General features: G+C 39.1%; 5 protein-coding genes, 2 long non-coding RNA genes and 1 pseudogene across 14 annotated transcripts; 5 read left to right on the top strand and 3 right to left on the bottom strand.

Annotated features, from left to right (window-relative positions):
- Positions 1–122,904: 122,904 nt before the first annotated feature.
- BCL11A (BCL11 transcription factor A) lies at positions 122,905–308,359 on the bottom strand. Of its 4 annotated transcripts, none has more exons than XM_014058540.2 (4): positions 307,937–308,359; positions 301,108–301,437; positions 140,818–142,825; positions 122,905–127,753 (listed from the first exon to the last, which is right to left on the bottom strand). In XM_014058540.2, exons 1-3 carry the CDS (start codon positions 307,989–307,991, stop codon positions 140,820–140,822), a joined length of 2,391 nt encoding a protein of 796 aa, XP_013914015.2. In that variant the 5' UTR covers positions 307,992–308,359; the 3' UTR covers positions 122,905–127,753; positions 140,818–140,819. The 4 variants fall into 4 exon arrangements, with proteins under 4 accessions (XP_013914015.2, XP_013914016.2, XP_087573623.1 ...); XM_014058541.2 differs by having other exon boundaries at positions 141,098–142,825; XM_087717497.1 differs by lacking the exon at positions 122,905–127,753 and having other exon boundaries at positions 140,789–141,262; positions 141,629–142,825.
- On the top strand, positions 307,634–353,489 carry LOC148044922 (uncharacterized). The gene is made up of 2 exons (XR_015696908.1): positions 307,634–307,779; positions 352,208–353,489. It is a non-coding gene; the product is annotated as an uncharacterized LOC148044922 (long non-coding RNA).
- On the top strand, positions 312,149–324,251 carry LOC148044923 (uncharacterized). The gene is made up of 3 exons (XR_015697139.1): positions 312,149–312,963; positions 313,936–314,373; positions 323,467–324,251. It is a non-coding gene; the product is annotated as an uncharacterized LOC148044923 (long non-coding RNA).
- Positions 353,490–415,864: 62,375 nt separating the features above from the next.
- PAPOLG (poly(A) polymerase gamma) lies at positions 415,865–448,724 on the top strand. Its single transcript, XM_014066632.2, has 22 exons — positions 415,865–416,038; positions 419,701–419,856; positions 420,021–420,087; positions 421,027–421,108; positions 421,260–421,369; positions 422,784–422,837; positions 423,811–423,922; positions 425,948–426,037; positions 428,742–428,880; positions 429,502–429,574; positions 430,685–430,805; positions 431,949–432,033; positions 433,391–433,444; positions 437,388–437,507; positions 439,541–439,650; positions 441,930–442,051; positions 442,130–442,305; positions 444,218–444,300; positions 444,390–444,613; positions 445,428–445,481; positions 446,041–446,156; positions 447,286–448,724. Exons 1-21 carry the CDS (start codon positions 415,962–415,964, stop codon positions 446,140–446,142), a joined length of 2,211 nt encoding a protein of 736 aa, XP_013922107.2. The 5' UTR covers positions 415,865–415,961; the 3' UTR covers positions 446,143–446,156; positions 447,286–448,724.
- Positions 448,725–461,774: 13,050 nt separating this feature from the next.
- On the bottom strand, positions 461,775–462,431 carry LOC148044921 (uncharacterized; annotated as a pseudogene).
- Positions 462,432–473,329: 10,898 nt separating this feature from the next.
- On the top strand, positions 473,330–527,379 carry REL (REL proto-oncogene, NF-kB subunit). The gene is made up of 10 exons (XM_014066641.2): positions 473,330–473,609; positions 488,427–488,569; positions 492,497–492,645; positions 500,851–500,942; positions 514,839–514,979; positions 517,097–517,201; positions 518,616–518,828; positions 520,182–520,250; positions 521,039–521,107; positions 522,696–527,379. The coding sequence occupies exons 1-10, from the start codon at positions 473,603–473,605 to the stop codon at positions 523,502–523,504; spliced, it is 1,797 nt and encodes a 598-aa protein (XP_013922116.2). The 5' UTR covers positions 473,330–473,602; the 3' UTR covers positions 523,505–527,379.
- An 8,453-nt stretch (positions 527,380–535,832) lies between these two features.
- PUS10 (pseudouridine synthase 10) lies at positions 535,833–559,713 on the bottom strand. 4 transcript variants are annotated; one of them, XM_087717491.1, is made up of 19 exons: positions 558,435–558,703; positions 557,394–557,574; positions 555,920–556,056; positions 554,142–554,408; positions 553,116–553,202; positions 552,661–552,695; positions 551,703–551,814; positions 549,211–549,272; positions 547,147–547,192; positions 546,208–546,272; positions 543,944–544,029; positions 543,039–543,164; positions 542,396–542,452; positions 540,639–540,715; positions 540,130–540,185; positions 539,271–539,388; positions 538,251–538,393; positions 537,779–537,878; positions 535,833–537,211 (listed from the first exon to the last, which is right to left on the bottom strand). In XM_087717491.1, exons 3-19 carry the CDS (start codon positions 556,043–556,045, stop codon positions 537,173–537,175), a joined length of 1,602 nt encoding a protein of 533 aa, XP_087573617.1. In that variant the 5' UTR covers positions 556,046–556,056; positions 557,394–557,574; positions 558,435–558,703; the 3' UTR covers positions 535,833–537,172. The 4 variants fall into 4 exon arrangements, with proteins under 4 accessions (XP_087573617.1, XP_087573619.1, XP_087573618.1 ...); XM_087717493.1 differs by lacking the exons at positions 557,394–557,574; positions 558,435–558,703 and adding an exon at positions 559,692–559,713; XM_087717492.1 differs by lacking the exon at positions 557,394–557,574.
- A 187-nt stretch (positions 559,714–559,900) lies between these two features.
- PEX13 (peroxisomal biogenesis factor 13) lies at positions 559,901–575,532 on the top strand. 2 transcript variants are annotated; one of them, XM_087717490.1, is made up of 4 exons: positions 559,901–560,017; positions 566,695–567,392; positions 568,831–568,956; positions 573,402–575,532. In XM_087717490.1, exons 1-4 carry the CDS (start codon positions 559,968–559,970, stop codon positions 573,698–573,700), a joined length of 1,173 nt encoding a protein of 390 aa, XP_087573616.1. In that variant the 5' UTR covers positions 559,901–559,967; the 3' UTR covers positions 573,701–575,532. The 2 variants fall into 2 exon arrangements, with proteins under 2 accessions (XP_087573616.1, XP_087573615.1); XM_087717489.1 differs by lacking the exon at positions 559,901–560,017 and adding an exon at positions 560,024–560,140.
- Positions 575,533–576,716: the final 1,184 nt, after the last annotated feature.

Genomic DNA, 576,716 nt, shown 5'->3' with positions numbered 1-576,716 from the left:
CATAAGAACCAGTTTCAGATCTGACAACCAGCCTCATGAATTTAATATGTGAGCTAAGAAAGAAAGTGTAGATTTTGACAGAGTAAATAAGAGTGAACAAGCTTTCAGAAGAATGCAGCCTGTAGGAATATCAAGGGCATTCAAAGATGCATTTTGTTTCAGAGCACTGTAAAATACATGAAAGTGTACATTTAGTTGGGGGGCAGATGGTGATATATCAGTTTGTTTAAATAACTTTCAAGGTATCAATACTAGAGGTATCACTATTCGCTAAATTCTGGATACTTGTTTGCCCTCTCCAGGGGTGGGTTTCTCGCCCCGTTCCAACCGGTTCAGTTGGAACGGGGCTGGCGGCGTTCTCATGCATGTGCGCGGTGCATGCATGCATACTAGCATCTGTGCGATGCTCCAGCTTCTCCTGGAGGATCGCGCAGGTGCTGTATGCGTCCTGCGCATGCGTGGAAGCGCAGAACTCGTCAAAACCGGGTAAGGAGCGCGGGCGGGCGGCTGGGCCCTTCGCCGTTCCCGGAAGTTACTTACTTCCGGGTTCGCCGACCAACCAGTTCGTGGGGACCGCCGTGAACCGGTTGAAACCCACCCCTGGCCCTCTCCCTTCTTTGAGTAACAGCAGTTCAGGGTGTAACCCCAGAACACTCTTTCTCAGCCTCAGCAACTTCAAGAGGTGGGGACTTCAAAACCCATGCTGGCTGAGGAATTCTGGAAGTTGAAGTCCATACCTCCTAAAGTTGCTGAGGTTGAGAAATATTGCAGCAGAAAATTTAAAAATAGTACAAACTGAGTAGGTATTATAGCCGTACTAAACCAAGAATGCATGTGTCAGATCCACAAATATTGATTAGTCCATGCATCCAAGATTCCCAAGGTTATTCCCAAATCCTCCCACTCTGCAGGTGAGCATCACTTGAAAAACCCTTCATTAGCAGCAGTTACCGTATGTCTTATCGTAGCCCTAATTTCCCATTAGAGTGGGAGAAAAACCTTAATTTCCTATTTGCAATTCTTGGCTATGCCAAGCTTGGAAAGGTAAGCAGTTCATAAAACATGATAGTCTCAGCTGTAACAAGAAAAGTGCAGCAAATAAAGTTTAAAAAAATAGAGGAACACATGAAAATCTGAGAGCTGTTCCAGCCACTAATTAATGAATTGTAGGAATATCTTACCAGCTTTCTTTGAGCTGAGATGTTTCAGCTTTGCATAGTTGGAATTCTCTCAAAGCTATTGGGATAAAAAACAAACTTTCCTGCATCTCAATTCCTGGTAAGCCATAATATATATTATAATTTCAGTTCAGATCAAATTCTTGTTGCAGATTCCCAGGTGATTTACATGTAACAGGAGGCCTCATAGTTCCTGAGAAGCTGCATAGATAATCTTCTATTTCATTAGTATAGAAATATGCACTTGCCCCAGGCGTTGCAAAGTGAGCCATCCTCTTATGTATATTGTCACTCTGGTTTAATAAAATGTGAAAGTCTAATTGTATTAGCAATTTCCCATTCTGATTATATTAATATGCCTCACGTTAGTTTTCATTTGCTGTAATGCAACGTGAAAGGCAGTAAGGTGATTACTTTGCATTATGTTTATGACGAAAAGGTGTGGCTCTGTTTATTTGTGTAATCTATTTATATGCAGTGGTTATGATTCATCCCCACCTGTTTATTTAGTTGCTTCTCTCCAAACAGTGCACACTACTTCTCAGCCAAACCATGGTGGAGCACAAAACAAATTAATTTCTTAAGTCTGGTTGATGTATAGCAGGGATGTCAAACTCGATTTCATTGAGGGCCACATCAGGGTTGTATTTGACTTTGGGGAGGGGCGTGGCCATGGTAGGCGTGGTCAGCTTGACGTCATTCATGCCGGGGACATCTGTGATGGTCTGAGCACTCTGCCCGAGAAAACAAACTCATGAGCTTCGTTTTCGGCTGCGACAGCCTTCTGCAACACTCTGCCAGCGAAAACAGAACTTGGGAGAGCCATCTGCAGCCCTCCCAAGCTCTGTTTTAGGTTGTGACTGTTTTCTGCAACCCTCTCCTTGCAGCCCTCCCAAGCCCCATTTTAGCTGGCAGAGGCAATGCAGGCCAGTCCTTTGCTGTTTCCTGGGTGGCCCCACAGGCCAGATCTAAGCACCCCATGGGCTGGAGCTGGCCCCAGGGATTTGAGTTTAACACCCCTGATGTATAGCATTTAGCTTGGATGATCAGACGTTCAAATCCATTTTAAAAAAATAATCTCTATACAAACTTGGCTTTTGGGGATCGCATACAAAATATGTTTTAAAAATCTGACATTTTAAAAAGCAACACTGCATATATTTGATTGACAGATGGTGCTTGCTTATTGGTCTACCTTTATAAAGGCTGGGGCTAGTAGGTATTTTAATGCACAGTTACATACATCTGCAGATTTGTGCCCTGCTGTTATTTTAATTTTATAGTATTGCTTCAGATCTGAAATCTCATGGAAGGAATAAACTAGGGTTAGATGGAAAATATAAAATTAATGAATATAGAATATATGCTTAGGAGAGTCTTAGATAAAGATTTTGTATGAGGCACCAGGTTATAGAGCCTGATGGAAGTATAGTTTTAGAAAGAACAAAAACATAGAAATGTGGGAATATTTTTATTTATAATATATTCTCTTTATGAAATAAGTAGTTGTCTCAAGGCATCTAAAGGGTATTTTTAAATTATGTCTTCATTTTCAAAAATAACACTTACTGTTTGTTTTTTAATATTACTAGCTGAATTAAATAATCCCTTTTCTGAAGTCCTTCTTAAAAAATTGTAATTTTAAATTTTAAAATGTTCTATTGTAGATTTCATACATATATATTTTCTGTATGGATATTGGTTCTTGCAAATATAATTCAACATTATATGATATTTTGTCATATAATTTTGTCAAAATTATAAATGACAATTTTATAGTTAACGGATGGTTATATTTTCATTTTGAAAAGAAATAAAGTTTCAGAAACAATTAAACCACATCTTAGAAATAGTACTCAAGTCCCAAATGTTTCCTCTTATTTTAAATTGCATACAATTTTTTTGCACATTCAGTATTTGACTGTCCAATAATCTATTATTTAGATTTATACATCTTTAAGCCTTAATTGTGACAGTTACATCTTCTCGTAAATTACTACTTTCTAATAAATTAAGAAACATGGAATTTCATTTCTGCAACAATTACTTTTATAATTATTGTCTATACCAAATATGTTTATTTTGGCCCTTGTAATGATGGTATTTTTGATTGGGTCATGGTGTTAGTTCTTTCAAGCCCAAATATAGGTTATTGTGCAAGAAAGGAATAGTCTAAAAAATTCTCCTGATTTTTCTATTCATACTTGTCCATTTGTAGTCACATTCTCATCTCCCTTTATGGTCTATTTCCTTCTGCTTAAAACCTTCATTTAAAGTGTTTTTGGGATGATAGGAAGTCTATTCCTATTGCCATAACACTTCACCAAATGCCTAAGCCAAAATTTTAATAGAATATCTTGAGATCTTCCCAATAGCTGCAAAATAGCTGAACTTCAGAGGCATTTGCAATGGCACAGTAGCAAAGGTGGGTTCCTACCAGTTCGCACCTATTCGGTAGAACCGGTTCGTCAAATCTACTGAACCGGTTTGAAGAGGTTCCACCAGTGGACCAGGAAAGCAGGCCACACCTACAGAAAAGGTTCCAAAATTTTTTGAAACCCACCACTGCACAGTAGCCCATTTACATATTCAATTATTATCAAAGACAGACAGACAAATAGCTTTACATTGTATTTTTTGTGATTTCCAAATTGTTTGTTACAGTTGCTTCTATTTTTAAAGATTGTCTTAAAAGCTAATAGTAAACATATTGCAGCTGCATAAATTTTAAATCACCCAAATTGATAGTCATCAGTGCAGTGGTGGGATTCAGCCAGTTTGCACCACTTCGGGAGAACCGTTTGTTAAGTTTCTGAGCAGTTTGGTGAACTACCGGTAGTTGTTGGAAGAAATCATTAGGGTGGAGAACTGGTTGTTCAATTATTTGAATCCCACCACTGCCTCAGTGTACAGCTAAACTATGGTGACAGCAAATGCTATTCCTGGGTCACTGTGTAATACATTGTGTGAAACAATATGTAATACACATTATACATTGTATAAAAGCAGTATTCATTCTTCTCGGACTTAAATCTATCCCTGTTGTCTATCTTCACTGTTTCTATCTTCACTGTTTCAATTTTGTACGTTTCTTCAGGTTAGACTTCTAGCAGCTGCAGTGGATGAGTCGATGCTATTTTTCTGGACATTTTCAGAAATGGTTTGCCATTGCCTTCTTCCCAGTATTGATAAAGAATGACTGGCTAAAGTCACCAAGTTGGCTTTTGTGGACTACAATGCAGATCTCCCCAAGTGTTTTCCAGACCAAACTAAGTTTATTGTTTAATAAGGAAGCCAAGCTAAAGGGTTTAACTCACTGGTGGGATTCAAATAATTTAACAACCTGTTCTCTGCCCTAATGACCAGCTGTAGGCAGGGCTCGGTGGTCAATTGACTGGATGGGTGTGGCCAACTCAACGTCACTCACACCTTAGCCGTTACAATGTAATAAGGGTTAACCAGAGAAGCAGTTTCTCTAAGCAGGGCAATAAAGATTAGGTTAGAAACAACACCAGAAGGTTTCCTTCCTGCCTTCCTTACAGGATTAGCCCTGGAAAAAAATTGGAAAAAACCAAATGAGATTTCTTCCAACAACTGGTTCTCCGAACTGCTTAGAAAGTTAACAACTGGTTGTCCCAAATAGGTGTGAACTGGCTGAATCACACCTATTCAGTGGAACTCATGGATGAGTTTATGAAATGTAATTTAAAACATGTTGTTGCAGAAAGTGATGAGACGTCAGAAATGGCAAGGGGTAAATAAGGAATGGCAAAGTAAAAAGGGTTGTAGTTTAGTTCTAACAACTTGCTGATTACCAGTCATCATATACTATATTATGGAAGTTTTCCTACATGTCTAGTCCTTAGAGCAGGGGTGTCAAACTCAAGTCCTGGGGGCTAGATTTGGCCCACAGAGTGCTTAGATCTGGCCCACAGGGTAACCCTGGAAACAGCGAAGGACCAACCCGCAGTGTCTCTTCCAGGAGGCCATTGCAGGCGAAAACAGAGCTCGGGAGCCCTATTTTGTTGGCAGAGTGATGGGGCCACCATAGGTGCCCCTGACATGAGTAACATTGAGCTGGCCATGCCCACCCTGGCCATACCCACCCCAGCCCCCTGAGGTCACACACAACCCTGATGCGGTCCTCAATGGAATAGAGTTTGACACCCCTGCCATAGAGAAAACTGGGATATTTCTGGACCATAATTTAATTTAATTATAGATTAAAAGATGCAGAGTAACATTAAAAATAACATAAGGCACATGGTACAAAACACCCGCCATGTATGATTTTAAGCCCCACTGCAATTATTCCATCCTTCTTACCATTTTTTTTCCTAAGTTAAATAGTTTCAATTAAGATTAGCTTTATTAGTTACAGGGTTTACATCCTGTGGGCAGTCATTTTCCCTTCAGTGCAAAACATGTGAAGCCTCAGAGATATGATCTCCTTCCATAATATGCTGTATTATCCCATAATATTATCCCATAATAAAATGCTGATGGGCATTTATCATTCTCACCCACCTCTGTGAATTATTTCTATGCTAAATGAGTTAATGGGTTTGTGTACAATATACTTCTTTGCTTTAATAAGTGCGTACTATATGTAGATAACATAACTGCAGTTATGATTCCTCATAAATACCAAATCCTTTTCTTACGGCATATGGAGTGAGTTGGATGACCTAAAAACCCTTCCAAGCCAACTGATATAAATATTGGGTTTGGATAGAATTGATGAAAAGCTCCAATAAGATTATTGAAGAAGAAAGACTGATATATACATAGACATACACACAAAAGTAGACACACATTGTTCTCTCTCTCCTAGACTGTTTGAGGAGGGGAACTTAGCTTCCTGTTCCTTCCTGTCAGAAAATGGATGGTTGAACAAGCATTGTAATAGTTTCCATTGGGTCAGTCTGACAAAAGGTCAGAACAGGAAAGGTTTCTTTGAAGTCCTGAAGGAATTGAATAACTATTTTATATTCTGATGGGAAAATAGACTCTGTAGACTGGATTTAAATTGTAAAATTCCACTGTGTTGACCTGTTTTACTGATAAAGAAATGCAAATATGTAATCATTAAGTCTTTGGTGAACTCATTCAAGGGCAACCAATTTTCAGAATAAGAATTGGAATCCCCGAAATTTCATAGCCTAAACAGTGGGAGCAAATTAACTGTATTAGACTGTTTAATTTTATGAATGATTTAATAATAATTACATCAAAGAGAAGACTTTTTTTGTCTTGATAAAGACATCCTCCTCTGAGCCATCAACAGGAAGAGATGTTGTTAGTTATGTATAACCAAGAATTGTAGTTCTACTTACTCAGGGAAAGTAGAACTACAATACAAGGCTTGGACAAGTTCAGAAAAAAATGTTCTCTATTCTGTGGGGATTATTGCTATAGACAGCCCCTAGTTGATTCTGCCTGTCTTAATGGAACTCACTCTCTTAGCTACAGATTTTCCATTCCATAATTGCAATTGTAATGACCACTAACCTTTAGGATGCTAGTAAATTTCTTCAAATGTCCAAATCATAGTAGAAATCCTATGTTATTCAGATAAATTGTGAAAGCAGGATCATGGCCCAAACTCAGCTTTCCTCCCCAATAGAATTATTTATTTTTCAGAAGACATTGGAGTGATCTTGACTTGTAAAATAATCCTTCACTGGGATGATCTTTTGGATCCAAGGAAGCACAAGTGAAGCTTTGTTAATATAGACAGTGGTGTCAAACCTGCGGTGTCACAGCAGCATCATGTGACATATCGGGACTTTTTCCCCCACCTTTGCTAAACTGGGCATGGGCATGGCCAGTGTGTGACGCATCCGGCTGACGGGCCATGAGTTTGATAGCCCTGATATAAACTATCCCCCTCAATTTCAGAGAAAAGGGGGACTTTCTAGATAGGCACAGTAAAGAGTAAAAGAAAAGCAGTTGGAGAGAAATACGATAAAAACAAAAGGCCTCCTGTTCATGTTAGTGGACCCAGGTCAAGTGTGATCTTTTGTTTTATGAGTAGTGGTCTCTCCTACTGATTAATAATTCACAGAGATAAGATTCCTCTTCAGAAAAAGGAAATGAAAACAAACATTACTTTCCTTGAATAACTCTAATGACTAAAATTCTTGAATTCTTTGAGCAAGGCGGATAGAGAACAGAAAATACCAGTGTATATTTTAAGACATATATTTTCATTATGAACAGTCCTTGGCTGAGAGAACCCAATACAGACAAAAAGAAATAAAAAGGGCTTACCTCTTTTGGAGTTCTTAATTCCAGGGCTCTATATGAATCTCAAGACATCAACAGAGAAATGTGAATGTAATAGGATGCTGTGGTTTTTTTACCCCATGCTGTTAAGTTGATGCTTGAGGCACAGAGACAGGTGTATCACTTTGTATTAAGATATTTCAAGGCTGCATTTTTTGGGGGGGGGGTTCATATTTGGATGAAGGTTAGAGCAGCATTTTAGCATGATGGTCAGTTCACTATCTGCCTGTTTCTCATTCAGAGCAAAGCAGGCCAATACAAGCTCACCCGCATGAATCTTGGCAGAAAATGAAACATTTCAAAGCAGCTGAAAATTATTTGGTTCCCTGTGATTTATCACCAGAATCAAACTTATTCCACCATGCTAAAAGAATAATAATAGGAAAGAATAATTCTAATAATTAAAAAGAGTTTAAGTAGGAGTATAAGGATAGTTGAGCAGCGGGGTGGGGGGAGCAAAATGGTAGGTGTGAACATTTGTGACTGAATTACTCAGAGCAACTCACCAAATGATAATTTCATATTTTGCTTAAGCAATTATTGATAAAGTTGTAGCTCAGATAACATTTGTTGCTTTTCAAACGCTCGCTGGCACTCTTCCACTTTGGGCAAGGTTTTTTGTTTTTAATTTGATATTAATATCACCATTACTGTTAAAAGTTACAATGAACTATCTTAACCCAGAATGTTTTCTCTCTGCCATCTCTCTAGAGGTTATTACTTGGTTAGACCTGGCACTTTACACTTCTGAAGTGTCAGAGGAAGGAGAAACAGAGTGATTGCGATCAGTTTTTGGAATAGGTTATAGCATGCCTTTGTCATCTCTTTAGAGTTGGACTTTTTTAAAACCATGTTGCTGGCATTCCCAGATGAATTTAAAAAAATTAAGTCCACACAGCTTCCAGCTAGGATCAGTAGGAGTCCTGGAACATGGAGAGGCTGCCTAGGATTATGTGTCTGAAACCTGGGGTGAAAAATCTTTATTCCAGCATTTCTCAACCTTGGCAATGCTAAGACTCCCAGAACTCCTCAGCCAGCATTTTGGGAGTTGAAGTCCACACATCTTAGAATTGCTAAGATTGAGAAAACTGTTTTATTCTGTCAAGAGTGTCCCTAGACTATATGTCAGGGTTGAGTGAGGTGAGAGCCAAAAAAAACCTAAATGGGAAAGTAGAAAGTAATAATATGCAAGTCTCCCTTTTTCTCCCTCTTTCCTGCCACTCTGCCAATGTTTTTCTTAATCTGTTTATGAATCTTCCATATCTGCCTTTCTTTGTATGTATCTTTTCCCTCTCTGGTCAGGACCCTTCCAGAAGGGATAAATAAGTTTAACAGTTCAAAACATTTGATTACTTCCAGAGAGCTGTCCATGCATCATGTCTTCCATTTGGGTTTTATACATCTTCTTCCCTGAGTTCATTTCTTTCCCCAAACCACTCATGAAATCAGGTTGTGAGTTGTCAGCACATATACTAGGCCAAAGGTGTTCAAATCTGCTTACACTGATGGATACATTGGCTTCTGAGGAAGAACCAGAGTCTAAAAAAAGGAGTCCTCTCATTACAAGAAAAGTAAATAAAGCCTTAAATTAAAAATATATTAAACATATATGAAATAATCCTTGTCTTTCTCACATGCAACACTCAAGTGCATTCAATTTCCGTTCTTAATAGAAAGGGAGAAAGACCAGCTCACTAATCATAAGTTCCATAGCAGGAATTATTTTGCATATAAATGTGTGGAAAGATTGAAATTTTATCCATTCACACACAACACATTCTCTACCACTTTTAGCAATTGCAGTTCAAAGAAAAGATTGAACATGGTGAAAGGGAAGCAGAAGGAAGGGCTAAAGCAAATAGGAGCTCAGATAGCTTTTGCCCCCAGACCTGAAAAATCTTGAAAACTACTTTCCATTTGGCTTCCTAGGAATGTGGATAGTGAAATGAGGGATAAGATATTTCAGCTCAGCTCTGCATTAGTGTTCATCATTTCTAAAGTAGCATAAGTACAAAAGAGAGGTCCCTGTCATCGGAGCCTGCAAGCTAAGTACAGGAATAATAGAGATAACATAATCAGAAAAGCAAGCAGAGGTTGGGAAATGCAGAATTAAAAATATAATCAACGCTCCAAAATCAAACTGGAAAAATAGCTTATTATTTCCTACACATACCTATAACTTCAAGAAGCAAAAAGCAGGGCCCATCTGAGCCAAATGATCACTTCCCCCTTTTCTTGTATATAAATGTATCTCCCCAGTCTCACTTTCCCTCTTCCTCACTGGACTTTGACAACATGCTTAAGTTAGTTTCACATCTGATTTGTCGTCTGAGCTTCCCAAAGTTCGGGAAATTAGTATTGTGTGTGCAGTTTGATTTAATTAGCAATTGGGGAAATAGGTCTGGCATGTTGCAGGGAGGCTTGGGGAAATTGTCAATTAGCATTCTGTTAATTGGTGTCTGCTGTCCTTGCTTTTAGTTTTTAACCCCTTTTACCTTGTTCCCACTTCCAGGGTGGGAAAAAAAAACCTCTGGCTGCTTATTATTCTTTAAGTAAAGGATTAATTGCTTCAACTCCTGCCTGTGCATAATGTTCCTTTTTCCTTCTCATGCTGAGATTTGCAATGGTACGTAGAGCAGACACTCATTTCTTTCAAGAGCAGCCCTCCTGCCATTCATTTGAGATGTGTCAGGAGACTTCTTCTATGGAGCTTGCAGTGACCTCGCTTTATAGCATATTCATTGGTAGGAATTGCCTTGTTCAACTTTTCAGTACTCTTGGATAACTTTCAGTAACAGGGTTTTGCAGGGAGGGCATGGTAGATGACTGGGAACCTCAGAAGAATTTTAAGGATGGATCAAGGATGGATCAATCCCTCATAAGAAACCTTACTGGTTTTAAGGAACTTTGACTATCTTGCTAATACCCCAAGCATTTCTCCTATAACATGCAGATAATGTTTTGGGAAGTAATCTCTGGAAATAATTTCTCCAAATAATTCCTTCAAATGTTTATGTGAAGAAGATGGCCTCACATTTATCTGCCGACACGCATACAAAGTCATTGTGATTTAAAATGCTAATGGCAATTATTATAGAAAGATTAAGTAAATGTAGTTCCCAGAGGCCAGATTGCATCCTCAGAGAACATGTGGCATTGAAGAAGTCAATTTCTACCTTCAGCTAGCCCTTGACCTAATTTCATAAGACCTTCAGCCTAATTTTAAAGCTCTTCTTCCAGATCAGCTTGCTGTGAGTTGGTGGGTGAAAAACAAGGGAGGTAGAAAGTGAAGAGGATTTTAAAGCAAGATACTGTGTGGCCTCATTTATATTCAGTATAAACTCACAAACACCAGCTTTGGGGCTACTTATGTATGGGGATTATGGTTCCCCAAAATTATCACTATAGAAGTATTTGGTCAATATCCATCTTGTTTAGAAATAAAATGCCAGTTTGACAGGAAAAGGTTGATTACTTCTGAGTCATAGCTTATACCAGTGGTTCTCAACCTTTGGGGGTTGAACAACCCTTTCACAGGGGTCACCTAAGACCACCGGAAAACACATATTTTCGAAAAAATATGGAAAACATAAAATAATTGTATGGTTGGGGGTCAACGCGAGGAACTGTATTAAAGGGTCGCGGCGTTAGGAAGGTTGAGACCCACTGGCTTATACAAAAGGGCAATTTCCATTATTTCTTACCTTTGAACACCCAGAGTGCAAATTAGCTATGTAGTGTTATACATTCTATTCACACACACAAAGACATTCTTTGGACCCCCAAATGACAACTTGACTTTCTAGCCAAAATGCCAAGATCCTTCTTAAAAACATTAATATCTCACTGAAAGCTCACAAAATGTTGGCAATATTATTTGAAATACTGTATACTTATAAATTAGCTGTTTGGAATCCTGGCCATCACATAACACTGGGATTCAGTGTGAAAAAGATTACCAACACAACTTGAGGCAGGGAGGGAGGAAGGGGATGATGGAGATTTACAGGATAATGTTGATTATCAAAACATACTTTTCTCAATCAGGTGCCCTCAAGAAATTTGGAATGTCAAACCATCATTTGATTATGAATGACAGAAACGGAAAACCAATGCATCTGAGAGGCATCAGTTCAAAGAAGGCTGACCTCAATGTTAGATGCTTATTTGAATCTCGTCAACCCAATCAGCATATTTGTAAAGGAATAGATATATCACAATATATTCCAAATAACTAATGTTTGCCCTTCTCTCATATATTGTGCACAACAAAATGGTTATGATGTCTTTGATAAAGGGTCTTAATGGTGGCTTTTAAACAGGTATGTATCCAAAGCAGAGACTTCTCATCTCAACATTCCAGACCTCAAATTGATTAAATGGCATAGAAATTTTTTAGCCCATGAACACCTCCTCTTTCACTTTTAATCATTGCCAACTCCATAATAAATTAACTGGGACTGAAAATAGCAGCAAAATGATCTCGTTCTCATCCCCGATGGATGTTTGCCCAGATCGTGAAACCTACTATGATCTTCAGAACAATTAGATGCCTTTGCTCAGGAGAGGCTCCAGAGTGGGAGTCCTGGATAGGAAGGGTCAAAACTGAAGGGTATTGGCAAAGTGCACTATGGGAAAATGTCGTCTGTTCTCCATAGGCTCCATCCTTGCTACAGCTATTAACCTTTCCTTCTGATTAGCTCCAAAATGGAGAGCAATTTTGCAAACAAAAACTTGAAAAGAAAAGTATTAAAGGGGGGATAGAAAGGCTAATACAGATTTTGTGTGCCAACACAGAAAGAGAACGCTGGCACTACAGTTCAAAGCTGGCATTTCTTCAGTCTTTTATGCAGTTGTGTCCAGCAATAAAAGAGAGGGTTAGAATTCATTAGCACAGGATGAGAATATTAATTAATTGTTAATTATTATTAATTTAGAGCCAGAACTTGCAAAGCATCTGATTGAGATTGATGCATCACTTGTAAATAGCCTTGCCAGTGACTATGGAGCATTTTTATGTGGAAAAAATAAATGAAGTGTGCCTTTTGATTTCACATAACTCTTTTTTTAATAAGATAGAGCAGATGTAGACTATTTACCAGTCATAGTTATATTTATGCAGCATTGATTGCATAATAATGGTAATGATAATACTAGTCCATTGGCTATATTTTGCCAATATGTCATATGAACAGCTCAAGCCCAGTCTTAACTCAACTATGCTCACACTATTGATGCAATGTACGATCTCTTATCTACAGGCTACATTGCAAACCAAAACATTATAGTCCACATCCTACCAATTAGAAGGCAGAATCAATGTGCTGATATTTTTGAGGTAGTTTAGTCATAAAGTGAAAGGAAACAAGATCAAATTTCAAAATAAAAATACGAAGAAAGATGGTTGTGAAAAAGGGGAAGATGAGGAAACTGTGGCTGGAAAATAGGTGAAAAGCAGTACGGTGAAATGGTTTGCAATTACAGAAAAGTGCTGTAGGAGGTTGGACGATATCTTGAAGGTCATCTAATCTATTGCTCTGCTTAGTGCAGAATCTGCTGAAGCATGTTAGACAGATGACTATCTGCTTGAAGACCATTCATTGCTCATGGGGCAGTTCATCCTATGATTGACAATTCTTATTGTTAGGAAATTCTAACCTGAACCTACTACCCTGTAATCTCAATCCATGGATTCTGGTCCTGCAGTCTAGAACAGTGTCCCTAACTGGATATGGTATTCCAGCCAAAGCCTGACCAAAGCACAATAGAATGGGACCCAAAGGTGCTTTTTCAAGAGGCAACTGAACTTTCTGGAAATAGTATTTAGTATAGTATAAAGTAGTATTTTGCTTTTTTAGTAGTTGCATCACATTATTGGCTCATGTTCAACTTGTGATCTAGAAGAACACTTTTTCCCCATATGCTATTGCCAAGCTGGGTTTCCCATATCCTATACTGAACTTGTACATTTTTCTTCTGAATATAAATTTAGGAGTTTACATTCTTAGTGTTAAATGTTATTGTGTTTATTTGGCCTACTGTTCAAGTCTATCTAGATTTTTTTTAATCTTCTTTTTCTCTTCTAAACTATATTAGTCACTTCTCCCAGTTTTGTGTCATCTGAAGGGTTGATCATCATGCCCTCAGCACCTTCAGCCAGGTGAATATAATAAGCCATAATAATATTGAATTGCATGAGCTCAGGACAGAGCCTTGTGCCATTCCACTTGATACCACTCTCTAAACTGATATGGAGCAACCTGTGAATACTCTCTAGGTAGAATCATTCAATCAATTATGAATCCATCTCCTGGTCAAATCATCTAGCCTTTATCTAACAATTTTATTGAGGATATCATGATAAAATGTGTTGAGTGCATTTCCGAGGTCAGGATACAGTATATCATGGCATTCACTTGGTCTATTAAACTAGTGAGTCTGTCAAAGAAGAGATAATGTCTGGCATGATTTGTGACAAACCCATGCAAGCTCTTGTTAATTGTTGCATTCCTATTCCACTGCGCCAAAGACACTGTTTAATAATTTGCTTGAGGACCTTGTTCAGTATAAACATCAGGCTGACAGGTCTGTAATTTACTAGTCATCCTTCTTCCTTTTCTGAAACAAGGGACATTGTCTGCTCTCTTTCATTCTTCTGGGAGTTCACTAGTTTTCCAGGAGTTTTTAAAAGTTACATTTAGCAGTTCCACAACTCATTTCCTGTAGAGCCTTCAGTAACCTAGAAGTGATTCATCTGGCCTTGGAGATTTAAAATCATTGACATTAACTGAGGGATCTTTTACTTTGTTATTGTTTATTCTGAAGTGCAACTTCCTCATTCTATCAGTGGCAAAATCAGTGGACAGTGGTGCTTCATTTCCCTTCTGAAAGAAGACAGTGATAGAATATTTCTTCTTTCACATCCCTTTCTCCTTATACAATAACTTAACATAGAAAATAGAATAATAGAGTTGGAAGGGACCTTGGAGGTTTTCTAGTTCAATCGCCTGCTCAAGCAGAAGTTCCAATATCATTTCAGACAAATGATTGTCCAGTCTCTTCTTAAAAGCCTTCAGTAATTGAGCACCCACAACTTCTGAAGGCAAGCTATTCCATTTGATAAATGCTATCATGTCTTCCTAGTCCTTCTTTTCATTAGATTAGACATACCCAGTTCCTGTAACCGTTCTTCATACATTTTAGCCTCCAGCCCCCTTTTCCTTTTGTTTTTGATATATTCTCCAAAAACCCTTTAATATTGTTTGGGACATTTCTCATGAGGCTCAGCTTATTTGTGCTGTAGCATGACACCCTTTCTACAGTTTTTGGCATCTATTTTATATTAGCTTAGTTCCGTCCTATTTTGGATTACTTTGATTATACACATACTGTTTCTTCCCCTTGTCGTATATGTTCTTATTCTTTCCTGTATTTAAGAAAACTTTGGGTTTGTTCACATTGGTCTCTTTAGTTTGTTTTCCTTTTTTCCCCCCTTCTAGTGGAAATAATTTGTGATTTTGACTTAATTTGTAGGATTTCCCATCCTTCGTAAAAACTTCTGTTCTTCAGAATTTTTTGGCTTTAACTTACCTTCTATCTGAATTCATTGACATCAAAATCCAGAAGGTTTTCCTTTTCTTTTCCTCTTCCTCTTAATATCATGAACTCAAGGATTACACAACACTTTCCCTAAAAGTTCCAGTGACTTTCACATCTTCAGTCACCAAAGAAAAGACTTAGATCCATTGCAGCAGATCCCTTTTTTTCTTTCACCCTTTTAACAAGTTGTCAACAGAATGGACTCTTGGCAGAATCATATCTCTCACAGGTGTCAAGATAGTTGAAATCTCCTATTGTTACTATCACATACTTCACCCATGCCTTCTGTTCATCCAGATAATATGTAATCAAATCCCACAAGGATATCAGTTTTGTTTCTCTCACCTTGTATTGTTACTCAGATATTCCAATTCATCAATTTCTCATATTTTTAATTTATCTACAGCATAGCTCCTCCTCTTTTCTGTTGAGTCTTCTTTTTGAATAAATTTGGACCTTCCAGGGCTGTATAAATATTTCCATCAAGTTTCCATGATGTCTTTCACATTATACTTGTCCTCTTGTCTTAGGATTTCTAAGTATCCTTATTTTCCCACCATACTTGTATATTAGTGTAGAAACATGTATGTGGTACCAGTCTTCTTGTTGTTGTGGTTTTCTGCCAGTCTCTAAATCCCTCTTTGCTTGTGCTTCTCCTTTTACAAAACCTATTGAATGTCAGTGGATTATTTATTGCTCAGAGAGCCGTATGTCATTGACAAAAGGACAAATCATAAAGTTGTAAAGTAATGGCTGAGTTCCACCAAAGTTTAAATACTACTAGTAACTTCTGACCCTGCACACATAGTAGAGTTTAAGTCAAGGAAACCTCTTTCGACAATTGGGCTTCAAAGCTGAAATGGATATGTGTGATGAACATGACTGCATCTTTATGAAATGGATTGCAGTTTACTTTTTTTCTTGAGACCTGCCCCACACTTGGGATGCAAGCAGCCAGGTAGCCGTTTTTAATTGCCAGTATGTTAACAAAGTAATTAGTACTGTATTGCCTTCTATTTACAATGGCTTTTGATTTGAGAGCCTATAGGCCAACACCCCACGATAACATAAGAACAGATTGCTTAAGATACAACATGAAAACTGCTGCCTTCACATTTGCCCCTTAAGAACACAATTAGGGAAAGATGTGGGCAGATTCATGGGAAATTGCTGACCTGTCAGGTGAATAGAAAAAATAAAAACCTTGGGAGCTACTATACTCAAGGCTGCTGATCCACAAACTTGGCAGCAAGCCAATGGCAGAATGAGGCAAGCCTAGAAAATTAGTCAGAATGCATTTAAAGCTGGTCATTTTGAGTAGCTATAATTCTATCTAATGATAAAAATCCTTCTGCTTGGTTTTTTTCAGGGCCCAACCATGAAGTTTTTGACCTAGTACAAATGAATTTACATGGGCCCATCTATCAAATCTATTTTGATTCTATATTTTCCATACAATCCTATGAACAATAATAGTAACAACTTTTTGTGAAGTCTGAAACAAGCAGTTTTAGAATTGTCAATGAAGATGCTGAAACGATAGATAATGCCTGCCTCTAGAATCAACCATCAACAGTAAAGGAACACAGTCAAGAAATAAAGTCGAGAGACTAACACTTGGTAGAACACCCATAAAGGCCTTGGAAAAGATTTCAATGATGTATAAAATCAAAATCAGGCAAGCCATGGTATTCCCTGTGTCGTCATAGGGAAGTGAATGTTGAATTTTGAAGAAGCAGGATACAAAAGAATCAACACTTTTGAAGGTTGATGTTGGAGAAGACTTTTTAGAATACTGTGGACAGCCCTTGCTTCTTGTCCTGCCCTTAAGTGCTTTATACAATAAATCAACCCCAACATCTCTTTCATTGTCCCTTAAGTACTGGCAACAGCTATCATGTCACCTGTAAGCCTCTCTTCGTTAAGCTAGACACATCTATTTCTCTTAACTGTTTATCTTACAGTTTAGCGTGCAGAGCCCTTATCATCTTTGTTGTTCTTCTCTGCACTCTTTCTAGGGTTTCAGCATATAGTACAGAGTGGTACTATCACATCTCATGAACTTGATGCTATCCGTCTATTGATGCAGACTAGGGCTGCACTGGCTTTTTGGCAATTGCAGCACACTGCTGCCTCAATTTTCTTCCTAGAACTTTAAAGTCCATAGTTAATTAATATATTTTCCCCTATATGAATTAACAAGAAAGATTAATTGTAGACAAACTTGATAAATCTTTGAAGTTCTTCGGTCAAATTGTTAACTTTCTATGTTATTTTCAGTAAGCAATACAAATATGCCACAAGTCATCCAGTGTTTTGCTATTTAAGGTTCCACTGATACAAGACTTTTATTTCCCCTGTTCCCTTCTCAAGTTCTTTGATTTAGAAGAAAACTCTCCTGAAACTCCTCACCAAACCCTCCTGACAAACTCCTATTTGTTCTTCCATAGAACTTGGCTGCCATATATTCTTCCTGAAATCCATACAATCCTTTAAAAAATAGAATTAATAACAAGGTAGAAACAATCATTTCTGCCAATTCTGTTGATCTGGATTTTAAAACAATAACTCTGCCCTACCTTCAAGGTTGACTCAGCCTTCCATCCTTTCGAGGTGGGTGAAATGAGGACCCAGACTGTGGGGGTGATATGCTGACTCTGTAAACCGCTTAGAGAGGGCTGAAAGCCCTATGAAGCGGTATATAAGTCTAACTGCTATTGCTATTGCTTTTCAAGCCATGAATGAAAAAGTTACTCATTCCCTATTAATCTGCAGCGTACAAGTATTTTCTGGATTGATAGTCATAGCACATAAATATGAATTGTGATATTTGATGCAGTAGGGAGAATCCCGAGAATGCCAGCTTTAAAACATTTTTGTTTATGGCTATCAGATAATTTTGAGATGAGAGAAATCTGTCACAAAGAATGTTATAATCACAATATCATGTAATGCTATGTAGACTATCAGAACAAATATAATATATCAGTAGAGGTTTGTTCAACAATTATTATTATTTTTTTGAAAGGGTAAGAAAAATTCATAGCTATCACAGGTTGCTAGGTCTCGTAATATATGGAGGTTACATACATATCATACCCTAATTTACATATCTGCAAGTATAAATTGCCTAAGGCCCTTTTTTTATTCTTTGGCAAATTTCTCTGCTGCAAGTTTTAAACTGTAATTTCCTCTGATGTAAGTTCTTTTTTAACATATCTACTTGTGGTTTGCCTGCTATTTTCAGTGGTGTACCTTTTTTCCCCAGACAATTTTTATTTTATATTTTTAAGTGGGGAAAGATGTTTGCTAGTGGACTTTATTTGATGTTAGATGCATTCCACTGCTAAGACTGGCTAGAGTGAAATGCCAAATCAAAGGAAAAGAATGTTTCAAGTATTAGTAAGGAAAAAAACCCTATTGTCTGAAATCCCATGTATTTTGGAAAAAAAGATTTTTTCAAGGGCATTATGCTTACCAGCTAAAATATTTCTATTAAAGGACAAAATGATTTAGCAGATAAGCATAGTGCCCTTGAAAAAGGAATGGGCTTTCAAACATTTAAGAAAAAATTACTGGCATTTAAAACAATCTCTTTTTCCTTTTTTCCTTTCTGTGGTAAAATATCCAAATATACCTGTAGTGAAACCTAATTTTTTTAAATCCTTAGGTGCATGTTTGCTTATATCATAACATTCATTAATGTGTCAGCAAACTAGACTAGTATAGTACAGAATTTTATACTATAACCTAAAATTAGTTTCTTAACCCAGACTGTTCTTAGCCTTGAACATCGATAGCAATAACATTCAAGGTAGTCATTGATGAAAACGATCCATTTAGCTGTAAAAATTTGTAGATTTGCCTGAAAGCATATAACAGATTAACGAAATACAGGTAGTCTTTTCTAAAAAAAAAATTAAGGGGTATTTATAAAGAATTAGAAACTGCCAATTAAAATACAGAATTGTCAGAATAGTCCTCTACTAATAATTATTCACAATAATTATCTCACTGGAACCTCAGACCTCAGCCTTTGTATTATTTTCCATTGGATTTACAATTAATCTTGTAGAAACAATAAATCCTCTTGGAGTAAGAAGATGACAGTGTTATTAAATGCTCAGCTCTTGAAAGTTCGGAGCTACTGTTGACTAATTTGCTTTCTTTGAAGCTAATTAGTTAACAATTAAAAGTGTGGAAGCTGCTTCTAGATGTGGAAGAAGAATTCAAATGTAGGTCCATTATGATCTCTTACTTAATAGTAGAGTAGTGTCTGCAGAGGACAAGGGTTTAAAAAAAGTCAAGATTGAGACTTTGACAGTGGACTTTGATTCAGTGGAACAGCTTGCCTTCAGAAGTTGTGGGTGCTTCATCACTGAAGGTTTTTAAGAAGAGACAGCCACTTATATAGAGAAGAGTAGAGTAGAGTAGAGTAGAGTAGAGTAGAGTAGAGTAGAGTAGAGTAGAGTAGAGTAGAGTAGAGTAGAGTAGAATAGAATAGAATAGAATAGAATAGAATACTTTATTGTACACTAATCGGCATACATTAAAATTAAATTTTGTTACATACAGTTCTCAAAGTTCTCACCACCTCCAATATATACCACACAAACATGACAACATAAATAAATAAAATGTCCTTCATAATGCTGTTAAAAAGGGACTGACGCTACCCAAGGCCTACTTTCAGTAATGAACTAGAAAGGGTCATCCCCCTTTCCAATCCAGTGGCTGAAATGGCCACTTATACAAATGTTTCATCCAGAGAGTTCTTGGAGATAGCCAACCACCATCAAAATCACATCAGCCTGATCCTCAAACAAAACTGTTTATCCTGAGGGGATCCCCAGAATGTAACATTGAGGATGATGTGTCAGTGATAGCTGCTGGTGTTAAATTATACAGGGAACTGAAGCTGCCTTATGAGGAGTTCCTCAAGGCAAGACGTTTTGGCTGGTTTAGAGGCCGGCAGTGAATGAACAAGTTATAACAGCAGCATGGAGCATGATTGTAATTTATCTTGAGTTGCCCCCATCTAAAACATTGTTGTATATGCAGGACATTCTTATGGAAAAAACTTGACAGAAGTGCTGCCAAGGTAGAAACATTACAACACTTATCTTCTGTGGTGAAAATGTCTGCTATCACACACCCACCTAGTCCTAAAACTCTGGAGAACAGAAAAGATTTGACAAAATAATTAGCTAGTCTTCCCACCCGCCCTTGCATCCCTACATATGAGTTTTTGTGTGTGGAAAATGCTTGAGAAGTGCATTTTGCAACCTTATTTCCCAGGTTTGAGCAGTGGAATTTCATTGCTATTTAGCTGCTATTTCAAATTGTATAAGCTTCAGCTATGTTACTTAACAGAATATGCTTAGGGGAAGGAAAGACTACAAAAATATTTTTAGCTTGCATTTGATTTCCTGTTGTATTGTGTTCTGAGTTTGCAAACTAAAGAGGCTGAAAGCAATAATTGTCTATTTAATGTTATTATTTACTTTAAACATTTGTGTTCTATTGTCTTGTCTTACATACTTCCAAGAAAATTGTCAATATGAAAATGATTAACACATAACAAATATGTTTATGACAATAATACTTGATAAAGGGGTTAGTCAAAATAATCAAGAAAAACAACCTTTCAGGTTTTCAAAGATGGCTACTTTTAAGAACGTACTGGTTTATAAATACTAGGACTTGTGCTCCCATTACACCCGGGGAGTTCTAGTTTAGGGAAAGCCAAAATTAAATATATAATCTCAATCTTTAGTTATTATAACTGTCACTGTGATAATGTCAGCTGTTTCTTGCAGCTAAAACAGTGAGAATAAAGATAATTTGATATCACTTAATTACACATGAATTGGCATGCAATATTTTAAAGCAATACTGTTTTAAAGCAAATGCACCTTACTGTTTCATTTTTTTATATTCTCTAAAAGCAATTTCACTAAAAAAATGTTAGAGAAATCACAGTATTTGTATCACAATTCAGAGCTGACAAAACCACAAAGATGAACTAAATTCTTGCAACTTCTTTTAGCATTCATAGTTACTTTGTTGAATTAACACATGGCTCTGCTCATTTCATAATAAATATTAACCTTAATATCTTCATTTTTCTAACTACAAACTAGACCTTGCAGAGATATTTATTATACAACAATATAGTTTAATAATGAGAAAAGATGCATCATCACTATGTGTATATACGCAGCTTTAAGAGTTATAAGAAAGATGGGAAGATATCTAGGGACAGGAATTCCTATTTCATGAGGTCCTAGAGTGGCTAATCTCTGTGACCAAGTTTGGCAGGTGCTGATAGCCAGTCATCATTAATATTTTAGCAATATCCTCATAGCAGAGAACTAGAGACAAAAATAAATGGCCAAACAGTTTCTTGAAACGGCATCCTTTTTTTCCTCCAACAATGTGTTTGCATAATTCAGTCTTATCAAGAATTAATACAGTGGGTACAAAAATACCAAAATGGAGGAAGAATGGTCAACAGACTGGTTCTTTTCTGTAATTAAGGATGCTTCCAATATGATGATCTTCCTTTCCATTTTCCCTGCTACACACTTAGCAGGCAGGAGTTATGCTTGCTCCAATGCATCTAAATAGCCATTTCCAAAACTACTACATGTGTTCTAAATTCTTCCATGGGGAAATATTACATGAATCCAGTTGTCCTCTCAATTTGCATCATAGAAATTATCCAGGCTAACAAATGTCAAACTCTGACTATGGAGTTATAAGTTCAGAAGAGAATTACTGTTATATAAATGACACATGAAATCACGGCTGTTGATTTTTTAGCTAGTGTTGGTTTTCATAGAAGAACCTAGGATGTTATAATATGTTGGCATATCATTATGGCTGGGCACACAGTCAGATGTTTAGACTGGATGATATTATTATTCTCTGTTCACAACAATATGAAGTCACAGCTTTTAGTTCTTTAGCTGGCGTTAGCCTTTATATGCATGATGTTTTTCCAAGAATATAAGATGCTGTGATATATCGGGTTAGTATATGTACGGATCCAAGCAAAGTGGCCTTTTGCAATTGACTGACAGAAACTTTATCAATGTACAGATTTTTTTTTAAGTTGCTGGAAGTTAAAACCCACCCCTCTCCTAGAGAAATGAAATATTTTAGGAAATATTTAAAAGGCAGAATACTTTCCCTAAAAATAGAATTAGAAACTCAAGAGAGGCAGAAACTCAGCCGACCCCACCTTTGTAAATGAGCCATTAAAGCCTACATCAGTCTACTCTACATAACAAAGGTAGGATTAACCCTCTACGGATCTCACCACATGGCACCTGGGAAGAAACAATGCTCAATCAAATTTGGACTCAAAATACAAGCTACAGAGTTGCCCCTGCATGGCCCCATGGGAGTCTGACAACTAATCAGAATACAAGCTCAAGTTCAAAGCCCAGAAAGGGCATAAAACTAGGAACTTTCAGCATCTCTGCCTTTTTTCTTCTTCACCCAACATCTTGAAGCATGTGATCACCTTTTTCCCCAGGACCTCAAACCATGTGGTCCTGTCCACCATTAAAACCATCTTTCCAAGCATCCTCCGTGTTTCCAGTGTCTTTTTTGCCCACTTGGAGCTGAACCCAGAAGGACATTTCTTCAAACAAAGTGCTCTCCAGGATTTTTGGGTGTGGTACTCATACCATATGATTTATGCCATAGTTTTTCAATCTCAACCTTCAGATTTTGATACTTGGTGATCGTTTACAATTCTTTACCAGCTATTCTACTGTTCCCATGATATTGCCACATGAATTATCCACATTTTCTACTTTTCAAGTTCAATTATATATGGTGTGTTATGAGCAAAGATTTTACCAGTCTGTGTTCAGAAATGGTACAACATTTTAACCTGCTCGTTTTCAATGACTTTTTCCACTCTATATTCCCACCAATTTTTCATTACTAATACATGACCATTTTAACAGGAGCATTTTTGTGATTGTGTTGTGTTGTCATTTATCAGTTTTTGCAACCTTCTTCCATGAGTTGAATATGTACTTTACTGTTTCTTTGACTTCTTTGTACAATGTGCCCTTTGAATCATTTGATTGGATTGGATTGGATTGGAAAGTTTATTTATAGGCCGCCCTTTTCCCTGGGGGAACTCAGGGCGGCTTACAATTCATGGGGAGGGGAATACAAACAGTGAGACATAAAACAATACATAATTAAAAATAGAACACAACATTCATCATTCGGGAGGGGGCGGATTACAATCTAACCCCAGGCCTGACGGGATAGCCAGATCTTAAGGGCTGTGCGGAAGGTCTGGAGGGTGGTGAGGGTACGGATCTCCACGGGGAGATCGTTCCAAAGGGTCGGAGCTACTACCAAGAAGGCTCTCCTCCGCGTAGTCGCCAGTCGACACTGACTGGCAGATGGGATTCGGAGGAGGCCTAATCTGTGTGATCTAATTGGTCGCGAGGAGGTGATTGGCAGGAGGCGGTCTCTCAAGTACCCAGATCCACTACCATGAAGGGCTTTATGGGTGGTAAGTAGCACCTTGAAGCGCAGCTCGCGGAGGATAGGTGTTATGTGGGTGAACCAAGGTGAACCGAGGTGCACCCACAATCGCTCGCGCGGCCGCATTCTGGACTAGCTGAAGTCGCCGGATGCTCTTCAAGGGCAGCCCCCTTGATGGTTTTTTTCAATCCTGGTCTTGATTGTATTAGTTCCAATAGCTTGTTCTTGCACAGCCAAGTGCAAGTTTTCAGCTCCTTTTTAAATGTCTATTGTAAGCCATTGCTTTTAATGTTGGCAGTCTTTGTCTGACTACTGGTAATTCTGCATATTATTATTATTATGGTTGGTTGCCCAGTCAGCCAGATGTTTAGACTGGATTTGGCATTTTTATCCACCTATCGAGTCCTTATTATTATTATTACATTTTAGGGCAGACTTCCTCATACTGAGTGGAAATTTAAGTATTAGAAGGGAACCACACTGAGGCATGCTTACAGGATATTATGAAGAGGGAAATATATATATATAGAGAGAGAGAGAGAGAGAGAGAGAGAAAAAAAATATTCAACATGCTTAAGTGATTTCTGGATCTCAGCCTTATGCAAGCAATCAACAACCCATAGAAGCAGTGTATTTGCAAATAAAAGATTCTATGCCACAGAATAGAACATTTAATCAACATCCGAAATGAAAGCATCAATAGCTGCAATTTCTTACCCACTTAAAAAGCATTATGCTAGGGTTATATTTTTTCCCATTTGTTTTTTCCCCCAGTTTTTAGCTTTAAGTGGGGCTATTGGAGGTGACCATGGCCATGTTCTGATATGAGTTAATTAGAATTCTTGTATGGTTTTCTTCTGTTAATTATAGCCTAATTTGATTGCTTAATAGCTCTGCTTTTCGTAATGTTTAGCACCTGTTGTAAATTGCACAAGATAAATCCTCTTCCACCTCTACCCTGTTTACCACCAACTTCTACCTTCTCCCTTTCATAAAACAGAGAGGCCTTCACTATTCTCCTTTCTGTCTGCTTAACAAAGAAATCTCTCTTTTGCTATGGATCTCAGCCAAAAAAAGAAGAAAGGTGATTTTCATTTGAATACCCTTTTTTTTTAAAGCCCGCCTAGGTTTCTTTAAGATAATAAGAATAATGAAAATTGCATACATTCTAAAACTATACCAGGGTTAACCCTCAGCGTAATACTGACTTTGACTTGTGGGTCATACATTCTATGTGCTCTCCCTCCTCCCACCTCCTGTTGCCTTTCCAGAAGCAAAGGAAGGATCACATGCATGTTGTTGTTATTTTATTCTGGCTCCCCTTTTATCAAATTATTAGACAGAAGTGGAAGCGGTGCGCAATTAATTGATTTCCACCCCACCCACCCCCCATACATTCTAGTAGGATACAATTTTTCAAGGCTGCGAATAATTGTATTCTTTCTGTCAGTGTTCCATGTGCTGTCCTTGTCACGCTGTCATTGAAGGCTGATCCCAACCTTCTGTAATTGGAGAGGTTCTACTTTTGGACAAAGGCATGGGGGTGCAGCTCAAGGGACCAGAGCTGACATTTACTTCATCAATTTATTTTTATTGTTCCTCCATTTATTGCTGCTGTAACAGTCCTTTAATAGTTATATCACCTCCCTGTAGGGTATTCTGGTATTTGAAATTTTTCCTTAACTCATTTGTTCTCCTAAATAACAGTAAAGTGCATTTCAGGCTAACCTTTTTAGACTTCCCATCTCCTCTCTTCTCTTTGGCTTCTCAAAGCAGTTGCAGCTTTAAACTTTTTACAGTGTTGTCAGCACGAAATGCCAATGCCACTGGGCCTGCTTTTTGCCACTGGAGTAACCAACAAAGCCATGGAAGATAGTCCCCAACCCCCAACTCACACAGCTATCCTAATAATTCAAAGCTGATCATTCTTTTAAGAAAGGTGGGGGAGGGAATAGCAGGGTGATGGGGGAAGATAATTAATACTAGCACCAAGACTCCTCTTTTTACAATATCCAATCAAATATAAGATTGTACTTAAAAATTTATGACTAAATACATAACTTGCATATCTCTTGAGTCTATGCCCTTTTCTATTTCTCTTACAAGAAGGAACTTTCTCAATATATTCCTATCAATAGCAGTGATTTCAGTAGTGTTTATGTAATTTTTTACTTGTATGCTGCTAAGAGATTTAAGTGGTAGAGAAGCTGCAATAAATCTAATTAATTAATAATGGGGTGAAGGTGAACATCAAATAAAATCCATTTTAGGCACAACTAGTGTACAAGGCAAAATTGTGCAAAGGATTCAAGTTGCTTGTTTTAAGCTATAAAGCCCTATATGGCTTGAGATAGCAATAGCAATAGTCTTTAGGCTTAGATACTGCCCCAAAGCTCTTTATAGCATTATCTGGGCAATTTACAATGTAAGCATTGTTTGCATATTGCCCCAACAATCTGAGTCCTCATTTTACTGATCTCGGAAGGTTGGAAGGCTGAGTCAATCTTCAGGCAGTCACAGAAATTGCCTGCAATACTGCACTTTAACCACTGTGCCATTTGAGGGACCCTTCTCCCTAGATACATCAGGATAAGCAGGAGAGGAATGTTATGAGTCCTACCTATGAAAGAGTTCATCTGGTGGGTCCCAGGTACCCACTCGGAGGGACATTACTCCCCCTCATCAGAACTTAGATTAGCCTCAATCCTCCCAGCCTTTAGGAAGGCCCTGAAGATATTGTTCTGAAGTTATGCCTGGGGTAGAGGTGGTATTCAGTAGGTTCTGACCAGAGGTGGGTTACTACCGGTTTTGCCCGGATCGGGCAAACCAATAGTAGTGGCGGCGGGAAGCTCCACCCATGCGCAGAAGTGTCACACGCAAGCTCGTGCGAGAATGCACCCGAACCAATAGTAAAAAAATTGGCAACCCACCACTGGTACTGACCAGTTCTAGAAAACGAGTAGCAGAAATTTTGAGTACTTCGGTGAACAAGTAAAAACCACTCTCACTGACCCCGCACCCATCTATTCTCTGCCTTCCCAGTTCCAGCTGATTGGGAGGAAATGGAGATCTTATAGTATCCTTCCCCTGCCATGCCCAACAAGCCATGCCCAACAAGCCATGCCACATCCACCAAGCCACACCCACAGAACCATTAGTAAAAAAAAAATGAATCCTACCACTAGCCTGGGGAATTCCGCAATAGTGGGGACTGTTCACAATAACTGTGTTGAACTGATGTAAAAATTTCCTGATCATAATTTTTTGTTTTAAACTGATTATTGATAGTTTTCATATATGTTTGCATATTGTTTTTATTGCATTGTTGTTTTGATCTGTGATACCCAGTGTCATTTAGATGAGATGGGTAGCCATAGAAATAAAATAATAGCAAAAGAATTTCTGCATAAACAAAATAGATTTTCATTAATTAGCATATCAGCAAGCTAGTTACATATAGACTAGAAAGCATAACAATTAAATGGACACATATATTGCATTCAAAGAGAGTTCTTTGTTTCTCATCAAGTTTGATTAAGGTATCAATTGGCATGCCTTAAGATTCAATCTTGTATTTTTAAAATAGTTTTATTAATGCCTTTAATAAGGAAACAAATAAATAAGCTTTTCAAATGTCATAGAATTGAGTGGGATAGACAATACCTAAAAGACAGCAACAACATGCAAATTTATCTTGATAGGTTAATGAAATGGCCTAAAAATAACACCGTGGAATTTAACAGGAACAAATGCAAAATTATCTAATTGGAAATCAAAAATCAAATGACACCAGTGTAGGAAGAGATATTTCTGTTTTGACAACAGTAAAAAAATATCTTAGAATAGTACTTGATTATGAGTGAATGAATTGTCCGTGGGATATAACTGCAAAATGATAGGTGCAATTAGATGTAAGAATAACCCTACTGGATCATGTCATCCTGTAAGTCCATTTGGTTCAGTATTCAGTGTCAAACAACAGCCTGGATATATTTGGGAAGTTTACAAGCCTGGAGTGGAGGGTCATAACCTTCTTCCATTGTTGCCTCCCAGCAACCAGTATTTAAGACATTCTTCTTACAATTCAAGCAGTAGCAAACAGCTATCAATATTAATAGTCATTGATTGCCTCATCCCCAATTAACCTGTCCAGTCAGCTTTTAAAACAGCTGTGAATTTTAGGGTTCATTAACAGAGGTAAAGTTTCAAATCCTGGGAAGTAATCATTCCATTTTATTCTGTTTTCATCAGAACATACCTCAAGTACGAAACTCGCCTTTGACACTATGTTTTCAAATATGTTTGGACAAACTGGAACAAATTGCAAGGACAGTGATAGACATAGTCCCCATAGAGAGACACTGAAAGAATTTGGAAAGTTTAATGATTCAGGATGACTTTTCAAATATGAGTACCATTTAGGTATGTACTTTAATCTTGTTGGACTATGACTAGAGAAACCCGGGTTTAAGAATATCCTAAACCAAGGAAATTTCCTGGATTCATTTGGAATAGTCATTCTCTCTCTACTAAACTACATACAAAGTTGGTGTTTAAGGAAAGTAAATCACCATGTAAATCTCTCTCAACGTTAGAGGAAGCAACATATAAGACATCTAGCAAATAACTATTTATAGGAGGGCCCCCTGAAACAAAACCAGCATCTGGTCCTTACCTTGGAGGTGGACATGGCATGGCTTGGTGAGCGTAGCTTGGTGGGCATGGCAGGGGAAGGATACTACCCTCCCCACTCAGAGGAAGGTTACTGCAAAATCAGCATTTCCTCCCTATCAACTGGGACTCGGGAGGCAGAGAACAGATGGGGGCAGGGCCAGTCACAGGTGATATTTACCAATTCTGCGAACTACTCAAAATTTCCGCTACCGGTTCTCCAGAACTGGTCAGAACCTGCTGAATACCACCACTGGCTGGTGGCTTTAGAGTGTGTGGGTATGTACACGTAATAATAATACATTATAATATTATTATATATATATTATTTCTATCCTAAATTACTACTGTGTTTTCTCATTCTTGGTATTTGCTACATCTTTTTTAATCACTTCACAACTGCTAATACAAAGTTCCTTTCTTGAAATACATCAAAGCACAATTTTAAAATAACGTTACTACTTAAAATCTCTACCATTAAAAGATCTCACTAATACTGGCTGAGAAAGACTTGTCTTTGATGATGGAAAACTGTATTACTTACAGCAGATATACATGAAACTCTGTTATTTTCAGTGTAAATCACCACTTGCAGGCTTTTAAAACCTCAAAAAAGAAAACATACAATACTACACTTTTGATAATGTGTAGGTTTGAAATATGTAAAACATACTTTTTGTTCCTCATCCCATCCCTAAGATTCATACTTTTTGGAATAAATTCTTCTCTTTTTTACATCAATAATATAATAAAAATGCTATATGAATCTGTCCAGAGTTTCTTCTAAAGTAATTCTAGGTGGGCTCCCTTCCAACTCCACTCAGGAGGGCTATGTGATTGGCTGGTTCAAGTGATTACTTTTCCTCTTCCTTTTTTGTAGAGATGTTCCTTATTCATAGAAAGAATCATCTCTTAGATCTGCTTTCAAACTAAATGGTCCCACCCATCATGTTTATGGGATAACACCATTCTTCTCCCATATTCGCCTCCCAGATCATTTCCTCCTTCTCTCCTTGCAATGGGTCACAAACATGGGAGGGTTTTATGTAATGTCTGACATTGTTTGTTATGCCTCCCACAAGAATTTAAATGCTTCTAAAGATTGAAGGACAGTGGCATAAATGTCAGACAAATGCCTTTTCAGTCAGATCTAATTAGACACTTGTGCTCATGGATAAACATGGTCATCATAAAACAGCTAAGTATGTTGTTTCTCACAGCACTTTCCTTCAAAGGCTGACCAAGAGAAGACCCCAGGACTTCTCCAGCTCAGAAACCAAGGCTGGATTAACAAACAAACTAGGAAGTTTTTATACTAATGTTTCCTGAATTTCAGGTAGCCGAGGCATAATGATTCCCTGTATTAAAAATACAACCACCCAACCTTCTTTTTTAGAATGTGTACACTTAAAGAAAAGATGACCAACTCTTTTTCAGCTGGAGGATTCCTGAGGACTACAGGTGCTTTAACTAATTATTAATGGCATCATTATAATGGGCATTTGAAGGAGTTGAGATTGACATTTATTTTATTGCTTAAACTCTTTCCTCCAAATTGGGAGCAATGTATGTCCTATGAAACCAAGGGTGCCATCTTTAACACAAGGAGAAGCCACCTTTGCTATCCTTTACCGTTGCTGGTAAATGACAAGAATTATAATGGATAACTATGTGGTTACAGTTTGGTGGATCTGACATTGGTTCTTGGTGCTTATTTATATTTTTTTCATAATTATTGTATTATATATATATCATCCAGTTGGGTGGTGCTTCCATGGAATAAATTAGATCTATCATGCCATGTGATAATATAAGCAACTGGTTTACCACGTCTTGAAATTCTGTATTATTTTATGTATCAGACAAAACAGAAAGAGAACTTACACTCCTGAAATAAATCCTCAAAATTAAATCTAATGTAGCAGAGAGAGAGGGAGGGAGGGAGGGAGGGAGGAAGGAAGACTTAGGTTCAATCTGTATCTTCCCTTATTTTTAAAATATATTGTGGAAGTATTCCAGAAAATTATACCCATGCCTATATTTGTAATTTTTCTAACATTTGTGCTTGACAATTCTATGGTTCTTTCCAGCCTCTCATTCTGCTTCACAAGTATAGTGCACTGCATTTTGAAGTGGACAGTCCTATTCATTCAAAATACTTCAACAGCTTCTCTGCTATTTTGATAAGTGACAATGTGGCATCTGTGCCATCCAGTCATTTGGTATAAACTAGTTTTCAGACAGACACATATGGGAAGGACAGTTCTACTCAACAGTTCTTTGTTCAAGCTTCAACCTAAGAGTAATTACTCCAAAAAGGAAGGAAAATTAAAGAAGACTCTTCATTTGACATATATTCACAAAGGGACTAGATCCCGTGGAACTGAGCTCACTAAGTAAACAGATTGTGTTATCGGGAAGGGAGGGAATCCTGGGAGATTTAAGTTTCTATAAATGAGAGCTGTCACCTTAACTATCTTCCAGTTCTGTCTCTAACAGTAACAAAGTAGGTTCCACAAGGTTTTAGAAGAACCAAACTTACTGAGATCATATAAAGTCTATTCATCTCTTTTCAAGCCAGTTGTAGCCATGATACATGTGCTGCCGCTTTAGATCAAAAATACTTTGTTGTCCCATATATTCACACATACATACAGTAAATATCAATATGTGATTGCAGATGGAGAACATAGCAACTTGGTTTTCATTCGGAAAACAGGGATAGAAAAGAAAGATTGCAGTCTACAGTCTGTTGATTTACTAAGTGCTGTAACGGAAGCAACTTAAGTGTTGTGTTAAATTAGTATTGAAATTCTGCTTCCAACACTTTGGGGGGGGGGAGCTTCCACAGCTCCAAAATCAGCAAAGTTTGTAAAGTCAGACGTTATCCTAATTACATGCATGGAGACTTTATATCTTTATACTTAGCAAATTTGTGAAGTTGTTTATCTGATCTCTTAAGAGGGCTACAGAAGAGAATTAAGGTCCTGATAATAAACATTTTAGTTTAATTTGCAGAATTTAAAATCCATCAAAAGGCCTAATTGGTTTAAAATTGCTTCAGTCAACTGGAAAAGGTAGTAATTTTTATCTATTTTTTAATATTACCAGTTTCTTACAATGTTACCCAAAACATAAAGTTACATTGAGTACTGTATATGTTGGTTATTAAATCTATGATGAATATAATTAAAGGCATTATGATATCTGAAATAGTGTTCACTTTTTCTTCTGAATCTATATAAACCTTCCATACCTTAGTACTGTATGGATATTTGTGGAGTTGTAATTTATTTTTATTATACCTTTATTTACTGTATTTTTAATTTGAATGTATTAGCTGCCAATGGACTTCAGTTAATATGGCCATTACTTAGCCCCTGCTTCACAACAGATAACCATATTCTCCTTTTGACTAACTAGCAGAATCATGAAAAATTGTCCATTTCCTGATATGCAGCCCAGTGGTGGGATTCAAATTTTTTTACTATCAGTTTTGTGGGCATGGCTTGGTGGGCGTGACTTGGTGGGCCAGGCAGGGGAAGGATACTGTAAAATCTCCATTCCCTCCCGACTCCAGGGGAAGGTTATTGCAAAATCCCCATTTCCTCCCAATCAGCTGGGACTGATTGTCAGTCAGAGGTTTTATTTACCAGTTCTCCAAATTACTCAAAATTTCTGCTACTGGTTCTCCAGAACTGGTCAGAACCTGATGTATACCACCTCTGATGCAGCCATATATAAATAGAGTTTTGTTCTTGTTGTTCAGTTGGATAGAGGAATGGCATTTTCGTTGGAATGGAAAATTAATATGGCTCTGAATACCATAAGACAGGGTAGATTTATTCTTCCTAGCACTTGAGGATTAAACAAGAATAATGGGTGGAAACTTTACAACGAACAATCCAAACTTGAACTGAAAATTTCCTGACTGCAACAGCTATTAAGTTGTGGAAAGGCTGGGCAGTCATTAGTGCAGAATGGTATGCAAATTCCTGCACTGGGCATAGGGATGGATCTCAAGACTTCCAAGGTCTTTTCCAACTCTATGATTCTATAATTTTATAATTCATTCAAATACAGCCACACTCTTCTTCCACTTGATGCCCTTCAGGTTCTTATAACTGAAATACTAGAATTCTCACTCCTTTGGAATGTTGATTGCAGGCACAAGCAAGGTGATTCCTATCAGACAAGATGTTGGAGACATAAATTTCTTCTTTGGGAAATAATTACTTTTCTCGACAAAGATTCCTGTGGCCTTATATGGCAACTTATATATGGAGTAACTTCAGTCCATCAGCTTGAGTTCTGTTCCCTTTTATTTCAAAAGATTAATTGCTCAAGTCAGAGTTAATCTACTTCACTTTCCAAGACAAACAGGACACAGCTATGCATTTGGGAAGGTCTGGTTGTGAGAAAAATCTAAAATTGAGGGAACCAAAATGATTGTATTGACCAGATCTTCCCTGGCATTGGAGCAGGGATGGGGGAAGAGATGCTAATTAATGCTGTGTCTACCTATCAGAGATCAATATGGCTTCCCCTTAACAAAAGGTGTGGGGGGGGTGTTTATGTATGTTAATGTTTTGCATCGTGATTACATGTCTTTCCAATACAAAGAAAAGCTGGCCTGTTTCTTCTCCGCCCCGGCCATAAATATACAGCTGGCTCTATGCCCCCTACAGTGCTGGTTTAGAATGAGCCCCAACACTTAATTCAAGGTTTGGCTACTGTAACAATGGAAAAGCACCATTTTATTCATGTAAATGAGATGGTTTAGTGTTGGAAAGAGGCCTTACTACACAAAAGCAGATTCCCTGAAATTATTCTTGGGCTGTATCTGTTCTTATCACCATTGATTTATCCCGAGTTTTTTTTAAAAAAGAAAGGAAATCCTGTCTTTTCCAACACGATCATGGCAACTGGAAGCATTTAAAACAAAACACTGTTATATCAGCACTGTAAAATATGCAGAATTAAAATACATTAAAATACATTGTGTTTTATTTTTTCCTCCATGCCATCCATATGTTTAGATATATACAGATAAAGGCACTGAGTAATCACCTATGTCCAGAATCAGGTTGCTGTTCTGGGTATCTCTGAAATACATTAATTCCCTGATATAGTCTCACTTTGAGGAATTGTTCCAGCTGTCTAGTGGTAAGTGGAATATTCATGCTGATTTCTGCTTCTGCCGCTGTTCTAAATCTGCCAGATCTCACCCCCAAAAGAGGATGAGTTGCAAGGAGTTGAATAGAAGTCCAGTATATTTAGAGATTTCCAAACTGGGGAAGAGTAATCTAAGTGACAAATAGAACAAGCCTTCTCCAAATGTAATAAATGAGTGGCAGGAACATGTAACATATGTGACTATGGAGATCCTCAATCATTTAGGTTATGGTTGTCCCAAAGGCGCTTTTTCCACAAGGTAACTGGACTTTTCAGTTCTGAAGAAGCTTCCTGGATGAGAAGCAAAATGTCTTCAAAGGAAAAAACCCAAGAAAGTTGTTGGTTTGGAATAGCCACATATGACTCTTGGGCTATATCCGTGATAACGAACCTATAGCATGCATGCAGAAATGCCATGGAGATCTGACCTCTGGCACGCAGAGCCAGCATGCAGAGCCCTCTCTGCTGGCATGTGCGCCACCGCCCCAGGTCAGATCTCCATGGCATTTCTTTTGTGAGCTTCTGTTTCCCTGCAAACGACGAAACAGAAGCTGACAAAAGAAAAATATCTTACCTCTTGCCGCACTGCAGGTGATGGGATGCTCAAGTCTTTGGGTCACTGCTGTGCATGTCCACAGATGTGCACACACATGTCCACACATACGAACATTCATGCACAGGCATGTTTGCATATGCACACATTTGCACGTGCGCACCTTTCAATTTATACATGCATGCATATACAGTTTGGGCATGGTGTCTCAAAGATTGGGCATCCCTGGGCGCTATGCTAAAGGAAAATCTTTAACTACATTAAGAGTATGAATAAGGTTATAGAGGGCAATATTTTCAATATTAAGCAAAAATCAAGAACACAGGGTCATAATAGAAGTGAAGCTCGAAAATAATGTTAGAAAGTGTTACATCACAGAAAGAGTAGTGGAAGCTTGGAGCCAACTTCCAGTAAAGGAAAAGGGTCAGTCATCAGTAACTAAGTTTAAACATGCTTGGGACAAACACATGCCCTTCATTCAACATTTAAAAAAGAAAAAAAAAGAAACACCCCCCCCCCCACACACACACATGGACCACTTGGTCTTTTTCTGCCATCAGTTTCTATATTTCTGATTTCACTCAAGCCTCAATTCCTCTCATCCCACAGAATCCACAGATTCAGCATCAGTGTGTGTAGTGTACACATACAGCAAACCAACTCATAGTTGGGTATTTAGTTTTTCCAAGATTACATGAATGTAATGAAGCTTTAGGTCCTTTTTCACTTAACATGAAATCCTCCATTCAAATACTAAATTCACTGTAAGGATCCCATAGCAGTCTCCTTACTCATAGGGGAGAAAATGAGATTAACCATTTTCACTGAAACACGACAGTGTTAATTTCTTATGTTTTAATTCAGTTGGTAAAGATAAATTTAGAATCTCTATATTTCTGCAGAAGCTGTGAAATAAGGCTTTAATTCCACATTATCTACAACACTAGTGAATGTCCTCATAAAAAAAAAATCCAAGGGTAGATGATAGCACATATAACAATCAGTGCAAATGGCCCCTTTTGCATTAACAACGGGAGCGTTCCAGTCCAAGATGTCACAAAGAAAGGTATAGTTTTGTCCCACTCCCTGGCCATCTTTCACTCCAGTGGACTCGCTTGCATTCTTCTTCACAGACAAATTGATTTGCAAAGGTTCAGGGCGAGCAGCAAGGCCTGCTTTGCATACAGAATGCTCCCTTGTGACTCAATAATCATATAAAAAGAAAAAGGAAACCTCGCCTGGCAAACAGAGCAGCCCAGCAGGAACTGCCCATTTGAAAGTCCAAACTCTGCGTACACAGACCCCTCACCCCAGTCTGGTTTGAAAGGTCACTCTGTGTCTGGGAAAATGGTCTCCGGATACAATCCTTTATTAAAGGTCACTATTTTTTTTTCTGGCTGTATTTAACATACACTTCCACACACACATTCAAATTGCAGAGGAGCGGGAGAGACATGAAGCCTAAATCTTCATTGTAGTGTGGGCTTTCATATCTTTGTTCTGTGGTCCATACTTGGATATTCCAAGTTTCTTAGAATCCATACAGTAGATTATTTTCTTAAATCAGCCTTTGTTTAAAAAAACAAACAAATAGGGAAGCTATCAGAGAAAGGAAGTAGCCTTTTGTGGTAGAACAATTGCTCTGCATACCTAATACCAGGTTCAGCACACATGAACCATCAGCTTTTGTAGATAGCCCTTGTCTAAAAGTCTGGGAGTATTTGCAGGGCACAACCGAATGGACAACTATCTGATTTTGTGTGCATTTCTTTTACTCCTACAGAGCTCCACTCATTGCCACTGTTTCCTGTCATAAGCATTTCTATTGCCTTTTCCTACTCTCTCCTCCCACTAGCAGTAGAAAGAAATTTAGGAGATGAATCTGCCTGCCATGCTTAATGTCAGATAATTGAGAGAGGAGGCAGGAAGACTCACAAGGTTAGCTTTAGCATTCAGTTCCATTTGTCTGAATTTCAAAGCCTCAAATGTTGTTGAGGCCTATCCTACAACTGGCTTTTTGACCTGCCATTTTGAATCGTACCATTATGGGAATTTTAAAATTTTGGCCCAAAGCCATTTGCCGTTACTGAGCCATGTGAGAACATGATCATATGGCATTTATTTATTATACATTCTGAAGGAAGGTAGAGGTCCAGATTGTTTAACTCCCTTACTTTTTTAGCATTGGAAAAAGGAGGTTGTTAAATGATATATAAGAAAGATATCAAAAGGTGGATAGGTTATTAGACCAGTACGTTCCAATTTACTATTTCCCAGGGCAACTGTGTTTAATGTCTTTCTTGCAGAAATTATCAAACAAAAAGATACTTTCGGTACTAGTTTGAGGGCTGGGTAGAGAAATAAACAATTAAATCTATTACCTTTACAACTAACTTATTCGAAATGTAAAGCTGGACGATCCATACTCTTGCTTTCAACAGCAACAGCAGCCATACAGATAAGCATAGTTGTTAGCTAATATTTTAGGCTTGGATTTCATCACTAGAGTGGAACTATCAGATATAGGCTGTAAAATCCAGACAATTATTACAGGGCCAAGCGGTAAACTTTTCTTGATGCTGTCTTTTTTTGTAATTGTTTGGATTTTTGAAACCTGGTAGTCCTATAATTTTAGGGTCAGTCAAAACTTACATTCAGATCAACATTATCACCAGTACCATTAGATCAGTGCTGCAAATACTGAATTCTAGATAAGAAGATGAGTTCAATTATATTTTTTAGAATGTAGACATGTTAATATATAACTATGATTTGATTAAAATAGGAAGAGGCCTGGAATTATAGATTCCACACAGAAAACATATACAATTTGGGAATTGCACAATATAGCAAAATGAACTAGCTGGGGAAAGAGAGACTAGCAACTCTAATTTGAAGGAATCCAACATCATGACTGGTAATTGTGGCTGTCTTTTATGAAACACAACGTGCTATTTTTATTCTCACAAATACATTATATCTGAACACATGTAAGAATTGTAGGGAACCATAGATCTGTGAGACTATAATTTGCTTAGCAAAATAATGATGTACAAAACAAAGCATTTCAACAAGTAAATTGAGTGAATAATACTTATTTGGAAATTTCTTTAGGACAAGTTTTGTTGGTTCTTGGTGCACCTCATTTTAATCCTAAACAAAAACAAGTAAAAAAAAATAGCAGAGGCTGGTAAGCAGCATGGCTCTTCATATTAGAGAAAGGTAATCCGAAAATAAAAATTAAGCAACAAAGGAGGTTAAAACAATGGCAAAAGGGAATTGAAAATGTAATATAGAAGTGAAACTTCCCTTTTGTTTTTGGCTTTTTTTTAATTAAAAAATGTGGTTTTGTTCATACAAATTGTGCAAAATGCAAGCACTAATTTACTTAGAGGTCCCTCAAAGTTAAATTAAATTTACTCACAAGTAAATATGCAAAGAATTAAGCTATTTCAAAGATACAACATGTGACTGTTGAAGCTGAAGAATGGAACAGTGCACCAGCCATGCATGACAGCCCACCTGGGACTTACTAAACCTCCTGTCTTAGTTACTACCCAAGAAACAACAGGACTGGCTTGGAGGAAGAACAGAAAGGCCCAGGCATTTTAGTACAAAATTGGTTAACTGCATCCATCTTGTAAGCCACAAGTTCTGCAGACAAAGCATAAAGAATCCTCTTATCCAGGGTCAGATCAATTGTCCATCTAGTAAACTTTATCGTGCTCTAAGACTGAATAATACATGAGATATGCATGGTAAATGCAATCTACCAGCTACTAGCAATGACCAATATCAGGATTTCCTGAATGTGCTGACTAAGACGTATAAGAATTGATGTCTGGCCAAATGGAGGTTAATATAGTGGGGAAGACTGGCCTATATTCTTAGTTTTATGATCCATGACAGAACTTCAAAAGAAGATAACTGGGTGACATAGTGTTGCGGACGAGAAAATAGTACTTTTTGGTCTAGCTCACTGGTAGAATATACTGCCCGAATTCCCTTTGTATTAATTAACAGATGAGCTTTCAGCTCTGTAGATGTTAAAAAGGCCAAGAAGTTCTGAAAATCAAAGGAAAGGGGCACCCTTTGCTGATCTATTCAGCTAAATGGAACTATTTTGTGTCTTACCGCAAGCAGCTTCTGTCAAGCTGACTTTCTGACCAAGGAATGGATAAAGTTCTTATATTACTGCACTCTTTTCTAACATTTTTAATGAGAAGGTAAGGAATTGAAGTAATTCATGTTAGAGACCCATGGAATAAACAGGTCACATTTCAAATAATCAGAACTGGACTGACCACAGTTCTTTCCTTTTCAGATTGTAAAAAAAAAAATGAATTTCTTTGGCTGTATATATATATACAGGGTACTTGTGTAAAAGATTTATAGGGTCATGGAGGATAGGGGGATAAGATAACATGTAATCCCTTTCCTTCAGCCAATTGACAAATCAGATACTCTTTTGATGAAGTTACTTTTTAGCCTAGACAGACCGGTTGTGTCACCTTGTTTAATCAACACCTCTGCCTATCATGATAGAGACAAAGCACTAGCGAGACCCTGTGAAAAGGGGTCTGCTATGACATTCTGTCTCTGTGGGCATTTGGGTTTTTCTATAATCTCATGGCCACATGGACAGTATAAAAAAGAGGGCAAACAAGAGAGCAAAGAGGTACAAGTTCAGTTATCTTTGTTTTGCTGCAGCCATTCCACTCGTTTTTGATTAAGAAAAAGGGAAAGGGAAAGGCTGGCCTTCTCTAACACTTGGATGACATGGCTGTCAGATGATTGGTTGGGACCTCCCTGATTATAGGCCAGTGTTTCTCAACCTTGGCAACTTGAAGATGTCTGGACTTCAACTCCCAGAATTCCCCAGCCAGCGAATGCTGTTGTTGCTCAGAATTAAGGAATCAAGGAGATGCTTTTCATGTGAAAAAAGCAAGACTTTGAATCTTTCAATCTTGGCAAAGATCCATCCATAAGTGGACGGTGGGTTGCTGTACTGCTTTCAGAGAAAGAAGTGCTAACTAAAGTATTTCAAGACCAATCATATTTTTAATTGGAGTAAACTGGGCAAGTGGTGGAGTATACGGACTCTTGAGTTTTAGAACTGCAAATAAACAGAGAAATTCAAATGTCCCTAGGAATTATTTATTCATTTTAAAATTTCTCTTTCATCCTTGCCTCCTAATATTTAATTAAAATGGTAAAAGATGAATTAGTTTTCCCTCCTCCTGATAGCTCCTATGACTGTCAGCTGTTTTCTGACATCCCAATGGCCCATCACAGAGAAAGGCTGTCATGAAAAGCCTGGAAGTTAATTGTAGTTATGGAAGTGGAGATTTTTCATTTCCCAAGTCTTTATATTACGGGTACTGAATTCCAACCAGGTTATCTCGGAGAAGGGGTGTGAAAACAGTCAAGAGGCATCTCTACCAGTGTAATGGAACCCCCCCCCTCTTTTTCAGGGCATTGTAACAAAAAGCAGGAAGAGCTTCAGTTACACAGTCATAGCTACCATCTTGCCCCTTTAATCATCCTATGTCCAATACACTAGAAGAGTACTAGACTGAATAAAGGCTGGTCTATCTACTCAGAACATCCTTTGGTTCAATAATGTGGGGATGAACAAATTAAGTATGCTTTGCATTATCTTTACATGTGTCGGACCCACTTTATGCGACTTCATTCATAGTGCTGAAAATCAAGAATAGGTTCTATTTTTGGGAATCTATAACTTGTAGAAAATGTCAGTCCACCAGTTTTGTTCCAGATGCCCCCAAATTGACCAATAACTGGACGAATTTTAAGTCACAACAAGCCATGAAATTGTGAAGTGACAAAAAGCCCTTTTTTTTGTCTGTCCATATTGAGAAAGGGTGTCCATGTACCCCACATCTACTTCAATTCATGTATTTGCCAAGAAAAAAAAATCAACCTAAAAGGGCACTGACTGGAAGGTGAAAATAGCATTGTAAAGTGAATTCCAGGAGACAGAAGGTGTGGCCGATAAAAAATTCCCATGAAAAACAGACAATCTCCATGAACCGCTGCAGTCCTGCTGAAGCTCATTCTTAATTGCAGAGTCAAGCTGATAATTCATTCCAACAGTGTGTATGCCGGGGATGAGGGTGGAGTGGCATCTATAGTAAATACAGAAAGGGAGAAAAGAAACATTTGGTTGAAAATAGAACATTCTTGATCATATTAAATTGGACAAAATAATAGAGCATTCTTCAGGCAAACTAAAAAGAATTCTGGAAAACCTTTTTAATGCATATTAATTTTAATTATTTAATTAAACAGAACAATGAAAAAACGAAAAGGGAGAAGACAGAAATTATGCTGATAATCATAGTCTTTTATAATCATCCAAACTCATGCATACACTGCAAGCAACATCAGGTCTTCATTCATAAATTTAGTTTTCCACTGTTGAAAAACCAGTCTCTCAACAATAGGAAAAGAATGGAGAATCTAATTCCATTGTCCAGAGATCATTTCTATGTACCATGTTTCTTTGAAAATATGACTGGGTCTTATTTTCTTTTGATCCCCCATAAAACAGCTAGGCCTTATTTTCAAGGGGCGTCTTAATCCCCCCCCCCATGTGCCTTACCTGGCCACTGGGTTGCTTCTTTTGTGGCTGAAAAGAACGAGTGACACGACCCACACACCTCGCACACTCTTGCCTACCTGTAACGGTCACTCCAGCTATCAGTAGCTATCCACCCGAAAAAGCCTGCTGTCATCCACTCCAGCAACTCTGGCCACACAGACACTTAAATAAGGCCAAATTTTGGGGGTAGGGCTTAATTTAAATGCATGCGCACAAAAGATTGCTAGACCTTCTTTTTGGGGTGGGTCATGTTTTAGGAGAAACACGGTAATAGATATGTTATTACAAAAGAATATGGATATTTGAAAATATTAACACCTGTCTCAAATAATGACTTTTCTCAAAATATAATAATTTTAGGACAGGGCAAAAACATGTGTTTAAATAAAACTTTGCTTTCATTACAGTTCCAACAACATGACAATTTATTTATTCACTGTATGAAGACAAGCAGGGAATCCAGTAGTTTTGAAAATGTGCATATCAAATTGATTTATCAAAAGCAGATATTTATAAAGACTGGGGGTTTTAGTCACAAAATAATAGACAATCATTTTTAATAATTTGGTGTTGCTAGTCCCAATCAAAATATCAGTAAATGTTGTAGTTATAAATATTGCCAGTGGGCGGCAAAAGAAAATAGCTGTTAGTGTTTTAGCATAGAAAACAATAAAACAAATAATCATTATCATTCATTAATTGGTCTGAAATAAAATTCATCCTAATCTTCCATATATTATTTTGAAACAAATTTTAAGATTATACCAATTGATTATATCAATTTAGTATAAGAAGTTTCAAAATATAATTTCCCAGAAATAAAAGTCCACCGTGTTGAATTGATATAATAGTGATAGGAGTTATGTCTAATCTATTAAATGTTCAACCCTGCTCAATCCAATTTTCCAAAAGAAGGCAAGGGGGAATAATTTTTATTGAGGGAACCCATCCAAAGTGCTACAATTCAAGATTCAGAAATACCTAAGCTGTCATCTTTATTCAACAGCTACGTCTGTTTTCTTGGTATCTTCAAAACTGAACAACCTAATAGAAATTTACAGAATTTATTATTTTAAATTGAAGGTTGAACCACAGTAACTATTACTTCCTTTGTTCAAAAGAAGCCCTCTGTGATACAAAAGATGAAAGTCCTCATTCTAACTCATTTTTTGCTGTTGCTGATAGTTAAAGCAACATTATACATGGCAGCAAGCAGTGTTCTTAATGTTATGGCAAGCAAGATGATGTATGGACAGAGAAGATTGCTACTGATTAAAAATATTTTATTTCATACACAAACAGCATTGTACCTGAAAAAGTGAACTCCCTGCCTCAGGGAGATTAAAATTAAAAACCAGAAAAATAGTTGGAGAAGTTGAACATGGATACGGTTTAGCAAAGAACAGATTGTTTCATATGTGTGAATTGCCCAGGAAATCTCAAAATCAAATAAGGCAGTGATAGCTGAACAATAAAACATTTCCAAATGTAAACTGAATCCCCCTAAAGCAGTGTTTCTCAACCTTGGCAACTTGAAGATGTCTGGACTTCAACTCCCAGAACTCCCCAGCCAGCATTCGCATTCGCTGGCTGGGGAATTCTGGGAGTTGAAGTCCAGACATCTGCAAGTTGCCAAGGTTGAGAAACACTGCCCTAAAGCATTGAAAAAGAAGTGTGCATCTAGAATTAAGGATGTAGATTTTGATTTTTTTTTCTGTGTCCTCCCCCCTTGCCCCCCAGGGCAATTTTTAGCACAAAAAATATGTTTGCTATCTTTTATGCAGGTTCATCCTTCTAATGCTATTTAAAACCACAATATATGTATATCAGCAGATAGTCCAAATCCGAAAAGATGAAGTCAGAAAAGCAAAGATTCAGAATGAATAAAGACTTGCAATAAAAATCAGAGATAATTAAACAAAAGTTTCTTTCAACATATAAATAACTAGAAAATAAGTCAAGGAAACAGTTAGTCCACTAAAGAGAGAAGATGGCAAGGAAGTAACATGTACTAAAGAGAAAGCAGAGCTGCTTAACTCATTCTTTGCATCGGTCTGCATGCAAAAAGAAACTCAGCCCAACCTACCAAAAACATAACTGTAAAAGCCAGACTGGAAACAAAAATTAAAATAAGCAAGAATGTGGTAAGAGAACACCTGTCTGATCTTGATGAATATAAATCACTGGGACCTGTTGTATTACATCTCAGAGTTTTGAAAGAGGTAGCAGATGTTATCTCAGAAGCATTGTACCATATCTTTAAAAAATCCTGGAGTACTGGGGAACTACCAGAGGATGGGGAAAGAGCTGATGTGGTTCCCCTCTTCAAAGAAAAAAGAAAGAAAAACAGACCCAGGAAATTACAGAACAATCAGCCTAACAGCAATATCTAGTTAAGAGATAGATAGATAGATAGATAGATAGATAGATAGATAGATAGATAGATAGATAGATAGATAGGTAGGTAGGTAGGTAGGTAGGTAGGTAGGTAGGTAGGTAGGTAGGTAGGTAGGTAGGTAGGTAGGTAGGTAGGTAGGCAGGCAGGCAGGCAGGCAGGCAGGCAGGCAGGCAGGCAGGCAGGCAGGCAGGCAGGCAGGCAGGCAGGCAGGCAGGCAGGCAGGCAGGCAGGCAGGCAGGCAGGCAGGCAGGCAGGCATGTAAATATTAATCACTGTCCATTTTGAATACAAAGCGAATGAGGAAACTTGAGAGTTCACAAAGTTGATGTTATATGGAACAAAACTGTGACTGAATCTGGATATTCTGCTTTGGATAGCATGCAGCCTCCTCCCAGAAGGTAACAAGGAAAACAGGTCATGAAGAGGATGTGTAGTGTCCCAGACAATCCTGCAGACCTATCTGGGATGATACTGGAAAAAATAAGTTAGAACTGGTAGCCAGCATGAGTTTATTAAAAACAAATCATGCCAAACCAATCTTATTTCTTTATGAGCCACAATGGTGCAGTGGTTAGAGTGCAGTACTGCAGGCTACTTCTGCTGGCTGCCTGCAATTTGGCAGTTCAAATCTCACCAGGCTCAAGACTGACTCAGCCGTTTATCCTTCTGAGGTGGGTAAAATGAGGGACCAAATATGCTAACTCTATAAACCGCTTAGAGAGGGCTGTAAAGCACTGTAAAGCAGTATATAAGTGCTATTGCTATTGCTATTATTTCACAGACTAACTAAACTAGTAGACCAGTGAAATGCTGTGGACATAGTATACTTAGACTTCAGCAAGGGATTTGACGAAGCAGACCACAACCTACTTCTTGGTAAATTAGAAAAAATGTGGGATAGATAGCATCACCACCAGATGGATTTGTAACTGACTGACAAACTGTAGTCAACGAGTAATCCTTAATGGTAATGACATCTACATGGAGGGGAAGGAAGCAGTGGTGTACCACAAGATTCCATCTTAGGGCCAGTACTTTTCAATATCTTCAGAAATGACTTAGATGAGGGAATAGAAGGAGAACTTATCAAATTTGCAGGCGTCACTAAGCTGGCAAGAATAGCCAACACCCTATAAGACAAGCTCAGGATTCAGAAAGATCTTGAACAATGGGCCCTATCCAACAACATGAAATTTAATGTTGAAAAAAACAAGGCTTTACACCTAGGCAGGAAAAACCAAAGGTACAAATACAAATTAGGTGAAACCAGGCTCAAAAACAGTAACTTTGAGAGGGACCATGGAGCAGCAACCAAAAAAAAAAAAGGCAATACAATGCTTGGTTGTATAAACAGAGGCATAGAATCAAAATCGCATGAAGTATTAGTATCGCTTTATAAATCTTTAGTAAGACCATACCTGGAATACTGCATCCCGTTTTGGTCACATTACAAAAAAGATGTTGAAACTTTGGGAAAAGTGCAAAGAAGAGCAACTAAAATGATTAAGGGCCTGGAGACAAAAACATATGGAGAATGCTTACAGAATTTGGGTATGGACAGGCTAGAGAAAAGAAGAACTAGTGGGGACATAATAGCAGTATTCCAGTATCTGAGAGGCTGCCACAAAGAAGTGAGGGTCAATTTATTTTCCAAAGCAGCAGAATGCAAGACAAGAAACAATGGATAGGAACTACACAAGGAGAGGAGCAACCTGGAATTAAGGAGAAACTTCATAACAATTAGCTTGCCTTCAGAAGTTGTAGGTGTTTCATCACTGGAGGTTTTCAAGGAAAGACTGGGAAGCCACCTATCTGAAATGGTATAGGGTTTCCTGCTTGAGCAGGGGGTTGGACTAGAAGACCTCCAAGGTCTCTTCCAACTCTAGCCTGATTGACCTGGCTGGACCACATGAGATTACTGTAATCAGCTGACCATATGAGCCTGGGAGAGAGGCAACCACTCTCTATTATGGTTGTCTCAAAGGTGAACTCCTTGAAACATCCTTGAAAATGTTTCATTTCTCATCCAAGAAGCTTTTTCAGTTCTGAACTGAAGAAGCTTTTGGGATGAGAAGTGAAATGATTTCAAGGAAAATACCTAGAAAGTCCAGTTGCCTTTTGAAAAGTATATTTGGGATAACGATGATTTGGATGATCGAGAATCTCCATCGATATTACTCCATTATGGTGTTTAGTCTACATCCTGGTTTATTTTAATTTTGTTTTGTTTTTTGTTTTGTTTTGTTTTTCCCCTGAGGCAACCGCCCACCTTAACACCAGGCACAGTCATGCCTCAAAGCCATTACAAGACAGAGAATTTGGGGCTACATCTAAACCTAAAGGCTTATTGGACATAACACATGCCCAAGGTCAGAGCACAGGCAGGGGAGATTCTCACAAATAGAATGGAAAAGGCTCATCTGTCTCAACAAATGGGGGCAGCTGAGAATGAAGAGACAAGGTTAAGAAAGAGGTTTGGATATTCATGTGATGAGGACTGGCTGGCTTTCTTTTTCCATCACCTGCTTTGCTTTCGTTTTGTTTGGTTACATTTATCTCTGCAGACCACACATCAAACTTGGCCTGTGCAATTGAGATAGCAATGAGATGGGACAGTTCTGAGGTGGTCAGATGGCCTGCATCACTTCTGACTGCCAATGGCAAAAGCCATTTTGGAATACTTCTCCTGTGTTAAATATTCCCCTCTGATACATTTCTCCCTTGTGCACCCATTTTGTTTACTTAAAGACATTTTACGAATGAGAGCTTTTGTACCACAAGAATAGATCTACTCCTAGAAGATAAAAGATTCAGTGGATCTAATTTAAATAAGCAACAGAGAGAGGGGGTCATTTAAATCAGTGATTTAAATCTAACTGCTCATTGATTTTATCTTATACATAGTGTGATAGCAGTGAAAATCAAATCAATTCTTTGTTGATCTGTAATTAAAAGAACACTATTTGCATTGCTGTTTCACTCTTTATACACTTTCCCCTTTTAACCAATAGATGGTGATAAATTGGTTGTGCTAGTTAAAAGGATCTTTCTAGAGTACAAGTTCCTTACGTTACTAAGCAAAAGTATTTTTCTTCATGACTTCCTTTTTAACTTTGTTCTCTTTTATTTCCTATTACTTTTGGGAGTCAGGAGGTAGAGAAGAGATAGAAATGATGGGAAAAATAGATGGCTTATTAATGCAGGATAAAATTTTGAAGATCCTCCATTTATTCCATCACACAATAAAATTCCGCCGGGCATTTGCATAATAGAGGCACATACAGAGAAAGAGACTTTTCTTTTCATAGAAGGACTAACAGACACGAGGTTACATCTAGTGCTGTTCCTTTTAGTTTGCTCAATATTGACTTTATTCCTATAGTATTTCACAAAAACAACATGACAAAACAAGTCCCCTAGATGGGTGACTGACACCTCTGTGGATATCAATTCCCAGAATTTCCCAGTCAAGATGGGCTTGACTTAGAAAATAGAGAATTGAAGTCCACAAGTCTGCAGGAGTAGGTGACATCAAAATACATGCTTGATGTGTAGACTATAAATAAATAAAATAGGTATAACTCAGTTGTTCATAACATTTAATTTCCTGAAAATCAAATTTCACTCTTCAAAATTTGCAATCTTTGAATGGGAGGGAGGGAAAAATATTAAATACGAACAAACTGATAATATGAACATTTTTTTTTTGCTCTTTTGTGAGAAACAGTGAAGGGACTGTTCATTTAACAAATAATATGTTTGGCCTAGCTACTTTCAGATTACTTACTGTAATCCTTAGTTATTTCATAAGTATTACTTTCCAATAAATAAATATGCATTAAAATATTTATATTTAAAAAGCAATCAAATTGTTTCATTTGTTTGTGAAAGATTCTCTATCTGGTTACCAGGGCCTTTTCAGTGAGCAGACAGAGATGTAAAGAAATTGCCAAGATAACAACTACATCCTCGAAGCCCATACTCTTTCCTCATAAATTATGAGTAAAGTGGTAAATATATACCACTTTATAATGCCTTGGTAAGGCCACACTTGGAATACTGCATGCATCCTGTTTTGGTCACCACAACGTAAAAAAAAAGATGTGGAGACTCTAGAAAGAGTGCAGAGAAGAGCAACAAAAATGATTAGGGGACTGGAGGCTAAAATATATGAAGAACAGTTGCAGGAACTGGGTATGTCTAGTTTAATGAAAAGAAGGACTAGGGGAGACATGATAGCAGTGTTCCAATATCTCAGGAGCTGCCACAAAGAAGAGGGAGTCAAACTGTTCTCCAAACACCTGAGGGCATGACAAGAAGCAATGGGTGGAAACTAATCAAGGAGAGAAGCAACTTAGAACTAAGGAGAAATTTCCTGACAGTTAAAACAATTAATCAATGGAACAACTTGCCTCCAGAAGTTGTGAATGCTCCAACACTGGATGTTTTTAAGAAGATGTTGGACAATCACTTGTCTGAAGTGGTGTAGGGTTTCCTGTCTAGGCAGGGGTTGGACTAGAAGACCTTCAAGCTCCCTTCCAACTCTGTTATTCTATATTCTTTTTAACTTGCATTGTATATGCAATGCATGTAAAAAAGAGACAGGGCTTGGATTATGTGGTTGTGTTTGCAGCCACCATCTTGCCTTTTTTGCATCCCTGCAGACGCTTCTGTCTGGTATAGTGTGCTCTCCTGGCTGTTCATTTGTGACATTTCTATTGGATCCACAGACTCTCAAGGTGATTCTGTTCATAATGCAAATAGCCCAAATATACCAGCCTGCTTGCTGCAGACGAATACAATTATGTTAGCTGCCACAGGTAATCAGCTTATAAATAGTAGCTAGGCAAATGAGCCTGGGAGCAGTCAGATCAAGGTAGCTGAAGAATGGTGTTGAGACATACCAGTGTCTGCAGAGACGAAAGAGCACCACAGATCAAAATATACATTTTCAATGAAGTGAGTAAACAAGGGGTCATTTGTTCTGCTTTTTCAAATGTGCTATTTTTAACATGCATACTCACTTTAATACTCAAGGCAGGGTTTTTTGTTTTTTTTTACAAATGGATTCTAACAGCACTAGTATCTGTTTAATGCCATTTTTATTGCTTCATAAACAAAGGTTAAAAAAAAACCCAAATCCTGAAAAAAGTTCTGAGATGTAATGCATCTGTTGGCTAGCTCCAATTTGGTCTTAATCTTCCTTTATTTTGGAAAAGTAGTTGATCCGTGGAAGACATGTAACCCTGACATATTGATCAGGGGTGGGTAAGCTGGCAGTCTTCACATTATCAGTACTATGGTAGAGCTGGGTCTGAGTTAGCAGCTTGGAACATAAGAACAAAACCAACCAGGAGCTTTCTTTTCATTATGATGAAGCATGTATTGGCAGAAAATGCATCACATATTTAATAAAATAATGGACGCATTGTTCACTCCCTGCTATACAATTAAGAATCACAAATCACATCACAATTTAATAAACAAGCTTTAAATGAGTGAAAAAAATTGATTGGCTAAATTGTAAACACAGTCTAAGAAAATATATTGGTAAACAAAAGTTGTTTTTGAAGTCTTCAAAACTCCCTTAATAAATATTGTGAAAAGCAAAAAAGCAAACAGTGGAATATAGAAGGATAAATTGGGGCAGTGGGAGGGGGTAGAATACAGGTGCCAATTCAGGCATCAAAAAATAAGTCAAAACGGAAAAAAAATTGCCCCTACATATGTACTCAGTTTACACTTCCATAAGTTGAATTTTCTACCTTAATGTTCATTTCTCCTGAGAAAAACGAGATCTCTAGATCTACTGTTTATTTTAAATTTAATGAAGAAGTCGAATTTGGTGTGATAGCAACCCTGACCACCTCATTGTTCATAATGGAACACCACATTAATTTACTAAATAAAATATTCTAAATATAGCCATCCATAAGGTCCACTGGTAGGTTACTACGGTACTATAAGAAGAATGCAAAACAATAAAGCCAAGTAAAATAAATAGTCAATATAAAACCCGGAGCCATAAACAGTTGATCCCAAAGAGACCAAGTCATGATCAGGTTGTAGATTATCATTCCTAAAAGTATGAGAAAAAGCTAAATTTCATCTGATGCTGAAGGGTAATGTCAACACTAGCCTGGCTTCCACAAGAAGCCTGTTCCCCATCTCTTCACTGTCAGTGCTGAACATTCACCTCCCAAACAGATCTTTTCCAACCCAGCACCGTTGGAGAAATTCTCCCTCAACTATGCAATCTTGGATCATTAAAGTTCATAAGTATCATTCCTAAAAGCTGGAAAGTCTGACCAGCAATAGATGGGTAACATATGGGTGACAATACAATTAGACCTTGACTTAAAAGAATTCATTTAGTGGTCATTTGAATTTACAATAGCATTGAAAAAAGTGACTATTTTTCACTTTTTACTTTGAAAAAGTTACATCATATCAGGTTCACTGTGCATTTTCAATATACCTTCACTGTTGCAGAATGCCTAGATCAAACATCTGATCTTTGTTATAGGAACTATTACAATGATTTCTGATAGTCTTCCCATTATAGCTAGCCATAGAGCTGTCATGGAGATGGTCCAGTTTTCACCATTCAGAGATCTGCCATTGTTTCCAGTAAGGCAAGATGTTGATATGGACTGTGGCTTGTGGTGTTGGAATTAACAAAGGAGATGCATTATACAAAGCAATGGATCTCTAACTTCCTTTGCATATTCCTCAATCAGCCAAATTTGATAGATCTTTAGGTCATTGTGCCATAATTCTGGACTGACTCAACAAGGGTAGTTAAAAGGTGTTGGAATAGCAAGGGAGAATTCTAGTGATAACCATATATATGCATTATAAAATACTGTTTTTAAATAGGATGAAGATTTCTTCAATAATCAGCTGGAGCTATTAAAGAGGCAATAAACACGGCCTAAAAAGTAAAGAAAGGTGTTTATTTCTGGAGTCAGTTTGGAAGATGATATGCTCTGAATACAGTACGAACATAATTTTTAAAAATATTGAAATAACTTTTTCTTCTTATAATGAGCATCAGACTAGGTTTTAAAAATAAGAATCACCACCACCCCCAAAAAATCCGACCGTACTCTGAATTTTATTATGAAAAAATAAGAGACTTTTTCCTGGATGTTGTATATTAGACATCTGAAAAAATATTGGGATGTAAAACTTGATCTATTATATTTAATGGATTAATTTATCCATTAAGCAGTTTTAAGTCAAATTGACCCCAAAAAATCATTTTAGACCTTAGATCAGTCAAAATATATTCATGTAAGTATGCAAATGTGCACATAGATTTGTTTTTTTTAAAAAAAGCAGATCATTAGTAACACTCTTTGTCTCAACATTACTTTTCACATTTTGAAAAAAATAATAATATTTTGCTGCATTGTTTCTCTTGCTGGGATAAATCCTCTTGAGAACTAGATACAAAGTTTATCAAATCTTTTGTGGACGTGTGAGAAAAGTATTGTTTTATGTATGTATTTATTTAAAATATTTATATAGCTGTCCACTTTAAAACAACTCTGGGCAGGAAGTATACAAAAAGATCAAATACAATATGCCATCTTGGACTGATCCAATCTAAAACAATCCTAAAAACCCAAAGTACAGGTATAAATGAGAAAGTATAATATCAGATGATGTTTATCACAATGTGAGTCCAAACATTCTCTTGTCCTTTATACTAAATAGAATCAAGGTGAAGCTATCTTCAGTGTCTCTCAGTTCCCGTCTTCTTTCCCAGAACTGAGGGGTTTTTACTTAATGACTCTTGCATTCCTTCTGCAAGATTATTTTGGTAGTCCTCTACATCTTCCTCCCAGCAATTGAAAAGCCCATTCTGGCTGCACAAATGTATCATGATTAAGTATCATTGATAGACCTGTCCCTTATTGGATTGTAACAAAACTCCTTGAAACAATGCTGTATTGTGTGAAACCTGTTTTTTTTCTTTCTTCCTTCCTTCCTTCCTTCCTTCCTTCCTTCCTTCCTTCCTTCTTCTCTGATTTTATAATGTGATCCAATCACTTTACTTGATTTTAAACTATGAGGGAGAAAGAGTAGGAGAGTCTGGTCATACAACAAGACCAACCCAATGATCTTTTTCCTGGTCAAATCAACAACAGCTGATCTGGAAAAGTTGGTTTCAGCAACTGGGAGGTATGTTTCAAAGTCCTTCTAGACCACGTTAAGGATATACCTTTCCTGTCTTATTCTTCTTTGGAGATTTGGTTGCAGGGGATGAAATGAAATTGTCATAGATACAGTGTCTGGACAGGCCTCACATTGACGATTTTCTTAAAACATTATCTTGATTACAGATGGAGCAAAGGGCAGGAAAGTAATCCATATGACATGGATGCTAACTGGTATGATAATTACTTTATCCTCAAACAAGATGAGGTTAACTAATTTCTAGGTTAACTGCTAGATCAGTTAACTGAGCTTTGATAGGTGTATGATTCATCTACATGATCCAATACAATTAAGGGTATTGGACAAACAGAGTTAGAAAAAGACTTTTCTATCTGCTTGCTCAACATGCCATATATACTAAATAATAACACACTTATCAGTGTTGAAGGTCTTGGCCTCCATTAGATAGCCTAATCTTTACAATCCATTTGTTGGTTCAGTCAATTCTCACCCACTATGCTGGTTTATAACCAGAATAAAGATTAATTGATTTGATGATGCCGCTTTTGATGATGCCGCTTTTCTAGGGGTATGCACAATATAGAAAGTGTTTCCATCTCAAAAGAAAATATTCCATCTCAAGAGTTTAATAATACTGCCTTGAACTGGCCACAGTTCAAAGGAACCAAAAGGGTCAAAAGAGAATTTCGAACTGTTTCAAACGTAGCTGCCATGGGAAACAGTGGGACCAAGAACAAGCTTTTTACTTCCTCCTTTTAACTCAGGAGCACATGACTAGGTAGAAGAAACAGTTCATAATGAGTCTACCAGCTAGCCGGCTTGCAGAAAGATTGAAAGTAATTTATTTTATCCTCTTCTTCCTATGCTGCCATTCTTGAACTCCAATACATCCATAATAATGTGTTATTTCTTTGTCATAAGAGTAGGATCACTGAAAGGAATGGGAGAGAGATTACAACTGAGTTCAATGAGGGTTTTCTTTTGTTTTTACTCTTTCACACAACATATAACTTTTTCTAAACCATTTACCTTCCCTGGGCAGGTAGGACATCCTGGCATAAAATAAATTGCAAACAATCTGTACATTCCAATCAGTTTACAATATTGTTTCAATTTAAAATAATGTAAAACCATGTTGATTACGCCTAAGTCTTATTTTGCAGTTGTTGCTCATCATTTGGCAAATATGCCCCTGCAGATTTACCATGGTTTTTCTTTTCTCTTTTATTTTCAGCTACCAAAAACAATCAAAAGAAAAATGCTATCTTAGAGGGGAGGGAAAGGAAGAAGAGAGAGAAGGAAAGAGAAGGGGAGAGGAGGGGAGGGGAGAGAGGCTCATATTGGAAAACTGTCCATCCCTCCCTGGCTGCTTACATTTACATCTTAAATATAAACTACATTTAACAGAAAAAAGTTAATTATGAATCATTTGAAGATCCTTGTTCAGTAAAAGTGCTATTCCACTCACACTTGATGTTCAAGGAGGATAGAAAAATTCTGGAAAAATAGATAAACCCAACATATTCAAATATCCTTTGATTTTAAAAAAAGTACTATGGTCAGCATCAATAAAAAGTGTGAGCATAAATACAGTCCTTATGCTCTTAAGTTTAGTAGATCAACCAGTCTAACATCTTCTGAATATCTCCACAAACAAATGAAGACCAGAGAAAGCAAAGAGTGTAATGATGCATGAACATCCAAATAAAGACTCATCGGGCCAATCTACCAAAGTTATTCTTTGCCTTTCAATTCAATATTTAATATTCAAATTATTGCAGGTACCTTGGAAATATACACATGTGATAGTATCATGATACTCAACATTGAAAGAACATGCACAGAATGAACACACCAATGTTCCACAGGTCAACCCAGCCCTGTGCACTCAACTGCACTCAATGTACAATGTACAATGTGGTAGGATTCAAAAACTTTTACTACTGGATCTGTGGGTGTGGCTTGCTGGGCGTGGTGCGGCTTGGTGGGTGTGGCTTGCTGGGCGTGGTGTGGCTTGGTGGGTGTGGCTTGCTGGGCATGGTGCGGCTTGGTGGGTGTGGCTTGCTGGGCACGGCAGGGGAAGGATACTGTAAAATCTGCATTCCCATCCCACTCCACGGGAAGGTTACTACAAAATCTCCATTCTTTCCCAATCAGCTGGGACTTGGGAAGCAGAGAATAGATGGGGTGGGATCAGTCAGAGGTGGTATTTACCAGTTCTCCAAACTACTCAAAATTTCCACTACCAGTTCTCCAGAACTGGTCAGAACCTGCTCAATACCATCTCTGATTGTACTAGAACTCTTCATATTTCCATATTTTCATTTTGCTCAATGGTTGTATTTGAACTACAGTACAAAAATACACCTAAACACTTTTGATATTTTAACCTGCAACATTTCATCTGTTTTTCATATATTTAATCCAACTTACCCACAAGAACCTTTTTAAAATATAGTTGCAAAGATGGCATGGGGAATGGAGAAGAATAGTCCTTCTTTTTCCTTCTTTATTCCAAGAAGTAGATTATCTGGACCCTTTCCATTCAGGTCTCAGACCTTGCCATGAATCACTAATCACACTGTTTGGCAGGCTCAGGATGGTGCTGGTACATTATCCTGACCCTCCTTGATCTCTCTCAGCAGCTTTTATGATATCCTTCTGGGTCATCTTAGAGAATTGAGAATGGGAAGCACAACCATTTCCAACTGATGTTGGCAAAGGGGAGAAATCAAGGTCATGGCTTTGTGGGATATCTCAGGGGCGCTCTCTCTCTCTCTCTCTCTCTCTCTCTCTCTCTCTCTCTCTCTCTCTCTCTCCTCCCTCCCTCCCTCCCTCCCTCCCTCTCCCTCTCCCACTCCCACTCCCACTCCCACTCCCACTCCCACTCCCTCCCTCCCTCTCTCTCTCTCTCTCTCACACACACACACACATACGCACACACATGCACATCCTACATGATTATTGAACATCCTACATGAAACCTCTAGATGAGATCATGTATCACTATAGCATCCAGTCATTATTATGCTGATGATAATCAATTTTGAATCTCTCCCCTTGGCTGGCCATATGATATGGTCAAGTTTCTTTTCCAGGGAATACAGGATGTGGGGTTTTGGAAGCGAAGAACAGGCATGAACTCAACCCTGGAAAGACTGAGCAGCTATGGATTTTTGGCTACCCAGATCAAAAGATTTTCCACCTTGCCTGGCAGCACAGATTTAGTACCCAAATTGGTAATCCTCCTGGACTCACAGCTTCAGTTTGAATAGTTTGAGTGGTAGCCATGGCTAAAGGAGACTTTTCCACGGGTTTATCTTGTGTACTGAATACACTGTCCCTGCAACAGAAAGTCATGATGACTCATGCCTTATTCATGTCCAGTTTGGATTATTGCAATGTGCTCTACATGGCCAGGACTTGAAGAGCATTCAGAAGATGCAGGTGATTTGGACACTTACACACTCCATTTTCACTCCCCAATCTCTCGGAAACAATTTGAAGCAAGATAATCTTTGTTCTTCCTGTAGTGAAATACCATAAAAGATGATTCTGCTGACAAATAACAGACCAAGCTGCCAGGATGTTCTCCTTTTAGTGTATGGTCACCTCCAGCTGCAAAAACAGAAGTGGGAAGCTACCTCCACGCTAATGAAAAACCAGAAGGTGAGATGAAGCAAGAGATATTACCAGTGAGGAAGTGGCCCATCCCCAACAGAGATGACACTATAGAGTCATAAAAGATATGAGGCCAATCCAGCAACAGCACAAATGGCAGGTGGGGGAGAATTGACTATTCAGTAACTGTTTCCCTGACACAAAGTTCTTTAATGTAAATTTCCCCAAATCCGACTTTTGCTTAAATGTAGTTCCCCATTTATGCATGCAAGTTTCAGAAATATTTATTTGGAGTAGTGAAAGTGGGAGATGTTTGAACTATCTTTGTTAGTGGATTCTGATTGATATCACCATGCTGTGGTGACCGTCATTTTGCAGAAGTAGAGGACGTGGGGAATTCCATTCAAGAGGTTCAAACGGGGACAGAGTGAAACTAGCTGACAGAGGGAACTAAAGTCCAAGAAAGTGAAATTTGAGAAAGTAATCAGGAGGGGTTTTCCCTGAGGACAGGGCACCCTCCATTTTACTTTTGTCTTTGGCACGTTTAATTTAATCCTTTAAGAGGCTGGCTGGAAGATAACTAAGGGGAAAAGCCCCAACCAAGAGAAACAAGACTGGAGTTAGCCATCAGGACAACAAGCTAAGATCAGGGAAGTTAGTTATACCATGTGTTTTGTTTTCTTTTGGACAAAGATTTCAGCTGTACAATGAGGGAGGGAGGGAGATCTTGGCTCAGAGAGTAACTGTCAAAAGTCACCCTTTCAGAAAATAATTGTTCATTTCCTTCTCTTTTTTATTTTCCTTTTCTACTTTTGTTGATCTCTGATCTCATTGTACATAATAAAGATTTAGCATTCTTATAGAATCTGGGATGCTCATTCTGAGAAAAGGCTCTAGCTTTAGCAGATGTTACTCTGCTGGGTCAAAGTTTGGAAAGAAGGGAGGGGGGAAGAGGCCTACCAGAGTATTTCTCTGGAGCAAAGCGGCTGATAGCAGCATACCTTTTCAGCTCTCTTCAGGGGTAGTGAGGAAAGGGAAATGATAAGACTTTAGAGGCCCCTGTCGTAATCAGAGAAGGATCAACCACCACATCCTAGGCATATGTGTACATAGGTTCTATTATTGCTACTCAAAAAATCATGGTGTCAGGGTTCCAAATAGCATCCGAAAGTAAATCCAAGGCAAAGTATTGCTCAAAGTTCCAATTTATTAAGAGAGCCATGTTGGTACATCTGGGAAAACCTGAATCTGAAGACTTCTCTATTTTCCCACCCAGTTGAAAGTTCAAGATCTTGCCCCCACACCAACAAGTCCATCACATGGTCCAATCTTCCACTGCCATGCTGGCAGCTTCTACCCATCCAGTTCCAGTCAGGTGCAGAGGTGCAAAAACAAAGGATGACTTTGGCTTTCTAGAAAGAATTTTGTTATGGCTACATATCTCTAACTCCATACAATTTCCCCTTCCATTTTCCCACAATAGAAAATGCATAATAGAATAATAGAAAGTGTTGCAGGCCAAAGATCCAAAAGAAAATATGGCTGCAGGCCTGACACATGGTATATTTTTTCTACATCACTAAACTTTCTTCTGTTCCTCCAAAACATTTTAAAATAAATTAGAATTAACTGAATCAAGAAGAACTCGTAGAAGTAAAAAGAATGCCAGTCACTACCCAACTTGAGATTATAGAGTCTTATTTATTTCGAAATTTAAGATTACTACCTATTCGCACATGGCGACTCAAAGCAACTTACAGGAATATAAAGACATAATATATTAAAAAAATAAAACTAATAGAAGAAGATAATCAAATAATAAGTTAATAAAATAATTGCCGCTCACCCCAGCGACAACACATCTTACAAGCCATTTAATGGGCTCCATCCTGCTCTGGATTCCCCAGGCTTGCTGGCAGAACCAGATCTTCCATTTCTTCTGGAAGAATGTATTAAAATTATCTCTGTTCAAGTTCAGTCAGGATAAAGGGGAAATGATAATCATATTTTCTTTGAAGTATGGTGGTCTGTCATGGATAACATCTGGAGGTTGTAGGACTGAATCCAAAGTGAAAGGCCCCTTCTCTTTCTTCAGTTTCTTTTTGATATTCATTTTTCTAACTCACTTCTGTTCTGACATCACCTTGTCTCTTTTCTTCTTTCTTTCTAACTATCAAGCTGCCAAGAATGTAAGAGATCCCTTTGAGTTAAAATCCATGACTATGTATTATTTATTCATTAGATTTATATCCCATCTTTCTTCCAAGAGCGTAAGGTCTTTTCAAATGCCAAGAGTCAATGAAATTAAGGACTTCAAGTTGCCTATTCTTAGTTAAGCAGTTCAAATTTCCAGAATAGGGTCATCACTTTTGAACAAATAATAAATTCCATATGATTCCAAATTCAGCATTTCCAATTTCCCTAAAGTTCCACTATAAAAGAAAAGGAACACACTAGGTTCAGCATAAGGGAACAGCTGTAGTGAAACTGGTCTTTTTGAGTTGGTCAGGAAAGTCATTGTCTTCTTATTGGGGGTGAGGAAGAATGAATTAAGGGACAAATAAACTGTAAGGTCATGCTTCCATCGCCATACAAAAGTGAGTTAAGAAATTAACAGATAACCTTAATGTTATTTCCTGTCTTAAAAGTTATTTTCTTGATGCCATAATAGCTGAAACAGGGATATCATATCATACCATATTCTACATTTTGTTTACACAGAGGACCATTTTATTATTCTATTGTTAAATATTTCATTTAGCAATAGAATTTTGTAGATACATGGACAAAACTTCTGAGTCCTTAGTTATATACAATAGTTTCCCCAAGAGCTACCAATAAATACCAAGAGAGCTACCAATTGTTGTCATTTCTGTTGTTCTTTATTTAGATTATCTCCTTTTCCTTTCCCTCCTTCTACTCTATCTAGCTATCATCTGAATAAAGAAGTCTCTCTCTCTTCTTTTTTAATCCGTTTCTCTCCCAAATTCTTAGCATTCTCTCTGCCTTCCTTATAAGGAAATGTCCAGTTAATCCATTACTGGTAGTAAATAGAATTAGTAGACTGTAAGTAATCTATTTCTATTGTTTCAGCACAGTATTAAAGGATCATACTGGTAGAACCTGCAGAATAGTTTAGGTGAGGTCGATACCTTTCTTCACAAGAAGGAAATAAAGAGGCTATATTTGATAGCCCTGCTCTATTTGTAGTCTCAGTAAAGTATGAAAGCTCATCTGGAAAGATGAAAGAACAATAGCAGCCATTGCTCTTTATCTTCAGCATCCAAGGGAGAGGGGGGGTTAAATAATATTCAGAATTCAACCCATGCCTGACATCTTTGTACAACATTTAGTCCTGGGTGCCAGCAAAAGGAAGAAGAAAAAAGAGCAAGAGTCAACAACAGCAACAGCTTTAAAATACATTGGGTGTTTTTTGTGATTGTGCAGGCCAAAGGGGAAAGGGGGAAAACATATTACAGGACTACTTTTAAATTTGAGCTATTGTCCTTTGACTTAGGTATTTGATAAAGGTGGGAGACATCACAAGTCAAGCTCAACTAGAAGGAGTCTTTCTTAACTTCTCTCACCTCCACTGCAATTTCAGAGATTAAAGAGATTAAAGTTGCCCCAGCTCTCTAACACAGGTGCCTTAATTCAATCTGCATTTATTCTATAGTTAAAAATAAAATATTGCAGATGATTTAAAGAAAGTTTTCAAAGCATTGCCTTCTCACCCAAAGTCTAAGGGATAAGATGAAGAGATTACTAGAGTGGTGACAACTCTCTGGCCCATTAGCCAGGTGATTTGATGCCTTGAGACCTGACCTATGGCATGTGCTCATCACCTCCTTCCTTAGAACATTAATAAAAAGCTAAGAGTCCAATTTACTCAAATGAAATATTTTTGATGATGCATTTAGATAGGTTAAGATGACTTCCACCTTCCCTGCCCTGATGTTAAAGCTAAGGTTCTTCCATCTTGCCTTCCGTGTTGCCTGCAACTTGTCTTTTATCTTCTCCACTTCTTATCATCAGCCAGCCACACATTGCTATAGTATAGCTAAGGGAAATCCAGGCATTGCATAGTAAAATATTTCCCAGGCTGGCAAATGGGTTGTTTGGAATGTTTATAGCCAAATATAGCATTGAAGTAGCAAGGGGATATGGCTCTCGCTGCTCTAGGGCCCTCAGTGGAATTATTTCCCCAAATCAATGTCTGAGAGTTTCTGTTTGGTATAAGATGAGGAAAAGACTTTGTTTTAAAGTGATACATGTCTGGCAAGCACAGTTGCCCAAACCTCTACTAGCCTACATCCTTGCTGCTGCTGGAAGAATTGTTCAGGAATCTTTCAGGTTCATAAATAAGAACTACATGGATCTATTGTAGTGGCTTGGGCACATGGATAAACAAGGCTTCCTTATATTGTGTCAAATTCCCCATGTGTCAATGAAGCTTAGAAAAACAAAACCCCACTAATTCAAATGGGAACTACATTGCAACATGTCATTATCTGCAGAATGAGGAGTGGTGATAGCCTGAGAATGCAAGCATGAAAGGGAAATAATCTGGAGAAAGAGAGAGAAAAGGAAAAGGTAGAAAAAATGTAGCTGTACTTTCATGACATTCTGATCAACAAACTCTCTGATCACATTGAAGTGGTGGGTGAATTCTTCTCTTATGATTAATTTATGGTTCAGGATATTATGAGAATCCAGAAAACAGAAATGAATTGAGTATAGCACACAGAGGACTATAAGGCAAACACAGCCTACAAGTATGATTGAACCAGTGGTGGGTTCCAGATTCCGTTGCAACCAGTACACTTGCAATGGGGCCCAGCGTCCATCACATGAACATGCTCAGCATGTGTGCACAAGCATGCCGTATGCGCATGCATCCTTACTCTTGCAACACCTCCGCGAGCGTCCGCAACACTCCAGCCAGCTGCTCGGCGGAGCATTGCGCAGGTGGCATGCACTCCATGCGCATGTCTGGAAGTGCCAAAGAGCTCAAATACAGGTAAGGAGCTCGGGCGGGTGGGTGGGCCCTCCGGATCACCATACCAGAATGGTACCCGGTGCTCCGGGCAGACACCGGTACCCGCATACCAGGACGTACTGCCTACAACCCACCACTGGATTGAACCAATGAGTGGGTGTCAGAATGGTGATGTGAATGGACAAGAGGGAATAAATAAATTGAATCCATGATTGATGAATGGAAGGCTTTGCATCAAAGAAAAACTGTGGGGCAGTTTAGGCAACCTCCTTGAGCTGTCGCCCCAACCACTATCTATTACCAATTATATACTAAAATCCATCATAAGTACTCATCGGTTTATTTGAGTCCAAAATTTCCGCACTAAGTGAGATATTTGTTGAGTTTTGCCCATTTTACGACATTTCCTGTCATGGTTGTTAAGTGAATCACTGCAATTGTTAAGTAAGTAACACGGTTGTTAAGTGACTCTGGCTTCCACATTGCTTGTCAGAAGGTCACAAAAGACAATTACATGAGCCTGGGATACTACAACCGCCATAAATATGATCAGTTGCCAAGCATCTACATTTTTATCAGGGGACCATGGGGATGCTGGAACAGTCGTAAGTGTGGGAAAAATAAGTCACTTTTTTCCAGTGCTGTTGTAACTTTGAATGGTTACTAAACAAACTGTTGTAAATTGAGGACTACCTGTACCAATTCACTGCATCTGAGCAGAATGATTCCAGGTTTCTAAGGCTGGATTTTTAAGCTCAGAATCAACATTTACTTTGAGTTAGTGGAGGATGTAAATCAAAATGAATACATAAATGCTTTTAAAAGAATTAACTGTAATAATTGCTTCTTCTCTTAGCGTTGGGCTGCTACATTACTACCATATGCATCATTGACGCCAAATGATTTCTGTGGGCAAACCAAATGGCAGCTTTGGCAAGCTTCAAATCTCCCAGGAATTTCCTTAAGACCTAACCATTTAAAAAAATCAATATTTTATGAAACAAGTACTGTAAGACAGACTATTATTTTAGCTTCTGGAGAAGCAGCACCATTTTTGGTTCCTACTAACCTGAGTCAGATTTGAACTAACAGACTCTTACAATGAAGTAAGAATTCCCCTGAGATCTTTGGTGGCAGCTTTTATTATTATTTTAACCAGTTAGATATTGCACATCTAAGGCCTTCCTTTCCCTGTCACTTTACATCCAAAAGTTGAAATGTGGTTGAACTGATATCCTTTCCCCGCTTCCTTTCTTGCAACTAAATGTCCAGTAGCATTGCACAAAAGAACCCAACGGAAAAGGTCAAGCAGAGTTTCATGCCTGAGGTCTAGGATTACATCAAAGTCTTCAACGTTCATCTGTCCGTAACATCAACCAAATGCTTCCTGGTTTCAGCTTGACTCAAAGAAAGAGCAACGTTTAATTTTCTCTGCCCTCTGTTCTTACCTCTAGTTTTCAACCTCCAATGTTTCGTGTTCTCTTTCCTTACTCTTATAGTCCCCTGACTGTGTTGAGGACCCTTTGAATCTGTTCCGATTCTTTTTGCCACAGCTCAAAAAAAAAAAAAACCCTTCCCTGCCGTCAAACAAAAACGTGGAGGGAATAGGGCATGACTGGCCACAGAACTAACAAATATTTTAGGTCCAAAGAGCCTGTTACTCATTTCAGAGATTCTGGAATTCTATGATTGGAAAACCCAAGCCTTCAACTGGGATCTGTAAATTGGCATTCCTTGTCCTAATTTGCAAGCTGTATACATCTGGAATGCATTGGAGATTGTATACACTGTACATGTGCCTATATTTTGAAAGTCTTTGTCCATCAGCTGGAAAAATCTTGCACATATGGAAATCTTTTTTTGCACATTTATAACTGCTTTATTTTCTTTAACCCACCATATCTGGGTAGCATACAGTAACAACCCCCCTCCCCAAATAAATTGAATAAAACCCAACATAATTGTAAAATCCTAATCAGAAACCCCAGAAAAAGTGCCTAAATGGATTATTTGGGACCAGATGCTCAACTCATAAAGCAAATTTACTGAACCAAGGTATTTTGCTGTTCTACTCTATCCAAAATTTAAAACCACACTTATTTCTTCCAGTCCAGCTTCCTCCCCATATATTGAATATAAATTGAATACATAAGGAAAGAGTATATAACTTTGTCTCATTCCTATACTAACTTAAAGCCAGTTTTGTCTGGACAATGGCTTCCTCTCTCTGCATGATGATAATGAGATCTTCTGCAATCCCCATGTTTCCTAAGGACATAACTGGTTTCCAAGACCATAACTGGACATGATGGATATAATACAATATTTTTGTATAATCAATAAAATTGACTCATTTGTGGTCTTCTTTGGCTTTTTCAGCATACATCAGCAGTAATGTTTCTCATTCCTCAGCTTTTCTAAACATTTGGCATTTTCTTTTCCAAATAAGAAAATAATTTGCATTGGATGATCCTAAACTTTATTTTGTTAGTGTATGAAATCAAAGTTATTTTATGATCGTTTGCACACTCTATTAAATCTCTTTCTATGATATTGGTTTGGAGACTTTCATTTTCCAACCTGTTGATCCAACATGTCATTCTACAGATTAGTTTGGATAGAATCTTTCTGAGTGTTCCTTTGTTGCTTGCTATATTTCTGTAGACATTCCATCAATTCTTACAGCCTTTTGACTTGATAATTATTGGAAAGCTGATTTCACTTCATCTTCTAATATTAGAAGCCCTTATAAATATGCAATATCTTCTAATGAATCTTGAATGTTAACATCTATACCTACAGAATTTCAGTATACTCCTTCTATCTTTGTTTGACCTTCTTGGATTCAGTTAATGTCTAATCACTGGCGTCTATTAGCAAAGCAATTCAAGGGTTCAACCTTCTTCAGAGATCTTTGCTTGTTTTTCCATACCTGTTTCCATCTTTCTTTACTGCTTCTTGTTTCTACTAACAGCTCTCTAAAATTCTTTGTTAAGTTCCTTCCCAAGACCTTTGTTTTTTTGTGGTTTTGGAGTTTCTTTCCTTCTTAAAAATTTCTACTATTTGTCCTGCCATCCAGTTTGCTTTTTTCTCTTTGTTTCTAACAGTCGTTTCCACACTCATCATTAGCAACTTATTCAAATTCATTCCACAGTTCCTCTTATTCTTGTCAGTGAGGTTCAGAATTTCAAAATCATCTCTGATCTTTTTCTTGAAAATGGTGGGTATATTGTCAAGCTTGGAAACTAGTTGGCTTGGTTATTAGCTTGATTTGGAACTTGCACATAAGCAATTCATGATCCCAATCCATAGTCCAACCATGTGTTTCCAGTTATGATTCAGTTGTTCTACCTCCTTGTACCAATAATATCGCCAATTTTATTTTATCTCCATCTAGTGATGTCTGCATATGTAGACAACTTGCTGGTGGCTTGAAAACTGTGTGAGCAATGAAGAAGAAATCATTGTATTGGCAGATACTGATAAGTTCTTCACTTGCTTCATTTTGGTTTCTTAGACCATAAATCCGAATAGTTATTCTCAATATTCTCCACTTTGGCATTCCAGTCTCCAACCACCAGAAGCGTATCTTGCTTGCATGTAAATTTCAAATTCAACTTGACCAGGTTCTTTTGCATCAGTGGTTGGAACACCAACATGGATAATCATCCTATACACATAGTTTTTATTAAATAAATTTAAATTGATAGAGAAAATAAAGAGAATAAAACGGTAATAGTAAGAAAAAAAGAAAAAGAAGGATTATAAAGGAATATAAAGAAGTAGCTTTTAATCCTGACAATGGTTATAAATATATTTATATTTTACCTTGTCTCAGGTTATATCATAATTTCCTACATTTTGGATCTGGCTATTTGAGAGACCGCCTTCTGCCAATTACCTCCCTGCGTCCCATCAGATCGCACAGGGTAGGCCTCCTCCGAATTCCATCCGCCAGTCAGTGCCGACTGGCGACTACGCGAAGGAGAGCCTTCTCAGTTGCAGCTCCGACGCTATGGAACAATCTCCCCGTGGAGATCCGCACCCTCACCACCGCCCAGGCCTTCCGCACGGCCCTTAAGATCTGGCTATCCCGTCAGGCCTGGGGATAAAAAATCTTAGTTTGTCCCCTCCCGAATGATGAATGATTGCTGTGTTCTATTTTTTTTAATATTATGTATTGTTTTATGTTTTTTGTCTTTGTACCCCCTTTCCCGTGTTTTGTAAGCCGCCCTGAGTCCCCTCAGGGAAAAGGGCGGCCTATAAATTATAATAAACATTCCAAACATTCCAAACATTTTAAAATCTGCAAATAAATCACACATTTATTTTTCTCTCTCTTTTTTTTTACATAAACAGTCCCTAAGTGGTTTCCAGTCACTAATAAATGTAGTTATTAATCTTTCTTTAATCAGTCAAGTTAATGTTGCCATCTCTGCTACTCTGTCATCTTCACCAACCTTTCCTCCATTATGGATATTTCAGATATTCCACTTTTGTGCATATCCTTGCTTAACAACAGCAGTTTCAGCAGTTGTAAAGCATGACATTAATGCCTGCCATCTCCGAGGCCATCATTAAGCAAGAATCATGGGTCGATAAGCAAGGACTTCATGTGAGTGTAACTTGAACTTCCTGCCAGCTTTCCAAATGCAAAGTCAATGGGAAAGCCGGCAGGAAATCATAAGTTCTAGGGGCCTCAGAAGCTGCCAGGTGGATGGGCGAATATTATTGAATGAAGCGAGGCAGAGATGTTGTGGCAAGTGTGACAAGGCTGGGAGGTGGTGATGTGATCTGTGGAGAATTTGTGGCATCCATTGTACAACTTATCAAACTGAAGAGTCTATCTGTCTGTGGGCCATCAGAGACTGAATAAAATTTATCTTTTGCTCACACCCTTGGAATAATCAATGTGAAGCTTCTGAAAGCATCTGGGAAGGCCATAATCTTTGCCTGGTTATAAGTTATCTCAGTTATCTTCAGGCAGTCTGCTACATCCTTTAAATGTCTGCTATATTAGTCCTGCAGTCCTCTAGATTATGCTCACCAAACAACAATGTGAATAGGAAAACAGGATTATAAAGTGAATACAGCATTTCTGAATTCCATCATCACCCATAGTACAAACTTTCTTTAAATAAAAATCTACTTCAGGAATGGAAAATATTTCATCCCCCTCCCCTGCCACCAACCTATATTGCACATAGCCATGTGAACTCTGTGAGGTGGGGGTGGGGTGGAAAAGCACATTAAAATGAAATTTATTTCTCCCACCTTCAGCCATTCTGGTCTGTTTCTGTTCATGACTCAAGACTTTGCTTCCTGAAGCAAAGCTGATGTGGACATCCATGCACTTCTCAAACACCCCCAATATTCCACACAGAGAAGCCAACCAGACTGAGAATGGAAACTCATTTCAATCCTGGCAGTGGAGAAAACTCCAATGCATCTGCAGCACCAGCCCAGACTAGATTAGGGGCATTAAAACTTGCCAAGCCTCTGTCTCTTTCAACTGCACCTCCTTTTTCTGGGTCCCTTCCCCCAAAATTCTCAAAGTAGCCACCTCACTGGGAATGATATGTATGTAAATCATATCAAATCATAGATGATTTCTAAATGCTATGGGAGAGAGGCTTTATAAACTAGCTCAGAGTCTCAGAGTTTTTGTCTTTCCTGGTTTCTTCACTCCCCCCACCCCCCATTTGACCATAAGGCTTTAGAGCTTTGAAATCTGAGATCTCCCAGCTGCCCTGCCTTCCGTTTCTGGTGTCTGGATCACCACAGGGGAGCGAAGCCTGCTTACTATTACTGGTGAGAACAGCGGCTGTGCTCTCAGCTTACCTACGGCCAGGCCCATAAGTCAAAGTTTACAGACACCTCAGAGCTCAAGGGCCTAAGGGAAAGTGGTTGCTTAGCAGAATTTTACCAATGGAACCATCAAATCGTCTCTGGAATGGTGCTCCCTGCGTTAAAGAGCTATGAATATAGTAGAAGAAACATGTTATTCAATATTTCAGTTCCTGTCTTTGGTTTCCCATTTAATACTGTTCTTTGGTACTCCATGTTTTAGTATAGAAGTTCAACACTGTTATTTAACCCTGACATCCACCTTCAGGGAACAATTAAGCTTCTTAAAACCTTTCCCAACATTCCACCAGACAGCTTCTCATTAAACAGTTACTTGGATGTTCCTGAGGCCTAAAACATTAAGATTTAAAGGAAACAATTGACCGGGTATATTTTCCACCATTCTTTCTGAAATCACTTGTTTGTTTAGGATGGATAAAGCTAGCACTAAGGTCAATGAAATATGAGAAAACGGACTGTATAATAGTTCATAAGAAATTTATCAGTAGCCTAAAAATGCAATGCACAGAAGAAATTCCGAAGTTTAAAGTACAGGATCCTGGTTGCAATGTGTGGTGCTTTCAAACCTGAAAGAGGGGGACCTCAATTCCCAAAATTTCCAAAAGCGAATTCTTTCCCCCTGAAATTATGGGATATTTTTTTTAAGGAAGATTGTCTGTTACACAAAATCTGAGGCATTCTTCCTCACATCAGTATGTTCTTTATGTTTTTTCTTTATATATCAGCATCACTGGACTCTAAACAGTGGACAGGATGGTTTTTACAATACAATAGCAGAGTTGGAAGGGACCTTGGAGGTCTTCTAGTCCAACCCCCTGCCTAGGCAGAAAACCCTATATCATTTCAGACAAATGGCTATCCAACATCATCTTAAAGACTCCCAGTGTTGGGGCAGTCACAACTTCTGGAGGCAAGCTGTTTTGCTACAATCCATCACAGAAATATTCCAAAAAGAAATAATGGTATATAATTGTAGGAAGTTATCACCCAGCCCTCTCCCAGAAAAATGAAATATCCTAGGAAATATTGAAAAGGCAGAATATTATATTTTTCTGGATGTGAAAAAGGGAGTAAATTCCTCCAGCTTCCTGCCTACTCACCCACCCTTTTGTCAATGAGCCATTAAAGCCTGAGCTAGTTCACTTTACATAATAAAGAGTTCTCCCCTTCAGCTCCAGGGGATGAGATTAAGGCATTACTAGCCTTTACCCACTCACCACATGGCATCTGAGAACTCAACCAAACCTGGACTCAGCCTAGAGAGTTGCCCCTGCATGGCCCCATGTGAGTCTGACAACCAATCAGAATACATTTCTTGCATAAGAGCAGGAGGCAGATAGGTGGGGCTGAACAGATTATAAAAAGCCCTCCCTCGGCCCTTCTTCTTCTTCACCCAACACCTGGATTCATGTGATCACCTTTTTCCCCAGGATCTCAAGCCATGCGGTCCTGTCCACCATTAAACATTAAACCCTCTTTCTAAGCAGCCTCCATGCCTCCACTGTCTTTTTCCCCACTTGGAGCCGAACCCAGAAGGACATTTCTTGCAACATAATCAAAGGAGCTTTACAACAGTGCTTTAATTTGTACTAATCTTAGCAAACTTTTTAACTGCTTCTAAATTTGCTTCTGAATTCTTCTCTTACATTGAATCTCCTAAATTTTATCTTGAGGTGACTTACTGACTTTACCTCCAACCACTGCTCATTTAGCAGAATTTGGGATGGTGGTCTACACACATAAAAGATATATGCACATATAACCTTACACAGGATGTTCCCCCTTCAATGTTTTTATACACATTTTTACTTATTGATCGTTTGAATAACAACCCTAAACCTCAAATTGGGTTCCTAACGGCATGTTTAAGCTCTAGATTGCCTGAATAACTCTAGGACCCAGCTTTCACAACGTGGGTATGATACAGGCAATGGGAGCTAATGGATATGGTCTCATTTCCCTCTCCATCTATTTAATCCAAAAAGGTGAGAATGTGATGATTAATTCTTAAAATGAAATATACTGCATCAGCAAATTGAAATTAGAAACTAAGGGGAAGAACAGGGAGGAGGGGCTCTTGGAAACATAAGCAAATCTTGAACATGGTTAAATTAGCATCTTCAATATAAATGGGGAAATCACAATGACCTTTGCTAGAGGTCTGCTTGCCCTCTGTGTTAGGGGAAAAAAGAACACTGCTAAGTAGGCTCTCTTCTTTACCCTCAAGCACCTTCTTTAATTGTCTTTGAGTAAGAGCAAATCTTCCTGCCCCTTAATATCAAGTTTCATTACCTTAATCATGATGTGATATCATGAAATAATATTTACTGCTCTCCAATAATTTATGTAAATAACTTCCCCTTTTGACCCAGCTCTTCAGTATGGCAGGTGATTCACGATGGCTTTACAGCATCCCACAACCCACCTACAAGAACTCATTCTGTCCTGTTGGCTAAGTAGAATCAAAAAGCCACATTTATTAGGTGGGTATAATGACAGACAAAGGGGTGTTCACAATGAAGGGGAGAATATTCACACACATTCTCACATGATTGCTCTACAATTTGTTGGCATACAATTTAAGGCTGCATCTATCCTTCCATGGTTGCAGCCTTAACCTCCCACATGCCTGTGAAATGCTGTGCAGGGGAAGGTCTGATTGCTCAATGACAGAGCATATGCTTTGCATACAGATGATCCCAGACTACGTCCTGCCACGTCCAGCTGATCGCGACTAGCAGGTAATCAAAAAAAGAGATTTCTATACTTCAGAAATTCAAGAGACTTGCCTGTGAGTCTGAGGTTAGATATATAATTGGTCTAACTTAATATGCACAGTGCCAGCCTCAGACATATTGCTGGCTGATGCAAAATGGTGTACCATCTATTCTTTGGTCAGAAATCCATAGGATTGACAGATGAATCTCTTTTCAATATGGTTTCCTGGAAGTCCTCCATCACACCTAAGGGCAGCAGACTTCACTTAGAAGATGGAGGACAAATCTCAGCTACTTTTTAATAAAGGAAAATGGCAAAAAAAGGGTCAGAAGGAATGGATGGGAATCTATGGCTGCCAGCCAGGAATTGCTATGAACTGAGTCAGCTGATTTATTGTTTAATGGTAGAACCATCCCTGAGCATAAGAGAGCTTGATTTCAGAATTATGGTTTCTTGGAGGGCCATGAAATACGGTGCCTTTCTTTTTTTCCTCTTATTAGTAATGCAAAAAGGATCAGCTGTCTTAGTACAACCAAGGCTGACTACCAGATTCTTCCAAAGCTGTCTGTTAGACATGTCCGTCAGTAGAGTTTCCTGAACAGATGTTCACAATAGACAGTCCTCTAGTTTATAAACTGTCCAAATCTGAGTTAAAGAGTTCTATGATTGACCAGAAGTCAGCTAACATCTGTGTACCAGGCTGAGTCTTACTGTCATTAACTTGTTCACTCTTGTGATCTTATTATATTTCCATTTAAATTATTTCTACATTCTGAACTTTGTATATAGTTCTCTAAATTAGAGAGCTAAAGCTGTCCAGACATTAAAACTTGGAAGCTCGGGGTTCCTAATATTTCCTTCCTGTGTCTTAATGATTCTCTTCTCAGATTGTCTTGATATAAAGAGGTTAAATAAGATATACCAGAATTCTTGTTCAAGGGGTTTTTTGTGGTCTGGTCAATCTAATGGCATTATAGTTACATTTAAATCTGTAGTCATTGCTTAATCACTATGTTTGGAGTTAGTTTAATCTTTAGAATTGGCCTCTAGGTGAGCCAGTTCTGCTTCAATCTGCAGTTTCTGCTTCAGTTTGAATTCAGAGATGTTAGCTTGTTTCTTAATATGCTTCAGGAAGATTTTCCTTCCAAACTAAGAATACTTGACAGACAGCAAAAAATATCATTACATCACTCTGTTTCTTTCCCTTTGGCAATGTTAGGCTATAAAGTTTCTCCTTCATTGGGCAATCCAATCTTCATGTGAAATTGATTCACCAGCAGTAATCATGCCAACGTCTAGAGCAGTGATGGCAAACCTTTTCGCCACCAAGTGCCCAAACCGGAACAAGTTTAAAGTTTAAACATGTATACATGTGCATGCATGTGCACATGCTGGAGCACCAGAAACCTAAAGAACCAGCTGACCGGTGCATGCAGGACTGTTTTTTAGCCATTTTGAGGCCTAAAAATGCTCCAAAGCAGCTTTTTCAAACCATTTTGGGCCATTTTGGGGGCGTTCTCAAGTCATTTTCTGGCGTTCCGACACCCACAAAGACCAGCTGGCCAGTGTGCATGTGTGTGACATAAATCAGAAGAGCAGCTGGCAATGGCGTGCGTGCCCACTGTGACGGCTGTGCGTGCCATCTTTGGCATGCATGCTATAGGTTTGCCATCACTGTTCTAGAGTATCTCAGGAAAAAGATGCAAAGTCTTCCTTTCTCCTCATGATTCCACCATCCATTCTTCTTTGTTTGACCTTTTGTAAGAAAAAGAAAGCCAAGCAATTGAAGATAATTAATGATTATCCAGTCTAATCTAGTGCTGGATTAGAACCATGCTGCTTCAATCTAGTAAAAATGCTATACTCAAACAATTACAATGCATTCTAAAGATGAATGGTAAACAGTAAATCTTTGTTCTTTCTAATAGCAATAGCACTTAGACTTATATACCACTTCATAGTGCCTTTACGTAGTGCCTCTAAGTGGTTTACAGAGTTAGCATATTGCCCCCAACAATCTGGGTCCTCATTTTATCCACCTCAGAAGGATGGAGGGCTGAGTCAACCCTGAGCCAGTGAGATTTGAACTGCCAAACTGCAGCTAGCAGTCTGCTGAAGTAGCCTGCAGTACTGCAGTTATAGTCTGTTACTATGCTGATTAAAGCAGCATGGTGATTCAAAGACTGTTTGAAAACCTGAGAACCAGAGAAAATTATTTATTTGTTTATTTATTTATGAAAATGTATATGGCCACCCAACTCATAGGGACTCTGGCTAGTTTATAGAAGTAGAAAAGAGAGAGAATAGAAAATTTTATCTGGGTGAAGAGTAATGTCATGCTAAGGTTGCCCACAAAAATTTGGCTACCTAGCCCTTCCTTGAACTAATTCGGCCTTGGCAATGTTGTACCTATGAACAGCAAAAATATGCAAGATCCTGAAATCATTCAGATTTCATGAGATGCCATCGTATTTGAGTTATTATGTGAAAATTCAAAAATCTAGCAAGATTTCACTGATATAGTATTTTGGCACTATATAGAAGATTTGCAAAAATTCCTATTGAATTCCTACTGAAATTTAGATGTTTCTTTGCTTTGTGGGCAAAGAAACACGAGTACCAATTGCTTTTATTTTGCTGTGGTTGGTTTAATTTAATCTAGCAAGTTTATCTTGAAAATGTATTTATTTTTCTTTTTGCAAAACCTATCCTACATATGAGATTCATAACAATAAAAATAAATTGAAAGCAAGTCAGTGGAGGCTGGTCAGCCACTGTGTTTTACTGACTCATAAGAATCTGACATCCATCATTTGACAGTTTGGAGCCATAACAGCTGCAGAAATATACTGGAATATATACAGTATTGACAATTTCTGCCTAAAATGTCAGAAACTTGATTGAATGGTTGAATACAATTTCCAGCAGTTTGGGACAAGTGTTTATTGTTCTGCATAATATATTGCTCCTCCTCATGATTAGCAATATTGGAATACATTATTAAAATTGTGACTTTTGTTCCAAAAAGTTATGCAAATTTTGAAATAATAAAAATTATGCTATTATTGCCACACATTTTTTCCAGAAACATGATGTAACTTCAGTGATACTCCACAGAATAAATATGTTTCTTATGCAAGATGCAGAACTTAGCTTGTCTTGGCATAGTGTTCAGGCAAGTTGGTATAGAACTGTGATTATTGGGTAGGGAAATGTCAATCAAATCAAGGTAATAAGGGCCATCAGTTTATATTTGGAAAGGCAGGTTGCTGGAGAAGAGTCCTACCCTAGAAAAACTTCCCTCTGTAATAGAGAAAGGGTTAGAAATGCATTTAGAGGCAGGCTGTTTGATATTTCATGTGAAATAAATCAATACTGTAGTTTACCTTTTACTGTTCTTTGTAATTTTTTATATTCCTTTCTGTAAACCTATTAAAAAATAAATAAGAACTTTAAAAAAGAAAACTATTGACTGGTTATAGATATATTACAGAATCAATCTCAACTTGTTTATAAACCATTTTAAGTTATTTAATGAAAGTTAAGTCACATCTTCCTTTCAATATTAACCAATCAGTTGGGTTGTCCTATATCTTACCTTCATTCACCTAGTCGCTTTTCCTCAGAAACATGAAAAATAAATGAATATTTTTTAAAAAATATATTCTAAAATAGAAAAGGGTTTAATTGTGTAAAACAAATAGAAACTGAGGAAAGCTCTCAGATTGAGGGGATTTCACTCAATCTTAGTAAACCAAACAATAGCAAAGAAAAGGATACCTACAATCAGGAAATTATGCAACAGGAATAAACTGGATATGATAGTTCTAGGTATTAGATGAACAATAAACAGCCATCAAATGTACATGACCTCCAGAAAAATATTTCTACCAAAGCTGAAAAATATGAAGAATAGAAGTTACAATATAATACAATTGACAGGAGATTGCGTAGCAAAGAAACTTATTGCACATTTTGTTATTTCACCAAACTAAATGAGTTTGATGGTGACTTGCCTCTGCACAGTGGCTACTGCCCAATAGTAGAAATGATGATTTCATCAAAAAATAATGAAATTCAAAAAATGTATTTGAGCCAAATTGCTTCCGAGAACTACTTGGCTTTTTTTCCCCTCACAACTCATCTTTAGCACCTTGCCTTCAATGGCAATAACTACCTAATTGCAGGCAGATGCTCTGTGTAAAATGGAACAACAACTTGTGCCATTTTGCCTTTGGGAATAAATATTTAAGCACAAGACGCACCCATTGGATGAAGGACAAAGTAATATCAGATCAGTGCAACTGCTATGGTGGGAATCTTCCTGAGTGAGAGATCCCATGTTCAAAGTAACTATGTCTTTTCTCTACCCTGAATCAAATAAGAGAAGGAAGGAACATTCCAGTTCTTAACTGCATAATTCTATCTCCATTCACACAAAAGCAGATCCTGTTGTGGTCACACAGCACAGCTTACTCCCAGGTAAATAAGTTACACACTGAAAGTCACTTCCTCTTTCCTAGCAACATTTCCTGAGGCAGTTATTAGAACATGGGTTCAAATCTCCATCCTCCACATAAATGGCAGAAATCAGTTTTCGGATTATCTCTATGCAAGCTTTTTATATTGAGATTGGTTGAAAAATGTCCACAGCTCAGATTCTGTTATTCGTGGACTGGACACAGCTCAGTTCATGGTAAATGTCATAATATGAGTAGCCTCTTTGTTTGTTATTATAGGTCAGGTTCTATGGCTTCCAGAACACTGAAAGCAATTGTAATAAACCCTTATCTTGTGTGATTTCAAAACTGCGCATCAGCATTTCTCTGCCATTTCTCTTGAGTTCCCAAGGTTGGTTTGTCTGTGTGAGAGGGTTTAATTTCAGTGCTACCTGAACAACCAGGATATGAAAATACAAACTTGCTGAGAATCCCAGGAGCCTTAGGGGTTTCTACCTCCTACACAAATAATTACCCCTAGATAAGGCGTTTGGGATCCAAGCTTCCCTGTGGCTAGCAGAGACTTGAAGAAGATCAACTGGCAGCAGTGTTAACACATCAAACAAGAGAAAGAAAACAAGGTGTGGTTAAACTAGCCTGCACTCTATTTCATGAGCTAGAAAAGAACAGACGGAGTGTCATGGGCCACTTCCTTGATGTTTCCTGTCACATCCAGCTGGATTCCAAAATGATTACAAGGAAGCACGTTTGCAAACTTTTAACATATAGTTATTTAATATTAAGGGTAATTGGGGAAAACTAAAGCAGCAGATTTAGAACTCTGCTCCCTCATCCTAAGTCAAATGCAACTGATCAAAAATTCATTTATACTTTGCTTTCCATCCTTGTCCGAGGCAATAAGAACACTGGAGTTTTCCCAACTCACCAGACCAAACTATGTTTCTACTTCTACTCTTGGAAGCCTTTTTTTCCTTTCAGCCACAAGCTTTATGGTAACAAAGCAAAAATGGTACTAGAGACCTACTCAAGTAATAACAACATTTTAAGGCTATATTTAAACCTATTTCTTAAAAATCGCAATCTACGGAACAAAGATTATTTGGGTACTTCAAGAGCTGCTTATGTCCAAATACGTCTTTGACCTTCTGATACTCTAATGAATGCAGGCAGAGCTATCAGCCAGTCCATTCCTAGCAGTATTATTTTCCACATATTTCCAATCGAAATTATTTGCAAATGATTTTTTTTAGAAGCAGTGATGGGTGCAGATGTGTATAAAGATGCCTAAACCACACCAGATTTGGCCAATCTATTTTGGAGGGGGGGAGTAAATTATTCTTACTGTACTCCTTTTCATCCCTTGGACTCCTGCTGATTTGGGGTGGGGGGCATAAAAGGCATTGCAGATGCACTTTAGCTATCCCAAATTCTCATTTACCTGTCCAGCAACTGGAGAGGGGAAACAACCATAAATTAACTTGTGATTGTGGTTTAGGTTAATAAGCCAATGAATTATGTATAAGGAGAGTCTCTTTAACTATTATTTAACCCAGTAAATGTTTTAAGGTTACACTTTACACTAATTGCAAGACAGTAAAAACAGAGAGTCCATAGCAGGCTAGGATATATGGTTAGAACAGTGCATTAATTTTGGTGGTTTCCTGATAATGCAGGCTCAGTCCACCTAGTTACAGCCGTTTATTTCCCCCTTTGTGCCAAGCATCTTACCTTATTCCTTTTGCCATGCATTAAAATGCAGGAGGTTACCATGCTTCTTCAGATCTTTTCACTCCAGTCTTGCTATCAATTTACAACACTCATAAATCAAGAGAGCCTTCCTTCCATAACGTTTTATGAAACTGCAGAGTAAAAGTTAGGAACTTGCCATCTGAACAGCTTTGCAGACTGGATAACAAATGCATGCTCTAATGTTGCCTCATTTCATCAACACTGCTTGACTTCTTAATGAGATCTTTAAGATCCCAGGCTAACGAAATATATTAACTGTCATAGTTGGTATTTATTTTTGCAACAGGAAACAATGATACTCTATTAGAGCCAGGACTGAGTAACAGTCGGGTCAAAGTCTGCCTCTTAATTGAAAAAACATACTGGCTAGCTGGACCCACGATTGACTTGTGCTTGTGAAAGACTAATAAGGAAACAAATTTTTCAATCTGCTAATTTAGGGCTGCTGATTTTGACCAAGAGATGAATTGGTAGATCAATCAATTACAGATTGCACTGATAAACGGATGACGACCAATTTCATGCGCTCCAGCAGTCTCTGTTTATCAGAAGAGTGTCTGCTATATTTCATGGTCAATTGCAGCTTGCATTTTTCTTTTGTTTTTGCCAGTTAAACTTTACTGAAATGTTCTCAGTATCACTTATGAGAGTTGCTATTATTCAGAATTCAAGGCAGGTCCCTGGCAGTTAAATCTCTGAATGCCATCTTTTCTTAACACACATATATGTAAATGCCATGTCCTTTACAATGCAGCATTTTGCATGCTAGTAAGTCTCATTTTGAGCTGTTCTGAATAGCAGGTTTGTGAGACAATTATTTCACTAATGTCATCGGGGGAATAAACAGACTCCAGGCTTTTAAGCAGATGAAAGACAGAGTTCTACTGTAAACAAACACAATACGATGAAGGAGAGGTAACAGAATTTTCTCCAGCTTGATGCTCTACAAAAATGGTGAGACTGCAGGTCCTATAATTCAGCAAAGTAGTAGTTTTGAAATTTAAACACAACTAGAGAACTAGGGAAGGGGTGGGGGTGAATACCCCATGAAACAGTGGTGGGTTCAAAAATATTTACAATGGTTCTGTGGACGTGGCTTGACAGGAAGGATACTGTAAAATCCCCATTCCCTCCCGATCAGCTGGGACTCAGGAGGCAGAGAATAGATGGGGACGGGGCCAGTCAGAGGTGGTATTTACCGGTTCTCCAAACTACTGAAAATTTCCACTACCGGTTCTCCAGAACTGATCAGAACCTGCTGAATACCACCTCTGATATGCACCCAAACTGCCATTGGTGCCTTCAGCACTAGGAAGATATATGAAAATTTTCCTAATTCCAATTGAACATTCCATAATGAATACAGAGAGAGGATAGGCTCCTCTACATGGCTGGAACGAGCTCCCTGTTGAGATCCGGATCCTTACTACCCTCCCGGCCTTCCGCAAAGCCACCAAGTCCTGGCTGTTCCAGCAGGCTGGGGGAGCTGAGAAGCATCTACCTCCATAGAAATTGTGCATGTTGGTTTTGTTTTTAATATGTTGTCTTTGTCTTGTTCCCCCCTTTCCCTTGTCTTTTGTGAGCCGCCCAGAGTCCTCCGGGAGTGGGCGGCATACAAGACAAATAAATAAAAAAATAAAAAAAATAATAAATAAGTTAAGTGTTTTAAAGGATGCTGCTAATGTCTCATTTACAAAAGGAAAGGGCAACTTAAAGACTTATAGCATTTTTCTTACAGGGATCTCACTAACCACAATGGTTGAAGCACCATTTAAATATAAATGAGGACTGGGTTACTATAGAAAGATCCTACTGTAGATAGGTCCTTGGCCTACATGTTGAAGCTGATAAACCATTCTGGCCCTAACCTTCAAATTCTATTCAAGCAGGAACCATGAGTTCAGAAGGCCTATAAACCACGGATCTCCTCCTTCACTGGTAGTGCCCACCTATCAAGAATTAACACTGGTAGCAATGGAGAACTTCAATGTACAGAAAGCAACTCTACTTACTAGAGTGCAGCCTGTTTTCTTCATACCAGAACCTTACAGCCTCCAGTCTGATGGGGGGGGGGAGGAGAACCTGTAAAATTTATCTTGGTACAGAATCAATGTATTAAGTGGAAGGAGGAAAATTCAAGATTTCTCCCAAGCTCATAGAAAATCTTGGATCTGTCCACATGTATGAGATAGCTTATTCCTCTTTGCCTTTTTTCCATCTTTTATGGTATCCACTTTCCCCCCAAAAAATGTTAAATGTTGGCCCCCTCAGTCACCAAAAGAATGCCTGCACTATGAAATATTACAAGATATGCACTTTAGTTGCAGTGGTGGGTTCCGGATCTCATTGAAACTGGTACATCATGCGTACTTACCGCCCATGATGCTCCGCGACGTCTCCATGACACTCCAACTGCTTGGCGGAGTGTCGCACAGGTGTCGCGGCAGGGCTTTTGGACATAGTGGCAGGGCTTTTGGACGCCCCGGCGCTATGTCCGATATAGAGACGGGACGCCTCTATGTCAGACATAGCGGCAGGGCTTTTTGGCATCCCGCCTCTATGTCGGACATAGCGGCAGGGCTTTTGGCCGCCCCGGCACTATGTCTGACATAGCGGCAGGGCTTTTGGCATCCCGCCTCTATGTTGTACATAGCGGCAAGGCTTTTGGCCGCCCCGGCATTATATCTGACATAGCAGCAAGGCTTTTGGCGTCCTGCCTCTATGTCGGACATAGCGGCAGGGCGGCTTTTGCCGCTTTCTTTCTTTTTGCCTCACCAGCCATAAACCTCATTGCACGTCAACCTATTTATTGAAGCTATTTCCCATTAGCTTCAATACATAGGTTAAAAAATATTTTGCCACACCTGTTGCTTTTCTGGCTGTTTTGCCAATGGAGCAAGGTGCGATTGTGGGGGATGAAGAACTTCATAAGTGAAGTTGTTTGCACTATCACACCAACACTGGCCAATCTGGTATCTGCTAAATATCCCAATATGATTGGGACAATCATAGTTTTGGTTTGGAACTTTGTTCCTAGTGGGCTGGTGACATCATTAAGGCAACGAAAGGAATGGAAATGATGGGTGACATCATGATTTCCTCAACCATTGTTTCATCTCCAGTTTGCCTCCCTGATCAGGGACTAGGCTGCTTATTTTGGTAGTGAATCAAGAAGAACTTCAGAAAGGTTATATGTGAGAGTGGCCAACAGGATATACAACCAGAAGATACCAGTGGGATTTGGATGGATAATTTTAGAAGAGTAAAGTCAAGGGCCTTTTTCTGTATAGGATTTGATTTCCAAAAGTTTCTTATTGTTCTAGAGGGTTTTTATTTTTTATTTTTTTTAAAAAAAACTGCTTTTAACTCCAGACTGGGGCTTTTCCTGACACTGAACAGAGTTGTTATTTTCAAAAACAGCTTATTATACCACCCCAGGTCTTTTCCAAGAACTACTACAATCCTGTTGGAAGCACCTACCAAGATGCTTCTGTATTGAAAATACATTATAATTGCTCAGGGGATGCTCCTTTCCTGTCTCTATTATTTTCCCACCAAAGTGGTACCTATTTATTTACTTGCATTTGCATGCTTTTGAACCACTTGGTAGGCAGGAGCTGGGATAAATTGGAGGGAGCTCATTCTGTCACATGGCTTGCTCTCGGAATATGAACTGCCAAGCTGTCAACCTCTCAATGATCTTCTGACTCAGTGTCCTAACAACATGAGCCAATGTGTTCCCTTTCTAACTGAAGTGGACGTACTAATGCAATCATATTGTTGCATTAGTCAACCAAAGAAACCCAAGCAAACCATGAAGCTGCTTCAGTGTCTCATATTCTGTATAATACAGGGTATATATAAACCCATCCAGAAAAGGAAACCTGTATGCCTTTTGTCAATCATGTCATTGGCTTTTCAATATCCCATGTTGGGATTCATAAGATGAAAAGACAGATATAGGCAGAACTTCCATTGCTAAGCGATAGGGTTATGAAGGGAGTTGAAGCCAATTTTGTGAGCTTTTTTGCTATGGTTGCTAAGTGAATCACCAGGGTTGTTAAGCAGAACACATAATCATACAACAAATCTATCTTTCCCCATTGATTTTGCTTGTCGAAAGCCCCTGGAAAGATCATAAATACAGTCATGTATTTTGGGACTCAGGAAACTGCAATCATCACAAATACATGCTGGTTACCCAGCACTCAAACCTTTATCACATGATCACAGGGTCACAAGGAATGGTCATGAGTCAGTGTTGCTGTAACTTTGAACAGTCATTAAATGAATGATTGTAAGTTGAGACTGTAAAACATAAGACAAAGGCAGAAAGTCAAAATAATTTAAAATCCTCCAGAGCTCTGACAAGCTCTTAGGCCAATCTGCTCAATCCAGCGATTGAGCAGCAAATATGTTTTCAGACACATATTGCTGGGTCATAATTTGCCAATTCAATAAATTGGCAGGCTGTTGGTTCTTACGTATTACTTAGATACACTTCATGGTTTGAGCTTAAGGTCAGTGACAAAGTCTGCCTGAGCTGCAGTTATTAATATCATATGTAGAATTAATCCATTTAGGGCTTAAAAAACGGAATGCATGAGAGGGAGAAATGTTTGAGGGAAAGCGATTCTTTATTTAAAAAAAATAAGGGGTTTTGTAACATATTGAATAAATATGCTCCTATTTCTTAGCCTGATATATCAGTTGATGTATATGAGACAGCCTGTGATCTCTTCTGCTGTAGAGAAGTTAGTTCCAAAGGAGTCTCTTAAGTCTAAGAAACCTTCCCAAATATCTGATACCTCAGTTGCTCTTTGCTTGAGGGGCAGTGTTTTCAATTACCTGACGTTTTGTCCAATAAATTGCTGCGTCAAATTACATGATAGCACATGCTAGCGTCAATTTGTCACTGAATGTAGCCAGCCACACAAAATGGCATGTTCTTTTAAAAAAGATATACGTATATGTTACCATTATATTGTTTTGCTGTTGAATGTATTTTAGAAACAGTGCCAACAAATCAGGACTGTATGCTGACTGGGGAATTCTGGGAATTGAAGTCCACACTTCTTGAAGTTGCTGAGGCTGAGAAACACACATCTTGAACCATAAACTAATCAGAGAGCAACGTTCAGACAACCTGCTAAACCCCAGAAAAAAGAAAATCAAAATACAACACGTGTTTTGTTAACATATCTTTTAAGTTGTTATTAGACATTGTACAAGTACTGTGCGAATACTACCATTGACTGGACTGCAAATTGGAATTATACATGGTGTAGGAATCACATCCCCAGTTTGTAACATCATAGATAACTGAAGCAACCAACTACAGTTTTCTGTCAAGTCTAAGCATGAAAGAGGATGGAGGAAGTAAAAAAAAAGACCAAATTATTCTATTTCTTATCCTTTCATAACTTTATGTCTGAATTAATCAGAGACCAATGCCCACTATGGCCAAAAACTGACAGAAGATAACAGGTCATGAGGATGTGGGATCTAGCCCAGCTGTCCAAAATGTCAAGTTTTCACACAAAAAAACAGGAGGAGGTTGGTCCTATGAAAGACCCTTAATAAACATCAGGCAAATGATTGTCTCAGTGGTAAAAGAGGGCAAAGTGGGCATTTGCTGGATCCCATCACTTCATTTCCTTCTCTGTAACATCACATCTGTCCGTCAGCCTCTCGTTTCATGCTGAGTCTAGCCAGCCTTTCCAACCAGATGAGTTGGCCCAGCCATTCCCAAATAATCCCATCACATCTAGAGGGCAACTGGTGGGTGAAAGCCAAGGGCCACATTTAATTAGTCTGACAGCCTTTCTGATTGGAGTGGTTTGGAAAGCCTATGAAATAAAATAGGAAAGAGAGGTAATAAAAGGACACAAGAGAGAGGAGTTTTGAAAATGCCAAAGTTCTGAATCTCCTCAAGAGTCTCTTTTGCCCCATTTTAAAAGAACTCAGAAAGGATAGCCGCTTGGTCTTCCTAAATGGAATATAGGCTTTGCAAGAAAACAACAACAGTGCCCCACATTATTATGTGGCACATTTATGGATCAATTGAGGGAAGCAGAAATGGGCAACTCGGGAGAGTGGACGCTTGGCTCTCCTTCAGGAAATGCCTGCTTGTATGCTGCAGCTGTAGTGTGAGTACTACAACACTCCACTTACTGAATGGCAACAGCTTTATTAGCAAGCCAATTCAATTAAAGCCAGTGCAGCCCAGCAAAGTAGCAGACAGTGCACTCTGCATAAAGAATATGGAATCGTGCCTACATTTCCCGAGTGCCCTCAGCCCTAGCTGTCCTTCCATATGAGAAGAGAAAGGGATGAATGAATTAGACTCGGATGATCATAATTAATGGCTGGCTGTCAGAGAGTCAGAGGAACAGAGCGGGAGGGGGGAGGGAAATCTGAATGTTGGGGAAATAAAGCCAAACACTGGCCAAACTGTGGAGCCCAATCTGGCTCTTGTAACACTTGGGAGAGTGAAGAATCGCACTGCTGCTTTTTGCATCGATTGATGCTTGGCACTATATCAATACATAAAATAATTCATTCATTTTTCATTTTTACAGAAGGAATCCCGCAGGCCAGACTTATGAGAATCCGACTTGGAGTTTTGAGGTGGGGAGATGATAGATAGATGATACATAAATGATAAGATAGATGATATATAGATGAGAGGGTGTGTGTGGATAGATGGATAGAGATAGATAGATGATAGATAGATAGATAGATAGATAGATAGATAGATAGATAGATAGATAGATAGATAGATAGATAGATAGATAGATGAGAGAGTGTGTGTGGATAGATGGATAGCGATAGAGAGATAGAGAGAGAGATTTAGAAGACTGCAGACATCTGTTTGAAAGCCTTTGAATGTGTGCCCACTAAAAATTCAGTTAAGAATAAAGGCATTTAATTTGTCCTTCCCTGTTAACCCCAAATGCTGGCTGAATATAAAAAAAGCTAGCTTGTCCTCAACTAAAGCCTCAGCAAACTGAATTATTTACTTATTTATTAGTCAATATAGAAGACTGTCCAGTTTCATAAAGTGTCTACTCAGGTTACAACTTTGAAACAGTAAAAATGAAGAAAAGAATCTTGTATATCTGGAAGAGAAATTATTCAAAGTAACAGGTAATGTCTTATAAAGAGCTTATCACACACCCTAATCCATGATGGTGAACCTATGGCACACGTATCGTAGGTGGCATGCAGAGTTCTCTCTTCGAGCACGCGAACTGTCACCCCAGCTCAACTCCACTGCACATGCTCAGACACCTCCTGCTGGCCAACTGGTTTTTAGGTCTCTTTCACACATGGAGGGGGGGTGCATGCAGGAGATGCACATGCATGCGTGGGGGTGGGGTGCATGCAGGGGGTCACACATGCATGCCTGGGGTGGGGGAGCATAGGGGGTTGTGCACACATGCACAGGGTTGTGGTGGGGTGCACATTGGGGGGGTTATGCACACATGCATGGGGGTGCCCATGCATTGCATTATGGGTGTGGGTGTGGGTGAGTGTGCTTTTGGCATGCAACAACAAAAAGGTTAGTCATCTCTGCCCTAACCCAATGTCTGGGGAAACAACCAGACTTTCAGAGGCTTTTTAAACACCGTCAGGGTGGGGACTGTATGAATCTCTGGATGAGAGATCCGAGGGCTTTGGAAAAAGAAGCCCTTCCCATCTGTACCATCATTTAGTGCTCCTTCTTCTGCTATTCTTCTGATTTATTGGAAAAAGAAGTCAGCCCCAGTCCCAAGACTTCCCTCGCATGGAGCTCTGTCCTTTTGGAACTGCTCCTTTTGGAGCATTAAGAAATATTAAAACACCCTCAAAGGTGCTAATCTCTGATCTGCAATTCCGCATCTTCAGAAATATTCTACCTGCCTTCTTTGTAAAGCCTATTGTGAGAAGGAGAATAGCCTTCCCTTCCCTTGGGCTATAGAATATCTTTGTGTGTGTTTGTGTGTTCATTTATCCTATGGAAAATATGAAGTAAATAATTTGCTTTTGTGACGTCACAATGGGACTCAAGAGCCTCCTGGATGCCATTGTCTTTAGCACAGAAGCATGTTTTCACATTTCAACCCTTTTTATTTTCAGGCAGGATTCCATAATAAGAGTACAAAATTCTGAACAGCTTTCCAGATATGTTGGGAGTATAATTTCCAGCATTATTTCAGGAAGGCATATATGGACAATACAAAGGTACGTGGACAAGTGGTCTTACTGCTGGATGGCAGCTTTACACATTTACAAAAGATTAGTCCTGCTGGATCAGATCAAAAACCTTCCTAATCTAATATACCTGTTTTCCACAGTGACCAAGAAGTTCACACTCAAAAGCCTTTTCCAGCATTGGTTTCAGAGCTTGGATGGTATCCAATAGGCCTTTTGGTTTATGGTCTACATTCTGAAAGACAGCATAGAGACAGAATGGTTAGTACTCTCTGGATAATGCGGTCTTCTATATTGGCTATGTTCTTCATTTTGATGTAAGGCTTTGGAACAACATATTAATTGGAGATTTTTTAATAAGATGTTATTGGTGGTATTATTGAATATTGGGTAGTTTTGTGCAGCATTGTTTTTTTTTAAAGAAAGTACCTTTTATTTTTGCTTTGATTAGTTGTCTTTAAGGAGTACCTGGTGGCTGACCAGTAGGTGGCTGGCTGACAAATGGGGGAGCGGTTTGAATTTGCTTTTAGAAATGAAACTCATCATGGCTCACCTATACAATGCCTTACAGTGCTGTCCCAAAATGTTGCCAATAATAAGAATGCTGTACTATTCATTTGTAGGTTTGGAAAGAAAGGGTAGAGCAATCCCAAAGCTTTGCTACTGTAGACAAAGCTGCCCTTTGAATGCCAAGGGCATTGCAACCGATCGGCTGGCTGGCTGAACTCAAAGCAGGTCACCCTTCACTGCTCATTTCGCGATTCAGCTGTTTCCCCTGGGGCTAACTGTCCACTTTACCAGCAGACGCTGATATCTCTGAAGACTGCATTTGTCCAGCAAAATGCTTCAGCTGAGCCAGTGATTCAGTTACATGAGGCATCTGCAGCTTTGATCACTGAGAGGTCATGAAACTCTTGTGTGCCCAAGAGAAGGCAAGGGTCAACTTTATTTTGTATTTATTTGCCCCTTTTTGAACTCTCTATCTTCCCCATGTAGCAAAATCCAAGATTGTGGAGATAAAGCAGCTTCTGTTCTTCATTTCCTTAATTTAAAACAACATTCTGTACTATTTTATTTATTTATGTTTTATGTTCTTTCTCACTCATTCTTCCCAATGCATTCCAAAGTACAGTGTTTAAAAGATAAGACACTTTTTCAGCAGGAATAGCATGGTTTCCTATTATTCATCTCTGTAACTGTGTTCTGTTTGCTAAGTCCTTTAGAGAGTTCTATATTCTTGTTCCCATTTCATGGACAGGCAGTTAAAGCAGGGCTTAATCCAAGATGTGACCCTTGATATCATCACCAATTAAATCAAATAAAAATGAGTATGCGTCTAGCACATGCGGAAATCCAATCTGATATCTTTTGTTTCCTTCAGTCAATGAAGAAAAATTACAATAAATTACAACAAATAAAAATTTGAGGACTTAATTACTTACAATATTAGCAAAATATGTATTATTTCCCCCCCAAATGATTTTGGAGTATATGAAGCAAGAATCATTTGTGTCGCTAACTAGAGTGCAAGAACAGGGCTTGGTCTTTGATCCAGCAAGGTGAAGACTAACGTTAGCTATATGCATCATTGGTCTGGTGTGATCCTCAAATTGATCCATTGCTTTCTTTGTTTACTCTATGGCAGGAGCAGCAAAAGAAAGGAAGAAAGCTTTTGAAGAGTATCGTTATTCCCTAGACAGTCTGTCAATATGGTCATATCAGTAATTTTCTCACCTTCCCAGGATGGAGATGGCAATAGTGACCGACTTTACAAGTCTGTTCTCAAGTTTTCTCAAGGGTGTGCTACGTATGTGACTGCTGCTGTTCAGGCAAAACTATAAGATTAGTGGGAAAATGGGAAACATTCTTACTATAGGTAAGTAAGGACGTCTGATGCCACCATGTATCTGTAGAATCTATTAGAGATGGTATTCAGCAGGTTCTGACGAGTTCTGGAGTATCAGTAATGGAAATTTTTGAGTAGTTCGGAGAACTGGTAAATACCACCTCTGACTGGCTCCGCCCCCATCTATTCTCTGCCTCCCGAGTCCCAGCTAATAGGGAGGGAATGGGGATTTAGCAGTAACCTTCCCCTGCCATGCCCACCAAGTCTTGCCTACCAAGCAACACTACGCCCACCAAGCCACACCCACCAAGCAATACCATGCCCACCAAGCCATGCCCACAGAACCAGTAGTAAAAGAATTTGAATCCCACCACTGGAATCTATAGACCAGAGAGTAAAGATGTTAAACTTACTATACTAAGGCATGAATGCAAAATGAGACTTAATATTATGAACCAATGAAGAGGTTTACAATTTATTTAACTGATATTACCATTACTTTTATCACCTCAACAAGAGACATCAAATCTGCAGGATCTTTTGAGTAGGATATCAAGAAAAGTCAAATATGATATAATATAGTTTTATTTTGTTTAATTGTTACAGGACTGATAGAAATTTTCTCAGTATGAAAAACAGCTTAGCACAAATACATGCTGATGTTTCCAGTTACAAGAAAAATATTCTACATAATACTGGTGCTCCCTATGCATACCCTACATATACCAAAACTAGTTTCTGAAGAAAAAGGCAGAAAATCTTCATGTTGTTTGGCTGCCCAAGAGTGCCAAGACTGTATTGTCAGTCAGCTATTTTGAATTGTTGTTTCTCTCTCCTTTTCACATGCTTTTATCCTTGGAAAAATCTGTTCTGTCCTTATTAGTTGCATGCCAAGAAGGACATCATGCACTTTCCTTATTATAATGACTACTTTTTGTATCTCACTGCCACCCTTTTTCATAACATCCTGGCACAGAATTTACATTTCCTAGCTTCACAATGTATGTTGTCCATTCCGTAGGCTGATATCTATTGATAAAGACAAGAGCTCGCTTCTCATTGGTTCCATGCTGTAGCAACACCAGCTGTTTTACTTCTGCTTAGTTTTATTTTCTGTGGCCATCAGCCGATTCAAAAACATGGTGTTGATGTGGCCTTTACAGCATTTTGATATTTCATACAATTCTTGACATCTCCGTCTGTTCATGTCCACTGACCTTGTTTCTTTATTCATACTGTGCTTCTTTTAGGCTTCCAACATTTTGCCAGCCTCATTTGGACATCTTAGTATTTCAATTCATCCATCATTTGTGTAATAAAATGGCTTCTGCAAATTCTGCCCTTTTGGTATAACATATATAAGCTGCATTTTTGTATGTTTTTGTTTCTCTCTCTCTCTCTCTCTCACACACACACACACACACACACACACACACACACACACACTTGCTCTTGTTCTCTCACTCTTGCTCTTGCTCTCTCTTTCACAAACACACATTTTGTGTAAAACATACATATATATCAGTGGTGGGTTTCAAAAATTTTTAGAACCTCTTCTGTAGGTGTGGCCTGCTTTGTGGGAGTGGCTTGCTGGCCATGTGACTGGGTAGGAGTGGCTTGCCAGCCATGTGATTGAGTGGGAGAGGCTTGGCAGTCATGTGACTGGTTGGGTGTGGCCAACTTGTAAAATGTGGTGAAACTCACTTAACAACGCTCTTGCTTAGCAACCAAAATGTTGGGTCAGAAACTCTGGCATTTGAAGCAAGTCTTAAAGCTGTCAAATTACAAGACCCTTGCACCCCTAACCCTTTGGGAAAAAAACCAGGGGTGTTCAAACTTGACAGTTTTAAGACTTGTGGACTTCAACTCCCAGAATTCCTCCTCTCACTCTTCATCTTGAGGATGGGTGGATGGGTGGAGGGAGGGAGCTGGAACCGGTTCTAAACGGCACTGTAGATTTGTGAAACCTCTTCTATAGAATTGACAGGAACCCACCCCTGATATGCATGAACACATATACCATATTCAGAAACATTTCTTAGAGTTCATACCGTTGGGTGGGATCAACTTTCATAAAAATAAACTAATACTTAGGATTTAAATAGCAACAGAGCTTCACATACATATTCTTGCAGCCATCCTTATGGCAGGTTAAAAGCTCCTGAAATATCTCTCAACTTCCATCAAATTTCATTGGCACAAATGCCAGAAACTGACTGCATGGCTTCTTACCACATAATTCTTCACTGTGCACCCCCCAGAGAGATATAGGTGTGTGTGTTTGTGTGTGTGTGGCATCCTAGGCCAGTGAATGCTCAGCCTTCGCCTAAAGTCATTCTTAAAACCAACCTTGCTTCTTTGGCGTCCATACACTGCTTCATTTGTTTTGTTTTATTCTTTACATTTCTCGTCTCATTTTTGAAGATTTTATTGACTTCCCCCCCGAAACATGACTTTTGTAGTCATCGTCTCAAGTTATTCTCTCTTCCATTCATTCTCTCTATCTGACCAAACTACTATAACACAACATTTCCTTTTGTCTGTCCTGATTCATCAAATTTCAATTACTGGGTCTAGTATTTTGGCTGGGTCTATGACGACTTGACTATATGACTGTGTGGGATACTGCAAAGGACCATAAATGCAGACCAGTTACTGAGTCCCTGGGGGTCCACAACTTTGAATCTGGGTAGTAAGTACCCATCCCTTAGGTCCATCAGGATTTTGAACAGTCATTAAGCGACCGATCATCAGTCAAAAATTACCTGTGGGGAACCCGACTAGTTACTCCACTGTGAGAAATGTCTGTTACCTATTCTTTGTTTTCTATTCCTTAGCTAGTTTCTTACCCACAAGAGGACCTTCCCTTTTATTCCATGGCTGCTAAACTTACTAAAAAGTATTTAATGAAGGATTTAATCAAAACGTTTTTGAACATCTAACTAGATGATGTCTACTGGCTCACCTTGTCTACATCTTTATTAATGCCCTCAAAAAACAGTGGTTAGATAGGACCTTCCTTAGTGAAGCTGTGTTGAGTATCCTTGAGCAATGCCGGTGTCTCCAAACATTTGCTAATTTTCTCTTTCATAGCAGTTTCCCTATCTTCCCCAGAACAAACCTTAAGCTGACAGTCCTGTAATTTCCTAGATCTTTGCATGAGCCCTTCTTAAATATTGGCCACCTTCCAGTATTCAACTACAGAGGCCAAGTGGAGAAACTATGTTTTAGTTAGAAAGTCCATAATCTCAACTTTAATCTCCTTAATAACTTTGCCATTTGGACCTTCCTTTCAAGAGTCGTTTTCACCAGTCTTCTCAATTTTGAGAACTTCCCCTTCCTGAAATTAAATAGGAGTCTGAAATTTGTTATGACAATCATGCGTTTCTTTGAATGTTGATCTTTTTTTACATTATGGTTACTAATCAGTTGAACTATATATATTTCTCTCACCAAGTCCTGAGCACTACTTAAGAGTAGGTCTAATATTGTTCCTTTCCTGGTTGATTTCACAACCAACTGCTCCAGCGCATTGTCATTTGTGCCATCTAAGAATTTTTACCTCTCTGTCTTCACCTACTCAAGGTAGGCAATTGAAATCTCCCTTATTTGTAAGACTTTCTTTCCAGAATTTTTCTCAGACTTCCCTCTCCATCTCCAGTAGCTTCCAGGATCTCAGTTAGATAGTTGATAGTGTACTACCAATATTAACCTACTTTTAGAACTGATATTTCTACGCAGAGCAATTCCTTTGAATGATCTTGTCAGACCCAAAACCAAGATAACACATAGTGGTCCTTCCAAACTGAGTTTTTTATTATTTTCACACCTATAGACAAACTCTTATCAAATTGAGGACTCTACTATCTGCATCTAAAATATATTGTGAATTATTAGGGAAGGGCTGTCTTCACTATCTTTCTCCTACTCATAACACCCAGACTGAGTCACCTCTTATTCTTCTGGAATCCACCTCATACCTCCTAGAAATCCATCTTCATCTATCATAGATTTTCTCCTTTGGGAATGTCAAGAAAACTTGATTCAATGATCTCTTTTACATACAAGATGACACCACTTCTACCATGCCCATCCTTGTCCTTTCTATATAATTTATTACAGGAATAGCAGTATCCTACTGATTTGCCCAAGAGTACCAGGTTTCAGTTACATCAACCATACCTACACATTTTTCTAAGATCAAACATTCAATTCATCCATTTTGGCTGACAGGCTCCTAGTATTTGTATACCAACTGATACACAACATCATTCACTGTATTATTTTGATTTGTGCTCTAGTTTCATGTAGCCTTGTTGAAAAAAATCATCACAAGTGACTATTTTATCCTCTTCTATTATATTACTTCCTCTTTGGAGCAGACATAATTCTCATCAATTCCTTCCCTAAGCAACAATTGTTTCCAAACTGGGCGCTCCTCAATTCCTGATAGGCTATCCACTGTCCTGAGTTTAATAGTTACTCTGCTATCTTTTTAATTAGCAGCATCTTAGTCCCATTTTGCTTCAAGTGAAGCCTTCAATTCTCTCCCTTTCACGTCCAGATAGTCCTAAAACATTTTCCAGTGCCAAATAAAGGAGAAGCCCTCCTCCTGCCACCAACACCTCATCTACACATTGACACATTTCATCTCTCTATTTAAAGTAGTATTTATTACATTATTTTCATATAATAAATGTTTTGGGGGTCAATGTATTGTCTGAAACTTCATGAAGGGTCCATATGTTTAAGAGTTTGGGGAGCTCTAAATTAATTCAACTGCCTTAATATGGCATTTGCTTCCAACCCCCTTGCTATATTATCTTGACTTAAATTAGAAATCAGCGTGCATGCTAGAAATATATATATATATACATATATACATATACATATACATATACATATACATATACATATACATATACATATACATATACATATACATATACATATACATATACATATACATATACATATACATATACATATACATATACATATACATATATATGTACGTATGTACGTACATATATATATATGTATGTATATGTATGTGTATGTGTATGTGTATGTGTGTGTGTGTGTGTGTGTGTGTGTGTATGTATATATATATATATATATATATATATATATATATATATATATATATATATATATATATATATATATATATATATATATATATATATATATATATATATATATATATATATATATATAAATATATAATCTACTAGATCCTGTAAATCTTATTGTACTGATATAATAATATTGAAATCAACTTTTTATCAATGCAGTATGAACCTTGGTTCCTATGGCCCGTTTCACAATTTAAAGAGAAAAGGCTTAAGGAGGGCATTCTAATCAAGACCCATTCTAGGATTTCATTTTAGCACAGTAGCTGTTTTTTTTTTAAAAAAATGCCACAATGTTTTTGCAGCTGTGTGTTTATATTGGGGCTAAGAAATATTTGGGACTTGCTAAAGCAAGGGGATGAAGGGGAAGAGTAAGAGTGAAATCACACATCACTCTACTTACTTCACCCTTACAGGGGAACAAATCTTTAGTTGAAGAGTTTTATTTTTTGTTTGTTTTACCTGAGGCTGGATTATGATTTGGTCGAGTCCAGAAGAACCGGTCAGATCCCAGAGTATCCTTTCTCTTTGCACGATTACAGGCATTAAAGAGTTGAACGACCGCCAGAACCGTTTGGCCCCGAGCTGTCGCTCTCTCACTGCTAATCTAGAACTGAGATGGGAAACCCCGAAGCTTTGCAGGTTGGGCTGGTGTTCTTGTCTTTCTCTCTTTTATTTTATGTTTTTGGCAAAAGTGTTTGCTGTCAATGGATGATATAAGGTCTTTTATGTTAATCTGCCAAGGCACCAAATGAACATTTGAAGTGTGTGTGTGTGTGTGTGTGTGTGTGTGTGTGTGTATGTGTCAGGGCTAGGAACAAAATTGGGAACAACTGCTGCGTTGAGACGCCCAGCCTAAACAAGCAGCAGACTCAGGGGGTAAAACCTTGATCTCAGAGGCTGAGCTGTAGCATGGCCAGCCGGTCTATTTTGTTGTGCCATTTCTCCATGTTTGTTTGCATTTTAAACATTTAAAAGATGCTCACTGCGAGAAGAAAATTAACACATCAGAGAGCTACGCATTGTCCTTGTGGTATTCAGCTTCTACTTTTAGCAAGCATGTTGCAACACACATTTGAAAACAGAGCTTCGATCGTATTGTGCTGGCCGTCCTCTCCACTTTTTGACCTCACCCTGCGGAATGCCCCCCCCCTGACCTTTTGGGGTGTTTGTACAAGGAAATGTGACTTTCTGCTTGCAATTGTCTAAGAAACTGCGGCCTGTTATATGACATTACCTGCAGTGTTTTTAAACATTTAAGCAGATTTTATTTTAAAAAGCAGTCTAGACAGCACTTCAACTGCCTGTATGAACTGACCTTCCTCTAGTAGTCATAAAAAACTAGAAGGAGTTTTGTATGTATCCACATTTGAAATTACATTTTTTCCCATTTTGTTACTATTCTATTATTTCTCTTTGAAATACAGCTGAGGGTTCTATCAACAACCCTATGAAGTAGCTTAACTAAACTTACAATACAAGTCCTGAAGTGCATTGCTGAACAAAGGTTTGGACCCAAATATCCTCAGTAGTGTTTCAGGGATGCAATAAATTACAGTATGTTAGGTTCAATAAATAGAGAAGAATATAGGTTACTATATACTGTACTTCTAGGATAGGTCATATCCTATATGTTGTTGTTGTTTAATAGCTAAGCATCTAGTCCTTGTTGCTATTAGATAAGCTTTCAGATTCACAATGCCTGGCCAAACACTGAAAACTAGAGAAGACAGCAGAACCAATGCTTTTTAGAGGAATCAACTTTAATGATCTCCACATCTTGTTAATTCTCTATTTAGCTTTTAGAAACAATAAATTGTACAAAAGAATTCTGTATTTTTATACACAGGTATCGGAGTGGTTTACAAGAAAATAAAGCCAAATATATGCAAATATATTCAGCTTTTAAAGATAGATCCCAATCAATGTATTAAATTGCAAAAATAATTACCTCATTTGTGAAGGTTATATTATGCAGGTTTCTGATTATTCAAAATGGCAAATGTGAACTTGTCATAGCAAACTATTGCAATTAGTGTTTCAATTTGGGGAGATTCCGCTGGATGACCTTTAGGTATCCCTTCCAGATCTGTGATTCTGGGATAATAAGGAGAACCATTGAAGCAGGTCATGCCAGCAGAAAGTCTAGCTTAGGTTTTATCTCTACGACAGTCATGGAGACAGACACTTCTTTCCTATTTATGCATTTGTGCTATTTACTTTCCACCCACATTTCTCTGTGGGCTTCATCCTCCTGGATACCGAGAAAAGTTCTTATCTAGGTATATCTCTGAACCAATGTTTCTCAATTGGCCCCTTGAAGATGTGTGGACTTCAATTCCCAGAATTCCCCTGGTAGCATGGGGAAACATCTTCAAATGACCCAGGTTGAGAAACTTTGGTTTAGAGAAATTGCTATTGAAAGGAAAACTGCTTGGAAAGAAACCACAAGGTCATCAGTCCTGAGCAGGTTTATCTTCTGGCACCCATTTACCTAGAAAGGGAATGGCTAGGCATGAACAGCCTTCTAGAAAATGAACACTTATGGAGATGGTTGTGCCTTAAGTATTGTGACATTAAAGGATAAAGGATTTAAAAGTCACAACCAGCAACTTGAACTATCTCTGTAAACAACCTCCTGATAATATTATCATAAAGCCCAGTCTAAATGTGTACTCTAATAGCTGAAACCTATGATAATTATAGTCCTGGAAAGCAAAACCATGGACAGCCTCAGTGGTACAATTCAGCTGGTTCTATCCAGTTTGGGTGAACCAGTAGTGGTGGTGGTGAGATGTTCCACCCACCCACCTGGACTTCATCACATCCCATGTTTTATGTTCTGTGCATGCGCGGAAGGTCCTGTGCATGTGTGGAGGTGGTATATACGAGGAGAGAGGGTGGAGGGAAGGAGAGAGAGGGGGGAGAGAGAATTCACATTTGTGAACTAGAAGCGAAGGTAAGTAGATTTCACCCCTGGACACCTGTTGCCATGGTCCAGGGGTGAAACCAACTTATTTTTACTTTCACATTTGTGAACATGCACACGCATGCTCTCGCTTCACTCACACGTGCCACCTATACATGTGCACAGGACCTTCCACATATGCGCAGAGCATCAAAAATAGGTGTGATGACATCCGGGTAGGTGGGCGAGCCTCCCACAGCTACCACTACCAGTTCACCCGAACCAGATAGAACTGGCTGAATTGCACCACTGCCATGGTTTAATCTGCAGGGTTGCAGAACATGAATGACTGAATACAGTTTACCTCCCAGCACCCAGCACCTGAAAAGATGCCCTCTAGAGAACGTTCACGATGGACACGTAACCTGAACATCCAAAAATAACATCTACCCATTCGTAGCCATTTATATTTCCAAAAGTGTTTGAGATCTCCTGCACCAGACCACACTTTTCAAGAAGGTAATCAAAGGGTTTCCTTCAAAAAAAGAGCACCAGGGCATTCTCCTTCTGTTCATCTCCGACAGCTAGACAGCCATTTTTACTATTTAGTCTAACAGTCCATTGTTCTTAGCTCCTCCTTCGTATTTTATGGCAAAGCAAAACATTATGGAAAGTATTCTACTCCAAAACCTTGCAGAAAATTTTAAGCGTGTGAAATGCCCTATCTATCCCCATCTTCTCCTCTTTGTATGAATATTGAATTAAAACAAGTTACATTTAGAACAGCTTTTGGTGCCTTACTTACACGCCTGCCCAAATTGGAGGTTAGCCAGCGAGCTGAAGTTTACGATCAAATAAGTGGCATCCTATGTAGCAGAACCTCAAGAAGCACTAGCAAAAAAGGCAGGAGTAGCTCTGGTATCTGAGGCCTGCAATTAAGTTACATTGCTTTGCCTTCTCCCTCAGGGTGATGGCATGATATATTAGCTGTTAAGGAGACCCGTAGATGAGGAGAGGATAAGCTAGTTGCCTCATTAGTTTATATGCAGTGGGAACTGAAGTGAAAAAAAAGCCTCTTTTTTTTTCAAAGGTGGAATTCTGCAGGGGGAGGAAGTTGGCTGTGTTTATTCACTTTGGGCCAGCTTCCTTTCTTAAAGGTCTTTCCAGAGGATTAAAAAAAAATCCCATTTGTCTTCTCTAAGAATGTAGAAAGAGTCCTGCTAAATCGGGTCAAAAATCCATCTGGCTCAGCATTTAACCTTAACAGAATAGCACAGAATAACTGCGTTGGAAAGGATCTTTGAGGTCTTCTAGTCCAACCCTCTGCTCAAACAGGAGACCATGTACCATTTCAGTAACCAGACTTAAACAGTCTGGGTTGTTTAAAAACCCAAGGTGTTATATAAAGGCAACAAATCAGTGGTGGGATTCAAAACATTTTACTGCCAGTTGGGCGTGGCTTGGTGGGCGTGGCAGGGGAAGAATACTGTAAAATCTCCATTCTCTCCCCACTCCAGGGGAAGGTTACTACAAAATCCCCATTTCCTCCTGATCAGCTGGGACTCGAGAGGCAGAGAATAGATGAGGGCAGAGGCAATAAGAAGTGGTATTTACCAGTTCTCCAAACTATTCAAAATTTCCACCATCAGTTCTCCAGAACTGGCGGTTCTCCAGAACCACCTCTGCATCTATCTTATTTGGAATATTTGATATTCAGAAGATATACGGGTGGTTCTCACTGACTGACCACACTTGGGACTGGCAGTTCAATCGCTAAGCACCACGGTTACAAAGCAAAAAACCATGTGACCATGTAATACAGATGATATTTCACCATTAGGCAAATCACTACAGTCATTAAGTTAGACATCACATGTCTGTGACTTATGATTTCAATTTGTGTTCTCCGTTAATTGTATTCATGTAAACCAGTTGTGAAGCTGACAAATGACAATCCCATGACCATGGGACACTGCAATCATCGGTCACAAAGGTGGTTTTTTTGAACCATTAGAACTTCAAACAGTTGATAAACAAAATAGTCAGTAAGCAAGGACTACCTGCACAGCCTCTAAACAAAGAGGCTCTATTCGAATATCATACATGAAAATGCCATAATTCATGGTAACCCGTTGATTTGAAAGTTAACTGGTTAAAATCAATAGGATGTATTTGAGAAAAAAGATAAAATAATTTTGATATCCTATATCTTATCCTTCCTTACCAACAGTGCCAGTACTAAGACACCCCAGAGGGCAACAGATGACAGAAGGCTGAAACAACAATTTAATTGACAAAAGTAACCAGTCAGCATTTCATATTATAATGAGACAAAGAGCTTGGAAGTTACTGATTCCAGAAGGCTGAGAAATTCTGATTAATAGTGAAATTCCCCTCTTATTTGGGACCTTACACTTTACAGGTAGATGGGCCAAAAAGATTAGGTGAACTTCAAATGGTTCATCCTAGCCAAAACGATGGGTAGGCTATGATTTGAGATACATGAACTAGAGTTTGAGCCAGATATCAGAACAACATTGGGGATGGAGGAAAATACACATACTGGATTTATGCCAAGGGGTTAAGTCATAATGTCTTTAAACATGATCTATTGAAAAAAGCCACGCTAGTAAATATAGAATATAAAATATAGTAAACCATATTCTATTATTCATATATAAATCTAAGCCATAATATAACAATAGGTCTTGTTTAGAGCTTAGAGCAGGAATGAAAGTCAGCTGGTTCTGACGAAACTGAAATTTTAAGTAGTTCGGAGAACCTGTAAATACCACTTCTGGCTAGCCACAGAGTGTGGTGGGAATGGAGATTTTTGCAGTATCCTTCTCTGCCACGCCCACCAAGCCACAGAACCGGTAGTAAAAAAAAATGAATTTCACCACTGGCTTAGAGTAAACTAAGCCATTGTGATTTATTCAATGCCTTAGTTAAATCATGGCAAGAGCCGTGGTGGCACAGTGGTTAGAGTGCAGTACTGCAGGCTACTTCTACTGATCACCAGCTGCCAGCAGTTTGCCAGATCAAATCTCACCAGGCTCAAGGTTGACTTAGCCTTCCATCCCTCCAGGTTGGTAAAATGAGGACCCAGATTGTTGGGGAAAATATGCTGACAATATGTAAACCGCTTAGAAAGAGCTGTAAAAGCAGTGTAAAGTGGTATATGTCTAAATGCTATTGCTATTGCTATGGCTGAGCACAATGTGTAATTCAATCTCTTGTGCTTTCTTTCTTCTAGGTCCATTTGCAGTCTGTTGCTCAAATTTCAGTCTATTATTCACCCTGGTCAGACACAACACGTGATTCTATTACTGGGATCTGAGTTGAGGACCATTAAACCAATACCATTTGGAGGAAGCTATGTGCTCTATTGGTAGATCTTTTGGGGGCACATGAATTGTCTGTCTGCTGGTTAATGTATCTTTATATCCACTGTGGGCATCATGCAGCCTGTATATTTGCAAGTGAATTAATAATTTTCAAAATAATGTTAAGACTCCAGTGATGTCCTTCACAAGAAAAACAAATCCAGCTGCTCTTAGAGCTTTTCAGTGCTCAGAGAAAGTAACGGTAAAATTTCATGCCCATTAATTATGGGGTAACATTGAAATATGTTACATAAAGTTATGGGTCATTTCTTCTTGTACTTTTCATACTCCCAGTATGAAATCCAATAATATCTCTCCCCATGTTTTCACCAAGATACATGTATGACATCTCTTTGTTAAATACAAGTTACCAGATCTCACATTTGTTCAGACTTTGGCCCATTTCAAGTTTGTAGAAATCTCCAGTATACAGACAAATGGAGTTATTATTTTTTAAACAAAAACCCTACATAGATTTAATCTTTTTGCCCTTAGGATGGGGTGTCGGGCTTTCACTAGATTATCAACATAATTATAGTCTGGGATACAGACAATTTATTCCTCTTGATTGAGAAATAACTATTGCAACTTGCCACAGTAGTAAAATAAGAAAGGGAAGATGAGAGAAATGTGAAATTCCAGATTTAATATTTTTACTCTTCCTCCTCCTCCTCCTCCTCCTCTTTCTTCTTCTAGAAAGGTGCCCCTTTCTATCATTCCCAAGGAATCATGTCCTGTTCTCTTCAGTGAGCCATAAATGCACTTAAATTGCCTTGAATAGCAATTATTTCTGAAATATACATCCATCAGCCATGTCAGATGGTGGGAATTGTAGACAAATGAATCTGAAGGGCACTAGGTTGCAGAAAGCTGATATTCAATGCAATCACTGCATGCAATACATTGCAAACAAGCATAAGTAGAAGGAAAATAAGGGATCCTCAAGTAACAATAAGGACATAAGTAATTAGATGCTAGGTCAAGGGCCCTCTGGTCCACTATCCTCCATACAGGCAAGGAGGACAATAGCCTAAAGAGATTGGATATTATGAGCAAAGATTATTGGAGGATGGTGATAACAAGGAATAGAACCCCAAAGAGAGTATTTTAACTTATTACACTGTGTAATTGCACAGTGACAGAAAGGACAGCACTCCAAGGGTTAACATCATTGCCCAGAGGATCATTGGTTGCCCTTTCCTGTCTTTGGAAAAGCTTTGTAGCTCCAACTGCCTTAAGAAAGTTCATAACATTCTTAAAGATTTATCTCATCCTGGGCACCCTCTTTTTTGGGGGGACTGTAACCATCTAGCAGATGGTACAGGACAATAAAAACAAGGACAAATAGGCCGAAAAACAGTTTTATCCCAGAGCCCAAAAACTTCACTGGAAGTTTTTAAGAAGATGTTGTATAATAACCATTTGTTTGAAGTGGTGTAGGGTTTCCTGCCTGAGCAAGGGGCTGGACTAGTAGACTTCCAAGGTCTCTTCCAACTCTGTTATTCTATTCTATTCTAGCAGTAACTATATTGAATTATTCTGTATAATGTAATATTAATGCAGTATCAGGGGTTTCAATTCAATTGTATAGAACAGTGATGGCGAGCCTTTTCGGCACTGAATGCCCAAACCGGAATTCATATGTATGGGCGTGAATGTGCATGCACCGGAGCACTGAAAACCCGAAGACCAGCTGGCTGGTGCTAGCATGGCTGTTTGGGGCCATTTTTTGACCATTTCAGGCCGTTTTCAGGTTGTTTTGGGGCCAAAAATGCCCGGAAAATGGCACAAAAAACCTGTTTTTTGTTGGGGTTTTTTGGGGCTATTGTTCAGCCATTTTCTGGCACTCCAGCACCCACGAAAACCAGCTGGCTAGCATGTTAGAAACCAGAAGAGCAGCTGGTGATGGTGTGCGTGCCCACAGAGAGGGCCCTGCCTGCCACCTGTGGCACGTGTGCCATAGGTTTGCCATCCCGGGTATAGAATGTGAGGTTTTGTTTTATTTTTTATCGTTTTCTTATGTATGATGTACACTGAAGATGGCATTTAATTTCATTGTACGAGGTGCAATGACAATAAACTTAACTAAACTAAACTAAAGCCCAGTATAGATAGCGTTGGATATAGGTGTGCTATAAAAGTGGGCAGGAGGTTGAACCAGATGATATATTAAGTCCCACCCACACCTTATATTCTATGATCCTATGATTCTACAATTGCATACTACATCATTTTCTTGTAGGTCCCACTAGCGTTTACTATTCTAATATTATTATGGTTGGTCGTACATTCAGATGTTTAAATTATCTAAATCTCAGTCGAACTTTAAATCTAAATCCAAAATTATATATTTATTGCAATGACTACCATGAGAGAAATATCAAATCTTAGAATGGCGGTCTAACCCCAAGGAAGTATGAAAAATGCAAAATGGTGATGGTAAATATATGTTCAAGGTCCTTCCCCCACTCTTTTTTTAAAACTTGTGTTGCAGGTACAACACAGATAGATAAAGGAATATGGCTTCAGCTGTCTACTGGTTGCTAGCTTCTTGATAGACACCATTTTTGCAGATACCATTGAAGCCACGCATGGTCTCTAAGCTCTATGTTTAAAAGTGGCGAAAATATTGTGTTATTGTGTTAAAAAACATGTTTTTGGGTTTTCCCTTCCTTACTTGCCTACCATGAACCAGAGTACTTTAAGCAAATTGGCAGTAATAAAGATATTTATCTGGTTATGTTAAAAAAAAATATACAAGCATAAAGGAAGAGCAATGAGAATTCAAAATGTTGACATACACCCAGCATCAATAAAAGGTCATACTAAATCAGCTTTATCTTCCCCTGAATAGCTGGCTATAGAACTCTTCAAATAATATCTAAAAGGACTGAAAATTCTCATATCAACTTATATCCATCCAATGATATCTTTTATGAAGCGAATTGCTGAAAGTGTGTTAAATGCAAATAGGAATAAATTCAATCAGTTCTTTGCTTACTTGACCTTCCTCTCAATTTTATAATCAGCGTCCAATAATATTGTGTATAAAAAGGAAGGATTACCAGTAATAAAAACTTCCTTTTTAAAACACAAGAGTGAAAAAGCTGCTATATGAAGATTTCAATAAAAATGTGGCATGATCGTGTATCAGGTAATGCTTTTCTTGCCTCCCTTCCCTGAACTTTTTTATTTTATTTATTTATTTATTTCTGTTTTGCTTATTCATTTATGTTGATTTCTTAAAGCACAGGAAATAGGCAGATGATAGACAGGCTAGCAATCCATAACTCTTCCGTTTTGGGAGTTTCAACCTGATTAGATTTATGGATTCCAAACATCTGTATTAAAGAATGCAGCTGTATTAAAGAAATCCTATTCATCTCTACACTTCTCATGGTGGTCAATCACCTGTCAAGATTATTTTAAAATAAACAATAATTTAAAACAATAAAAGGTACTTTTATTGGCTAACAGTTGAAAATCGGGATCAAACGATAATTCTGATCGGGCCATTGGGTAGATTGCATCATGATGTCATCTGTTTTGATGCAAGTTATGTAATTTCCACCAATCATAATTCATGTTATTTGCACCATCGCTTGTTCCATTTGCATCCTTCCCAATGTATATTTATGGATACAATAATACTTCTTTATGCAACACATAAAACTGTGGAACTTGCTACCATCAGATGTGTTGACAGCTATAGTGTGGATGGTTTGAAAAGAAATTCCTAGAGGATCTGGCTATCAATGAGTTCTTACGTTCTTAAGGTCACCCAAACTGACAAACTGTTGTAAGGGTTTGTTCATCCATGTGGACATGGAAATATGTCTGCCAGATGTCAGACACACTTCCTTACTTCCTTCCCTTTACCAAGGGAATTCTAGATAGAAATCTTCCTCTAAAGACTTTGGGAGATCTATAGCTGAATGTTTAGGTTATGAGTGCCATGGCTTCAAAATGATGGGTGCAATCAAACTCCCAGTCCTATTTATGTATGTGTAGTGCACATTAAAAGAAGAGGTGGAGTTCTGATCACTCAGTCATTACAATAGCCATCACTGTGGATGCCCTTGGTTTAAGGACTGAGTAATGCCTGAGATGGATGCAGGTATTATTTTATGAAACCAGATATACAATATATTCTTCCTTTCATTCAGGAGCTCAGAATATCTCCATTTTCACTTGTTGGAGCATAAGGTAATTAATTCCCCATCTTACACAAACCTAAACCAGAGAAGAAACCCTACCATAAGTGGTGCTGCAGTTAAAATGATAGGGATATATTGATGTTCTTTTTTCTTCTTCTTCAATCTATTGCTGAAAATAAAGAGAAGCTATAGCCAATGGCATTTCTCATTTTCCCCCATTTAAAAATATAATCAATCCAACAGAACGAAAAGTCTGACAGTTTTTCCAGCAGCCTTGGTGTGCAAACTGACTTCAAGGTTCTGTGTGATGTGGCGCCCAGTGGACTGTGTGCAAAGAGATCTTAATTATTATGATTATACATGAGTCCATTTCCAAACTTCCAGGAAATCTGGAGCAATGTAGTATGTACATCTTTAATTTAATTACTATTTATTATTTATCATCTCTTCCCCTAAGCTGTGGAGCTCACAGTCTTTATGGAATTAGCCTAGCACTAATAAAATATGCAGTGCAGAAACCAGCCCGCTTAATCATTCTCTTTCTGATGGTTTTTTAATTATTACAGCTTTCTTGTCACTGGCCCTTTAGTATTTTTTTCCCTGGATTAACTTGACACAAAGCAGCCTTTGCTTTGGGAGGAAAGTTGGCATGCAGGTAAAACTAGGTCATTTTTCAACCCTGGAATGCCTGCTTTCTATACAGAAGGTCCTGGGCAACCCTACTACAATCATCCTTGAAAGGATCAGGCAGACATCTTCTAGCAGCTGCTAAAATAGAGGATGGCTACTGATGCTATCATTCTCACCCAGGAGATAAAATAAGTTCCAGCTATCTCTGATCTTCCTACATACCCAGGACATTTTTTTTTGATTGTGTACCATATAAAAGACCCCACAGACTGCCAAGGGGGAAGACAGCAGACATTGTATGAAAGAACTCAAAGCATGCCAGTCTTAGAGCCAAGGAACTCCCCACATTTTCATTCCTTGTTACCTGATCAATATGGTCCACTTGCTGGTGAGAAACAAATCGTTGATTTTCTGCTTTTATTAAGGGAGGTAGGAATAGGAGATCTGGTGACACTGTAGTTACAATGTAGTATTGCAGGCTATCTCAACCCACAGTCTGGAGTTTGATCCTTATGGGTCCAGGGTTGACTCAGCCTTCCATCCTTCTGAGGTCAGTAAAATGAGGACCTAGATTGTTGGGGGAAATATGCCGACATTGTAAACTGTTCAGAGAGTGCTGTAAAGCACTATGGTGCGGTATATAAGTTTAAGTGCTATTGTTATAACTCTTATACCATTCTCAAAATCTTCCACATTTCATAAATGTGACACATAAATGTGTCATTTTAAAATGTGGAAGACTACATCATAATGTTCACCCATATTAAATAAGGAATCTTAACCTTTTAGTTTCTCCCTGAGGATCTATTGGAGCCAAAATCAGGAATTCTTGGCCCTGATAACATGAGAATGTTGCATGATGCTTTCTTGCTGCCATTGAAGAAAATTAGACTGGTGGTCCTAGAGTTAGCCTGTCCATTATGGACTGCCAAGTTCTGTTACAACACTTCTTAATATCATTAACCAATGCTTTGTCATATTTCAGTCGAGTGCAGAGAACTGAACAACCTCCGGTACAATAGTTGTTCCATGAGATGAACTGTAGTTTTCAGTTTGTTCATGATAGTATTTTAAGGATTCTGGACTAGCTTCCTTGACTATTACACTCTCCAGCACCACAAAGGACAAAGTGGACTCCCTTTTCATGCTGTCTGGAAGTAGGAAAATGGTAGCGTCTTTTGTGTTTCCAGATTGTTTAATGGCTCCCACTTCTAGGAACAAGCACAAGTTTTGAGTTTCTTTTTGAGCTCCTAACTGTTATTTGTTATCTGGTTTTCTTTGGGGTGGTAGATGGCCAAAGCAAAGTTTGGATAACAGCTGGGTTTTAGTTCGTATCTCATGCTTCACTCTTCTTGATGGTTAGTCAACATTTTTAGAGGACCACTGATGAAAACTTGATGCCATATAATTAAAACAGGAGTCAAGTTTGACATAAAAGAGACTTTACACATTTGGGGTAAAAAATACATTTCATTTGACCTGACGTAAGACTACTCAGATTTAGCTTTAACTGTTGATATCATATTCTAATATTCTGTGAATAAGAAACTTCTTCCATTTTTATGACAGCTTAGCTATGCAGATTTTATATACCTCTACTGTCCTATTACCCACATTTTTTTCTAAGTCAAAATAATCTATTGAGAGTTTCCAATGACTACTTTATTGCCTTTTTATGCATTGTTTCTAGCTTTGCAATATTGTTTGGGATGTGTAGTGGCCAAAGCTGTACCAAATGACTTGTAGAATCTGTGTATACTATCCCTGCCACATATTCCTGTAGATATGATTTTGCCATTTCAGACTCTCCCATTGTGGCACAGTTAATTATCCTGAACTGGTTAAGAAAAGCAGCTATTTTTCATCCTCATCTGAGCATGTTACAACAGATATCAGCCTAAACATGAGGGAGAAGAAGACTGTTCTCTGTGACCCACTTAATTCTCATGGCTGTGCATTTTCCTGTACTGATTTAATCAGCAAAAGGATAACCGTATTCATTATATGTTTAAATAAGGGATATGATCAGACTGTCTGACTAACTGGTCAGAGTAACCTGCAGATATTTTCTAAAACTAAAAAGAGTTGAACCAGGTAAAAATATATCTAATATCATTTCAAAATTGAAATCCTGATATTTAATTTTAGCCTTTGCTTCTGTTTTTAAATATAGTTTTAAGAACTACTGTGAACAAGTGAAATGGAAGGAAGTGTTTCGTTTGGGATATTGCTATGGAGAAGAACACTAGTGGTTGATTGAAAAGTTTTTATTGTTTTAAATGTGATTTTATATTCTGTAAGGCGTCTTGAGTCACTATGGGTGCATAGGCAGCAATATAAATTCAACAAACAAACAAACAAACAAATAAATAAATAAAATATGAAACATGAACTGTCTTTCTTCACTGCACATATGACACTTATATTTTTCTCATTCTCTCAGTTGCATTGACAGAGACCCAAGGATTAGTAAGACAAGGATCTTTCAATCTTTGAATCAACACTGGAAACTCCAGGCCATCCAGATTCTCTCTCTCATTAGCCCTGGCTAATGCGGAAAATGAAAACCCAACACAGTCTGAAAGATCACGAATCCCTTCCTGCCTTAATTGATATGAGACGTTTGTTATCTTTGGACTTCTATACATTCATAAGAAGTTATTTGAACCTTGAGGTTGCCATCTGAGGCCATATTCTTATTCCCCACCCCCACAACTGATTTAAAAAGACAAAGAATGGGTCACTCCCTGTGATAGCTGCAATATTTTAAACTTCTCAATAAAGAACTGAGTAGTATCAGCTCTTATCATGTCCTAGGCCAGTTTTTAGAGGTGCTTCAGAGTTTTTCCTTTTTCAGAAGTCCTTTGCAAAAGCAAATATTTCAAAGACATAGATACAACCCCATTTTGGAAGGGGAAGTATGACATTGCTTTCCCTTCTCTGCCGGCTTTTTAACCCACCTCTTTGAGTGGGCTAGAATGCCTGACAAGGAAAAGATCCTGCAAGGAATGTGATGGTTCCCCCATAAACCACAACATGCCTCCTTCTCTTCCTCCTTCCAATCTGAAATTCCATTTGTAGCAGGTTTTGGGAAATGCTGGAGAATGCCATTACTGGAGAACTCCAAAAAACACTTAGGATTGTTCTGCTTGCCATTTTATTTCACTGTTTTTATTGCACTATTTGTTTATATTACACTGATTCGCTTCACTGTTACAAAGTATATTTCTACTACTTTTATAAGGCAAGTCATTTTGTGAAAACTTTTTTATATAAGAGAGTAAATGAAATAGAATATATTCATGCTTCTTATGCAGAAGTTATATAAGACTCCTTGAAGTGGAACTGTGAAAATCTGTCTTCCCACTAAGGAAGGACAAAATTATAATTAGCTATCTTCCCATCACCAGCACCAACGGCCACTTTTATATCCCAATGATTCTCAACTTATAGGTAAGAATCCTGGCATGGTTGTCCCAGCACACTTGGAAGATCAACGATGAGGCTGTTTCTGATCTCAAGAAACAGTTTTGCTCTGTAGGTCAGTAAGGCTCAACTTTCCTGTTCCCCCTACCAGCAGATACATGCTTCTTTTTAGACAACCATAGCTGAGCTTTAAGGATCAGTATTAAGAGAATAGTGTTAAAAGAATAAAATAGAATAGAATAAAGGTAAAGGTAAAGGTTCCCCTTGCACATTTGTGCTAGTCATTCCTGACTCTAGAGGGCGGTGCTCATCTCTGTTTCAAAGCCAAAGAGCCAGTGCTGTCCAAAGACATCTCTGTGGTCATATGGCTGGCATGACTAAATGCCGATGGCACATGAGGCGCCGTTATCTTTCCACCAAGGTGGTTCCTATTTTTCTACTTGCATTTTTACATGCTTTCAAACTGCTAGGTTGGCAGAAGCTTGGACAAGTAATGGAAGCTCACTCAGTTATCAACGCTAGGGATTCGAACCACTGAACTGCCAACCTTTCTGATCGACAAGCTCAGCATCTTAGCCACTGAGCCACCAATTCCATTCTATTCTATTCAATAGAATAGAATTCTTTATTGGCCAAGCGTGAATTGGACGCACAAGGAATTTGTCTTTGGTGTATATGCTCTCAGTGTACAGATGATCATGGTCGCAATGCATCTGGACTCTTCCTTTCAAGTGTGTATTTTTTCTCCACGAAGGGCTCACATCCATCACTGAAGCCTGACTAGAGGAGAAAGGAGCCCTAATGATAGACTGCAGGACAGGAAGCCCTATGGGAGGAGTGGTTCAGCTTCATTAGCACTTCTTTTCTGTTCTTAAACAAAGAAAGATGGTCAAGCACCTGAGTCTACAAATCTAAGAATCAGCACCTGGAATGTTTCTAAAATGCAACCTGTAGAAGAGATAGGAATGGATATTTCAGTGGGTTAAATGCTGACATGAATGAAGTCTGGTGTTCAGGGCATTAGGTTCCCCAATGACTGAAATCCAGACAGCCTCTCTCTCTCCCCCCCCTTCTTTCCTCCCTCCTGCCCTCCCTCCCTTTCTTTTTTCAAAACACAGTCCTGTTTAACAAAGGTGTCATGTGATATTAAACATGATCTCAAACCTGCGAACATTGACCTTTGCCCCCTTTTTCAAAATCTGAAATGGAGATTTGGCTGGGAGACAAACTCCCATTGGTGAGTCAGGACTGAAAAGTTTGCATAGCAGTTCTGAATTGAAAACGGTACAATCTTGGGGTCAGCGTAACATAAAACACATGGGCCCCCTAGACATAACACAGACTTTCTCTTTCTAAACACCATTATAAGCTGTTTGTCAGTGCCATCGCCAGCTGATGACTCGAATGTACACCGATTCCTTGCGAGGGGATGACACAGCACCCCATTTCTGACTCCATTCCTAATTTAGCTTTTTCAGGGAGATTGCAATTGCTGAATGTACTTCCAGTAGTCAAGAGTTGGAATGAAGGAAAAGCTAAAAACATTGTGAAAGGGGTAGGTTGGCAAATATTCTGTTAAACTTTTCTTTCTTATAATGCTGAACTGTAATGAAGGCTGACTTCCTTCCCCACCCCACCCCCAACCCATGGCAAACCACAAAAGTCGTCCTGTTTCATAAGAGGAGGGAGGGAGGGATATATATATATTCTTACATGTTAAGCTTTCTTGGAAATCTACACCTAAGAGTATAAAATATTCTTATAACCAGCCATTATTGCACACACATGTAATTAGGACAATCTTACTTGCTGGGGAGGTAGGATTGGTTGGGGCACATGGAATATACAAGAGTGATCCTCCTTCCCTTAACTATGCAACCTATGAAATGGCTTTCTTGAACTCAAAGTTTTGAAACAAGGGGAAGTCTGCAATGAGTCATGTTATAGTGTGATTCGGTAGTGTAACAGAAAATTAGCTGCCTGTCCAAATATGTATAGAGGGGGAACGAGTTCATCTCACAGAAACATGGGCTGCATTCACCCTATTTCTGTGCCTACAAATTCTCAGACTGGGTGCAAACACACTAAATCACAAAAGCTATTCAATAACCATGTTTCATGAATACAATTGGATTAAGTGTGTTGTATAAACAAAGCTATAGTGCTTAAAGGAGTGATTTAGCCTCTGTATATATGTTTTTATAACTAATATACAGTATTTAGCAGATATTGAGAACAGAGTCTATGCATAACTCAGTGGATCCTCCAGGTTCAACAGCAGCAACATGGGGGGAAAAGAACAGGTAAATAGTGATAGATGCATGATGACATCATCACACAAATGCTACAACTTAAATGTAAAACTTAAAATGGTATAAGTATATTCTGTATATAATTAGTGTAAATTTATAATATCATTTCTGTGATATCATAAATGTGTTGGTTTGATGTAATTTGACATAATTGTAATCTCAAGCGGAATGGAGATCTGTTGGTAGAAACTTTCTAATATTAACTTTTGGAATAAATTAGTGGATGTTGTCTTTGTACAGTGTTTGTGAGTTGCATGGAGTGGAGTGGAGTGGAATGGAATGGAGTGAAATGGAATGGAGTGAAATGGAATGGAACAGAACAGAACAGAACAGAATAGAATAGAATAGAATAGAATAGAATAGAATTCTTTATTGGCCAAGTGTGATTGGTCACACAAGGAATTTGCCTCCGATGCATAAGCTCTCAGTATACATACAAACAAAAAAGTGATAGGTCGTATATCATGGATCATAATTATAAGCATTAATCATAATATACAAGTGATAAATCATAGATACCAATCTATGCATTGATACTAATCAATTAAAAAAATAGATACCAATCTATGAAAAAAGCCTTATTAATATTTTGAAGACTGTGTTAAACTAGATGGATCAGTGACTAAATACAGCAGTAAAGTGTGTTCCTTGTATTATTTTTAACTTGGTTTCTCCTGCTAAGACTAATATGACTACCACGCTCCCTGTTCTCTATGGTCCAAAGGGCAGAGAATAGAAGAGTGGACCATGTTGAGAGCTATTGTCAGTACAAATAAGGACTAAAATAGCTGGTCAAGGGGTCTGACAGCACACTGGATCAGACCTATGAACTAATTTGTCCACATCATATCTCCTACAGTGATCAACCTGATATAGTACGCAGGACATGAATCAGAAGTAGTATTCAGAAGGTACTGACCAGTTCTAGAGAACTGGTAGTGGAAATTTTGAATAGTTCGGAGAACTAAATACCACCTCTGATTGGCCCTGCGGCGGGGCCTGATTTTCCTATAAGCTAACTAGGCTTCAGCCTAGAGCCTCAAGATCAAGAGGGGCCTAGCCTACATTCAAATTGTTAGCAAAATTAAAATTACACTATTCTAAAAACAGTGAACACTAAAACACTGAACCGAAAATAAGAAGAAATTCTACGCATATGACTAATAAACAAACATAAAAATGTATTGGTTAAGATTGTTCCAGCGCCACGGCAGTTGGGGAGTCCGCCCACGTTCCCTGCACCGGCAGTTGGGCGAGAGCCGTGGCCGCTCCCAGTAGCCGCCCCATCGACGCAGAGCCCACCAGCGGCCAGGCAGGTGAGGGCGAAGGGGCCGAGCCGGGCAGCTGAGTGCAGCAGGGAAGGCGGCTAGCCTCGCTGCCTTTGCCGCAGAGCAGAGCCGCCCTCTGTCGGGAGGCCAGCTATATATATTGATATATATTGATATATCACAGTAATGATGTATTTTATTGTCTCTCATGTAATTTACAAACTTAAAAATGGGAGGTGAAAGGGCCTCATAAGTGGAATAGCCTAGGGCCTCTTTTCATCTAAATCCGGCCCTGCCCCTGCCCCTATCTATTCTCTGCCTCCCAAGTCCCAGATGATAGGGAGGGAATGGAGATTTTGCAGTAACCTTCCCCTGGAGTGGGGAGTGAATGGAGATTTTACAGTATCCTTTCCCTGCTACACCCACCAAGCCACACCCACAGAACCGGTAGTAAATTTTTTTGAATCCCACCACTGACATGAATGCTTTAATATACTCCTGCTCATGGTCCTAGTTATTGATATTGAGAGAGAAAACCACCAGTAGTCTTACGTTCAAGTAAGACTTGAAAGTGTTGATTGTTAAATGCATTTTTGGTGGATATAAGCTCTGGTGTATTAGAAGATAGTTTTATGGGGTAACTGATATTTAGAAGAGCAGAAAATACAGTATATTTTGCTAATGCCAGAGTTGCAATATCTCTCTGCTAAGAATTAACTGCCAGGAACCCCAGTAAACCCTTCATCATAAATACTGCTGTCCTAATTAACCTTTGACTCCCTATAGCAGCCCAGCTAGTCCACTAACCTATTACATCTTATATTTATGATTCTTCCCAACCACATAAATGTTTTCCTTACTCTTTTTCCTCATTTCTTCTTGTACTTTGAGAATAAAAAAAGACATTGATTTCAGAAACTGTATTCACAACTGTGATTTGATGCATGTTTTACAAATCACTTTTTGCAGGTCTCATGTAGTTTCACTATAAGCAAAAGGAAATGCAACTTATTTGCGCTTCCCTGCCCAACCTTGTTATACTAGAGATAACCTGAGAATTTTCCTCATACCATTCCCAGATGTTTGGCTATAATAAACATTGCTGTTTCAATTCAGTGCATTAGTTTATGTAAATAAAATTATTTGGAGAATATGTAATATGTAACGGATAATGGGAGATTGTATTTTCTTTCACGCTTTTGCTTACCACTATTTCTTAGTATAAGTGCCTAGATAAAAAAATCATCAAAGAACCAAAGGAGCTGCAGTATTTGACCTATTATTGAATTATACAACAGTCTTGCAAAGCAGATCAGAATCATATCACACAGCAGACAAAAGTCTCTGGCTAAGATATTTTACCTGATCTGTGGTTGCCATGAATGAACTGCAAAATCTAGAGGGCAGCAATTTCAGATCATTTAAGAGCTTGTCGATCAGAAAGGAGGGTTGTTCGGCAGTTCAAATCCCTAGTGCCATGTAATGGAGTGAGCTCCAGCTTCTGCCAATCTAGCAGTTCGAAAACATGTAAAACTGCAAGTAGAAAAATATGAACCACCTTGGTGGGAAGGTAACAGTGCTCTGTGTGCCTTCAGCATTTAGTCATGCCGGCCACATGACCACGGAGACATCTTCTGACAGCGCTGGCTCTTTGGCTTTGAAATGGAGATGAGCACCGGCCCTAGAGTCAGGAACAACTAGCACATATGTGTGAGGGGAACATTTACCTTTACTTTTTAAGAGGACTCTGATTCAGAGGATGAGCATTAGCAGCCAGTACGGTGGAAATTGATCTTAGTAATTGCCCAATTCTATCTTAGAATCCAAGAAGTTTCAACAGCCTGAAGGAAGGATTGCTCTTAAGTGCCAGGTTGGTATGTAATAATACTTTCCTTATCTATGATTTAATTATGGATGAGACCTGGCATGCATAACAACCTGACATGCATAAGAAAAAGGTGGATAATTTCCCCTTAAAGAATTGTCTGCCTCAGTTTCAAGTTTATCATCAGCCACTACTTCAGAGACGGACAGTTCCCATCCAGGAGACCTTGAGGACTTTTGAGGTCCTGTTCCACAGGCATATCGGTGTGAATCTCAAGTGGAAATTGGGTTCTAACAAGTAGTTGGATTTGTTGCTGTTGCATTGGTCTCCTTGTTGTGCTGAGATATCCTTGATGAACTACTAAGTCTCATTATCTTGGTGGTGGAAGAGCTGAAGCGTATGGCTCTTGGGCACTTCAGTCTCCATTACGTGGCATTGAGTTTTGATCAGCTGAAGTGTTCCTACCCAATATGGTGACCATGGACCTGAGTCAAGTAACTGAGAGCTCAAAAATTACTAGAAGTTACATTCTAGATCTGGTTTTTATCTTGAGGCAATTGCAACATGATATGGATGTTGAAAATATTACTATCAATCCATTGCTTGACAAATTCTCTAATTGCTTTTAATTTTAATGGTGCCACCTTCCCCTGCAGGGAGGACCTATTACACTAAATTGTTTTGCTCCAGGTGACTAATAGATTCTGTGAGATTCCAGAAGGAACTTCTCCTGAAGTTCTGATGGGTGGTTTGGCAGAAGTCTTGGTCTCAGCCTGTAATAGGCAAGTGATGATGGGGCCTTGGACAGGACTGCTACCATATGGACTCCACCCTGATTCTAGATTGCTCCTTGATTTTCTATAGTTAGAGAGCATAGAACTTAGCAAGTTGAAGCACCATAAGAGAAACTTACAGCACCATTGGAGAAAGATGACAAATGAATCCAACTGAGCATGAATAAGAACCTACAGGTAGTCCTCAACTTACAACAGTTCATTTAGTGACCATTCAAAGTTACAACAGCACCAAAAAAGGGACATGACCATTTTTTACACTTACAACCATTGCAGTATCCCCCTGTCGCGTGATCAAAATTTGGATGCTTGGCAACTGACTCATATTTACGATAGTTGCAGTGTCCCGGGGGTCACATAATCACCTTTTGTAACTTTCTGACAAGCATAGTCAATGTGGAATCCAGATTCACTTAACAATCATATTATTAGCTTAATAACTACAGATATTCACTTAACTGCAGCAAGAAAGGTCATAAAATGGGGCAAAATTCACTTAACAAATGTTTCACTTAGCAACAGAAATTTTAGGCTCAATTGTGAGCCGAGGTGGCGCAGTGGTTAAATGCAGCACTGCAGGCTACTGCTAGATCAGCAGTTCAGCGGTTCAAATCTCACCGGCTCAGGGTTGACTCAGCCTTCCATCCTTCCGAGGTGGGTAAAATGAGGACCCAGATTGTTGGAGGCAATATGCTGACTCTCTGTAAACGGCTTAGAGAGGGCTGAAAGCCCTATGAAGCGGTATATAAGTCTACTGCTATTGCTATATTGCTATAAGTCAAGGACTACCTTTATGTTAGGAATGCATTAGGATGATAAGAGCAAGTTATTTGTATTTGTTATGTAGTTTTATCATGTGCACATATAGCTGAATATGGCCCTTTTTAAAACAATCTGTACCTTTCTGCAAAGTCAGAAGGGCCATTGGGAGGAATATTGTACACATCTGGCAAATGAAGTGGCTGCAATTTGCCAACTGGGGAAGTCCTATTGAGATAGAAACAGAATATATGTATGATTAACTAGCATAAATTTAAGGCAGTAACTCATGAAGAGCTAAACAGGATTCTTGGATATACCAACCAGATCACTTATTAGATCTGTGTTCTCCTGATTGGTAAAGGCCATATGGGAGATGTAATCATGTCTACATTTGAGTATCAGCTTTCTTGGCAGGCATGTGTGTGTGTGTGTGTGTTTGTGTATGTTTGTGTGTGTGTGTTCTGCTACTTAAAGGAGCTAACCTTTTAAAAACAAACAAACAAAAGATTGACTTTTATCAATTTTCTTTCCTAGGCAATCACAAAACTGTGTCTCACTTACTTTGGCCATGTCACGTGGGAGAATTCACCGAAGAAGGCAACTTTGTTGGGAAAAGTTAGTGGCAAAAGGAAATCAGGCTACCACAAAACATGATGGCTGGATACCATCAAATCTGACACCAGCCACAGCATAGAAAAATTCAAAGAAAGGCAAGATCAGACAATGTGGAGAGATGTGGAGAGACAATGTGGAGAGATCTGGCCCACAGAATCACTAAGAGTCAGACATGACTAAATGGATAACATCATCATCATCATCACAGTAGGCAGTTCACTTGGAAGAGACTTACTGCATTGAGAAACTCAAAGTGGCCAAAGCCCTTCTGACTTGTTTCCACAGTGCCAAACAGGTGCTGCTTCTTAGAAACCCATAACTACTGTGTGAAAATATCCCTCAGTTATTCTGCATGAATATATTCCATGACAGTCAGCTCACATTTCTAGGCAGCATTCAACATACAGATTGCCACCAGACCAAATGGTCTGAGCATACCAGAATGTTAGCTCAGAATTGGGTGATTTCTCCATGCCCTCATAATAAAGAAAAAGAGAGACAGAAATCCGCGCTGGTACAAAGAAAATGTGGGATTTGTGCGAGCAACAACTTAAAATGGCTTCCTCACAATAGCTGTTTAACAGGTCACCAGTCCTAAGGTTTGAATAGGAATTGTTTCCAAAATTTGAAAAATAACGCAAATCAGGTTTGTAAATTGCAACTTTAATTGTATGATTTGGCATGAATCCACAAACAAACCAAATCTCAGTTTGAAATAGGGTCCCTGATATTCGTCTTTGAGGTAAAACGTTGAGGGTTTCTCCTCTTTTCAACAATCTCCCTTCCCCATCAAATATGTGCTTTAAAAAAAACTTAGTAGAGAAATGTGAGTTCCGTAATCTCTAGTAGGGGTGTGAAACTGGAGGCCTGCAGGCCAGATGCATTATGTTCAGAGCACACCCATCCCAGCTCCGTGAAGGGGGAAAAATGTCATGAAACATCACATGATGGCAATGTAACCCCACAACTTTGATACCCCTGCTCTAAAGCAACCAGCTATTTGTTTCTTGTCCCTAACTATCTGCAGGGGTGTGAAACTTGATTTCATTGAGGGCCACATCAGCATTGTGTTTGACCTCAGGAGGCAGGGTGGCTAGCTATACGTCACTCATGTCAAGAGTGCCTGTGGTGGCCCGAGAGCTCTGGCAGCGAAAATGGCCTGTTTCCAGGCTGGCCCTGTATGTCAGATCTAAACACCACAGCCCAGATCCAGCCCCCGGGCCTTGAGTTTGACACCCCTGGCCTAGGAGAAACCTGGGTAGATTTTCCCTTTTCCCCAGGGCTCCTTTAGAACAATACTTGGCTTTTGAACTCTACATAGAGCCCAGGGGTGTCAAACTGGGCTGGATGCATCACACACAGGCCACACCCACCCCACCTCTGCGAAGGGAAAAACCGTCATGATACGTCATGTGATGGCAACGTCACACCGCAAGTTTGACACCAGTGACATAGACCAAACAATTTCATACTCTCTTTATTTCAACACTCTATACCTTGTATCCTTTCCCTTAAGACTTTGGCCTTCACTATTTGGCAAACAATCATGGTCAAATGCAAGAGATGGGATTATGTTATTTTATAATATTTTTTTAAAAAAATATATTTACTGGTCAGCCCTAGGAAGGACCAATGCCTTGCCTCCTAGTATAGCTTCATTCTTATTTACAGAATATCCCTGATGAAGTTAAACGCTAGGAGCACCAATAGGACTTTCAGCAGAATCATGATATTTTCCCTCTTCTTCAGGCTTCCTGAATCGTGTTCCAGAAACAGCTGCAATTTTGCACTACCCAAGGTCATCCCATCTCATCCCAATGAATAACACAAACAGCTGCTAGAATATTGAGAGTTCTTACCAAGCAGATCCTCCACCTCAGATTTCTCTTAATTTGTGAACTCCAGCTGTTTAAGATATCAACATTCACTGGCTGGGGCTAATGGGAACTGTGATACAAACATCTGGGGAAATGTACTGTAGATACGAAGTATCTACTCCGCTCACTCCTATCATTACTACTTTGGCAAATTAAAATAATAAGAATAATGACAATAAATGACAGCAATTACTTTTATATAATCTTTCTGCTCTTGCATAGCCTGTGCAACTTTATGTATTTTCCATAATTTCCACAGCTCGCAAGATTCTGTTTCTTTCATTTCCAGAATCTGAAGCACTTTGGTGCAAAATCACCATTGTTTTAAAGCAAAGCAGCTAGTCTGTCTCGCAATTACCAAGAACAAAACAAATATCGGAGCACAGCCTAATTACGGGAACTTTTAAAAAGGATAAAGTCTGGTAGAACAATCTCTTCAGATGGGAGAGGACAGGGATGTGTTTCTCCTCACTGCAAACCCAAAAGGCTGTCTGAAGACAAATCCTCCATATATGGCATGCGTATATGCACAAAAACCATACCCAGGCCAGCTTGAGTGTTATTCCCACAAGAAAAATTAAACACTCCTAATGCTTTTTTGAAGTGAATTGCGCCCACCCACCCCCTTCATTTGCATCTTATAATAAGGATGTTATCATTCTAGTTTATAGCTCAGCTCTTTAGTTGCTATCTCTCGGGGGCTTAGATTGCTCCTCCAGAGTTCAATATCTGTCTGTGAACGAAATGTAATCTTTTGAAAGCACTTTCCTTCCGTATTAACGTTACAGCTCTGATGAGTTAAAGGTTTTTCACTTTTCCAAGGTGTACAAGGTGTTTTGCTATTCCGGAGCGAGCCCACTGGATAATGGGCTTGGTTGTACCACCCTCATTCAGCAGACGCGCCGTGTGAGCCAGCTACGAGCTGAGAAACCCTTTTCACCTCTTTACGCTGAGCCATAATCTCCAGTGTGCTCAGTCTCTTACATTTAGATTAATTATAAAACCTTGTCACTAGGATATTAAAATGATGTTTAATACACAAAAGGGAATAAAGGAAAGGAAGGAAGGGATGGGGATGGAAAAAGAATGTATTATTTTGGCCCCATGACCTATTTCACCAGTTGCATGCAATATTGGCTTCAAATTTATTTTCTTCCTGCATTTCTGTTTCATAAATATTCTTTCAATGGCACTTCAAATAAAGGGCTTTTTCCTTTGAAAATTCCCAAGGCCACATCTACCTGAAGTGTATGTATATGCTATATATTGTCTCCATACCAGCAGAGGTGGTAAATTCAAGAATAACTAACCCATGAAAAGGAAATCATACAGAAAGGTTATTCTCCCCTCCCAACATCCACCGCTCCTCTTCTCTAAGAATAATTACCTTGGCAAAATAAGAATAATATTCTTGCCCAAGAACATGACCTCAGAGAGAGAAAAGGGGCCATGAGCATCCAATAGGATCTGCATTGAGCGTTCAGCTCTTGCTCTCTTTCTTTTCTTTTCTTTACAAACCCAAGCTTTCAATGAGTCAGGTTAAATACTCCAAATGAATATTCAGGAAAATAATGAATATTCAGTGAAATTGTGACAGATCTCTTCATAGTTTCATTCCATTTTTTTTACTTGAAATCTACAAAACATCTATCAGAAACTCTTCTCCCTGACCCACCCTCCCCCTCCTCCCACACCCACCTAATTGTGAACTTGCCTGAAGTTTACTTTGATACCTGTTGATTTAAAGCCTACCATGATCACAAAGAAAGCAGATTAGCCTCTATGGTGAACAGCAGATAGTCATAGAACACATCCCTCCCGTGATTGTGAAAATGTACCTTTGTGTAACATATGAGAAGCTGTTAAGCTCTAATGGTGATTAAATCTAACTAGCTATTATTAAATCCTTAAATCATGACCACAAAGTCAATGGGTGCATTTATTTCTGGGAATGATAAATAAATGACCTGCCTCAAAGAGTTCTTCTGAAAGTGGATAGAAAGAGAGATGCTTGAGAGAAGATGATAGGGGGCAAAATAAGATACATAGACTATTACCATGATCAACAACAACACTGTCATCTAAATAAAGAACTATATTTGTTTATTAAATTACTGGGCCACACTTCAGTACAAGCATTCCCCAAACTCATGCAAAGTTACACAATTAAAAATAATTCTAATAGTATTTCCAACAATATAGTAACAATAGTACATAAAACATCTGTGATAAAATCAACATTATGTTAAAAACTAAAAGCTAAGGAAAATATAAAGGAATTTGCCAGAGTCTAGGATACTATAAATAAAATGGCACCACTCAGTGGTGTATTAATCATTAAGCAGACTAAGCATGAGTTTAGGGCACCAGGCCCAAGGAGGCACCACAAAGTTGAGAAAGAAAAACCCCAATGATTTCTACAAAGGAGGGGGGCACCAAGATTTGTCAGTGCTGAGGGCCCCAATGAGCCTTAATCTGCCACTGGCACCACTAAACAGTTGCCTCTGCAACTTCGTCATTACCTGTTGTGTTTCTTGGGAGGAGGACCTGTTTCATGGAAGTAAACACTTTTTTGCTAACCAAATCCCAACAGGTAAAGAGTTTTAAAGATACGGTACATTTCAGTAGTTTGTATTGTGTTTGAGAATGGGCCCATAAACTATTTAGTAATTGATCAGACACATTTCAAGCTATTACACTTAGCCTTTCTGGAGTTGAGGCCTTAATGGAAGATCCTCCCATGCTGTTTCATAATTCACCCCATCCTCCAGCTACTGTTGCTCCTATGTCCTGTTCATTCATTATCCTGGACACATGGTGACATAGGTGTACGAAGTTCTGTTATATATAATGCCCTTCCCCTGTACATACACAGATTTAATTCTTTATGAAGTGTGACATAATGATTCTTGTGTGTGTTCCATGTGACCATATACATCAATAATATATACAACTCTTTGTATGCAGGCTGTTTATGTGAACATCCTGAAGATGTGCTTAGTTGCAAAACATCTACTTTCAAAAGATATTTCAAAAGATACAGGCATTTGTCTTTCTATATAACTGGTATTGTGTGGAGCAATAGGGACCAGAACCTCTGCTCCAACTTCTTGGCCTAAATCCCTCATCCCCTGCTGCCACCTGGCTACTCTCATGTTGAATGATGTAGATGGGAGCTAAATGCTGGACTTGCTTAGACTTCACCTTGTGCAACTTACAACCCTGATTTTCCAGCTTCAAAATAATGTGAGGAGAAATCTTAAGTACTTGTGATGGGTATCTGGCAAGCAATGTTGTTAACTCATCCGTTATTAACACTGCAAAAAATCACATTGTGTGTTAGTACAAAATGAGCTCCAAATTCATCTTGCAGCAGCCACTCAGTATTTTTCCCAATTATTCAAATATTATGAATTGAAACCATGGATGAAGGGGGAAATAGCAGTTTATTTCAGTAACCTTTTGTGTTTTAACTAATTTTTATTACTCTTGGATGAATGATAGTGGTAAGGATAGGACATTGATTGAATGGTGCCCTTTGCCTTCTCCTGATATTCAGCGGACAGTGAGCACCAATTGAGCCATGGTTTTTCTTGCATGTTTGGAGTGTGTTAAGTTCAACAGAACAAAAGAAAAAAAAAGAATGCAGGTTTGTTTCTGCTAGCTTTGTGATGTATTAAGGAAGGGAGCCGCATAACTTTATGTGGCAACAAGTATTAATGAGTAATAATGTGTAATTAAAAGAAATTAAAAACCAATGTGGAAAATGAGAAATGTTCATCATCCTTGTCACCTTCTTCTCATCTTCACCAATGCCCCCAAACCTACCCCAAGGTTTTGGAATGCATTCATTTGTTCTGAGTCAGAAATTTGGCAAATCACCAGGAAGGAAAATTCCAGAGCTGTAGGGAATGTCTCTGTATGATGTCAAGAGGTAAGAGGATTTATGCCATAGATAAGAGACATGATTAAATTTTATAACTTTGAATTCTGATGCATTTTAAAACATCAATTTAGTCTTTTAAAACAATGGTTTTTCTGTAATTTCTACACTTGTATTTCAAACTATGCAAAATGTCAACTCCCACCACAACACTTTTCTAGTAGATGAGCTATATTTATATATAATACTAAGCCAGAGGCAATCAATGTTTTGCTGGCCAGAGCAGCAGGAGGTGGAGGGGAGAGATGCAAAGGGCACCAGTAGGCAAAGTGATGATGACAGAATTGAGCAGGGCTCTGTCATGGAAACACAGGTCTGGTTTTTCTTGCATCTGGGAATGAAATATTTTATTTATGTTAAAAGGCTATTCGTAAACTTAAATTTCTATTTAATTCTACTTCCTTCCCAAAATGTGAAACAAACCAACTTGCAAATGGACTATCCATGGTATATTTGGAGAGGGGGGAGGGGGAGGAGGGGGAGGAGAAGGAGAAGGAGTAGGAGAAGGAGGAGAAGGAGAAGAAAGAGATTTTGTAATCCTTCAAAAAGGCTTGGGCTTAAGGGAATGTCTGTATGCCCTTAGTAGAGATTCTTGGCTCCTGGCTCCTTGGGTCCCACCAGAGAAATGGAGACATCAATCCCAATCAAGCCAGCATGATTAAATAAAAGAGTTCCAATGCAGAATTGTTGGCACACCAGTATTAGGTGCTGGGAAAGCAAAAGAAATGTATTGTCTTAGCACTGATAGAAACACTAGCAGTGCCTTCTCTTTTAGTTTTGAACAGGAAGAAAAGATGTGTGAGGAATTACAGATCTCAGTCAGTGCAAGAAGTCTGACAGGTGAGCATTGATTGGCTGATAGTTCTTCGTGCTTAGCTATTGGTCAGAAAAGGCAAATATTGATTGATGGGTGGTTGTCTGCAAGCATTACTCAAAAAGATAGAAATGTGCCTGTGCTCTTAACATTGTGGATTTGAATGAATTGGAAATAGTGAAAATACAATATATCTTGTCTTGCCCTCAGGTGCTTTGGAGAATAGCTTGACTCCCTCTTCTTTGTGGAAACCCTTGAGATATTGGAACACTGCTATCATGTCACCCCTAGTCCTTCTTTTCATTAAACCAGACTAGGGCTGTCCAACTCAATTCCAAACACATCAGGATTGTGTTTGACCTTGCGGGCTGGGAGTTGGCCATGACCAGGGTGGCCGTGGCAAGCTCATTGTCACTCATGCTGAGATCGCCTGTGGTGGCCTGAGTGCTCTGCAGAGAAAATGGGCTCCCGAGCTCTATTTTTGCCTGCAAAGGCTTCCTGAAACCCTGCGGCACCACAGGCCAGTCCATTGCTGTTTCCAGAGCAGGCACACGAGCCAGATCTAAGCACCCCATGGTCTGGATCCAGCCCCCAGGCCTTGAGTTTGACACACCTTGACATACCCAATTCCAGTAACTGTTCTTTATGTTTTAGCCTCCAGTCCCCTAATCATCTTTGTTGCTCTTCTCTGCACTGTTTCTAGCATCTCAACATCTTTTTTACATCATACCAACCATGTAGTATTTCAAGAATGGACTTACCAAGGCATTATAAAGTGGTATTAACACTTCACATGATCTTGATTCTATCCCTCTGTTTATGCAGCCTAGAACTATGTTGGCTTTTTTGGCAGCTGCTGCACACTGTTGGCTCATATTTAAGTGATTGTCCACTAGGACTCTGAGATCTCTCTCACAGTTACTATTATTGAGCAAGGTACCATCTATACTGTACCTGTACATTTGGTTTTTTCTTGCCTAAATGTAGAACCTTACTCTTTTCACCATTGAATTTCATGTTGTTGGATAGTGTCCAATGTTCAAGTCTGTCAAGATCCTTCTGTATCTTAAGCCTATCTTCTGGAGTGTTGGCTATTCCTGCCAGCTTGATGTCGTCTGCAAATGTAATGAGTTCCCCATCTATTTGTTTCAATGAAGGCTTCAGTCCAATGCTCACCAAAGCACCTCCACTAATAGTTGCAGCATTGAGTGGGGCACTTGTGCTGATTTGTTTTGGCAAAAGTGAATTTTACAGAAGCTGCTTCTGTAAAAAATGAAGCAGCCAATGTGATCAGTGACTTGCCTCCACTAGCTCTTTTGCCATTATGAACTGATTGATGCACTTCACTGAAGTGTATTGATTGGGTTCCATGTCGACCTGTGTACTGTCACAAACCACCAATTTTTCAGAAGGTATCTGGTGAGGAAGCTTGCCCCCTTGTTCTTTCCACTCCTGAGGCAGGTGGGAATGGCAAAAAAAGCATTCAAGGCTCAGTTTGGAAACAAGTGTTATGTTGGAGAGCAGTGCCTCATTTTCAGCATGACATCATTTCCCCATTTTACAGAACTACAAAAGAAAGTAACTGCAGAGGAGCAAGAGAAGTGGTGATGCCAAAGGAGATACTGATGCCTGTATTGGTCCCCATGAGATCTTGTATTGCCTATACTGCTGCTGGTGTTGTATAACTTTATCTAATGAATCTCAATGCTGGTGACTCTTTTGTCTTTCCCAGAAATTTTTCCTACAAATCTAACAAGGAGACAGACCTTATGAAAGATTCTGGAGACAGTTTTTTTGAGCAAGCACACACTATTCTCTCTCAAAAACTATTGAATTATGGAATCCTATTCAAAAAAGCTTCAAACGTGTAAGTCAACTGTCATTAATTCATGTGAGTCCTGCATCTAAGGTCTGGCTTCAGAACAAACAGGACAAAGGTATTTGTCCCCTTACTATAGTGGGTATGGACAAGTGGGTAAAATGAAAAGTCCCTATGGCATCCATGCAACCATTCTCTCCATCCTATTGTTTTCATCCCACCAGCAAGAGCTTTGTTAGTTTGCAAGATCACAGAATTATTGGTTAAGCTGGCAGGCAGCTTTTTTATCATTGTTCCTTTTTGGTGTTTCTGATAATGTTCTTGTAGAATCAGATGCACTGACCGGCCTCTAAGCTCAACAAAAAAAAGCTCAACAACAAAAAAAATAAGAGAACATTTCCCACAAGGAGACCGTTTCTCAGATTCAAAAGCATTTCAAATAAGGCATTTTCATCAAGAAAATTTTGAAAAAAAAAACCTGTAATGAACTGTGTTAAAAGTAGGACTTATTACTCAAACGATATTATGTTTTACATCATGGGTCAATGCATTTTTCAATGTTATAGAAGTGTTTGCATTTTAGATTTTCATGTGGATTATTTGTGGATTTGCATTATGATCTCCTGACAAAAAATGAAACATACAAAAGAACTGGAGGTGATTTCTTGGCTCCATCCTCAAAACTGCCAGCTTCTCTGTTCCATCCTCTGCAACATCTATAATTTAGGCAGGGAAAAGCTTTTATAAGTATTTCACATATGGAACCTTTATTCCAAAAGCATGAAATGTTACTTAGAGATAATAAATGTGTGTCTTTGGACAGCCATATTTCAAGAATATGCTGTCCCACCTTTAAAATCAGTAGTTAAGTATGGACAATTGTAGATGTTGCTGAACTCTCTCTCTCAGTAGTTCCAATCAATATGGACATTTAACAATTCATGATACTACTCAGCCCAAGCAACTAGTCAGGTGAACCCTGAAACACCAGTATCTATGTATCAGTCTTTATTTCTACTCTGGGACTTCCTTGTCATTTCAGGTCACAGACTGTGGTGCAAAAACGTTGGTTCCTGCTCTGTCTGCTTATGAGCTATTGCAAATATTGCATATTTGTGGTATGCATGGATTTGAGACCTTGTGATTCTTATGTTCTTCTGGAAACTGGGACCAATACCTTCAGGTCCACCTGGCCAGTTTCTGGTACCTGATTTTATTGAGACCTCAGAAAAGTATCTGTTGCAAAACCATGTTAGCTGAAGTCCTCAAAATGATGTCCAGTGTTTCTGTGCAATACGATGCATGGTTTTTAAGGTGTTATGGTTCCTTCTCACATGTGAGAATAGTCCCAGCAAGGCTGCCTTAGGATGGAGCTGCAGAAGCACGGAAGTGGCTTCCACAGTGGTCTGTTGGATCTATAAATTGGGAGAGATTATGGCATATAATGAGAGCCAATGGCATGGATGTTGTCCACTTGAATGATGAGAAAAGTAATGAAAGTCTTTATATTTCACAAAACATCCCTCAAGGGAAGAGACCTCCCTCCCATTGGAGAAAAGTACCTGCCATAAAATTCTAGCATGCCATGTGGTCAAAAACATAGCAAGGACTTAAACTCCAAGAGTGCTTAATAAATGACACATTAAGCAGAATATTAAAAAAGCCAAGGAAGGAACTCATTTCAATTTTCCCTGTGTTAATGGTCACTCAGCACATTGAGAACTAAATATTCTAACCATCAGGCTTCAAGACTTATTAGGTATTCAGGTTATCCAACAAGTTCCAATGTGGAGCTGGCAGAATAATGTATGTGGCTGTGTATCTTTCAAGCTCCTGTTCTGGAAATTCCTTCTGAGCAACTGAAATCAGTGTGCTTTAATGAGCAGTCTGCTGTTTTATTAGAATCCTATAAAAATTATATCAACCCGCCAACAGCTTGTGATGACTTAATCAATGCAATTTTTAAGGTCGGGGTGGGTGGGAAAGGAAAGTGTCACAAACAGGTTAACCTTTGCTATATTTTATTGCTAAGAGACTCAGTTACTGCATGTAGAGACAAGGATTCTAGAACCAAGGTAATTTAATCAAAGAAATACAGTGGTGGTGCTGTATTAGGGGATGGGGGGCTGCCAATTTATTTTTATTTAATCTTTCTGAACCTTGTTGCAAACTGACCAATTTTGGGGAAATGAAATAGATATTTAGGACCCAAGATACAACAAGATGTGATTGCTATTAAAAAGGGAAAACATGATGACTTAAGAACTTGATATGTAATAAAATCTTGTCAATGTGAAAGTACTTCTTTTCTTCTTTCTTTCTCTTTTTACATATTTACTGTGCTTTTTCTTGTTTGGGTAGTTGTGAACCAAACTGATTTTCTAATGAAAACAAAACCTTACAATAACATTCAGTGTAACTAGTTAAAATGCTTTCCCACTCTTTTAAATTGATGAGCTTAACCATGCCTTGATACATGTTGCAAGACCAATGTGTCTCATTAAATTTCTCATGATTTTTTTTCTAAATTTAGAATTGACTTGGATTAGAGTTCTATAGCTTCATCTCCCATTGCTCTAGTTGCGTAGATAAAGTAATATGGAGAAATCCATGCTTATATGAGAAAGTGGATCTGGAAATTGCCTTGGTATAATTCCCTTCCCATGTGATTTCCACTCACCTTCATTTTTAACGGAATTCTGCTAATGTAGTGATCTATGTGAGAAAGACCTGTTGCCCACATTGCTCTCCTAAAAGAGGATTCAATTCATTTCTAAGGCAATAATTAAAAACCTTACTTAAGGCAACTGGGACATTAAAATAGGAAAGGGGAGTTGTCTTGTTTGTAGCATATGGCTTGGCTTATTCCAAATAACGTTGGGTGTCACAGAATCTCTCCAGCCACATCAATGATTTGGTCCAGAATGTGTAGGTCAATTGGCATCAGTTAAAGTATGTAGGTCATTCCAGCACCAATAGTTTCATTTTCCAGATCATTCCTTCCATGTTGTCCAGTTTCATTCAGGCTCATAATTATGTGATTGTTTCCCTTCATCTCTCTATTCAAATCCCAAGGTTTTACGTTACTAATATAATCCATATGAGAGTGTCTAAGCTGGTATTTCTTATCTCAGTGAAAACTTTTTGTTACTTTAGTATTTTCCTTGAATAGTTTTAGCTTCCTTGATAAAATAGAGAGGGAGTCTAAGAAGTATATTAATTTTCTTGTCACTTGTTTTCCCCCAAAGAAGAAGTTGTACAATCACAGTCTGACACAAACACCTCTTAGATTTCATTTGTTTGTTATTTTTCCAAACAAAGTAGCCCACCCATCCCACTGTCCCCCAAAATACATACTTAAGCAACAGAAAAGCAATACATCACAATAAGCATCACTTAGTTGCACACAAATAATAAATTAAGACAGTTGGAAATCCCACACAGAATTAGGCAAGAATATCAATGTGATGACTAGAATATGGAATTGTAATAATGATTTTCAATACTTCTGCAAACATATGCTGTCTAGAGCTGTAAATTGTAGGATGGGAAAATATAAGTTGTTTCTGGTTTAATCTGATTTTAAAAACTTATGATAATTTAGAGTCACATGGCTAGTCACATGGCTCATAGTTCAGTTATTGGTACTTTCAGTTAAAAGGATTAGCATTAGATTGGACCTCTGGAGGAGAAACACAGCCACTTAGCATAGCATTGACAGTAATCAACATAAACCAATGAGCTGGCTCGGTATAAACCAACCAGACTCCTTTACCTCCCCCCAATTGGGGCAACGATCAGTTACATTCACAAACCTGGCTTAGCAACCCATGCATATACAAATTTTTGAGGGAGGGCATATACAAATCCTGTGCACATCCCAAGCCTTCCTCTGACACTAAAAACTTACAAGCATGGATGATAACAAGAAACATACTTCAGCCTTATTTCCTCTGCTGTGACATCCCCTTATTTATCTGGATGATCTGAAATGGAAATGTAGCACATGTAGCTGAACTTAATTATAACGCTTTCACTAGCAGAAATTTTGATAAAGTTCCTGATCATGCAGTTCAGCTGAATACCTAACATCCATTTCAGATCTTTCAGATACACATACTGGAGACCGATGGTGATGGGGGGGGGGCACAGTATATTTTCCCAGCATACTCTGTGTTCACATATCCTAACACTTATATATCACTCCTGGTCTTGTGTTGGAGGACTGTTACAATTTCCCTCTCCATTCTCTCTACAAGTTTGGTTAAAAAAAAACAGTGGATGGGTGCAAAGAAATCACTTCCAGAGAGGGGAATATTTTGCCAGATGTACTTTTAAATAATTTTATTCTCTCCAGAATTTTTTAAAACTACAGTGTCTTTTAGGCCTATGTTATAGGCAATTATGTTGAGGTTCACCAGGTTATCAACCAAGGTAACTGGCTCCCAAAACACAGTTATTGGAGCTGTGCAAATACACTATCCAGAGATTTAATTTGGAAATGGTTCTATAAATTTAACTTTGAAATTGAATACCACGGTTGACTCAAATTCATTTTTCAGATTGGTTTAAAAGTTTGAATCCAATCAATTTGACCTTTTAGAAGTAAGAAGTTTGAATCAGCACAAGGTTGAATAGCAAATTCCTGATGCTACTATTTGCATCAGTAGAGAACTCTGTTACCAATGGGGACCTCCTTCCTAATATAAACAACTGCCAATGGACCTCTTCAAATCAGGAGAATGGCATCAGCAATGGATTAATCTCTTTCTCCTGCCTTTTTTTTTTTTAAGCAACCACAAATTTAGCAATGGTATGGATTGCTGTAAATCTGTTTTGTGCACAAATCCCTTTCACAAGAGAAACTGTGTGTCTGTTTGGAACTGGTACAGAGAAAGCATAGAAAGTCCTAATAGTTTTTTTGAGATGAAAAGAATTATGTGTCTATCCTTCTCTGGCTCCCATGTGCTATTTTATCATCTGTCAGAACTATCCTTTCCCCAATTAATTTAGGTTGCAGGAAAAAATAGTAGTAATGACCCAGCTTCACTTGTCCTTTGAAAGAACTGCCCTCTGTGGGAAAATTAACTGCCAGAAAATAAGATTTGAGTATACAAAATTCCTTGCTTCTTTCTCCAGTACTCAATTCAGACTCTTTGTAGATCCTAGGCATGGAGTAAAAATGTACTAATCAGCTATAACCAAGAGCAAGCAAAACTTTGAAGTAGTAATTTGGGAGGATCTCCAGATAAAGAGAGACTTCCTCTGAAATACCAAGTTATGTTGCCTGTCAATATAGCATAGGATACCAAAATTACTGGATCAATGATAGGGATCAATGATTTGTAATTAATCATTGGAATTCAAATCTTAAGGACTATCAAAAGATAGAAAAGGTATATTCCATGTTGGTCAAGGCAGCACAACAGACTTATCATGGAGGATGAGAGATTTCAGTTCTGCACTAGTAAAAACTTCTTGTCCTTAAGAGAAGCTTGATAATGGAACCAAGCATCTGGAAGGTAAGTGATTCTGCTTCACTGGAGATCTCCAGATAGAGGGGAAAATAATCTGCAGGAATTACTTTGGCTCTTAATTTCTTACATCACAGGGAATTCAATTAATTTAAGCCTTCCTTCAAATTCTTGGATTTCAAGCCCATTTTATTTCTGTCCATCTATTAATTTTTCAACAAGGGTAGACAAATTGCTTCTCCCAAATATTTTAGCACTTCCTATCAGCAAAGGATAGTGGGAATTGTAATAAAAAAGAGGACACCAGTTGTCTTCCCATACCAGTTCACGCAAAGAACTGGTATGAGAAATGATACCATAAGAAAAGATCAGGCTCCAAATGTGTTTCAGACCCCTAGATATTCAGGATTTGTGCCATTGCAGTGGCTGCTTCTGCCAGCTTTCTGCTTCTCTTTAAATCTTTTCTTATAGCACGTATCTTATGGGAAAAGCAAAGCTATGGAGCCTCACTAGAAGGAAGAAAAGGACTCTAAGGGAAGTTGCAATTCAAATATTCCCTTAAGAAACACTGGGACGTATTATGTGAAAAGAAGATGGCCATTTCCATGATTGGACTTAATGTTTGATCATATTTAACTAACAGGCACTTGATTAAAACTTTCAAAGGGCTAAATAATAGTATTCCACTTCTACTAGTTAGGGAAGACATGTTGCACTATGACATGTTGCTTTTACATTGAGTTTTGGCTACTAGTATGCACAAAATCAACCAGCAGAAATCAATGGGAGCAGTTGTTCCACGTGTGACATCAGCTGGCACACCATTATGTCATTGCAAGCATTGGCTATGTTAGATGTTGCCACAAGAGTTCCTGTTTACTGTGCTCTCCCTTCTGCCATTCTCCATTAGTGAAGAATAGGTGTTAAACAAAGTGGATAAAAAGTTCCAGTCAGATATTCCTAAAATTGGCCTTGAAATATTCAGCATATACTTTAAAAAGAGAGAGATCTCTTTATGCTGAAGTAAGTAAAGTCAAAGAAATTATTTTATATTGAACCAGACCTCATAAAATTAATCTGTTTAAGTCTTGCAACTTTTCCATGGCCAAGGACCGTGGTTTTTACAGCTGCAGTGGATTGTGCAGTAACATAATAGCATCACCAGAGAAGAAAGATTTTCTGTTGGTGGGAGGGGCTGGGAAGAATAAAATTTGATCAGTGCATTAAATCCATCAGAAATTAATACACCTATTTTCATGTATTCTCATTGAGAATTGGCACCATCATTATTTGGTAGTTTCCACCAAATGTTGATTGTATAATCTTGACAGGCTCAGTAAATTGCAAAAAGTGAACTTGGGAGTCACATGCAACCCATAGGGTGCCCACCCCAACTCAACTACAGCCTGCTCTGTGACTCATGTAGCAGTTCAAAGGTCCAGAGAAAAAGCCTTCCTGAACTTTAAAGGTTTTTAAAATGTGTGTTCTTTCAGGCCTTGGACATCATAAATGAGAAATGTAGATGTGCCTGAGTAAAAGGTAATTTGATTTAATAACGTCTTGTTTATTGGATCACTCTATTATTTTAGGTGGCTTTCCCATTGCCATTCTAGAAACAAAATGGCATACAAGATTGTCAAATAAAAGGAATATAGATATATATAAGAAAGCCCTTGATGAAAGATTTTTCCCCAATGATGTGGTTTGCTATTTTGTTAAAAATATATAAATAGAAAGTCTTCTGGACAGGTGGCAGAGGGGTGTCTGCAAAGATCCTGCTTTTGATGCTGTTCAGTCAGGTAGCATCACGAAACTAACCAAACAGCCAACCCCAGTTGGATGGCACATACGTGGCGCAAATCCCCATTGCGTTTCAAATTCTCTCAGAATTTAAGCGTCCTTGAGCTTCCATCCGGAATTTGCCATACATCGGGAGTTCCCTGGGCGCTACGCCAACCTAGAAAAAAAATGGGGACAGAGGAGGGAAAAAAGAAAGGTGTAATATGGACTGAAAGGCAAAGCATTTGTGTTTACAATTAAGAGGATGCAGCACACTAGGCAATACTTTACTTGATCACTTTGCACCTCCCAAGTTAACAATCTCCTATATTACCTAAGCTGAAAAATACAGTGCCCCAATCCAGCATATGTACCGTCATTCACAACAAAAGATCACAGATCAATATGGCCATTGGTCAATTTTGTAGAGACACATTCAACTACTTTTATGGGCCAGAGCACATTTTGTGGTTTATGCATGTGGATTCACCACAAAGAAGCCTGCATTCATGGAGCAGTGGTGGCACAGTGGTTAGTATACAGAAGTCCAGGCTAACTCCCCTAACTTTTGCCAGTTCAATCTCAACCAATTCAAGGTTGACTCAGCCTTCCACCCTTCCAAGGAGAGTAAAATGAGGACCCAGATTGTTGGGGGCAATAGGTGCCCTAGGTTTATAGCTCTTAGAAAGTGCTATAAAGAACTATGAATCAGTATAGAAGTCTAAGTGTTATTGCTATTCATACCTGAATCTCCTTTGCTGGATCAGAGCCTTTAAGTCTACCCTAACACATAGCATAATCTCATGACAACACAAATTGTCATCATACCAGTCTTTTTTCCTTGAGAAATGCTGACATCCAAGCCCATTAGCAGCTCCCATGATGTGAGACATGGGCTTACATGTTTGTGCCCTTCAAACTTTGCTGACTTTAGTAGAAGCTGTGGATGTAGAATCCAGAATTGGAGAATTCCGTCCATTATTATGGTTCTTGTAAATGATGAAGCTTTTACTGTTCCCCCACCCACTAAATTGGTCTAATCCAACGACACTGTTGTAATCTGATGCTTTGTCCATAAAGATCATCCAACTGATTGTGCCGAGATGGATACTTGGTTATGTATTAGATGTGTTGGAAGCATGGAATGTTTTCCACTCATAATGCTGGAATATACAAGGAACTGCACCAGAAAGACATAGCTGATCATGTGTGCTGCTTCCCTTATTAAACAACACATAGCAGTTCCTTAATTAAAAAAGCAATCTTAAGATACATTCTCATATCTTAAAGTCAATCACAACAATGTGTTAGTGTCTATTACACAGGATATGATTCTGATCAAATACATGAAAAACTGGTAGTTCTGATAAAGACAAACCATTTCTTTATGATTTTAAGGGGCTCTTCAGTATCATTTTTAGCATGAAATTTCAGTGATCTACTTTTGAGGGTTGATAATTTCTAGACAGAAAAAAATACTTCAGTAGTAATGTTATGCAAACATTGATATGCATTTTGTATATAGGATCATACAAGTATGACTACTATTCTGCAGCCTGAAGTGATATAGCTCAACTGAAATATATCTGTGGGAATCAGGATTATAGCATAAAATCATTTTCATTTGAAAATTGCAGTAGGATTGTGACAAATTTTCTGAGAAATGGCTTGCCTTTCTGAGATTCAATGCCTTTCAAATGTTCACAAGTGACGTTATTATATGTTCCGCCCACTTGAACCACATTGTTCATTATTTAGTGGAGGTTTTTGCACCAGAAATACATATCAAAAAGTTTCTTAAGCCTGCCAGTCAAGCTAGTATAGAATGTTGACACAACTTCAGAATGCATTATGGCTACCATTAGAATTTGCTTTCAGGAATCTAGCAAATATTAAGTAGCCTCAATAGTTAATGTTTTTATAATGCCATTAATTCATCACACTTCTAGAAAATGTCACATTTCACATGGCTGGTTGTTGTTGTTGTTTTGCTTTCCGGCCACAATACATTGTCTTACAAAAACTTTTATTATTCTACTCTGCTTGGTTCCTGTGGATCAGCTTCCTTATCTTTTCTGGTTACTTAAACAATACTATGAGATCTTGAAAATGTGAACTTAATTTCCACGCATCCTATACATGGGAAGCAAAGTCACAGTACAGAAATTCCATGCCAGATATGAATTGTTCTTTAAGTCTTTAAAACTGGATTTCTAGATATTGCTGAACAATTTTAGCTAACACAGCTAATGATTAAGGAAGCTGAGATTTGCAGAAAAACATTGAAGGCTCACAGCTGTTTCAGTCTGTTTGGGTGGCACTGTGCTGTTGTTTTCCATTGTCTTATTGTCCCCAATAGACCTAACCCTCTACATCACGAAAGTAATTCACAACTGACACAGTAACCGTATTTTCAGATTGTGATGTACATAAAAAGTGTGACTGAAAATTTAAAAAATCTTCATTTTAATCACATTCAGTGTTTGAGCAATGTTGTTATTATTCAGGTGTGCACTGTGCAGATATTAGTATCCTATCTAACAAGGGCTCACAACCCAACTAATAGTAATAAATGACTTGAAGAAACAAATTCTGTGATTTTATTTTGTAGTGAAGGTTCTACTTCTTGTTCTTAAAAGTTCTATCATGTAGTCAAACTGAAATGACACAATGCTGGCTGACTTCACTCAACCATTAAGAATGGTAAAGGCTACTTCAAATTACATTTAACTCCTAGTTAACTATGAAGATGTTCATGCAGTTGTCCTTCCAATAGTAGGAAAGTTATTTACTATCCCTTTCTGGAATACTTTTACTTCCCAGAACAGCCTACAGTGATTTCCCAGTGATTTCTCATTTAAAGTACTAACTAGAGTTGCCCCTACTTAGCTTTCACTGAATCAGCCAAGGGCGCTAGGTGTTGTCATCTGCTGTACTTACATATTCCACATGAAAACAGCAGGTTCTTTAATCTTAGGTACATTGTGAATTTGCCCGGTTGTCCTTAAATTGCTGTATGGCCCTGGGCTTTCTATTTCCCTGTGCAAACTAAAACACAAGAATGGGAGTCACTTTGTTAAGGTTAAGTATGAGAAATCTGAAAGGCCCTTGGAATTCTGGTTTAATGAAGTCTTTGTAAGAAAACCTTTGGGAAGATTTATTTTGTTAAACAACATAGAAAACAATGGTGAAGGAAGAGGAAAGTGCCTTGTTCCATGCAGCCAAGTTAGCGTGAGATGGATGAGACGAGAACCTAAATGAATTAACTCTTGTGGAAGGTCTGAATCCTGAACTTAATGGTTTTACTCTGCCTTCATCAATGATACAAAAAGAGATATCATTGAGATGTTATCGTAATTGACGTGGCTTGGGAAATTATAAGAGTAAAACTATAGAGCAAATGTGGATGTTATTAAGCTTTCATGATATTTAAGATCTGTCTATATTCTTGGATGGTCCAAGCCAATTCTCCTATTTGAAGAAAATATGGTTGATTAATTATTTCAAGGCATCATCTTTACAGATAGTTTTAAAATATATGCTATACATACATACATCAATTAGCCTCAGAAATGAAGACAAGACATACAGTTTGACAGTTTTCTGTATCACATTCTGTACATATGCAATGTGCAAAGTAATGGAAACTGAAATAATGGCTGTTTCACAGCAGATGACCAATGAAAATCTTTACATTCATAAAAGCCAGTACAAATGATATCGTTGAAATCTTTAATACTAGTACTAAAAATAGTAATTGAACTGATCAGTACTGAAGTCTTCAAACAGCATTGCCATTTTGATTTCAGTAATCTGCTAGCACTCAGATTATTTTCTTTTTGAGGTGAAGCTAAATACATGGTTCTGTGGTAAAGTCTGAGACAGATATTCCATACTGAAACCTGACCAACACTTCTCCCTCGTAAAGTAAGGAAATTATGCAGAATTAATCTCTGTATTAAATTCTGCAGGGAAACTGTACTAACATACCTTATACATGTAGTAAAGGAAAACAGGATGTTACTCTTGCATTAACCTTGTGCTGCAGTAAAGGCCTATTTTTCCATGTCAGGATTACACACAATATTACCTACCTATTTTGTAAAGCCCAGATTAAGATACAGTCAGTCACATATATTCCCTATGGCTTTCATACAATTTACTAAGTGTCTAATCCACCAAACATAAGTAAATTACAGTGCTATTAATCTCCAGCCTCTTTTCTTCAGGCTCTCAGTGTGCTACAAATAAATAAATAATACAGGGGGAAAATATAAGCAAGGGATCTAGAAACTTTTGTAAGCCTTTGCAAGGCTAAAACAGCAAGCAGGTCACCATATCCAGGTCTTCATTTAATGGTCCAATCCACTGGTTCTCCAGTCTTCTGTAAGTTTCTGGTCTTGTCAGTTTCAAATTCATCAGGCTCACCTTAACACCATCATGACAGTTAAGCTAGCAGAAGTCTTAACTCCATAAAATAAATCATATGCAATTACTCCCAATTTTTAATCCTCCCTTACTTCTCCATCATTTTCTCCTTTGTTGCTAACTCCCAAGTTTCTAAAGGTCTGTCTGGTCTGCAGGATTAAAAGCAATTTGTACTGGAACCAAAAGGATACAAAAACATTTTCCCATCATTTTTGGAGTAAAGATTTTGAAGAATCTTCAGTGAATGGTGTGGAAGATCTATAGGTTCTAACAAATGCATGATGTAACTCACAATGCAGGAATAAGCACCATAGGGCACTGCAGGAACATGAGTTGATGAGTCAATATCACATATAGATCCTACAAAGAACTTTTATGGACAACACCTGAAAGAATAATAAAGACATTCCGCCCCCAAATTCTGCAAAAGATGTCTCAATCAAAATAGAGACTAACGTAAGACCTAGTGTTTTCTATACCCGTGTTTGGATCAAATCTGTATTATTTGTTTGGATCACAGAACTGGGTTAATTCTGCATTAACATATGGAAATACAAACTTGATAAATCTTAAAATTCTGCTGTATGTAGACATGAAAAATAAAGTGTGAAAATGTCAAGAAGGTGAAGATAAAGTATGCATCATCCTAAAAGTCAGGGCAAAATGAAACTACTGAAAGTTGTGCTAATGGAGGGGGGGAAATTCAATAGACTTGATCTAACATAGTGGCAAGATGACTGGAAAGAAATATTAGCCTAGAGATTTGAGATGGGTATAAGGTTAGAAAATTTGTATAACTTTCAAAGTTAGAAAAATTAGGAAGAACAGAGGTTGATTGGCTTGAATTGAGAAAAGTAAGAAAAAAGAAGATAATTATTTTTTGGCCACCTAAAAGTGGTTTTAGGAATTCAAATGTAAAGTACTAATTAGAAAAAACAAATTGATATAGGGGAAGGGAAATCAAAATACAAGAAACTGGATAGGTAAGAAAGTCAGAAAGACTAATCAGCCAGACGCCCAATAAACCAGCAACAGGAAGAGGATACCTTGAACCGGATTAATGCCCAGACAAGGGGAGAGTATAGATTACATTTCTGAAAACCTGTAGGGCTTGAAGATGAATTGATGGAGAACCATTACTATTATCAGTGACTAAACAATACCCTGTTTTGGCAATTGGCTTCCCTGTGTAAACATTGTGTTACTTAGTACAATATACTATGTTAATCAAGACTGTCATCTTATGTCTACTTTGACATCAACTTGTATCAATGTTTAGTGGTTGGAGAGATACACAACGTATGAGGATATTGTTCTGATTCGCTTGCCGAGTTACTTTTAATTCAGATAATTTGCCCAGGAACTAGGGATGTCAATAGTTGCTGGTAAGCATTACATTAATCACTTTCCACTTGAAGACCTTGAAAAAGAATTAAAATATAATATTAAGCAACAGTAAATGAGACCATTTTATTTTTTTAAATGTTAATACAGCTTTGAACATGTTTTAATTAATGTAAGAGTTGAAACTAAGTAATATATGATAAAGAAAACATATCAGAAAATTATGCTTGTTATTAATCCTCTAAGCAGTGCTCCTAGCTACATGACATATGATTTAGCAGCTCCAAAGTGTCTAAGGATGCTACAAGTATCTGTGAAGAATTTTGTGCCGAGCTAATGATGTTTGCTTGCCAGATCAGAAAAAGGAAAGTAGGAATAGGAAAATTCATGGCTTCAGTTTAGTACCACCTTCCTAGAAAAATTAATTTTTGGATCCTGCATGTCAAAGCAGTCAGCAATCCAATACAGAAGGGACTGCTCTGGTAACTCTTGTTGACATCATCAAAAAGTGTCCTTCATTTCTATAAGAAAATGCTCAAATTTTGAATCAATAACAGCTCAATTTTATTTACCTCTCTGACACACTCTAATCAACCTTTAGCTACCATGCTATAAAGGTGAGGGGGGAAAAACAAGATAGCATGAAATTAGAAAAGCTTAGCATTCCACTCTAAAATGGAAATAGCGGTATACTGAAATTGAGAATAGAAAGATTGATTAAATTTAGAAAATGGGGGAAGTGAAGGGAACACTAGAGAAAAATTGAAATATGCCGAATAGGACCTTTAGGCTGCCACCCTTGGCCATGCCTGCTTCGCCTCCAGCCACCCATTTCAGCCCATTCACAGCCAGTTTTTAACCTCCACTGGCCCTCCCCCAGCAATTCTCCCTGGCCAATGGGCCTCTGACCCTTCAGCTGAGCCCATTTGCTGACACACTATTTGTCCCAAGAGTTTTGTTCCACAGGACAAAAAGTCACCAGCCAATCGGGTGGCAGGCGGTAACAATGGAGCTGGGAAGTGTGGCCAAGGGGGCTAGAAGGGAGACGTGATTGGTGACAGGTTATGGAAGAGAGCAAGCGAAGAAAGGCAGGCAAATGCTGCTTACATGCTGCTCTGGGGGGAGGGGAGCTGGCTTAATATTGAACTGACAGGTCAGTTATCCCCCACACTGTGCACACCATTTGACCCCACACACACCAGCAGCCCCCGATGCCCTGCCACTGTCCCTAGGCCCCCAGGAGTAGCGCACAAGCATTTGCCTGCTTCCTCCTCCCAGCACCAGCTGCACACAGGCATTTTCCTGCCTGCCCTTCTCCCAGCCCCCCAGAAGCAGCATGCATTTGCCTGTTTCCTGCTCCCAGTACCAGCACGAGCCATGCACAGGCAGCATTTGCCTGCCTGACCCACCCTTGCTCTCTTCCGTAACCTGATATCAATCACATCCCACTTCCAGCCCCTTCGGTCACCCTTCCCAGCCTCATGGTTGCCATCTGCCACCTGATTGGCTGGTGGCCTTTTGTCCTGTGGAGCTAAACTCGGCCAAGCCAAAGGGCAAGAGGCCCATTGGCCAGGGAGAATTGCCAGGAGAGTACCAGCAGAGGAAGTAATGTGGTTGTGAATGGGCTGAGCCGGTAGCTGGAGGTGAAGGAGGCACAACCAAGGGTGGGAACCTGAAGGTCCTAGACCCGAAATTTGAAGAGAGAGATAAGTGAATGAGCAGCAGATAACTAAGATACTGGAAGACAAGTATGGTTTGCTCAAATATGGTTTACAAAATAAAAATAATATGCTGAGCCATCAATCGTGATTCATATTAGCATGCATGTACAGTATAATAATCACTGAACTAAAAATGGAATTGAAAACCTGCTTTAGAAAATTGGTAGTGGAACATGTTAAGGGAAGCAGCAGAGGTATTAACTAACAAGTCTTTCAGTACGATGTAACACAATATATCTGTAGTTCTTCTGTACTTCTGCTAGCAACAACCTTTCTCAGTTCTCACAACTTCTGAAGTCCTGCATAAAATTACTCCAGTACATATATGGATTTCTGAAACTAGTTTAATGTGATGGTTGGAATTGTAATAAGTAAAATCCTCGAGTGAAACTCATGTAGTTATCAGTTTTATGTAAACCTTTTCTAATTCAAACCTATTCTACTGTAAGATGCAAGATCACCCCATCCTGTGAGTCACCAGGATGTGAAAATAATAATTTTCATCAGCATCATTAATGCAGTCTCCTGCATTAATAAGAATAAAAATTTTATTCTCTTCCATGTCAAGGGAACATACTGTACCAAAAATGGAAGCATTAAGAACTCTCCTTTCCCAGCAAAGAACAGCAAACATTTATGCTTCAAGTATACCTCACAAATCCATAGGGTGTTAGATCCATGCTTATGTATTCAAAGCTAAAAGAGTTTGTGTATGGCTGGACATTTGATTGAAAATTTCAGCATGAACTGTTTTCTCTCTATAAAACTTAAGTCTCTCGGCAGATGTTTCTGTCTGGCAGGTGTGTATGTATGTATGTACTGAGTGTGTATGTGAGTGTATGCATGTATGGGTATGTATCTGTGTTACACTTGTATACCCTTGCATTCTATATTTCTCTCTTTGTATTAAAAGCAGCTGTTGGGTTCCCTGAAGCAGCACAAATCAGAAAAAAATATAATAGTTGGCAAGCTATTTTATACTTCGGAATCCCAGAGTGGAGGAATCCCAGGTTTTGATCTTGTGCTGCTCATTGGTGTCCTTTGAACAGCTTGATAGCAGAGTGATACCTGCCAAAATACAACTGATTTGGGACATTAAGAGTTCTTAAAAGTCCTTTAAACATAGGTCATGGGCAGTTTTAAATTAACCCATGGAAAATCCCTAGTGTGAGCTTTAGGGAAATTACTTTAATAGTTATTTTAAAACCAACATCTCAAGGATTGAAACTAGTACCAAATTGCTAATGAACTGACACCAACTTAAGCTTTAAAATAAAATGTAAACAAAAAAAATACACAAGAGATTTGTGTAGGAAGAGCAAGAGACAGTATCGCAGAGGTATGTGTTTTTAATAAAGCAAATTGATGCTGCAACATGCAGTATTCGTAAAACTTATATATATATATAATTAGAACCAGAGTTCAGATATTTAAAGACTATATATATATATATATATATATATATATATATATATATATATATATATATATATATATATATATATATATATATATATATATATATATATATATATATATATATTGTACACAATGTATTGATAAAACCTATCAACTGTACAGTCTATATAAAAAGAGCAACTCCTATCCCAGTCTGTTTTCCAACTGGAGAAAGTATCACAAAGCAATTTCCCAATATGTTGAGTCTGGAAGATGCAAACTTGGAGGGTTTACAATGCGCACCCCAGTATGTTTCAATGTACATTCTTGCACATCCTTAAATGTTTCTGTCTTTGCTATATTAGATTGCATAGCAGAGACCACATATTTCCAATTCATCTAACACATGGATCTTCAATTGATTTCAAAGTTGGGAAAAAGAAGAGGGAGTTATGGGAGGTCACCTTACAGTGTTGCATAACGTTTTATAACTTGGTATGTTAGTGATTGTATGCAACAGTGCAAAACAGAAAGGGGTATGGGATATGATAGACCCTCTCATAGACAAATATGAGCATCACCAACTTGCTCATCTTTTAGTCTTTAGCTATGCATGCTTAGGAAAAATCAGAAAGGAAAGAAGGAAAACATCTAGATGGAAAATAAAATAAAGTTCTCCTCATTTCTTTAAAAAAATTCATTGTAATATAAAACCAAAGAAGCATTTCCTCAGGGGCAAAATATTTTATTGTAGTATAAATAGGGAGCTTTCTGGGTCTTTAGGTTAGTAATATATTAAAATGCCCTGTGAAGAAAACCCACTGGGCTTCTCTTAAAAGTTGCTTCTCTCACTGAGGGAAATTTACAGTGTGTGTCAAATGAGGATACGCAAAGCTTATGGTATGTACTTTAAGCAATTTTTTTTTATTTTTTTCAGTTTAGGGACAAAATGGGTGAATGAACAGGGTAATGCAGACAACTACCCAATTAAAAAAAGACCCTCCCTCCCAAAACACAGACAGTGGTTTTCCCAATAGAACTTAACAAAGACAAAGGAAAAAAATACAATAAAAAGCCAGGTTGCCAATGACCTTTGGTCATCTAAATAATAAAAAAAACCCAAAAAACAAAGATCAAATTTGACGCCACTGTTCTCAACAGAGCGTGTAAGCAATAATAAATAGTGACTTCCATAGTAAAAGATAAAATTTCAGGTTACGACAAACAGCTTTCATTACAGGAATAGAAAAGGCTGATAATAACAAAATATTTTGCATTGCCATATACAAAAAAGGTATCAACTCCAGCGGGGCACTCTCTCTCTCTTTCTTTAATATGCTTTGCATATGAAATTCTTTCCAATCTAAATATATAAAGCACCATTTTAATTTATTTTTCTTTTTGGCAATGGGGAAAAAAGCCTGCAAAACTTTATTTTTTCCTTTTATTCTATTTTTTTTAATTTTTTTCTTTTACTGCATATGAAGTTTAAGATGCTGGAATGTAAAAGGGTAAGAGAAGAAAAGGGACCAGAGCACACTACAGAACAAACCAACATCATCACCTTGCATTACTGCATACAATGTGGCAGCAAAAAACAAAGAAACCCCAAAAGAACTTTGATATGTACAACCATCAGAGATGCTCATTTAGTGCGACATTCAAACAGGTTTGTGTTCCCCCTCCCCCAAAACAGCCATTATATGGCCTCTTATCTGTACAATGTCACACTTTCCTTGTCATTATTTTTTGAAACATACAAATATTTTGCACTATATTATCCTGCCAAATTAAAAAAATATACTGTGGCAGCCTATTTGTTTTTTGTTTGTGTGTGTATGTGTTTTTCCACTACCAAAAAAGGTAACTGATACCCCTTTTTAAAAAAAGAGAAACAAGCAACAGTTAAAAATACAAGCTTCATTATAAATACTATAGTGCCTACTCTAGGTGAACATTAAATTCAAATACCATTCTAAAAATTACAGAAAAAAGAGACCATAAATGTGTTTTTCTTCTTTTTCATTTGTTTGCTTTTCCTCTTCTTAGCATAGGAATCAACAGGAGTGTGCATTTTCCTATATTTAAGTATTATATATTGTTAAACCTTTTTCCAATGTATTTATTTTACAACCTGAAATGTTGTGTGTATATCCAAGGCTTTTTAACTATTGGTTTTCAATGAAGAACAGGTCTTGTACACCACCAAGACAATGAATTCTAAAATACATTTTCCCCTAAACATAATTAATTTTTTTTAAAAAATCATAACATTTATATTTTTAAAAGTTTTGTACAAAATAACCACTTCTTTGCACTGTAGGAGCAAGACCAATCTCTGTTTTTTTTTTTTAACATAACTGCAGGACTTGTTCCCATTTACAGCGCCATAATGTTATGTCCCACTCATTAGTCAAGTAAAATGGCAAGCTGGCAGAATTATTTATATGTTTATCATGAGATCATGCTCATTTAAAAAAACATTAATCTTGCAATTTTTCCCTTTAAAGTATAGACCTGTAAACTGGGAAAATTGTACAGTGCATTTAAATTGTCCTATCTGAGCAGTCTTAAAAAAGTTTTTTATACTCAACCTGTGTACCTCTGATTAAAAGAAACAATACAGACACGACAGGCAGAGTCAAGTGCTATGTGAACTTCCAGCGGGGCAGATGCTAGCTTAATCATAAAAGCAATGAATCCTTTTTTCTTGTCAATACAACTAGCACATAGCATATGATTAAAAAAGAAACAAAATGAAGAACAACTTTTAGGGAGCACTACTACTCTTTCTCTCTCTCTCAGAATGTCACACATCAAGGCAAATCTTAATAGCTCATAGTTAATCATCATATCAATATTAGCTTATAACCTGTTCTTAATTTTAAATGGCAAACAGTGCTAATAAATCACTATATATATATTTTTACACTTCAGTAAAACATTATTGCCAGACTGTTTGTTTATATACCTTTCCTTATATAGAGGGAAATCATAGATTGATATATGATACACACGTTTGTGCATTATTAATTTGATTGTCAAGTTGACAACCAACTAGACCTGCGCTTAATAGTTTCTGTTTTTACTGTTAAGTTTTATTTTGTGCCAGGATCACTAAGATATTTTTTTTAAATCTTTATAACGTGAATTTTCTCCTCACGTATTTAATCATCTTCCAAGGCCTTCTACACAAGTCACATTCTTTTTATCAATAAAATAATTTTAAAATGGAAATGAGGGGGAAGAGAAGGGGAAGGGGAGGGACTGATACAGGTTAGTAATATTTTAACCTGAGAGAGAAGCATTCCCTATGATAATGGTGATTGCTTTAAACTCTCCTAGAGCAAAATAAACTTCAGTTGTACGATCACTCTTTTTTTAAAAAAAAGGTGGACTGAGGAGGGGATCAAATGATGATTAACTAGGATTGGTTGGGTTTCTTTGTTTTTGTTTTTAGGTAGCCACTGTTGTGAAAAATATAATACAGAGTTATCGGCTAGGTCCTAAAGGACTCATTTACATTGCCCAGTGCGAAAGTTGTCCTACAAGTTTAGAACAAGTAGTTGCCACCAACATGGCTTAAATATATTCAAGGCACTCAGATTTCCATTTTAAACCAAATGATAGTACAAATTTATCTTTTTGATCTCGTTTCCTCATTTTTCAATTAAAGACTTATCTCCCCACCAAAAATTAACTGATATTGTCAATGTTTTAAAGACAGAAATCAAAGTAACAAGGAATGTTTTCCCCTATTCAGTGTTATCTGTCTATCCATAAAGGGTTAATTCAAACCACATTTTCATTTATCTGTTAAAACACAAACATGGATATGATATATTGCAGAATGTATGCAGCATGGTTGGTTGTTTAAAAATACTTGTTTTGCTTTTCTCTTTCTCTCTCTCTCTCTCTCTGTTTTCCTGGAACATCACTGGAAATAGCCATGGTGCTGTGCATGTGTGTGAGAGATCTTTTTTGTCTGTTTGCTCAGCAAAGAATTTGGGGACATTTTTGTTTAAAAACAGCCATAACATACCATACATGCTGTCTAATTTTTAAAAAATTAATAAACATACACAACATGTAAATTATTGCACAAGAGAAAGGCTCAAAGTTTGCGTAGTATTGCCCCAATACAGATCATGCATTCAAATGATGAAAACAGAAAAGAAAGGAAAAAGAAACAAAACAAAAAGGAAGATGAAAACAGGTGTGCTGGTGACAAGCACTTTCTGAATATCATTCTTAGCTTCCAATATTTTACTCACAAGGGACTAGAAAATCTCTACACAGGGGGCCAGGAATAAATTGGGGGAAGGAAGGAGAAGGGGTCAAGTTAATATACCTCTATTCAGTTTTTATGTCATTATTCAAGACTCGATCACTGTGCCATTTTTTCATGTGTTTTTCCAGGGTACTGTACACGCTAAAAGGCATCTTACAAATTTCACATTTGTAAACGTCCTTCCCCACCTGACCATGCGTTTTCATGTGCCTGGTGAGTTTGCTACTCTGGGCGCAGGCGTAGTTACACAGCTCACATTTATAAGGCCTTTCCCCAGTGTGGCTTCTCCTGTGGACAGTGAGGTTACTACAGTTCTTGAAGACTTTCCCACAGTACTCACAAGTGTCGCTGCGTCTGCCCTCTTTTGAACTAGGCCTTCCAGGGCCTGGACCACTAATATGCGGGGTGCTCCCTCCACTTCCTGTACCGCTGCGGCCTGATATCCCTCCATCCATCTCCCCGGGAGGCGTCGAGAAGCGTAAACTTCCATTTTCAGAGGAGTGTTCTGAGGAGGAAGCAAAAGGCGATTGTCGGGAGTCTCCAAAGTTGAGGAATGGATCTTTTAGCTGCCGAGAAGCAGCATACCCAGCTAGCCACTGGGAGTAAACATTTTCAGTGTTAGGCATAGCTGTCGTGGGAAGGTCAAACTCCTTCTCAAGTTTGATGCGTTTAGAAAAAGGACTTAGGGAGCTTGGGCTACCCAAGAGCAGCTTTTTGGACAAACCTCCGGAGGCAGATTCACCAGGGGAACACCCCCGACCATTAATAGCACCATCATCGATGCGATCAGATTCACCAGCTACTGAGTCTTCATCACATGTATCTCTATGCACCTCAGATTCAGATAAGAGCCCTCGTTTATGTTTCTCACCAAGAACCTGATGGAAAGCCTCACTGAAGTGCTGCATGGAACTCAGGACCATCCCTTGCATGACATCCGGGATAGAACGATTCTCCTCAATAGACCGGGAATTGTTTTCATGGTGCCGAGCTGCTTCTAGATTGATGCCAAACCCATAGTCTGGCCTTTCATTTTCAGTCAAATCTTCCTCCTCTTCTTCTTCCTCCTCTTCCTCCTCCTCCTCCTCTTCTTCCTCTTCTTCATCCCCATTTTCTGGAATAATATTGGAATCATTCTCATTTTTAAACTTAGCCACGACAGATTTGAGGGCACTGCTAGCACTGCCAACAAGGTCACTGGTTCCGGGCTCTGGGGAACTGGCTGTTGAGAGGCCATCATCTGACTTCACAGTCATTGGGGAGGATTTGTGCATGTGTGTTTTCATGTGGCGTTTTAGCTTGCTTGCTTGAGTGCATGCATGGTCACAAAGGTTGCACTTGTAGGGTTTTTCTCCAGTGTGGCTTCTACGATGGACAACTAAGTTGCTCTGAAATTTAAAGGTTTTCCCACAAAATTCACAGGACTTGGATTTGATAGGAGGCTGAGAAGGAGGAGGAGCAGACTGAAGAGGAGGAAGAGGAGGTGTTGCCAGAAATGGTGGCTTGCTGCCTGGTTGGAATGGTTGTAGTAACCTTTGCATAGGGCTGGGCCGGTTCGGTGACAATGGTGGACTAGAGGTGTTTCCAGCTAACTCCCTAAGCCGCCTGGAGAAATCCATTGCTGGAGGCTCCATGGCCATGGGGTTGAGTCGCAGCACCCTGTCGAAGGCACTGGGGTGATGGGTTGCAAGAGCCATTTCTTCAGCACCTAGGCGTTCTATGCGATGTGGATCCAAATGATGTCTTGGAGGGGGACTAAACAAAGGAGGTGTGGGAGGGAAACGCCCTTCTCCAAGACCTGATGCTTCTCTCGCGACTGACCCAGGTATTCTAAGAAGATTAAAAGGATTATTGTCTGCAATGTGAATCCCATGGAGTGGTGGCTGAGAAGGGCATTCTGCACCTAGTCCTGATGGGATACCAACCCGCGGTGTCAGAGGACTTCCATGTTCACTTTCTAAGTAGATTCTTAATCCATGAGTGTTCTGTGCATGTTGCAAGAGAAACCAGGCGCTGTTGAATGGCTGTTTACATGTTGTACACGTGTAACTGCTGGGTTCATCTTTACCTGTAAAACAACACAATGGTAACATCAATCTTTTAATTATCAAATTATTTCTAATATCAAAACAGAAGTTATCTTTTGTTGAATGAAATGCTAAATTCATCTAGTGCTTAATTCTGGAATTTGTAGTGGCCATTACTTTACCTTCAAAGCTATTTACTGCCATAACTGGTTCCTCTCAATTAGACAAATCCTCTCATATGGATTTGTCTAATTTTGTTCTAAAGCCCCTGAAGACAATGGCCATTTACTGAGGCAACAAATCCCATCAATCATTCTTCTGACATTTATGAGAGAAAAAGTCACTGCTTGTTTTCTGTATATCCTGCATAATGAATAATTCTGGTTTCATGCATCTAACGATCAAAATAATTAGATACTCATCTCCTTAATACACTTCTTTGTCTACACTGTTAAAAAATATCAATTACTGAACCAAAGGTGTCTTTTTCAAGAGGCAACTGGATTTTCTGGTTTTTCTTTGAAGTCGTTTCACTTCTCATCCAAGAAGCTTCTTCAGCTCCCAGAAGCTTCTTGAATGAGAAGTGAAATATCTTCAAAGAAAAACCAGAAAGTTCAATTGCCTCTTGAAAAAGCACCTTTGGGACAATCATGACCCGGATGACTGAGAATCTCCATAGACATCAATTATTGAGTACTCTATACAACCATCAACATCAATGATTAAGCTCTTTGTCCTAGACCAGCATAAACGGACTTATTGTGCATACAATCTTATATACCTGAGAATAAGTCTATTATACTGGAACTCACATGTTCGTGTAGCATTGGATAACACTACTAGGGATTGTAGTCTAAGCACAAAAATAGCATTAATTCAGCTACATTTTCAGTTAACTTCAAAAAATTTAATGAGACTAATTCAGTATAAACTTTACACTATAAATTTGGTTGTGCATTGCTACAAATTTGGTTAGGAAGAAATATTTTGGATCATCTTATTAAAACAGTTGTGATTTCTTCCAGGATCACATGACTACCAAGGGACATTTCTACCATAATTGTGCAATCCTGCAAGCAAACATGGCTGCATTAATTGTGACTAAATGTGCTGCTCTTGCTTATTCTGAAGCAATTTTCTCCAGTCAAATCTAAAATATTGCACAGCCTTAACTACAAAGCTTACTTTAGAATAATTTACTATTATTTCAGTGAAATGTTGTTTAAGTTTACAGATGCAGCCAACTGCACTTACGCTTACCTGAAACTATATCCAACTGTATTCAGTGGATGCTACTCTTGAGTAATTATGTCTACAAATAATTATTGCCTATAGTTGCTTTATAAGCATATTGACTTTAAAACAAATATTTTTGAAATAATATAGAACTAAATTCTGAGAGTACAGATTGTTAATGACATAGGACTAGAAATTAATTACTTATCAGTATTTTTTTGCAACATATGAACATTAAAAAATAAAAATCAGTTCCATTAAAATATCCCCTTAAGAGTGATTAAACAGTCAAAATCAAAGTGTTCAAAATGTATGATACAATAGAAGGGTTTTTTGTTGGGGAGGAGGGTGTTGAATTGACCTATAACATAAACATAACCTCTGATAAAAGGGAAAATTACATATACGCTATGAATTTTGAAATGACAAATTTAAGTAAAAATATATTTCAGGTAGTTCAATTCCCACATTTGATTGAAAAATCAGTTGTCTATCTAAATTTAGTGAGGTGAACAAAAGCAAATATTTGAGACTGTAAATGTGAATTTAATATTTTAAAATAGTTTCATAAGTTTTTTAAACATATGAGTTGTTTCAATAAACATTTATTCTTTTTAATTTCATTTTTAATCTATTGTTTTATAAAGGATGCCAAGTGCTGAACAGATCCCCTCTTTTATATTCAGAATAATCCTGTTAGATAGATTAGGTTGAATGAAGGTAGCTGATGTAATATCTTCCACTAATCCTTGTGACTGAGAAAAATTTGTACACTTCTATGCCTGGTCTAATATCTCCTACAAGCCTACTGGTTCTCAATCTAGAGCAGCTTAAACTATCAATTATCTTACAGATATGTGTGTGTGTGTGTGTGTGTGTGTGTGTGTGCGCGCGCACACACACACACACACATGCATATCCAGCATCAACAAGATGTGTATGTGGTGCTCCTGTGTTTATATGCAAGCGGCTAAAATAAAACGATAAAAGACTGCTGACTTGTAATCTATATCTATGTCTCTCTGTCTGTCTTGGGGCACAATGGCTAAGCGGTTAAAGAAGCTGAGTTTGTCAGCTGGAGAGCTGACTGCCAGAATTCAAGACCCAAGCTTTGTGCAACAGAGTGAGCTCCCATTATTTGTCCCAGCTTCTGCCCATTTAACAGTTTGAAAATCAAACCTGGCAGAAATAAGAACAACTTCATCCTTGATGAGTTGATTTAAACCTTGCATCTAGCTTGGCAGTTTAGTTTTCTTGAATTTTTGGGTAGTTTTCTAGGAATCTTTTTGATATACTCTAACTTTTCTGCCTTAAATTATTTTACCACTGTTTTCCTAGTATTCCTTATACTGTAGTGAACAGGCATCCTTAAATACACCAGTGCAGGATATGGAACCTATGGAACTTCATAAACTAATAATTCTTCTGGTAAGAAAGAGATTAACAGGAGTCCAAAATCTTTACAAAGATGGAGAGGTGTCAGAATATACAGTCCCATATTTCCAGCAAACTTATTTTGAAGTAAAAAAATGAAATCTGCTTCTACTGGTTTCATTAATCTTGTCCAGTAGTGCTGAGGACACAGTCCACACACAAATATTATAAAACCTTGATATACAAACTCAAATGGCTAAGAACATGTCTTACTTTACACGTTCTCTGAAAAAAAGGATTGCTGTGTGAACATAATTGTCTCATAAACATAGAACTGATGGAGCAGAAAAGTGAAGCCTAAACAAGGCCAACTCCATCACTGTGTAAAATGAAGCAGATATTTGAAGGTGCAGATGGGCAGAGCCTACTTCCCACTTCCTGTTCTCTCAACTGGCTGCCCACAACAGTCCTTTCATTTCATCTAAGACAGAAGTGGGAAATTACGGCCCTTTTTTGACTTGTAGACTTCAAGTCCCAGAATTCCTGAATCAGCCATAATTGCTTCCCTATAGTAATAACCACCTCAACATAAAAAAGGGTCTCCCAATTCTGTAGTTATAAAAACGCATCTGATTATTAGGGCATAGTCCAAAATCTATTTTCCAGCAATTCTCTATAGTGTAAAGAATTTGCATTACAGGAAACACCTTGGCTGAAATCGTTGAAAATATGCTAGTCAGGAACAGAGAGTGTTGAGCAAGACATGCCAACAGTTAAAATCTGTATAAAGTTGCATTATATGACCCGATTGTGAAGTTGATGACTGGATTGTTTTAATAATGCATAAATTGCCAAAAGTTACCAGGTAATAGTCAGTGGTGGGTTGCAGGCGGTACGTCCCGGCATGGCCGTACTGGAGCCTGCCTGGAGCACTGGGTACCGTTCCGGTACGGTGCTCCAGAGGGCCCACCCACCCGCACAAGCTCCTTACCTCTCCTTTAAAGCCTTTGGCGCTTCCGCACACAGCATGTACAGCTCCTGCGCGACACTCCGACAAGTAGCTTGAGTGTCACAGAGGCTTGCGGAAGTGTCACTGGCAGCTACAATATATGCAAGCACCATGCACGTGTGCGTGCACACTGTGCGTGTCCATGGGGGTGACGCCGGGCCCGTTCCAACCGTACCGATTGGAACGGGATCTGGAACCCACCACTGGTAATAGTGTATGTTCATGTGAGGAAACAAGAATATGTATTTTGTTGAATGCCCCTACAAGTGCATATTGTATTAGTCTTTGAAGAACAAACTAGATTTACAATGGTATTCTACTGCAATATGTATTTCTGTAATGACTTCTAATTTACTTTATATCCCCCCCCCCGCTCCCCCAAACCTTCTTTAAGTTTCAGTTTCTGACAATTAGGTGATTTAAAAAATGAGAAAGAATCAGGCACTGCTGGCAGGTGTTTAGCATTTTGGTTGCTTAAAAAAGGTTTTGAACAATATTTAACATTTCATTATTTTGCCAGTGCCAGCATTTTAATGAACCATGTGTGGCACAGGGGCATTGGAGACCCTGGCAAATAAAAGGATACATCTTCTGAAAAGAGAGAAACATGAGTGTGATTCTCATAAGCTTGTTGGTAAGATTTGGGCAAGGCTCTAGACGAAAAACCAATCTTAAAGTTAGGGAACACAATGTAAAGGCAATGGGCAATGCAACTAATTTTTTTTTTCCTGAAAACTAAAAAAACCTCTTACAGCAAGCGATGCCATCAGCCTCCAGTCTACTAACAATACAATACTCTCCTGCTTAGCTGGTTTATGTATTAGGTCAGTGGAATAGCACTGTGTCTTATAATGAGAATACAACACAGTTTTTGTAATTGCATTTTAGCATTCCCATCAACTAGATATTCTGGATCAGAAGGGCAGCTGGTATAATCATAATGTCAATGAGAAAGGCTGTTACAGCAGAGAGTAAAGATTACATGGGGGGAAAAAGCAGCTTTGAAACTGGTAATTATTACCAGTCCACTAATAGCAAATGATGCATTACAATTTTACCGTATAATCTGTATTTCATTCAGCTTCTTGTTAGGGCAGTAGATTGTATTACACTGTTCACAATGCCAAAATTTCTAACCTACAGTCATCAATAAAAATGTTATGTTCCATAATTCAGCAAATGGCTTTCTCAACAACATATTCAGCTGTTCTAAAAGCTAAAGTCAATTTTATATTGCATTTTTAAAAAGTGTCACTTATTTACTTGTCTAAACATAAAATATATTTCTTTATTTGCTCAGATAAAAAACAAATTCTCATTTTTTTGGCCATTTCTGCTTGGCAAGGGAGGTTTTTTTTTGGCGGGGGGGATTGGAGTAGAGGAAGAGAAAAAAATATGTAAGTTGGGACAGCAAGGCAGTTTAAATCCATGGGTGATTTACCACCTGCTTTGAAGAAACACAATTTCTAATTTGTCTATTAGTAGTTGATTAATTATGAAAGCTATTGACTGACCATTTTACCTCCTGGAGATATCTCTACCAGTCAGTGAAGGATTTCTAATGCATTAAAGATTAAAAGAAAAATCCAGCTAAGGCAAATGCAGCAAAGTTAGTAAGTTTGCACTAGGTTGAAGACAAAGTGCAGTTGCAACGTTTTGTTTGCATCTCTTTTAACTTTCCATGCATGTGGAAAGTACAAAGAGACAAAATATTTGAAAGTTTATTCCTGTTCATCAAATAGTAACTCCACAATATTTTGGCACTTTCCTCCACTCCAGTGAGAGACAGACACAATAAATAAATACTAGAATTTCTCAGCTTTGGGGAATTCTGGGAATTGAAATCCACACATCTTAAAGTTCCTGAGTTGAAGAAATATTGCATTACATAAGGAACACAACGAACTATGCCAAAGGGTAAAATATCAGAAAATAAGAAAGTCAGAATGAAGATATGGGCCGCGCCAATAAAAAGATTAAATTTAATACATTCCAAGTTCCATTAAATCAATTTAAATATATAATATAATTACTGCCCAAGAAAATAATATTTCTTTCTTTTACATTAACACTTGTACCTAGAGGGGCCCAGTGAATGGAATGCAAGACTTTTGGGGGATGGCATACATGCAGCCCTAAGGTCACAAGTAAGTATCTCTGCTCTAGGTTCATGAAAAGTTATAGAAAAGACTATAACACTTCTGACTAGCTCCTAATGAGATTCTTACAAACATCAGTTACACAAACATAACAAATTGCATGTTATCAAAAAGCATTCCACAAAATTCTTGGTATGTACCGTATTTATAAAGTACGAGGAAAGTGGTCTAACATTATTTGCACTACTGAAAACCCAAGTAGCAGCTTAGATAAATGAACACAATCATGAATCCCATCAAGTTTGCAATCTCGCTAAGAATTAAGTCAGGTGACATATTCAATAGGACTCCCAAAAATTTAACATCTGAAGCTACTTCTGGTTGTGAATAATAGGTCACTGGCTTGAGGACTTGTTGAAGGAGGTGTTACCTAGCAAAGGTGGCTGTTTCAGAAAATGTACCAAATTTTGGCCCATTTGGCTGACAGCCAGCCCCCTCTGGTCCCTGAGTCACTAAAGTCCAAGCTTGGTCAAGGTCCACTGGAAAATTTTAAATTATGACATAACTTACATAGAATCCTATTTAAGATTCTCATGGCTTCATGTTATTTGTATTCTAGCATCTGTCGTAGGTGAAAGACTGAGTCAAAAGCTGGGGACTACTGGTAACGGAGGCGTGTCTTCATAGCTCTGACAGACTTATTCCAATCAGCTAGGAGACGAGGACAACCCATTTCTGGATTCTCTCGTCAGCACACTGGAGAAACACATCCATTTCAATAAAAAAAGAAGCTCCTAATAATTTTCTGGAGTAAAGGACTCTTCTATACTTTAGTACACAAATTTGAGGTATAATTTAAAGACAATAAATTTACTGCGGTTCTTATGAGAAAATGTATACATAGGAAAGTACCATTTGGACTTCCTTAGCAATACCTTAGAACAGCTGCTTCAAACTGGCTTGCTACCTCAGATATCGTAGACAAATTAAACAGAGGAGATATAATTAAAATGAAACTCTTAAATATACTTCAAGTATATTCAGCTTATAATTGTGTTCTCCTTTGGAAGGAAAATATATGTGGTATAAATCATATTCATATTTGCATAGGCAAATTCCTTGGATTCCTTGGTGAAAACCTATATGAATTTGATTCCCAACATGCTAAACAATATAAGCACTCATGTTTCCATTTCCTCCACAGAGCAGTGTCTCTTTTTCAGATTTTTGTGGCATAGATGTATACTCAGACCAAGTGACAGACAGTGTATTGTCGTTCAACAGAGGCTGTATATATGTGCAATACATGCACACATATACCCATGATGAACTAAGGAAGGATAGTATGCATATGCATTTCCATGTTCCTTCTTTTTCCTTATTACCATTACCTGTAGTCAACCATCAAGAAGACCTACAGAGGCTTACTGACAGAATATCTGGGGGGGGTGCCTGGTTGAAAAGCAACAACCACTTGGATTCTCCATCCTTCTGCTCTTGAATTAAATATAACCTCAATGCAACCGTTTATTTTTTAACTAAAAGACTTTTTGCATCATTATCATACTGATCATCAACAGGCCTCTGTATTTTTTTCCAGTTCCATGTAGGTGCAGAAAAGCCCTGGAAGTATTGAATTCACAGCCTGGCTTATCTTTAACATAAGTAAGTTTTATCTCTTAAGGATTGGAGAGATGATTTTGAAGAATTAAGTCCCAGAATTACCAAGATAAATTTCAGAGTTTTTAATACTTAAAGGCTTCAGTACTTTGCATAGTGCCTTCCAACTTTCTCTTGTAAGCATGGACCCTAGTCTAGACACAGAATATCATCATTTGACATCAAATTTATATTGCTCCATTTGGTATTTTTCATGCACTCAAATTATGATGTTGTTATAGGCAACAGTTTCAAGATAACCTTCAAATACTAGCTCCTTCAAATAACAGTGTCAGCACTGTGTGGTATTGATGTCATTTTGCTCAAGTGCAGAATTTGGGAATGGGCCAAGAATTCAGTACTAGTCCATAAGGCTTCGGAAGCCAATGACTGTGAAATTTTTTGGATCTAGGAGAGGAATTATATTACAATTTCAGAAGACTATATGTTCTCACTTTTAAACCATTTGAAGCTTTTTATACCCCCCTGGAATGGTTAGAAACATTTGGGTTTATGTGGGGGGGGGGTGAGTGTCAATGAGGATTTGAGCAAAAAGAACAAACATATGGACATTCGCTTGTTTTATATAATTTAAACAGACTGAAGGATTCAGTTTTTCTTCATGCACTGTTGAATTATCTCAGCACATTTTTATTTCATTTGATTATTATTTTTTAATTAAGCACTCACATACACAGAGCCCTAGGAAAAAAGCAACCTAAGTTCCTTAACGCTACATGTGCAGTGGTGCAGATTATTCCACTATTTGAAAATAAAACAATAGGTTACAGCTAAGAGACAGCTGGAACAAACCCAGGCCAAGCATGATCGAAGACTATCCTATTTAGCAAAGCATGCTAATTTAGCCAAACTGAAGCACTGTGTTGCCAAGATTCAACAGACCTTTACTATGCACTATGGATGGAACTTTTTCTAAAGTGCCTCAAAATTGTCACCAGCATGAGGTTTCTGGCTTATAAAGCAGCCTTTCCAAAGTCTGTCAAGAAAAAAAAAACAATTAAGTGTCTTTTATTTATTTTATTTGTTAGATTTATATCTCAAGTTGGTTTCAGGAGTTCTTGGCACCATATACAGAGCTCTCTCCTCCCATTTTTCTCCACACAAACCTGGGAAGTAAGTTGGGCTGAGACAGTGCCACTGGCCAGCAGTAATCCAGTTATTTTATTGGCTCGTCCAGTGAAATTCTAAGGATAGATCAAAACCAAAGTTTCCCTGGTGCTAACCCAACATCTTAACCATTATTAAGCAATCACCCTAGTCCTCTGAATTCTACTAAAAAAATCTCCTATATGTATTTAGTAAGCCTGGTTCTCACAAAGAACAGAGCAGTGGATCTGCATTTATTCTATCATATTATATATCTGAACAAATATATCAGTCCTGACTGGGGTAGGAGAATTTATCAGAGAAAATCCCAGGTTATATTCTATAGACAAATTAATGTGTTAGCTTTAGTGCAGGACTCACATGAATCACTGCTCGCAATACAAAATGGTGTACTTGAAATACAAATCAATTTCCTCTTTTGCGAACATGCTAAAACTGCCTGTAAAATGCCTATATTTGCCTTTCAGCAGATAATACTCTAACCTAATATTTATAAGCTCTCTTTGGGGCTTGGGAACAGTGCAGCTCAATAAGAAGACAGTTTTAATACCTTCTCACTTTAAAAAAAAATCATCCCATGCCAATTATTCACTCTTCCCACCTGAATCACTATTCAACAATATAAAGATTGCCTTCATCTCAACATAAATGAGAGCAACACATTAAGGATTAAGGCGTTTAATGTGAGCAAAGGAAAGTAGTAAAGTGAGCTTCAGCTGTCATTTGTGATTACTTAGACTTACTTTCAGCACATTCAACATACATACTCCCTCTTCCATCCCTGCATACAAGATAGACATGCAAAACAACTTTGAAAGGGTGCAAAGAGTTAAGTAGTGCATATCAAATCCTAGAACTACCAGTTTCTTTGATTCACTTTAATTTTCATCCCTTACTAAAATTTCACTGCAAGTACCATGAGTTAGCAAATCCAACTTCTGAATGCAAGTACTGTGGAGTACAATGTTTGACTGAAGCCAAGTAAGTGGGAGCAACTATCAAACTAGGCTACTTCTAGCATTCATGTCACATGGCTGCACTGTTCTAGCAAGACTGGATCAATGGGCGAGAGCCACCTGGTTTTTTTCTGTGCCCTGCCAAAGTACCAGAAGGAGGAGGGGGAGAAACACACGGTGTTTGCTCCTAAGAGCCAGGAAGGAAAACAAGAACATGGAGCAGAGAGTGGGCCAGACAGAAGGGCCCCTGCTGTGCCACCTCCTTCCCTGCCCTGCTGTGCATACAGACCTGCCAATTCTCTGACTTTCAACACAAAATACAAGTTTTAGAGTATCTCCCTCCCGCTCCCAAACTTCATTGGTTTGCCTTTATTCTAATAGGTTTTTATCTACATGAAACCATAATCAGTTCTTGGACATTAAGTTTTTCAATTTTTTTTCATGTTAAAACAAAACAAGCATTCTGCAATTAAAACTCCTACATTATCTTCTCAGGGCCCTGAACTTCCTTGCAAGTTTAAAAAGTATAATAATGTTGTTAGGACAGATAGATGATACAGTTAAGAAACGTTCGCATCTCACTTAATGATAAATGGAATAACTTAGGAAGATGGATGTATGACTAAATGATACATCACTAATAAATGAGTGTGGAGAAAGAAATTCTGACAATGGGATGAATCTACTTTTCCGACACACTGTTTACTATCACTAGATTTTGGAAGGAGAGTTTGTACTGGAACCTGCATGTAATTATGAAGACAATCTTGTAACAAGATCTTTTTAATGAATGCACAAAACAAAGCAAATTCAATTGCTAGAATGCATCATCTAATCAAACATACTATCAGGCCTGATTGTTTTTACTACTTTAACTCATTTATTTTTTATAACAGCATTATACTCATTTATTTTATAATAAAAGATTGATACCACAATCCTATTCATTGATCTCAGTAGGGCTCTTTCCAGATAAGTTGCATGATGATCACATGCAGCTTCAATTTGCTGTTATGTCACTAAACTGGATGTTTGTCAGTAGATATGTACAAAATTATCCAAATATAACATTCGATTCACTTTTACTCAAATGACTATTTCATTCAGCTTCTCTAGACAATTCCATACATTATTCTTGACTCAATAGGTCTGATAAAATTTCAGTTGCTTATCTGGATCTGGAAAAGCAGGCGTAATCAGAATTAGCCAAGCATTTATACAAATTGTATACGTTTTGTGGGTCACAATTGTGTGAGTTTTTTTCAATGACCAAATAAGGGAAAAACTAATCCACCCATAGCCTTAAGAAGAGATTTAAAAAGAAGAAAAGCAGTCATTGGTATAGCTAGAATCCATAGCAGGGCCAGCTGGGAAGAAATGATACAAATTACATGCCATGGAAAGGAAAGCTATGGGGATGGAAGTGAGAGGGTAAAGTATTTTAAGCACTTAATTCTGCCAAATCAGTAATGGAATGATATGTTCGCCAATGTGCTAATAAGCTTTGTGAAAGCTTTCCTTGTTTGTAATAGTAAAGACAATGTCCAAAATATTTTAGTATTTGTACACAATTGGCATTTTAGGAGAATTAAAAATGTAGCATTTCTACTGCTACATGGCTTCTGTTATGTTAGTCCAGAAATGTCAGCGTTCCAACAAATCAGAGAAAAGACTTGTACCAATGTGTGTCCTAGGAAGTGAAGGAAATGGGAGTAGGAAACTTAGTCATGAGAGCAATCCAGGTTACCTTACTAAGAATATGACTGTATCTCTAGAAGGCTGAAATATATCCATTGCTGTTGAGGCTTAGTCAGGGTCCAAAGGTCTTTCTACCTAGGATTCAGGGGACAAGCATGTTTTTCACTGTATAAACCACAGTTCTTGTGAACATGATTTAATCTAGGCAATCTGAAACAAAACTATCCCACTTACCTCCTTTCCCCCCTATTCACAGTTCTTCCCTTTGTGTTTTATAAAGAACTGTGATCAATTTCTTCAGCTGGAAAAAAGAAAGTGGGATAATTTTCTTTGAGATTGTCCAGATTAAATCATGTTCATAAGAACTTTGTGGTTTATAGAATGAAAAACATGTTTGTCCCTTGATCCCTAGGTAGAAAGAATTTGGACCTAATTCTGACTAAGCCTCAACAGCAGTGGATATACTTCAACCTTCTAGAGATACAGTCATATTGTTAGTAACCTGGATTGCTCTCATGACTAAATTTCCTTTGGACCCTAAATCTACAATCTCAGAAAACTAGAATACCACATGCAATCAATAAAGCAAGGATTGTACATAGAAAAATATCGGACCTCTGAAAAGTATAAGCATGCATATGTACTCAGTACTTGGTTTGGGCCCCTTTTGCAGCAATTACTGCCTCAATGCGGCGTGGCATGGAAGCTATCAGCCTGTGGCACTGCTGAAGTGTTATGGAAGACCAGGATGCTTCAATAACGGCCTTCAGCTCTTCCGCATTGTTCGGCCTCACGTCTCGCATCTTTCTCTTGGCAATGCCCCATAGATTCTGTATGGGGTTCAGGTCAGTCGAGTTTGCTGGCCAATCAAGCACAGTAATCCCACGGTCATTTAATTAGGTTTTGGTGCTTTTGGCAGTGTGAGCAGGTGCCAAGTCCTACTGGAAAATGAAGTCAGCATCCCCATAAAGGTCGTCTGCGGAAGGAAGCATGAAGTGCTCCAAAATCTCCTGGTAGATGGCTGCGTTGACCCTGGACCTAATGAAGCACAGTGGACCAACACCAGCAGATGACATGGCTCCCCAAATCAACACAGACTGCGGAAACTTCACACTGGACTTCAAGCATCTTGCAGTGTGTGCCTCTCCATTCTTCCTCCATACTCTGGGTCCTTGGTTTCCAAATGAGATGCAAAAGTTGCTCTCATCAGAAAAGAGAACTTTAGATCACCGAGCAACAGACCAGGTCTGTTTTTTAAGATGCTTCTGACGTTGCTTGTTGTTCAGGAGCGGCTTGACAAGAGGAATACGACATTTGAAGCCCATGTCCAGGATCCGTCTGTGTGTGGTGGCTCTTGATGCATTGACTCCAGCCTCAATCCACTCCTTGTGAAAGTCCCCAACACTTTTGAATGGCCTTTTCCTGACAATCCTCTCCAGGCTACGGTCATTCCTACTGCTTGTGCACCTTTTTCTTCCACATTTTCCCTTTCCACACAACTTTCTATTAATGTGCTTTGATACAGCACTTTGGGAACATCCAACATCTTTTGCAATTACCTTTTGAGGCTTTCCCTCCTTATGGAGGGTGTCAATGATGGTTTTCTGTACAACTGTCAGGTCAGCAGTCTTTCCCATGATTGTAATTCCTACTGAACCAGACTGAGAGACCATTTAAAGGCTCAGGAACCCTTTGCAGGTGTTATGGCTTAATTAGCTGATTAGAGTGGGACACTTTGAGCCTAGAATATTGCACCTTTTCACAATATTCTAATTTTCTGAGATTGTGGATTTGGGGTTTTCATGAGCTGTAAGCCATAATCATCACAATTATGACACATCATGGCTTGAACTATCTTGCTTTGCATGTAATGAGTCTGTCTCATATATTAGTTTCACCTTTTAAGCTGCATTACTGAAATAAATGAACTCTTACCCACAATATTCTAATTTTTTGAGTTTCACCTGTATAGTCCTTACTTTTTGTTTTTCTAGAAGGCTATTTTAATAAAGTTACTTTTTGTTTTTCTAGAAAGCTATTTTAAGGATGAAACCTGGTTGAAAGGATTCCCCTTTAAACAGACAAATGTATGTTATCTGACAATTCGTTATCAAATTTTGATCCTTTCTTCCTGCACCAACCATAGAGGATGACTGAATAAGATTTTTTTTAATCAGATATGCATAATGGCTGCCCTCACTGAAGTTTTTTTTTTTAAAAAAAAAACCAATTACTAGGGATTTTCTAAAACTCAAAAATTAAGATTTTCAGAGCTCACCATGATAAAAGGAATTTAGGATCTCTCTTGATACAGCAGAAGTTGATAATGTTTTTATCATTCTTCTAGGTCCTACACACATGTTGATACTCAGTTGCCTTTCACCTCAGAGCATATACCCATTTTTAACCTCTACCAAAAAACAGACGCATGAAAATGGGAATAGATAAGAAAATTAGTATCTTCTAATAAGTCTTCTATAAGTCCAATAAGACTATAGCTCGGCCTTTAATACCATCTTACCAGGCATTCTCATTGAAAAGTTGACTGTCCTGAATTTCCCTCCCCTTGTGACTGGGTTAAAGACCTCCTGATGGACCATCCACAAACAGTAAGGGTTGCTTCATATTTCCACCCTGAAACTCAGCACAGGCTCCCTTTAGGCTGTGTGCTCAGCCCCTACCTGTACTCGCTGAATACACATGACTGCATATCTTCGAATCCATCCAACATCATGATTAAGGTTGCAGATGACACAATGGTGCTGGGGCTTATAACTGGAGGGGACGAATCAGCATACAAGGAAGAAGTCCAGAAGGTATCCACATGGTGTTCAAAAAACAACCTACATCTAAATACTAGCAAGACAAAGGAGATGGTGCTACTTTTCCGAAAGTACAGAGAGGAACCTGCCCGATTGTATATCAAGAGGGGACATGTGGAGAGGGTTTCTTCTTTCAAATTCTTGGGAGTGGTCATTAATCAGGATCTCACCTTGGAAAACAACATGTCCCAGGTGGTTAGTAAAGCTCAACAGAGACTTTATTTCCTTAGAGTCCTGCAGAAAAATCAGGTGGAACAATGGCTGATGACTTCTTTCTATTGGTGCACAATAGAACGTGTCCTCATATACCGTATAACACTATGGTACGCTGATTTAACAGTTGCAGACAGAAAGGCACTACAGAGAGTGATCAATTTGGCCCAAGAAACCATTGGTTGCCCTCTAACATCACCGGATGACATTGCCAGGTCTCGCTGTTTCAGCAGAGTAAGGAAGATACTTAGGGATAATTCACAATGTCTCCTTTCATTTTTACCATCGGGCAAAAGACGCTGAAGTATAGTAAGCTGGACAAGCAGGTGTAAAAACAGCTTCTACTCATGGGCTGTCAGACTCCTAAACACAATCACACTCAGTCCATATGGAAACATATGACTAGTTTTTCACTCCTTCCCCCCAATTATTTGTATAAGGATTATTCTCTATACTATTTATGTTGTCTTGTATTTTCTATTATGGATTGCACCAGTAGAGGATACACCAATTTTGTTGTATACCTGATATACAATGACAATAAAGGCTGTTGTTGTTGTTATTATTATAATTATACAATTGTATCACAGCGGCCAGTTGTTTCACCGGATTTGGCATTGATTACTAGTCGGGCCCTACCCAGGGGCCTAAGACGTCGTAACACACTTTTGTAATATTTCATTACTACTACTAACTACTACTACTACTACTACTACTACTACTACTACTACTACTACCACCATTATTACTATTATTATTATTATTGGGTTAATCTTTGGTGAGATGCACAGCCTTTGGGGCTGGTTGATAGCTCAACAGCTCGAGTCCTATCCAACTGTTAAGGTAACGTCGGAGGATATAAGCTGTTCCAAGTAGGGTGGTTTTTTGTAGAATCAGAATGTTCAAGTCTGATAAATTTAAATTTTCCAAATAGCGAGGTAGCCCTTTAGGTATTGCTCCAAGGGCTCCAATTACAAGCGGGACAATACACGATTTCTTTTTCCACAGTCGCTCAACTTCAATTTGCAAGTCCCGGTACTTTGTGATTTTTTCTTTCTTTTAAAAAAAATTATTATTATTATTATTATCATTATTATACAATTGTATCACAGCGGCCAGTTGTTTCGCCGGATTTGGCATTGGTTACTAGTCGGGCCCCACCCAGGGGCCTAGGACGTTGTAACGTATTTTCGTAATATGCTTGCAGATCCAAGCAGTGCGGCTTTTTGCATTTGACTGATGGTGATTTTGTCCATTTTTAACTGTTTTAAATGTAATTCCAGTGCTTTTGGAATAGCACCCAGTGTGCCAATTACCACTGGAATTACCACTGCTGGTTTGTGCCATAGTCGTTGAATTTCAATTTTTAAGTCCTGGTATTTTGCAATTTTTTCATGTTCCTTCTCAGCTACCCTCCTATCACCTGGTATTGCAATGTCTATGATCGTGACCTTATTTTTCTCAACCAGTGTGATGTCTGGTGTATTATGCGCCAGTATTTTGTCTGTTTGTATGCGAAAATCCCACAAGATCTTGACCATCTTGATTTTCGGTGACTTTTTCAGGCTGATGTTCCCACCAGTTTGCTGTTTTAATATTATAATTTTTGCACAAATTTCAATGGATCATTTTTGCTACTGAATTGTGCCGCAATTTATAATCAGTCTGCGTGATTTTTTTACAGCAGCTGAGTATGTGATCAACAGTTTCATCAGCTTCTTTGCAAAGTCTGCATTTGGCATCATCAGAGGATTTTTCGATTTTGGCCTTAATGGCATTTGTGCGGATAGCTTGTTCTTGCGCAGCCAGGATTAGTGACTCTGTTTCTTTCTTTAATGTACCTGTTGTTAACCATAACCAAGTTTGTTCACTGTCCACTTTATCTTTTATTTTTTCTAGAAATTGGCCATGCAGTACTTTGTTCTGCCAACTCTCCATTCTTGATTTTATCACATCTTTTCTGTATTCTTGTTTCGTCTGTTGGGCCTTCAGTAGATTTTTGTTCTTTACTTCGATTAATAGATGTTCTTGACTTTCTTTTAAATAATCAGCCAGTGCATGTTTTTCCTCTTCAACTGTTTGCTTCACTTGTAATAATCCTCTGCCACCTGATTTTCGGGGCAGATATAGTCTATCAGTATCACCACGTGGATGTAAACTGTAGTGCATTGTCATTAGTTTCCTGGTTTTTCGGTCCAAAAGGTCCAAATCAGCTTGTGTCCAGTTAACTATTATTATTATTATTATTATTATTATTATTATTATTATTATTATTATTATTATTATTATTATTATTATCCACCACACAGGAAAACTGATAGATTTTAAATAAGAGAGAGAGAGAAAGCAATCATGATAAAATTAGAATAAAGAATTAATGAGTAGAGGTAAAAGAAGTCTTAGACATTCCAAGGTTAGTAAAAATGTATACTCATCAGCAAATAAAATTTTTTAAATGTGATTTGATTAAAAAGACAAGAGGTTTCAAATTTAAATGAAAAGATATAATGAAAAATATTGTCTTAGTTTGCCAAAACTAAGAATAAAATGTCATTAGCTGGGTTTAAGTAAGCAGACACGTTATTTATGTCAATTTATAGATAAGATTATTAGAATAAAGTCATTTTGTAGGGCCAAACCAGAAATTGGTATATTTAATGTCAAAGCCATAAAAACCGCCTGAAAGGGATCCAACTATGGTTGTCAAATCTGTCTCATATCTAGGTAATGGGTTTTGTTTCATTCTAGGACCCTCAACTAATCAACATTTGAAAAATGAAAAATTTGTAACGGTTCTTTGCTAATGTAATTTCCTAATTGCCTCCATCCTTTCCTTGATCATTCTGTGGATTCATACCTGGTCCTTTAACGGGTGTTGGTCAAGTACAACTTCCAATGAGAGAAACTAAAAGCCCTGTTAAAACAGATGTGCAGTCTAGCTAAAGTTAGTACATTATTTCCTTTTGTGATATGCTTGATATTCTAATAAATGTGTTTCAACATTACTTCTGAACATGAATCACCTAATCTTTTACTTTATTTTTTTTTAGGAAAGTAAAATACAGCTATTATAAAAACCCCTTAAATGGCAGAAATAATTGCTAGAGGGACCATGTTGTAAATCTGACATAGTGAGACTGTCCAAGATATTTCATATTTGAAGCAGAAACTCCAATGGCACCTTTTCACACTAAAATGTAAACTGAATAATTGACAATCCAATGTCCCCAAATCTGAACTACTGCAACCTGTCTAATGTTAGATCTGGTTCCTGTTGACCTTTTGCCACTTAAAAATAATTATATGGTTCTTTTCATAACAGGGTTATAATTTTATTTACTGCTCCAGAATAAAATTTTGTTTCTGTTGTAAACTCCCACACAGCATGTGTGCATCTTTTGTTACTAGACACGCCTGCACAAATTCAAATGCCAGGGAATGAATCCTCCTTTCCTTCTCCTTTCTCTTGCTATCAGGAGAAAAAATATATTGGAACAGCAGTTCATAGCTAAACTAGGAATTTCTTTTTTATTCAACTTAAATGTCAAATGAATGCTTGTCTTCAGACATGACAATATTGAAAGCAATGCAAAGTGAGGAAAACAGAATGGGAGAATAATTAATTGTTACCACTTGCTCTAAATTCCCCATTTTCTCCATCTGGCCTCTAAAAATGTGTATAAGGGCCTAATCCAGCCAAAGCTAAATGCTTAGAAGTCACATCTACTGTATTTCATTGGGAGATAATTAAGAATGTGCTTAGTTTTCTAGTTTTAAGTTATAAAAGCTTAATTTTGGCCAGATAAATTCCAAAATATTTTGCTACCTTAAAAAAAATCATCTTCTTTGCTCAAATTTAAATAAATGAAATTATATCTGTTCACTTGCCTCTTGCATCCTTGTCAGTTCTAATGTTGCTTACTGAATCCTTCTTTCCATCACTATGTACCATTAGTGGTTAGATAGCCTATGGAAGAGGATAGCCTCTGGAAGTAGAATTACTTCCAAAGTTAACATAAATAGCACTAACTTCCATGACAAATCTCAGAACAACCACGTAGCTTCCAATACAAACAAAAGAGACCTGCGAAATTCCAAAGATAGAACTCACTTCAGTCATTCACAAAAAGTAGACTTTGTAGCCATAGGAAGCCCTGCTCACCTTTTATATTAACTAGTTTATTGTTAGATTAAGAGTGAGGAACTGCAGAGAGCCCTCTTTACTTTACTTTGACCAGTAATACCAGGTTTTTCATTCATGGAATGTTGCATATTTCGCAACTTTAGCTGTTTCTCTTTAATTGTCAAATTGCTATGTGGATCATCAAATGTAAATAATAAGACAACAAAATGTATGATAAAGTTGTAGGCAGAATTTTATTATATACACCAAAATATAGAATATTAATATAAATAAGGAAATAAATGCAAATAAGTTTGAAAAAATGATAAAATAATAGGATTAAAGTACAAATGAGCTGATATAGATTTGATAGACACTCAGCTTTAGAACAAAGAATGTTCTCTCCATTCAACTTTGTAATAATTATTAATTAAAAGTGTTTCTCATCTGGCTATCAATCAATACTCTTTGGACATATTATCACTGCTTTTTAAATTGTGGAAAAGAGATCCAATAGCTTATGTGAATGCTTGAAGAGCTTTATAATTTCATTGTATTTATTCCTGCAAGAAACCCAGGACGCAAGATATGGTTTGTTTAATTTTTACTTGATTCACAGAAGGTTGTGGGGTTACTACAATGCAGTGGTAGGTTGCAAACATTTTTACTACTGGTTTGGTTGTGCTCCCGCACGTGCTCCCACGCATATACAATATATATTGCATATTGTATGTCTGTATATGCATGTCTGTATATCTCATGTAGCTAAAGACAAGTTCATATACTTCTCAAAAAACCCCACATATGTAGTCCAGTATTGTTGCTCTCCAACAACATATATTCAGTGTCATAATATGTCTGAATCCAGAAATTCCAGTGATCAGTTTTAATCATGGATATAGCCAATCTGCTATTTTTTTATTTTTATATTTTTATTCTTACGAAAGTGGGTTAAATAATAAGCCACTACAACAACCAGCAAATCTAAAAACAAGAGGGTAATAATTAATGTATAAAATTCAGTTCTCCTTAATTGAACAATTAATGATATTATTTTGTCAGCATATACTAGACAATAGTCCTTCCTTGTAAGCAAACTATGCAAATCATTTGGGTGCCATGCTTCTTTTATATTCCATGTCTGCAATATAAGGTCCAGAGTATATCAGATTATTATTATTACAACTTATATTTCAATAACAATAGCACTTAAGACTTACATATCACTTCATAGTGAAGCCCTATCTAGGTGGTTTACAGAATCAGCATATCTGGGTCCTCATTTTACTGACCTTGGAAGGATGGATGGCTGAGTCAACTTTGAATCACTAAGAATCAAACTCCTGAAGTGAGCAGTGAGTTAGCCTGCAATGTTATCATTACCCAATAACTACCATGCTATGTGGCAAGTGAATTCACCGACCTTCCTTCCTTCCTTCCTTCCTCTCTCCCTGGGCCATTGTACAAGAGTACGCATTCTACCCATTACAAAGCTCTGTCCCTGAGATAAATTATTTTTTATTTATTTTAATCACATTTGGCCTCCCTAGTTCAGGCACTTATTGTATTTTAAAAGAGGCTACCTGAAATTTTAAAATATATACTCCCTATATTATATACTTTTATTAAGAAGATATATCTGAAATAAATCTAAAACAAAAATGGAACCTGCAATGTCTGATCCAAGATCACTGATATATTTTAGCAATCATTTAATGTAGTTATAATTAATAACTCTGAATTATAGTAAGAAGATTATGTTTATCTTTAAATAAAAACTTCAAAGACCAGTCTGAAGCCTCTACCCTCATTTTATGACAACAGCTAGTCAACCCGTAGCTTCAGACTGTCCACAACTAAATGATCCAATGATGCACATATCACAATTTTTCTCTGTGTACGATGCCTCTGAAGCAGTCCATAGTAGCCTATTTAGACTATTCTGAGCTTTACGTCTCTGTTCCTACTTTAAAAATCACACCTTGAGGATTCTGATAGAGTAGCAATATTATAATTAAACTAATTCAGATTTATTATCAGATATGCCCTGGTGTGAACACAGCTTCTTTATTCATTAATTCACATATTCAGATTCATAAAAAACCTTGACACTTTTAAATAAGCCTGTGGTTTAGTCATATATGTGCTGCTTTTGATACTTATATAAACTTCAGAGAGTAGGTACAGGAGGGAATATCTTTTTATATTATTTTTTACTCCTAAAAAACATCTACTAACAGGAAACAGTTCTAAGCTTGGCAAAACAGAGATGGATTGTGCTATCCCTCAGAAGTCTAACACAGCTGCCAATCAACTGTCATTCTTTTATTGGACTTCACAGAGTTTGGCGATCAGCCCCCCTCCACAAACTTCTGTCTTCAAGTTGGCAAGTTAATTTGTCAGTCTGGAAGTAATTTTTAAAGGCTTAATGCCAGGATATGGAAAGTAAGTTAAAAGCTGTCCCTTTTGCATTTGAACCAGACTATGAGAAAAGAATTGGAAAGGGCTAAAATTGGTGGCAAATGTTCAGTATTGGATTCAGTTCTTGAATGAAACTCTCCAAACATATGAGAACTGATCACATAGAAGGCTGAAAATTTTAACTAATCAAGAACCTTCCTCCTATTAATCAACAAATTCATAAATAAGAAAAAGAGTGGGGTGTTTGTTTGTTTGTGTGTGTGTGTGTGTGTGTGTGTGTGTGTGTGTGTAAAATGAGGTTTGCAGTTAAAATGTGTCAACGGTATAACAAAAACTGATTTAAATATATAATAAGCATCGTACCAAAGTAGTTATTATGTGGTAACAATCTATACCTGGACATCATACCACCCTTCCCCTTTCAAACTTATTTGTTTGTCGTCTCATAGACATGATAAGCAACAATCCCTTAAAATCTTTGGATTAAGGGCATAATAAACTATTCAGAACTACTACTTAATGGTAAAGCATCATGTTTTACTTGCAGAAAAAATTCCATATCTGCTGCCATCAGACTTTAAAAAACTACAAGAAGATGGCAGAGACAATATTCCTCACAAGTACAAAATGGCCCTGAAGCAAATTTTGATTGCTGAAACAAAAAGAAAAATCTTATGATTCACCAAGCCATCTTTCTCATTTCAAAAAGTTTTGTACTAAGAATGTAAGTGACATGCAAGTTGCATGATTGATTCTCTATGAGGTACTCATTTTATACACGAACAGCAACAAGAATCTTCATTCTTGTACAGAGAGCCAGCAGGGGGAAGTAGTGTGTTTAACCCATTTTCTAGCAGTTTTTTTTTCTTTCAAAGACCCATTCTCTTCCACCTTCAGTTTATAGAAAAATATATTTAGAAAAACTGCTCTTTTGATCTGAAAATTCTGTTAGAAAAAAAAGTTGAATAAAGCAAAATAGCCTTTCCACATGTCACCCTATCTCTTCTGTGGTAGTTCTCAGTTTAGATGAAAACATACACATATGAGAAAAAGAAATATTAACGCTCTCAAGTTAGTTTCAACTGTGATCAAGCATTAGAATGACCGTTTAAAACCACTGGCCATATCTCCCTGTATGAGTCATCAAACCTCAAACAATTACAGCTAAGATACCAGTACACATAATCCTAAAACAAGAAACTACTTCCTTTGGAACCCATGAAGGTGTGTCTCTTCCTCCACCCCCAATGTACACTCTGACCTCCGGTCATTGACCTCTTCAAGCTACAATGTCTCAGCCCAGCTATGACCTACTAGATCAAAGGTCTTTCAAAGCAGGTGCCTGACAATTCAGGTAAACAATAACCTTGTTTCAACAGTCCGTAATTATGTATTTACCTGCTGGCCGTTAGGGACAATTGAGTTAATCATTCACCTTATAAATGCAGTCAGTAATTATAGAGTGCTAGAGAGAAGTTCAGAACTACTGGCAGTGGTTCTCAGGCACTATTTTTCAAGTTACCAATTGCTATTTTTCCACCCAAATCCATTTATATATAGTGATTTTTATTCTTCTCTCCCTTTTTCTTTCACTATTGGTGAAAGAGGGCAGAAATGTGCCAATGCAGAAAATAATGAATATAAAGTATTCTTCAAAGAAAACATTTCACTCTCATGTATTGCAAGAGTGAGTTGGAGATTTAGGTATAGGATGTGATGAAATTCACCACTCTGCAGCTTGACTGCAGAGTGGTGCATTTTAACTACTCTGGCAATGTGGTTTAAACATCTTAATGTCTGTGGAGATTCTCAGTCATCCAGGTCATAATTGTTTCAGAGATGCTTTTTTCTTCAAAAGGCAACTGGACTGTTTTTTTCCGTTGAGGAAAAAGAAGAAAACATTTCACTTCTCATCCAAGAAGTTTCATTTGTGTGACAATTGAGACTGGGTGGTGGTGGGATGAATATTTTTTTGCAGTCATCTGGTCGTTAGCACTCTCTAAATGCTGCTTCTTCATTTCTTCTTCCTTAAGGGAAAAAACAGTCCTGTTGCCTTTTGAAGAAAAAAGCACCTTTTAGACATCTTAGTACTTTGGATGCTAGGAACCACAATGCAGTCTTTCAACTACCAAAAAATAAAGCAAACCAATAAAAACCCTGTTGGTCGTACATAAAAACTCATCCAGACTTGAAAACTCCTCTTATCATGCATATTTTGGAATCTACCTTTTTGCAGCTCTGCAGCAAAATGTCATTACTCCCTGTCCAAATCATTGTTTGTGCATGACACTGCTAGGTGTTTCAGATGGAACAAGAAAGCACACACTGCTTCCATAATGTGTGACGGAACCCTTTCAAGCACCAAGCCAACAGCTACAGCAACGTATCGTCTCAACCTGGATTCCTAAAAGACCTTCCAAGAGACAGTCCTTATATAGCAACTGATTCAGATAGCACATTTCTCAGTTATAACAATGATGAAAAAGTAACTTTGTGTCTAATGCCTGCATTTATGATCTTTGCAGCATCTTTCTTTCAGTCAGCTTTGGCAATATAGACAGTTAGTACACAATATTTATTTTCTCTGTGGTGGAACACATCCCTAAAAAGGGCTAACCGCAAGTTAACAAACTCAGCTCTGTGACTTTAATTAGTTGCTTACATTTTGGGGGGGTTGGCTGCCTGAAATGGACCATACCAGTGACATGCGGTGAGGTTTATGGCTGGTGAGACACTGACACAGTGGTGAGTTTCATATTTTTTTGGGACTTGTAGACTTCAACTCCCAGAATTCCACAGTCAGGCATGCTCAGTTCCGATTTAAAGCGACAGCATTTGTTTTTCTCCTTTGCGAAAAAGTTTTCTTCATTTTTTTTCTTCTCCCTCCCCCCTCTCTCAAACAGACACACCCACACAGAGAAGTTGGATTGGACTATCTCTCCTACCCCCTTCCCTCTCTCACTCTCTCTCTCTCAAACAAACACAAACACAGAAGTTGGATTGGAGCCGATCTCTGCCTTTGATTGCAGGCGGAGCCACGTTGCCTTTTCAAACTTGTAATCAGTGAAGCTGGGTTTATATAGTTTTATCCAGCTGTGTGTGTGTGTGTGTGTGTGTGTGTGTGTGTGTGTGTGTTTGTGTTTGAAAAGGCAACGTGGCTCTGCAATCAAATTACACTTGGGGAGGGATCTACACTTGAGGATGAAGTTTGAATTCCTCCCCCTCTCTCCGACCCATATGTGCCTTTTCCAGCTGTTTCAGAGAAAATTTCAACTCTGCTCTTGCCTGTCATCATGAAAAGAAAAAAATGTAAAAGGAAAAAGGCATGAACTGAGGTCAGGCTGAGCTAGTTGCTGCCAGAGTCACCATGGATGACTCTGCTTAACTGTTTAAAAAAGCCTCTTAAAAAGCGCCCTCTACGGGAGGAGGCAGGAGAACGATGTGCCTCACCTACGTCAGGAATTTTTAGGCTTTTAACCCTTGCTTAACTCTGTTCGAGCAATCATAAAACGCCTAAAGTCAGACTAGATAAGGCATGTCATTCTCCTGCCTCCTCCTGTAGAGGGCGCTTTTTAGAGGCTTTTTTAAACAGTTAAGCAGAGTGATAAGAATTCTATAGAAAAATAGGTAACTAACTAGATAATGTCAGTGGAGGAGCAGGATAATTTATAGTGAGAATTATGTACTTGTTTATTTGTTTGTTTGTTTATTCAATCATATTCTATAGCCATCCATCTAAATCCAATAGATGGGGGAGGGGGATATTTTTTCTTGTTGGAAAGTGAAATGTTGAAATGCCATCCTAACATCAAAAAAACAGTATTCTGTCAAATGCTATTTACCGTAGTTGCCCTTTATGCCCTTGAGTTCAATAATCAAGGACAAAATGGAGATGGTCTTATTTTTTCTGTCCTGAAATAATCTGTGAATGATTATTTTGATAAATAAACTTGGTTCCTGTCTCTTGTACTCCAAGGCTAAGGTTCTCTATAATTGGCTACCAATTCCTAGACCATATTCAAGAAGTGTAACAGGCAAGTTTCAAAAAAGCTTTTTGAAAATATCAGCACTTGATCCTGCTGACATTTTTAGAATTCTCTGAAAGTGACAACAGGCAAGTGGATACAAGTGACTGCTTGCAATGCAAACATTACTTGAGATATCCAAATTTCCTGACAATACATAAATAATGTAGTGTAGCTGAAATAAAAATTAATAATGAACAGTTTTAGTCTATTTGAACTGGCGCAATGGGCTTCAATAGAGCAAATTCAAGTCAAAGAAGTGTAACGTAGTGCATGCTGGGACTTTTTAAAAAAAGCTTATCTGATTGGCCATCTCTTCCCGATAAATAACCCATGCACCTTGGGGTTATGATGGCAACTGGGATTCCACTTCCTAGTGATGCAGTCCCATGACATTGTGCTTGTTGACCACATGGCATAGTAACTGCAAACCCAGTCCCAATTGCAAATGTATTTGCTTTATAGCCAAATACAGCTATAATAAGATGATCTAATGCTAGCTAAGATATATGAAGGGAGCTTGCCCATCTGTTTAGAGGTTTTTCCTCTTAATTTGGAAATTTAATATAATTACTTGTGAAGTACGTTTCTCTGATCAACTACACTTTGGATGTTTTTCATGAAGCTATTTCTATGCGCTCATAGCTTATTAACGGACAGTTTGGGGCCCAGATTTCATAATGCTAAGGCGTTCATTCACAATTTCAGACTTGAGGAAAAGGCCACAAAGAAAGGAATTGGACATCATTTACTTCTTGAGATTAAATAACTATAGATGGAATTTTAATCTAAGTACCACACTAACTATAGTTTTCAATATAGCATATTTGAAAGGAGTGGTTTTGTAAGAGAAGTAATTTACAATGCCTAGTCTTATCTTGTTGATGTATTTTTCCCTTTTTTTATCTAATTGCAAGCATTTGAAACAAACACAATGGGTTTTTATTTCAAGAGATGTAATTTTCTTGAAAGTAGGTTAGTTTACACTAAGTTAGTCTAAAGTAGTTTCTAAATTTCACCTTTTTATATAAGTTAATCATTTAAGATTGTATCTTACAAAAAATGATCCAAATTCTGAACTACAAAAAAAAAAGAGTTAGCTATCCTATACAAATTATGATTATACTACAATTAGTATAATTAGCTGTTACACAATATATTTTAAATTTCTTACCTCCATCCTCAATTCAGTTAAAGATGAAACATAACTAGTCTTTCAGTGCTGGGTCGCAAATTGACCATTGGCTTACCTGAAGGGTCATTTTCTGTGCACTGCGAGGAGAGTCCAAGCATGGGTTAAACTCAGCCAATCTGCCAGGACTGAATTGAAACTTTAGCCACGCCTCTGATGTTGCCTTGACTTCCAGTTTTTTCAATGAAGGCTTGGAACCGTTGCATGTTGAAATGTAGACCAACTAAGTCCATAAAAACAAAAGGTGCCAAAAAACAAGGTCTGTAAGTAATAGTGGAGAAAGACCCCAGGATGGGGTTAGACTCTCCTCGCAGCACACAGAAAACGACCCTTCAAGTAAGCCAATGGCCATTTTCCTATTCACTGCTTGGAGAGTCCAAGCATGGGACATATCCAAGCTAAATGTCACTAGGGTGGGAATATGATGAGTCCAGGGTCTCTCCGTTGGTATGAATGCCCTGAAGAACTCGCCTCCCAAAAGTCCCCTCCGCAGAAGCAAATTTGTCCAATTTATAATTCCAAACAAACGGAGATAAGGAAGTCCAAGTTGCTGCCCTGAAGATCTCCTCTATTGGTGCCTGGGCGGCGCTTCTTGTAGACTGTGCGGTGATATGGCATGGCATCAGTTTGGATTGCAGGATGTGAGCAAAGGCAATGCATACACACAGCAATGCCCGATAGTACCTTGTGACCTTGGGATGCAGGTTGAAAAGAGACAAAAGTTCTCTGAACGTCGAGCATGTGCCATCTTCTTTCCTTTGGATGTTTGGGATGCGGACAAAAGTCTGGTAGGATGACCTCCTGGGCCCGATGAAACCAGGAGTTCATCTTGGAAATGAATGTGGAGTCCAACTGAAGGACAACTCTGTCAGGATAAACTATGCACAAGTTCTTCCTTACTGACAAGGCTGCCAACTCAAAGATTCACCGCGCAGAAATGATGGCAATTAAGCAGGTGGTATTGAATGTCAGTTGTTTCAGACTGGCAGACAGGTAGTGGTTCAAATGGCAGACCCACCAGGGTCCATAACACAACCTCGAGCTCCCAAGAAGGGTATCTATGAACAACCGGGGGTCTCAGGTGGGTGGCGACCAAGGGACGAGTATTCTTCAGGCGCCAGGATCATGGACAAGGCAGCCACCTGCGGCTTGAGAGTGTTAGGTGCAAGTCCCTGGTCAAGTCCGTCCTGTAAATAGTCCAGTATCTGCAGGATGGTAGCAGACGTCACACACACTCCCTTCGATGCGCACCACTTGTTGAAGGCCCCCTAGGTAGCATCATATATCCTGGTCGTGGACAGACATTTGAATGGTCTGGATGACCTTGGTGGAGAGGCTGACCCTGCTCAGGAGGTCCCTGTCAAGCGCCAGACGGCCAGTTGTAGCCACTGGGGCTCCAGATGTTGTAGAGCCCCCTGGCTGAGAGAGACCTCATGCTGGAGAATGCGGCATGGTGGATCGACGGAGAGATTCACACAGTCGGCGAACAAAGTTCGTCTGGGTCAGAAGGGAGCCATGAGCAGGAGCTCCGCTTCCTCCATCAGGATCTTCTGAATCACCCTGGGGAGAAATGGTGGAGATGCATATAGCAGACCTGGTGGCCAGGGACAGTGAAGAGTGTTGACCCCTTCTGCTTGCGGGGAGTGGAATCTGGTGAAGAACCTGGGAAGGTGCGTGTTCTCTGGGGTCGCGAACAGGTTGACTAGCAGTCGGCCGAACTTCAGCAACAGTTGGTGGAACAGGTCCAGATGCAGACACCACTTCGAGTGGACGACAGTGGCCCTGCTTAGCAAATCCGCCTGGATGTTGTTCACTATGGAGATGTGCTCCGCCTGAATCGAGCACAGGTGCCTTTCCGCCCACCTTCCCAGGGAGTCGGCCTCCGACATCAGGGACCTGGAGCGGTTTATGTGCGCCTTGGTAGCCACATTGTCCATGAGTAATGTTACATGATGTCCCTATATGCTGCTATGGAAGTGGAGTAGAGCAAATCTCGCTGCCCTCAATTCCAGCTTTGATGCTGTGTGCCGCCTCAGCTGCCGATCACCTGCCCTGCACTATTTGTTTATGGAAGTGAGTCCCCTAGCCGAAGAGGCTGGCGTCCATCGTGATGGTCAGATAGTCTGGGTCCTTGAAGAGGGTGCCCTTTGCCAGGGCAGGGGACACCTACCACTGGAGGGAGTAATGCACCCAGGGGGTAACGAATCAGCACTGGCGAGTTGCTGTTGTTGGCACGTTGGTGTGGTAATAGATGCCACTGGAGCTGCCGAGAATGAAGCCTTGCCCAATAGGCAGGATATCATTTGCCTAAGAACTGAGACAACTGCACAATCAAAGCTTGACATGATTGTTGTACTTGTTACAGAGAGTCCTGATGCTCACATCTGCTCCAGAGAGAGAAAGACCTGACCGGTCACAGTGTCTATGATGGCGCTAAGGTGCTGCAACCTGGTGGTCGGCTCAAGATGGCTTTTTTCTAGGTTGACAGAGAACCCGTGGTCTCAGAGGATTCTCATTGTGTACTGAAGGTCTTGCGTCGCTTTTTGGCGGGATGACTGGATGAGAATGTCGTCCAGGTAGGCTTGGTGCCGCACTGGATGGGATCTGAGGAATGCTGCTACCGCAGCGAGGATCTTTGTGAACATTCGGGGGCTGATGACAGGCTGAACGGCAGAGCCCTGTACTGAAAGTGCTGGCATGCGTAAAAAAAACTCAAAAACCTGTGGTGAGCCCTGCGAATTGGGACGTGGAGGTATGCCTCTTTGAGATCTACGGAGGTTAGTAGATCTCCTGGCCTGATGCAGCCTCTAATTGACTGGAGGGGCTGCATCTTGAACCTCTTGTAAGCTAGATGGTAATTTAGATTTTTTAGGCCAGTATTGCCCTCCACCCCCCTGAGTTCTTTGGGACAAGGAATAGAATGGAATAAAACCATATCCCCTCCTGACCGGGCAGAACATGGTTCAATGGCCCTGATTTCCCTGAGATGAAGGATCTCCTGTTCCATGAGAGCCTTCTTGACTTGGCAGGTGGGGGTTGGGCACCGGATGAAATGACGAGGTGGAGGTGAAATGAATTTTAGTATCAGACCTATGCGAATCGTGTGTAGAACCCACTGGTCTGATGTGATTTGCACCCATTGGGCGTGGAACAGTTGAAAACCCCCTCCGATGGGAGCCATCCATTGGTGGTCACTTACGCCGGAAGGTCTGGAGCTCCTTGCGAAAGGGGCACTTGGAAAAATTCTGTTGAGGGCCTCTGTCCTGAAAGGACTAACGGTCCAGGGGCCTGTCAGCACCCTGGGAATAGGGGTGCTGGAAGGACCTGCGATAGAGGACTGCTCTGAGGAGCGAAAGGACTGCTTCCTATAAAAATTGGGACCCCTACACTCTGACTTTTTAATGATCAAAGGCATGATCTTCTTCTTGTCCTTGTTTTCTATAAGGACAGGGTCCAAGGCCTCCCCAAAGAGATTGTCCTCCTTAAAGGGAGCGGAAGCGAGTTTCCACTTGGACCTCATGTCCACATTCTAATATAAAGCCATACAAGACAATGGGTGGTGACATTGGAAGCTAAGGCCCTAGACCCAAACTTGGTGGCATTCAATGTGGCATCAGCCATGTATTCTGTCGGCACAATGATCTTGTTGACATCCTGCCTAACCCTGCTGTTCCCAGCCGGAGGTTTGGTGAGTAACTGTCTCAGCCAGAGAAGAGAGGCTCTGGAGAGAAAAGACATAGGAGTGGATGTCTTAATTGCCCAGGCAGCCACCTGATGCGTTTTGTGGCAGGACTTCTCCACTCTTATCTTCTGCCTTGAGCCCCTCAAACAGATCAGGGGGAAGGACAGAGGAAGGTGTCAGTGCAGCTCACATCCTCCTGTCTTGAAGTTGGCGTGTTTGAACAAACCAGCAAATGTGGGTTTGTCAGGGACAATCCCCATATCCCCCGAAAAATCAGGTTCCGGGCCTGGAAGGACATCCTCCTCCCAATCATACTCCCCGCTGTCCAGCAAGAAGAGGGGAGATACTGGTCTCTGGTCCTGGTCTGCCCTCTGCAGCTCCAAAGGACCTGGGGTACACCTAGGCCTCTGTGCGCGCTTGGTCTTGCGCTGCATGCCAGTCTCAATTCTCTGAGAAATGGCCCTGGCAATGACCTCCTGCATCTCTATGGAGAGCTTGGGGACCCGATCCTCCGTGGGGCAGGCCCTTTTCGACAGCAAGGGTAAGGCCTGTTGAGGAGCTAAGGGTCCCGTTGGTGCCACCTCCTCCTCGGCCCCCAGATGGCAATCAAAAAGGTCTGCATGCGCAGTCACTGAGGGCCCAGGGGAACCCATTGTGACCAAGAAAGCCTCAGGGGAAAACTCCTGTTCCCCATCCTCTGAGATAGGTGGAGGGGGCATGGCCTGATTTACCGGAGAGGCTTCTCTGTGGCCTGATTGGGCCTTGGAGAGTTGTTTCTCTAGCGCCTTCTGGTGATGGATGGCATCTCTGTCATGACTCTGGGCCTGCGTCCTGCCCTGCCTGGAAGAGGGCAAATTAGCCTTAAGGGCCTCCCTAACTGCCCTGCCAGTTTGCCTGGAGAAGTCCCTGCTGGTAGAGTGGCCCGGCTGTTCTAAAACCTCAGGACCTTGCTCTGCCATCCCACTCTAGTGGGGCTCTTGCAAGGCAGTAGACCAGGGACTGAACCATTCACTACCTGCTACAGCAAATACAAGGCAACGGAGATACTGAGGCCACAGGGTTGAAGCAAGGCCAAGGGCAGTCCCAAGGCAGAAGGTAGGAATGCCCGATGTGGGCTAGACTGCTCCCAGTACTAGCGCAGAGGAAGTTCTGAAGGGGTATGGCCAGGAGACGCCAAAAACACCCCTGCCACCCAAGCTGTTTGTCCGGGCTAAGGAGCAGACCCGCCGAAAGGATCCAGACAGGAAAGCTTCCTGTGGCAATCTGCGCAGAGCTAGGCAAGCTGGCAGGCTATCCACAATAAAACGCGCCAAAAAACAGTAAAATGGCAGCTGCTGCAAAAAACAGCTCCTGTTGCGCCAAAAAAAGACATTAAAATGGCCCCTGCACCAAAAGGAAGGCTCCAAAATGGCTACCGCCAGCAAAGAAACCTCAAGGAATCCCCGACGCCAGCAACAAGAAGCTTTAAATTGCCACCAGTGGAAGTTACAGCCTCAAAAACAGCTGATTTAGAGTGCGGGGGTTCCACAGCATGGAACACAGTCCTCACCTCCGATAGCCTGCCGGACAGTAGCAGGCGCCCGGGCAGCCACAGGACACCTGAAACTGCACTGGTGAGAAGAGAAAAACAACAAAAAAGAAAACTCACCAATCCTGCTCTCCGGGAAAGGAAAAAATAAAAAAGAAGAAAATTTTACAGTAAAAAAACAAAAAAAGAGTCCAAGCAATCTGCCAAGTACTGAGAGAAAATGAAAATGTGTCCACTGGGCTTTGACTGAATTGAAAAAAACTGGGAGTCAAGGCAACACCAGAGGCGTGGCTAAAGTTTCAATTCAGTCCTAGGCAGATTGGCTGAGTTTAACCCATGCTTGGACTCTCCAAGCAGCACACGGGGAAAAAAAAACAAATTCTAATTCTAATAATGATGATGATGTTCAGAGAAATTTATTTGCAAAATGCCTTCTTCTGTTGGCAGTGCTTCAGAATATGTATGCATGTGTTCATGTATAGTGTATCTCTGAGCAACATGATGAAACATTTTCCTTGCATTACACTGTAACTCTGCCATTCCTGGAAAAGGTACTCTTGCTTTAAGATGCTGCTAACAGATGCTATATGAGCATGTTTTCCCTTTCAAATCTATTGCAATGCCCAACTAGCCTTTTCACATCCATCCATTCAAAAATGGCCTCCAGAAACCAATACAGTTCAGATGTAACTAAAAGACAGTTGGGTGTCATCAAAGCTCAAATATATGGATGACTTTCACAGTACATTTATTTGACAAAAACCCTAAAAGTTAAGGGGAAATTCTGCAACACCCAATATACCTCTTGCCATTAAGTGAATCCTCACTTTCTTGAAATATTCCTACAGAAAGGAACAGGGATACTGAAAAAAATATCTGCTCAGTTTTGATTTATGGATGGAAAACTATAATACATATCAAACTAATGATACTACAGAAATATGAGTAGAAAAATGCCTCCCAACTTATTAATAAATACTTCCCAACTTCCTATTAAGTTTCATAAAACATTTTCATTTGAACCTAACAAATGAATTTGAGGAATGAAATTGGTGCAAGTTTTACAGCATTAAAAAAATTAAAATTTTCAGATTTAAAACCATTGTTTGTTCTCAGCATTTGATAACCATACATTTAAAGTTTATTACTTTAGTTCCAGGAGTTTATATCATGATAGTCTTTGTACTTCAGCATTTTTATTTTATTTATTTTACTGGGTATTTATTTATGTGCATTATACAGTGCCTAATGGGATTATTTAATAATGGATACAATGAAATATATATAGTTCTTACAAATAACAATCAAAAAATAACAGCAATCAATATGCAGAATATGACTAAATTGCAAATATAAAGGTAAGACTGCTATTATGGTTGGCTATTGTAAATTTCAGATATTATAACTGTGAGAATGAAATCTCAAACCACCAAATGCATATGTAAGTCAGATAGATAAACAGAAATAAATATAGGGATGGAATCAAGTATTTTATCCCCCCCCTCTGTGTGTGTGTGTGTGTGTGTGTGTGTGTGTGTGTGTGCGCGCGCGTGTGTAGAACATGTTTGCAAATGTATCTTTTCTCTATTGTTTAGATGTACATTCTACAATGCCAGAACTGGCTGCAGTTAACTGTTAACTTTAGTTTGCCTATGAGCATTGCTTCAAATGGCCTACATGGTATCATTAGCATTAAGATTAATCTGTCCCTAACTCCTGTTAAACTGACCATTACCTTGCCTACATGCTGGCTAATCTGAAATTCTACTGTTTAAATTGCACTTGTTTTACTCGCATTAGTTCTAGCGAGCTTGCTGGTTGCACATTTGTATAATGAAATGTGCAGTGATGTTATTTATCTAGGGTTGGATCTAATTGCTCTTGGAAACTAATTAAAAAAGAAAAAGGTGTGGGAAGCTTAAGAAAAATATGCCACTTATAGATACTGAGAATTGTTCTAGGTTGCACTTATGTTGTCCCTCCTTCCAATCAATTCCTTACTGATTGATTGTCCAACTTGCATATACTGAATCCTATAAAAACTGTAAACAGACTATATTAATTTAGCAGTTAACAAAGTTTATTTATTTCAGAATGCAAATCCAACAGTAAGCAATCAGTCATAAGTAGAGGATTACCTGTATGTAAATCCTGCAATTAAAAATAAAGGGAAATGAGCAATGAGTGATATTCTGGATTTGAGTTATGGTACTGTATTCTCCTCTCTGGGATAAAAAGGGGAGGGGCCATTCCTACCTTTCCGCTCTGTGACAAAAAGTTATGTTACTTCACCCATGACAACAGGCACAGAAACTAGATATGTCAGAAGTCGTATAAATTAATCTCCATTTTAAGACTGCAGAATTATTGGTCTGCTGGTTTACAAAGATGAAATATAGCCATTTGAGAACTAAAAAAATAATACTGCACTAACAGTCTTTTCTCCTATAGGTGATGTCTCTTAGCTTCAAGTTACTCCTTAGCTGGCAATCTAAAAACTCAACGTTTTTAAACATTCCAGTACATCAGGTTAATTATTTCATAACTACACTCTCACATAGCACTAAACCAAAGCCTAACAAATTGAATTATGGATTAGCACAAGGTAAAAATCCTGTCAAGCCCAAAACCAAGAATGATATGGTGATTCTTCCAAGCTGAATTTTTTTTATTGTTTTCACACCTACAGACAAAATCTTGCCAGACTTGAAGACTCTCCTATCTGCATCTACAATATACTTTGCAAACTATTGGGCAAAGGGCTGTCTTCACCCTTTTTCTCTCACACGTAACATCCCAACTGAGTTGCCTCTTACTCCTCTAGAATGCACTCCTGAGAATCCACCTCCTTACTACATAACATCACAACCCACAATACATGAATACTGCCTTTTCCTACAAAGTGATATCATCAAACTGAATTTTTCCTTTACTCCTCCCATACTAAAATTGGAAAAGCATGAACAACATGAAACATCCAAGCAACATAGTTTTTTCCCTCTCGTTAAAGTAATATCTGATAAGGCATTATTTTTATGACAATTCTTCATCTCAAGAACAATGCCCACCTTGTTGTAAGGCAACAGATACATTTCTTAAACTACACTGCAAATAAATAAAAAAATTCAATGATTTGAAACTAATCCACTCTTTTATTAAGCTTAAACTGACATGATTTTCTGTACATAGGAGCTAAAAAGATGAAATCTGAGGTGCTGAAGATGCTATCAAATAAATGTTGTAAGGCCTGAACCAATGCAAAACTATTTCCTCGAGAGTAATCTAATTGATTTAGTAGACTTACTCTGGGATATGAGATTTAGCACAAAAGCTTGTAGGGTTTTTTTTAAATTTATGATCATTTCCTTACAGTCCCCCATGTAATAAATCAAATAGTAAATAATCAAACCAGGGCTATTTCTTGCTGGTGTGTGCATATGTTGGTGGCCAAAGCTTTCACAATGATAGATTTATCTGCATGTTTTTAAGGATATTATTCTTGCAACCTGATTCCTATCTTTGGTTACTGGGCCATATGGCAAGGGGTTTAAAAACAATTTACAAAATGCCCAAGAATATATTAACTTTGCTGTAACCAGATGATACATTGAAGCATAAATTACATTTCCCAGTAAGGTCCTGCCTGACCCAGAAGAATTCATCCCAAGGGATGCCAGGCTGAAATAGCTTGACTTACCCAGTGGCAAAGCACGCTCTTCCAATCACTGAGAAAAAAAATACTATTATATATAAGATGCAGCACCTCATCATTCACAACACATGCAAATTATTACTTTCCTGTCATATATAAAGGTAGAATGTTGCTGGTAGAAAGTCAGAAAAAATGGAACATCTTATTTGTTTGGTTATTATAATTAGAATCTGCTTTTCACTCTAGAATAATGCTTAAAGAAATTAATAGGTTAAAAATACAATGAAACAAATTAAACAAACAAGATCTATATCATCTACCTAACTCAGCAGCCAAACCAGCTTACACATTCAGTCTTCTTGAACAGAAACATTTTGCCTGCCAGTGAATATGTAACAGAGGACCCTAATCAGACAAACTGGATGTTCCAAAACCAGAAGAAGGTGCTCTCATTACTTCCACCAAAAGTGTTTCCAAAAGTAGTGGATAAAAAGAAGGATTTATTTCAAAGTTCTTAAAACATAAGCAAACCTATAACAAAAAATACAATCTTTTAAACTGTCTATTATCAAGCCCTACAGGCCCTGCATTTTAGGATGTTACTAGTATCAATATCAATTTTCAAGACTAGAATTAAATAAAACAGTTTACCCCTAGTCCTGATAGTAATCGCAACTAGATAAAGCTAATTCTACTTTATTGTAAAGCTAGATTGACAGAAACTTGCAGATCCTCCCACACCATCCAGATCTCCTTTCCAACCCAAGAAGTTAGGGTTGCCCCACCCATTATCCAGTTGAGGGCTAGGGTGCCTCTTATATGACTATTCCCTTGGCAGCATCTCTGCCCAGTTTCTCAGTGATACTGAAAGCTAGAAATGGGAAATGGATAGTACAGTTGTTTATTTTTGTACTTCTGTTTCTTTTCATTCAAATTTCTGCCGTCTTTCATTCTTGTTCCCTATATATTTCAGACTACCAAGGAAATTTATTTATTTATTTATTTATTTTATTGGTTTGTATGCCGCCCACTCTCAAGAGACGCAGGGCAGCTTACAAGTAAAAAGGGAAGGGGAAGACATACAAAAACAAAACAACATAAAAAGGTCCACAACATTCACAACTTAGGATGGGGCTGGACAAAGTCAACAGCCCCAGGCCTGCAGGAACAGCCAGGTTTTGGTCGCTTTGCGGAAGACTGGAACGGTAGTAAGGGTCCGGATCTCAACGGAGAGATCGTTCCATAGGGCCGGAGCAGCTACAGAGAAGGCCCTCCCCCGGGGAGTCGCCAGCCGACATTGACTGGCAGATGGAATCCGGAGGAGGCCTGGGATCCTGGGAGGTAATTGGCAGGAGGCGGTCTCTCAGGTACCCAGGTCCGATACTATGTAGGGCTTTAAAAGTAATGACTAGCACCTTGAAGCGTGTCCGGAGACCAATGGGAAGCCAGTGCAGCTCGCGGAGGATAGGTGTAACTATCGCTCGCGGGGCTGCGTTCTGGACTAACTGGAGTCTTCGAACACTCTTCAGGGGCAGCCCCATGTAGAGCGCGTTACAGTAATCCAGTCTTGAGGTGAGGAGGGCGTGAGTGACCATCTGAAGGGCCTCCCGGTCCAGATAGGGTTGCAATTGGTGCACCAGGAGAAATTTGATAACTGCATATATACATATGCAAAGTCATTTGGCAACACAGGTTACTAACTCCGTATCAACAAAACAGGAAAGTTCTATTGCTATCCAATGCAACTCTTAGAATGATGGGAAAGAAGCAGGACACACATCTAATACAACTTTGTAATACAATTAATTTAAAGGAAATGGTTTTTGAAGAGGAGGAAGCACAAATATATCTATCCCTGACTATGTGATACTGGAAAGTGACCTTAGCTTTCGTTAGCCACTGCTAACATCGGCAGAGTGTAAAAACTATTAAAGAGATATCTGACTTTATACACAATTAATCAAGTTGGCCATTGCATGATAGGCCCATCCACCCACCTCCCACCTGTAATTAGCTTTGTTGTTTTTACATCAGGCATGTTAATCAATGCTCCTATTCCTTCCTCCCCTATCGAGCACAGCTTGGGATGCTCTTTCCCAGGGAATAACACTGAGCTGTCTGAGTTGCTGTTGCTTTACAGCATTCTCTCTGGCTTCCTCCCACATTTCCCCCCTCTTCTTCCTCCTCATAAGGTGAATGTTACAGGTGGGAGGCAGGTGGATGGGCCTATCATGTATGCAATGGCCAAATTATTAATAGTGTATAAAGGCAGATATCTATTTAAAGGTTTTTACATTCTGACGATGTTAGCAGTGGCTAACGAAAGCTAAGTGAGCGATATATTTTAAAGTTCTGGAGATTGCAATGTCTGTTTCTTCTTTTATAACTACATCTGAAACTCATATTTTTAGGGTGTTGCCCAGGTATTTATAGATGTCAAAGCGTTTTTCTGACAGGGAGCCATTGAGAGGGGCCTTTCTTCCCCCTACTCCCATGCCCATCATCCCTGACCTCTCCCATTCCCCTCCCATGTGTTCCTCTTTCTCTAGCACATTGCCACAAATCCATCAGGTGCTTCCCATTAATCCTCTGGAGGGCGAAAGTCATGGCTGGTTTTCCAGAGGAAGCTGTGAAGGAACTGACATCACCAACAATTGCCGCTCTAGGACACCACACTTGCTTTACTTAATTGCCCAGGCTCTCCCTTCCCCCTCCCATGACATCACAAACAATTGACGCTCTCGGATACTGTACTCGCTCTCCTTAACGGCCCAGGCATTCCAGGGTTATGCTGAAACATACACAGATACAGACACAGACATCAGGGTTGTCTTACACCCCCACCCCAGTATTTGTTTCCAGAAGGTAAGTCATCTGTGTGCCGGGTTTGGATGAAATTGCTATGCTGGAACATATATACAGCCTTTTATATACATATAATAAAGAAGAAAGAAAGAAGAGAAGATGAAAGCATTGCCTATCTCCTTTTGAAATATATCTCCATAGAGGAGTGTGCTATGTTGCTGTATCACTTCATATATTACAAGATTTAGTGCGATCAGAGCTCCACATTAAGTCTATGTCCAGCCTCAGATTGTTTTTCATTATGGGTGGGTATCTATAATAAGAATTTTGATGGAAGTACAGGTTACGTTAGAAAAAAAAATACTTGTGATTGATACATAATTAGATTCCAGGTAAGGTTTTGGAATCTATTCTACATTAATGATTTGATCACCTTGATATCACCTATAGTTTTACATTGAAAAGACATATACTTACATAAAGACATATTGTAAGACCTCAGTTAACAGACTAAACAAAGGAAGTGGCAGATTAAATCTGTAATGTCTGTCATATTGGGTTAATCATCTGTGATGATATATTTACCTTGTTTCAATGTATGTCATTTACATAATTTTATATTTTGATGCAATATTTTTTTTATTTCATTATATATTTAAGTGTCTTCTCTAAACTACTTTGCTGTAGCAAACCTTACCATTATATTACGAGAATATAATGTCCAGAAATAATTGTCCAGAAAGAAATTTTGTCTGTTATATTCCCTTATGCTAAATGGATAGCTGCTGAAAGTGTTAACTTCTGTACAGACAAAATTCTAATTCCTCAAATATTACTCATTGGACTCCATTATTCAATAGACTATTGAAGAGCTCTTCAGCAATATATTTACTGAAAATATTTTTCCTATAAGACCTGCATTCAAAATCAGCCTATTCATCTACCATCTAGAAGGTTAAGGAAAGAAGAAACACAAGAAACAGGAAAGGGGAATTCATGGATCTGACTTCTGAATGCCTAAAGTAAAAAATATATATATATCCCATTTTTCATTCTGCTATATCTAACTTTCGGTAGTGATATGCACTGGGAATGCATGGGATTTGTGGTTCTTCTTACAACCATACTTCTGTGATTGGCCTTGTGTATATGTGAAAGACATCTGCAAAAACAAGAGGAAGACCTTCATAATGAAAAGGAGGGCCTTTTCAGCATCTGTTACTTTTCATGAAGTGCCCTTTACATTTACCAAGATAAGTGTTTCGTTGGAGGGAACACACACTTCAGCGTGTTAATTGGCAGCACTTAGCTATCGGTAAGAGCCTTTATATGAAAGCCTAATGCACAAATTAATGGAGTAATCCTCCTTGCTATACAGTGGGCCAGCTCCTGAAATTGTTCCTTATAAAGTGAGCTCTTAATGATCATTCTGAGGTTCATGCTGCTAAGCAATATGAGGTGCAGCAAAAAGATCCAGCTACTCCTGTTAACATGTTTGAGATTATGGAGGAGCCCCTGAAGAGCATGTATACTATTTTATTTATGTTGCTTCTCCCTGTTTCAATTCAAAGGGAGCTAAGTATAATTAACAACCCAAAAATAAATAATGTCAAATGAAAATAGTAATAGTCAGAATATCGATATATTAGGAGATATAGGCACTGGTGGCCATGCAATTCATCCTTGAAGGCCCTCTAGGAGAGCAGGTCTTACTAGCTTCTGAAAGTTGTAAGAGTGGAGATTATAATGCTTCAATGGGCATTCTGCTCTATAGAAGGCTTCTATTAAAAACACCTGCTATTGTGTCCCCCTCTTGGTAGGTGGAAATACTTTACCATTGGCAACTTTGTGCATACTGCTGGCCCTGTAATCAGCCAAGACTTCCCAGGGAATGGGATGGGGAGTAGGCCAGGGCAGCAGAAGCTTTGCATATGCTGCTGGACTGATTGATCAAGCTGGGTGAAATGAGGGCTGTTACAGCACTCCTGCAGTTGATCATTAGGATGGATATACTATCAAGTGCCTGAATTTTAATCATGTGGTCACAGGGGCTGCAAGGATTGTAACTGCAAGTCGTAAGTCCCTTAGTTCAGGACCATCATACTTTTGAACAATATTAAGCCAGGACTACCATAACTATTTTCATGTAAAGACCACAACTGTTGTGCCAACTAAAGCTGGGCAAAGCTTTGAGAAGCCAAGAATTTGGAAGGAACCTCAAGTTGCAAACTTGCACTGTCTGTGGGAGCACAGCTCCCTCAAACATCAAAGTTAGCACTATCATGAGATCAATAGACTTCTGAATTAACAGATATTCTTGCTTGCTTGTTTTGAGTCTGAGGTGACTTTCCAGATGCTGGCATCCTCCAAGTACTGGCATCCAAGTGCTGGCATCCTCCAAGAGTCCGGTCTTGCATCATATATTTGACTAGATCTAAGGGTGAAGTTCAACTGAGCATCATCAGCATGTTCTCTGAACCAAAGGGTTAATTAATTAATTAATTAATTGGCCATTAATTTTAATGATTTTAACAAAGCATTTGACAGTGTCCACCAAGAATCACTCTAGCAAATCCTTCATTTATACAGTGTACCAACAGTCTTTATCTTTAAGGTCTTATACCTACGATCAAGCTGCTGTGTTAAGACAAAAAATGGCCATATGTATTTCTTCGAAATTACTATCATACAAGGCTGTATTCTATCACCACTCCTTTTCCTCAGGACCCTCGACTGTTTTGTGATGAACATCACACACCAGGAAAAGCATTTATCATTCTGATCAAGACTCTCTTGGCAACCTGGATTTTGCAAATGACATCGCCTTACTTGAGGAAGACAATATAAAATTACAAACGACAACTGCCTTAGATGAAGAAGCAACTCAAATTGGCCTCAGGATAAGGGCCGAAAAATCAAAGTTCATGTGTGTGAGCTCCACCACACAAATACAGGGAATCACACTCAGATGACAGCAACTTCAGAAAGTAGAAAGGTTTACCTATTTGGATAATGTAGTCACTTGAAATGGAGATGCAGAGATGGGCGTTAAATGCCGCATTGGGAAAGCAACAGCTGTTTTCCAGAGGATGAATGAAATCTGGTCCTCAACATCTATATCACTGAAACTTAAATTCTGTTTGCTTGCCTCTGGAGTGATCCCATCAGCCATTTATGCCAGTAAGACCTGGAAGGTGTCAGTGAGTGTTAACAAGAGACTCGATATCATCTAACAAAGATGCCTTCACTGAATCTTACAGATTCACTATTTCAACCGTATTACTAATGAAGAAGTGCTCCAAAAGACTTTTTCCTGCAATTACATAACATTGTCATATGCAGAAAATTCCAACTTGCAGGTCATATTCTCCATATGGAGAACAATCGAATGGCAATGAGATGAACCTCCTCCCAACACCAAACAAACCAAGAGGACACCATCCAAAATTCATGGCAATGAATATTCTCATGGCAGACTTCATGGAACTTAGCCATTCAAAAATACTGATTCATTCAGTGAGTTGTTTGGGCTCCAAATGGACATGGAAAGTGATAGACTCTTCAAGATAACCAATTTTATTAGGGAATTGGTTATCCTACTAAGGGATTCTATGAGTGATTTACTGCACAGACTAACATGGCTCTTTCCCATTATTTCAAAACAGGCAGGCAATATTGGCAGAAATTGCAAGCATTTTTTATGATGAATCTAAATTATTGTATTTGTATTTATTAGTTTTGTATGCCGCCCACTCTCAGAAGACTCCGGGCGGCTTACAATAAAAAAAGGAGGGGGAATATATAAGACAATACAACAATTTAAAATTACAACAACATTCATACTTGAAATGGGGCTGGATACTTCAACAGCCCCAGGCCTGCTGGAACAGCCAGGTCTTAATAGCTTTACGGAAGGCCGGAAGGGTAGTAAGGGTCCAGATCTCAACGGGGGGATCGTTCCAGAGGGCCGGAGCTGCAACAGAGAAGGCCCTCCCCCGGGGGGTCGCCAGCCAACATTGGCTGGCAGATGGAATCCGGAGGAGGCCTAGTCTGTGCGATCTAATCGGTCTTTGGGAGGTAATTGGCAGGAGGCGGTCTCTCAGGTAACCAGGTCCGATGCCATGTAGGGCTTTAAAAGTAACGACTAGCACCTTGAAGCGTGTCTGGAGACCAATGGGCAGCCAGTGCAGCTCGCGTAGGATAGGTGTAACGTGGGTGTTCCTAGGTGCACCCACAATCGCTCGCGCGGCTGCGTTCTAGACTCACTGAAGTCTTTCAACACGCTTCAAGGGCAGCCCCATGTAGAGCGTGTTACAGTAATCCAGTCCAGTAATTATGTTATCCCAGCAACTGAGACAATGGAATTTACACATCTTTTCCTTCAACTTTATTGTTACACCCACTTTATTCAAGCTCTATTAAACATACAATACTAACTCTGCAATCTCCATGTAATATAAGTAGCAAATTGCGCATTACAAGCCTAGGTTAAAATTCACTATGACTCATTCAAAGAAACAAAAGCTCATAGAAAATATTTATATTAATTTCTATATAACTGTAATTAAATGTAGCTACATTTTCTTACCACTGTTAGCAACAGAATCTGTCTTGAAGGAACAAATGCCCATGGTTGCAATCTCTTAACCTGCATGTCTCTTTTTTTAAAAAAAAAAACAACCATGAACAGGTTGTAAGGGACCAAAAGGGCTTCCCTGGTAATTCAGACTTAGCTAGTTTACCAGACTTACTTAGTTTACCATGGTATATGCCAAGACATACACCATGAAATTACAGCGTAATATGGGGGAAGAAATTTTCTTCTACTGGTACAGAATAGCAATTGTCTCCTACTATTGCTGCTGTTGTTTCTTACAATGATATCCAGACATGTTCTATAGTTTTAAATACTGTTTCCCCCCCAGGAGGTTTGTCTTACAAAATCATATTAAATTATGATTCATTCTCAGTTCAACATCCACAACAAATTACATCACTGGAAAAGCCTATTTGCTTGTTGGTTCTCCATTTGTTGGTATTTTCTGTTCAGAGGAATTTTAATATAGGTTCTCCATGGGGCCACAGAATTGGAATGCTGTGAATGTTTAAAGAGAAAACCACCATAAAGCAACACCTGAGTGATAACTTATTGATAATTTATCAATAAGGATTAATTACATTTTGTTCCTCTTAAAGTTTTCTTTATTTTTTTCTAGCTAGCCCCATAACATGCATCAGTTTTATGAAACAACTGGAATAAAATCCTAAAGAAGGCAAGTACAAAGACACAGGATAGATACAACTGAGAAGGCAGAAGCTTTTTATGCAGAATATTTTAGAGAAATGGCTGAGAAAACTGGGAAAGATGGTTCTGTGGTACAACTACTGGAATCACCCACAACTGCGACTGAAAAAATAGAAGGAGCTGTAGGTGGAATTGAGAAAAAAGAAGGTGCGGTGGGGGATGTAAGCCATAGAGAAAAACGAGAACCCAGATCTATTAGAACTATAAACCCTGTATATAAAGTATAAACATGGAGGCAAGAAAAATGACTACAACTAACATTAATGAACTTAATTTGGTAATTAAAAGGGGAAAAAACATTCTATAAATTAGAGAAGTTAAAACTTGCCATAATTTGTCTACAAGAAGTGCAGATTCAAGAGAAATGAACATCTACTAATTCAACAAAAGCTTGGGAAAATGTCTCCAACACTGGCGAACTGCAAAAAAAAGAGGAGTGATCTTCTATATTAAAGGCAATATTCCAGCAAAATTAATCTACGCAGAGGAAGAGGGAAGAATCTTGAACTGAAGGAGTTAAATGATAACACAATCATGCTGTGAAATAAATTAACAATGATACAATGGAAAACTAATATATCTATGAATTGAATACTCTAGAACTTTTTGCTTTAAAAAGGATAAGGATAATAATGATTTTATGTATATTCAATAAGAGGACTGGTGATATAATGTATAACTTAAGAACGTACTACAATGATATCTTGTTATTGATAATAATTCTAACTGTTATCAAATAGATAATCAAGAATGTATGGAAAGCATGATTTTTTGGAAAAAATAATACTAATGGTAATTGAATATATAATGTCCAATGAAAGGGAGGTACTGTTATACTAGATAGAAAATATGAGATGGTAAATATCATTTGAGAATATGGATGCTGAAATACCTGTAACCAAACGACATGCTATATGTGATGATGTTTTTTTTTTCTTTTTGTGTTTTTTTCTTTTGTTTTTATTGTTGTGTGTATCAAATATATAGGTATATACACAATAGAGAGATACAAAGTGTGTGTATGTGGGGAAGTATAGTTAGGACAGGTTAGCAAAAGTAAGGGAATAAGAAATGATACTAATTATGTCTGGGTTGGCGGAAATACCATCCCAAGGAAACATAAACTGAGATTTAAGGAGAGGAGGATGGAATGAAGAGAAAGAGAAGGAAAGAGGGTAGAAAGGGGAAGAGCAGGAGTAGGAGAAAGGTACGGGAAGAAGGAAGGGGAAGGAGAGGAGGAAGGAGGAAAGTAGAGAAGGGAGGGAGAAAGGGAAAGGAAAGGAGGATGGAAGGGAGAGAAAAGGAAGGAGAAAGCGTAAGAAGGGAAAGAGGAAGAGCAGGAGCAAAGGAGAGGTAAGGGAAGAAGGAAGGGGAAGGAGAGGAGGAAGGAAGAAAGTAGAGAAGGGAGAGAGGGTGAAAAGAAAGAGGTAAGGAGAGGAGGATGGAAAGGAGGAGGAGAGAGGGTAGGAAGGGGAAGAGGAAGAGCGGGAGTAGGAGAAAGGTACAGGAAGAAGGAAAGGAAAGGAGAGGAGGAAGGAAGAAAGTAGAGAAGGGAGGGAGGGAGAAAAGAAAGGGAAAATAAGGTGGTGTTACAACAGGACGAAGGGATGGTAAATAAAGCAACCCAAACAGTATAACCTATTAAATGAAATAATAAATGTATAAGAATGATAAATGTTAAAACACCTGTAACCAAATGACATGCTGTATGTGATGATGGCTTTTTTTTGGCTCTGTGTGTTTTTTTTTAATTATTATTGTGTGTATGTGTGGTTTATGTAATAAAAATAAAAAAAATTAAATTAAAAAAAACCTAAAAAAGAAACATGTGATAATTTACAGATAAATAGGTCAACTAACTCTTCAAGGGACTCTGCCCGGAAAACTCATCAGATATTTGCTTTGTTTCAATGAATTTCACTTTACTCACCCAAAAATGTTTTCAGAAATGAAGGCTATTGAAAAGAAATCCCACTTTGGGATACCTATTATCCTACAGTTCAGTTCCTATTCTCAACAATTCTCTCAGATCTAAGAAATTAGAGACAGTAGAGAAGAATATTCAGTTAAGTATTTAGAAATGACAGAATGCAACTATGACTGGGATATCTATAGCCACCAAAAGCCTGACGGGCTTGCATTCCAGATTTGACTTCCTAATTATACTGATCAATAAAGATATAACTTATGCTGAATGTGAAAGGCTGTGGCAATATTATGGATAAACTCTTTTTTAACTGTATTACTTTTATCATCATTCAATTTCGTCTAAGCCCAAGAGGTCATAAAGATGTGAAATATATATTTCACCTCAACAGTTTCTTCTATAATAAACTGTGTGTGTCTTTATATAGGAAGTGCTATGTGAAAAGGTAACAACAAACAGAAAATAGACATACAGAGAGATATATTGTACTGGAATTACTATTGGATTCACCTCCTAGATGCCTTCCTTGTGTCCTTGGCAATCCAGTTAAGATCTGACAGTGGTTAAAGATGACAGTGCTTGAGGTAATAGAACAGTGCCATAACAGGATTACAGGAAAATATAAGGAAAGGATATATAGATGTAATGTCATTTTAGTAATAGCATCTCTGTTCAGTTTGGTTTTCTTTGCTTCTTGTCCTTTTTTAATTTTTTGCTGGCAAAGAAGTCAATATCACTTGCACCATTCTTTTAAAACTGCATTACAGCCATAAACAGTTTACTTTGGACAGAAGAAAATGCTTCAATTATATATTATGTCTCTGTGAAAGAGGTATAAAAGGCTCCACAATTTCTAATGTTATTTAGAACTATTGAGAGAAATACAGCAGCTATAACAGCAGCAGAAATACTTAAATTGTGAATCAGAAAATCTTTGTTCTACTCTTACCGCTCTAATTTTGTCTATTTGACTTTTGAGCAATTTGTTTTTCTAGTACATGAGTGTTCAAAATGATGGACAACATCAACATGTAAGTTATTTATATCCACTGAAGCATTTATAAACTTTAAAAATTGCTAAAGGAATAAAACAGAAATATCTTTCCAAACACCTTCCCACACAAAACTTCAAAAACGTATGTATGAACTAGAAAATAAAATTAGGAAAACAAGCAAATATTAAAACCTCTTAAAAGGCTATCAAAAATTATACCAAGATGTTTGTCACAATTCCGAAGAAAAAGAATTCCAAAGTGAGATAGCCACAGCGTCTTAATCATATTTCTATTCATGGCAAGAATTCCCCCGCAGCACCCAGAGAATGACAGTTCAGGTAAGTCCAACGGTATTTCCATTCAAGATGATCCAATGGAACCAGAGGAAAGTCTACCTGATTACTATAAAGACTACTTAGGACATTAGTCATTCAAGCTGGTCTCTGGCTGTGCAGAACCAATGGAATTGGGCTGTCTAGCTTACTTATTTGAAAACAATGTCAGCCTCTTGGTCAGCATTCTCAGAATAATAAGCATGGCCAATAGGAAGTAATATGTAGTTAAATCCAAGCAATAGTAAAATAATTATTTTGAAGTAGGCGTGATCCCAATTGCACTTAAGGGGGGATGGTTCTTCGCCTCCTCAAGAAGCTATCACTGGACCTAAGAACATTGGGTAATCTTTTTACCTTGTCTCCAATATTTATTTTTTGGGCAGATGGTTGAAAAGGGGCTTAAGCTTCAATTTCAAAGTGCCCTGGAAGAAGCAGATTATTTAGACTGTTTTGAGTCAGGTTGCAGACCCATGTAAATACTGAGATGGTGTGTCTACGGAGATTCTGTCATCCAGGACAAGGTTATCCCAAAGGTGCTTTTTCAAGAGGCAGATGGACTTTCTGGTTTTTCTTTGAAGACGTTTCGCTTCTTGTCCAAGAAGCTTCTTCAGCTCTGAAGAAACTGAAGAAGCTCAGAGCTGAAGAAGCTTCTTGGACAAGAAGCAAAATGTTTTCAAAGAAAAACCAGAAAGTCCATCTGCCTCTTGAAAAAGCACCCTTGGTACTGGGATGGCATTGATCACATTTGCGGATGAGGTCTAGTGGGATCAGGATCATAGTGTTATATTTATCCTGGCCTCTTTAATCATTTGTTGGTCTTCAATGCCATCTATCATGGAATTTTTCTGGAATAGTTGACAGGTTGGAAGTGGAAATACGGTGTTGTCGCAGTTCTCTTTTTCGGTCTGGGGCTTGTTCTGGTTGCTATTGTGGAAGAAAAAAGTTAAGCTTTAACTTCTGTTTTGCAGGGTTCTTGGGGTCTCCTCCTATCCCTATTTAAAATTTACATGAAGCAGCTATGTGAGCTCATCTGTCAGCACAAGGTTGGCTATATCATTAGTATGCTGATAGTACTCAATTACAGATCTCTCCAGCCAATCAAATGATGTTGTCAAGGTTCTCTCTTATTATGTGGAGGCTGTGGAGACCTGGATAGGGAAGACTCAATCTTAATCTAATTAGAATACCTATTTTTTTGAATGTACATTTATTTGGAGATCTGAAAACACAGAGGAAGAAGTAAAGACAACTACAAGTCAGAGAAGGAACACTACAGATAAGATACTTTAGTTTACTGTGAGAAAGAGACACACAGTAATTCTTCTTAATTACACCAGGTATACATTAATTTGGAGAACTGCATTGGCAAACTTGAAAGATTCTGAAGGGATGTGGGTTTTATCTCCCACCAACTGGAGATGTGAAGACTTATATATGACTTATTTAAAGACTGAACCACTTTAAATACTCCCCAATTTAAAGAAAATCTCATTACATCTAAAACTTCAATGCAGATGATGTTCGCAGAGTTTTTCTTCACCTTGCTAATTTTCTGCTTGCAAGGATCATGAAAACTCATGATCTCTCTTTAGTAGTCTACTGTATTTTATATTTGTGCTAGTTTAATAAAAACCCTAGTTTATTTGGCATATAAATTAGATAATTATTTTTATGGCAGCATACACAGCCTATTCTTTAAGAAAGGACATAGGCGAAATATTTGACTACATATATACATCAAACACAATTCAATTATCACAGGAAAATTTGGGGAGATATGCATACTGCCATAGTATTCCACATCTCCTGCACATATTAATCTTCAACAAGTTTCCTTCCTTCATATCAGTATGCTTTGCTAGTAATATCATAGTTGCCCTTGGCTGTGACACAAAGAGTTTCTTGTCTGCCTCCCCAAAAAGTTTTGTTACTAGCCAAATAACCAAATATAAACAAAAGCTTGTTTGACCAGTACTTGTTCCGGAACAAACCACCAGATGCAGAAGGAAGTGCTGGAAAAAAGAAAATATTTCTTTATCTTCAAAACTGCACAGTGGAACCCAAATTTACAATGTGTTCCTGAGGTGTCCTGTTGAATTTTATATTCATTACGTCTGTTGAATAAAAATCCTAAAATAACATACACTTGAGACAAAATATGCATTATTAGCATGTAAAACAAGCCATTGGTTAAGCTATAGTCTAGGGAGAATAGCTAAATTAATTGTTCTACTATAATTCATCTCATTCATTTTACTATACTGCTATTTCACATTTTAGTTGGTTTGTGATAGTAAATAATATTGGATTAGATAGTTAGATTACACAAAACATATATCTGCATTATCATTCATTACTCTCAGGTATTTAGCTTCTTGGTTTGTACTATTATATTTTAACATAAATTTTATCCAAGTATATATAGCATAGTATAAAACTTACTATATACTATATAATCCAATAAACTGGTATTTTATGTAAACAGTGTATTGTATTTTACAAGTCTTAATATCATGAATATTCCACTATTCCACTTTATACTTTTTATGTAGATTTAGTGAGTTCACAATATTCTGACAATAACTCTAATCTAGCTACTTTTTCCATAGCTTTTAGGTTAGATAGATTATCTTGTGTTATGTGTTATGCTGTTAAGTGACTATGGTTATTAAAGTATTTTATTGCATTTGAAAATTTACATAACCAACTTCTGAGATCTGAAAAATAGTCTATATACAACTGAATAAGTCTTATTTAAATAAAGCCACACTGGAGATGGCTGCTGAATTGATAGCAGCCTCGACCTCCCCCCCCCCCCCCTTTACTCTCTGTTCTCCAGTTGTCTGTCTTTTTGGTTCATATTGATGTATTGTTGTTATGTTCTTTCTTGTTAATTTCACTGTTCTATTATTTTACTTCATTTTTTTCCTTTTTATTAATGTGAGCCTCCTAAAGTAGCCCCATGGGAAAAAAAGCAGGAAACAAATTTAACAAATAAATAAAATAAATAAAGTTACTTATAAAAAAGATGGTACGTTTACTTATTTATTAAATTTATACACTGCCCATCTGCTTATTGAGGGACTATGGGCAGTTTACAACATCAGGTTCATAGTTTCTGGACTATTTATGGCTATTTATATTAAAATAAAACTGTTTAATACCAAGCATTGTTGTAACCTTCCCATTTTCCTTTAAGTAATTTATGAAAGAACATTCAATGTGCAGAACATCTTAGAGCCAGGGTGCATAATCTTTTTCAGACAGAGGGCTACACTTTTGGGAGGAATGTTCCCAAAAGGAGAAGGAGCCAGAACAAAAACAAAATATGATGTAAAGTCAATTAAAATAAAAACAAGTGTGGTTATACTTAATGTACCTTTCTTCTGCTAACATATCAGAAATGGCAGAAAGGCAAAAATGAAGTTTTTCAGATGGATGTATATTAGGGATTGCTCATTTTTTGTCCCCCTTTAATGTAAACTTAACATAACGTAATTTAATGGAACATCTCCCCTAAAAGTCCAAACATAAAAAATGAAAACAAAATGAACAATTAAAACAATGCAATGAAACTTTGAGCAAGGTGTATTTATTGAAACAACGTAACTAAAAGGATCTTCCCTGGACTCTGTCTACACTTCTCCAAGAGAGGCACAACCCACAGTTTGGTATTATATATGTAATACTTAGATTGTGCATTCTTGCGTTTGTCAGTTTTTCCAGGGTTTTGGACAGATATGTTTAAATTCTAACAGGAATGGAAATTGCAAACTTTGACACTAGGTAGTCATTGCCTCTGGGCTTATGTATACATAAAATTTATTATCTCTTGCAACTAACTTTACCAAACATAACTGACGTACATAATAAATAATGCAGGTACTAAGTATTTCAACAGACTAACAAGGGGGAAATGACAGTGTACCTTCAGGAGACTCTATCCATCCATCCATCCATCCATCCATCCCTATCTATAGAAGAAGTAGATTAAACCATAACCATAGGATACAAAAAATGCACTGTCACCCACAAGCCCACAACTCTTCTAAAAGAAACTCACTACACAAAGTGAATAAAAGCAGAAGGAACAAAAAAGCTGGTAGAGATAAGGGAGAATTTAGGCACCATGTGCTATTTATCACAGGTAATTTTATATCTGGTGGTAATAAGCATTAAAATACTGTATAATACATCTCTTTTAATTCCTATTTTAACCTTGATTATTGAGTTTGTGTATGATTTGCATATGTGATAAGGAAAGATGTTACTAGTGAAGCACTAGTCAGCAGTGAAATAACTGGGATTCATCAATTCAAGTTCATAGTCTAAGATGGGTACCAAACTCATGGTGTCATGTTGTCATCACATGACATATCACAATCTTTACCCCTTTGCTAAAATGGGGATGGGGATGGCCAGCACATGACGCATCTGACTCACAGGCCAGGAGTTTGACATCCCTGGTCTAAGAGATAATGCACCAGGATTGTTTGCATGTTTTTAGCTATTCTGAGAAACTCTGGGGCTTTGCTGATCTCTGAATTTGTTTGCAGACATTTCATTACCCAATAAGTAATGTCTTCATTGTGAATGAATGAGAGGTTATAATACTGCTTGTTTATAAATACTAGCCTGCCCTGCCAGTTTATTCTGACAAAAAGTGTCACCATTGGCAGAAGAGTTGGATTTCATTTGATTGGCTCAAATCACTGGCCCAAGTGCCATCAATTTATTTATTTTCCCTCTATTTCTTTCTCTAGAGATATAGGATACATCAGGACCAAAGAATGATTTACGTTCTTTTGCTGCACATTGCAAAAAACTGTTGACTCTTATGGCCCTTCCAACTCTACAATTTTATATTCTTGAAGTCCTAAGTAGTAAATGACATACTATATTTTTTGAAGCCAGGATTATAACAGCAAAATCCGCAAGAACCTCCAGACAAATTTATACAGTATGTGACCAGCTTTTTTTTACTTTTTTCTGAGAGGGAAGCTTTCCTTTCTGTTGTTCTTATTACAGAATAAACAGGAATTATTTAAAAAAACGACTGATCACTGATGATAATTAAAATTATACTAGGAGACTATAATCAAGTACTAGAGTCACTGTCCAAATCCCAATAAAATGTTTTAGAATGATAAAGTTTTTCTTAATGCAAAAGAACCTTCTTATATACAAGATGAAAACATTTTGAGCCTGTGTAGAAATTGTTATGCCATGTTTGTATGAAGGGACACTGTGAATCAAATATGTGCTATGACATCCCAATGCAAGATCTATATTGCAAGCACTGTAATGCTGCACATAAGGAGGTAATTTGTATTATCACACAGGTTTCATCACTTGCCTGCCCTTGTTGCCCTCCTGAGGAGACCTGCTATATGTGAAGGGGAGTTCAGAGGGAAGGGGGAGGAAACTATACATACCTGCAAAATAAATATAAGTTTGACAAATGCATTTGGAAGAGTTTTTTTAAAGCCAAATTTCATTTGGCTTAGAAAAAGCCTTGTGTCAAATTTCTTTCTTGCAAAGCAGTTTTTTGGGGAAATGTTTTCCTCAAATTACAGGAATTTCTATCTCCTTAGGATCAGACTGAGAGGAAAACTGGGAGCCAAGGGAAAGAGTGAGAGGCGTGGCTAACAGAATTCCACTCAGTCTCTGGACCAATCAGGACTTGATAATAACTCACTGGTTGCCCCTCCCGCAGCATCCCTGGAGAATTATAAAATTCTTATAAGACTGAAATGCATGCTTCCTAAGTGCTCATGTGTAGAATTTTAATGCAGAATTTTAAAAAATTCATTTCAGGGAAATCAGATGTTCACGTACCTGTGGATCTTTTAATCTTTTTATTATTACATTTTCTTTTTATTAAAAAAATATAGCAACAACAACAAGATGTCTACGCCATTTAGTCATGCCCAAATATTCATGTCATCCTCTTTAACAGTTGCTTTTTAAGCTTGCCAGCATATTATAACAATGAATTCACAAACAGATTATGCACTGAAACATGTTAACTGCTTGTATTTATTAAGGTGTATTTCTTTCCTTGTTATCCAAAAGTTTTCAGAACAAATTCCAACGTGGTATTTTTAGATATTTATCAAGACATTATAGAGGCACAATACTATCTGTTACCTATCTTTGCATAAGAAATTAAGCCATGCAATTTAAAAAAAAAACCTCAAAATGATACAGGCATCAACATAAAATATATTTGGGAAGAATGAAAATCATGAATATTTAAAAAAACTCATTTGCATTGTGAGCCAGACAAAAACAAAGAGTTTATTACAAACATATTTTTCCTACTGAATTAAAGGACTATAAAATACAATTCTAATTCAGAAAAATGGGAAGTTGCTGTACTATTCATTTACTGCACTAATAATATTAATTAATTCAGATGTTTAGTGGCTTTTCAGTAAGAATGTTATTGTTTTGGATGATTATGTGGTTTTTAAATTTCAGATTATTGACAGCTCACTAAGTAATACTATTAGTGACCTATGGCAAGTTTAAGAAATAGCTTTCTTTTCCAAGAAGAAACTGTTAACAGTGGATCCAATGGCTCACAATGGATGCGCAAATATTTATACAATGTGAAAGCTGTTTGCATTATGCTATTATGCAACACAAAACACTAAACTTTCCAAGGTTTATTACAGAACTATAGTCTTTTAAAAACTGGAACAAAAGCAAAACATATTAGATTCTTTTGAGGAAAAATAATGTGAGATGTGATAACAATTTATATAAAAATTATATATTAATTTACATTGTGATACTGTATACTTGGAACTCTGCAAGGAAAACACTGTCTAAAGGAAAAGGTTGTTTTTTTCTCTCTTAGGGACCTTTTAGTTTACATTTTAACAAAAGTGGAAGAAAAAAAGTAGGGAGAGATAAATTTAAGCAAATTCAGACTCTTTTCATGTAATGTTTAACTGTATACCTATTACTTCCAGGACAAAGCTACTGGAAAGAGGGGAGCAGCAAATAAAATAAACCCTATCCAGGAGGATTTTTTAAGGTATTTTGTTTCAAAAGCTGACCGTAAAATACATGGTATTCCATCCAATAAGGACAACACACTGCAAGCATGTCCTGCTTTCCATTACTAGTTCCAGCACACACAGGCAACAGGTTGAAAAACACAAATCAATTTCTGGGAGCTAACCCATAATTTCCTACATTCACAAATTATTTGCAGAAAATATTGTAATAGGATCACAATGGGATGAATCAGTTGCCTCCTTAGACCCAATTTACGTATCCATCAAAATAAAGCACAGAAAGTCCTCGACTTACACACTTTATGTTCTTGAATGGCAATCTGGAAATGTGATGGCTTTGAAAAGGGTGCTTTATGGCCTGTAAACCACCTCCATCCATTGCAAAGGAGCGTTGGCTTACCTGAACGGTCTTCTCTGTGCGCTGCAGGAGAGTCCAAGCATGGGTTAAATTCTGCCTAATTGCCCAAGACTGAATTAGAAATCTTTAGCCACGCCTCTGGTTTTGTGCTAGAATCAGTTTTTCATCACTTTTCTAGTGATTTCTTCTCATATCTTCAAAAAATGAATCCACAAATATGATGTTGTCAGCTGGTAAGAGACCCTAGGGCGGGTTTGGACTCTCCCGCAGCACACAGAGAAGACCATTCATGTAAGCCAACACTCCTTCTCTTGTGCGCAGCTTGGAGAGTCCAAGCATGGGATATACCCAAGATAAATGTCACTAGGGTGGGGAGCAATAAAGTCATGGGTCTCTGCGCTGGAATGAATAGCCTGAAGGACTCTTCTCCCAAATGCTGTGTCAGCTAATGCGAACTTCTCCATTTTATAATTACAAACAAACGGAGATGGTGATGCCCAGGATGCTGCCCTGCATATCTCCTCTATGGGCGCTTGGGTCGCCCAGGTTGCGGTGATTGCGGCGCTCCTTGTGGAGTGGGCTGTGATACGGCATGAAATTGTCTTGCCCTGAAGTTCGTAGGTGAGGGTGATACAAGCACGCAATCAGCGGCCAATAGTCAAGAAGGTGACTTTACGGCCCATAGATGCCAGCTGGAATGATATAAAGAGAGATTCAGAACATCTGAAAGAAGCAGTGCAATTGACATACCTTTGTACCTCCGGACAGCAATCATGTGTCATCATTTCTCTCTTGGGTGTCGAGGGTGCGGACAAAAGTCCAGGAGGATGAACTCCTGGGCCCTATGGAGTTGTCTTTTGGCAAATAGGAAGGATCCAAGTGGAGTATGACCAGGTCGGGTGAATGATATGTCCTTCCTGACTGACAAGGCCATTAGCTCCAAAATCCTCCTTGCAGACATGATGGCGATGAGAAAGGCTGTTTTGAGTGTCAAATGCCTGATACTGATGTCTCGCAATGGTTCAAAGAGAGGACTGGTAAGGGCCCTCAGAACTATCTCAAGATACTAGGTTGGAGAGCGATGGAAAACTGGAGATCGAAGATTCGAGGCTCCCTTGAGGAAGCTATGGATCATGGGGTGCCGCCCAAGTGATAGAAGCTAAAATCATGGACAATGACACCACCTGGCATCTCAGCGTGTTGGGGGCCAGCCCCTAGGTCCAATCACTCCTGCAAGAATTCTAAGGTCTGCAGGATGGAGGCAGACCCAGGTTCTATCTGGTTCTTTGCACAACATCTGAAGAAAGTAGCCCAGCTGGAGTCATAGATCCTGGCTGTAGAAGGTCGTCTGGTAGCTTGTATTATTTGGATGATTTTGTTGGAGAGCCTGTCCTCTTCAGGAGGTCCCTCTCAAGTGCCAGACAGTCAACTGGAGCCAATGGGCCTCTGGATGGTATAAGGCCCCCTGACTGAGAAAGACCTCATTCAGGGGAATGCACCAGGGTAGGACAACTGACAGGCTAAAGAGATTGGCGAACCAGGCTCATCTCGGCCATAAGAGTGCCACTAGGAAAACCTCTGTGCCTTCCGTCAGGATCTTCTGGATCACTCTGGGAATAAGAGGGAGTGGTGGGAAGGCGTACAGGAGATCAGGAGGCCAGCGACAATGAAGAGTGTTGATCCCCTCTGCCTGAGGTGAGTGGAACCTGGAGAAAAACCTGGGAAGGTGTATTTTCCAGGGTGGCAAATAGATCTACTACTGACATCCCGAACCTCTGGATGAGTTGATCAAAGAGGTGTAGTTTCCATTCTGACTGGTCGATGGTCTCCCGGCTCAGCCAGTCTGCTCATGTGTTTTCCACCAGGGAGATGTGTGACGCTTGAAGGGAACAGAGGTGTTTCTCTGCCCACCTTCCCAGGGTCTCCACTATCAGGGATCTGGAGCGAATGCCCCCCTGTCGGTCTATATGTTCCTTCGTCGCCACATTGTCGGTGAGAATCCTGACATGACGACCTTGTATGTTCTGACTGAAGTATAGAAGGGTGAGACACGTTGCTTGCAGCTCCAGCGAATTGATACTGTGTGTCAAGTCCTCTGTGAACCACCTGCCCTGTGCTATCTGATTGTGCAGGTGTGCTCCCTAGCTGAACAGGCTGGCGTCAGTCGTGATGATGAGGCAATCTGGTTCTTTGAAGAAGCTGCCCTTTGACATGGCTGGTGACTGCCACCATTGAAGCAGGTTCCAAACCTTTTGAGGCACTGGAACCAGGGACACCAAGTTGCTGGTATTGGCCCTCTGATGAGGTAGGAGGAGCCATTGCAGTTGTCGAGAATGGAGTCTCACCAAGGTACTATGGAGAGGCATGCAATCATTTTGCTGAGAAGTTGAGACAGGAGCACTATGGAGGCTTGGCGTGATGTTTGAACCTGCTGCACTAGTGCCCTGAGGTAAGACGGTCCGGCGATAGGAATACCTGACAGTTCAAGTTGTCAATGACAGCTCTGAGATGCTGTAACCTTGTCATGGAAACAAGATGGCTCTTCTTCAGATTGATGGAGAATCCGTGCTGTTGAAGGGTTCTCATTGTGATCATCTGGAGGTCTCCTGTCGCTTCTGCGTGGGAGGATGACTGTATGAGGATGTCATCCATGTAGCATTGGAGCCGCACTGGACGAGATCTGAGGGAGGCTGCTGCCGCTGCAGGGCTCAATATTGGTAATGGCAGCCCGCATAAAAAAATCTCAGGAACCTTTGATGCGCTTTGAAGATTGGGACCTGGAGATACGCTTCTTTGAGATCTATGGATGTTAATTGATCACTCTGTCTGAGGCAGTCCAGGGTTGACTGTAGGGACTGCATCTTGAAGTGTTTGTATGCAAGATGGTAGCTGAGCCTCTTTAAATCTAATATCACCCTCCACCCACCCACCCCCCAGGTTCTTTGGGATGAGGAAGAGAATGGAGTAAAACCCCAGTTTCTGTTGGCTGGTGGGAACGGGTTCTATGGCCCTGATCTTCCATAGATGAAGCATTTCCTTCTCCACAAGACCTTTTCACTGGTCAAGAAGGAGTGGGGCAGCGAATGAAATGACGAGGGGGGGAGATGAATTCCAGAGTTAGACCTAGGCATATTGTCTGTAATACCCATAAGTCTGAGGTGGTCTGCTCCCACTGGGCCAGAAACAGCTGTAGCCGGCTGCCTATGGGGGCCATCTGTTGGTGGTCACTTATAACAGAGGAAAGGCTTAGAGTTGGCTCCTCTTGCATTTCTGCAGAAAGGTTAGAGCCCCAATCCTCCGCTGGACAGTTCCCTGTCACAGCCGGAGCACTGATCAGTTCAGGAGTCAGAGGCCTCTCCTGAATGGAGTCAGCCTCCATGTCTGAAGGACAATCAAACAGTCCTGCAGCCTCTGCTATGGATAGGGCTGGAGATCCCTCATTATCCAAGGTGATGTCAGGGGATAAATCATGGCCTTCCTCCTCACTCTCTAAAATGGGTGGCTTAGACTCCTGAGGTACAGAGGTAGTTCCAGCCTTGCGCGGGGCCACCCGGGAAACAGCGAAGGACTGGCTACAGTACCTCTGCCAGCACAAATGGAACTTGTGGGGGCCACGTGTGGCCCTCCCGAGCTCTGTTTTCACTGGCAGAGGGTTGCAGATAACCATTGCAGCTCTGGAGCCCTTTTTCTCTGGCAGAGCGCTCAGGCCACCACAGGTGCCTCTGACACAAGTGATGTTGAGCTGGCCAGGCCCACCCTGGCAACACTTATTCCACACACCCAAGTTCAATTACAATCCCAATATGGCCCTCAATGAAATTGAATTTGACACCCCTGAACTAGAGCGTTTCCCAATCGACATAGTGGTACTCCAGGGTGGTCCTATCTCCATTGTTATCCAATACTGCAATTGATGTTATCATGAGAAAAATGATTACAGTCAAGGAACTGAATTGGCCAGGAACAGTTTGTCACTGACTTCATTTATGAGAATGCCACTACAATCTTTATCAATAACAAGCTGGAAGCCACTAATATATTCTGGGCCATCTGGATGCAGCACAGCATTTCAACAGGTTTATAGTGGGAAAAATGAAAGTACTCCTCCGATGGTTCACCAATAGTCATACAGCTAAGAAAAGTATAATTAGAATAAGTATCAGAATTCAAATATTCCATAAAAATTCAAATGGCTCCATAACATAAAAAGACTGGGTATGTCTAGTTTAACGAAAAGAAGGACTAGGGGAGATATGATAGCAGTGTTCCAATATCTCAGGGATTGCCACAAAGAAGAGGGAGTCAAACTATTTTTCAAGGCACCTGAGGGTAGAACAAGAAGCAATGGGTGGAAACTAATCAAGGAGAGAAGCAACTTAGAACTGAGGAGAAATTTCCTGACAGTTAGAACAATTAATCAGTGGAACAGCTTGCCTCCAGAAGTTGTGAATGCCCCAACACTTGAAATCTTTAAGATGTTGGATAGCCATTTGTCTGAAACGGTATAGGGTTTCCTGCCTAGGCAGGGGGTTGGACTTGAAGACCCCCAAGGTCCCTTCCAACTCTGCTATTGTATTGTATTGTAAGACTGCCGTAACAGCTAAAATGAAAAACTAATGATGCCATCACAATTGATACTCCTGTGTGCTGCTTGGAGAATCCAAGCGTGGGTATAACTTCCGTCTATCTGCCCAGAGACCCAAAAATTTTGAAATTGTTGAACATGCTTCCTTGGCCCTACTGCTTCCAGTTTCTAAACTCAGTCTACCCCTGAGAGAAGTGTCCAACTTCTCTCTTAGCTTCTGAGCAGAAAGTTCTTCTCATAAAAACCCTTTCAGATTCTCCAATCAGTATAGGCAAGTGAACTGCTTAAAAAAAAAGACCTTGCGGAGGAGAGCTCCTTTGGAGAGCCTTTGTGGCCATTCAGCCCAGAGCTAACAGAGCTGGAGGATTCCAGTAGGGACTAACACCTCCGTCACTTTCCTCTCCTACTGAACAACTTCGGTGCCTGCCGGCCAGTGGTAGGTTTCAAAAAAATTTGGAACCTACTCTGTGGGTGTGGCCTCCTTTGTGGGAGTGGCTTGCTGGCCATGTGACTGGTGGGAGTGGCTTGCTGGCCATGTGACTGGTGGGAGTGGCTTGCTGGCCATGTGACCAGGTAGGAGTGGCCAACATGGAAAATGTGATGAAACTCACTTAACAACGCTCTTGCTTAGCAACTAAAATGTTGGGTTCAATTGTGGTCATACGTTCTCTTTCTTTCTTTAATCTCTCTCTCCCACTTTCTCTTTTTTTCTTTCTTCCTTTCTTTTTCTATCTTTCTCTTTCTGTCTCTCTCTCCCTCCTTCTCTCTGTCTCTCTCTGTCATTCTCTCTCTGTGTCTGTCTCTCTGACTCTCTGTATCGCACTGTCTCTTTCCTCCCTCCCCTATCTGTCACTCTGTGTGTGTGTCTGTCTGTCTGTCTGTCTCTCCCTCACTCTGTGTATGTCTCTCTCTTTCTCTCTCCCTCCCTCTCTATCTCTCTCCCCTCCCTTCCTCTCTCTCTGTCACTCTGTGTGTGTGTCTGTCTGTCTCTCACTCACTCAATCACTCACTCTGTGTGTGTGTGCGCGTGTCTCTCTCTGTGTCTCTGTCTGTCTGTCTTTCTGTCTGTCTCTCCCTCCCTCCCAACCCGCAGATAGGCTCTGGACCAGCGGAGCCACTTCCTTCTTTTTAATCGGGTGATCTTTCCTAAGACATAAAAAAGAACCTTAATTACAAGCTCAACAAAAGAAGCTGGAAAGAGATACTGAAGCCAAGAAGCTGAAACCTGGGACTGGAGAAAAACCTTTTCTATCCCCTTACCAGCCCATCCGGGAATACGAGTAACATGAGGGGGATCCCTCCCACCGCAGATGGGTTCCAGACCAGCGGAGCCTTCCTGGATATCGCAGCAGCAGCAGCCCCAAGTGCGCCGATCTCGGTGTTTTTTGCATCGGGGCGTGCTGCAAGAGGCAGTGAGTGAAGACCTTTTCTAGCCAGCACAAAGGACTTCCCCGGACTTGCTTTGCTGAGCGGGGGCGATGGGCCCGCACCTCCACCACCAACAATCCGGAAAAGGTCTTCACTCACTCCCTCTTGCAGCACGCCCCAATATGAAAAAAGCCGAGATGTTAAGCAAGGGAAACATCTGTTGCTTCAGTAGAAAGGAAAGCAACTTCAGAGCTACAGCTGGCATCGGGCCAGCAAAGGCTTTCCATTGACCTCCCCCCACCTCTGAGTTCCTGACAGATCGAATTATTTCAGCAATATCTCCCCCCACCACGGCACCCCGCCTCCCCCTCGCACGTCACCTCCACTCCGTTCTCCAGCAAGCCTCATGGGGTTTTTTTTGCCTTTAGGAATAAGAATGTTTAAAAGGCTTTTTTTTTAATTTGGAAAAAAAGATGATGCAGGTTCTGCAAGAGCGAATCTCCGTCGCACAGCTACGCTTTTTCTTTCTCCAAATAATGGTCACTGCTTATTGTAGCGAGTCAGCCTCCTAACTTCAGTCCAGGCTCTGCAATTACCTTATCTCCCCCCCCCAAACTCGCAGAAACAGGAGGGAATCGGTCATTATCATTAGCACTCTCTGCCATGCGTGGCCTCCCCTTTGGAGGTAAGGGGTGGGGAAGAGCAGATCTCCCGGGGACACAAATATTCCCCAAGTGGCCACCACCCGCTTCTCGTAGCTCCCCCCCACTAGAAAATGGGAGAGGAGTGAAATAATGCTATGCTTTGGAAACATGGATCTCCAACACCAGGTCCACGCCAGGAGGGTCGGGGCTTCCCTCCAGGCCACCTGCACAGCCAGCAGCCGCATCCACAGGCTCCGTGGGGAAAGGCGGGCCATGGGAAAGGGGAGCAAGTGTGCTCGCCCGCCTGCCTGCTCCAATTTTGCCCGCCCAGTTCCCAAACCCCCTCTTCGGAAAGAGTTCTCCAGCAGCCTCTGGAAGGTATCTTCCCCACCCCGCTCGGGCCGAAAGCAAATAAAGCAAATAAAATATAAAATGCTGGTTTACCTTTCTCTGCTGCTTCTCTCCCAGGCTGGATCTGAGAGGAGATCCCTGTCCTAGTCTTCCTCGTGGCACGGGGAAAATGGATGGTATTTTGTCCCTTCTGTCTCCTCGTTGCTCAGAAAAGCAACTCTGGGAAGGTCCTTTGGTGGCGGCAGGCGTCCTAGAATCTGCCTGCTAGCAAAGGACTTTCCCGAAGTTGCTTTTCTGAGCAATGGGGAGACAGAAGGGACAAAATACCATCCGGCTGGGACAGGTATACAGGGCTGGGGGTGGGGCAGGCTTACTTCCGGGTCCGGTCACGAACCGGCTCGCAAGAACCGCCGAGGACCAGCAGCAACCCACCCCTGCTGCCGGCCCAGAAAGACCAACCAGAGCCAGTAAAGCACACTCCCTCTGTTGGAGTGTTTTTTCTTGTGTAGTGTGCGTTAACAGCGAGGAGTTGAGGTGCTTAACAGTTGGCTTGCTGACTTCACGCCTAAACCGTTCCTCCTCAATCGCCACCATTTCACGCCACTTTCACGATCAGCCCCCAAGGTTTTGAATTGACTGGCTTAGCATAGTCAAAGGATCGCAGCGAATCTCGAAAGCACTTAGAGACTCAAGGAGACATCTATCTAGGCAGTTTCTCTCATTGACCACGCCAGGAAGAGTTAGCCCAGGGGGTGTCCCTGTCCCAATTCAGACACACATACAACTTAGCGCTTCCCTCTAGAATCACTGTCAGAGGACACTGTCATACTCCGGAGATCCTGAATCAGTTTTGACCCACTAATTGGACCTAATTCAGTCTATTACCCAGGTAGTGGGTTATGACTCGAGGGGCACCTTTACAGTGCCATGTGGCTGGTTTAGATCTAAAATGGCAGAACGCCACATGACAAAGTGTGCCCGAGTTGCCTCCTTTTCTGAACAGCAATCATCCTCAAAGTCCAGTAAGGCCAAAGCCACCTCCCAGAGCTCTTCCAGACATGCTAAACCTCAGAGCCTTGCACGCAAACTATCATCAGCTACCTCTGATAGGGATTCTATCAGATGCCAAAAAGCAATAGAAACAGACAAGGTTAACCCATTCCTGGATGCTATCTCCACAATAATGGAGAAATTAGGTACCTTAATACCCTTGTGTTCTTCTCCATGTATATTTATACTGTGAAGGAAGCATCAGTCCTAATGTTCATAAAGAGGAAATGAAGAATCAAAGCACAGAACATGTTCAGAAAAGTAGTGAATTCACTAGCATTTCCTACTTATCCCTATATATTTGTTGGAATTAGAATTCCCAGAATTCCAAGATAGCAAGTCCCCCCCCACCAAAAAAAACCTAAGAAAATTGTATCCCAACAGGTATGGAAATTCAGGTGGGAGAGAGTGTAAAAATTGCAATCAATCAAATGAATAAAATAAATTCAGAAAAATAATGCAATCAAGAGAAATGTAGTCTTTCCAGGATCAGATCAGATTTTGTATATTTGCTGGGTGAAGTGCAAAAACAATTGTTATATTTTAAATAAGCAAACTGGAAAATGGCATACATGCAATACATCTTCAGTAATCTCATCGTCCTTTCTCAGACAGAACAGATGACCTTTGAGTTCATAATACTGAATCATCTGTCAGTCTTCCCATTTCTCCATTACTGGGTAGGACCTCCACTGTCCATGAATACAGCAATGGAGAAAAGGGGGATACCAGACTGCTGGATTGTGAAGAAAACAAAAGTACAGTATTACCAAATTATTATTCACTTACATCAAAGGGAAAAAAATGAAAAAGACTTTGGTGAGTTAGGTTAGAAGACAAAGAGAGCTCAGTATAGTTAAGATCCAATTTACTATTATCATGTAATTAAATTTGTTTAACTATATCCAGACTTCTAGGTTTCGCAACGTAGTAGGAATAGATTTTTAAAAATGGCTGAAAAACACCTTCCAGATCCATTGTGCCCTCACTATGAAAATATTTACTAATCCTAGGTTTAAATTAATTGAAAATGCATGAAATAACACATACAAAAAATCTGTTAATCTCAACATTTAAAATTCATTCTTCAAAAATACAATGTACCAGAGGCATACAGGGGCCATTCTGTGTCACTGATGCATGAATCTAGCACTGGCAGGTGTGTGATACTGTTTGGTCCAACTACCTGGAATTCTTCCCAAGCAAGTTGTAAACTGTATAAACAGTTTGAATGAGGGTGATTGCCTGGAAGCGACAGCTATAATTTAAGTGTATGCTGAAAACTTTCATTGTAATTTTGTTTGACATGCAGCCATAAAAATAGCCCATAATAGTAAAAATTCTTCACATTTGATACCAGACAGGATGGAACTCTTTTGCAACTCTTAAATGATAGTCCTAGGTATATGTGATAACATGTTATGGGAACCCAGCCACTAAAAAATAGCCACCATATTAAGCAATGTTTATATGCTTGGTGGGTTGCAGGCGGTACACCCCAGTACAGGCCTACCGGAGCCTGCCTGGAACACCAGGTACCGTTCCGGTATGATGCTCCGGAGGGCTCACCCACCCGAGCTCCTTACCTGTCCTTTAAAGCCTTTGGCGCTTCCGTGCATGGCACGTACAGCGCCTGCACGAAGCTCCACTGAGCAGCTGGAGCATCGCGGAGGCTTGCGGAGGCAGCACTGGCAGGTTCATGTGGAGGATGCCGGGCCCAGTTGCAACCATACCAGTTGCAAAGGGATTCGGAACTCACCACTGACTTGGACATAATGGAAGCAACTTACTGTATTTTATTAAACAAAACTGATGTTTAGCAAGGGATGAATGCTTCTTTAGGAACATATTTGTAATTCTGAGAACAAATGATATAGACAAAGGGGCTATCCATTTCATGGAAAATGAACTACTCTTAGGATCCTCTCCGCCATTCAGTGCAACCAACCACTATAGGATTCAAACATATTCTTATACATTAACTGGATATTATAAAAGGGTTTTTTTGTTTTCCAGCACATTTGTTTTATATTTATATTTCAATTTTAAAATTCTTTTTAATAAAGTCAGATGAGGAACGACTTGGGGGGCATCAGTCCTTAATCTGTCATCCCAAAATTTGTGTATAGTTTACATGCTTTGATAGGTGTCAGCTCTACCAGGTAGACGAGAAGGAAATATCACCAAATAAACTAATTATTCTTTATTGTAAAGCTATATTAAAAGAACCTTGCAAAGTAAAAAATTCCTGTTTCCTTTACAGTCGAAGCTAATTTGGTATTTTTATTAACCTATTGTGCCTTTCCCAGGGTTGTTATTAAATTTATATGCTGTCTGACTTTGATTCTGGGCAGTTTACAATTTGGTAAATATATTTAAAACAAAAAACACAAAAACAGCAATAGAAAAAAACATCAGTGGCAAAAAAAAATCCAAAGAGGAGCAAAAAGGAAGAAGGGGAACAAGACACCCTTTCCAAAGGCCTGAGCAAAAAGCCAGATCTTTAGAGCTCTATAAAATACCAGTAGGGTATTATATTTATGTATATGTATAATATATACACTCTTACATGACTAATGCCTTTATTAAGATGAATCAAATAACAAAAATTATGCTAGATTTTTTTCTTACTCAAAAGAGGGTACATTAAATATTCTAAAATATACACATATGTATTATAGAAGTATAACAATTTCATTACTTAGGTAGCTACTTTAGCTTTTCTCTGACACAAGGATTGCTTACTATAGAAAAAAGGAGTGTAACATTTCATAGTTCTTTTTTTAACAATTGTATCAGAGGAATCTGTGTAGCAAAGTCAAGATCATGATGCAAATTTCAGATTTACCAAGCCTAGTATTTGGATTCAATACCAAAACACAGGGAAGAAAAGTCAAAATTTCAATGACATTTCTATATGCCAATAGAAGATCAATTTAAGCTTTTCACTATAACATTTTGTGCTATAGAAATTAAATATATCTGCATACCCATCAGTTAAAAAGATGTGAACCTGGAGACTTAACAGTAATTTCATATACTGCAAATAATCATATAGAAATTTATCACTGATCAATGCCCTATTGATTCTTATTGCCATGACTACTTGAAGTGAATCTGCTCTAGAAACAAATTCATGTCCATGCCCTTGAAATCCTTACACTAGTTTGTACTCACACTTACATTAGGTATAAGCTGGCTGTTGAACATAGACCTTTTCACGATTGAGGCCTTTTCATTTTCTGTCAGACAGGGAACTACAAAGGAACAGCTTGCCACAGAGGCAGAATAAAGGAAATTGCAGTGAAACTCTCTGTGTGGTAAGCAAACAACTGTGATGGCTACTAGTACTGGCCTGAGGTTGTAATGGTAGCTACAGCATATTGTTGCGGCCTCAAGGTACATCTCATAATGGAAGTCTCCTGTGTGAAGTCGGTTTACTCAGGCTTTTTGCCAGGACCAGCATCTAAACATATGGGCCTTGTCTACCCTTGGAATTTACCCAGCTTTTCAGCCATTGTTGCTGACAAACAGGGAAACCACATTTGGAATGGCAGCAGAATTTCCCAGCAGGCCCGAAAAATAATAGCTTGGTGTCATGCTTGCCCCACTTTGGAGTCCTTATTATACCCTTGCTGATCTGCTGCAGATTATTCTTCAAGATCAAAAGGTAGGAGGGCAGAAAGATCCTGTTGTGAACTGAGAATTTGTTCCAATCATAAAAAGGCAAAATATCATATTCCTCACATGGTAAAATGCAGTGTAACCAATAAGGGTTTTGTCAAAGTGTAAGGTGTTTATAGATTACAAACAGACAAAAGTCCAGTTTATTCAAAGAGCTGACTATCGTTCTTTCTAAATGTCACTAGTGACTAAACAACTAAAAAAAAAAAATGTGGGAAAGAAGCAGAAAGGATAACATGAGAAAAATATGGGGGGAAATCATATATAAAAAAGGGGCTTCATCTGCCCAAAGGAGCAAAACTCTTAGTTTAGATTTAATGCCAATTACGGCAGGGAAATACTTTCACCTGAAAAACTGAAGCTACTCTAGCCACTCTAGTTCAAATGGCAAAAAGATCACTGTGTCATTTGCAGTTTCTGACTCGCAAAGTTTAACAACAATTTATATTATTTATACCCTTCTTCCCTGAAAATAAGACCTCCCTGGATAATAAGCCCAATTGGGCTTTTGAACACATGCTCTAAAATAAGCCCTCCCCCCCAAATAAGCCCTTCCTGAAAATATTGCAACACAGCCACAGCATGACCATGCTCGCCGCCTCCTGCACCTCAAAAATAACAAGACCTCCCTGAAAATAAGGCCAAGTGCTTATTTTGGGGATCAAAAGAAACACAGTATTATTGTATTTATATAAATTTATTTATATTATTTAGAGATTTCATATCAAATGATGTTGTAAATTTTGATGGTTATTGCAGATAAATATTTGTACCCAGACGACACACTGTTTAAAGAAAGACAGAATGTTTAAATTAAAAAAAAAACTTTAAAAAAATATTATTTATAAAAACAAAACAAAAAATGATATCCCTCACCCAAAATTAAGTTGCTTGGACTGGACCTGGTACTGTCAAGGAATCGGTTTGTATTTGAAAACACTGCACTCTATTCTTGAATCAGTATTTCAGAACAATTATGGTACAGTGGTATAGGAAGTTAGCACCCACCCATCTCCTAGAAGAATGAAATATTCTAGGAAATATTCAAAAGACAGAATATTATACATCCCTGGATGAGAAAAGGAGAAACATGCTCTTGGAAAGCAGCCCCCACCTTTGTTAATAGCCCCAGAAAGACTGGGCCAACCTATCTACAAGACAAAAGGCTGGGCAAGCTTATCTACAAAACAAAAGACCTTCACCCTCAGGACTTAATAGGATTAACCCTCTACCCATCTCACCACATGGCACCTGGGAAGATTGCATCACCCAGCAAGGTTCAACCAAGACTGGAACTCAAGATAGCCTACAAATTACCCTTGCATGGCCCCATGGGAGCCTGACAACCAATCAGAATACTTGACCTTACACAGAAACAGGAAGCTCTAAAGCAGGGTCCAAAAGAGGATATAAATCTCTCTCTCGCTCTCTTCCATGTGCTCAATTGCCCAGGACCTTAAACCATGTGGTCTTGTTTACTGTTAAACCATCTTTCCAAATAGCCTCCATGTTTCCAGTGTCTTTCTCCCCACTTGGAACTGAACCCAGATGGACATTTCTTCCAACATTGGACTTAAGCCCAATGAAAACAATGGGTTTTTATTACTTGGAAAATGGTATCCTATCAAAAAGCTAAGAGTGTATTCTAGAATGGATAGTGTCCCATCTGTTTCTTGAAGATCTCTTGAAAGTTAACCAAATAACCTATTCTTTAGAAAAAACATTAAGTTATATGAAGCAATTGGTGAAACAAGCAGTATAAGAAAGTAGTAAGTGATCAAGATAAAGTAGTATTTTAGAGATACTTGAAAATACATGAGATCTTGCCATAAAAACACAATAGCATAATAGCAAGTTGAAGCTTCAAGCCACTCTCCTTTTTTCTTTCTCCTAGAGATTTTTATTTTTATTTACTTTTCAAATTTAGAAACTGCCCATCTCACTCATAGGGAGACTCTGAGCTGCGGGCAAATAGAATGTTAAAAACATAACTGAATATAAAATTTTTAAGTATAGGCAGTAACTGATGGTAATAGATGGAACTTCTCACAAAGCCCTCCTGACATAGATATAATCCATATTAGTATTAACATTATGAAAAAAGGTACATATCTTGACTTTTGGTTTGTACTATGAAAGTAACTCAGTACATATGCCGCCTGCTGCTGAACTCATATCTTAATGATCACTTCACTAACAACGATGTGAGTGGGAGGGAGGAAAAGGGAAAAAAAAAACTGCATTCAAAGAAAAACCAAAGCACTCTCCAGCTCTTTCTCATTTATCCTAAAAAGACCCATTGTTGGAATGCCTGAACCCTTTTACTAGAGAACCAAGATATATATCATTTCCTTTATCTCTAGTATTTTATTATAGAATTGTTTATGGAGAGGATTAGGTCAATATCTAAGAACAGCCCAATTCGTTTAGAAACTCTCAAGCACTCAAGCAAGGAGAGTGTTTTTTTGAGTGTGTGTGTGTGTGTGTGTGTGTGTGTGTGTGTGTGTGTGTCAGAACCATAGACACGAAGGTATTTTGCAGGTATTCTTTCAGGAAGAAAAGCATGAAGGGAAAAAAAGGAGAGGGAGAATTTATCCCAAAGAGATCTCTTCAGTGTTAACCTGCATGTTTTAATTCTTCTCTTTAAGCAGGTTTTCAATCACTTGATCATGTTTCTAGCCAACAGTCAAGATTTGAGAAGAAAAGACTTGAATAGTTAATTGTAAACTCCTTGGGTTTACAATTAGTTTTACCTTTTAGTTTTCGCTTTTATAAACTAAAATCTTGAAAGGGGGAAACAATAATTATAATATGGTAGTTGTAATGCTGGTGATAGTGACACTATCATACCTCTATTAATGGCAAAGATTATTCACTAATTATTAAATCTTCACGTGTATGATTTTGCAGTACATTTCTATGCTTCTCACAATACCCTTTACCATCAGCACAAGAGGTATAAAGTCAGCATAAATTTGTCATTAGAATCTTTACTGCTCTACAAGACAGAAAAAAAATAAGAAGTAGACAATCACCATTTATTAACCTTTTTATTTTAATAACATTTTCCCTTTTAACTTTAAGCTGCTTTGGCAGCCCTGTCACTGAAAAGCCAACAGAATATGCTTTAAATAAATGCAGTTCTTCCCAACCTTGCATCTCCATGCAAAAACTTCTATATATATAGTACATTTATAGAATTACTGCCTCAAGTCACAGTGATGGTCCTAAATTCAGATAGCTTTTAGATGGGACTACTTCATACTTGTCCAATAAGCAAAATGGGCTATCAAGTTCAGAGCACATACTACAAAGGGTAGACAACCAAGATTTAAAAAAAAACATTAAATGGTTGTGTAAGCCTGAGAATAGAGACACTTTAAAAATACCCCATTGAAATATGAAAAAAACCATTCAGAAGTTGCATTTAGCTATTCCTATAATGCAAAACTTGTTCACCAACTAAATATGATCCCCAGGAACCAAAAAAAGAGTACATGGATGGCAATTTAGGAGACATATCAAGCCTTTCTAGCCATGATTATGATCTTCTCAGAGATACATGTGCCCAAGAGAAGGCTGCATTAATCAATCTTTATCCTGATCCACCAAGCCCTTCCGATTAATTTGTGTGATGCACTTGCACTTAGAATCATAGAATGGATAACAAATGAAAATGAAAAACAAAGACCTCATTCCCTGGAGACCAATCAGAGAACATTGTTTTCCCTCCTGGTATTTCTTTTCATAACAACCTGTGAAGTAGACTAGATTGACACAGAGAAGGATTGACTCAGGGCAATCCATGCATTCATAGCTGGACAAAAAGAAAATCTGAACAATATAACAGCATAAATTCTAAAATTAAACATACTATACAGCATTGTAAAATTTATTTTGATTTTGCTAATCAAAGAAGGAAAAGATGTTATATGGCAGAGTTGGCAAACCTTTTTGGCACCAAGTGCCAAACGGGCGTACTGGAAACCAGAAGAGCAATTCCCCGGCATGCATTGTCTTCCGGTTTCTGGCGTGCATGCATGCGCGAAGACCAGGTGGCTGGCGCACATGTGCATGCCGGAACCCAGAAGAGCAATGCGCGATGGCTGGCGTGCTCGGAGAGATGGCTCTGTGTGCCACTTCCGGCATGCGTGCCATAGGTTTGCAATCACGAACCTGGGATCTAAATTCCTTACATATATATCCTACATTCTATTTAAAATTTCACAAATCTCTTTAGGGCCTGTACTCTGCTTTTGCACAATAGCAGTGTATTTGTAACTCAGAACTAGAATGCTTCACACATCGATAAACTCAACTATACAGTATATTTTATTTGCAAATAAAATACAACTTGGGAAATTACTCAAGTACAAAGTCTAAAAGAGCTGATGCCAGCTAGACAAATATTTCACTTATACCAATACATGTGAAACTGTTCTGCCAACTCACAAACCCTCTTCTTCCATTAATATTTCAACCAACACAATATTCAGGTGGCGGTTTGTCAACTTTGAAACTGCATCCTGAGTGTACAAACTGCTTCCTGGCGAGTTGTGGACGTTTGGGGGATAGAACGTTGGTCCTTACCTGAACGTTTCTTTTCTGCAGTGAAGGCGGGAGGGGCTACAGCTGGGTTTAGTCACAGCCTGATTGGTCCAGAGACTGCGGGAATTTTCTTAAAGACACAATCCTTCCCTACTGGCTCCCAGTTTCCTCGAGGTTGATGGAGAAGCTGCAATCTTATGTAAGGCAAAAACAACCAGAGACACCTGTACACATACCCAACCGCCCCTTGCGGGTCTAACTGAACTTACTAGGGTGAGATGTAGCCCCTCCCACCTTCACTGCAGAAAAGAAACATTCAGGTAAGGACCAACGTTCTTTTTCCTGCAGCTCGGCGGGAGGGGCTACAGCTGGGACATACCCAAGCTAAGTCCCAGGGTGGGATGAAGACCCCGGGAGAGGGGAGGTCGCCACCTGTTGAAGAACTTGACGCCCGAAGACATGTCCGCCGAGGCAAAACGGTCCAATTCATAGTGGTGGATAAAGTGTGTTGGGAAGGCCCAGGTGGCCGCCCTGCAAATGTCCTCCAAGGGAGTCCTAGTGGCCCATGCGGCCGTGGTAGCGGCACTTCGGGTGGAATGGGCCGTGATCCCTTGGGGAGGAGTCTTCCCTGAGGCTAAATATGCCTCACTAATGGCATGTCTCAACCATCTACCGATGGTGGTAGAGAAACTCTAGCATCTGTTGTGCCGGGCAGAAAGGATAGAAAGAGTGCCTCTGACCGGCGGAAGGAGGATGTGTGCCTAAGGTATATGCGTAAGGCATGGCACACATCCAGCCGGTGCCACAGGTGTTCCCTCTCATGTGAAGGAGAGGGGCAGAAGTCAGGGAGTATGATTTCCTGTGACCTATAGAACAGGGAGCTAACCTTCGGGATGAAGGTTGGATCTAATCTAAGGACAACCCTGTCTTGGTGGAATTGGCAAAGGTTGTCCTTAGATAACATTGCTCCCAACTCCGATATGCGTTGAGCCGAGGTAACTGCGACCAGAAAGGCTACCTTCAAGGTGAGGAATCTGAGGTGAACTATCCTAAATGGTTTGAAGGGGGCGCCCGTGAGGGCCCTGAGTACAGTAGAGAGGTCCCAGAACCCTAACCCTACCTGATGCCAATAGTTCGCCCTGGAGCCTCTATGAGTCTCAGCTGCGTTGGGAGCCCATCACCTCTGCACAACCAGGAGTTGGGCAAAGCCCCCTCAGGCCCAGAGGCAAGGACCGGGAAGCCCTGCCTCCTTATGAGACTGACTAGCAGACTCGATGGCCAGCAGTCCGATAATTTAAGAATTTAGAATACCCAATTAATTGAATTAATATAATAATTATCAATAGCAATAGCAATAGCAATAGCAGTTAGACTTATATACCGCTTCATAGGGCTTTCAGCCCTCTCTAAGCGGTTTACAGAGTCAGCATATTGCCCCCAACAAAAATCCGGGTCCTTATTTTACCCACCTCGGAAGGATGGAAGGCTGAGTCAATCCTGAGCCGGTGAGATTTGAACAGCCGAACTGCCGAACTGCAGTCAGCTGAAGTAGCCTGCAGTGCTGCATTTAACCACTGTGCCACCTCGGCTCTTGAGGTATGAGTACCTCAAGGAGCCAAAACTAGTGCTTGGACCAGAGACTGACAGGAAACTGGGAGCTAGTAGGGAAGGATGGTGTCTTTAAGCAAATTCCCTCAGTCTCTGGACCAATCAGGCTGTGACTAAACCCAGCTGTAGCCCCTCCTGCCAAGTTGCAGGAAAACAAATAGTTATTCATTGACCATGCCACATACAATAATAGCTTTTCCATTCAGAGCTAAGACCCCTCAACATTTCTCTTTAGTAAAGACATTAGAAAGTAAAAAGCGTATTTTTGGAGTATAAGACGCACCCTTTTCGCTCAAAAAGGAGGCTGAAAATCTGGGTGTGCTTTATATATTGAATACAGCATTATTTGCCTCCTGAAACCCTGTCCCCTTCACCAAAATGGCAGTGCATAGCCTTTAGAAGGCTTCCAGGGTGCTCCTGGAAGCTGGGGAGGGCAGAAATGAGTGAAAAAGGGCCATATTTTTGCTCAATCCCCCCCCAGCCCCCAGGAGCACTCTGTAATCCTCCTAAATCCATGCATGCTTTTTTTTGACAAAAATAGGCCTGTTTTTGCAAAAAATGGACCATTTTTTGCTCATTTTTGGCCACCCCACTCCCAGAAGCACTCTACAAGCCTCCTAAAGGCTATTCATGCCTTTAAAAAAAACAGACCCTTTTTTGGAAAAAACGGGCCTTTTGGGGAGGTCTGCAGAATGCAAAACCTTTTTTTAAAATTTGCCTCTTCAAAATCTTGGTGCGTCTTATATTCCGGTGCGTCTTATACTCCAAAAATACGGTACATATTTGTTTCCTAAGTGTAGGCAAGGTATATTTAAGGAATCATTCTGGACAAGGACTTCCCAGTGTTCTAGGATCCACATCATACTTTAAATCTGATCTTGCCGGGCACTGAGTTCAAACTACTTAGTCAAAAACATCCAGCAATGGAGAAACTACAATCTCAAACTAAACCAGATTTAGCAGTTAATATCATCTGTAATTTTCTTCAAACAGTTTTACTGATTCTGGTTTGTCATCTGAGTATAAAACTTTCTCAAAATATCTTAAAACAAAGTTGGTTCTTTTGTCAGGATTTTGCCAAATGTACATCTAGTTGAACCAGCCAGTAGGATGCTTTGAGACATACCTTCTAAGAACTTATTTGTAAGGCCCCACAAATTTCTATACTGAAATTTATCTGCTTACATAAAAGAAATAAACCTATACACCTTAGTTCAGAAGCAATGCCAACATACCTCAATGTGTCCTATTCTTTTCTTTACCTTCTAGTCAGGTTTTTTTGACTTCTGACCTGGATTAGTCCCTGCAGTTTTCTTGCCAATATTTCAAAAATGGCTTGCCATTGCCTGTTTCCTAGGGCTAAGAGAACGACTAGGTCAAGGTCAACAGCTGGCTTCATGCCTAAGGCAGTACTAGAACTCACCCTCTCCTGGCTTCTAGTCTGAACCCTTAACTACTAGGCAAAACTGGTTCTTCCATACAGAAATGAAGCAGTAAATGACAGATCAGCTAATAACAGCATAAGGCACATTTTACCAAATCTAAGTACATGTATCTGAAGTACAAGAACTTGTGACATATTGACACAAAACCACACACCACTGAAAAGTATAGTTTCCGGAATGAAAGTACAAGTGTCCTAGTCTTAGCAAGGGGGGAAAAAATCCTAAAAAATGTTGCATTGCAATCTTTCACTACATGGTATCTAATGCATTTGCTGAAAATGATAGATTAACAACCTATACCAGTGATAATGTCATTGTGTGCCCACACCCATAATTCAATGCGTGCATGACACCCCCATGTGCCCTGCTCCCCAACGCCTCGCATGCCTGCAGAGAGGGCTCTACATACCACCTGTGGCATGTGTGCCAAAGGTTCACCATCACGGACCTATATCATTCATCCATCTATCTAATTTAGATAGCCACCTGTTCTGACCTCCCCCCCCTCCAGCCTGTGAATAACGCAGACACAGGCTTGGCTATTTGCCACTCTTTAATCACAGGAATTACAAATCTATTGGCTGAAAGCCCAGGCAACACTCTCATGCACGAAGGGTTGGCAGCAACCCAAATCAAACAGAATGGAAATACAAAACAGACCAGACAAGAGTTCCTCAAGACTGTTATAAACGGTTGTGTCCTGCAAAAGGACCCTCCCAAGTTCTCACTTATATACTCTCTTGAAAGAGGCCAAGCCACAACCACCTGGGCTTGATTATCTCTTATGAGTCTGCCTCTGCAGCTGCTGCTTCCGCCCTTCTCTGTCTGGCGTCAGGGACAAACTGCCTTTGATCTTCCCCACTGCCCCATGCCTCAGGCACCTCCTGGTGGCCAACCAGCCTCTCTGGTCCCTGGTCTGAGTCTGAACCCTGCCCAGGGTCCTCCACATCTTCCATAGCAGACTCACAGGGTTCCTCGCTATCCGAGTCCATCAGCAGCTCAAACGGATCCTGCTGGGCCACAACAGCCAGCCTTCTCACACAAATGACTCTGTGTGGTGTACAAGATTAGAAGTAAACAAACTCCCAAACATAACATCCTGGAAACCAAGAATAACCAATTAACTATTAAATCCCTCTATAGCAAAACTCTTTAGCACACCCAATGCCTGGGAGGAAAGCCAGGTCTTCAATGCTTTGTGAGAGATTCAGAAGATTGGAGCCATCAAAATCTTGGAATCTAGAAATAATAAGAAAAAACATTCCTCATTCTGATTTTTAAAAAAAACAGTATTTCCATCTTGCCAAAGATATAAGGATTTTAAATTTTATTTAACAATGTATTGTATTTATAAAAACACAAGGTAAGCATGTACATCTCAAATTCATTTTACATCCCAGCTTAGACATTCAATCAATGTAATTAAACTATTACCAGATTGCATTATCTTATTTAGCTCTAGATTTGAGACCAAAAAGCAACTGCATTTCTTTTCACATAGCAACTAGTACTCCATATACTAAAACATGGCTGTAAAAGCGGTTCAACTAAGCTGTTTAAAAATAAACTAGCAAAACTATAAAAATAAACAGTTACATGCATATGGAGTCAATTATGAATTAATTCTATTTTTTGTGCTGAAATACTGTCTATGACCTTATACATAAATAAGCACAATTAAAAAAACATAATATTGCAACAGACAGAAAGCCAGAGATTAAGTATTCAATAAGCATAGTCAAATGCAAAATAAGGGATGGAAAGGAAGTATGTGCAGTTACAGGGTAGAGAGCAAAGCAAAGGTGGAAAATTGGACTCTTCGTAACAGGTGAAATGACTGATACTGAGTTATGAGTTAAGTTTTTTGAAGCTGCAGGATGTCAGAACAAGGAGTGAGGAAAGGAGAAGGAAAACATGGTAATAAACTTATTCTTATGCTTCCTTCATTCATTACCTTCATTCATCAAAATTTAAAATACTTTGGACAACATGCAAGCACAGCACCTCCTTGTTTAATCATTGTTTTAGTTTAAAATCGTCTACTTTCTGGCCTCCACACAAATCTATAACTCAATAGCACCTTAAAGCAGTTGCATGTACTTTTTCAATAATCATGTGGAGGGAGGGAGAGAGGAAGGGAAGGAGAGAGACATCTCACAATGGGAAGACATTTAGGCTGAAACAGGGGGAAAAACCTTCATATGCACTGAAAGCTGAAGAAGACCAAATTTGAAAAAAGAAAAATCAAGTTTAAAAATGAACTGGATCTGCCCAGGAACTGCAGAGAAATATAATTTGAAAAAATTAGAAAGCATCTTTTAGGGGAAGGCAGTTTGAAAGCATTGGAGGACCATTACAATCTAACCCATCATACCAGAACACAGCTACTATTAGGAGGTGGCCTTCATCTACCACCTCACACTATCCAGATAATATTCAGAACATGTACAACCTCTTATAATTTATGTATTTTGAGAAAGCAGAACTAAACATCAATGGCATCTGTATTAAAACTTCTGATGGCCAATCCAGTTATAATTACCAACTGTTTACCTAAGTCACTTAGCAGAACAACTTAGCAGAACAACAATTTATAGGGGAATATTCATTTCAAAGCCATTTATTTTCATTTGTTTTTCTGCCCTTTTTACCTCAAAAAAAGATATGTATTTGTTACAACTAAGAAAAAAATTGCTACGAGTAAGGTGACTTAGATCTAAATGTGCAAAAATCTAAGGTACAAAAGTCACCAGAAGCAACCCTAATATTGATCTTACCTTTTTGGCTGCTTGATTTAATATTTAATGAATTTTAATATTCTCTATCTATACAATTGTAAGCAACCCAGAATCACTTTTCAGAGATGGAGAGCATATATATTTAATTTTTTTTTAATCTAAAAAACACTAATTTTTTTTTCTTAAAAACTACCAGGGATTTATTGTTATTTATTTATTTATATCTTACATTTATTATTTTTATAAATATCTCAAGGCAGCAAACATATCAAATTCTTCCTATTTTTCCCACAGCAACCTTGTTAGGTGGATTGGCTTGCGATGAGTGATTAGCCAAAAGTCATCCAGCTGGCTTTCCTGGCATTCTCCCATTTGGCCTAGAAGATATCTAAATTCCCATGCAAATCTGATTCTAACCAGAAAACATTAACAATAATTTTTAAAAAAAGTTACAGAGAAAGAATGCCTAAATGAGAAGAAATTACAAGCTATTCTTTTTTGCCATACATTCCTATCCACTACTGGTCTGGTTTATAGAAACTATCAATTGCAATTCTCAATTCACAAGTACACCTCAATGAGTTCAGTGGGATTCACTCCCATATAAGTTTAATAAAGTGCTACAGCTTAAAATCGATACTGAATATGTAATAGGCAATTCCATGGCCTCCTTGATACTTTTAAAAATAATTTCTACAGTATCATAGCAGATTGCCATGAAGTGATGCAGACTAGAGATCTAACATTAAATTGCAACCTCTGACTAGGAATAGCTCACCAAGATTTCCAGCAGAATTCCTTTCTAAATCAGTTGCCAAAGATGCATTCAGCTAGAAATGCCACAGACTGAACCTGGGACCTTATATACATAAAGCATGAACATGACCTCTTATTTTCCCACTTGATCTTTTAAGTAATCAATAACATTTAAAAGACAAAGCAAAATAAAACAAAAGCTGGCAGGTGATGCTGAAATAACATATAGCCAGATGAAACCCTCTCCCTCATTGTAATTGTTCTGAGCATATTTAATGTTCAACTATGCGAGAATCAGATTCATTTTATCATTTTTGAGAGCTTTTGAGGCAGAAAATAGGGTAGCTCTTCTAAGTACTTCTCTATAGCAATTCCTAATCTCAGGAACAGGACATAATTCTAGATATTCCAGTTCCAGCATCAATATCCAGGCCCTCCAATTAAAAGTTCGGTAGTTTTAAAGAATTTAATATTTTTAATGCTCAAGAATTCCTGAATTCCAGGAGCTACCCACTGACATTTGACTATACTGGATTCTATATTATATTAAACAATGTTTCCAAACACAGTTTGATCCTGATCTGGGATCATGGTTTACATCATTCTTGCCCAGAATTGCCAGTTAGCTTGACCTTTGATAGTATTATTAACTTCCAGAAGTATATTCCTAACATGTTTTTGGGAGAATACTAGGGTTGTGGTGTTTTTTTTTACAAACTATTTCTTTTTCTGGATTTGTAGGAAATATTTCTTTAGATAGATACTCTTTGAGCATTTTAATTATACTGGTCTTTGACTGTAATACTTCATTCATTCATTTAATCAATCAATCAATCAATCAATCAATGATAAAAAGTCATGGATCTAGTTCAAGTTAACTTTTTCACTTGTGACTTCTCTATTAATATTTTAACTCTTCTGAAATAACTCCAGAACAGAAACTGGAATTAGAATTATACAGTTCTGGATTATGACTACCATATGATTGCCTTCAGGCTAACTAACAAGACATTTACTAGTAGTTCAATTATCCAGATACAGAAGCATGTGTGCAAGCACATGACTAGGAAAACAAAGGGTTCTCATTGCAAGTAATACCTGCTACAAACAGCTACTGAGAAAAGTTCCTTTGCTAACCACATTCAACAAGAGAACTTCAGAGGACACAATAAACTATATTGTGGGAAAGTCTGCAGGCACTCATGCTTAGTCTTTTACACACTAGTTTATACTCTTGAAGCAAATTTGTATTATCTCCTCTTTTCCTAGGTACCAAATCTAACTTGTTTACTTCTGTTTTTACCATATTTACACATGTGATTTAAGATGAATCAGGATGAAGTTTTATATTTCACTACATGTGTTCGTGAAAAGTTGCAATTTCCCAAAATCTCAAAGGGTGGGGTAAAACATGAAATCAATGAACTAAATTGTTGATTTGATCTTTAGCCTGTGGGTAAAAGCCTGATGCAGACTTCATTGAAACCAATTACAGGGTAGGGCTTATTGCAAAGAAAATGTTGGTAATTTAGCTAATGATATAGACTGAAAATATAATAAAAATGTTGCTGCTGAAAAATGGTATTTAAAGAGAAAAACCTCATCCAACAGTAAAATTTAAAGGTCCTGCTCAAATACTCCAAAGTTAAATCTGAACAGATTTTTTTTTGCATATATAAGGACACGGGTAAGTTATTACTGCTATTCCTTTCTTTTGGTATTCCTGGCATAAAAAAGCAGTGTCATATTCCTTATGTGCTGGAATTTATAGGAGATTAAACTATTGGATTGAAATCTTGAGTACTCATGAAGGCAGATTTATTACAGCTATGCCTTAACCATGGTAATGTTTACTCTAAACATTACAGCAATAAAAATATTTCAATTCTCGGCTTGCAATCACATTTATATAACAATGCAAGTTTTCTAAATAGTAAACCTTCAAAAATAAAACACTTAAACCTTAAGTTTCTCCCCGTGGAGATTCAGACCCTCGCCACCCTTCAGGCCTTCCGTATAGCCGTTAAGACCCGGCTGTCCCAGCAGACCTGGGGTTGTTGAGTTCCACCCCTACTCGAATTGGCTGTGCTTGTGTTTTTTTTAATTGTTTGTATTGTCCTGTTTTGTTTTTGTCTTACTTTTCTGTATTGTTCTCCCCTCCCTTTGGCTTTTGTTCAGCCGCCCTGAGTCCCTTTGGGAATAGGGCGGCATACAAATCGAATAAATCCAAATCCAAATCCAAGTAAAATTGCTAGTTTAATCTTAATGCAAAAGAGGACTTTGAACACATAAATTGCCATACATGATGCATAAAGATGCTTCAGCTACTTCTGGTACAGAGACAGCAATTAATGTATTGGGGGGGGGGGGGTGTCAAAAGCAATCCTCCTGTATGGGAAATTCTCTGGTGCAATATTTTTTTTTGCAGAAGATCTATGGACACTGATGCAAAATGGACAACTTGTTGAGTTCACTGGAGATTTGAATACTGGAACTTTGTGACAAATGATTTGCAAACAGTATTTCTTATACATATGCATTTTCTTCTTTCTGATAATATTCATTTTCCCCCATGTAACTTCACACAATCGGACAAAGTACAAAATACTATGTGAGTTAATAATATAATCTGTGTTTAATAATAAAAAAAGCATTTTCTATAATATCTGTCTGGCTTCAGAAAAAGCACCTAAAAGTTACTATTTATGCATGCCAGAAGTACTGGTGGCTTGCTTATTAACATTGGTCATAATGCTAGTGTTTTGTTTCCTTTTTTCTTCCAAATGGTTTATCTGAAAAGGAGCTTTAATAAGTATTTTATATGGGAAACTTTCACTGAAGTAGTGTTAAGATTTTAAACTAAATCTGAGAAGAAGTCCCAGTGAATCACTCGCAGCGCTCTCCACATGGCGGCGCTTAAAATAGCCGCTGTGAGCTGTCCGTGCTATAGGAGTTCCAAAATGGCCACCGCGCCTCGCTGCAAAGATCTGGAGCTTCTGCTGCTTGTCCTGCTGCTCCAAAAGCCAAACAGCCAAATTTAAGGAAGCCTCTCAACCTCCGGGACTCTGGAGGATTCCTCTGCTCCCTGAGGCGAGTCAGGCAAGGGTCTTTCCCTTGTGGGGTTAGCCAACCCACAGCACAGGAGGCCATGATAGACTGCCTCTCTAGTCACTCCCAATAATTTAGAATTTGATTTATTCAAATAAACCTGATTTTAAATTTGTTATCCAAAGATTGAGAAAATAATTCAGAAGTGGAGTCAAGGAAAATACTTTTTCTCTTAGACCAGGCTGAGTTAAACTGGGCCAAGGAAGAGGAGAGTCGTAGGTGTGGCTTCTGAATTATTAACTCAGTCTCTGAACCAATCAGGACATGAAAATACCCATTCCTGAGCCATCCTGCTGGATCCATGGAGAATCCAGTGAATCTCTCATAGCCCAACCCACTTCACAGAACTGTTATGAGACAGAAGTCTATATAAACTGCTTTAAGCTCCTGAAGAAAACATAGGATAAAATGCTGATAAATAAATAAATAGCAGTAGCACTTAGACCAGTGATCAACTTTTTATTGTTGGGTGCCCACATCCATAATGCAATGCGTGTGTGACACCCCCATATGCCCTGCCCCCCTGTGCATGCATGCACGACCCCCTCACAACCCGTTTTGGTCTATCAGGCCTCCCTGAAGCCTCCTGGGACTACAAATGGGGTGCAAGGGGGAGTGCTGCATCCCCCTGCAGTGCATTTTGGGCCTAGCAGGCCTCCCTGAAGCCTCCTGAGACCAGAAATGGGGTGCAAGGGGCACCCCCACTCCCGTGTGACACCCCCGCACAAGTTTTTGCACATCTCCCACATGTGCCCCGTCCTGGTGCTTGAATGGCAGAGACCTGAAAATCAACTGGCTGGTGGGAGGTATGCGTACATGCACAGTGGATTTCAGCTGGGGCGATGGCTCCCGTAACTGCAGAGAGGGTTCCGCATGCCATCACAGGCTTAGACTTATATACAGCTTCATAGTGCTTTACAGCCCTTTCTAAGTGGTTAACAGAATCATCATTTGGGTCCTCATTTTACCAACCTTGGAAGGATGGAAGGCTGAGTCAACCTTAAGCCAGTGAAAATTGAACTGCTGGCAGGCAGCAGAATTAGCCACAATGCTGCATTCTAACCACTGTATTACCAAGGCTCTTCAAATATCTACCTAAATGGTTTCCATGATAGCAGACCTCCTTTTTACTCTTTTTTTCCCTCCCAGCTTTTTAGTTCCAAACACTTCTAGACAAAACTGCTTATTGAATATGGGATACTACTTAGCATTACTAACTTGGTTTTAACAGAAACAACAAAAATGTTCATTGTAATGATGAATTTAACCTATTGTATAGTTGGTTCTCAATGTTAAGATTCCATTTTCTTTAAATGGCATGCTGGGATATTATTACAGATGCGCTAACAATGGCAGTATAACCAGAATTATTTATCAGTTCATAGATGAGGATGAGTTGAAAAAAAGATGGCTTCCTTAATGTCACCTAATGAGCTCAGAGCAGAGAAGACAATTTACTGCAAAGCTCTACTGTAATTTGAAATATATTATTGACGATGAAATGTTTTATTGCCTTTAACTGTACAGTAACAACACACTGCATTGTGTTATTTACTGAAAGGATTCCGATTTGAAACTTAGTTTCTTAGCTTTCCCAACTATAAAGGCACAATTTGAAGTTAGACTTTCTAGTTGAAAGGTCAGTGCTTTTGAAAAATTCCCAATGCAACACAGCAATTTTGAGGGAGATGAACAAATGAGCAACAAATCAACATTTACTACATCTCATGTTGATTACAAGGAAAGTACCTCATGTTGCTTTCCATGAACTACAGTAATTTCCTAAACCTTATTAGAAATTCTTTCATGAAATTTGTAATTTGCTTGGATGAATTTACCATACTGATAATCTTATAAAAGCAATGAAAGTACAGGTAGTCCTCAACTTACAATAATTCATTTAGTGACTCTTCTCCAGTCTCATTAATATATATTGGCACTGAAAAAAAGTGATTTACAACCTGTTTTCACACTTACAAGCAATCAGGTGATCAAAATTCAGGTGATTGACAACTGGCGATATCTATGACAGTTGCGCTATCCCTGGGTCATGTGATCACCATTTGTAACATTCCTGGCCACAAAAATGACTGGCCCAAGGTTTCCCGATTGACTTCATGCCTATGGTGGTACTAGAAATCATGGTTTCCTTGTTTCTAGTTCGAGTCTTTAAAATTGCACCAAACTGGCTCTTCCATGCAGAAATGAAGGAGCAAAAGACAGATCAACCAATAATAGCAGAGGTCACATTTTAGCAACTCTAAGCAACTAGCACTCTTTGATGTACAAAAACTTGACACCAAACCATCTGCAATAGAACCATGACATTTTCTGGATGAAAGTACTAGTGTTTTATGCCACTGTGATAAAGACCCCATTTTCAATAACTTCCATTATTTCCAACTATTCCATTTTGTATCTTTTCTAGAATATATACAATCCCTGGCTTAAAACTGCTTGAATGAGGACAGAACTGCTTCTTTTTTCATTTATGCCTGATAAATCTATACTTCAAGCACAGAAGTATTAATTCAGAAATGGACCAGCTAAAGGATTTTGAATATTAGTTGATGAAAAGGCAATAGCATAAGCTATCACTTTATTTCTCTTTAAGAATTTTTTTTTTCGTTTTCAGGTCCTGAATTACAGTACTATAAAGCCTGCTGATATGCCTAAACTGTAGGATAATCTTTTTGAAGTTGAAGTGGTCAGTTCCTTGCCTCCTTAGGCATTAAGATAGGGATAGAATCCCAGTTCTAAACACAAAAGATGCATTTTTTTTCTTGGACTACAACGCAAGTTGGAGGTGGTATGGACTGATAAGGCAGGATTTCCCTGCTCAAATTTCAAAAGATTCATACCATAGAAACCAAATAAGAGAGGGGAAGGGAATAATCCATTTAAATTCTTGAATAACCATAGTCCACGCCTGAAAAAGTAGAGGGATACAGTCTCTTTCAGTCACTTGCAGTAATCCAGATAAAAGATACGATGGAGACTGACCCAATCTCTTAGCATCCTAAAATTCTAATGCAGACAAGTTTCACTCTCAATGTTATGGAGCATTTTAAAACAAAGCAGCTATTAAACAGAATCCTGTTTCTAGAAAAAAAAAATGGTCTACCAAATTTAGAAATGATCTGAAAATAAATAATAATGGGAGCAAATTTTATTCAAAAATTCATGTGTATGTCAGCTCCCCAATATATTTTCTGCAGGGATTATGCTGGCATAAACAACATTTTACAATTACATTATCATCCAGTTCCTACGATAGATATTACAACTTTCTCCATGTTATATTCCTCATCACTTGTCAATGAACGCTAAGCACAGGAAAAAAATATTCATGATGATGTTACAGCACAAGAAAAGTAAATGTGTGTCTGTCTGTCTGTCTGTCTGTCTGTCTGTCTGTCTGTCTGTCTGTCTGTCTGTCTGTATGTATGTATGTATGTATGTATGTATTTGACATATAGGATTTGTCTTTTCACTGACACCCTGTTCCTCCATAATTTATTTAGAAAAAGTAAAATAAAATGTTTCTAAAATCTTTGTTTTTAACTCCAAACCCATTTTACTTCTGTGACAATAATACTGGAGTAGTTTGTCACTGCCTTCTTCTGAGATATTTTTAACTTATCATTTTTGCAACATTGGATTTCCAAATGATCACTCATCCATTGACTAAGAAGATGCAAATCTGTTAAGATTTTGCAAAATTACTCAAGGTTAACCAAGTGTTCCCATCAGTGGAGCCATTTCTAACATTATCAAGTGTCTGCAGATGCCAAGCACCTGAAAAAATGATCAAAAACTTGGTCATTATTCTAGCCACTCAGAGAAGAGCAATGAGTAACAATTGTAACTTAAAGAATGAGTATCTAAATATGATTCTTCTTCCCCAATCCCTTCTCATTTATTTTCTCTTAGCATTTAATAGATTATATGTAATTTAAGAAATTACCTTTTCTCTTCATTTAGTTGTTTTATATGAATCATAATCACTCTCATAAGTAAATCTACACAAATTATTAACTCACAAAATATTAAGTCTAAATCAGACTAAATCTGCAATTCTATTTATATTTACCCATACATAAACCCAATAAACACAATTGGATTTACCACTTATCTTTGAATATCAATTAAAAGATACCATTGCAAATACAACAGCAAATATCTCTGCAAATCATCTTCTAATCCCCTAGAATGGGTATTATTATCTGTAGGGAAAACATTTACCCTCTAATCAAACTTTTTGAGGTTTAAAGGCTAGCTGGCCTTTGGTTGAAAACTTTTGCAAACATTTTGAGGTTCTCCTAAGGCTTTTAATAACTAGATCAGCTTCATGATTCTTGATGGAAGAACTCCTATTTCTTTATAGCACAAATTCTACAAACACTGTTACATTTTATACCCCAGCAATACAATAGCACAGATAAAATTCAAGGAGTTTGAACTCTGAAATGCATGGAAAATTGCACTCATCTAGAAAAAACAAAGTTTCTCCTGCAGGTTAAGGAGATTAACTTCTGCTTGCAATAAGGAAATTACTCAAGCTTTTCTCATAATTTAAACCTTAAACTATGTATTTCCGGAATTTATATTCCTCCCTTACCCCAGCCCCAAATCTCTCCAATATACTGGAAGCTGCGCTGAGTATCAACCACTACACTGAGCTTTTACAATTGGGTCGAACTCTAAAAACTTCAAATAATTTTTAAAACTTTCCCTGCTTTGGGGAAACATTTATTAATACAACATGAAATATTTATTATTTATTTCCAATACACTTCCTAGACATAAAAGATGGCATGGTCCCTTCTTCCAAAAAAATAAAACAAAACAAAGGATAAAAAGAAAAAAGAAAAAGAAGAGACGACAGTTATACAAAATCAGCGAGCTTGTTAAGCATTAAGACATACATACATTTTTTCTCTCTCTGTTGGGTAACATAGAACCTTTTCCATAGCTGAAATACGTGTTTCTATATGTTGGAGAACACAAAAATGAAGTTTCAGTGGTTTCCTGATATCAGTAGGGAGAAGTTGAGCTGACTGATATGATCTGGTCACAAAGAAGAGATGGGTCCCTACCGGTTCAGCCGAACCAGTAGTAAAAATCAGGCCAGGCTCTCCGAACCGGTAGAACCGGCAGGCTGGTCATGCCTCCCAACTGGTCCCCCGGTTGCTGCTTGCTCTCCCACCTGACACGTCCATTGAACGGCAACCTGAGTGAAGCTGGGAAGCAGCTGGGTGGTAAAAAAGCCTCTCAGCCACCTCTTTGAGTGCCGGAGGATTGGAGGCTTCTTTACCACCCAGCAGCAGGGCGCCTAAAAGTCCTCCAGCCGGTGAGAAGAAAGTTGTGCATGCACGAAGATGGCTGTAGCGACCGGAGGTCTTTTCGGTGTCCTGCGCCAGTGGCTGGGTGGAAAAGAAGCCTCTCAGCTTCCAAGTTCAGCAGCAGGCTTGGTCCCTTCACAGGTTACCTTTTCTCCATGCCCAGGAAAGATCAAAAGGCATGGAGCAGCCTTTAAGGACAAAGCCGATGTAGCTAGAGGTAAGAAAATGAACCACTGACGAAAGAAACCCTCCGAAGCTGCCGGTGTTGCAGCCGCCCCCACCCTCCCCGCAGCTCAGAGTTCCAAGCGGAAGAGGTCCTCAGCTGTTGCAAAGCAGCTCTCAAAGAGAACAAAGCGGGTGTGGCACAACCAGAGCTGCCACTTCTTCACAACAGCCAAAGGCGGAAGAGTTCGCTCAGGACCAACGTCAGCGAGGAAAGTGGCTGGGTTGGAGGGAGGCTTAGCCTGAGCTCTCTGGGACAGGTAAATAAGTGTGGGGAGGTGAAGGGGGGAGAGAAGAGAAAGCTCTGGGCAGGAGCAACAGGAGGAGGGTGGTGGCTCTTCTTCTACGTCCCTGCCCAGAGGATGCTCCCAGCACAAGAAGACAGAGAGGAGGCTCAAGGCCGGGGGCTGCTCTCACCTTTAGACAACAGCTCCGCCTCCTCCCCTCCTCAAACCAAGGAAGCCCGCTCCTCCCGCCAGATCCACCCAAGGAAGGAGAGAGAGAGACTGACTTGACTAAGCTGCCTCTCCCAGAGCTAGAAGCAGCAAGCATCAGGCTGCCACCCCTTCCAGGTTAGCCTTAAACTCCACCCCACACTGCCTGAGAAAAGCAGCTTTATTTTCTCGCTCACACCAGGGAGCATTGCGGTCTCTGCCCTTAACTGCTTCTTCTGGCTCGGGGAGAGGCAGTTTGGCTGAGCAGGGTTCTCTCTCTCTCTTCAATTACAGAGGGAAGAGGCGGGGAGGTTCTGGGTGGGTGGCCGGGAAGGGTGCGTCGGGTCCCAACTCCTGTCTCGTCTCATCCTGTCCCTTCAGATCCTGCGGGCAGCCGCTTTGCCAATCCGCCCGAGGATTGCCCTGAGGAGAAATGCCACCAGCGTCAGCAAAGTAATGCAGGAAAGGGCGCTCCTGAGGTGAGGACACACTTCCCTTGCTCCTTCTAAGCAGCCCCCCCTGCCCCCTCCAGGCTTGAGAGAAGCCAGTTGGGGCAACCCACATGCCGTTGAGAGCCACAGCCGGCTCAGAGCATTGGTTCTTCCTTGCCTCGTTGCCTTTGCTGCCATTTCGTCCTGGCTGAGAGCGGATGGTTTTGCCCTGCTTGTGCTGGAAGCAGTCATCGTTGAGCCCTCGCAGCGATCGGCTGTTCTGCCTTCCGTAAAGTGGGTGGCCGCAGCAGAATCCTAAGGGCTCCAGATCCGCTGCCAAGGGAAAAGCCAATGGAATGTTGTGCGCCTTTGCATGCCTGTAAAGGTGGCAGCAGAAACTTCCTCTTGGACCGGAAGAAGGACTGGCAACCCTAGGCAGGCGAGCTTCTCCCTGGATCCTGGGCTAGGAAATCTCTTGTGGAATGTAGCAGCCCCGTAGGGTGGGGAATGGGGAGAGGCATCCTGACAATCTTGGGAAAGGAGGTGCGCGATAGCAGAGGGTGAAGGCTATCCCTTTCGCCCTTGGCAGTGGAGGTTGCTTTATTGCGTGCCTTTCTTTCTCCGACCCCTCTCCTTCCCTTGCTTGCCCTGGCAGCACCCCAGTAGTAGCACCCTAGCAAAGGAATGAGGTGCGTGATAAAGCAGCCCCGGCCACTGAAGGCAAAGGGGAGTGACTTCGCTCTCTACTATCATGGCTCAGGGCAGTGGACTCAGCCCCCCCCCCAAGTTGCATCCCCCTCCCAGCCTTTGGCCGCATCTTCATGCTGCGGCAGGCACAGGCCAGGGCAGCCAAGCAAGCTAGATGCCTGAAAATGGCGTGGAGTCATGGGCAAAGGCTGGGAGGGGGATGCAACACGCGGGGGGCTCTCCACAGCCTCGGTTCTTATGGGATGCAGCTGAGTCCGCTCCCCAGAGCTAGTGGAGGACCGCGCTCACCTTGCCCTGAGCTGGCTCTTTGTTGTCTCCTAGACGACACTGGGGACGAGCTAAACAGCCTGCTCTTGAAGTGATGGCAACAGCAGAGTCCAGCACTTGGGAAGGCACGGTTAGCATGCTCCCAGCTGTGCCCTGCAGATCCTCTGCCTACTCAGGACAGCGGACTCAGCTACGCCCCATACTCAGGGTGCGACTAGGAGCATGCTAACCTTGCCCTCCTCGAGCACCGGACTCCACTGTTGCCATCACTTCAAGAGCAGACTGCTCGGCTTGCCCCAGCACCGTCCAGAAGACAGCAAAGAGCCTCAGACTGTCGCACCCTCCCTTTTGCCAAAAAATTTCCCCACCATTTTGGTAAGCGCCGCTTGGTGGGTCATTGATGGATAAAATACCATCAATACGCGGACGATACCCAGCTGTATCTGTCTGCCCCGTGCCAACTCAATGAAGCGGTGGACGTGATGAGCCGGGGTCTTGAGGCCGTCAAGGACTGGATGAGAGCTAACAAACTGGTACTCAACCCAGACAAGACCGAGTGGCTGTTGTGTTTCCCTCCCAACAATTTGGCCAACATTCCACCAATCAGGCTGGGGGGTCAAAATTTATACCCCTCAGACAGGGTCCGCAACTTGGGAGTCCTCCTGAACCCACAGCTGACTTTTGACCACCAAAGAGCCGAGGTGGCGCAGTGCAGCACTGCAGGCTACTTCAGCTGACTGCTAGTTCTGCAGTTCTGCAGTTCAAATCTCACCGGCTCAGGGTTGACTCAGCCTTCCATCCTTCCGAGGTGGGTGAAATGAGGACCCGGATTGTTGTTGGAGGCAATATGCTGACTCTGTAAACCGCTTAGAGAGGGCTGAAAGCCCTATGAAGCGGTATATAAGTCTAACTGCTATTGCTATTGCTATTTGTCAGCTGTGACCAGGGGGGCATTTGCCCAGGTTCGCCTGGTGCGCCAGTTGCGGCCCTACCTGAACCGGGAGGCTCTCACAACAGTCACTCGAGCCCTTGTGATCTCTAGGCTGGAATACTGCAATGTGCTCTACATGGGGCTGCCCTTGAAGAGCATCCGGCGACTTCAGCTAGTCCAGAATGCAGCCGCGCGAGTGATTGTGGGCGCACCGCGGTTCGCCCACATAACACCGATCCTCCGTGAGCTGCGCTGGCTACCTGTTGATCTCCGGGTGCGCTTCAAGGTGCTACTCACCATTCATAAAGCCCTTCATGGTAGTGGATCTGACTATTTGAGAGACCGCCTTCTGCCGATTACCTCCCTTCGTCCCATCAGATCGCATAGAGTAGGCCTCCTCCGAATTCCATCCGCTAGTCAGTGCCGACTGGCGACTACGTGGAGGAGAGCCTTCTCGGTTGCAGCTCCAACGCTTTGGAACGATCTCCCCGTGGAGATTCGCACCCTCACCACCGTCCAGACCTTCCGCACAGCCCTCAAGATCTGGCTATCCCGTCAGGCCTGGGGATAAGATCCTAATCTCGCCCCGCCCGAATGCCGAATGAATGTTGTGTTTTATTGGTTATTTTCCTTTATTCACATTTCTTTTGTGTCCTGTCTTGCACTCCCCTCCTATGAAATGTAAGCCGCCCTGAGTCCCCTTAGGGAAAAAGGCGGCCTATAAATGTCAATAAAATGAAAAAAAAAATGTGACTGAGTGTGCATGAGTGATGTCAAGTTGGCTACATCCACTCAGTCACATGCCCCCCACCTAGACACACCCACTGAACCAATAGTAAAAAAAATTAAAACCCACCGCTGTCCCAAAATTCTGAAAACCTGAAGTTACATCTTGCTTTACTTTTTCACTATAAGCTGAAACAAAACAGCTGCTGTATTTTCAACTTCAGGACACCTCGAAGACCAAACTCCATAACTTGGATTACCTCCAGAAATAATATTGCCTGCTTGGTGAGTGAAGAAAGGGGTAATTTCTTGATTTATAATGAACTATACTAGATGTCAGAGGGGAAGTAATCCTCAATGGAAAATTTCAGTGTACTCCTCACAAATGGCTTTGTTCTTTTGCACTGTTCCAAGTAGCTAATGTATTCTCTCACTTCATTCTTGCCATCGATCTTAAGCATTCCTAATGGAGCTCCTAAATGCTGACACTTCGGGAAACAGTCTAAAATCTCTAACCTCCTACACCAGTCTGTAACAGAAATGGTCAAGGGTGAACATTCAGGGTCTCATATAACAAAGAAGAACCTCATCAGTCTTTCCTCCAAACACAACTGGATAGAACTACTGACTTTTTCCAGAAAAGAATTTATATTGAAATGTATATTGAAAGCGTTAGTACTAGTTAACGCTTGGGAAGAGTGAGGAAACAAAAATCGACGCAAGGAAAAGCTCTAATGAAACTATTCAATCCAAATAAAACTTCAGTATCACAAATCATGAGTGAGTGACATTACAACTAGTCCTCAACTTAAACCATTCATTTAATGACCCTTTGAAAAAAGTGACTTACAACAGGTCCTTGTATTTATGTCTGTTGTAGTAAATTTGGGTGCTTGGCAACTGGTATGTATTTACAATGGCTGCATTGTCCCAGGGTCATGCAATCACCATTTGCAAACTTCCCAGCTTATGACAAGCAAAGTCAATGAGGCAAGACAGATGTACTTAATGACTGTATAATTAATTTAACAACCATGCAAATGGGTGGTAAAATCTAGCATGACTCAGTTAACAACCGTCTTGGTTAGCAACAGAAATTCTTGCCCCAATTATGGTAGTAAGTCCAGGATTACCTGTAAACCTTAATTTTGTTTTAAAGTATGAGACAATTATTACTACAGTTGTCTACCATGGTAGATGAACCTCCATGAATAGCGATTTCTAAATATTAGAAGTTGGATGTAATAAAGGCATTTTCCTTTATTCTGAAAAGCATCTGTCTAATCACTGCTGGAAGCAAAACAAAATGCTGAGTAGATATCTCTTAAACAGATTCAGCAAGTCTTGGTGTATGTGTGTATCACTTCATTAATCTACTTCTATTTTTGTCCGTATTAGATATAAGTTGTGTAACACTTCTTCTAGAATTATACCATATCAAGGGATGGGGAGGACAATAAATATGCTAATATCCACCACCCACTTCCACAATTCCACATGTTGAAAGTCAGGAATTAGGCTCTAGTTCTTTTCACTTTATATTCAGTATTACAGAAGTTGGTGACCATTTTGAAGCACCACTATCCTGCTACTTAGCTAATTGGTGTAGCATAAGAAAAAATGTGCTCTACAGGCAACAGTTATTACAAAATTTATAAATTACTCCTATGTCATTTCCATATATGTATCTATACAATCATAAGAATTATATTTATTGTTTTATTTTATATTTTAACTTTATAAAATGCACCATGTTTTTCTAACACACACACAAAAGTCTAAGAATGCTACCTAATGTCTTTTCAATGAACAACCACAGTAAAGGCTTTCATTTAATTCACCCATCTGCTGTTAGGAGGAACATGACAAGAAGACTTTGAAACTGCCAGTACCAATCACGGAACAGTATAATTAGTTAAACCAATAAAAGATCAGCTATTTTATAATTCTCTGAATGTAAAATCTATACATTTGCATGATGTGATAGCCATTTGTCTCAAAGTAATAAAGATAACTAAAGCTATAACGTAATGGAAATAGTGGAAGAGATATTGATAATTTCATCATATGAGTACATGGCAGCATCTGACATGTGTTGCGTGCCTCCTCTTCCAAGTAACCCTGCATCAGTTTTATTTCCTAAAAACACTCAGCAAACATCGCTACATTAGACTGACAGAGGAGGAAAGCTGCTCCTTAAAACATGTTGGAACACTTCCCTCGCTTGGTGCCAAAAATGTGTCTGCCTCTCAAACCTGTAGGTAGGCGGACATGGGTGTGGTATTCCTTTCATTAAGGGAAACCTGGCAGTTGAAAATCGAGGAGAAACTTATCTTGTGCTATTCTTCTTCCCTTGTGGTATGGGGACAGAAGATCCAGTTTAAAGGATGTCCAGGAGACCACTGAAGCATAATGAAATATGCCTGACTTTGCTACCTTTTCCAACTTCATAAATTTAAGCTTAGGAAAGTCCTATTGTTTCAGCAATTTAAAATTGCCTTGTTTAGGTTTCTAATGGAGAATTTTTTGGGGGTTATAACAGTCATGCTTACTGAAGTTTTAAAGGTTTGGTCATTCACATTTATAATTCACCCAGACTCCAAGGTGTGCTTCAGAATTGTTTTATGGTGAGTTTTTGCAAATCTCTGTTCTGACATGTTCCCTACCTCCCACTTCCCCCTGGAGTTTTTTTCCTTTAAAAAAAATGATAGTCAATGGTTTTATTCATAGTCATTCAGGAAATCGTGTCTTCTGCTGAAGCTAATCCTGGAAAGCTAACACAAAGATAAATCACTCATTAAACTCTTCCAATAGTGAAAAGCTCAAGCTATGTCACCTTACCTTCTAATGAAAACAACAAAAGGTTGCATTCTTGTGGAAGGGAAAAAAAGCAGCAATAAGTTTACTAATGTGAGGTAATTTGTGGAGGATAAAGGAAATTTTCTGGAAAATGCCCACTTTTGAAGCAAGGTTTGCCCAATGTATTGCCTTCTTTTTTATTTAATCAGATTAAAATACATTCTTTGATCTGGGGCTATCGCAAATTAAACTACGGGTATTCCTCACTTATCAAGAAATCTCATAGAACTTATCAAGGATGTTCTTTATATCTCTTTGATTTAATCTGTAATACTGCAATAAATGATCTGTCTTCTTAAGACATTCTGCATGTAAAATTAATTGGAGCTGTACACAAATTGTTGTTAAAAGAGTAGTGATATATTATGTTGCATTCATCATTATTAAAATTCTATTTAAACCCTTAATCTTTTTTTTAAAGATTACAATTAACATATGATGCTGGGGGAGGAGAAATTTTCCTGACATCCAGCTTTGGGCAAATATCTTGCCTTCTATTTCACTATATTATCTAAATAAAAAAAGTCAAAAATCTACTAAGAGCACAATCAAGAAGTTATTATGTGACTGCTTTGATATCACAACAGAGGCTTGATTTTTTAGTCAAAATTACACTGCATTTCCAAAATGAAAAGCTATGAGGCAAGCTTGGCAATTTTTCTGCAACATTAGAATCACTTTTGGTGAGATAGATGGCTATATAAATTTGATAAATATAAAAACTATTAAGACAAAAGTATAATTCTGATCCTTATTCACAGATCAACACACTAGGGCTGTGATGGTGGACCTATGGCACATGTGTCACAGGTGGCATGTGGAGCCATATCTGCCGACACACAAGCCATCAGCTTCAGCGAGCATGCATGTGCTGGCCAGCTGATTTTCACCTTCCGGAGAGCCGGGGGAGGCAGTTTTCACCCTCCCCAGGCTTCAGGAAAGTCTCTAGAGCCTGGGGAGGGTGACCAACAGCCCAACCCGGAACACTTCCCAGTTGGCCGGTTGGGCCCATTTTTCACCCACCCCAGGCTCCGGAGGCTTTCCTGGAGCATGGGGAGGGTGAAAACAGCCTCCTCCGGTCTCCCGGAGGTAATACCAAACTTAGCTTGGAGGCAAGTAGTGCGGCGTACATGGAGGGGCAGAGCGTGGGGTGTGCACGCATGTGCCCATGTGTGGGTGCACTTTACATTATGGGTGCCGGCACACACACACAAGCTATCATGCACACGGTCTCGCATTTTTGGCACCCAAAAACAAAAAGTTTAGCCATCCCTGCACTAGGGAAAACACTAAAAAAAAAAAACGAAAACCAGTTCCTCTTTCCCCCACTTTTTATTGGAATTCATAGGCTAATTAACAGGGAAGTATTTGAGATCATTTAATTGTCAATGAAATTTGTAAACCATTTTTTTCACATTAAAACAGAAGCCGTGGTGGTGCAGTGGTTAGAATGCAGTATTGCAGACTAAAATGCCCACAGTCAGGATTTCGATCCTGACTGGCTCAAATTTGATTCAGTCGCCATCCATTGAAGGTCAGTAAAATGAGGACCCAGATTATTGGCGGCAATATGCTGATATTTGTAAAACACTTAAGAGAGTGCTGTAAAACACTACAGAGCAGCATATAACTCTTAAGCACTATTGCAATTGCTAAAACTGCAGAAGGTAGTATATTCAATTAAGGCATCTCTGATTCCACAAGTCAGGCATTCATTCTAGTAACATCTAAAGCTCTGAGTTACTATCAGCACGGAAATGTATAGTATTTTTATAAACAATTAAAAATATTACAAGGCTTTTAAAAAGCATTTTAAAGCATAATTTAAGCTCTTTAACTTTGAAACAGGGAAGTGGTGGAATATTAAATCAATAGTTAAGGATCTTAAGGAATATTAAGTATGTTTATTTTGTTCTTAATATGAGATTAATTCATGTTTGTGGGACATTTCAAAATGCGTTAAAGAGAGTTGTCAACTTCATTATGCTAGAAGTAAAAAAAATGGAAGGCATGTTTATGTATATGTCAATATGCTAGTCGTTTAAATGCTACAGCACCGTTTGCAGTTTCAACTGCAATATACAGGTAGTTTTCAACTTACAACTGTAATGGAGCCTGCCTAATATGATTGTAAGTCATAATGGTCATTGTGAGCCACGCATGTCATCACCTTGCCTAATAATCACACTTTCAGCTCTCTGCTCTCACCATTGCTGTCATTAAGTGAATAAGTGTGTTGTTTTAGTGAAGGTAGGATGACTCAGGAGGTTGAGGAAATCTTGGGATGTCTGACACAGACCCAGTCCCACATTGGAGCATCTCCCCAACTCACACATGGTTGCCTTGGGTCTTCCTCACTCGCTGAAGGATGCTGTGCTCCACTTTCCACCCTGCTGGGTACCTGCAGGCCTCAGGCCTGTTTTCCACCAGCACTGGATCTCACAACATTTTCCCAAAAGGCGGGGGTGGGGGGGATTTTGTTCATATGATTGCAGGAGATTGCAATGGCTGGATCTTTGAATTCAAGTCTTTCAGCACCATTGTAATTGCAAACACTCACTGTACAAGCAGTAGTAAGTCAAGGACTACCTGTATTTTACATGGTTGCTCCTCTGGATAGCATCTTAACCTGAACCTGATCTGCCAATTCCTCAGAGTTTCCTCAATGTTTTCAGAAAGCCAAGGCCCCTAGAAGAGCTTCCCATTAGGACAGGGCTTCTTTCCTGAGATGATCATCCCCAAAGCACAGCTGTTTCCTGCCACTCAGATGAGAATCTAGTCCCAAAACCTTTCAACCAATTCTGTTACCTCCTACACAACAAATTATGCCATTATTATTGTATCTAGTGTTATAGAAATAAATCTATGCCCCCCTTTTTGCCATTTTTGTATATTTTTGAATTTAGTTTTTAAGTACCAGATAAAGATCTGTGTTTTATTATTTATGATAGTGGTAAAAGGGCCTTTTTAAATTTATTTGTTATGGAACTCTTGCTGGGCCACTTCTGCAGAATAGTAAAATAAAATAAAATTGTATGATATAACATAAAATAGTAAATATATTTTTTATTTTAAAGGGGGAAATTTTGTTTCTGTAAACAAGAACACCCTAGAGGAAAGGATCAAGAAAGACTAAATTTTGTTTTCTTTTAATACTAATATCCAAATAGCAGCTAGATTCTATCATAAGTCAAACTTAGGAGAATGCTTATTTTGAATAACCTAGTTCAATTCCAAGTTACAAATATCCAATGTTTTCATACGTTGAGCTTCAGTTCTATTTTGGGAGCTTCAATAGACAGAAACATATATTTTAACTTTGTAAATGAAAATAAAGTTCTTCAGAATTATTTATGAATCTAATTTCTGCATGTTCACAATGTCATTATACTCACACAATGTACATCTTAAAATATTTTCCTATACTTTCAAACTGTATTCAAAGTATTAATTAAATATGCAATTTGTCATCTAAAAACAAAGTAATCAAAATATCTCAACTTTCAGATAATGCTTTTTATGTAGGGTAATTTCATCACCCAATTTTAACTCCCAGCGAGAACTGTGTAAAATTTAAAACATATTAAAGTTTTGTTAGGCAGAAGTGATTATTTGTTTAAGTGAAGGCAAAATATTCTAATTTGTCTGAAAACAAACATTTTTACTAAAACTAGAAACTGTCAAAAACTGTAACTTACTTCAGCTGGTATATGTGGCACTGACATGATAGAAAGAAAGATATTCTAAAGGAATAGAGACACCACATTCCAAAGCCTGGTTGAAACATGAAGTGTTTCTTAAATTCAGAAACATTAATTTTGACATCAAAAGTCATGCATGCCACTCTAAAGCAAAAGATAGCACTCAGCTAAAATATAAAATTAATAAAAAATGTATAAGGAGCATAGGGACTGCAATTTATACACTGCTTAATGTGCTTTATAAACAGCTATATAAAATTGGTTAATATAATTAGAACATTCTCCAATGAGGAACCTCATGAAGCCAGATCTCCAATTGCACTGAGAATTCATCCTTCAAAGTTTGCTATTTCTAACTCAAGCATATATGGGAATATTGAAACCTGGACTAATGGGCACAACCCACACTTGTTTAAACCATGTACGTCTCCAAAAAGTGAAATTCTAGATTAGGTTCTAGAATTTCTAAATCCAAACTGGAGGAATGCATAATCACAGCCATCTCAGAAAAAATGTTAACAAAACAGAAGCTGTGACAATGGGTTTTTTTCCTGTTTTGATTTTTAGGGAGTGGGGTTTCAGATACTACATTATTTCTCTTTCACTTACTTCTATTGGTAACCATCTGGGAAAACAAGATGGTCTCTGGGACTGTTGATAGATGCTGGCTGTGTGTAAGTAATGTTAAACATAAGATTAACAATAACAAAAAGGTAAGCCTACCCAGAGAAGAGCCAACATTTCTTTTATGTTCACTATTATTACTACTGGTGATTGTTATGATTACTACACTAGTACTAACTGCAGCATATTCCATAGCTATAATAAACCACAACAGATCTATAGGTAAGATTGCTGATTTTACCAGAACAATACAAGAATCATTGTGACAGAGTGAAAAAAAATCAGTATATATATCTCAAATATCCATTACATTTTTATTTCATTTTAAAACCAGCTTCTACATACTATATAAATGACTGGAAAATATAACAAGTCTATCATCATTCAGTACCGAAGATTTTATAGCAATCCTATATAGTTTTAGAATTTGCTACTGAAAAGCAGTTCTAGTCTGGGGTAATACTCCTTACTATAGAAGTATTCAACTTTCATAAATAGCATAAACTATTAGCAAATAAATTATAAAAGGATTAGAACAGCAATTTCAGCTAACAAATGCTTAAAATTAAAAAAAAATCCAAGTAACCCTTGCAATTTGCAATTTCAATACTCTTGGAAACCTACAGCTGCTAGATTCTAACTATTATCAGATGCAAAAAGGATGAATTGCAGATATGGTGATTTGAGTGCATATTGGAGAATTCAGTAAAGAATTTGATTACAGCATTTCTCTTAACTATTGGGGAAGTCTGAATTCAAAACTTTAATGACAATCCCAAAAATCAAACAAATTTATCAAACAATAAATTACTTTCCGCATCCCTTTAAATGATTCCTATTGATGTAATTTGTTTTGAAACAGTATTCATCTGTTCATTTGTTTCTTTCATCTTCAAAAACCTGGAGTTCAAGAGACTCAAAGAAAGGAGGAATTGGCAATACAGCACAGGAGTCAAACTGGAGTTACGTACAGCTTGCCTTTATTTCAGAACTGCTTGCTTGGATCTTCTCAAACTTAGAAAATGCTGTGCATTTTTTCTTTTCTTTTTCTAAACAATAAATGTATTATTTGCCACAGCTGGAAAATATTTTTTTTGCTACCCAACATTTTAATGGATAATGGTGGCTAGATTTCTGTACTTCTCATTTATAAATTTCATCTGACTCTTATCCATGACTTAACTACCATGTTTTCCCGAAAATAAGACAGGGTCTTTTTTATTTTGATCCCCAAAATAAGCACTTGGCCTTATTTTCAGGGAGGTCTTATTATTTTTGAGGTTCAGGAGGCAGCAAACATGGTCACCTGGTGGCTGCTGCTGTGTTGCAATATTTTTGGGGAGGGCTTATTTTAGTGCATGTGCTCAAAAGCCCAACTGGGCTTATTATCCACAGAGGTCTTATTTACAGAGGAACAGGGTATATCTTTACTGAGAAAAAATGAAGCTGTATGTAGATTTATACCCAAGGATTAAATTCTAGGTCTTTTCTTTCTGCCTTTGTTAGTCAAGAGATATTTGGCTATTCTCTTGATAGTCGTGGAAGGCACCCAATTTCTGCAGATCACAAGTTCCTGCTTTGCCAATTATATTCCTTTTAACCTGGCCTGTTGATTGCTGGGATGTGGTTAAGATTAGCAAGGCGCTCCTATCCCCAGTGCTTCCCCTTGCTGGCCAAGAGTGGTCTCAGCCCACCCCAAGGGTAACTGTGTTCATTGACTAAGCAAATACAGTATTAACATTTAATCAGTAAATTATTATATATTATATACCTAAAAATATCCTTGTTCCTCCAACAATGTGTTAATTAATCTGCTGCTGCCAGAAAACGTATTGCAAAATCAAGAATGATAACCTGATTATATGAATTACAAGTTACAAAAATTAACTTTAAGTCAGTGATAAATCAGAAAGGAAAGGTGGTTGAACACAAATTAGGGAAAAGAATGGGTCACTAGTTTCCTAAGACCTGCACTGCCACTAAGAGCAAAACAGGAAAGAGAGTACATTCATAAGACTGGATGTTCTTTTTTAATCTATGAAACTTAATATACACAAATTATTTACGTTAGATATAGTCAAGACTGTTAAGTGTCTGGAGAAGTGTTACCAATATCTAAAAGTCATGATAATTTACACAGGCTTTCCAGATATATTGGTTTGCCTACTGTGAGAAACATACTGGAACACTAGCAAACCTTCTGTCAGTGTCAGCACTGTAAGAGTCTTTTCTTAAATTTTTGTTCTACTCTATGCATGAGAAGGTTTTTTGTTCTCTAAGGGCTGGATAGACCATAGCATAGCAAACCTATACAAACTGTACTGCAAATTAACACCTTCCTCAACAACAAACTATTGCTCTAGGTCCATGATGGCGAACCTATGGCACATGTGCCACAGGTGGCATGCGGAGTCATACCTGTCAGCACACGAGCCATCAGCTCCAGTATGTGAACTCCGGCCAGCTGATTTTCGGCTTCTGGAGGGCCGGGGGAGCTGTTTCCGCCCTCCCCGGGCTTCAGAAAAGCCTCCATGCACATGTGGGGGCGCACTTTGCATTATGGATGCAGGCACGTGCACATGCTATTGCATTTTTGGCACCAACAACAAAAAGGTTAGCCATCACTGTTCTAGGTCAACTCACAATTCTAGGCTTTGAATGTGATGCTGTCTTTAATACTTATTTTTAATATTTAGTTCAAACTAAAGTTTTAAAGCCTTTAAAGTAGCATAAAATCTATGCTCTTTCCCAAACATTATTACACTAGTTGCATGCTTCACTGTGGATGCCAAGCTGCAAGCAGGGCTTCCACCTGGCTATAATGCTCAACATAGCTTGTGGTCCTGGCAGTTAGCAGCTAAATCAAAGTCCTCTTGCCTGCTTTTAATGGATGTCAATCTTCAGATGTCACTTCTGTTTCCCTATCTGTATACGGCTTGCTATCACCTTTCCTGCTACACAGACCCCTCCTTCCATTCTGTCTTAGCATTTACTTTAGTAAACTCAAAATGCTTGGTGGGGTGAGGCTACCCTTAGACATCAGCCCATCCTTGAAAACCTCAGGGTGTGGTTCATGTAGCCAGGAAGCTGAGACACCAGTTTGAATGCCTATGAGTAAATGTCTGAATGCATGAGGAAAAAGGGGGGGGGGACTTATGCGTGGCTGCAGTTGCTTTTCTAAAACACAGAGATCAATTCCAACTTCACTCATTGTATGCAATGGGGGCTTTTAAGTAAGTTGATACAAAAAGTGACAACTCCCAATGAAATTTCTTATTTCACTTATTGTAACTTGTAATAAAATGTATATTTTAGCACTATAATATATTGATGCTCATGCTAATGACAAATTATGTGAGCTACAAAATTCATGCCTTACACAGTTAATTTGGTACAGCAGAGGTGTACTTTATTTCTTTTTAATGGCTATCATAGGAGACTATTGAAGTTTCAGGCTTTTATTCTTCCACAGCAAATGTAGTCTTGTTTGTAACAGTAAAATATGGTTGGGTTCACACAACAGTAATCTCTAAATCTGAAATGACATAATGCAATTGCTACGTACATTTAGCATGCTATACTCAAACAACTAATACCATACTATTGATTTAGATAATAACCTGCTTTACTTAACATGCTATAACAATGCCTATTTTCCCCAACACAATGAACCACAAATCCTCTAAATCTATTTTAACCTTAACTTTAACAACTTTTTATAGCCTAATATATTAACTTCTTACATTTTTTAATAAAATGGTTCCATTGTTTTGCAGTGCCTTTAAGCCATTTTCAGGTCTTCATTAACAATTGTATGCAAGCATAATAAATAGCAAACATAATATGGAATGGGAAAAGTATGAATGGAAGAAGCATGACTTATATGGGAATTATTCTGTATCGATGACATTGGAAGCAGGGCAGTGGCATCGGGGGTAAGGTGGCAGTGCAGCAGTAGCAAGCAAGTTGGCCGCAGCAGGACACAGGACTGTGGTGGTCTGCCACAACAGTCCCAATTTCTCAGGTGGCCCATTTGGAAAATTAATTGCCCACCCTTGCTCACATACAAGGGGTTCGGATTTTGTTAGTTATATTCCTTTCCATGGAAGCTCTTTATTCTAATCAGACCCCCAAAAAATGTTGGTCAGACAGTGTGGGGTAGAGGGTGATGTTACTGGTGCTGAATTATTCCATGTTAAAATTGGAATTGGAATTATTTTGGAAACAGAAACATTTCATTAAAGAGAAAACTAGTTTTAGTTCAGGACCTAATTCATACCGTGGATTTTTCATTTGGTCACAAGTAGGGCCCTGATTCTTAGAACCACATTCCTTCTATTACTCAAAGGACTTTAAAAACTTTTTTCTACCTCAGCAATCAGCAATGGAGGCTTCAGTAAGACACTTTTCAGATTTTTATTAATCTAATCAAAATATTATTGAATTGGACAAATTGTCCCTAAGAAGATTGGGGGGGGGGGAGAGAGAGAGAAGGGGAGGGTTATAATTTGGCTTCACTCTTATGACAATGAAAGATAATGTTTCTGAGGAATGAAAAGAATTTGAAACCTAATTTATCCTTTTATTAGCAACATGACATACTTACAATTTAATAATTTGTGGGCTTTTAAAAAATAATCTTCAATAAATTTCAATTCTTCAGCTTTTTCAATGATTGCTGATTCCAATTTTTCAGAGTGAATTAAACCTCTTGTTGCTACTTGCCTGCCTTTATCATAGGGTACCTCACAGATTTTGATCACTGCATTATGAGATTGAAGAAATATTCCACCTTTTACTTCAGCATCTGACCTTTTGCCAAAGATATTATCCAAAACTCCTGTCTATAAAGCATAGGAGCCGAGGTGGTGCAGTGGGTAGAGTGCAGTACTGCAGCCACTTCAACTGACTGCTAGCTGCAGTTCAGCGGTTCAAATCTCACCAGCTCAAGGTTGACTCAGCCTTCCATCCTTCCGAGGTGGGTAAAATGAGGACCCAGACTGTGGGGGCAATATGCTGACTCTGTAAACCGCTTAGAGAGGGCTGAAAGCCCTATGAAGCGGTATGTAAGTCTAACAAAAAAAAAATACTGCCACCACTCCTTGACCATACCAGCCACTTTCTGGCAAATGTTGCTATTTCCCTTTTAAGGACTCCGAGTCAGTGATAGGATGAAGCTGGACAGAATATGTCCTCCAAGAGTGCCTCAGATATACAGCTGAATGGATGTGTCAGTTATATTCCAAATAGGCTCCTGCAGGTCAAGGTTCTCCTGGCATCAGGAGGGTATGCTATTTTTAGACAGGATAAGGTCACAATGCTTTTAAAGGCAGTGGAGTATACAATAAACCTATTGATCAGACTTTAGAACCAGTGCTCTAGACAGAAATGTAGACTGAAACAAAAACTTGCCCGGCCATTTTCTTCATGGCTCAAGGGTAAAAAGCTCAGAAGACTTCATGTGTTTTCAGGATCCGCATACACTCAAGCACACTCTTGATTTTTTTCTAATCCTAACCAAATACAAGATGTGGGAAAAGGAAAGGGGGGGGGGAGTTAATTAAGAAATTAAATTATACTGTCCTATACAGTCCTAGTGAAATGTTGTAATGTGGCTGTTCAGTGACAACTAATGAAATCATTCAGACACCAAGGCAAATGAATTCAAAACACTACTCAAAGAGTGTTCATCACCATGCTGTAACCATATTTTTAGTCTGTCCCATACAGACTGTGAACCAACTTAAAAGCCATAGCAATTACAGACCTGCTGCACAAAATCCATCAATTTCAACAGACAAGCAGGAAGAAAGTATTTTACACTTACAGGGTGGTGAAGCCTTTTTAACCTGTTTGCACTTCCAGTCTAGGAAGTACCAACACTTCACTGCAAGTTTTCTCTTGTACCAAAGAATTGAAGAGCTATTACTCTTTCTGGGATACTTTCTCAATAATCACCTAGAACGGTGATGGCTAACCTTTTTGTTGTCACATGCCGAAAGCGTGTATGTGCCTGCGACAACACGCACAGTTGCACCCATAATGCAATGTGCACACAATCTCCTCATGTCTCCCTCCCCCCACCAATGTGCCCTGCCCCCCCATCCATTTTTGGTTTCCAGGTTGATGCAGGAGGTTTTCCAGGCCCAAAACGGGACACACGGGGTTTGCGCGTGTACCCCCACGCCCCGTTTTGGGCCTGGAAGGCCTCCTACACCAACCAGGAACCCAAAACGGGGCACGGGGGTGCTGTTCAAGGCCCCAAAATGCAATATGAGATCCCCATCCATGCATCCCACACCTCCATGCATGCGTCCCCTGCATGTTCTCCGCTCCCCTGCTACAGAGACCCAAAGACCAGCTAGCCAGCAGGAGGCATGCGCATATGCCTCACTTTAACTATATTTAACTTTTAAAGTTGAAGTAATTGAAACACAATTGAAATTGTTTTTTCTCCTGTCTCCATCTCTTGTTTTTAAGAATGAAATCCTTCACACATTATTCAAATGCCACGGACACTGATGTAGCTGGAGGGAAAAATGGAGAAATGACTGCAGCTCTTTTTATTTCCCTCTTAATGTCAATTTTTAAGTTCTCTCTCTCTTTGCCAATTTTCTATAGCAAATTACGATAATCTCCTCCCAAGATAGCTTTATATACTATATCAGGATCTAGTATGCTGCATATTTCATTAGATTAGATTAGATTAGATATATTTAATATGGTATTAAATTGGAACTGTAGAGATTGGGGAGGGAGATCACCTCACGAATAATTTCATACAATAAACACTGCCTACAATGGGCTTCTACTGTGAATTTGCATATTTTTTCCCTAGATTTCATTTGGCAAAAGTTATGCTAATATGGAAGTCATGAGTTTATCTCTGTTATTACAGCACATTTTTCTAATTTTTGTTAGTCAAAGAACATCTTAAATAAAATTATGTAACATATTCCCAGCATTCAAAACAATAGATATGGGCCTCCTACTTTTATGATAATTTTCTACCCATATGTATGCCTCAAAGCACTTTGTTACTCCATAACAGACACTGAGACTTCAGAAGAAGGGACAAGGGGTGAGAAAGCAGTGTATTTTTATTTATCAGCTGTCTACTTTAGCAATTTAACTTGCTGTAATCCATATATCATACACTGACATGACTGACCCCATTAACTAGTCAAGGCCATCTTAGTAAGAATGGCTGACGTTACATGGACAATACAATGGGTCAGAGAAGTTAGAATATTATCAGGAAACGTAATTGTAATCACAGTAATCTATACTAGCAGAAAGAAAACTAAATAGCAGAAGTTTTCATATTTGTATCTGAGTACATTGAGCACTAACCTAGCCTATGCCTAGCTTAGAATTTTATAAAAATTCAACTCGTATCTCACCATGTACAAACTAAAGTACACATAGAATGGCTTTGTTTAATACATTCATGGATGTTTATTTTTCATGATAAATATGATAGCATGTAAAGTATGTCCATGATTATGCAGTGCGATCAGAAATTCTAAATGTAGAAACAATAATAACCAGCTATATATTTAGCTTCAAAGCAGTACAATGAAAAAAAAAATAAAAAGCCACACCCACTTCAAAAATGTATTCAGGAGAGTAAAATATATTCCTCTTTAAAAAAAAGAAAGAAATGAACCTTAATTTTTAATGCTACTTCTACTTCCTACTCTGATTCCTTCTCAAATGCTTACATATTACAACTTGGTGTACAATAAGTAACATGGAAAAGGAAAAAAGAACTGTTAAAGAGACATGCCAATTATTATACAGAGACTATTCCATGCACAAATATGTATAGGTATTCTTCAACGGATGACACAACTGGGAGTGAAATATGGTCATATAATGGCATGGAGGAATCTCTACGTTTTATGATGACTGGAAGTGCTTTGTAAGATTTCAGAGTTTTTCCTTAGCCCAAAATATATTTGTAAGTGATTTTACAAAAACCAATATTCTCACACCTCACCCAACTATCTGTAGTGGGCTGGTGTATAATATAGACTTTTCTGAGAAGGTTGGAATAAAATTACTAATTATAACGGTAATCTTTTTGTTGTTGTGTGCCAAAAATGTGTGTGCATACCCATAATGCAACCCCAAGCATGTGCATGATCCCCCCTGCATGTGCCCCACCTCATGCATGCACATGTGACCCCCGTGCTCCCCCATTCCCCATGCATGCACGCCCATCTTCCCCCTGCGCTGTGCTGCACTGAGCCCCCTTGCGCATGTGTGGCAAAGACTAAAAGACCAGCTGGCCAGCGGGAGGTGCACGTGCATGCACAGTGGAGCTGAGTTGGGGTGACAGCTCACGTGCCCGCATCGAGGGCTCTACATGCTACCTGTGGCACATGTGCCATAGGTTTGCCATCACAGTAATATAATATACTTTAAAGAGTAAAAATATTCTATAAATATCAAATAATATTACAATAAAAAGGAAAAAGAACCTTCAAATTAAACCTAATTTCTGACGACTGTATCGAATTTCATCTTCTTGGCTATCTTACAAAACTAGTTTGCTACTGATTCTTATGAAAGTCCTGAAATTCAGTTTTCCATTAACATACAACCCATACTGTATTTCACTTAGCTTCTAAAATCAGCCAAGATGCTGCCACTAATGTTATTTTAAAAATGTAAAGCAAAAAGTAAAAGCAAAAAAGCAAAGTACCCTAAATCTAACTTTCCTCATCATGACGTTATGCATGCAATTTTTTGATGGTCACAAAATGATTTGCCATTTCATTATTTTGCATTTTTTTAAATGTCCCAGTCTAGCCAACACCTGACAAATTCTAACATCTTTCCTTGGCAGGCTACCAGCACAAGAAGTTGTCAATAAAACCAATATAAAAATTGAAGAAATTTCTTTCAATGACACTGGGACACTCTCTAACTTCAGTAAGATAAAAAAATGGGATAGGCAGATAATAAATGAAGCTGTCATCTCAAATATATGTATGTATTGTTATAAAAAATAAGCCGGGGAAAACTTAAAAATCTAAAATTTGATGCAGGGAAAGAACTGTAAAGAAAGAGAAGGAAAAGCAAGAAAAAACAGGGAAAGAATACACAACTGTTCCAGTCACACTCAATTCTGCTTTGGTTGTGGAATAAGAAACAGTATTTAGGTGTCAAGAAGACAGCAACAAGCATACAGGATGCAAGAGAGAGAGAAAAATTAGGATTTAATGAATTTAGAAGATGGTGTAGCTAAAATGAAATCACATTTTCAGTGATAAAGAATATGAAAGAAGACAAATTCTTCTCAATCACAGGTGTGAAGCTCACGTCACGGCAGTGTCACGTGACGTATCGGGACTTTTTCCCCTTCACTAAACTGGGAGTGGCCAGCGTGTGATGCGGGCTGGGAGTTTGACAAGCCCTGTTCTAGATGAAGCTGAACATCTGAATCATCTCAAAACTGGCTGCATTAATTTGGATAAAATTAAAGGCAGGTGAAAAACATGAAAAGGGTTATGATTCTTGGTAGTCAGAGTACATTAAAGTTAGATAATATTTACTGTTGAATATTGTCTTTTTTGCTATTAATTATTGGCCATATAAGTGTGTGTGTGTGTGTGTGTGTATCAAACAAATAATTGTGTGGTCATAATTAATACTAAAAATGACAACATTCAGCTGTAATTATGGAGTGGATATTTTTATATATATGTGTATGTGTATGTACACATACATGCATACATACATACATACATACATACATACATATATACATACATACATATTTACTCGCACAAGCACAAAGCCGGAAACACCAGCCTGAAGATGATGAGTGGGACCTCGACGAAACGTTGCCAAGACAATCTCAATATATATATATATATATATATGCTGTTCTTGTTGTATTTGGGTCTTTTCCCGTGTAAGATTGAGATTGTCTTGGCAACATTTCGGCAAGGTCCCACTCGCCATCTTCAGGCTAGTGTTTTTGGCTTAAAGTGTGGTTGGAGTTGCTGTCTTTCTATAAATCTTGGTGGGGGTGTGTGGAGTGCTGGCTTTATTTCAGTAAGTGAATTGATTGGCTTTATGGTTGCATCATAATTGGTAGATTGGTGCTGATTGGTGCTGGCTGTGTGTCCATTGTTGTTTTGTGTTGTAACAGCCTGGGTGGTGGGTGGGGCTCGTTTGATGACTAAGGCTGGTTTCCAGATGTCTGGTAGGCGGGAGATATCGTCATATTTATTCATGTTGTGGGGGTGTTTCTCTATTTTGATAGCTTCCATAATTATTCTCTTGTTGAAGTATTCAGTTTTGGAGATTAATTTGGTTCCTTCAAAATTAATTTCATGTCCTGTAGCTGGAATAAGGAGGAAGTTTTTTTTCTTTTTTTCTTACTGTGTTCTTGTGTTCTGCGATTTATTATCCTGTTCTTTTATCCTATGTATGTTGCAGAGCAGATTTTGCATGGTATCTTGTAGACTCCTTGGTTTTCTAGCTGGATTTTTAGCTTTGGGGTTTCTTAAGATGTTGGCTATTTTTGGGTCAGTGTTGAAGGCTGTTGTGTTTGTGGAGAATGTTGCTGATTTTATCTGTGGTGCTTTTCATGTAAGGGAGGAGGGCAATGCCGTTGTCCTGTTCTGTGTCTTGGTTTTTGGGGGGAGTCTCCCTTTGGATTAATTGGTAATTGTTTTTCTTTGGAATCTGTTGGAGATTAATACGTTTGTGAGAGTGTGTAATTCAGTTTTCAGGTGGTCTTTGGTTCTGGAGATGAGGATCTTGGCTACAGAATTGATCTGTGCAGGGTGATTATGGGATTGTGCATTTAAGTAGCGGTTGGTGTTTTTTTTTTCCCAGTAAGATGTTGTGTCCTAGGGAGCCATTGGGTTTTTGTAGATTAGGACGTCCAGAAAGGGAAATTGGTTGTTTGCTTCTATTTCCATGGTGAATTGTATTTTGGGTTGTAGGCTGTTGAGATGTGTGAGGAAGTTGTCCAGTTTTTCTTTCCCATGTGGCCAAATCACAAGTGTCATCAACATATCTAAGCCAGAGTTTGGGTTTGTGTTCATATTTATCTAAGGCATTGGTTTCAAAATGTTCCAGGTATAAGTTTGCAGTGACAGGTGAGAGGGGTGATCCCATGGGTGCTCCTTCTATCTGTTTGTATCTTTGTCCATTATGGATGAAGTATGTGTTGGTTAGGCAGTGAGAGGGGCTTTCCTTCCCCATATGCACATGCCCATCATCCCTGCCCTCTCTCATGCGCTACTCTTTCCTGTCCTCTTTCTCTTCCCCATTGGTCCACTGGGGGACGAACGTCACGGCTGGCTTTTCAAAGGAAGCTGGGAAAGAACTGACATCACAAACAACTGCTGCTCTAGGATGCCACACTCGCTCTCCTTAAGGGCCCAAGTGTTCCAGAGTTATGCTGGAACACACACACACACACAGACACACACCAGGGGTGTCTTACCCTCCCCCCCCCCCACAGTATTGGTTTCCAGAGGGTACGTCATCTGTGCACCAAGTTTGGTTGAAATTGTTCAAGGCACTTCAGAGTTATGCTGGAACACACACACACACACAAACACAAACACCAGGGGTATCTCTCCCCTCCCTCGTATTGTTTCCAGAGGGTAAATTATCTGTGTACCAAGTTTGGTTGAAATTGCTTGAGGAGCTCCAGAGTTTGCTGGAACAAATATACATACATACAGCCTTTGTATATATATTAATTAATAATTATTATAATTATTAAAGAAGATATAGAAGACAGAAGAAGATTCACAGCAGAGGTAGCTAAAAAGAATTTGAAAACAAATTCTCATTTAATATTAAATGCATATTTATAATTCACGATCATATCTCAATTTGCCTGAAGATAGCATGGTTTTTTTTCTTCAGTCTTAGATTATAAAGTAATATAGTGTGTTTAAAATTCATGGTTAGGTGTATGCCAGTCTGTATTTAAGAGACAGAGAGTATATTGTATGCTAAGGAGAGACCTCCAATAAAAAGTATTTGACAACACAAAAAAATCCTATAAATTACGTGACAACTGTGTAAAAGTCACGATGAAACAAATAAACAGCTGACATATAATACATCTGATTCACTGTGGCAATCAGAACTCTCTAGTTCTGATGTCAGTGCAGCAAAAGCAAAAATACTTAGCATGGAGAGAACTGTAAATTATTCAGAGTCAACAGTATTGATTTTGAGTCGACATTTCAATCAGTTTGAACTAGAAATACTACACCGCTCATCCAACAGCTCTTAAGTGAAGCTGCTTCTACCTCTCTGGAGCCTCTTCCTTTACTTACAGCGCTCTTTAAACCTTCCCCTCCCCCATGTTTCTACAGTGCAGTATTTATTGTGGAATCTCCAGACCCAGGTACTTGACCTAAAGGTCATCAGTTCATCCCCCGAGACATTCTAAGTTGACTTTGCTGGGGCCTGAAATTCACCCAAATGTTTTTTAAAAAGGAGTTCTTGAACATGCTTTGTCTGGTATACCCCCCCCCCTTCTCTCTGAGAGAGGGAAAAAGCATCAAAGTACACCAAAAGCCTGAATCACTTCTCACAGAGTTTACACAAATGGCTAGCTAGCTATACTAATTTCTCAGAGTTTTGTGTTCACTTCTTTTTTATTTTGAATTATTGAGCAAGAAAAGAAAGCACCCAATGTTAAAGCAGATGTCTTTTAAAGTGTAATGAATGATATCAATCTCTACATTTTGATTGGGTAAAAGCATCTGTTCAATCAAATGAAATAAACAGTGTAATCTTCTGGAACTGTCATAATTTAAAGTTTTCTTCTATTCAGTATATCAACTTAGAGCAAGACCAAGATTACCAACAGAGGAGAAAATTTGTGGCTCATAGTTGAAATGAGGATTTCCTTGGTGCTCTCTGAGCTTGGTTGTTTTCTTGCACATATTTCATTACCTAAACTAGTTAACAACATCAATGCTAGTCCTGCCAAGAAAAACAACATTGGTCCTTACCTGAACGTATATTTTCAGTAGAGTGGTTGGAGGGGCTACAGCTGGATTTTGTCAAAGCCTCATTGGTCCAAAGACTGAGGGAAATTTCTTTAAGTATCCTTCCTTCCCTGTTGGTTCCCAGTTTCCTTGAGGTCGAATGACGAAAGCTGTAAGACACAACAGAAACAGACCACCCGACTGCCCCTCACCCTTCCTGACTAGCTATACATGTTGTAAACTAGGGAGGGATGTAGCCCCTCCCTCTACTGAAAAGATACGTTCAGGTAAGGACTAACGTTCTTTTTCCAGTAGAGATGGTGGGAGGGGCTACAACTGGGACGTACCCAAGCTAGGTCCCAGGGAGAGAATTAAGACCCCAGGGGAGGGACGGTCGCCACCTGCTGAAGAACCCTGCATCCAAAGGATGCCTCCGCCGATGCGAATATATCCAGACGATTGTGCCAGATAAAGGAAATCAGGGACGACCAGGTGGCCGCCCTACAAATGTCCTCGAACAAGGCCTTGGTGGCCCATGCCGCCATACTGCCGGCACTCCGAGTGGAATGGGCCATGATCCCTGAAGGAGGAGACTGACCTGAGGCTTCATAGGTGGCAATGATGGCATGCCTTAAGCACCTGCCAATAGTGGCAGAGGAGACCCTAGCTCCCAGGGAACCAGGTTGAAAGGAAATGAAAAGAGCCTCGGACCGAGGGAACGCCGACGTGCGCCTGAGATAAATGTGCAGCACGCAGCAGATGTCTAGCCAATACCAAAGGCGTTCCCACTCATGAGAGGGATCAGGACAAAAATTAGGGTGAATGACCTCCTGCACTCTATGAAAGGGAGAATTGACCTTCGGGAGGAAGGTCAGGTCCAGACGAAGGACCACCCTATCCTGATGAAATTGGCAGAGGTCATCTTTGGATGACAGAGCTCCCAGTTCAGATATCTGTCGAGCAGATGTCACGGTGATAAGGAACGCCACCTTCAGGGAGAGAAATCTCAAGTATACCATCCTCAACGGTTCAAATGGAGCCCCTGTTAGGGCCCTGAGTACTAAGGGTAGATTCCACGTGGGGAAACCGATGAACCAGGAGTTGCACCCATTTATAGTTCATTATGAAATTACCTATTGCAAATCAAAATTTAAGAGATTTTGGATGACCTGTGACCAATGGACCACAAATTAACCATCTTTGTAAAATTAAGATCTTCAAAATACTCCCATAACTGCCCTTTAGTTACCAAGAAGTTGTCAATGTTTAGCAACTATTCATTATGATAGACAATACCTGCTCTTTTTCAACAAATATTCTCAAGAACATTTACATCTAGTACAGGCATAAGGAAAATCTCTACAACTATGATTTGCACATCAAGGTTTAAATTCCCATCTCTTAATTCAGGGACAAATCATGCTTTTCTTTGTCTAAATTATTTATTACTAAAATATTAAGACTTTTTGTTTTTAAAATTTATACACATTCATCTCACAAAATAAGTGTAAATTCTCTCATAATCCACTCGTAAAATGTGATTAGTTTTAACTGCAGATGTTAAAACCTGTGTTACAGTAAACTATGGTGAGATGAATAAAGCAAGAGAAAAGAGAGGAATGCACAACAAGCAAGAGGTGTGAAAGAATAGTAAGAATAGTGAATGTAATAAAGACTAGTTATCATTTTGCAAATAGCAGTTTTCAGAAAATCAGTGTTATGTCTGAACCAGTTCAAAGATACATTGAATATTTACATCTGAGCGCTCTAAATTCTCCACAAAAACAAACCATCAATTTTCTACACAGTACTCAGTCCTGAATACACTTTCTAGCTCCATTACTAGAGTCCATTGCAATTTTGCAAAGAAATGTAAAAGGCAAAGCACTTCCGGTTGCTGCAGATTGTTATGCCCCCTACAGTCATATGATCACATTTTAGGAGCTTGGCAATTGTATCACATTTATGATCTGTTGCAGCAAGCTATGGTCATATGAATGCAATTTGCAACTTTTTTGTTGGTTTCTGATATTTTTGCCAGTTTTGAGCAAAAAACAACATTCAGGAATATGGATTTAAAATGGACTTTAAACCATGTGATTTGTTTAACTGTAAAAACTGACATAAATCAAATTCAGTCACATGGGTGCTTCACCTTTCAACCAAAATTCTGGTACTAACTGCTATCTTTGGTTGACAACTATCTGTACAATCATTACAACCATTCATTCAGTGATTATTCAAAATTACAATTGCACTGAACAAAAGGACTTATCAACCGTATGAAGTTAGGGCTGCACTCTCGAAGTCACATCATAAATATTCAGACACTTGGCAGCCCACCTGCACTTACAGGCACTACAATTCCCCTACTCACCTATCTTCCCCCTCCCATCTATTTTTTTTAAATGCCTTGCATAGCAGCACTTGGAAACAGCAGCAGCACCCAAAATGAGGTTGAAGTAGGGACCCCTGGGCTTTTAGCATCTCAGCCAGTTGCCTCCAGCCCCAGCCCTCAACCCCCAGCTCTAGGGCTACAAATGTCACTAAGAAATGAGGTGTTGGTCTTAGAGGACACGTTCCGTCTGTCAATCTTCTGGCAATGCCTCCTTTGCTTGTGTGTGCCCAGTTTTGATGAAGGCTATTGATTTGACACGTATCCTGTGCTAAACCTGACCCTCCTGGACTCTGGACCCAATGGTCGCCAGGGTGGGGTTGGATTCTCTCTCAGTACACCGAGAAAGAGTGTGTCAGGTAAGACCAACAACCCTTCTACAGTGTGCTGAGTAGAGAATCCAAGGAATGAGACATACCAAAGCAGATAGTCCTAAGAGAGGGTAGAGAGAGTCCCTGAGTCTGTATGCACCCTCTGCAGCATCCATCTGCCAAAGGCCACTGCAAAGGCATCCAGTTTGTAGTGCCTTATGAATGGGCATGGAGAGGATGCTGCTGCTGCTTGATTTCATCGATGGGAGCCTGTGTCGCAAATGCAGTCATAGTGGCTGCGCTTCTGGTGGAATGGGCAGTCACTCACCGAGGTAACAGGAGAGCCTGGAGCTTGTATGCCTTGCCGATGCAGGCCTATATCCACTGGCCCACAGACAATGGTGTGAACTTGCCCAGAGTAGAAGGCTGGATGGACACAAACAGGAACTCTGTCTTCCTGAGAGAGGAAATCCTCTTAATGTAAATGCGAAGGGCCCTCCTAACATCCAAGATGTGCCACTTCTTCTCCAGGGCGTGGGTAGGGCCTGGGGAGACATCTGGCAAGATTATTTCCTGTGCCCTATGGAACAAGGAATTCATCTTGGGGACAAAGGTGGGATCCAATCGCAGGACCACACTATTGGAGTGGAATATGCACAGGTCCTCCCTTACAGAGAGGGCCGCCAGTTCACATATCCCCTGGCCGACATGATGGCCACAAGGAAGGCTACCTTGCAGGTAAGGAAGCGCACACTGGCCAAATGGCTCAAAAGGAGTAGAGATGGGCCTTGGTGGCCAGATTGTCGTTGGCAAAGGACGTAGAGATGGCTGATATGGCCTTGGTGGCCACATTGTCCATTAGGACAAGTACATTGTGACCTGAGATCATGTCCTGGAACCACCTGAGAGTCAAGTGGGCTGCCCTGAGCTCCAGTCAGTTGATGTTGTTGCTCAGGTCTTCCTGAGTCCACTGCCCTTGTGCCATCTGGGACTGGAAGCGTCCCAGCCAAAAAGTCTGGCATCTGTGGTGATGGTGAGGCAGCAGGGCTTCTTGAAGTTACAGCCCTTGGTTATGACCCAGCATATCCACCACAGGAAGGATTACAGTACATGTGGTGGAACCTGAACCCTGGCATGTGAGTTGCTCCTGCAGGCCCTTTGGTATGGTAGGAGAAACCACTGTAAGATTCTGGCATGCAAGCGTGCCCAGGAGACTACTGATATGCAGGACACCATCTTCCCCAGGAGTTGCAAGAGGAGGGCCAAGGACACTGTTTGGTCCTCCCGGATCCACTTCGCCAAGGTCTTTATAATGATGTGTTCTCCCTGAGACAAGGAAACCTCGTATGACATGGTCTCTATGACCGCACCTAGGTGTAGCAGTTGATAGGTCGGAGCCAAGTGGTTCTTGTCAAAGTTGATAGAGAATCCATGGTCCTGGAGGATCCAGATTTGTGATTTGCAAATCCTCTGTTGCCCAAAGGAGAGAGGACGACTGTATCATGAAGTTGTTCAGGTAACACTGGACGCAGATTGGAATCACCCTGAGATGTGCCAACAGCCCTGCCAGTATTTTGGTGAGAAAATAGAAATAAACTAGAGAAACCCAATATTTGGGTGCTGAGAACAGGCCAAATGGCAGGACCTTGTACTGATATCATCCTACATAGAAGAATTGCAGGAACATGAATTTGCTAGTTGTCTGGAGACGGTTCTCTCAAACGTCGCTGAGCGAAAACTGAGCCGAAACTGGGCAGGCACTGGCAAAGGAGACATGACCAGAAGATTGACAGACTCAGTCTCTGAGCACCAAGGCAATTAACCCATTCCTTGGATTCACTACTCAGCACACTGGAGAAGCAGCCAGTCACATCAGTAACATTCTGCCAAGCTCCAATTGCCATTACCACACCCTCTACTCCCCAGCGCACCACTCTGCTGTGTGCCATTCACTTTCAATCACTTTTCTGTCCCTGCTGACAGGTCCAGATCAAGTCAGGGCCTGGGATGGTGGCAGATGAATGAAATTGCTGAAGGCTGACATCAATCCCAGTCCCGGCACTGACACAAATGAGCACCATATTGCTGGATTGGGGTGGCTGCAATTAGCACTATACTGCAGCACTCCCAACTTACATGCAGCTTGTGCTAGGCTTTCCAGGGCCTCTGCTATTTCCCTGAGGCATCCTGTACTCCTTACCTGGTACATCATCTTCTTAACAATCCCAATTCCCACTTATCAACTGCAACCAGGAGTGTGGGATTGCATCACTGTACAAAGCAGTCATGTGACATCTTGCTTAATTACTGTTTTGCTCAGCAACTAAGATTTCAATCCCAATTGTGGTCATAAACAAACCTGTAAACAGACATGGGACAAGCATAATCCCAGATTATTGTGAAGGGCTATGCATAGCCAAAATACTTTGTTCATATCAGACCAAATTCAAATAATAGCCCTCAGTAAGATCATATATAACCGTGATGGCGAACCTGTGGCACACGGAGCCCTTTTTGCTGGCACGTGAGCAGTCATCCAGCTGAGATCCACTGCGCATGCTTGCGCGCCTCCTGCCAGCCAACTGATTTTTGGGTCTCTGGTGTTGGCAGGAGGGCACGTGCGAATCCATGGGGAGTAGGGGGAGGTCGCAGATGCATGCATGGGGGAGGGGGAAGAACGCACATTCAGGGGGGGGTGCAGCACAGCTCCCCCATGCTCCGTTTTTGGTGCTTCCCCACCCCATCACCGCGCATACGCGCACGACCCTTCTTTGGTGCTAGAAGACCTCCCCGTGAAGCCTCCTGGCACCAAAGATGGAGATGGCTTTGGCTCTCTCCTAAAGGGAGAAGATCAGACCTCAACTTTGACTTGAAGTGGGGAGCTACTCCAGATTTTCATTCCCCAAATGAGTTTGCCCCACTTAAAGGGGTGGGGGAAGCCAAAAAGAGAGTGCCAAAGCCACCCCCCGAAGCTGAAATATTCCATGGGCTATGAATCACATGCCCCGTCGGCTATTTGGGAAAGAGACTAGGAGTTCTCCCTCCCATTCCATTGCAGGAGAGGCGGCCACACGGGCAGGCTCTCAGCCGCCGCCCGGATGAGGATAACTCTCTAAAAAGCCCGCTTGCCTCTTCTTCCCACCCACAAATGGGAATCGCCGAGAAAGGGGACAAGAAGGTGGCAGGGCTTGGCTGCGGCACATTTGCAAGCTGCCTGAAGTTGAGCCGGCCATCTGGCAATGGTCCAGAGAAGAGCAAGAAGGAAGGGGGGCTGTTTTCTGGAAAGAGGGGGGGGGGACAACGGCCATCGCTCCTTCACATCTTTCTTCATCCGACCTTTTCTTTTCCTGGTTGTGCCTTTGGTTTGAAAAATGGAAGCAGGTGAGATCTCCCCCGGGTTCTTTCAAGTGATTTTGGCCATTAAGACAGGCCACAATCAGCTTTTCTTGCCCATTTCCTCTGCCTTAAAGGGCGACGTGGATGTGTACATGTGTGTGGGCTCACGCATGAATGCAGTTACTTGAGCTTGGCAGTAACAGTGTACGGGGTGCACAACTTCCCAGAAAAAGCCCCCCTCCTTCTTGCTCTTCTCTGGACCTGCATCGCCAGATGGCTGGCTCAACTTCAGGCAGCTTGCAAACGACTTGCAACCAAGTGCCTCCACCTTCCTGGCCCCTTTCTCGATGATTCCCACTCTTTGGAAAGAAGAGGCAAGCAGGCTTTTTAGAGAGTTATCCTCACCAGACAGCGGTTGAGAGACCTCGCCTGTCTGGCCACTTCTCCTGCAATGGAATGGGAAGCTGCCTAAAGTTGAACTGGCCACCTGGTGATGCAGGTCCAGAGAACAGCAAGAAGGAGGGAGGGCTGTTTTCTGGAAAGAGGGGAGGGGGGACAATAGGCATCGTTCCTTCACTGCTCCTTCACTGCTTCCTTCCCGCTGCTCCTTCCCTAGCCATGTTGGACTTGCTTGCCTCCAACCACACTTCTTTACGCTGTTTGTTTTCATTTAGCTACCATTTGAACTCTTCAAAGTCCCACATGGCTAGAGGAAGGAGTACCGGAAGGGGCAGCCAGCCGCCCAGGCAGCAAATGCTGCCTTGCTCCCTTGAGCACCTGAGCCGGCCAGTCACTCTTGCCTTTCCCCCTGCCGCTGCAACTGCCCTTCTGGAACAGCAGAGCTGTGCAGGAGGAACGCCGGAGAGAGAAAAGGATTAGGAATCCTTGTGCGCACAGCCACCACCTCTTCTTTACTATCCCCCTCTCCCTCTGCCCAATTTAAAGTGAGTCTGAAATGGTTTGTGGGGGAATGGAGAAGTGAGGCGGCAGCAGCGATAGCTGCAGGCAGAAGAGCTGCTTGGGTGCACGGGGCGGCAGGGAGGGAGGCACATGCAACCAGCCAGCTCCTCCTCCTCCTCCTGCCAGCCTCACTCTGGGCAGTGTCCAGCATGGCAAATTTAAGGGATTTTCAAGGGCTGAATTTGAAAAGTAGGGTGCATGGTGTGGTACTGTGCATGTGATGAGGACACGGTCGAGCTCGGCTCAAGCTACAGTGCTCTGAGATTTCAAGCCGCCCCGCCATTACTTGGGACGCTGCTTTCTTCACTGGTCCTGCAGGGCAAGCCAGCTTGCAGTCCCTGAGAGGGGCGGGCTGCATGGGCAGAGTGAAGCATTTCTGGCTGGCCGGCTTGCTCCTCTGCTGTCCTGCCGGCTGGCATGGCTGGCTGGACGGACGCTGCCCGAAGTGTGAGACTGCCATGAAGAGGAGCTGCTGCCACCTCTGCAAAGGCAGGCCATTTGTGCCGACAAAGGTTGGTCCAAAACGGGTGGGGGGGAGCATGCATGGTAGGTGTGCACACATTGGTATCACTATGAAACACACAAATAAAAGAAATGGCATTTTTGATTCCCGTTCTTCATTCCAAATGAACTGCAATTTTCACATTTTCACACTATTCAAGCATGTTCAGAAGATACAATTGCATGTCTGGGAGAGTTTATTTTTTTAAAAAGGCCAACTTAGCCATGTGCCTTTTAAATCACTGCTTTTAGAAGACAAGACAATACATAGCAGAGACATCTGAAAGTCATTGTGGAATTCTAAAAATATAGTCATCAGAGAAATCTAAAACAATCTAAACTTGAAAAATACGTTTTTATTAGTAAATGGCTGGAAAAAATGTTAGTGCATATCTCAAGAAAACAAGACAAGTTCAAGTTATAACTTTTTTTGAAGTTTAAAATGATTTTGTGCGGAAAAATCAATGTAACTATTTTTAGTCAAAGCATACATTCTACCTAAAATGCATTAATCATATAAATGTGTATAAGTAATTTTTGTGTGGGGTTTTGTTTTATAATTTGAGTTTTTTTTAATTCTTACAGGAATGATGCAAACATTGTTGCTGTTATTCTTAATTTCAGATTGTTACCAACACATATGAAACACAAATAAATGTTTTATTTCCACATCTGAAATTCTTCTACTTGGCATCTATTTTATTTGGCATGCTCCTGCTTTACTAAAAGAAAGTCAAATAATGTAGCTTTATTTCTGCAGAAAAAGGAAAAGGTAATGTTGCAATAATTACAAATGTATGGTGATATCACACAAATGCCATTGTTACATACTTGCATCCTGACATCTGACACAAGTATGAGGTTGTGATATTTGTGTGACTACATCCTTATGCATATTTTATAATTTCCCCTTCTCCCAATGGACTCCTACTATATATACTAAGCACAGATAAAGTATTATTTTTAGGAGAGCAGGAATTGGAACCAAATTATAGCTTCCTGGGAAAACAGGCTAACAATTATGCCCAAACTGTTACAAAAGCTATGCATCAATCATCACTTGAAGCAAAATGGATTAGAAAGATTTACACTAATTTCTGATTGTTAAAACAATGTTTGCCTTATTATTGCTGCTGTTGTTGTTAGTTACAAACTCGTGTCCGACCTATTGCAACCCCATGAAAAACGTTCCTCCAGGCCTTCCTGTCCTCGCCCATCCTCTGGAGTCCATTTAAACTCATGCTGACTGCTTCGGTGACTCCATCCAGCCACCTGATTTCGGTCGTTCCCTTCTTCTTCTGCCCTCAATCTTTCCCAGCATAAGGCTCTTCTCCAATGAGTCCTTCCTTCTCATTAGGTGGCCAAAGTATTTGAGTTTCATCTTCAGGATCTGGCCTTCTAAAGAATAAGTAGGGTTGATCTCCCCTAGCAGACCAGTTTGATCACCTTGCTGTCCAAGGGACTCACGGGAGTTTTCTCCAGTTACCATAGTACAAAGGTCTTAATTCTTTGGCAGTCAGCCTTTCTTATGGTCCAACTTTCACAGCCACACATTGTAACTGGGAAAACCATTGCTTTGGCTATACACACTTTTTTTGGCAGTATGATGTCTCTGCTTTTTAGTATGCTGTCTAGGTTTGCCACAGCTTTCCTCCCCAAGAGCAAGCATCTTTTAATTTCTTGGCTGCAGTCCCTATCTGCGGTGATCTTGGAGCCCATGAAAAGAAAATCTGTCACTACCTCAATTTCTTCCCCATTTATTTGCCAGGAATTGAGAGAACCCGATGCCATGATCTTAGTTTTCTTAATGTTGAGCTTCAAGCCAACTTTTGCACTCTCCTTCTTCATCCGCATCAAGAGGCTCTTTAGTTCCTCTTCACTTTCTGCCATTAGAGTGGTATCATCTGCATATCTGAGGTTGTTGATATTTCTCCCGGCAATCTTAATTCCAATTTTTGATTCATCTAGCCCTGCCTTTCTCATGATGTGCTCTGCATATAAGTTAAATAGGCTGATAGTTAAATAGGCTGATATGCCGGGCTTTCCCAATTTTGAACCACTCAGTGGTTCCGTGTCCAATTCTCACTGTTGCTTCTTGACCCACAAATAGGTTTCTCAAGAGACAGATAAGATGATATGGTACTCTCATCTCTTTAAGAACTTGCCACAATTTGTTGTGATCCACACAATCAAAAACTTTAGCATAGTCAATGAAGCAGAAGTACATGTTTTTCTGGAACTCTCTAGCTTTTTCCATGATCCGGCATATTTTGGCAATTTGATCTCTAGTTCCTCTGCCTCTTCAAAGTTGTGCCTGTATAAGTTCACCTTATAACATACATTAATTCAGTCTGTTCAAAGTTATTTCTCAAAATCTCCTTTTCAAATTTTCTTTTAAATAAAAGTAAAATGTGCATATACTAATTCAACAGAAAACAATCTCAGTCGTTTGAGGCTATTTTTCTCATGTCATCAAAAAGACAGCAAAAAAGGTGTCAGTTCAGATGAAAAAATTATTTCTCCATATTATTGTTAAAATGTAGGCAAATGACCAAAGTGGCTCCACGCGGCAGCTATAATGCATGTGCAAAAACTCAGAGAAAAAACTGAAAGGGAGAAACTAGAATATCTAGTTCTACCACATAGAGGCCTATATCTTAGTAATAAATCCTGGTGTATTACACTACAGTAGCTAATGCTCTTAACATTTTAGTGAATATATCATAATTGTACTTCTATCTGGATTTCCCTGACTTTCCCTAACTCTGCCTAAAACGATGTCTCCAAACATGAATTAAGTTTTTAACTCTTTTATTATCACAAAATTAACTCATGTAACACACCTTGTGAAACAATTACAAATATATTATAATAGGATTTTAGAAGGGGTTTGTCACCATATTCCATTTCTAGATTTGCTTATGCCTTACAAACACACCAGCACACATCACACTCTGATTAACAAAAAGTGATGTATATAAAACTATTGTAAACCAAATACATGTTTGGGCCTGCAAACAGTGACAAAACCAACTTCAATATCCTTAGGAGCTACTCCATTTCAGCAAAAAGCAGACCAATAAATTCAGTGCTACTTGGTGGTGAAATTTCATATACTGTATTTTTTGGACTATAAGACACACCGGAGTACAAGACGCACCAAGATTTTGAAGAGGTAATTTTTTTAAAAAAAAATTGCCCTCCCCAGCCCCAACACTCTGCAAGCCTCCCAAATTGTCTGCATGCCTCGCATGGAGAGGGTGTGGGAGGACTGTAGAGTGCTGCTGGGGGCTGGGGAGGACAAAAACCAGTCCGTTTTTCTGAAAATGGGCCCAATTTTTGCAAAAAAAGGGGGGGCAGAGGGTGTGGGAGGCCTGTAGAGTGTCCTGGAGGCTTGGGAGGGCAAAAAACCTGGTCCCATTTTTTGCTAATTTTTGCCCTCCCCAGCCCCCAGGACCACTTTTCAGGCCTCCTAAACCCATTTTTGCTATTTAAAAAACTGGATGCGTGGGGTGGGATTTCAGGAGGCCAACAATGCTATATTTAGTGTATAAGACGCACCCAGATTTTCACTCTCTTTTTTTTGGGGGGGGGGGAAGGTGCATCTTATACTTTCAAAAATATGGTAAATAGAATATAATTGTAGAAGAACTGAGTGCAGTATCAAATCAAGCAATAGGCAGAACATTCAAATAAGGATTATCACTCTCTCATATCTTTTTTTTTTTTTTAATGGACAAAACTGTGAATGAAAGTCATTAGAATTTGGCAGCCTTGTTGAAGACCAGATAGGATCTCACAGATTCTATTCACAGATAGGATTTAGTAAACTGACTATCACAATCTCTGGTGTACATGATATGTGATTCTCCTCAAAGAGGGGTATTAAATATATATTATAAGCAAAACAGGAACAATTCTCAAACTACTGAGAGGGATCTTGGAGTCCTAGTGGACAACCATTGAAATATGAGCCAGCAGTGTGAGCAGCTGCCAAAAAAGCCAACACAGTTCTAGGCTGCATAAACAGAGGAATAGAATCAAGATCACGTGAAGTGTTAATACCATTTTATAATGCCTTGGTAAGGCCACACTTGGAATACTGCATTCAATTTTGGTCACCACGATGTAGAAAAGATGTGGAGATTCTAGAAAGAGTGCAGAGAAGAACAACAAAGATGATTAGGGGACTGAAGACTAAAACATATGAAGAACGGTTGTAGGAACCGGGTATGTCTAGTTTAAGAGAAAGAAGGACTAGGGGAGACATGATAGCAGTGTTCCAACATTTCAGGGGTTGCCGCAAAGAAGAGGGAATCAAACTATTCTCCAAGGCACCTGAGGGTAGAACAAGAAGCAATGGGTAGAAACTAATCAAGGAGAGAAGCAACTTAGAACTGAGGAGAAATTTCCAGACAGTTAGAACAATTAATCAGTGGAACAGCTTGCCTCGAGAAGTTGTGAATGCCCCAACACTGCAAGTCTTTAAGAAGATGTTGGATAGCCATCTGTCTGAAATGGTATAGGGTTTCCTGCCTAGGCAGAGGGTTGGACTAGAAGACCTCCAAGGTCCCTTCCAACTCTGCTATTGTATTGTATTATGTAATGTTATACAAAATAGGATAGTCCAGCAGAAAAAAATGCTAAAGTGTTTAAATGCACCAATTACCTGCTATACTATACTAGTTCTGGAAATCTCTTTAATTATGAAAAAATTATTTTTATACTAGAGTGCCTCCTTTTTCATAAAAGAAATGGCTTGGTTCAAACATAAAGTGAATCCAATACAAACAACCACATTAGGGCTTAGTATTGTGTGAACCAGACCTTTGCTGGCAAATACGGGTCACAAGATGATTGCTTGTAAGCTAATCACAGGATGTCACATTTGTGACATTTAGAGAAGTGTTATGCAGCAATTTTTGGACATTGCTTCTCACTAGAAGAAAAAAGCTACTTTCAATAGTTCTGTATAGTAAAACTGTACAGTTTTCCAAGACAAACTCAACTCCTTATGACTTCATAGGTACAGCCATGTACCTATGTCCTCGATTTACAACCACAATTGAGCCCAAAATTTCAATTGCTAAGTAAGACAGATGTTAAGTGAGTTTTGTTGCATTTTATATCCTTGGTTGCCACTGCTATTAATTGAATCACTGCAGCTTGACTTTGCTTGTCAGGTGGTCTAAAAAGTGATCATATGTCCCTTGACACTACAACCATCATAATTACTTGCCAGTTGCCAATGACTATGGGATGCTGCAATGTTCATAAGTGTGAAAAACAGTCATAAGTCACTTTTTTCAGTGCCATGTAACTTTCATTGATCACTAAACAAATGGCTATAAGTTCAGGGCTACCTGTACTCTGGAAGGAATTTGTCACTGCCGTCATCAAGGATTTTTTTTAAAATTTCTAATCTACTGTACGCACCTACTAGTATGTACTTCATATACTAACTTAAGTCTAATTTTTGAGATCAGCTTATGTTGACTAGTTACCATAACCGAGTTTTATTATACCCACTTATGGATAGAACTTTATAGTTCAGAGATGTACTATATCAACAGTGCTGCTTTAACAAATGATATCAAACACTATTCTGCATTAAGTTATTTTAAACCATGTAGATATATATAAGAAACTATAGACTCAAACCATTGAAATAATGCTACTGCAATCATCCTACATTAACCTATAGCCATCTAGGGGCAAAAAGTATATTATCAATTAGTACAAATAAAAATGGTGAGTTAATGAAAAAGAATAATAACTTAATGACAAATAACAACTAGAAATTAATTTGAGGAGAATGCCACTGTTTTCAGGTAATGTTTTTAGCTGTCTTGCTAACAATCTCTGTCTGTGTTAACATAAAACAAAATCCATATTTTTCCAGCATCAAATATGTCTTCATTAGCAAATCTCAATTATAGTTCATCAAACCTTTCTCATTCTGTAACACAGAATGTGTGTGTGCATAAGCACATACTTTCATTTTAATTTCCCTCTTGGGAGAAAAAACTTAATTCTTTTTAGCTTGGGCCTTTAGGTTACTGGAACTAACACAACTTCTTTTTACATTTCTTCTGAATACCAAACCAAGAAAGATGATAGAAATCATTTTTGTATAGCCAAAAGACTAGTCTCAACTGCTTTTTTTCAGAAGGGGGGGGGGATTTAGCTGCATTCACCTTTCCCCACCTTTCTCTCCTTTAGCCAAAAGACCTATAAGCATTTTATCTACAGCCAGGAAGCATTAAAAAATATTGAAAAGACCTAAATGCTCCTGGGATGTAACACTCTCATGACACTCTGGACTTCAGCCAAGTTCATCCGTTAATAGGCAGCTACAACTATGGCCTAACCCCCTCCCATTTTCCTCCCCTCCCTTTATTCCCCCACCCCCACAATTCGCCCTATCTGGCCCTTTTCCCTGACCCCTCTCAGTCCTAAAAAACTAGACATCGATTATGTCTGCGCTTTTCCCTTTCCATTCAAGATAAACATAACGCTTCAAGTCCAGGGCACACCCTGGGACCCTTCACAAAGCCATCTATCATTCTGTCTGCCAAACCAGTCTGGCCACACTAAGGCACAACAAAATAATGATCTCAATGTACAATTTTCCCTTTGTTGTGCTTGCTCTCCTACGACTAACCTCTTTGCCTCTACCACTTTCTCAGGAGCAGCTGCTATTGACCACAAAATCATTTTCTCACAAATGCATTTTTTTAAAAAAAATTAAGGAAATTAAGTGTGAAGGCTTTTATGGATTTTATTCTGAGAGCACATATTTTCTGAAAGCTCAAGGTGATTAAAATATTTTAAGTTCTACATGTGTGTTTGTGTCAGTGTGTACAGGTCTACATGTATTTGAAAATGCTTTGCAAATTGTCACTATTTTATATTTTTAGTATTTACCACTTTGAAAGCTGATTAACTGCTCCAAAAAAAATTAATTGCTCCAGGCAGAAAAGCAGCAGCAGCAGCTAATTTTAACTTCTAAAAAAAATGGAGCAGTATTTCTTGCCAACCTTTTTGATAAAGACTAAACTGCAAATGGTTCAAATAGAACAATTGATCCAAGATAAAACAAAGTCTACTGGGCTGTACCACTTTTCCTAGAACAGAACCACTGAAGCAAAAATAGTATTTACAGAGAGGTGGCTCACATCACAAAAGTCCAGGTTTTCAATTTATCTCACGGCAACTATTGTTTTCCAAAAACAACCAAGAATCTTATAGCACTTAAAATCAAACATATTGATTATACTATATGCTTTAATAAGATATATGTGCTTTATTAATATAGTAATAAATAAATAAATATAGTAATATAATAATAAATTTCAAAACTACATTAAATCCTAATTGCTTTTTTTTTTTAAAGAATAGCACAGCCAACCTTCTGGTAGCTATTCTAATAGGGGTGTAAAACTCAATTTCATTGAGGGCGGGTTGTGTTTGACCTTGAGGGGCTGGGGAGGGCGTGGCCAGGGGGGTGTCCCGCTCAACATCACTCGAGGCTCCGTTTTCAGCCACAATGGCCTCCTGCAGCTCTGCCAGCAAAACGGAGGTCGGGGGAGTGCACATGGTCTCCCAAGCTCAATTTTCACTCATAGAGGATTGCAGAAGGCCGTCACAGCCAAAAAAAAGAGCTCAGGAGCGCTGCACAAAAGCACTGCGGGCCAGTCCTTTGTTGTTTCCAGGGAGGCCCTGTGGGCCAGATCTAAACACCCTGAGGGCCGAATCCGGCCCCCAGGTCTTGAGTTTAACACCCCTGTTCTAATACAACAACTCTGATCATAATCCGAAAGAGGGAGATGACAGTTCAAAAATGTGATCGCTAAACAGATAAATAATAGAATAATTATGAAGAATTAAATTTCATCTGATTCAACAGGGTTAATTTTCCTGAAAACTCTATTATATTTATATAAAGATCTCCTTCCTGACAATCTGCATAAATAGTTAGAATTTAAGTTATTATGTGCATTCACTGAACTGATTTGCAAAGTTCTTTAAGGCTACTACGGGTCTCAAATGGCAGCTCTTTTCTGGTTGTTCTGGTTGTTGGCACTGTTGTTAAACCATTTATGGGTATCACTTTATTTAGCCAGAATGCTTTAAGTGCGCTTCAAAGATGTTAGAAATTTTCATCAGTATTTTAGTGAAAGAAAACCACTATCCATTCTAATACAGCTATATAACAATATGTAATACTAACACTAATTAATACCATATAGAAAAGTACTGCTAACAATGAACATATTTTATTTCTGTGCTTTTTATAAAGCATATTTTTATTCAATCAGGCTGCCACCGAGAAGCAATACAATTTCATCACCACTCCTTCCTGAAATGAACTAGGCATTTGAATGTGAGTTTCATGGAAAACGACCCAAGGTGTAAAGTATGAGATAATATTCAAGATACTGCTCCAGTAAGTAATTACATCATAAAGGAATATTCCTTCTACACATGTCGTTTTCTCAGAAAGGTCATCTTAGTGATCTCCTAACCACGAGCAAAACATGTTCCAGCAACCACTTCTGTAGACATCACAATGTTGAATTTATCTTATCCACTTAACCTATCAGCTATTTCACTGTTTTCCCTTTTCACATTACATAGTTTTTGCCATGAATATGATCTAGAATCACTTTGTGAACTATTTGATGCATAACATTTTTAGATGGTGGACCCTGCCAACGCCTATTGTCCATTTTGACTTGCTGAAAACACAACTCTCTCCTCTATTTGATGGATCTGCCCTTGTGACCATTTCAATTTGAATTGTGGGAATGAATACACACCTCCCTTTCACAGACATCTTCCAAAATGCTTGTCGGGCCGTAAGTAAGTTCCTTATAAACGTGCGTTTAGCAGTGTTCTGACAGAACGCTAGTAATGTTTTTTTTAAATGTGAGTCTATCACTAACCCTGTAGTGCACAGGTATACTTAAATCTGGAAAAATATCTGGCTCTGCCAAAAGGGTTACTGGTTCTGTTACTGATAAGTTCGTTACAGATTTTCCATCTCTACATTACCACTACATTAAACAAGTGGCTTTGCATGGTTGCTCCTTTTACTATATTTATTACTTTGGAAGCAACATGATGCCTATTTTAACTCACAAGTCACAGGTATGGAGGAGGAACATAAGGTGAAACAGGAGACCTTTACCAGTGTAACAAAAAAGAGAAAGCTAAACTTGACATCCAAAGAACACTCAGACAATATACCTGAACTCTCAATGTTGTTCCTTCTCCAAAAGGCAAGGATGGTACATGATCCCTGACACGTAACATACTAAAGAGTTTAGATTTTGTATGTCTGTTTTTGTGCCTTTGAGACATTCTTGACCTGGACAAGTCCAAGCAGTTTTCCTGGTAAATTTTCTGAAGTGGTCACTGCCTTCTTCCTAAGGCTGAGAGAGAGCAACTACAGGTAATTCTCAACTTACAAGAGTTCATTTAGTGACTGTTCAAAGTTGCAATGGCCTTGAAAAAAGTGACATGACCATTTTTCATACTTATGACCATTGTAGCATCCCTGTGGTCATTTGATCAAAATTCAAACACTTGGCAACTGACTCATATTTAAACTCATATTTCACAGTAGGGTCATGCGATCATCTTCTGATAAGCAAAGTCAATGGCGAAGCCAGATTCCCTTAACAACCAGGCTATAACACCTGCAGTAGTTCACTTTACAAGAAGAAAAGTGATAAAACAGGGGAAAATCCACTGTCCCACTTAGCAATGTAAGATTTGGGCTTTATTGTGGTCATGTCAAAGATGTATGTCTTTGGCATAAGTCAAAGGGGAAAAAAATGAAAATATTTGTTCCCTTGTTCTCAATCTCAATTTCATAATATTATGTGTTTGCCTGTATAGAACGCACTTTTTGTTACTCATGTACCATCTCTTCATATACTGAGTGTGGATTATATGGTTTACTTTCTTCATTGTATGTTTACAGTCAGAGACACATGACTGTGGAAAAATGTAATTCCTCAATTCTTATTAATAAAAAACATACTATACTAGCATAATATTTGCTGTTCTGATGGCTAAAGCCCCCAAGTAGGATTGCCCTACAAATTTTAGTGTGAAAGAAACTTTGGGTGGATTCCTCTGTTTTCACAAAAAAAAAGTTACTGGATATTAAGCTATAACACAGTAATTTAAAATACAAATTTCAAGAAGAATATTATCATCTCCCATAAACATAGGACTCTCTACATACACTGCTATTAAAGGCGATTGCTAACGTACTCAAATGAAACAAAGCCTTGAATTTAATATAATTCCATCTCCCCACACCAAAGAAATATTTGAAAATAACATTGTCTACTGTCATCAGTATATTGTCAGCAAGTTCAAGATGACTCTCCTACATTAAAGATAAATATACGGGGGGGGGGGGGGGGGGGTAGGGTCGTCCGTCCATATATGCACAATTTTTTTCACTATCTGCTCCTTGTAAGGTAATACCTATGATTTTAAATTGGCTGCCAATAGCTGGCACTTATAAGATGTATTTTTTATTTTTTTTCTCAAAGTGTGCCTACTGCACTTTTATGGACAACCACCCCTGCCCTTTGTATCCCATGAGAATGAGTAAATTTCAAAATATCCTTTGCACACTAACATTCTTCCATTCACTTCCTATCATTGCCAGCCCCAAACCTGAAAAACTGGTTGCCAGTTATTGTAGACAATACTAAACTAAAAAGATCAATAATCATATTCAATGCAAGCAAGCTTCTTATCATCCTATCTCAAAACCTTAGAGCACCTACATCTGTCCATTTGAGTCACATTTAACTTACACATGGTAGGATCTAAATAGGTAATTTGCACTTAGGTAATTAATGATACTAACATTAATTTGTACATATTTGTGATACTATTCTGCATATTATTTGAACAATATTTTGGTTATTTATTTAGAAGAAAACCATCTGTATCATTACATTTTTCTAACTTTATAATGTATCCTAAAGCAATAGAATTGACCTTAGAATTGTTTAATCCTCCCATCCTAATAGGTCAAATATAGGTTCTATGTGAAAAAGTATTCTAAAAGCACACAGGACTAAAGAAGAAATTATGTGCCAACAGTTAATGATTCCACATTCATAAGTAAGCCCCAACAGAATGGATAGTTCCTATCTTTTCCATACCCTTCCCATCCAATATATGAATTGCCTTTCAGAATTTACATCCCTTATATCCTTATAGTATTTATTAACCAGCATTGGGGGGGGGGGGTAAGGGGAGGGGATTCGGGTAGACTTCTTTTCCCTTCACTACATCCTTTGTTTCAGCAGAACAGCTGCACGCCGTCAACACCCCTCCCAACTATCTTCTCCAAAAGAAATAATTAAATCCAATGAAAACCAGAAAATAATTTACATTTTAGTTGAATGTAAGACAAAAATAAGGATGAGATGGAATAATCAGATTTTTTTTTTAAGTTTTAAAATGTTACTTTCAGGAAGTTCACTTCTTGTACATTATACCAATTCCAATAAAATATTCATCTGTTAATAGTCACTCAACAATTAATTCTTAGAACAAGAGAATTTTGGTTAGCTATTTTATTTTTGGTTATGCTCTTTTCTCCATGGTTCCTTTAAATTGAATCTACTGCATGAAATCAGTGAGTAACATAATTTTAGTATGTGAATGGCGAAAGGAAATTCCTTGGCATAGAAGTATGTTTGCTGATCAAATTTCATTTCATGTGTCTTTCATTATTGTGGCTTTGCCTCAAAACTGTTTGCCGTGATTATGTGGGTTGGCCTCAGACACTGCCCAACTCTTGTGGAAAGCTTTGAAATGAAAAAAGAAATTGCAGAGAGTAATATTAAAAGGATTCCTGGCTTCAACTTATATTAAGTCTGATTCCAAAACTTGCTCCTTGAAATTAAAATAATATTTTAGAAATGGAGTCTAAATATATAATATAAGAGTAGCATTATATCAACATAGAAATTTTATGCAAGCATTTTGAGAGACTCAGGGTGAGAAACAGAAGATGGGAGAATGGAGGATAAAAACGGAAATAAGATTGGGAGAAAATAAAATTCAGGTTTTTTTAACTCACATTTGAACAGTTTCTGTAGTGTCTCAAATATACTAGATGTTACATAATTGTACATTTATTCAGAAACAAAAAATCTGCTTACATTTACTACTGTTTTATTGAAAATATCATAACACTTTAAAACAGTTCCTGAAACAATGCTGTACTTTTAATTTCACGACTACTTGAAGAAATACAATCCTTCATTCCACTTTCAAAGACTTTTTACAATTTTTGCGATTTCATTTCAGCAAATAGCAGTCAATGCTCACATATAAATATTCTACATGTTACAAGAATAAAAGCGTTACGTATCTGCTTCATAAATGTTGGGGAAAGAAATGTCTGCATTTTATAAGGTTAGATTAGTTGTTTTATGACAGAAGGAAAATGATACATATTTGTTTTAGATAAATAATGGAATTACTTCTATTTTTAAAATTATTGTGTTTTCCTACTAACATTTGGTATTTAGCCAGTTTATCCATTATAGTAGTTTTATTTTCATATCTTACAGATAAATTACATTATGAAAATGTTTGCATATATGAAACCAATTACATATACATTTGGATGTTTATCTGAGTAAGGTTAGGAAACCAGGAAGAAGAGAATGGGCATTGGTCTTACCTGATACGCCTGTTCTCTCGGCGGTAGAGATAGCATCCAGGAATGGGTTAACTCCATCTGTCATCCAAACAGACTGAGTCTGCAAGCTGTGATGGCACACCTCCTCTGGTAGCTCCTCCCAGCTTTTAACAAAGGGATCACTGCAGACAGATGTGTGATGGTGAAGAAGTTACCCCTTCTGACACCCTCCAGGATGGTCTGGAGCAAATGCATCTTACCACCGATAGACAATGTGGCGGGTTCAGATGCTTGAGGTCTAGAATTGCCTGCCAATTCCCTGAGGCCATTGGGACAATGAACAGGAGGGAGTAGAACCCCCAGCCCTGTTGCTCCTCTGGAACCAGATGGATCGCCTGGCTCTCCAGTAGATGTTGAATTGCTGATTCCACAAGGAGACGCTTCTCCCGGTCCCGTGATAAGGGGCACCTGATGAAAAACCTCAGGGGAGTGCAGAGAAATTCCAGGCCGAATTTCACCGTCTCCCTGACCCAGGCGTCCATGGTCATCTCCTCCCATCGGCTGGCAAAGAAAGCTAATCGGTCCCCAATGGGAAGGTTCTCTAGGCAGTCACTTTTGACAGCGAAAGGGGAGACCTCCCCCACCCCTGAAGGAACTCTTGGGTGGGAAATGCTGGCCACTTCTACCTGCCCTATCCTGCTGCTGCCTAGAGGGGAGTTGTCTCTGCGTACAGGGGAGGTTGAATCCACTGTCCAACCCTCGAAAGGGAGAGCATCGATAATAAGGGAAAGGGTGAGGCTTAGCCCACCGATAAGGAGATAGCAATATCCTGGGCTTATCCCTTGATTTGACAAGGAGAATCTCTAAGGGGTCCCCGAAAAAGCAGTCCCCTGAGAAGGAGCAGATGCTAGTCTCCACTTATGCCTGGCATCCGCTTGCCACTGCCAGAGCCAAAGGAAATGCCTAGTTGCCACCAAAGAGGCAATGAATTTGGATGCAAACTGAGCAGCGTTCAGGGATGCATCCGCAGAGGACTCCATTGCCGCCTTCAATTTATTGATTCCTGCTGGAACCTAGTGTTACCTGGGGGAATCCTTTCCTGTAATTGCTTCAATCACAGCAATGAAGCTCTGTTGAAGGAGGCCGCTGTGGAAGCTCTTACCACTCAGACAGCAGCCTGGTGGCTGACAACCAAGTCGGCTCTGACCTTTGGTCCTCCAGATGGAAGGCTTCTTCTGGAGCTTCTTCCTCTCCTGTCAAAGGAGAGGAAGTGGATATGACCGCCAAAGGGACGTCCACTGTGAGAACTTCTAGAGCCTTGGCTTGATCCAGACCAATATAAAGATGTTTGTCCTGACTGTTTGGGAAAGGTCCCAACCCAGGGGAGGTCCACTGCCTTTGTACTATGTCCAGGAGTAGCCTGGGGGATGGGAGCACCTCCTTCTCTACAGCTGGCTCAGAGAAAAGAGGGTCCACCAGGTTTCCCTCCTCCCTTGGTTGACTGGTTCTCATGTTGGCAACCTTTCTAGCCTTGAAAACAAGGGGTCTCAATAAGAAAGGACAAAAGAGGCCCACAAAGGCAGATTGGTGGAGTCAGTCCCTCATCATCTAACAGGTCTGAGTCCCTGTGAGTCTCCTCCTCTCCTGACAGGAAAGCCTGACTGGGGGATACAGAGGGAAGGTGCTCCGGAGGGGGCAAGAAGTCCTGGGGTTCTCAGCCTCCAGGTGAACAAGGGATTTAGCCTCAGAGGTGGTTCTGTGTTGCAAGCCTGCAGCAATACCTTATCCAATGACTTCAGACATAATGGCTGCCATATTGGGAGGAGGAATAGTCTCTGCTGGCTGCTGAGGGCTGAGCCCCCCTGCAGTCGGAATGAAGGTGGCCTCTGAATTGGGACTCCTATGCCTGGCTTTTTTCCTGGTTGATGGAGTGTTAAAAGAAATCCCCCCCTTCTTCAGGGTGATGGGATACAGAAGGGGATGGCAGCTCCTCCTGTTGTGTGACATTTCGGCCTGCTGAGGGCTATTGCAAGTGAGGAGCAGTTCTCTGAACAGGTTGGCACCGACCTGCTCCATGGAGCGCTGATCTGAGGCTCTTCTGGCTGCTTCTCTCTGAGCCTTGGCAAATTCACAATCTAAGGCCCTTTGGTGCCAGCTTTCAGCCCATTCCATGGCCTCAGAGGCCTTCCAAGAGCGCCCTCTGGACCGTGACTCAGGGGCAACTTGCTTCCTTGCAGGTCTCGATCCCGAGGTCCTTGCAGTGTCCCCTTTATGGGGGGAGGAGAGCTGAGGGGTTTAGGTCGCCGTGGCTGAGTCCCATAAAATGGTGGCCACCATTATTAAGGCCTAAAGGGCACCCAACAAAGGTCACTCCTATCACCCCTCTTCACCTGAGAAGTATCTAAAGGGGCGGAAGGTAGTGGAGCAGTCTGCCTACGGTCAAGGGTTGATGCAGGGTCCACACGGTGTGAGCTCTCACCTGGCTCAGCACTGCTGCAAAATGGCACCCGGCACTGAGATGTTGCCCAAAATGGTGTCCGCTCCCTTCATGCGTCTTCAAAATGGCTTCAAAATGGAATGCAGTCCTAGGGTCAACATTCCAGAGTGTTGCTCATGGGTGCTGCCCTATCCGGCTGATAGCCGAACTGCTGCCTCGTGGCCTTCAGCAAAACAGGACTCAAAGCCCTGTTCACTGGATTGGGAGGTTGTTCTAACCTGTTGTTGAAGGGAGCAAACCTCAAGGTTTGTTGATTGTTGTTATTTTTCCAGGAGTGGAAGTAAAGAAGAGAAAAAACATGTCTCGTCCTAAGATAGACTGAGTCTAAAAGCTGGGAGGAGCTACCAGATGAGGCGTGTTATCACAGCTTGCAGACTCAGTCCGATTGGATGACAGATGGAGTTAACCAATTCCTGGATGCTATCTCCACCACTATGGAGAACCATTGCATATCTATCCATAAAAAAGACTTGGAACTCACAGAAGGACCCCATTTTATAATCTCAAAAGTTTACATTATTTGCATTCCACATACATACATAAAATATATTCACAACTGAATATCAGCAAGTATTAATTGATACATTTTTAAAATATGGTTGGAGTCCCCAAAAAGCGACTTGTCAAACAGCAAATTAATGCTTTTTGCAAAATAGTCACTCCTTCTCACTTTTATTAATTGTTCTAGACCAGTGACTCCCAACCTCTTGGGCACCAGGGACTGGTTCCATGGAGTGAGGTTTTTCTGCAGACCGAAGGGAATGTTATTTCATGTGCTGCCTGCACTGTGCTTGTTCGTGCAGCCCGATTTCTGGTATGCTGCCGACTGGTGCCAGTCCACGGACCAGAAGTTGCGGACCCGTTCTAGACCATAAAAGTATTTGATGTTATGATCAGCAGAAAATGTGGAAAAACCAAAAGAAAAGTACTTGATATGGTAAATGACAGATCATCTATTCAGTGAACAGATGAGTGGACTAATCCAGATGCTGAAAAGACTTTCTAAAAGTTTTATTAAAGATATACTGTAACAATTTTTAAATGAGATGTTAAATCTGTTAACTTTAAACTTAAGTGTCCAAACATACATTTAATTTTTTTCTCTTTAAGAGAAAAAATATTGAATAAATAATCCAATATTCCGCCCATTTATCCATTTCTTCTATTTTTTCACCACATGAACCAATTCCACTTAGGTATGATCAAGCAACTACTAGGCTTCAAAAATTTTATCAAACACTGTCAAAATCATTTTGTTTGTTTGTTTGTTTAATGTGTTTATTGCCTATCTTGCTACAAGACAACTTTGGGCAGTTTACAACATTAATGCAAGTACAGACCAGATCCTAAGTTGTAAAGCACCCATTTCAATACCTTCTATAGCTTTCTTTGACCTTTCATATGATGAACAGGAGTATAATATATTTTGCAAAATAACTAATGGATAATATTTGCAAATATTTATAGGTTGAAAAATTCAACTTTTTTGGCAAGGCACTCTAAGCAGCAATAAAAAAATACTCTAAAGATTATTCTATATATAAACAGAATCTTACATAAAATTCATTTATGAATTTATGAATAAAATTCATTTATTCATCAATAAATTAATAAAAATAATTTTGGAACTTATAACTACTGATGTATATTAAAAAACTTGACAAAAAAATTCAAAACTAGAAATTTCAGGGACATTTTGAATATTATATATCAGTAACTCAAAGTCAGCAATTTATAACCAATCACAACTTTCTACTCTTATCAATGTTAACCTGGTGTTTCCAAGTTTCTATTTCCAAGTTTGTACAGGAAGAAAAATTCTATACACTTTTTCAACTTAACACACAACTGCATAGATATTTACCTTCTTTGCTTCTATTTCTTCTGCTTTCTTGTATAGGTCAGAAAATTAAGAACTTTTAAAGTGGCATGTTAGTTCACTCTGTTTATTAATCTAGTCATTTTTTTTAAATTCCAAAAACTGCAAACCACTACTCAATACAAATCATTTTTTGTAGGGAGTGCTACACTCCATCTCACAACTCTTCTCAGTTCCCACTTCTTCCACCTCCCTTCCTTCATCCTTACTTTACCCATCAGCATTCTTACTTTAAACACAGTCCACAGCATAAATATTTCAGCATCTGAATCCTAGAAACAGAACAAACGAGGCAAAAATATGCAATTACATGCAAATCTAGCTAATTTCCATAATTTTGTCACAGCATCTAGTTCTGATTTTCTTGCTGTGAAATTTTTATTTTGTTTTTAAATTCACTCAGTTGTAAACTGGTGGGGATACAGATAGAAGGAGATTTAACAAAATGTTGGAGTAGATTCAAAAATATAAGCCACAGTTAATTCAAAAGCACTGGCATTGATTCATTATTATTTTAGTTACACTTATGGAAGTTCTAAACTACTAATGGAAAGTAGATGTTATAACAATACCGTACGTATAAAAATATGGTCTCTTTCACTTTTTTATTACAACTCCGTTTATCCCAAATCAATGGCAAAACTGGGAAAAGGAACCACACTCAAAGCTATCAAAGCTGTAAGTATTAAGTTGCCTATCCACTTTATTTGTAATTACTTTACAAATTTTGGTTTCCATAAAAACTTTGTGGTGCTGACAATATTTATCAAGCATATCAGGAACTGAGCAAAAATTATATGGAAAAATTAAAAAGACAACACCAGTGCAATGGAAAGAAGAATTTAATTGCCTACTTTTTCTTGCATTAACTTCTGTAATTATTCCTCAAACACAGAACAAATCTTTACTTACACTTCACATGTATCCCATTGTACTTTACAAGCTACAAGAACCTACAATATATTTTAGCATTCATCCCTTTAGTTAAGTGCAACATAACTGCCACTCGTTAGCTGCTGGGGCATCTAGAAAAGCAAGAAGTGTTACTCTTTGTCATAACCCCTTAGTCAGTCTATTTTGTAGTAAATAATGAATGAACAGAATAGATAAATAAATATCAAGTGGAATTAACTTAAGTAATTCAATTTTTGAAATTCCTTGTTCCTCACTTATTTATTTAAAAGTTTACTAATCAAATTTATAAATTACACACACACACACACACATTTCTTTCTGAATAGATTTTTCATACCAACAAAAGTTTGATAGTTTATACCCAATCCTGAATCAGTATCATTTTCTCGGGACTTAGGTGCTGGATGCACTGAAGAAACACCTTGTCTCTTATCCACTGCGACAAAGGAAACAGCTTCCAACATATAATAAATATATATACATATTGGATTTCTTCTGAAATGATTAGTACAAAATACCCAGACTGGGTAGCACTCTTTGTTTCCTAACTGTAAATTCATAAACCTGTGATCTATAAACATTCTACATTGTCTACTTTCTAGGAATACTTTCCAGGATGCTGTAGTAAATTCTAGGAAATGATATAAGATTGTCACATAGATCATGCGAGCTGTTTAGTTTCACCACCATCACACAACTGAGGATATGTATGTTAGGCCAGGATGGGGGAATGGCTGTAGCTTAACAGATAAGGAAATGCTCTGCATTTCAGTTTATTGCTAAGCTAAGAAATTCTTCTTTAAACCCTTGAAAACTATTGCCTGCCTGCCAGAGTCAGCAGTGCTGAACTTTATCAGTTCCCTTTATTTTTCCTACATCAGTTCTTTGTCCTTGGTAACAAAGCACTGAACAGCAGCAAGCATCAGATTTTACAGAAACTCAAATGCTATTACTGATCTTCTCAACTGAGGAACATCAAATACAGACAGTCTTCAATATTCCCATTCAACAATCGTTTTAAAGTTACAAAATTGCTGAATGAATGGCACTTACACCCAGCCCTCAAATTTAAATCCACTGCAGTGCCCATATGTTCACATGTTCAATATTTGGTTGTTTGACAACCTGTCCCATTTACAATTGCAGGATGCACTTCAAATCCCACCCACCTCCCTATCTCTCCTCTATCTCGGCCCTTTTGGTCACCCTGCACTCCACTGTCCTATTATTCTGTGCTTTGTCCTTGGTCTTGGTCTTTAATTTTAGGATTCAGACACAACCAAATATTTGCAATATATTGGAGGGGAAACCCATTTCACTCCCATAAATTAACAAGTTCCCATTTTACATGAAGGTGGATTCTGGTTCACCAGTTGAGGCTATTTACCCCCTTCCTATATATAAGCCTATTCCCTATTTCTTACAGGTAAACCCTGAATCCTGGATGCAGAAAGAAGAGCAAGAAAGAAATGCAATGCACTGTATTCCAAATTTTATAATATAACATATCCACATTTGCAGCAGCTAAGATTTTAACATATTATGCAAATAAAAAAAGAGAATGAATTTTACTTCTTCCAGGTTACTCAAGAGGGAAAGATAGTAGGTGTATTTCATGGCAGTGTACCTTTATCACTTAAGAGAAAAGGTATGTACATGACTGTATGGAGATATAACTAAAATTTGTTAAAAGAAATGTCTCCCCCAAATGGGAGCAATTTAATTCTACACTTCCACAAACTGTACTTAACATTAAAAGAGAATAGATAAAATATACTTAATTACTCCAGGTTACACATCTAATTCCTCAATTCACTAAAGGAAACTTGGCAAGAAAGAAGGCATCATTTTGTTGCATTCGACTGGAGCATCCAAGGGAGAAGAGCTACTGAGGCAGCTAATACACAAAACATGATCAAAAGTGATTAACAACAGCTTCATATGCAAATTGCATTAATGAAGGAGTGCAAAGTCATCATGTAAATTAAATATGTCAAATCTCTTGGTGAACTTTCAATCTTGAGGAAGGGGGTGCTGAAAACACTGCTTTAATTTTTTTTTCTACATCATCAATTTTCTGAGTTTGAAAAAAAAATCTAAGAATCTTAGTGCTATAAACAATTTTCACCTTTTCCCCCCTCCCCTTCTCTCTCCCCCTTTCCTTCAGCAGCCTGACAGTTTGGCCTGATGTGTGCAGACTGCACATGTTAATAGGCCAATCAAAAATGCAAAACAATTCGCAATTACTGCAAGGACCTAATGGTCATTAGAATTTACAACTAGGTAATGAACTAAAGTCTGCCCACACCATGCATATTCATAAAGCAATTTAGCCTTTGAAGATTAAAGAAGTGCTTAAAATTCAAATGAGCTTTAGCAAATTATCAGGAAGATTCGTCCAAAAAGCAAAAAGGGGGTTTCTTCCTATGATTTTCTCCTTCTTCTCCTTCTTTTAATGCAAAATCTTTCTGTCATCCAGACTGCAATACAACTTCAACAGAGGCCTTTAAGCTAAGCTAAAGGCACTGAAGAGAGAGAATAAAAACAATTCGGAAGATATTATTCAAAACCCTAAACCCTTCAGTGCCAATCATGCTTTTAAACATGGTAATTTATCAAAAGCAACATAAACAGCTTATGAGTGATATTGTGAGCTACTTTCCAAAAAAGATTAAGAAAATTTCTACCACCTCCACCTCCCACCAAGTTGTTCTCCCTTCTAGCTGCATTTTCCATGTAAATATTAACTGTGTTATAAAATTACTGTCAATGTGCACTGGCACCAATTTTAAAAACAAAGCAAGAACAAGCTTTCTTCATTAAAAAGAAAGCAAGGCAAATTGATCTAGAAGAGACAGAAATAAAGGCATATGAGTATAATGAATGACATTTTTAAAAAAGAAACTTATTTATTTTTAGTGAAAAACATTAAAATATATTAATCATCAGCAAGAAAGGTTAATCAGTTATATGCTCTTATGATATTGAGTTCTATTACCTAAAATAAAAATGAATCCTGTCAATATTTAACAGCAGATGCTGATAGATACTTTGCAAGCTGCACAACGGAAGGCAGTTATAGTATTACCACATATATTGCTCAACACAGATCTTGCTCTACAAGTTTCTTTAAGTTTTTTAACCACATATATAATTTCTTCTATGTTTGTTCCAAAATATTGTTTTTAATTGTTAAATTTCTGAAGCAATGCCATTTGAAATTTGTTATAATTTCGCCTAGGGTAATAATAGATTTCTCTTAAAATACAAATCTAAACCTTAAGCCTCTTAATAATGCTTCCCATACATTAAATAGGGATTGTTGGGTCTTAAAAAAAAACTTTTGATAGTACTCAGAATTTTCTACACTGAACATGAAAGATCTAGTTCAAACACTATCCCCCAAATAATTCTACTAAACAGGGGGCTGAGTCATTTTTTAAAATATTATTATCAGTCTTCTCACTGAGTTTACATGTTTATCACTAATGTCCTCCAGTGACAGAGAGGTTAGTAATAATTCCAAAAATATTGTACTCATCAACAACTGAATCTAGATGAAAAAGCAAATTCAAATATCCGTGGCATATTTCACTACAAGAGGTCCCCCCCAAGCAGCATGTGGCTCAGGAAAGTCCAAATCTTAGCATCTTCTGAAGCAACACAAGGTATTTTTATTTCAACAGGTGTTTGAATGTAAAAATATCAATGGAAAATTATTTTAGAATTAATCCTTTACAACCATATGCTTTACTGAAGAACTTTTAATGTTGGAAGAATTTGCCTTTTCACAAATTAAACAATTAATCAATTAAATACATGTACTCAAAATAAAAGAAAAAATATAAGTGCCCTTTTGAAATACTGAAGGGATTATAAATAATTTAATAAACACATGCTAGGTTAGTTTTGTCTATTTTCATTATGTTTTAAAGTACCCATCATATTATCATCAGTTTAAACTAGTTTTAAAATAAGAAACCAAAAATACTTTCAATCAATTAAAATTACATAAATTTATTTAAATTTTGCCTTCTATTGTTTGTCTAAAGGTTTAGGCAATTAATCTTTCAATTAAATCAATTCAAAATTTAAGTCCTAAAGTATATTGGTAGTTAAATAAAACTCTTCACAAATAAATGCATGTGTATGCCTACTCTTGTCCTACAAACGAGAATGAAGCAAACTTCAATTTTTTTTTCTATTTTAATCCAGGTATCTTAACTATAGGTAGTCCTTGATTTACCACCATAACTGAGCCCAGAATGATTGTCATAAATTGTTGCAGTCATACGTCAAGGCATCATGTGACTGGACCTGATTTTTTAAACATACTTGGTGGAACTAAGCCAACACCACGGTTGTTAAGCAAACACTTCAATTGCTAAGTGAATTCATTTTTTCTAATTGGCTTTTTGTGGGGGGAGTACTGTAACTTCCAAAATGGATTGATGTTTTTTGAGGATCAATTGTAACTTTGAAGTGTCATTAAGCAGATGGTCATAAATCAATGGCTAAAGTCACAATGTATCAGCACAATAATTTCTTTATTATCCTTCTGCATAATAAATAGTACTAAATCAGTAAAGGGTTAAAAACACTGGTTTGCAGAAATGCCCTCTAAATTAAAATTGCAGTTTCAGAGAAGAATCACAAAATACTGCTCTAACATTAAGGTAAATGTGATATTGTACACCAAGCTTAAGTTTTAAGAGCCACACATTATGAGAAAAGTTGTTTTCCTTTAGGGTGAACTGTCATTCAGTTTATGCTAGAAGCATTTAATTTATAATTCCCAGTTCTTTCCCATATAATATCAAAAAGCCCTTTCTTAAGGATTGTGAAGGAATAAACTGAAATTGGATTAAAAACAAAAGTAAGACACTCACAGGGAGATGTCTGGAGAATTGAAATTTCTGAAGTTGTATCCATATCATATTTCTTTTTGGAAGGCTTCTAGAGTTTCCAGGATATCTCAAATCTTAGAGGCATGTATCTCCCTGACAGAGAACATCCATCGTGATTCTATGTACATAGTAAGTTTTCTTTATCCCAAAAAAGTATAAAGAAAACTGAATACTATGATTTCAATATGGTTGTTACCTTTTTTCCATGTCTGCTACTATTTTCATAAGCTTTAATGGTTTCGTGCAATGATGGCTAATCTTTTTCTTGTTGGGTGCCAAAAATGTGAGGGCATGCATGCAATAGTGCGTCCGCATGCCAGCACCCATAATGCAAAGCATGCGCATGCACACACAACCCCCCCCCCTCACCCCTACATGTGCCGCACTACTCACCTCTAAACTGAGCTTGGTATTTCCTCCGGTGGCGGGGGAGAAAAGCCTCCAGAGCCTTGGGAGGGTGAAAAACGGGCCCAAGAGGCCAACCTGAAGTTCAGAAACATTTGGCTGGTTGGACCATTTTTCACCCTCCCCAGGCTCCAGAGACTTTCCTGAAGTCTGGGGGAGGGCGAAAACAGCCTCCCCCAGCCCTCCGGAAGGCCAAAAAGCAGCTGGCCAGCTGTGCATGTGCGCTACAGCTGATATCCTACGTGCCAGCAGATATGCCTCCACGTGCCAGTGGCACGTGTGCCATAGGTTCGCCATCACGGGTTTAGTGTGTTATTTTTGGGGAGGTCTAAGGGAGAAAGACAGGGGGAAAATCCTACCCTAACCTCTATAAAAATTATTAATAAAGATTTTACTAGAGAATGCCTAAATACCTCAGGCAAATCTTGACATGACACCATTTACACATGTATTGTATGAATTATGTTTAAATTTCAAAATTAAATAGCAAACATCAATAAAATGTTTTACTGTATAACCTCCTCCCTGCCAATATGAATGTGTGAGATAGACAACTCACTCATGCTAACCCTGATTAAAATAAAGCTAAAGACATTTTGAATGCTCACCTTTAGATACTGAGGTAAATATTTCAAGAATATTTTTCCCAGCCACCACTTGGCTACCACTGAAAATAATATGAAATGCTAATCCATAACTTCATTCCTTGATCATAATGAGAAATTTAAAAGCAGTTTCCACAAACAAATTAGTTTTCATACAGTAATCTTTTTATCTCTATTGTACAAATAAGCATGTTTGTGCTAACTTGTTATGCCGTCCATTATATGGAGAACAATGTAGATTTTTTTTATTACTATAATTTTTGGTCCCTGCTATCAGTCATAGAAGCCTCAAGATCAGAAGAAATGTATCCCTTAGAAGCTCCTCAAATGTTGAAGTTAAAAAGGACAGCACATTCTAGAGTCTATTTATCAAAACTCAATGTTTTCCTTATTACTTCCTTTCCCAATATTATACAAAACTTACCACTAAATAAACAGTACACATTTTATTACAGAACAATTATTTCTCAGTTAAAAGTGAAGAACCCACTATAATTCTTAACTTCTAAAGCCACATTTTGTTTACATAGGGGGAAAATGACCTGTTTTATGGAGCGTGTTTAGAGCAGAACCAACAGCAAACAACTGTGTTCAGTCAGAAATACAATTTGCATTATCATAACCTAACAGCCAAATTGCAAAATGCCTCTTTGCCTCTTTCTCCATTTTTTTTAATTTCCCCCACTCTTATGAACCTACTTATATTTCATCTTTCCCTATACATTCTGGAAATCCTCAACACCAACTGAAATTAAGCCTCTAAATATTTAAGTGTTGGATATTTTTCACATTATTCACATTACAATTTGTCCACTATGAAAATGGAGGCTTAGTTTATATTTAAAAAGGTTACTGAAAGTCTCAATATAATTATTTAGTGAGGAAACAGTATAGCTAAAAATTCTTCTTAAAAAAGACATCACATTTGATCCAATGTGACCAATTTTAATTTTGTTGTCCTGGGTGAAGAAGGAACAGAATTACACAGAATTTTTGAAAGGCAGCATATAATTAAAATAAATAAATTTAATGGCCTTCACTGAAATGCCTTGTAAGAATATGAGCCTAAATTTACTATACATATTCTGCGACAAAAGATATGATACAACTGCAAATATATTTTAAAAATAAGCTATTTAGCTTTTCAGAAGCATGCAGAGTAGTTCATACTGCAGAGAATGTGTGTGCCCAGGATACATAAATGATTGGGGACAAAAGCTAAATTTAATTTAATTCAAAGTTAAATTTAATTAAAATTGAGCAATTAAATAGAATTAGTATGACTTATCGTGTGTTCAACAATCTTCTTCAACTGCATTAAAAATTACACTTCAGCAAAACTTTGGCAAGGGCTCTATCATGCTGCATTCAGAGCTTTTAGGAATAGTGTGGGATGCTTGATGTTTGTATTATAGTTTCTATACTTCTACTATAAATAGCACCTTCATGTTGATTGTATGATTGTTATAAACATGTTTTTAAAGAACCTTTTCTTTTCTGCTCTGATATTACACACACACAGACGCACACACCTGTATATGTATTAAAGGTAGACTGATTTCTATAGTTTATGTTAGAATTTTCATGAATATAAATTATATACAGTACATTTAAAATCTGGTATAATCAACAAAATTACCATGTGTAACTAATCCAAAATGTGTAAAAAAAAAGTAGTTTGGCATCCATTTTTTCTTAAACTATCTTACATGCTACATATTTTATTCAGCATTTTTTTCTTCATTCAACTGTGTCCAATTCTCAAAGACAAGTTCCTGCAAGGTTTTTCAGAAGTAGTTTGCCATTGCCTCCTTCAATGGGCTGAGACAAAGTGGCTAACTCCATTTCTACCTTAGTCAGAACTAGAATTCACAGTCTTACAGTTTTTAGTCTGATATCCTAACCTCTACACCAAACTGGCCCTTAAAACATAATTTACAGTTTTGTGTATGAATATCAGTAAGTTGTCATTTGACATTTGAAATTTAGAAAGGCATTTTTCACTTACCTATTTTTACCTCATGAAGAATGAGTTTAAATAACAACCTATTAAACACTATATATATACCCTCTCCTAGGGTGAGCCAAAAGACAGAAAAAGGGAAGCAGTATGCTCCCTCCCGTATTTGGGCATACCAGGAGTTGTGACACAATACATATACATACATACGTACGTACGTACGTGTGTGTGTGTGTGTGTGTGTGTGTGTGTGTGTGTGTTTTCGTAGATTTTCACGGGTGTAGGTATGCTGGTCTTGTTGTATTCGGGTCTTTTCCCATGTAAGATTGAGATTGTCTTGGCAACCTTTTGGCGAGGTCTCACTTGCCATCTTCAGGCTGGATTTGGGGCTTAAAGCTTTAAAAACTGAGTAAAATGTTTTTGTGAAGAAACATCAAGTGACAGGCAGCTTCTCTTAAGAGCAATTTAATTTCTTACCTGGCATAAAGCCCCTAATATACCAAGTTAGGAAACAAAACTTCTTTGTTTCTTATGGACCAAATTTATGAGACTAGTCTTTTGAATTGATACATAATACATCAAATATACTAATAAGATCTGCTAACAAATACTAACAAATTATGTTCTTTTATTTCATATTAGGTATATGATATATTGTATTCTTTTATCTATTATATTGTTTTTATCTATTTTATTATAAGCCACCCAGAGTCACTTATGTGTGATGGGTGGTTTATAAGTCAAATAAATAAATGTCAAACAGTATTTAAGATATCCTTCTTCTGAGAATTTCAACTAAATATCCTTGATCTACATTCTTTGCATTAAGTAAAAAGTAATAAAATTTAAATCTGAAAATAAAACTTCTGACTATCATACAAATTGGAATGAAGAAAAACCCAACTATGAAGTTTAAGACGCTGAGTTTGTCGATCAGAAAGGTCGGCAATTCGGTGGTTCAAATCCCTAGCACCACGTAACAAAGTGGGCTCCCGTTACTTCTTCCACCTTCTGCCATCCTAGCAGTTCAAAAGCATGTAAAAATGCAAGCAGAAAAATAGGGACCATCTTTGGTGGGATGGTAACAGCGTTACGTGTGTCTTCAGCATTTAGTCATGCCGGCCACATGACCAAGGAGACATCTTCGGACAGTGCTGGCTCTTCAGCTTTGAAACGGAGATGAGCACTGCCCCCTAGAATCAGGAACAACTAGCACATATGTGCGAGGCGAACCTTTAACTTAAACAGACAAAATTTAATACTGTTGGTAACAAGAATGCACCCCATTTGAAATTTCCACAACTTTTTTGTATTATGCCAATTAATTGATGGGAATTTAAATTTGTGATTAAAGCTTCTATCGATTACCCATACTGATTCATCAATTAAAGCGAATTTATATTTTATCTTGTTATTTAAACTGAAAAGATGTTAGCAACTGAAAACTGAAACTCCCAGGGCAAAAAAAATATGTGGAGAAGGGGGATTCTAAAATGTATTTCTTTTAGGAAACCTATATTGCTTGGAGATTTTTATTTTCAGATATATATATTTTTTGGTTCAATATAATTTGAATTGTGGAATAAAGGATCAAGAATTAAAGCAAGCTTTTAAATTGTGTGTGTGCATCTATGTTTCTTTTTAATTCCAAAGTTAAATTGTCAGTATAACCTTTTCAATAGTGGCACTAAAAAAAAGTAAGACCATATAAACAAGTGTTCATTGTTTATAACTGACCAGTTCTCCCTGGGCATCCCTTTGTCATCATCATCAACACTGAAGTATTCCAGGATGAATTCAAAGACTGCTGCCTATCTGAAGCAAAACAACATGCTGACAATGATGATCTACAAAAGCACCAGCATATTCCCATCATAATTTTATAGAAAGATTAAAATTTGATTGCTTCTTGATACAGTTTGTGATATTCTATCTTGAGCGAAAAATTAAGATGTTTGATCTCTCTCTCCCTCCCTCCATGTGTGCGCTTGTGTGTGTGTGTGTGTGTGTGTGTATGTATATATATACATACATACATATATATGTATACATACATACATACATACATACATACATATATATATATATATATTCCAAATTTCAACAACACTGATTCATTCAGCCTACAAAAGCACATTTGCTTAAATCAGTAAACTGTATACGTAAAACTTCCAAAAGGATTGCATCAGATTACCTAGGGGAGCTAACAGACACCTTATGCACAATCAAGAAAGTACAAAATCAACACCTAATTGATACCTCATTTATTTCCACTTTTAAAAAGTGTTTCTAGCTACTCGAAGATAGGGGAGCCATTCTTTTTCATCCCACTGTTCATGCATTTCATTCAGTTTAATTTAACTATTTGACAGGTGTTTCCATGCATTATTTTTAAAGGGGGGAGACAATCGTGTTCATTCCCAAGTAAAAGACATGTTTAGAGCTTTACTATACACCAACAAAAACAGGGAAATGGACCAACAATTACTTCTGATTATAAAGGGGGAGGTTTTTGTTTGGCTAGGAAGAAAATAGACCACAAAGGTAGCAATGATAGTGTCCCCATTGTTTCATTCAATCAGATATAGAATTGTTGTCTTTAAAAATTAATGTATGGCAATTCTTAGGTAAAACTTATTTCAAACAAGTATCTGAAAGTATTTCTTATCCTATTTTTATGGAAATGTCTACAACAATTCTTTAAATGGCTAATGGGGAGTTAGAGAAAAGCCTTAATTCTATAAAAATTAGAAATGTGGATCAGATTCATTTTATTCTGGAAAATCTAGCATGCTGAAAATATTGCTATTGTTTTCATTCTCTCTAGGCCAGTGATGGCGAACCTATGACACGCGTGTCAGTGCTGACACGCATAGCCATTTGGGGTGACACGCACAGGATTTCATGCGATTCATCCTCGGCTCCTGCACGGCCGCCGAGGATGAAAGAATCTGTGCTGGAGGAACGGGGGGGCGGGACGTGTGATCTCCTCCGCCCACACTCACTTACTGTATCGCCGCCGCCCCTTTCTGAGCGCAGGGGCTGCTGGTAAGGCGTGCGTGCCGTGCGCACACACGTCATCAGCGCGGCGAGGGAGGACCCGCAGGAGAGGAGCGCGGGAACAGTGCGCGCCTCTCTCCAGTCAGGCCGGCACAGAGAGTCTACTCCTGGGACTGTCAGTTACAACCGCACCACAGCAGGGAACAGCGGAGTGGCAACGGGAACTGTGAGCGCCATTATACATTTTTGTAGTTTAAACTATAAATTGCGCAAAATTATGTTTTTGTTGAAGTGACACACAACGCGAGTTATGCTCGATTTTTTGCCGATTTTTGACACACCACGCCAAAAAGGTTGCCCATCACTGCTCTAGGCGATATCAATCTTCTACAATTCCCAAAATAGCTTCCATATTAATCTGCTGTATGTAGCTTTATTATTGTATGGTGGTTAAGGGAAATTAATATTCTTTAGATTGCATTTGATAAAACATGGGCCCATTTGAGCTCAAACCCAAAATCTATTCTGCAGCACTCTAATTGTGAGGACAAATGAGGAGCATATAATCCCCATAGGAATTAGAACTAAACCTCCCTACCACATTAATAGACAAATATATATAGGCATGCATATCTCAGTTCCTTTCCTCAACAGCCTGACTCAACATCACCTTGGAATGAGGAATGTAAAGAAAAGCTACCGCAAAGAATTCCTTGAAATAATTTTTTTTAATGCAGTAGGAGCAACGAAAACCATCATTTTGCAAACTCCAGCATTGCTCATTATAAGCATGGTGAAATGGTTGGGAGGTTATGACAGAGGATATTCCTAATCAACTGCCATGCATACAAAAGGAAAGGGTTTATATCTCTTATTCCCATCATCCCACTTGCAACATTTTGCAAATGTTGCAAAAATATTTTTGTCTAATTTAAAACTTTCCATGGAGAAAGAATCATTTTGCTACACATTCTATCATACATCTGTATCTAGTAAGACTGCCCAGTGCTTCAGACTAGAAGCAAAATGGTGTTTCAGAACATTCAGGAGCTGAAAAATACCCCCTTTGCAAGTACTTAAAGCAAGTACACCTTTTCCCAGGATCATTCAGCTACATTCTACAGCGGTTACACTCTAACCAACTCCTATATAAGGCTGGAGGTCTGAAAGGGGAGGCATAAGTTAGCAACCAAAAAAGCTTCCTCCTAGTCCAAAAACCTCCCTCTCACATACTGCAAGTATTAAAGAACAAAATGAGAAACCAAAAGGCTGTTAATTCTTGTCCTGCCTTAGGCAAGAAAGATAGCTGGGTGACTATGGACCAGTCACATCATTTCAACCCAACCCACTCACAGGGTTGTTATTGTGGAGAAAATTGGAAGAGGAAGGAGCATTTGATGTCTTGAGTTATTTATGAAAATAATAAAGGCAGAGAAAATAAAATAAAATAAATAAAATTATGCACGCTTTATATGTTCATGCAAATTTAATATGACAAATGAAAAGCTTCAATGCCAATTTAGTTATGGTTAAAACACAAGTTTCTATATGTAGATCCCATCACTCTAGTTCAGGAAAAGGAAACTTTACAGGAAGTAGCTAAAGCTTGTTTTAATTAAATTTAGGATTAAATGATTACATTTTTAAAAATGTTTTTATTTTTAAACATATTTTATTATCTCTTGTAGCTATTATTTTATACCTCAAAAAAACTATATCATGTGAGAAGTAGACAAGAACTTCCTTCCATCTGTTATCCCAGAAGGAAAAAATTGCATCTATTTCTTTTTACATTGATCAGTTGAAATATTCTGCAGTGAAAATTATCTAATAGGATGCTAAGATGTTATTAAATGTAGTTTACTGGAGGACAGATTTATGATGGGGCATAAAGTAATGCAGCAGAAATCCTTAGACAAAAGGAAACAAAGGAGTACATGATACATAAGTGAAAAAGGGACAAGTAAAAGTGTAGAGGTGTTCTCATTTAAGGCAATCACAATAACCAAGGCTGTGTCCTAATGCCTAACAATCAATCTGCTGAAATTAACTGGATTTCAGTTAGATAACTGCTACTGATAGCACATGCTGACAACCTGATACTGATAATCATTGACTTACAGCCATTTGTTTAATGACAGTTCAGAGTTACGATGGTGCTGAACCAAGTGACGCACATCCAGTCCTCACAATTACAACAGCAACAGGGTCCTCACAGTCATGTGATGAATATTCAAATGCTTGACAACCAACATATTATATTTATAATGGGTGCAGCATCCCAGAGTCACATGACCATTATTTGTAACCTTCTCAACCAGCTTCCAACAAACTAAGACAATGGTGGGAGAAGGATTCACTTATTTACTTAAATAAATAAATATTAATATTTATTAATTTATTTATTAATTTATTAATATTCAATAAAAATAAAAGTTATTTGCTTCACCACTGCAGCAATGTGGTCATAAAATTGAGCACAGCACACTTACCATTTGCAATGGAAGTTCTGATTTAAACTAAGATCCAAATCAATATGTATCTTACTCCTTAGTCTATTTACTGCCCTCAGGCACAGAAAACAATTCTCCATCATCAGTAATGTGATAGAAAGAAATGGCCAGTTCAGTTTGTTCACAGAAGGTATGAATTCATAGTGTGACCATTTTTAGGCTTCAAGTGAGGTACAAACCTATCCCTTAAAATCATTTACAAAACACAGGGGAATCAGTTCACACCTTATTTTGACACCAAATAAATCACGTTATATCTTAGCACAGTGTATGAGCCCTTGTCTGACTGCCTGAGGCTGCATGCTTTGGACCAAACGAAACAAAGTCATTCAATTATTATGGAACAAAAACAAGAATTATTGGTTTGTATTTTTTTTAACATACATGTTTAGACAGCCAATTTGGTGCTATGGGTAAGGCATCAGCTAGAAACTGGTAGGTCCCAAATTCTAGTCCTGCTTTATGGACAAACCGAAGCAGGTGATCTTGGATTAATCATTTTCTCTCAGCCCTAAGAAGGAGTGAATGGTAAACCACTTCTGAAAAACCTTGCCAAGAAAACTGCAGACACTTGCCCAGGCAGTCTCCAAGAATCAGACATGATTGAATGGAAAGAATAAAAAATATATATTTACGGGGAGGGAGAGGTTTCCACCAACAAAATATACAATCCTGTTGCTTCAAGATGCAAAAGGACAGATATTCCCAACACATCATTTACAATATTCATGTATTTCTATATCAACTTATAAAACATATAGGGTATCCACATTTTCTAAAAATTAGAGCTTTCTAGATTAGTCCAAGACTAATAAACAAATATGCTATTCAAATATTCATCACTTCACAATTTATTTTCTAGGTCATATCCTTAAGGATTAGAAATTCACATATCCTTTTTAAGAAAAAATAATAATTAATATGATACCCAAGATGTTGAGAGCATGAAACTAGAAAATATAAGAGCTTGGGATTCCAGCACATATAACTTGGTTATACTATGTTTAATGTGTAACCATAGTCAAATTACAGAATATACAAATTAAAAATGGTAAGTGGTTTTTTTAAATAAAAGTAGCTAAGCACAAGATAAATTTAAAATTGGATCAATTTTGGTTGATGGTTCAGCAATTATTGCCTTCCATCTAGATAGAAAATGGGGGGGGACGAGGACAATAAATTATGCTTTAAAAAGATTCGATAAAGTAAATAAAAATGGCGGAACTCATGTTCTGAGTTCAAATTCCAATGGTACAGTAACATGACCAAAGCAAATCATCCTATATTGTGCACAATACAATAAATCAGTCAGATTTAAGACTCTTGTAAAGCATTTTGATACATTCATTTTAAAAAGAATAGATTAAATCTAATTTTTTCAAGAGTATATTCAAGAATTTAATTTTCAGTGAGATGCATAAATATTTGGAATATATTTCTATATATAGATACACCTCTCAGGAAAGTATTATGGAGTATTATGTAAGAATAATTGCATTTCTTCTCCTAGTGTAATATATGAAATGTAGCATAGTAAAAGTTCCATTAGTGAATAATACACGTCTTGAAGCAATTATTACTGGAAAAAAAACATACAAAATAACCATTATGCTTTTTGTTTAAAAACAAAACAGCACTGTAATCAGCATTACAGAGAATGAGTTTTACTATCCCTGCACTGTACATAATTATATGAGGCTTTGAATTTTATCCAAAGAAGTTTACATATTTTAAGTGAGAAATGCATATATATTTCATGTAAACTGTTTTCTGTTACATCACTGTGGTTCTCATTTGTGTTTGAGAAACAGACAAAGAGAATTTTGCTTTATTATTAGAGAGCTGAAATCTGTTCAAAAATATTAGGGAGACCTCCAGGAAAGAATGGTTCACTTCCTCCTACTTTTAATCTGAAATATTTTATCTTTTGGCACTTTACTCCTCCCTAAATGTCTGTTAACTCTTTCTCTCTCTCTCTCTCTCTTACACATATTCTAATATTCTAACATTCCTGCTGAGAATCTACAAATCAATCTCCTTATTGTCTAAGCAAGTCCAGGCCAAAGACTGGTGTTTATTAAATTATTTCCATTGCAGTATATTCTTGCCCCTTTCTTGCTATTCAAGTCAATTCTGTGCATTCAGGGGGACTTCCGTTCATTGGGAGAACCTCAATCAAGCATCACATGCTGCCAACGAAAAAGGAAAAAAAATGTGTAAGGGGGAAAAATCTCTATACCCCAAATAATATAAAAGCTGGAAGCAAAGTAGTAGGTTAGTTCAAGGGACTCCAGCTTGTATGAAACCTCCTTTGGAGGATAACAACAAAATGCTTCTGAATAAAAGACTGGGATATTTGAAGTAAAAACTTACTTTTTTATCATAAGTTTGAGGAAAACAGAAAAAAAATGGAACAATCACTAACTGCAGGCAAATTCAGATTCAGAGATCTTTCTCCAAATTAGTAACTTCAAAAAAGAAATGTCATAAAATGCATACTCAGCATGTTATGCCATGCATTTATTCAGAATACTTTCTGAAAGTATTGTATTGCATTGGTAAACTGCCAGGACAATGGCAAGGAGAAAGTACATTTTAAAATGTTTCAATATATAAGTCAGAATAAAACAGAACACTGTGATTGCCTCAGCCATCGTAGTATCATTCTTTGCCTGTCAAAAATACATTTCTATCCAAGCAAACCTCTGGATTTAATTAAGCTTTCCAAAGTCTTCTAACAACTATGCAGCAATGAAAGGAAAAGCACTTCTCTAGCTCAATTGTACAATTTTGTGATGGTTCCCTTTACAATTTGTGTTGGAAAGAGTTACTCAGATATTGTGCATTGACCAAATAAAAGAAACTTGACAATTTAGTCTTTCCCAATTCTTATTTATAAGTACAATTCACACGAGAAGGCAGGACTCCAGCTCAAATTTTTGGATGAATAACTATTTTGAAATGCAATGTTATATTTTTTTGAGAAAACATGAGAATAAATCCAATTTAACTCAGTGGGAATTTACAGTATACAGTATTACACAAACTGCAGCAATCTTCATTGACTCTTCTAATTAAGAAAAATGGATTTCATCTACTTCTCATGTCCCATTTGCCCAACCAAAATGCAACAATTAAATTATATTTTTTTGAATTTTCAATAGGATACAATTACAAACTAAAATCTACAAAGCACAAAATTAAAAGAACAATTGGTCTACTGCACTTATTCCATCTATTAGAGATGTAGGCAAGTAAAGCAACTATCTTATAAATCTTCTACATATTTAAATTCTAAAATGAAATTAATTGCATTACAAGAAATATATACTATCATTTGAGTTCCCATTAACACAGCTTACAGCTTATATGTGTACACATGCACATGCAATACCTATATAATGCATTATAAATCACAATGCTTAACAAACATTAAAATTACATTTCCTTACAACCACAACAAAATGTATAAAAACAAGTTGATATCTGCCTAATAAAAAGAAGCAATACTAAAAATTATAATATCACATTCACTAGTAATAACTTAATTATCTACTTTTCAGGTTAACAAAAGCCAATATTCCTTTATCATTAAACTCTTGCTAAATCACTGGCAAAAGATACCATATAGGACAAATATGCACAATCCTGAAGAATGCTTTCATTTTCTATTAATTTTGTTTTATTACAGCAATTGACCTCTAAAATTACTATATTGCTTTAGAGAGTGTAGAAAAGTTAGTCTACACTGTTACATTATTAACAATGCACATGCACTATTGGGGGGATGTATTTTTTTAATATAGATTGCCAAAATTTCATATCAATATTCGTTTTGAATTTCCTTATTATAAATCAAGATGAGAAAGTGAAACCAAGAGTTAAAGATCATCTGATAGTATGATGCAATAACTTGTATCTTCTATATCAAAGCAATGAACCCTGAATATTATTTATCCTAGGAAGATAGCCTTTTATTGCAACACATTTGATTATTGACTAGAAAAGGGCTCAATGACTTTCCATATTTAATATATAACAGGACAACAATCAAAGATTGTTCCTGTTACAGTCTTAACAGAACTCATTATTTTGTTGTTATGAAGCATTTTTTCCAATGGCATTTATTATGATAAATTATATTTTTCTTCCACAGGTTTTTCAAATATTAGTTTATACCACTCATTACTATATGCATCCATCATTCAGAATGCCATACTCAGTTGTTCTATTTTCAAGAATTATAAGATGTTGTTAAAGTTAACAAGCCTTAAAAAAAAAACCCAACTACTTTGATTCATCAGTCCCTAATTCCAGAAGTACTTTTACCCAAAAGAAAGAATTACAAAGAATCAATTTTTGTTACTCCAATTTTACTGAAACATTAGTTTGATAGTATGGTACATTTTATCCTGAATTTATGTAAACTGCCAAAACAGGGACAAACAAAACGAAAAAAAGTAATGGAAAGAATTATTTTATACAATGAAAGAATTTTATACCATTGCAGATATCCATAGTTTATATAATAATCTTTTTATAAATCTGAAAAGATGCTGTCTAACATGGAAGTCACCCTAAACTGGCTCTCTTCTGAAAGAATGTAGAAAATGTAGTGAACCTAACACTAAACGTTTGTATATATCAGTAATGAATGTATCATTCCAGGACATTGCACATCAGTTCCAATGATATCCAGAACTCATGCACATGCATAGAAATGTAAGAATCTTGGATCAAAACCAAGATTCATCTTTTTCATCTTCCTGCTCCCAGCAGTGTCACACCAAATGCTACAGGGAAGCGTACTAAAATATAAAAGCTGTACCTCTCTACTATAGACTGCTACGCACCAACTAATAATTAGTGATATAGTGATCAAATGTGCTAAACATGCTCAACTGACTAGAGTTCCTCACTGTATTGAAATGAAAATCAAATTGCTTTTGAATTTTAGATTATAAAAAGCAATTCATACTGGCAATCATTAGAACTCTACAAATTTGTCTTACTTCCCTCTGAAAGTGATTGAAGTCAGTTGTCATCACATCTTTCAGGAGCAATAATAACCCACTTCAATAGCATTCCTTAATACACGTGCTCCCTGGGCGGTGCTAAATGAGTGACAATCACCTGATGCAGCCATACTGCTCTTTTGGGCTTCACAGTCATGACAAACAGAAGTGGATAAAATCAAATAGACCTTTGGCTACAAGTAAATTATATAAATTAAATAAGGGAAAACTTTCTTTTGCTTTTGCACTACTCCTATGAGTCAATACAAAGAAAAATATCAATGAGTGACTATAAAATCTATTACAATCTTTTTCACATTAATTAATCATTCTGGTCCTAAATTAAAAATGGTAACCGTCCCATTCATTTCAACATAAGGGACAGAGAAGCAGCATGTAGAAATAACAAACAAGGTAAGCAAAAAAGAGCACCCCAATCTCCCACATTCAAAATGAAACCATCAGGCTACTGTTTACAAAGCAAACCAGAGAAATCAGTGCAGCCAGTGGATTGATAGGTTTGGGAGATCAGTATTCCATGTTTATAAGAACCAAAGACCTGTGAAATGTTATCTCACTTGTCTAACTGAAAATGAACATTCTGAGTGCCTGTTTCACCTGTCAATTCACAGGGGAAAAAATGGTGTGGCAACATCTACCACAGTATGAGCAAACCTAGTGTATCCTTAAAATTCTTCTTCCAGGCTCACTCCATAAATATCTCACAAATCCTTAGAATAGACCTGGAGGGCAAATGTGGGAGAACGTATGCAGGAAAAGAAAATATTTTTTCCCAATAGAATCCATTTCCTTAGTGGATAGAAGTGATAGATTTATCTCACGAATTATCTTGCATGAAGTCCTAAGGAATAAGTAACAGTAACTTCCTTTAAAACATCAACTTAGCATGAAGTTTTTGAAACCCTTGTACAATGCACCCCTAACCAAAATGAAGTCAAAGTATCTGTATTATATTTGTTCACTTTCATAATTTGTTTCCATCCATTACCCACCCCTCTCAACTGTCCCATTTTCAAATTTTAGTTTACATTTTTCTCAAGACAGAACAAAACTCTTTTAACATTGTTGATTCTACACAAATTCTAAATAGGAATTCCTTCTCGACCTCACCTGAAAAAAATGGGTTCCTCATTGAAGCAACAGTCTGTCTACTTGACAAATTAAATATAAAGACATTTCCATTTTATTAAGTGTGCAAGGTAATGTATTCACTAATTTAAAAAATCCAATTCCATAGCAAAAACACTGTGTTTCTCTTTTTCATTCCTGATTACAGTACCACACCAAAGTAAGAATCACTTCAAAAATAAATTTGTATAAATGATAGATTAGCTAAAATTCAGTTGATTCACTTTTTATTTAAATTCATTAACCTTGAACAGTACTAAATTTAGCAGTTTCATTATACTTTCAAGTCCGATTAAAAAATTTCATCATCAATGGTCAATTCTATGAACACTCTTAAAAGCTATTTACACCTATTTTGTTAGAGAATAAGGCATAATTTAAAAGGCTTTAAATACACACAAGACCCGACTCTTTTTCTACTAAAATATGAGAAAAAGAATTTCTTTTTTGACATTTCAATATGATCTTATGAATAGCTAGCAGAATATAACTTCCTGTTTCCCAACTTTATGCCTTCCAATGCTTTAAACATAAGCCCACCAGTATGTTACATAGGAATTTGGTGCTGTAAATATTCTTGCTGATAGCAGAATGAAAATAGCCCTGAACGGAGGAAGGGGTTAATGGTGGCAAGGTATTCCAAATAGATATTGTTTTCATTGCATTAGGATCAATCTCCATGGCTTCCAAGCAAATTTGTCACATGTAACTGCATTTATACTGAAGCATTAGACATAAATATAAGCTCTTTTTAAAGATCAAAATAGATAGATGGAACCAGTTTCTTACAATAAATGGCAATTGAATGAACTTCAAAACTATATTCATTTAACTGTGACAAACATCTCTCCCCAAATTTTAGTCCAGGTGAATGCCAGACTTAGGACAAGAAAACTTCAGCTCAGACATCTTCTCAGCAATGAACTCACTTCATGATTTTGACACATCTCTATGGCCTAGCCTCAATCTTACGTCAATCCCCAAGCAACACAGTGCATTCAGTTTCTCTTGAAAGCAATACATTAACCACACAAACCACAGTTTGCCAAACTTTGGTAGGATGATAATCCAATATGCTTTTTGTATACTGATCGACTTGTGCCAGTAATACAAAAGAGTCTGAGTTTGGCAAAGCAGCAGCAATGCGCTGGGGAAAAAAGCTATTATTTCCCTTCTCAGAGTTTTGCTCCATCTTCGATTAAGCAACCTATCTAATATCTACAGAACGGGCCTTTTAGCTCATCCTCCCCCTTAATTCTTGCTTGACAGATGCTGTGTTTAGTCTTTGAAATAGAGATGTTTAATATGTAAATAGTGCATTATGTCACAGAAGGGATGTTCCATATTTGGCGATTTAACATGCCTGCAGTACACAGAAGATCAGAAAAACCTTTCTTGAAAGCTCTGACTAAACGAACATCCTCCTTCATGTTCAGAATGTGAGCAGCACATGACAGTTACAATAGCTTAAGATACATACTATAAGTAAGATAGCTGTGTTCCAGCCCCTCCCCCCACCATCACTTATACATACACTTCCAATCACATGTCCAGGTAACTTATATTTGCTATTATTTTAATACGTATAAATTACTCTTTAATTTATCTAAATGGCTGAGAGGAACAAAGAATGTGTAATAATAATTTTGGATCAATGGCAATGTTGTTTCTGCACTGTAACTCTAAAAGGAGTTCTGCAAGAAATTTGCTATAATTTCTAACACAGATACTGCTCAAGCTCAGAGAATGGAAGCTGGCCAATACTCTATACATAGGCATATAATGCTATGCTTGTATAAAAAGCTGTCTAAAATTCTGGAGGTAAAAAGTATTTTTTTAATAACAAGTAACACAGATATATAAAAGGAATTAAAAAGATTTAAAATTGCTGATAACTTGATAAGGGTGCAGCACTGGCATACTTCTACTAGGATAACAAATTTTAAAATTATAGACATATAAAAGAAATTTCCACTTTTTATATGATAAAGATGTGTGTTTCCAAGCAATTTAGTATCAAAACAATTCCTTATCCAAATTGAAAATTCTAATAAACTGCATAAAAAGGCAGTATTACCATCGTTATTCTCATCTTCCCTATTACCTATCTATCTCCCTACCTTCTTATGACTATAACTTTGTTGCTTATCACTACTGTTGTATGTACATTGAGAGCTTACACATCGGGGAAAAAATCCTTATGTGTCTAATCACACTTGCCAATAAAGAATTCTATTCTGTTCTGTTCTATTCTATTCTAGATTAAAATGCTAGATATTTTGAGCTCAACAATCAAATTTAGAGCTTTTGCTTTATTTTTACCAATAAAATGACTTAATTTACAAGAAGATTTATGAAGCGCATGTATTTGCAAATACAGTAGGTAACTTCCACCAGCAAAATTAAAATCTACCACAAAATCTACTGACACAAACCATGTCTGTATTAAAGAGTCATCTGGCTAAACCTGAATTATAAAACTGCACAAAATACAAAATTGCCAAAGCAAGTATTTTAAAAAAGAAGTCAAATTTGATTTGTTCCAATTATATCAAGGCTACTACCTACCTACCGATCATCTTTCTTTCTGTGTATAAATACATATATATTTAATTTAATTATTTCATTTTGAAAGAGGCAAAATAAATATTCATCACTTCCATCAGCTGACAAGTAAAAGCTAGTTTTATTCAGCTGCAGATCCAACAACACTGACAGGACCATGCCGACTGAGGTAGCTTGTGAATTGCCTTGTTGAGATCATTTGGGGGAGGAAGGATTAAACACAAGGCAGCATGTGACTTACATACAGTGTCTCATAATGCCACAGCATCCCCGAGGCTATTAAAACAATAGCACAAGTGATACTTTATGCTAACCATTCTGGCCTTTCCTTACCCTCATCCGATCTATGTCAATTTTGGTAGCACACAAGAAAACCAAAAGAAAGCAGTTTTGTTTGCCATCTGGATTATGACACCAAACACAATTCTTTATAGTCTAGCAGTATTAGCAGACCTCTCCACATCTGCATTAACTTCAAACATCCTTTCACTTCCTTTATAAAAAACATACACACATGCAGGCAGTATGCGGCCCACCCGTTTGTTTTTTCTTGCTGATGTTGCTTATGACATCCATTTTTTAATTTTATATTATTTTTAATTACAAGTTGAGGTTTTTGCCATTGTCCAAAAAGTGAATCTGCCTTGGACATTCATATAGGTGACATGGGGCAGCAGAAAGCCATAGAAGAAAATCAAGACATATCTGTCAAAAGCACATCAGAGATAACAGACAGTATTGGGGGGGGGGGGGTATCATTTAGCTGAAAAGGCAAGATTGCAGAGAGCAACCTCCTTCCCTGTCAAGCCAACCTTTAGAAATTTCTAACATACTCTTAAACTTTTTATGTAAGCAAACCTATACACCTTGGAAAGTGCCCTCTCTACTCTGGCCTGGGCAGTGAAAATGGCGTCTGAAAGTCAAGGTCAGCCATGTCGCTTCACCAAGGGGCTGCCTTTAATTACAGTCCATGCAATGACAGACAAAATGGAATAGGGGGTGTTAACACCTCTTCCACATTTACACCACAGTGTGCAGAAAATTATGATTAAAAATAAAAATAAAAAGGCTACACAATCAATTCCATCAAGCACCAGGAATAGTAGAACAACTCTAAACTCTGCAGCAGGCATATTGCATTTCCAGGAGGCTTTGGTGCCCTTCAATGACCTATATACAAAGACATGTATAAGAATTGGGGAAGGAAAAGCTACCCAGATTTGGGTTTTGTCTCCATTTAACACATTGGTTCGATCAACTTTGAAATTTGAGAGAAAGGATTCTTCTAAGAAGTAAAGCTTGTTTTTGTCTGACTTAAAGGCATTGTAGGGTGACACTTTCCCGGGTCCTTTCTATCCCAAGAACCAGAATAAGAACTAAGCAAGAGTAACAGGCAGACATAGATGCTTTACACTTCATAAGGAACTTGCTGTTATGATTGTGGTGAGATTGTACCTGTTACCTGCAATAAATCTATGAAAGCTAAAGTGCACAGACATACACTAGGAACATATGACAGAAAACAAGAGCCAAATAAATCTACACTCATGAACATTCACTGCAAAGATAGGGATATCCACCTATCCATAATATTTTATTTGTTTCTTAATACCATAAACCTATGGCCTATGTTAAAACATAATGGTAAAGTATGATATGGAATTAAATTTGCTTTTTGCAAGGTAATTATAAAGGGAGTAAAGATGGGTGGGGGAACCTAGTTCTCTTCTGCATCTTCTTTGGGTGAGCACAATTTGGTAACACAGTGTCAAAAAAATGTGTAGAACATGAAAGATGTGAAAGAGGGCAGCTAGAAAATTATTCTATGATATGCCATGAGTTTTACGCTTCTATAAATAACTAATAACGCTGGAGATATGCATATTTACTATAAATAGAAATAATGAAATTTTAATTCATGAATTTGTAAAATGAAATGTCAGAAAACATTTTTTTACAAAACAACACAATTTCAATGTGCAGCCTGTAAGCATGCCATTCCTGCCTCCCCTCCCCCCACCACTTTGATTTACCTGCTATATGTTCCTGCTTGGGGCAAATTCCTCTAGATGACGTTGACAAACAATCGTCATCCTCAGGTGTGACCTGGATGCCAACCTCCACAGGATTGGAAGTTTTTCGCAGCTCGCTTGGCAAGGGCGAAGGGGGCTTATCCACAGCCTTCTCTAGGCAAAGAATGCCATTGCATTGTTTCCGTTTGTGCTCAATAAAAATAAGAATATCCCCCAAAGGGAAGTTCATCTGACACTGGCCACAGGTAAGGAGGTCGTGGTCGCCTTCTGGAGCTCCCAAAGTACCATGATCTGGTTCGTCATCTGTAAGAATGGCTTCAATAGGTTCAGCTGCAAAGAAGGAAACAAAGGAAATCAGAAATTCAAATACAGATTAAGAAATAAAAAGAATTGGGGATGGAAAGTATATGTTTGCAGAGTACACCCAAAGTTTTAAAAAAATCCCAAATATTGGGTAGCAGTACTAACACACTTCGAATCTAGCATTGTGCTGGGGTGCCTGAACAAAAAAAAAAAGTGGGGGGAGGGAGTATCCACAGAAGTATTTTACTTCAAGAGACTTAAAACAAAATGCATTACACATCCCCATTTTTATATGTTTTATTATAGTATTAGTTTTAATAGAAAAAATTACGTCACTCCTACCCAAACCTAAGGATTTTCTCCTTTATAGCATGTTGTCATGCTATAAGGAAACAAATTTATCAGTGATGCCAAGCGATAGTATCTGAAGGAAATCAGCTATAATGCTAATAACTGAGGTGAGAATTTCACGTTCTTTCATAGCTCAACGAACAAGAGAGAAATCTATTTACAAATGAGCAAATTAAAATACAAATGTCTCAGAATTCTTACCTTTACTCACCTCCTCCAAAAGTAAACCTCAGAACTATCTATCTATAAAACCCATGGATTTCTCTTTTCTTTTCACAAAATAATATTTATTTTCTCCCTGTCAGTGTCGTATGCTGGAATGAATATGCTACTTTAGGGTTCACTTATGCATACAAGTGTTTGGACATGCATACAAAAATATAAGCAAGCATAATCATACAATTACAAAAAAGATTGCTTGTGTCCATCCGCCAGTTGGCACCCATTACCTGAACAGCCCGTGGTTTTTAAGTATGTTCCTATGTTCTGTGTCATACATATGCAGATGCACACAGAATTTCCTAGAAGTCTTCTCTAAAATGATCAAGCAAACAGAAAAACAAGATAAATCTGCAGTATTTTATTTATTTATCAAGTATTATTTTAAAAAAAAACAAGAATAACCAAGCATTTCATTTACAAAATATAAATACATATCGTCAAACTACCAAAAATTTCCAGTTATAATTAAGATGCTTCTGAACATCTAGGAAAATAAACCAAATTAGTCCTTTTCCCCATTTAGGGGAAATGTGTCCCATTTATTCAGAATGTATTAGTAATGAGGGCCTTCATAAGGTATAAATATTAGTATAAACATGACTGAATTTCAGCATTCATCACCAAACTCCTTTCTTTACAGCACCCTTCTTAATGTTGTCCAAGTTGATTAATTTGCTGAACAAGCTCCAGAAAGCTCCACAAAAATTCTGTTTATATAGGCAGTATACTAATAGGTGTTTTAATAAGGTAGATATACAGCAATTAGCTTTTTCTCCCACTATTATTTTCTATTTAAAGTATTTGTGCAGAAAATGTTCATGATTTCAGACTTCCAGATTGAAAGAGAGGAAAAAGAAGAATTCATCTTGGGATTGTAATTTCATTACAACCGTACAGTACTTTCACTTATAAACAAGCATGAAATGGCATTCTTGCAAAATATCAAAAGCTACCAGTTAAAAAAAAGTGAAAGGACATAATACCTTAACAGTTAATCAACTTGACCTTCTTTAGTATATGACCAATTTCACATTTAATGAATTTAAAGCCATGGAGAATCAAAAAATAGATTTTAATTTGACTGAGTCATATTGGAAGAGATTTGATATTTTTTAAAAATATACTCAGATTAAATTTGTTTCCGAACTATCTATATTAGTTAAGGGGATCTCAAGAAATTCCCATATGTGCAAGGGAACATAATTTTAGGATGTCATAGCTCCTTCTAAACAACAATTCTGCAAATCTCTGCTTTCACGTTATTTTTTGTCTCTCAAGTTTACTCCTAAATGTAGAGTAATAATTATTATAGAAACATGAACATTACATTTACATTAAAATATCTTCAATCCATAGGTTCCGCTTAAGCTCTCCTGACCAAAAATAATGCAGTAATACCAGTTAGTGATTAATAGTCAAGGTGGAAATTGGGACTATGGTGAATTTATGATATCTACTTTCTTCTACTATTTTTGGGTGAGCAAATATCTAGTTCTAACAAAATGGCAGGCAATAAATACAAGAAAAAATCTTTCAGCACACACTATTTTGAAAATATTTAAATACTGGAAATATTTTTCCATGCAAGCTTCAAAGCCCAATCCAAGAAGCAAAGTATTTTCTATAAAACAGGAAGTTCTAAGGAGTAATTAGTCAAACTATAAGACTAGGGCCTAAAACAATTGTGAAATCAGTAAGATGGTTTAGCAAGAAAATACAAAACATTTGTTTCCTAAGCAGTTAAAATTTATACTAAATAACAGTTGGGGGAAATGATTTCTTATAAAGTTGGCTGTAAATTGCTCTTGATTTTCACTAAATAATAGCAAATCAAGTAAAAGTAAAAAGTATTGTTGATTGCACCTTAACAATTCATTCAATTAATTTTATAAGAGGCAAGGGTCTTAAGAATAAGATATTAAAATGTACAGATATAAAACCCACACCTTTCACATCTTTATGTGTTTAATATAAATGATTGCTAATCAAGACTAATGATAAGACGATAAATGAGCAAGAGTTAGCAAGTTTATTTAAAAAACGGTTTCCTAAAATACAGAATGCAGGGCAAACGTGTACTGCTGTTATTATAAGTGTGTCTGCAATTCAAAGAGCTAATGTATTATCATCCTTGCTGTTGATTATTTGCATGGTATGCTTTGTTTCTAATTTATTGGGCACCATTTTTTGTATTTTATCTGTCTGATATTTCTGTTTAAATTAATACATCCTTAATGGAAAAAGGAGATTTTATTTTCTCTTTTAAAGGCGAACCTAAAAAGAAGGTGGTGTTTTTAATTAAAAAAAACAAAACACTAGTGCCACAGATTTCCACTTCTTTACAAAGAATAGGAGGAAAAAGAAAGAATACAGAAGCAGAAATGCCAACGGAGGCATTTTCCAGATTATAGTAGAAAACATGTCTTTCATTTTGAAATATGAATTAGGATGGAACAAGCAATCAAACGAGTCAAAATAATCCAAAGCAATTAAAACATATATTTCTCCCTCCCTATCCAGCAAAATAGTTAAACCTAAAACAACAGCTCAGTTTCAACTTTGCATTCAAGTGGATTAGTTTAACAGAAACTGAGGGAGAGGAGGGAATGATGTTCAAAAAGAGAAGAAAGGAAAAAAGAAATTTTAATAGTGTTTAGGTGAATGAACATCTGGATGGATGTAAACTTCGGAAGGAGCACAAAACACAATTGGGGGGGGAGATATAGGTTAGCCTCAGAAACCTCATCAAGTAACACTTGCAAGGGAGCCAAAATATTTGCTTGCCTTTTCAGCCAGCTGTTCTCTTAGAGATCTACTTTAAAAACAAAATAAACCAATTGATTTTCAAAAGCAACAATAAGCTTTCTAATAGGACTGAGACTGAATGAAAACAGCCCTCACCAAGCCACCCAAACAAAAGCAGATGCTCTGCAAGTCAAGCCAAAGCACCCAAAAGTCTTTGGAAAGAAATTTAATACCCTTGAATTTTTGTAGTTTTTCTTTATCAGAAAAATTAGGTTCCATCTAAGAAATACTATTTCTAAATGCTAAGAGGGGTTGCCTTTCTCAGTTTGTTTTGTGTTGTGTGGATAAATAAATAATCAAATACTATGTTGTAGTGCACTTGGTCATGTAATAATTATTTTAATGCTGTCTTTCCAAACAGAACTATTGCTGCTGGGGGAGGGGGAGGGGGGTAACGACAAGATGAAAAGCAGTAACTGTAAATGTTCTATATGGGAGGGAATCTGGTAAAAGAATAATTTGAATGTTACAGTCCTTTCCCAAAGATTAACACAGGAAACAAAATTAAAAGCGAAAAAGGAGGAGCTGAATTACAGAGGAACAGTGGGAGATAAAGAACGGAGAATATCTGAATACATACACACAGCATTATACATAAATACACAGAACTCTCACCCCACCTTCCTATGCCAAATGAAAAATGTAGAAAATTAAAAATGTGTGAGCAAGAGGATCAGGTTCAAGTTCACTAAGCTTTCTTGATCTCACTCTGCCTCCTAGTGGCTAAAATTCACATTTAAATTTTAAAAAATACACAGAAACGGAAAAAGAATTGTTTTAACCCAACTCATATAAATTGCCCTCTCTGCTATAATCTCATTATCCCCCATTCTCTCATTTTGCTCCCCAAGACAAGGGAAAGAAGACATAAAAATAAACTTCTATAGAAATTCTACTTATCCCTTGTAACACACCACAAATCTCTATTTAAACAAAAACTTACACTTCTCTGTATATTTATTTTTGGGGCTAATTTTCAAGTAGTGTGTGGGTGAATGTGGAGTAGAGAGACTGGAATATAGTTACAAATCTTGCCTTTATATTGGAAAAAGGGGCATCTTTTCCTCCAAACAGCCACTTCATCTTCCCCACCCCCTACCTCTCATTTCAGATAAGAGTCAAATTAGGTTATCAGTTTGGTTGAAGGAAGGGAGGGAGAATAAATCTTGCAAGTGTTTGGAAGGTGATAGCAGCATGTTCAAAAGTGTGTCAGTTATGTTGCAATAAACATACGGTTTTGCATTTGAAATAACAAAAATAATTGTAGGAATGGGCAGAAAAGCAACCTGCAAGATATTTATTTGAAAAGACAACTATAATCCATAAAATTTAGGGGCAGGTGATGTTTCATTTGTTGGCTATTTTAATTAAGCATTCGTGTTGCTAAACGATATTATTTTACATTACAATCCAAACAGCAATTATTGGGAGAAAGGACCACTCTCGGCTTAAATGCAAAGTTTTGCAAAACCAAAAGAAAAACCAATCTTGAAAATTAAAGACGAAAATAGTAACACAACAGCCCAAGGAAGACCACTTATTTCTCTTTTGCAAATATAACCTATACATTTAATATCTTCCTTCTTCCATTCCCCCCCCCCTCGACTTTGCCCAACCGCCTTCAACCATCTCAAGTCCAGACCAGACTTCCCTTTTGTGTTTGCAAGCAAGCCCGGCTTTGCTCGAGCTTTTGTACACCGAATGCCTGGAAGGCTGAAAGACGAAACCCGAGACGTTGCAAGAATCCCTATTTTGTTTAAATAAAAAAGGAAATACAACCTTTACATCAAAATGCAATTACTGGGGTGGAAGTCTAATTAATTGTTTAGGGGGAGACTGATGCTCCCTTTCTTGTGATCAGAGTCAACGCAGCTGCACCTAAGCTTGTATTTATTTTTATAATATCTACAAAACCTTGCATGTGTACATGTATATATGTTGCACGAATTTCTTCTCCTTCCAATACGTTTGTTCTCCTAGCCTGTTTTTCTGGCAGCGACTCCGCAACACACGCGGCGCTTGTAAACAGTCAGACACGAGATTTTTCCCAATCAAAATCCACTTCCACTTTTTTTTTTGAAAATCTTCCAAAAAATAGTAAGAGAGAAAGGAGGGGAATTCCACACGCATGCATATCCACACACTCCGATCCTTCTTACATTTTTAGCTGTACACAAGCTAACCCAAGTTTCTGCAAAGCAAGAGTTTGGGGGCTTAACGACGGAAAGAGAAAAGGAGGGGGTAAAATGAGGCTGGTAAGTGTAGGCAGTTGACGGGGGGAGGGGAGAAAAGCTAATCGTGGCGGCGCAAGAAGAGAAAAGCAGCCGATCTCCGGCCAAAAACAGACACCACGTCTGCCCCCTTCCTTGCCCTTTCCCGGTGCGGAGTTGGAGAGGAGAGAGAGAGAAAGAAAAAGGAGCGGGACATGCAGAAAAGGGTGGGGGTAGGCGATCTCTCACCGCCACTACCCCTATCTTGATAGTGGAGACAAAAGAAATGGTCCCCCCTTTCACCCCATCTAAAAAAATGAGATTTGCAAGGAATGAGCAAAGCGGATTTGAAAAAAGGGAGAGTCGTCACACGACAAGGCGCTCAGAAAACACCTAATCTGTCCGCGTGAAAATAAAAGAAAGTGCACCGATTCAAACACACACACACACACACACACACATCTATCGCTTTCTTCCGTACTTTCACCCCCTCCTTTAAGCCGCCTGCCTCTTCTCTGTCCTTTGCAAAAAAAATGTGTATCTTTGCGCGCTTTCTTAAGTTGCAATTCATTTGTAAGCTGCAGGCGCGCGCACCCAGACACGCTGTCTTCCGGCAAAATATCTATAGAAGAATCAATGGGGGGGAGGAGAGACAAATGGAACTTTGAGCGAGAGAGCAAGCGGCCGTAAGCGCCGAAGAACAGAAGGACCTTCTCTGAAAAGTACTGAAGGTGCTAGCGATGCAAAAAAAAGGGAGGGGCAAGGGGCCTGAGTTTTAAAGGTGAGTTGCTTTTTTGTCTTCCAATACATTAAAAAGACGCATGCACAAAGAAAGATTGAAATGTGCAAAATATAAAAAAAATAGTTGAATTATGATTGTTAGTTTGCAAGCGAGTGTGCTCAAAGGTAAAGGCAGAGCGGCAAGGTAGTTTACTTACGCGAAAATTCCCGTTTGCTTAAGTGCTGGGGTTTCCCTTGCTTGCGGCGAGACATTGTGGTGTTGGTTGCTCGGGCGGGCGCGCACGGAGCTCTCTCGCTCGGATCACATCGGGAAGCGCCGGGTGAGCAAGGAAGGAGACTCCAGAGAAAATACCTTCATCAATGTCTTTTGACATCCAAAATAAATTAGAAATAATACAAAGATGGCGCGGGGAAGATGAATTGTGGGATAGCAGTCATGGCTTTTTCTTTTTCTTTTTTTCCTTTCTGTGCAAGAGAGGGAGAAACAGTCGGGGGGGAAAGAAGAGAGAGAGAGAGAGAGATGAAAAAAATGGCAAAAGCCCCCCTGAGCTGCAAGTTCAAGTGCGGACGTGACGTCCCTACGAACTTGAACGTCAAGCGGCTGGATGGACAGAGACATACAAAACATGGGCAGGGCGAAACTGGAGGAAAGGGGAGGAGGGAAGCTGTGCGCCACGCCAATGGACAGTCATCGGGGGCTGGACATGATCAAGCAAAAGAGTGAGGGGGGAGCCGTAGCAGGGCAAGCCAATGGACAGTGGTGGGGGGAGAAGAGGGGGTTACCCTCCTAGGCACCAGGCACACGCTGCTGCTCCTCCGGAGGGAGGCGGAGTAGTAAAAGACGCGGGGAGGGAGAGGCGTGCGTAAAGGCGCGCAACAGCCCAGGAGTGACCGCAGAAAAAGGAAAGGCACGCTGGAGGAGCAAGAAGACTTGATACGAAAGAAAGTATTCTGTAAGCCTTTAAAAAAATCAATTAGAGCCAGGAGGGAAATTTAAAGAGGAGGGGCGAGCAGAGAGAAAGGAAGAGACCGTAAAATGTAACAAGAAGTCAAATACCACTGCAAATGAGTGCTCTTCATAGAGTTGCTAGTAAATTGCCGCACAATTAAAAAGCAAACCAGCGGTAACGAACAGACAAAAGTGAGAGCATAACTACCTCACCTTTTAAGAGGTGAATACTTAAAAATTGTTTAAATAGGATCAGGCTCAGAGGTTATGCCATTATTCTCCGGACAAGTAATTACCTCGGAAGGAACCGGTATAGAACTATGGGCAACGCTGATTGTATGTCTGCTTTTAGCAACACAGGTACACTGCCTCGAATCATGGAAGCTCTATTTGATTTAGTATGGGTTACTATAGTGAAGAATAGAAGCTGGTACATTTTTCTTAAGATTAAAAACACCGTAATTCCTAAATGTTCTGTGGATTAAGATTCCCTTTTCCCCACGGTTGGAATCCTCGCTGCGTAAATCATACTAGTATATAACCAGAAAAATGTGTAAAGATTCAACTTTATCAATTATTTGAATAGCCCTCGTTGAATTCGGTGACACTCTTGAATAAACAGGAGCACACTTGGGTTGTAAGAATGTAATCCATTGTAAATAAATACAACTGTTACTAAGAGAATCTAAGGGGGATTTTTCATTGGACGCAATGGAACTTGCTTCCAAAGAGATTGCACAGGATCGCAGAACTCATTTTGCCAATATGCTTGCGACCCTGGTCCTTTACAATTAATCTAAGCAAGGTGAAGGGGAGGATTGTATAACAAGCTATTAAAAGCGCTGATCCTGCCAATTTGAAAAGCTGGGACTGGGGTCAGAGAACGGAGGTTCACCTGTTGCTTTGCTGGGAGGAGGGTCCTCCGACGAAACCTAGAAGGTAGTTTTGGAGACCGTGGCAAGTCTTTTATTATTAAGTTTGTGAAAGAATAAGTTACTATTTAGGTTTGTGAAATAAGTAATCCGAAGCTTTTAACCCACCCACCCCCCTAACCATGCACTGTCCAAAATATTTTCGGAATAAATTTAAAAGTGGGACATTTTTTAAAAGACGGTTGTCCCTCACAAAAAGACGATGTTTACGATTCTATCTATAATATCCTGAAGGGGGAACAGACTGGGGGGGGGATAATTAATGGTTTGTTAAGGTAGGGGGGATAATTAATGGTTTGTTAAGGTAGGGGACATATTAGCAACCATGAAGGTCTTGGATTTGGGGCTGGAAGGGAGGAAAAACATCTCTAACTCCAGGTCACAATATACAAGAGAAGGAAAGTCTAGAAAAGGGCTCCCAAGTTAAAAAAAAAACCTTCATTTTAAGAAAAGTGATAAGAATTAGCCCCACAAGTAGTGAAAGGGAAGGACAGTATAGGAAAGGTTTATTGAGTTTTCTCCGTGGTCAAAAAGGCCAAGTAAGAATTTCGCGAAGGTCTGACACCCATTGAGATGATTGAGGCTCATTCTTAGTTAATTGGCTATAGACGGCCATAGCCTCGGCATGAGGGGAGGAAGCAGCAGCAGCAGACAAGAGAATGATAACCAGCAATTAAAAACGACCACCGCCCTAATGTACGTATGTGAAAAGAGTTCCTCGTTACAGTAAAGAGGGTGGGAAAGCAGAAAAATCCCGCGCTGGGGAAAATGAAGTTTCTGCTGTTCACCTTCCAACCACAAAAACAAAAAGAGAGCCGCACGGATAAGAGATAGCTAAGCGCGGCGGCGGAGGGTGGATCGGTTGAAGAGCTGAGGCGGGCTGGAAGACGCGATGGGGCGAGAGGGTTCGGCGCCAGGCTTGGGCGACGCGAGCGGAGCGGGTGGCTGCGGCGGCCCCGTGCTTCCTTGTGGTGGGGGAGGGGCGGCGCGCGCGGGCATTTTCTAGACTGCGAAGTCCGCGCGGGCTGAAGGAGCCTTTCCAACGCCCCTTTCTCTGCCCCCTTCGCAGAGAGCACCTTTCAAACCATTCCGTTGAATAGCAATGAAGGCCAAGAAAGAGGAGTGCGAAGGTGAAGCCAACGGCTTGATGTGACTCGTGCGACGATCGATTGTGTGGTGGTGTTGTTTTGCCCTTTTTTAACAGTCTTGAATGAAGGGTGGGGGAAAGAAATCGATCTAGCCATTTCAACTTGGGAGGGGGGGAGCCAGCGACCACGCGTAGGGCCCTGATCAATTCTCTCCCCCTGAAAGAATCGAACTTGGCAAACACGTACGCACACGCACAGGCCACCAGCCAGCCAAAGTTGTGCATTTTTCGGGTCTTTTCTGATTTCTAGAGGAGAAAAGTCCGCCTGTCGGGTGCGTTTCCTCAGAAGAAAGTTTTGGTATTGAGAGCGTTTGCGGACAGGAACTTTTGAAAAGTGCTTCAGAGGCCGTTTAAAAATCTTTAATGAACGATTCTCCATTCCGTTCCCCCACTCATTCTTGGGCTCGGGCGTCGAATTTGTCTAATGTGCGCCCACTTGGGGCGCTCTCCTTAACACGCGCCTCACGCTCAGGTCCATCTTGCGGGGGGCCTACCCCTGAGTAAGACCAGCGAAGGTCAGTGGGGCATATTCCTGAGGAAGCATGCCCAGGATCTCTGTCAAGATGCCTTCCAATAGGCACCGCTCATCTTTAAAAACCCAACTTTTACACGCATGGTCCACGCGCCGAAATTAGCTGCGTCCAAACGAGTTGCAGAGAAACAGGCGCGCTTCGCCTCATTCTTGCACGAGCTTCCACGCGGACTCGGACACACGCGCCCACCTTCTTAACAAGCTCTGTTGGGTGCAGCAAGCTGCTTGCTGACCAGACAAGGGGCAAAACTGCCAACCCTCTGCACGCCACTACAAACGTTTCGACTGCAGATGTGCCCCGTTTTGAACCGAGTGTTTTCTCGCGACCATTGACTCCACTTAACAGAACTTATGAGCCGTTGGCATAGGATCAGGGTATAATTCTTGCTATCACCCCCAACAGAAAGATGTTTTTTTTCATCCAAACGCGTACCCGGAGAAGCTCAAAAGACCTCTTCGGTGTTCCCCTTCTCTGACACGCCTGCACAACCCCGGCCCTCCCATAAACGATTTTTGGTCCGAACGGAGAAGAAAGAGGCTCTCAGAAATCAGCAGATCGATTCTCTTGCCTAACACTTGCGGGGCTCCAAAGCATAACAGCGTTTTAGCCTCGGCTCTGGAGAAAGGCAAATGACGAATTTCCCGAGGAATCGAACGATCCCCGGGCGAGATGGAGTGGCCATCGGCGCCGCCTGCGAACAAGTTAATGACGTTGAATGGAAGGGGGTTCGAACTGACGCCTCCCCCCCCCCCAAATAAGTTTCTTCTCTGGTCAAGGGAACTTCGGAGAGAAAGACTGCTGCTGAATTTCGGGCGCGCACCTGTACCAGGGCATGGGAGAGAGGGTGAAGACGAATCGTGGCGATTTTACTGCCAGGGAAGCCACTTGCAGCCCGCCATTCCTCGGAGGTCATGCCAAATACGGCTAGTAGAAAGTTCAGTGTTTCTCGTTGACCTTGGTGTAATCGAGTTCCCGGGTAGATAGACGCCTTGAATTCGGCGGCTCCTTGTACCTTGAGCGGGGAGGCAAGGTCTTTCCGGGGCAAGGGGACGTTTGGGGTGGATGGACACTGCGCCTGGCAGACCCCGAGGTGATGCGCCTGCTGTGGTCTGTCCTGCAGAGTGATGCAGGCCTGTGGCTGCCAGTGCCTGAAGTCTGCTCTTGAGACTCGGCTTTGCGCGCCTCCACGTACGACAAGGGCTCCCCCTAGAACCGGCAAGCGAGATATTGCTGTGGAGAGAACAGCGGGAGGAGGCAACGGCGGTTTCCTAGGTTCCCTTTGCCAGCTTTCTGTCTTCCCTGGGCTCAGCGAAAGCCACGCGGAAGAAAAAGGCGCATTGAATGGGACAGCGAGCAGAGGCGCTCCCCAGCATCAACAAAATGCCCGCTCCCTTCCTTCTTTCCCATCCCGCCGCAGCAACTCGGGTCTCCTCCTCCAGCACTACCTTCCTGCAGTCAGCCTGAGTAGATGTTGACGGCTGAAAAATGATACCACTTGGAGTTACCTTAATGACAATCTGTGAATGTTGAAGATGAATAGTAAGATTAGATGGCAGCGACGAAAAAAATCGCCCAGTAAAACGAGACTGTGATGAGATGAAAAGATCCGAGAAAGAAATCAAACCTATAGATGGGTAGTGAGATACATCTGGTAGAAAATATGGTAAGGGGAAACAGGTGGGGAAGGATGTCATTGTGATATGGGCAAGAGTGCAGAAAATATGACAAATGCAGCTAAATGCACAGCTCTGTCGTAAAGAGAAAAAGGGGGAGGTAGTAAAAGCACAAAATGCAACTAAAGTTATCAGTGAACTAATATAGAAATCAGCCCCAAGGAATCAAAACAAATTCTTGCTTCCAACTAAAATAGCGTCAACTTCAGTATGTTAGATGAAAGATCTTTTGATATTTTTTTCAGCATGTTTGTCTTGCAAGCAAGGATGCTTATTTGGAAAGAAGTCTTTTGAAGTCAGTACAGCCTACTTGGAAGAAAACTGCTTTGAATCAGATGCAAAATGGGTACTCCAAAGGAGTATATGTGCAAATGAGAGTTAAATCCATTTGGAAGTACATTTAATATACACCATTATAAAAGCAAGCAAATAATTCTGTTCTTAGGTTTATGTCTCAAAATATGCATGTGCATATTTTTGTCCTTCTATCTGGAATACTAATCCAAAGCAAGTATGTTCCTTTAAATAAAATGGGGAAAAAGCCAGAATGAATTTACATTGTTTTGAAACATATTTAAAATATATATTCAGTGTGCATGAACACAGATTTTCTTCACACTACTGACTTACCTGTAGTTAACTTGGCCATGTATTATGCATTTAGCTCAAGTTTCTGATTGCCAAGATGCTCTAAGATAGCCATGCAGGCAGGATTTGCCAAATCACTTGGGTGAAGCTGCCTGGTTAGTGATACAGTATGTCTCACTAACCCAGCTATGCAATCTGGAGCTCTGTATCCTGACTGGAATCTAGCACTATTTGTGCTTTATTAAATTTTTCATGTTAGTAAAACTCCATATTTTTTCTTTTTTTTCTTTGTGCTACCTGTGTCTGTCTTTAATTCCCAAATAAATGCCACCTAACACCCCCCAAAAATCTTATTTTCATTTCTTTTACTGTAGGAAGAAACAATTAGAAATGAGGCGTGATTGGCAAGAAAGAAAAAATTAATAACATTTCATTTGGAAGACAAAATTAAGAAGGCAGTTGCAGAGACCCCCACCTCTCGGGGGCATGCTCCAGACACCTTTCTCTGTTCTACAGATATGATTGAGACAGATTAGCATTGATCATCCTTATTGTGATGGGTTACAACTGCCATCTCCACTTGTTGGTTGTGTTAACCAACTGAGTACTCAGTCTGAGTACAGACTGAGTACAACAATATCTTGAGACCAGAAATTCCCCAACCCTGATCAAGAGGCAAAACTGAGTTTAATGTGACTTGGGTGCTGCACGAAGAAATCCATCACAGAAACAAATGTCAACTTGCAAAGAGGAAATGTATACATCCATTTAACCCCTTTATATCCAGAAGTCTTATCTCTATCAAGCAGGAAGTAGTAAACAGGAGCATTCAGCTATTTTTCTACATTGTGAGAACATGCATAAAATGTATGTGTTGGAAATAATTTACTGCAACCGAAAAGTTGCAGTAAAATCAACTATGAATCTTGTAAGATCTTTAAGTCTTACCACATTCAAGAAAGGAGAAACTTTTGAAGGGTAGTAATTTCCATTGAACTCATTGTGTATCACTTATGAATAAACCTAAATGGCATTGGACTGCAGAATGTTTGCAACTTTAGGAATTCCATTAGCAAAGTCCTGCTCTATATATTCCTTTATGTTCTCAATAGGTTATTGGGTCAAGTTCCAAAATTAATATTGTTTTTTGTATAGAAGGAACCTGCCACATAGCATGCTGAGTAGATAACACCCTGATAAATTGTCCCCTCCCCTATATTTTACAAGTCTATACATGTCCTTTCTGCAGTGTGTGCATGGGAATATTTTAACATTTGGTATATATTGTGCAGAATGCCTAGGGAGAATGCAATCTAGTCCCAAATGATGGACTTTAGATCTCTTATTTTATTGGGAGATGTGACACCATTGAACTTAATTCTCTGCAGGCTATGAATAGATAGCACTTATGATCCCCCTTAATATGGGATGTCCAAGCCACAATATTTTCTCAGTCTGCAATGGAATAACAAATGTATTTTGTAGGAAAGCATTTAACATGACTTTTCAAGACTAATATATTAACTGATTAAAATGCACTTTTAACAGGTGCCAGGTGACTTCCCATCTAACCTCCAGAAGTCTATGATTACAGATCTCAGCATTGGGATTCCAAAATCCATTTAGGCTTCTTTTAAGTGCTGCCTTTTATCAGAACCTGTTTGCAGAAGAAGTTCAAATAAATTAAAGACAGTGTAATTTCAGTATTCTTCTCCCTACCCATCACTACCATTGGAAAAAAAATTCAAATGTAATATTTTACTTGCAAGCACATCAGCTTTCTTATTCTCAGATTTGGCTGGCTTACAATCTTTTTAAAGGTCCACAGGACGGAAACAAATGGTCATGTTGATTTGGAGTACAGAAGAGAAGAAATTGGTATACTCTTACCTGTTACCGTTCATTTTCTCAAACATGAAGATTTCTTCCTAAAAGCTTTGGTCTTGATTTTGCCTGCTTTAGTAAACAAGCTCATGGATCATAGCAAAGTCTAGTGAACCCAATTCCTATCTGTTGTTCATTAGTGAATCCAACTTTCCTAAACTTATAGTTCTATATGTGGTATTAAGACATATCTAGAAGTAAATAACTGCAAATTTTAGTAGTTTACTTCTGAAGAGAGCTTGAACTCAGATTTCAGAGGATAGGATTGAACTACTTTGGAAGAAATCTTGTAATATTATTTCATATCTGTGTGCAAAGTTGAAACAAGACAGTGAAGAAAGCATGTAACATCAAAATTAAATTTCCCACATAGTGCCCTCCAAATGCACCAAACTACAGTTCCAATCATTGTCAGCCATGTTTGCTAAAGCTTATGAAAACTACAGAATGACATGGGGGGAGGAGAGAAGCAGGATGGGGAACTTTAGTTAAATTCCAGAACAGCAACAATGTGTGGACTGCAGAGCTACTTCAATAGCTGACTTGCTATTTAAAAAAGCATCTGGTATACATCTGTACTGGGAAAATCGATACCACTTTCAGATTAACTGGCATAGCTTTCCCCTAACCCATTTTGGAAGTTATAGCTTGGGAAGAAGAGAGAATGTGTATGTTTTCTACTGGAAATTCCTCCTCTTCACTTTCAGAAGGGTGTGATGGCTAATCACTTCCTTTTGCCAGACTGAGTCTTTTTCTGATCAAGATGGAGATCTTTAATAGCCAACTGTCTTGCAGGATTGTTGTGTGAAAGATAAAATACATAAGAACTTTACTGTTCCCCCACAGTGACACTGGACTGCCTGCCATAACAGGGTAGAGAAGAAAACCGTATTATTTCCAAACAAAGATCCATGTAGTAGAAACTTTTTTATTAAAAGATAAAAAGATTTTATAAACTAAATCTTTGATTAAAAGATCAAAAAGTAGGTAAGCAATTTGGCAGAAAAAGTTGAAACAAAAGGCACTAGAGAATCCCCTTCCTGCATTAGGGACATTCAGGCCAGAGGTGAGCAGCTCTGGTTTGGGGGTTCTGCGAGTAGGTCCTTTACCAGAAAAAAATTGCTGTGTCTTCTTTGAGGATTGTTTTGCCCTCACACAGCAAACTCCTTCCAAAAACAAACACACTGAAGGGAGAATCCCAAAATGACTTTTCTGAGCCTTGCTTAATGGAAAGAGAGGAATCCATTATCCTGATTCAAAATGCAACTGGAAGAGACTTCATTACTAGACATAAATTCAATGGAACATCTTTTGAGGGGTCCTTGGTGCACTTCTGAGCTTGTTTGTTTTCTTGCAGACATTTCATTAGTCTAACTAATAACATCATCAGTGCTAGTAGTAAGGAGTGATATTTGCTGTCACTTTATTTTCTGGTGGCTGGCCAGTCTAGGTTTTTTGCACATGGCAGTTTCAAACTGGCTCTTTTATAGGGCATGACCCCATCAGGATGTTTACCTAAGAGATTTTAAAAGCTGTTAAAGCTGCAGCATGAAATCCTAAGGTCTTGCTTGGAGGAAAGCCAACCATAGGGAAGCTTGTTTTAAGATAAACATGATGAAACATATAAACCTGTATTTGTTGTTGATTTTCTATTGCAACTGGTCACTGATCATTGGAGTTGGAAATTTTGGTAAATTCAGTGAAACTTTTTGCTAAAGTTTGCAGTATTCAGATCTGAGCCAGACAGCATCTTTCTGTCTGGGAAGGAGGAGATCTATTTGATTTCAAATGGAGACTTCCTCCCAAGCTGGCCACTGGCAAGTTGGCGGCTGCAAGTTCTAGACCCATTTTGCAGTGTAAAGCAACTATTTCCAACCTAGCAATTTTCTGATGTTCCAAATCCACTTTAGCCATATTGGGACACTGTAACATTTTCCAGTCTGACAGAAGCTGAAAAGAAAAGGTTCCGGAGTTTAGAACTTGAAGCCAGTCAGTCGACAACTCTAGATTGAAAGAATATATACCTCCATACTACATAGCTACCCTTAAGGAACAGTCTCACTGGTTCAAACTGCCTATCATTGTAGTTTGCCATGGAAACTGCTTCTGAAGCTGATTTATCTATACCTAATGAATTCCACTGAAGGAACCATCAGAAATCAAACATCACAAGTGCAACTTTCATGGCAACTTTTGTGCAATTACATTTTTTCAATGGACTGTCCTTTTATAGCAGCTTTCAGCACATTTTGAGAAAGCATAATAAAGTTTTTATCCATCATGGCACTTTAATGGCCTAAAGGGGGGGGGAGTTATATTCTGGAATAAAATTATCAGCAGTATAAATACCATAATAAATAAATGAAGTTATTGGGGTTTTTTCCGGGCCATATATAAGGCCAGCATACAGTGATCAAAGAGTGGTTGTCTGGTAGTCAGAATGATCTGTGCAGGTATAAATAGCAGATAAGAAAAGGTCCTTGCCACTTGATCCTTTCACTGGAGATTATAGTCACTGAATTTCAGAATTCAAAACAAGTGCTCCTTTACTGAGCTATTGCGAGATCAGTTCAGACATCACGCTAAGGTGTGGTTGGCCTAATCCAACTGAGTAAACCATAAGGATGCACACAGCATGTTAAATCATAAACCCTGGCTTACAATAGCTAGGGTTATATGTCATGCAACATCCAAACTACATTTCAGATTGGAAAATCATGTGAACCAGATTTTTAACAAATCTTTTAAAAAATTAGACAAAGAGCTAGATTACAACTGGGATCAAGGAGAGGCAGGTTGCTGTTTCAGACAGCACTGAAAAGAGAACTGTGTGGCATGTTTACAAAGCTGCTTCTAAAAGTAATGGGTCAGAAGCTGACCCATTATCGGCATTTCATTTGCCAGTTCAATCAGCTCTTATACAAGGGAGGAAAGCACAGCACCATCTTGTCCTTCATCTCCAGAATTCAAGTTAAAAAGCTTCCCAACTTTGCATTTGCTTAGGGCCAAGGAGCTACAGGAAAAACAGTTGACTGAGGGAGATACAATTGCACTTTTCAAGTAACTGAGTGATATCACCTAGAAGAAGGCCAATCTGCTTTTTATTGTTCCAGGAAACCAGACAGGAATTGTGGTCTTTAGTTTCTGGAAGGCAGATTCTTGTTAAGCATTAAGAAAAACCTATTAAGTAATCTGTTAATGGAACATATTACTAAGGGAAATGAGGAGATCCCCTTTATTGCATTTCTTCATATGGAGACTGGGAAGCCATCTCCATGGGAAACTGTGACTGGGATTCCCGCACAGAGCAGGAGTTTGGACTAGTGAAACAAACAAAATGTTAAAAAGTTAAAATATTTATGTAATTACTTATCAAGCACATCTAAATGATATTAAAGCAACCAAAATATATTTACAATCCCCAAAGCATGTCACAATTTTTGAGCACCCCTAATGTTTGAAAGTTGAAAATTTGACATGCCCTAAAACATTAACTGACTTTTCCAACTCTGGGATTCCTGGGCAGTGTTAGTTCTAAATTAATAAAGAAGTACAATACCAACACAAACTCCAGTATTCTAATGCAGTGGTGCTACCCAAACCTTTAGGTTAGTTTTTTTTTGGGGGGGGGGGGTTGGTGTAGGGTTGTGCCTTACCCACAATGTCCCCATAATGTGCTTGTAAAGTAGATTGAGCTAAGAGATAGTGGCTAAAACCCATGAGTTTTATCACTGAGAGGGAATTGTATACAGGGTTTTCCACCTTATGCCTTAAAAATTGTTCTGCTCTCCAGGCACATCCGTTGATCCCTATCAGTAACTGTTCATAAAGCCAGTGCAAAGGAATTGTAGGAAATGTAGTTCAAAACATGTGGAAAACACCATGCTGCCAATCTATACTATACTATTCCAATGCCAGCAGCACAATAAAATTTAAAAGCAGCATAATATATATTTGCATAACAGAACCACCAAGCTAAATGCAGCCTCCCAGCTATGCCAGGAGCTTAATACAGACCATGTATTTATTCATTCACTTGTTTTGTCCTGCATGATGAAGCTATATTTAGCTTGATGGGTCACACATCAGGCAGATCTCTGATTCAACACTTGGAATTGCCTCTTTGTGCTTCCATGAAATCTATCTTAAAGAATATTGTTTTTATTACCTCAATATCAAATTGAAACTCAGGGTGATAATGTTGACCTCACTTACTCAAGCAGAGATTTAGAATTGTCCCAAAGTATTTGTTCCTGCAACAACTGTGCACTGATCTTATAAAAATAGTGCAATTACATTTATAATGAAAGAATATGCTTAGGTGCCTTTAAGAAACAACTATATATCCAAATTCTGTTCTTTAAAAAATGGACTAGGTTACACCTTTAAATGTGTATTTGAAAAGAATGGTGACATACATTATTACAATTAAAAGTGGTAGTAAAAAAACATTTATGATATAGGAGTTGTTTCAGGCTTCCTTAAGTTGGTTCCATTCAGAGGTTTTTGCCTACAATTCCCATCACACCTAATAAGGCTCATGAAACTACCCAAAACATCCAGGCAGCTCCTGGTTCTTAATACTGGCAATTGGGGGGGGGTGTCTTTTTTACATATTTAATTACAGTTCAGTCTGATAGAAATTGCCACAGAAAACTTTCAATTGTATAGAGTGCTGCTAACTTCTTCATAGAGTTGAAGAGTGATGATGTAAAAGAAGGAACAGTTGATTATGGTATTCCAAATGTTGAATTACAGAGTCCTTCTACTGGCTGTACTCCCTAAAAACATCATCAACTATAGTTTACCAAAGTCTGGAATACCATAGCTTGTGTTTGCCTAATGAAGGGGAATTTCTTCAGTTTTTTTCAGTCAACAACTCTTTCCCATGTGTCATAGGTCAAAATGCAAGTAGTAAATATTTCCCCTAACCTGGACATCAATTGTAAGAATCAAATAAAGGAGAATATTTGTAGCTCAGGGTTGACATGAGGGATCCTTGGTCCTCTTTAAGATGGGTTGTTTTCTTGCAGATTTTTCATTACCCAAAGTAGGTAACATCATTAATGCACTGAAGATGTTAACCTAGTTTGGGTAATGAAATGTCTACAAAGAAACAACCCAGCTCAGGGAACACCAAAGACCCCTCATTGTAAGAATCATAATAAATCAATTCCCTTCCCCCCCCCATCCACCTTTAAATCCAGGTGTGTTTTTTTATTAGCCACTCTAAAACTAACTAGGTTATCAATCATTAAAGGACTCCTTCAACAAAAGCAAAATTGTGCATTATCTTCCAACACACCCCTGTGAGGTTGTTTATTCACTGGGCTGCATGGCTGAAAATCTGATGAAAATTCTCCTAAGTCAAAGGCCAGATGCATATGGTCAACTTGCTTAGCTCATGAGTGGGCCACTGACAATTTCTTGAAAGCAGGAATGCACAGCACTATCTTCTACTTGCCGGAATGTTTTCTGGCTTATGCGAACTCAAGTAATGCTTGCTATACTTCATTTCACTGCAGGCAGGCCTTTCCATTCCAGCTGTTGGGAGGAAAGGTACTCCCACACCTCCTCTCAATGGTCACTGCCTCTGCAGTGACTTTTTTTTTAACATTCACAAGTGGAACAATGAAAAACTGGAGTTTTCTTGTTTTGTACAAGTTTACTGATGGAACAAATAAAGGATGGACTTTTAAAAAAAAAAAGTGACAGAAAAAGTCCTGACAGAAAAAAAGGCAAAATAGAAGTCTTGTTATCCTTTTCTTTTTAACCTTCCAGGGGAAGAATGTTTAAAAAAACAGGAGCTGCAGTAATGGCAGCCTGAAGGCTGTTTTGAAGATAGAACATCAGGCTTCACCTTGGCCAAAGCTGAGGCAGAGTTTGAAATCCAGAAAGGGGTTTCTTAAGCCAACCTCATTTTCAGCCAGTTTATGCATGGGAGACAAGCAGCTTAAGGCTGCAGTGCGGAAAAGCTTTAATACCAAAATTCTTGACACTCCTGGCACTCAACAGTTGTGAAAAATTGTTCAGTCTCTAACCATAGAGTAGCTTTTCTCAGATCTCTGCAGCAGTCTGAAGCTACAAGGTATACTTTCTTTTATTTTTTATTTTTAAATAATTTTAAACTCTGTTTTATTTAGGTGTTTATTAAATTTGTTTGCCTCCCTTCTTATTGCAAAGCAACTTTGGGGAGCTTACATCGTTATGTTGGCTAACTAGGGCCAGAAATTTGAGATGGGTGGCCATATAAATTAAACAAATAAGAAAACATATGAAAAGGAATTGGTGCAAACATGCAACCTGTTAGAATCAAGTAATTTCTTTCAACTGTAGTTCTAATATCGTTGCAAAAAATAGGTTTATAAATCCATTTGTGGGTCATTATATATAACTAATGAGTTATGTTCAGTTTTTATTTAATTTTTGCTCCTCTGACACCCAAGTGAGTAAAATTAAACTGATATGGAAGTTATTGACATTAGAAGAAATCTATTAACTATAGGAAGTTTTGTTAATAAAATCAATAATAAAATTAAGATATTAGAAACTATAGTTTTTAATGTCTAGAGTACTATGGGTTGCCCTATCTAATGTAACTTTTCCTCATAATCTCTTTCATCAGATTTTATCTCCCCCCCCCCCTTTTCAGTTCTGCAATAATCTTAAAATACGACTGGATCCTACATTTCATCAAAGATATTACAATATTCAGGATTTTAATGTTTTTCCAGTGTCCAACATTTTTTTTAGTAGCAGTTGCTCAGCAAATCACATTTTTCTTCAAGTAATCCGTCCAAATTCCAAGATTCTTGAAGAACAGATTTACTTCCTAAGTGCTTCTTGCCTGCAAGATGACTGGTAGAAGAGAATTGTCAGGTCAAGGGAGTAATTCAGACTTTCTCAAACACCCATACATTTAGATTACATTTTCTACATTTAGAAATTGAAGCTAATCTATGTTTGGAGACAAGGAGGGTCTAACTTTGCTTACTAAGGACTGCATCTCTCTAACTTTTCTTTGTTCAAGGAAGCTGAGCGCTTGCCAGATATGTTTGTAAGTACATAACACGTTTTTCAAATCACAATAACCAGATTTGCATAAATTGGTAAGGCAAAACCAACAGTCCTCATTATGGCTTAGTGCATACATCCTGCTAAACTCTGGGCATGGAGGGGTTCATTAATATGTGTGGCCTTCAACTCAGAACTCACAATTGAACGACCACATACAAAGTTGTCAAATTTGAAAAACACTGCAATAAATATTTAGATTTAAATGGAAGGACTAAATGGCCACAGGTATCTACCACTTCCATTTTTAAAAAGGCTCAATTTTCCTTTGGAGAAAGAGAGTGGGATCAGGGACAATATGTAATGGCTCTTTTAAAAAAAGCTCAAGGGCCAAATTTCCAAAATTGCAGCTTTTCTCATCCCTGTGCAACATGCTGCTTTTAGCATCGTGAAACTGCTTCTCCTGGACTAAGTGTGACTTGGACGCCCTGGCTTTGGCCAGTCATCCCCCTCCCAGCATTGTGGGAATCATTGAAGGAGGGGAAAGAGAATAGCAAAAGCAAACTGGTTTGGATCTTTATCAGTTAGGATAAAACCTGAATCCTATACTTTAAAGAGGACAGAATTGAAGATTTGCTCGGAGTAAAGGAGAAATTCTATTGAATTTGAGAAATCTCCATGCACATGGCAGACTAGAATTTGTATCTTATTGAAGGCTGTAGCTAAAGGCAAACAGCACAACCTCAGTGAGCAATCTCTGTCAGATGCCATTTCTTTTCTTCTGGGACTGCAACCTCTTTAACATTTATACACATATGGAATGTGACTGGGCTAATTATCGTCCTGGAAATTCTTGGCGTTTGTTGCATGACACTTTTGGCAAAAATCATGCACTTCGGGTTTCTCGTTGGTAAATAAATTCCATGGTGCAGGTTTTACAAAGATTAGCAATGTATTTGAGCAACTGCTTGTGTATGATCTCTTCATTTTTTTTCCCTTTAAAGCAGAGGATCTATATTTTGCAGTTACCTTTCCTGACTGTAAAGCAATCACGGAAAACTGCAGGAGGCCCCATAAATATGCAAATCGCCGAGAGATAACTGGTTTCAATGGTTCCGCCTTCAAGTAGAAGGATGCCAGCCAAAGCACTTCCATTCTGAGTAATTTATATGTCAGTGGTGCCCCCTGCTGTATTCACAAGCTGTCCACGGAAGAGGAGGCAAAGCGTTATGTGAAAAAACCTCTTTCAAATCTAAGATCCATCAGTATTTTTGTCACAAAATGTTATTTTCAGAAGGAACAGAACATAAGTATAAAAATTGGCTTAGACCAAAATTCTAGGGAAGCGAAAAAGTACAAAGAAATTTACCAGAAGGGGATCTCTACGTAGTATGAAGTTATGTGAGGCAACTAAAAGCCCTTATTTAATCTATCCATCCTCTAATGTATGTTACAAAATTTATTTACAATCTAATTTGCATTTATTTTAAAAAACATGTCACTATATTAAGATCCACAGGAAAGATCTATAGTATATTATGATTGCTTTTAAATTACAGGTTCAGCCAATATATTTGCATATTAACCTAGTCATTTTTAAGGCTGTCCTAGCTGTCCAGCCCTTCAAAAAATAAAACTTCTTCCACTTCACTCACTATTTCTTCCTCAATCTCTCCCTCTCTGTCTAATGTACCTGCTCGTAAAAATGTAGCTGTATTTGCCCATGGCGCCATAATCTCATTACTGCTAAAACAAATTAAAGGCTATATCTTTTTATTTTTATAGCCCAAGACAGGATTGGTTGAGTTTGGTCATTTGCTCTTGTATTAGCGAGAAATTTAAATAACACTTCTGTTTGTTGCCCTAATGATGTGCATATTGGAAAGATAGAATATAAACAAGAGACAAAAATTCTGAGCCATTCCCTTTCTGTGCTTTCCTCTGGCGAGCCATTAATAGAAGTTTGTTTGTCAAAATAAAATTCTGCAGGTCATTATTCCAAAAGATTGGGGGGGGGGGGATGACAACATTCACACAGCTATCTTATCTAAGAGTAAAGGATATAAGCAGATTTGCAATGATTTTAGTCTCTGATGCTCTATAGTGCAGTGCTCTCCACACATCAGAGAGTATCACAATATCGTTCACACCCTTGACGGTCTATTGAAGACATAATATCCATTTTAAAAATTGCCTGAAATGTATTAACATGACGCCGCCATCTAATGGATCAGGAGGCATCCTCCTCTTTATCAAATAATAAAAAGTGTTATAGGCCAGTCTATCATGTCATCTTACACCCCCGTCTAGGAGGACTGTTTTATGTGTGGGTAGCTTTTTTAAAAAAAACAACACAACCCAACATTACAGCTAACTACAAGACTGGGGAGAAAAGGATGGCAAATGACATTATAAGATGCTTAAATATTTAACTTCTAAAATCCCTACTGAGAGCACAGGTGTGAATGGGACAAAGGTAAAAATGAACACTGAAAATTCTGAGTTCTTTTCCTCTTCAACTATATATATTGCCTTGTTCACTGTTGTTTGCTTAACCTTGGTCTGAGTAAACCACAATTGGCTGGAACTGCACAATAATAATCTGCACACTAAGCCACAAACCAGTTAATAGGACTCCAAAACACACCAAGCCAAAACTAAACAAGCCACATAATATCTTAATATATATATAGGCCTAGCTTGCTTTCTGAGTGATGGATAAGATTGAGAGACTCCACAGTTCTGGCTCCTCTTTGACATCTACCGTGCTTCTTAAAAACATTTTTCTATGAAAACAAAGGTTGTTGTTGTTGTTTTTTTTTGAAGGGAACATGAGAATCATTCCAAATGTAGTATTTGGTTTTCATGTGATGCACCACTGGATTCAAGCAAACACCACTAGAATCTAAGGGTCAGCAAATTGAAACACCATTGCGTAGATAACTGTGCATAGCTACAATTATCATTTATAAGAAACAATAGGTTCATTTCTTGTACCATCTCAAAACTAGCATTAATTAATGTATCTTCTAAGATGATGCTCACCAAGTAATATGCATTTCAAATATTTTTAGATGGCTTTTTAGGGCTCTACCATCCCAAAGCCAGAGAAATTGTACTATTAAGTGATTATATCAGATATTAAGAATTACTTCATACACAAATTCTCCGGGTATTATGGAAGTCCTGTGGAAGGATGTTCTATTGGTTCAGGGCATTCAAATAGCTTCTTCAAGATGATTTAGTGTAGCCAAAAACAATTTATAGTTTTTTGTACTATTTATTTGTTTTATAGCACAAGACCTGAACAAAAACTGTCCCCAACTTTTCCAAATTAGAACTGCTCTTGGAATAAAGTCAAGATCTATAGAATGTCCCCCCCTCCTCCAAAAAAATCTGGTCTTTTTAGAATTTCATTATTTATTGCTATTTTTATTGCAGGTTTTATGCAGTATTTATTGCAATTTCTACAGCAAATTATTGTTATTGCCTGGTTTATTGTGCTTTCCCTCCTATTGGCTTTTACACATTTTAATTAGGATCAATGTATTCTGCCCAGAGAAGCATGTTTACTGAAGACCAATAAATAAATACCAATATCCAGTATATCCATTGTGCAACTAAAGTTATATGAACTGGTTTTGTTCTGGTTTTTACCAATCTTGAATATGTGGACAGCTGCACTTTGTTTTAGCTTCAAGCATTTTTTATTTAGAACCAAATAAAGCAGAAGCACACTTTGGAGATAACCATAATGTGAGAAAAAGTAACTAAGTACATTCATCAAAAATAGTTAACAATTAAAAACATCATAGTTTTCCAAATTATTGAAAATGTAATGGCAAGATAAAATCCATTAGGGCAAACAAAACATGATTGTGCTCATACCTACATTCCAGATGGATCTCTTATCTCCATTTTTTCATTCCTACCCCAAGTTTCATTGCAGGGAATGCTTTTTAGAGAAAACAGACATTGAAAGTTAGAATTCTCAACCTCTCCCTCTCCAAAATAATGCCACTTACATCGTGTCCCTCACTTTTCAGAATTGCATACAACTATTTAATGTAGAGGCTGCTTGATATTATCTGTATCTGTGAGCTGTCAGTGAGGGCTGCATATTAAAACATCTGAGCAGCTCTATCCAGCTAGGATGATCATTTAATTCCAAATTCATTAACCCCTATTATGCACTCCTCAAATCTAACTTACAATGGCTGGCATTTGATCTCAGAAGAGCTAGAAGTCCTACTTTGGAATTGTATCCAGTCTGGGAATTTAAAAATATGTTTCATGTAAATCATTGCAGTTGTTGATCTGTACATTTGCATCTGTACATTTGTTCATGGGCAGATGGTATTAAAAATGGGTCTGCTTGCAAAAATCCTAGAAGGAAGAGGCTGCTTGATAGAAGGAACAAGGGAACTTTACTGCATTCTAGTGATGCATTTCTTTCACAAACCTGAGTCATATTACAAAAGGTAACTGATTGATTGAAATCCTATGTATGCCATAAAAGGAAATCAGCCTATACAAGCCAACTAATTATCATCTAATTAAAAACATTATGATTGATTTATTGTATGAATTTTAATGAAGATTGTGACCTGACTTCTTCTTATCTTGGAATAAAACTGGATTCAAAGTTAGGTTGCAAGACTTTTAATCATTGGTTGTTGCCTAAACCTCACTTTCCTTGTTCCATACCTCACACTAAACCTTTAATCATTGTTTATAAACCATACTAGCTGAGTTGACATGGCGACAAGAGAGACCCAAACAAGCCACATTATGATATACCATGGTCTAGAAATTCCAAAAGAAAAGTGAGAAGTAAATCTAGTGAATAAATACATGAAGCCAATCTAAAAGCCTTGCAAAACTCTATGGCTATGTTTCTGAATTGACATGTGCAGGCTTTTTATGTGCACAAATGGGTATATGAACAAATCAATAAAGAATCTTATTTGCTAGCAGCATTTCACATGTTCATGGAAGAAGTTATGCCATGATGTAACAGGTTCCTTTGGAATTCTCAAACCCAAACTTGTGCGAGAATGTAATCACTGCAGCTAAAGCAATGTAAAGAAAACGTCTCATGAATAGAGGTCTATCATATGTTAGTATAAAAATAAAACTCTTCAATTCTACGTATTTGAAGGTAGTATTATATGTTTAACCCAGTGTTTTTCAACCACTGTGCCGTGGCACACTAGTGTGCCGTGACATAGTGTAAGGTGTGCCGTGGGAAAAACACTTTATATATAGTCAATATAGGCACAGAGTTAATTTTTTTAACTATTTCTAATGGTGGTGTGCCTCGTGGTTTTTTTCATGAAAAAAGTGTGCCTTTGCACAAAAAAGGTTGAAAAACACTGGTTTAACCTATCCTGATTACTAAATCTTGCAGACATAATCCAAATCTAAAATGATCAATTGGTAATTGGTGCCTAAGAGGAATCCAATTCATAAATATGTGAATTGTAACAAAAATGAATTGTACAAGTATTTCATAGTCAATTTTGTTTTCTAAGAATCTTAAATCTGATCCCTCTATACACAAAACACACCCTTCTTTGTCATTCTTGCAACTTGCAGATGTCATCAACATATTCAATGTGTGTGTGCAAGTGTGAGCATGTGCACACAAGAGAATCTTTTTTTTCCAGGCACACTGCTAGAGAGAGATGTGAGTGGTCTCTCCCTCCATCCTTCCCCTCTCATTCTGTCTCTTTAATGTAGCCAAATAACAATTTTAGCATTCAGATGAAGTGATTTCATTCTCAGACTGCTTTTTCTATTAGATTTGATTTTGAGAAGCCCCAGTGGGTGCCTCCAAGGCAAAGAACTATCTTTGAGGCAGCTACAGATTCAATAGCAGCCTGAGCTAACCTTGACCTTTGCCTCTAGACCCTGTTCCATCTGGTGCAAGCCTAGGGTTTTCCTTCCCCCAGGCCGCAGAGTCCTCCTCCTCCTCCTGGCTTCACAGTCAACATTGATCAAGGCAGAATCCAATGCACCCCCCTCTGCTTTATTCCTCCTCTCTCCCCTTTCTTTTTTCCAAGGGCTCGGGCAATGCGTGCAAAGAACACCACATTTCAATATATGGAAATGATCGAGCTTCTTATGCAACCATAAATCTACTTGTGATGTGATCCCCCCTCACCTCTGAGAAATCTTCCTTTCTACCATTCCTTCCTCCCCCAACCTCCCCCCCTCCTCCCAGTCTCCCCTTAGGATTTGGTATTATAAGCTATTCATGACATACTTCCACCCCATCACCACTCGGGAGAAAATAGCAAAAAGCTTTTTGGCAGGCAGAATCCACTACTGTCCAGCAAACTGCATTGCATATCATTGCATTCATCCCACCTGCTCTAACCTTAAAGGTTTTTTGATATAATTCCACCAACTCTACATTGTTCTTAGAAATGTTGCTTATTTGTTTACTTGTTTTAAGAACTGGGAACCATAAGAAAACTGTGAACCAGTTTGGGGGGGAGGATTATTTAAAAATTGAAAATTATTTATGCAGCCCAATATGATGTGGGCTCAAACTAATGAAAGTCTTGTTTAAATGCAAATGTTTTTTTATTATCAACTTGCCAACAGGACTGCATTTTCAAAAGGAAGTCTTCAGGACAACCTGGCTTGTCCTCAAACAAGTATGCAAAAGGAGTGTACTTTCTTTAAAACCGTGCCCACTATGTTTATGTGTTTAGGATTTCACTTGAAGATAGACTCAATATCTGTGCAGAAGTTCAGCCCGGCTGAATCCCAGGTAAACTTGTGCAGAGAAGGCAGCAACAGGATGTAAATCTATTTACACTTACCTGGGAATAAAAGCCATTGAATTCAGTGGACTTTACTTTCAAGTAGACACACACAAAGCCGGACATTCATGTAAATAACAATTTAATAGTAAATCTATAATAAAAGAATTAAAAATTAAATTTCTAAAATTGTAACTCTACTGGACTGTAAAAAAAAAGACATAAAAACACTTGATGCTGCTAAATAATCGTTTGAACAACTCCTGTTGTATTTCCACTGCCACGCAAGAATAAGAATATAAGGTCAGACCCCGGAAAAGGATTTTTTTTAAAAATAACAACCCAAGTCCCAAAATATTCTGTATATGATTTAAAAAATCCCCATACAGCTCAACTCTCATTTAGGAGGGGTGAGAACGAGAATAAACGAAACCAATTCACGAGTAACGGGCGGCCTTTAAAGGAGATGACCTCGCACCCTGCTCAGAAACGAGCAGTACCCGCGTAGGACTCCGCAAACATCGGGCTCCCGATCCTTGTTCCCAAAAGAAATGCGCCCTGGCCTATTTGAAAGGAAACCCAGCCTTACTCCCGAGGAAACGAGCAGAAAGATCGCAGCCGTCCTTACATGAGGATCCTACCCTAGCTTTAAAAACCCGGCGTCCGCTTCCAGAAGCAACCGGCGAAGCTCGCTTAGGTTTTACTCCCGAGTAAACCCACTGCGCCAGGCTAAAAGCGCCCTCCGCCCAAGGTCAAATGGCAGCGACTTCTTAAGGGCTTTCTTCCGAGGAAAGGCGGGTAACCTGGGGCTAAGCAAGCTCTGGATTTCTCTGTGCGAAAGGCACACAAAGGAGGACGGGCGAAGGAAGGTGGGAAGAAATTTACAAGCGGCTTTCTTGGCGAGCCCACCTGTCTCCGCCATTGAGCCTTCGCCCTCCTCCTTTCCGAGACCAGGCCGGGCTCACTTCTTCGGCCGCACGTCAAGTTAATCCAACCACACTTCCTCTTGGGAAATCGTGGTGCAAAGATGTAGTAGAAGAAAGGAAAAAAGGCGGGGGGGGGGGAGAGATGCGATGTCACGTGGGAGTCACCCTGGCCAAGCGCAGCGGTGGCGGCGGCTGCAATAGCAACTCTTGGAAGAAAATTGCCTTGCTGGCCGCTTGGGTGTATTTCAATATATGGAAATGACCAGCGGCTTCTGCAATAAATCAACACGTTTGTCATCCTCTCCCCCCACCCATTTCTCCTTCAATTTCCTTATTTCCCTTCCCCTCAGATCTTTCCCGCGCTCAAACACCTTTCTCCCCCCCCCCCTTTGTTTTTTTGCTTTGCTCTGGAATTGCAGTAGCCGGGTCTTGGTATTCCTAAATTCCCATTTAATTCATCTTTGTGCAATTTGTTGATGCTGGATGTTCAGAGCCGTTGGTCTAAACAACCGCGTTTTTATCGCCAAGAATGCGCGCCTATCTTTTATAAATAATTATTCTGAGCGATTGCATTGTTAGACGGGAGAGTTGCTGGTCCTTTCACAACTGCCTTAATTGCAAAACTTGGCGTAGGGGGGACGAGCTGCAAATTGCGGACTCACAACCACAAGCAACAAAAAAAATTCAGTTCGTTCTTCTGTGTGCGTCGCGTTTGCAATATTCGCTCTAACATTCCTGCGCAAGAGAAGCTTTTCGGGACCATTTTACTCTACGGATGAGTCTTGCGTTTGGAGTGCGCATTTGTTTGCATGCTTTGAAGCGTAGAAAGGAGGAGGAGGAGGAGGCGGTCTTTTTTTTTAACTTGCTGGCGCACTACACGGCGGAAGACGGCAGGGACTAGGGCACTCTAACTTTTCCAACTGCAGTAAACGCAGCCGGCGTTTTGAATGGAAACGCTTTTCTCTGATCCCGGAGCCGCCTTCGTTTGGAGTCATTTACACTAGCCGTTCGGCTCCTCCCCCACATCGCGTACTTAATGTTTAAATTGCTTTCATGGTTTCTGCTTTTCTTCACCGCTGACGCGAAGGCAATCATTAGCCGAGGCAAGACAGAATCGCGCGCGATATAAAGATGTTAATTTGGATTGGAAAGGAAAAGGACAGCATTTTAATGACAGTTGGGCAGCTGTTCAAGAGAACAGAGAGGGACGTTTTAGATAAATAGGATAAGATAGGATCGCTGGAAGGGACCTTGGAGGTCTTCTAGTTCAGCCCCCCCCCCTCAAGAACCTATACCATTTCAGATAAGTGACTGACTAGTTGATGGAGGGTTGACGGAGCGCCCATGATTTCTGAAGGCAACCTGCTCCATTGGTTAATTGTCCTCACTGATAGGAAGTTTCTCCTTAATTCCAGGTTGCTTCTCTCTTTGATTACAGCAATTTCCAACCATTGTTTCTTGTCCTGCCCTCTGGTGCTTTGGAGAATAATTTGACCCTCTCTTCTTTGTGGTAGTCCCTCAAGCAGTTTGGTGTAGTGGTAAAAGCATCATTTAGAACTGGTGATGCTTTAGGCACAATCACTAGGAGTCAACACTGACTCAAAGACAATCCCTACCCCACCTCAAAAGATTAGACTAAGGGAACTGTGGGAGCCAAAAAAATTCTGCTACACATCAAAGCTAACCCAGGCCTTACTTGAGATGGTGTCCTCTAGATATTTTTGAATACATCTCCCATTACCCTCAGCAAATATGAAAAATGTTTTAAGGATGAGGGGGCTGTAATCTAGAAGATCTGCAGGAATTTACATCTACTCTGTTGGAAGACTAGCCAATGGCAACTAGAATAAAGAAAACATACTCTTAATCAAGGCTTGCTTTATATATGCATGTCTATATTTAGAATTTCTCTCCAGTCTTGATTTTTTGTAACTGGCAACTAGGAATGTGTATCTGGGACATTAAAACTATAAAGGAGATGGAAGGAACTCTGTTTAGTTGCAAGAGAGAGATTCTGGAGATGCACCTGAAGCCTTCTGGACTATGGTTTTCTTTTCCAGACCTTAAAACCTGTTAAAAACGGTTAGTAACTGCAACTGTGACTTGCAAGTTGATGCTTTGCTACACAATTTCCAGGCTTTGCCTTTTTGACCATTATTTTTTTAATGAAATTGGGTACACAAATGTTACTGGGTCAGTGAGTGCTGCTTGAAGGACTCAGGATGTTAGGCAAAAGATAATGGTTGATGTTATCCCATTGAAAAGCATTATGTGCACATATTGTAAGTTTTGCAACTGTGATTTTTGATTGGAGTTCATACTGATGTGCAGTTCAGTCTAGTGTCAAACATAGATTTGGCGTGTTGGGATCATACCCCACTTACCTACCAGTGAAAAGAAAGAGAGAAAAGAAAGTTGTGCTGTTGCCTAAGGTGAGGACTGTTCCTTGTCTGCTGTGAACTTGCATGAAACAAAGCCAAGGAGGGTGTCTACTGAATGATAGAACTGCCATAGTGTAACTGGCCAATGGTTTGGAGGCTGCCTTGGTCTGCTGGACTAACAGTCTTAAACAGACTTCCTGTGTGGTTTGTGGCTATCAAGCATCTGTTTTTCAAACTCTCCATATGGGAATACCTCAACAGAAGGAAGGGATTTCATTTAATGGCTGAGCACGTTCCTCATGAACTGATGTTTTAAAACTGTGGGGAACCCTTTTGACCGAAAAGCAGAGTAAAAGTTCTTTTTTAAAAAATGACTTGTTTGTCTAAACATTACAGGTGGCCTAAGAGGGCTATTAATTTAGGTTTACACACTACACTGAACAATCAAGTGGTTTACCTACTTTTGGGCTGTGTGTTGGATGAGCCCAGTCCATTGTGTTTTATTTAACACCATGATTTGGCCATCTAGGCAATGCATGAACCAAGTTGCATTTATGGAGGATTTATGAGTCAATAGTTATATAAAACTTTCATTTACTGTATTAAGCCACTGAATGCCAGGTACATGAGAACAACTGGGAATTGTGGTAGTTCTTGTGAGTCTTCCAAGAGGTTTTTTTTTGGTGGGGGGGGGGGTTGTTAGATGTATTTTTGGTTTGTTTTCAGGAGTTCTTATTTTCCATGTTTTGCATTCAAAAAGTGCCAGCTGCAATACCAGGCAGTTCCTGATAAAATGGTACCTAAGAAAGCAAAAGGCTTGAGGAGCTCCCATTAACCTGAGCTTGAAAACACACTGCTGGAAAGAGCAGCACTGCTGAGTTTGTGGTCTTGGTTCTGTGTTTTCCTTCTTCCTTTCCAGGTGCTCATTGTAATAAAGCAATTGAATGTCTCTCACTTGGGCAAATTGCAAATTAAATAAATGATATTTAACTTGAACAAGAGAAATTTGTATCCCAGTTTTTATTCTGCAATGGAACTCCAATGTTGATCTGAAGCTAATCACTTCTCAGGATAATCTTCATGGTGCTGCTTTAAGCATCAAATAAAATCATTTTACATGCTTGTCTTTGATGCCTTTTGGAGTAAAATATAAAAACAACTCTATCTACACTTAACTCTTATCTGTACATCTGATTTTGGTGAGTTCAGTGGAAAAATCATCTGTTTTGCAGTGCTGTGTTTTTTGGGGGGGGATTTATTTCCACAAGATATCCCCCAAATTATAGTGTACATTTTCTAATATACTTGTATTGTTGGTAGAAATGCTTTAAATCAATGCTTTTCAACTCTGACAACTTTAACGTGCCTGGACTTCAATTCCCAGAATTCCCCAGCCAATATTCAGTGAGTTGAAGTCCAAGCATCTTAAAGTTGTCAAGATTTAAAAACACTACTTCAGATTAAACAAAGTGCTGGTATTTAATGGATTTCTGCACACTTTTATTTGAACCCATTTTAAAAACGTTATTGTACATAGATCTTGTTTTGTCTTTTGTTTTAGTGCTAAACCCCAGTCACCGGGCCAAAAGAATGCAAGAATGCAGATAAAACGTTGCTCAATTTTTTATTTTTCCAATATGCAAGTTCCTTCAATCTTACTTAGATGTATTTGCAATTTTATATGAAAAACTGTTTGAAAATATATACATATTTTCTGCACAGATGCCCTAATATTTTCCTATTAGTACACATTTTGCAAATGATTGTCTTTTATTTTCATTAATTTTGTGCGTTATTTTCAGCAAAAGACATTTTTGTCTACTTTTCACTAATATGCAAATGTCCATATTAGTATTTTTATTCTAAAACTTGTGCTGCAAAACTTGGTCAAATGAAAATACTAAAGAAAAATTGTTTCTGTCCATATGTAAGTCTATATCATGTAAAGTGATTCTGCATTAAAATCTCCAACCTTAAAATTCCCAACTCCAATCCTTTCTGATAGAAAAGATGCCTGGTTTAGAAGGGTACCAAGTTTCAGCTTCATAGCTGGTGTTGAATTATCTTAATCATTTTAGGTATTTTATGTCACTCTGATTTCAAAGAAGAATTCTGTATCAAATTTCAGCTTCCTAACTGGTGAAGATCTCTTACAATTTTTTGTTTCATGTATGTTAATCAGTCCCTTGTATTTGTATGTGTAAGTAAGCATACTGACTGCCATAAAAATTACTGATCATAATTAGCAATGTCTTGTAATCCAAGAAATCTTAACCAATCATACTTTCTTCATTAAATCTACAAAATTCAGATATGATACAGTAAGAGATAAAATATAAAAGATTCTATATGTACATACACACATACGTTAAAGATACAAAGGAATGCCTATTCAAACATGTCATTTGAATTCTTACTAAATGCTTGCATTAAGACTACTTTCAATGGTATTTTTCTCCTAATATGTACAGTATTTTTATTCAATCAAAAGACTTAACGTATTGGTTAACTGATTGCTCCGTGAAAAGCTGAATCCGTAAGAAAACAAAAAAATAATCCAGCAATAGGGAAAATAACAATAAAAATAAACTCCACATTTATTTATTTACTTAATTATTTACATGAAGAGACAAAAGTATTCAACACAATAACATTGAAAATTTATTTTAAAACAGTACTTAAATAACTATAAATAATAATAGTCACCAATTTGACTATTCGTGATATAATCACCAGAAGGAATAGCAGAATATTTTAGGAAAGTAATCTTGATTCAGTTTGCATTCAGTTTAATGTAATTGCTCAATAAACATCTGCCATTTAAAAAAAAAACCTTTAAGAAATTACATACACTGAATAGAGAAAGTCTACACATTCCTATTAAAAATGCAATGTTTCTGGTTTTTTATTTTGATTTTTCCCCACTAACCAATTTCAGTTCGTTTGTTCAGCTTATATGTTACGTTAAAAAAAAATGAACTTATTTATTTTGGCCTCATTTTTTTACATCTCCAAACCCTGGCATTTTTTAACAGAGGTATTTAGACCTTCTATGTCCATTGTAGAATATCCTGTAGACATGGCAGAACATACTGGAAAGATAAGGCCTTCCTTGATTTGATTTATTCTTAGCCATGGCCCATTTCTTTTCACTTTTGAGTCAACCTTGACTCCTGGACTAGTCTCTGCTGGGTTTTTGGTTTTTTTTAGAAGATTTCAGAAGTAGTTTGCCATTGCCTCCTTTCTAAGGTTGAAAGAGAGTGACTGGCACAAGGTCATCTAGCTGGCCTCATTTTTTCAAAATGACCATCAGATCATTAGTATTTCCTATATTATTATTAACATGCTCTGATGCTAAGGAGTAAGACATTCTACTCCCCCTCCCAATCTGAAAATAACTCTTCCAACTGCCACTTGGGCGTGACTCATCTGGCATGCCGGCTGGGAGTTTGGAGAGGAACCTGGGGGAGAGAAGGAATAAGATAGGAGAGACCTCTGTGGGGCAAGCCTGAGGGAGAGAAGGAGATAAGATAAGAGAGGCCTTTGTGGTGCAACCTGAAGGAGAGATGGGGATAGGATAGGATCAATGGGGTCAGCCTGAGGTAGAGAAGGGGATAAGATAGGAGAGGCCCCTGTGGGGCCAGCCTGAGGGAGAGAAGGGATAGGAGAGGATCAATGGGGCCAGCCTGAGGGAGAGAAGGGGAAGAGGAGAGGAGAGGCTTCTGTGGGGCAAGTCTGAGGGGGAGAAGGGGATAAGATAGGAGAGGCCTCTGTGGGGCAAGCCTAAGGGAGAGAAGGGATAGGAGAGGATCAATGGGGCCAGCCTGAGGGAGAGAAGGGATAGGAGAGGATCAATGGGGCCAGCCTGAGGGAGAGAAGGGATAGGAGAGGATCAATGGGGCCAGCCTGAGGGAGAGAAGGGATAGGAGAGGATCAATGGGGCCAGCCTGAGGGAGAGAAGGGATAGGAGAGGATCAATGGGGCCAGCCTGAGGGAGAGAAGGGGGAGAGGAGAGGCTTCTGTGAGGCAAGTCTGAGGGAGAGAAGGGGATAGGAGGGGAGAGACTTTTGTGGGACAAGCCTGAGGGAGAGAAAGGGAGAAGAGAGGCCGATCGTAACTACTCATTAATTTACAAGCTGTAAGTGTCGATTTATAAAGCCTGATCACATAGTTTCATAGTGGAGCAAGAGTATCCAGCTTGTTACATTACATTAATAGTAAGCATTTATATGAATACAGTACTGTGCCATCTACAGTTAGTAGCTTAGTTAAGAACTTAGTAGCTAAGAGTACACATTGTGAACTCTTGCCGGAAGTGGAAGAAGTTGTAATATTGGCCTACCTTACAGGACAGAGAAAAGGATTCCTGAAATACTGTATGTGAAAAGAGCTAATTAAAGAATGTTTAACTGAACAGCCATCTGTCCTTTAATCAAGTTAAGCACAGACCTGTACTGTTCCACTATGCCAGCTGGATTCTGTCTAAATTACACCGGCATTGCGCCAATACTAGTGGGCTGTTTTGCTCATCAATTAAGCAATTACATTTAAACTTTATGTCTCAAGGGAACTTCAATATAGATGCCTTTTTTTAACCATAAAGGACATATAAGGTGGTTGATAGCTTCTTCCGATATATCAAGTTACAAGTAAATCTGGAGTTTATTCTCAGTTAAATGAGGGTCGAAGATAAAGGTGTGAATTTTTAAATGTTAACCTCATGCTTTATATAAAAAAAATCATTTCCTAGTACAATAGTGTATCAAACCAAATTGTCTTATGTAAAACTGCCTTTAATTCCTTAATTGAAGATCCAGATTTACTCATGGTCATGTTCTTCATTCTACTTCCTGTGCTTTCCTAAATGCAAGACCTGTTTTGTTGTGGTCCATAAACTTGCCTCTTGCTAGAAGGACCATGGAAAATGGGCTTTCCTTAATCAGAGAATGAATCCATTTCATTGATCCTGAATGTAGATGTTCCCATTCTTGCACCTCATTTTCATCGTTTCTTAAAATGTGGTCCCTTGAAGTCCCCCATAACCCTTCAGGGATGTGTAAAATCAGTAATATTTGCCAGCCTGTGTTCAAAAATAATACAATATTAAAAATCCATCAAAAACTATTGAGAAGCAATAGCAACAGCAAATGCATTCATTTTAATTTTGAATATGGTAAATATTGATAAATATAACCTATGTGAACAAATTCTCTTAGGATCCCCATAATTTTTAAAAATGAGAAGAAATTCTGAGAGAAAAAAGTTTTAAGAAATACTGTGCTGGAGAAAACTCCAGGCTGAACTCCCAGGTATATTGACTTTACAGGGGGAAATGCAAAACACTTTATATTGTGAATAAACATCATGGATAAGTGAATAAGCACCCACAAGGGCCAATATGTCTACATAGCCTTTGGAATGCCTATAGACTCCGTGCCTTAACAGATGTGGGGTTTTTTTTTATACTGCAAAACAAAACACCACCTTTCAGCATCTTTTTTTCCCATTAATATCTACCAAGTCGTACATAGATATTCTAGGAAGATTAAAAGGCTGTCTGGCTGCAACTTGGTTCCTTCGAAATGTTGCTGCCTAGTATACAAAGCCACTAGAAGCCACAGGAAACATCTGGTGGGAGGCTGCATGGAGTGATTGAATCAATTATTTTTGCCTTCTGATAAACTTTTTTTAAGGGGTGGGGGCTTGGTCTTTCCAACCATGACACTCCTTTGGGAGATGGGCCTTCCATCCCTCCAAACAGCTTGCTCTTACTTTATACATTCAGCTCAATAATCAATGTTTAGTATAGTATTTCTGGCTGGAGAATTCTGAGAGCTGAAGTCCAAACATTTTAGAAGCCCTTGAGGTTAAGAAATATTGGTCTAGGAGAGGAGGATCTGATGTCACAACGACATGGCGTGCGATCTTGGAGCTCCAAGATCGTAGTCAATACTTTTGCCACTGGACAGTCCTTTTGGACCTAAACCGTCCCAAAGCTATATATATATATGTTTGATAAGAGGAAATTTGATATAAATTGCAAATGGTGACTACGAAAGGATGTTTAGACACTGTTATTAAATATAAGCAATTTTTATATAGAAAATGTTATAAAGATGTAATGTTACTGGATGATATTGGGAAGAGCTAATGGAATGCCATTATGTGGTCCTGCTTTAAATTTGGAATATTTTATATAAAAGGACGTAAAATCAATTATAGTCAAATGAAGGTTGAGGTATGATGATAGTAATATATATAAATATACTTGATTTAAAATATATGATTTGATATGAATTGTAGGTGATGACTGTGGAAGGGATGCACGGAGGTTTTTGTAAGCAATCGACACACTTTCTACAATTTGTAACGGAAGATGGTTTTGTGGGTTTTTGTGTGTGTGTGTGTGTTTTGTCTGTTTGTGTTTATTCAAAAATAAAAAAAATCTTTATAAAAAAAGAAATATTGATCTAGTAAGAGCTAAAAAAGCATTAGGCATAACTATCTGTACAATTTTTGCAAAGATACCTAATAGCAGCATTTTTCTAGGTTTAGAGGAATTTACTATCATTTAGATTGTTTTATTTTCAAAAAAAGTGTGAATAATTCTATTACAAATGTGTACCCCTGCGTGCTTGAATGTTACAATAGCTTTTTGATATGAAGATGGAATATTTGTGAAACTTTCTGGTACAAAACAAGGATATATGCAGCATAAGGTTAGTTTGGAAATCTTGCCAACACTTGCCAGAAAAAGAGTGTCAATTAATCATAAAGCTTTCCTTTCTTTCCTTTCTCTCTTTTTTTAATACTTGTGTAAGTTAACAGATTTTTTTTTTTAGAAAATTGCTGAGGCGGATGTGTTAGTTTCTTTTCTCCTAGCAGAACTCACCATTTTCAGCCTAAGACAACGCTGCTTTAAATAGAACTGTTGAATTTCTCTGCTTCCTGAAAATGCCATAGCACATTTAAAACATTTTTTTAATAAAGAAATATTCATTTAATATTAAAAAAACCATTGGTCATGCCAACCAGCAGCTACAATATTATCTTCTAAATTAGCTATGCTATGTAACTAGAGGCTTTCAAACTTAAAAATATTTTAGAAAAAAGCAAGAAAACCTGGAATTTTCAGCAAGAAACAAATGTTAGAGGGAATAACCATGTTTTGAGTAGCAATGTTGTAAAATTCCATCCTGGATATTGTTAAGTTGACTTTCGAAAAGAAATACAAATGAGATAAGGAAAGAGTTATGTAATTCAAAACATAGTATCTCCTAGACCTAGAGCAAATAAAAGTTAGCATCTTGAGAAAGGTTTTAAGTAATGTTTATAGAAATTTCAACTCAGTATATAGATTGTCCAACACCAATTGTCCAACAAATTTCTTCTTATACATGTACTAGTGTTTCCTGCACTGATGTAATTATAATTTTAGGCTTGCATGAACTAATAGACCATTGCAAATCTAAATTCATATGTCTCCTCCCACATGATGATTCTTCTTGCCAAGTGTCTTCTGATTATCTAAGTTAAAGCAAATGTTTAGTGAAGTGAATAGTAGTGTATTTGGAGTAATGGGAATTTTTTTCCATTATCTTTAGGATCTTCTGGCTCATTCACATAACCATGGAATCAGAAAGCAAAATGAATTGGAAATATTATTTTGGTTATACTGTAATTTTTAGTGTTCTTTTAGTGCTATTGCTATTGAAAGAACATCAGAATGTTTCTGGTTAGATGAAAGATGCAACTAATCCACTGCTTAGAACAGCAGTCAGTGATTCTCCCCCTAGTCCTCCTCTTCTATTGATTGCCCCGGCAAGGCAGGAAAGCCTCAGTTTCTTCCTACAAGATGAGGCATTCAATGATGCTGGGTTTTTTGGTATCTGGTAATGTAATGATGGAGTCATCATTAATTCACCTGAGTTAATTTGTCTAATATCTTAAGTAGTCAACTAAGTGAGTGGCTAATTACCAGTTGTGGCTGTGCATTCTATAGAGGCTCATTTATTTATTTATTTTTCTCCTTCTGATTGTTGCATTAGATCAGGGGAATCAAACTTGATTTCATTGAGAGCCACATCAAGGTTGTGTTTTACCTGGGGGGGAGGCATGGCCAGCTCGACATCACTCATATTGGGGGCACCTATGTGGCCCAAATGCTCTGCCCCCCAAAACAGGCTCCCAAGCTCTGTTTCTGGCTGCTAGGGCCTCCTGCAACCCTCTGCCAGTGAAAATGGAGCGGGGGGGGGAGCACATGTAGCCCTTTGAGCCCGTTTTCACTGACAGAAGTACAGCAGGCCAGTCCTTTGTTGTTTCCATGGCGGTCCCATGGGCCAGATCTAAGCATCCCATGGGCCAGATCTGGCCCACAGGCCTTGAGTTTGACACCCCTGCATTAGATGATCATGGTCCTGATCATTGGGGCTTTTCAATCAAAAGAACTTTGTCAAATGATTTGAAACATTAATTTAAACTTTCTTCTGAGGTTTTTTTTATGCTACACTGATCTGTTCTATACAAAATTGTTTTTTTAACTATACCAAGACATTGTTGCAGACATTATCAAATATACTAAGAGAAATAAATTCAATAAAATAGTATCAGAGGAGATTTTCTATCATGTATGATTTTATCATTTTCTATCATATTGCATTTTAATTACTTTTTTCCCGCCCAAACTAAGAATTTAATTTTCTAGATCACAGCATAGATTTTCCCTCTATAAATGCCTCTTGTAGCCACATAAATGTATGGAATTTAATTTAACATTGCCTTTAGCAAATAACTCACACCTGGTCCCATTCTGGTTATATTACTGCTATGAGTTATACATGGGACTACCCTTGAAGAGTATTCAAAAATGTCAGTTGTTGGAAAAAAAGCAGCAGCTCAAGTAATTAATGTGTGTTTCTCGTGGAATACATGATATGCTTATGTTTTGCAAGCAGCATTATTACCAGTTTCTTACAGGGTCCAATTCAAAGTCCAGGTGTTGACATTTAAAGCCCTTCACAGAACCAAGTTATTTGAGGAATTTCATCTGACTATCCTACCATATTCAGCAGGGAGGGCATATTATGTGTTCTGTCACCTAGGAAGCTACATATGATGGACCGTGGGTGACAGTCCTTTTCTGCTGTAGCTTCTGCACTATGGAATCTTCTCCTTGAGGTGACGTCAGCCTCGTCACTGTTCAGCTTTCAGAGGACCGCATGACTTGGATATGCCAGCGGGCCTGGGGAACCCCAGAGTTAACTATTTTTAACGCGTCTTCATCTATATTATTTTTTGTTTGGATTTTTATACTTTTAATATATTTATTAACTGTTTTCAGCTCTATTGTACACCAGCCAGAATAATTGTTAGTGAGATGGGCAGCTATTCAATATATAAACCAACATTGATATTTGTCCGCATCAGGGCAAAGCATAGAAATATCAGCCACATAATCTATGCCCTAACCCAGGGGTAGTCAACCTTCTTATACCTACCGCCCACTTTTGTATCTGTTAGTAGTAAAATTTTCTAACCGCCCACCAATTCCACAGTAATGGTGATTTTATGAAAACCTAATGAAAATGTTTTTAAATATGCTATGAATTTTTTTTAAGTCAATTAAATTTTAAAAAAGGATAGTCATTCAGTATTGGACAAAACCCCTACTGCCCATCATGAAAGCTGGAACGCCCACTGGAACACCCACTAGTAGGCGGTAGGGACCAGGTTGACTACCACTGCCCTAACCAAACAATATTCGACTCCAGACAGGGACGTGCAGTCAGGGTAGGCGGGGCTTCACCAGTGTCATGAGGAAAAGAAAAGAATAATTAAAAGGAAAAAGACTAAGGTAGTTGCTGCCAGACTCCAGAGTCACAGTGGATGACTCTGAGTCCGCTTAGTGCTAACTGCAGGGGGAGGCGAGAGAACCACGTGCCTCCTTTGCATAAGGAATTTTTCGCCTTTTAACCCTTGCTCAGACTTAAGCAAGGGTTAAAAGGCAAAAAATTCCTTATGCAAAGGAGGCACGTGGTTCTCTGCCTCCTGATCTGGCAGCAGCAAATCGTGCCTAAGTTGCCTTTTTATTTAATTTTTTACATTTTCATCATGGCGGGCGGACATGAGGAGAGTTGAAATCCACAGCTGGAAAAGGTATGTGGATCGGACGGAGGGGGGGGGGATTCAAAATTATTGTAATTTAATTTTGTAATTTTTTATTGTGAGGAATTTGTGTGTGCGTGTGTTTCTTTCTTCACAGCGGTGGGGTCGGAGGAGACGGGGCAGAGCGCAACAGCGGCAGGGATGTTCTCCCCGCTGTGTCCGACAGGCCAGATGTCTCGCGTTTATGTCCGCCGTAAACGCAAGATGCCTGGCTTGTCAGACACAGCAGTGGGGTCGGAGGAGGCGGGGGGCGAGGCAGCAGACTGCGGCAGCGGCAGGGACGTTCTCCCCGCTGTGTCCAACAGGCCAGGTGTCTCACATTTATGTCTGTCATAAACGTGAGACGCCTGGCCTGTCGGACACAGCGGTGGGGTTGGAGGAGGCGGCAGAGCGCGGCAGCAGCAGGGATGTTCTCCCCACTGTGTCTGACAGGCCAGGCATCTCGTGTTTATGTCCGCCATAAATGCGAGACGCCTGGCCTGTCGGACACAGCGGTGGGGTTGGAGGAGGTGGGGGCGGAGCACAGCAGCAGCAGGGACATTCTCGCCGCTGTGTCCGACAGGCGTCTCACATTTATGTCCGCCATAAACACGAGACACCTGACCTGTCGGACACAGCAGTGGGGATGTTGCTTCTTGCCGCTGCTGCGTTCTTGCCTCACCAACCATAATCCTCACCGCACATCACTGACTCCAGGCCACCAGATTCTCATCTCCAAATGTAAATAGATTGCACAGAATATTTAAATGATCGTTGATGCTGAATGATTTGAGTGGCATGGTGGCCTAATGGTGAAGACTCTCATCTCCTACTCAGAAGGTTGAGAGTTCACTCCTAGGTAGCAGCAGATATTTCCCTCTGGGGCACAAAGAAAAAAAAATCTGCTGCAAACTCTGTGTGGCATTAGGAAGGGCAGGCAGCCAGTAAACACTTTGCTCCATCTAGTCGCCCCAACTCTACGCCTAATTAAGGGATTATAGTGTCATAAAAAGGGAGTTTTATTAATGCTGAATTAATTCAAAAATCTTTGGACAGGAGACCACCAGAAAGAATTAGGGAAGTAGGTTAGATTCAGAAGTAAAAAAAAAAAAAAAGAATTTTGTTGCCCAGAAAAATAGATTTGTCCATCAGGAGGGGTTTTTAAATGGAATATATAATTTAATTTAGGTGCATCATTCCATAAACCAATCTCCCATTTCCTATAAACACAGAGTGTGTTTTTACTAGAATATCAGAATTTTAAGTGTACTTGTAAGCCTCACCACTTTGTTATTTCTTTGCAAAGAATTAATTGAATTGGGGGAAATGGATGCTACTCTGTGATGAATAAATAAGTGTCAATATACACCCATTATCCCATTCAAAGATCTCTGCACTTTAAAAAAAAAAACTTTGGGACCTGAAAAAGGAAAAGGGACCAAGAATGTAATATTTTAAAAGAAAATTCAACAATCCTCCTTTAATCAATAAATTGTCTGAATTTTTCTATGCCTGTGGAAGACCTACAAGTCATAATAAAAGCATGTCATGTTTTGTATATCATTAAGCTTTTTTCATTTTTGTTCTAATTCAAGAACTGTACCTCTTAGTTTGTGAAAATGTAACAAAGGTACATCTTTACATATGGGAAGAAGTTTTTCTTTTTAACATTCTGCCATCTGAATCAATGTATTACCATCAGTGGTAATTTGAGAACAAGATGAGAATCTTTTTCTTTGGCTACTAAGAACATGTCAGTAGAGAAGATATACACACTAGAGCAGCCGTCCTGAACCTTAGGCTTTTTCATAATATCCAACTAGATTGGCTTCCAGATGGAGATCCAGCTGGAGGGCCTGGGGCCCTTAGATACCTTTGGCTTCAAAGGTGAGGTGTCGGATATCGTTAATTAAGGCTTTCCCCCAAGGGGCAAAAGAGGCCCATAGGTCTTGATAATGCTGTGGTGGCAGACTTCTACACTTTCTCTTCAGACATATCATTATTGTCTTCATCTCCCCCTCACATATAACGTGTAGTAGTTAAGATGTAGGAGTAGAACTGGGAAAACCAAAATTTAAATTCACTCTCACGTGGAAGTCCATGGGGCAAGTTTGAGTTCATGTCTTTGAATTCTAAGCCAAAGATGGCGAACCTTTTTTGGCTCACGTGCCATAAGCGGGGGGAGCGTGGAGGGGGTCATGTGCAGGTGAGCCACACCCATAATGCAATGTGCAACACCCCCCCAGCGTGCATGACAGGTGCTCCCCCCCCATTTTTTGCATGCTTTGTTCGCCCTCCCCAGGCTCCAGAGGCTTTATAGGAGCCTGGGGAGGCCAAAAACAGCCTCCTCCCCCCGGAGGCTTCGGGAGCTTCTCTGACGCCACCAGAGTGCAAACAACTGGCCCTAGGGGCAAACCTGAAGTTTGGGAATGGACTTCCGGTTTGCTTGTAGGGCCATTTTTAGTCCTCTGGAGCCTTCAGGTAATTTCCGGTTTGTCCATTGGGTCGTTTTTCGTCCTCCGGAGCCTTCAAGGAAGCCTCCTGAAGGTCTCTGAAGGCTCCGGAGGGCTTAAACCGGCCCTACAAGCAAACGGAAGTCCTTTCCTGAACTTTTGGTTTGCCTGTAGGGCTGGGGTGTTTTTTGCGTTCCAGAGGCTTCAGTGAAGATCCTGAAGCCTCCGGAGGGCCTCCAAGCAGGGCGGGGAAGGCTATTTTTGCCCTCCCCAGGCTCCTATAAAGCCTCTGGAGCCTGGGGAGGGCAAAAAATGGCTTTAAAAAAGGCTGAACTCAGTTGGCCAGCACGCACATGCACGCTGGTCAGCTGACAGAGCAACGCCTCATGTGCCCTGACAAATGGCTCCATATGCCACCTGTGGCACGCGTGCCATAGGTTCAGCATCCCAGTTCTAAGCACAAGGTTTTTGATTGGGATGTGGATAGAAGTGGAAGCAGAAAGTGTGTGTGTGTGTGTGTCTATGTGTATCTATCTATCTATCTTGCTTTGAGTTTCTGGTGGGGCACAAATCCCACGAATAAATTCATTTCTGTTTTTTTTTAAGTCTAAGAAATATTTATTTCTTCAAATATTTCTCCAGATTTAGCAGTTATCTGCAGTCTTTGACTTCCACCTAAATTCTTTAGCCTTCAAATACTCATAACTGAATATGCTCACATTTATCTCTTGTGTTGTTTTTTTAATTTCCCCAATTTTCTCCAGATTTCTTACAAAAAACATATTTTACATCTTTCTTCATAAGTAAAATATTTAATGATTAAAGCTCAAAAAAATTAGATTAGTCTCTTGGACTTGTGGTAAGGGAGAAAAATGGGTAATCTACCAAGTGCAACCTATTCTAGCCTGGATGGGCCTTCCTCAGCTGCTGAAATAAAAAACAGCTATTTATTCTTCTGGTGCTAAGACATATAAACTATTGCTGTGGAGAGCCTGTAGCAACAGCTTTATTTACAGAAATAGTATATTCATGATTTTAGGGGGGGAAATAGGGAAAAAAAGATTCTATAAAATGGAATAAGTGAGCTTATTTTTGAGCTTATCTGGCCATTGCTGTTTAGTTCTACCTGTAAAATGTACACAAACTAGACAAAAACTTAAATATCCAATTACTCCTGTGTATTTAGTAATTTCCCCTAAAAAATTACAGCTGGTGGCAACTTTTATAACACCTCTGTGGCCGCATACTGTAGGTCAATCACTCGCAACTATGCTTAGATATAACTGAGGAAGGCAATGTTGAATAGGCTGGAGGAGGCTTTTATATTTTGTTCCATGGTCACATTCGTGGAGTACATACTAACAGAGGGTGGGATCTAAGCCCACTCCTTTTCTCTCTTCTTTTTTTGCTAGGGCTGGACAGCTAGTTCAACATACTATTATTATTATTTTTTGGTCTCCTGAGACTATATAATGTGGTCCCAGGGGGATATCATAACTTCACCAAGGTGGGTGCACCCAACATTTTCAGCGTTTGGGAAGGAGGGTTTAAAAACTAGTTTTCAGAGCCTTAAACTTATTCATTGGAAATTTAGCACAAACAAAACAGGTGGAATTTCAGATGTACTAAAACAGTTGTCACCTTGACTTTTTTATCATATCTTACAGCCCTAATGAAATTGCTTAAATACTATGGAGAATGCTTTACAGGGTGGCATAATAAATAAACAGACCATTTTGTTTTAATGAACCATTAATAATTAAATACCAAGCTCTCACCAAAGTATTTTAAGCCAGTAAAATATGTTTAGCAATCATCCCACCCCACAGGAAAATGATTTAATGCTTTAATTGTACATTCACAGGCCAGAAAAATATTTGTCTATTGTTCTTACATTGGTCAATACATATAAACAATAAAAATAGTCAAACCAATGTCTGCATTTATCCTTATATATTAGTCATATGAGTGAAGAATTCTGGAAATGATTTTGTTTTATGAGTGACAGACTAACGTGTTACTCTGCATGAGTTTTCATTTAGATAAAGTTTGAAGGAGAGGAAAACATTTTTATTGGCTTCAGGTGATGCTTGCAAAAGTTTAGACATCACAGTAGAGGCTTGCATGAAACATGTTTCTGCTACAATGGCACCAAATGATTTTATACTTGTTTTATTTTTTTAAACCTGCTTAAATGTTTATTTAACATATGCCTGATTAAGAGAGATTTCAGTTGATACATCTAGCCAATTAACTGATGCAAATATTTGCTATTCTAGTTATTTAGTAGGTTAAATACTAGCTGTATGTTTCTTTTAATGTGTGTGTTTATATTTAAAACTTAATAAACATTGGAAAGCTGGACATTGAGGGGCCAGGCTATAAGATTTCTAGAGGAGTCTGGAGAATAATGTGCTCCAAGCAGGAAAAGCCAAGGGTTTTAATTCCTCTAACCTTTGTCAGTTTGAAATGATAATGTGCCCTCTCTTCGTGCAGAATAGAAACAAAACAACGTTGACTCAATGTAGAATTTCCTCCTTAGGGGTAAAAGAAAGTGAATGCATTTTGTGAAGTAAATAAATAATTAATAAATCCCCCGCAGTGGCTTTTATCAATAAGATAAATATTTTGGTGTGGAAAAAAAGATTGGGAAAATTCCAGGCCTGCTTTTCTTAACCTCTTTGTTCAGTTTCTAATAAAGTAGATTCTTACAACAAATAGATTGTCAGTAATTTGCATGAGACAAAAATTACTCACTCACACGCCATCACCCTGCATATTTATCCTGTCCTGACAATTATTTTTAAAGAATCTCTGCTTTACTTAGCAAGCAAGAAAGAGAGAGATCTTAGACGATGGGATAAAATGCTCAGCAAGGTTTAGTTTTATCATTTGTTCTCATTTTGGGGGGAACAAATTGGCGGAAAAGCTCCTGTCAGCAAACTGCGACATAGGTTTCTGTTCATTACAATTTTACAAAATATAGTGCATTCTTAAGGGTCAACTCATAGATTTTATTTTATGGGAAGATACTACAAAACCCAATGCCTAGCACCAACTAATGTTTTTGCAAGCTGCTGTTACACACTAGTACATGATATACTCTTGTACATGGCCATGGTTCTATGAAGAAACAATGTTTAGGGCAGTGTTTTTCAACCACTGTGCCGCGGCACACTAGTGTGCCGTGACTTAGTGTAAGGTGTGCCGTGGGAAAAACACCTGCCTATAGTCAATATAGGCACAGAGTAAAAAAATTTTAACATTTTCTAATGGTGGTGTGCCTCATGATTTTTTTCATGAAAAAAGTGTGCCTTTGCACAAAAAAGGTTGAAAAACACTGGTTTAGGGCACCTTTTCTTACTATGGAGGTGAGCAGTGTGGTTCTAAAGAGTGCTGCTCAATCACTCAGATGCTGAATTCAGCTGTTGCTTTGTCCAGCAAGAAGACGACCATTAGACCTGAGTCGCCTGTGTGCAGGTCCGAGCTACAGCTCATGGACAAGGTACCAGACAGAGAAGTCTTCTCCAGAGCAGGCCTGCCATCTGTTCACACCCTGCTGATGAAAACCCAGGCACACTTGGCAGGTCATGTTGCAAGGATGCCAAACCATTGCATTCCCAAACAGTTCCTCTATGGTGAACTGTCTCAAGGAAAGCAATTGCAATGGGCACAAAGGAAGTGATACAAAGACATATTGAAAGCTCCCTTCAAGTCCCTGGATATTGACACCACTCCTGGGAAACCCTGGCTCAAGATCGATCAACATGGCACCTGCCGATCCACCAAGGCTGCCAGACATCTGAAGACAGAAGAACAACCATAGCACAAGACAAGCGAGCATTCCACAAAGCCAGAACTGCAAATGCTGCAACAATGATGCCCACACATCTGCTCGACATGTGGCAGAACATTTTGTGCCCATATATGCCTTACCAGCCACCTGTGGACACATCATGGACAGCCCACAACCTGTTAGATGTCAAGGTCCTCTTTGAACATGATGGACAAACATCATCATCATATTCTGCATCTACTCTGAAACCTCAAGTCCTGTTCCAAGTCCTGTTCCATCAATCCTTGTGTGCTATCATTGAAATGTCAAATCAATGTATAGCAAAACCAACAGAAGAATGTTAAGGAAGAAAAGCTGCAGTTTTTCCTTTATTCTGGGTTTCATCTCTTGCTCCTGAAACATTCTACTGGGGTTTGAGTGACTATCTCCTGTGTTATATTCACAAAGTCATGCCAAAAATTCTCAATTTAGAAAACTTTAGGTTCAGTTTCCCAGGAAAAAAAAAAGAAGGGCTAGAAGGAGAGAATGAAATGGTCACCGGTTTACATAGACTAATTGTAGTGAAAAAATAGTGGAAATTATTTCCCTGAAAACTGTTTTCTCTAAATGGTGTGTGAACTTGATACTCAAATAATTTTATTAGTGGATTGTATTAGGTATTACTAAAGATGAACATGCAGGGGAGAGGGAGGGATGTCAAATGCATCATGATATCACCATGCAAATGATGTACATAATTCACATTTTTGTGCAGTGAAATCATGATGCATGTGACAGCATTGCAGCATATCTCTCATACATGGTGCTTTACAGAAGACAAGATACCTTAAAATGAGACAGCTACATCTGGCAGCAGATTTTAGCTGACAAAAAGGAAAGAAAATGCTTATTTAATTTGTGGTTGAATTTTTGCTACTGGAGAAGAAAACAGATACAATATTTAGTTAGTAGAATAACTAAATGGAATTGATATCTTCTAGCATACTGTTCTCCGAAAAATTCTCAAGTTGATGGCCTGCTGGCTGGGGAATTCTGGGAATTGAAGTCCACCCAACTTAAAGTTACTCAGATTGAAAAATACTATAGCATGCTATGCAAACCTATCCGTGAAGCTGTCCCCTGTAGTTGTCAAAACAACTTACCTCCTCCAAAGCAGTGAGTATCTTAGGAAGACTCAGAGGAGAGGTTCCTGCTCTGAAGAATGTATAACTGAATTTTAGCACTGGGGAGAGAACTGGGAAATGTGGCAAGGGGAGATAGGGGTGCCGATGACGTATGTAAACAGCTTAACAGGCAGCCTGTTTTAAGAACTAGAGCTGGTGGTTTAACAGCAAGATTGTAAACCTTGCAACGTTGAGAAACCACAGCACTTTTATGATTCTGACTTTGATACTATGCAGTTCTGGGAAGTGGGGTGGGGGGGGTGGACAATAACTTCCGGAGTCTATAGGAGAAAGTTAGCAAACAGCTAGAGAAAGCCCCTAAACTTCAGTTTGTTTGCAGCTGGTCAGAAATACACATTCCCCTGTTGAGAGTGCCTGGCTTCAGGAAAAGCCAGATGGAGAAGCCAGAGCTTGGGTCAGTCTGGCCTTTCCTCGACCTACCAGGGAGGATTAAATGTGCTTGACCTTGTTGTGAGGGCTAAATTATATCCCTGGAGCTTTCTTCACCCTTTACTCCTTCCTCTCCCTTCCCAACTCTCAAATGATGCATCTTTAACATGTCGCAGCTTTCTGTTCTAAAGGTCTTTTGGTAACCCCAGGCATATTTTGTCCAGCACTTACTGTTTTTCAGCTGGAGTTATTTAGTCTAGCATTTATCTATCCCTCCCTTTCATATTGTGTACAAAGAATGCTCAAAAGCAGCCAAACACAGATGCAGAGAAACGGCTATTTTGATCAAACTGATAAGAGTACAGAAGAAAAGGGAGAAAGGGGAACGCAATTGGTTTGAGAAAATTTTGGAGAGCAAGAATCAACATCTTGATTTCTTAATTGGAAAGGGGGTGGGGGCGTTGAAAAAAGCAGATTTTAAAGCCAGAAATATCTTTTCTTCTGATTTGAAAGTTTTCCAAGAGAAACAAGACAGTATGTTAAGAGTTGTTAGCACCACAGTTTGTTTTAGAACTCACTAATAAAGGCAAATATACATGTCACAGGATAGGGTTACAGGATCCAAGCTAGGTCAGTCACTGGGACCAGAGCTTTAGTCTTCCGAGTCTAGACTCCGAGACTCATGCTGGACCCTACCTCAGGGAACTCTAGCAGAATGTTCTAGAACGTTCCATGATGAAGCTACAATTGGTCAATTTATGAGATCACATTATGTTTCTCAGAGTTAAACTGTTTATCTTGAGGCTTTTAAAGGCAACTTATAAAAGAATTTATTTTGCAAGCTATTTATTCTCTATTAATCTCCATCCTGCCAAATCACCCCATATCCACATATAAATATATTCTGTGAAAAGCAAAAATGTAGATTAAAATATTATTTAGAGGTAAAAGCATCTTCAAGGTGAGTTTTACATGTTTTTATCATTATGTTGGCAATGAAATGGAAATGGTTTGTATTTGATCCTTTTTCCAGGATATTTTTTTTCCTTCCAGTCTAGAGTACTCCGTAGGGATTTCCTAGTGGTCTCCCATCCCATGCCTAGCCAGGTCCAAACTTCAAAATTTTGAAATCACCCAAGGAAATCTTTTTTTTCTTTTTGTATATATAATTGACTCTATATAATTGATTCTACTGCTGGTTGAGTATGAACAAATCCTGCACAAATATCTGGAGACTGTTAGTTAAATGCAAAAGTCACTGACTACCAACAGATGTCTCTCAGAAGGGAAAGGAAATCTGTTTTATGTAAGCACTATGTAGGAAAAATATGCCAAATTAATCTTCTTTTTTAATATCTGATCAGTGAAGATATCTTCCAATTAAATTTCACTGGAATAATCTCATGAATTTTGTATTTATTTTATATTTATTTTATTTTATTAATTTATATCCTGCCTTTATTGTTTTGTACATACCTAATATTCCTTCCTCCACCTATTTTCTCCACAATTCTACAAGGTGGCTTGGACTGAGAGTGTGTGACTGGCCCCAAGTTTCATGTCTAAGGCGGGACTAGAATTCAGAGTTTCCTGTTTCTAGCCTGGTTCCTTATCCACTAGACCAAAGTGGCTCTTTTCTTATTATCATTATTTATCAATTTTTTCCTATTAATACTTGTTCATAACTGAAATAATCTTTCTATCTTTTATTTCTATCTTATAGAAAAGGAGATTTGAAAAGGAGATAGTGTTGCAGGATCCAATCGGTGGAATTCACTTACAGTACCTTCCCTACCAGTTCGCAAATGTGAGCACATGCGCCACATTACATCAGGGTGGGAGGATGGAGCCTCCCGCAGCTGCTGCTACCGGTTCACCCAAACTAGAGAGAACCAGCTGAATACCACCTCTGGATCAAAGGTTCATTCTCCCAAGCATTCAGGCTCATGCTGGAACTCATCATCAGGAAACTTCTTTCTCTCCAAAATATGCAGTGGATTGTTCTGTGGGTTTGGCAACAGGCATATATTACAACTGTTGCAGCATCCCAGGGTCATGTGATCAGATTGAATCCTGCAACATTATCATTCGTGAGATTTGATAATGTTTTACTTGCTGATATTACAAATACATTCACAAGAAATTAGGCTAAGAAATTTGAAAACTCTGTTCACTGCAGTCTTACCACACTACAGCTCAAGCCTCTATGATAAAATGTTTCTTTTAAGAGCATGTTCTCATGCAGGGGGTTTGCGTGCCATCATACTGAGTACCCCTCCTTTTACAAGATGGTCTCTGGATGCACAGAAACATTTATGTGGCATAAAGACCAGAACAAAATTACGAAACAGGAGAGTGAGCAAAGACATAGATGGGGAGAAAAATTATAAAATAGCTTATAGCACAGATGTGGATGGTTCATAGTAAAAGTCAGCATTCTTTGCTTCCTTCACTCATAAGGGAAGGCATCAAATGAGACAACTTGGACCTCAAGTAAGATAGCCTAAGCAGATTTTGGCAGTCTGGTTTCCCCAAAGATAGTTACATATAGGAGCTACAGCTCTTAATCTTCAAAAGTGGAAATGATGAGAGTTGAAGGACCTTATAGGAACCTAATTACCTTCCTTTGCTCTATCCTAATGATGGAAATTTTGTATCTGTCTGTCAGGAAAATAGATGTGAAAGGCCATGGGAGGGAAACAACCCCAAAATGCTGTTATGGAAATGCTTTTAGCATTGTAGTTAGGATTCTTAAGAATAAATAATTTTAGCAGTGTTATCTGTATCAAAAATACATGTATTGTACCATACTCTTTCTAAACATAAAAGATGTCAGGAACAAGAAAAAAAGGGACTTAAATTAAACAAGGGTAATTGATGAATTTACCTTTTGATATTATTGAGGTTTGATATCAGAAACAGCCTTTTCGGGGGTGATGAACCCAGGAACTTCTGCCTGCAGAGTGTGGACTGTCTTACTGAACTCCAATTAAATTCTCTAAATGTACTACAGACAGTCCTTGACTTACAATCATTCATTTAGCAACTACTGGTATATGAGATTACAATGGCATTTAAAAAGTGATGTACAATCGATCATCGCAGCTTCCCCACAGTCACGTGATCAAAATTGAGGGTTTGGCAACAGGCACATAAGAACAACTCTTGCATCATCCAAGTTGCTATTTGCAACTTTCCCAAGTGGCTTCTGACAAGCAATGTCAGTAAGTGAAGCTGGATTCACTTAACAACTGCATAATTCACTTAACAACTGCAAAGATTTTCGTTACAGGCTTGGCAAAAAAGGATCATGAAATCTCACCTAACAACATTGCTTAGCAATGGAAATTTTGGTCCCAATTGTGATCATAAGGGCTACCCTATTTGTATCCCCTATCCCCCCACCCTGACTTGAGTTGTGAGCCACCCTGAGTCCCTTCTGGGAAAAGGGTGGCATAGAAATATAATAAATTCAATTCAATTCAAGTTTGTCGCTTGTTTTTTTTTTCAGTTTAAATTTAAAACTGGGGCATGTATTTGTAGATATGAGTTTGTGGGATACATGTCAACAATTTCTAAGCCATTTCTTCCTATGGTTTACACAGGGGCACATCCTATATGCCAGGGCAGTGCCAAGCTGACCAACTACAGTAGCTAGGGAACATATTGTCCATTACCTATTCTCAGGTGCTTCTGGAAATGGGAAGGTAAAGTCTTTAATCAGCAGGTGGAAACCATCAAATATAGGGATATTTAATGACAGAACTGCAAGAAACTGAAGGTGGTGGGAATGAGATGGATGTTGTTTAACATTCCACATATGTGAGACTCAGGCTGAAAGAATGAGAATTACTCTAAAATCCCTGCTAAACCGTTCTCTGCTTTCTGGAGGCAATCTCAAACTATAGCAGTTCAGAAAGATTCTCTGGCTGACAATTAATATTAATAGGTAGATTTTGCCATGTGGCATTATCACACTGTGAGATGGGTGGACATACCATATGGGTTTTGGCAGGTATTAGATGTAATCAGAGGGATTACTGGGCTCGGAGAAAAAACAGAAAAATCTTGCACTTGTTTCTCCTTTTTCCTTCATGTTTAGATGCAGCTCTAGATGTGCTTAAGCATTTTTTCTGACTCTCGTTTTATTTTGCATCTTCTCTGAGTTTTCATGAGGGTGATCAGGAGCTACAGACCAAGACTGATTGTCTAGCTTTGGCTCTGGCTTAGCTTAATTGCACCATTTTGACTCAGCCTGACTGTTTCAGGATCCAGCTAGCTGTCCTGGGCAATGGGGCAAGACAAGAGGCTATGCCAGTGCCTCCCCCTCCTCTATAGCTCCCCAGGAAGGAGCAAAGAAGGCAGTCATGTTAAGTATGGTTCTTTGGGAAAACAATAACAGAGTTGGAAGGGACCTTGGAGGCCTTCTAGTCCAACCCCCTGCTTAGGCAGTAAACCCTACACCACTTCAGACAAATGGTTATCCAATATTTTTTTAAAAACTTCCAGTGTTGGAGCATTCACAACCTCTGGAGGCAAGTTGTTCCACTGATTAATTGTTCTAACTGTCAGGAAATTTCTCCTAAGTTGCTTCTCTCCTTGATTAGTTTCTACCTATTGCTTCTTGTCCTGCCCTCAGGTGCTTTGGAGAATAGCTTGACTCCCTCTTCTTTGTGGCAGCCCCTGAGATTTTGGAACTTTGCTATCATGTCACCCCTAGTCCTCCTCTGCAGTGACAGATTTGTTTTGAAGAAAAAGCAGTGGCTCTGAACTCCAAACCAGGTTGGAAAAGTGGAGTGAAACCACTGGTTTGTTTCTGAAAACTTCCATTGCTATATGTTCCCAAAAACATAACTGCTTGAGGGATAAATTGCAGGAGTTTTAAATGGGTGACTGACTGCCATGCTTCTAATTAGGATCCCACTTCCCTATTTAAATATAACTAATGGAGTAAGGCACACTTTTAAAAGCATGTATAGAATAAGTTGACCCAAGGAAGCATGTAGCAAGTATGATGTCATTCTGATTTGAATTGCTAGATCGGGAGGCAGAGCCCTGTGAATTTCTGTAGATACAGAAGTGGTAAATATTCATCTGCCACTTTAATTGAGTTTCAAAAACTCCTTATTTAGTAGAGGTTTCTTAGATTTAAGCTGCAATGTGCAACATGACAGGACAATATATTAAAATAACTAACCCGTATCAGCAATGGTTTTCACATTTTGTTTCCACCAGTTCGCCCCATGTACGCTCACTTCACCCCTTCTGTGCATGCACTTTGCTCACACACACACACCTTCCGCATATGTGCCCGGCCTAAAAAAATGTGCCAAAATAGAGTGGCATAGAGCTGGGGTGGGGAGTGAGCTCACCCGCAATTTCTTCAAGATTAATCTTTTATTACATTTTCATTTTCCTTTATACAATCACTTAAATACTGTGCAGTTAAAAAAAAAGAAGCAATAAACAACTCATAACACTTCTATCCTACATACACCCTTCCTTCTACCCCTCTAACTTTCATTTCTCCCTTCCAACAATCCCCTCTTCTACTTCCCCTCCCCCTCAGCCATTCCTTTCTCCCCTTCCCACCATCTCACCCTCCTTACATTCCCTTCTCACTCCCTCTTAATTCCCCCCTCTTCTTTCCCTCTACACCTCGCTTCGGTGTATTTCTAGTATTCATTGGTCTATTTGTTTTGTACTAAAACAAAAGGAAAATAAAAGGAAAAGAAAGAAGAAAAGAAAAAAAAGAAAAAAAAGCAACAGTATCCAAGTGCATTCATTGTTCTGAAAATTGAGTCTATATTTCCACCCTCCCCCCCCACCCCCTGAACCCCCCTCCCTGACCCCCTTCCGACTTCCCAGGTCCCATTCCCGGCATCGTTCTTTATCAAGCAAAGTCTGGAGTATATTGAAACCATATAGATTAGAAGTTACAAAATAATAATAATAATAAAAAAAATAAAGAACAAAAAAGAAAAGAATAATAAAAAGAAAAAAGGGGGGGGGGGAAACCCCGCCCCAAGAAAGAGAAGTCAATATACTCTCTAACATTAATCTCAGCTTCTCATTATTTTTAAAATCTTAAACAATGTCTTTTCCTGCTTCCGCATATAAATTTTATACCTCCCATCCTGCCTTTACCCGTGTCCGCATATATATTTTATCCTCATCCATTGCTCCTCTCATATTTACTCCACCCTCGTGTAGACTCTCCAGATAATCTTTCTTAACCTTGTATTCAAATAACAATTTATACAAAAATCAGCTTACATTCTGGATCAAGGTAATCTAATTGAACTTTCACTACCCTTCCATCTACCCCACGCCACCCGACTCCATTCATTCCAAACCACAATCCAAGAAAACTACGATCTCCGCTCTCCTTGCCCCAAAGAATAGATCATGCGCAGTTTAAATTAAGATTCAAACAAGTCTTATATAAGTCCCATACAATATATGTCCAAATTCAACACCGCTTCTTTCAGTCTCAATATCTCTTCATCGGTATACAGCTTTGTCATTTTATACCAGACAGGAGTCCTGAAATTTTATTCAGATTAAAAATTTAAGAAGTATTTTAAAGGCATAGCTGGATCTTTATTCTTTACTCTTCTGCCCTTCCGGAAGGGGAAAGCAACACCCTCCGCCTTGTAGCCACGTGTCCCGCTGCTTATCTTCTCCTTCTCCTTGTCTTTCTCCAAGTCCGGGTGAATCAGGAAGTCCCGCCTTCAGAGTTTTGTAGTAAAAATCTTGGGCTTCGCAAACAGAATTGAGACGATATTTTTGGTTCTCAAATGTGACTGTGATACCAGATGGCACTTCCCATTTATATTGTATCTGAGAATCTCTGAGTTTTTCAGTTAAGAAAGTGTAGTCTCTCCTTGCTCTTAATATTTGAGATGGTATTTCTTTAAAAACAATCAAGTCCTGTCCATCGATTTGCAGCCTGTTATTGTAGAACTTCGGTATTATCGCATTTCTGAATTCTCTTGTGGTGAAATATATAATTATGTCCCTCGGAAGCTGTCGTTGTTTTGCTACACACGAGTTCTGGCGATAAATTTTTTGAATCTGCCAATCAAAGTTAAATCCCGGACTTCCCACCGAACGTCTGAAAGCCTCAAAAAAAGTCTGTTTCAAATTGTCCTGTTCCTTTTCACGCAATCCTCTGACTCTTGCGCAATTTTTAAATCGGTATGATGAGTGCATGAGATTGTATGTGATTGAGTGAATGTCCCACTTTTACTATTTGTTACCATTGTACTTTATATGTTTTAACTTTTATGTGGGGACTGCTTGGGTGAGTGAATGAGTATGTCTGATTCGGAGGACCTGCCGGGGAAAGTGGGGGCCATTGGGGTGGTTGGGGGGACTACGCCCACGGGAGAGGGTCGGAGCATTGCGGTCATGACAGGGAGAGGCAGATATGGCGGGGACTTTAGGGCAGGCCATCATCGGGGAAGGAGGGCTCGCTGTGTCATAGAGATCCCTCCTTCCGGCCCTAGGAGTCCCACTCCAAGGTCAGATGGCGCGGGTGTTCAGGACCCTGGTCCCAGGCTGCTGTCGCTAAATGCCAGGTCTGTTGTTCATAAGGCCCCCCTCATCCGGGACTTGATAACTGATGAGGGCGCAGACCTGGCATGTATTACTGAAACATGGCTGGGCCCTGAGGGAGGAGTCCCCCTCGTCGAGATGTGCCCAGCCGGATTTCAGGTGCTACACCAGCCGAGAGCCCAGGGAAGGGGTGGCGGTGTGGCTATTGTAGTCCGGGAGTCTTTAGTACCTCGTAGGATCTCTGCTCCGGAGCTTGTCGGGTGTGAGTCCCTGCTAGTGAAGCTGGACCTCAAGGGTCAAGTGGGTTTGCTGCTTACGTACCTGCCTCCCAACTACGTTGCAGCAGCCCTCCCCTCGCTCCTCGAGTCAGTAGCCGAGCTAGCGGTTGAGTTCCCTAGACTTATAGTTCTGGGGGACTTTAACTTGCCTTCGCTCGGTGAACACTCTGATGGAGCGCAGGAGTTCATGGCTTCCATGACAGCCATGGGCTTGACTCAAGTAATTCGAGGCCCAACTCACTCAGCGGGTCACACGCTTGACCTCGTATTCCTCTCGGAGCAGTGGAGTTACGATCTTGGTCTGAGGGGTAATGAGATCATACCCCTGTCGTGGTCAGACCACTACCTACTGAGGCTAGACTTCCGGAGGCCAAACCCCCACCGTAGGGAGGAGGAACCGACCAGCTGGTTCCGCCCCAAGCGACTGATGGATCCTGTTAGGTTCCAGACGGAGCTTGGGGTTATTCCTGATACCCTCGCCCACAGTTCGGCGGAGACCCTCGTCGCTGCCTGGCACTCGGCAGCTTCGGAGTCTCTAGACCGGATTGCGCCGCTACGGCCCCTCCGGGTCAGCGGCCCCCGGAGGCCTCCTTGGTTTACTGAGGAGCTCCGGGAGGTAAAGCGCCGGAGGAGACGCCTAGAGCACTCGTGGAGGTCCGATAGGTCCGAGTCGAAACGGGCACTTTTGACAGCATGCACCAAGGAGTATATTCGGACCTTAAGAACAACAAAAAGAACATACATTGCCTCCTTGGTAGCGTCCGCCGAGTCCCGCCCAGCCGCCCTGTTTAGGATAACCCGCTCCCTCCTAAATAGGAGGGAGACGGGGGACTCCTTACAGGGTAAGGCTGAGGAGTATGTCCAGTTCTTGGCGGACAAAGTTGCCCGGTTTCGAGCGGACCTAGACTCCACCCCAGTAGATCCAGCCGAGACACAAGGAGAAAACTTGGCAAACCATCTCTGGGTTGAGTTTCAGGAAGTTGCCTCTGGGGATGTGGACAAGGCTATGCGAGCTGTGAGTGCCTCCACCTGCATACTGGACCCGTGTCCCTCCTGGCTGGTTGCCAACAGCAGTGAGGTGACACGAGGCTGGATCCAGGCGGTTGTTACCGCATCTCTTCGGGAGGGGTACTTTCCCACCGCGCTTAAGACAGCGGTGGTAAGACCCCTCCTGAAGAAGCCGTCTCTGGATCCAGCTGTTCTTAATAACTATCGTCCAGTCTCCAACCTCCCCTTTGTAGGGAAGGTTGTTGAGAAGGTGGTGGCTCTCCAGCTTCAGCGTACCTTGGAGGAAGCTAACTATCTTGACCCCTTCCAGTCTGGCTTCAGACCCGGTTACAGCACAGAAACCGCTTTGGTCGCATTGACTGATGATCTCTGGAGAGCTAGGGATGGAGGCCATGCTTCCATCCTAGTTCTCCTGGACCTCTCAGCGGCTTTCGATACCATCGACCATGGTATCCTTCTGCGACGACTGCGGGAGATAGGGGTGGGCGGCACTGTCTTGCAGTGGTTCTCCTCCTATCTCTCGGACAGGTCGCAGTCGGTGTTAGTGGGGGGGCAGAGATCGTCCCTGAGGCCCCTAACTTATGGGGTGCCGCAGGGGTCGGTCCTATCCCCCCTACTATTTAACATTTACATGAAACCGCTGGGCGAGATCATCCGAAGGCACGGGATAAAATATCACCAATATGCGGACGATACACAGTTGTATCTGTCCGCCCCGTGCCAACTCAATGAAGCGGTGGACGTGATGAACCGGGGACTGGAAGCCGTTAAAGACTGGATGAGAGCAAACAAGCTGATACTCAACCCAGACAAGACCGAGTGGCTGTTGTGTTTCCCTCCCAAAAATTTGACCACCATACCATCACTCAGGCTGGGGGGACAAAATTTAAACCCCTCAGAAAGGGCCCGCAACTTGGGAGTCCTCCTGGATTCACAGCTAACTTTTGACCACCATCTCTCAGCTGTGACCAGGGGGGCATTTGCCCAGGTTCGCCTGGTGCGCCAGTTGCGGCCCTACCTGAATCGGGAGGCCCTCACAACAGTCACTCGAGCCCTTGTGATCTCTAGGCTGGAATACTGTAATGTGCTCTACATGGGGCTGCCCTTGAAGAGCATCCGAAGACTACAGCTAGTCCAGAATGCGGCCGCGCGAGTGATCGTGGGCGCACCACGGTTCGCCCACATAACACCGATCCTCCGTGAGCTGCACTGGCTACCTGTTGGTCTCCGGGTGCACTTCAAGGTCCTACTCACCACCTATAAAGCGCTCCATGGTAGTGGATCTGGCTATTTGAGAGACCGCCTTCTGCCAATTACCTCCCTGCGTCCCATCAGATCGCATAGAGTTGGCCTCCTCCGTATTCCATCCGCCAGTCAGTGCCGACTGGCGACTACTCGGAGGAGAGCCTTCTCTGTTGCGGCTCCGACACTATGGAACAATCTCCCCGTGGAGATTCGTACCCTCACCACCGTCCAGGCCTTCCGCACAGCCCTCAAGAACTGGCTAACCCGTCAGGCCTGGGGATAATTTTATTTCGCCCCTCCCGAATGCTGAGTGAATGTTGAGTTTTATTGTCTAATTTACTTTGTGCACATTTCTTTTTTCGTATTGTCCCACACTCCCCTTCCTTTTTTGATTGTAAGCCGCCCTGAGTCCCCTCAGGGAAAAGGGCGGCCTATAAATAAACAAATCTATCTATCTAATCTATCTTATTGCAAATGCAGTCTTATTGTAATTTATCATAATGAGTTGTTTTTGAGCATTTTCAACTTCCTGTTGTAACGTTTGAATTTTAGATGTCAAATTAGAATTAGCTTTTTCCAAAAGTTCCAATTTGTCCTCCATTTCAGAAACATAGTCTGTCATAACAGTCATAACTCCGATCATATCTTCCCTTGTTTGAGCAATCTTGGCATCCAGTTTATCATATAAGTCCGATAAAAGTTGTTTAATTTCCTGTCTGAACTCTTTAAGGGTTTCAAAAAGAAATTCTTGCGTTAAGAGATCTCCAGTAGAGGGCGTGGGAGGCAAGGGCAGCAATTTTGTAACAATTTCTTGAGATGTATTATTAAGGAAACGCTTAGACTGCTTCGATTTGGGAGCCATTATAAAAAACGCACAAACAAACAAGCAAACAAACAAAGTCTCTGCTCCCCTCGGTTTTAAATGGGATACTATTTATAGACTTTTAACAGTTAATAAGGAGAAGTCTTCAGGAGAATAGAGCTGATTGAGTGTATCATATATCAAACGCAGAAGCTATAAAATCGCCATCTTGTAACGCAGCTGGATAAGAAAGCCTTTTACAAAATTGAAGCTGGTATTTTGAATAGTAATAAGAAAAAAATTTACAACTTCAAGTTAATATTTGGTTTTGAAGCCATTTCAAAATTTATCTGCCTGCAGTTAATAAAACTCTATTGCCTGAATATGCAGCTTTAAGTAAAGAGGCTGAGTTCCCCTTTTATTTTGAAGTTTAAGGCTTGGCAAAACTTTCAGTGAGTAAACATTGTAACAAGACCGTTCAGCAGATTCATCATCATTTAACTTCCAGATAAGCAAAGTTAATGAAGGAGTAAAATTCTTGTAGAAATGAAACTAATTAAAAAGCTTCTGCTGGCCTATTGTGAAACCAAAACATATGATAAGCAATCTCTTTTGTTTTGAATTCTTGTGAGAATTATCAAAAAGTGTTCATTATTACCGGAGAAACCAGCCTGCTCGGCGCCATTTTAAAAGCCTCTAAGTAAATAATTTTTCGGAGGAGAAAAAGAAAAGAAGCTAAAATGTTGATAAACAATTATTGTCCACGGAAACAGATTCAGCTCGTGATAAGATTAAATCAAACAAAACTTTGAACTGAGTGGGGGAGACCTACTTTGTCCTGCACAAGGCAGTTTGAAATTCCCAGCACGGACAGCTGTTCTGCCTTGGGCTAGCCCCCCTTTCCCTGCAAGCACAAAAGCTGCAAAAATCGAAGAGCATTTGCCAGCAAAACAATTTCTTCTTTCCTTCTTGCCTGAAGGATAAGAAAACCTGATAAGACGTCAGATGGAAGATCCTCTAAACAGGTACGTAGCCAGGAATTCGGAGGCAGCTGATTTTTTTGCTGCCACCACCAGCAGGCTCCTCCCAGGAAGTCCTGCTCACCCGCAATTTCTGTTGCCAGTTCGGGCAAATGGGTCCGAACCGGCTGAATATCACCTCTGTCTCATATGTTGTCCCAAAGGTGCTTTTTCAGAAGGCAACTGGACTTTCTTGTTTTTTTCTTTTGAAGACGTTTTTCTTCTCATCCAAGAAGCTTCTGCAGCTCTGACAGGATAGTGGGGAATGGAAAGATTTATATTCCTTGCAGAGAACTGGTAATCTGCATCCTTTTAGAGCAGTGATTCTCAACCTTCCCAATGCTGCGACCCTTTAATACAGTTCCTCATGTTGTGGTGACCCCCAACCATGAAATTATTTTTGTTGCTACTTCATAACTGTAATTTTGCAAATTTCTGATGGTCTTAGGCGACCCCTGTGAAACAGTCATTCGACCCCCAAAGGGGTCGCAACCCACAGGTTGAGAACCAGTGTTTTAGAGGATCCTTGAAGCACTTGGGGGTTTATCTGTGTCCTTAAGGTGTGGGAGTAGGAATGGATTTCCAGAGGGGGGGGAATTGCAGACTATAGGAACTAGGAGCACCCTGAGGACACAGATAAACTCCCAAGTGCTTGCCTCCTGAAAAAGCACCTTTGGGACAGCCACGACCTGGATGACTGAGAATCTCTACAGACTTTTACCCCATATGTTTTCACCTTTCATTGTCGTCTTATTTTTAGGGCTTACCTTCAAACTGGCATACTTCTTTCACCAGTCCTTCTTCCCTTTGTTGAGGCAGGTGGAGACTGAGGGAGGGAGTATTCTTTTTGGCTTGTTTGGAAATCTAAGAACATCATCTAAGGGTCATACTGCTTAGACCTAGCAAAGCTAAACTGCAAAAATTCCAGATAACCAGCAGGTTGAATTAAAAGTATCCTGTATGCTGCTATCCATCAATCACCAAGATGTTTGCAGTTTAAATGTGGTATACCTAACATGGCTTATTCCACATTGAGGCAATCCAGATTTGGTTTTCAAACTGCTTCTGCAAAATATTTTGCAGCACTACTGTCCTAGGCTGCTCCAGCTACCAGATTTTACAACCACAGTAAAGAGATTGTTATTTACTTGATAATTTATGCACTTTTATTTCCAGATTGGGATGGAAGGTTCATAAAATTGGCAAAACAATTACATTGGGACAAGGATGGGCTGCTCTGCCATGGGCGAGTTTTGATTGATACTCTTTTTATCTCCTGCCTGAGGGTCAACACCACCTGGATAGCAGCAACTCCTAGTCTTTAATCCTAGTCCCCATCCATACAGGAAAACTGCATATGGAAACCCCTGAGACTGGAAAATCTAAAACCACTATGGGATATTCAACATTTCTGACTTTTGATAGCTTGAAGGTAATCAACCCTGTTTCTTCTTATCTGTGTTGTAAATGCAACCAAATCATTTTCATCCCTTTGCAGCAGAAAGGGCTCCTGTTTATAGTTGCTGTAGCTAAATTGTCAATATTACACAGAACCATTGGTAGGATAATGAAGCTGCATCCCAAATCATCATACAGGGAACTTCAATCAATGTATCCAACAAAAGATGGGTTTCAAGCTAAAAGGAAGCAGGTCAAAGAAATAACCAGATGGCCCTTTAAGAAAAGCCATAGCCTGGGAGAGGGAGAACTTTTATTTGGATTTTTAAATCTGCAGCTCTGTTAGGAACAGCCCATAGAAAATTTCCCATCCATCTGCCACAAGAATTTCTGAAATCCCATGTTGGAAATAAAATCCCTTTTAAATTGAGCTTGATACATAGTGACTTAAATGCCAGTGGTGGGATTCAGCCAGTTCGCACCTGTTTGGGAGAACTAGTTAACTTTCTAAGCAGTTTGGAGTTCAGGTTGCTAAAATAAATTTCTCCTCCCCCCCACTTTACTGGGCTAATCCTGTAAGGAAGGCAGGAAGGAAACATTCTAGTGTTGTTTCTAGCCTAATCTTTATTGCCCTGCTTACCGAAACTGCTTCTCCAGTTAACCCTTATTACATTGTAACAGCTAAGGTGAAGTGCCCATTGACGTGAGTGATGTTGAGTTGGCCATGCCCACCCAGTCACATGACCACCGAGCTCCGCCTACCCAGCTGGTCATTAGGGCAGAGAAATGGTTGTTAAATTATTTGAATCCCACCACTTGACCCATCCCTGCAATTTCCTTGGCAACAGTTTTGAATGACTGCTAGTTCCTTCTTCCTGGATAGGTCTTCATCTTCCTAAACTAGAACATAACTCTGGTATTTCTTGGATGTCTCCCATCCAACTCACTACAGTACTGTCTCCCATTACCTGCTGTTGTTTGGATGTATTGAAACGATGGCTTAAAATTGCTAACCAGTCTGGACATTCACTCCCCTCAGATTAAGAAGGTACCAAACTGAGAAAGATATAGGTAATCCTTGACTTACAACAGTTCATTTAGTGACCATTCAGAGTTACAACAGCACTGAAAAAAATGACTTATGACTGTTTCTCACACTTACAACCATGGGAATGTTGCAGCAGTCCCATGGTCATGTGATCAAAATTCAGATGCTTGACAATTGCCTCCCATTTATGACTGTTACAGTGTCCTAGGGTCATGTGATCAACCTTTGAAACCTTCTGACAAGCAAAGTCAATGGGGAAACCGATTCACTTAACCATGTTACTAACAGCTGCAGTGATTCACTTAACAACGGTAGCGAAAAAGGTCATAAAATGGGGCAAAATTCACTTAATTTTGTCTCACTTAGCAGCAGAAATTTTGGGCTCAATTCTGGTCGCAAGTCAGCGGCTATCTTTAATTTGTTCAAAGGCCCATATTTGGCAGGAACAGAAAATACTTTGCAACAGAACTGGAAGTAATTAAGTATTCATTAAAATACCCTGCCAAAAGGTTTCTCAGGTAGCTTCAAGTATATTTAAAATGCAATGCAATAGACAAGCGGGGCAAAGATTTATACAAGTTTCCCCCTGACGTGAGAGTTCCAGCTGCTTCAGAATCAGGCTAGATCTCAAAGGAAATGCTTTTGAAACAGTTAGACTTAAATCCCTCAGAAGGCAAGTTCTGGTTCTTTATAGCAAATGCAAGATTTGGGGGTGGGGTGGAGTGGGGAATGAAGGTGTTTACAACATTCCTCAGCAGTTCATACTGAGGCCCCCACTTCCACCTCAAAAGGCTATATGGGAGTAATCCCAGCAGTCTGGAAAATGGCTTCTGAGGAACTGAATATTCTTTCCTTCCAGATGTGAGTTAGATTGGTGGTGAATACCTCTCCCAAAATGCATTCATGTGAGCACTAAGGCGCTATGTAGTGCACAGCTGGCACCTTCATATACTACCTACTATTCAAAGTGTGTTTTGAGCTAGTTTGCATAAATCTGGAGATAATTAATTCTAGTTTAAGAATGGCTAGAGGTCAAGTTTGTGTGATCTTTTTATTATCATTATTATTATTATTATTATTATTATTATTATTATTATTAAATGGTCTCTCAACCTGGGTAGATAAAAAATATTGGCTCAGTGGGGGCGCAAACATAAATAAAGAATTAAGGAACTGCACTTCTATAATGCTTCTGTACAGAAACCTATTTTTTTTATTTTCCCCTCAAACAATCTTTCAACAACCTCATTTAAGGGGAAGGGGAAGCTTCTTAATGCTTTCTATTGTTAGGCAAAATTCCAAATTTCTTTACACATGTCTCTTCTAGTTCTTTCCTTACAAAAAGGAACAGGGCTTTTAAATCAGAGGAAGACGTGGCCACCGCAGCCTCAGTTACTGCAACTATTGATAGGAGAGCAGATGGGGATTTTAAATGACTGCTAGTCTAGAACACTGCTTCTCAACCTTGGTGTCTTAATGTATGATATATGATACATGTAGTTCAACTCCCAGAATTCCCCTGCCAGCTTGTAGTTGCTGAGAAACACTGGTCTAGAAAGATGAATTGTACGTTAAGGTGCCAGTCATGCTTGCCATCCCATGCAATATTTTGGCTTAACTCTTTAATTTTCTGTCCCCTACGAAAGCTATATCTAACTGCATGTGTCTGGAGTAGTCCTCTATCTCCAAACCTCCCTCCTGTTGGGGCAGGAGTAGACTTGCAAAACACCAAAGACAAGGGTGTTACCATATGTGTAAGAAAACATCCTAAAACTTCATTGAACAAATGTTTCTACTATTCCTTTGCACAGCTCCTTGGGCTCTTGATTTTCAATACTTTCTTTTCTGCAATAAAGGAAGAAAATATGAGTGGAAAAAGATATTTGAATCACTTCCTTTGAGACAGCAGTTAATCACCTTTCTTAAATGTTAACATTAAAGGAGTGTCTCCCAAGCTGTTTTCCACCTTACCATTGATTCTCTTGTTCTCCTACGGCTGTGCCTTTTTCCTTTCTAAGCTGTGTTACAGAAGGCGCACAAGTATAACTAACATCATCTCAACAGGTCACAAAACTCTTTTCAACAGACAGCAGCAAACTGTGAAATCCCTTTGTTTAATATGCATTGCTGTTGCCAGGTCTGTTTTAACAGGTAATTGGCGCCATCTTGAGACTGAAAGCCTGTACTGTCTGCACTTTGGGGAAATGGGAAGTTATTTTTTCATACTTGAGGTTCAAGTACCCCCTCAACAGTTCTAGTTTTTATAATTGCTGGGAACGTTGGCATTAGCTATTTCTCACATTGTTGCTGATGAGAAAGAGAAGATTATTTCCTCTTGTCTATTTTCTTCCTCAAGTTGTCTCTACTATGGTTTTGTGGCCAGTAGTAAGCAAAGTTCAATTATATTTCTTTCAAAGCCTCCCCAGAATGGCACTACAGAAATTATGTGGGGTGAAAAGGCAGCACCAATGCACCTCCACAGAGATTGTATAAATAATTTAAAATCAAGCTACTGTTGTTAGGAGGAACAAAACCTCCATCATTCAGGGTATTTATCCTTTTCTAGTTCAGCTCCCAGTTCAGGAAACTCCTTTTCACTCATCACCTCAATCCTGAACCAATGATTCAGCCAGAGTAACTGCAGATTTCATGGAACTATACTTGAAAATAAGTGTATTGGAACCATTCTGTATGCTCAGAAGCATGTAGGTGGCACTTAGCAGTCCATACATTCATTTCCACAGGCTACAGAGTGTAAAACAGAGGCATGTTTGCATCTGAACATCTTAAACAGATCATATGGAAATTCAGTGCTAGTGCTATTCTGACTCTTCTCATATAATGTATACTATCTGATGTATGCTGTTCCTATTTAGAACACTTGCCCAGAGTTGGGCTTGAGATGGTTAAAACTGTTTTCTTCGCCCAAGGGAATGATGGGCTATGACCAACTGGATCCAGAAAAGGAGAAACCCATCAGTTCATTCAGGCCAGCATCATTAAAGGCAAAGATGCTGGGCAGTGAGACTGATCAAGAATCTTTCTTAAGGTGGAACCTGACTGTGTGGGTTCTTTGGTAGAGGAGTAACAGATTGCAATGTAACATCATGCCACAAACTCACTCAATCACATATTTGTCTGCAATGTTGCAATACAAGTATGAAAGGGCAGAGTTAGTATTTTGATGTCATGATGTAGGACTCATCCGTTTAGTGTCATTCTGATAAGGAATAGCAGCCTGTGGTGGCCCTTGAATTGAGGGCCTTAGAATGGGGACTTTCAGAGTCTATAAACCCTTCCCCCAAGGAACTCTCTTTATCTTAAACACTCCACCAAAGAAGAGGTCGAATCTAGAGGAACAAGGGTTAAAAAGATTAGAGTTTGCTAGAAGAGGTTGCTTACTTGATGCTGCAATTATCAGTCTCCCCAGCTGACCTCTGGGCATGGATAGAAGATATGCAGGGGTCTTGAAGTTTATTACTGATATGCTTGGGGAAAGTGGTTTATGTGCATATTTGTACACTCTAAGAAGTAGCTGCAATGAGCATTCACTTGTTCTTTGAAATGTGTGGAGAGAGCTATCAGTGTTTCTAAGGGTGTTTTCCACATTTTGAAGTCACCATACTTTTTCATGGCTCCTGTCAAACATACAGTGTGATGGGCAAATATATTTCCTTAACTATCTGCCTAGAGGTTTGGGTGTGCTTAAAAAAAGATACATTCTTGGAGAATATGTGTGCATTGCTCATGCTTTGTGTGTATTCTTTGGGGACTTTTTGGTGAATCTGAAGGAAACATCATTGCCTTTTGCAACTAATAACATAAGGAACAAGAACCGTCTGAGAATTTGCCACAGTTTAGAGAAGAGCCTAATGCTGAGAACGACTGAGGGCAAAAGAAGGGGACCACAGAGAATGAGGTGGCTGGCTGGAGTCACCGAAGCAGTAGGCGTGAGACTCCAGAGATGGTAGAGGAAAGGAAGGCCTGGAGGAACATTGTCCAAGGGGTCAGATGGGTCGGACACAACTTCATGATTAACAACAACAAAAAGAGAATATCTAAGTTTCAAATCTTGGCAAAAAGGGTAAGAAGAACTAAGTTGTAAAAACTAAAATGCTGGACTTGAAATGGTGAGAAATACATCCAGTTCTTGCTCAGCCATGAAATGTCCTGACTTGTTTTGACACATACTTAAGCCTGAATCAGAACAACAAGCACAACTGCAGTATTCCAATATTCGGTGGGCTCAAACTAGAAAACCTTGTTATGACTTAATATGGTGGCCTTGTTAGATCAACCTGCTAAGACAAGGTTTTACTTCCCACAAGATGCTGAACTCAAAGTTCCCAAATTCATTTTAGGCAACACTAGACTGCTGTGCAAATTCATCCCCAGTAAGGCTTTAGTTGCTATGGTTCAGGGTAACATAGTCATCCACAAAAGTAAAGGGAGAAATCATATGCATGGATTTGGGAGTTTGGAAACAGGTCAGCATTAGAACAAAATGGCAGTAAAGAGAGCCCTAGTCCCAAAACTGAACTGCACAATTTCACAAGATAGGTATTAGATCGTATCATTTCAGAACACAGGTAGATAATTCTAAAATAAAGCATAGGAAAAATTGTGAGGCTGTTTTTGTTTTGTTTTTCTATACAGGTAGAGGCTATCCTTCCTTCTATCAAAACAGATCCATCTCATATTTTCCAACAAAGCGTAGGCACAGAAATATGAACATAGAGGGGTCACCTGCTGGTGACCTTTGAGGTTACAAATAGAGGTCCCAACATACTTGGGTGCAATTTCCTTCTCACTTCACCATTCCATTCTCTGCCTGAAATGGCAGGTAACCTGAGAGGAGAATGTGGTGTGCAAATTGATTTGGAGCCAATCGATGGTGTGGAGTGTGGCTCTGGCCAGCCGCTGTGTCACTGATTGCCTGCAGATCGATTCTTATGCCACTCTTGTTCAGCATGCCTGCCATGTCAGACCAAGAGGGGGCAAAACAAGGGTGAGAAAGAGGCCATACATTCTCCAGACAGCTTTGAAAGACACCACACACACAGAGAGAGAGACATACACACACATACACACACCCAAATTCCAGGATGTGCAAAGAAACTTGAAATCTCTCCCTCTGCCATTTTATAGGCTCTTCTAGTATGACCAGGAAAAGTATAGATTGTCTCCTTATATGTGGAAATGATTCATTTGAGGATACCAGGAATTCATTTGATTATTTTTATCATGATTTAGATCAAGAAAATATGAATAAAGCTACTATTATCTAATACAAGGAATCAGCACTGGATTAACTGATAAAAGATTACCGCTGAATATAATATACATGATGAATGTGAACAAAAGAGGTTTTCCTCCATCCATCTCTTACCAAAGTAGACATTCTTAGTTTTGTTAATTAGTAGAAGTTGATTCTGGACAATCAAAAGAAAGTTTTTGAACAAAACATAATTCATCAAGAAAAGATCTGGCAATCCATCATTCAAATTCATGGAAGAGGAAGATATACATCAAACTTGATTGCTCTTCTTCACCCCAAAGACGGTGAAGCCACCAGTTTAATAAAGATTTCATAAGTGCTATGGCATCACATTCCAATCCATCCCCCAAAATTAAAGCATGATTTATAATCTGACAATATTATATACTTGCACCTTATATACTGTCCTTAAATGCTGACCTATAATGAGAAGTTCTCCAGACATGAACAACATGAACTAAAACATTAAGCCAAATCCGTAAAACTATAAAACATAATATGTCACAAAGCTTCAAAAATAAAGGAGCAAAGAGTTGGTACACTCAGCAAGTTTATTAGATTATAATACAATGTTGAGGCTAGAAAGCCTACTTGGTCAAAATAAGGCCAAATATTTTGTATTCATTGTACTTATTGCATTGTATTCATTCAGAGTCTTTATGCAAAGACCCAGTTATCTAGAAAGGTTCTAGTGCTGGGAAAGGTGGAAGAAAAGAGAATGATCAACAGCAAGGTGAATGAACTCAGTTAAAGCGGTGGCCTGAAGGACTATGTTAGGGATAGATTCTCCTTGGGGGTGGGGGGCTGTGTGCTTGCTAAGAGTTGACACCTATTTGATTGCATGACCATATGCTAAATAAATAAATAAAGCATATTTGATGGCACATAATCAATCAATGAATCATGGTCATGTAATTATGCATCGAATCACAATGTTAACTTGTACTTGAGAATAAGTCCCATTCAATAAGTCGTATTTCCCATATTAAGATGCATAATTGCTGTCAAATTATTTTAAAAGCCTAACTACATTTTAGCGCACCTTCATTAAAATTTGGTAAGGACATAAGTCAAAAATTATTTGCTTACAGATAATAGCCTCTGATAGGCTTATCTTTACTCACCATTAATTTGTCTAATTTCCTTTGTAAGCCATCTAAGTCAGCCGTGAGTTCTGGGGCAAAAGATAAGTTAATCAGATACTCTGGCTGCTGCTGGTGGCTGCTTTTCAGATTCCTCTTAGCTTCAGGAGAAGCTGGTTTAGTGACATTATTTGCAGCTGCTTTACGAGGCTTCAGAGAAGAAGCCTTGTCAGTCAAATCCTGTTTTCAAAATCGGTACAAGACAAAGTAATAGAACCGAGTCAGTTACAGATAAAGATTTTGGTATCTTTATGTTCCCAAATCAGGAAGAGGCCATTTAAAGTAAAAAAAAATGTTGGGCTTTTCTCTAAAACAGAAATTGTGGCAATAACTCCTGGATTATAAAAGTCAAAACACAAGGGATTCTTCCTCCCTGAATATATTAAAAATAGCAGTGGAAATTTCTTTCTTATAAGTTGGTAGAAGATGGTGGGATCTATTCCCTTGCTCTCTTTACCTCTTCAGTATAGTTCACAATTAGGCTATGTGAGAGGTTCTGTAAGAAACTACCTGATGCTATGTGAGAAACTTTGGGAAAACCTAGTGCCTTCAGTGGCTGTGAACTCCATTTGTATTTAAATGACCATCTTTGGAGGCAATTAGATCAAAATTGTTCAACCTCTGTTTCAGATCTGTCCTTCATTCATCCACAGATGGAATTTTCCTTGAAACTATGTCTCAGGTACTTGCATAGGCAAACAGAATTCCTAGAAAATAAAAGAGGTTTTATACATATTCAAGTGTATTACCTTGAATGTAGTGAGATCAAGGAAATGTCCAGGGACTACAGTGGTGGTAATTCTCACTTGCATAGAAGAAGCCAAAACTGAACCGGATAGAGCTGGGATTGATATTTCTCCTTTTTTAATACAGCTAGTCCTGTGTTTTGTTTTGTGACCATTTGAAGTTACAACAGCACAGAAAAAAGTGACTTATATGACTGTTTTTTCACAAATTTATAACCATTGCAGCATCCCCATGATCACGTAATCAAAATTCAGACACTTGGTAACTGGCTCATATTGATGAGTTGCAACGTCTCAGGATCATGTCTCAGGATCACCTTTTGCAACCTTCTGACAAAGTCAATGTGGAAGCCAAATTCATTTAACTCCTGTCCCAGTCCGTCCATCTGTCCCCACACACAAAGTTTAACATGGTTATTCCACACTGCCAAGCCCCTTTTTTATTCCCCAAATACTGATCACAAATGCAGTCTTTTAGGGATCTGCTTCCTGCAAAGTCAATAGAGTCAAAGCCCAACAAAGTAAATGAGTAGTCCAAGAGACGAGGAAGTCAGCAGGGCCAAACAAAGTCCGTACAAGTCCGTAGATCCAAAGGATGAGGAAATTATCATGAAGTCAAAGGGATCATGGAACAACAAAGTCAGTATAAGTCCATAGTCAAAACCACGAGAAAAACAGCACAGAATCAAGGAGTCAAGGCATAAACAACTCAATGGATCCAAGGAAGTTAAGAGCATGAACAACAGATTGTGAATAGTTGTCTCTGACAACCCTCAGGCTCCAAACTCTGAGCTAAATAGGTGCTGGCCAGTGCGACTCATTAGGAAGGGTGAGGCTTCCTCCTTATGAGTAGGGTCACCAACCACCATTGTGCATCCCTCCACCTGGCTCTGCACACCCTAGGATCATGTGGGGGACACAATTCTTCCTCTTCACTACTGACCAGCTGCATCTGCATCTTTTCTCCAGCCCACATGGACAGCTGGTCATCTTATGCTTACTAGTTGCAGCTGTGTTTCTCTTTCTGCCTGCACAGCCAGTTGTTGAGGAGAGCTCTCTCTCTCTCTCTCTCTCTTTCTCACACGCGCGCAGACACACACACACACACACACACACACACACACACACACAGCTAAATGTTCAGGAGATCTCTCTCTCTCTCTTTCTGTATGTGTGTGTGTGAGAGAGAGAGAGTTTCCCATCTTCTTTGGTTTTAATCACTACTGACTAATGTCAGCACTATGATTTGACAAGTATTTGACCCCTGTACATATAGCTGGATTTTGAAAAAGTATAGAAATTTTGGGTAGTAGTCAAACTATCCAAAATTTTGTAGAAACATCTATTAAAGCATGGAAAATTATATTTCAAGGTGATTCATTATCAACTTTATTACTCAACTTGGCAAAAATCAAAATAATTCAGAAAAGATATTCAACTCATAAATGAAACAACAGCACTTGAGCAAGCATATGATTTGGAATCTTGAAAACATTAGAAATTTTACACAATCCAATAAAGAGAAAAATAAACTAAGGATATGGCAAGCAACTAAGGAAAATCCTACAGGCTAGCGTAAATGGTGGAAATACATTTTGGATCAACAACAATTTGATATAGCAGGAAGTCAGAAGTGTCTTGCTAATGGGGACTAGCAAACCAGAAAATTGGTAACTAGAAATAATGCACTATACTCTCATAGTGATCTAAATATATTATATATTCCAAAAAATAACTACTTTTACAGGTAAAACAAACTGTAGGGGTGGAAAAGTGACAGTTTAATGATTCTACTAAGTCAAGTAAACAAACCTAGTAGAAGAACTTCAGAAAGAAGGGCTATTTGTAAAACTGGACTCTAAACATTATAAAAACAACAGTTTGAAATAAAATTAGCAAATTTGGGAAACCAAAGCTCCCTCCCTCTCCCCCTCCCTCCCTCCCCCCTCTCTCTCTCTCTGTGTATTTGAAAGATACTGAAGGAAATCAGGCAACACGAGTTCATGGCAGTGGCTTACGAATAGTACATTAAAGAAAGGAAACAGAAGGAATCCTTTGTGCTGCCCAAGAATAAGCACTACACACAAATGCTATTAAGTCAAACAGAAATATACCAGTTCAAATAGTAAACATCAACTGTGCCAAGATAAAGATGAAACAGTTGACTATTTTAAGTGGATGCAGCAAAATCACACAGATTGATGACAAAAAGAAAACATGATTCAGTTGGGAACAAATGCACTGGCTTTTATACAAAGTACATGGATTCACAGTCATTAAGAATATTGGAAACCTGAAGTCATAGATAAAATACTAAAAAAATTAAGGAATTCTAAAATTCAGACTGGTCAACCTCTGGAGGATACCTTCCCAGATGTATTGTCATTGAAAAGAACTATCTTTGAGTTATTGACATAGTAATTCCAGGAAGAAATAATGTTGAAGACAAGGAATTGAAGAAGATTTCAAAATACCAAGATTTACAAATAGAAGTCGCAAATATTAGAGAAAATTGACAGTTATATAAATTATTATTGTGGCACTAGATGTGGACCAGAGGTGGGATTCAGCCGGTTCGCAGTTTTGGGCAAACTGGATGTTAATTTTACATCCAGTTCACTGAACCGGTAATTGCAAGGACCGGCTGGCCCCGCCCACCCCTCCCCTCCCAAGAATGTCCATGCGGCCCATTCATCATGCCAGGTAAGTGCAGAGCCCACGTAGAGGCTCTGGGAGGGTGAAAAACAGGCCTACTGGAAGTTCCAGAAGTGTGGAAATGGGCTCATTTCCAGCTTTCAGAGGAGCCCAGGGGAGGTCGTTTTTGCCCTCCTGGAGGTTCAGGGAAGCCTCCGGAGCCTGGGGAGGGCAAAAAAACAGGCCTACTGGAAGTCCAAAAATGGGCCTGTTTTGGGCCTCCGGAGAGCCTCCGAAGCCTGAAACAGGCTGTTTTTACCATCCTGGAGGCTGAAGGAAGCCTCTGGAGCCTGAGGAAGACGAAAATGCCCTCTCCCCGCCATGGTGCAGGAGGTCAAGTAGGCCACGCCCAACATGGTCATGGCCACCCAGCAACCTGGCAGGGAACCAGTTGCTAACATTTTTCAATCCCACCCCTAATGCGAACGCGTGAGGAAAAAGGAATCCTCTGAGGATTTTACTCAGCTACTCGTTGTCGACAATAGGAGGATGCAGCTCATGTCCTATTCAAGGCCATTGAATCAGCCTTGTTAAGAAGACATCTCCCTGGTCATGTAGTCAGCATGATGTCATGGAGCACTGTTACCATGAGAACTCAGAAGAAATGTGGATTGCTTAACTTGAAACAAATCACAGCAGACCAACTGCATTGTTGGGCATCTCATACATAATTAAGTACTGTTTTATGATTCGCTAGCCCTAGAATCGTGAATTGAACTTCTCTGAGAACTTTCCTATTAAATAGTGTACAAATTGAATAAATTGGATTTAGCACATGATTACATGAACAGTTCTTTTGACTATATATAAAAAGATAATTGGCTGATGGCTGATACTTTCAGAGATAAAGACATCCTGTAAATGAAATTGAAACTGCCAGAGATATGTCCTATTTGATTTTTTATGACTCGTGGCTTTTTAAAAGGTCTTTGAATACCTTTTGAACTATTTGCTGTTGACCTCAGATTTTTTTCATGTACTTACAAACAGATACACACACACACACACACACACACACACACACACACACACACACACCCTAGTGGTGGGTTTCAAAATTTTTTAGAACCTCTTCTGTAGGTGTGGCCTGCTTTGTGGGAGTGGCTTGCCGGCCATGTGACTGGGTGGGAGTGGCTAGCCAGCCATGTGACTGAGTGAGAGTGGCTTGGCAGTCATGTGACGGTGGGCGTGGCCAACTTGTAAAATGTGGTGAAACTCACTTAAAAACACTCTTGCTTAGCAACCAAAATGTGGGCTCAGAAACTCTGGCATTTGAAGCATGCAAGTCTTAAAGCTGTCAAGTTACAAGACCCTTGTACCCCTAACCCTTTAGAAAAAAAACCCAGGGGTGTTCAAACTTGACAGCTTTAAGACTTGTGGACTTTAACTCCCAGAATTCTTCCTCCAGTCATGTTGGCTCAGGAACTCTGGCACTGAAGTGTACAAGTCTTAAAGCTGTCAAGTTACAAGACCCTTGCACCCCTAACTCTTTAGAAAAAACCCCAGGGGTGTTCAAACTTGACAGCTTTAAGACTTGTGGACTTCAACTCCCAGAATTCCTCCTCTCACTCTTCATCTTGATGATGTGCAGACGAACGGGGGGAGGGAGATGGAACAGGTTCTAAACAGCACTGTAGATTTGTGGAACCTCTTCTATAGAAAAGATTAGAACTGGCAGGAACCCACCCCTGACACACACACACAAACACACACACACACACACACACAAACACACACACATTTTTCAGTATTACCATTTGTCTTATATGCACTCAGCTTTCATGTTTGGAAAGAATTGTTGATTTCCTCTCTCCATCCCACAGTTTCAGGACAGGTGTATCTGTCACTAAAAAAAAGGCCTTAATTAAGATGGATTCATTGTGATTTCAGTGTAGTTTTTATGTAAGCTTGATAAATTTATCACAGACAATCCTAACAATCCATAATGAATTATATCTACTCCAGCTTCAAGAGTATGCAATTAATTTTCTATTTGTGAAATGAAAACAGGAAATGAAATATTGTGTAGATGTTTAAAGTCAAAAGCAATCCTAATTAATGCCTTGGACAGTTGTCTATGTATGGTAAGCTGCCCATGGATTGGTACCAATTTTTGTGCACCATCACTTCCTGCAGAGGAAGAAAGTTCAGTGCTTTTCAAGTTTCTATTAATTTTGCACAGAAAGAAAAAAACACACAAAAATATGTGTTTAACATTTTATGTATAAATGTGCAGATTTACCATAAAACAGATATCCAGAGAAAGGCCTGGATCAGATTTGTCTGTAGGGAATGGTGTCCAAAAATCAATATGGCAACTGTAACCACACAAGCAAATGCCTTATGTGCATTTCATTGTTGACATCTTGACTGTTGTGACCATCCCTATCCCACATTGGATACCACTGACCTGCAGTTATATATTCCAGATGTCTTTGATCAATTGACAACTTTTCATTGATTCTCATCCAGTATTTCCCTCTTTCCCCATATACGTCTTTGTTCAAATCAGGATTAGTGCATCATTTACTCACTGCAGATGACAGAATCAACCCAACCTTGCAAAGCTTGAAACAATTAAGCAGGATAATTTCTAATTAGTGTTCCAATGGGAAGCACCACCAAAACCCAAGCAATAGGAGATCTGATTTAAAAAAAATAAAAAATCCAGAAGACATTGATGAGCTCCTCCTTTTTGTTTCCTAAGCAAAAGTACATAAACATGTGCAGAAATCAAACTCAGCTTAAGGGAGAATTTACATTTATGTCATTCAAACACAACTTCAAAAAGATTATGCTAATAATTTCCTAACCACTTCCATTTAATAATTTCCTAACCACTTCCATTTTCACAAAGAAAGAAACATCAACCTAATACTACATCTTCTTAACATCAGGAAAAATCAGTTAAGAGGATAACAGTCAAGAGAAGTTTGGTCTTATCCAACTTTGGGCTGCCTCCCCATGGAAAGCTATTAGATATGTCTAAAAAAATACTGTATCTAATACTTTTTCTAGACATTACAGTATTAGATATGTTATATCAATATTAAGTTAAGAGTAGACAAATAATGAATATGACTGTAAATTTTAATTGTTATTGCACAAGACATTTGTACCCAGACAACACACTGCTTAATGGAAGATCGATTGTTTGTATTAAAACAAAATAATAAAAAAGTATTAAAAAGATATGTCTCGAGGTTTGTCTTAATTTCATGTAGTGTAAGAGCAAAGTTCAATCAAACCGATTCATCTAGATTCTCCATTGAGCTTCCTATGCAGGGTAACTGATTTAATTACAGTAAGGACATCTATCATTATACCACTCCAGAAGCAAATGTAGGAGAACTCTAGTTTTAGATTCTGCTTAAAAATATCAAAAAAAGATATAAACTAAATAGAGACTGTATGACTGACTGTAGCAAAAGCAAGCAAACATTTGACTTGGGAACCATATTGGTGGATTGTGTGCTTCTGAAAATGCATCCGACACATAGGCGTGGTTGGGACTTTTCATGTCTTTTTGAGTGGTTGGGAGAGGATTGGGGGGATATCCAATACATGTTATTGCTAATGTTTTACTTTGCAGATTATTTTTTTCTTATTTCAAAATAGGAAAACCATCCCACCATTTTTCAGCAATTGCATCATCAGCTTTTGGCTTCTGGGCGTGGGGTCAGTAACACCCTTAACCATCACGATGCCCATCCATATGGCATGGGGCTATATGGAAGCATCAGGACAAAACCATTTGCAGGCTTCTTTCAGCTGCTTCAATATCTTTCCTGGCTCTGTGTTCATGCGAAGCTACTTCACAACAGTCTTGGGGGAAGTGTTTTTCTCAACGTGTCCATTCCAATGCAAATGACAAAGGTCTTCAAAACAGCTATAACAAGTCTTCTATAGCGGGTATTTTTCAAAGTTGGCAAGTTTAAGATCCCTTTAGCTCCCAAAACTCCTCAGCCAACATATCTTAAAACCATCAAGTATGAAAATACAATTCTAGGAGGAATCCTGCACTTCTGCTAGTGTGCTTTTTTAAATACCTCATTTGGATGTTTTGCACAAACCTTGTGTTATTAGGATGTTATCCTGTTATGTTATTACAGTGTGCTATATGTCCTAAATACTATAAACAACTATGACCATTAAAAAAATAGACATCAACTTAGCAAAGCTTCTTAGTTTGCCTCTAAGAGGAAACCTATTTTGATATTTGGCATTCTTCTACTGGATGTTGCTTTTCACTTAGGCGTTCACATTTTTCCCAGAATGGATCCAGAGATTCTAGCTTGTTTTCTGGTTTTCCCAGATGACATAGTCATTAACACTTCCAATAGCAAAGTAAATCTGTACATCAGAAGCAGGGAGAAAAATAAAATATGAAAAAAATTAACTAAGACCTTAACAAATTTTGTTATTCCATACACTATTTTGCTGTCCAGTTGCCTTTGTAATTTCTTTTGTTCATGCTTATGAAGGCTACCTCGCAAATGTAGGGGATATAGCTATCTGAAGTTGATTTGCTCATATCATTCCATGAAACTTTCCCCGTGTTAAGCCTGAGATCATTACATTGACACCAGAAAAATAAAGAACGAAACCTCTCATTCTGAAACACAAGATGGTGGTCTGCAGAAAGAAAAGTTCTTTATGGCCTAAGTCATAGTATGAAAAGCTCTTATTAAATTTTTTTCCTTTTTAATAAAAGCTTCTCATATCAGGAGTCCCTTTTCAGAACTGAATATTGCAGCCACTTCCTGCCCTTGTCTGCTATCTGACATTAACATGTCCAACACATTTCACCAATAATGAGTTGATTTAAACTTTTTTAAAAAATAGAAAGTTAAATAAATAAATAAATAAAGCAAATAAATCTATAGAATACCAAAAGGGGAAATAATGTTTTTGCATTCAGAAAAGCACTTCCTTAAATATTTACATTGTCACCAGCAAAAAATACCTGTGCACAGAAGTAGGTGACACAATAACCCAATGAATAGCTGTTGTCTGTCAGCCGGTAAATCTTCCCTCTATGTCTGAGTATACCAAACTAATGGAATGCTTCTTTGCAGGTTGCAGCTCCTCCCATCTGGGGCACCAGCTGTTGCACTCAGCAAGTTGTTGGCAGCTACAGCTTAAATAGCTTAAACATTTGCAATTTGTCCTTGTCCTCAGTTAGTGAAAAAAGCCTGATAAATGTGGCAAAAAGGACCTAGAGTTTTTATTGAAGTTTGAAAGAAACAACAATATCATTCTCATAATGCCTAGCTCACAAAGTTATCCCTGATTCGATTTGCCTAAATTAGCCTTCCCCAACCTGGTACCCACCTAGCATACTTTTGTTACTGTCAATAGTTTTGAGTGCTTGTTTTTGACCCAGCCTCAAGGATTGGGGGTAAGAGGCGCTGTTTTGCCATGGTCCCCTTACTTGCTGTATGGCTAGTGTTGAAGAATGGGAAGAAATGGCCCTTAGCTTGTGGGGCACTAAGAATTCAATGTCTTTTCCTTCTGTTTAATGTTTATTTAACATCTACCTTAAATTACTGCCCAGTGTGATCAAGCAGATGGGTGCTCTCCAAGTCCCATCTATTAAACAATGTGATTTTGCAGGACCTGGGAGGTACACCTACATGGTTGCAGCACCTGCCCTCTGGAATGATATCATTCCAAAGATTTGCATGGCTCTCACCCTTATGACATTCAGGAAACTGTTAAAAAATTGGTACTTCTCCCACGCACTGAGATAGTATAGTTATAGAGAAAGTTGTTTAGCCTTGCTTAACTTAAGATTGATTGCTGGCTCTTCTGGTTGGCTGTGTTGTTTTTTTATATGTATTGCTTCATGTTTTATTTATAAACCAGAGTTGTCCAAAGGTTAAATGGCCTCAATATTTAAATAAATCAAAAATAAATACAAGTTCCATCATCTCCAGTCAATATGACCACAGTGTCCATTATTTCTAATCAGTGTGACCAAAATAATGTTAAATGAAGGGGATGGGCCCAGCGTATCTGGAAGCACAAGAATAAAGGAAACTAGAAGGTACTGTATATGCCATAAAAGTTTGCTTGTTCAGAAATTCTTCCTGGAAGAGAAACATCTTAGCTTTCTAGCAACAATGCAGCACATTAAAGTCTAAGCTTTCCCTGAGGCTTTTTATTATTTGAATCTGTTCTTAGTTTACTGGGGTGTCTGACCACAGATCTCTGGATAAATTACTTGTCTGCAGTTGATACCATCTGTGGTAGACTATGTTGTATGAACAGAGAGAATCAAATATGACTGCAGGGAATGTTGGATACTTTCAAGGACTTACTCAGCTTACCAGCAGCCATGACAGCATTAGAAACATATGGATATACAAAGATCTGTTCTGTCGGGTCATATTAATTGCCTATTTAGCCTTTCCCCAAATTTCAATATTCAGATGCTATCGTCTACCACAGCTATTGGCCATATTGAATGGGTTGATTGGGAGTTGTAATGATCTCAGCTAGAAGACTGATCTAGCCCAATATTGCCCACTGGACTTTATCTAAATCAGAGGTATCCACAACCTGTGGTTCAAAAAGTCAAGACTGAAGCTTAAAGTTCCCCCCTTTGTTATGTGCAGTTGTACCATCATGGCTTTCCCCTTGACTTTTTGAAGCACACATTGCAGATACCCCAGGTCTAAATAAACTGAATATGTATCGAAATCTGTGTATCGGAGTTACAACTAATGTGCCTATTTTATGTTCCTGGCAAGTAAATGGAGAAAAGTGTTTAAAGAAATATTTTGGAAACTCGTGGCCTAAGAGATACCATGATGACATTTTGTGGTTTAGTTGATACCACAAAAGTTTTAATCAGAAAGAGAAAGCATTCAAACACTGTAAATGTGTGCCTGTTTTAAATCAGTACTGTAACAATAGACCATGCTGCTTTCCTTACTCTCTTCTCCCTCCCAACTCTTACAAAATTAATTTGGCAGAAGCAGGATATATTTTACATAGATTAGTGATAAATCATGTATTTTTAATGAATATCAATAGGAGAAACCCCATGACATAGGCCTGCTATCTAATTTGATTAAACTGTGCTTAAGGCAAACCTACCTCTCTGGCTAGGGAATACCATTATAATGACATTGTGAGGATTATTGCAAGCAGTTTTAATGATTTAATGAACTGCCTCTATATTTAGTTCAATGGCTTTAAAATGATTAGTGTTTCAGAAAAATTAGCTCACTTTGATTTTTATTCTGTTTGATGGTAAGTTTAAATAACCCAGCTCTTCTTAACACAGCTGAAAACAAAGAGAAGGATGTTGGAATCACAGCCAGGTAGAGTTAAAAAATTGCTACAGCAGCTAAGAATAACTATTTGTCTGTACACTAGAGGTTATGACTACAGTAAGATGGGCAATTTCTTTTCTTTCTTTATTTTGTTTTCAAACTAAGTCATCCAAAAAGTCAAACTTTCTTTTCCCACTTTCTTAATACAGTCTTACAGTCATCAAAAGGGCTCAGAGAATGTCTCAATTGGTTTCATCCTAATCTGGGTGAAACAGCTAACATTGACTGGCCTTAAGTCTTTTCTCCTAGCTAGTCTGTCTATCTCTACCCTCAGATTTTGCCTATGCTGTTTAAAAAAAAATCCATGTTCCCAAACACAATTTAAATATATCAATTGTTTGTACAATAAGTTGCCTTAAACTAAATCAAAATAAAATAAAGTAACCTGGCATTCTTGACAGAGTTTGACAAACAAATATCTCTGTCCATGAAGTTCACTATTACCTAGAGCAGGGCTGTCAACCTCCCAGCCCATGGGCCAGATGCGTCATGTGCTGGCCACGCCCACACCCAGTTTAGCAAAGGGAGGAAAAGTCCTAATGCATCATGTGATGCTGTCGTGAGGATGTGAGTTTGACATCCCTGACCTAGAGTGTAAACCTTGATACGATACTATCCACATGTACATGTAGAGAATCAGGACGGTGACACTGAGAAAAATAAGCAAGAGTCCCTGCAGGTACTCCTCGACTTTCAACCTTTTGTTTAGTGACTGACATTACAACTGCACTGAAAAAAATGACTTATAACCCTCTTCACACTTAACAATCATTGCAGCATCCCCATGCTGCATGGTTATGCAATCAAAATTAGATGCTTGGCAGCTGGTTCATATTTACGACAGTTGCAGGCTCACGTGATCATCTTTTTCGATTCTCTGATATCCAAAGTCAATGAGGAAGCCAGATTCTCTTATCTTAATCGTGTCACTAATTTAACAGCTGCAGTCATTCACTGTGCAAGGAAAGTCATAAAATGGAGCAAAATTCACTTAACAAATTTCTCACTTAGCAACATAAATTCTGGGCTCAATTATGGTCATAACCTAAAGACTATCTGAATGTCTTCTCATTAATAAGCAGCTTACTTATTTCCTTACTGTACTAAGAAATGCCGGGAATGGAACTTAGGCTCTTCTGTAGTTTTAGCAAGCACTTTACATTTCCTTTATGCATCTTACGATTCCCATATTTCAGTCATCTGCACCTCCTCCTTGAAAAAAACAAGTACATTGTGCATTACATTTTGGGCTGGCAAACCAGTTGGAAAGCAGCCTCCCACTCTGACCAAATTCCAGAGAAAGAAGTAGTGATGGTATTGTGCAGTACCTGCATCCAAGAAAGAATGAGAAAGGAAAGAGTGGGCGAGAAAAAAATAGTATTGATTTGATGAAGGACTCCCAAGAAGAAGACGTGTCTGTCAGAACAGAAGTCCCAAAAGAGTTAGGTAGAAAGATTGGATGGTTCTTTACAAGTAATTATTCTGCTGCTTTTAACTGAATGGGATCTGTATGTTCTTTTCACACAGCAGGGGTGTGTGCTTATTATCAAATAGATCCACAGGAGAATAAATGGAGATCTTAGGATATAATGACCCAGACAAATGTTATTTCGTTATCATTATCCTTCCCAGAGACCAACTTAAAATTATTCTGATAACTGGGAAGAGCATGGTTTCAAGTAGACATTTTTCTCAAGACAAGATCGACTCATCAGTTAGTATCCAAGCTGTTTTAGGAAAAAGGCACACATATAGTGTACGTCATTGATAGAAAAGCAAAATGCTTTCATCTAAACACATTTTCCCACCTATAAAGTAATCAAACCAATTTATTCATTTGTTTACTTATTTAAATTTAGGTATTATCAAGTGCCAAACCAACTCTAGGCAATTTACAAACATTTTTAAAAAAAAAATATGGACAAAACAAGATGGGATCTGATCAATTTATACACACACATAGACAGGTGTTCCATTCACCTTAACCAAATGCGTAGAAAAGCAACCAGGCTTCAAGGCCTTCTAGAACATCAACAGGATGGAAGCCACATGAATTCCAGGGGGTGTCTCATGCCAGGGGGCTGTGGCAGAGAAGGCACAATTCTGGTTTTAAATAGATCAAGGGTGTCAAACTTGATTTCATTGAGGACCATATTAGGTAGCAGTTAGACTTATATACCGCTTCATAGGACTTTCAGCCCTCTCTAAGCGGTTTACAGAGTCAGCATATTGCCCCCAACAACAATCCAGGTCCTCATTTTACCCACCTCGGAAGGATGGAAGGCTGAGTCAACCCTGAGCCGGTGAGATTTGAACAGCCGAACTGCAGAACTGCAGTCAGCTGAAGTAGCCTGCAGTGCTGCTTTTAACCACTGCGCCACCTTGGTGGTTAGGGTTGTGTTTGACCTTGGGAGTCAGGGTTCACTCATGTTAGGGGCTTATGTGGTGGCCCAAGCACTCTGCCAGCAAAAACAGGTTCCCCAGCTTCCTTTTTCAGTTGCAGCAGCCTCCTGCAACCCTCTGCCTGTGAAAAAGGAGCTTGGGAGTGCTGCCTGTCGCTCTCCCAAGCTCCATTTTAGGCTGTGATGGCCTCCTTGAGCCCTCTACCAGTGAAAACGGAGCTCAGGAAGGCTGCACACAGCACTCCCAAAGTCCGTTTTCACTAGCAGAGGCACCACGGGCTGGCCCTTCGCTGTTTCCAGGTTCAAATTTAACCACCCTGCAGGCTGGATTCATCCGGACCTTGAGTTTGACACCCCTGAAATAGATGGTACTATTTAATCACAGGAACCTGGATCATGGCAACTCTGAGAGGATATACTGGCCACCTTATGCCACGTAGAGCTTTGTAGGTGATGACCAGTACTATACATTAAACTTATGCATTAAACCCTATAACTAACTAAGCAGAAAACTGCTTAAGGGTTTTTTATAAAAAATTGTTCTATCATAACATAACAGTTCTCTTGAAGAAATAGATTTTTTCCCTTCTTGAAAAAGAACAGACTTTTCTGCAAAAGAATTTGGAAGTAGAACACAAATTATTCAGTTCATCTGAGTATGTCAGCTTAAAAAAAATGTAAAAATTGATTAAAACACCATTATCAATCATTGGCTTTTGTTTTTAAAAGAAAAAATGTATCTTGAATGTGTTGCAAGAAATAATTATGACTTTCATAAATATGTGGAAACAATAACCGTGAATTAAAAAGAACACTAGCCAGTATACTATTGACAGAAATATTTCTTTTCAGTGAATTGTGAAAAGAGTATCCATTGGATTTTTAGAAAATGTCATGAAATAATGTCTGTCTCTCTCTCATGCATGCACGTACACGCGCGTGCACACATATACGCACACAGAAAGCAATACCTTTGCTGTAAAAGGAAAGAAGCAAATACAGAAAACTTTATTTTCTCAGTGCTGACCTATTTTATTCAGGTCTAACAGCTAAGATGCTCCCAATTCTTTGGAACATGGATTGTAAAGCTATAACACTCCTCAATTACTTCTTGTTGGCCAGACAAGCTAAACCTGCAATTTGACAATGCATCATGATCTAAGGCAGTAAACTTTATCTCACAGGGGTCATGAGAAAATGGCCACAGATACCTCTTGGTAACATTTATGAGATAATTTCTCACAGTTATCATCCAAGCACTTTAAAAGCATGAAAAGATATGTTATCTGCACGCTTGGTTTATTATAAGGTGTGGGTGACAATCTTCTACAAAGCCACTTAGAAGTAACTGTTGTATAATGTTCCTGCAAAAAGAAAAAAAGAAAGAAAGAAAAGCAATTCGGAAAAATGGTTTCTTGACAGTGTAAGTAGTAGGAATAATAGGGCAGGCTCCAGTCAAGGGATTACCATATTCCCTGACCCAAATCTTCACTTTCATTCTTCCCTGCTATCAATGTTATCCTCAGAAGTACAGAAATCTATTCCTTTATGATTTTCTAGTGAAAATATCTGGTTGCTTAATAAAATACTTTGAAATCAGTGTTTTAACATGTAGTTAATGAAAACATATTTTTTATAATTAACATAAAAATACTGCAGACCTCAGTTTTAGAAATGTTCACCTTATACTTTTAATAAGAGAAAGAATATCTCATAGCAACAAATGGCTATGCCATCACTGTTACAGGAAATGACTAATTGTGTGCTGTGGACATGGTTGGCATGTTCAGCAATGAAGAACTTGCTCTGATACAAAGATATATCAATCCAATTAGTTAAACTTTCCAGAACTCATATCCACTGGAAGGGTTTTAAATATTTTTTTTAATGAGTAATATTTAAAACCTAATGTGATGTTACAATACCCTTCACTAATGTCCATGAGCCCTGGTAGTGCTGTGATTAGAATGCAGTATTGCAGGCTAATTCTGCTGACTGCCAGCAGTTTGATCCTGACTGAATGCAGCCCTCCCAAGCTCCGTTTTCACTGGCAAAGGTACCACAGGCCAGTCATTCACTGTTTCCAGGGCGGCCCCGCAGGCCAGATCTAAGTACCCTGCAGGCTGGATCCAGCCCAGAGGTGGGTTCCTACCAGTTCGCACCTATTCGGTAGAACCGGTTTGTCACATCTACCGAACCGGTTAGAAGAGGTTCCACCAGTGGACCCGGAAAGCAGGCCACATCTACAGAAGAGGTTCCAAAATTTTTTGAAACCCACCACTGGCAAGGATCTTGTAACTTGACAGCTTTAAGACTTGCATGCTTCAATGCCAGAGTTTCTGAATAGCTACTTGGACCGACCTAAGTACTAATTCATAATTTCATATCCGGTCACATGGGCGGCAAGCCACTCCCATCCGGTCACATGGGTGGCAAGCCACTCCCACAAAGGAGGCCACACCCACAGAGTAGGTTCCAACAATTTTTGAAACCCACCACTGATCCAGCCCATGGGCCTTCAGTTTGATACCCCTGCCATAGATGATCACTGGGCTGATGACCTATTACTTTCATTCATGCAACCAGGAAAAATAATGCCTTTCTTGTATTTGACTTGCATTTTCAGTTTTTGTGCATCATTTAGAAATGGATATGGTGCCTGTTGTTGCTGTTGTTAGTCATGAAGTTGTGTCTGACCCATTGTGACCCATGGACAACGTTCCTTCAGGCTTTTCTGTCCTCTACCATCCCCCTGGAGACCATTTAAGCTCACACCAACTGCTTCAGTGACTCCATCCACTGGAGTCCAGATAATGAATCCCTTCTTCTTTTGCCCTCAATCGTTCCCAGCATTAGGCTTTTCTCCAGTGAGTCCTTCCTTCTCATTAGGTGGCCAAAGTATTTGAGTTTCATCTTCAGGATCTGGCCTTCTAGAGAGCAGTCAGGGTTGATCTCCCTTAGGACTGACTGGTTTGATTGCCTTGCAGTGCATATGATGCCTACTATTGTGGCCAATAGAGTCTCAGCAAGATCTGTGTCTGATCTATGTCAACAAGATATGTTTAACAGGAGCACAGAACAGATAAGTCAATGCGAACAATCAAATCCACATGTGTAGAGTTCAAACTGGCTACTTTAGGGTTTTCTGCCTATAATGCAGGAATCTTCCCAGACTGGCAGCTTTCACCTGGGAAAGACCAAATAAACTCTAAGGCATTCCCAGTGGGGTGGAAAGGGTCAGACCTAGCCCTCTTGTGTTTACCTAGAGAGTCCAGGCTCATTCATTGCTTGAGACCTCCTTTCATTTGGGATGGTTGTTTCCAACATCCAGGTTGTCTGAAAACAATTGCATAATCAACAAGGATAACATTGACAACCTAACCCTAGATAATAATTATACAAAAAATGACAATTCTTCAATTATCTTGGCTAACCTATGGAAGGCATTGTATAAGCACCTTGAATTTTGCTCAAAAAGCAACCACAAACAAGATATTCAATGCATGGAGGATAAAGGAGTCATATGCATTTTTACTCCATCATAACATTTTTCTTCTCTACTTTCATTTCATTCTGCCCTTCTTATCTGTTTGGTTTGTTCCCCATCTTAAAGGGAAAGAAATAGCATTATCTGTCTAAACCTTTCTTTAGACAGATCAAGTTTGGCTCTGCTGGGTTACCAGAGAAGTCACTAGAAGCAATAGCCAGAGAGCTTCCAATAGTCCTAAGAATGGGAAGTTTGTTTCCAATTGCAGTTACAAAATGATAGTGCTTCAACAAGACCTGAAGTCAACTGAAATTTCACGTAGGATGAAAAGACCAATAGTTTAACTGACCCTTTTTCCTTGAAAGAACCAAGTCTGATTTTTCTAGAGCAGGGGTATCAACTTGGGTCATCATGTTGTCTTTACAAGATGTATTATGACTTTTTCCCCTTTGCTAAAATAGTTTGTAGTTGTAGTTTATTAACATTTATAGGCCGCCCTTTTCCCTGAGGGGACTCAGGGCGGCTTACATAAAATCAGGGGAGGGGAATACAAACAGTAACGTAGACACACATAGAGTAAAAATAATGAGCAACATTCATTCATCATTCGGGAGGGGCAGTTATCTTTGTCCCCAGGCCTGACGGGCTAGCCAGGTCTTAAGGGCTATGCGGAAGGCCTGGACGGTGGTGAGAGTACGAATCTCCACGGGGAGCTCATTCCAAAGGGTCGGAGCTACTACTGAAAAGGCTCTCCTCCTTGTAGTTGCCAGCCGGCACTGGCTGACAGATGGAATTCGGAGGAGGCCCAATCTGTGAGATCTAATTGGTTGCAGGGAGGTAATTGGCAGAAGGCGGTCTCTCAAGTACGCAGATCCACTACCATGAAGGGCTTTATGGGTGACTAGTAGCACCTTGAAGCGCACCCGGAGATCGACAGGTAGCCAGCGCAGCTCGCGGAGGATAGGTGTTATGTGGGTGAACCGGGGTGCACCCACGATCACTCGCGCGGCCGCGTTCTGGACTAGCTGAAGTCGCCGGATGCTCTTCAAGGGCAGCCCCATGTAGAGCACATTGCAGTATTCCAGCCTAGAGGTCACAAGGGCCCGAGTGGGGGTGAGGTGGCCAGAGCGTGATGCATCCAGCCTGTGAGCTGGGAATTTGACACACCTGTTCTAGAGTGCGTACTTCTACATAGATCTTTGCACTTTATATTTTAAAACAAAACGTTATTTGAAGAGAGAGAAAATATTGGATAATTATATACACAGGGAGAAAGTATTGAATAAATATACAGTAATGGCCAAAATTGTGGAAACCTTTCAGGAAAAATGTATTTTTAAGCTTTGATGACTAATAACACCATTTTTTTGCAGCAGTACCATAAAATTATACATCAATGAAAAGATAATTTAAAAATGTAATGCAACAAGGTTTGTTCAATTATCTGTATTCTATGAAAAGGTATAGCCAAATACAGCCAGCAATAAAACCTAGTTAATACTAGCAAAATATTGATTCCACATTATAACAGCTGCAGAACTAAAAGACTTGGTTCACTCCATGGGAAAACATTGTAAGGCCGTAATTCATGCTAAAGGTTACCCAACTAAGTATTAACTGACATGGTGATAATTTTTGTATATCTCATTTTTCTATGGTGATAATTTTTGTATATCTTGTTTTTTCTATATGTTTTACTTTTCTTCTTTATAATTGCTATTCTAATAGCAAATCCTTCATAACAGTTATTGCATTACATTCTTGATTAAATTATCTTTCCATTGATATATAATTTTATGGTACTATTCCCAAAAAAGTGGTGTTATTAGCCATCAAACCTTAAAAATACTGTATACTTTTCCCAAAAAGTTTCCACAATTTTGGTCACTACTGTATACACAGGCATTAGTCTCAATGAATAGGGATCATTAAATAGGATCCACCTGTCTTGGATAGTGTTTTCTCAGAATGGCTGAAAGAAATGGTTAGTTTTCGGGAGTTTCCCCAAATAAGAGATGTTCAGACATGCAATTCTACTACCTATTATCTGGAACAATATGGTTCAATTTGCCATCTCATTTACTGTTCCTGAAGGAGAGTAGTCTCTTCTCAGAATAAGTATGTCAAATGCACAATATAAAGAATAAGTTCTCATTCCTTATTCCTTGAGCATCAGGTACTTTACAGTTTGATATTTGGTTAATGCAATATGGAAAATCATGCAAGAGCTGACCTTTAATCTGCTGTTTTATTAGTTGCCCTCTTGTTACACCTTCCAGCTTCTGCTGCTTCTTATGGCAACTGGTGCATCTAATCAAATTTTGAAATGTAAATAACAGTCCAAATACTGGGCAAAGTGCCTCAGTCAGAACTGTCCATTATAAAAATTGATGACTGACTTCTAAGGCAGTACCGTATATCAGTTGCCCATGCTATCTCTGTGTCTCTTGGAAAACTAGGTTTATTCATCGCAAGATTTGCTGTTACAGCACTATCAAGAATACACAACATCTAAGATCTCCTGAATGTTCAACACCCTCAATATTTTCTCAACTAAAATTTTCATAAGTAGATGCTTAAGTGTTTATGTGTATTGAGGCTTGGTATATTTCATTTGAAAGTGATATCACATTAAACTCAGCTATAATATATATCAAACAGTCAGAAGCAATTAAAATTTCAACTACAATTTCAATTAGAAGGACAGGTAAAAAAAGATGATATCAATTTAAATGTCTGGATAAAAAGTTTTCTTAACCGGGAGCTGAAAATATGGTAAATTGGGGAAAGTTTTATATAACCAAAGCATCAGCATAAAGAATGTCCCCTCCCCACTTCACAATTATTGCATTTCTGATAAGGGAAATGCTTAGCAGAAATACAGGTTTCACCTAGAATGTAAACACATGGAGAGGCCATGAGGATAAGACTCATTTTTTGCTCTGTTTGGGCCTCGAGAACTATTTAATTTTTAAGTACTAAAACTTTGCACTGGCCTGGAAATAGTCAACCAACATAGTTTTTATAATATCTGTATGACATGATCAATTTTAGCAAGAGAAAATCCTGAAAAGAGAAAAGCCAAATTCTGCATCAATTGAACCTTTTGCATCATCTTCAAAGGATGTCTTATTGAATGACCCAATAAAGAAATGTTTGTGGCATGAATCTCTATCCTATTCTGAAATTATTATAGCTCAGTCAAAATAGAGATGGAGAAGAAGCAGCTCCCGACTCCTCCTCCCAGCAACCTCAATGAAAGATGAGGAATGTTGGGAATTTTAGTCCGTCAACCTTTGGAGCGTCAAAGCTTCCTCATTCATGTGATAAACTCGATCTCAGTGGACAAACCTAGGGACATTTCCAAAACTTCCATCCATCCACCCATCTATCAACATTATTCAAAGCAGGCTGAACATAGCTTCTCTGGATCCAGTAACATAATGCTTCCTTTGTGTTGGAATTCAGCTTCTGCTTCTTCTGCCTTATAGAGTGATTGTTGGTAGTTTGATGTTTTGTCAAAGAGTATTACATCCAAATTAGTATATTATATGCAGATCAGACTACTTAGGTGTGTTTAGCAGTGTTTCTCTTAAGATCTGAAATAGAGGAGAATTTTAACGTTACCTAACTCTTTATACCAGAAGTGCCAAGAATTAAACATGGGGCCATTTATGTGTAAATCATGTATTTATGGACTATCTATGAACTGGAAGACTTCCAAGGCCCCTTCCAACTCTCTTATTCTGTTATTCTAATGTGATAACATGATACTCTTCAAACAAACAAGGCTTTTGGTCTTCAAGGAAAAATATTAGATTCCCTTCAATAGTTTTGGTTTCCTAAACAGAGTGCCATTCCTTGAACTACAATAGCAATAATTAGAAGCAGGGATTAACTATAGGAATGGACTGGCAATGAAACATCTCCAGGAGTCCAAACCCTTTCCTCTCTTAAAACTGGTTTTCATTTGATTGTTTCCTTTTTTTACACCAGGAGAGGGAGCAATTTATTCAAGTTGTCTTTTTTTAAAATGTTTTTCCCAGATCAAAAAATACTGAGGAAAAATGGACTGTGAGCAAACAGGTTAAAAAGCTGACCCCAAGGTTACAGAAAAAGTGCAGTGAAACCTAAATATAGTGGGATACATTAATTACCAGTATAATTAAACATCACGGCACAAGGACACATGTGATACAGTTTAAGACTAGCAGCTGCTGCATTTGGATAGCATATTAAACTTGAATGGCTTTGACCTTAGGATGTCTGCAAACTGTTTTAGACAGATCCATCTTATGAATCAAGGAAGTGAACAAATTCAGAAAAAAAGGCTAATTCAGTATCTGTGTTAAATATCTTTTGTGAATGGAATTACTGATTTCTACAAATTTTCTCTGACTGGAAAAACAGTCCCTGAAATGTGTTTTCAAGGACGGTGCTGTGTGGAAGAGACACTTTTAGAACTTTGATAGCACTTTAGATCTCACCAAAATTTTATATGCTAAGTATTGGAAGGAAAGGGGGATGCCAACTAACCAAAAGTAGATTTTAAAACTGACTGAATTAGCAGAGATGACAAAAGTAACTGCTTTGATTAGAGACAATGGATTAGACAAGTTTATAAGAGACTGAAAACCATTTATGGATTTTCTACATGTTAAATTCCATGACAGATGGCTAAGAGGGATTTGAAGATTAGTGTTAACTGGGGAGTAACATGTTGATTATTTATTTTATGCATACACATGTACACATACATATAGACATTAGGTTGATTTAATTATTAGATAGATTTCCACGTCAGAAATCTAAATCGCATGCGCACCAAACTGGCAGTAATGCCAGCAGAAACCCACCCCTGGTGGGCGTGGCATGACTTGGTGGGCATGGCTTGGTGAGCATGGCAGGAGAAGGATACTCTAAAATCTCCATTCCCTCCCCACTTCAGGGGAAGGTTACTGCAAAATCCCCATATCCTCCCAATCAGCTGGGACTCAGAGGCAGAGAATAGATGGGGGCAGGGGCAGTCATTTACCGGTTCTCCGAACTACGCAAAATTTCTGCTACCGATTCTCCAGAACTGGTCAGAACCTGCTGAATACCACTTCTGCCAAATAGCAGTCACTTTTTAAAAATTAAATTTGAACAAAGAACCAAGTTAACTTTTATTATCTAACTGAAAAAGGATTGTAAATAAATCCCTTTAAAATTGTGCTTTAGGATAACTGAAGAGTAAATGAAATATTTCCCTTAATTCTTCTACAACTTGGCTTCTAATTAGTTTTATTGTGCAAAATATCGCTCAGCTCACACTCCTCTCTCCTGACAATAAATATTTCTTCCCTGACCAGCGTTTCTCAACCTTGGCAGCTTTAAAATGTGTGGTCTCCAACTCCCAGAATTCCACAGCCATCATTTGGAACAGAGGTAGTATTCAGCCGGTTCTCTCCGGTTTGGGCGAACTGGTAGTGGCGGCTGCAGGAGGCTCCACCCACCCACCCCCATGTAATACATGACCTTCTGGGCATAACCAGAAGGTGATGCATGTGAGCAAAGCGAGCTTGCGCACGCACATGCTCACATTTGCAAACTGATAGGGAAGGTAAGTGAATCCCACCACTGATTTCGAGTATATTTCAGACACTTCCTTCTATCCATAGCTCCCCAAAAGCTCTGTCCTCAAATTCAACTTGGGAGGTTGTGTCTTGTGTGGGAACATTTTGAGTGGCAGCTCTAATACTTGGTATGGCCAAATTGGGGAAGTAAAAACTTTTTCCTGCCAGATACAATATAAAAATTCCAGATGAACACACCGCTATCCCATTTTTAATCAGGCCTTCCTACATACAATTTTCAAGCTTCAGCCTAGTTTGGGGGTGTCAAGCTCACGTCGTCCCAGTGTCATCATGTATTGTGACTTTTTCCCTCTTCGTTCAACCGGACATGGGTGTGGCTAGAGCATGATGCATCCAGCCCATGCACCATGAGTTTGACACCCCTGGATATTAAAATATATACAATATATTTTCTTCACAGGCTAGCATACAATTCTTACAATTCTATAATAACAATAGGCTCTGTTTCCCACACTATCAGGACTTTTCAAGGATGGAAAATTTGGACAACCCAGATTCCTTTATTCCAGCTGCTATAACATACCCTCAGCTCTCAGGATACGTTTCTGAGACATTGATGATTTTGTAATGCATGGTTTGGTTGCTAGGCTTCCATTCATAACCTACTGTCGTGCTGTTATGATTTTGTTTAAATCAAGAGTGGGAAACTTTTTTTTGTAGCCAACAGCTGTAGCTAACATGGGGGGGGGGGGAGACAAGTCTGAAAAATGTGGGCACCACATCGGATAAGTTGGAAATGCCAGCTTTCAGAAGTTTTAGAAATTGCCTTTTTCACATGGACGTCCTACTTTAGGATTTACTATACCAATTTTTATGTGATTCCCACCTGAATCTGTTTTTAATTCCCATTTGCATTACTTTTTAGCAATGCTAGTCAGAGGATGTCCCCAAAACTACAAAAGGAAGCCTCAGGAACTTCTTGTCGACTGTGGGTGGATCACGAATTACCCACCATGTTCTAAACAGTCACCAAATCTCAGCTTTCTATCTGTATAGTGAATTAATTGTAGCTGCCTTCAGGCATGATGAATGGGGGTAATAAATCCAGTGGCATTTATGCATCTCCGACATGCATTCATTTTTTCTCTTTTGAATACCTGACTGGCTTTCTCATAGTTCTACTATCTGAGTCATTCTATCAGTGGGGTCCACATATCTTTCTACATGTGTTATGTGGTATTTGCATTTCCATGTGTATTGTTTGTATCTGTGTACATGCAGGGATTTATAGCGCTTGCCTTGGGATTTTATTCTTTCTTCTAATCTTGCTTAAAGAGGTCTTGGCCTTTCCTTTCACAAATATGGGCAACATTAACTTTTATATCATAAAATAGGCCTGCATTCAGCAATGGCAATCAAGATTAAGTTTCTTAAAAGAAAAATTAATTTAAATCCTTTCAGTGTATTCCTTGGTTTACCACAGAGCATCCAGAGCTATGCTTATCTGACCAGCATTTTCATTATTAAGACGCTTAGGGAAAGATTACTCTTTGACTCCAAGAATATTATATTGGGAGCAAGTTCTGAAGTTGGTCTTTTTCTTGTTATATTCAGTGTGTTCCACATTGACTAGCTATCAGCTCTGGGATTTACAGAGGATGCAGAAAAGTCTGTTCTCATTCTTTGTCAAAGATTAGACATTTTAGGGCTTGGTTTCCCTACAGGCACAAAGAATTGGTTTCTAAAAACCCTTTATCATGAACAAAACTCTGCTTAGCTGAAATTAAACTTAGCTTATCGTTATTGAAGATTTTTTTTTCAGTCTCCTCCAACCACTATCAGAAAGATTCCTTCATCAATGAGTGCTAACTTCTTTCTCCTACACTGAAATTCAAGCCTTATCTGCAGGCATGCCTAGGAAATAAGCTCAAAACTAGAAATGTATGGAACAGACAGTTAATTACTGATGCTGAATTCCAATAACATTCTTTTTTTCACATTTGATGCAAGCTAACCTACAGGGAAATCTCCTACAAGGTATGCTGGCTGAGGGCATTAGTATTTGGCTTCTGTGTTGGTGAACCGGGAGACTTAATTCCTCAAATTTTCTGGCATGTTAATGGCTCCTTTCTATTGAATAGGATGATCCAAATACCAGTAGCAACACATAGTGGGATGGGATCCACGGACACAGTACAATGTCTATCCCAGTGTTTCTCAATCTTGGCAACTTTAAGATGTGTGGACCAACTCCCAGAATTTACCAGCCTTGGAATTGAGGGTCTTAAAGTTGCCAAGGTTGAAACATTGCTCTGTCCTCTCGATAAGTGGTTTTCTTGAAGCAGAGGACTGGCCTTTGGATATTCTTGCCTCCAGGGGTTGGGAGGGGGCAGTGTTTGGCCAGCAACCTCACTAGATTAGTGGCTTCTCCTGTTTTTCAAGTTTGGGAGAAGGTTTTGCGAAGGGGGGGTTAATGAGCAAAATGGGTGCCTCAGAAGACCTGCAGAAGCTTAAAGCACCCATTTGCTTTTTAACCCACCAGAAAGAGGGGGGAGAAAAAACACAGTAAAATGGGTTCCTATCATTTCTGCAAGGTTTAAGGAAGGCATTTTGATCCTTAATCCTCAATTCCCCCTCCAAACAGAAGACGAGTTGGATATTACTCACTCTGGGAGTGCTCCATGATCTGCAGGTCACAAACAGGTATTGATATGATGTGTTTTTTTTAAAAATCTGAGTAATTTTATTAAAGTGTAGTGACTCTTGTAAGGGTCGCTGGGCATCTGGGTTCTCCTGGACGTCTTCGTATAACTGCCAGTCCACCCTGGTCCCTCTCTGATGCACCTCTATTTGCCAGGGTCACATGATGGGGTGGTTTTTAGGTTTTGACGGAGGGACGACGCGAAGCCAGGTTTTAACTAACAGAACTGTTTATTCAGGTTAACGGCGATTCAAGGAACGAAAACTCGCGCCAAGGTATTTATATTCTTTTTTAACCAATCACTGGCCGGGGACGAGACAGCAACCGCTGACGTCAGTCCCTCGGCCAATCAACAGTAACATTACGTCGGCAACACCCTCTGGAGCTCTCAGCCAATCAGAGAGCTAGAGAGTGTTACTGACAGCAAGAATAATTAACTAATATTTAACACCCCTTTCCCCCAGTTCTGCGCATGCCCGCAATGGAGCATGCGTAGTCCTTAAGGTACGCTGGGCGGCGCCGGACCCGCCCAGATTTTCTCAGTTCAGGGGAAGTCGTCGGCGGAGGAGGACCTCCTCGTGGTAGCTCCTCCCCGAAGGGAGTGTAGCTCCGAGGCACGCCCTTTCGGGAAGGCCCAGAAGGCGGGCTCAACTGCAAAGGTAGGTGTAGCCGTGGGGGCGCGTCAATTGTCGTAGGGGGAATCCTCTGGGCAACGTCCTCGGATTGAGCTGTTGGGCTGGCGTCCCTTTGGGTGGCGCTTGGGTAAGCAGGGCCTGGTGTGGCGAAGGCCCTTGTTTGCGGACTGCCGGTTTGAGAACGCTGTTGTTGAAGCAGGAGGGGGCCTGGTGTGGCAAAGGCCCATGGATGTGGTCTCTCGGATTGAGGGCTTTGTGCTTGGTGCAGGTTGAGGCCTGGAGCGGCGAAGGCTTCACATTGCAACCCCGGTGCTGCGGTGTTGTCGCTCAGGGGTTCGCGGCCTCCAGCCTGCGACGGGAGACGCCTCCTCAATTGATCCAGGTGGCGTCTCCATTGGGATCCATCAGCCAATTGGACCCTAAAAGAACAGGGGCCGGTCAGGGCAACGATAGCACCAGGCACCCATTTTGGTTCCCCCGTAAAAGACCGAGCCCACACTGGATCCCCTAGCTTAAAGGACCGGGGAGGGAGGACCCCCAGATTGCTCGGCTGATCCCCTGAATAGAGCGGATGAAGCCTATCCAGGGGAGTCCGCAGGCGCCTGCCCATCAAGAGCTCCGCGGGGCTTTTGTTGGTAGTTGGGCAGGGGGTGGAATGTTGGCTTAGCAGGTAAGCCGCCACCCTTGCCTGCCAGTCGCCCCGGTCCATGCGGCTCAGTGCCTCCTTAGCTGAGCGGACCGCCCGTTCTGCCCGGCCATTGCTGGCCGGGTGGTACGGGGCTATGGGCGCATGCCGGATCCCTTGCTCGGCCAAGAACTCCTGGAAAGCGGTGGATGTGAACTGGGGCCCATTGTCCGAGACCACCACGTCCGGCAACCCATGGGTTGCGAACATTTTCCGCAGGGCCCTGACCGTACTCTCGGCTGTGGTAGAGCCCATGAGGACTAGCTCCACCCACCGAGAGTAGGCATCCACCACTACCAGGAAGTTCTGGCCGTGGAAGGGACCGGCGAAATCGATGTGGAGGCGAGACCATGGGCCTCTCGGAGCCTCCCACTCACGAGCAGGCCCGGCTGGGGGGTTGGGCCTGGATAATTGACAGGTCGTGCAGCGGCCTACATGGGCCGCTATCTCTGTGTCCAGCAAGGGCCACCAGACATAGCTACGGGCCAATGCCTTCATTCGTGCTATGCCCGGGTGGTCCTTGTGGAGCAGATCCAGAACTAGTGGCCGGAGTGCGGTGGGGATCAGCACCCGATCCCCCCAGATGAGACATCCCCCGTGGAGGGAGATCTCCGCCTGGCGATTTTTAAAGGGCTGGAAGCCCTCTGCCACTTTGTCTGTTGGCCATCCTCTTAGAACCCAGGAAGAGACCTGGGACAAGATTGGATCGGCCTTTGTGTGGGCCGCTACGTCCGCGGCAGAGAGTGGGAACCCGGAGGCGGCAATGGAGAGGACTGAGAGAGAGGGAACGGGGGCGGTGTCCGTCTCCGGGAGTGGGCAACGGCTGAGGGCATCTGCATGCCCTAACTGTTTGCCCGGACGGTACAGCAACGTATAAGAATACGCTGCGAGGAACTCCGTCCAGCGAGTCATGCGGGGGGATAGAATGGAGGGGGTCGGCTTGTCCCCCGCCAAAAGCCCAAGGAGTGGCTTATGGTCGGTGACAAGGGTAAAGTGCCGACCGTAGAGGTAGTCGTGGAACCTCTTAATCCCGGACACTGCAGCCAGAGCCTCCTTGTCGATCTGACTGTAGTTGCGCTCCGCCGAGGAGAGTGTCCGGGAATAAAAGGCCACAGGGGCTTCTGAGCCATTAGGGAGGATATGGCTCAGGACAGCCCCTACTCCGAATGGGGAGGCGTCACACGCCAACGTCAGAGGCATCCCATCATGATATTGAATGAGGACTGCCGATGACGTCAGTGTCTCTTTGACAGCCGCGAACGCATGCGCTTCGCGGCTTCCCCAGCGCCAGGCCGCGGATCGGTCGAGCAACCGATGCAGCGGCTCGGCTAGTGACGCCTTGTGAGGAATGAAGGGGGCGTAAAAATTGAGCAGCCCTAGGAACGCCTGTAGCTCCGCCCTGGAGGTGGGAGCAGGGGCGTTCTTAATGGCGGCAATTTTAGAGGGTGTAGGGTGAATGCCTTGGGCATCTATTAAGAAGCCCAAGAATTCTACCCTAGGGACAGCAAATGAGCATTTGCTGCTTTTTAATTTTAATCCCGCGCCCCTGAAACGACAGAGGACCTTCCTTAATACTTCGATGAGTTCTGAGCGGCTCGTTGCAGCGATCAGAACGTCATCGAAATATGGAACTACCCCCGGAAGTCCATGGAGCAGGCGCTCCATGAGACTTTGGAAGATCCCCGGGGCCACGGATACGCCGAATTGTAGGCGGCGACAACGAAAAGCCCCACGATGGGTGACGATGGTCTGGGCAGCCGCCGCATCGTCATCCACCGGGAGCTGTTGATAGGCTTGCGCCATATCCAGTTTGGCGAATATGCAACCCTGCCCCAGGGAATGGAGCAGGTGTTGCACAACAGGGACTGGATAGGGGTTTGCCTGAAGGGCCAAGTTGATCGTCGACTTGTAGTCGGCGCAGATTCTCACCGAGCCATCCGGCTTGACCGGAAGAACTATGGGTGTCTCCCATGGAGCATGATCGACTGGCTCGATGACACCCTGCGCCAATAATTTGTCAAGTTCGGCGTCAACCTTGGCCCTTAAGGCAAAAGGCACCCTGCGGGCTTTCAGCCTAATGGGAGCAATCTGAGGATCTAAGCTAAGGGAGATGGGGGTTCCCTTATAACACCCGAGTTGTCCATCAAACACATCAGAGAACTCCTGTAGGACGTCCTCAATTGTTGAAATTTTTACTTGGTGTACCCCCCCAATGGACAGTCCCAGTGCCTTAAACCAGTCAAGGCCAAGAAGAGCCGGCAAATCATTTTTTACAATGATGATTGGCAGCTCTCCCTCAAACTTGCCATACCTAACAGGAATAGGAAAGGATCCCAGAACAGGGATCAACTTTCCTTGGTAGTCCCTTAAGAGTACCCGGGATGGGGCTAACTTATTTTGGGAAACTGTAGGGCAGAGATGGGAGAACATGTCCCATGACAATAACGATCGGGAGGAGCCAGAGTCCACCTCCATCTGGCAAGGCTGACCTGCCAGGTGGACATTGGCTGTGATTTTGCGGTTGCCTGAGGAGGCCTGATTGATGGAAGTCTCCACTTCCTGCGGTTCGGAAACAGTGTGGCAGTCATCTCCTCTGCGAGCTGGTTTCGGTGGCTGCTGGCGGCGCTGCTGCGGCTTGGTTCTCTCATTAGCTTGGAAGAAGGCAGGGGCCGGCAAGGAGGCTCGGCACACTTGGGCGATGTGCCCCTGCCTCTGACAGCGGCGGCAGATTGCGTTTTTGAATTGGCAGGTTTGGCGGTCGTGGCGGCCTCCGCAGCTAAGGCAAGGCACCCTGGAGTTTTGCGGTGCGGCTGTGGATAGAGCAGGTGGCTTCCGCCGTGGTTGGGCACGGACTTGGTCGATGTTGTCTTGCTCCCGGACCTCACAAGGTGTAAAATCATCATAGTCAATGTCATGCACTTGTGAGGCCGGTGCCGGGTGAGTTGACAGCTGTAGCCGCTCCAAATCTGCTGTTGATTGCTCAGAGAGCTCAGCTGCTCTGGCGATCTCGACTGCCTGGAGTAGTGTGATGTCGTGATGACGGAACATGCGGCTTCTTAAATGTACATCCCGCACTCCGCACACGAACTGTTCGACTAGATTTTCTTCGAGGTTTGAAAAGTCACACTGAGCCGCCACAGTGCGCAGGGCCTCTAAAAATTGACTGATCGTCTCCCCCGGCTTCTGTACTCGTCTCCTGAACGCGAAGCTGCGGGCAATTTTGGACGGCGTTGGGGCATAGTGCCCCTTCAATTTCGCCATCAAGTTGTCCCAGCCTAATTTGTATGCGGGTCTGGGAGCAGCCATAGCTCTGGCTGAGGCAAACATCGAGGGTTCGCAGCATGATAAGAAGAAGCTGCACTTCTCCTCATCTGTTTGAGCCTGGTTTTTGGTAGCGATTAAATAAGTTTCAAACCGCTCCATGAATCCTTCCCAGGATTCGCCGGCGGAGCCGAAAGGAGCGAAAGGCGGCAATGAATTCATTTTAATTAAGAGTTCAGTAGGCTGACGTGTGAGGAGCGGAGTGACGGAGGTCGTGACAGGAAAAATTTTCCTCAGCGTTCGGTGCCGGCGCGGATAGCGACTTACAGCAGCTAGCTGAAATAACCTCTCTGTCTTCTAACCTAGGCTTGCGTGGAATCGCCGGATCCCATCCTCGTCGCCAGTTTTAGGTTTTGACGGAGGGACGACGCGAAGCCAGGTTTTAACTAACAGAACTGTTTATTCAGGTTAACGGCGATTCAAGGAACGAAAACTCGCGCCAAGGTATTTATATTCTTTTTTAACCAATCACTGGCCGGGGACGAGACAGCAACCGCTGACGTCAGTCCCTCGGCCAATCAACAGTAACATTACGTCGGCAACACCCTCTGGAGCTCTCAGCCAATCAGAGAGCTAGAGAGTGTTACTGACAGCAAGAATAATTAACTAATATTTAACAGTGGTGGTCCGCCTCCTCTCAGCAGGCAGGTCTACGTGATGGGGTGGTATTCAGGTGGCTGGTTGGAGCTTCTTCCTCTTTCTCTTCACTCTCTTTTGAATTGCTTGCTGGGCTCTCCTTCTAAAGCCTCTGCTCCTTCGTTGTTTCCTCTGCTTGCCCCCTTTCTCTCAAACTCTTCTCTTCCTCAGGTTTTCCTCACAGAAGCCTCGGTTTTCCTATTCCCTTGTCTCCCTCACGCTTGGCCCTCAGAAGCTTCTACTTTCCTATTCCCTTATCTCTGTCAGGATTGGCCCTCAGATGCTTCTGCTTTCCTATTCCCTTATCTCCCTCAGGATTGGCCCTCAGAAGCCTCTGCTTTCCTATTCCCTTATCTCCTTTTTCTCCCTTTTTCCACCTCCTCTCTCCCAGCTTCCCACTCTTTTGTTCTTTCTCACCTTCCCCCCCACTGCCAAGTTCTCCTTTCTCTTGCACTCCCTCTATCTCCTCCCCTTCCTCCCAAACCCTCCTTTTATTCCTTCCTCCCCCCTGCTACAATAGGTAGGGTCACTTTCCCCCTTGTCCTGTTCATCTGTACCTCTTCTACATTCCACAAAATCCACAAGTGACCCTTGGCCCTGGAATAGTTCTCCCTTCCTATCCTTAGGCAGCCTTTTACACTCTTGAGGCCCACTTAAATGTTGGCCCATTGCTTCCATATATTTCATTTAGTATTACAGCTGGTCACACCAACGGCAAATTAGTGGAAGCATAATAACAGGGGACATGGGAAAAGCTTATGGAAGGTGATACTTCTGGTCATTCATAAAGTATCATTATATATCCTGTCAGGAATAGCCCAAACCATAAAGATTAAGAACCCTCAAGTCAAATTAGAAGGCTCAGATGAAACTGTTATCTTTGCCTGAGCTTTTTGGCTTGGAATGGAACAAATAGGACATTTCAGTTCAACCTTACCTTAGATTCAGATAATTGTGTCCAAGCTGCCAGCTTTTAAACCTATCTGCTTTCTTACACTCTTAATTCAGACCTCTCTCTTGCACTCTTTTGCCTCAACAAACTTTGAAGAATCAACTTTTCCTACAGGTTAAACATCTGGGTAGTTTTCATATAAACTTACTTCTAAGTTATAGATAGAAACGTAAGGTCCACTAGATATTGCTGAGCTATATCTCCTATCAAATCCAGGTAGAATGACCAGTGATGAGTGATGCTGGCAGGTATAGTTCAGTGAGATTTATTTCTTAATTAAATTTACATTTTTCCATTCTTAGCCCGTTCATCTCCATCCAGTCTTATGTTTATGTTACTAAGATTGTTTAGATATTTAATATCCAAAAATAATCCAATTGCTGTTCCTCTATGACCATGTTCTTGACTGTCACACTATCTAATCAAAATCTGTTCTTTGCTAAATAATGCATGGATTCATTTTGGCAACTTTAAAAAACAAAACAGCATTGAAAAATAAAGCTTAGTAATTGTCTCAGGGCATTTGATGAAAATAGAAGAATGGAAAATGCTAAACACAGACTTTTTGAACTGCTCCCTATTCTAAACCCTGTAACCAACAATAAACAGATCCCCAAAGCTTACTCAGAGCGGGACATAATTAAAAGCAACCTGGCATCAATTAATTAGTGCTGCTCTCCAAATAAATGATAAAGAATGAAATATAGCTTCATAACATAATTCAGTGCTGAGTTGTTAGCAACTTGCCTTTGAAGAGTGAGTGGAGCTCTCCCAAGAGAGTTTAGCCTAATTCTCATCGATTAAATAAGACATCATTCAGGAAAATGGAATGCTTTAAAAGTGGAAAAATCCTATCTGTAACACATTCCAACCAATTATTTTTGTACAGTTTATTGAGGGGGGGGGGACACCTAAATTGCTTCAGAACAAGGTATGTTATTCATTTTTTTTAAAAAAAAAAAAAACCAAGCACTTGCCCTCTTGATCAAGTTCCCATAGGCAGCAATTCTGCTAAGAACAATTCTCTAAGGGTACTTTTTATTTTAATAAAAGAAGAAGTGTTTTGTGGCCTTTTAAAGAAAAATACATGACATAACTTTTGTGGAATATAACAAACTTCATCAAATGCATAAAACAATTGAGTATGTTTATTTCAATGAACAGGTTACTGTACCTCACAAACTCTGCCATTTGTGGGCTAAATCCATCTTCTGTCTGCTCTTCGGGTAGCCAGTGGGCATGTGAATGGTTGAGTCTGGAAGGCAGCCAATAGTTCTTTCAGGAAGGGAATGGTTATTGCCTTGAAGAGGTCAGTGGAGTACCCTCATCTAAAGAGACCTTCCCTAGACCCAGCACTATTTGCAAATTTCCAACATTCCATATTTAGGGAAGATTATTGAGTAAGTCATTAATTGGTTGGGTGGGAGGGGGCAAAAGAAAGATAATAATGGATTGGCTGGATTAAACAAAATATCCCCAAATTGTTTTTCAGGGTAGCAAATAACCAACAGGTGTCTTTGCTTTCTTTTAGTTGCAAAGCTCACATCATCATGTGAGTTTAATGACTGTTTGAGATTTTTTTTTTTAAATGTTTATTATTCTGATGCAAAATTTGATGGTTTTTTTATTCTTTTGTACAGAGACTGACAAATTTGTCCTAGATACTATGAGAGAGAGAGAGAGAGAGAGAGAGAGAGAGGGAGGGAGGGAGGGAGGGAGGGAGGGAGAGAGAGAGAGAGAGAGAGAGAGAGAGAGAGCATTAAATGAATAAAACCTTAATGTTTTGGGTGGCAGTCATTAAGTGAAAGAATTCCTTGAGTTGCTTCTAAGTTTGCTTCCTATGTCTGAATACCAACAACTTGGTATGTTGCTATTAGGAAGGAATCCAGAAAACTGCATGTTTGAAAGTACATCTTCCGATGCCAAATACCTAGAACACAATGGACATTTCCATGAAAGCTTTCAAAAAGAGAGACCGGCTGCTGCCAATTACCTCCACTAGACCAATTAGATCCCACAGATTAGGCCTCCTCCGAATCCCATCCACCGGCCAGTGTCGACTGGCGACTACCCGGAGGAGAGCCTTCTCTGTGGCTGCTCCGACCCTCTGGAATGAACTCCCCGTGAAGATTCGAACCCTCACCACCCTCCAGGCCTTCCGCAAAGCCCTCAAAACCTGGTTGTTCCGACAGGCCTGGGGCTAAAGAGCTGTTGCCCCCGTCTCGAATGGTATGACTGTTGTGAGTTTAAAATTATATATTGTTATGTTGTTGTTTTTAAATCTTTTGTCTGTATCCCCCTCCCCGGTTCAAGTTGTGAGCCGCCCTGAGTCCCCTTCGGGGGGGAAAGGGCGGCATAGAAAGTTAATAAACTGAACTGAAACTGAACTGAAAAAGAACAGTATTTCAAGTACATATTTCTGGATACCATCTTGACTTTTTTAAAAAAAATTCTTCCATTGGGAACCAAGTCCCAAGCATTTGCTTACAAAGAAGGTAAATGCTGCACAAATGTTGAAATGTGGTTTTATCTCCACTTTTCTACAAAGGGTTTTGGGGATTATGGTAGTATATCAATGTGATAACTAACTGAGCACAAAAAACTACACCAATCTGATATATACCCACTTTGAATTGTATTTTTTCTTTTCCATTCTAACAGGATAAAACTGCTTTAAGGGGATGTGTAGATTTGGACTTCTTGCTTGTTGCATTTGTCCTTCCCTTGCAGCCCTTTAGGAAAACATTCTTTTCAATACAAAATTCTGATTAAGACAGAGATTTTGTGTACTGAAAACCACAAACTGCTTCAAGAGGACGAGGTTTTTTTTTAATGGGAAAAGAAGGTATTTCATTAGGTTCACTCTGCCAGGCAGGAAGGGAAGAAGCTGTCCCTGATAGAATTCCCTTTTCTACACAACAAATAGTTTCCCTCCCACCCTCTGGTAGTACAAAACAAGTTGGTCATCCTGGTAAACGAGTGTCCTAGTTCATGTGGCACACGCAGTTCAGGGTGCTCCAATAATTATCAGCCACTTCTACCTTTAAAGTTTCTCTACAAGCAGCAATCAGAATTATATGCAATCTCTGCATGGAACTAATGAATTCATGACCAAGGCTATTCCTAGGCATGTTAACAAGATCCTTTATCAGGATATTACTGTCCAACTTTAATGCTGAACACGAGGCCCATGGCCATGCCTGGCCTATAAGGGAACCAACAATCTAGGACAGCATTGCAAGTAATGGTGTCAGTCAACTGACTCCTTGTTAAACAATGGCAATTTTTTTTTCCAAAAATGATCCTGATTGCTAAAAACAAAAAAACAAGTGATTTTTTTTTATCTTTTTGCCTGTCATTTAGAAGCAAACAAGCAAATTATAGTGCTTCATTTCAGCAACTGGGCAAAATTGGCTGCAGAATTGGAATCACAGTTGCATATTATTTTGTCAGTTAAATTAGCCACCATGGCTTATTTTATGATTATTTATCATCATGGGTATATATAGTATTTGTGCATAAACTGATATGTATGCACAAAATGCCCAGTGTGTTTTTAGATGTGTGCTCACTGCCCTCCCACCCCAAAAGAGAGAAAAGAGATGTAATGAAAATGAATTCATGACCAAGGCTATTCCTATGCATGTTAACAAGATCTTTTATCAGGATACCTGTATTACTGTCCAGCTTTAATGCTAAACACTAGACTCACAACCATGCTTGGACTATAATGGAACCAACAATCTAGGGCAGCATTGCAAGTAATTGGGTCAGTCAACTGACTCCTTGTTAAACAACTGCAGTTATTTTTTTCAAAAACAGCACTTAGTAATAGCACTTAGACTTATATACCGCTTCACAGTGCTTTTACAGGGTATTGTGGTCATTTCTGTGACCACAGTTGTCATTTTGTGCATGGGATATGCTCACAATGCAAGCAATTGCCATGCCCTCAAAACTGCAAATATATTTGCTAGCTAAAAGTGTTTGAGGCTCACGAACTAGATTTCTGTGCCAGTGGCACATGTTTATATCTTTAGTGTTCTGTTCATTTATTAAGAACCCTGTTCTTGACAGTTCAAAATTGATTTAAGAATAGAGTTCATCCATTTTTCATGAGGACTGTTTTTGAAATTACTCAATTTCAAAAACATGCATTTGAAAAATGGAAAAGGCTTTTGAAAACCAGAAAGAATATTCACAATTATAGAGACAAAAAAAACCCAATAACTATGACAAAAGGTTAGAAATTGTGTGCCAGCCTTAGACACCGAGGGTTACTAAAATACAAATATGGTCATTTTTTTTAAAAAAAATGCACTATGTCATAATGTTATGAGAGGCAAATGGAAACTCTAATGACATTCATTATCAATAGCCTATTTTTCCATGTGTACAATCAACCAGTTCATGCAGCATTTCAATTCAGAAGATGAACTATGGTAAATCATTTGTTCTTTGTACACTTTGCAAAATGTAGAGTACCAAGCCATCTCAAAGGATCACCTTTATGCCACTTGTTTTATTTCCTGCCCCCATTAGATTTCTTGTTTCCTTGCTCTAGACAGAAGATGGATTTCTTTATCTTTTTCCTTTTTGTAGATGACTGGCTCAGATAATCAAAGTCAAAAAAACCAGGGGCGATGATACCACTGAGCCATCAGAACAGGCCTGGTTGTAAATTTAAACACCACTTTTATTCATTAATCTCCAACCGCTAAAGACAAACTAAAAGCAAAATTAACATGATTGCAATGGAAGCACTCTTGTACCCTGGGGCTATTTTGGGGCCTGCTGAGAGAGAGTGAGCTGATCAAAGAAAGAGGCCGCATCAAGGCTGGTGCAATAAGCGTGGCTCCACTGTGTTAATGGTTAGCTTCTTCTTCCTAAACTGTTTTGAGAGCTTGCCAGCACCACAATTAATCTGGGCTTCAATTTGGAGGGAAACAGCGCAATGGCCTGTCCAGTTTAATGACAGTATTTCACTCTGGAGATTTAATGCAAGCAATCAAAGCCACAGTGTAATTGGTGGGCACCCTGGAGTTGTAATAATGGAGGGGGGCAGGCAGTGGATGTTATTGCAGGCAGATATGCCTTCCTTTTACGTTCTAGGCATATGCAGATACAAAAAAAAAAAAAGAATAGCTGTACATTTTGGGTCAGCTTCCCTGACCTAAAAGCTGAGAATTTGAGGAGTTGGGGTCCATAACAACTACAGATATTTTGGTATCAGGAGTTCATTTATGCCCCAATACTAGCATTTGGAATAAGGAACTGGCATATGCCGTTGTGACAGCCGAAGATAGCTCTAGGTTATATTTGGTCACCACAAATCCCTGAATTCTAACTATACTTTCTATCAAGAGGGATCAAGAAAGTCAAGATGGCAACCATACCCGCACAATCAAAGCCCTGTTCCTATTTTATGTGAGTTGTGCATTTGTAATGCACGGGGGGTGGGTGTTAAAGGGAGAGAACCCATTTCAAGGTAGTGTGCGGCTTTGACCTTATCATCATGACTGCCATTTTGTTAGCCTTGAGATGTAGTCTAGACAATAAACACACCTAGGAGTATAAACACTACCTTTATAATGAATTACAGTACCGTAACAGAATCTTTAAAGTTTGAAAGCACATCTCCCTCCTCACCTTAAGAGTCAAAGAAACTAGAGGGAGTCTCTTTCAGACATTTCCCATCCCGCCATGCTGGTGGACTCAGCTGCCATTTCCCTGACCATCGTCTAATGTGTGACTCTTCCACCTGTCTCCCAAGGTCATTCCCACATAATCATTATCTACATTATATACATCATACATACATACATACATACATACATACATACATACATACATACCCATCCTTTACCTTTGGGTACCAGTGTTTCGTACAAAAAAAACCACACCAACTGTATGCATCCATGCCCTCAAAATATTTCTGCATATGTCTGGGATGGAGTGTTGAAGACATGAATGTATTTATATAATACTTTGCTTGGCTAAAAATGATAACATGGTTATTTGTACCAAGAACATGAATAAAATTGTGAAGTTATTCCAAGCTGTTGGGTCTTTTTTTTTTAAAGGGAGAAAATCCATTTCAAATCCTCAGTGAAGCAAACTATAAAAGATGAAGGCTACCTCAAACTGATTTTGCCTGAGATACAAAAGTCAAAACACAGCATTTAGAACAGCATTTTGAAAGGATCAATTAAACTCCCGCCACATTTTTCAGTTTCTTGGCATGAAGCGATATAGCAAAAATATAGCCGAGACAAATAAAAAGAAGGTAAAACAAAAGATACATTTTGCAATATACAACAGGGCAGTTATGGGTTATATTGAAAGGTCACAGGATAGACATACAAAAACATCTTAAATAAAGGATTTATATGCTGAATGCTGATCCCAGGACTGGAGAATGTTGGGTTGAGGAATCCATGCAACAGATCAGTTCCTATAATAGCAGACATTGTGCCCACATAGAAAGGATCAGGGTGTGTGTAAGGTATGATGAAGAAAGTCAAGACGGAAGCCACTATAGTTCAATCAAAGCTCCAACTGTTTCACTTAAATATCGCATCAGCGATATTGACTTTTTTGATCACTCTGAGATACTCTTGGTAAGACCCTTTTATATGCCAACAAACTGCTAATCTGACATTGGCACCTCACCCCTCCCTTGTCTGTCCCCATGATGCTCCAGTGCTCCTGGTTATTTTGGAAAATCAAGCTAACATATTAACAGAGTTGGAAATAACCCTTCAGGTCATCTAGTCCAACCTCCTGGCCAAGCAGGAGATCCTACATCTGCCTCTACCTAGACAACTTTGCAAGTTGCTCTGCTTCTGCTCATTCCTCTGGGTGGGTAAAGGGGCTCCTGCTTGATAGGAACTCCAGCCTTGTTCTTCCACTTGCATTTCCCACCTCCAAGGCAAAAATACAGTGGTGCCTGGGTATCTTACCCTAACATTCTCACCAGAGTGCAGGTTAGCTGCTTCTCCCCCCAGCCCCTCCCCCCTGCAGTTTCCCTTGCTGCTAGCATAACCTGCTAAACAACCAGGATGAATTGGAAAAGTTCCTGCAACAACCAGTGCTGTCCCAACCACCCTCCCAAGTTTCCAATATGGTTGTGGGCATCCTTCATATTAACTCTGGGCAGGGACAGTAAATATGACTTCACAACACTGAGTTTGCTAGAAGTAATTTCATCTTCAACTACACACTGGGCAAGCTGTTGGCAGGAGTCCCAGGTGAACACATCTGGCTCCTCCACACCATCTGCTTACCTCCCATTATTCACTACCACATGGATTATGTAGGATCTCCTTATGAGCCCCCATAAACCACAGGTGACCAGTGAGGGACATATCTCTGGCAGTCTGCCACAGATCACCATCCCAAAATGTGCCTCAATACCAAAATGGCCAGTTTGGAATTGGCAAAAAAAAAAAAAATGTATTTGCCATATTGATAAGCTGCTCCAGTTTATTAGGACCCTGGGAGGTAAACAACAAAATTGATATATACAGTGAAAACTATAATATGAGGTCCAAACCAGGACCTTATACCAGGACCAGAAATTCAGCAGGTTCTGACAGGTTCTGGGGAACTGATAGCGGAAATTTTGAGTAGTTCAGAGAACCAGCAAATACCACCTCTGCTTGGCCCCAGAGTGGGGAGGGAATAGAGATTTTGCAGTATGCTTCCCCTGCAACACCCATCAAGCCACAACCACAGAATCAGTAGTAAGAAAAGTTGAATTTCACCACTGGTCCAAACAACTGACAGTGAAAGGGAAGAGGCCAAATGCTAGCTGGTTTTAAGTTAAGCACTTTTAACTTGCTTAAATACAAGGAGACATCCTCACTACGTAGGTTCCATGGAATAGAGGCCAACTTAAGAAGCCCCATCACCAGGCCCCCACCCCATAAGCCTGGGAGAGTGTGGAGATCAACCTTTAGGTGTTCATACTGGCCAGACAGATTCTAACTTGGTAGACAATTGCCTGATATAATAACTGGACGAAGCCACTTTAAGATGATTGCTCATACTTTGAATTGGGTCCAGAAGCCAACCAGCAGCCCACGCAGGAAGTGTGGGATGGATGAAATTCAGCTCTGACAAGAGTTGTCCTGTGAGGAGCATTGCTGCTGCCAGTTGAACCGGCTGTACCTTCTCAGCCATTCTCAAAGGCTGCCCCATGTAAGAGCACATTCAAGTAGTCTAAGTGTGTGGTAATCAGGGCATGAGTTGCCACCACTGGAGCATCCTGGTCAAGATAGAATCACAACCAGCACAGCAGCTGAAGCTGAGCAATACTGCCCGCTTCCCAAAGCCATGGCTTTCCTTATAGAGGAATTTCTCGTCAGTTGAGGAGCCATGATCAAAACCTTGTGGGAGGAAACACTATCCTAACAAGGACAACCTATATTCAGCCTTGGTAGTGCTTTGCCAGATCTTATTTCATCCCGACCAGCTCCTGAGCATTCCCAGGCATCAATTCAGGACTTCCAATGCTCCAGCTCGCCAATAGGATGGCAAGCATGAATACCATGCAGTGTTTACACCTTAATCTTCTTCCTTAAAGTTTCTGCAAGTTGGGTTGGGCTCAACTCTTCAACAGCATGGGAGTTGTAATTCCAGACCACTGGAGGCACTAGAATGGAAAAAAGACTGGTTTGTCTAAATGATGAGATTCAGATTGAGGGATGATGGTGGTTAGTTTTCCGAAGCATTATCTCCCAAAACCTTCACCATAGATTCATAGAAGTGAAAAAGAGCCGAGACAACAGACATCCGCAAGCAGATCACTTTTATACCAGATCTCTCCAGCAGAGGGCACTGTTGCTACTGTATTGTGGCAATACAGTAGCATATATAGCAGACTGAGGGAGGAGTTGGTGGTTGAACATAGGTGTTGTGCATGTGTTGGAGGTGGTCAATGCGTGAAGAGCTCATGCTGGTAGTGGGCATGAAGGAGACATGCAGGTAAGGGGGAGGGCAGAGACTTGCCATGTCACGTCACGAAAGGACAGCCTGGGAGTGGAGTGCCGGGCTCTTCTTCACTTGAGGAAAGTGGGATGGATGCATGTGACCCGCTGCGGTCGCTGCTGCTGACGCTTTCTGCCCTTCCCACGCTCAGCTCAGAATTTCCATTGGCTTTCTTGGAAACCGCTAACTTGCTAGAGTACTTTGGATAAATGCGACCGCTAGGAGGAAAACCGTAAAAACTCGAGGCATGTTTCTTGGGGGGATAAGAAAGTCAAAATATGTGTGTTCAAAAGGTATGCCTATCAGTCGTTTCCACGCTCCTCCCATAAGGGCTGCATGGGGACGATTGAATGTCCATACATAGTCATGGGCCTTCAAGTAGCCCTCAATTGCTGGGTCTAGGCAATTTCACTTATCTTCAATTCCTTGCAAGCTCCTACAAAGTTTGTGCTGGGGTCAGATCTAAACATCTTGAACATTCCTCTGTGCGTCAGAAACCACCTTAGGGCATTGATGAAGCAGGAACTGTGCATGGATTCAATGACTTCGATGGTGTCAGCTCGAATGCTGAGACAGGTGAAAAGTACAGCCCAGCATTTGCTGTTAGCTTGTCCTCCTCTGGTTCGACAGGCAGACATGGACCAGGGACCAAAAACTTCTAAACCTACGTTGGTGAAAGAAGGTTCAGGCGTTCAGGAGGCAGATCGGCCATCAGCTAGCATTGTGTCACACCTTGTTGCTTGTGACACTGCAGGCACTTGTGTAAGACAGTGGCAACGAGTCTCTTGGCGTCTACGATCCAGTGTCTGGCAGCCCTAACAGCTCCTTCTGCGAAGTGTCTACCTTGATGGTGGACGTTTTCGTGGTGATACTGGACCAGCAGGCTTGTCACATGTTGGCGGGCAGGAAGGATGATAGGATGCTTGAGATCTGAGGTTATTTCAGCCTTATCTACATGCCCTACTACCCGAAGTAAACCGTGGCAATCAAGAAATGGACTCAGTTTTAGAAGTGAGCTGGATTTCGGGAGAGGCTTCTTAGCCTTTAGGCACTCAAATTCTGCTGGGTACACATTTTATTGCACACTCCGCAGAATGGATCTCTCTGCTTGGGTATGGCTGACTGGGGAGCCCGTCTTGTGATGCAAGAAATGGATGATCACTGCCACCCCTGAGACGAGAGATCTCCATCTGGAGAAGCATTTGAAGTGAGCTAAAGCAAAGGGGCAGTTAAGGAGCTGTTTACTTATCTCTTTTATCACTGTTGACAAACATGTAGCCCGGACAGTGGGCTTCTTGTCCTGTCTGGGAGACTTGTCGGGTACCTCCAGTCATACGTCGTTGTCACTATCTGGTTCTTGAAGCTCGTATTGTTCTGATCTCTGTGACATCAGGGTGTTTGAGCAAGCCAGGAACTCTGGGCCCTTCCACCAGGTCAACTCTGCCAATTGAGATGCAAGAATAGAGTGTGGGGGGAAATGTTATGATATAGGATATAGTTAAATAAAGAAAGGATAATGATAATAAATTATATACATGCTATGAGTACAATATAAGGGAACTGGATGTAAATGGTAAACAGGGATTTGGAAAGGAGGATTAGAAAATTTTGGTATTAAATATTATGGATTTTTAGCTAGAATAGAATATGAGGATTTAATGTTAATGGAGGATTCTATAAATAAGTAAATGAAATGCCAGTATGTGGTTATGTATTAAATCTTGGTATATTTTATGATGGATGTTTAAATAATTATAGTCAAATAAAAGTGGAGGTATAATGATGGTAATATAATAAATATCTGAGTTAAGATATTAGAATTAATATGAATTATATTTGATGATGGTGGAAGAGATGCACAAAAGCCTTTTGTAACCAACTGATACACTTTCTATAGTATGTAAAGAAAGAGGATTTGTATGTTTGTTTTGAAAATAAAAATTTAAAAAAAAGAATAGTGTGTGGCATGGTCTGCTGCGTTCTGATCTGTCAGAGGGTGTGTTGCAAAACTTTGTAGATGCAGGCACAGTTCACTTGTTGGCCACTAGGGGGCATTGCAAGTGCTGGCTTGAAATACTGGATTGCAGTTTGTAGAGGAGTCACTAGAGGGAGCTGTGTGTCACTAATGTTTGGAGTGATTGGTAATGGCGTTTTCCTTGCTGAGGTTTGTAAAGCTAACTCTCCAGCTTTATTGCCCCTAGTTGCCAGGACAACTTATCATCACCACCAGATGGATTTGTAACTGGCTGACAAACAGCACTCAACATGTAGTCCTCAATGGAACTGCATGTACATGGAGGGAAGTTTGCAGTGGAGTACCGTACCAAGGCTCTGTTTTGGGCCCAGTACTCTTCAACATCTTCATCAATGATTTGGATGAGGGAATAAATGGGGAACTTATCAAATTTGCAGATGACACCAAGCTGGCAGGAATAGCCAACACTCAAGAAGATAGGCTAAAGATACAGAAGGATATTGACAAACTTGAACATTGGGCACTATCTAATAAAATGAAATTCAATGGTGAAAAGAGTTAGGTTCTACATTTAGACAACAAAAACGAAATGCACAGGTACAATATAGGTGGTACCTTGCTCAACAGTAGTAACTGTGAAAGGGATCTTGGAGTCCTAGTGGACAACCATTTAAATATGAGCCAGCAGTGTGCAGCAGCTGCCAAAAAAGCCAACACAGTTCTAGGCTGCATAAACAGAGGGATAGAATCCAGATCACGTGAAGTATTAATACCACTTTATAATGCCTTGGTAAGGCCACACTTGGAATACTTCATTCAGTTTTGGTCACTACAATGTAGAAAAGATGTGGAGACTCTGGAAAGAGTGCAGAGAAGAGCAACAAAAATGATTAGGGGACTGGAGACTAAAACATATGAAGAACCGTTGCAGGAACTGGGTATGTCTAGTTTAATAGAAAGAAGGACTAGGGGAGACATGATAGCAGTGTTCCAATATCTCAGGGGTTGCCACAAAGAAGAGGGAGTCAAACTATTTTCCAAGGCACCTGAGGGTAGAACAAGAAGCAATGGGTGGAAACTAATCAAGGAGAGAAGCAACTTAGAACTAAGGAGAAATTTCCTCACACTTAGAACAATTAATCAGTGGAACGGCTTGCCTCCAGAAGTTGTGAATGCCCCAACACTGGAAGTCTTTAAGATGTTGGATAACCATTTGTCTGAAACTGTATAGGGTTTCCTGCTTAGGCAGGGGGTTGGACTAGAAGACCTCCAAGGTCCCTTCCAACTCTGCTATTGTATTGTATTATCAATAAAGTTCAAAGGACTTGGGAGGTTGGATCTGAGCTAGCTGACCTTTTACTTATTCAAATTCCGTTTCCATGGAGACCTTTCCACAAGGCTTTTACAATCACTTAAGGAGTAAAGCTTGGAATTTCCTTTGATTCACTGCAACAGGGTTCTCTTTCTATGTTAGACTGCTGCTTGCCTCCAAGCCACAGGCATTTGGCCTTAACAACAGTAGATCAGACTGGATAGGTTGGGAAGGGGGTGGGGTTGTTTTATCATGTGATTCCTGGGTCCCCTCCCCTGGAGCTCATTTAGATGGAAACAAAGTCGATCTTGCTTTCAAACAGGGAGAGAGAGGAAACATGCTTTTCTAACTCTGCAGGATCTGTTTTCTCAGTATACCAGAGAAGAAATAAGAGTCTAGCCTGTAAGCATTCTTCCATAAACAAAAAAACAGGCTTTTCAGAGCAGATGGAGCCAGCTAGGTTATAGACACTGCCTTTCTCATGCAACTCTTGTCCCCCTTTTAGCACATTTTCTTAATCACAACAAAGTCCTTCATCTCAGGAGTTGATCAGCCTCACTAAAACGGGATGTTTCTCTTTGCTCCAAGAGGGGAAGGGGGGAATCCTGGCAGCTGTTCTCAGTTAAAATGCAAACAGAGTTTGGGATTCAACTTCAACGTCCCTTTTACTCCCTTTTACTCGAGGAGAGCTCAAAATAACATCATCTTTTTACTCAAGGGAAGCGAAAACATCATCTTTTTACTGTTCTGCCTCCAGCTTGTAGGCTTGCTCGGGGCATGCAGTTAACTCCACGCTTAGGAATCTCATTCAGATCAAGTTTATTATCAGGCATTCTTAATAGTAAAACTTACAGTACAGTTAGTGTTAAGATACTTCTGGCTTTCCATAATCTGTTCCGTCAAGTAGTGTAAAAAGATGACTATTGCGGTTCACAAAGGCATTTAAATTGCCCGGCTATAAACTTTGCACGCAGGCAAAATGCCCCAGTGGCCAATCAGAAACAGAGATGTGATCACATGTCATGGAACTACATTTCCCATAAGGCAGTTTCTGCCTACATTTCCCATGAGGTAGTTTCTTAAAGGAGACAGTTCTTAATTCCTACACTAGCTATATACTGCTTGGGCAGCACAATGGTTGTTAGTTTGCCGAAGCATTATCTCCAAAAACCTGTTGCTACTGTATTGTGGCGAGTGCTCCTCCCTCCCTATATAGGAGACCGAGGGAGGAGGTGGAGGTTGAATGCAGGTGTTGTGCGCGCGTTGGAGGCGGTCAATGCGTGCAGAGCTCATGCTGGCGGGCATGAAGGAGACGTGCGGGTAAGGGGGAGGGCGGAGGCTTGCCATGTCACGTCACGAAAGGGCAGCCTGGGAGTGGGATGCCGGGCTCTTCTTTGCTTGAGGAAAGTGGGGTGGACGCATGTGACCCACTGCGGTTGCTGCTGCTGACGCTTTCTGCCCTTTCCACGCTTAGCTGAGAATTTCCATTGGCTTTCTTCGAAACCGCTAACTCGCTAGAGTACTTTGGATAAATGCAACTGCTAGAAGCAAAACCGTAAAAACTCAAGGCATGTTTCTTGGGGGGATAAGAAAGTAAAAATGTGTGTGTTCCAAAGGTATTGCGTGGCAGCCCCGTCATCCCCAATATGCGTCGAAATTTGGGAAAGTGGGTGTACTGGGTGGTTTTACTATCAATTGGCTAGGACCTCATACACGCACGCAAAAAAGAAAAAAATGCACCGAGGAGAGGGAAGAAAAAGTATCTTGCCTTTCGTTGTCTTTTGAGATCCCTGTGATTTATCCTTTCCTCCCCCAGTACGTTGTGTATGAAAGCAAGCACCCACACTTACACCCCCAAGTTTAATTCTTATGTCTCGGGCACAGTAGACATTAAGCCCATTAAAATTATGGTGAAGTATATTAAGTAAAAAAATCATGATATCGAAAACTAATTTATTTTAATGTAGAGAAGTAGGTTGCCCAAGTTCTGTCTGAAATGCTGTTTTTTAGAAAGGTATGGAGGAAGTCTCAGAGTATATCTATCCTTTCCTGCTACTTCCAAATGCCTTGCAGTTAGCTTGTATCACTGCCTTTCCCTGCTGTTGATGAGCATAATTATTCTACACCTGCAGAGAATGAGTAAGTAGGCCCTAAAGTGGTAGATTGAATCATTTCTGCCAAGTTATGACCTTTTTAAAAGGCCATTTTTTTCAGAGGTCCTTATTATAAGGCAGATGAATGCATTCTCCCCCTTCTAGTTTATTCTACGTTTAATTTGGGATGTGTAGTAAGGACCTTGGATAGAGACCATGGCCCCCTATTTGCTATGGAACATTGTCCTTCATCCTATTCTCAATTCATTATTGTCCTCTGAGGCAGTTTGCTTGCTTCTCTGGTAGCAAGGTAATCCTGGTCAAGCATTGTTAGATTTCTTGAAGGACAGTGTTAAGAATAGAAGATGAATAGAAGGTGAAGAAGACAGCTGAGGAGATAGCTCCCTGTTCTGCTCTGAAGGTTTTACCTGCTAAATTAGCAACTAAAAATAAGATATCAAGAGGACTCAACACTACTGCATGGCCAAAGCCTGTAAATTTGTTAACTTTTTTACCCTTTTGTAGTTAAGTATGGAATCCAGCTAATAGAATTTCTCAGGAGGTCTGGCCATTGCTGAGAATTTCGTGGGATTGATCATCTGGAGGACATCAGGAAGGTTAATATATGCCAGTGAGGACGAACCTTTTTGTAAAGGAGTTCCAAAATTGTGTGTCCATGCATGCATGCCCAAATTCACACTTCAATGCATCCCACCCACCTGCACATGCACATGCAACCCCCCCCCCCCCGCACATGCACATACAAACCCAACCACCCCCACACACAGGGGTAGAGTTTTTGCCCTTCCCAGGCTCCAGAGGCTTTCCTGAAGCCTGGAAAGGCTGAAAACGGCCTCGCCCGGCCCTCCAGAAGGCTGAAAATGATGAGCTGGTGTGTTGGAGCTGAAGACTTGCGTGCCAGCAAATATGGCTCTGTGTGCCACCTGTGGCACTCACCATCATGGATATAGGCCCAATGCTAAACCAGGAAATTATTCATAAACAAGGGGAAGGCTTTGACACTGGAAGGGAGAGAGATTATAGACTTCGTTTCCAAAATTATACATAGGCAGGGATGAGTTCTTGAGTCAATAATTATTTTGCATTCCATAATATTCCAGATAGGTCATAGGGCATTTTTAGTCATTTTTTGGAAAGGAAATGTGGAACTTATTTTGAAAGTGCCTTCTGATATATCTTGTTGCTGGCCAAATCTTTGTGATGTTCAGTTTCACTGCTGGAGAAGAGATTACTTGGTTGTAGAGCATTTGCTTTCCACCTAGAAGAGACTGCGTCTGTTCCCTATTATTAGTCAAAAGGGATTAGGGATCAGATAATGGGACAGACTTGTGTGCCTGAAACCTATTGCCACAATCAATAGTATTGAGTTAGATAAACAATTCCTCTTCCCTATATGGAAGCATTTCTGCTCTCTGATTATTTGATATAAATTTAATAAAAGGTGGAGTAGACTGTTGGTTGATCATTGCGATTTACAACAAAAATTTCAGAGTGCTGTTTGACAAAAACAACAGACAAACAATTGGGAGAAGGAAACGGCTGCTGAAATTAAAGTAAAAAGAAAACAAGGAATTCCTGATGGTTTGAAAGGGGTTGTGAGTTCTGTTCTGGCAAATTCTTGGTTTTGGAAATGAATTGGGTGTTTCTGTTTCACCTTGGTTGATACACTGCAGGATTGTAGTAAGGAAGAAAAAAGTTCAGTCAGTGTGAAATATGCTCATTGCTGCTGTTTAAAAGCTGTTTGTTTAATTTTAAAAGCCAATGTCTCAGATATTATAAAAATTCCTCCCCACCCTTAGAAAATTCCGCTTATGGTATTTCATAATAATTCCATTCACTGTAGGTGCTTGGCTTGTAAAGAACTATATGAATCCCAATACATTCAAAAGTTGCCCACTCCTGTTCTAATCACACAGGAATATGATTTAGGGTGTTTAAATAAAAGGCACCTAACTAGGATTTTGAAATGGAGATGGTCAGTAGATAATGATGCTGGAAAGTAATGCTAATGGTTCCCTCTATAAGCATGACTCTCTTAGGAGAAAGTTAGATATGAATATGTGAAAATTATGTTTTTGCTTTATACAGAGCGATAGAAAGAAATTGGTTTTGGGAGTGAGGGTCTGCTTCAGATATCCCTGTATTTGCAGCGATCCATTTTATACAGTAATGTGCCAAATTGTGGGAGGGACAACTATCTACTAATTAGCACTTCAGTCATCTTAGATGTTGTATTTTCTATATATATAATTGCATTAAATTATTTGACTCCGAGTCAAACATATCAAAATATTTTAATTGAAATATATTAGTTTAATTTATATTGATAATACAATGAAAAAATAAATACTTGAGTGGGATCCTTGTTAGTGAAGATGATGCAAACCTTGTAAATCATTTTATCTTTGTAAAAGGCATGCAAAAGTGAACTTATAAATGTACTGCAATAATCAAGCCAAGATAGATTGATTGGTTCTTTAAATGTGTATCCACGCACTGAAGTCTGTAATACTTGGAAAACTGTTAAGAACAGATACATTTCTAAAATTTCAGCTCACAGCAAAGTGATGCTGCTTTCCCTATAAAAAAACTATCCTTTTTTTGCCTTAAGATATAAGCTACCTTGAAAACTGAATTGATATTAGTAGAAACCTTAGTTTTTAATATTATGGAAACGTGCCTTTGCTTGAACTGTACAATTTCACTTCAGATATGAGATTATTTCCTATAATAGCTTCTTTTTCTGCAAATTCTGGACTTTAAATCAGATAAATTACTTAATATGCAATAGGGATGTGAAGAAAGGAGTTGGTTGTGGTGGAGAAAAATAAACTCCTTAGTCTTGATTTATGTAAATTTTCTGTGCAGAACTTATTTGGAGAACCAGCTGGAAAGGCACTACGGAATTACTTCTCCCATTAGTTTGGCACCACCAAGGGAAATAGATTACATCTATTCACAGAAATTGATTGAAGCCCTGAAGCCTTTTGGTATATTTGAAGAGGAAGAAGAGCTGGATTGCAGGTAAAAGGGAGTACATGTAGAACTGCTGATCTTAAATGAACATTTTCTAATTACCAAAGTCATAATAGTGAGGTTTCTCTTGGTGGAATTACAATAGGATAAGCCCCTTGGCACCAATTTTTAGCACCACTTTTAAAATGTTTTATTTATATTCCTTGCTGCAGGTTAGCTGTTCTTGACAAACTAAATAACTTGGTTAAGCACTGGATTGCAGAAGTTGCTGAAAATAAGGTAAGAGGCCTGTCAAAGCTTGACTCCTTCAGACTATTTACCTTGTTTTTAGCTATTGTAGAATTCTGTTCAGAGTAATAGAGATTTAGCTGTTTTTTGAGAGTCGTTTGCTGTCAAGCTACAGGTACCCTGCCGTATATCAGAAGACTAACTGTTCCCTCCATGGAGCTCTTCATCTCTCACTTTCCCTTCCTTCCTGCCAGCCCTATTTTGGAGGCAATTGGGATAATCTTTGAAGCCACAAGCCTTTGCAGCAAATAATACTTGATTGCTTTGGAAAGCTCATGACTTATCATTGTTGTTAAATCATTGATAGAGTCAAACTCTAACAAAAGCTCTCTTTGCAAATTTCCTTTCCAAGGTGAAGGCAGGCAAAGGCTGAAGACAAGATGTCACCTTACTTGAGTTTTTTATTTAGCCGAGTGTTTGCTCAAAGATTGGTGGATAAGTTACAATTGACTTGGCACACAGAATGCATGAAATCATAAATTATGGCGTGAAGATTTCAGTGGCTGAAATTACAAAACATGATAAAATTGTGCAACCGCAGTACATTATAGCTCAGCATAATGCCAGAACATGACAGTCTATTGCATAATTTCTGTAAATGCACTCAGAGTGGTTCATAAAAGCTGATAAAATGGCTTACGGTTGAGTAGTTATGCTATAAGTAGTAAAAAGAAGAAAAAAGAGTAAGAAAAATTTAAAAACTAATTGTATAAGAAACTTCTGGGAAGAGCAAATAGTTTTAGCTAAGACTATTGCCATGTTACTACTGATGGCAAAACATGTTTGGAATAATGATCATAATTTAAATACTTCTGGAATAGGAGGATTGATGAGAATGTTAATAGTTAAAGAACTGAATTCCACTATATGTGCACATGTTAAATATAATTGTATACATTCAAAGTAAAACTATTTCCTACTTTACTGTAGAACTTGCCGTCTTCAATTTCATCCAGAGCCGGTGGCAAAATATTCACATTTGGTTCCTATCGGCTTGGAGTCCACACCAAAGGTAAGATCTACCAGATACATTGGACCCCAATTATTTACATAATTTGCATCTGGCATGGATAGACTATTGGATTGTGAAAGGCTGTTATAAACAGTCTTGAACTGTGAACATGTTCATCCTCGTCAACTATGCTACGACTGTTTTTTGGTAGGTGCTGACATAGACGCTCTCTGTGTAGCCCCAAGACACATAGAAAGATCAGACTTCTTCCAGTCATTTTTTGAAAGGTTAAAGCTCCAAGATGGCATCAGAAATCTGAGAGTAAGTCACTTTGTCTTTCTTTAACTATCTCAGGTGTGCATGTCACTCACTTGGTGGTTGGGCTGCACTGTGTGAAAGCTGTTTATTGGCAAGCCTTGAGACATTCAAAAAGGCTGTATTGAAGGGGTACAAAATGTTTTATTTTGTATCAATTAGAGTTTAGATTCATTCAGGTTTATGCCCCACATTAATGTTTCTCAATTTTCTCCCCTGCTAGCTACAAATTGTGGGAGTTTGAAATCCACGTGTCTTAAAGTTGTACATTTAAAAAACACCGCTCCAAATGTTTCCCCACCTTCTTAGGACAAGCCATTTATGTTAGATGGAATAAGAAAATTTGGGAGCTGTTCTGGGTCTTAGGGGGACACTCTCCCAAAAATGAAGGCAGCAAAGACAGACCCTCAATTTAAAATAAGTTGTTAGCATGCTTATTTCCTATTTATTCATGCTCTTTCTATTGCATCAATAATTGCAGCTTTAAATTATAGGCTGAACCCAGGGGATTTTTCCACAACGTGAAAGCTTTATTTCTCACCCTCTCTTGCTTCCTTAGCTCTGGGAAGTTCCCAAGTAATTGATGTATGAATAAGAGAAAGCAAAAATATTGGTATAGCTCAGCAATTTTATACAAAGTCTTCCTCTATTTGCCAGTTAAGTTTTTCTGAAGATGAATTTGACAGGGTTTTTTTGGGGGGGTGGGGAGATCCAGGGATACTGGGACATTCAAAAGTTGTTAATAATATGGGTAGTTAATTAATAAGAGGAACTAGGGATGACATAACAGTTTTCCAATATCTAATGGGCTGCCACAAAGAAGAAGGGGGACAACCTATTCTCCAAACCCCTTGAAGGTAGGAAAAGAAGCAATGGGTGGGAACTAATCAGCAAGAGAAACAACCTAGTACTAAAGAGAAATTTCTTCACAGTTAGAACAATTCATCAGTGGAATGACTTGCCTCCTAAAGTTTGGGTGCTCCAACATTAGAGGTTTTTAAGTAGAGATTAGACAATCATTTGTCTGAAATGGTGTCAGGTTTGCTGTTTGAGCAGTGGGTTGGACTAGAAGATCTCCAAAATCCCTTCCAAATCTTATTCTGTTATTCTGTGAATTGTTATAAGGCACTTTCTTACATCTTGCTAGGATATAGAACCTAGGATTATTATAATCTTTTATAATCTGAACCCTGGCACATGGGGTGCTGGTACAACTTAAATTTAAAGTAAAAACAAACTTGTTATTTTAAAAGTATATGATCTATTCTTCTTTTTATTGAGGTATTCAAAGATTATGTCTCAGCCTTCTGTTTTTCTTTAGGAAAAGTTACATCCATGATTGTGCTGCATATCTGCATTCGGGAAGCAGTGAAATAATTCAAAACTATTTCAAGTAAATGTTTTTCACTCTTTCCTACAGGCAGTAGAAGATGCATATGTACCAGTAATCAAGTTTGAATTTGATGGTATTGAGGTAAATATAGTTTTTATCCTTTTATGTACTGTAGGCAACATCTGCTTGAAATTTGAATTTGATGATATTGGTTGTCCTTTTCATGTGGAGAACTTGTTCTTAAAGTGATCTTTGGATAAGTGGTCATATAGCTATATAGATTCCATGTTTGAATGAAAAGATGTAAGCTTAGATCAGGAATGGTTTGGCACTTAGCTTGAGCACTGAGGTAACAGAACTTTGCCAGATTCCACTAGGAGCAAATTTGAACAAGGTTTCCATTGGTCTTTACAGTGATATGATTGCTAGCACAAAAAATATCAGCTAACATTTATCTTTCCTGGTCAGTAATCAAAAAGAAAAACATTGGAAAATAAACAATACTAATAATACGAAAAACAAAGTTGGAAGCAAATGAAAAATAGCTCTCCTTGGAAATTGGAAATAAGGCATTTCTGTGACATATAAAAAAGTAAAGTGATTTGCATTTATTAAAAGATACTTGGTATCCTAACATATGCAAATTAAAGGAAGATACTGTATATAGAAGATCATATGTTATGCCATATGTTAGCAGACTGAAAGCAAACTTTTAAACACGAGGTAATGACCTACTAATGCAAATATGAAACAGAGAATAAATTTATTAATTTACACAGCCTTGGGCTCAGCTGATAAATCTTGAGGGTATGCGGAATATAGAAGTAAGTCCTGCAAAACTGAAGTCTGACTGTACTAAGTGTAATGAGCATGCAGCAGTTTGCCATAGTGGCTGATCTTATGCAGCCTTTTTTTTTTTACAGTTCCAGAAGAGGTGCATATTAATTGCAAAAGTAATGCAGTACAACATTATACAGACCATGTGTATGGAATTTTGTGAGATGATTCTTCTACCTTCTGAGCCGGATACATAGATCAAACCAGAACACTTGCTACTTGGTAGCACATTGTTAGGGTTACTGCTAAGATACCATTTTCATTTCTTACATTTTAGATTGATCTCGTCTTTGCAAGACTACCCCTGTCAAGCATTTCAGATAGCCTGGACCTTAGGGATGATGCACATTTGAGAACCCTTGATATCAGATGCATTCGGAGTTTAAATGGTAATTTCAAAGCTTTCCCTAGCCTGGTATGTTCATGCAGTTTATAACTTGGCTTGAGGACTCAAGCTAAGAATAACTGTCTTGTTTTCTCAAAACCTATGAAACAGTGGCTGGTCATTGATGTTCAAATGATGTGTGCTTTTGAGTGTTTCATGTGATAATGGATGGAATGGATCAATCCATTAATATCCATCCATAAGCAATGGATTGAAACTAATTAAGGAGAGAAGCAACATAGAACTAAGGAGAAATTTCCTGACAGTTAGAACCATTAATCAGTAGTACGACTTGCTTCCATAAGTTGTGGGTGCTCCAACACTAGATGTTTTAAAGAAGAGATTGGACAGCCATATGCCTGAAATGGTATCAGGTTTCCTGCTTGAGCAGGAGGTTGGATTTAGAAGATATCCAAGGTCCTTTCCAACTGTATTGATGCTTAAAGTTTACTATACACATGGTTGCCCAAATCTTCAACTTCTGAAATTCAGTTTGCTTAAAACGTGATGGGATTCTCATACACAGGTGTAAATAGCATGTAACACTTTTCAGTATTCAAAAAGAAATGCTCCAGTTCTTGCAAAACATAGTTTTGCAACAAAAGTTCTCTCAATACTTGAGGTGCTGTCACAGAGAAGAGAGGATCGACCTATTATACCAAAGCACCTGAGAGCAGGACCTGAAGCAATGGGTGGAAAACGTTAAAAAGAGTTCCAACCTAGAATTAAGGAGAAGGTGCTCTATCACTGGAGGTTTTCAAGAAGACATTGGACAACCATGGTCCAAAATGATATCAGATATCCTGCTCGAGCAGGAGGTTGGAGTAGAAGCCTTCCAAGGTCCCTTCCAACCAGAGGTGAAATTCAGCAGGTTCTGACAGATTCTGGAGAACCGGTAGTGGAAATTTTGAGTAGTTCGGAGAACTGGCAAATACCACCCATAGCTGGCCTCAGAGTGGGAAGGGAATGGGATTTTGCAGTATCCTTCCCCTGGTACGCCTACCAACACCCACCCACAAAAAAAGTTGAATTTTACCACTGCTTCCAACCATGTTTTTCTATATTCTAAAATCCTGTTGGATAAGTCAGGAGGATCATAGTATTATTAATGACATGATACGATCAGATTAACATAAAGGCAAATTCTACCAAATTCTTCATCACTATTGGAAAAATAGGCATTGATTTTTAACATTGCTGTCCAATCCTGCACTGGGTCCATTGCTCAGTGTACCCACACCCAGCGTACCCACTGAATACGCTTAGGTGGAAATTGTAAAGAATCTTTTTTTCTGCTGATACACTTGAGGTTACTGTTTAGAAAGCTAGGTATGTTTAGGCTTTTATTGAGTTTTTATCAAACTTTTTGTTGGAAATTTGGTGTTTACTCTTCCAATATCATTCCTGTTCTTAAACAATTTGGTCATCTGCTGGTAGAAATATGATGTATGCCCTTTAATAATTAATATGTTTGTGTCAAAGAGTGTCTTGTATTTCCTCAGGAATATAATAAAGTCTGGAGAGTTTGTATTCATCTCCCCAATTGGAAAGAAAAAAACAAAAAATTAAGCTACAGTATTAATATTGAGAGCTAGATTGGTATTGTAATTAAGGCATCAGCCAAGAAATCAGGGCACTCTAAGCTCATATTGATGTTGCATGATTGTTATAGCAGCTAGATTTAAAAACTAGCGTTTAGAATAATCCTTGGATATGGAAAAATATGGTAAAATGCACTGGGTATCATCTTTTTCAAAAATTGTCTCTTTTAATATTACTGTTTCGGATCAGTTTTTGCCATTTTCTTTTTTTCAGGATGACTTAAGCAAAACATGTATCAACATTTTTCCAACCTGGAATGTTTCATATATGTTGTTACATTCCAGTTACTGAACATGGCTGGGAATCCTTGGCAGTTTGATGTACTGAATATGGATAGAAAGGGAGCTGAAGAATGCAGCTGTAGACCATTGCTTACCATTATTGGTGCTTTGCCTGTTTAACTTGAAACTTTAATGTTTGTCGGCAGGTTGCAGAGTCACTGATGAAATACTTCATTTGGTACCAAACAAGGAGAACTTCAGGCTGACACTCAGAGCAATTAAACTGTGGGCTAAGCGTAAGTACTTAATATATCAAATTTTGCACTATCAGCTGCAGGGCTTAATAGTCCTTGAAATGACTCTTTAGGGTAAGCCAAGTGAGTTTGTCATATATGAATATTTTCTGCAAATCTTCATAATGGTAGTTGGACCATACATTTAGTGGATCCCGAAACGAATTTACATGTGTGTAATGTTTGCAAAGCAGTGGCTGGGTATGTGTTTGTCATTCCTGTTGAATGCTCAAAACCTACTTTAAGCCACATCAAGCAGTTAAGCATTGGTATTCAAAATGGATGTCCACCGGATTGTAAAAGTGACAGAACAATTAATCAGTGGAACAACTTGCCTTCAGAAGAATTGTGTGTTCCATCATTGGAGGTTTTAAAGAAGAGACTGGACAACTACTTGTCTGAAATAGTATAGGGTCTTCTGCTCGAGCAGGAGGTTGGACTAGAAGGCTTCCAAGCTCCATTTCAACTCTTTTATTCTGTTACAAGAATTCAGTCCTATATAAGAACAAGAACAGAAATATTGCATATGCTACATCACCTCCTGGGCCTGGCAAGTAGCATTGAGGTTCCTGTGAGAATCAAGAAACTAGTTTCTTTAGTGGTATAACCCAGAAAATCTGATGTGCTGCTCCTCATTAGAAATTAGATTCCCACTCATTTTGTTATAAAAATTATTTACAAATTATATCCTGTATTCTGCTGTAATTCCTCATTCAGATTGCTGAAAAAGTTCAATCCAAATATTAAAGAAATCACAATGCCTTTCTCATTCTTATCAGTTATGAAGATGCATTATGAGAACATACACATAATAGCAGATGTGACTAGTCTTAGCGTTTTCTGAAGTTATTCTTAGCTACAGGAAAAACGTTATTTGCTTCTGGACACTGAAAGGTATTAATATTTTCCAGTGAGAGTGAAATAGTTCATTCTTTTTTAAAGAAACTTTAAACATAATATCAGTTCAATCAAGGAATTGAAACACATGACCTTTTAAACCAATATCTGTGTTTCTTTGCACATACTAGAGGAGGCTCCCTACGGTTTTAAGCACTTTCCCGCCTCCTCTGAACTCGCATCTGGAGTAGGGTCCAGATGCAGATTCATGACAACAACTTCTCCAGATTATATGCACTGGGCTGTTCTATGTGTTGTTTGATTCCTGGTTGTGTGTAGTGTTTAGTTCTTAATTAGGATGTTGATGGCTGGCTATTAAGTAATTGATTGTTGTTTCCTTGGACTGCTGCACCTTCAGTCCCTGAGTACCTGGTAGGCTGGTGGTAAATCAGAGCTCCTATTGACTGACAAGGACCCTAGTATTCATGCTAATGTTAAGGCTTTGAAGTAATCACTTGTGTATTGAGAGAAGACAATGGCATTGGTCATCCACCCAGAGCTTTTATAGCACATGGTTCTGGTCAGACGTCAGACTGCTGCATGTTTAGTGCAATAGGTGCTACTATGATGCTGTTACAGCTGAAGTCTAGGGACCCAAGTGACAGGGAGAGAGGGGGGATAAATTGGTGGAAGGGTGCTGAGACTGACAGTAATCACTGTGACATCTTTCCTATTATTAAAAATATTTTATTGCTAAGCTTGACTGGATATACCGGCTAATACTTTTATTTTTTTTCCAATGTCTTATTCCTTTAAAAATCCACTTATTACTAAGGAAAAGGTGTTTATTATCAAATTAATCCTGCATTTGACAACTGAATAAGGAATCTTTTGTAAGGGCATTGAACAAACTATTGTAAGGTGCATGTATAATTCAGATAAGTAACCCACCAATAAGCTTGAATTACAACCCAGTGCTTCACCCTTGGCTATCAAGCTGGTGGGGTGTGGACAGTGAGACCATGGGCTGAATCTGTTTTCCTCGGCTGGGTTGTCTAAATTGCAGCTGCTCATCTGCTGTCCTTAAAGGGAAGTGAGGCAAATTAGCACCACAGAGCTGTCTATTTATCTGTTAAACTCAACCCTTTCCACGCTTGCCTGGCTTATAACATACAAATGGCCACAAGGTGGAATACTTTCAAAGGAAAGTAATTGCTCGAATAAAGTCCCAATGACAAATATACAGAAAATTGTTGCTCAAAACTAAGTCTTAGCTAATGCAGTCTTTGGGCTGATGTGCAAGCTTCTGTTTTCAGAATTTTTGAGTGTTTTGGTTTTTCTGAGTGTTGTGCCATGTTACATACAAGGGATCTGCCATCAGATTTCATAGTCTGAGTTAGTTAAAAGGGGGTTGAGAGCCTCTGAGTTAATTAAAGGAGGTAAAGTGGTTCTGTCTTAACTTTAGAAGTATTGCTAGCGGTCATGTTTTCCCATTTCTTTACATTATGCTCATGTTCTAAATTGCTTTCCTATACCCAAAATGCTGCTTATTTCACAGAGTGTAAACTATTCAGTGATGATAAAAGTAGTGGAAAATACAGTCTATTTCTTCCATCTCTTTTAACCTACCTGGTTTAGAAAAGAAAATGAATTAATTTAAATCAGACTAAAGCAGGGTGAATGGTTGTAGTCTAGTTTTCTTTTGTCCTGGTGTTTTACCAGAATCTGTGGCAGGATAAAAGAACACACATTTCAGCCCAAAAGCTCATCACTGCTTCATTGATGCCAGCTATGATAGCCTACACCAGTATAATGAATGAGACTGTTTGAAATACTGAGTCACATCTGAATGCCAAATATCTACTTTTAGGGCGTGGAATTTATTCCAACATGCTGGGATTCCTTGGTGGTGTTTCTTGGGCCATGCTGGTGGCAAGGACCTGTCAGCTGTACCCAACTGCTTTGGCATCAACCCTTGTTCACAGATTCTTCTTAATTTTTTCAAAGTGGTAAGATTTACTTATTTATTTAGTAAATGAATAGACAACCCATCCCACTATCCAAAGCAACTTTTGATTAATGTATTGGGCCTCTACTGTGTAAGCAATGCAGGTTATATTATAGATTAACAAAACATTACACTAAGCTATGATTGGCAAGTGAAGTGGCTTGAAGTCACGTCTCTTCCTGATAAGTATTCATTAATGCTTTCCTAACCTGGTAACCTCTAGAGCAGGGATGTACAACCTTGGCAACTTTAAGACTTTGTCAAGTTCAGCTCCCAGAATTCTCCAGCCAGCCATGCTGGAGAACTCCCTACTCTAGACATTACTGAGATGCATCCACTTCTGACTAGCATGGCAGTGTTGATAGAAAGTTATGGTTGTTGTAGTCTTGGAGGGTGGCGTATTGGGGAAGGCAGGCATATCTTACGTTTCTATTGTTCGTAATGTAGAATTCCTATGGGTAGTTCAAGTTTTGGCAGATTGCCTATACATATAATATTAGCATTGTGTACAGATTAATATAATGGACAGAACAAATTCTGAGGCCATATACAGTGTATGTGTTCAAAAAGAATAAAAGAAACTTAACTGTCCAGAATTACTACTTATCTCTCTTACTTGTAGGGAATGGCCCAATCCTGTCTTGCTGAAACAACCTGAAGAGAGCAATCTCAACTTGCCTGTCTGGGACCCCAGGGTTTGTAAAGCACATCACTTTGAGATGACAACAAGTATCAGTTAATTGATGGGGGGGGGAGCTTTGCAGTATCCATTCCTCTTCTAAGAGATTATATGTTCTGTGTGGGTCTTTGAATTGTGTGGGGCAACATGGGAGGAGAGGAAATGTTCACAGAGAATAACAGCTAATGTTTGGAAGAAAATCTACTTCCAAGTTGAATGTCCCTGTTTCATTTCAAGATAAAATGCATGCAGGGCGTTGTGACGTTGTGTAATATGCCTTGTAATCAATGTTGTGGTTATGCCGTGTCCTTGATTCATACTCTATTCTGAGCTATTTCTTTAAATTGCTTTAGACTTGGGCTGCTTTGCAATTATCTATCCTGAGTGGGGAAAGGGCATTCCCTGATAAGTGAAGTGTTTTTTCTGCGTTTTCTATTGAATGATAAACTTTAGCAGCTATAAAGCACTTTCTGGACACGCATAAAATAGGTTGCCTGGATTTTAGTGATTTTTTTTAGTGATTTTATTAATATTTATAGGCCGCCCTTTTCCCTGAGGGGACTCAGGGCGGCTTACATAAAATAGGGAAGGGAGGGTACAAGACAATAAACGCAAAACAATACATAAGAGTAAAATAGTACACAACATTCATTCATCATTCGGGTGAGGACAGATTATAATCTTTATCCCCAGGCCTGACGGGCTAGCCAGGTCTTAAGGGCTGTGCGGAAGGTCTGGACGGTGGTGAGGGTACGAATCTCCACGGGGAGATCGTTCCAAAGGGTCGGAGCTACTACTGAAAAGGCTCTCCTCCGTGTTGTTGCCAGTCGACACTGACTGGCAGATGGAACTCGGAGGAGGCCTAATCTATGCGGTCTAATTGGTCGCAAGGAGGTAATTGGCAGGAGGCGGTCTCTCAAGTATGGGTTGAGGATTATCTTTGGTATAAGGACAATAGTTACTGTAAGATAAATTGATGTTATATTCCCCTGATTCAAGTGGAGGTTAAGACTTACATTTATATTTGGTTTTCTAAAGGCCAGCTGGTGAGTTGGTGGTTGGTGAGATTTTTGGTTCATATTCTGAAACTTAGTTCTTCATGGAATCACCCATTTATCTGTGACAGGTAAATCCAGCTGACCGATATCATCTAATGCCCATTATCACTCCAGCCTATCCACAGCAGAACTCCACATATAATGTGTCCACATCAACCCGAGCAATCATGGTGGAAGAATTCAAGTACGGTAAGCCATCTCCATTGCCTCTGTGTTTTGCATATTTCCTGGATAATCTGTTAGAAGTATTTTGCATTTTCCTCTTATGAATGGATACAAAAAAGTGCTCTGGATCATTTTTGTTCATTGGCAATCTGGTAGGAATGCATTTTCATTGATCAATATTGTTCTTTACGCAAAGATGGGTGTCTAATGATAAGTTTCATTTATTTTTCTATTTATTATAATACCACTTCAGTCTAAATCAATCTGTGCAACTTACAAAAGCAACCAATGATAAATAACCATAGAAAAATAGATAAAACTGTCCTATGAATGGAGCTATTTCTGAATTAGTATTTGGTTGTTGCAAACATTTCTTAAAAGGATAAGGGAGACTTATCATCCTTCCCCTTGTTTCACCTCAGCAAAATTTAGGGAAGAAAGGCATTCTTTGGGACACAGGAGTAATTTCTCCTGGAATTTTTTAGGGTTGGGGGGATTGATTAGTGGGGGTAGGAAGGTCAACTTCATTCTCCCTTTCCCTCCAGGTGTATCTTTACTGATGCAAATAAACAGCATGTCATTGTTGTTGATTTTGTTTGGTCCTATTTCTATCCTTATTCTGTAGCATTTTAAGAGAAAACAATAGCCTTCTTAAAAATGGCAGCAGAATTTCTCATTGGACAGGAGAGAATGGGGTGAAAAAAATTCACAGAGAAGTCTGTCTTTTAGACATCTCTTGTTTCAAGGATTGTAGAACTGTGGCATTGGGAATCTTGATCTTGATGGGTGGATGGGCATTGGGCAGAATTAACTATTATTCCCCTTCTCTCTTTTCATATTAATCACTTATTTCTAACATCCATTTATCACTATGAGTATCCAAGATGAGATACAAAGTGTTCCTGTGTAGTTTAGGGATAGGATGCCAGTCCTAAAAATAGAAAAGGTTGAGATGGAAATGTGGCACTATTTATAATCTATCCCAATGGGCCCAACTAGAAAAAACAATGGGATACTGGAGGTTAAGGAAAGTTCTTGATGAGATTTGTTATGATTTAGAACTCCTGTTATTCTTAGTCGCAATGGCCTTTGTGGAACTGACACTTCTGAACTTATAACTGTTTAAACTGTTAAGGCACTTATTATAGGTGTGTTATATTTAAACAGGTCTCACGGTTACAGATGAAATTCTTCAAGGAAAGTCGGATTGGCCAAAGCTGCTTGAGCCACCCAACTTTTTTCAAAAGTATAAGTATGTAAGATCACCAAAGGTTTCAAAATTCACATTTCAGCAACTAAATATTTTGTATTTTAGCTAACAGTGCAGCCTAAGCATCTTATGGGTAAAAACATATACTAAAATAACAATAATGGAAATACAGCATATTTTTAAAAACTAAGTAATTTGAATGTTTTGGATCAAAGAAATCTGGGTGCAGTAGTAACATGTGCTTAGTGATAGCTGGGTAGGGTATGGAATTCAACATTGTTAGGAAATATATTTGCAGTAGTGACTCTTTATTAATTTTAATATTTATTTGTTATGTTTGAAATGTATTGGATTATCCTGTAGTCAGTCCATGACATGGTACAAAATGTTACCAAAGTTAGAGAACATAATCTTCATCCAAACAATTTAATTAATCTTGTAATGCAGCTGCAAACAGCTGCACCCAAGGCCAGCCTTCTCATTACATAAAGTAAAGCAATTCTTCAGGTACAAATGTTGGATGATTGTGGCAGTGGCATGTTGGCTAATAGAGCAAGCTGCTTTCTTCAAATAGAGTGCCAAATATTATCTTGCTAACATGAATATTAATCCAATAGTAGACTGCTAATGCACGGTAAACAAAAAATGTATTGATTTTCTGTTCGGAAATGTGTAGCATTTTTTTCATTGGGTAGATTTATATTATGTTTATATATTTTATAATCAACAAAATATGTTAGGCACTGCACAGGAATTTTAGAGACAACATCTTATTTATTTAACCCATCTTGTAGAAAAAAGATGGCCTTTAGATAACCAAGTAGCACATTTTTGTGCAGCTCTATAAATTACAGTTAGCACTTTCAATATTTTGAGCCACCCAACTTTTTTCAAAAGTATAAGTATGGAAATATTATTTGGATCTGCTGTAGTGATATTAGCTGTTCTAAAATGTTTGAAATGTACATGCACTTGGGTTATCAATATTATATAATGGCTAAAACAAGAATTGGTTAATCCTTCAACTGCTCCCTATACTGTATTTCCTGTGGTAGGAATCATGAATTTGTACTAGGAATTCATCTCTATGTCAGTCAAGTATCTTTTTTTCCAGTTTCCATTTTTGATAAACTGTCTTGCTTAAAACAAGCTCTTCTACCACTCTTGAATGATGCCGAAGCCTCCTTAGCCTTACACATGAACAAGAATTAATGTGGGAAAAGCACATCAATATACTTCAAGGTTAGGGAAGATTTTAGAAGAGACAGTGTTATAAAAAAGGTTAACACGAATTGAAGATTGAGTAATACAGTTTTAAATAGTTTAACAGTAGTTTTAATAGTTTAATTTAAAACTAAAACTATTAAATATATCAAATATTGGTTCTCTATTTTTTCAGGCACTATATTGTATTGACTGCTGTTTCTTCAACCGAAGAACATCATTTGGAATGGTAAGCCGATTTTTAAAATGCTGATAATAATCCTAATTTTAAAATCAAAAGCATTTCACAAAGGAATTGAGGGAAAATATCTTTCCCTCAACGTCTTCATTAGGAACAAAAAGATTTATTTTCCAAATCAACTTACATTCAAGCATCCAAATTAATATTATGGTAATATTTTTTACAATGTATGTGCAGAAAAATTAACATAATCTCATATATTCTGTATAAATTATTTTGCAAGTTACTCTGGTTATTTTAAGATTTCAATTTATTTAACCACTTGCTTGGACTTCTATATTTTGACAAGGTTTGACCACATAATTTTAGATGTGTCTACATGCATGAAGGGATAAAAAGCATTGAAAAAAAGCTAAAATTCTCAGTGCAACTCTGCACACAACCACATCAAGAGAGTTGCAGGATATACTCAGTTGTAGGCCCACCCATCATGTAATTCCTGTCTAATATCAGGTCAGTTCAATTTCTAACCACACTATCTGTTTTATGATTATACTCTACTAAGCCATAATGTGATTTACTTGCTTTGGCTTAACACATTGTTTGAAACTAACTACTATACCATAATACAAATTAGTTTCCAATAAACAAATACAAACAATGGAGAACGGGTTTGAATAGAAATAGTTGCTTTTTCTCCTGGGCTAAGATCCTGGTGACTATCACAAATGTCTTCATTTTTATTGTCTCCAGTGAGAACCCATAATTCTTCCAAAGGCATTCCTACGATCCCTCTCATCATGATTATAGCAATAGCTATAGCACTTAGACTTATATACCACTTCATAGTGTTTTGGAGCCCTCTCTAAGCGGTTTACAGAATCAGCATATTGCCCCTAACAATCTGGGTCCTCATTTTATCCACCTCGGAAGGATGGAAGGCTGAGTCAACCTTGAGCCTGGTGAAATTTGAATTACCAAATTGCAGGAAGCTGGCAGTCAGCAGAAGCAGCCTCTTGTATTGTACTTCAATCACTGTGCTACCAGATCCTCTTTATTCATTCTCCTCTTCTTCTCTTCAATCAAAATAGTTGCTTTTAATAGTCTATTATGTGTTCACATTGCATGGCTCAAATATGACTTTCTGTTTATACATAATCTCAAGCGAGTAAATAATGCCTAATTAATCCAGGATGGACTAATTGATTCGTCTTGCTGTCTGTGGTTATTATGTTCTTGTCTGAATCTCTGAGTCAGAAACTAAAGAGACAGACCAGCAGCTTGAAGGATCAAAAAGCAATTAGCACCTATAGCAGTTTGGGGAGACAATAAGGTTTAACAAGGGAGACTCAAGTGCCAAGTTCTGTTAGGATGCCTCCCTCAAGAACAAGTGGAAGCTGCAAAGGACTGAGCAAAGGTAAATATTGTAGCATGCCTCCTTGAGAGGAGAGGATGGCTAATCCAGCCACATTAGCACTGGGGCTATATAAGAACTCCATTGGAAAAAAAGTCACCTACTGGAGAAACTTGGCCTGCATTCCTGTCCCTCTTGCTCTGCATTTGGACCCTTTCAGGCTTACTCCTGGAATTCTCTAGTGACCAAACAATAGTCAACTATTAGACTGTTAATAGTCAACTCTTGTAGCTCTGCCTGTCTTTGTTCTGCTGGCAGATTCTTATGATTCAACTTAATGGATTGTTTGAAGTTTTAAGGTGTATGTGCTCTTTGGCTTTATTTATTGATTCAATTCATCCACCCTGAATCTTATCAGAAAAATTATGACAGAGCAACAAAATCCTGCGTCCTATGTCCCTGGCATCTATTTTTGTTTTAATGGATCCAGATACCAACATTCTTAGTCAACATCTCCAGATCTATGATTCTAAGTGTAAAGTTTTTGTCAATGGTTAGCTTTCACAAATATGCATCACAACTGAGAAGACCTTTCTTTAAATATTCTGATCTTCATTTTGAAGATATCATAATCCTTCCTGATCTTGTTTAACACAGTGTATCCTACAATTAACATCCTCTTTATTTTTCAGTTAACTATCCATCTTCATTTTTAAGTGAAAGAAAATAAAACTATGTACCCCAATCGTTTCTTCATTTTCAATTGTAAATTCACTAATGCAAGTTGACGCTCTTTACATTCAGTTAACAAACTTGTTTGCCTATGTATCTAAGGCTGTCAAGAGTTCAACTTTAAGTTTTAGTTCCAGTTGTCATCTTTAGAATCTTGTCATTCTTATATTTGTTGAGACAGTTAGACAATATTCATCCTTGTTTTACTTCCTTCCATATACAGAGATGCTATATTTCCAAAGTCACTGCTCATAGTAGCTTCTTGTTAATTGTAAATGTTCCTCAGAAGAATGACACACCATGAGTACCACATTCTGGCATTTACTCAAAGGTTTTGCTGTAGTTAATAATGCAGAGTTTCCCGCTTATATTTTCTTGTTTTCATTGTGAAAGCATAAAAGCAACATAAAAATTTTCCTGTTCCTGGAATTTTTTTCCTTCAGAGTTGAGGATGACCCCAACGTGTTGTGATTTGATAGGTGTTGGAACACCTGGCTTTATGCCGTAGTTTGGGCTCTAAATGTGCAAAGGACTTAGAGCCCCAAATTTCCTGATTAAATTGATATTTATGATAACATTTTTATTTAGCTGCCACACATCTTTAACTTTCTACTATAATGATTTTTTATTGTTTTATGATTGTTCACTGCCCAGAATCACTTGCCTGAGATGGACAGTTTAGATACTGTAGATGATAGATAGATGATAGATAGATAGATAGATAGATAGATAGATAGATAGATAGATAGATAGATAGATAGATAGATATAAAAACAAAGCATAAAATAAAATACATTAACAAAGGAAAATGCACAACATAGATTTTAAACAAGTTTAGCACATGTGGGAAATTTAAACTGAAAATACTGAAATAAATAAGGGACAGCAAGGCTTACTGAGATCATGATCCTCAATGGATCATTTGAGGAAGAGCTTAACATACTTGGTTTGGTTCTTGTGGGAGAAGATCAAGTACTGTGGTGTAACCTGATACCCCTTAAAATGAAAAATGGCTTTTTAATTCCACTCACAACATTCTGGAAGCGGGAAGTAGCACATGCATATTAAGATCAAATTACCCCAGAGCAATTATCAATAAAAGACTTTCCTACAGTTTGCAAATAATTTTATTATATGCATTATATAATGCATATAATATATGCATTGATTGTTTATGAATATTAAAAAGTGAAAAATACAAAAGCTATTTGGAAAAGTAGATAATTTTTCTGCTCTTTATACTCCAACTGATTTGTAGTATTTGTAAACATTTAAACCCTTTCAGAAAACATACATTTTGTAGCCCAAAAGGATTATCAAATTAGCTCTGGTTCATTATGTATTATGATCTCATCCTGAAGAAAGGCAATGCGGATCTAAAAACTACTTTGACTCTGATGGACAATATATAAACATAATTCTTTAAAAAAGGGGATGATGTTATCTTGTAAATCAGTATCAGCATTTTGCCCCAAGTCTAATTTATATATAGTTGCTACATGACATGGAGCGTTTGTTGTGCTAATTATCTGGTGCTTTTTAATTTACTGGTTTTTTTTTTTTAAATTTTATTTTATTCAAACTTGTGATGGATATTTTTATTTCTGAAATAAGCAAGCATTCATCCTGTGGATGTAGAGAATTATAAATGCTGGAAAATAGCCCCAATATCTATCTATCTATCTATCTATCTATCTCTCTCTCTCTCTCTCTCTCTCTCTCTCTCTCTCTCTCTCTCTCTCTCCCTCCCTCCCTCCCTCTCTCCTTCCCTCCTTCTCTCACCCTCTCACCTTCTCACACACCCCTCTCTCTCTCTCGTGTTTCATGCATTGTGCCTTCAAATTGCATGGTGCCAATTTCCAAAGATGGTAGCTCTTGACATTCTGACACATTTTCTCTTTGTAGGGTTGGCTTGGTGGAGTCTAAAATCCGTGTGCTTGTTGGACACTTGGAGAGAAATGAATTCATTACTCTAGCCCATGTAAATCCACAGTCCTTCAGTGGGAACAGGGATCAGTACAAAGAGTGAGTTAATGTCAACACTATTGTATTGTGTTGTATTGATGTCTGCTTTTAAAGACAGGCTAATACTGCTAGTTAGAAAGTATGGTTTGTCTGTTTTTCCATCCTCAGTTGTTTTTTTGGGTAATGAGACAAAGTAAGCAGTGGGAAAATATGGGAGGCACATGATAATGTTGCTTATATGGGAGGCACATTTGAAGCCTTTAAGTACACTATTGTTAACTATTGGATTTTATATTTTATCAAATAGTTTTATATCTATGGATATTCTCAGTCATCCAAGATTGTCATCCAAGATTGTCCCAAAGTTACTTTTCAAAAGGCAACTGGACTTTCTTTGGGTTGTTGTTTTTTTACTTGGAAGATGTTTAGCTTCTCATCCAAGAAGTTTCTTCAGTTCTGAAGAAAGTTCAGTTGCCTTTTGAAATGACCTTTGAGTCAAATAGTTTTAATTATTCTTCTCAGCAAACTTTGAGGAAGCCCTAGATTCACCCAAGCACACTTTCAGTTATCTATTTGTTTTGTTTCTATATAAAACTTATATGGCTGCCTATCCTATACACAAAAGTCTTAGGCAGTTCACAATGATATTCATTAAAGAGGGAAGAAATAAAGCCAACCACAAAGCAACACCATTTAGCCAAACCATAGCACCAAAAACTCCTACTTACTCTACATTTACATTTGCTTGGGCTCCTTTTGATCTTTGCCCAATGTGAAATGTTCATAACCCTCCTGAAGGACTACTAGGGTAGAAGCCCCCCAGATCTCAGGGCACCCTCGGAAAAAGAGCCATACCTACTTTTATTAATTGACATGGAGTTAGGTTTAATATCAATGACACATACTATTTCTCTCTATTTTCTTTCAAACCATAATTCCTAGTGATAATTTCTAATGACTGGAAAATGTACATGTTTTGTAATCTTGAATTGCCTAATATGACTCAAAGGGGGTTTGAATTCTTAAAATATCTAATGTTGCTGATTTTTGTCTATTCAATGGGATTAGAATGTAAATGAGTATTGGGTTTATAAATGCATAAATGAATAGAAGCGTGGAGGAGAGTATTTGCAAGGAAGGACTAACTGATGTGAATAAAGTTGCTCACCTTGAACTTGCCTTTGCACATTTCCCTCTTTTTGTATTTACCTAGCCAGGTAAGGATAGGGGCAGACAAACTGTTTTGCAGGAGAATCTGATGAGAAAATAGTTCAGCTTCTTCCTGGCTGATTATATTCCTGGTTCCCCTAATAAGGGTCAAAGCAGTATGGAACCTGCAGTTCAACTTCATTTAGCCTCATTCAACCCTTGAGGGCATTTAGTGCGATGTTGCATGCCTTCTCCAGACTTCTCTGTGGTGCAGCTGCTGTACAAATTCTTTGAAAGCCCTGTTCCTGCTAACTGCAAGTCAAGGGAGACCTCCCAGTGTGGACACCAGAGCTTCTAGGAGAGGTTGTGAAGGGTGTGAGCTCCGTCATTATTTGTGCTTTATAGAAGCATGGCCTTCCAGAAAATTAATAGTGTGAAAGCAAGGAAACATGTAGAGAAAGAATAAATGTAAAATGACAGTTAGTTTGGTAAAACCTTTTCCCTCCATTGACCTTGTTAGATAAAAGTGAGATGGGGAATATTTACCTTTTTTCCAGTGAGCATACTATGGGTGAGAGTGAGAGATTTTACACCTGAGTTTTCTCTCTCTCTTTTATCCAGTTATGTGTGAATTTATATAAATGTGGGCATGCAGATATATGTGCATGCAGTTAATATGCATGTCCAGCCCAGCTGAGCACTCCATAAAGTCCATAGGTCCCAACACATTGTTTTCTCTTCATTAGAATAATAAAAGTCAAAACTCTTCTCTATTGCAAAGTCCATAATTTCTTTGTAACATATAATGTTCTTTATTATGTTGACATCTGAATCTCTGCAAGGAAATCAGTCTAACGCATAAGTAATCTGCATTTAGCTCTTACCCACAACACTTCTGGCATTGGAGCATTTAATAATATGTTGTTTTGTGTCTCTCCCTCTAGAAGTGATTATGTGTCAATGTGGTTTCTGGGAATAATTTTTAAGAAACTGGAGAACACAGAGAGTGTAAGCGTTGACTTAACTTATGATATCCAGTCATTTACAGATACAGGTAAAGTTTTTTCCCCTTAAAAGTCCTGTTCTGAGTAGACCAATATTATTTCAGATGTATACCTCACTTTAGTGTACATGTGCCCCTGACATCTTGGCAACCAAGTGAAATGTCATCCATAATGAGATGGCTTATAAAAATGAGAAAATAAATATTTACCTATTAAATTTGTGTACCTCTCATCACACCTATATGACTATGGGCGGCTTACAACAATACACTAATATGGCCACGGAGAAAATTTGAAATTGAATATTGAATAATTTGAATAATTTGTGCTGAAGTAAATTTCTCCTTTAGTTTTTTTCAAAGATTTACTATTTTTTAAATACCTTTAAAGTCTATTGGACTGACACAATCCTGATTTGTTGATTGCAAAAGAATACATGCTTTGCTCACTTTTTAGTCACATCCTTTACATGTATATATTGAACCTGCTTTTAGATGAATCTGCTCCCTAAAGCCTTGGAATTATTGGCAATAGTGTAAAATTCAGTATAATCAATGGGAGTTTCTCTTAACTATGTTGTAGTGAAGCATTTATCTTTCCAAGCAGCGTTCTTGGAATTTAATTAGATTCTGTAGTTGGCTTTGCCATTAGAATTAAATAGGAGTTTTACAATGGACTCCCCTGGATGCATTTTTACGCAAGTCCAATTAGGACTCGTCCTTCCCCAGAGGAAGAAAAATAGGCTCACTATTCAAAATATATGAGGTTTTTATTTAGAGATGAAAAGTACCTTGTGAAATGTAGTTAATCAGTCAGTCTAGAAATTGCTGCAGAAGCTATTTTTGTAAGCCAAACATTGTAAGCAACATAGGTTTGTATTCATTGGAAAGAAAGAAAAAGCCAAAACTCACAATCATATTATATGTTTTCCAAAGTGAAGCCCTCTGCCCAGTAATTTGTTGAGCTTTCTCATAGCAGTTTTCCAATTGCTGATTGTTAAATTTTCTGGAATTTTGTGAGCAAAGATGAATCTCCAACCTAACACATTGATCAGCTGTTCAGTAAATAGCAATGGGGCAGTAGCTATGGAGTCATCAGAGTCAGTTATTAATTATCATCATGCCATTGCCTCTGACTCTATACAGACTAGGAAATTTATTTCTGGATATAAAAATATAGGTAGTCCTCCATTTATGGCTACAGTTGAGCCTGGAAGTTTGATCATATACCATTGCAGTTGTAAATTGAGTCACCACAGGACCAGACTAGATTTTACAGTTGCTTTTATGATGGTCATTGAGTGAATCCCATGTTTGTAAGGCCAAATCTAGCTTATCTAATGGGTGCTTTTTTTGCCATTTTTTTTTACCAGAAAATAACAAAAAACATTGCAAAGCATGGTCGTGTGACCATGGGATGCTGCAATTGGTTATAAATGCAAGCCAGATGCCAAGTGCCCAAAGTGAGATTATGTGACTACAGAAGTTTTGTAGCTAAACGTGTGTGTGTATGTAGACACACATATACTTACATACATACATACATACATACATATACATACACTCACACACACACATAGACACACACTATTCTGTAGTTAAACATGTATATACTATTCTAATTGTATAAGCTAGTCCTTTCCCCTTCTATTAATTTATTTTTTTCTTGGACAAGATGTGGTTTTAAGTTATATAAGCTCTGTTTTAGAAAACATTAATAATTTTATATTAATTTAATGAAGACAATAAACCAGTTGGCCGTTGTTGTGTTATAAAATCTAGTTTCTAATACACTAACTCCCATGTAATGATATAGGCCAAGTTAACATGTCCAGTATGCCTCAGTATTTCATTGCATGATCAAACTAATAAACTAAAAAAGATTGATGCTTAATTCTCTTGGGGGGGGGGAATTATCTAGGCTTTCACTTCAGAATCTTAACAATCAGATTCCAGAAGAAAAAAAAGATTGTGTCTATATCCCTAGGTTCCCCCTATTTTACCCTGCTTGTAAAATTAAGTCTACTGGACCATTAAGCAACCTAAAATCTTCAGGAGCTGAAGTATCAGGACTCATAAGGCATATGTACTGCAAAAAAATAAACTGGGTTAGATAATTTTCTTTATTTCTGTTCACTGATCATGTGGTAGAACTCTGTGGCTTCATTTCATTACCTAAAGATAGAATAATAATATTGTAATACCAAATCTGATATATACTTTATGGGTTGGGAAACTTCTTCCAGCAGCAGCAGGACAGCAAGTTAAAGACTGATCAAAGTTGCTTGAGTTGTTGGATAACTTCTTGACTTTATCATCTTTGATCTTAGTTTATAGGCAGGCAAACAATATCAACATGTTGAAAGAAGGCATGAAGATTGAAGCTACTCATGTGAGGAAGAAACAACTCCATTTTTATTTACCAGCAGACTTCTTGCAGAAGAGGAAAAAGGTTGGTCCAAATTTTGGGTTATCTGACAATACTTCATTTACAGATCTGGGTATTTATAAACTGGAATTATCTCAACAGAGCGTGCCTGATCTTGGTGGACATGCTTATGGGGTCATGTTGAAAAAGACAATGGAAAATGATAGTGGTTTGGACACTTACAGCAGTGCAGAAGTTACCACACAGTGCAGTAGTGTTCCCTCATTCAACAACGTGGTGGAATATTGCAGTACATCTTTTTCAAAAGGGATAGAAAGGTGAGTGTTGTGTGGCTGTGTCAAGTGTCTGTCATATGAGTAGCACCAGTATTACTTCTAAGATGTGAGCAATAAATAATTTGCATGGGTATTTGTATGTGTTCTGACCCAGCTCCCCAATCACGACAAATCCTCTGATGTGAACTCAAAAGACTCCTTTATTAGGAATGCCAGTAGCCCTGGCAAGAAGTTTTTCTTGCAGGCTAAGTCCTGCTGGCCGGAAGATGAATAGTTGACTGCCACACCTATTCATCGCCGCCCCCTGCCTTTTATCCCCAGAGCTAGGGTGAGACCTCACTAGCAGCAATGGATCGGCCCACGGTTTTCCACTGCTCTCCTCTTCTTTGCCTTCTGCGCAGCCATGCATCAGGCACTGGACCCAGCTGTTCCTCTTCTTCTTCATCAACCAACTCCAGACCTGGGGGCTATTGACTCTCCATCTGAGGGCTGACCGATGGCCCAGGCTCCACCTCTCTCTCTGAAAGCTCCATTTCCTCTTCCCCCTTGGAGCTCCCAGGTTGCCCTGATGCTGACCCTGACTCCCATACCTCCTCTCCTCCTCTGATTTGGCTACTGGAGGGGCCGACAGGCCACAAGTGTATAGTTTTTTTTAAGGCCTTGGAAGGCCAGAATGATACGAGATATACAGTATATACCACCAGAATAGGAGAAAACAATGTTCAGCCTGTGCTTTGAGGGATTTAGTAGGACTTAAGAGACAAAACGGATGCAAAATAGAATTTAAAGCACCTGTATTTTGCCAAATAGGGGAGGCAGAAAAACTCTCTATAAAATCATGGTCTCACATAGTATGATTTTCCCATTCCTAAGCCAGCTTATGTTGTGTTGGTAACAAAGGAGAACAGACTTCCCAGAGGCTTGCTGAAGTGTAAAACCTGGTCCACTGCCTTCAATAAAGCCGCACCACGTTTACCAAACTTTTGCTCCTAATTACCGGTATTCCTTGCATCTTTTTAGTCAAATTTCTGTCAGATACTCTGGGAATCCCACTTGAAAAAATTATCCCAGGTAATTCTTGCATTTTCTTTTTCTACTTTCACTTTTGAAAAGGACACAATTTCTCATAAACATTTCTGAAATGCTTCTAACAACAGTCCCTGATTTTGTTCCATGAATACATTCACTCAATAGTCTCATTACTTTTTAGTTCTGGTCACTATATTGGAGGCTCCTTGTTTAGCCTTCTTCACTCACTCAAGCAATTTATTTCCATCAAAATCATTAAGCATTTTACTTTTTCTTTTAATCTTAGCCACCATCTCATTTTAACCTCGTTCTTTTCAACTATTTTTTTTTCTATAGACCAGTGTTTCTCAACCTTGGAGACTTGAAGTCCTGTGGACTTCAACTCCCAGAATCCCCCAGCCAGCACAGCACAGCACAGGACTTCAAGTCGCCAAGGTTGAGAAACACTACTATAGACCTTATCTTTCTTTACCCTTATATTTGCACTAGTTCATTTTCCTCACTTACAGCCTCTTTCCCATTGTCATTCTACCAAGCATCCCCCTACATGTTTTCATTAACATAACTCCATAGACTTTGATGGCATGAGTAACATAAGACTTTTCTCTTTTCCAAGCTACTTCCAAATTTTCTTTTCTTAAATCATATAGAATTTATCTAATTAATTCCCTCAGTTTGCCAACATAAATAATCAGATTTCCTCATTCACTCTTTTTCTATGTGTGCTTATGAATAGACTTATTCTTAAATCATGTATCTCAAATAGACTTTTTCTAAACAGAGATACTCCAATTGTCATTCTCCTCAATTCTCATCTATTCATTAAGTCATCCCCATCCATTTTCCCATGTTATTATGGAAGGCTTTTATCATCATGTCTCCTCATCTCCATGAAATGTTTCTTAACCGGTGCTGCTTTTCACAGGTCTGATGTCTTTCAAAAAACTACTATATCTGAAAGGCAAGAGAAACCAAGGACCATCACTCAGTCAGCGATGTCTGTACCAGGTAGTGGCTCTTGTATATTCTAATTTCAAAATTAATTAATATTCTTTTTAGGACTATTAAATACAACTTAATGTTACTCCAATTTGCAGGCTTGAATCTTACAGCTTCAGCAAACACAATTCTGCCTTTAAGTTCCGGTAGTGTCTCCATGGCCATAGAGCAAAATAAAACTCCTCCAACTATCATCCTTGATCCTACTCATTTCCAGGGACACCTAGATGACATAGGTTCTATTAAAAATAACTCTACACATAAGAGAGATCACTCACCAATCTCTGAAGATTGTTTTAAGCGGCTGAAAGATGTAGACCAGGTAAGTGTCTCTGTGCATAAGTTCCAATGCAGCATGAGTGTTAAAATTGATTGTCAAAGAGGACACAGTAGTTACATGACTGATAACAAAACTCCCTGAGCACTACAGCTTCTAACTAAGTGAAAGTTTCTTTGGAATAACTATAAATAGAGATTGTGATCTCTTGAAGAAAAACACCCAGATTGACTCAGACTTTAATAAAGATGAATATCTTAATAGTAATAGCTCTTCAGTGGGCATAAGTAATGTTCCTTCTCCCTCCCCCCCATGCACACTCACCTCCCATGGGGTTTATAGATAATTTAATTGCTTGTATAATTTATATCAAACAAATTGAGTTTGTTTCCTGGCAACACATTCAGGAGACATTCCTGCTTTTTGAACTATTGTCTTAGTTTAGCTATTGGGGAATGAAGTGAAGTAAGGAATGAATGAAAAGGCAGAATAATATGTTGCATGACAACATGATTGTTTGTAATTTGTTGTGTCTTCGAAGTGTGAAATGAAGGGCTAAACCTGGCTATACATAGCTTTCAATAATTTGGTGTATTTCATCCAAATTCAGCTCTATTATAATATCAAACTCAACATTAGTGTCAAGACTCAGAGATGGGAAGGAAGGAAAACACTACATTGCTTTGTACAAGTTTCATTTGTCAGAGTAAGTGGTGAGATAAATTGAATGCCGCAATTCATTACATCATTTGTGCAATGACATCATGATGTATGTGATGTCAGTATAGCTTGTACCTGCTGCCTATGGCCCAGTGGTACTTGCATTTTGTCCAATGACTTATGCTTTTCTTCCTTTTAGCACAGCCTTAACAACACCCTGGCTCTTCCAACCTTTGATACACAAAGATCACAGGTATTAAGTGAACATTTACATTTGAAACAAAATTGAAGATAATAACTGATGCTTGGAAGACTTTTAATATTTATGTGGCTTTCATTTTATTTTTGTGTTCTGAAATACACCTACGTGCTTCGTAATTTGCTCTCACTGACAGGAACTTAGATTTGAGTGAGAAGAGGTGTTTCAGAGTATGCAGCCACCCGTCTCTGAGTTACTAAGAATATAATCCTGCTCTTAGGATTATGAGTCTGCACCAGGAAGCTCACAGTTCATGTGCTTTCTGAAGTATCTCTTTTATCAAATCTGAAGTATTGCCTACACTTAATATATAATTTGTACATTATACTATTTCTTAGGAGTTGCCACTCTTCTGCAAAGACTTCCAGATTGGCTTATAAATTAAAAGCTTTAACTCAACCATCTCCTTCAGTAGCAGTAAAAGAAAGCTGAGCAGCTGGAGATGACACATCTCTTAGCAGTAGGATTGATGTCAGATATTGCTTTGATCTAGGCTTGTACTCATATCTCTGGAATCTTGCTTTCCTCGTCTGATTTTAGTTTTCATTTGCAGCGGCTTTCTAGTAAAGAATTGCCAGATTCATCTTCCCCAATTCCAGCAAGTGGTATGGTTCGTGTTGTCAAAAACTCCATCAGACTGACTCTTAATCGATAGCAGTGCTTTACCAGGTAATAGTAAGGGCATTGCATTTTCATGACTATTGCTTATTTCTTTGGTTCAATTGTTGCTTTTACGCTCATGCTTCACTTTTGAATTTTGATGTGCCTGCAACCACTTATAAAAATTTTTTAACTCACAGAAAAGGTGCCCTGATCCACTCCAGCTTTCTATCAGAATTATCTAGTACTAGAATTAGTTCCCCTTTTTCTCTTGTAGGACTTATTTAATTTTTCCAACTTGATCTACAAAGATTGAGGGGGATGGCTGAGAAAGAAGACTTCCATTGTGTATGCAAAATTCCAGCTATACTGTGCTGTATTGAGTGGAATCCTGATTATATTAAATGGATATTTTTATAGATACCATGCACAGTTGTTGAAGTATGGAACATAATTTCTCATTTTATATTCATCAACTGTGTAGAGACAGTAATTCCCAAAATTTCCAACCAGTGTCTCTGTATCAGGAAGGCATTAGATTAAGAAATGATATTATAGCAACAATCAACAAATGTGTTGAATTTATGTTTTACCAATAAGGTATATTTTACTGAAGGTATGTTTTACTAATAAAATGTGTTGAATTTATGTTTTACCAGTAAAGGGAGACTAGTATAGATCTATTTCAAGCTATTTAACTCTCATCAACTAGCCACACACTGCTAGGATTCAAACCAAGGCTATTTGCATATTATGTAGATGTATTAACCTCTAAGCCATGGGCTCTCCTCGCTTTTTTGGCTATACCAGGGGAGAGATTAAATGGTTTTTTTTTTCCAGTGAGACCGATCTATCAGGGCAAACTGGTCTACCCAATTATGGGATGGAGCATACTGCTTCAGCTTTTGCCTTTCAGCCCCAATCCAGGAGCCTTTGCAGGCAGTCACTTTCACAACAAACTATTTTCACGACAAACAAAAATAGTTTTGTATAATAATAGACTGGCCTCATGGGAAAAAACACTTAACAAATGAATGCTGGTCCTTTTTTATGCATAAATTTAACAATATGCAAACCTTATAATTTAAAAGAAAATAATATAAATAAGTTTCACTTTGAAACGCATAATTTTGAAATATTGACTCAAAAGAAAAAAGATTTTCATCAACAGCACTATATGATATTCTTCTGTTAAAAGGCATCCTGAAGTTACTGTATCCATACTACTATAATAGAAAGCAACACTCAAAGAATGAAGATGGAGACTGCATCCAAAGGGTACAATCTCAGCTCCGGCTTGGATCTCTCATGACAGCTGGGAACTTCCTGAATCACTGCTCCGAGCTGGCTTCGAGGCAGTGCTTAGTGGACCAATATTGGCATTATACATAGCATCCCTCCTTCTTTAAAATGGCTTAATCTTCTATAGATTTCTCTCTTCAGGTATTACACTGTCATAATTGTAAAATTTCAAACTGCTAGTCCTCCAAAATGTGTGGTGTGTGGGTATTCTTCTAGTGTAAAGCTTATTCCCTTCATTTGGACCTTTATTTTCACTGTGCAAATGCATAGCTTTATTTTAAGTCTTGAATTGTTCTTTCAGCAGAAATGTCTTTGTTATGAAAAACCCAAAAAAATATTTCCTTCCTTTATTTTTTCCTAAAGGGGATGGCATGCAGAGTACTTTGCCCTGGTGTGTTTCTAAATTGTTATTAATGTCAGTTCAGTACAGGGGTGCAGGTAGTCTGAAGCTCTCTCTTAAATATATTCTTAACACTGTTGTTTTAAACCAAAAATCCACAACTAGTCTCCATGGTATGCTTGCTGGTGATCTGCATAGCAGGTCGCCATGGGGGTTCTTATAAAGTGAAAAATGCACAGGAGTATGTGTGTGTATATTGGAGGTACTTCTCCTTTAAAAAACAATCTTTTTGGAATATATATAGAAGTCCCCCAAAAAGCTGCTTCCCCTGAAGACTCACAAAAGGAAAACTAGAGCACAATTTTGGTCATTGTTCAGTTGCATTAAAGCCCTATAATAGTCAGATATAAACTTAACTTCGATGCTTCTCTCTACACATCCAGCACTTCAATTTTAAACCAATGGGAATGAAATAGGCTTCAGTGTTTAGCTAGATTGCATAAATAAAAATGTAAACAGATTCATATCTTCAACAATCCTGGAATGCAAGCAGAGTAATTAGTGTATTACTTGAATTTCAGAATTGTTAGACGGCCTTGTAAAACTATAATTTGCAATCCAATCCATTTTTTTCTCACATGTTGAAAGTTCTGAAAATTATTTTCCCTATTTTGGCCTGCCTTGTGAATGAGTGCTCTTTAATCTTTTGTGAACTGGGATTTGGGAATCATGAGTTTTACTCAAGTTCGACTTTTGTAGTTTTCTGAAAAACTTCACTAGAATCAATGTCTCCCACTAGAAGATCACTTGACTCTTCCAAACCCATGTTTCCTTCAGAGCCCATGGCCTGATATGCCAGGAGTAAATACTGTTTTCAAATCTTAAATTTTGTAATGTGTGCTTTTGTAAAAAAAATATAATCGAAACAAAAAGTGTATGCAGAGTATTTTTGTATGTACTGTAAAATATTTTTCAAAGAAATGTAAATCCTAGTCTCATCTGCTTCATTTATAGAATACTTATGAAGCTCTTTGCTTCTAGTTACAAAATAATGAAGGTAACAGGTTTTTATTCTGATAAAATGAAGATTGGTTATTCTCTGAGGAGATGTCTATGGAGATTTTCAGTCATCCAGGTCATGGTTGTCACAAAGACATGCTTTTTTCAAGAGGCAACCAGACTTTCTTGTTTTTCTTTGAAGATATTTCACTTCTCATCCAAGAAGCTTCTTCAGCTCTGACTGGATGGTGTGGAATGGAAGGATATATATTCCTTTCAGACAGCTGGTCAGTTGCATTCTTTTAGAAAGTCACTGAGGCCATTTGGAGATTTATCTGTGTCCTTGGGGTCACCTGACTAGTACAAACAGTTGTGGAGCCTTCTTGGAACTGCTGAAAGGACTCTCTGGTAGATTTTCTGAGGAGTTGCAAATGGAATTTTAGAAAGATTTTAAACTTGTAGACTGCAACTTGTTTTGGACCAAATTCAACATTAATTTAATTCTCCTAAATGACCATTGCAAACAAGCTGATACAAATCTGTGAAAAATGGTATGCTATTTAAAATTCAGACCAGAGGTAGTGTCAGTAGAACATAATTCCAACAAGATTCCTGTTTGATGTTATGAGCAGCTATAGTTCCTATTAATTTATATGGTATGGTTAGATTGTTTGCCTGGAAATTGTTCTTTAGACTTAGGTCATCATGACAGTTTCAGTTTCAAACGGGGCTTAGTCATCTTGCACAAATAATAGATGCTCAAATCTGGCTATAAATTACATCGTTCTGGAAGATTTAATGAATCATTTTGATGATAATAATAACAACAACAACTGTGGAAAAAGAAATCAACAACAACAACAATAACTGTGGAAAAAGAAATCGTGTGTTGTCCCGATTGTAATTGGAGCCCTTGGAGCAATACCCAAAGGGCTACCTCGCTATTTGGAAATTTTAAATTTATCAGACTTGAACATTCTGATTGTACAAAAAACCACCCTACTTGGAACAGCTTATATTCTCCGACGTTACCTTAACAGTTCCTAGGTCCTTTGTTAAGACTCGAGCTGTTGAGCTACCAACCAGCCCCAAAGGCTGTGAATCTCACCAAAGATTAACCACATAACAACAACAACAACAACAACAATAATAATAATAATAATAATAATAATAATATACAACTGGAAGAACATCTTTGTTAGCAATATCTATGGTCCAGTGCATTATGAAATATAAAAATATTTCATTAGTAACCTCAGTGCTTAGAGATTATAGAAAGATGTTGACGTCTAATTCAAACTTCCCCAATCAAGTGCCCTCTGGGTATGGTGGGCTAAAAGATCCATAAAGCCTTGGTACAAGGTTGGAGAATGTTGTTTCATTTTACATAAGGTCTAAATGAACATTTCCCAATTTTGCAAAGTTTCACTTGCTGATTTTGATTAAGACACAATTTAAGTGAAAAGTGAAGCTCCTGTTATTGTGAGCTGGTATTGATACTCTTCTCCACCTTTAAACATATGTTTCTGAGTAGAATAGCACTTCATTCATCTCCCTGTAGTATCTATGGAGATTCTCAATCATCCAGGACAGGTCATGGTTGTTCCGAAGGTGCTTTTTGCAAAAGGTAAACTGAACTTTCTTGAAGGGGGGTTTCTTTGAAAATGTTTCACTTCTTCATCCAAAAAGCTTCTTGGATGAGAAGCAAATTGTTTTCTAAGAAAAAAACCAATAAACTCCAGTTGCCTTTGGAAAAAGTACCTTTGGGTCTTCTATAATGCCATTCCTACCACTCTTATTCCACAAGAATGTAAGTTTCTGTTGGCTCAGGGGCTGCATTGGATTTTCTATGATGTGGAAATACTCCAGAAATGAGTAAAGCCAATAACCGGTTTGGAAGGTGGTTTCAAGAATTATAACTGTTGAAATTGGTGTCTTAAGCATCAATATTTTGTCAACTAAATTTGTCCAAAAATGAAAAAGGTTCACATTTTTCAGGGGGGATGCTGAAGCAAGAGGTTTCATTTTTTGTTACCCTGCCCTATAGTTTGGAAATAAAGAAATTATCTCAATCACTGAACCCCCCCCTCATGAAGATTCCACACCTAATCTTAGTTGTATCTTATTTGGATGTACTCTTGTGTGGAGTTGCCTTGATAAATTGGCCAGAAGCCAGTTGGATCTAGAAGTAATATAGCAATAGCTCTTAGACATATATACTGCCGCATAGTGCTTTAGAGCACTCTCTGGGCAGTTTATATCAGCATATTGCCCTCAACAATCTAGATAGATCCTCATTTTACCAACCTCAGAAGGATGGAAGGCTGAGTCAACCTTGAGTCTCATCAGGATTGAACTCCAAACTATGAACAGAGTTTTCCTGCAATGCTGCATTCTAACCACTATGCCACCAGGGCTCCTTTCTGGCAGATAGCTGGGATTTGCTGGTAAATTTGTCTTTTCTGGCTTCCAGTTTTTATTTTAGGGGTAAGGTTAGGTTAAAATTTATTATATCTTAGAGCATAGAGATGTCCGTTTCTCAGGTGAACCTGTCTGCAGATTAAACCCACAAAGGTGTGCTTCAATATTTCTCCTTTTATGAAGGAAAAACTGAGGAACAGTGAATGTTCCTCATTTGTAATTCTACCTGGAGTCCAGGGTGGGTGTGGCCATCTTGACATTGCTCATGTTGGGGGTATCTGGGGTGGCCTGAATGGAAACGGGCTCCTGCCACCCTCTGCCAGTAAAAATGGAGCTCAAGTGGGCTGCATGCGCCCCCCCTGGAGCTCTGTCTTTGCTGACAGAAGGCAGCAGGAGGCCATTGCGGCTGAAAACGGAGCCTGGGAGGGCCACACGTAGCCTTCCCATGCTCTGTTTTTGCTAGCAAAGGCACTGCAGGCCGATCCTTTGCTATTTCTAGGGTGGCCCCTCAAGCCAGATCTAAGCACCCCATGGGCTGGATCCAGCCCCCAGGCCTTGAGTTTGACACCCATGTTGTACATTGTTTCTGTACACTTGTTTTAAATTTTTCTTTTAAAATACATTGCTATTGCCTATTACAAGTTGGTGCTTAATTCCAAAGAACACCTCACTCCCATCTCCCATTAATACTTGTCAAGTCTTGATGTAAAATATACATAGATGCATCATTAAAAACTAACAGCTCAAATTGTTTTTCTGGGGAGAAAGAAAACTCACCTCCAAGGCCACACTTGCAACTTTAGGCGGATCTGGTAGTTTCACCAGCTCTCCAAGATTTTCAGGAAGTTTCACTACAACTGTTAGCAAATCAGTTCTTCTGTTGTCAAAATTTCTTTCATGGTGTCTGTCATTTGTTTTTATTCTTTTCTGCCACTTTCCCACTATTCCCACTTTCCTGCCATTAAAGAATTTAGGTTCCTTTCTCGTATTCACAACAAAATATTTTCTTCCCCATTTCCTATGTACAAGGATTTGTTTTCCTATCTGTTTTGTCACTATCTGGTGACTAAGAGTTGAATAATATATTTTAGATATCTTGTCACCCCCTCTAACAGTACCATTATTAAGATGTTTTCAAAAGGGAAATAAATACCATACAGCTGTTAATTTTATTTGATAGAATTTGTCCCCTTTCTTCCAGAATGGCTTATGTGGATGTTATAACCTTTCAGACAACATGAAAGGAAAAATAATATCAAAAAACAAGATCACACCAGTTCTTACTGTTCCATTGATCTTATAATAAGCAGCTTTAATGCAGTTGTAAGGCTGTAATTGTGAAATAATTTTCTGCTAATTAATGCCACTGATTAATTTTCCTCTTGAAAGCATTGGAATCCCCTCCTTGATTCTTATTCTTTAATGGATATATATTAACCTTGCAAAAGATTTTCCATTAGGTGGCTATTCCTCCAGCTGGCAAAAGATTAGACTCTAACCAAAGTAAAAATGTTCATGGAAGAATCAGGGGTCTCCAACCTTGGCAACTTTAAGACTTGTGGGCTTCAACTCCCAGAACTTTAAGACTTGTGGACTTCAACTTCCATAGACCAGGGGTCTCCAACCTTGGCAACTTTAAAACCTGTGGAACTTCAGCTCCCAGAATTTTAAGACTTGTTCCTCAGCCAGCAACTCTGGGAGTTGAAGTCCACAAGTCTTAAAGTTCCCAAGGTTAGCGACCCCTACCATAGACCAATAGCATGGGTGGTCCTGCAGCAGACTAATTAAAGTCCAACACTTTGCCAACTTCCCTCAGGCAACTCCTCCATATGACATAATGTTGATGTAGGAAAGATTGTCTTCTCCAATGGAAAACTCTGTCTTCCTGCCAGATCAAGTAAATCAACTTCAGCCTGCCTCTGAATGGAGATGCCAAGGGGTGAGCAGGCTGGAGCTGTATGTGCAAAACAGAAAACACAAGGAAAGATGTGGACAACTTGTCTCATAATATTAAAACCCAAGACCACAGTCTGAGTTGTAGTAGATTCAAGATGGATAAAGGAATATTTTTATAGCACATACAATAATATCTGCCCATTTGGATGGTGTATATCCGTGGCTACTAATGGATCCCACAATATCTGTATGACCACTATAGAAATAGATTGCTGAATTAAATTCAATTTTGCTAATTTGATATGTCTCTTGTATCTTTAAACATCATACATATTGTAGGATGAGTCTCTTTGATTCAGGCCTCAGCACTCCAGCTGGGGTAAGCACAATACCCCAATGCTCTACATAGAATAGAACAGAACAGAATAAAACAGAACAGAACAGAATAGAACAGAATAGAATAGAATAGAATTCTTTAGTGGCCAAGTGCCTTTGGTTCATATGCTCTCAGTGTACATAAAAGAAAAAGAAAAGATACATTTGTCACGCATCATAGATATCATAAGGTACAACACTTAATGACAGTGTCTAATGCCTCCACATAGCTGTTATTTAAATTTCTCACAGTGCCCTGAATCAGCATTATGTAATTCAGATAGTCCTTGACTTACAACAGTTCATTTAGTAACGATTTAAAGTTAAAACAGCACTGAAAAAAGGAACTTATAACCTTTGCAGCATCCCCATGGTCATGTGATTAAAATTCAGTTGTTTGGCAATTGGTTCATATTTATGATGGTTGCAGTGTTCCAGGGTCATGTGATCACCTGTTACAACTTTCTGATAAGCAAAGTCAATGGAGAAGCCAGATTCACCTAACAAACATGTTACTAACTTAAAAATTGCAGTGATTCACTTAACAACAGTGGCTAGAAAGATCATAAAACAGGGCAAAACTTGCTTAACAAATATTTCACTTGACAACAGAAATCTTGGGCTCAATTGTGGTCATAAATTGAGGACTACCTATATTATGTAATACAACATTATGGAGCCATGGTAGTGCAGTGATTAGAATGCAGTATTGCAGGCTAATTTAGCTCACTGTCACGAATTCGATCCTCATCAGCTCAAGGTTGACTCAGCCTTCCATCCTCCAAAGTCAGTAAAATGAGGATTCAGATTAATGGAGGCAATATGCTGACTCTGTAAACTGCTTAGAAAGAGTTGTAAAACATGAAGCGCTAAGTGCTTTTGCTATTTCTATGGAAAATGTAAATAGCAGCTTGATCCCAAACACCTCTTATAGCATTGCTGTCAGTAAAGGTAAAGATAAAGGTTCCCTTCACACGTATGTGCCAGTCGTTCCCAACTCTAGAGGGCGGTGCTCATCTCAGTTTCAAAGCTAAAGAGCCAGCACTGTCCGAACACATCTCTGTGGTCATGTGGCTGGCATGACTAAATACCGAAGGTGTACGGAATGCTGTTACCTTCCCACCAAAGGTGATTCCTATTTTTCTACTTGCATTTTTTACATGCTTTCGGACTGCTAGGTTGGCAGAAGCTGGAACAAGTAACGGGAGCTCACTCTGTTAGGCGGCACTAGGAATTCGAACCGCCGAACTGCCAACCCTTTCTGATCAACAAGCTCAGCATCTTAGCCACAGCCACAGCGTTCCATATTTCTGTCTACCACCATATAAATCCATCAAAGCTTTTTAAAGAACTTGCAGGACTCCACTGAAATAAACCCCATTTGCAGGATATTGGAAAGAAGACTGAACTAATAATACCTGATTTGAATATTCTTGCTTTTTGTGACATATTTTGGTAGCTATTTTAAAAGCTACTTTTAATACATGTGGCATATAATTTGCAGAAAGAAAATAAAAATATACCTTTTCTCCAGGATGGCAAATTTTAGGTTTGTGGAATCTACTTCTCCTTTCTTTTTTTACCAGAACCCCTAGGTCCACCAAAGTGAGGAAGATGCAAACTAGTGGTTCGAGAAGCAGATACTCACTAAAAAGGAAGATAATATCTTTAAGCGCATATCCTGCTTCAAAATTAGCACTCAGTAATGGAACAAACCTCACAATCTTTTCACACAAAAATCTATTCTAGTCCCATTTGGCGGTCAGGTGAAAAGTTTTTAATTATTTAGCTGTAAAAAAATTAAATAATTTTGGAACTGCCAGAGTTGTTTATAAGATGGGTGGCTACATAAATGTTTTAAATCAATGGATAATTTATTATTATGGTTGCAGTGCTGGAACAAGACACTACACCCCAATGCCTAAGACATTCTCTACCTCCATCTCAAATCACAAGATTTGAAAAACAGTCACAGTATCTTGGCATCTGAACTAAAATGTAAAAAGCTACCAAAATTATCTCTTTCTCCTCTTAGCTATTAAATAACATCTTCAAAAATATTTTGTGCTTCTCAAAATTAATTTCCTAGGATAACTGGCTCATTCAGCTTAATGATTGGAGTGGCCTTTTCTTAGCAGATCTCAATCTAGTTTCATAAGAAACACCAACAAAGGGCTAAGCATTCTACCTGTTCTTCAGGTGATCTCTTAAGATAAAGGTTCCCCTTGCAAATATATGCTAGTTGTTCCTGACTCTAGGGGGCGGTGCTCATCTCCATTTCAAAGCCGAAGAGCCAGTGTTGTCCAAAGAGTTCTCTCTGGTCATGTGGCCAGCATGACTAAACACTGAAGGTGCATGGAACGCTGTTACCATCCCACCAAAGGTGGTCCCTATTTTTCTACTTGCATTTTTACATGCTTTCAGACTGTTAGGTTGGCAGAATCTGGGGCAAGTAACGGGAGCTCACTCCCGTTATGGAGTGCTAGGGATTCGAACCACTGAACTGCCAACCTTTCTGATCGACAAGCTCAGCATCTTAGCCATTGAGCCACCGTGTCCCTGATCTCTTACATAAGGCCAAACGCAGACAAAGGGAGAGATTGATTTCTATATAGTAACCTGTAAGTCTTCAGGGAAGTAAGGTGTGGGGGGGGGGAGTATTTTTTTAATCAAAAGTTGGACTACTTCAATTTGCTCAAGGACCAGGTAAAGCTTAAGTGGCATGTCAAAGGCTCTAAAAAGGGGTGGGGCCAAAGCTCATTTGGGGGAGGGGCCTTGGGAAATAGGGGCTTCCTTTAGCATCTGCAAGATTTGCAAGCACCCATTCTGTCTCTCTCGATCTACCACATGCAAAAAAAGACACAAAGGTTTGCCACCCCCAAACCTAATTTAAGATGAAATGTAATAGACATAGTCCTTGACATACAACCACAATTGAATCCAAAATTTCTGTTGCTAAGCAAGGCGGTTGTTAAATGAATTTTGCCCCCGTTTTATGATCTTTTTTGCCACAGATGTTAAACAAATCATTGCACTTAAGTGATTCATATGGTTGTTAAGCAAATCTAGCTTTCCCCATTGACTTTGCTTGTTGGAAGCCGGCTGAAAAGCTCACAAATGGCGATCACATGACCCTGGGAGGCTGCAACTGTCATCAATACACACCCATTGCCAAGCGCCCAAACGTTGATCATGTGACTGTGGGGATGGCGTAAGTATGAAAAACGATCATAGTCACTTTTTTCAGTGCCACTGTAACTTTGAATGGTCATTAAATTCTTGACACAGTAACTACAATGGTGCTTTAGGCCTAGTTTAGCCTGTTTCCCAATTGTTAATCACCTCACAGTGAGATGGGAGACAAAATAAGCAAATGAAGGGTAGGATAGGTCTTCTAGTCCAACCCCCTACTTAGGCAGGAAATTTAATAGCATTTCAGACAAATTGTCAGGCCAGCCTCCTTCAGGAACCAAGAAAGAAACCACTTAACTCCATTTTGCAGAATTAAGAGTACTTTTATTGGTTATGAGTAGATAGCAGCTAAGCAAAGCAAGATCTGAGGCAAAAGCGCATGTAATCATAGATATCAATATGTGACCCAACCCCCTCCCCCTGGTAACCCCATCCTATAGGGTCCCCATTTCAATGACAGCCGAAAGCAAGTAGCGAAGCAGAGACTGACACAAATGGTTATCCAATCTCTTCTTAAAAACTTCCAACTTCTGGAGGCAAGTTGCTCCACTGATTAATTAAAACAATATCATGCCTTTTCCTCTTATGGCTCTTTCTACATAAAATAAACTTGTCCTGGAAAACTCTTCAAAATAAGACTTTCCTATGTACAGATAATCCTCAACTTAAAACAGTTCATTTAGTGACCCTTCCAAGTTACGGCACTGAAAAAAGTGACTTAACACTTTTTCACACCTATGAGTGTTACAGCATCCCTGTCAAACAATCAAAATTTGAACACTTGGCAACTGACTCATGTTTTTGACCCCAGGACACAGTTGCAGTGTCCTGGGGTCATGTGATCACATTTTGCAGCCTTTTGACAAGCAAAGTCAATGGAGAAGCCAGATTCACTTAACAACCATGTTACTATCTTAACAACTGCAATGACTCAATGTTGGCAAGTGTTAGATCGGGTGAATGAAGGCACACTCAGGCTTCAGAGTAACAAACAGCTGTTTATTAGCACAAGTCAACTGTGTACAATCCAGTGAAGGTTCAGTCTGACAGCAGCCCTTTTATAATGAGCTGTCAGATGCTGATTGAATCTCTGTTCCCGCCAGAACAGAGGACCTTGGTGTAAACCATTACCAATGTTTCTGGTATCTAATACCCCTCCCCTCTTAGATGGGCTCAACCGACTCGTGACGTATTCATGCAGGTAGGAGGGCTTTCTGGTGGCTCGCCCAGACCTGCACAGTTCAGTTGGTGGGTGTTCTTCAGTCAGGTCGGATGGATCTGTTGTCTTTGCAGCTTCACCTGCTGGAAGCACCTGGAACTTCTCACAGGGTGCAGCTGGAGTTTCTGGAACCAGTTCACTTGGAAATCACTGCGGGCCTGCAACAATTACAGATAAGGACCCCTGTACCTTCGGGATTGAGTTATCTGTGGAAGGAGTGAATTCATGCTCCTTTTGTATAGGGCTTTGGCTAACTCATGCAGGAGTTATCTCTGGTTGCCTAAGACTAGAGTTGGAGATGCGGCCACGGAGTTGGTCAATGTGCCGTCTCCAATTTCGACCACCCTCGAGCTCTAATAGGTAAGAGCGAGGGCCAGTGATGCCTATTACTGTGGCAGGAATCCAAAGAGTTCCTCCAGCGTAAACTTGTGGGCGTAAACTTGATCCCCTATGCTAAAGTTTCTTATTTTTTTTAAATATTTTTTTTATTTTTTTGTTACATAGACAACACATACCCACAACAATTAAAAAAAACAAAAAAAAAACAAAAAAAACCATCGTCACATATAGTATGTCGTTTGGTTACAAGTGTTTTAACATTTATCATTATTATTATACAATTGTATCACAGCGGCCAGTTGTTTCGCCGGATTTGGCATTGGTTACTAGTCGGGCCCCACCCAGGGGCCTAGGACGTCGTAACGTATCATCATCATCATCATCAATATTATTATTATTATTATTATTATTATTATTATTATTATTATTATTATTATTATTTCATTTAATAGGTTATAATATACAGTTTGGGTTGCTTTGTTTACCATCCCTTCCTCCTGTTATAACACCACCTTATTTTCCATTTCTTTTCTCCCTTCCTCCCTTCTCTACTTTCTTCCTTCCTGCTCTCCTTTTCCTTGCTTCTTCCTGTACCTTTCTCCTACTCCTGCTCTTCCTCATCCCCTTCCTACCCTCTCTCCTCCTCTTTCTCTCCTTTCCATCCTCCTCTCCTTACCTCTTTCTTTTCACCCTCTCTCCCTTCTCTACTTTCTTCCTTCCTCCTCTCCTTCCCCTTCCTTCTTCCCTTACCTCTCCTTTGCTCCTACTCTTCCTCTTTCCCTTCCTACCCTCTCTCCTTCCTTTTCTCTCCCTTCCATCTTCCTTTCCTTTCCCTTTCCTTTCTCCCTCCCTCCCTTCTCTACTTTCCTCCTTCCTCCTCTCCTTCCCCTTCCTTCTTCCTGTACCTTTCTCCTACTCCTGCTCTTTCTCTTCCCCTTTTTACCCTCTCTCCTCCTCTTTCTCTCTTTTCCATCCTCCTCTCCTTACCTCTTTCTTCTTTCCCCCATCTTCATTCTCTCCTCCTTTCTCCCTTTCTTTTTCTATTATTGTTGGTGTGTCTATTTTAAATCTCAGTTTATGTTTCCTTGGGATGGTACTTCCGCCGACCCAGATATAATTTAGTATCATTTCTTATTCCCTTACCTTTGCTAATCTATCCTAACTATATTTCCCCCCACAGACACACTTTGTATCTCTCTATTATATATATACTTATATATTTGATACACACAACAATAAAAAAACACAAAAAACCCCACAACAAAACATATGTTATAAAAAAGTATATCAGCTGGTTACAAAAAGTTTTTGTGCATCTCTTCCATTAATTCATATTAATTCGAATGTCTTAACTCAAATATTTACTATATTAACATCATCATACCTCCACTTTTGGTTGACTACAGTTATTTAAACATCCTTCATCCTTAAATATACCAAAAATTCAATCCATAACCACATGCTGGCATTTCATTTACTTATTTATAAAATCCTCCATTAACATTAAGTCCTCATATCCTGTTTTAGCTGAACATCCATAATATTTAATACCAAAGATTTCTAATCCTCCATGTATATAATTTATTATCATTCTCCTTTCTTTATTTAATTATATCCTATATCATAGCATTTCCCCCCTATTAGTTAAGATTTAACTGTATATAGTTTTATTTTTTTTATAATAATTATTATTGTTATTAATAATCTTTATATATTGTCCAAAGATATTTCTAACCTTCCCTTCTCATATCCAATTATTACTTATCATATCAACTCAACATTGTATACATTACTATCATTATCAATTTTTATTCAACTATACCTATTGCAAATGGATTTAACTAAGTTTAGCTAATTTTGAATTATACTCTTCCATCTATCAACCTGTATCTCTCCAATAACAGAACAATCTTATATCTGCTGCCATTTGTGGGTCCAATTCTCCAAACATCTTTATGAACAAGTCCATACGAAAAAATCTTTGCACCTTCTTGTCTGTAGTGCCTCTCATATAATGTTGCTGCCCTCTTTTTATTTCCTTTATCAGCTTGTTTTTAATTCTCAGTAGTGGTATCAAATGTTTTGCAGATGGTATTTCATAAACTATGAATACTTTGATGTTTCCTTCTCCTCCTGCGCCCTGTCTTTTGAAGTAAATTTTCTGTCCGTTTAACTCCTCTTCAAACATTCCATTCTTTCCTCCCTCAGAAGTAAACCAATTGTCACGAATATCAACAAGTTCAGATTCTTTATCTCCAACATTCTTATTTTGTATTTGAAAAACATCCTCAATTTTTTCCTCATACTTTGTTGCCAAAAACACCAAATAATCCAATTTTCTCTGAATTCTGTCTTCTGTGTCAGACAGCCTCTGTAGTGCTGAAAAAATCACTTGAAGAGACGCTTGAATAGACACCATGTTTATACGCAGTTAGTATTTTTTCCTGAGAGCTCTGAAGTATTTGCAAGTAAAAGCAGACTGAAAGCTGTACAATCTTATCAGATCTTAAGCCAATACAGCCAAGCAATAAAAGTGTCAAGATGTAAACAGCCAAATTATAGTGAATTGGTTTACAGCCCGCTTGCAGAAGATCAGAGGAAATCAGAGGAAATAAAGTTTCTTATTTTGCCGGTTGAATCTGGGAGCAATGTGGCAGAGTAGTTTGGGTGTAGCCGCTCTAAGTGGAACCTTAGCCGGCGACCCATTAGAAGCTCAGAAGGGGTTCTACCAGTGGTAGCACTTGGCGTGATGTGCTGTATGAGGAGGAATTGATCAACCCATGTTTGCCAATCTCCCGGGCCCATCCTGGATAGGGCTTCTTTTGCAGATCTCACCAGTCTCTCCACCTGACCATTGGAAGCCGGATGGAATGGAGCAACCAGGGCATGTCTGATTCCCTATGCTGCTAAATAGGTCTCAAATTGCATGGCCATAAATTGGGACCCGTTGTCAGAGACCAAAACATCGGGAAGGCCGTGAGTGGAGAAAAGTCTCTGTAGTGTCTTGATGACCACTTCTGCCATGGTAGAGGTCATGAGGACTACTTCTAGGAATTTCGAGTAGGTGTCCACAACTACCATAAAGGTTTGGTCATGAACAGGGCCAGCAAAATCTATGTGTACCCTAGACCATGGTGCTTGAGGTTGCTCCCACTCCTTAGTGGGCACCTCTGGGGGAGCAGGTCTGGACTTCTAGCATGGTGTGCAGGTAACCACCCATTCTTCTATCTCCCTGTCCATGTTAGGCCACCACATGTAACTCCTGGCCAAAGATTTCATCCTGACAATTCCAGGATGCCCTACATGCAAGACCTCTAATACTGCATTGCAGAGTTTGGGTGGAACAATGACCCGGTCCCCCCACAGTAAACAACCATTTATTACTGTCAGTTCATCACATTTGCAGTAAAACATTTTAAATTCAGACCCCACAGGCCCCTTGGGCCACCACCTCCACACCCAGTTCAAACATGTTGGAATGTAGAATCTTTTGCTGAGTGGTGGGCGATGTCACAAGATGAGACATGGCATCGCAGAAATGGCAATGTGTTCTGAGGTGGTTTGCTCCGCAGCTGGCGCAAGGCGGGAAACGCGGTTCAAATTTTCACACCGGCTTGGTGCGATCACTGCGCATGCGGTAGCTGTCTTCGCTCTCTGAGCCTTCAGGCTCTATGGCTTCACAATGCACGCCTGCGCTCTTCTGCGCACTCTTTGGACTATTTTGGCGCTGCAGGGTTTCTGTTGATTTAATTGAACACTCAGTAGCCCTGGCTTCGTCTAGGGCAATTTGGAGAGTAAGATCAGTTTTTGCTAATAACCTCCTCTGAAGGTCAATGTCCCTAACACCACATATGATGCGGTCAAGTAGTAGTTCATCAAGATCTCTACACTCGCAGTACACTGCGGCCTTTCTGAGCACCACAACATATTCTTAATCTTCGTTGATGGATTCCCCTTCTTTTTGGTTATGGATATTGAATTCATGCCTGCAGATGTATTTAGATGGTCTGGGAGCGTAGTGTGTCCTCAGTGTCTGTTGTAGAATCAACCAAGCAACCGATTGGAGTGGTGTTGGCTCGGACAAATCCTTTGCCATCTCAAACACCTCTGATCCGCAGTAGCTCAGGAACTTATCCTTTTTCTGGCCTTCAGAAAGGCCCATGAGGTCGTTGGCTTCAAGGAGGCAATCGAACCTCATCATGTAGGATTCCCAGTGTTTGGTGGGTGGTTTGTACAGAGTTGGTGGGGTGTGCGTTGTCATCTTTTGTTCCTGAGCATGTTTGAATTTGCTGCTCAAAGATGGCTGCTCGATGTCGCGCCATGCTCTGGGCTGGATTGACTTGCTGGATTGTCGTGCTCTTTTTGTCTGCCTAGTTCCAATTCCATCCTCATCGCCAGTGTTAGATCGGGTGAATGAAGGCACTCTTAGGCTTCAGAGTAACAAACAGATCTTATTTAGCACAAGTCAACTATGTACAATCCAGCAAAGGTTCAGTCTGACAGCAGCCCTTTTATAGGGAGCTGTCAGACCCTTCGACCAATCAGATTGAATCACTGTTCCTGCTGGAACAGAGGATCTTGGTGTAAACCATTACCAATGTTTCTGGTATCTAACAGCAAGAGATATCATAAAATGGGGCAAAATTCCATTTATAACTATTTCGCTTAGATACAGGAAATGTGGGCTCAATTCTCATAAATCAAGGACTACTTTTAAATAAATAAGAGAGCCATACTCTTCTCTGTTGTCCATATCTTCCTATCAGTGGTGGGATTCAGCCAGTTCGCACTTATTCGGGAGAACCGGTTGTTAACTTTGTAAGGAGTTTGGAGAAGCAGTTGTCGGGAGAAATCTCATTTTGTGTTTTTTCCACTTTGCAGGGCTAATCCTGTAAGGGAGGCAGGAAGGAAACATTCTGGCGTTGTTTCTAGCCTCATCTTTATTGCCCTGCTTACAGAAACTGCCTCTCCAGTTAACCCTTATTACATTGTCACAGCTAAGGCGAAGCGCCCATCGATCTAAGTGACATTGAGTTGGCCACGCCCACCTGGTCACATGACCACCAAGCCACACCTACCCAGCTGGTCATTAGGACAGAGAACCGGTTGTTAAATTATTTGAATCCCACTACTGCTTCCTATACTGTACTATATTAAACTGGCAATATATAAAATAACAAGTAGGCAACATGATGCTAATGCACAATGTTTGGGGTTTGCAGTATGTCCGGTAGACATGTATTTTAATTTGCCTGTTAGTAGCAACAGCTTTATTTCCAAGAAAATAGTATCTAGCCCCAGGATTCTTTATATATGGAAGCAATAACTGGTGATAGCCAAACATTTGAAATGCGGTAAATAAAATTTGATATATAAATATAAATTGCAATCCCATGCCCTGGGGGGAAAAGCAAAGATAAATAAGGACAGGAGAAAGTGTCTTTAAATGCTAAGCAACTCAGCAGAGCATGATTAGCACTTTTCCCTCTGATAAGTGCCTATTTTGTGGCATTAGGCTCATACCAAAAATATATATTTTTAAAAAAATTAAACCTATTAAAACTGAATTCTCACTGCATCTGTGACTAACAGCATGGGGCAACGGGAATATAGCTAAGTAGAATCAAATCTCCATATCCAAAAATTAAGGAGAATTTGGTTTTGGAAATGAAATTTATTTTGGAAATGAAACAGACACCTTAATGCCCAAACCCATCTTTTATTTGTGGTTTTATGATGTGGGCATCATTCAATGAAGTCTGTAAAGCACTAAGGCTGTAAAGCACTGTGAAGCTGTATATAAGTCTAAGTCATGGTCAAGTAAGGGCTGCATAGAGACCAGCCCTGTTCCAGTGCCATTGGTCCATTTTCTTCATTTCTGAATGGTGGTTGAGTACATTATCAAATCCTCCCTACAATTGGGAAGTCTGTGTACTTAAAGTCCCTTTTGGACTGTCACCCTTGGTGTCTGAAAGTCTAAATCTTTCTTCTCTAGGAAAAAAAGGGACAGGGTGGCTCAGTGGCTAAGATGCTGAGCTTGTCAATCAGAAAGGTTGGCAGTTCAGCGGTCGAATCCCTAGCGCTGTGTAACGGAGTGAGTTCCCGTTACTTGTCCCAGCTTCTGCCAACCTAGCAGTTCAAAAGCATGTAAAAATGTAAGTAGAAAAATAAGAACCACCTTTGGTGGGAAGGTAACAGTGTTCTGTGCACCTTAGTCTTCGGATAGCGCTGTCTCTTCGGCTTTGAAACGGAGATGAGCACTGCCTCCTACAGTCAGGAATGACTAGCATATATGTGCAAGGGGAACCTTTACCTTTAACTATGGTTCTTCTTCACACTGTCTTTTTAAACTTGAAGGAAGCCTCTGTATTCTCTAACTTGGCTTTTATAGAGGAAGTCCAAAGAACAGACAGAAACATTGATGAGAAGTACATAGTAAACAGCTTCAAATGGCAAAATATGTGGGAGCATCCCTCTTCCAATACTTTAAAATCTCCAACCTTGAGAAATTTAAGATTTTTGGACCTCAACTCATAGAATTCCTCAGCAGCATAGAGGACACTTTTCTTTTAGAATGTTTCTTTGCATTGGAAATGCCATTTCTTCTGAGGAAATAGCCATAATTCAAAGACACATTGCAAGTTATGCATGCAGAAATGAATTTCATCATCTCTCATTTAAAAGATCTCAGTAATAGGACAAGAGAACTACTGTGATAATTTACTAAGATTTACTTGCAGGGATTTTGATTGGTACCTATATTTCCCCCCCAGATTAGCTTGGAAATATACACTTGATTGATCATGTGATACAAAGTGATAGTGGCCTAATGAGAAGTGGCCTATTTTATAGTTTTTCATGCACCAATATAATTTGCAACTTCTATTCTTCTTTATTTCAGCCAGCTTTCTCAGAAACAGGGTTTCCATTATACTCTAAAAAGATTGTATGTCTATTTATATTACATAAATCTTTCTCACACCTCCAGACAATTTGTACCAAAAAGGCAATGTTTTCTTAAGACATCAGGAGATCAGAATGTTGATTAAATATTCCATCCTATAGGAACTTTCAGAAAGTTAAAGAAGATGGATATTATGTTTTAGAGAACCTGTAACGCAGAGCTGCTGCATTCAGAAATCAGACTAATAGCCTAAAATGGCCATTTTTCAGCTAACTGATCCAATGAACTATATAATCCTACCTGTTTCTTTTCATCTTCATAATCACATTGCAGAACAGCTGCAGCTCTGGGCTGAAAGATCTGAACTTAGCCATTTTGGTTTCCCAGGGCTCAATAACAATCTGTGATTTGTTTTTCTTTTCTCACCATTGGAATGAATACCAAGACTGCATATCTCTGTATAAAGAAACGATGTGGGTCTCCCCATTGATAGACCAGCTAGTTATGAACCATAATTTGGCCTTCCATTGCCTGGTTGATCAGGTTTCCTGGCATCAGAAAGGAAACAATTCTTTCTGTGTGCACTTTGTGATCAAAATAAATATATCACGTTAGCAATTGTTACTCTGTGCCTCAGCACCCTCCAAAAACTTGTTCCCAAGCAAATCAGAAGTACTGTATATGTACTTAATATTCAATATTTAGCAGGACAGGTAGGAAGAGATGCAGCAAAAACTTTAGTCATCTGCCCAGTATAGGTAGATCTGATCATGAAAAAGAAGCCACAGCTGTAGTAGCAAAAAAACCTCAAACAGCATTTGATGGATGTCCTTTTGGGTACAAAGAAGAGATACGATAATGCTAACAGATGGGACTAGTAATTCAAATTCATCACTTCCTCTTACTACTACATCTTAAGCAGGAATTCAGCCCACAAGGTTTAAAGGCCATGAAGATCACATAGCCAAGGATCAATTTGGCCTCAAAACCTCAAAGGGCAAGCAACCCATTCAGCAGACAGACACCCTGAGTAAAGAAATCCCACAAAAGATATGGCTTTATCCTAATTCTATTTTCTAGCCAAGACTGATTAGCCAGGAGGCAACGTGTTTCCATCATTGCATATATCTAGGTTGTTATGCTGCAGGAATTGTGTTTGAATCTGTGTTTGTGTGAACTATAGCGAAATACATGCTGCAGAGATTGAAGCTATATTATGCTTGATTTCCAGCACCAAAGCATGGACTGAACTGTGTGCCATCCTAAGGAGAAATGGTATTTCACTCCTAGTGCAGTTAAAGCTGGCTTCTCTTCCTCCACAGTTCAGTGGTGAAAAACCAACATAAGAAAGTGAAAGAAGTTTGAGGGGCTTCTGACGTAGCGTATGTCAAGCATAGCAAGGGATTCCAGAATCTTCTGTAATATTGTGAACTTTGATCTTTTATAAGAAGAAATCAGATGGTCTATCATTTTGGGGGGAGTCCAACCTGTATTAATGCTAAATCACCTGTATTAATGCTAAATCATTTGATGTATTTTTAAATGTGCCTCTTCCTTTAAAAAAATCTATATACTATATATTCTATTCATAGCAATGAATCTCTATCAATAGTGTAATATTTGAAATAGATTGAAAATGAAAGTTGCACTTCTGATTCTTTCTCTTAAAAGCGGTCTGTATCTTAAATGCTAAAGTTACAGTGTGTGGTTTCTCTTGTTAACGTCATACAAAGGGTGTTTGAACTACCATAGAATGACCCTTCTATAAAGTTTATGTCACACCTAACCTTTTTTAAGGTTAATCTGATACCTAAAAGGATTGAGGTTTTGAGATAAGTTTAAAGCTAGAGATTGCTAGCTGTGTCCAGTTTCTGCAGTCTTTGATAGCAACTTAATCTATTGTCTTTTGCAAATAATTGTTTCTTTTCATGCCATTAAACTTTTCTCTTTGGAGATATCTGCAAACTAAGGTGCAATAATGTCTTTTCAGTGAGTACTAGCTCAAGGTGTGAAAGTAGAATTGATAAAACATTAAATTTAGGATTAACCTAAGAGTCATTGATTTCTACGAGTCTGCTCTACGAGTGAAAAAAAATCTGGATTCAATTTTAAAAGACATTCAAAATATTTTCTAGTCTGCCTATAGAATTCTTCACCAACCGACAATTCCCACATCTTGTTTCTTTATTCCCCCCAGCATCTTCCAAGTGTAAAAAAAAAAAAAAACCACAGAGGGCAAGGTTTTTTTTTGAAACTCCCATTACTCACATTGCTATTACATCAGAAATTTCTGCCCTGTTTATATTACCCAGAAGGTGCTCTTTTCTGCAGGAGGACTTTTCATCATACTCCTCACCACCATGCCTTATTGCCCTGTTTGTGAGCCTAGCTTTCATTTCTAACTGCTGAAACCAGGGCTTCAGAATTGACATGCAGTCTATCTTCTTTTATTCACTCCATAGATGTTACATTCATACAGCTTCCAATATTCTAAAATTTTCATATGCATAATTTTTAAATCATCTTCCTTCATTTCTCCTTTCCATAATCCCATTCTACTCAGAACGGCATCTTTTAAGTAGATTAGCATGATATATCCAATCTGCAACCCCTTTAAGAGAGTTTTTTAATTGGAGGTTTGGTGGTGTTTTACTATACTATTTTAATTGCCACAGGGCTTACCCATGCTGGGTAAGGGGCAGTATGCATTTATTGATGTATTTCACCAGCAATCTGCTTCACTACTATCTTTCTCTTACAACCACTAGCAGCTTTTAAGGGTTTTGTTTTTCTTTTCTTTTACAAATTCAAGGAGAAATATAGACAAATATATGGAACACTGAAGAGTACTAACAAATTATTTTATTTAATTATTTATTTTTATTTTACAATATTTCAAGGTTGATAAGGCCACCCAACTCAGTCAGTGTGATTCTGGGTGGCATATAACATAAAATAATATACTGTAGAAATAGAATGACTGTGGCAAAGGCAAACAAGGGTAGTACCAATAGTAATAGGCGCCTTGGGTGCAATCCCAAAACAAATGGAGCACCACTTGAACACCATTGGCATTGACAAATTCACCATCAGTCAATTGCAATACTTGGAACAGTTTCCATCCTGCAACGATATCTGTAACACCATCAAATATCCAAATCTGCCTATTCCAGATCCGGTAAGGATTTGATGGGTGAACAAAAATGCCAAACCTGGACAGGACATCTATCTGACTATGTGATGAATAAGAGTAAGAATAATAAAGATATGAATAGCAATAGCACTTAGACATACATCACTTCATAGTGCTTCACAGCCCTTTCCAAGTGGTTTACAGAGTCAGAATATTGCCCCCACCAATCTGGATCTTCGTTCAACCTCAAGCCGATCAGGATCAAACTGCTGGCAGTTAGCAGAATTATCCTGCAATACTACATTCCAACCACTATGCCGCCATGACTCTTACAAAAGTAAAATGCAAAATGGGAACCAACTCAAAGAAGGGACTCCCATTCCTATTACCTGGAGAAAGAGCCAGGCAGTAAGGTCTACCATAAATCTATATTTTATCAAAGCTTTAAAAATTTTAAAATATTAAATTAATAATGTCTCCTTTTCTAGTTCCATGAGGTCTTTCCTAAAAACAAGAAGAGTTGGGCCCTGTTGTATACTGAAGAAAGAGGAAAGATCATTCCAGAGAGAATGGGCAACATGCTGGTTGGGGAATTCTGGGAGTTGAAGTCTTAAAGTTGCCAAGTTTGAAAAACACTGCTTAGAACTAACGAGAAATTTCCTGACAATGTGAACGGCTTGCCTTCAGAAGTTGTGGGTGCTTCATCATTTGAGGTTTTTTAAAAAAAGACTGGACAGCCGTTTGTCTGAAATAGTATAGGGTCTCCTGCTTGAGCAGTGGGTTAGATTAGAAGACCTCCAAGGTCTCCTCAAACTCTGTTATTCTGTTAGATGGTGGTTACTAGTTACTTATAACATTGTACGACCCCCTTTATAAGCTGTTTTGAACTCTCAAAGGAAAGGCAGAATGTACAGACAATAAAATAAATCAAAGCAAAACAAAATGACCGATCATCTTTGCCATCAATCATATGGAAAAAAGAGGATAAACCAAATATAAGTATCAAAGAAATGAGACCCGGAGCACAGGTTTTTCAGAAAGTCTGGCCTATAGTAACAAATTATAATATAAGTATGCAGAAATCTCCATTCTATCATTATATATCATAATTATATCCACAATTTAATCTTAGTAATTGGTAATTGCAATACCAGGTGATAGCAGGGTCGCCGAGAAGGAACATGAAAAAATTGCAAAATACCAGGACTTAAAAATCAAAATTCAACGACTATGGCACAAACCAGCAGTGGTAATTCCAGTGGTAATTGGCACACTGGGTGCTATTCCAAAAGCACTGGAATTACATTTAAAACAGTTAAAAATTGACAAAATCACCATCAGTCAAATGCAAAAAGCCGCACTGCTTGGATCTGCACGCATATTACGAAAATACGTTACGACGTCCTAGGCCCCTGGGTGGGGCCCGACTAGTAACCAATGCCAAATCTGGCGAAACAACTGGCCGCTGTGATACAATTGTACAACAACAACAACAACAATAATAATAATAGAACTAAGTTTGATCTTAAAAAAAATGAAATTAGGCTACCAAACAGCCAAAGAAGCTGAAAAAATTTCACATTTACTATATATGGATGATTTGAAACTCTATGGAAAGTCAGAAATAGAAATCCAATCATTGACAAACACAGTCCGAGTATTCAGCACCGATATTTCAATGCAGTTTGGCATGGAAAAATGCGCCACTGTATCCATAAAAAGGGGCAAAATCACTGCATGTGAGGGAATTGAAATGCCCAATGGCCAATTAATTAAATGCAAAGAAAATGAAGCCTACAAATACTTAGGCATTCTGCAGTTGGATAACATCAAGCATGAAGAAGTAAAAACTATTGTCAGACGAGAGTACACCAACAGAGTTAGGAAAATTTTAAAATCTAAATTGAATGGTGGAAATATAATCAAGGCCATAAATACCTGGGCAATACCAGTTATAAGATACACAGCTGGTATAGTTAACTGGACACAAGCTGATTTGGACCTTTTGGACCGAAAAACCAGGAAACTAATGACAATGCACTACAGTTTACATTCACGTGGTGATACTGATAGACTATATCTGCCCTGAAAATCAGGTGGCAGAGGATTATTACAAGTGAAGCAAACAGTTGAAGAAGAAAAACATGGACTGGCTGATTATTTAAAAGAAAATCAAGAACATCTATTAATCGAAGTAAAGAACAAAAATCTACTGAAGGCCCAACAGACGAAACAAGAATACAGAAAAGATGTGATAAAATCAAGAATGGAGAGTTGGCAGAACAAAGCACTGCATGGCCAATTTCTGGAAAAAATAAAAGATAAAGTGGACAGTGAACAAACTTGGTTATGGTTAACAACAGGTACATTAAAGAAAGAAACAGAGTCACTAATCCTGGCTGCGCAAGAACAAGCTATCCGCACAAATGCCATTAAGGCCAAAATCGAAAAATCCTCTGATGATGCCAAATGCAGACTTTGCAAAGAAGCTGATGAAACTGTTGATCACATACTCAGCTGCTGTAAAAAAATCACGCAGACTGATTATAAATTGCGGCACAATTCAGTAGCACAAATGATCCATTGGAATTTGTGCAAAAATTATAATATCAAAACAGCAAAAAACTGGTGGGAACATCAGCCTGAAAAAGTCACTGAAAATCAGATGGTCAAGATCTTGTGGGATTTCCGTATACAAACCGACAAAATACTGGCGCATAATACACCAGACATCACACTGGTTGAGAAAAATAAGGTCACAATCATAGACATCGCAATACCAGGTGATAGCAGGGTCGCCGAGAAGGAACATGAAAAAATCGCAAGATACCAGGACTTAAAAATCGAAATTCAACGACTATGGCACAAACCAGCAATGGTAATTCCAGTGGTAATTGGCACACTGGGTGCTATTCCAAAAGCACTGGAACTACATTTAAAACAGTTAAAAATTGACAAAATCACCATCAGTCAAATGCAAAAAGCCGCACTGCTTGGATCTGCACGCATATTACGAAAATACGTTACGACGTCCTAGGCCCCTGGGTGGGGCCCGACTAGTAACCAATGCCAAATCCGGCGAAACAACTGGCCGCTGTGATACAATTGTGTAATAATAATAGAACTAAGTTTGATACAATTAAAGTTTTGATTATTAGGGGGAAATGTTATGATACAGGATATAGTCAAATAAAGGAGGGATAAGAATAACAACGTATATATAGATATGGGTATAACATAAGGAAACTGGATATAAACTTTACACAGTGATTTGGAAAGGAGGATTAGAAAACTTTGTTATTAAATATTATGGATGTTTAACTAGAATAGGACATAAGGATTTAGTGTTAGTGGAGGATTTTAGAAATAGCAATTGAAAGGCCAGTATGTTGTTATGTATTAAATTTTGGTATATTTTATGATGAAGAACGCTTAAATAATTATAGTCAAATGAAAATGGAGATATAATGATGGTGACATGTATAAATATTTGAGTTAAAATACTTACGTTAATATGAATTATGTTTGTTGACTGTGGAAGAGATGCACAAAAGTCTTTTTGTAACCAACTGATACATTTCTATAGCATGTATAGGATGCTGTATTTGTTTTAAATTAAAAATAAATAAATTTTATTTTTAAAAAAGTAGCAGTAAGGTATTTATATAAGATGATGTATCATTGGTATTTAACACCTTATAAATTGACAAAATTGAATAGATTAGATTAGATTTATTTGGCTTGTATGCCGCCCTATTCCCGGAAGACTCAGGGCAGCTAACAATAAGAGGGGGAGGGGGTACAAAAATAAAAATAAAAAACAGCAATTTAAAATTCAACAACAGTCATAACCTCGGATGGGGCTGGATAATTCAACAGCCCCAGGCCTGCCGGAACAGCCAGGTCTTGTTACTTTGAGGAAGGCCGGAAGGGTAGTAAGGGTCCGGATCTCAACGGGGAGATCGTTCCATAGGGCCGGAGTGGTGTGTTAAATACATGCTGGAAATGTAATCTGTCCAAAGGTACCAATTTTTATTACCTTTGGAGAACATGTAAGAAAGCTAAGAATGATTGGGATCAGAAAAATGCTTTAATTTAGGGAATTATTAAAACAAGTGTACAATTGAAACCAGAGAGTTTTCTTTTAGGTTTGATGGATAAGCAGCTTGAGAAAAAATATGGAACTTTGTATCTATGTATGATAACAGTGACTTCTCTTATTGTGAAGTTAATGAAATTGGCTGAGATGGCGAAACTAACTACTTTGATTAAAGAAAACACTTTATCTAGTTTTGTTTCTTTATGATGATCACTTAAAGAAATGATTTTTTTTATTTTGGGATTTGACAACTGTTTATGATTATGGAAATACTGTGCACTAGTGAATTTCAGGGCAAATATTTATATTAACAAAAGTTGGAAGTTATTTTCTTTTTTTTCTTTTATTTCTTGCACTCTCCCTTTTTTTCTTTTCATTTTTAAAAAAAAACATATTTTATGTTTTGTTAAAAAAAGTATATACAATGAAAAAATAAATAGCAGTAGGGTTTCCTTTTAGTCAACTCAATCTCCTAGTCTAGTGATTTAACAGATAGTCCTTGCACTTAACCTTCACATTTCTTTTTGCACTGTCCTACACTCCCTTTCCTTTGTGATTGTAAGCCGCCCTGAGTCCCCTCAGGGAAAAGGGCGGCCTATAAATGCTCAATAAAATCAAAAATCAAAAATCAAATCAACAGGAAGGAAAGGTTTTCTCATTCCCATTTTCTGAGAATATTTTTCCCACAGCCCTGGGGTCTCCTGGTAGTCTCCCATCCAAGTTCCAACCAGGTCTGACCATTCTCTTGTATAGGTTTGACCAAGTCAAAGACACATTGCCCGTTCTTCCTGAGAGGGAGGGAGGCTCAAAAGATGAGAAGTGAGCAAAGCGAGGGTCACTGACCACAGCTCAGTGGGTTTGAGTGCGAATTGCAGTGAGGCAACTCCCGTCACCCACGAAAAGGCGGAGCGCGCAGGCCGCAATCTGGCGATTGGTGTAACCTCCCCCATCGATACAGCTCAGCCTCCTTACGTTAAGCTTTTGCAGCTCCAAAGTTAAGATGCAGGTAGGCTTGGAAACCGAGAGGAGGCGGGAGGCGGTCCCATCGTTGACATTTAAGCAAAGAAAGTTATAGGACTAGGAGCTAATTGTTTCACTGACAGGCATCGGGGAAGTGTTTTGCCTACGTCTCGGGAAATTCCCTGAGAGTAACGAGTAAGCGCGCAGAGAGGAAGATCCCAGCTGCCGTACGCAGACAAGCAGCGCTCAGACGCGGAACAGGCAAGACGGAGGCTGCCGCCTGAACGAGAAGCAGCTCCGTAGACTCCACCAGCCTCAGCGGGAGAAAGTCCCACCATGGCCGGTAAGCGCTCGTATCGCGCGGTCGGGCTCTCTCGGATCGAGGTCAGCAAGGCGACCCCGCGCCGCTTGCTCGATGCGATTGGCTGAAAAGAGATCAAGGCGCAGGAGCCTCGCGAAGACTCTTCATATATTAACAGTCCCTCCTTTGGTTTGAGTCCCTGGGGCCAAAGAAAGTATTTTCTTTCTGGGTAGTTGCGACAGAAAACCACAGCTGGAGAGAAAACTTGCTTATAGGATACAAGGGTTATGTAGAGTATTGACAAATGCTTTGCTTACTTCTTGATCCTTTTCCTTTTTCCCATCTAGGAGACCTGATGGTGGATAGTTAGATTAGTCGTTTGAATGTTTTCCTGGTGTGAAAGTAGCCGGAGAAAACTTAATGGTGTGAGGCCAAAAACCACTCAATGCAGGCAAAACAAAATCAAAATTACAGGGACAAAATCCTCCACAGGGTGCTCAATGTTGGGGGTGACCCACGGGTTAAAGAGAAATCCCCACACCCATATCACCAGTTCCTTTTTTTTTAGTCTTTATTTGTTTTTTCCTTAATTTTCAAATGTTTTGTATTACCTTGTAATCTTTGTATTATGCTGTTATAGAGGGGCAGCGTATTAATTAGTTAATTAGAGGCATTAGAGCAATGAGTTGCCTTAGATACTACGTTCTATTTTTATTTTGCCCTTTGTAGGTTTTTGCAAGCTAAAAAGTTACTTTCAGCTGCTTGGAACAAAAGAATAAGATACAGATATACAGTAATTGTCATCAATTAGTCAATCAATTACTACTATACTAGGATCAGTATAGTACTGATTAAGTCGTTGATGTTTGTTATCTGAGAAGGACCCATTCTATTTTGTAGCAGTGAAAAAGAGCCTTGTGCAGATCTATTATAGCAAAACTATATTTTGTCAAAAGCTGGTCTTTAAAGTCTCACAAAGTCATTTTGTTTTGATATTTACATTGTTAGAGCACTTCAGATTTACAGCTGAAGTTTTATTTCTCCACTATAATAGGTAACTTTGAGACATTAAAGTCATTTTCTCACTGACAGCTTCAACTTTTCTGAATAAGAACAGCTGTGAACAAATGTGCTTAAATAACTATGTAAAAATGAAGTAGAGAGGAATTGGAAAGACACAGCAACTATCTTAATTCATAATTAATATAGGACTTTTAAAAAAAGAATTATAGTGAGTATTTATTGATCTACCACTTACTGTCATTCAATTTTGGAAACTTGCTGAATACTGTCTTGCTGTGTTGGTCTATTCTTGGTACTGAAATCTGAACGGGGACCCTCCAAACAATGGAGGTTCCGAGTAGTTACTGCTTGATTTCAGCTGTTGTCCTTTTGAATTCCCGCTATTATCTGTAAGATAGCCTAAGATATGGAGGAGAGAGAATGAAGATTGAGAAAGTAGACAAAATTCATCTCAATTTTGTATGTTTGTTCAAATACCCATCACTGATTGCAAGTTGATTTATTTCCAGCTAAGGACTGTAATGATTTCTTTCTAAACAGAGGTGAAAATTGCACAGAAGATTTCCATCTAAATTTCTAATGGAGAGCCGTAGCTAGGCTTCATTTTGTTTTTAAGGGGTGAACTGTGCCTGTTTCTTAAAATCATTTTTTTTCATTTATCAGTATTGAATCCTTATCCTAATAACATTTTTTTTGCTGAAAGCAACTATTAATGACATATTTTGAAATGTGTTTTTAATATTATTAATTACATCAAATTTTCTTTATCTGCTCTGCTGGCTTCAAAGTTGTTTGAAAGTTACAAAATACTTTATAATTATTCTATATGGTTGATCATTAGAATTTAGGCATGTTATCAGTTATTACATTCTAACTTATTAAAATGTAGGTGTGATGTGTAGTACAGTACCATTTTCACTAATAAATAGAAGTTGTTGGAAGAGAAATATAACATTATTCAGAAAAATTTACCTCTTACAATTCTGAATGTATAATATAATATTTTGCATATGAAAGATACATTATACAGTATTTCATTCTATATGATTTGGTGCTTTAAAAAAATCTACATTTAAGCCTTATATCTTTTTCATCATTGCATTCAGAATTTCACATAACACAGAAATATCTTAAATTTCTGTTGCCAGCGTCATTTTGTGACATTATTTGTATAGTGAAATGTTGATTTCAAGACATTTTGGGTTTGCTATGAAATAATAACTTCAAGGATATTATAAAATGTACCCCACTGAGAAAATTCATACTGTTATATTTCTGCTTAATATACAAAGCCATGAATGAACCTTTCACTTACACACTTTTACTTCTCTCTTTTCTTGAGCAAACAAAAAACAAGGAAGTTTCAGTTAAATACAGTTTCCTGTTTTGTCCAAGCTGGTGACATGGTTTTCTTTATTTAAATATTTAATATTTGTTCTCTTAATGGGAAGAATGTGATCAATAAAATAGTGCAATGATTTACTAATCCTCTTTATAATTAAAAGTCAAATTTGAAATTAAACAACTGGCACCACCCATATATTGTGCATTTTCAATTATATTTATTAAAAAAACAGGATGCTTACTGCAAGGAGATAGTGGATTTAGTGAACTGATGTAACAAAAACAGTCTCATTTTAAATGTAAGAGAAACTAAAGATATTATTGTCGATTTCAGAAAAGGCAGGCACAGCCACACACCACTACGTATTAATGAGTCACCTGTGGAGGTGGTGAGTAGCATCAAGTTTCTGGGTGTGCAACTAACAAGTAGGCTAGCTTGGTCGCTCAACAATGAGGCATTGGTGAAGTGGGCCCAGCAGCACCTGCATTTTCTGTGTCACATGAGAAAAGTTCATCTTTCTTCCCCTGTCCTTACCACTTTCTATAGAGGGTTAATCGAGAGCATCCTGTCATATTGCATTACTGTTTGGTTTGGCAACATTACTGCTTTGGGCAGGAAGGGGGTGCAGAGAGTGATTGGGATGGCAGAAAAGATCATTGGTAGTTCACTTTCTTCTACCCAGGACATAGCATATGAGCCAGTGGTGGGTTGAAAAAATGTTTACTATCGGTTTGGGCGCGCGCCCGCAAGCACTCCTGCACAGAAGTGTCCAAGCGGGTTGGTGGAGCCTCCCGCCACTGCTACTACCGATTCGGCTGATCTAGGCCGAACTGGGAGCAACCCACCTCTGATACAAGCGATGCCTGAGCAGGGTCTGCAGGATTGTCTGGGACACTATACATCCTCTTGACGACCTGTGTTGCTTGTTACCTTCTGGGAGGAGGCTTTATGGTATCCAAAGCAGAACATCTAGATTCAGTCACAGTTTTGTTCCATATAGCATCAATCTTGTGAACTCTCAAGTTTCCTCTTTCCACTACATATTCAAAATGGATAGTGATGTGTTTTATTTATATACAGTATGTATGTGTATGTATATGTTTATATAGATAATTGATAGATGGATGGATGGATGGATGGATAGTGATGTGTGTGTGTGTGTGTATACACACACACACACCACTATCCATCCATATATGTATATTGAATATGTGTCTGTCTGTGTATGGTACATGTATTTATGTATGTATGTAGCATATGTATATGTGTGTTATATATGTGTGTGTTTGAGTATACACTTTTATACTGAGAGAGCAGGCAGCAGAATTTCATTTTTAATGAATCTCACAGTAAAAAACAAAAGACAATAAAGTTATCTTATCTTATATGTAGAGCACCATGGATTTCCCTGGGCAAAGGCAATGCATGAAAAGAAATGGGCCCTTCTAGGCCTGAGGTTATGGGCTAGGGGTCTGTTAGTTTGAGGAATGAAAGGAAAGCCTCACTGAAGGCAGAAGACTATTGAGATAATTACAGGCTAATGTCAATAAAGATAAAAGACTCACTGGCATGTGAAGAAACACCAAACACCAAAACACCGGACTTCTTTTGTGGCAAGCAGGTGCCTTTTGGATAGCCCAGTCATGCCTTCCTTGTATATATCAAGACTTCCTGGAAGCCAGAGGTACAATTTCCTTCCAAGGCAAAGCTGTACAACTGCATTAATTTTAATCCCAGGTGTACCTTCTGTCTTCAGCAGCTGCATATCTTTTCTCCTGCCTTTTATACATTTTTTTAATCTATTCTATTTTTATTCAGACTTTTCTATGGGAGCTCAGCAAACTATCTGAGGATCAGATTTTGCCCCTAGCAACCATATGAGGTAGGTAGGGTTGAGTGACAGTGACTGGCCTTAAATCACTAATTGAGCTCTGTGATCAACATAGTGAATGTGACACTATGTAATATGGATACTGAGAGTCTTAGGCTTGGTTGACACATTGCATTAAGCCATCGTTTTATTGGAATCGGGAGGAGAAGAATGACAACAAATGCATAAGAAGTATATACAAAAGACAAATAACATAGGTATTATTGAGGTTAGTTATTCTCAGCTTATAGTCAACGAAGCAATGATATTTGGTGAGAATCTGTAGAAGGCCTGTAGTACTAAATAAAATAATTATATATAAATTTGAATAATCACTGAAATCTCACAGGATGGCCACATCTTTTTTTAAACATGGTTTCACACTTTTTTCTCATTAAAGTCTCAAGGAATTTTAATGACAGTGTGAGTTTATGACCATCTTTAATTGCTTATTTGTTGTTTGTTTGTTTGTTTAACTTGAGTATCTTGAGGAAATTATTTGGGCAGGTTTATATGTATAATGGCATCCATTGACTCTGGTTGGGTTACACAAAGAAGCCATCTGCAGCTTTCCCTCACAATGTAATAATATGCACAGATAAATATTTGGGGAACTGCTTTTAAATAATCTACTCTAAAGCAGAGGTTTACTAGCTGCAATATTTCAGAGGTCCAGAAGTTTAAATTTCTAATGTTTGGCATCAAAATAGTTATTTTGGGTGGAATAATTTCCTTCTTTCTTTCCTTTCTGTGTTTTGGGGGAAAATATCCTAGCTCAACTGATGGCATCATCAACTATATCCCTATGTAAAGGTAACTTATCCTGTCTCTAAATAGAGGTAGTCCTTGACTTACAACCACAAATTGAGCCCAACATTTCTGTTGTTAAGTAAAACATTTGTTAAGTGAGTTTTGTCCCATTTTACAACTTTCCTTGCCACAGTTGTTAAGTGAAACACTGAAGTTGTTAGTAACACGGTTGTTAAGTGAATGAGGCCTCCCCATTGACTTTGCTGGTCAGAACATCACAGAAGGTGATCACGTGACCCCAGGATGCTGCAAACATCATCAATATGAGTCAGTTCCCAAGTATCTGATTTTTGATCATGTGGCTGTGGGGATGCTGCAACGCTTATAAGTGTGAAAAATGGTCAGAAATTCCATTTTTCAATCTCATTCTAAATTCAAATGGTAACTAAATGAACTGTTGTATGTTGAGGTCTACCTGTAGTCTTGAACTGGCTTGTGTAGAGCAAAAATTATGTATGCAGTAAATGATGAATTTTCCTAGGACTCTTGATTCTATGCTGGCTTAGGCTATACTTATGAAGCCAGTTTCATGTGCATAAAGCCAGGATTTGGGAGGGGTTCCTTTTTCTTTTTAAATGTATTACATCCACCTTTGCCCTTAATATGGCATTTGAACTGATGTTTTGACACTTGATACAAGGTTTGTCCAGTGCGATACCTTTCAGGAACATAGAAAAGTAGAACTGAACATTGAGAATTGGGAACATTTTCCAATGTACTTCTGTAGAAAAGAACTGTCATTCCAGCCTGAGCAATTCAGAATGTTTAAAACATGACTAATCTGTTTTTTAAATGGGCAACTAAGTCATTACATCACATATTTTGAATTTTTGAAGAATTTTTTTTTCCTGTGAAGGACCACGTATCTTTTGGAGTCAAATGTTAACGTATGCAAATCATATGCAGATGAAAGACAGCACGATCCAAAGTGGGCATGGCAACATTTTTTTTCTGTTTAGGCTCAATAACTTGTACAAAAGGATTTAGTTGCTTGTTAGATTGTTAAACTTGATCAAGAGTTTTTGAAATTGCTAATGCTAGTTTGAATCTAAAGTTTGAATATAAGACATTGTAAGCATCAGTGAGGTCATTACTTCCCATTTCTGTCATAGAATCTTCTTAAGTCTAGGAAACGATAGTACTCTTTTTAATGAGCTGGGGAGCAATGGAAACTATCTTAGCCTAAACCTAAACAATTTCTCCATTTAGCTCAGTATTGTCAGTGGTGGGATTCAAATTTTTTTACTACTGGTTCTGTGGGTGTGGCTTGGTGAGCATGGCTTGGTGGGGAAGGTTACTGCAAAATCTCCATTCCCTCCCTATCAGCTGGGACTCCAAAGCACCATTCTGTTATGGTGTCTGCTGCTCCCAGTAGGCACCGTTACCCTGTATCAGGGCGTACCTTCCGGAACCCACCACTGGTGTAAACCACTTATTTATATAAACATATATCAGTACATTCATATATGGAGTTTTGTATCTCCGGAGCTTAATATTAAAAGATTAATTTTGAGCTCTCAGTAAAATAAGCGTACATATGTTTAGGAATCTATCACCAAACATTACTTAGCATATTTCATTGCAGCCTGGCAGCTGTACCATTTTGGTATTACTTAAAAAATTATTGTAAAAGAAATCCAAAAATGAAATCAGACCTGTGAAGTTGTTCAATAAATAGTTTCATGTTGAACCTCCTTATTCAAGTAAGTGAGTCCCATGATCTCCTAGTAGACAATGCACAGGTAGTCATGACCATAATTGAGACCAGAATTTCTGCTGTTAAGTGATGCAGTTTTAAGTGAGCTATGCTCAATTGTGTAACTATTTTGCTAGTCATTAAGTCATTAAGTGAAAGTAGCCTCTTTTTTTTAGTCAAGCTTTTTATTTATATATAAATATTTTGAAGACAGTGTATTATCCGAGCATTTTGTTTTACGAAAGAAGGGGAAAAATAACATACTGATAGTAATAATGATAATACCCATAATAATTACAACCATATTTATATTTACATTAGCTTATTTATGATCATATTAATTGTAATAGCATGCTTATAATTATAAACAGCATTCATATTTTACTTTACTCCTTTATCTATTATTTTCAATGTCAATCTATCCATCTCTGCACAGTCCAATATTTTCCGAATTATGTTTTCATCTGGTGGGGTGTTCTCATTTTTCCAATATTGTGCAAATACAATTCTTGCTGCTGTTAATATATGTAGCATTAAGTATATACCGGTAGTCCCTTTATCAAAACTTTCTGAAATTATACCTAATAAAAATATTTTTATTAGGGAAAGTAGCTACATCTACTGACTTTGCTTTGGGAATGTCACACATGACAATCACATGATTCTGGGACGCTACAACTATTGCAAATGCACACCTGAATTTTTTTTAACCACATGACTCTAGGAATTCTGCAACAGCCATAATTCACTTTTTTAAGGGCCATCATATGTTTGAATGGTCACTAAGTTGAGGACAACCTGTATTTTCAACTTGAACCTCTGAAACAAAGCTGTAATGGGACCTCATATTTTTATAAATTGGGGACAATTTCTAATTTCCTAGTTGAATGCATATGTATGTTTCCAATTAATCTTCTCCCTGTAAATGATCAAATTCAGAATGAAGCAAAAGGCTCTGAAATAGCACTGGGTTTAGTGTTAGGACAATGTAAAAATAAACATGTTTAAGAGACACTTTCATAACCATTCCTTGACCTGGATTCCATACTGTATTATCATAATCATTACAACTCAAGTGCTGTGTTATATAAATGTATGCAGAAGAAAACAATAGCAATATTGTAATCTGAATTTTGGTGTTAATTGTAGAACGGTAATACAAGTCCCAAGCTATTTTACAGTAGACAAGAAGAACATAGAACAACAGATTTGGGAGGGACCTTGGAAGTTATCTAGTCCAAGCCCTGCTCTAGCAGAAGACCTTATACCATTTCAGACAAATGGCTGCCCAGTATCTTCTTAAAAGTCTCCAGTGATGACACACTCACAACTTTTGAAGCCAAACACTTCCACTGTTTAATTAGTTCTAGGTTGCTTCTCTCCTTGATTAGTTTCCAGCCATGGTTTCTTGCCTTGCCATCAGGTACTTTTGAAAATAGTTTGACTGCCTCATCTCTGTGACAGTCCTTCAAACATTGGAACACTGTTATCATGTCACCCTTGGTCCTTCTTGTCAGACCCAATTCTTGGGTTCTTCATATGTTTTAGCCTCCAGCACTCCAGTCATCCTTGTTGCTCTTCTCTGCCCTCTTTCCAAAGTCTAAATATCTTTTCATATTGTGGTGACCAAAAGTGGATGCAGTATTCCAAGAAGAAAGACTTAGGAGAGGAGTGGAAAGAGAGCAATTAAGTGAATTGTGAGAATGCCGTTTCTAAATCTATTATGTAATAAAGAGCATGTAGAGAGTATGAAAATGCTCTGTTGAAAGTATGATAGAGCTTTTGTGTGCTAAGCCATAAAGTGATCTGCATGCTTAATCTGGCATCACTTACCGTAGTTAGGTTTATTCTATAAACCACATTTACGGCTTCTTAAATAAACCATGAATGACAATGCTAGAGATGTATTTGGTAAAACACAGGTCTTTATTTCTAAGTCTACTGAAAGCTAATTCTAGTTGATAGCCTTTGAGGTTTCAGGAAAAAGGCAACATGAGATCCATCAAACTTGGGTTTTCCCCTTTATTCCTGCTAGTTAATTAGTGCTGATTTCTGCTCAGTGTACAAAATTGGTCTAAATAGGCTGAAGCTGGCAAGTACAATCTAGTATAATCTATTCAGAAGGCCCCACAGCAATTTGGTTAATTAATGTTACCAGTAAACTAGGAAAACATAATTAAGATTAGTATTTAGTTCAGTATGAGATAGCTGCATAAGCTAACTTGGAATCCGTTTTCTCTCTAGTTGAAAATTGTTCCTCTTGCAGACATATGCTGGGGATTCACAATGTGGAATTAATGCTAAAATACAGACTATCTGTGCACGAACTCGTAATCTGTGCATACAGATCTTGCATGCTTGACCTTGGGCTTTGAAAATATTTTTCCAAACTTGAGCCTTGGTGAAGATAAATGTAACCAATTGTTTTTTCAACAAAGAGCAGAATTTAAAAAGAGAACAACAGTATCAGGAGATATATAAATGTGGAGTCATTCAGCCCAATGGAAGAGAATGGCCTTCAAGGACCCATTGGAGCTTAACAAATTATTGACCCTCCAAAGATATAGCAGAATATTCATATAGGAGATTTTCTCCTGTTTTCCAGAAAAACACAATTTTTCTGCTTGATCAACTGGATCTGACTTCAACTTGCCTCAATAGTAGGCTTGCAATGTGATGGCATTTTCTTAGGACATGTAGAAGCAACCTAGAACTAAGGAGAAATTTCCTGACAATTAGAACAATTAATCAGTGGAACAACTTACCTCCAAAAGTTGTAAATGCTCCAACACTGGAAGTTTTTAAGATGTTGGATAACCATTTGTCTGAAGTGGTTTAGGGTTTCCTGCCTAAGCAAGGGGTTGGACTAGAAGTCCTCCAAGGTCCCTTCCAACTCTGTTATTCTTTTGCGCATGTGCGAAGGAACATGGCTGCCGGGCTTTTCGCTCCGGCGTCCACACTGGAAAAATAGCCAAAAGAAGGAGAAATTGCTCCTAGAAATCGAGCGTGAGAGAGACCAGGGCGCGAGCGATTTCTCGGAGGGTCTGGTGTTGGCAGTGGACTGGAGAGATTTTGCTCTCCAAGGCTGCCTTTTACAAAAAACGCCGACGCCGCTCGGAGGTGCCCGGAAGACGCCGCGGCTCAGCTGATTAGTGAGGCGCTCAGAGACACCACCCGGTTGCCATTCGGAGGCTGAAGAGAGATCAGGGCAAGAGCGATCTTGCGGAGAGTTTGGTGCTGGCAGCGGAGTGGTGAGATTTTGCCCCCCGAGGCTGCCTTTTTGCGAAAGACGCTGACGCCGTTCGGGGGCGCCCGGAAGACGCCGCGGCCCAGCTGATTCAGAGCGGCCTTTAAAGACTCCGCCCGGGTGCCGCTTGGAAGGCATCGCGACCCAACTCGGTTAGAGGCGTTGGATAACTATCGTTGGAGGTTCGTTGGGACCCGGCTGACCTGAGAGAGCCTTGACTCTCCTCCACTTGCTGGCTGAGAAAAATCTCTCCCCCCCCTTTATGCTACTTTCTTTCTCGTCTGTGTGTTTGGTTGCTGTGGACTTGCATTGGATTATTCATTGCCCCAGGGAGAAGGCGGTTAGCCTGGAACAGCACTGGGAGAGAATGGGAGGCTGTCTTCATCTGCTGCTACTGCATCCCCCTTCCTCTCCCCTCGGCTTGGCCTCCCCTGTTGGTGCATTCTCCCCCCCACTGGGCCGTTGCCATTGCCATTGCAGGGCCTTTTGTTGGGTGGGACTAGACTCCTTTTGGAATGCGGCTTTTGGACCTTTTGGAGTATATCTTCATCTGCTCTTTTATCTACACTTTCATCTGCCACGGCCATTGTTGCCTGATGCCGCCTTGGACCTGCGGCCACAGATAGCGCCACTACTGGCCGAGCGGGGGTACTTACAGTACATAGAAGGCCCTCTGCTTGCCTTAACCATCTTGGACTTTTTTTTGGACCTTCCCAGAACTATTCGCACTTTAAACCAATCAATTTTTATGCGCAATTTATAATTTCTTTCTTTTCTTTCACCTTTTTCTTCTGTCTTTGTATGGGTTATGCTTGAGGTACGCTTGAGATGGATGAATGTCCCACTTTTTTATGATCATATTGTTGTAATTTTGTGTTTTTAACTTCTTACGTGGGGACTGTTTGGGGGAGTGTATGAGTATGCGTGATTCGGAGGACCTGCCGGGAGTTGCGGGGGCCACGGGGGTGGTTGAGGGGACCAGAGACACGGGAGAGGGTCGGGGTATTGCGGTCGTAACAGGGAGGGGCAGATACGGCGGGGACTTTAGGGCAGGCCATTACCGGGGAAGGAGGGTTCGCTACATTACAGAGATCCCTCCTTCCGGCCCTAGGAGTCCCACTCCAAGACCAGATGGCGCAAGTAGTCAGGACCCTGGTCTCAGGCTGTTGTCGCTAAATGCCAGGTCTGTTGTACATAAAGCTCCTCTCGTCCGGGACTTAATTTTAGACGAGAGGGCAGACCTGGCATGTATTACTGAAACCTGGCTGGGCCCAGAGGGAGGAGTCCCCCTTGTAGAGCTGTGCCCAGAAGGATTTCAGGTGCTGCATCAGCCGAGAGCCCAGGGAAGGGGTGGGGGTGTGGCCGCTGTTATCCGAGAGTCGTTAGTTCCTCGTAGGGTCCCTGCTCCGGAGATTGTCGGGTGTGAGTCTTTGCTGTTAAAGTTGGACCTCAAGGGTCAAGTGGGTCTGCTGCTAACGTACCTGCCTCCCAACAGCGTTGCAGCAGCCCTCCCCTCGCTCCTCGAGTCGGTAGCCGAGCTGGCAATTGAGTTCCCTAGGTTGATGGTCCTGGGGGACTTTAATTTGCCGTCGCTCGGTGAAAACTCTGATGGGGCGCAGGAGTTCATGGCTTCCATGACAGCCATGGGCTTGACCCAAGTAATTCGGGGCCCAACCCATTCAGCGGGACACATGCTTGACCTCGTATTTCTCTCGGAGCAGTGGATTTGTGATCTTGGTCTGAGGGGGAGTGACATCATACCCCTGTCGTGGTCAGACCATTGCCTACTGAGGCTCGACTTCCGGAGGCCAAACCCCCACTGTAGGGAGGAGGAACCGACCAGGTGGTTCCGCCCCAGGCGTCTTATGGAGCCAGTAAGGTTCCAGACAGAGCTTGGGGTTATTCCTGACTCTTTCGCCCACAATCCGGTGGAGACTCTGGCTGCTGCGTGGCACTCGGCAGCGTCGGAGGCCCTCGACCGGATTGCGCCACTGCGGCTCCTCCGAGGCGGCGGATCCCGGAGACCCCCTTGGTTCACCGAGGAACTCCGGGAGATGAAGCGCCGGAGGAGATGCCTAGAGCACCGTTGGAGGTCCGATAAGTCCGAATCGAACCGGGCAATGGTAACCACCTGCACCAGGGAATACACCAGGGCACTTAGGGCAGCAAAAAGATCGCACATAGCCACCCTGGTAGCATCCGCTGAGTCCCGCCCAGCCGCCCTGTTTAGGATAACCCGCTCCCTATTGAACAAAAGGGAGGCGGGGGAACCCTTGCAGGGCAGAGCTGAAGAATATGCCCAATTCTTAGCGGACAAAATTGCTCGGTTTCGGTCGGACTTGGACTCCACCCCCGCAGTTCCAGCCGAGGCGCAGGGGGACCAAGTAGAACAGCTCTGGGTTGAGTTTCAAGACGTTACCCCCGGGGATGTGGACAAGGCCATGAGAGCTGTAAGTACTTCCACCTGCGTTTTGGATCCGTGTCCCTCATGGCTGGTTACTAACTGCAGTGAGGTGACACGAGGCTGGATCCAGGCGGTTGTGACCGCCTCCCTTCGGGAGGGGAACTTCCCCGCCGCACTGAAAGCGGCGGTGGTGAGACCCCTCCTGAAGAAACCATCCTTGGATCCAGCTGTTCTTAATAGCTATCGTCCAGTCTCCAACCTTCCCTTCCTGGGGAAGGTTGTTGAGAAGGTGGTGGCCTTCCAGCTCCAACGGTCCTTGGAGGAAGCAAACTACCTAGACCCCTTCCAGTCAGGCTTCAGGCCCGGTTACAGCACAGTAACCGCTTTGGTCGCATTGATGGATGATCTCTGGAGAGCCAGAGATGAAGGACGTTCCTCCATCCTGGTCCTCCTTGACCTCTCAGCGGCTTTCGATACCATCGACCATGGTATCCTTCTGCGACGACTGCGGGAGGTGGGAGTGGGAGGCACCGTGTTACGGTGGTTCTCCTCCTACCTCTCGGACAGGTCGCAGTCGGTGTTAGTGGGGGGGCAGAGATCGTCCCCTAGGCCCCTAAATTATGGGGTGCCTCAGGGTTCGGTCTTATCCCCCCTACTATTCAACATCTACATGAAACCGCTGGGAGAGATCATCCGCAGGCACGGGATTAGATACCATCAATATGCGGACGATACTCAATTGTATCTGTCCGCCCCGTGCCAAATCAATGAAGCGGTTGACGTGATGAGCCGGGGTCTTGAGGCCGTTATGGACTGGATGAGGGTGAACAAGCTTGTGCTCAACCCAGAAAAGACCGAGTGGCTGTTGTGTTTCCCTCCCAAAGATTTGGCTATTATTCCACCACTCAGGCTGGGGGGTCAAATTTTATACCCCTCAGAGAGGGTTCGCAACTTGGGAGTCCTCCTGGATCCACAGCTGTCATTTGACCACCACTTAACGGCTGTGACCAGGGGGGCATTCGCCCAGGTTCGCCTGGTGCGCCAGTTGCGACCCTACCTGAATCGGGAGGCTCTCACAACAGTCACTCGGGCCCTTGTGACCTCTAGGCTGGAATACTGCAATGTGCTCTACATGGGGCTGCCCTTGAGGAGCATCCGGCGACTTCAGCTAGTGCAGAATGCAGCCGCGCGAGTGATTGCGGGTGCACCCCGATTCACCCGCATAACACCTATCCTCCGCGAGCTGCGCTGGCTACCTGTTGATCTCCGGATGCGCTTCAAGGTGCTATTAATCACCCATAAAGCCCTACATGGCAGTGGATCTGGATACTTGAGAGACCGCCTTCTGCCAATTACATCCCTACGACCGATAAGATCTCATAGATTAGGCCTCCTCCGTATTCCATCGGCCAGCCAGTGTCGGCTGGCAACTACAAGGAGGAGGGCCTTCTCAGCAGTAGCCCCGACCCTTTGGAACGAGCTCCCCGTGGAGATTCGTACCCTCTCCACCGTCCAGGCCTTCCGCATAGCCTTGAAGAACTGGCTCGCCCGTCAGGCCTGGGGATAGGATAGTTACCCGCCCGAATGATGAGTGTTTGTTGTTTGCTATTTTATTACATGTTTTGTCCTACTGTCTGTATTCCCCTTTCCCAGTTTTTGTGTGAGCCGCCCTGAGTCCCCTCAGGGAAAAGGGCGGCCTACAAATTCTAATAAAATAAAAAAAAAAAAAAAATAAATTATTCTATTCTATTCAAGAAATAATAAACAAGCTGTCTCATAGCCCAGATAGGGTGCCTATACTATATGGATGAGTCTCAAGAGTACAAGAAAGACAGTACAGGAATCAGTGTTGTTATGATATCTTGAGTTAAGCATTTGAAGCTTTGTACAGCAGAGTAATTTACCTTCAACTGAGGTCATAAAATAACCAGCAGAATTTTGTTTCAGTTTTTCCCAGTAATATTGCCATTTTTGCCACAGAATCCAGAAAGGAAGTTTTATGAGCAATGCAGCTAGAGCTGATAATCTAACATCAATAGAAACTGTGAATGTTTTATCCCAAAGGTATTTTTTCAAAAGGCAACTGGCCTTTTTTTGTTTTTTGCTTGACGACATTTCGCTTCTCATCCAAGAAACTTTTTCAGTTCTGACTGAATAGTGGAGAGGGAAGAATTTATATCCCATGCAGAATATACTGAATAAACTTTTTGGATCATCTTCGAGCAAAGAATAAAAAACAAAGAAGTCCACTTGCCTTTTGAAAAAGCATCTTTGGGACAGGACAACCATGACCTGGATGACTGAGAATCTCCAGAGACATGTGAGCATTTCACATGACTTTTCTTATCCGATTTCTAGATTAGCTGTGTCACCTTCACTTTTAAAAGCCAGTTTCCAGCTGTCATTTAATTACATAACACATGTTTTAAATTATATGTTTATAATTGTTTCTTTCCTTTTAAAGGTGGTCATGAGCCATATATTGAAATACATGAGCAACCTAGACAGAGAGGGATGCGTTTTCGATACAAATGTGAAGGAAGATCAGCAGGCAGTATTCCAGGTGAACATAGTACTGATATCAACAGGACGTTCCCATCTATACAGGTATACATATTACTGTGTCTGCTTGCTCTTTCACCCACCCCATTTTTTTTAAAATTGGGAGTTGGGACTGTTTTGCTCAAAAGGCAAGGATTGTACAATATAGTACATTGTTTAAGATCCTATTTCTTCAGGAAAAATTTGTTGGAAAGGTGCTGGGAAGATTAAATTTGATTTCTCATTTGTCCTGCTCTTATGTTCTGAAATTCAAATTATATAACAATCCCATAAATACAAATAATATTGGAAAAGGCTACCTTAAAAGGGCGACCCTCAGAATGGTATTGAAAAAAAGCTTGTTGTAAAGGGACTATTCTGTAGCTTTTTTACAACTTAACAAAAGTAGAAAGCATTGCAGTTCTGCAGGAATAGAAAGTTCTCTGAGTGCAGGACTATGGCCATGTAAATTGTAGTAAGTCATGATTTGTTTAACCATAATTTATGAATAAATCATGGTCACACCACACACTAGTCCATGTATTGGACAACTTTAATAGGCGTGGTCTTCAATTCCTAGAATTCCCCAGCTAATGTGTGGAGTTAGCTGGGAAATTGAAGTCCACACTTCTTAAAGCTGTCAAAGTTGAGAAATATTGCACCATTTCAATGGATAGGCACCCTACAAGTAATAATAATAATAACAAACTAACTAACTAAATAAATAAATAATAGCAATAGGGATAGCACTTATATATTGCTTCATAGTGCTTTACTGCTGTCTCTAAGTAGTTTAGAGTCAACATATTGCCCTCAACAATTTGGACCCTCATTTTACCGACCACAGAAGGGTGGAAGGTTGAGTCAAACTCCTGACAGTCAGCAGAATTAGCTGCAATACTGCATTATAACGACAGCGCTACCACAGATAACTAAAATAAACCAGAATTTTCATTATGATTCTTGTTTTGCATGAACTCAATAAGAAAGAAGAATTATCCTTTAGGTATACTGCTCTGAGACTGAGGATTTAAAGATTACAGTGAGCCTTTTGAAGCAAACCTAGAAAAGGATTGATAAATCCACTCTCTGTCTCTTAAATTAAAATAGTATATAGAATCATTTATCCCAGAAGGGGAATACAAAAATCCAAGAACCACGCATCAGAGATAGAGGGAAAAGTCTAGCAGTGCCAACAATTGCCAGTCAGGATGTTGGCATAGTTTCAGGATTATTTCTTTATTTCCTTATAGGTATATCAAGGAAGGAAAATCACTGTCATTTAACCTAAACATCAGAGTGTTTCATAGCTTTGACTGGAAGGAAAAAAAATCATTCAGAAAGATTTGAATTTCTGATGAAAGTCCTGATTAGCCAGCTTCCATACTATTGCTCTTAGGCTACCCTCCAACTAGCAATCCTTGTCCATTCCTGGATCTCACCAGCAGAAAAATAAAATGGAGAAACAAGGTCCATTCTAGTCGCACCTGGGCTATGTCTGTATTTGTAATGATTTGTACAGCACCCTTCTCTTATCTAGGGATCCTCTAGGTTAAGTGGACTTTATCAGTGGTGGGATTCAGCCAGTTCGCACCACTTTGGGAGAACCAGTTGTTAACTTTCTGAGCAGTTTGGTGAACTGGTTGTTGGAAGAAATCATTAGGGCAGAGAACCGGTTGTTAAATTATTTGAATCCCACCATTGACTTTAGTGTCCATAATTCAGCTACTGTCTAGCTAGGCAAGGTGGGGAATGCTGGGAAGGTATTTAGGTGTTGCCTTGGTTGGAGAATGCCACTGTACAGGTTGTATCACATATTTTCCAATAATCTCAGTTTATCAGATAACTGAGTCAGGAAGAATTTCTGATCTTTGTGTGATGGAATTTTGCCAAAATAAAGAGCACAACTCTCAGGAGAAAAACCATGTTTATCGCAATAATCATTGGGTGCTTCATTTACAAGAAAGAGGAACACTGAACAATGGAAAAGCCAAGATTTTTAGAAGGAATTAGCAAAGATGGCAAAACTTACTACTTTGATCTAAGACAAAATCCTATCTAGTTTTATTTCTGTTTGGAGACTACTTTTGGATTTCTTCCTTGAAAAAGATAAAATCGAAGTTTTGATTTTATGATTTGATAATTAGATTTGTTATAATTATACAAGTGTTGTGCATAATTTTACATAATTATGTACATAATTTTAATATTATTTTATTGTTTTTAATTTATATATTTTAATATTATTTTATGTTACTTTACTGCAAGAGATTACTATATATTTGTACCTGTACTGAAGAAAGTTGGAAGTCAACCTTTCTTTTTGTCACTTTTTAATTCACCCCCTTTTGATCCTTTCCCCCCCAGTTTTTCGCCTTTTGTTATTTTGTAGTTTATATGACTTTTAAATTTAATAAAGTTAATTTTAAAAATACACATAATTCTAAAAAAAATCTGCAGCCAGTTTGGACCTGTCTCTTAAGAGTTTTAGGCAAAGAAAAGTCACAGAAATAATATCTACCTATTGTTCAGTTTCGTTCTACTAAAGCCATCAGAGATTGAAGCCAAGACTTTCCTGCATTAAAACATGTACATTTGATGCTTCCCTGATAGGTTTTTACCTCATGCAGTTGAGTAAATCTTATCCTCAGATAAGTGAGTTTAGGATTATATCTTCAGACTCTAATTCTATATCCACTTGCCTGGGAGTAAGCTCTACTAATTTAAATGGGACTGTCTTCTGTATATGAGTTATGTGGTGTATTAATTGATTAAATAAGATAGGAAACACACTAAACTATGTTTTATTGAATAAAGCACCCTGGGTTCACACAGAACATTTCATTGTAAAACATAAGGACTGATTAAAATGAAATTAACCAAGCTAAAAGTAATAATAAACTTTTACAAAAAAGAAAAAGAAATTAAGCAAGCTACATTGTTTGATTTAACATTGAAACTAAAAGGTTGTAGAATTTTGGAAAACGTGGAAGATCTTAGAATCGTAGAATTGGAACAGGTCATTAAAGTATTACGTGTCACTGTATCTCTTGGTCAGTGCAGGATTCCTAGTCAAAGTGTTTCATTGGAACACATCCAGATAAAGAGAATCCATTATTTCATTTGATAATTGTAACACTATTCAGTACTTTTGCTGTCCTTAACATCTTGCATTCTGAGTTGATAATGTATGTCACACCTCTTCATATATCTGCAAACTCCTATCATATTTTCTCTCAGTCATTACTGGCTCTCCACAAACACAGTCCCTGTATGTTTTATGCACACTGCCATTTGTTCACAACATATATTTACTTCTAAATAAAAGCAGATCGATATCATTTTGAAATTTGTTCAGAATATTTTTATTTTTCTGTCTAGTTTTCTATTGTAACCACTTCTGTAATTTGACAATCCTTATGTTTTACCTGTTCCACTATTATAATTTTGAATGTAACTATTTAAAGTAAATAAGAATTGTTACATTATTTCTTTTCATTTTAAGCTAGATTTTCTTTCTCTCTTGTGAGATTAAATGATCTATCTCCCCATAAAGAATGGGACACTTATTTCAGAATCCATATCATTCAAAGTTACAAAGTTAGGAGTTGACACTCTAGAATTTATTTCAATTTTTTAATCTTTTATATCTGTGGAAGTTTTGTGCTTCTTTTGAACCATCATTAGCAAGAAGGTTATCAAAATAAGTTGTGGCCACAAGAATTAACTAAGCAAAGCTAGGGTGTATAGACCCAGAAGGGTTCTGAGAAAGTTTGCAATTTATAACCTTTCAATCTAGGACAGTGTTTCTCAACCTTGGCAACTTGAAGATGTCCGGACTTCAACTCCCAGAATTCCCCAGCCAGCGAATGCTGGCTGGGGAATTCTGGGAGTTGAAGTCCGGACATCTTCAAGTTGCCAAGGTTGAGAAACACTGATCTAGGAGCTTAATTCTATCTTTATACTTATGCTTTGTGTTTCATTTCTTTTTAGATCTTGAACTACTTTGGGAAAGTAAAAATCAGAATAACATTGGTAACTAAGAATGAACCCTATAGGCCGCATCCTCATCAGTTGGTTGGAAAGGATTGTGAAAACGGTTACTATGAAGCTGAATTTGGACCTGAGCGTAGAGTTTTGAGGTAAGTAAGTGGGTGTTGTTATATGTGATATGAAACAGAACTAATATTTTTTTCCAGTTTATTGTTGCAGATTCTGACATGTTATGTTGAGTGGTCCCATAATGATAGGCAAGACAAATATCCATTTGGAAAGTGAGCTACAAGCTTCAACTTTCTTCAAGGCATAGGGGATGCCCATATTATTTTCGAACTCACTCCAAAAACTCAGAGAATGTTTTAAAACATGCAAAAAATTTATTCCACTGTTCTGAGGAGTGCAGAAAGGATGCTGGTGGAACTCACTTTTTGTAGCCCTGTTTTAAGTAAGGCTATCCATGGGGACCTGGATACTAGTTGAAGTATTGCAGCCCTTTTCTTTCCTTGACTTCTTAATAGATGTTTATTTAATTACCAGTACTTTCTACTTCTCCAGATGGGGAAAATTAACAAACATCCCAGAGTATGGCAGACTTAAAATAGGCCTCTGTCTTGGGTACCAGTTACAAAGTTCTTTATTATACTATCCCCAGCTGAAAAAGTAGCAGCTGAGTGAGCAGTGAACAGTTAGAAAGTGCTGAGGCCAATTTGTATATTTTGGTTCTACTTATATGCAAAGTCTGAAATATTCCGCCTGAAAGATCTGTTTTCTTATGATATTTATATATGATATAGTATTTTCTTATGAAATTTAAATATGTTTGATTTCACGTAAGAGAAAGAGTACAGACACTGGAACCACAGAGTTGGTGTTGTTTGAAAACTAATATACTAAAGTAGACATTGAGATCCCCAATTGCAATCAGCTTTTTAAAAAATTAAATTTATTCCAGAGGAAAACCTTTTCCAATATTTTTGCCCAGTGTAAGAAGCTTCCAGCCTTGAGATCACCCAGGCTGATGTACATCCCCACATGACTGGTGGCCTTCCTTCCTTGTGTTGCTCCTTCTCAATCTTCTTTATATTCCTGTGCTTAATGAGAAGGACACCTCTAGCCTCAACATACTTGGAAGAGTACTCCTACTGCCAGAGCAGGAAAAAAAGCAATATATTTGAAGACTGCTGTAAGAATAGGCTTCTATTTCGCTCCCTCCTGCCCCTCCCCAGTAGAGAAATGTAGAAAGGAAGGTATACTCTAAACCAAGGGTCTCCTACCTTGGCAACTTTAAGCCTGGCAGAGTTCAACTCCCAGAATTCCCCAGCCAGCAAAGCTTAAAGTTGCCAAGGTTGGAGACCTCGGCTCTCAACATCAACCCAGGTTGCCAAGTGCATCTGAAATAGCAACATTTGATGTTCTTCCTCATAACAGGAAAAGAGAACAATGAAGAAAGCTTATTCCTCAAAAGCTGAAGGACTAATAATAGATTGGAAGGATTAGAAGAGACCTTGGAGATAAGTACTAGCCAGGCAACTAACCTGTGGCCAGTACTGTAATCCACTACTGCATTGTTTCTACTTCATGGCTATCCATGCTTAAACTTACAGAAAAAGCAATTCTACTATCTTCTGAGGCAACATGTTCCAGTGCTGAAAATTTCTCATTAGAAAATTATTTCTAAAGCCCAAATGAAATCTGCTTCCTTCTCATTTAAACTCACTTTTTCTTGTCTTCTGTTTGGCAGCCCTTCAAATACTTGAAAGCAGCTGTCATATCTCCCCATGATTTTCTCTTCTTCAGGATAAACATTCAATGCCTCCAACTATTCCTCATCAGGGTTTTGTTTTGTTTTTAATTCTAGGCCTGTTATTATCTTAGTTGCTATCCTTTGGACATGCTCCAGTTTGCCAGTGCCCTTCATAAAGGTGCCCAGCTGGATACTGGATAAAATATTGTAGGTTGATCTGACCAATGCCAATTAGAATTAATGACTCTGTATTTCTGTTGATGTTATCTTGAGTTGCATTCACTTTTTCTCAGGTGCATCACACTGTTCAATATCCTGCTTGTGATCCACTAAGATACTCAGAACTTTCTGTCATATATAGTTGCTACGTAAGTTTGTCTACTCATGTTTTAGAATTTCTTATCCAAATGAAGGACTTCATATTTCTCCTGTTGAAGCTTGTTGGCTTCCCCTCAGTTTTTCAGCTCATCATGATCTTCCTGAATACTAATACTTTTTCTAAGGTGTTAACTTTTCCTCCTGCTTTTGTACTGTCTGAAAACTTGATAATTGTGTTTTTAAACCCCTCATCCAAGGGACTGATAAATATGAACAATGCGGGGCCTTCTGTGTAGAATGCAGCCCAGTGGTATGGCATTGTTACTGCCTTCAATCTTGATGCAGAATCATTGACATACAGTACATTTATTAGATATCATTGGTCAACCAGTTAAACAATGGATTCTTTTCTACATGTTCACAAACTGACTGTTTAATGATCATCTCCAGAGTTTTGCCAAGCATGAGCCATGGTAGTACAGTGGTTAGAATGCAGCACTGCAGGCTACTTCTGCTGACTGCCGGCTGCCAGCAGTTCGGAAATTCAATTCTCACCAGGCTCAAGGTTGACTCAGCCTTTCATCCTTCCGAGGTTGGTAAAATGAGGATCCAAATTGTTGGGGGCAATATGCTGACTCTGTAAACCGCTTAGAGGGGGCTATGAAGCACTGTGAAGTGGAATATAAGTCTAAGTGCCATTGCTAGTGCTATTAATATGAAAATCACCTGTCTCTAGTTTCTTGGCTCTTCTTTTTTTAAATCTTTTTTTCTTTCTCCAGTCTTCTGGCACTATGTATCTCACCCATGTCTTTTCAAAGGCCACATAAAGGCCCCCAAAGGACATCCTTACACTCCTGCATGCTTTTTAGATGTAATTGAACTGCATTTGAAGACTTAACTGCATTTGTGCTGGTGCAGTGCTCCCTACCTTTCTCTAATTCACCAAGTCCTTCCTTGCCGAAGGAGATTATAGATTTATTACTTCCATGGTTTTTGTGGAATACCCTTCTTCCTAATTCAGCTGCTTTCTGAAAGTCAACATTATTCAACACAAAGTAGTTCAGAGAGAAATTATACTATGAAATTGCTGTCATTTAAAAGAAAAACTGGATGAACTGAAAGGTTTAACTGAGATTGGAATTTTTCACTTGCAAGCAGTATCACAGATGACTTCATTGCCAATGAGTGCTGTTCTAAATGTTTACTCAAATGTGTCATTCATAAAAAGTTTTGCTCAGAGACATCACAAATATCATGAGTGGTTTTTACTTTTTTCCCCCTTTGTGTACACATTTACATGGGATGAAATGATTTCTACAGTGTGGAAACTTGTGGAACACTAAAGCACAATTGAAATCACACTTCTAGAGTTGAACAACCTGGGATTTGTTTCTGAGTTTACAAGTGTAGATTTGGAGTATGGGAAAGGTTGCATATTTGTCTATTGTGAGATTCTCTCTTCTGATAGATTAATCATTCAGAGATTCATAAATCTTTTGCTCTAAGAGGCTTCTTTTGCTCTATCTCCAGGTAATATGGCAATTACCGATCCTCAGGAATATCAACACTTGGATAGGTGGCGAGCAAGATTTTGACTCTTCTTTAATCTGTTCTGATTTCTCATGTAGCAATTATCTGGTATTAATTCCTATTTTGCATCTTCCCTGGGCTGGAGTGATGTCATGGGTTTTCCATGTGGGAAAGAATCAGGTTGCTGAAGTAGGTGGGGAGAGTCCCTTCAAGCTGCCTTGTGATCTGATACCATTACATGCAAATTAGGAAGCTGATGCTATTGTCGCTAGTTTTCAGAATCTCACCAGACAAGTAACCTGGCCATAGTAATTTTTTCTCATAATTACATGATTCAGAATCACTCCTCCCCCTCTGTCAGAAAAAAAAAACAAATTTGAACTAATTGTCTGTGGGCTTTTTTTCTTTAACTTGGTGATAAATGAACAGCTACACTCCGTTAGAAACTTAGAGAAGAAAGATACTTCCCTCTCTGGGAATATATAAATATCATACCTCTTTCAACCTATTATGATAATGTTCCTGTTTCCTCTGAAAGTGAGGGAGGTATCTAAAATCCAGAACTGCAATCCTATGCCTACTTATTTTAGAACAAAATGTTTCACCAAACTCTGGGGAACTTCCTCCTAAGCAAATATGCACGCAATATAGGTCTTAGGGATTGAAGAATTTTATGACGTAATTCACTACATATCTATTAAGAAGCCATTTTGCTCACTGCAGTTTCAGACAATGGACTATTGGATTCGGTCTCAATCAGTCAAATCGCTGGCTTTTGGTAAATTTTCTACCTGTGTGCACCCAGTAATGTTCCTGGAATTTACTCCCAGGCAAATATGTATAATAGTGTAGCCTTCTTCTCTTTAATCAGAAGATGAATCATCTAACTGAAGAACAATTTAAACATTTAAGTGTGTAATTGAAGGGTGGTTTTTTTTAAGAGACTGTTCTGCAATGTTACTAAGATAGAAAAAGGAAATGTGAAAGATAGTATTGCTTCTGAATAAGCTACCGTAATTCTTGTTTAGTCAGGTTTTGATTGATTACCGTATCTCCCATAAAGTCAGTATCGAATTTTACTGACCACATAGATTTTCTCCAGAAGGCTCTGATTCCAGTCTGTGCCTTAAAGTCTTCCACTGTTAGGGCTAAAATTGAGGCTATCCATATTACAGTTGCTTTTCCTTTTCCTTTGTTTCCTTTGACCTTTTCCAACTTTATAGATTTATTCAGAGAGCTACATCTTTGCATTATGTACCTCAAATAGGATAATTTGAGTCTGGATATTGCATCTCAAGGGAGAAATCTAGGTTAATTCATTTAACTAACCATTTAGAATAGAATAGAATAATAGAGTTGGAAGGGACCATTTTAGACAAATGGTTATCCAACATTTTCTTAAAAGATGGAGCATTCACAACTTCTGGAGACACGTTGTTTCACAGATTAATTATTCTGTCAGGAAATTTCTCCTGACTTGTTTGTTTGTTTTTTTATATTGGTAAAATATGTATTCTGTAATGCTTGAAAATATTTTCAGATGAGGACAATATGTTAGTATTTAATATTTAATTGGTCAATTAATTGAATCAAGAACATATGCTAATTAAATATAGCTGTCTTTAAACACCTGGCATCTCTATTTTCAAACCAGTATTCAGTTCTACTTAAATTACATAGTAATCTTCCTCAAGGATCCCAACAAAATATTTTTTTTTTTCAGTATGAAATCTATATACTATTAAAAGTCTCATTGTATTTATCTGTTTGCATTTTCAGGTTAGGCTAAATGCTGCATTATACCACAACCTAAAATCTGCTAATAAAATCTGCTAATTTAAAAATCTGGGACCCATTACTCCGGTTGAATTAAAATTTCCATGATGTTCAGATCAGTTCTACAGGCAGTTATCAACTTACGACAACCGGGAACAGAATTTTAGTTGCTAAGCAGTGGGGTTGCTAAACATGACTGGACCAATTTTACAACTATTTTTATTATGATCGTTAAGCAAATCCTATGATCATTAAGTAAATTATGTGGTTATTAAGCAAATCTGGCTTCCTGGATTAACAGAATAACAGAAAAATAGACTTGAAAAGGATCTTGGAGATCTTCTAGTCCAGGGATGTCAAAGCCCATCACATCTCATGATGTATCGGAATTGTTTTTGCTCTGGTGGGGCGGGGATGGGCCTGCACAGGTCATATCCGGCCAGTGAGCCATGTGTTTGATACCCCTGTTCTAATCCAACCTCCTGCTCAACAGGAAACCATATACTATTTCAGACAAATGGTTGTCCAATTTCTTCTTTAAAACCTCCAATGTTGAGCATCCACAACCTCTGGAGGCAAGTCTTTCCACTGATTAATTGTTCTAACTGTGAGGAAATTTCTTGTTGGTTCTAGGTTGCTTCTCGCCTTCATTAGTTTCCACCCATTGCTTCTTGTCCAGCCCTCAGGAGAATAGTTCGACTCCCTCTTCTTTGTGGCAGCTCCTGAGATATTGGAATACTGGTATCATGTGTCCCCTAGTCATTTTCATTAAACTGGACATGCAACCATTCTTCAAATATTTTAGCCTCCAGTCTCCTAAGCATTTTTGTAATTCATCTCGGCACTCTTTCTAAAATCTCAATATCTTCTTTGTATTGTGGTGACCAAAAGTGGATGAAATATTCCAAGTGTGGTCCTACCAGGGCATTAAAAAATGGTACTAATATTTCATATGATCTTGATTAGTGATTAATTAATCAAGTTAATGGTTGATTAATGGTTGATTAATGGTTGGTTAATGCAGCCTAGGGCTGTATTGACTTTTTTGACAGCTGCAACACACTGCTGGCTAATATTTAACTTATTGTCCTTTTAAATTGCAGTTACTACTATTGAGCCAGGTACCACCTATTCTATACCTGTGCATTTGTTTTTTTCTTGCCTAAATGTAGACCCTTAATTTTCTCACCATTGAATTTCATTTCATTAGATAGGGCCCAGTGTTAAGATCTGTCAAGATCCTTCTGTATCTTGAGCCCATCTTCTAGAGTGTTGGCTATTCCTGCCAGCTTGGTGTCGTCTGCAAATTTGATAAATTCCCCTTCCGTCCCCTTGTCAAAATCATTGATGAAGATATTGAAGAGTACTAGTCCTAAGACAGAGCTTTATGGTATCCCAGTGCAGACTTCCCTCCATGTAGATGCAGTTTCATTAAGAACTGCACATTTAGTGCACTTGGTCAGCCAATTACAAATCCATCTGCTGGTGATGCTGTCTAACCCACATTTTTCTACCTTATCAAATATAGATTGTCAAATTGTCAATCCTAATTGTAATCACTAAACAAGAACTACCTATAATATCTACAAGTCATTATTTGGGCTTTGAACAAAACCCAATGGAAAGGAAGAGAAGCAAAGCATGTCTTTTCATTAAGCAGATGATATGCTGCCAAATGCCAATTTCATCTTATTCTTCAAGTCTTTCTTTCTAAAGAACTATAACGCCCTGATGGGGATTAGAATCTAATGTTCACATAAGGAAACATGGGTGTTTGATTTTATGAGCTTGTTCTTCTTAACAGCCCATCTGATGCTTCCAGAGAATCAGGCTAATTTGTGGTTGCTGAGTTTGATCTTTAAAACCCTTCATGGCTTGAGGTTGGGTTATATCTGAGGGACTACCTCTTCCTGATTAATATATCTGTCCCATCAGTTCCAAGGCATGCTTTGTGTCCCATCTGTTAAGGAAGCTCAAGGAAATGTGTCTCCACGGTATCTGCCAAATGGAACATTCTCCCCATTTCACACACATCCCATTCTCCCCGGACGACAGCTCCTTCCCTCCTTATATTCCAGAAGTTCCTCAAAATATGGGGGTCTCAGGAACTGGTGAGATTTTGGGGTAGCTGCCTTGGTGATTGGATTGAATTGCATGTGTGTGTATTTAATACGACTATGTTTGACATGTTTATTATTTTATATTTTAATTACAGACTGTCCTGAATCACTTCTTGTGTGATGGGTAGCTACATAAATAAATAATTAGAGTGAGACATTCTAATCTCAAATGCTTTTTGAGGGCTTTTGCTCATTTTTATCACAAACAGATTGTTACTTTCCTATCCCTAACTAGATGGACATTTGATATAATTTAGTATAACTCTTGTTATGGCCGCTTCTGTTCTTCTTTGTCACTTATTTTAAAAAGAAAAATTATGTGTCTCTTTTGGTGTGGCATTTAAATGTTTGAAAGTGGGTAATAACCAGGGGTGGGCTGTTGGAGATTCGCAGGGATTCAGGAGAACCTCTAAACAAGATTCTGTGCAGTTCAGAGAACTTCCAAATCTCCCTCCTGGCTGGCCCCGCCCACCCCTCCCCTCCCAGGAGTCCCACATGGCCCATTTTGGATGCAAGTAAGTGCAGGGCCTCCGGAACTTGAGGAGGGCAAAAACACACATGCCCCTCTGTGGTGCAGGAGGCCAACTAGGCCATGGCCACCATGGCCACGCCCACCCAGCAACCAAACAGAGAACCCCTTGCTAAAAATTTTGAAGCCCACTTCTGGTAATAACAGGCAAATTACTATGATGGCATCTATTTTAGTCTTAGGCAGGATCTCATCAAATCTTCTTAATGTAAAGTATTTGTCAGAATTAAAATCCCATGATTCATTTTGCTACTAATATGATAGAGTTCCTATAGTTGTATCATTGTTATATTTATTATAAGTATCTAACTCTCAAACGTATTTGCTATAGTTTTCAGAACCTGGGCATTCAGTGTGTGAAAAAGAGAGAACTCAAAGAATCCATCATTTCACGAATTGCTAAGAAGATCAATCCATTCAATGGTAAGTAACCACTGATTATTAATTACATTAATGACTGTTGAGACTCCCTAATCATTTGCTTTTCAAACATTTTTGAAATATTGATTCCCTTAATGTATATCAAACCATATTAAAACAATGTTCAAGTTTGTCAAGATCCTTCTGTATCTTTAGCCAGAAGATACAGAAGGATCTTGACAAACTTGAACATTGGGCACTAATAAAATGAAATTCAGTGGTGAAAAGAGTAAGATTCTACATTTAGGCAACAAAAATGGAATGCACAGGTACAGTATAGGTGGTACCTTGCTCAAAAGCAGTAAGGGATCTTGGAGTCCTAGTGGACAACCATTTAAATATGAGCCAGCAGTGTGCAGCAGCTGCCAAAAAAGCCAACACAGTTCTAGGCTACATAAACAGGGGGACAGAATCAAGTTCACATGCAGTGTTAATACCACTTTATAATGGTAAGGCCACACTTGGAATAGTGCATTCAGTTTTGGTCACCATGATGTAGAAAAGATGAGGAGATTCTAGAAAGAGTGCAGAGAAGAGCAACAAAGATGATTAGGGGACTGGAGACTAAAACATATGAAGAACGGTTGCAAGAAGTGATGTCTAGATGTCTAGTTTAATGAAAAGAAGGACTAGGGGAGACATGATAGCAGTGTTCCAATATCTCAGGGGTTGCCACAAAGAAGAGGGAGTCAAACTATTTTCCAGGGTAGAACAAAAGCAATGGGTAGAAACTAATCAAGGTGAGAAGCAACTTAGAACTGAGTAGAAATTTCCTGACAGTTAGAACAATTAATCAGTGGAACAGCTTGCCTCCAGAAGTTGTGAATGTCCCAACACTGGAAGTCTTTAAGAAGATGTTGGATATGGTCTGAAACGGTATAGGGTTTCCTGCCTAGGTAGGAGGTTGGACTAGAAGACCTCCAAGGTCCCTTCCAACTCTGCTATTGTATAAAACACCAAAATGGAGCAGCTACCTGGAATGGATGTGCATGTGAATCCACATCACTGACTCACACAGCTTGTTACTAGAGGCTTTCCTTTAGCAATTGTTGTGTTAGTTTTTGTCTTTATGAATTCTAAATTCATCCCAAGAGTAGCATGGGAATAAAAGAAGACACATCTGAACTGTGAGGAGACCAGATACACAGCAATTTTACCCAGCAAAGTATTTAAGTCTACCCATAAAAATGTACACAATAATTAAAGTCAGAATGAATTACACTATTGGCCACATGTAACTCAACTAATGAACCAAGGGGGATAGATTTTATTTTTACTTAATGCTATACTAATAAGTGTTTGTGAACCATGCAACTCACCATCTGAAAATATAAATCTTGACAGCAAGTCAGTTCTCTAAGAATCTATGTAGGTAGTTCTCTCTTAGCATCTCTTTGTTCAGTGTTTAAAGTTACAATAGTGCTGAAAAAATGGACTTGTGACCAATCTTTGAGCTTACAACCATTGTAGCACCTTTGTGGTCATGTAATAAAAATTCGACCCACTGTGCATTTACAACTGTCAACCCTGCACACCCCTCCTCCCCCAACATGACCTTCATTGTCCCGCCTGCCTTCCCTCTGCTAAGCTTACTACCCTGGCTACATGTGTGGAGACGCCATGGCTTTGGGGATTCTTGCTGCCTTGCAGCTTTGGGGCTTTTTGCACCCTTATGTGCTTTCCCCACCTGACAGTAGCCAGACCCACCATGCCTCAACAGCCACTTGTAGACCTCACACATACTCCCCCAGCCCTGCTACACTCAGCCTGTACCTCACAACCACTCACACATCATCCTACATTTCCCCCCAGTCCCACGGCACTCAGCCCATGCCTTGCCAGCCAGCCACCCCCACTCTGCTGGTGTGATGCCTTGCTGGCCACCACAGATTTTTGTGCACCTTACTCCAGCCCCTCTGTGCTCACGGAGTACCTTGCCACCCACCTGTGCACCCTGAATAGCAAAACCAAGGACGAAAAGAGAAATACATGTGTGTGGGCCAAGGAATATGGTTTAAAGGTCAAAGTTTAATACTGTACTTTAATATCTGATTGGTTTTTCTATCTTCATTTAACCATATCAGAAAGCCATTGAATAACTTCAATTCAGGTTCATATGAGAATGATGCCTCTGTCACACACTAATCCTCCCACAGTTCAGTTGTTCCACTGAAACTGATACGTCATGGGGAAGCTGTGGTCATGAGAAAGAAACACACACTTTGATGGGCTTAAGGATTGTTTCATATCATTGGCAAAGGGATGTAGCATTTGAGGCTAGAGATAATACAGCAGTACTACTATTAAAACCACATTTTTTTAAAGCCAGGTTGCATCTAAGCTCAGTATGATTTGTGGGCACAAATTGGGTGCCATCAGTTTCTGGCTAAGCAGCAAATAAAATTATCTTGAGATGCAAGCACAGACTAGCTCACCCTATCCATATTGTGATCTTGGCCTAGAGCTGAATGATTTCATCTGGTACTGTTCATAGTTTTATGATACTTTTCTTAGCTTATATATTTTATCAGATCTTTTATTTCTGGAAACTAGAAAAACTGATTCTTCAAAGAAAGCCTGCAGAGAACGACAAACCAATTGAAAAGCTGCATAGCATCTCTCTATAAGCACATAGGAATGAAATTTAATAGATCAGTTCAGAATATCAGAATATTGAGCAGTTATGGTTAGTAAGGATGAATGCATCCATCTGGGATTTCAATCAATAAAAATTATAGAATTGGATTAGATTAGGTAAGGCTTCAAGAATTCTACATAATCTTTTTCTTCAAGGAGTGCCATACACATTTTTAAAATGAATATGTTTCCTCTTATAGACCCTGCACTAATAAAACCTAAAACTAGCCAGTACATCTTTAATCTTGATTCCATACAGTATCAAAGAAAGAACATTACAAAGGAATTTGGCTTAATGGTTAGATTTTAGATGCATTTATACGCATTACTGGGCAACAAAATGAAAAGGAGCTATACTTAAAAGCGTAATAAGATAAATGAGCAGAATTCTGAACAAAGAAGCATATGAGAAATAGTACAATCTTAAAGAATTAAGAAAACTGGGAAAAAATAGGCAAAATATTTAGTTGAAAAGTTGAAAAAATAATGGAAAGCACCTAGATTTGGGGGAAAATCCTGTCCTGAACTAATATCAAAAAGAGAACCAAAAATAGCAAACTGAGTCCTCAATCCAAATAACAATTTTCAAGGCGAAAAAAGTATTGCCAAATAGGAGAAAGAAGACAAGCCCTACTTCTTATGTCATTTTTCTAACCAGGTAATCTGTTAGTCTAAATGATAAAGGCTCTATCAAACTAAACCTCTCTAACTATAACTCTAAATCAGTGGTGAGATTCAAAAAATTTTTACTACTGGTTCTGTGGGTGTGTCTTTGTGGGAGTGGTGTGGCTTTGTCTGCCTGGCAGGGGAAGGTTACTTGCAAAATCTCCATTCCCTCCCCATCCCACTAACCTGCTTTCCAGCTCCGTTCTCCTGTTCAGGGCAACAAAAGAAACGGGGGGGGGGGCAGCGGGGATGGGGGCAGCCTATTTGCCGGTTTTCCAAACAATTCAAGATTTCTTCTACCAGTTCTCCAGAAACTGTCAGAACTGGCTGAATACCACCTCTGCTCTAAATGACTAAATTTTAGTCATTTTCCCACATTTTATTGTTGAGCGATTTTAAGAAGGCATATAGTCCAGAGCAAAACCTGTACCACACCCACTCTTATTTCACGTATTCAAACCAGATGTGGATTGCTGCCAGTTCAGCCAGGTTTGACCAAACCGATAGTGGAATTCAGGCCTGGGTCGCAGAACCGGCAGTGACCCAGGCCTGCTACACACCCAAACCGGTTCCCTCGCTACCGCTTGGCCGCCATTTTGGATTTTAGTGACTGTGCACGTGCATTTCACTGTAAATTGTTCTGTGCATGCACGGAAAACAATTTACATTGAACAACGCTCGCGCAGCACGTGTCTAGCATGCAGGTTGCAAACCGTCAGTAACACCGGCAGAAACCCACCCCTTGATTCAAACCATTGCAAGAAAAATGAAGTAAAGAAGAAAAAAAGCCATAGAAAGGAAATGATTGCCCCCAACCAAAAGTGCCCAGAATTACAAAGCAATATAGGACAGGAAGAAAGGCAGACAAGAAAAATACACTAAAATAATTCAAGCCACACTCCAGGATATTAGCAGCCCCTGGAAAACAGGCAGCAGATACCATATCAGAGACATTCTCGGAATTCTGTGCTAGACATACAACATTTTTCTAGATTTATCTTTGGGAGCATGTGGAAAAGTGAATTAATGCTTTCAGAGTTTTGGTGAGAGAATCTTTTCTTCATTTTGAGTTGTTGTTTGTGTATGCTGAGAGATCATGGCTAGGTTGGCATCTGCAGGACTTCAGTGCTAGTTAGGCAGGTTGAAATATCTGCCATGGTTATGACCATTTGTTTTATTATGGCTTTTGCCATTGACTTGACCTTTGCAGTTTGTAACATGATTTCTAATTTATATTTGTTTTGTAAATAAATGCAAAGATAGCAGGACAGCAAAGAGATAGGAGTCTGAATCCAAATGAGGAGGACTTTGTGCATAGGTAACTGTTTATTTGTGAGTCACAGCGTGGTAAGTAGATGAGGAAATGTGATTGGTGTATTGGGTGGTAATTGAATGGGTGATATAGAAAATGTTTAATGGGTAGATAGGGACTCATATTTCTGACCATGTGTGAACACATAGAGCGAATTGAAAGTAGGTAGTGTTTCCTCACTGTGGTCATGGGGCTAAGAAAAGTAGGATCATGAGTTACACCACTTAGTCACTTTTCAAGTCTGACATTATCACAAAGATCATGAACTTTCTTATTTTTATTACAATTTAAGCCTTTTAATTTTGTTTTATATTTTAGTCAAAAGATCTCATTCAGAATCTCTAATATTTTAGAAGTGGTTTTACAACTTAAAATATTATGTTTGCAGTTGAACTAACCTACAAGAGAAGGTTGCTATTTTTGTACTGTTTGCCTCTTCCAAAAGTTGGCTTTAAATCAGCTTTCAGGCTGCCTGGGAATCCTCCAGACAACACCTGGAAGGTTTTTTGGCTGGAAAAGACTGTGCTAGTGTGTGGTGAGTTCAATTCCATGTTAGGCATGAATCCCAAGGGGAGAGGTCACTATTGGGGGGGGGGTCTTGACAACTTCACAATTAGCATTGTGCCTCCTCTGTCAGTTATCTCCTGTATGCTCTGCTCTGCTGCTAAGTTGTCTTTTCTAACTGCTAGTAGCTGGGCAAATCTTCTTAGTTTATAAATAGCAGTTAAACTCTGAAGAATTTATCGTAAGTATAGAATTTTACATATTTTTAACACAGAATATTCTAAACTCTAAGAAGTTACTTAGGGGTAATCATGGTGTGTGTGTGTGTGCGTGTGTGTGTTTGTACATAATGGTTATCTGTTGAGAGCTGAATGCAATGAAATTTCATTTTAATATATGCTGATTAGTGTACATTTAAAGTGACAATAAAGTTTCTATTCTGTTCTCTTCTGTTTTGTTCTGTTCTATTCAAATGTATATGATATGCAGTTGGAGCAATAAATTTGAGAAATTTGGAAAGTCACTCATTTCCTACTTTTCAGTGTCTTAATTAGGGTTTCTAAAATGTACTCAGAGAACAAACAGAAAAAAATTCTGCAGAATTTTATACATGAAGACCAAGCTAGCTTTTTACCTGAAAAGACAATTAAAAGATAATGTTAGAACTGTTTTGAATATAATTGAATATTTGCAATATCATACTGAGACTCAGACAACCTTAATATTTTTAGGTGCGGAAAAAGCCTTTGACAATTTAAATTGGGTCTCTTTGTTTAGACTCCTGGAAGAAATGGACTTTGGACAACAAATTATTCAAAGTATTAGAGTGATCTATACACTCCAACAGACTTGTATTAATTGACCAAACTTTGTGAAACTTAGAAAGGTACAAGACAAGGTTGTCTTTTGTTGCCACTGTTGTTTATTTAAATTTTAGAGGTTTGAGTAGAGACATTAGTCAAGATGAAAAAATTAGGAGTATAAACATTAAAAAAGAGACTTAGAAACTAAGAGCTTTAGCAGATGACTTGCAAGATCCAAATAATAATATGGAACATTTGATGAAGAAATTAAATGACCTTTGGCTTGTTGGAAAATAAAAAATTGAAGTTGTCTACTTCAGTGTACCTTTGCATGTTACCTATTTTAATTGTTCTACAAGGAAAAACTGATTAAGAAAAATGAAGGAAGCTTGTCTTGCCAATAAGTTTCATTTTGAAGTTCGAATAGCATTTCTGTTGTGGAACTAGTGTCCCTACCTGGAAAGTAAGAATCATTGATTATAAAGAGCAACAGAAATCATGCATCTCTGCAAAGGATGACAGCAATGTATCTTCTGGACCATTATGAGTTCAGAAGCTATATTTCTCAGTGGTTTTTCTCAGTGGAGTTAATTGCTGTGTAAGTGTAGTGATTTTTGCTTCAGTGGCCTTTCTTTCAAAAAGGAAGTCAGGAGAAATAGCTAGTTCCGCTTGCCGTGACGCTGTAGTTTCAGCATCATACACAGCATCACACCAATTATAATAGGCAGCAGCTGTCACTGCAATTAACACTGGTTACTAATCCATCGGAGGATTTATTGCACAAAGAGCATTCTCCTTTACAACCCTCACCCTTTGCAATGGATAAAACTGTTCATGATTTTAGTTGGTAGTTGATAGATTTTATTGTAAACTATGTCAAAGTTTCCGTTGCAATAAAAACAGCGTAGAAATTATTTTAGTAAATAATTGCTTTAGTTATTATCTTTAAAATATTAAATGAGGTCTCTTTAATTTTGAACCATGACAACCAGGAAGCACAAGTTTGATAATGGGTATTGTAAATGGTCTGGCACAGGAAAGTGAACACATGGAGGGCTCCTTAATATTCTTTGTTTTGCTTTGCAGAGCAAAAGCAGCAGACAGAACAGATTGTGGAAAAGAATTTAAGTTTCATCCCTGCACACTCACACAATTTGCAATTAAGACTTTTTAAATAAAGCCAGTATGATGTATTGGTTAAGGTATTGCCCTTGAAACAAGGAGACCATGAGTTCTAGTCCTACCTTAGACATGAAAACTGATTGGGTGGCTTTGAGCCAGTCACTCTCTCAGTCCAAGCCACCTACCTGGTGGGAAAAATAGGAGGCAGAAGTATTAGGTACTGCATGATCATTGTTTTGAGTTGAAATAAATAAAAGATAAAATAGTAATGTGATTGTAGGGTTTCTATGCTCCAAGGAGGATGAGATCTATGCCAGAGGTTGATAGGTTTCACCAGAGGAGTCAGATGAAGAGTGATTCTCCCATAACAATATAGTGAAAGCTATACACTGGATTGGTTGTCACCTGAGCCAACAAGGACTGTGCTAGATGTTAGGTCTCCCAGACATCTCCTGGACATGGGATACAGGACTCAGAACTGTTAACTGAGCAACCAGGGCCACCAGCTGGAGGACTAAAAAGTGTTAATTGATTGCAGATAGTTTTCATGAAACTGAGCCAAAATGACCATTTGGTGCCAATAGGTTATTAACTATTTACTAGCTTTTGGCAGCATAGCAGAATTTGTGGTTCTGGGGACTATAAGAAAACAAGGGCTAAAACTACATGCAACCGGAGGCCATAGACTACTCATCCCCATTGCATATTATCCAATCTGATGAAATCATTCAAACTTCTGGTAGATTGCAATAACAGAAGATACAATACATTGCCCAAGAAAAAAAAACAATCAAACATCCACACTAAGAAAAAATAAACAGATAACTAATAATCTGAATAACGTTAAACAGGGGAAAACTTTATAAAGTCAAAAACAATAATAACTCTAACAGTATAGATACATATTGATACCCTCAAAAGTCCTCCAGAAATGGTCAACCTTCACTAGCTTCTAAAAGACCATCATCACACAGCTTATTCTAGAGCAAGTGGGTCAAACTGGATTTCTTCGAGGGCAGGATCAGCAGGCCCTCCTCTGTGGGCTGGGCCGTGGGGGGGGGAGAGACAGAATGGCCGACCTTCTGCAGCACTTTGCCAGCCAAAACAGGGTGGGGTGGGGGACGCATGCAGGGGCCCTGAACCCCATTTTGGCTGCCAAAGACCAGCTCTTTGCTATTTCCATGCTGGCCCCACAGGCCAGATTTAAATACCCCGCGGACCGGATCTGGCCCTGGCCTTTGAGTTTGACACCCCTGTTGTAGAACATTGGTGCCATTAAAAAAATCATTTCTGGCATATACCACCTTTACCTTATGAAAATTCTGCAACTACTTTGGTACTAAGCTGCACAAAGCTCTATAAGTCAGAACAAACACATTGAACTGCACCTAGAAATTTGCTATAAGCAATAAAGAACCTGCAAAATAGATGTGATCATAGAGATTCATGCCAGTCTGCAAGTCAGCCACTGCTTTTTCAGCAACCCCAATTCAATGGGCAACAAGGGAGTTGCCACCAGACTGATCTCTTCTCCCCTATTACCATTGCATGGAGCTGCTTGCTGAGGTAGGAACTGAACACTGAAAATAGTTCCACCAATACCCAACTCTTATAGGCAAATCATCCATGGTCAGTGATATCAAATGCTTAGAGATCTAAAAGGATCAAGTGGATGTTCTACCCTCATCAAATCCCAACAGTCTTCCACTAGTGACCAATTCATTTTTAGAAAACCCATCCCCTAACTATAATGAAGCTGAAAGGAAGCAGTTTTCAGTAATTCCATAAACTTCCTGTTCTTTATTGTGGTTTTATTTTGTGTTTGAAATGATTTCCAGGCCAAACTGTGTTAATCGTGGGTAATAAGCAATAAACACTTCAGTTACCGTAGTTAAAAAATGTCAATCTTCTCTCAATTCCCATCTTTCAATCTACAAATTTCACTCCTAAACTTAATGAAAGGAAACTCAAATTCTACTAAGAGAGTTTGATGAACTGATACAAGTCTATGATTATTTACCACACTGCTGCTCCTGCCTGCTATTCCTCAAGTACATGGATTTAGGCTACCATATTTAGACTGCAAACATTTGGGCAACTGCCTGATGGCAGCAGAGAGCAAATATATTCTATATGACTGCCATCTAGTGGTGCTGTACAGCCCAGATATAGTAGCCCTATTTAACAGTTGCACATATACAAGAAACAGTGAATGAGGAACTTCTTTCCTGTGCTGTGCTGTCTCTACCTAGTCTGTTTTCAGTTTCCTAAAAGCCAGATTATTATTATTATTAGTTTAAAGGCATATTCCAGGGGCCCAGAACACCTCCTTGAAACCAAGCCACTGCCTGCAAATCTGGGACTCCTGCTCACCCTACTCATAGTGTGTGTTTGACAATGCAGAGCTATTGCCTCTTATGTATGTATGCCTTTGAATCAGTGTTGACTCTTGGCAACTGCCTGGCATGATGTTTTGTAAGTGGTTTGCCATTGCTTTGTCCCTAGGACTGAAGGACAGGGACTAGCCCACTATGCCTCAGTGTTTGCCTCTCATTTTCCTTTATATATTTTCTATAGAAGGAAACAGGTACAGGAGAATCACAAACAGAAGTCATTCTCTGAAACCCTCCTTGACTTCTACAAATAAGCAATTACTTGAAAGAAGGCAAAGTTGCAAGCACGCTCTCTGTGGCTCTCGTATGTCTATGGACTTTTGCATTGTGGTCAAGGTTGCAAGTCCCCCCCTCCTCTTTTCCAGGCATCAAATTAATTACACCTTGTGAAAGCTAATAAAAGTAGAAAGAAAAGGTTATCTCAGGGTAAGGTATTGTATCATAAGATTACAATGAGATAAAGGTGATAACATACTATAAGATATAGAGGATTGACATTGTTAACATCTGTTATCCTGTCTTAGGCTTATGATCTTTAATTTTTTAAAATAATAATTGTTTTTAAAATAACTTAGCTGTTTTATAGTGTTGTTATACACTTCCCAAAAGGGATGCGGTGGCTCAGTGGCTAAGATGCTGAGCTTGTTGATCAGAAAGGTTGGCAGTTTGGTGGTTTGAATCCCTAGTGTCACATAACAGAGTGAGCTCCTGTTATTGTGCCAGCTTCTGCCAACCTAGCAGTTTGAAAGCATGTAAAAATGCAAATAGAAAAATAGGAACCACTTTTAGTGGGAAGGTAACAGAGTTCCGGGCGCCTTTGGCATTTAGTCATGCTGGCCACAGGACCATGGAGACGTCTTCGGACAGTGCTGGCTCTTCGGCTTTGAAACGGAGATGAACACCGCCCCCTAGAGTAGGGAATGACTAGCACATATGTGTGAGGGGAACCTTTACCTTTACCTTATACACTTCCCAGAGTTGCTTTTTTGTCAGATGGTTGGTTATATAAAATTGATAAATAAATTAAAGTTGCAATACCCATTTTTACAAGTTTCTTAAGATGTGCATTACAGTATAATACCAGAACCAAGTGAGTTATGCAGATTTTGTACCACTGATGCTTTCTTCTTAAGTCCACTTCTGATTTGCTTAATGCTTGGGCTTGTTGCTTCCAATGAGTCAGAGCAACAAATGTTGATGATTGTGGCGGTAAAAGCATGAAAAGGGTTGATAAGGAGATAGTACAGTCTAGTGGTTAAGGTCTGTTAGCTGAAACACCGGAAACACCTGCTGAACTGTGACCTTTGGAAAAACATCCTATAAAGTTGCTTCGAAAAGGAAGCACCTTTTAAAAGGAGGAAATGTGCAGTAGTTTCCCCTGGGGAATACACTGTGCAAGATCAGATGTGGCTTTCTGATCTTTCTTTCGCAACTCTTGGGCAGTCTTAAGTCACCCAAGCTTTGCCCTACAGACATGTACAGCAGTGATAACTTGCCTGTGAATAGAGATAGATGGTGATGGGGATCATTTTACATTCACCAATAAAAGAACATGTGGGACAAGTGAGATACAAATGGCCAGAAAGGTATTCTGGATGCCTTTGAAGATTAGCTTTATCTACAGAATTTGATTCCTTTTGTAGGACCTCAAGGGAGCTTTTATCATTTGTCCTTCCCTATCAACTGCCAATTCCTCTCTCTTGGTCTGCACCCTTTGTTGTTCCCCAGTTCTCTTTCATTTTCTTTTCAGAGCACTTCCCCTTTTCTTCTTACCCCATTATTCACTCAGAAATGTGTGCATATTTATAAGTTTCTGGGCATGGGAACACTTCTAGTGTGCGTGCAAGGACAGTTAATATATGCAGGCGGGATATTTTGCAATGGGTGATTAATTGAAGCAATATGTATTTACTTTATAACCTGCCCTGGGCTTTGCGGGGGGGGGGGGACAAGGCTTGTAGCAAGTATGTGTCATATACATAAATCTATTTCCTGCAGAGTTGGGAGGCACGCTATCTCTATTAGCATTTTTAAAATGGCTTTTAAGTATTAATTGTTAATTGTTATTATTAGCTTTCTGTCTGTTGGTTTTAATTGTTCTTTGTTTTTGTGGATTGGTATCCATATGTTTTATTGTAAGCTGTTAAGAAATTGAGTATTTATCTGTCCAGCTTGATATACAAGACATTGTATATGTTCATATATGTCACATGGACACATTTATTAGAGACAGGGTGGGAGGGGGAAATCTGTAAGTCTGGTTTGAACTGGAGTTGACAACCATAGATAGACAAGATGGAGAATTTGGGCACTGAACACTGAATTGTTCCTTGTGCTTATAATCTTGTTCTTGACTCTTTTCTGGTGTGAAGGTGATCTCAAATTCAGGGTCTTCATAAATATATTAATAGCACTATGTACCTTAATGCTTTTAAAGGTTACTCAGTTTGTTCATGGTAAGAGTCTATCAATATTATCAGAATGGTAGCAAAGGAAAACATGAGTATTTACAGTGTTCTATTTTATTCTTGTAATAGGAAATAGATTTTAAAAATAGCTCAAGACCAATGCACTTCCTCTTTTTGAGCCTCAGATTGAAAAAAACCCTCATATTAAGGATGTAATGTAAAAATTTCCGTCATGTGCAGAATGTGTATTACAATTTACGTATACTATAATATTATATAACACAAACTTATATGGAAATACAGACATAGAGAGAGAATCCTACCCAACAATTTTGCCCAGACATAATTTTGCTGTGCTATATTGCAAAGAAAAATGGATAGGGTGACAGTAATATTCTAAATGCATGTTTGTTAGGTTGGACTCAGAAATTACCATCTTTTGTGAGAAACCTTTAGTTTCTCACTATTTTTCCTGCATTTTTTTAAAAAAATCATATAAAAGATTGGCTAATTGTACTAGGAGCCGATTATATAAAAGCACTTCTAAATGTACCATGAACTATGCAAATATTTAGCTTTGAAATATAATAAAATGTGTTTCCTGAATGTGTAGGTATAATGAACAATTATGTAGAGACAAAATTATATTAGAACCAAGATAGATATGATGCTTCCTAGTGGCTACAGCACAGTGAAATCTATATACTTTCTCTTTCAGCTATCTCTATCGATTCACAGTGTGTACTATAGTTTTCCTCTTCCTCCTCCTCCTCCTCCTCCTCCTCCTCCTCCTCTCCTCCTCCTCCTCTAATAAAAAGAAAGAAAATAAGGTATAAAAACCATAGTGGGAGAAGTGTCACATCCCTTATGATATGTAAGTAGGACTACAATTATGATGAAAGCAATATTTTACTTTTCTGTAACATTTGCAGTTTATCACCACAATGTGGGTGGCATTTCCATTTTAAATTTCATTCATGCTGCCCTCTCTAACAGAATAGCAATTGGGAGATCAATGGGAACTTTGGTTATACATGATGCTGGAAACTTAATTCCACAGATAGCAACAAAAATTTGAGGACAGTGAGAATTCCAAGGAAGAATAAATGATTGTGAATTGCCCTTTCTCTATTCTGAAAATGCTAAATTCTACCATAGAATTAGAAGCTTACAGCCTACCACCAGATTACCATTATAACCCAAGTCTGATGGGGCTTTTTCCTGCAACACTGGGCTAGCAACTGCAACTTCCATCATCTCAAACCAATCTCAGAAAACTGCCAAGGGAGAATGAGCCTTAGGATTTTGACCCACCTTCTTGCAATGACATATCTGGCCTCTGAAAGAAAGGTTCATTATATGGCCACTGCTGGTTGTGTTGTTTTTTTTACAGTTTACAGTATATTTAACAATTAATTAATAGGATATGACTTTTAGATAGGTTTAACCTACTATTATTACTATAGTTGGTCACATAGATGTTTAGACTGGATTTGCCATTTTTGTCTATATCCTGAGATAGACAGATATTGTTGTTTAAATGTATTGTGGCAGGATTTATCTGTTCCAAATAAAGCTGTCGTTGCAATTGACTGATGTGGAATTTGTCAGTGTCCATGGTACTCATACTTCAGGTAGGTAGGTGGGTGGGTGGGTGGGTGGATGGATGGATGGATGGATGGATGGATGGATGGGGAAGGGCAGGGCAGGGGAGAACAGAGCAGGCAGATGGTAAATAGATCTATAAACATTCACACATAGGTTGTTAAATATAGATATAGAGATTCCAGTATTTTGTTTATTTATTTATAAGATCTAGAGACTGCCCTCTCATTCACCGAGCAATTTTATTAAGATAATATATTTAAATCTAAGCCCTACAAAATTGTATTTTCCAGTTTCACCTCTCCTTTGGTACAAAGCTGATTCAAAAGCTAGAAATTTCATTTAACCAAATGAACCAAATTTCACTTAGAACCTGGCATATAAGCATTCTTTTCTTATTACTCCCAATTTAAATACAATATCCCACCATCTTTTTTTTGTTTTCATAGTTTCTGAAGAACAGCTGTTGACAGTTGAAGAATATGACCTAAATGTGGTGAGACTCTGTTTCCAAGTATTCATCTGTGATGAACATGGCAACTGCACACAACCTATATCCCCAGTCGTCTCCAACCCCATTTATGATAACCGTAAGTATCTAAGAACAGGGTTTATTTCATGTCAAGTTTCTGCTGCTGTGTTCCCTACCTGCTCTTTGGCACCACTTGTTCTCTATGGAATTGCTTCATCTCTCTTCTCCCCAAAAGACAACAGAAGATAACTGAAAGCATCTTTGGTAGACACATAGTTTTTGAATATTCAGAGAATTCAATTTGAATGTATATTCTCCAGCTGAAATATATTTTCAGACAAAGACAAATTGTATTATATTTCAGTACATATATGGCATATTATATGTCATATTATATTAATGAAATATAATTCATATGAAGTTATGGAGCATATGGCCCAGGGGTGGGTTGCTGCTGGCATTACTGCCAGTTTGGTACATGCGCATTTGCACATAAAGTCTGTGCATGCGCAAAATGTTAAAAATGAAAAAAAATTGCAATGAAAATTGTTCTGCGCATGCACAGAACCGAAAAACAAGATGGTGCCACCGTAGGAGAACTGGTTCAGGGTGTGGCAGGCCTGGGGCACTGCTGGTTCCAGTGACCCAGGCTGCCAAACCACTACTGGTTCACCCGAACCGGTCCAAACGGTAGGAACCCACCACTGATATGGCCATTTTCCCACTGCTTATTTAAAGCCCAATTTTTTTCTGCTAGGAAAAAACATTCTGCTAATAAAGGAGAATATTTATAGCTCAGGGTTGAAATGAAGAGTCCTTGCTGCTCTCTGAGCTTGGTTGTTTTCTTGCACTGATGATGTTACTTAGTTTAGGTAATGAAATGTTTAGTTTAGTTTAGGTAATGAAATGTCAAGAAAACAACCACGCTCAGAGAGCAGCAAGGACCCCTCAAAAACCTTTGTGATCATAATTTGCTCCTCTGCTATCTTCCCTCCAATGTCAATGGAGGCAGGAATGGTTACAAATTAAGGTGCCTTAAGGAAGAAAAATGGGATTCGTTGTGTCCTTTGATGCTATTTCAACTTTGCACAGGTTTAATTTTCTGAAAATTCACCTCTGTCCCTCCCCTGTTCCTGATATGATTTTAAAGGCTAGTGGCATGTTATTTGGCACTGAAAGACTTGAATCTTGGGTAGAAAGCAAAATTGACTAGAATTTAGTCAGTGAAGTCCTTAAAATTGTCAGATATGTTTTTGGATAATTGAAAACTGTTTTTTTTCCCTTTGTGAGTTCCATACCTCTATACCTCATCATTTTATAAAAACCACTCCTTTTCTTGAACATGTTTTAATAGATTGTTGTACTTTTGCATGACAAGTGAGCAGAGCAGGGCAGGAAAATAGGGTTGAATGTATTTTTTAACTTTTGGGGAGGCAGTAAACATTTTTTGAGATCATCTGGCCCTTATTTGAGAAGGCAAATGTTGGGGGGGGGGGGGGACAGAACTAGTAGTGGTATGGCGGCGTGGGTTACTGGAACCAGCAGCGACCCAGGCCTGCCACACCCCCGAACCGGCTCTCCAGTTGGGGCCGTCAGTGCTGCCATCTTGTTTTTTAAGTTCTGTGCATGCGTAGAACAATTTTAATTGAACTGCACATCCGCGCACAGCACGCATCCAGCACACGAGCAAAGCAGGTGCACAAGCGAAGCAGCAGTAAAGCCAGCAGGAACCCACCCCTGGGGGAAAGTATTGGTGGCAGATGCTGACCAACACCCAAACAGAAAGGAAGAGGATTATTTCTTTGGTTAAGCCCATTCATGACAATATTCAGAAATAAATCCCCTGATTAATTACCCAACAGATTAATTACCCTGCATATTTTCTTGCTATGATAAGGCCCTGGTTTTGAGCAACAAAATGGATATTTAATTCAGAATTCAAAATGGCAACAGAAAACCATTAAATGTGTGCTGAGAACTAAAGAAAGACAGCAAGCATTATCAAGGAGGAACATCAGGGATGGGGGCATAATGATGTCATGTAAAATGCTGGTGGTAAAGGGGGGTATGTGGATGCTTGAAATGTATCTATTGCTTTCTGTGCTTTACCTATCTTCAGATAAAGAGTTGCTTGCAGAACTTTCTCTCCCCCAGTTCTGTTTTTAGACATATGTAATCATAATAGCCATTCTTTACTCTTCTCTCCCCCAATCATTAATTCCTTTTTCTGTTTAGGTGCACCCAATTCAGCTGAATTGAGAATCTGCCGTGTGAACAAGAACTGTGGAACAGCGAAAGGAGGAGATGAAATTTTCCTCTTGTGTGACAAAGTTCAGAAAGGTGATTGGAAACTGGAATTCCATGTATACTATGAACTTTAACTTTAGATATCAGAGAATAAGATATGAAAAAGCAACCAATTTTATATGTATGCATGTACTCTTCCACAGGAAAATGGAAGTGGTGAAACTGAATCCCAAATATCCACCAATTTTGAATTATGACATGTAATCTAGCAAAATATTGTAATATTTGAGCATATAACTTGGCCAGTGGAATGGTACATCCCAAAAAGTCTAGTTTTATTCAAATTACAACTAAACATTGTGTAATCTGTTGATTTATATACTGCAGAATTATGAAACAATGCATGTACTAGTTTTGAACTCAAAAGCACTTTCCTGTCCTCACCCTTGTCATTTTCAGGATGTCCAGAATTGCTCAAGACTCCTTTCAGCTGATCAAAGGAGAAATGCAAAAACTGGCATCTTAGTGTTAATATGGTGTGTGTGTGTGTGTGTGTGTGTGTGTGTGTGTGTGTGTGTGTGTGTAAGGAAGAACAAAAATGGATTATTGTAGGGAAAAGCTGCAAAATTGTCCTGCTGCTTAATTTAAAGAGTCCAGTGAAATGGGAGCAACTCTTCCAGATATTCTAGAGAGCTACGGAAAAGGGACAAGGCAAGACTCCTTGCCAATGGGAAATGGCCAGACCTGCAGCCACAGTGCTAAAGGTGCAAAACTGCCTTTTCAAGCATTTACAGGGCTGCAGATGTCTATGTGATATTTCACATGTTACAGAATAAATAGCACTGGCACTCAAAGCACAAGCTTTAGCTAGCTTACGTTGTAAACCAGACCACCCTAACCAGTGGTGATCTAGATGTCTTATGCCCAGTGCTATCGGCCAATATGGCCGCTGGCTATGGATGTCAGGAGCGGGAGACTGGCACTTTCCGTAAGTGCCAAATTTAGAAGAGCTGCTCTATGTTCATCAGCTAGATTGATCAGTGATGAAATGATGTGGAGATAAGATTAATTAATAAATTGCTGATCCAAGTCTATTAGGTCAGTGTTTTTCAAGCTTAGCAACTTTGAAGCAAGTGGCCTTCAATATGCTGGTTGAGGAATTCTGGGAGTTGATGTCCACAAATCTTAAAATTGCCCAAGTTAAAAAAGGCCGTACTTAATAAAATAAATCTTCTAAGGTTAAAAAAAACATTCCATGTTAAATTCAAGACTTTCATAATCTGGGTCTTAATAAAATATGAAATCTGGCTAAACTGGACTATTTCTAAATGCTATTCTTTCCCAAATATGGGTGTGTCAGATGTATTGCTATGACATTTATAATCCATATAGAAAGCAGAACTGATCCTTTTTGGTATTTCATGCTAAAAAAAACAACTCTTTGAACTATGATTTGTTGTTTTATTCCTAAAATTAAGTGTGATATTTATATCTTTCTGATGAACAGATGATATAGAAGTGAGATTCTTCATGAATGACTGGGAAGCCAAGGGGATTTTTTCACAAGCTGATGTTCATCGTCAAGTAGCAATTGTCTTCAGGACGCCCCCATTTTTCAAAGATATCCCAGATCCTGTGACTGTGAAGATGCAATTGCGAAGGCCCTCAGATCAGGAAGTCAGTGATCCTATGGACTTTAGATATTTACCAGATGAAAAAGGTACATTCTTATACACATTTGTTGAGGTAGGGCTAATTACTGCTTTTAAATCAGGGTCCATGCTAGTTTAGAGAAGAACTTACAGATTTCTGATCTGGGAACAATTTCTTTTTTTGTCATTACTATGGTAATATTGTGACCTAGTCTTCCCCAGCTTAGTGGTCTGCAATTATTCTGGAGCATCATATACCGAATTTTCAATCAGCATGGCCTTGTGCTAACTGAAAAGGCTGAGAGTTAAGGTTCAGCATAGTTTAGGCTGAAGAAGATTGCTTAAAAGCTACTGCCATAATCTACCTTTGCCTGTGCTTGAGAATCAAAGCTGGTCGTATTGGCTGCCCACACAGCAGGCTTGTCCACATGGTTGACTCCTTGGAGGCATTGATAATTGTGATGGGAGAAAGCTTTTGGAAACAAACTTTTGCAAAGACCAAAGCAAAACAGATAAAATAGACTTCAGTCAACCACACGGAGGTACTGAAGCATGAGAAGGTTGGTAGCCTGGCTGGCATTGCAGACATACAACGCATTCTTTTAGGTGGGTGACATCAATATGAGCCTCACTCTCACTGGGCACCAGCCTTCTTGTTTTGGGGATGTTGCTGGCTGGGGAATTCTGGGAGTTAAAGTCCACAAATCTTAAAGTTGCCAAATTGGCATATATGGGGAAAGCTTGGAAGTGATAACCCCAAATCTGCTTAATTACAGAGATTTCCCTCACTCCCTGAATGTTGGGAATATGGCATTACCAATTCTTTATACAGCTTCAATCTTCCCATCTCCCAAAATAGTGCCAGCCTTTGGAAGCAGCATTTGCAATTATCTCACTGCTTGTTTTATGTTAGAAAACTTCCTTCCAGCACTCTAAATATTTATTCTCTTAAAAAAAAATACATTACAACAAGAGTTCTTCATTAGGACCTCTGCAAGCTTAGTTAATTGGAAAACTGGCTTAGGGCTAATGAAAAAAATGTCAAAAGAGAGAAGAGAATTACGGGAGCTTTTCATTTTAAGTATATTGCCAATTTCTTTGGGAGGAGCTAGCATATGCTAATATATTTAAATTGTAAGTTTATAGAGCAAGAAACAAGAGCCCATACAGAAGACCCTAGGTTCAAAAACAAAGTAGCAAATTGTGTGAAGAAGCTTTGCTTGTAAGTTTGGAGAGTTATTTTCTGTCCAAATATAGCAGGCTGGGTAAGAAGGCAACTCTATGTAAGATAATATTCTATATTTTATTGTAGTCAAATAGAACACACAATTAAACCTTTCTCTTTCGGAAAACATTCCCAACAGCATCATATGTGTATATATTTAATTGAAATGCTGTTGTTTTTTTCCTTTCTGTTTTAGATCCTTATGGCCATAAGGCAAAGAGGCAGAGGTCACCAATGGCTTTACAAAAACTCATTCAAGACTCTGGTAAATCTCATCCCATCTTATTTTGTTCTTCTAATATGAAACCCCTCTCTCCCAAACTGGGTTTATCCTTGAGGCTTCCTAGCGTCATTTGAATGGAGAATATTTCAACTCAGAAGTCCTGTGTAGAGAGATAGAGGTCTGTGCCTTAGAAAACCATTATGGGTTTTCTTTTCAGTAAAAGCTGCACCATGTCCTGTGTTATCATACTTAAGTCAAAACTTGTGATGCTGTAATTTATTCCATCTCTGAATCCCCCTGCAACTGATACCATCTATTCACTTGTTTGAGAGTGAGAAGAATGCTAGGTAGGGTCTAAGTTTCCTCCTTACGTGTCCAGGTCTACTAAACTGAAACACGATAGAATGTAGAGGACAGAAAATTGGAGGCTGGCTTAAACATATATAAATGGAATGGGATGAGAAAGATTTCACTGCCGATTTGCTGCAAGAAGGCATCTCTGCATTTTCTTCTCGTTCTTCTTAATTCAATGAGTTTGACTCTCACTGGCTGTTTTTTTAAAAAATCTTTTGCATTCCTGAGTTGGACATATTTTATGGGGGAGGAATTACAAATCTAAGGACTTCCAAAGCGATGTTGATGCTTCCCTCTTACGTTTCTTGACCCCATTTCTTTTATCACTCAGAGGCTGGATTTAGACACTTCAGGTTGCAATTGGGTAATTGGGGATGCAATATGTTGGGGAATACAGTCTTCATTATATTGGGTAAATCAAATCATCATCCTCATAGGATTGATTTCCTTTAGGATAACAACTATTCTTTCCACAGGTGCCTATGAAAGATCTAATGCTTCTCTGTTCCAGACAGCTAGCAATGAAGGAAAATTCATTAAGAAAGGTAGATTCTTTTTTTTTAATGCCTTCCTTGTTCTGGCTCTTTTACTATATTTCTTTCTATCTCTTCCATGACAGTGTTTTAATGGTATACATTAAAAGAGAAAATATTTTAGTTTTGTAAAGTCTGTTTTGGTGTATACTGTATTAGTTAAGTTCTTTGAGGCCTGTACAACATTTGGGTAATTAAAAATTCCTGTTCTAGTCCGGTCTATTGTTGGAATGCATTACTGCACTGCCCTGTTCTAAGCACCTTCAAGCATGGGTAAATCACTGAATTCACTCTTCTCTACTCTTGGCCTGCTCTCCATTGCCTCACTTAGTGTATTCCAGTGCAGCATATCCCACTAGCCTTCTTCCTCATCTGCTGATTTATTTTATTTCTTTATTTATCAAATTTATATGGCCAGCCACCTCCACAAAGTTTCTTCCATTCAATTCAATTCAATTCAATTTACTTTATTTGTATGCCGCCCTTTTCCCTGAGGGGATTCAGGGCGGCTCACAGTTCAAAGGGGGGGGGGGAACAGACAAGTTACAAACATGAAAACCATACACTGTTAAAAAAGCACAACAGTCATACCATTCGAGTGGTTTTAGCCCCAGGCCTGTCGGAACAACCAGGTTTTAAGGGCTATGCGGAAGGTCTGGAGGGTTCCATGCATCTGTCCTTGTCTCAATTTTCCCACCACTTTCTCTCCATTTTCTCAGCTACTGCCGTCCAAAACTCAATCCCACTACCCTAATTTTCCTAGAGCTTTCAGTCCATTCAGCTACTGCTGCAGTCAATAACCCAAGACAACATAGCCCACTGATCCCCTTGCTCCCTGACCTTCTGAGCATTTTTTCATTTCCTCTCTCCCTGCCCAATTTTGGCTACCGGCCTCCTTGGCTTTTTCCATAACCCTAACTCTATTAAACCATTTATGTCTGGATCAGAAAAGCCATGCATTTTACACTTCTACACCTCTCTATTCACTACTGGACAGAATATACATCAGGTTGTATATGAGTTTTTTTTCTTAGTTCCCATGCTGTAAGAGACCTTGCCACTGGGATTGTTCTGGATTAAAAGGTGGGAGACAAATGAAAATTAAAAATAGCTTTTTAAAAAACTGCTTCGGGGAATCTACATCTTTCTTTTTCCCATGAATTTCTTGTCATATATATATAAAGGAGAAGAAAGCTAGAATGAATGCTGTACAGGAGACTTCTACTGATCTTGTAGCCTCCAGATGTATTGGATTACAGTTCTTAAAGTTATAAACTATCATATCTATACTGGCTTGGAGTTATAAGAAGGTAGGCTACCAGGTTAAGTGTAATACAGCTGTGTGCCCTGAGCACTTTGTGTGTGTAATGGTGATGGATTTTCAAGGAGACCTTTTTGTGGTCCTCATGGTGGACTGTCAAAACCCTGCATACAGGAAGTTCCAAGTTCAGTTTGTAGCACCTCCAACTTGGGGTAGAAAAATATAATTCTAGTGCCTAAAAGACATGGCTAGATAGATCAAAAGTCTGATAAAGTATACTACCGCTGGAATATATGTTGTAGTAAGACTTTTCTAATCAATGATGACTTTTTTTCACAGAACCAAATCTATATTGCTCAATGATTGAAACAGCCATCCCACTGCAGAAAACATCTGCAAGCATCCCTTCCTTGCAGTCATATTATTCTCCTCCTTTAAACCACTTAAGTCCCAATGGACATCCTGGTCCACCTTTTCAAATGACAGAGTCCGTTAAGCAGGATGGGGTTCTGCCATCTTGCTGGCATTCCTCTGTTTCACCTCTAAATGTTTTGCTGCAACAAAGAAACGTGGGTGATACGTTGCATCCTACAGTGCAGAATGTTAGCTCTCCATGTCTTGGACAGGAGAAGAGTCTGAACTGGGCCAATCAGAAAGAGGGGAACATTTATCAAGGATTCTTTGGAATAATGAATGATCATGAGTCAACAATGTCATCATCATCACCTTCACCATCAGTGTCTCAGCAAGAAATTCGGAATGTCCCCAGCACTGTTGACAGCCAGTCTATTCATGTAGAAAATGCTGCAGTGTCCAGTGACATTAGCATGGAAATGGAAGACTCCAGATGCTCAGATGTTAACTTAGAAAAGTCATCTTTCGTTCAAGCTTTAAATCCAAGCAACCACAGGAAGAAAGTCCAACCATTGTTCCCTCCTGCCATATCAACAGTAACCACTTCTAGCTTATCTTTGACCTCTATGTCCAATATTTTTGAGACACAAAATTTTCATTATTTGGCTAGCCTTAATGATTCAGGATTGGCCAGCAATCCAAACACCATAAATATATCAAATTTTGATACTTACAGCACCCAAGATGATGAGTTCCTAAATTCCATCGGAAGTAATTTTGATAGCATACTTTAAACAGTTATGACAGTCCCTGAAAAAGTGACCACCCATCCTTGAATTTCTTTTTTTAATACTTGTATTAAATTTATCTAAGTATAAAAGACAAATGAAAGTGGGAAAAGAGGGAAGGGAAAAGAAAAAAGTATTTAACTTTTTTTTCAAGCACAAAATCCAGAAGTTTCCAAGTAAAAACAAACTTGGATATGTTCCTTTCTTTGATTAGACAAGTCAATTTAGCCATCTCTGCTGATTTTATCAGTTTTTCCAGCCATTTATCCAATATAATTAAACTATCTTTCCATTTATGTGCATAAAGGATTCTTGCTGCTATCAACATACATAACAGGAAGATTCCAGAATTTTTTTCAAGTTTTTTGTCCATTAAGCCCAAAAGAAAAATCTTTGGTTTAATTTTTATTTTCATTTTAACTATCTTCTGAATTAAATATAAATTTTACTCCAATACTTCTTTGCTTTATCACAAGTCCCCTAAATATGGTAAAATGTCCCTTCTTTGCATTTACATTTCTGATATACTTTTGAAATATCTTTCTATATCTTTAACAATTTATTCGGTGTTAAACACAAATAGTACCTCATTTTATAAAATTTATTAAATTAAATTAATTATAATTTAATGTAAATTTTAAACCATTTGTCCATATGTTTTCCCACTGTTCAAGCAAGCACTATATTGTACCCAAAATTCTTTTCCCATTAAATCATGCAATACATTACATCTTCATTCTCCAAATTTAATTTCAGTGGCGATTTATAGAATTTGGCAATAACATGTTCATCCTTAACACACAGTACAATTTCAAATTCAGTTTTTAAAATGTCAAACACATAACTTTAAAAATCTAATGTAAACCTTTCTTTCAGTTCTAAATATGTAAATCATTGACAGACACATCCTTCTGACTCCCACTCTTTTTGTGATTTAAGGGTAGGCTCACTTTGATTAAAAAGTATTATTTGACCATGTCCACCAGTCTGGCCTCACCTTGGTTTGTTTTTTTTTTTCTGAAAAAAACTTCCTGGGATGATGCCCAAAGAGGTACCTTTGTAGAGAAACTTGTTTTAGATTTGTTCCAAATCCTTGGATCTAGCATGTCTAACAAAGTAATTCTTGAAATCAACATTTTAACTGATGTCATAAGTAGGTATGCCATCCATGTCTTAGTTCATGGCTCTTTAATTCAAATAATCTCTTCTTTTGAAGAGTCACCCACTCTTTCATCCAAACGCATTCAAGCAGGCATCAAAGTATAGTTTCAAATCTGGTAAACTCAAACTTCCTCTTTCTTGAGTATTTTGCAGTAGTTTATATCTAATTCTTGGTCTTTTTCCTTGCCATATAAATTTAGAAATGCCCTTCTGCCATAGTTTAAATGGAGTATTGGTTGTCAGTATCAATAAAATCTGAAATAAAAATAACATCTCTTGTAAAATCTTCATCTTAATTAAAAGAGATTCTACCCAACATTGATAACTGCAAACTACCCCATCTTAATAGATCTTTTTTTATATCATTCCACACAGGTGCAAAATTGCTTTGAAACAATTTAGATTTGTCAATTCAACTCCAAGATATTTAACCCTTTTCTTCACCTTGAAACCTGATTTTCTTGTCAATATTTATAATATTGAAAAGTCACATTCTTAACATGTGTTGCTTTCTGTTCATTTGTTTTGAAACCCACTAAAACTCCAAAGTAATTTAATTTCTTCATCAAGAATTATATACCAATTTTTGAGTCTTACAGAAATAGCAATAGGAATAAGTTGCAATGGGACTTATTTCCAAGAAAAAAATTAATGGGTTTGCAAGGCTGGTTAGCTGTTTCTCTTATATGAAACATCTCTGATATGAAATATAGTTAAATTCATTTATCCAGTGTAACCTTTCTGTGTTTTTTTAACTTCTTTGCATTCCCAAAATTGATTTAAGCACTGATGTTTAGACCACAGTTTTATATGTTTTGTTTGCATTTAGGCAAATCTGTATTCCAGTAATGGTAATGACTATGTCATTGTGAATATTTTTTTTTAGATACAGCCTTAAAAAGTATTGAAATAATTTTTAGAATTGAAATTTTCAGAATTCTCACATTGAGGAAAATACTTATAGCTAATGTGGAGTGCTATTTTTCAATATATGTTTGAATTAATCAATATTGAAAATATACAAGTGACCAAACTTTTTCTCACTCCTTCCAATTTTCTTTGCAATGTGAGAAATTTTTTTTCCTTTATGAAGTGTTTATAAAATGAACTGAATTAGTATATCTTTGCACTCATCACAATCTTCAGGCATAAAATATCTTCTTTGTTTTAATGATATTTCTAAAGCAATTTTCCCATCCTATAGTGCTCTAGATATAGTCCCATAATCCCCACTTAGCTATTCTGATGCAGTTTATAATCCAGAACATTGCACAGACATCTGGTATAGACAGAAGTTGCAAAAACAAGGATGGATTATCATTGAACATTATATTCAGATGCATGTACAAAATACATATATGCTTTATAATTTATGAATGGCACCAATGTGCTTTTTCCATTGCTTTAAAATACATGAAGCATAATTGGACTTGAGTTATGATTTTGTTCCTTTATGATATAAATAATAATTTTCTGATGTAAATTGATTGTGTTTGGCATACAAATAGACATATTGAAATAGAAATAATTGACAACATACTGCAGCTAATCAAAACCAATATATCTGAGCTCAAATAAAATAGGAATCAAGTTGATTGCCCAGTGTTGTCAATTGCTCTACAGTGATAACAAGGCACTGGATTGGATATTGGATCTCTGCAACAAAGACCATTCGTTCCCTTACTCTAGTGCTAGGAATAGGCCTTGATCATATAGGGCAGTGATGGCAAACCTTTTTCTTTCAGCGTGCCAAAATTGGACACATGCATGCGTGCTATTGTGCACGCATGCATGCCCACTCAATTTCCCCACCCACCTGCCCATGCACATGACAGCCCCTGGTGCATGCATGTGCGGCCTCTCCCCAGGCTCCGGAGGCTTTCCTGAAGCCTGGGGAGGGTGAAACGGTCTCCCCTGGAGGCCCTCCAGAAGCCAGAAATGGATTATTTCCAATCTTCCGGTTGGCCCATTGGGGCCGTTTTTCGCCCTCCCCAGGCTTCAGGAAAGCCCCCTGGAGGCTTTCCTAAAGCGCCAGAGCTGACAGCTGGCATGCCATCAAATATGGCTCCATGTACCACCTGTGGCATGCGTGCCATAGGTTCGCCATCACGGATATAGGCAATGCCGAGACTAAGCTTGTGGGTCCAGCATAGCTGAGAATGAGAAACATTTTTTCTTTGAATACAGTAATTTTATCCAAAAAATTTTTCAAGCAGAGGTGTGATGGATAACTTTAAGTAGTGTGGCCCCATTTGTTCAAGATGAGATCTTTGTCCAGTGTTATGGTGATCCAAGTAGCATTTCATTTCATGTCAGATTCAGCTGACTGTTTCACACAAAGCAGCTGATAAAAATTCTGGGCTTTTAGTAATATTAAAAAGGTAACATAATGGTTAAAATATCGAACTCTGAAGACCCAGATTTATGGCCACCCACAACTATAGAAGTTTGCAGAGTTACGTCCATCATGGTCTCTAAACCCAGAATTCAAGAAGGGAATTTTGTGCATAGTCTTCCAGAAAAGGTAGGGCATAAATTTTACAAATCAACAACTGAACAAGAATTTGTATCCATTTAGTCAGATCATCAATCTAAATAATGTTTGTGTAATTTAAAGTTTAAATTTCTCATGCTAATAACTCTCTGTTAAAGTTGAAAATGTAGGGCAATTTCTTTTTGTCTTAAAAATGTAAATAAATAAAGAAGTTTTGCCAAAAAGAGTTGGTTGATTATTTTATTATTGTCCTTAATCTAAACCTCCACTGAGCTCTAATCGTGAAAGCAAATGCTACCTGCTAACAACTTCCTAAACATCTGTAGTTTCCAAAACTGTTTGGAGGGATCAAAGATGATTCAGGATAACATAGGCAGGAGAAGAATGTATAAAATTGCAAGGGAAGGAGGGAGAGTCAGTGAAATTATAATCCCTTCCATGTGTGGAAAGCCTCTGGGCCAAAACAGCCTATTTGCAATCATTATTTCTTATTTTTCTACTAATACAACCAAAATAGCTTTTAAAAGAGCATCATCAATCAACACAATCAAAATTTATTTTAGAACTTAAGAAAAAAGGAAATGTAATAGCCAGCAACAAAGTTTATTGAAGATGATTAGCTCAATGTAATTACTGTCAATTATTTAAAGTAGATCACACCAGAAAGCCAAAGGAATGCAGACCAATATAACATTTATTGAGATAATAATAGAACCTTGCAAGTTTAAATGTATTTCGCTTCTCCTCACTTCCTTTATGAGAATTAGGAAAAGTCTTAGACTTAGACGTTTTCTTGGATTACAGATCTGCCCCGACTCAGATTTCTTTCATTTAAGTCTTGTCTTGGTAACATCTCTTCCTTATGTACCTCAAGGCCATTCCATCCTTCAATTACAATTATTCAATATCAAAAGCTTGCAGGAATATAAAGTAAATAAAAATAAAAATGATCTGGATGGAAAATAGATTTGTTCAGAAGGCAATCTACAATTTAAGAGTATAGATTCTTTTTTCAAGTGTTGTAATATAGATATTACTAGTTAGGCTTTGGTGGAATTACTACTTGTCTGAAAACAAACGATGAGAAACTGAACTGAACCAATGGCTGTATTTCTTTGGTGGGAGAAGGAAGATCAATTATTTTCATTAAGGGAACCTTCCTGATACATTTATCCTGTCGTGTTCAGTTATCTGGCTGGGGATAAGGGAACTGTTGGTCAACGTAGTAGTAGCACCAAGAAGGAGAAAATTATAGGGAATGAAGAAATGAAAGTGAGGCCTTTATTGCAGAATTGCTAGGTGAGTCTCAGAATGTCGTAAAAGAATCATGTGATTATTTCTTATGTTTGTAAGTTACTATTCTTGTTTTCACAAAACATCTCTTCTGGGGTGATAGACTTGCACAGTGCCATTCGGCTGATAGATGACAATTTCTTTATCATCCATCCATCTATTAAAATAAATTTCTTTATCATCCATTCATCTATTTCCTTTCAAAAACCTTTCCTTACCGTTCAAGTAGTAACCAAGATCATGTTAAATTTCTTTGTCATGCAACCATTGCTTTGTTTATCCCATTTTATAGGGCTGAGTAATAAGTTATGGGTCTGCTGGTTAGTCATAGGGCATTTCCCCTTCATTTACACCCCTCCTTGAGTAGATGGGCAAGCATCAGTATAAAATTTATTTTCCCAGCTGACCAACCCTATTCTTCCGCCCTCAGATCTGCTTTGAGTCAATGATGAATGGCAGTGTCCTGAATCACAAATAGAATCACAAATAGCATAACAGAGTTGGAAGGAATCTTGGAGGTCTTCAAGCCCTGATTATATATGAACATTATGATAAACAAAATGATTGGTTGAGTCCTCTAGTTTTGTTTCCTTTTCCAACGTATCACCAGCCACTGAGAAAAACATCTCCCAATTAACACAATAGCAATAGCAATAGCAGTTAGACTTATATACCGCTTCATAGGGCTTTCAACCCTCTCTAAGCGGTTTACAGAGTCAGCATATCGCCCCCACAGTCTGGGTCCTCATTTCACCTACCTCGGAAGGATGGAAGGCTGAGTTAACCTTGAGCCGGTGAGATTAGAACCGCTGAGCTGCAGATAACAGTCAGCTGTAGTGGCCTTCAGTACTGCACCCTAACCACTGCACCACCTCGGCTCCCTACACCACAATCCAGCTGTAATTGTGCAATTCTGATTGGCCAAACTAAGTGGAGGACAGTGAATTGTTTCTTTAGTGAGTATAAAGCAAACGATCAGATGCCACGCAGGAGTTTTTAAGATATGCCTTAACATTTATCTACTGTGGGATGAAAAGAGTCAACAGAATCTATAATGATTATAATTTCCAGTGTGGCTAAAGAGAAAAGAGAGGGTAACAAAAGAGGGAGAGAAAAACTAGTTTGAAAATCCCAGGAAGACAAGCTATCCTAAAAATAAATAAATGTAGAACCAGTTGCCAGAGGTCACTAAGAAGTTATTTTCCTCTTCCCTGAAAGAGAAAAATAATATTGCATCAGAATATTGCTGCTGGTCTCTCAAGGAAGATGAAGCAGCCAAGGAGAGCTTTTGAACAGTCTCTGCTTTGACAGACAGCCTGTATATTTAATTCCTGCCTCCTCACATAATTTATTTCACCTAGCATGGTGATTCTGAAAATGGGTAAATTGATGAAATAGATGTGCAATTGAGTGACTCCAGAACAACAGGGGAGTATTGGACCTGGATGAAGAGTGACTGTATTGAGTTTGAGGAACTCCTAGCTTGCATTCATTTCCACTTCAAGCCACTGCTAAATATCTCAGGTGTCACCACTTAAGCCAAAATTATAGAAATATTTGTGAAGCTGCATACAGAGAAGCTGTCTTGAATCCCCTCCACATGGAGCAAATAAATGATTTACAGATAAATCTTCACTGGTTACAGTTTTGGAAAAACCAGGCAAGGAAGTCAGATATATAGACCAGAATGCACAAAATTCATTTACAAACCATTCAAGGTTACCATGGCACTGAAAAAAGGTGATTTCTGACCATTTTCACACTTACAACATCCCCATGGTCAAAATTCTGACACTTGGGAAATGGTTCATATTTAGGATGATGACGATGACAGTGTCCCGGGGTCATATGACTCCCTTTTGTACTCTTCTGACCAGCAAAGTCAATGGGGAACATAGTTTCAGTTAACAACCGTATACAAACTTAAAAACTGCAGTGATTCACTATGTCAAGAACAGACATAAAAAGGAACAAAGCACACTTAACAACTGTCTCATTTAGCAACAGAAATTTGGGGATCAGTTGTGGTCAAAGACTGCCTGTATATTTTCTCAGTCTGAGTTCTCACTTTAAGAGGTGAAAAATAATTCAAGATCTTGTGAAGGCTTTAAAATATAGATGTTCCCTTTTTCTGTAAGAGTTCAAAAATTGTCCATTGAAAGGTGTCTTCCACTTCTGTTTAAGGCTTTGGTTGGTACCAGGACAGCAAAATTGGGGGGGGGGGGGAGGCAGAGAAGGCTAACTGTGGATTAGAGGTTCTGAAGTGCGTTTGCATCAGCTTCAATCACCTACTAAACACCCTAGTTCACACCTCCTCCTGGAGAGTTTGCTTCTCACCAAATAGGTATAATGGCTTATATTATAAAATGAAATTCAATGGTGAAAAGAGTAAGGTTCTACATTTAGGCAAGAAAAACTAAATGCACAGGTACAGTTTAGGTGGTACCTGGCTTAATAGTGGTGACTGTGAGAGGGATCTTGGAGTTCTAGTGGACAATCACTTAAATATGAGCCAACAATGTGCAGCAGCTGCCAAAAAAGCCAACACAGTTCTAGGCTGCATAAATAGAGGGATAGAATCAAGATCACATGAAGTGTTAATACCACTTGATAATCCCTTGGTAAGGCCACACTTGGAATACTGCATTCAGTTTTGGTCACCACGATGTAGAAAAGATGTGGAGAATCTAGAAAGAGTGCAGAGAAGAGCACAAAGATGACTAGGGGACTGGAAACTAAAATATATGAAGAACGGTTGCAGGAACTGGATATGTCTAATTTAATGAAAAGAAGGACTAGGGGAGATGATAGCAGTGTTCCAATATCTCAGGAACAGCCACAAAGAAGAGGGAGTCAAGCTATTCTCCAAAGCATCTGAGGGTAGGACAAGAAGCAATGGGTGGAAACTAATGAAGGAGAGAAGCAACTTAGAACTAAGGAGAAATTTCCTGATTGTTAAAACAATCAGTGGAACAACTTGCCTTCAGAAATTGTAAATGCTCCAGTACTGGAAGTTTTTAAGAAGATGTTGGATAACCATTTGTCTGAAGTGGTGTAGGGTTTCCTGCCTCAGCAGGGGTTGGACTAGAAAACCTCCAAGGTCCCTTCCAATTCTGTTATTCTATTCTATTCTAGTGTTTATACCACCTGAGGTAGCCTCTGGGCGGTGTTTAAAATAGGGGAAATAGGGAGACTACAGGTAGTCTCAATTTACAACAGTTCATTTAGTGACCATTCAAAGTTATAACTGCACTGAAGAAGTGACTTATGACCGTTTTTCACACTTACGACCATTGCAGCATCCTCATGGCCACATGATCAAAATTCAGACTTGTGGCAATTGACTCACATTTATGGTGGTTGCAGTGTCCTGAGGTCATGGAATCAACTTTTGCAAATTTCTGACAAGCAAAGTCAATGGGGAAACCAGGTTCACTTAACAACTCTCATGCTAATTTAATACCTGCAGTGATTCACTTAACAATGGTGGCCAGAAAGTTTGTAAAATAAGGCAAAATTCACTTTAAAAATGTCTCACTTTACAGAAAACTTGGGCTGAATTGTGATCGTAAGTCGAAAACTACCTGTCTTTAAAATTGTTCAGCTTAGATTTAGAGCATCTTAAGTTTGATTCCCTTGCAGGCTGAGGACAAGATGAAGGCTATGTTGTGGTGGGGATGGTGAGGGGAACTGCAGTTGTTAAGGAATGTTAATACCATGGTTAAATTCAGGTGGGGAAAAAGTCTCTTAGAATTGCAAGAGATCATTTAGCTCATCAGGTGTAACCCACTGCCCAGTTCAATATACATTTGCCTGGGAAAAGCAGCCATTCAAAATCACACCAGTCTTAAAGAGTCAAAGACCTTCCCCTGATCTGCAAGTGCATCAAAAGAAATCTTGGAGCTGAATTGGGAGTGCATTTAAGTAGGACCATAGTGGAGAATGGGGTAATCATTATCCTTCTGGACTCTAACGGACCTATAATTTTCTTTGTATGTGTGCCTATTTTTGATATATACAGTCCATCTTCTTTTCTTATGCTGTCAGACCAGATTGCTATGGGTCTTATGACACCTCCTGCCCTCATGTAGGAGGTTTTATATGACGTCCACCCACTCAATCCCTTGTCTGTAGGTGTGGGGGTGGGGTGGGGGGAATTTCTCTGTTTTTACACAGCATAAACCAGATGGGGGAAGATGAAGTCACATAAAACCTCCACTATAAGGGCAGGATGTCATTCTCAAGCTGTAGTAGTATATAAAAGCTTGAGCCTTTTAATAAAACTTGCTAGTGTGAAAAGGTTTTAGGCTGATTTTAGGCTGTCTTTTCTTACAATACCTATAGGTGGTAATTATCCTTGTAACAGAGAACAGATCTAGAGTGACATCTACAGGTTCTTTTCACATCCTATACAGCTACGGTCAACTATTTTTAAATTAGATACTGTGCAATAACTGGTTTTTGTTAGGTGTGTATAAATGAGAATCCTCAAGCAAATATTGCAACATTCATTTTGCTGGTCTGTAACTATGATCACAAAAGCATATATTCAAATAAATGTGTCCTCAATCTCCTGGATAAAAAGTTCTTCAGATGCCTACCAAGTGGTAAAGAACAAGAAAATTTGGATTTACCATGAGGTGAGACAATGTTCAGAATCTTCATCACAGCAATCCCTTTACTGGGTCATTTGAAAACTACAAAAGCATTTGTTGAGTTTCTACAACTTTCTTATTAAGCTTATTAAATCATGGTGAAGGCATGTATCCTAACAGAAAGCATAGGAATGGTGACGCACAAGTACTACTTAGAGGAAATAAAAAGAATTGATCTATGCTTGGCAAATAAATATCTCTCTAACCAGATATCTTGGCCCATAGTGGACATGTATTTCCTGTCAAAAGTATATAGTACATCACGATGACTAATTTTCTCTCAATCACGTTGCTTCTAGATAATGGACATTGTTGGGAGGGTCCAATTGGAGCTACACCACTAGTTTTCTGTCTTTGCTGAAAGTTGAAACACCCAGGTAATCAGTGGCTGGAGGAAGTGTCAAATCCATAATAAAAGATGAGCTTCATAGAACTTAATTTCTACTGAGGGATTTTTGGAAGCAGAAACAGGAACTGTATAGTACAGTATTATCATCTTAACCCAACATTTTTAATTATGGAACAGTTCGAAAAAGATGAGCGATTTGAACAAGTTGATTTGTGGATTTTATTCTTATTGCCTTCTTTGGTTTTTTGTTTTGTTGTGTTTTAGATACCTCCTCAAAACTGAAATTAAAGCAAGGGAAGAAGTATAACAATTTCCTGGTTTTAAAAAATCATGGAGAGATTATTTAGCTTGGTTATTTTGTTTTAATGGTTGTCATATTGTTTTAAACAATAAGTTATTGGTTCCACACTGCCTAATGGTAAGAAATATGTGTAGCTGTATATTGAAATCGCGGGTGTGTTGTGTGTAATAAGAAGCTAAAATGTGGGGGAGGGCGGTTCTTTCCATCCATGCAAAACTCTATTTTTCTCTACTGACATTTCATCCTACACAATTTCCCCCCCCCCCCATCTTTCTTCAGAATAAACTATAGCAGTTTCAACATGCAGACTAGCAGTTAGCCAGGTAAATTTTTACACTAAATTGACCAGAAGCCAATTATTTTTTTATTTTCATTTCTCTATATTTGTATTTAATTTTTCATCATAAACTCAGCATCTTCAAATGTAGCTAGTTAAAATTATTCCCAATTCTGTAATTAGTTCCTACTCTTTATTTCTGAAGAACAAACAATGCTAGGGATTTGAACCGCCGACCTTTCTAATCAACAAGCTCAGCGTCTTTAGCCAGAGCCACTTATTTAACTATATTGTTTTAAAAATAAATTTACCTTTAGGTTTCCTTATGTGCAAGACTGCATAAAACTGAACCACTACTCGTCATTATTCAAGATTGCCATAAGATATACAGGTAGTCCTCAACTTATGACCACAACTGAGCCCAACATTTATATTGCTAAGTGAGAACATTTGTTCAGTTTTGACCCTTTTTACAACTTTTCTTTCCACGTTTGTTAAGTGAATCACTGTGGTTGTTAAATCGGTGAAATGTATTGCATGACCCCAGGACAGTGCAACCGTTATAAATGTGAGTTGGTTGTCAAGCAACTGAATGTACATCACATGACCATGGGGATGCTGCAATGGTCATAAGTATGAAAAATGATCATAAGATACTTTGTAACTTTGAACGGTCGCCAAATGAACTGTTGTAAGCCAAGGACTATCTGTATTAAGTAGGGCAATGCACTGCTTCACCTTTGAAAATAAAATACAGGTATCTCTCCACTTACGATGACAATTGAGCCCAAAAGTTAAGGCAAACAAGGTGCTAAGTGAATCATTGCAGTTGTTAAGTTGGTAACACGGTTGTTAAGTGAGTCTGACTTCCTCATAGACTTCACTTGTCAGAAGGTGGCAAAAGGAAGCACACGGGGCACAGGACACTGCAACCATCCTATGAGTCTGTTGCTAAGTGGTCTAATATTGATCACGTGACCATGGGGATGATGTAATGGTTATAAGTGTGAAACACGGTCATAAGCCACTTTTTTCAGTGCCGTTGTAACTGAACGTTCACTAAATGGACTGTTGTAAATTGAGGACTACCTATTGTGTTTCAGTGAGCAACTTTTTTAAACAAAATCTGCATTTTTTTTTCAAGATTGCAACTCTGCTCTGGGACATAGTTTACAAAAAGGTAGCTTAAAGGAGTTAAGAGGTGATGTGTGCAGGCCCTAGTACGGTCTTAAATTGGGGACAAATGATATACTGCCCAGATAAAAATCCATGAACTAAGATTTTGCTTTACAGGCCATTTTTAAGTTTCTTTTTAATTTGGTGAATTTTCAAGCCTTGATTTATATTGCTTATTTGCATCTAATGAATATGTGCGTACATCTCAAAAACACAAGAGCAAACAAAGTTTTGAAAGAAAAACAATTTATTTTCTTATAAAAGTTCTGGACATTTTTAGTTCAAAATCTTGACTTCATACCAGAACTTTCTTTGTACTTGACATGATCTAGGGGCTGGGGGGGGGGGGGGGCGGGGGGAGCTGTAACCTTAACAATGTTTGCATCGCTCCTTGAAAACCTCAAAGAAGTCTTAGAGGAACTGGTTCCTCCTCCTTTTAGCATAATACTGAAACAGGTAAATACATCTTCCTTTAGGGGATATATTTTTAAAAGCCTGTGTCCATATTGGCATATGAATGCATGCATGTGAGCAATCCCATGCATCATTGGAAGAACAGTGAATCCCATTTACTCAGAGATAAGTTGCTCTGAATGCTATCAGGCTTACTATTTCCTCTAACGATGCACAGGGACACATTCCCAGGAACAACAGCCATACATCTTGAGTATATGCTGATGGCTCGGCAACTTCGCACATTTCAGTATTCAACAGTGCTCAACCACAAGAATTATTAGGATTCTCTAAAAGGTATCTTATGGCTTTTTTTTCTGGTTTGGATCCAGAATTATGCATAAATACCGTATTTCCCCCAAAATAAGACAGAGTCTTATTTTCTTTTGACCCCCGAATAAGCGTTTGGCCTTATTTTCGGGGAGATCTTATTATTTTTGAGGTGCAGCAGGCGGCGAGCCAGGTCACCTCATGGGGGGGAGGGTTTATTTTAGCGCATGCACTCAAAAGCCCAATTGGGCTTATTACCCAGGGAGGGCTTATTTTCAGGGAAACAGGATAGTATTCCTAAATTTTACTATATTCAATGAGCTGCTTTCTTCTATGTATTGCTCTATTGATAGTATAAGAGAAGCAGATGACATAGCTAAATTTACCAAAATGATTCCAATGGTTTATATATGTTAGCCTTGCCCAACTGGCCTCTCTTTAGATGAGTGGGAATAAACCTTCCAAATTCCAGCAACAATAATGGTGCTGACTGGAAATTCTAGTCAAATTGTTCCACACATCTGGAAAGCCCTTAGCAAGAGAGGGCTGCTTTAAGACATGCAAGTACAAGGAAATACGGAATTGAACTGAACTGAACAAATACTGCTAGACAAAATGCGCTTTCTTCTTTTTTTCTGGTAAAAAGATTTTAAATGTGCTTGTTGAGAGTTATCATGCAAAAACATTACTTTTTGGTTTTTTACTCTTCCCCTTTGCACAGGAATTCAAAATTATTCTCTCTTTGAGAATCTGTATCCATTCTGTATAGGTACCAATTTATATTGTATTGGTAATGAGGTCAAAATAAAATGCATTATTTCTAAAATGTGTAAATCAATTTGAGGCATTTTTAAAAATTAAAAGAGTGGTTCCCTTTGCGGCTAGGAGGCCCAGTTAGAGGATGGGGGTAAGGAAACTGGACCTTGAACAAGCAGTGGGGCCAGTGCGAGCGACAGGCCAGCATCCACGTATGCAAGTGCCCGCCAGCCCGCCATTTATACACTCCAGCCAGCCACTCATGGAGGCCCAATTCCCAATAGACCATGGCCCGGTAGTGAGGCCCAGCCCAACGGTTAGGAACCCCTGAATTAAAAACAAATCAATCTTGAGCAGATCAACATGATCTAAACTGGTTTACAAAAATCTAGGAAAGTCAATTCAGCTAGCCTATAAAATATTGTCCACAGTGCTCTAAATCCTGCTATGGATAAGTCTCTCCCCTCTCTTGAAAATCAAAATTACTTCTTAATCATCTAGAGCTGGTGGCCAGTCAACATCCACGGACTGCAGAAAAAAAGAAAGAAAAATAATTGAATCATAGCTAACACATTTGTTTGCAGAATATTTAACCTCAGATAATGTTTTCAATACAAATGATGAAACTTGGTTTCCCAAGTATGAGACAGTGATTTCCAACATGAAAGTGCCAAGAACTCCATCAAGTGTAGTTAATACACTGTATGTTCCCAGACTGGGGAAAGCTGAGGGGACAATATACTTTAAGTTAACATCTTTTAAAAATTTGGATGAAAAGCCATTTAAAACCAACTTGGGGTATGATCTGGTTGTTATGCTCTAATCTGGAGTTTAAACTAAAATTTAAATTCCAGTGAGCTTCTACAGTTCTCCACACACAAAACTAAATTTGCATTCTCTCACTCTAACAGGAAAAGTTTTGAAGAGAGATGAGATGCTGTAGGAAAGGACACAGATTGCAGAGATTAGATTAAAGTCAGGTTGCCAGATCTGAAACAAATCCCCTGTGATTTGTCTCTTAATTTCCTACTGGAAAGACCAATGGTGGCAGTCCCATCCTTCTGTCTACAGAGACATACAAAAGAGAGTACTCACTTGTACATCCAGCTCCAAGATGTCTGCAGTTGTCTTCAACAGGAAACCAATATTGGGTTTAGTTCTTCCAAAATCTCCATGTACAAATTCTTTAACATAACTAACAAATTGCCGATAAGGAAATGAGAAAGATATGCTTGTTAGACTAGATTTTAAAATAAGACTTCAGAATATGTACTTCTCCCTTTCTTTCTCATTCTTTCTCAAACACACTGCTAGAGGTAAATGACAGGATATAGCAAAATTGGGGGGGTTGGGTTTAGAAGAGAGCATGCCACCTTTTGGGGGAGGGGGGATAGAGAAAAAAGATAAAATGTAACATGAGTCATTCACTCTCCACACATTTTCCTGCTCCAAGAAAAACTATACTTGAAGATTTATGTTCATTCTTCCAAATTTAATACTATCATTTTATTGAAGTGCTCAGTACCGAATTCCTGACCACTGAGGCGCTTCAGTTCAGAAAGGATACGTCCCTGCTTGTGTCTTTAAGTGAAGACGGAAATGATGCTCGTCTATGTACTCTGATTGCATGTTGTGGATGACGCGAATCCTGACAGCTAATGGCCGCCGATGAAGTACACGTAATGGAGTTTTTTGATCAAGCTTTAAGTCCTGGTCAAGAATTTCAGATAAAAAATAACATTACATACATCACAAATCCATGAGATAGAAAATCCAAATATCCATTCAGACATCTTCCCCAGTATAGTATAGGTTCTCCTGCTTGAGCAGGGGACTGAACTAGAAGACCTCTAACAACCCTTCTATTCTATTCTATTCTATTATTTCACTCCATTCTGTTCTGTTCTGGGAAACCAGCTCCAGGTTACCACACAAAGTGATAACAAAGTAACCTTGACAAACCAATAATGAGGATGAGAACATGGCAAATCCTTTGGAGGATAGTATGAAGATTCAAGAAAATGTTGATAAACTGGAAAATAGGGACTTCTACAAATTCACATTAGGTTGAGAAAAATGAAAGGCATGAATGGGTACAGGCCATGGAGAAAATATACTAGGAAACAGTGCATGAGAAAACATTCTGCATATTATCTTGGTGAATCAGAAGCTGAACACAAGCCGACTGTGTGATTTAGCTGAAAAAAAGCAAATAAAACTCTAGATCCGTGATGGCCAACCTATGGCACGCATGCCACAGGTGACATGTGGAGCCCTCTCTGTGGACATGCGAGCTGTCACCTAGCTCAGCTTCACCGCGCATGTGTGCGCACCTCCCACCACCCAGTTAATTTTTGGGTGTCTGCTGCAAATGTGGGAGATGCATGCGCAGGCATGGGGGGAGGGGGGGAGGAGCACAGGCATGTATGACGCAAATTACATTAATTCTGTGGTTTTCCACTAAAAAAAGATGCAAAAATTTTCGTCTTGAATTTGATGAAAGCTAATAAAATGGGGCTTGTAAAAATCTTTGTACGGGATTTAAAAACGAGCAAACAAATGATAAATACCACCCCAGACATGCAACCTTCATAGAGTCTAGGAACATAATGTCTTCCTTTTGGATCACTTTCTTTGTCCATATTAAGGCACTGTAGGACTTCGTCTTCTCTTCTTCCCCTTCTTTCATATGTACAATGGCCTCTCTGAAAGGAAAACAAACAACAAATGAGAACAGCCAAGTTGTGATGGGCAGAAGATGTCTCAACAGATACTAGATGGGAAAAATATCTCCTCCTCCATCCTGCAGCATATCTCTGATGTCAAAAATAGCAAATCTGACGTCGCAGAGGATTCCCAAAAATCTGCAATCTGTAATATATTACTTGATCAGGAAATCAATAAAATATGCCGATCATCTGAAAAAGAGAAGCAGAACTCCCAACTCATGCTTGTGATTAAATACATTAGACCTTTTTATGATCTTGTGTTACTGGTTGTATTATTATTTTTCCCCATTATTACTAAATTTATAATCATCCTTATATAAGCACGGAAGGCAGTTAACAAGAACAAAACAAAACTCAACTAATCAAAATAGTAAAATCAAAACTAAAATCGGGAGAACTGAAATCAGTTTAATCATAAAAAGTTTGGAAAGAGAAAATGTATTTCAGCTGTGTACCTATTCCCTACCGAGGAGTGGGTATCAAATGTACTACCCCAGGGAACACATACCATTGCCAGGAAGCCCCTTGGGATAGCCCCCCTCCCGTTTCACCGATCAATCATTCTCTTCTGCTGATTTCAGTAAATGTTGTAGATTATGCCAGTGCCAGGAAAAATGAGATGCTTACATTTTACATGGAAATATGCTTTAAAAAAAAACTCAGATTGAGATTTTTAAAAAAATAATAATAATCCTGTTTTATCTAAATTCGACTAACCTGTTGACAAGTTGTAAATCACGAACTTGGACTTTGTCTGAAGAACTGTTGATCCTCTAAAAGTGTTTTATAAAAATAAAAAATAATAATTATATGTGATTATTTTGCAATTAAAATCTGATACTAAAAACATATTTTTTAAAAAAATATGTAGATAGAGCACTATACTCTTAATTAGCTGAACAAGGAGTACTGTGTATATTCCTGAATATCATTAAATAATTCTTGCCATATGAGTTATGAAATCAGCAATGTGTATATACAGTTCAAATGCTAGGGTAGGATATATACATCATTAAGATGATAATGTATAAATTACTATGATAGCCTTCTCTTCTCCATGGAATTTAGGGCCAAGTTTTCATCTGGCCACTGTTTAATACCCTCCAGGAGGAGGACATCATATTAGTCCCCATATAATTTAGCTTTAAAGATAATTTTGCAAGAAAATCTCTGACTCCTTTCAATCTACACAACGATGGTTATAGGTCAACCTTCAAACATTATACCTTTTGAAGCTCCTTCATTTCTACTGCAGCCAACTGGACTTTCCGAGGGTTAACCAGCTCAACTGCAAAGGGCCTTCCTATGAACAAGGGTGTAATCATGATGGTGGCAATCAAGAAAGAAGGATGGGAAGAAAACAAAATAAGATTATAAACTAGTTTTCAGCTTTAGACATGGGGGAAAAAAAGAAAATTGACAATTTAAAAATATCCATTTTCAGCAAACTATATAAAAATATATCAAGATGTAAGTTCTCAAAGGGAAAAACTTCATACATGCCTAGGTTTATCAATATCTCAAATACATAAAATTAAAATCAGGTGTGCTAGATGAAGTGCAAATGATTAGATCAGTATAGAGAACCTAGGAGGAACAGGTTTTACTTAAACCTCAGACATTCAGTTTAATTTACTCCTTGTTGATGAAATATATGGTACCACCATGTCTAAATCAAAAGAGGACCTTGAAGCCTTCAAAAAGATTATAGATGCCTAAAGGCTGGCAAGAGATTTCAAAGGATTACCAACCAAATGGACATCAATAATTCCACTGTCCAGAAGATCAACTACAAGTGGAAAATATTTCACACAACTGCCTATTTGCCCAGGCCAGGCTGTCCCAGTAAGTTCAACCCTACAGCAGAACGCAAGATGTTTTTAAGAATCCTAGAATTTCATCACAGGAGCTTCAGGTACTACCTTGCTTGCTGCTATCAATGGCAAAGTGCATGAGACTTCCATTTAAAAGAAGTTGCACAAATTAAATCGACATAGGAGGTGTGGTGTGCCAAGAGAAAGCTTTTGTTTTCTAGAAGAAAAAATAGAGCAAGACTAAAGTTTGCTTATAAACACCTAGGCAAAGATCAGGAGCTCTGGAACAATGTGCTCTGGATAAACAAGACAAAGGTAATTATGTGGCTACAGGACCAGAAGTTGTGGTCTGCACATTTTGTTAATTTGTTTGTTAACTTTGAGTAAATTATTTCAAAGTAAATTTTTCATAGCTTTTGTTGTTCTCCCAAAGGTGCTTTTTTAAAGAGGCAACTGGACTTTCTTGTTTCAATAAAGAAGCAGGAAGTCCAGTTGCCTCTTTAAAAAAGCACCTTTGGGACAACCATGACCTGGATAACTGAGAATCCCCACAGACATTCAGTTTTTGTTGTTGTTCAATTACATCACCTTTAGCTTTAAATACTGTTTGAATGAAGATCTTTTATACATAAATGTAGTTAAGTCATAAATTTTCTCCTAATGAAATTTCTTTAGATATGCTGTCCAGATTTCTACACTGAACAGTGGAATGGGCTCCATGGCCTGTCAGTGATGGAGAGCCTTTTAGGCACCAAGTGCCCAAACTGCGTGCATGCCCAAACTGAAAGGGGTGCATGCACGTGCAAATTTGGATATGTGCATGCGCAGCAGAGACTTGAAGACCAGCTGGCGGCCGGGAGGCGGGCATCCCAACACCGGCAGCATGGCAAGAGGTAAGATAGTTTTCTTTTGTGAGCTTCTGCTTCATTTTTTGCAGGGAAACAGGAACTCACGAAAGAAACACTACGGAGATCTGACCTGGAACAACGGCGCGCGTGCCAGCAGAGAGGGCTCTGCATGCCACCTCTGGCACACATGCTATAGGTTCACCATCACAGGCCTAAGTTGCCCCTTCCAACTCCCATGATCTCAGAAATGGGGTTTTTTTTGTCAAAGGTTTGTCAATTGATTTTTTCCCCATCTAGGATATTTTCAAGTGTTGAACTTACCCTTGCCTAATGTTCTCACATCCACATCTTCCCTTCCAGAGGATGAAAAATTAAAACCTTAAAAACAGGAGAAAGAAACACTGACTGAATTTTGAAATCTGTATGTAAGCCATGCTATTCAGCATGATCAAAGCAAATCATAGTTTAGCTCTACATCAGGGATATCAAACTCAAGGCCCAGGGGCCGGATCAGGCCCACAGCGTGCTTAGACCTGGGCTGCGGACTGCCCTGGAAACAGCAAAGGCTCACGCTGCCTCAGCCAGCAAAAACTGAGTTCAGGAGGGCCACGGGCAACCCTTCTGAGCTCTGTTTTCACTGGCAGAGAGTTGCAGGAGGCCATCGTAGTTGAAAACAGAGCTTGGGAGCCTGTTTTTGTTGGCAGAGTGCTCGGGCCAAGATAGCTGCCCCCAACATGAGTGACATGGAGCTGGTCATGCCCATCCCAGCCACGCCCACCCTGGCCCCCTGAGGTGAAACACAACCCTGATACAGCCCTCAATGAAATCGGGTTTGACAACATTGCTGTGCATTAAACAGATGCTGGGTTACTTGCCTACACAATTTTCCTGCATTTTTTCATCAGTGCATACATATTGCATAACTTATTTAAAGTAATGTAAACATATGCATGCACACACTCACTATCTGCTTTGAAGGCAACCATGAGATGCTCCAAGATCAATTCTTCTACAGATGATTCCATCTTCCTCTCTCCATCTATAATCCAGGGAGTCTGAGGTAGAGTTCTTGAATATTTATTATATCTTCCTGTTTAAAAAAAACAGACAACAGAAAAATGTGCTATGATATTTATTAACTCTTAGTTTAGCAAAAGTATTACAAATAAAAGCATTTTACTAGAAGCCAAGTGCACAGAAAAAGAAGTCACTATCATAAAGCATGTATTAGAAGTTCCCTCAAGAATTGCTCCTTAAGCTACTTCTTCCTCATGCTTTGAGCAGCGAAGGCTAAAACATAAGTTTGCTTTGAAAACATATCTATCAGCTAGTTGATCTATTGTGATATACAGACATCACATGTTAAGGTTGTTTCTGCCTATTTTGATGAAAAACAACTGGATAAATATTTGTATTTCATCTAATTATTCTGATCCAATTATTTTCCAAGATGCTTTTCCAATGACATTAGCTATCAAGTGAGTACAATCCTGGCCTAAGAAAAACTGCCAAATATAAATTCCACTTCCTAACAGCCCATTTTAATCAGAAATAGAGTGTGATTTGAAAAACAAATTCTCATTTGAAGTCAAATTTATATATTCTGCATATCAATCTCCTTCAATGCGGATGAATGTCACTGAAAAAAGCATCACTTTTTAAACACTTTCTCAATGGCTGAGTCATTTCTCAATGGCTCTACCATCATACTTCCCCATAGAACAAAACTTTTCATATAATCATATGGGTTTCTGTCCCAATAACAACTGAGTGGCCTTTTCTTATTAAGCAAAGGGCACACTTGCCCAGGAACCTTAAAAAAGAGTGATCCTTTTCAACCTCTATTAATGGAAAAACATTTACTCTCACCAGCCACAAAAATGGCACCATTGTTGCATTGAATCTCAACTGCTGTGCAAGGAGTTTTAGGTGAACTTGGAGGAGATGGATAGTTCCTGTATTAGGGGAGATATAAAAGGCAATTCACTAGAGAAAAGTTGAAGGAAACGTTAAACATTGTGCAAAATAAATAGATATGATTATCCCCCAAAAATCCTTTCTTTCAAATATTTCAAAAACATTTTATAATGCAAATAATTTCAAATAGTGCAATATTATATCTGAGAAATAGAAGCAGGTAGAAAAATTACAGTAACTGATAATCTTGATAATCTGAGGAGCATGAGCAGGCCAGTAGGCGTCTTCAGCTGCATATAATGGATGCACATCACTACACACAGCCGGTCCTTCATGCTTCATTGCTGACCACAATGTCTCCTTCATCTTTCTTGGAAGGAAGGAAGGAAGGAAGGAAGGAAGGAAGGAAGGAAGGAAGGAAGGAAGGAAGGAAGGAAGGAAGGAAGGAAGGAAGATCTCCTTCCTGGCATTTCTGTAGTCTTTCAGTGATGAGGAAATCAACCCCACTGAGCACATCCTTCTCTTCTAATCATTTTTACAAAGATATCTACAGTACCTTTATTTTCCCATTACTCACCAGTGTATTCAGCCAAAAGGGCCAATTTTACAATGCCCTATTGATTCAACTCCCTCAAATGCATGAGATTGCTAAGTTCTACATAGAGCAGTGATGGCAAACCTTTTTGGCACTTGTCTGGAGTGAGTGAGACCTGGAAGAGGAGCTGCCCAGGGGACATGTGCGCACCGGAAAATGCATTTCTGGGTTTTGGCAGTGCAGGTGTGCTGACCAGCTAGACTTCCAGTTACTGGATATGTGCGCGGAGATCAGCTGACCGGAACCCATGCTCACACCAGAAGACAGAAGACCAGCTCTTCCAGTTTCCAGCACTGCCGCACACACGAAGGCCAGCTGATCGTCGCATATGCATGCACGCAAGAAACCCGGAAGAGGAATGGGCGACACTGCGCATGCCAGGCAACATGGCTCTACATGCTACTTCGGGTATGTGTGGCATAGGCTTGCCTTCACGGACATAGAGCATGCAAAATCCACTGGATATTAAATGTTAGCTTGAACAATTCATGCTTGAAACATGCTTGAACTGGTATTATGACTCCTGTTGACCAAATTTAGTGGTGGGTTGCAGGCAGTACACCCCAGTATGGGCGTACTGGTGCCTGCCTGGAGCACCAGGTTCCGTTCTGGTATGGTGCTCCAGAGGGCCCACCCGCCTGCCTGAGCTCTTTGGTGCTTCCACGCAAGGAGTGCACAGCGCCTTTGCGACGCTCCGATGAGCAGCAGGAGCATCGCGGAGGCGTTGGAAGAGGTAAGGACGCATGTGCGTGCATGTGTGCACACGCTGCACGCATTCATATAGTGGATGCCAGACCATGTTGCAACGGGATCCGGAACCCACCACTGTTTCGTAGCCATGATTTATTCTTTTTCTTTATTAGCACAGCACAGATTCTGGTTTTATTTACCATTTTTTATCCTCATACTCCACATCATCATGGTTTTCAATATTTTTAGTCCTACTCTTTTTATGTTAGAGCTGTTAATCTCACAGCATCCCTGTTTTTTTAAAACTTTAAAAAAATATTGAAATAAAGATACTATTTAAAAAGTTTGCAACACTGCTGCCAAATCTTTCTAGTTGTTCATGACCCTCTGATCATTTCATATTTACAATTTTACAACTAGGGATCATCTACAAATCTAATAATAATTCCTTCAATTTCATCTTTTATATTTTTATAAAGTTATTAAATAGTGCTGGGCCAAGGAAAGAGCTCTGGGAAGCCTACTTGATTGGTTTTTTTAGGTTGATGAAGAACCACATATGAATACCCTTTGGATGCAGCTATCGAACTAGTTCCAAATCTACCAATCTGAAATATTAATTAGCACATAATTGTTTATTCTGTTTGCAAAACAAACATGAGAGACCTTCCCAAACACTTCACTTCAGACACACTACATCAATAATTTTCTACTGCTGCAACATACAAATCACTATCATAAAAAATATAAGGTTAGCCTTTTTTCCTGTCATTAAAAAACTTAAGCTGACTGCTGGTAAAAGCACTATTTTCTGTGTCTGCCAATGTGCCGCTTGACTATCTTTGTGTTGTGAAATTCTCTCATCCTCCCTCCCTCCCCCCTCCCTCTCTCTCCCTCCCTCTGTGTGTGTAACATAAATTCAGTTACTTACTTGTGAAACTCTTCTTCATCAATCATATCCAAAGCTTTTACCACAGCCATTCTGGTGAAGACTGACTAGAGAGAAAAATAAAATGATATCTGTGTTATCAGACACTGCAAACCTTATTCTTTCTATCAGATTTATTTTAGCCAAGAAGGAAGCCATTTTAATGGCATATCTAGTAGTATGCCTTTTGTTTATTGTTTTCTTGTTTTGCTCTAAGCTTGGTGCTTTATTATAGAAGAAAAGTTTTACATTTGAGTAGAGACTTAGGTTTTACAAATTCTAACTTCAGACTGCTTTGGGTGACAACCTTACCTGGGAAGTAAGTGCCTCCCTGTACTTCATTTTTATTTTTATTTCCTTCTATTCAATTGTGTCTGATTTTCAGACACTGCCAAAATAAGTCCCTGCCGTTTTTTTTGGCAAGGTTTTCTAGAAATGTTTTGCCATTGCCTCCTGCCTAGGATTAAGAGAAAGTGACTGGCCCAAGATCACCAGCTGGCTTCATGCCCAAGGTGGGACTAGAACTCACGCTTGCCCAGTTTCCAGCCTGATGTCTTTACCACTACACCAAACTGGCTCTCATATTTTATATTAGTGTTAACATGATTCATACATATTCTTCTTTATTTATTTCATATGGATGGCCATCTTTCAAATTCTGAGCAGCTAAAAAAGTTAAAAACTATATACATCAAATAATGATAAAAGACAAGAACAAGCATACTGTGGCAATTAAGGAACCTGCAACTAGCAATTGCCTGTTTTTAAAGATACATATATTTAAAAACTTGAAGCCATACTCCGCTATTCTCCAGATGTTCTTGAATGAGAACTCATGTAACTTCAGCCAGCAAAGTCAAAATATTTAGAAAGCATCAGAGTGTCTATCGTGAGATGTGGATTTTGGAGTACAGGGAACTGTATAAAATTAAAGTTAATTACCTGTTTATTTTTTGCTGGTTTGAAGCAGCTTGGACACACTGAAGCTCTGAATGAAAACAACAAAAATCAGTCAAATATCTTTAAAAATATCTTTTTCTACCAAATAGATAATGAATACAATAGTATAAGGTTTTATATTTGCCAGTGTCAAAACATTTTATTAAGAACAATCGCCAAAAAGATACCTTTGAAAACACCTTTCCCATCTCTACCTAGTCAGACAACTCTTGCTCCTTAGACCAGGGGTATCAAACTCACATTGTCATGTTGTCAACAAAGGATGCATTGCAACTTTTTTCCTCTTTGTTAAAATGGGGGTGGGCATGACCAACATGTGGCAAATCTGGCCTGCGGCTGCGGATTTAACACCCCTGCCTTAGACTGTCTTCCTTTGGCCATGGAACTGGAAGGCTCTGCTTCTCTGGCAGAATATCACAGCAAAGTTAAGGCCGATCTGAGGAGCTTTGTATTATTGCGCTGCTGCTAACACTTGCCCAGGGATTAAAAAGCTAAAGAACAGAATATTATAGTATCTGAGCTGAGGTGGTGCAGTGGTTAGAGGGCAGTACTGCAGGGTACTTCTGCTGATCACCAGCTGCCAGCAGTTTGGCAGATCGAATCTCACCAGGCTCAAAGTTGATTCAGCCTTCCATCCTTCCAATGTGGGTAAAACCAGGACCCAGCTTGTTGAGGGCAATATGCTGACTCTGTAAACTGCTTAGAGAGGGCTGTAAAGCACTATGAAGCAGTATATAAATCTAAGTGTTATTGTTATTGTTATCTTCTATTGACTGAAAGATCAAAGGGCAACATTCAAACAAAATACAAGCATGAGACAATAATTCAATTGGAACTAATTAAATCCCAGTTCAGGCCCTTGCATTTCATTCTTGTTTATAAAAACTGATCTTCCCACTTCACTCCCCAGATCTTGTGGGCTTTCTCTTTTTTAAGTGGAAGACATTTAGAAGATGAAGGGTAGAAGCATGATGAGTAGAGTTACATTCTTATCTTGTCTACTCCACTTTAACAATTCTCCTGGTACCAGAATCATGGGCTAGAAGTATGTTATTGGAAACAGAGTAAGTGACAATGAGTGCCATTTACTTTGTTGTTATCCTAAGGCCGGGATGGCGAACCTATGGCACACGTGCCACAGGTGGCATGCGGAGCCATTTGTCAGGGCACGCGAGGTGTTGCCCTGTCAGCAGGCCAGCACGCATGTGCACGCTGGCCAGCTGACCAGCCTTTTTTAAAGGCATTTTTCACTCTCCCGAGGCTCCAGAGGCTTTATAGGAGTCTGGGGAGGGTGAAAAGAGCCTCCCCCCCCCCCCACAGAGGCCCTCCAGAAGCTTCAGGAGCTTTCCTGAGCCTCTGGAGCACAGCCCCATGGGCAAATCAGAAGTTTGGGAACGGACTTCCGGTTTGCTCATAGGGTCGGTTTAAGTCCTCTGGAGGCTTCAGGGATCTTCAGGAGGCTTCCCTGAAGCTTCTGGAGGACTAAAAAAGGATCCTATGAGCAAACCGGAAGTGACTTCTGGTTTGCTCGTAGGGTCGTTTTTTGCCCTTCGGATGCTCCAGGGAAGCCTCCTGAAGGTCCCTGAAGCCTCCGGAGGGCCTCCGGGGGCGGCAAGGAGGAGGCTTTTTTTGCCCCCCCCCCCCAGCTTCTATGAAGCCTATGGAGCCTGGGAAGGGCAAAAAAAGCATGCAAAAAATGGGGAAGGGGAAACACCTCTCATGAGCGCATGCACACTGGGGAAGTTGTGCATTGCATTATGGGTGTGGCACACCCGCGCACGACCCCCTGCACTTCCCCCCTTATGGCTCGTGAGGCAAAAAAGGTTTGCCATCGCTGTCCTAAGGAATGCAACCCAAGCATGGTGACATTATACAGGGCACCTAGCCCTTAGCAGCCGCACTATCAGGCAACATAGCTTGTCTATTAGCTATTTCAAAGAGTAGCTTGCTCAAGATATCTCAAAATATTGGAGGGAGATCTAGAATGTTCAGCCAATACCATCTGTCTCTGCTCTCATAAAATATTGTTTGTTACATTATACTTACAGGAAACAGCAATCTTCATCTGTCTCCGGATGAGCAAATACAACACTCACTTCAAACAGGCTCTGAATCACAAAGATAGAAGTTAGTTTTCAATTGCTACTGATTTCCTCCACATCACTTTTTTCTTCAATGGATTGAATTCAGTCTGTCCAATCACCTGAACCCTATCATCAGGAATAGATTTGCTGTGACTAGTCTTAAACAGGAATTGTATTTGCTGCTCAGCAAATACAAAACCTGAGTAACAGATTCAAGTCCTTAAAGCATATGCAGGAGGCAGTGATCCACGCAGGTCATCAGACATACAACTGCACATGTTAAAGACATGTCTACAACTGCACATGTTAAACAGCAGATCAGCTGTATTATTCATATTGGCATTAAGAAATAGGCATGTTTCTTGGATGCATTTCTGAGAATTTCCTGCAATAATCACTGGATATCTTCAGTGCTTATGGATGCTTCCATTTCATTCCCTTTTACCAAAGAAAATCAGAATGATTTTTACATATACCGTATTTTTTGGAATATAAAACGCACCAGAGTATAAGACGCACCAAGATTTTGAAGAGGTGAGTTTTTAAAAAAAAGGTTTTTGCACTCTGCAAACCTTCTAAAAATGGGCCTGGTTTTTTTCCAATAAAAGGCATGAATAGCCTTTAGGGGGCTTGCAGAGTGCTCCTGGAGGTTGCCCCCCCCATAACGAGCAAACTGCCCTTTTTTTGCAAAAACAGGCCCGTTCTTTGTAAAAAAATTTTTTGCATGCATAGCCTTTAGGAGGCTTATAGAGTACTCCTGGGGGCTGGGGGCAAAATTGAGCAAAAAAACCTGCCTGTTTTTCACTCATTTCTGCCATCCCCAGCCCCCAGAAGCTCTCTGAAAGCCTTCTACAGGCTCTGCCATTTTGGTGAAGGGATGGGGCTTCGGGAGGCAAAAAATGCTGTATTCAGTGTATAAGACGCACCCAGATTTTTAGTCTCTTTTTTGAGGGAAAAGGGTGCAACATACTCTGAAAAATACAGTACTAATAAATCATGAAATACCAGCCAGAATATGAAACCATGGTCTATAGTTGGCTTAATAATTTGAATTGGTTCAAAGTTTTAATCATAGTTCCTGATTCTGACAAACCCAAATTATCTTACTCTCTATGAAAGAAGTTTGGGTTTAACTGCCTCTTTAAGTCTTTCAGTTCTTTAATTTTCATCTCCACAGTTCCCTCTACCATTATAAAAAGAGAAGCAACTATATTGTGGGTTAATACTAAATTTATTCTTTATTTGCGTTATTTATCAACTGTTCTTTATTAAAAGGTTTTACAACCAGAAAATGCAACAAAACAATATGAAAAGGCAATGCAAACATGGTAGGTCAGCCTGAACAATTTAAAATGCAGAGAGAAATGAAATTTTGACTTGGTACCAAAATAAATATAACATTCGCACAAATTTCATGACTGAGAATTCCACAATATAATATCAAAGGTTCTTTTCCTGTTTGTTACATAATGGGACAAAAGATACTTTGAAAAGAGTTATCCTTAATGAGGTCATGTAGTTACATTAAATTGTAACACTTTAAAACAAATTTCTTTTACAAACACCTAAATATTGCTGAAATGAAAATTAATTATTTGCCTGAACTTTGGAACCAAGGCGTGAAATATTCTAAACAAGTCAATGGTTAAGGATAGTAAAAATATTCAATATATTAATGAAAGAATAAAATTCAGTCAACACAAAGTGGAGGTTTTCAGCTTCATAATCTTAGAAGTGCAAAATTATGGAGGCAATGTATACATAATATGGGCTTATCCCACTATTGTTCCACTTTAGTTTTACATCTGTATATTTGTTAAGGAAGGGTAGCATTGTTTAAAGATGTGATTGCAGCTTTGAATTACATTCTCAGATCAGAAATTTATTAACATACAAAGGCTTATTTAGTAGAGCATACAGAGAAAATTATTATTTTTTTAATGCCAGTCTGGCTTTAAAGTCTTGAAATAACCGTATGCCTTTGCTCTTTGCTTATAAATTAGAACTGCACTGACCAAAATTGTTCTCTGTGATGGTGGCATAATACTGTATTTGAAAACCAAATTGACATTTCTTATGTATAATATAAAAAAAATATTTTCATGTTTTCCTCATGGTTGATTTTTTCAATTATGTATTTATTTATTTATTTACTTAATTATTTATTTTTGTCTATACAACTTTCTTCGGTAAGTTAAAACAATGATTTTTTTTAAAGGCAGGCAAAGGCTAATAAAATTAAAAATATCAATGACCCAAATTTACTCTGCACCAGGAATACTGTCTCAGGAGAAAGGATTCTGTCCTTAACATACTATTTATATTTCGAGAAGACGTTTAACTACCTAAGGGCCCATTTGCAATCTGAAACCCGCACAGCCAAAATACAGGTTGCATCGGCTAATGGTGAAGTAGTGTTGCAAAAGCAGAGTAAGTGGTTTATATATATGCTACCTTTCCATCAGCAGGGACTCCCAACTCCTCCAAGAACAGGGGATGGATAAGCCATTTGTAAGCTTCTTTCAGCTGAACAAAGTCGTCTTTTCCAATTGACAAGCCCTGTTTTCTAAATTGCAAAAAAGACAAGTGTTTTCTGAAGTACGTGCAATTGGGATAAAACATAAACTGACCCATATTTTTACCATCTTAACAAGTTCTTCTGTAATCCATTTGTTTGTTTATATCCTATCTTTATTATTTTTACAAATAACATAAGGAGGTGAATATATTCAACACACCTTCCTCCTATATTCCCCAAACAACCCTGGAAGATGAGTTGGGCTGAGAGAGACTGACTGCCCAAGATTGGTCAACTAGCTTTCATGGCTGCAGGAGGACTAAAACTCACAGCATCCTGCTATATAGCCTGGTGCCTTATCCACTAGACTAAAGTGACTATTAACAATCTATTATAATCCAAAGATCTAAAAATAAGTAGAATACTGTACAGGACTGGCAACATCCTTCACAATTGCCAGAGTGGTAGTAGAAACACATTGATCCATGATGGAATATCCAGTATCAGTCATAGCTTTGACCACTTAAGTATACTATAATCATGTGCCCAGCAATCAGCTCATACATGACTTATCCAAGATCACTGCTGTTTCAATCATAATTAAATCATTTAAATCATATGAGTCACAGTGGCACAGAGGTTAGAATGCAGTACTGCAAGCTACTTCTGCTGCCTGCCGGCTTCCTGCAATTTGGCATTCAAATCTCACCAGGCTCAAGGTTGACTCATCCTTCCATCCTTCTGAGGTGGGTAAAATGAGGACCCAAATTGTTGGGGGGCAATATGCTGACTCTGTAAACCACTGAGAGAAGGCTGCAAAGCACTGTAAAGCGGTATATAAGTGTAAATGCTATTGCTATTTCGATACTTAAATTGTGTGGAGAATATACTCACCCCATTTCTTCTTTCACCAGTAGCCATGCTGCATGCTTTAGATATGTACATAGGAAAAAGTAGGGAAACAAAAGAGATGGAGCATGAGAAAGGAAGAGGATTGATATTTTTCTCAATAACTGGCTGAAAATACCCTGACCAGGTTTTCTCTACTTTTCATAAAAATCAAGGTCTGTCTGATACATAGGGTGATCTTTGGCCAAAGTATTTCTACCATCCCCAAGTGAAATACTAAACTTCAAATCAACCTAACCCAAACTGCCAGCAGTGATTTTCCACTTTGCTCCACTATCGATCCACCATCTTGGCTAACTAGTGCCAATCCATATTGTTCAATATCTGCCTAACAAAGTGAATTTCCCAGCATGCAAAGCAAGGTAACGTGTAAGAACATCCTTTCTTTCTCATTGAAGGCCAGTTTGAAGCATAAATAAAAGTATCAGCAAAACACCTACCTCTCTGACTGAAAGTTGTGGTGGGAACGACACTGAAAACACAAAACTGGAAAACTGATATTCAGAAGAATTAATCTTATGGCATACCTGAAAAATATAGATTTATTTAAAATATTTACTTATCATATTTCAACCCATATCCCCAGAACAAATTACTTACACAGGGCAATCTAGAAAACTGTTTGAGTAATATTATTTACAAAATAATTCTGTTTGTAGAGATAGCATTTTTACCTTAGAATAAATGTGTTGATTCTCACCAGTTTGGCTTTAGTATTAGGGCAAAAACTTACATCACTCCAAACATGTCTCAACACAACCAATTCAGAGATTGAACAGATTAACCAAACCTGGCAAGAGAACTACAAATATTGTTCTTGCAAAATATTGTTTAGTGCAAGACAAGAAACAATGGGGAAAAATCATCAGCTTAGATGCACAGTTGCCTTAGAGAATGCATGTTTGTTTAGCAGTTCTGAAGCTGGAGGTGCAGCAGAAAGCATTGCTTTCATTACAAAGAAAAGGAACATATTTAATTATACTGATCTTTGCCAATTCAAAACATTTCATTTCTACAACAATTGATGTTGTATTCTTTTGGCATTTCTCTCTATCCCAAAAGATGCTTGAGCAACCAAAAAGAGTGAGAAAAACCAGCTGGTTGAGTAATACTGATCGTGTAGGAGCTATTAAATGATGACTCAGACACTGAATCTGAGCCTGTAAGCCAGGAGACACATCAATCAGAATCTTCAAAATTGCCATTCTGGAAGAATAGTTTACTCAGCAAACCCTGCGCTTCCATCTTAGAAAATACCAGTAGGTCCTAAGTCAGGAAGGAGGAAGTACCTGGAATTTGTGCACTTGTCTGGGGGCAATGATATTTACTCTCAGATAGATATGAGCAACAAAATGTTCAGTGAAATCCTATATGAATGCCAGCTATGCTTACATCAATATTGTATTTTACATTTGGTTTTATCCTTTGAAAAGCTGAAAATAAAGCTCCACAAGGCTGACACTTACAGCTTTGACAAAGTCTATTTCACAAAGATCCTGTAGAATCCCCAAACATATATTGCACACAACTGGATTTAAGTTTTCAATTGCTGGAGCATCATTTCCATCACTGTACATGTAGTTTAGCTCATGGCTTCCATTTGGGTTTTGATCTTTAATCCCATTAGCATTTTCCAGTTTGATCTTTTTACAAGGGGAATTAGCCATTTCACAAGATAATATATTTTCATCTTCTTTGCTCTCCAGAAACTTGCATAGTTCATGAAATAAATCCTGATGTATAAAAAAACAAACAAACATAGAAATCTGTCAATATGGTTTCGCGTTCAACATGGGAAAACAGCACCAAGTTATCATTAAAGGGATGCCTCAGACTGAAAGCTACAGGTTCTGTTTATCTGCACAAGAGTTTTTAACAAAACTTATATCAGATAATCAGTGATCTTGTAAAGTAAATTTAAAGCCAGTGAGTTTTAGTTTTGAGTAAACCTGCATAGGACTAGGCTGGGGATCATAACACCAACACTAGAGAGAATGAATGTTCTCCATTAAAGAATATGACAATTTTGGGCGTAGACTCTTGGGCAGGTGACAATAAAAGAGAGGCGAGAAGAAAATAGGCTGAAAGAACTCAAGTAAGCCATAGCTCAGTCCGACAGTGCAGATTCTTACAGTATCTTCAGTAAGATTTATCTATTGTTAGGAAATCCTCCAAAAGTATTTTGAGAAAAAAACTAGGTCTGAGATAAAATATTGACAGTCAAAGAAAATGGTACCATGCTTGATAGATCAATGATCTAAATCATCATAAAGCAGATACGTATTCCAGCAATCCCTTCATATTTGCTGGATGAAATGCCTGAAATGCTAAACAGAATAAGACTGAAACTGTTAAAAGAACCGTGACCCGTCAAAAGCGCGAACGTCATAAGCGCGCCGACAACACCGCAGCGCTAAAACCGCGATTTCAAAAGCGCGCCGACAACAGCGCGCCGACCGAAGCGCGATTTCATTTAAGGTAAGATTTACAGTTAGGTTTAGGGTTAGGTTTAGGGTTAGGGTTAGGTTTAGGGTTAGGTTGAGGGTTACGTTACAGCACGCTTCTGTCGGCGCGCTTTTGTCGGTGCGCTTTAGGGCTAATTAGTCACTAATTCGTCACACGGTTTTGTCACTGCGCTTTAGACACCGCGGTTTAGTCAGGCGCGCTTTTGTTGTGTGCGCATTTGTGGTGGAACCAAAAGAACCAGCTAACAATGGCATCATTTTTAATCAGTGCCTGATACAACCACAAAAAAAAAAGTTATCAAGGGCAGAGGATTGAAAAACAAGTCTGAGGCCTGCAGATGATAGAAAAGACCACTGATATTTAGAAGAGAAAAACAAATTAACAAATGGAACCGTCAGAGGAGATTAAATAGCCAAATTCCTACACAGATCTGGACTCTAAGGATCAGTCATAAATGGGACTACTAACTTTTAATCACTTTCAGTTTATTAACCTATTGGCTTCATGATGTTTTGCTTGGTTATTTCCTTTGGCTGGCCTCTGAGATAGATATTTTTAGCATTAATTGTCATCTCCTTCCCCCATTCAGGATCCCTAGCACAACGTAATAAATAGTACTGCTTGCATGTGTTCCTTCATCGTGAAAACGTTTTGGACCTGTTCACTCCAAATCTCCTTTCAACCCTCAGGAAAGATGCTATGAAAAGAGGTGTGACTAAGACTGAACACTTCATGAAAATAATGCTCATCAACATTATATATTCTAATTTAATCAAACCTTATGAGGTTGCCTGTAGGAAGTCTGTAATCCCACACCACAGAATCTGAAAATACAGCGGGGACATGTTCCAGAATTCCATAACATCTGAGCAACAGGTCTGTCTTTTTCTGTCAGTACAACCATGTTGATAAAGCCTATATATGGGAGGAAAAGTTATTAACAGAATCACTACAATAATCACAATGGAAAGAACAAGGAAGGGCCATAGTTCACTAACAGTGTACATGTGCTACATGCAGTTCCTTCTTACCCCCACTGTCAATACAGACTATATTAAGCTCAATTGACTAAATGTCTGACAATAAATGGAAGATTCCTTTGTTCCTAAGAAAAATTCATGATAACAAACATTTAGAAAGGACAAATTGACAGAGACGATATGGAACTAACAATTATATTAGTTACGTATAACAACCATTAAAAAGACCTTTTCCAGGATGATCTATCCTCAAGGTTGCCCTTTATGTCTTCTAATAGTGTACTCATCAAAACTGTAATCTAATCCAACCCAACCGCCCTGCTGCCGATTGTCTTGTTCTATATCCTCCCATCTTTCCCAACCATATATATTTCTAGAGAGACATCTTTTGCACAAAATATCAGAATGTTTATAATATTACTATTATTAGATTTTATCCCACCTTTTTATATATAATTCAAGGGAGCTAATTAATCTAAATTGAATATTCCTATTTTCTCCACAACAAACTCTGTGAAATGGATTGGGATGAGAGTCACTAACCAAAGTCACCCAGCAAGCTTTCATGCCTAAGGGAAGTCTACAACTTAGTCTGCTGATTTGTACGCCAACCAGAGGTAATTTGAGCTCAGTCATTTGTGCCACAAGTGAAAATGTGTATGTTGGTTTTGGTTTCTCTTCTCTCATTTCAATTTGCTGATGTCTAAGATAGCGTAGTCAATTCATTTCATCTTTCACTTTGTTTAGTTTTTCCATGTTCATGCTGTTTATATTTCATACAGTTTTAGAGGGTAATGTGAGTTATAATTGGAAGATGCATAGTTGCATCTTCCAATTATACATGTGCAGCTCCAGCTCTTATCCATTCAACAATTATTTTTAAAGAAGCCATCAGTTTTGTGCTAGAAGCAAAATTCTCGTTTTTGGATATCAGTGCAATCCTAAACCTTTTTTCTCTCAAGAGAAAAACTTTATTAAATTAATTTAAGGGTGATAAGGACTTTAGCTTAAAAATTATGCTATGCTTTATCTTAAGAGAAAAGTTAAAAGACAAATGCATTTATCTCAGTCCTATTTTCATACAATTATCCTTGGAAAAACATTTCATTCCATGTTTTGATATTTGGAGATTTTAAAAAAAAACATGAACGTATGATCATACCTTTCTACTTTTGAGACTTTGTAATCTAATCTATTGAATCTCTAATAATTAACAATGAAACTTAAAATACTGTAAATGGATTTAGAGTAGTGTATATAGCATATACTCACATAGATTCCAAATCTCAGTCTATATATCAGATTATAAAAGCAGGATTGAAATGAAAAATATATTTTACTCTTCCCTCTTGAGTGTTGCTCAATGTTTGACTTACAACTGTTTTGCAAGAATGTTTCTTAGTTACTTCCCAGCCTGTGTCCTGCTTGCTACCTCATCATGGTGATGGTGTTCCTGGAAAGAATGAGCAAATAATGCTAGGAGTGAATGCCAAGAGTACCTAATCTTAGCAGGGTCATCTAAGAAAGAAGTTCTTTCTAGCTCCCGAGAAAAAAAACAAGCAGGCGCCTATATCAGGCAGCAATGATGTAGGAAGGTGTTGGAACTGAAAGATCACTGTAATGACAACAGCAGAGGTTTCATTTCATAGTGTGTGGAGGAATGCAATGGTAAACCATGTAGATCTAGCACTGATATTACCTAGGAGGGTAATGAAATGTCTGTAACCAGACGCAGAGACCACATAGTTCAATTCTGAGTAATATATTTTCTTCTACTGGTAATCATAAAACATGCCTCTATTTTTCCAAGAAAATCATGCAAGTAGACAATATAAAGTGACTGACAATATGGTGCCAGATAATAAGTCCGTCAGGCTGGATGGATTTCAACATGCTACTGAGAAAGAGCTGAGGGTGTTTTGGAAGAGTAATTATGTTTATAATGTGGCTAGATTAAAGTTTTCAGGATCTCTGATGTTGGCATACAGAAAAAGAAATCGGTCTAACTCGCATCCTCCCCTAGAACGATCGGGATAGTGATCGCATAAGCTCGAAAATCCCTACATCGGGCAATGTTTATTAATGGCAATTCAACCGGGATCCTGGAATATATACTGCATAGTCACCGCTGCTAGCATGTATTAGCGAGCACGCAAATCGCACAGAAACTGTGAATTCCTTCCGAATAAGCATTGGCAAAACATTGTTGGCTCTATCCCTTTATCTTGCTACAAGAAATCGAAGAATCAGAGTAGGCTACCTAATCTTTCTACGGTGCTAAAATTATGAACATAACGGCCAACGATCGCCTACCTTTTCGCCTATGTCAATAGGAGGAATACGGGGAACTATTTAGCTGCCCCGCCCCACGTTCCTATCAATGGCTGCTCCTCGCTTCCGGATGGGAAGGAAACGCTTTCTCGATAATAATTGTTCCGGAGCAGAACTGTGCAAGGATGGCAGATCTTTACCGTGTTTTTTTTTTTTTTTAATGTCCAACGGTTTGATGAAGGACGGTAATAGGACACCGAGATTAAAGAAAAAAGATGTCTTAGAGGAAAGAAGAACGAACAAAAGAAAGAAAAAAAGAAGGAAAGAAAGAAAAAGAACGAAAGGAAGGAAGAATATTTCTTAAATTGCTGAAAGAGAACTTTATTTTTTCCTCTGGAATACAGCTATGTCTTTTTTTAATTAAAAACTTAATGATCAAAGTAATTGTGCACGATGTAAAAAAACTTTTTCAAGCAAAGGAAGATGTGGTTAATTGAGCTTTTTTTTAATGGTGTAGGAAGAAAATAGTCCAAACGGAGAAGCAAGTGTTAATGCTAACCGCTTTATTTATTATTATTATTATTTATTATTTTTTCAGAACATTTTTATTTATTTTTTATTCTCTTACATACCATTTTAAGTATACATTCACATAATTATTTTTCTTCTTTCCATTTATCATTCTTATAGAAGGAAGGGAAAGGAGAGGAGGAAGGAGGAAAGTAGAGAAGGGAGGGTGGGAGAAAAGAAAGGGAAAATAAGGGCGTTACAACAGGAGGAAGGGATGGTAAACAAAGCAACCCAAACTGTATACCTATATTACAACATAAAATGGAATAGCAAATGCTAACCGCTTTATTTGAATGTTGCAAAAATTCCAATGCTGTTTCAGAACTAAACTATATAAAGGTACCGAGTGGAGGGTTAAATAAAAAGTAAAATTAAACCTGGCTTTATTAGCACTAAGAAAGACGTATATCGGACGGCCAACAGAATTTAAAGATAATTGCGTGAATCAACGTAATAGAATAGAGCTGGAAGAGACCTTGGAGGTCTACTAGTCCAGCCCCATGCTCTGGCAGGAGACCCTATACGATTTCAAACAAGTGGCTGTCCAGTCTCTTCTTTAAAAAAAACCTCCAGTTGATAAAGCGCTCACGATTTCTGAAGACAAGCTGTCCCACTGGTTGTCAAATGTTGCCTTAATGTCGTTTTCAAATAAATTAGAAAACTTAAGGCAACGAGGCAATGAAAACATAGAGCCCCAAACTTGGCAATTTTAAGCCTTGTGGACTTCACCTCCAAGAATTCTCCAGCCATCATAGCTTGAAGTTTGAAGACCTCTGACATAGAGGTATATTTGCGGAAGTGCTGCTAGGTTTTCTTTTCACGCTTCTCTTTGACTTGAATAAAATAGGAAGCACTCATCGCAGCCAGAAGCAGTCGATTGGATCGACGCTTTCGTCGCGCGAGCTGAAGAAGCCGGCGCGGTTTCTGGCGTAAGTTCGATAGCTCGGCTCTCTCTGAAGCAGGAACAGGAGCAGCAGCGCTCGCCCGAGGGTCTCCTGAGCGGTGATGGCGGCCAATCAACCGCCTCCTCCCAAGCCGTGGGAGACCCGGCGTCTGTAAGTTTGGCGGTGGCTGCGGATGCAAGGCGGGCGAGGAAGAAGCCTAGAAGAAGAAAAACCCACCTCGGAGCTTAACTGTTACTATTTAAACGGAAGGGGGGATTTAGTGGGGAAAGGAAGGTACTCTGCGCATGCTTAAGCGTTTCGTGGTGGTCGTTGAAAAAATAATTTTCGGAGACCCACCTTGCGTCTAAACCTCCGCCCCGGATTCACTCGGTTATTGAGTTAGATGAGGGTGCAAAAGAGGTACAACTGTCTTACTCCGTCTTCTAGGATAAGTGGAAGCCTAGTAGACACACAGTAGTGGCCAAAATTGTGGGAACCTTTTGGGAAAAGTGTATTTTTGAGGTTTGATTCCACTGCTGGAATGGCCTGGGAATAGCCCAGACCTTAACACAATTAAAAATCTAAAGGCTAAAGAAATTTGTTAGTCAGAAGCGACCCAGCAATAAAACCCAGTTAATAGAAGCAATCATTAGATCTTGGTTTCACATTAACAGCTGCAGAACTAAAAGACTTGGTTCACTCCTTGGGAAGACATTGCAAGACCTCAATTCATGCTAAAAATTACCCAACTAAGTATTAACTGATGTGATAATTTTTGTATATCTCATTTTTTCTATGTGTTCCATTTTTCTTCTTTATAACTACTATTCTAATAGTAAATCCTTTATAAAAGTTATTGCATTACTTTTTTTATTAAATTATCTTTCCATTGATATATAATTGTATGGTACTACTCCAAATAAAGTGGTGTTATTAGCGAGTTTTAGAAAATACACTTTTCCCAAAAGATTTCCACAATTTTGGCCACTACTGTAAGAAGGAGTTCTCTCCTCCCTCCTCAAATTTCATTACCATATTTTTCGGAGTATAAGACGCACCCAGGTTTTGAAGAGGCATTTTTTTAAAAAAAGTAGGTAGGTAGATAGAGGGAGAGAGAGAGGGAGTAGTTAGGTAGGTAGAGAGAGGGAGAAATAGAGAAAGAGAAATAAGGTAGGGAGGGAGAGATAGTGTGTAGATAAGTAGGTAGGTAGAGGGATAGAAAGAGATAGAGAAATACAGTACATAGGAAGGGAGAGAGAGTAGGTAGGTTGGTAGGTAGAGGGAGAGAGAGGGAAAAATAGAGAAATATAGTAGATAGGGGGAGAGAGAGAGTGAGTATGTAGGTAGTATATAGGTAGATAGAGGGGGGGAGAGAGAGAAATACAATAGGTAGGTAGGGAGAGAGACAGAGAGTAGGTAGATAGGTAGGTAGATGTTTCCAGGTGTATTTATCCATGTGCTAGAGAAGGAAATAGCTGACAACCTGTAGCACCTAAAACTTTGTTTCTGCTGGGACAGCACTTGATCAATGTAATTCTCATCAACCACTCTAACTAAACAGCTTTCCGAAAGGGGGAAAAATGGTTTTGCACTCTACAAACCTCCCTTGTTGTTGTTGTTGTTTTTCAAATAAAAGGCATGCATAGCCTGGCGGGGGGGGGGGGGGGGGCAGCAAAAATGAGCAAAAAAACATACCATTTTTTGCAAAAATGGGCCTTTTTTGTCCAAACAAATGCATGCATAGCTTTATGGAAGCTTATAGAGTGCTGCTGGGGGCTGGGAGGGCAACAAAAGGCCCATTTTTTGCTCATTTCTGCCCTCCCCAGCCTCCAGGAGCTGTCTGAAAGCCTCCATAAGGCTATGCACGGCCATTTTGGTGAAGGGGCAGGGCTTCAGGAGGCAAAAAATGCTGTATTCTGTGTATAAGACGCACCCAGATTTTCAGCCTCTTTTTAGAGGAAAAGTGTATCTTATACTCTGAAAAATATAGTACTTGTATTTCACACTAATTTTCTTCCAATTTCAGGCAAAGATATCCCCACCCACCCCTGAATTCAGGCATTCCTCTTTTTTTCTTCTCCCTCAATCAGGTTTACTTCTAAGGATTTTTTTTTTACTCTGGGGTAAAGGTTAAAACATGACCTCATTGTAAATATTTTGTTTTCTTTTTGTGTTTCCACCTTGGAGCTTGTCAGCTTTGTATGTTTGTCTGGAATGTGTGAATGTATACCTGAACGATTGGTGGGTTATGTTTTGTGCAGTTAGGTTTTCTCGCTTCCGGCTGTTTTAAATTTTGCTCTGAAAATTGATTTGATTTTAATTTAAGATGGTTTTTCTAGTGGGGCTGTCTCTACTTAAAAGTGCAGCAGCTTGTTGATTACATACTGTGCTAGTTTACAACTATTAGGACATACTTGCTTTCCTCCCACTTCTCCCTTCTTTTCCATTAAACAGGTGTGGTAGAGCAGTTCTTATTGCTTCCTAGCTACATAATTAAGATTGCATCATGCACCTGCATAGGCTGCATTTCTTTCCAGACTTTAACTTGAGAGACAACTAGGTTTTGTCAGTCTTGACATTTATGTCAGCATGTAGAATTTGTTGTAAAGATACTGTGCAGAGGTTACACTTGGATATCAGATTTAAATAGCTTATTATGTGCTTTACTGTGCTCCAATTTTAAGACAATTATGAATATGTTTGTTATATAGTGGATGTTTTATTTACTGTAAACAAATGAGAATCACATGATTGTGGCAGTTTCAAATCATATAAATGCACTATTTTTTATTTTTTATTTTATGTTTTATGTGTGTTTGTGTGTGTTTATAATATATGTATACACATACACACCATGTTTCCTCAAAAATAAGACAGGGTTTTATTTTCTTTTGACACCCCCCCAAATAAGCACTTGGCATTATTTTCGGGGAGGTCTTACTATTTTTGAAATACAGGAGGCAGCAAGTGTGGGCACCTCATGGCTGCTGCTGTGTTGCAATATTTTCAGGGAGGGCTTATTTTCGGGAGAGGACTTAATGGGTGTGTGTGTGTGTGTGTGTGTGTGTGTGTGTGCGCGAATAGAAACTATTTAAATTGGTTCACCCATAAAAGTGTTCTCATTTAATTAAGGAGCTGAAATTTGTATACAATGTTTTGCCCAAAAGAAACCTAGTCACTCCTTGGATGTTCTCAGTCTTAAACATATACTGTATTTGAGTCCAGCTACAATCAGATGTTCCCTTCTGCTGTTTTCTCTTTTTAAAAAGTAACTCTGGTTTTTGAAACAATTTAGAAGTGCCAGCCTACTTTTCTTTTTTGTTTCACATACATATTGTAATATATGTGGGTAGAAATGAAAACAGTCAGTTGTGTAATTAACCTTTGATCTCAACCTGCAACTCTACTCATTTGAAATTCCCTTGTTACATAAAATCATTTTAAAAGCCAGTTCTTATTTACTTGAAAGTATTACTGGGACTTAAGTATCAGTGGAACTAATTCTGAAATAAAATGAACAATCTATTTGTGATACTTTAAAACAGCAGTGCAAAAATGTCTTGGGCCAAAGATCACATTGGCATTTCAGTTCTCTGTTGGTATATTTCAAAAAGTAAATGAAACCAGAACAAAACATAAAACATTATGATTTCCTAATATTTAATCCACATTTTACTTTTAAAGTAAATTCATGTTCATTCTTCCTTAGCTTTAATTTGTTTGTTTTTATTTCTTATGCCTCATGTGAGAGTAAAAGCCAGATAGAGGAGTAGAAGAAAGAGGCACTTGTGACTAAAGGGTATTCTTCTCTTCTCCTTTTCTGTATACCAGTGGCAGGAAGGAAAGTTCTCGTTAAAGTGAACTTAAAGAAAACAATTTCCTGCAAGCGTCACTTTCAGTGAATTAATCCTAATGGGACAAAAATACAACCCATGGATTCTTTTTTCGCTCTATCTCCTAGTGGAGAGAGTACATGAGAAAGAAACAGACATAGTTTATCCCACATTGCCTCCTAGTAGCAATTGTGATTGATTAACTCAGTGCACCTAAAGATTGCCTTACATCTTTTCTCTGCAAAAAGAAATAGAAAAGGAACAACCATTGGATTAATGACTAATGATAATATCCTTAATTGATGACAAGAGTTTCTTTGCAAATATCAGGAAAGACTAAAGTATGAGAGAGAGAACAACAGAAGCTGCTTAAAGAGAGTCAGCCAGGCCTTAATGCCCATTATATCCAAGGTGAGATAACACAGCCAGTCCTGCTTGCCCAAAATCCAGGACTTGCAAGAATATTCAATAGCAGGCAGCACGCTTACTTGTCGTTCTGTTAATTTTAGCCTATTTCTCCAACCTAACAATCTTTTAGATTTGTATTTCTATCTTTTAAGGTATTGGTCTTCCAACACAATTTTAAGATTTTCAACTTAAGGATATATAACACAATGTACAGTATAAATTTAATAAATAAATAAAACTTCTGCAAATTATGAATGAAAAATTAGAAAATCTAGGGCTGAGCATTTAGAGCAGTGGTTCCCAAACTTTTTCAGTCCACCGCCTCCTTGGTGCTACAAACTGATCCTTAGTGCCCCGCACCCAGAGGTGGAATTTTTTACTACCGGTTCTGTGGGTGTGGCTTGGTGGGCGTGGCTGGGGGGTCATGTGACTGGGCGGTTTGCATGACCGAAGGAAGATCGTAACTAAAATTCAAAACTGTAACAATTAATTGCACATTTATTCAAAATCCAATTTAAAAACCTTTTTAGTTAATGTTAATTCAACAAAAATGTTGAACATGATCCAGTGATACAGGTTTTCAAAGTCTGATAGTCATTTATCAAGAACCTTAGTAACTAGTAATTTTGTAAACTCAGTAAAATTTAGTAACTACTTCACTGTTCAGTAAATTCTTAATGTGATGGATGGATTTGATGAAGTGATATCAGTTTCCCAATGTCTGGTTTTAAGACACTTAGCAGAGTGCAATGTTTCCCAACCGTGGCAACTTGAAAATGTTTGGACTTCAACTCCCAGAATTCCCCAGCCAGGGAATACTGGCTGGGGAATTCTGGAAGTTGAAGTCCAGACATCTTCAAGTTGCCAAGGTTGAGAGACACTGCTCTAAAAGCAAAACTTGCTTTGTTGTCGCCCACATCGAAATTCCCTTTGACCATTGCCCTGCTGTCCCCTTCCCACCCAAGGAACACCACACACAACCCCCTTTTTTGTGTCGCCGGAGGATTTTAGTTGCCACATGGACATATGGGGATCCCCGGCCCCAGGATTGCCCTTCACACAGCCTCAGGAAAGAGGGCTCCCTGCCTGCGGAACATGATACTGCCTCCCTTGGTGCACAGCGTGCAGATCGACGGAGCACGCGCCGACTGACTGGCTACCCTGAGGAATGCACTGTATGCAAGAGACCAGAAGCAACCATTCAATGGGGCAGGGAGGGGGGAGGACAGGAGAGGCCCATGTCTGCGGCGGGCTCAGGGAGCATGCACGTTCCAAGCCGTGGTGCTTGGTCTGGAGAGTGGTGTGGAAAGCCCTGAGCCACGTGGGAGCGGCTCAGTGTCTTCCGATGTAGTTGTTTTGACTCCCCCCCCCCCTTTGCTCGGTTGTGCGCTCTCTATGTCTATATGTTTTCTTTCTTTCTCCCTCCCTCCCTCCCTCCCTCCCTCTCTCTCTCTCTCTCTCTCTCTCTCTCTCTCTCTCTCTCTCTCTCTCTCTCGGCGGTGGTTGAAGCTGCTGGTAGTTAGGATCGATTCTGCTGATGCTTAAGTTGCCGTGTCGGACAGCAGCAGCAGCAGCGAGAAGCAGCAGTGGTAGTATCGAGTAGATCAACGAAGAAGGGGCATTTATGCAGGCTGCCCAGCTGAAGCTGTAGGCTCAGCGCGGCTCCTTCTCTGCCGCCTGCTGCCCCCTGCCTCTTAGCGCCCTCTGCCACCACCACCCGTCTCTTAGCACCCCCTAAGTCATTCCACCGTCTCCAAGGGGCGGTACTGCCCACTTTGGAAACCATTGATTTAGAGTGCCTAATTTGACACCTCCCTCCCAACTTGATGCCAAACTATTCTCTGATGAGTCATTCTCTGAGTATAATTTCTGAGTCAAAAATATATCCACTATAATGCCATTCAGCCCACACTGAACCAGCCTGCAAATTAACATGACCTACGTTACATAGTATTTTTTTTCAAAGTGAAGGTATATTATTCATATAGCATTTCCACAATCTGTTAAGGAGATTACCTGATCAAAAGAATGAGGTGAAATTTGTTCTTAACAAATCAGTGCTAACTTGTGATAGTTGCTGCATTGTTTTCAAATTTTATTTCTCTATGGTTTGCTTTAGAATCTTACCAAATATCAGATGGACTGATTTGTAATTAGCTGAATCTTCCTTTTTCTCCTTTACAAATATAGGAATGTTTGCTCTCCAGTCATCTAGTGATGCACTAGTTCTCCAGGTTTTTGCAAAGCTAATACATATGTATTCTGTCAGAGCTTTTGCTAGTTTTTTCAGTATTCTAGGATGCATTTAATCTTGTCCTGGACTTTTATACTCATTCCTGACCATGTTTATGTCAGTGTCAAGTTCCAGTCTTACTCTTTCACAATTTCCTGCTAGAAGACATAATTTATATTGAAAACGTCTGAGTCAATATTAGTTTGCTTATCAAACATTTATGTTAAAAAGAATTTTAAATCCTCTGACTGGGTAAGAACAATTTTAAAAATGGTATAAGGCATAGTTAGCATGAATTTATAAACATACACAGAGTGCATATGTTTATTTTTAAGAATTATCCTATATATTAACAGAAGACTTCTGAATTTTAGATCTGCTGATGTAGGAATCAGTCAAGTGACTAGACCTGGACAGCCCACACTCACTCGTCTTCCGCCTCCTATTCTGCCAAGGCCTTCACAACAGACTGGGAGCACTGCTCTGAACACCTTCAGACCTGCATACGGCAACTCTTTTTCTTCAGGCTATGGCACATATGGGAATTCTTTCTATGGAAATTACAACCCATATAATTGTGGATATGGTGGCTTGGGCTATAGCCGTTTTCGAATGGATGATATTCCTACCAGTCGATTTGTTCAGCAAGCTGAGGAAAGCAGCCGGGGTGCATTTCAGTCCATTGAAAGCATAGTTCATGCCTTTGCCTCTGTCAGCATGATGATGGATGCTACTTTTTCAGCTGTCTACAACAGTTTCCGAGCTGTATTGGATGTTGCCAATCACTTTTCCAGACTCAAAATACATTTTACCAAGGTGTTTTCAGCCTTTGCATTGGTCAGAACTATAAGGTATTTCTACAGATATCTGCAGAGGTTACTGGGTATGAGAAGATGCTCAGAGAATGATGATTTGTGGGCAGAAAGCAAAGGAACTGTGGCCTGCATTGGTTCGGAAGATAAGGCAGCTAACTCTGCAAAATCCTGGCCCATTTTCCTATTCTTTGCTGTGGTTTTAGGTGGTCCCTACCTTATATGGAAACTGCTATCCAACTACAGTGATGATGAAACAGGTAAAGAAGATATTTCTTTAATTTGAAATAGAAGCATTATCTTATATCATCTGATATTTCAGCTGTGGGGTATTAAGAATGAGTAAGCTTTGCAAACTGCTTCAAATCTTCTTTAAATTAGAAAACACAATCAGACAGCCTTTAATGACAAGTATGTTTGTTTTATTTCAATTTTATTTCTTCATATTTACATTTCTAAATCACCCATCTCCCTCAAAGAGTGTATATAAAAATTATATATCAACCTTAACCACTCATTTCCCTCATATACTCATTTTAATTTAACATAATTTCAAAAATTTAAATGTTTCCTAAAATTTTAGAATTAAAAGTTTTAAAAGTTATAGAATGCAACAATAATTAAACAGTTAAAAATACTCCCTGTGTATGTATGTGTATACACACACACACATGCATATACATACACACACACAATTTGTAATGTTTATTCTTGCGCGCGCACACACACACACACACACACACATATACATATATACACATATACATACACATGTAGCCCTCGACTTACAACAGTTCATTTAGTGACTCTTCAAAATTACAATTGCACTAAAAAAAGTGACATGGCCATTTTTCACACATGATTATTGTAGCATTCCCATGGTCATGTGATCAAAATTTAAATGCTTGGCAACTGACTCATATTTATGACGGTTGCAATGTCCCAGGATCATGTGATCCCCTTTTATGACCTGACAAACAAAGTGAATGGGAAAGCAAGATTCACTTAACGACCCAGTTATTAGCTTAACAACTGCAACTATGGCAAGAGAAGTTGTAAAATGGGGCAAAACTCACTTAACAAATATTTCACTTAGCAACATTAATTTTGCACTCAGTTATTATTAAGACCTGGCATAATATAGTGTATAACTATGAATAACCTGGATCTCAAGTGGTTTTCTTGCCTTCTGCAAAGCTTTTCAAAAGTCAAATTGATTGCTGTAAATGCAGTTGCTTCCAAGATTTAAAATAAGTGATCACGATGAGGAATACTGGAGATCTAACTATTTTAATGGATTTGCATGTAATTTGGAAGAAATTAAAAACAGACCATGTTTCGCAGACATAACTCCATGCATATTAAACTTTAATCTGTTAATTTATTTATTTCATCTACATCCAGTCTTTTACAGAGAACTGTAAAAATTTCTGTATTACTGGTTGGGATAACTTTGGAAAAAATAAACACTGGAGTTTTGTTTCCTTTTAATATATATACCATAAACTTTAGCCACACATTGTACAAACTTTACAGTTCTAACTTTTAACTATTTACAGAGTGGCTTGCAAAAGTTTGAAGTGGATTTTCGTATTTTGGTTCTAAAGACTGTTCTTACATCATGCCTCTCAATAAGTTCAGGGTTGCACACTCAGCAGCAAGGTTATTGAACTACTTAATCTTTTTTCTGTGAAACAGTTTCCAGTGACTGGGCCAGTGGAGAGGATGATCATGTTGTTGGGAGAGCAGAATATGACTTCAATGCTATTTCAGAAGAAGAAATTTCTTTCCGTGCAGGTGAAATGTTAAAATTGGCACCCAAAGGTGAGATTTTTTTTAAAAAAAATAGTCCAGCATTCTCAAATTTCTGAGCAGTGTGTAGAAATCAAAACAGAAAAGATACTTACTTTGTGGGTTAATTGAACGATTAATGAAAAATTAGGAGAAAACTTTTTTTGATCTCATACATGCAGAGGCTTGCAAACATTTATCAATAAAGAAAGTCCTTGTTTACATATTTTCATAGAAATCTCTGGATTTGCACTATGGAGATTAGTTGACTGTCTTAACCAGTATATTAATTGGAGGCTTGAAGTTATACAGTAGTCCTTGACTTACAACCAGCCACTTAGCAACCATTCAAAGTTGCAGTGGACCTCCTCAGAGAGCTATTTATGACCCAGTTTCAAAATTTTGACAATGGGGGGGGGGGGAGGTGGTCACACGGTTGCATTTTCGGCATTAGGATTTTCAGCAAAAACACCTATCAGGTACAGTGGATTTACTTAACAATTATCGTGTTGGCATAAAAGTAAAATTGAGTGCAGTCACATGGTAACCCACAATGACTGGCACAATTTAGGACTGTAATTCCAGCCTTAAATATTCTCATAAATTGAGGATTACCTGTACATATTTGGGCGTCTTTTCATTAATTTCCTAAAATCTCTTCCAGCTCACTCATTCTGTGCTCCTTCAACTACATCCCACATATCTACAAGTTTATATCAGTTTTTTTCTCATAGTAATAGTTCATTTCCATCCAGATTTATTTGGAACTAAATCCCATAGTTTCAGTGGAATATTCCCAGATAAACTTGTCTAAAAGAATAGCTAAGGATGCACTCACATTTATTTATTTTTATTTATTAAATTTGTTTGCCACTTATCTCACCATGAGGCGATTCTGGGTGGTTTACGATGTTCACTCTAAACCTAGTTTAATATCAGTTTATTTATTACTGCGTGCACATATAGTGGCCCATTTTGCAATTGTAACTCTGGGCAACCAACACAAGATTAAAAAACAATAGAATGAAAGAATAAATAACAAAACAAGTGACACCTGAGAGACATCATGTAAGCACAGAAAAGTCAGTGACACCACAATGAGGGTTCATCTATCTACAGTTAAACCTACATCTAAAGGAACATCCATGTCATCGCCAATTTATGAAATGCCAGCAAGGTCAGAGCCAAATGATTTGTAAGGAGTTTGATGTTTCAGAGAACAAGCTACAATACAGAAGACCCACATCCTGGTCCCTGCCAGATAGTACTGCCTAATGGATGGGCCCCAGTGTGTGCCCCCCCCCTACTGTTTTCCAACAGTAGTTGGAAAAATGTGGTCCTGCATATAACCAGAGCCCATGCCCTGAAAGATTTTCTAGGCAGTAATCATTACCTATGACTAGGCAAAGAGGCTTACTCTTGTGTAAGAGGCTTGGTTTGTGTAATAAATCAGATTAGGTTAAAATGATGTTGGGTAATTAAAGATTTAATGTTTCTGTGAATTCAGCCATGCATGTAGCATATTACCTGAATACAGCAGTTCTGTTTTTTTTTAATCTGGCAGTAGGGTTGAGCATGTTGTGTGAAGCTAGCCATAGCATGTAACCTAGATGATATCCCAAACTGCTGCCAGCAGTCATCTTTATCCCAGGCCAGTGTCTTAGCCACCAGTGTATTTGCTGGACTGCTAGTTGTTCCCAAATTTTTCCGTCCTGAGACTAGAACAATTCTTAGCTGATGTGTGAAGCTATTTTTAGGAAAAATAGAATTTTAACATAATTTTAGCCATGGCCCAGGATTGGATGCTGTGCTGGGAATCTCCACCACCAGGCCACCCATCATTTTTGTTTTTAACTTTTCTATTCAATTTTGTCTACTCAATTTTTCTGATTTTAATTATTTTTAGTATTTGTTTATCTTTTATTATATTGTAAGCTGCTCAATCACTGTAACAAGTGGAATGGGTGGCATAGAAATTTAATAAATCTTCAGACAAAAGGGAAAGGTTGAAGATTGGGTGGGGGAAATATTGAGTACAGCTAAGTCCAGTTTCCTCTTACAAAGAGGCTTTGTACCCAGCTAATGCTACCTCCTGGGAGGTCAGGTTCTAACAGAAGAGGCACGGATCTTACCACAGGTGGAAGAACCTAACCTTGGCAGAACCAAGGACTATATTGACCTGCTCAGAAGTAACCAAACTCTACCCAGATAGCTTGACAAGATTGAACCCCAGTCATCTCTACAGGACCAGCACGACTGTACTCCAACTCTTAAGTAGATAAAAACAACTTTAACCATCAGATACATAGTGTAATTTTATTGATTTGACTTATCTAACCCTCACACCAGCTCTGTAATAGATCCCTCAAGCCTCCCTTATCCAGAAGGGATCAAGTGGGCAGAAACAAGATTGCATTTAGGCAACAACCTAGCATTAATATTTTTAAATGCAACCATTTTGCAGTGCTTACATTTAAAAATATTATCTAGATTATGTTTAAAAAACAAGACAACCTCTGCTTTTAAGGCCAGACTCTAAAGGGCATCACACACACAATTAGGAAATGGCTTGCAAATTGGCAATGCCTAGCTAAGTTCGCCAATGACAATATATCAATTTTGAATCTGGCTATATTTTTTCTTAAGGATCATGGTTGTATTGCTATTCCCTACTAGTTTGGTACCTTTTCCTTACTTTCTGTTCATGAGTTCAAGAGTAATGCTGTTCTTCTCAAGTTCTGAACTCTATAGGTTTACAGTGGGGTTAATGATACTATACAATCACTAACCCAGGAGCAACATTGTTCTTTAGCATTAAACTCTATGAAATAGCCATTCAGTATTGTGTCAATTCAATCATAACTACTCACCAAGAGAGAGAAACCTGCAAGATAGAGGTATTATGGATGAACAGGACAAGATACTGGGATTAAGTTCAGTTTTGCACTGCCCCTCAAAGAGCAAGTTTATAGTATGGGCGTACACTTTGTTCTTCTGCTGTTGCTGGCTTTGTAGATGGCCAAAGTGGCAAGTGCCATGCAGTTGTGCCTGATACACATGATATACCATCTATAATCTCTATAGTCCAGTTGACTATTATTCACACCTTGATTATATCCCGTTTTGACTTTGGCAATATACAGGTAATCCTCAACGTATGACCACAATTGACCCCAACATTTCTGTTTTTAGTGAAACATATACTAAGTGAGTTTTGCCCCATTTTATGACCTTTCTTGCCACAGTTGTTAAGTGAATCACTGAAGTTGTTACGTTAGGAGCACGGTTAGTAAGTGAATCTGGGTTCCCATTGACTTTGCTTGTCAGGAGGTCACAGAAGAGGATCACATGACCTTGGGACACAGCAACAGTCATAAGTATGAATCAGTTCCCAAGCATCTGAACTTTGATTATGTGACCATTGGGATGCTACAGTAGTCATAAATGTGAAAGATGGTCAAAACTCACTTTTTTCAATCTTATTGTAACTTTGAACGGTTACTCAATGAATTGTTGTAAATTGAAGATTACCTGTACTACCCTTGGAATTTGTTCAAAAGTGACAATCTGTGTTAAATACGAGAACTGGTATAAATTACAGGGATTCTTGTAAGTTGCAGTGCACAGTTCTGCACAGATTGCCAATTTCTATGCTAACCTTTAAAATGGGTTAGGGTTTGACTATCTAAAGCAGTGGTCCCCAACCTTTTTATCGCCGTGGACCAGTCAGCCTTTGATAATTTTACCGTGGCCCGCTGAGCGCGTCAATGACCAGCGCTAGTAGCGTAGCCTTCAGCGTTCAGTATGGCTAGCGTAGATAGCGTAGCACAAACTGCGCCTACGCAAGGCTACGCTACTAGCGCTGTCTACGCTAGCCCTACGTAGCTGCGCAGGCGCTCTTAGGTTTTTTTCAGGAATCGGCCAGCGCTGAAGCGCTGAAAAGGAATGAGAAGGGCGGCGCTGGACACGGGGGCGGTGGGCCGCTGGTGACGTCAGAGTGCCACCAGCGGTCCAGTAACACCCCTTGTGCCAGTTAGCCCTAATTTGCTTACAGAAAGAAACTATGGCCCCCGGCCGCTGCAGCGATCATGGCCCCCGGCCGCTGCAGCGATCATGGCCCCCGGCCGCTGCGCGGCCCGGTGCCAGGTACTCCACGGCCCGGCACCGGTCCGCGGACCGGGGGTTGGGGATCACTGATCTAAAGGACCTCTACTCGTAATAGAAATTTGGTTGTAGAGATATGTGAGTCCTTTTCACTATCCTATAATTTAGTTTAAACATTAATTTTGGCTAATTTATTGCTAACCATAAGCATTCTAAATCTTTCGTCAAATAGGTTTTCATTGCAATTTGAAAAGCCTAGGAGAATTATATAAATCTAATTTGACTATCTTAAGTTCTCTAATACACTTTTATTAGGTCACTGTCATTACATAAGAATTTTCTGGTAATTGCATGTGTTTTGTTTTTCTTACCAGAACGACAACCCAAGATACGTGGCTGGCTTTTGGCCAGCCGTGATGGTCAAACAACAGGACTCATACCAGCTAATTATGTCCGAATACTTGGTAAAAGAAAAGGGAAAAAAACCTTAGAGATAGAGAAGATTGCAGAGCATCAATCCTCAGTCAGCAATACCTCTCTGGGTCAAGAAAGCACAACTGCTGGTGTTTTGGAAGAGCAAGAGGCTGCTTTTGAGGCTGCTTTTGTGGAAACAAACAAAACCCCTGTCAGATCAAACTCTCCTCCACTTAGTGAAAATAAAGAAGATTTTTGATGCTTGAAGATTTATCAGAAGTATTGGACTGCATTGGACTGTACTCACCAATAATACTTTAGGGTAGCCATTCAGTAGTAAACAGCAAAACACAATTATTGACAATATCCAGGTAATGTGCTATTCATACCTGGTAATAATATCAGTCATAAAGAAGTTTGTCATTGACTGTAAACCCTATTAGGTTCATTGAACATTAGGCAGTTGGATAAAGTATGCTAAGGTCCTTTGTATGATCGCAAACATTGCTGACTATAGAGTAAAAATACCAACTTCTGACCTGAATAAGTTGACACTAAGGCTTCAGATAGCTTTCTATCCTGAAGCTGTTTTTAAAGTCTAAAGAATCTGCTTCATATAGCAGCATTGTGGTGTATTGAGAAAAACTGTTTTCAGAGGTTTTGACTATACCTTCTGTCTGTCATTTTTGTACATCTTGTGAGATAAGGAAAATCTCTGATTCAGGAAGATAACTAGCAATAGGAAAACTTACAGGGTTGAAACTAATGTCTCCACTAAATAGAAACAAATATATATAATATGCTTAAAAAACCAAGCAAAAAGGCCATCTAATTGTAGTTCTAGGATATATACTGATAGATCTCTCTCTATATGCTTCATTATGAAAGCTGGTTTTTTTTTAAAATTGCTCTGTAGCATTGCATTTGAAGTCTGATGTAATCCTCTTAATTTGGATTGGAAGTTACTTGTTATGTGTTAAAAGCTATGCTGCCACTTGTTCTTCCCGATAAATTATGTAACAACATCTTTTTACTGAAACATGTTCTGTCAATAATACTTCAGAGGCTCAACCTCAGCATAAATTGGCAATATCTCTGTGTTTTAAAGTTAATTATGTCATGTTACATGCAGTCAGAGCCTAGTGATTGCTAAAACTGATAAATACATGTTTTCCTGTAGTTGGTTTCTTCACTTGCAAATGCTAACTATGTCATTTCACTTAACATTCTACTTAGTAAATCTGTAGTAATTTCTCTAGTAAGAATGTTGATCATGGCTTATGTATCCAAAATATGTGAGGTGTTGTTTACAAAGTCAGATTGATATGCTCATAAAAATCACATTAAATACAATACTGAGACCATGCCATTTGCAATAGCCAGGATAAAAATCTAAGTTTATTTTGAAGAAGGCTTCAAAAGTAAGTGACAAACTAACTTCTGGGTGAAATGTATTAGATGAAATATATAGACTTTGGAGTTCTGTAGTGCTGATAACTTAATTACAGTACAGAATAAAGATCTCAAATGAGAGTATCATACGCCGAAATATTTTTTTCACCATAGCATTTATGTTTTGTTAATTTGCTAAGGGCCTTAAGAGTATTTTCTTTTATTCTTTTCATTTAGTGAGGAAGCAATGCAGTAATTTCTAATTAAAATACTTGAATTTCTAATTTGGTATGATTAGAAGCTGAAAGCCAGAAAAATGAAAAACTAGGATTAGACTTGAAGGTAGGTCAGGTGGCAGGCCTGAGTAATCATTTGCACACATTTCTTCATTATTTACTTGGTTATAGGTTTGCATGAAACCCTGCAATGTAAATTGGTACTCCAGTTTTCCTCCAAAAATATGCTAGGAAATTTAAGTAAAGATTGGATCTTTAAAGACATGGATCAAGTAACTGAAATCAGTTTTTCTTGCCTACTGAAACTATCATCTGGTTGTAAAAAGGGTAGATTCCTGATTGTAGCTGACCTTCAAATCAAGGTTTAAAATACTTGATTTTTCTGTTATTTTACTATTATAAATGTGTTGAATTCTAATAAAAAGGATTACCCACTTTCAATAAAAAGTTGAATACTCTTGAATTTGATTGGTTTCACTACTTGGGAAGTTTGGGAAGTTGAATTTACAATAATCATTATCTGTGAATTTACTTCACTATAGGCACTGTTTTAACTATTGTTCGAAGTTTTGGTTGCAGCACCCCTATGGTCACATGATCAGAATTCCGTGCACTTAGGAATGCAAGAGCATTGCAACTACTCCCACCCAGCTATCTCTCCCCCCCCTCCTGGGGTGCTCTTTTGGCTGCTTGTCACTTTGCACTCTGTACCCCAGCTCACCTTTTCCACCTTGTTTCTGCTGCTGACCAGGCATATCAGGCTTTTAACTGCTGGGCTGCATGGACCTGGCTTCATGAGGTAAAAGGGAGGAGGGAGTACAAAGCAGCCTCTCCTTGAGTTGGAGTGCACCTTTTTGCTACACCCTTGACCTATAAGGGGCTGGCTTCAGAGTACAAAAAAAGGGAAGAAAAGTGCAGAGCAGCCAAAAGGGCAGAGATGGGTGAATGGGGGGGGGGGGGAAGTTGGAGGCAATTCCTTATCTTATTGAGGCTTGGGGATGGGAGGGACCAAGGCCAGAATGGTTTAGATTGGGGTTTGAGATTGTGATCACTAAGTGATATAGTCACATGATGTCTTGTTTTATAACCACCCTGTTTAACGACCAAAATTCTAATCCCAATTATGGCTCTAAATTGAGGGCTATCTATTTAATAACAAAGTAGCATGTACTGTATATGCATGTCAGTGTGAATCCTAACTCTGAACCATATGTGCTTTAGTGGAGCCAGAATGCAAATGTTTATAATGATTTAACCCTTAGTGAAGATTTTATCATGCATTTGGAGTAACTGTAAAATCTATTAAATTCCACTGAATTTTGAGTACAGCCTTGTTTTCTGTAAGGAATAGTAAAAATAGGTATCACAGTAAAAATAGGATATCAATTTGAAACAAAAATCAGTCTTACAACTATCATATGTGCTACTATTGGTATTATGTTCCACTCATCTTTTTATATTACACAGTATTGGTTGCTGTAATTGACCATTTTTGAAACCCAAAATAATACACAAAATATATTCTGATAAATATACATTTGTAACTTCTGATTTAGGTAAAATAAGGGTAATTGGGTCCAGGAAATCATTTTAGATAGTATTTTACACATTCTAATGCATTCTCCCACAATGTATTTATCATTTAAG

The sequence above is a fragment of the Thamnophis sirtalis genome, unplaced genomic scaffold (genome assembly GCF_051295495.1).
Source record: "Thamnophis sirtalis isolate CommonGarterSnake01/CBP01778 unplaced genomic scaffold, rThaSir2_p1.2 scaffold_6, whole genome shotgun sequence".
Taxonomy (NCBI): Eukaryota; Metazoa; Chordata; class Lepidosauria; order Squamata; family Natricidae; genus Thamnophis; species Thamnophis sirtalis.
Note: the sequence above shows the minus strand (reverse complement) of the source record. Positions and strands in the feature narration are given on the sequence as shown.

Coding starts and splice junctions, on each gene's coding strand:
- BCL11A (XM_014058540.2), bottom strand. CDS start 307,991: ATGTCTCGCCGCAAGCAAGGGAAACCCCAGCACTTAAGCAAACGGGAA. Junction 301,438..307,936: donor AAGCAAACGGGAATTTTCGC/GTAAGTAAACTA, acceptor CCTTCTTTGCAG/CTGAACCTATTGAAGCCATT. Junction 142,826..301,107: donor CAAGCAGGAACATATAGCAG/GTAAATCAAAGT, acceptor GTTGTTTTACAG/GTAAAGATGAACCCAGCAGT.
- PAPOLG (XM_014066632.2), top strand. CDS start 415,962: ATGCAGGTGTTGTGCGCGCGTTGGAGGCGGTCAATGCGTGCAGAGCTC. Junction 422,838..423,810: donor TTGAATTTGATGGTATTGAG/GTAAATATAGTT, acceptor CTTACATTTTAG/ATTGATCTCGTCTTTGCAAG. Junction 437,508..439,540: donor AACAGGGATCAGTACAAAGA/GTGAGTTAATGT, acceptor CTCTCCCTCTAG/AAGTGATTATGTGTCAATGT.
- REL (XM_014066641.2), top strand. Junction 500,943..514,838: donor GAAGATCAATCCATTCAATG/GTAAGTAACCAC, acceptor TTGTTTTCATAG/TTTCTGAAGAACAGCTGTTG. Junction 520,251..521,038: donor AAAACTCATTCAAGACTCTG/GTAAATCTCATC, acceptor TTCTTTCCACAG/GTGCCTATGAAAGATCTAAT.
- PUS10 (XM_087717493.1), bottom strand. CDS start 556,045: ATGGTTGTACTGACAGAAAAAGACAGACCTGTTGCTCAGATGTTATGG. Junction 543,165..543,943: donor TGGTGCCATTTTTGTGGCTG/GTGAGAGTAAAT, acceptor TTTTTTAAACAG/GAAGATATAATAAATATTCA. Junction 542,453..543,038: donor GGTTGCCTTCAAAGCAGATA/GTGAGTGTGTGC, acceptor CCTGTTTTTAAG/GTTTTAATTTTTCATCCTCT.
- PEX13 (XM_087717489.1), top strand. CDS start 560,040: ATGCAAGGCGGGCGAGGAAGAAGCCTAGAAGAAGAAAAACCCACCTCG. Junction 560,141..566,694: donor GATTTAGTGGGGAAAGGAAG/GTACTCTGCGCA, acceptor TCTGAATTTTAG/ATCTGCTGATGTAGGAATCA. Junction 568,957..573,401: donor GTTAAAATTGGCACCCAAAG/GTGAGATTTTTT, acceptor TTTTCTTACCAG/AACGACAACCCAAGATACGT.